This window comes from Pelodiscus sinensis, chromosome 15 (assembly GCF_049634645.1).
Source record: "Pelodiscus sinensis isolate JC-2024 chromosome 15, ASM4963464v1, whole genome shotgun sequence".
NCBI classification, from domain to species: Eukaryota; Metazoa; Chordata; order Testudines; family Trionychidae; genus Pelodiscus; species Pelodiscus sinensis.
The window spans coordinates 36,651,452-37,083,562 of record NC_134725.1 but is presented as its reverse complement, the minus strand read 5'-3'; the positions used below and the strand labels follow the sequence as shown (position 1 = coordinate 37,083,562).

General features: G+C 45.2%; 9 protein-coding genes across 41 annotated transcripts; 5 read left to right on the top strand and 4 right to left on the bottom strand.

Moving 5' to 3' along the window:
- Positions 1-4,036: 4,036 nt before the first annotated feature.
- ACACB (acetyl-CoA carboxylase beta) lies at positions 4,037-83,689 on the bottom strand. Of its 13 annotated transcripts, none has more exons than XM_075898798.1 (54): positions 83,150-83,684; positions 74,563-74,602; positions 73,079-73,743; positions 59,136-59,268; positions 57,248-57,386; positions 56,082-56,191; positions 55,217-55,298; positions 54,285-54,383; positions 53,281-53,390; positions 49,448-49,558; positions 48,177-48,386; positions 46,158-46,328; positions 45,413-45,574; positions 44,938-45,101; positions 43,502-43,652; positions 43,281-43,384; positions 41,061-41,142; positions 40,197-40,342; positions 39,919-40,069; positions 39,556-39,690; positions 38,506-38,652; positions 36,211-36,399; positions 34,586-34,686; positions 34,077-34,165; positions 33,856-33,980; positions 32,760-32,873; positions 32,533-32,646; positions 31,977-32,066; positions 31,675-31,793; positions 29,498-29,635; positions 28,061-28,160; positions 27,872-27,979; positions 27,590-27,646; positions 27,110-27,151; positions 26,804-27,019; positions 26,141-26,296; positions 23,749-23,952; positions 22,468-22,623; positions 21,942-22,064; positions 19,012-19,281; positions 17,913-18,010; positions 17,441-17,561; positions 15,884-15,994; positions 15,046-15,189; positions 14,554-14,674; positions 14,257-14,353; positions 13,841-13,937; positions 13,452-13,587; positions 12,727-12,904; positions 10,792-10,904; positions 9,597-9,751; positions 8,472-8,642; positions 6,878-7,014; positions 4,037-5,770 (listed from the first exon to the last, which is right to left on the bottom strand). In XM_075898798.1, exons 3-54 carry the CDS (start codon positions 73,732-73,734, stop codon positions 5,644-5,646), a joined length of 7,380 nt encoding a protein of 2,459 aa, XP_075754913.1. In that variant the 5' UTR covers positions 73,735-73,743; positions 74,563-74,602; positions 83,150-83,684; the 3' UTR covers positions 4,037-5,643. The 13 variants fall into 13 exon arrangements, 11 of the variants coding, with proteins under 11 accessions (XP_075754913.1, XP_075754912.1, XP_075754915.1 ...); XM_075898797.1 differs by having other exon boundaries at positions 83,039-83,150; XM_075898800.1 differs by lacking the exon at positions 83,150-83,684 and adding an exon at positions 74,823-74,839.
- A 1,439-nt stretch (positions 83,690-85,128) lies between these two features.
- On the bottom strand, positions 85,129-92,267 carry UNG (uracil DNA glycosylase). The gene is made up of 7 exons (XM_075898796.1): positions 91,975-92,267; positions 91,190-91,399; positions 90,985-91,080; positions 90,414-90,511; positions 89,510-89,598; positions 87,518-87,696; positions 85,129-86,994 (listed from the first exon to the last, which is right to left on the bottom strand). Exons 1-7 carry the CDS (start codon positions 92,062-92,064, stop codon positions 86,854-86,856), a joined length of 903 nt encoding a protein of 300 aa, XP_075754911.1. The 5' UTR covers positions 92,065-92,267; the 3' UTR covers positions 85,129-86,853.
- A 3,233-nt stretch (positions 92,268-95,500) lies between these two features.
- Positions 95,501-101,523, top strand: ALKBH2 (alkB homolog 2, alpha-ketoglutarate dependent dioxygenase). Its single transcript, XM_006126744.4, has 3 exons — positions 95,501-96,168; positions 98,241-98,439; positions 99,539-101,523. Exons 1-3 carry the CDS (start codon positions 95,898-95,900, stop codon positions 99,855-99,857), a joined length of 789 nt encoding a protein of 262 aa, XP_006126806.2. The 5' UTR covers positions 95,501-95,897; the 3' UTR covers positions 99,858-101,523.
- A 372-nt stretch (positions 101,524-101,895) lies between these two features.
- Positions 101,896-126,749, bottom strand: USP30 (ubiquitin specific peptidase 30). Of its 2 annotated transcripts, none has more exons than XM_075898794.1 (13): positions 126,570-126,749; positions 125,028-125,137; positions 123,054-123,236; positions 121,947-122,050; positions 119,954-120,052; positions 119,115-119,157; positions 118,723-118,817; positions 117,673-117,732; positions 112,055-112,141; positions 110,087-110,167; positions 108,803-109,022; positions 107,282-107,390; positions 101,896-104,837 (listed from the first exon to the last, which is right to left on the bottom strand). In XM_075898794.1, the coding sequence occupies exons 1-13, from the start codon at positions 126,629-126,631 to the stop codon at positions 104,573-104,575; spliced, it is 1,518 nt and encodes a 505-aa protein (XP_075754909.1). In that variant the 5' UTR covers positions 126,632-126,749; the 3' UTR covers positions 101,896-104,572. The 2 variants fall into 2 exon arrangements, with proteins under 2 accessions (XP_075754909.1, XP_006126805.2); XM_006126743.4 differs by lacking the exon at positions 126,570-126,749 and adding an exon at positions 125,924-126,079.
- SVOP (SV2 related protein) lies at positions 126,267-180,380 on the top strand. 3 transcript variants are annotated; one of them, XM_075898792.1, is made up of 16 exons: positions 126,267-126,395; positions 141,073-141,233; positions 145,365-145,450; positions 146,904-147,002; positions 149,273-149,344; positions 149,925-150,049; positions 152,942-153,005; positions 154,934-155,059; positions 157,207-157,335; positions 158,299-158,372; positions 158,672-158,748; positions 160,955-161,062; positions 170,337-170,448; positions 172,101-172,182; positions 172,748-172,837; positions 175,247-180,379. In XM_075898792.1, the coding sequence occupies exons 1-16, from the start codon at positions 126,391-126,393 to the stop codon at positions 175,451-175,453; spliced, it is 1,617 nt and encodes a 538-aa protein (XP_075754907.1). In that variant the 5' UTR covers positions 126,267-126,390; the 3' UTR covers positions 175,454-180,379. The 3 variants fall into 3 exon arrangements, with proteins under 3 accessions (XP_075754907.1, XP_075754908.1, XP_075754906.1); XM_075898793.1 differs by lacking the exon at positions 126,267-126,395 and adding an exon at positions 127,031-127,180 and having other exon boundaries at positions 175,247-180,380; XM_075898791.1 differs by lacking the exon at positions 126,267-126,395 and adding an exon at positions 133,876-134,046.
- Positions 180,381-184,527: 4,147 nt separating this feature from the next.
- DAO (D-amino acid oxidase) lies at positions 184,528-212,297 on the bottom strand. Of its 5 annotated transcripts, none has more exons than XM_075898789.1 (11): positions 212,253-212,297; positions 202,426-202,637; positions 200,883-200,997; positions 199,161-199,237; positions 198,083-198,148; positions 196,789-196,843; positions 195,675-195,770; positions 193,243-193,325; positions 189,150-189,267; positions 187,567-187,665; positions 184,528-184,817 (listed from the first exon to the last, which is right to left on the bottom strand). In XM_075898789.1, the coding sequence occupies exons 2-11, from the start codon at positions 202,617-202,619 to the stop codon at positions 184,686-184,688; spliced, it is 1,035 nt and encodes a 344-aa protein (XP_075754904.1). In that variant the 5' UTR covers positions 202,620-202,637; positions 212,253-212,297; the 3' UTR covers positions 184,528-184,685. The 5 variants fall into 5 exon arrangements, with proteins under 5 accessions (XP_075754904.1, XP_075754903.1, XP_075754902.1 ...); XM_075898788.1 differs by lacking the exon at positions 212,253-212,297 and adding an exon at positions 204,702-204,916; XM_075898787.1 differs by lacking the exon at positions 212,253-212,297 and adding an exon at positions 204,756-204,913.
- A 5,255-nt stretch (positions 212,298-217,552) lies between these two features.
- Positions 217,553-295,533, top strand: SSH1 (slingshot protein phosphatase 1). Of its 7 annotated transcripts, none has more exons than XM_075898779.1 (15): positions 217,553-217,763; positions 233,646-233,686; positions 260,372-260,475; positions 264,777-264,841; positions 265,512-265,633; positions 267,999-268,067; positions 268,614-268,679; positions 271,065-271,259; positions 271,511-271,604; positions 272,665-272,793; positions 276,845-276,891; positions 278,240-278,386; positions 280,867-281,067; positions 286,573-287,200; positions 287,802-295,533. In XM_075898779.1, exons 1-15 carry the CDS (start codon positions 217,698-217,700, stop codon positions 289,074-289,076), a joined length of 3,249 nt encoding a protein of 1,082 aa, XP_075754894.1. In that variant the 5' UTR covers positions 217,553-217,697; the 3' UTR covers positions 289,077-295,533. The 7 variants fall into 7 exon arrangements, with proteins under 7 accessions (XP_075754894.1, XP_075754895.1, XP_075754899.1 ...); XM_075898780.1 differs by having other exon boundaries at positions 217,557-217,763; positions 286,573-287,182; XM_075898784.1 differs by lacking the exons at positions 217,553-217,763; positions 233,646-233,686 and adding an exon at positions 255,153-255,882.
- An 18,208-nt stretch (positions 295,534-313,741) lies between these two features.
- On the top strand, positions 313,742-409,712 carry CORO1C (coronin 1C). Of its 5 annotated transcripts, none has more exons than XM_006112594.4 (11): positions 313,742-315,237; positions 360,173-360,372; positions 379,326-379,448; positions 395,065-395,194; positions 399,737-399,918; positions 400,524-400,643; positions 401,405-401,509; positions 403,347-403,492; positions 405,000-405,057; positions 405,146-405,391; positions 406,973-409,712. In XM_006112594.4, exons 1-11 carry the CDS (start codon positions 313,785-313,787, stop codon positions 407,090-407,092), a joined length of 2,883 nt encoding a protein of 960 aa, XP_006112656.4. In that variant the 5' UTR covers positions 313,742-313,784; the 3' UTR covers positions 407,093-409,712. The 5 variants fall into 5 exon arrangements, with proteins under 5 accessions (XP_006112656.4, XP_006112657.2, XP_075754892.1 ...); XM_006112595.4 differs by lacking the exon at positions 313,742-315,237 and adding an exon at positions 328,696-328,854; XM_075898777.1 differs by lacking the exon at positions 313,742-315,237 and adding an exon at positions 328,724-328,817.
- An 8,613-nt stretch (positions 409,713-418,325) lies between these two features.
- On the top strand, positions 418,326-428,495 carry SELPLG (selectin P ligand). Of its 4 annotated transcripts, none has more exons than XM_006112598.4 (2): positions 418,326-419,291; positions 426,819-428,495. In XM_006112598.4, exon 2 carries the CDS (start codon positions 426,824-426,826, stop codon positions 427,928-427,930), a length of 1,107 nt encoding a protein of 368 aa, XP_006112660.2. In that variant the 5' UTR covers positions 418,326-419,291; positions 426,819-426,823; the 3' UTR covers positions 427,931-428,495. The 4 variants fall into 4 exon arrangements, with proteins under 4 accessions (XP_006112660.2, XP_025046381.2, XP_075754893.1 ...); XM_025190596.2 differs by lacking the exon at positions 418,326-419,291 and adding an exon at positions 419,298-419,444; XM_075898778.1 differs by lacking the exon at positions 418,326-419,291 and adding an exon at positions 419,298-419,462.
- The last annotated feature ends 3,616 nt before the right edge of the window (positions 428,496-432,111 follow it).

Sequence of the window (432,111 nt, the reverse complement as noted above, 5' to 3'; positions counted from 1 at the left end):
TTCATACTTTGTGGCTTAAAAAAAAGAGCGGGGGACTGACCACATGAAGGAGTTAGTAGGGCTGAAATATTAAATCGATCACTGGAGTGAAATTTTAGGAATGACATTTATCTTAGGCTAAAAAAATATTAGGTTTGTTACAATAGTTCCTGTGTATTGTGCTTCTGTTGATTCTTGTGCTAGGCAGTATTACTATTTTTAAATTTATTTATATTTATTGTTATGAAAAGAAATTATGTGAACTGTTCAACTTCTTTTAAATGCAGTAACCCTTTTTTTGCATGAACTAAATTATTCATAAACACAAATGCAACACCTTAGCTTAATCACTTCTGTAGTACTTTGGTTTCTTTGTGAAAGCTTAATTTAAACACGCACTTTTGAAACTGTGAAATACCTTTTTTTTTTTAAAAAGTCAGACCAAATATTTAACTGTACAGTACCAATTCATAATTGTCTTTTCTCCTAATTAATCTAAGCAAAACTGCTTTTTACCATGCATTTTTGGAAAACTTTTGAAAACTAATTTCTATTTGATAATGTTAACATTGGTTTGGAAGAAAGTTCAAAGGACAAGTGATGTAAAGCAAATTGTATGAATTACACTTAACTGTAGTGCTTAGGTTTTTGTACATTTGAGACACTGGAGTAATATTTATTATTTTTAATGTTTTGCTTAACACTGGGGCTCAATAATGATTTTACACATCCTTATTGTACCAGAATTTTATGTGCTCGATTCAGATGACACTCTTGCCTACGCTAAACGATGACTACGAATGTTTTGAAGCAGAAAAAGGCCGCGGTATTTTAAATTGTGTATTGAAGTCATCCCTTGCTAAATTCTACATATGGATACTCTGAGAAGATGTAGAATACAGGGTCATATCCCACTGCATTGCCCAGTAGAACTTTGTTGAAAGTCAACATTGTGAACATAAGAAGTGATAATGCTTTGTGTGTATATATATCTTTTCAAATATGCACAAAAGCAATAGCGTCTTTTGAGGTGACAGGATGCTCCATGTCAATTTACTGTTGAACCAAGGCCCATTTGGAAAAACAATAATTGTGGACATTGATGATTTGATGTGACCCATATCTTAAGATGTTTTAATTTTTAAAAAATGTAATAAATATTTCTTAGTAGCAACCCTGTGTTATTCTAGATGCACTGTGTTAAAGTGAGTTCGGTGTATATAAAGCTAAGTCTCAGAGGTACTTTGCTGCTAAGTGTCAAAAAGGAATGGTCTAGAAATTGCTCTCTGAATATTACATGAGCAGAAAATGGTTTTATCTGATTTAATAATGCAGTAAGCTCAGAAATGTTGACCCTTGAGATACTAAATTTGCCACAAATGGCCACAAACTTCTTCTGGAGACAAGACCATGGTTTTTCTCAAGAACCCATCACTACAGGAAACACCGTCATGTCCTTCGTTTCTACTATGCACACAAATTAAAATAAGGATTTGCTTCTATACAGCACCTATGATCAAACGTCATTGTTCATTACCAATGTAACAACAGTTCAGAAGAGAGCAGTGCAGAGAGCTGTTCATTCAGTAAACCAATTTTGCAGAGCCAGGAACAAAAAAAAAAAAAAAAAAAAAAAAAAAAAAACCACAGGATTCTTGCTCCTAGTTGTTTGCTCTCATCAGATGGCAGAGTTAAAAAACAGGCTACAGCTGAACCAATTTAGAATATTCCTGAAATAGAAAGCGATTTCTACCACATGCTTACCCCTCCCCCATTTCAAGCCTCGCTTGAGAACACCACTTTAAAAAAGGTGCATTGTGTACTTTCCTCTGCATCCAAACCCACCTACAATCACTAATTTTTTGTAATAGAAGTGTAGCCGTGTTAGTCTGGGGTAGCTGAAGCAAAAAGAAGAACAATGTAGCACTTTAAAGACTAACAAGATGATTTATTAGATGATGAGCTTTCGTGGTTTTTTGTAGTTCCACTTCTGTGAGAAGTCCTGCTATCTGGGGTGCCTGAAAACACCTCTTAAGATGAGTTGTTGCAGTCAGGTTACATGTGAAAGGACTGAATGGAATCACTACTCAGTTGCTCTTGAGGAGCTCATGTGAGCGTCACTGCCTCACCCCCATTCTCGAGCATCCTTGCTGCCTGGCATTCCAGCAAAATGGCTCGGGAGGCGAGGAGGACACTGAGCTCACACTTCTGAAAGTAACAACCTCTTCACCTCCCTTGGCTGGATTGGCTGAGGCAAAATGAGTTTTGTGAAAAGCAGAACTCCCCTGCCAGTCAGACTATCTGACAGGTACCCCACGGTTAGCAAGGATAATTAATGTTTTATATTAGGGGGAGAGGGACAGGACAATGTTCCAATTTAATTACAGAGTAGCACTTGCTTTTTTTTTTTTTGCACCATTGGCATGCTAACTTACCCAAAGTGTGGTCACCAAGTAGTCCTGTCTCTGGGTGGTGTGTCAGACACTAGCTGAATGTCACTTGCGTGTTCTCTGTAGCAGTTTTACAAGTTTTCCGTTCAGTGAAGGACCTATGCACTTTACATTTCCCTACAGGTCTTTCTAAATATATTCTCACTATCTAGTGTCAGTGCTGCAGTTAGGCCTCTTGCTCTCCAGGCACTGAAACCAAAGAGCGTTTCACCTAAGGACAGCTTTAAATGAATGCTCTGAACAATCGTACACTGGGTTCCGTAGTTCTGCCTCAATTATATATGCTTCCCTACACTGAGGATTACCTTTAAACAAAAGTTCAGCAGCTGACAACTAAGTCAAGGAAAGTCATTAGGTTCAGCTTGCAACATTGATGTCATTCCATCCTTTAAGCCTGTGCACTCACATGAAACCTGCTGTACCCCTCAGCAGCTTTGCACTGAACACTAATACAAAGCTCTTTACAGGGCAAATACAGTGGAGCTACACTCCCATTTCAGTGCAAGTGGGATATCCAGCATATCTTTGGAAATCCTAAACATTTTGCATACCAGCATTCAGTTTTCTTTAAAAAACACGGGCTTGCTGAAGGGAACTAGCAGAGCCACCACTACAAAGTATCACCCAAAGTGCAGAGTAAAATGCACTATTGGCTTTGATGGTGATGGAACAGAGTTCGTTCCCTAAATGTGGAGCAATGGTGGGCGTTCCATCATGCACAGGCCTTGCAAACTTTCTTCGTGTTATAAGAGGTATGTTGTAAGATTACTGGCTCTACAGCTATTTTAATAGCAGAACTCTTCATTCTCATGGGTTATGTACAGAATATTGCAAAACAATCATTTAATCTTTGGTTTATACCCACAGACTAGCTAACCCAGAATGCCATGTTCATAACCAGCTCTCGTAGGCCTAGTCTATGCTAAAGGGGAAGTTAACTTAATGCAGCTGGCGTTGCGTATCTTAATTACATAACTGCATCTTAAAATAGCATTTTAGCACTATCCACCCAGAGGGAGGTCAACGGGAGCACACTCTCCCTTCAACTTCCCTTACTCCTTGTGAGGAGCGGGACTACCAGCACTGACAGGAGCTCCCTCTCAGTTTGAATTAGTATTTCTTCAGTATACCCAATAATTTGAATCCTGGAAGATCAACTGTGTTGATCTTCTCTGTAGCAGAGACAAGTGTTGCCATTCAGCCAGGAGGCTGTGTATCAGCAAATGATGTTCCTGCAAAATCCCCAATCCACCCACACTGGAAAAGGTAAAAAGAAAACTTTCCCCACATATGTGTCCTTGCTGTAGCATTCTTGATTCCCCACTCTGCTCTAACACAACTGGGTTAGAAAAAAAAAAAAATCAGAACTGGGCATAGATACACTCTACTAACAGCTGCTGGGAACCGCAAAGGTAAACAACTTGGCACAGCACGCTTGTGGTGCAGCAGGCGTTTGTGGATGAACAACATCATTGCTCCAGGAAAGTGAGCTCCATGACAAATCCTGGAAGGCATTTCTGCTCTGCGCATTTAAAGCAATCACATGATCCGGGTCATAGAACGTCTGTATTTAGTACAAAGGTAAAGAAACAGAAAACATAGAATCCTCCTTGAAAAATGTGTTCATTTTATTTGGAGCAGATCAGCTGGTATTTGCCAGTCCTTCCATGCAGTGAGATTTGTTAATAATAAATACATCTCCTTTCAATGAGGACACGTGCATGTCTCACCTTTCCAACCCGAGAGCTTCTACAGGCTCTCCTGCCTCCTCCCCCAACGAAATACACAATACATTCTTTTGGAAAAACTTCACTATGGACATTGCATTCGGTAAGTTGTATAATCACATTTCTAAGTCCAGTGTTGTGCACAGCTGTCCTGTGCTTCTCTTTGGTTTTGTCATTATTTGTTTAAAATAAAGTGACGGCATCTCTAACACTGCCATATAAAGGCTTTAACACCATATTTAAACCAGGTAACCAGTTTATTTTATGTTCCTAAGGCCATATCTTAGTTCCCATTGCAATAATCCATGGTACACACACACAGTCATGAGGCCATGCAACTCAAGACAGTCAAGGGATGTATTTGACCTGAGAATTTATTTTTGAAATGACAAAAGGATGGATTACCCCTATTCTGCCAATACATTAGGGAAATTGATTTGTTAAATGCCACCACAATAGAATAAGGTACAGTAAAATCTAAACAGTTGTTTTTATTAAACCAAATGCTTTGATGTGCACAATACGTTACCCTAATTCATCAAGACATGCTAAACAAGACATGCCAACGGTCAGATCCACATGTGCTTTCCCTCCACAAACCAAAAGGTGGGTGGGGAAGTGGGTGCAGATAGTGGAATAATTCCCAGGAATGCCAATATGAAATGGAAGGGTACACTGACTACAGAAGAAACAGAAAAATTCAACTGCCTCTTTTCATTCCCTTGTTGGAACTGGGGCTGTTTAACAGATAGTGCACCAACAACTGTGTTAGCAGCTGCAAACTTGGTGTCCTGACCACACAAAGTGAAAGAAGTTGAAAAGTATGGCTTTGTTAACACCTTTTCTGGAATCCCTGACCACACTCCAAGAATTATTTCATAGTCACCTCTACTAAACACAGGCAAAGTAGGGGAATAATGAAGTTCTCCCTTGGCTTTCTAGTGGTTACTCAGTATGAATGTTTTCCAAAACACACTTTTCTCTTGCTCATTAAAAATAAGATTTTCTTATGCTGGCAAATGGTCGACAACAATAAATACAAAAATTTCTCTCTTTCAGGCTATTATACAGAATTTGATTTCTACTCAGGCCCATTCATAGTGACATGTTTTTTTCAATATTTTACAATTAAGAACTAGATTTACAATATGAAAATAAACTATGTTAAGTTTATTTTACAGTGACCCTAGCACCCGTTCCTACCTGCTTTGTGTCGGAAACACAGCTCCTGAGGTGATTCTGAGTTAACTTAAACCCCACAGAAATGCCATTGTAATGGATTTAATTGTCCCCACAAATCCAGGATCAACTCTGGGTTCATAGAAAGGCTATTTTCATGATAGAAAATGCGACACTGGAATAGTTTATTTAGAGACATCAGCAGAGTCTAAGGCTTCAATGCTAGGGTCAAATACATGTAGGCAAGAAGACATCCGGTCTCCAAGGAGTTGTTTCTCTGTGCACTTCCTTAGGGAGTGCTCCTGGCATCAAGGAGAAGGGGGATTATCCATTGTAGATAAGAGATGAGCCATTTGGGCTCTCTGCGCACGGGTGATGTGCTGAGTCATGTGAATCATGCAGTCCAGGGCCACCTCAGGGTTTGCTTGAACCAAACTGCAGTGGATACAAGAAGGAAAGGAAGGTGGCACCATTCCATTTCTAGCAGAGAGCCAGGCCCTGTACAGCTTCTGCTCTAAAGGTATGTCTAGACTACATGCCTCTGGCGACAGAGGCATGTAGATTAGGCTACCAGACATAGGAAAATGAAGCGGCGATTTAAATAATCGCCACTTCATTTAAATTTACATGGCTGCCGCGCTGGGATGAGGCATATCTGGGTGGTCGACAAATACCTTTGATGTCGGCAGGGGAGCGTCCAGACTATCGCGCTGAGCCGACAAACAGCTGATCAGCTGTTTGTCGGCTTAGCGCAGCAGCCATGTAAATTTAAATGAAGCCGCGATTATTTAAATCGCCGCTTCATTTTACTATGTCCGGTAGCCTAATCTACATGCCTCTGTCGCCAGAGGCATGTCGTCTAGACGTACTCTAAGAGTCTTCCAAGACCTGTCCTGTGCCTCCTGCATACTGTGACCTGATGAACTGATCTCTTGTGGATTATTTATATCCCTTAGACCAGGGCTACTCAACATGAGGCCTATGGGCTGCATGCGGCCTGCAGTGCGGTTTGGGTTTATGTGCACATGGCCCGCAAGTGGAATCCTTTAAACATGGCCTCTACCGGGAACACGCTGCACAACAGCGAGGTGCTTCCCAGGCGGGATGAGCATTGAAAGACACAAGCAGACAGGCTGGCTGGAACAGACGGGTACAGGGTGTCAGCATTTCTAGCCCCCTGGCAGGAGGTGCCAGGAACGACGGGGCACTGAGAGAAGTTCTGGCTGCTTAGCCTTGTGGGCAGAGCCTGAGAGGTGCTGACTGGCTCACACTGGCCACATCTGGGTTTGGCGCCATGGCTTAAGGCTTAATCTTTGTATTCATGCCAGACAGTGTGAAAGAAGCTATTTGCATATATATTTGCATGTACATGCAACCACACTTAGGTTGTGGCCCTTGGTATGTGCTGTGAGTATCACTGTGGCCCCCAGGGCTTCTGAATTGGAGTAGCTCTGCCTTAGACGCAAGGCTTCTCGGCCCCGTTTAACTGAGCTGCACCTAACTTCCCCTCCTGCAAGAGGTAAGAGCACCCCATTTACTCACCTTCGGATATGTCTGAGGGCATAATCCCGTTTCAAGTATTTAATGTTTTCTCGAATGGCTGATTGGGAACCCTCCTCCTTTTGCCATTGTTTCTCCAGCCATTTCGCCACCACCTGGTTATTGTCCCAGAGATAGCCCTAAAGAAAACAAGAGCATCCTGGCATACTCCTGGGGCAGGATCATACAATGTCATCTAACCCATCTTTTCAGTGCAGGATTACTCCCCACTGTACTGTCAAATCCAGTTTTAGAATATTCTGGAACAGAGAGCCCTTCCCTGGGACACAGTTCCTCATATCAACAGATCTTACCTTCACATATATCTTTTAAAGCCAGCACAGATCCAGAAAGATGAAGTAGTTATTCAAACAATGCAATGCCATTTGCATAGTGTGTGAATATGCAACATATTATTTGCATAATTTAACTCCCTCTCCAAAGATTTCCTGCCTTCTCCCCATCTCTGCCTCTTGCCCCAGGATTAATGTCCCTTTAGGTTTTTCCTTCTTACTTTTCATATCCCCACCCAGACATCTAGGATCTTCCCCTCTTAGATATATTAGTTTGCAGTTTTTCCAGCTGATTCTTTCTTCCTTTCCCCACTTTTCCTATTCTTTCAATGGTTCTGTAACCCTTCTCTCTATCCTTCCTGGTATTTGCAACTCTGAATTTCATGAACATGCTCTACGTTCCTTCCTCCCCAATCATGAAGGAAAATGCTAAACCAAACTAAACACAGATGATCCTAGACGTACATCACTAGACCCCTGCCTCAACTTCATAGATTGCACTTTGCTGTGGGTCAGGCACAGAGTTGCAGCCTATGTGACAGTGTTTGTAGCAAAAGCCAAATGAATTCAACTGTGGGAGTAAAACTTCACGAGTTTGTAATCAGCTGCTTTACTCCAAACTGAGCAACCTTGATCCTTACATTGAGTGTCTCTCACATTCCCTTCATCTACTAATTCCATCATTTCATCAAGATGCTTCAGTTTATTTCATTAAATGTATTCTGAAGATTCATGTAGCTTTCTACTTAGAGTTTGGTGTTTCCCTGGACTGTTGTTAGTTCTATTTCTCTGGTTCCATTATTTTACTAGGGACAGAAATTAGACTTACAGGGTACTAACAGCCACAGTCCCCAAGAAATTTATAAACTCTTAAATCACGATTTAGGATTTTTATTTAAAGAGAAATAAAAACCCAACACATTTATAAAAGCCTGGAAGTACAGGTGTGCAATCTCTTCTCTCTCTGCCTAAGACATTCTGCTTCAAGATAGAGAGATCAACCATGGTTTTTTTTTTATGGTGTTTTAAGTTGGATAATCATTCACCTTTGAAGAGACAGTGCTTGATTTCAGCGGCCACTCACCACAGCAGGAACCTTAAGGCTCATGCTATGGAACAGCAAACCCAATTGCATTTTTTCAATCAAACTCAGGAATTAAATGGAGTGTGCGCACACAGCAATTGTGAGAGGCAGAGGAGGTGAAGAGTATTGCAGGCTGTCACTGGACAGTACAGACTACACTCAGGAAACAGACTGCAAACTAGTAGCATGAGAACCTGAAATAGCCAAGATGAAGACATACCTTCACAGCTCCTTCTGTCTCCATGAACCAGCGGCGCAGCATGGACTGGATGTGGATGTTACTGAGCTCACGGTCTGCATTCCGAATCTCCACTTTCACCACCTCCTCCAAGAGGAGACGCCACAGACGCCAGTACAAGAACGTGCGGGCACTCTTCCACTCAATGATATCCTGAGGTAACAGAGGGAAGAAAGTTCAAATTCAGGCTTGCACAGGAAATGCTTTGGGGATGGCAGAGAGGTGAAAAAAAGCTGAAGTTCAGTGTGTGGGAACACTCCATTTGACAAAGTATTGGGGAGGGACAGAGGTAACCTTGCAATTAGGGGGCTGGAGCACATGACTTGCTAGGAAAGACAGCTATTTGGGCTTGTTTAGTCTGCAAAGACAAGAGTGAGGGGGGATTTGAGAGCAGCCTTCAACTATCTGAAGGTATTTCCAAAAAAGGAGGGTAAAAGGCTGTTCTCAGTGGTGGCAGATGACAGAACAAGGAGCAATGGTCTCACGCTGCAGTGGGGTTGGATATTAGGAAGAACTATTTCCCTAGGAGGGTGGGGAAGCACTGGGATGGGTTCCTAGGGAGGGGGTGGAATCTCCATCGCTAGAGGTTTTTATGTCTCAGCTTGACAAAGCCCTGGCTGGGATGGTTGAGCTGGGGTTGGTCCTGTTTTTGGCAAGGGGCTGGGCTCCATGACCTCCTGAGGTCTCTTCCAGCCCTAGAATTCTATGAATCTGCATCTCCAGAGAGATTCCCCATTTTGACTTTCCTCTGCTCACCGTCGAGGTGCCCTTCCAAGGGACAGCAGCAGAATCAGAGTCGGCTTTTCAAACCCTACCGCGGCAGCAAGACTACCTCCAGCAGCCCCATGCAACTCTGACCAGAATTCCCTTCCATACAGCATTGCGCTCTAATGGAGCCAGATGCTGGAGCAACGGGATTCTAAGTGGGTGCAGCGGGGTTCATTCCTGCACTACCAGGTGCAGGGACTGGGACTTCACACTGTTCTCTATTGTAATGGGATTTTTTTCTTTCAAAGATGCCCTGACCAGGTTCTCTCAAGGCAAGTCACCAGGATTGTTAAGGGGGGCGGCAGGGGGGAAGTATCAAAACAAAACAAAGCACTTAACTGTAATCACACCCTTCTCCTGCATCCTTCCTGGTGTGTCATGAAGGTCAGCAAACTGTACCGCCACCTGGTGGAAGATAGGCAACAGCAGCTCTTCCCGAGCTTTCAGCTGCTTCTCCAGCTCTCTCTGATCCTCTTTGGGGAGTCCTGGGGTGTCTGTTAATACAGGAAACAAAAGCACCTGTTAGTCTGGATTTAGGTTCAGCTACCCGCAAGCCAGGCAGCAAGAGAAGCAGCAAATCTTAAATTATACACCAAGAAGAAAGGGTTAAAAAGATTCTCTTTAAAACCCAACAAAAACCTATGGGCTTCACAACTACTGCCCTTACATGGGAGTCTAGAGTTTATACATGGCCACAAATGTGCATGGCATGCTACAGAAACAATGAGGCACTGTTTCTGCCCCGAGCAACACAAGAACAGCCAGACTGGGTCAGATCAAAGGTCCACCTAGCTAGTGGTCCTGCCCTCTCACAGTGGCCCACGTGAGGTGCCCCAAAGGGAGGGAACAGAACAAGTAACCATCAAGTGAACCCACCAGTCACCCATTCCCAGCTTCTGGCAAACAGAGGCTAGGGACACCATTCCTACCCATCCTGGCTAATAGCCATTGATGGACCCATCTTCTGTGAAATTATCTAGTTTTCTTGAACCCTGTTAAAATCCTGGTCTTCACAACATCCTCTCGCAAGGAGTTCCACAGGTTGACAGCATGCTGCGTGAAGAAACGCTGCCTTTTGTTTTAAACCTACTACCTATTAAGGAATTTCCAAGCTAAAGCTATGTCTGAACAGATTGTGCTAGGGCCTGTGTTTTACAAACCACACTTTCATACTTTCCTAGGGATTTAGAAACAAGTCACTTAGAAGAAATACGACTCAGTGCTGATGTTTGCTCAATGAGCGCACATGTGAATGGTGTGAAGAGGCCCAAAGAACACAGACAATGCACTACAGACATCACATCCCTGTAGACAGATTATTATTAATTTATATTCAAATAGCACCACACAGTCCCAATCAACTTAGGCACTATCCAAATATTCACTGTTAAAAAGAGATCTCCACTGGCACGTAAAGAGGATTTCCTAGATGGTCAGCAGAATCATTATTTATCCATCTTCAGAGTTTATTCCTCATGCTTTAATCTAGCCATGCAAACCGAAACAAAAGGGAAAAGGAAACAATTTATCTTACCCAGCTGTTCAACAAGTCTGATACAGACTGAATCAATTCTTCTCATGGTCTTTATCAAATCCTTCCTCCTGAATTTAATTTCTACTGTTCCTTCAGCTTCTAAAATGCCTCCCCTAGAAAGCATGGAAGGTTGTAATGTCACGTTTGGTATGGTGGAGAGGTTTTACTGGGGTGACTTTCCAGTTTTTACATTATTTGCAGTAGAGATTTTGTTCTTGTTATAAAACAGTATGTTTAAAATGGAGGATTAAGAACAAGGAATTAAGAAATCTGCTAGGGTTTCCCTTCCCAAATCAGTGAGAAGTCTGTAGTTTACTTGCAAAAGTTATCACCAAATACTGGCGACAAGAAGAGGAAGGATGTTAAAAACAATACATTTATTCAATCCAGCAACCTGTTTTGTTGGAGGATCAATGTTACGTAAAATATCCAGCAAGTTGTGCTGTGGGAACCCAACAATTTTTAGCTGGTGGCTCATGACTTCGGTAGGATAACAAATATCAAGTGTTAACGAGACCCCAGCAAGTGAGTCTACCAACTCATAAAAAGGCACCACCTAACCAACAGGCTCATGTTTACTCTGTAATATGCTCCCACAATTTTTTGGTGTCACTTAGTTTTCTCCTCCATCCCCTGCGTGCAAGGATGAAGCAGTTAAGAGAATATCACACAAGGGCCCAGGTCCAGGCAGAATATATGCCTTTTACAAGCATAGGAAGATGAAGGTCACCTTTTCATAGACTCACCAAATCCAAGACCAGAGCCAGTGTCACCCAACCTCCTGTGCAATGCAAGGCAGAGGACTGCCCACAAAAATTCCTAATGAAGAACCTTCTGAACAACATCCAAACAGGATTTTAAAAAGTTTCAGGGGTGGAGAATGTACCATGACCCTTTGTAAAACTGTTCCAAAGATTATTTACTCTCACTGTTAAAAATTTACACCTTGTTTCTAGCCTGAATTTGTCTAGCTTCAGCTTCTAGCCACTGGTTCACATTCTACCTTTCTCTGCTTGACTGAGGAGCCCATTATTAAATATTTATCCCCCACATAGATATTTATAGGCTGTAATCAAAGTGACCAGTTCTATAAGGCAGGTTTTCTAATCCTTTACCATTGTGGATGGCTCTTCTCTGAACCTTATCCAGTTTATCAACATACTCCTTAAACGACAGACACCAGAACTGGACATAACGTTCCAGCACCTGTTACATCAGTGCAAAATGCAGAGCTAAAATAACTCTCCTACCTCTTGCGATTCCCCTGCTTATGCAGCCCTTCTGCCACTGGAACATCTCACTGTAAGTTCATATTCAGTTTATTACCTGCTACCGCCCTTGAATTTTTATCAGTCATTGCTTCCCCAAGATAAAATCCTCTACCTTGTATGGCAGGGACGGGGGAAAATCTTTTTTGGATTGGGGTCACTGACCCACAGAAAAATCAGTCACAGGCTACACACAAATGAGAAAGAAAAAAGAACCTCCCCTGAGAGACACACACTCCCCACCTTCCCCCTTGCACAACAAAGCCTCGTCGATTTTATGTGCTCCAGCCCCCAGTGAGGCCGTGGGGGACTGGGACAGCAGCACAGGCTTCCCAATGCTGAGGGGGGCAGATCCAGGCAAGCCAGGGGCCACATCCAGTCCCCTGATTTGAGGATGCTCACTCCTGCTGTATGGGCCTGCATGCTTTGTACCCAGATGTATACAGTATTAAAACATGTCTGCTTGCTCCCAGTTTACCAAGCAATCTAGATCGCTCTGATTGTTTTGGGCTCATCATCCTTGTGTAGCCATCACAAAATATGAGGGGACTGGCTAGACACACAAGCCAAAGGCTATAGAAAATGCCTTGAACAGAGAGTAACATGAAATGTAACAGCAGACTCCAATGTCCCCCTCTCTCCCTCCCCCAAGAACAATATTGCCTACCTGCTCTCCTTGTCTGCATAAAGCTCCATGTACACAGGGTTGATTGTTGGATCAATTACTACCCAGGATCCTCCTCTTAGCTCCGCATTTGGGGGGATGTAGACAAGAACCGGCTGTTTATACTGCCTGAGGCTATCAACAATGTATGCCCCAAATTTCAGTACTTGATCGTACATGTCTGAAAACCAAGACCTCCCTGTTAGCCATCATTTCTGGTAACTCCTGCTCTGTGCGGCTACAGGTACAAGACGTGGGTTGGGTGACATGCCAGAAAGCAGTGTCAGGATGACTATTCACTCCCTACCCTGCTTCTGGATTCTTGCACTCACCCCCACTCTAATGTGCCCACCCTGCAGCTGTTCCAGTTGAAGACGCCTAGCAGTCTTACTTATGCAATCCCACAGCACTTCCCTCCACAGTAAAGTGAACCAAATACACACACACACACACACACACACCCTGACCTGCAACATAACACTTCTGGAGCCCTCCCACCCAATCTGGTCACCAGTCTCTGCAGCAGCAGCGCATGGCAGCTACCGCAAGAGGGGAACTCCTCAGAGCCGTGTCATGCAGAACATGCTGACAGCAGGACATTGTTCCCAGGGGAATGGCTCTGTCCAGGATCCCCATACTCCACGCAGGGACACATGGAGTCACAACCCAGGTTTGCCTACATCCCGGCTCTCCTCCATGTCTCCTGGTCAGGTGAAAGCTCAACTCACCTTTCATGCCACCCGAGAATCCCCTCCAGTTTGCAAAGATCAAGAGAGGGAGCCGCTCGCGGTTGAAGTCTTGTATGGCCTGGGCAGTTTTGAAAGCTGAATCTGGGAACCACACCTGCCCAGCCTGCTGGACGATCTGAAAGAGCCAGCAGGAGTGTTCCATTGGGAGATTCCATTGGCAAACAAGGTGGGTAGGTCAACACTGGATGGAGGTTGGAAGGCTTAAAACCAATGAAGCGACTGCAGGTAGCTGATTCCACCAGCCTGACGGCGGAGGAACCCAGAGCCATATGAAAAGGTCACCCAGAGCAGGATTCTCTTCTGGCTTTACTATATGAAGCTCTGTGAGCACATGCACAGTGGCCATCCTCGATGGTTTCTCCACATACCTTTGCTTCTGAATCCAGGTTGGCGGGGTCAGCAGGAATTGCCATCTCCACTGTCCGGGTCTCCACAGCTATCACACCAATGGGGATCCCACCTAATCTGCAGAGGGCCAGGACCAGGTCAGTTTCCAAAGCAGAGATGAATTGCCACGTTTCTCTCACTTGGAGACCTGCTTTTCCCACTGCTCAGTGGAGGGGGAATGCCACAGAACCCATTCGTAGGATGACTCTTCCCCCCAGGAGTGCTGAGTTGAACATCAGCTATCTTTTACAGACAGCTTCTTGTCTACTCCTGCCCAATCTGCCACTCAGACAAGTGCACAGACTTGAGTGGGATTCTGCACGTCAAGGCAAAAAACAGCTCTTTGTGAATACACAGTTCACAGCTGGTTTAGGGAAGGGCCACACCTGGATGTTACCTTGCTCGGCCAACGACAACTGTTTGTGCCCAGGGCTGCATGATCTCCATGAAAGTGCCATGATCAAAGAAGCCACTCTGCCAGGTTCCCTTAACAGCTGTGCAAGCCAACAGAAAGCATAACTGTAAGGCTATTTCACTACTTCTCAATAAGCTCCCAGTGCACATATTACCCCAAATAGCAGTGAAATTCTGCACATGCAGGACCAGAAGGATTTTACAGGAACCAATACACATAGGATGGGGAGCCAGCAAAAGAATATCTGCCGAAGGTCTAGATTAGAACACCATTACTTACTTGGGTGTGGTCTTCCTGCCAGCATCCATCTGGGATTGTAGGGGGCTTTGGAAGGGACAAATTCAATTTCTCTTTCAATTGGATCACATGTAGGAGTAACAGGCACTGGGCTACGACTGTCCTATAACAAGAGAAATCTCTAACACATTTTTACCATAACAGCACTACAAAAATCCATTGGACAATATTTGTTCCCTCTGTACCCTTAATACTACTTAGGCTATTGCAGAAAAGGCATTAATCCAAACTCATTTCCTTACATATAATTATTCTTTCTTATGGACAACATTTTACATTGCTTTCTACTAGTGCATTAGATGGTGGCCAAAACGCCTTCAAAACAGCAACTACAGAAGTAATATCTGCACATGGAATGGATTATTAAAAAAAACCCCAAAACCAGTTGTGTCTTTGGGGTGTTCTTAAAATCAAGGTATTATGTTAAACAAAATGTCACAGCCAACACACTGCTGTCTAGTTAGGACTACTTACCTTTGGCATATATGAAAGCCACTGTAAGATGGTGTAGACACCCTCAAAGTCATCTGGGACAGTCACATGGGAAACTCCATTATTATGCATGATCTGAACACCACCCAGCTGGTTATTGGATGTGTAGACTTCACGCCCCAGGACCTAAGTCAAGGTATAAATAGGAAAAAAAAATCCATTACCCCAAGAATAAACTAACTGTAGATCTTACGCACACACAAATTTGTGCTTGTTTAGTTAAAACCAAGCTTCAATATAGACACATTTATTTTTGTTTAAGAAGTGGCTTAGTTTAGTGTAAACCAAATCTTGACTGATTCAAGCTAAACTTTGGTTTTACAAAGTAAGACTGTCCACACTGTCTTTTGTATTGGTCTGACTAAATGGGTTTAAAAAAATATCACTTCTTAAATTAAACCAGAGTAACTCTAAAAGTTGAAAAGGCCATACACATGCCACAGTGACCCAGCTGACTGACCAAAACAGTATGATTACCTGCTCTGCTAATGACTTGCTTGGTGATGTTACCAACCTCCCTGTCTCAGGAAACACAGGGGAGTGGTATACGTATTAATGTTTGCAGAGACCTTCAAATGCTGTGAATTATGTGTGACCCCCTCCCCCTCACCTGTCTCTTCTACACCTATTCTGTGAGTAAATCATCTGGTTTGAAAACCTATCATGTACAGAGCACTGTGGATTGTGTGTGAAATGTTAAATATCCATTAAGGAATTCTGCAAATGGGAGATCATGAATGTTTCTGGTTGCTACAAAGAAGGGTGATGACTCATCACAGAAAAAGGACAATTTTCAGGGGAAAAATCAAGACCTTATTACCTTATTCAAAGCACTGGCTCCAGTGAGGATGATGTGGGAGTTCTCCACCTGTATAACTCGTTGCCCTAGCCTCACCAGATACGCACCAATTCCAATGGCACGACATGTCACCTATGACAGACATGCAAGGACAAGAATTGCTCAGAGAAAAAGGGCTACAGAATCATCATAAAGCATCAGCAGAATTCAACATTCTTTTCTACCAGCCTGGAAGACAGCTAATGGGATGGCAGTGATTAGTCTGCCACAGCTACACTGATACATCATTACCACAAATCCACATGTCCCAGTGAAGAATGTGCTTTGGCATTGCATATCATCAGCTTGTTGTTTCTCTCTGGTTTCAAGCTGCCAGCCCATAGCAGGTAGTTCTGCTCAATAGTCTATCGCATGTAGCGTACCGCTGGTGCTTTGCACCAGGAAATAAACCCTATGCGTTTCACAGCGTTAGTACATTTCATCTGAACATCAACAGTGAAGCTTGTTCAACAGGACTGCACAAATATCTGGCTCCACTTTGCTTGGCCAAATCTCAGCTCTCTCATCCTGCATGGCTCTAAAAGCAAACCTTCCTGGCAGGAGGGCCCTGCCACATTACGGTCCACTTTGATCAACTTATAATGACACTCGTGATTTTTAATCAGCTACTTAAGTCTGAAATGTCATGGTGTTTTAACTGTAGGTGGTCCTGTCCCAAAAAGGAGTTGTAGGGGGAAGGGAATTGTCAACATAAAAACAGCCAGGGTGCATCAGACCGAAGGTCCATCTAGCCCAGTGTCTTGTCTTCTGACAGTGGCCAATGCCAGGTGCCCCAGAGGGAGTGAAAAGAACAGAGTCATCAAGTGATCCCTCCCCTGTTGCCCATTCCCAGCCTCTGACAAACAGAGGCTTGGGATACCATCCCTACCCATCCTGGCTAATAGCCATTGATGGACCTAACCTCCATGAATATATCTACTACTTTGAGCCCTATTGAAGTCCTGGACTTCACATCATCCTCGGGCAAGGAGTTCCACAGGTGGACTGTGCGCTTAGTGAAGAAAAAATTCCTTTTGTTTCTTTTAAACCTGCTACCCTTTGTGGCATTGCTACCCTTCTGACAGCAGCTTTGCCCTCCAGAGCTGGGTTGCGGCACAGTGACAATTGCTGGTCAGGAGACTAGCTGTGAAGGGAAAGCCAGCAGCATAGAAGGCAGACTGGCATGGTATTGCCAACCCTTACTTCTGCCCTGCTGCATGCAGAGCTGGGCCGTCAGTCAGCTTCTGCCACTCTTCAGTCACCTGGCTCTGAAAGAAGTGCAGAAGGGTAGCAATACTGCAATCCTGCCTAAAATGTTATAACCCCTCTTTTAGGTCAGGAACCCCAATTTCAGAAATATAGGTCTCCCCATGAAATCTGTATAGTATAGGGTAAAACACACAGAAGACCAGATGTCATAGTCCATGACACATGTTTATGATTCTGAGTTTAGTGGGGCCCTATTCATGGACACCTCAAGGGCTGGACAGGAGTGAAGGGGAATGGCTCAAAATTAGCCAATGATTTCGAAAGCCATACCATGCTAATGGTCACAATTTCATCATAAGCAACAGAGGACTCCCCGGCAATGGTGCCTGATGCTCTCAGGTTCTCTACTCCAAATCCTTCCTCTTTACCAATGATATCAGTTAGGACATACCTGTGGGGAAGCCAAAGAGACAACACAGAGTCACAGACGACAGCCAAACAAGCTAGCTTTCACAGACTGCTTGCAGCTATGGATGGGACTTAGACACAGAAGACACTGCCTGACCTAGGGTGAGGCGCTTTTAGGCTTCAGCTTCTTCATTTGCAGAAAGGGACAATACTTTTGCTGTCTCAGAGGGGTGTGATGGGGATAAAACTAAACACGCCATAGGTCCAAGACATCGGATTCATGCTTGGGACAGCCAGATCCACGCACCACAGTGGCTATACATTGTGCTCGATCAGTGGTTGGTGGGGAATTTACACCTCCAGCTTGCAGTGACTTGAATAAAAACCCACTCACCTGGATTCTCCTCCTTCCTCTACATGCTCACAATGCACTGAGTTCATGGAGCTGATCCTTGTATAATCCTGTGGTGTCAGGTACAGGTACTTGAACCCCTTCCAGTAAAGTGATAAAGAATTAACTGAGGAAGCAGCCTGCACAGCCATTAAATACACCGTTTCCAACAAACTCCTGATACTTACAAAAAGTTAAAGTCTGTTAGGATACAAACCTAAGCAGCTTGTCGTGAAGTTCACTGATGGATAGCTTAAAATGTAAAGTTGGGCATCTAATTTGCTAATTTAAGTTTATTGTGGGCTTTATAATGTATTTACTTTACAATATCTAAATGCACTTTATATTAATATACCACCACATTATATAGAACACACACAGATAGGGTACCACCAAACTAATACAATGTATGCAAAAGCCCACTGATGTATGGGAAAATAAGCAGAAACTCTTAAATTCATGGGGTAAAATTTTCAAAATATAGAAATCACTTGGGTCCTTAAGTCCTGACATCCCATTTGCTTACGATGGGTTAGGCACTTAACCCTTAGCTTAGGCCCTTAACTTGCTTTTGGACAACGATGCCTAATGTTCTTTTTTGCCTGGATTGCAAAGCACACAGAATAAGCACAGCTTTAGACCCAGGCCCAGCACAAAGAACCCTGCGCCACATGCACAGAACTGATCATAGGCCACCCACAGGCCATTCCAACTCAAGTGATCCTCGACAATACCCTGATTTCTCAGGCTGCCCCCTCTCGCAGCCTGCTTTGAAAGGGGCATTTTAGCGCCACCTTCTACTTTCTTGGTCCAGTTAGTGGATTTGCCAGACACTGTAGAGAGGGGCAAGAGGGATATGCCGCAGCCCAAGGACAGCAGCCATCAGACAGGATGTGGATCGAGGGTACACGGAGGTGGGGGGATGTACTTGTGAGTGGAGCCCTGCAATCAGACTTGTGTATTATCCCCTTATGTTACCAAATCACATTTAATCTTACCACTGCTGTTTCACCTTTATTATTACCCTTCTAATTCACAAATTGGGTCTTTTGCAGAGAAGGGCCTCTCCTGCTTCCGACTGTAACAGAACATATGAGCCTACCTTGTAGGGATCCGTGGGATCCACCCAGGCCACCTGGAACATGTGCTTTATCTCATCTGCAAACCCAATCCGTGCCCCGCTGTTTGCTGCAATGTAGATGCGTGGGATGCCTTCTGAGCGGGCCAGCTGCGAAGCTTGCAGGAAGAGCAGATCCTCCTCCGGTCCAAAAGAGCCAATCTTGTAGGTGATGTCGTTGCTGATCACAATGATATCTCGGCCTTTGGGATATTCAGGGGTTTTCAGATTCATTTTGAAAGCAACCATCCCAACCTGCACAGTGGGATATAAAACCACAAGGACAAGTTTCTTAAGGGGGGGGGAAGGGAAGACCCAAACTGTGGGCAACACTCTGTCACAGGCTCTGTACGTGCAAGCAGCTTCTCTTCCCAACCCTGTTCTCCAAACTTTAAAATGCATCTTAGGTTGATTTGTTCAGCCTGAAGAAGTTCAAATTCCTATAAAATGGCTAGAACATCTAGGAAACTGGGAATCAGACGCAGCACAGATGCGACTCACTAACTGGAGTAAAGGCTGCTGATGTTTTACTAGCAGAGCCACCAGTATTTTATTTTGCCATCATTTGTGAGATTCCATTCACTCCTCCAAGACGTACCACACACAAAAACTGCACAGAATCTTGCAGGGCAAGAAGGGCAGCTCCACTGGAAAGTGATGCAAAGTAAAAAAAAGCCAGTAAAACACGCAGGGCGCATAAAATAGCCCCACCGCCTACTAGCTTAAGGACTTTGCCATGCTGAGAAATACCAGAGTCACTAACTCTCGGGTGTGTAAAGGGACAAACCATGGCGCATCATTTATTGGGACAATATTTATTTGTAACATGTCAAATATTTATTTGTAACATTCTGTAACTAATCTCTCTCTCTGGCTCCACTCCTCTCTCTGGGTATGTCTACACTACAAAGTTAATTCGAACTAACGGACGTTAGTTCGAATGAACTTTGATAGGCGCTACACTAGTGCTCCGCTAGTTCGAACTTAATTCGAACTAGCGGAGTGCTTAGTTCGAACTAGGTAAACCTCATTCCACGAGGACTAAGCCTAGTTCGAACTTACTAGTTCGAATTAAGGGCTGTGTAGCCCCTTAATTCGAACTAGTGGGAGGCTAGCCCTCCCCAGCTTTCCCTGGTGGCCACTCTGGCCAACACAAGGGAAACTCTATTGCCCCCCTCCCGGCCCCGGCCCCCTTAAAGGGGCACGGGCTGGCTACGGTGCCCGTGCCAGGTGCAAGCCTGCCAGCACCCAGCTAGCAGACCCTGCACCTGGCACGGCTCGAGCCAGCCACCCGATGCCCCCCAGCCCTCCCCCTCTTCCCGGGACCAGGCTGGCGGCTCCCGGGAGCTTGCCCGGGAGCTTGCCCGGGACTGCAAGAGGCGGGCACCCGCCTGGTCTAGTGCAGACATCGTGAACCTCGTCCACGACCTCTGCACTAGGCACAGGAGAGCTGCCAGCCTGGCCACCCAGGAGCAGGTTTGCATGAAAATCAAGGTGGTCCACTGAGACCCCCCAACCCTGAGCTTACAATGGCCGTACTGGGTCAGACCAAAGGTCCATCTAGCCCGGTAGCCTGTCTGCTGACAGCGGCCAACCCTAGGGACCCTGGAGGGGACGGACTGAAGACAGTGACCAAGCCATTTGTCTCGTGCCATCCCTCTCCAGCCTTCCACAAACTTTGGGCAGGGACACCACTCCTACCCCCTGGCTAATACCACTCTATGGACCCAACCTCCATGAATTGATCTCACTTCTCTTTAAACTCTGTTCTAGTTCTAGCCTTCACAGCCTCCTGCAGCAAGGAGTTCCACAGGTTGACTATTTGCTTTGTGAAGAACAACTTTCTGTTATTAGTTTGAAGCCTGCTACCCATTCCTTTCCTTTGGTGTCCTCTAGTCCTTCTATTATGGGAACTAATGAAGAACTTTTCTTGATGCACCCTCTCCATCCCACTCATGCTTTTATAGACCTCTATCATATCCCTCCTCAGTCTCCTCTTTTCTAAGCTGAGAAGTCCCAGTCTCTTTAGCCTCTCTTCATATGGGACCTGATCCAAACCCCTGATCATTTTAGTTGCCCTCCCCTCTCCCACCCTCTCTCTTCCCCTCTCCCACCTCCTTTTCCCAGTCTCCCTGAGTTTTGTTCAATAAAGAGAGATTCTATTTTTGACCACATGTTTTCTTTATTTTGTACTTCAGGAAGGGGGGCTAGGGAAGGGTAAGTGGAAGGAGGTGAGGGAGGAATGGGGTACGAGCCCCCAATGGGGAGGACTGGGCTGGCTCTGAGGGTTTCTGGGGGTGGAAGCTCTCCTGCAGCCCCCCAATTGCCCCCTCTCCCCAGATGGCAGCCTGCGGCAAGTACAGCTGGTCTGATGGCCGAGTGCTGTGATGTGCCCAGTGTAGGCACTCAGGGCACTCCAAGCCAGGACTGCTTTGCAAGTGGGGCACCCCTGAGAACTGTCTGTCTGGGGTGGGGGTCGGGTCCCTTTAAGCACAGCCCTCGGCTAGCCTGAGGCAGCAGTTCCACGCTCTAAGTCCTCATCTGATGCCCTGCCGGCACTGCATCCGGCCATCCTTAACCCTGGTTCAGGGTCCACTCTGTGTGGACATGCTAGTTCGAATTAGCAAAACGCTAATTCGAACTAGTTTTTTAGTCTGGATGCGTTAGTTCGAATTAGCTTAGTTCGAATTAACTAATTCGCACTAAATTAGTTCGAATTAGCGCTGTAGTGTAGACATACCCTCTTTTCCTTCCTATAACAGATCACGATGAATCTTTTTCTGCACTGTCTTTGGTGTCTGTTTCCTTCTCTCCCACACATATCTCATCCTTGTTTTCTGTCTCTCCCTCCTGTACCATACCTCCTCCCCAGCTTCATACTTTATCCACCTATTCCCTATTCATTCTGCTTGTACCTCATTTCCTCCAGGTATTCTTTTCATCTCCACCAGTTGACCCTGGGAATCCAACAGTAACTCAGTGTAGGTTAGGACATCTTTGGGGCACCTTTCCCCAGAGTTCCACAATTTAAAGAGAGCCTGCAAAAGAACCAGTCAAGACAATTAAACACCCACCCCCTCATGAGACAGAAAGCATGTGCTGAAGCAGTTCAAAGGCGACTGCTGAATTGTAAATGAACATCCACTTAACAATATTATAATGTATTAAATAAGGGGGGACAAATACAACTGACAGCCTGCCAAGTCCTGTTGATTAGGATGTTCTGAGCCAGCTTCTCAGCAGGCACCGCCTCACTGGAGTCAGTAGAGCTGTATCACTGTTACATTAGCCGAAGCTTTTCTTGGGAAAGGACTTTATAGAAATGAAACTGGCTTTATGCTAGTTGGGGGCCAGTGTGGTTCATCCCTCATCTCCCCTCCCCCCAAGCAGCAAAGAAAAGGAGGACAGAAACATGGCCACTGCCTATTTAGCAGGACTTACCTGCCTGAACATTTCAGGGAAGTCATACACATAGGTAGTGCCTAGCGTCTGAGCCTGGAAGCGCTTGGACTGGAGTAGGTCCTTGGTAACGTATGGAGTGTTAATCAGCATCCCATGCTGTGGCCCTTGCTTATCACCATAGGAGTGAAACATGATCTAAAAGGAAGGTAGGAGAATCAGCTCCCCTCCCACGTAAGTGAATTTCTCTTTACAACGTGAATGGACAATCCCTCAGAAGGGAGGCATGCAAAACTGTTTTAGAAACGTCAGGTCAATTAATACATGACGACTGCCCTACACAATCAGTGATAACAGACTGGATTCAATACAGAACAACAGTGTATCCAGCTTAGTGGGGAAATCACAGAGGATATTGTAATGAACTAATAGCATACGTGTGCACCACTGCCCTCTGCTGCTTGGAATCAAAAAGTTCTAACTATGCATCATACTGCTATACTGCTCAGAGCTTGTAGCAATTCTCCATGGCTGTGTCTACATTGGCACCCTTTTCCGGAAAAGGGATGCTAATGAGACACTTCGGAATTGCAAATGCCGCGGGGGATTTAAATATCCCCCGCGGCATTTGCATGAACATGGCTGCCGCCTTTTTCCGGCTTGGGGTTTTGCCAGAGAAAAGCGCCAGTCTAGTCGGGATCTTGTGGAAAATAAACCCTTTTCCAGAAGATCCCTTATATACTTTCAAGTAGGAATAAGGGATCTTCCAGGAAAGGGTTTATTTTCCGCCAGATCCCGTCTAGACTGGCGCTTTTCTCCGGCAAAACCCCAAGCCAGAAAAAAGCGGCAGCCATGTTCATGCAAATGCCACGGGGGATATTTAAATCCCCCGCGGCATTTGCAATTCCAAAGTGTCTCATTAGCATCCCTTTTCCGGAAATGGGTGCCAATGTAGACCAGCCCATTAGTTTAAATGGGGCTTTTGAAGCGGGAGGGTCACAGTTCTGTTCCAGATGTCACTTGGAGGTTTCCAGGAGCTACATCATGCAGCTGAATGACAACTTTTGACCCCAGACTTGTTACAATATTTTCAGGACTAACATCGCCTTGAGTGGCAAATCTCCGGCCCTGGAAGCCCTAAAGAGAATCCAGCCCTAAAAAGATGCAGAAAGTCCCTCCTGAAATTGTACTTGCTCAGCTATGATGGTAAGATCTGGTTCAAGGAATGCCTGGTGATTCCTTCTGCTCAGATGGTCTCTGTTTCAGACTGGTGTGGTTTATTTTTTTAAACATTTTACATTAGGTCCAGTATAAATTACGCACATTCCCTGTCCTGGGATCATTCACTTCTTTGTAGAGACTAATATCCAGGTAGTAGCCAGACTCATTGGTCAGGAAGAGGCGGAAAGGAATGGCTTTGCCGTCGGGCGTCAAACGGATGTTGATCTTCACTTCAGCTTGCAGAACCCGGAGTTTCCATAACCTGCTGCCGTAGCGCATCACTATGGAGCGAACAGCCTTCTCGATCTAGGGGCACAAAGGCCAGGCATCTGAAAACACTTGCTGCTGTAGCGAGAGAATCTCAGATGGTTTCATTCACACAGGCCTCAGTCTCATGACTATTGCTCTTGGGGGAATTCTGTGCCACTGGGTAATGCAGAATTTTGCACAAGTAAATGGTATTTGCACAGAATTTCCTCCCTCCCCCCACCCGACTGAAATGGGCTGCAGTGCTGTTGGCTGCCACTAGGGGCTGCTGGACCTGACCTAGACCAGCTTGCAAACAGAAGACAAGGTGGGAGAAGGGAGGGGGAACAGGAGGGAACTGTAGCTCCCAGCATGCCTTGAGGGAAGGAGGTAACAGTGTGCAAGAAACTCTGGTCCCAGTGTCAGGCTGTTTCTCCCTCCGGATCCCTGGGAGTGAGTTTGAGCCTGGAACACCCTGCAGGTGGCTGTTGGGCTGCAAGAGGGCGAGAGTGTGTCTGGATGGCAAGGGGGTGTGGGGCGGGGAATGGCTGAACTCAGGACGTATGTGAAGAGGCTTAGTATCATGATCCCTGGCTGGGTTGTCATAGGGGCTTTTTTAGCTTTCTACTCCAGGGGAAATCATAGAATCCTAGGGCTGGAAGAGATCTCAGGGGGTCATTGAGTCCAACTCCCTGCCCAAATCAGGATCAGCCCCAACTCAATCATCCCCGCCAGGACTTTGTCTAGCTAGGACTTAAACACCTCTAGGGATGGAGATTCCACCCCCTCCCTAGGGAACCCATTCCTGTGCTTCCCCAACCTCCTAGTGAAATAGTTTTTCCTAATATCCAACCTAACCTCCCCCACTGTAACTTGCGACCCTCGCTCCTTGTGAGTGTCTGTATTGTGTCAGGCGTATTTGCTATTGGGCATTTTGAAATAAAATTTGCCAAAATAATTGAAACTGGCATGATTATACAGTGTTATTGTGACAAGAAAAATCTGTGGAATTTTAAAATGTTTCTGCAGAATTTTTCTGGCCCAGAATTCCCCCAGGAGCAGACTATATAGCGCCATATTCTAGGCCATAACACAGCACCAGTCTAAGCCCAAGGGTACTTTCTCCTGGTCCTGCTCCTTTTAGGCTTTCATATACCGCCATTTAAAAAATGTACCACTGAGACATCATTAGATGTCCCCCTTCCCTAGCTCTGCACTATCACCTCCTTGCTCTGATCTTGAACTTCAACACCGTACCCACCCAGCCATGAACAAGGTGCTGCCACACACATGCGCCTTCCAGGAAGAAAAAAAACTGCTTGTGTGGAACAAGTTCCCTAGAGAAGCTGTAGAAACTCAGTCACAGGAGGCTAAAACCCAGTTACACAAACACATTTCAGGCAGGGTTAAGTAGCCCTGCCTCAGAGCAGGGGACTTGACTAGATTACCTCTCAAGGTCCCATCCCCTCCGACACAGCTAGGATTCTATCAGTGGGGCTGACAGCTACCACAGGCCCCAGGGCAAGGTGAGTGTGTGTGTGGGGGGGGGGGGGGACGGCTCTGCGCCCCTTAAAGGGGTGGGACTCAGAGCAACCAACATCTCTTGCTACCTGGGCTGCAGAGCTGCCCCTCACCCCAACTCCCAGAGTGCTGCAGAGCAGCGCTTCAGTGCTCTGGCGGCAATTCAAAGGGGTGCTGGGCACCACCAGAGTAGCAGTGGTGTTGGGAGGGAGCCCTGGCCCCCTTAGAATCACCAGGCCCCAGAGCAATTTCCCCTTTGCCCTGTCCCGGGTCTGGACTCCATGACTATTAAATGCCTCCTTGCTTCTCAGTCTCTCCCACCCCTGAAAACAAGGTGTAGGGCACCACCCACACTGACCCCCCCCCCCCCCGACACTGGTGGGCAGCCACTCAGTACCACTCAATTCAACAGCCACTGTCTGTGAGAACGCCCGCAGGCCTAAGTGTCATGTACTAATTAATTCCTATGTCAGCGGCCTCAGCCTCCCCCCCAGCACATGGCATCTGCATGCCATGAGAGCAGGAGACAGCACACCCAGGCAGGTAGCCACACGGAGGGTTGGGGGGGCTGGGTCCTGCTGCTGATGGAGTGGAATGGGAGGTGGAGCCCTGGGCATGAACCAAGACCCTGGCGCACACGCGTTGTACAACAGACCAAAGAGGGGATTGCTGCCCCAGAAAACTTAACAGTAGGTCGCGCCCAGGACTCTGCTTCACAAAAGCTCACCTTGGATGGGTCCATGATGACAGTGGGCACAAAGTTGAGGAAGATGTGGTTACAGTCAGTGCGGACACCGGTGTTGCTGAAGGCCACTTCCAACTCATCCATTGCCTCCAGGAGTAACCGTTCACCCTCGTTCTCCAGGTATTCAAAGGAGGCCTCCTGGAACAGGGCACAAGACAGCACGTGAGCTGGGAATTGAGAGCGAGCAACAATCCAGGAAAGTCACAACACTCGTTCCTGCTGGAATCAGGCTGGGTGACGAAAGCACAGCCCTGGCCTCCATCTGTAATTCCGAAGCGCAGCTCATGGCCACGACACTCCATCTGAGTTAGAGCCAGGCACTGGCACTTACAGTCTCCATGTACCACGTGCCTTGATTAAAGAGGAGCAGAGTTGCAAAAGGCTCCTCCTTGGGCATGTAATCAGGAGCTCCTGATAGGCTGGTCCTCAAACGGGCAAAATTTGGGCATCTCCCAAAGAATAAATGCCTCGCTCCCTGGCTATATTAGATTGTTGTCCTTAAAGCCAGAGTAATAGAACAGCAAGGGCATTGCAGCTTTCCCCTCAGAGTGTTTCTGAATACTATGCATTACAGGAGAGCAGTACAGGTCTGGACAAAGCAACAAAACACTGTATTAATTCTGAGTCACAGAGAAGTCCTTTTACCTTAGTGATGAGATCAGAGTGTCTTATTATGGCTCGTATGAAAAACCTGTAGTCCGTAACTTCCGTGCCCTCTTCCACTTTGGCTGCTCCTAGATAAAGGTGCATCCTGTGGTTGGCACAGGGGATAGCAGTCAGGTCAAAGTTACGCATCCGATTCAGCTCTAGCTGGAAGGCCAGGGCTGGTTCCAAGTGCCGATAAATCCCGTCTTCTGCAAACTGGGTGCACACCAGAAAAGAGCAAACAGTCTTAGGAATGATTTCAGTCATTTCTAGAAATGAATTGGGACACCAGACAATGAGCCTTACCTTATCTCTTGCTCTGAATGTGAAAAACTTGGGAAATTCTCTCTACAATCAGAAAAAACAGGCACATTAACAAAATTAACTCAGCAGTGGCATTAAATACAAGCTGGAGATTCAAGCAATTCTCATCTGTACTAGTAAAAAGGGCACTGAAGACACAAGATAGTGAGGTCATCCCCAAAATAGAAAGCAGCTTGTAACACCTTGGCTCTGAATCCAACCAGCCCCATCAAAAACTGAGTTGACAAAATTACATATAAAAGTACCACACAATAGATGTGTCAATTGATTCTCACAGAATCAAACAGGTTGCTCATAACCTTCCATAACACCTTCTATGGGCATCTTTATCTTATCCCTCTCACACATACCACTCATGTCTAATATGTTTGTAGCCTCCAGCAATTAACTTTTAAAAGCTACATGGAATGTACATTTAAAAATGTGTGGTGAAAATGCTACTGCCTCTCAGTCTGCCCTCACCTGCTGCACTATTAAAAACGTGATCCTTCGGAGGCCGCAGTCAACAAGGACATTTTTCTGTAAGAAAACAGGAGACAAGTGTCATCCCTTCATGTGCCAAAGGGCATTTAAATCACCCCACAAAGGGAAAGAGACACCCCTCAGACGTTACCACTAATCCCGCTGATGGGAGCACTGTACACTGCCTGTCAGGAGGCCTGAAGTGGCAGCACCACAGGACAGCACGCTGTACGCGAGTTGCACTCCACATTTGTAAGCCAAACACCATATGAGGCACAAGACCTTTGACTGAGCAAAAACTCTGAAGACTGACGCCAGCTCTTCATCTTCAAGGTGGCCAGCCCATTGGATGGCAATGTTCAGGATATGAATGGGCTCCTCGCAGACATTCTGAAAACGAGACAGGGGCAGTTAGTCACAGCTAGGTTCATGCCACGACTCCCAAAGAATGCAACCCAACGTCAGCCTCACCTTATTGTCCTCTTCTTCATAGACCGTAGATCGCGCCTCGCTGAACAGGGGGCTCTCCGAGGGCGGGTCAGCAAAGCAGGAGATCACTTCATCAAAATTCCTGGAGGAATCCAAGAAGGGTGTGGCAGGCACATCAGGGATGGCGTCAAGCTAAAAGAGTCTTGTGCGCAACCCATGATACCAAAGCCGACAGCCTCGAACTACAGAGATTGTTCCTCAAAGACAGGCACTGACCAGGGGGTGCAGGTACTATAAGCAGTGAAAGGAAAACTTGCCTGGGACTCTAAGACACTTGAGTTTCAGTGCACAGATTTCCTGTGTCACCACGGACAGCCCCTTCTCAAACTACCTTGCCTAAAGTTTACAAATATGTTCTGAGGAGAAAACCCGCTAAATGACTGAAGCTCTGACATACTATGGTGATAAGGACCATAAGGAGCTAAATCAGGGGCAGGGAACCTCCAGCCTGTTGGTCAGATCCAGCCCTCTGCTTTAATTTGTTCTCTGCATCCTGGGCTGGAAGCCGAGCCTTGGTTACTTCCATGGTGCTGAAGCATGAGCATCGGCTCATCCCACTGCAGGGGAAAGCTTCAAGTCTCAGCACCTTCCCCATCCTGGGGCTGAAGCGCGAGCACCAGCTGGCTGGAATGAACAAGATCCAGTGCTCCAACTTGCACGAGAGTGAGGTTTTGCTTCTCTCTTGGGAGTAGGTGAGCGAGGAGTTGTTTGGTTGGATATTTTTGCTTTTTACTTTTCTATGGCCCTTGACAGATTTTTACTGTGGATCAATGGCCTCTGACTGGAAAAAAAACAAAAATGGTTCCCACACATAACCTAAACACAGACAGGCAAGCACTCCAGCAGACTCACAAGTTACATTCCCTTTAACAATTATTTCCATAAATTAGTAAAGCAACCTTTTGCCTAAGTGAACCATCACCTTCCCCTTCCTCCCCGTTTGGCGTGTCATGCTGGAAATGTCTTCTCCAGCTGCAGGATGCTGAGCTATGGCAAGCTCCTGTGGGCTCAGCTCATTTCTTAATGGTCAGACTGAAGACCATGCACGAAACAAACACACTCTGGGTACATCCACATAGCAACATTATTTCGAAATAACTTGGTCCGTGTCTACACAGCAGGAAGTTTTCGAAATAATGTTGAAATACTATCAAGCTGGAGGACATCTTACTCCAACTCCTGCAACCCCCCTCATTGTAGGAGGAGTAAGGGAAGTCAGAGGAAGAGTGCTCTATTTCAAAATAAGAGCTGGGTAGACACTTCCAATTTCAAAATAAGCTATGTCATTGACTTAGCTCAATTTGTGTAGCTTATTTCGAGTTAAGCCCTGCTGTGTAGAAGCACCCCCTGTAGTAGAATGTAGGTGGGGTTTGGCTAATGCTACGTGTTCGATTTAGTCTCCCTCCCTTTCTCTCCTACCTTGTGAAGTCTTCAAATCTGTCAAAGGCCACCATGGCTCCCATTCTCTGACACTGAGGAGAAAAGCCGCTGTCCATGAACAGCTCAGTGCTATGCCGGGCTAAGTCGGGGTTCGACATGCTGATGGGGATGGACATTCTGTACAGAGAAAAAGGGGCCACACACAGAGCTGAGGTGTCTGTAAATAATCCCACCACAACTGCCTTCTTCACCACCAAAGTCTTGTTACAGTTTCTGCTGAGGAGCTGGCAGACAAGGAGAAGGGGCTGAGGAAATTCCAAGAACAGGTGTAAGAGCTGCAAGGAAGTTAGTCGCCAAGGAGGAGGCCCTGAACTTAGCAGAGTGATGTGTGGAATTTCAGAAAGCCAAGTCCAAGACGCCCGAGGGGAGACAGAAAAGATCTGCTACCTCTTGGAAGGCAAGGAGGGAGAGAGGAACCAACTGCGAGCCCAGCTGCAGGATCCACAGGGGTGCTGATTTCAAAGAGGGGAGAAGGCTGCTCCTGAGGGTGGAGAGCCTGCAGAGGGAGAGAGACACACCGTATGTGCCCAGTGGAGGAAGATGATGGGGTTTTAGAGACTCCTCTCCCTCCCTCGCCCCCCCCCCCCCCCCCGCCATGTGGGAGATACTTAAGCGGGAGAATGTGTGATACACTGGCCCTTTAAGGGTAAAACCCAGTCCTGGGAGAGGGCTCAGAGAACAAAGCCCATAGCTGAGGCAGGTACAGCCAATCATAGGGCCCATCTTAGGGGAGTATAAATAAAGGCTCCTAGAGGGTAGGAGACTCAGTCACACACTTGCTCTAGCTGGGGAGCAGGAGGGACCTGGCTGACAGGGAAGCTGGAGGCTTCCTGAGACAGGGCAGCACTGGGGAAAGGCAGGCAGAGCTGGGGAAGCTCTGGCCAAGTCTCACTCTCAGGCTGCAGGCCTGGTGCAAAGCCTAAGTGTACTAGGGCTGTATGGAAACAACCAGGCTAGAAAGCAACAGATTGGGAAGGGAGTGTGGACTTGCTGAGTGGCCATTTCAGACGGCAGTTTGCTCCTGAGGTGGGGGCTAGATGATGACTGGCAGTGGGTCACTGAGGCAAGGTCGGTGTAGGGGAAGTGGGGATCCCAGACTGGGAGAGCGCTGTGATAGGGCAGTGCCCAAAGGTGAAGGAAAATAGGTCACTGTGGGTGAGACACTGGCAGAAGGGGGGCGCTCCTGGGCTGAATGAGCTAATTCCCGAGTGACCAGCAAGAGGCACCCGTGGCAGTGAGGCGCATTCGGTTACACCCATTCAGCTTTACTTTAGACAGTCACGGGTCAAACCGAAGACAGAGACTGCCCATCACTACAGTTCTGTCATTCAACTGCCATGACCCCCTCAGCAAGTCCTATCACCTGAGTCCAGCTCTAGAATGGCAACAACACCAGCTCACCTTCCAGCCATGTGAGGAGGACCAACATCCAGAGCACTTTAGCCATGTAAATCCTGAGGCCTTTATTTTGGTCTCCTCGCAGGTGCACCTGGCTGCCATTATCAGCTCTCCTCTGACAGTCTAAATATCAGCTTGCACAGACGTGTGCTACTTAGGGCTTGGGCTTCCAGAGAAGCACCTACTCAGCTTGTGGGACAAGGCCATGTGCAAAGTTCTGCCTGTCTCCCAGCACCACAAGGGGCACCTGGTTCAGAAAGACCCATTCTGCCCTACTGGCCCGAGAGCAAAGTGCCATCACAGTCATCAGCAAATTACAGGGACAAGAAAGAGAAATGGGCACATTGAGTAGAGTATTAATGCAGCGGGTAGGGGAAAAAAAAAATCACTTCTCATGCTTCAGAGACTGTCCCTCACTCTACCTGCTCCAAGCAGAGCTGGTGCCTCTGAAATCAGAGTATTGAACAATGCCAGGAGCTAAAGCACAAATCAGTAGCTATTCGAGTCACATGGAGCGCCAGATGGAAAAGGGCATTTAGCCCCAAAAAGCCCACTTAGGAAGGCTTAATTTCCTATGGAGGGTCTCCATCACTGAGTTAACAAGAAATGAATTCAACAACTATTCTAAGGCAGGTGGCGGGGGAAAGGATGCTCCACCCTCTTCATGTGCCCATCATGAAAGCTACCAAGCCATGGGAGCTAAGTTCATCAAAAGCCATGCAGACCCAGGCAACAAACTACACCCAGGTCATGCCTACCGATTTGGATGCGATGATGGCAACATAAACTGGAACTCTACCACACAGGTGCGATCGGAGAGCTGACGGTGCTGCAAGCTGTTCAGTTTGTAGGCTATATAACCTCTCCTCACGTACACCTGAGGAAAGGGGAGGGAGAAGAATTTAATTTGCAATAAGAGTGCTTCCCTACGGGCCAACCACCAAAGGAAACAGCAACCTTGATGGGCAAGCACAGCCTCTCTCACTGGGACTAAAAGCAGTTCCTGCTCTGAGAGCTGCATCTCTTCTAAATAAATGGGAGTCTTTCATTCACTCTTTACCTCCAGAGAGGCCATGCGCACCAGCTGGTTGGAATGGTAGAAGAAGGTGGGGAGCACATCGAAGATGGTGGTTTCTGAAAGGATCAGTTTCTGTCATGAGGAAAACAGAATTCAGCGTGAGAAGGTTTGCACGACAGAGTTGGCGTACAAGACGAAGACGAGATCCAAGTTTCACATAGCTGCAGTGACTCTGATCCCAAAGTTCCCTCATTAGCTTTTGTTAGGTTAGCCTGAAGTTCATGTGGAGAGTTTGAAATCATCCAACGGCACATCTGGAATACCCATCACCACAGCTCTCAAATACTAGCATATGGACACTAAGAGAACAGAATCCTCTAGTCACTTCCTACTGCTTCTGAGGAGAGCGACACTCTGCTATAGGCCTTTGTCTGGAAGAGATCAGAAAGTAACATCTGATCTAAGCTTAAGCTGCAAGACACCAATTCTTTTAAGACCTTTTGAAATAAATGACTTACAAACCAAACTGCTTCAACTAAGACCTAACTAGAAGTTAAAATCCCACGTTTTATAATTAATTTTTGGCAGTAGTCCCAACCTTTAGGTTTTCAGGGCAGAACTGGTGGTCATACAGGTTGATTGCAGACAGGAATATGGACTCCACCTGGTTGTATCTCAATTCATAAGAAGGGAGGTGAGAAGCAATCAAAACCTATAAATAAAAGACTCTTAAGTGAATGGCTGGGATTTAGAGGTAAAAGGGGAAGGTTGGGGGAAGTCACAATGATTCAGTTAACAGGGGTCAGACTACAAAAACATGCTAACCTGTCTGGCTCGCAAAGCCACTTTGGAGTGCTCCGTTTTACTGAGCTGTGTTAGCTCATTGAGAATGGCCATCAGCTCCTCCGTCAGAGTGGAGTCTCGACCACACAGCTGATCCTATTAAAATACAGATCTCCTTCCAGTGTGAAGGACTAATCCTTATTGAACAGAAACTCCATCTACAATCCTTACTTTCTCTTCTAACGTACTCACTCTGATCCAGTTTTTGTTCTTCATAGACTCAATGGCCAGAAAGGACCACTGATCATTCTGGTTTGATCTCCTTTATAAACACTGACCAGAAAACCTCTCCTTTTCTTAAAGGTCAGTACAGAAAAGGGAAGATAATGTAATCAATGCTCCACCAAGGAAGAAGCCACTATCAACAATTTTGGAGGATACCGTCGAAAAAGTTAAAAGCAAATATTGTGACGTCTGAAAACCAAATCTGTTTTAAAACAGGTAAGACCAAATTATTTCTTCAAAACATCTGCAAAAGTTTAATTGTTACAACAAAATAAGAGAAGGGCAAAACAATGCAATAGGCTACCCAAGAGAGTTCTAAACTAAACCTGCCTAAGTTTCCCCATTAGCAAAGCAGATTTAATAAGGCAGCTTAACTGATGTTATTAAAGCATTCCACAGACGTTCTACATCGGATGCTCTGAACCGGTATTAAGAATTATTAACGTGCTGAAAGAATAACTGATGCAGGAGACACTCAGCATGTACATGTTGTGTATCAGTTCATGGTATTTGCTTTAATTTTTCCCTTTCACAGATTGCAACAATACCTCAAATCAACCCTCTTATTATAGGGAAGATTCCCAGATTGCTAATTTTTCAAGCTCTCTCAGTTGCAGTTTGAGCTTTTCTCTTATAAACACTGCAGTGGAGCCCTTCTATTACAGAGTCACCAGCAAGCCGCTAGGCAAAACCTAAGATTATAGACCTCTTCATTTCCTCACATCCTTATTTCCTTATATTCAGTATTCGCCTTCCAGGTCAGCTGTAACACTCTACACTGCATCTCAACAGCTGTTTCTGACCCAACTTAAATATCCACCCTCGCTGTATAGAGGTTGCCGTCCCTACTTACAATTAACATGATCACCAGTAGATTCTTTTTTGCCACCTGGGCATGCGAGAAGATGCACTCGAGCGCCGGGGTCATGTCTGATTTGTACTGCTCCCTCAGGTTTATCACACATTTGTCATAGTGGGCTGGGGAGACAGCACACATCCTCAGTTAGATTTGCTCCCTTGGGCCTGCAGAACAGCACTAGGCCCTGAGCAAAATACACTACCACTTCCGCGGACCTTGCTGGAACTGGGTTTCCACTTGCAAATATCTTCGAAGCAAGTCTAAGACTATGGATTTCATGTAGCCCCGAATGCCACTGCGGTACCTGGCAACAGGAGAGAGGACAGAGTGTGCCACATCCCAGAGCTAATGTGTGCCCCCACATTGGCTATGCTGCTTTTGCTGGGACTCCAGCATAGATAGAGGCAGTCAGGGTGAATCCTCCTCACTTGGGGCAGGCAAATGACTTGAGACAAGGGCCCTTGGGGCATGAGCCAGGAAGCAGCACTCACCAGATGCTCTGCTTGTTCAGGACAGAGAAGGGCGCAGCATCACTGCCAGCCTTCTCACAGGAGCCCATCCTGCTGTCACCTACACCAGCATTGGCCCCATTAGCCCTGCTGCTCTGCACCTGCTCCACCTGCCTGGGAGTCAGGGCCAGCACTAGTTTCAACAAGAGGACTTCATAGCACCTCTGGAAACCTCCCACACCATTCGGTGTGCTGCAGCACAGGAAGACATTCACCTCTGGACTAGCTGCATAATGCTCTGTGTGTTCATAAAGAAGACTTCCCGGTCTGCCTTCCTCTGCAGACTGGCTGCATGGCTGTCCAGTATGCTGGCAATCTGCAGAGCAGAGGGAACACAAGAGTGAAAAGTAGTTTGGGTGCAACAGTCTGGAAGACCAAGGGGATGTGACTCACAGGCACCCTACGCACTCTGACTTTTTAAGAGACTACTAGTTAGCAGGAACTCTAGCTGGATTTTCAAAGAAACCCAAGCATCTAACTGTTCTTCTTCCCTGAAACTCCCAGCCTATGAGCAACAGTACATCACTTTCATTTTCCCAAATATCAGGGACAGGCGCTGCAATGACTCAGTCACAGGAGTTGACCCAAATTCATGTAAGCAGTTCACTCAGTTTCAATAGTTACACTATTCATAGTAAGTATTTGCATGACTGATCCTGTGTCCTTATTATTGCAATTCTGGGGCACTACAAGATAGAGAGGTCACTGGTTACCCATTAAACAGCGGTCTGGCCAGGCTAGAGTAGCCCCACCCAAGGGAGATTGTTTAAACGGTTGACCATTTAAACAATGTTTAACTAGTTAACAGATTAAAACAGAATTTTACATGCCTACTACAAGGCTGTAGAAATCTCTCCATAAACTGGAAACATTAAATTCCAACCCCACAAAAGAGGAAGGGCAACAAGCATTAGAAGGAAAAGAAAAACCATCTCTGGGAAGTGCTGAACAGTCAATCAACCTGACTGCCACAACACAATCCCACGTCTGCCTAGATCCTACCAGGAATCATTCAGAAAAAAACACCACAATCCCTTTAAAAAAGATTAACATCCTATCCACTATTATGAACAATGAAATGAAGGCATGGCTGTATCAGTCCCTGGATATTAGAGACAAGACAAGAGAGGTCATCTCTTATATTAAACCAGCTTCAGCTAATGAGATAAGTATGAGCCCCGGGCCACTTGCTTCTCTCTCTCACCAACAGAAGTTGGTCCAATGAAAGAGATGATCACTCTCGTGAACAACGAAAAACAACGAAAGACAGACAGTCATCATTCCACACTGGAAAGCCTTAGGGGAGGGAAATGGTGCCTAGCTTGACAGAAATCCATTTACAGAAAACAGCTGGAATAGATCATTGTGCTTGACCTCCATATATGTTTACAGAGAACATTCAGAGTACAGCTGGGAAAAGAGAAGACACGTTTAACCTTTTCAGAGTTCTAACAGGAAAAGAATAGCCTGAAGAGATTAGCTCAATTTCAGATGTGGGGGAGGGACATTCCATGGCTGAGAACTTGCATAAAAAGGTTTCAAAATAAATTGTAATCTGTTACCAACAAGTGTATTCTTCCAGGAGTCCTTAAGAGGAACCCATTTAACTTAAATAAATAGAGCTGATAAAAAAATGTCACCCCCACAATAAAATTTTAAAACAAAAAAGTTATTGAATATGACATTTTCCTGGTTAATATTTTGGCAAAGCCTCATCTTTTAGCAGAAAAACTTCTCAGTTGAAAAATTCTGATCACTTTAACATTTAAAAAAAAATTATGAGAGTTACAGAGATACTAGTGAGGATAAAATACCAGACCACCCCTCTTGTACTGCTTACCTGTTGACTGGGGAACTGACACAGCACCGAGGTGATGTTACTAGCATATTGTGCCATTACTTTTCGAATAGATTTCTCCACGGAGGGCGGGATTCTGCCAGACACGCTCGTCATGATTTCCTGCAGCTCCAGAAGAGGCAGGGAGGGGTCCTGGAGGGTCTCCATCAGCACACCCACCCATTCTTTCATCTATGCAAAATAAAGATTGTGACTACACAGATCTTGAAAAACAACATCAGAGATAGAGGTCACAGGAATCACAAAGCAACAGATCTTGCCTTCCCAATGAAAACTCTGCTTGCAGCCCCATAACGAACAGGTCAGGTGGACTACCGCAATGGAATGAAGGATGGTTTATCAACTGTGGCACTGGGCTGAGAGTTGCACTGAACCAGGTAAAGTCACAGTACAAGTGGTGACAGCTCAGCATGTCTCATGAATCATGCTCGTGAGAGTCCTTGTCGATCCAATGGGGATGATACCTTCCTACCTATCTACAAAGCAGGCGTGCCATGAACCTTAACTTACAGCTTGTGAAGGACTGTAAGATCCCTGGATGTATGAAAGGCTCAAACGATTTGCCATAGCCAAAATGTTTCACATTCAGGGACTCTCAGTGAAGTGCAGGCAGTCCCCGGGTTACGTACAAGATAGGGACTGTAGATTTGTTCTTAAGCTGAATCTGTATGCAAGTCAGAACTGGCATCCAGATTCAGCCGCTGCTGAAACTGACCAGCGGCTGACTACAGGAAGCCCGAGGCAGAGTTGCTCTGCCCCGGGCTTCCTGGAATCAGCTCTGATCAGTTTCAACAGGCTGAATCTGGACACCAGTTCCGACTTACATACAGATTCAACTTAAGAACCCCAGGCGTCCCCAAGTCAGCTGCTGCTGAAACTGATCAGCGGCTGATTCCAGGAAGCCCGGGGCACAGCAACTCTGCCTCGGGCTTCCTGTAGTCAGCACTGGTCAGTTTCAGCAGCGGCTGACTTGGGGACGCCTGGGGCAGAGCAGCTGGGGTGCTGCTGGGTTGCTCCAGTAGCGCCGCTCCTCAGCGCTACTGGACCAATCCACCAGCACCCAGCTGCTCTGCCCCAGGCGTCCTGATTCAGCCGCTGCTGAAACTGACCAGCAGCGGATGAATCAGGACGCCTGGGGCAGAGCAGCTGGGTGCTGCCGGGTTGGTCCAGTAGCACCCAGAGTGGCGCTGCGGGACCAACCGGCAGCGTCCCAGCTGCTCTACCACAGGCGTCCGGAGAAAAGCCTGGACTGCTGGGGGGGAGGCGTACTAGCTGTGCCCCTCCCCCCCCCAGCAGACCAGAGAGATGCGGGCGGGGGACCGAGACGCACCGCGGTCCCGCCGCCCGGGTCCTCCGCGGCTTTGCTCCACGTCTCCCTGGTCTGCTGGAGACCAGCAGACCAGGGAGATGGGGAGCAAAGCGGAGCAAAGCCTCTGAGGACACTGGCAGCGGGACAGCCACGGCGCGTCTGGGCTGTCCGCTGCCCGCGTGCTCCCCGGCTTTGCTCCCCGTCTCCCTGGTCTGCTGGTCTCCAGATGCGCCACAGCTGTCCCGCTGCCGGCGTCCTCAGAGGCTTTGCTTCCCGTCTCCCTGGTCTGCTGGTCTCCAGCAGACCAGGGAGATGGGCAGCAAACCCCGTTCGTAACTGCAGATCCGACATAAGTCGGATCCGTGTAACTTGGGGACTGCCTGTATTACACATTTTCCCCAAGATTATCACCTGAAGAAATACTGTCTATACGTGCTTTGTTACTACAGTTATAGTGGTGGTGGGAGTAGGGATGTGAACGGTGATGCTTATTGGTTCCAGTTAATCAGTGTGGTTGGAGCAGCTCCTGTCCACCGCAGGCAGAGGCCTGTTCCAGCCCCACAGGACCCACAGCAGACAGGGGCTACTCTGGCTGGGTTGGATCAGCCTCTGCCTGTAGAGGGTAGGGGCTTGCTGTAGCCGGGCCAGAGTGGGCAGGGGGGCTGCTCCATCCCAGCCAGGGTGGAGTGGCCTCTCCGCCCACCTCCCTTTTAATTGGTTAACTGGTTAAAACAGTAACATTTAACCAACTAAACATGAGTTTACATCTCTACCGGGGTTGGGGACTCATTCCAAGAGGAATACAAGTTAAACTAGATCGGAGAGCAGATCCAGGTCTTCATGCATGGGAGAGAAAAAGTGAAATGAAACAAGGTTATATGGGAACAAAAACGTGTGTTGGCATCAATGTATCAGTTACCCCAAGAGTATGTTATCAGAAGCAGATGCCAGAATAGAAAGGCACTTACTTTTGCACTGAAATATGGCTCTGGCAAGCAGTACCCATTCATGACATTGATCATATTCTCCAGGACATTGTGAAAGACCTGGTGTAGCTTTAGGCCAGCAATTGGCAACATCTGCCGAATGGGGAGGCTACCTGTATACAACTGAGCCTGCAATTGAATGTAAGGAGAAAAAAAGAACAGATGGGAATATAAAACTGGAGTGGAGAAGAAAAAAAGGCAAGGTAGAGCTCATTAAAATTAAACTGCCATTTATAAAAATACATCTGAACAACAACAGCAGAGCAGGAAACTGCTCCACATCCATCCATGCTTTAAATTATAATGCAATGAAGGTTGTTGCCAGAATGAATCAACGGGTAAGTCACCAAATAAGAGGCATTAGAGTAATTCCAGTCAGAATTCCTTATTCTGGTCATTTCCCATCAAGTCTTAATTATCAAAATTCAATTTTCTGCCCTAATCCTCCAAAGCATATATACTTAAAATACAGACTAACTAGGACCTACAGAATATTTATATAAAGGCCAGACTTTAAATTCCCAAAATTCTACATCATTGCTAAACATCAAGTGTGTTAAAACCCCGAGGGAACAAATGTATTAAGATAGAGGTACGTGAGAGAGTTTTATAAGTCAAGGATGACCTGATTAGTCATAAACTTCAGAGGGGTAGCTGAGTTAGTCTATAACTGGAAAAACTTAAACAACGAATAGTCTAATAGCACCTTAAAGATTAAATACTTTACAAGAGGCTGATAAGAACCATTAGTTTGCACTTGGAAAGGAAGATGACCAACACCAGATTCTACATGGACATCAACAACCATTAGCACTTTTATTGTTTGTTTGGTTAAGTCATTAAGATGAGGAAGATAACGTGGGAGCCATCTGATATCCCAGTTCATACCATGCAAAAGCTCATGACACCATATACATGTTTTGTTAGTCTTCAGGGTGTGACTAGACTATTTGTTGTTTTTTTAAACTTTTTTCTGATTAGTCATGTAAGTAAATAGTAATTAGCCTGGTTGTGTCCAGAAGCAATACTCACGGGGTGCACTTTGGTTGGGTCATCTAACTCGAGGCCAGCTATGACACAACCTGACTCTAACAATGCTCCTGGCCGTTTTATATAGTGTATATGGCCAGATTCCTCCACTGCCAGAGTCATGATCATTTTCATCACCTGTATGAGGATTGGTGGAACAGTCAGAGCGTAATAAATGAAAATCATCCATGAAAATCATCAAGAGCCAAAGACAGTCTTTCTTTTGCAAGTGTCACAAAAGTGACATGACTTCCTTTTGTAATATTGTAGAGATGCCTGAACATAAATCTGCATCTCTTTAACAAGCAAACAGATTTGGAAGCCATTTACCACTCAGGAACACACTCCATATTAACCTAGAGTTACCTCTATCTCCGCAAAACTGTGCCCCTTCAAGACATGGCTTCCATCCTCCACAGTGTACTTCAGCAGTTTCCCAGCAGATGGCGATCTCAGCACGGTCGGATCTTTCTCCTTTTCAAAGTCACAGGTTTTATTACCAATGGTGATTCGGTAGCTTAAAGGAGAGCGGGAGATCTGTTAATGCTCAGCCGATTTGCCGCCAGCTGCAGCAACTGCTGCTGTGTCTAGTCTCCAAGTTAAGAAGAAAGCTGCTGGGAGAATGGGTCAGAGCTCTAACCTACCAGTCAATTTCTTCTTTCATGTACGTGGTGTAACTGTTACCATCATAAGAAAGTAGCACCCCACCATCATTCAGCCTGTGCACGTCTATCTCGATGTGACTGTTATTCATTATAATGACATATGTTGTTGGAGACTGACGGGCAACCTGTTGGAAAATAGCAAAGGGAGAGGCTTTAAAAAGGAAACATTAAAATCTTCCTGGAGAACAGGCATGAGGCTTGTGTTGTAGGCTGCTGTGCCATCAGCCCTTCAAGATGACCCCAGAAGCAGAGTTGTATAGTGAGTGGGATCAGGATCTCATGTGATATCTGGATGCGACTTCCCCATGCTCATCCTTGTCGTTTAGATCAGCGTTTCTCAACATTTAAGATAACAGGGACTGGCTTGCTGCCTTCCTAAACTGTGTCAGGTAGGGACTGGAGCCTATCCACACAGTGGTCGCTGAGAAAAATATTTAGATCAGAGTCGGAGGTTAGTGTTCAAATTGCTACTAGCCTGGTTCTACAGCTCAACCTAATTTCAACTGATCCTCCATTTTCCCAGGATGAGTTAACTCACTTTCTTATCTAAGGCGCTACTCACTGGGAGTATGAATGGGAAAAGCCAGTGCTTTATTAGACTACTTCCAGCAACAGTTCATAAGGAAACAGAAAAATTCTCCATACTATAAAAACAAATAGCAAAACTCATTTAAAAAGAGGACAGTGGAGATGTTTTTATTATCTTGCTGATAAATACCCACCCAGAAGGGCTTGTCTTCGTCCCAGTGAAAGGCACATGTAGCATCTGTCTATACTGGTGCAGTAATGACTACATGAGCCAAAGTCTCCACAAGCTTGGAAAAAACACAACATGCTGTTTACCTGGAGTACATACTTCACACCTTCATAAATGAGCTGCACCTCTACAATGTTCAGCAGGAAAGCCGCTGGCAGAACTTGACCCCTAAGAGACAAAGATAAAATGTCAGACACCAAGAGAACTCAGCCATGGCTTATTCATCAGCACTAGTCAAAAGAAGAGGTTCAGACCACGCTGGGCTACAGAAGAGAGCTTTTAAAGGTGACTTGCAGTGAAGAGAAATAGTGGATGCAAAACCCAACTTTCTATTGTATAAAATCAATCTGTTAGTTTTAAAACGTGTTTTAAGAGTGGTAAGGGAGAAAACATGCTATTTCATATGGGAAATTAAGCTTTTATCTCCCCTAGATAATGATGGCAGAGCTACTAACACAAGAGTGAATGTTCAACAATTGGAGAAAGGAAAAGGACTTTAGCCGGTCTGATTAAAACTTTGGTTTTTACCATTATCTGCACTTGGAAGACAGAATCTTTACTGAAGTAATTCTACACTCCTATCCTTCAACTAAGGCATGGAAGTTAAAAATACACATCTCTGAAATCCACAAGTCCCACACCAAACTGGTGAAGAATGAATCTGACACGCTTAAAATAAAAAAAGCAAAAAACAAGAAAAATAAAAAACTGTATTAATAGATGTTAGAGCCCTGCACAGATACAAAATTTGTATCTGAATCCACAAAAATAATGTGCAGATATCTGCGTCCACATCCCCAGATGTAAATATGCATGAATATAAAGCAGATATCCGCAGATTTTCAAAGCTCTACTTAAAGTCCAAGAAGGACTATTAAATTAATCTAACCTGACTTCCTATGTTGCAAAAGCAAAAGACAAAGCCCTTGGGTCTTCTTTTTTAAGATCACATCTTTGCTGACCCCATTAAGACTCAAGTAGGGATTTTAAAAATTAACTAGTAGTCATATGCCTTACCGGCCTGCTTGCCAGCTAACCAGAGCCCCAGCCCCATGCCAGCCAACCATGACACCCCAGCCACGGCAGACCAGAGCAACCCCCGCTACCGGTGGCTGCAGAAAGCCGGGGCTGGAATAGATGGTAAATCAGTTCAACAAATCATTTAACAGGTTAACTATTCTGGGCATTTTTTACATCCCTACTCTGAAGGTCAAACAAACAGTTTCCATACTTCCATGTAGCTGTCTTAGATAAAGAATATAATTGGGGTTGGCCAAACCCTGGCTTATGAGCTACACTGTGGCACTTTTATAGTTGAAGTGCAACTTGAGAAACTCCTCTCCCATTCTCCACCTACCACACTTGCCTACCAGGGCATGTCTTCCAGGGATCATGGCTTCAAGCTGGACTGGAACTGAAGCCCTGACAGGCACCTCCTCCAGGACTGAACCTGAGTCATCCCTCCCGACAGGGCTGAATCCCTCATATCTAATCAGGCTTTCAAACATCTGAAGATTGTCATATGTGGCTTAGAGGCTCAGTAAGTTTGACCAGCCCTGGAATATAGGAGCACTGTCTGCACATCCCACTATGGAAATCAGCAATTTAAATCACAATTCAATATTGTGTGCCTTGTTTTAACTCCCTACGTGGCTAATTAGTCAACAGCTGGTTAGGTCTCACTCTGCTTAGTCGGGAACATGCATTAGACAAAAGCACAAACCATTGGCCCATGGGTATGTGACAATCAGCTTAAGTGCCAGAAAACCTGGGATCGCACGCTCACACACAAATAAAAGTATCTGGATAAAAAGAACCGAAAAACAAAGTCATGCCATTCAATAACAAGGATACTATCTATATATTTTTGGTTAGTCTAAGATGCTACAGGACCATTGCTATTTACGTTTTTTTTAGTTACAGGGACTAACATGACTACCCCTCTGAGACATTAGTACAGTAATAGGTACAGTTCTTAACCAAGACTGGAACCCAAATGCCCAAGGTGCTGTACATGCAAACACAGTAAGAGGCAGTCTGAAACACCCTGTCTCAGAGAGCCAGCAGTCCAAACAGAAAAGATGGGTGGAGAAACTGAGGCATAGACAGAGAAAGTGAGTTGCCCACAGTAACCTAGTGACAGAGCTGGGAACAAAATCAGGTCTTCTAGGCTCTGGTAGGGCACCTTGGTCATTGCTTCTCAAACACAGCACCTAACGTCCCTTCTCTCACAGTATTTGGTCATAACAATGGTTAAATGGCCACACTTCCTAGCAGTTAACCCAATTAGTTACTTTGCACTTCACCTTTCAAGCGAATGCAGGAAGTCGGTCATACAAGTCCTAAACAAGGCATCGGCTACATTCAGAGCACTGCAAACCACGCCCAGCATGGTGTCCGGCTTCTCGGCCTGGGTTGGGTGGGAGAGGGGAGAAAAAAAGACATTTCCAGTCTACTGCAGATAGCAGGTCCATGTGAGAATGAAGATGTTTAGCCAGAGGGAAGAGAGTCAGAGCTCAGCTTCTACCTGTACTCTCTCAGCAATCAGGTGGTCCAGCCAACCAGTGTCTATCTCATTGTTCTGAAAGCTCTCTGTCTCCAGCACCTTAATCAGGTACTCGACTGTTGTTCTGAAATCCCCACGGATCGACAGCTCTTTCAGTGCCACAACCATATTCCTTAAAAAAAAAGTTCCTCTTTTAATCCTGCATGATCCCTGCCCCCCCCCACCTGTTCATTTACAATCATACAAAGTATGAAAGACCCAAAATCTGATGTATCCAATAATCCAATAAAGTGCAAGAGCAGATGATAAACTTTTCCTCGCAAAATATACCAACGCATATGCCACGTTTTTAAGACTGGATGTTTATTACTGAACAAGTAAGCTCTTAGCAGCCAAGAGATACAGCAAGCTACACAGAATTTAGTTGTCCGAGAATGCTGTATATCAGGGCTACTCAACATGCAGCCCATGGGCCACATGCAGCCTGTTTGAGGCCCGCGGTGCAGTTTGGGTTTACATGGGGCTCAACATGCGGCCCACAACTGGGATCCTTTGAACATGGCCTCCACTGGGAACACACTCCACAACTGAGAGTCAATATAATGATTTATGTGGCTATGCGTTTTAGTAGTTAAATTCCTGACTGTCATTGCTCATTCAAAGTGCTATCATATGGGTGGAAATCGGGTAACTATTGCATTTTATTAATATCAGCAGAACTGACTTAAATAGGGCCTGCATGTTGCATAGTCTTGCCTTAATCTTTGTATCTATGCCCATCAGTGTGAAAGAAGCTATTTGCATATATTTGCAAATGTATATGCAACCACACTTAAGTTGTGGCCCTCGGCGTGTGCTGTATCACTATGGCCCCCAGGATTTCCAAAGTTGAATTGCTCTGCTGGATGTGAGCTCTCAGACACCATGGACAACAGGCAACTTCATAAAAATCTAGACACAAAGTGTTTCTTTAACTCTGAAGAAAGACAGCCTAAACTAACATGCTGTGAGACAGCCTTTATTAATAAAAAAAAAAAATCTGCCATCTCTGCATGTTCACCTTCTAGAGAAGGTAGGTTTTTTTGGCTTGCTAGGAAGAAGTTTACTTTGAAAGGTAACAGAGTAGTTCTGAGAGGCCCTGATTCAGAAAAGCACATGATCAGAACCCTTAAGAACAATATCTAAAGCTAATCATTAAATGTTTTTAGCTTAAATAGGGCTAAATCACAAGTTTCTGAATATTTCAGTTTAGTCTGAACAGTCTCCATATCCCCCTGTAGGAACTAATGTCAAAAGTTCAGAGCTAAACTGCTCAGAAATGCTGAAGAGGACAATTGCCTCTTTCAAATCACATATTTTTATATCTAAAACCATCAACATTCAGTGGCTCTAGAGTCCCTCCACTCTACAATGGCTCTAGAGCTGATTGTTAATAGTATTGGGAGGACAATACTGACGAGATAGCCTCTTCCCGGTTCTCTCCCCAGGAGAAACAGTGTCCAAACTGTGAATCAGCAAATTCGTGCAAACCGCCAGCAGCTGCCACACTGAAATAACCCCAGACGTTCTTGCTGCTACGGAAATTCAGCTCCTGCACCGTCCCCGAGCTTGGCTTGAACCCCTAAGAGTCAGTGTTAAATTAGAAAAAAACAAAACCAAAAAAAGACAAAGAAGTTACAATGAAAACAAAAATGGCACAAGTCAATAAAGAGGAATTCCAATGCAAATAGCAGCTATTACATAAATATGCCTGTGGAGTTCATTAACACCACATAGCTCATCTGGGAACAGCTCCCAATATTTTGATCATTTATCAATAGACTGGTCAGAGTTCAGATCTTCCGCAAAACAAGGCCGTGGCCTGCTCCCTGTAACTTTTAAAATCTGCTTGTCTGGAGCAGGAGCTTTCTAAACAGGATTCTGTTTACTTACCTCATCAGGATTTTCACTGGTGACTCTGGCAGCAATGACATGGCCTCTGGGCACTGGGGCATTTGCAGGGCTCTCAAAGCAGATGGGCGTATCGCCCCACGGCGACTCTCCATATAGCACTCGGATGTCTTTGATTCTGTGCAAGGGGACTCCCATTGCAATCTGCGGGGGGGAGGAGGGAAGGAGAGACACAATGGTCTAAATTAGCTTTGGACTGAGGCTGCAGCATCACACACAGAGACAATCAATGGGAAAAGAAGCTTTTTACTCTCTAGGTCACTAGCTTACATCCCACCCCTTCTGAGGGAACCAAACCAGGCAGCCATGTGCTGGCTGTGCAGAACCCTCTTTAGAGTAAGCTTAAGCTCAGCCAACCCAAGTGGTCACCTTGGGAGTGTATTTTTGAGGTGCTTGGGACTGATGGGGCATGGAGACCACATGTGATGGCCCATCTCGCTGCTGGGGATGGCTGCTGCCGGTTGGGAGTGGGAAATCATGCAAGGACTTGCTCCCCTGTGGATTGGGGGGGGGGGAGAGAGAGAGATAACAAACTTCTCTCACTTCTCTCTTCCTGCCTGTCGATCCAGCACCTTTAACAGGCACCAATCCTCACACACAGCAGATGGCTCAAACCAATAAGCACCTCAGAATCGTTTGTGTGCTGCAACAGCTTAAAGAAATGCATCTGTGTGGGGGGAGAGGGGGAAGGAGAGGAGAGGGAAATAGTCTGTCAAATATCACATACCTGGAGCTGAGCAGCTGGTAAGTTCACATCAGCAATCATTTCTGTGCAAGGATGTTCTACTTGCAGGCGGGGATTTAACTCCAGAAAGTGGAAGCCTCCATCTTCACTATAGAGGTATTCAACTGTGCCTGCACTCACATAACCCACCATCTTCGCCAGGCGTACTGCGCTCTGAAAACACAACAGACAGATGTGGCTTTTGTGAGGCTCGTTCCTGCTAGTCCACAAGCACAGGTGCTTTGCCTGATGCTTAGATTCTGTTCCGTGCATGTTTCCAACATGTCCCTTGTGCAATATTTCCAGGGCAGCACATCAAATTGGGCAAAAGACAAATGCCAAAACCATGCAAACGAAGAGAAAAAACAATAGCATAAGCCAATAGGGAGAATCAATTTTTACATTAATGCTGTAAAGCAATTTCTGATTGTGTTCCATTAAGTTACACAGCTGCAGCATGCACCAGGTAAATGAGAGCTGCACAATGCACCACAGAAAGATGGAAGCCACAAAAGTCATCAGGAGATGGGACAGAGCCATGGAGAGCAACCTAGGGACTGAGGAATAAAAGCCACCACCTTGTTAGTTAAGCCATGTCCCATTTGCAAGTACCAAGACTTTAGAAGTTCCGCTTGCCATTGTGCTTAATGTGGCAGAGGTAACAGGACTGCCAAACTACAGGTGAACAGTGAGAGCTAGAAAAATGTCCAAGCAGAAAATCAAAGTCATAGGTAAAAATGTTAGTTAAAACAAACAGCCCCCACCCTTACCAACAGCTCAGGTGACTGAGTGACTCTTTATAGGGGCCATTTGTTTATGTTTCTGTGTGGGTGCAGCACCCAGTACAATGGAGACCTGTGGCCCTTAGTTGCTCAAACAAAAAGGGTACTGCAGAAAGGTGATGGCAGACACCAAAAAAATCACTTCCACCAGGTGAGAGGTCCCAGAGGCTTGTGAAGTAAGGAACAGGCTCCTCATTAAGGGCCAGACCCTTTCATTCAGAGCTGATCCACCATGATTACATTCCACAGCCCCATGCTACAACAAAAGATTTACGACTCTAAAAGAGGGAGGGTGATCCTGGCTCCCACACTGAGAATCCCTGTGTCACAGTGCTGAACCCTCCCAGAGCCAAGTTTGTTCAGTGTCTGTGTGGCTCTGCAGGGGGCAGTAACTCCAACTCTGCCTTGGCTGGGGGGGAGAGGGGGGGAGGGGAGACCAGAGCTTCTGGCCTAACAGGACAGGGTAGTAGGGAGTCCCAGCAGGCAGGCTGGCAGGCATCAGTGGTTGGATCAGCACAGCGAGGGTCAGCCCCAAGGGGATTTCTGTGATCCAATTCATCACACCCTGCTTGAGGGGACTGCAACAGGGATAGCTTAGCTTGCTTGACGCTCAGGAGCAAGGCTATCACCAAGGCAGGCTAGGCTGAGGCAGCAGCCTGGGTTGCAAAGCTGAGCAGGCAGAAACAGCGGGGACACGTGAAGTCCTACAGGTCTCAGGGAAAGAACTCCACTTCCACCCCCAACTCACTTCAACGGGCCACCCCGCCTCTGATGGTGATGATGGTAGTGGAGGGGGCGGGGCGAACACAACCACAAAATTCATTGCTGTATGGAAAAATGACAAAAAAATGGTAGGAGGGTGCAAATATATTTGCTTACCCTAGGAACTAAAATGCCTCATTACGGTTCGGCTAATAAAGCAACCTCCTGGGTTTGTGCATTTAAGCATTTGGCTACAATGTGAGGGCTGCGCACAAACATCAGTTCATCCTGGGGGTGAGGAGGAGAAGAATTTTCCACTTATACTGAGAGTGAAAGCTCCCACTGGCTGGCATTGTCTGTTCTGTCATTTGTCTGTACAGCGCCCTGCACAAAGCGGCCCTGACCTTTTGCTCAGCCTTCCTAGGCACTACTATAATACATACAATAAAAGCAGCAGCTAAAATGCTCCTTTTCTCTAACATCCCCTCTGTCAGCATTACCTCCACCTATCCCACAGGCCAGATGTAGAATAACCTACCTTCTCCATAAAGTCAAACACAGAGGGAGCTGCTACCGTCACCGGTGCCTCTTCAATTATTTTCTGATGCCTGCGCTGTATGGAGCAGTCGCGGCCGAACAATGAAATGGCATCCCCGTACTGATCAGCAAGCACCTGCACCTCCACGTGCCGGGCGTGCTGGGCTAATTTCATCACAAAGATAGGGGATCCTGGGGCTTCGCTCTGCACCTGAGAGGGCAGGAGAAGAGCATCAGAAATGCATTCACATGGTAAATCCAATCATGTGTCTCCCTGAAATCAAGGATATGGGTAAATCCATCCCCTCTGGGAGAAATTCACCACTAGGCAGAGGGCTGGCACCAGACCTCGGCACCACTATAAATCTCTCATGTTCCTGACCCAATGTATTACACGTTTTACTTTTTTTTTTTAAATATAATGTGCATTTGAACTGATAACCCTTCCCTCAAATATGCCAGTAAAAGGACTCAGGGGAACACCAGGAAATGCATGCTCTTCTGCTAAATACACTTTTAAAGAGAATTTTTTTTTAAAAAGGCAGGATTTGAAGGGAGGAGAAGGCCCATCTCACAGCTCTGTGGGGAAGTTAAAAAGAGAGCAGGGGTTAGTATGTGGGAGAACCAGTGGGGCCACCAGACACATGACACATCCTCTAGCCCAGGGAAGGGCCAGGAAAATCCCCTCTTACTCCAGGCTCACATCTCCACACTCCTGTTTCACCCCTTCCCCACCTTGCTCCACTCTCACCCCGCCTCTTCCCCAATGGCAGCAGCCAGGGGAATTAGTGAGGTGAAGGAAGAGAGGGGGGGGTGGTACTGGCAGCAGGAATTCCCCCACCACCACCTCACCTGCAGCAGCAGGGGAAGTGGAGCCTGTGCTCCCAGACCCATTGTTCTGCTTCCTGTAGGCAAGTGCGGGGGTGGTCCTGCCTCCTCCCCCAAGCAAGGCAACTGGGAGAGTGGAGCAAGCTAGGGCTGCATTGCTCCTCTTCCTCTGCTGGTGAGTAGAGGGCGGGACGGTAACCCTGTTGCAGACACCAGACTCTCCTGCTAGTCCTGCTGCATGCTACTGGCTGGACCTTTGCCCCTCCTGTCCATGGCGTTTGGGGTTCATCATCCCTATGACCCCTCCTGTGCATCACTTGTGAAAGGTCTATTTTTGAATGGGGAAGGATGGAGAGGCATCTTCCTTAGAGCCTCTTACTTGTCTGAGGGGACAAATTTAGAGAAGTGGGACATGGGGTAAAAACTCTCCTCCCAGTCTCTCACCTGTCTGAAGCAGCCAGTGAATTCCTCACCAGTCTCTGCCTTCCGGATTCCTTTGCCACCACTGCCCTCCGAAGCTTTTATCATCACGGGGTAGCCAATCCTCTCAGCCACCTGAAGGAGGAAAAGGGCTAGGAAGCTGAAGGGAACACTGTAGATGTTTCTGGGGCAAATGCAGCCCCAGAGCAAATGAGCACAGCTCAAATCGTGGCCCACAGCGTCGGGACCCCATCACGCTGGGGTTCAATTTGTCCAGTGTGAACACCATAGACGCAGGTGCATTCACCAAATCCCTCTCAATTTAACAGAGTGTGCAAGTCACTGCTGACATTTGTTTATCTCTGTGACATGTGGTGGGGAGAAAGCGCTCTGCACAGGCCCCTTTCTATTACTATTAGGAATCCAAATAAGGAAGAGATGAATAGATTCCAAGGGCAAAAGGGCCCTGTGTGACCTAGGCTGGGAGTTGGGGGGGGGGGGGGAGGGGTAAACTATGGCCTGTGGGCTGCATCTGGCCCATCAGGGCTTTTAATCTGGCCCTTAGGAGTACCAGGTCGGCAGCACAAGTGGGCAAGGGTAGGCTCACACACAGCCCCCCATGCCACTCCCAGAAGCAGCCAGCAACTCCCCGCAATGGCTCCCATTGCCATTGTCCTCACAGCTCCCATTGGCTGTTAACTGGGAACCATGGCCGCTGGAAGCAATGACTGCAGGTGAGGGCAGCATTCAGAGCCACCTGCCTCCCATGTCACCGCCAGCCCTGTTCACCACCAAATGGGATATATCCAAGATAAGTGGCATCCAGCCAAAGCCTGCGCCCCAACACCTCCCACACCCAAACCCCTGCCCCAACCCTACATCCAGAGGTGAAAGTAAGTGGGCGCGCAGCTCTAGCAAAAGCTGGCTGAGCTGCAGCAAAAGCCAGCAAGGAGCTATTTAAAGAGCTGGCAGGGACCTGGGTGGAAATAGGATAGTACTTCTAAGAACTTTTAAGGTACTTTCACTACTGCCTACATCCATGTCCTGCCATACAGTTTCTCTGCCCTGATGTGGCCCCCAAGCCAAAAATGTGCCCACCCCAATCTAGTCTGACCTCCAGTACCAACCACCTGTAGAACTCCCCCAAAGTAAGTTCTATGGCATCGTGTTTAGAAAAATGGGCAGTCTGGATTTTAAAATGGTCAATGGCAGAGACTCCACCATGACCCTGGGTACATTGTTCTGATGGTTCGCTCACCATTAAAATTTGCCCCTTATTTTCCAGTCTGAATTTGTCTACCGTCAACTCCCAGCCACTGACTCGAGTTACACTGGACTGCAGAGCCCATTACTAAATGCCCATGCCCCTTGTAAATCTCAAAGGCAGAGAGGCAGCAGAACAGCTGGGTCTCTCCCTTTGAAATGTGCAAAAGCCACCCACAGTTCCTGTACATTTCAAAGGGAGAGGAGCAGCAGCTGGACCAGTGCAAGTGGGACTGTTTCAGTCTCCACTCACGCGGTTTCCCCACTGCCCCCCCGCCTCCCCTGCAGAGACAGTGCTAGTGGGGACCAGCAAAGCAAGCCCCCGCCCAGCACTGGCTGCTGCTCTTCCCCTTGGGGGAAAGAAAGCAACTAGTCAAGTTCCTACTCAACTACCTGATAAGCATTTGCTTATCAGATAGTTCACTAGACGCTTATATCCCTAGTAGGCATGTCATTACTTATAGACTGATCATGTCACACCAGGATCCTCTCTTTTATTAAGTTAAAGAGACTAAGCTCTTTAAGTCTATCACGCATCTTTTAATTATTCTTATTTCCAAACTATACACATCCTTTACATAAGAACAGCCATACTGGGTCAGACTAAAGATCCGCCTAGCCCAGTATCCTATCTGCTGACAGTGGCCAATGCCAGATGCCCTGGAGGGAGGGAACACAGCAGGTAATCTTCATGATCCCCTCCGTGTCATCCATTTCCAGAAAAACAGAGACTAGGGACACCATTTCTACCCATCCTGGCTAATAGCCATTGACGGACCTAATCCCCATGAACTTATGTAGCTCTTTTTTGAACCCTGTTAAGTCCTAGTCTTCACCACATCCTCTGGCAAGGAGTTCCACAAGTTGACTGTGCGCTGCATGTAGAAAAACTTTGTTTTGTTTGTTTTAAACCGATCACTTATTTATTTAATCTGGTGACCCCTAATATATGAAGAAGTAAATAACTTTTCCTGATTTCACTTCTTCCACACCAGTCATGACTGTATAGACCTCTATTCTATCCCCCCCCTTAGGCTCCTCTTTTCTAAGATGAAAAGTCCTAGTCTTTTTAATCTCTCTTCACATGGGACCCCTTTCAAGCACCTAATCATTTTGGTTGCCCTTCTCTGAACTTTTTCTAATGCCAAGTTATCTTTTTTGAGATAAGATGACCACATCTGTATGCAGTATTCAAGATGTGGACCTACCAAGGTTTTATGTCATGCATCTGACGAAGTGGGTCTTTACCCACGAAAGCTTATTGTAGGGTAAACTGAGGCAGCCCTAAATGTGCTAGTAGGCCTCTAAACAGCATAACTCCATTCTAGGATTAAGGCCTGGGAACACCACAGTCAGGATAAGAGCTGCAGACAGTGGAACGACCCTGGGCACCATAGCAACCACGTTCTAAAACACTCGAACAGGGTCTCAGTTGGTAACGTAACACATTTTGCTTAAGATAACATTCATAAAATTTGCTTAAACTGTCTTGCTTCACTCCTAGATAATAAGCCTGAGAACCAAGTGCTGCACCAACTCAAGGCCATACCCACCTGCTATAGCAACATCATCATCTATGCAGACTAAAATGTTATTACTGTTTTGCTGACATGTTTTGGCATTTAAACAATAACCACCTGTATATTAATTAATGAGCTGTTACTTTGCAATGGGCAGAGATATTATGTAATCTTTAGTAGTTCTATTGGCTTATGTGCTCATTTCGTCTTGCTGCTAGACCTATCAAATCATTTTTCCTCCGTCCACCTGCTAACTATATAACCTATTGTATAGTGTTAATTAACCAGTGTTCACCAGGGTAACCCCTGCGTGTCACTCCATCAGCTGATGTATAATAAATCCTCCGCTTGTTTTCACCTGCATCCAGAGTGTCCTGGCTTATTTCCAACACTTATGCTCCTACACTTCAGTTAGTCTATAAGGTGCCACAGGACTCCTCGTCGCTTTTGCAGATTCAGACTAACACGGCTACCTCTCTGATACAAGGTTTTATATGGAGGCGATAAGATATTATCTGTCCTTTTCTTTATCCCTTTTTTCCGCAGAGGGTGGACACTGTATTCCAGCAGCAGTCACACCAGTAACAAATACAGATATAGAAGAACCTTGAGTAGGAGTAGAGACCTTTTGTTTGGCCAGTGTCACACCGGGAGCTCACATTCAGTTGATTATACACTCCTGCCCCAACACTTGTTCCAAATCCCTGCTTCTCAGAATAGCATCTCCCAAACTGTGAGCAGGTCCTGCATTCTTTGTTCTCAGAGGTATACATATACACATAGCCATATTATAATTAATTTTGTTTACTTGCTCCCAGTTCATGAAGCCACCAGATCACTCAGAATCAGTAACCTACCCTCTTAACTATTTATCACTATCCCAGACTGTGCATCAGCTGCAAGCTTTAGCAGGGATGATTGTTTTCTCTTCTAGATCATTGATAACAATGTTAAATAGCAGAGGGGACAAGAAGTGATCTCCTTGGGATACCACTCAAAATGCACCCACTAAGGAGTCCCCATTTGCAATTTCAACAAAAATGAACGGAGCTGCTGTTGGGTTAGGACCTTTACCTCCAGACCTTCATCCACGTCCTTTACACAGCCTCGTGCATAAGTCTCTAGGGAGACACTGATTGTTCGCTGCTGCTCACAATCCTCCTTTGTCCATTCTGCCACAAGACCTACGGAATGAAACACTGACCTCAGAATGCCTTCATGCCTCAGAGATCTATAGCAAATGGCTGCATTTGGCAAGTAACTGAAGCTTTCTCAGCAGCCGCCCAGCCATAGGAACTACTACAGTTATCTTTCTACTATCAGTCACATGGGAAAGCAAGCTGAGGTGCACAGTTTTTCTGGAGAGCAACCAGGACTGAGTCAGCAGGGTCCAGCTGGATTCCCCAAAGCCCTGTTACATGGGAGAGTAGCCCTGAGCTAGAGAACAAACATGCAGAGATCACAGCGTCGCTAACATATGGGCGGAAACACCTGTCAATTCTCTCTGCTGCCTGCTGGCCCATCCTAGAAGAGTGACCAGGAACCAGGCTCGAGGACCCATCTCTAGAAAGCTGAAATGCAGCCAAGAGACAACAGAAGTGGAAAGGAACGACAGAGAGCAGGGAAGGCAGAAAACAGAGACGGTCAGTACAATAAGGGGAGAATGGCTACTGCAGAAGAGAAGAAGGTTATAAATGGGGGAGGGGGGGGAGAGAAAGAACTGGATAAAAAAATTACTGATGAGGGTAACAGCAAAAAGTCAAGGCCCAAGGAAGAAGAGATGCATCAAGACAAAGAAAGAGAGAAAGGAAAGCAGCAAAACTTTGTTTTTTTACAGCAACTACAGTTGATGGTTTAATGGTGGAGTGGCTGTTCCTAGCAGGGAAAAGTGAGCACGTAAATGCGAATGGGTAGAGAAGGGCAACACCCCACTCAAGATCTGACCCCTGGCTCAGTTTCCCCATTTTTTCCCTTCTGTAAGGAGTCTGACAGATACAAAATGAGAAAAAAAATGCCCAAATAAATGACACACAAGTTTTGTGTGATCTTAGCTTCTCTCATGTAGAAAGCTCTCTTACCACTTCCGCTCCAGGGCAATGTGGGGATCTGGATAGTCTGGGCCACAATGGTGGAGGCCACTTTATCTCCCAAAGCCCACATGGCTTTACTGGGAGGACCTTAAAGCCAGCAGAAAACAAAAACATGAAGAGGTTAGTGCCTCTCACTCACTGACGCAATGAAACCTTTTTTCAAAGAGGCACAGAAACCCACCTCCCACCCACATCAAACAACTGAGTAAAAGGACCCACTCCTAGGAACGTTATTGGGGAGTCTCCAAAGTGTACCTTGTACGCTGAGCACTTGGGCAGCCACCCAGGACAGACTCAAAGGCCACCCAGCTGATTAGCAGAGTGCCCACAGCCAGCAGCATGTGTTTCATATGCAAATGTGTACTCCACTAGTCTCAGTGCACATACCAAAGTTTATTCTGCACAGATGGAAAAAAATTCCACAGAACACTGGTCTCTGTGAACCCTGATTTGAGAAGCCCTACATTAGAAGACTTATGGGATGGGAATGAGTAACTGGTAAACCAGTGCCAGGGAGCACCCTGCCCCCCAGCAGATTGCTGGGGTGCACCAGCCCCAGAGCTGGGAGCCTGCTGGGGGTGGCCATCCCAGCCTTAGAGCCAGTGCAGGGGTGCAGTCCTGGGTACTGTAGGCTGCTCCAGCTCGGCTACAATGGTCCCCTGCCCAAACTCTCACTTGGTCAGTTAACAGATTAAACATTAGGTTAACCTAACATAACTGGCTAACCAGTTATATGTTTGATTAATTGTTCTTTTACATCCCTAATGCGGGACCAATACACACAAACACCACACCCAGACATAGCAGTGCCCATGAGAAGTCAAGGAAGCCAATGCAGTGTAGGTGACTCCCTTGGACAGTGGTAGGTTTTGTTGGTTTAAGAAGAGGACTGCATTGAGGGAAATAAGCAAGAACCCTACCTAGGAAAGCCACCCCATGTTTGTGCAGCAGCTCCGGAAGCTTTGGGTTTTCAGAAGCATGGCCCCAGCCAGCCCACACGGCCTGTGATGAAAGAAAGGCAGTATCTGTGAGGGAGTGCTAGCTGCACAGGCAACCTCCTGTCGGTTGGTCACAGCATCCTGCGCTGCCCAGGCTCAAGTCAACAGCACCTTAGTCCTAGCAACAGCTAGAGCCTCTCTCTACACTCCACGTGCTCTCTTCCAAGAGTAACCCATGCGATTAAAGGCATAAGTGGTCGGAAAGCCATTTCCTGAAGGGGCACCCCCGACTCAGTCCTGTCATGGAGGTAATGATCTGTGGGCACCTTTGCTCTTAGATCCTCAAAGGACAGAGCCCTAGGATACTAAACAGAGGGCCTACTCAGCATGGTGGCACCTCCCCCTAAAGAACAGCCCTGACGGCACACAATAAGATACCAGACCCTCCAGCCTTTGACGGTCATGGTGTGGGACAGAGAGAGGATAGGGATAATAGTTTCAGAGCCATTTCTGTTTGAAACTTCACCATGCAACCCACTCCACTGCAACAATGTTGGGCACTGCAAATAATCACCTTTCAGTCAGGAGCCAGAGCCCCAGCTCTGAAGACAACATTCCCATTCTCTCCTTGTCCACTGAAACCAACCGGAATCTTTCCATCGATGCGCACAGGCACTGGCAGGCCCTAAAATTCCTGGATGTCCCCTCAGAATTACCTGACTAATGCCAGGACCCATTTCCAGATCATCAAACATGCCCAGGATGATTTCTGAGCTTCAGGTTTGGCTTCTGAGCTATGAAGTTATCCCGAGCCCACAAAGACAAAATCACAGTGTACTGTTTGTACCTGCACTGGAACCCTCTTGGAAATATCCACAATCAGCTCTACGTTTGCATAGTTGTTGTTGTTGGCTCCTCCAGGGACGGGCACGTAATGGTCAGCCATTTTGATGTACTCTGCAAGAGAAAGCCCATTGATGGTAGATGAGAGTAGCAGGCGGATGGGAAGGCATCAAGACTGTACAGCAAACTTACTGTACCGGAGTTGAAAAACTTCACCTCCTATTAATGCTGCTCTTCCCTCTCCCCCCCACAGGAACTGCAGCCATGACAAGCGACACACATCACTGTAGATTGGAAAGCAACCACAATTCTAGACCTCCTAAGGAGACAGGAGGAGGGGATGTGGGAGAAGAGGCTAAATCTATTAGCGGGTCTGATCCTATAAACCAGGGCTGGGCAAAATGCAGCCCAAGGGCCAGATCTGACCTGCCTAACACTTTGATCCTGCACAGGGACTGCGTCTGGCCACTTTTTATTCATAGCCTGCTGCCGGTGCCACCAAATTTCCAGGCAGTAGCTCAGGCAGCAGGATCCTGATTAAATGGCTTCTGCTTAAGATGCTACCCCTGGCAGGGCCAGAACTGAGCACCCTTTTAATTAGCTGCAGCAACCCCGGCCGGCTGCCAGGCAGCGTGGTAGTGGTGAGGCTGGGAGCTGTAAGTTCTTTGCAGTGTTTTTAATTCAAAGCCTCCAGCTCCAGACAGCTCTGGGCGGAGGCTAGTCCCAGGCTCTGGCTCTTCTGGAGAGAGGGTTTCTGTGGAGGTGACCCATGGCAATGCACCAAAATTCATTAAGTGCCCTCCTCCCCCCCCAAAAAATTACTGCCCACCCCACTGTAGTCCATGCAAAGAAGAAAGTCTTGCTGTAAACACTGACAGAGGTCCTGGTTCGTGACAGGTAACTTATTCCATTGCTTAACCACCCTGACAGTTAGGAAGTTTTTCCTACTGTCCAGCCTAAATCTCCCTTGCTGCAGTTTAAGCCCATTGCTGCTTGTGTTAGTGCAGAATTGTCTCTGATTCAAATCAGTCAATAGGTAACGTCTCAGACAACACTGAGGACAGGACAGACAGCTGTGCAGAGGAGATGTTTGCAATAGGCACCACAGAGAAAGAGGGGACATCAATGTCAATGTCGGTTAGATTTTATGGATTCAGCTTTAGCACTTACCAGCATTTGCTTTAAGATCTTCAGGTGTGACCATGACCACAAACCGAATGGCTCGCTCATTTCTGAACATTTCATAGGCCCACCTGCGGATGGAGCGCATACACTTCACAGCAGCAATGCCATTGTTTGCAATCAGAACCTGCAAGCAAGAGGAAGAAAAAAAACACAGGGGTCAGAGGCAAATGGCTGGATCTGAGAGGGCTCAAAGTGTCAAAAGGCAGACATACCTTTCATTTCACCTGAAAGGTATGACAAAGGCACACAGCACCTTGCAGGATCTGGCCCTGATGTTCAGATATGGGAGCTGTAAAAAGCCTAGTATTTTATTTAAAATTTTACAAGACACCAAAATTGTAGACTTTAAATCACTGGGAAGGAGTTACACAGTAACCTCTAAGTTGATTATTACATAACCAGTAGTATTAACATGGGTGTTCCATGCATGGAAGGACAGCAGACTATCAGAACTCAGAGACAGATATTGTATAGCAGTCTAGACAACTCACAATTGCTCCCTTCCAAGAAATGAACTTTTGCAGGAAGTCTCCAGATAAAGGAAGCATTAGGCTAATACTGTTTCTACACAAATGAGAGAAAGTTGAGATACAAGGTCAAATTTTGCTTTTGGTTATACCTCTGAAGTCAAAGTAGTTATTGAGGATTTATTCTGGGCACAACAACAACAACAACAACAACAAAAAATCAGAATTTGGCCTAATGTCTGCAATACTTCATAAACACTCTGAAACATAGAGGATCCCTCAACCACATGACAAATATTTGCAATCTCTGTTCCCACTAAACAAAACCAATTCAAGAACAGACTGCCTACAAATGCTAACATTGAGATTAAATCAGAGTTTCAAACCAACATGACATGGTGGCCAATCTTCATAATGTTGAATTTTAGCCAAAAAGCTTTACTTCTGGGAAGATGGGAAATAATTTTGACTTAAAGCAACTTGGCTGATGCAAACCAAGCAAAAGGCATTGCCCAGCTCTGGGGCATGGGAAGGACTAAAATACTTCACATAGTTCTACAGAAGCCCTTTTTCTTGCGACAGAGTACAGCACTAACTAGTTTCTACATGTAGCACCTTCTAGACAGGCTGTGGAAGCAACATAGGAAATCAAGAGTTGAGGTTTACAATGAGAAGGAAAAAGGATGGAACCTTCAGGCAAACAGTAGGGAGGAGGAGACGTAGAGAGAAGTAGTGGATTTGCACAGGTACCTAAGGAACAAGTAAACAAAAAAAGCTGTATATAGCAGCAGTGTCCCCTGTAAGCTGAGCACTTGGGCAGTCACCCAGCTGATTAGTAGAGTGCCAAGATGACAGTGTGTTTCTATAGGTGGTGCACATTTGCACATGCCTTGGTACACAACACAATTCATTCTGCACATGGATATTAAAAATTAGAGGGAACATAGTATAGGAGAGGACTCTAGGGTTCCAGTGAGTTTTGTATTTGTAGAGTCTATTTTGATGCTTTGACATAATTTGCCTATGTTAATATTTAATCATGCAATCATAGACTCCTAGGGCAGGAAGAGACCTCAGGAGTCACTGAGTCCGGCTCCCAGCCCAAAGCTGGACCAATCGCAACTCAATCATCCCAGCCAGGGCTTTTTCAAGCTGGGACTTAAAACCTCTAGGGATGGATATTCCACCCCATCCCTAGTGAACCTATTCCAGTGCTTCACCATCCTCCTAGCGAAACAGTTTTTCCTAATGTCCAACCTAGACCTCCCCCAGTATCCTAGAAACTTCCATGCCAGGAGTATACAGATCATAAGAGCTGTTCAAGAAACAGCATCCCAACTGCAAAGAGAGCTAGGAATCTAAATGTCCTTACAAGAATTCACTGAGCTTGGCTAAGGGCAAGGTACCTTTTCAATAATGTGGTTCCCCCCAAAACGAGTCACAAATTCGGCAGGTGAGGCGACAGTGAAGTCCCTGTGGAGATCCAGTTTCTTGTGCTCTCGGCCTCTCTTGATAAGATGAAGCCCTGACATGCTTGGCCTGAATCATGTACAAAAACAAATGACATAAAGACACTCATCAGAGCAAGTCTGCTGCTATCTCGATACACAAACAGTTCAGAATGGAAAAGTCAGCTTGAGGGTAAGCTTGGGACTTGAAGCAGGAATGCATTTGGCACATCATGTAACAGCTTAAAATTTAATCAGATGAAAAAACAAGCCATGGCGGTAATACTTTTCTCTACCACGCAACAGTCTCGAAGGCAACAAACACTCCTCGGTTAGCCCAATGAAGTAAATACAGGATATAAAAGATAGTTTAACCCACTACTAATATGCAGACACTTCTGAGACAGAACACAGCAGCTGATTTAAAGCACACTACACCATACATAAGGTGTGAAAAAGCTTTGTATTCCATTGAGAAACATGGGAGTAGTAAACTTAAGTAAAAGGAATGTAATTCTTCAGGGCTGCTCTTATGCAAAGTAACAGGAAATCTTTAATGATGCCAAGTGCCCAAGACTATGGCTGTGTGTCACTGATTTCAAAACCAGTGATGAGAGACAATTGTGCTGCTAGGAAAGACATTCTATCTCTACATATATGCCCTAAGAGAGACTGGAAACCAACCTGGTATTTGCATGTCAGACAATAGATATTCATACACCCAAAAGTCACTGGGGATGTTCAGGTCTGTTAATGGACAAGGGTGAGTGAGTGATGAGCATGTCTAGCCACCATGAGGATAATGATAATGCCATTGCAAATACTAACCCGCTTTCTGCCTGACAAAGATTCACACATCATGGGACTCTGGAAATGCTTATGAGCAGAGAGTTGGGACAAGAGAAATGAGAGGAGCCCTGTGGCGACAAAATGCACAGTCCACTCAACACTCGACAGCAAGATGAAGTCTCTTGCCAAACTTCAGAGGCTTATTAAAACACACACACAGGGTGTTAAGGCAAAACCTATTGTAAATTAACTGAACTCCCTGAGAGACTGTCATTTCCTGGCAGGAAAGCATTCAGTTTCCAGTGCCTGGTTTGGCATGAAGTTCAGTTAGCACAGTTACATAGCAAAACATCTCCAGATCCCATCACGTGTCCACCTCCACCAATCCCTCCCCTCCCATCCAAGGCAGGCATTGGCATTTGAGCCTTCCATAACTTCAATACAGACTGAAGGATTAGTTTTACAGATCAAATCTGTGGAGGCAAATGCTGCACCCCACACACTCTGTACCTCTGCAGGAAATGACAAGAACAGAACCTGCACTGGCAGGTGGAAGGAAGTAAGCAGTTTACAGGGAACCTACACAGAGGCTGGGGTGGATACACACTTCCGTAGGGGTTCCTCTTCCCTATCAGGGGAGGAAGAGAGAAGCTTTGAGAGGCAAACCAGGGAGGGGCATGGATAGCAGTTTCCTTTTTCACCCATTAGCCAACTTCACTTCCACCCCACCCCCTGAATCTCAGTGGTACTCCCCTGCAAACAAACAGATTCCCAGTCTCAAAGGCTGTGCATCGCTTCTAGGATTTGGCTCTTCCCAAAAGTAGATTCTTGACCCGAAGGCAGGCAGAAGAACCAAAGTTCCACATGTTGGCGAACACAGATCTCTCAAACAACAAACATGACCTCGGTGGTGAAGGAGGAGGAGAAGGAGAAGGAGAAAGAGACAATGACAGGCTCTACTACCCCTTTGAGGTGACAGTTTCAAAGGGGAAGCCACCGCACACCTAATCAGCTGTGCAGCGGCTTCCCCTTTGAAACTGCCTCTTCTGGCTGTTTTAAAGGGGCAGCCAAGGGACTTGGGGTCAGCTGGAGAGTCCCCAGCTGATCCTCGGTTCCAGGGAAATGACGTGGGGAGTCCATGGGAGGTCAATGGGGACGCCCACCTTGTATTTTCGTCTTTCCTAGGAATTGAGGGACCAGCCCTGGCCTGACATGCTGGAGTCGAGAGGCACAGAAGGGGGTAAAAATTGTACCTGGATGTGGTCCTCTGTCTTAAGTGTACACATAGAAAGAGTAAGCTATTACTTGGTACCATTATTTCTATTTTTCTATCTTTATCTTCTTTGTAACCATTTTTAAGATCTATATTTTGCTAGTCGTTAAAAAATAGAGCAATAGCCATTGTAACCATGAGATTTATAAGCTTCCTCAATAAACCTGTAACTGTTTAAGCTTTAACCTGACTCCTTCAGTTGCTGTAACAGAACCAAGCACAATTTAAAAGAACTTCAGCTGGTCTTAAGGGACAGATATAGGGAGAGCTTGGGTGTTTGGATTTGTGTCACTCCCAGGTGGCAGATCCGTTGGGGCACTTCTCAGCATCCCCAAGGCTGCCCGCTGCGAAGGAATCACAGATTCTAGCAGCTGAAATCTAAGGTGTTATAAGCTCTCCCTGTACTCTTATTGGGTACCCGTCAGCCTCCTCCAGGTTGCCTGCTGCAAGGGACCCCGGTCTCAGCAGTTAAAGTCTCGGGTGTATAGCACATACACACTGCCCTGACTGTCGGCTGACAACAACAAAAGTGCTGGCTGAGGGAGGGGGCCTGACACACAGGGCAGGAACATGCATGCAAGTCAGCCATAGAAGAATTCCTTCTTCACTGCATCCTGAGCGAGTCAAAGCCTCTCTCTGTAAGTAGTTCAGCCAGCAAGTTTTAACCTAACACTTGCAAACACATTTTTCACTTTTCTTTTTTGTGGTTCTACCAGATCTAAATATTCTAAACCTTTGTCTAGTATTCCAGAAAGCACCACAAAGAGAAAATGCATACATGTAAGACATCAGATATTGGAAATATACAAACGAAAATTTAAAAATCAAAGCTTTTGCACTAGGAGATTCAGACAGAGTAAATTACAGCCTTAATATCCAGAAAGCCAGAGATGAACAGCTAAAAGAGTAAATTGTTGGTGAAAGTACATGCAGTACACATGCCTTGACTTCATTGTTCTAAATACTATATAGAGAAAACTACATAAGAACTGTACCTAAATAAACACATTTTAATAACCCTACTCTCTGACCAAGATAAACATCTCATTTGCTTCGTTCAATAAACATCTCACTTGCCTCGTGTCTCTATTGTATTGAGTTAGACATGGTGAAAATTACACTGTATACAGTCTAACAGCTTGGTTTATGAGAAATGGGCTTTGTTGAAATCAAAACCATAGAACAGGGTTGGGCAAGATATGGTCTGTGGGTGAGATCCAGCCCACCAAGCCACTGGATCCGGCCTGCAGAGGCAAAGGAGAGCCCCAGGCAGATTCCCCAGCTTGCCCTGCAACTCCCCCACACAACTTAGGAACACAGCTGCCAGGCCCCATTTTTGTTTCAAAACTGGAGAGGAGGGGGGAAAGCTTCAGGAGCTGCCTCCACCCCCAGCACAATCCCATTGGCTGGTTTCTGGCCAGAAACTGGCCAATGGGAACTTCCTGTTTGAATAACAGGCAGCCAAGAAGAACCACACCCCCTTTTCTCCACTCAGTTATTCACACAAGCACGTGGCTGGGCAGGCAGGCCTGGTTTTAAACTCTGCAAGCCTTACCTGGCTTTGCTGCTGACTGGTAAGCCTCCTGGCCAGAACCTGCCTCTGGCCCAGCCCCTCCCCTTCCCCAACCCTCTTCCCTCCCAATCAACACACTCAAACTGTCTGTCCCCTCTTACACTCATACCCTGTCCCACATCTGGCACCCCAAGCTCCTGCCCCAGATACAATCTCCTCCTAACCTAGATCATATCCTAAACCCTGCACTCCAGTCCCCTGCCTTAGGTCACAACTGCCTCCTTCACCCAAACTCCCTCCCAGACTCCAGTCTCCCTCCTGCACCCCAGTCCCTTGCCCAAGCTCCCCTCTGCACTCAACTTCCATCCCAGACCCCACACCTCCTCCATTAATACCATGGAAGAATGCAGCCCTCAACCACTTTCCAAAATCTTGGAGTGGCCCCCCCCTCAAAAATTATTGCCCACCCCTAGCACAGAAGCTATCAAGTAGACTAGGCAGAGAATAAAAGAAGAAAAGTGTGAGCTCCTTTTTAGAAGGGACAGAGAGGGAACTAAACACTCATGAAAACAACAAGTAGTCCTGTAGCACCTTAGGGACTAACCAAAATATGTTATTTATATAAAGTAACATATTTTGGTTAGTCCCTAAGGTGCTACAGGACTACTTGTTTTTTAGAAATTACAGACTAGCACAGCTACCCCCTGAGACTTTTAAACACTCATGAATTCAGTAGCGTCAGGCAGCAAATGGGCAGTAGAAACAGACACAACTAGCCACCAATACTTTACAACTAATTCACACAAGACACTTTAGAGACCAAACGCATGTATCTGGGCATAAGCTTTTGTGGGCTGGAGCCCACTTCGTCAGATGCACACACCTACCCGTCAGATACTTCACTCGAGGATCTCTCATTTGTAATCCGTCAGCAAGCCTCACAACCCCACTACGGGGTAGGCTCTCTTTTCTCCAAGTCACAGAAGAGGAGCATGAGGACAGCTCTGCAAGATAAGCTTACACCCACATAACTACAACATCACATCAACAACATGCAAAAAAAAAAATCATACCCTAGTGTGACAGTTAAACCCAAGCCATGGCATAAAACAGGGCTATGTTAATGGGAGTGCTCCCGCTATCGCTATGGCCTCTCATGGAAATGGATTAACTACACCAACAGGAAAAAAATCTCTGGTCAATGTAGCATCTTCCCTGAAGCACTGACATGTTTTAAGTGCAGACCTGCCGTATGGCACAGAGCTGCAATGTGATTTGCCCCCGGCATATGCAGCAAATCCGCAGCAGTGGAGAAACTAGCTGACTGTTCCATGCTCAGTCTACAAGACCATCCTGCTTCTCTGCTGCATACTTTGTTGTTTCCCCTCCCACCTCTACAGAAACATGAAAGGCCTAAGCCTTCAACCCTTGGGAGCCTCTCCAAGCAAGAGAAGCACTTTGAAGTAAGCAATGCTCTGCCCAGGATTGGGGCACATGCCCGTCATGAAATCAGCATGAAACAATCAAATGCATTACACTATTTGTGCATAGTACACAAAAGGAAAAAAAATGAGCATGTGGTTTTGAACAGACACTCATATTGACAGAAGCACATTTGTTTTCTTATCAGTGACTAAATATTGCAAAATATTGGGCCAAACGCTGCTTCCCCACTCTGGGGATCTTTACTCATAGGAGCAATTTATACTCTGACTTCTAGACTGGAGTTAGCTAGCCAAGGCCAGTTATTGAGTAGGTATTTATCCCAGGAGTGTCAACCACAAGTATTCAAATGCCAAAAGACATATGCCAATATTTTTTAACATACTACTCTCCAGTCTCTTAACTGTCTTCTGGATTTTGAGAATCCATGATCCATATTTTCAGAGGGAGGGTTCCCCTCCCACTCTTCTCCCCAATGAAATCAGAGAATCTCATATAAGAAAAAGTGACTCCAGGAGGTGCATCTTTAAGAAAAGCACCAAATAATGAGATCTGCAACAAAGTCATGAATATGTTGCTAACTCTCAATAAAAAAAGTAATGTGCACAGAAACCCCCTTTTCTCTTCCAGCCCCTCAAAATACTTTTAGATTTCAATAAGTTGTGCTTCAACATTCACCCCAGCCTGCAGGTGACTGAATGCAAATAATGCAATGCTGTGCTAGAGCAGAACATGAAATGGAGACGAAAACAAACTATTACGAATTTGGTTTTACAAAGATTTTCGCTTTAATGAACGTGGGGGTAATACATGGAAGTTGAGTTTGTTTTTCAAATATTTTTAGTCTGACAGCACCATTCACAAATGCAGAAATAAAAAAATTAAATGCCACTGCAGAACCCCCTTCTCCCCGCATATAACTAACTGTCAATCTTAGAAAATGAAACAGGAAAGCTGCGTACGAAAAGCTGCTTCCTTAATTAACTTTCACAAAGCAATGAGAAAATAAAAACAGTGTGCCGGAGGCAATGTTTAGGGAACAATGCCTAGCCACAGCTAACTTTCCAGGACCTCCCTACACACATCTCAACAAGTACAAGGATTTATACCCAGAATTACACTCAGACCTAAGCAACTGGAAAAGTAAAACCTCTAGAAGCATATCAGAAAGGAGCAGCAGCAGCCGCCGCCGCCTGTTGCTTTGCTAAGCAGAGAAAAGTTCCAGCTGTTAGAAAGTTAAATTCTGCCTTGAAGTCCTTATCCCCTTTTCAAGGTAACACAGCAGAACATGTATTTTGTCTCTAATGCCAACCTTCTCAGCCCCGGGAACCTGGACCCCTCCTTTCCCTCCATTCTGGAGTTCAACATGCCGTTAGGGTCCCAATGCAGAGTCCAGCCCCGGTTCTTCCTCTTCCTCCTCCATTTCTCCGTCTCTCTTCCCTGCCTCCATTTGTTCCCCTTCCCCGGGTAGCTAGAGGAGTAACAACAAACAGCCAACTCTATAGCAGCACCCTGTGGCACAGCTGAGAAACTTTACATAAATGACCTTGGGCTGCCTCCATCCACTTCTCTTTAAAACAACAGTAGCTCAGAGCAGCTTCCCCTTCATCAGATACTCAGCGAGGTCAGGGTTTTGTTCTGAAGAATCAAAGTGGGAGTGACGTGGTGGGAGGATGGGGCAGACCCCAACTCTTCCCTTACTACACAGAGTAGGTGCAAAGGCAGGGCCACCACCTAGACTTGAAGGCAGAACATTTGCATTGCCTGTGTTGAAGTGACCTACACTTGCAACAGAGCAGGTATTCCTGATGTGCAGGGTGATGCATCAAAAGAGCTAGCCATGGTCTCTGCCCTGAAGATCTTCCAGACCAAGACACAGCACGACATACAAAGGGCAGGGGAGAATGAGAATCAAATCCATATGATTTTACAGACAAAGTCATTGGCTACCTTTTAGTTCATGTCGTAATTATATAAAAACAATAAAGGCCTCTGCCCAGATTAGCCTTGAAACAGTTAAATTCTTCCAGGCATTGTGGCAGAAGTGAATATGAAAAGGGATTTGAAAGACTGATATTTATTTTTGTTTCATGCTGCAAGTTATTCCCGTCAGCTTTATCACAGGGATACGTATAAGTGGCTCATACCAGAGAAGGGGGCTGTGACAACTCACATGCAGGATGAGAACAGATGCAGTGAACAGAGTGGGGCCTGAAGTAGGGATGTTAAATACCGGTAAATTGAATAGCTGATTAACCTCATGAATTCTTATTGGTTACTCAACTATTTTATAGTCCCTGGGGTGGGGCCAGCAGCCAGTGTGCTCCAGCCCCACTCCCGAAGAGCCCCCTGCCACTCCAGTTTAAAAACCAGCTCCCGTGCAGACCAGCTGACACAAGGGAGCAGCGCAGGGTGGCAGCAGCCTGGCTCCTAATACACTTTAAATGCAAAGACGCTGTGGGGTTAGGTCCCGGACCAACCATGAGCCAGGCTGCTGTTCAGCCTGCTAAAAAATTGACTGGCTGGAAGGGGGGGGGGGGGAGAGGATGAATATGGTTTATAGCATTAACCAATAAGCTTTTGCTTACTAGTTAATCGACTACACTATTACATCCCTAGACTGAACTGTAATGCTGGGACCGAACCCCAATTAAACACCTCGCAGGCAAGAATCCATGTCTGACTCTAGATCCCACTTTCAAAGTATTCCCCGCCTAGAAATGCAAAGCACAGACACAGCAAAGTACCTTATATGATGAGCAAGCTCCCCTTGCTGGTGAATGAACACAGTTAAGTCTATCAGACTCACTGTTTTAAGGCTGGTCTGCTCCCAGCTACAGTGGGATACTGGCATTGGGAGGGGTTAAAGGAATGACCCCTTCACAGGAAAGTTACTATCCCTATACAGGCCCCTGTTCTCGGGCTGTGGAAGAGGAACAGATGCTATTACACAGAGCTGTGAGAACACTGCACCCATTCTGCACGCCCTGGACCCTATGGCATTGAAGTCAATAGTGCATCATCAGGGCCTATAAAAGCTATCTTAGAGACAGCATCAGCGCTGCTGGCCTCCAAAGCCCTGGACAGCACTCTGGTAACACCCATGTGGCTTCCCTCTTTATTCATGAGGTGAGCAGGCAAAGACACTTTTGCTCCAGCAGCCACAGATCCTACCCACTCCTTTCCCTGCTCACCACTCCTCTCCAACCTCTTCACAGAGCTTAGTCAGTTAACTGGTGACCCAAAGTGCAAAGACCAAATCCAAGGCAAGACTTTCCCTTTTAAAAAATGAGAGCACTTTGTTCCAAGCAGACAGTCTGTACTTTCCTGTCGCTATCTGCCTTGAGAGTTGTTTTAACGGTCTCAAGGCCTAACTATTTGCTCAGTGAAAAACATTTTATCAACACAAGTTACTAATTAACACATAAAGGATCAATGCCAAATCTACAACCCTTGCTCATAAGCATTTAGTGCATAGGAGCGCTGTGAATTGGATTCTATTAACCACCAGCACCTTTCCTCTCCGGATCTCAGGAATAGTTCACTCAGCTTTATAAGAGTGAAGGAAACAGCCTCTCCCCAAAGACCACACACAAAAGTCACTTGCCTGTGAGCCCAAGCTCTCAACAGGCCACAGAAGTGAAATAAAAGCCTACCCTGAATAACTTCTTCCCTAGCAGCAACCCTTTCTCTAACCACCTGACCCAACAAGGTGCCACTGTTCCCAGATCCAAGAGGAACTGAGGGCACTCCGCACCTCAACAGGACCGGGCCCCAAGTTTCACCAAACAGTCAACATTGTGACTTATGACACATTCCCACTCTTGAGTCACAAGCAGTCAGATCTTTAACAGCTCTCTTACCTCTAAAGGACACCAAGCCAAACAATTCAGCAGCTAAGGAGCAAATCCCATAAGGCCAGGATAATCTCATCATCAGCCCTTTGCCTCAAGTCTAACTCAGGCCCAGGTGGCTTTATTGCTTCCCCTTAAAGGGATACACTTACTTCCTTTATTAACACCTGGTGACCATTTCAACACACTCAGAAACCAGGCATTTACATAGGAAAAAGCAGAGAAATGCTGCTGACTGCTGGCCTTCATTTTACTCATTACTGTGTCTGACATCTCTCTTCCCAGCCCCTGAAAACAGAGACAGTCAAATAATACTGGAAATTTCTAAATTGAGTATTACCTTTGTGCAGTCCAAGCACAGGGAATAAAATGATTAAGTGGACAGTACACAGCTGTATTTCTACCTGAGCTTAAGAGGGCACAAAAGTTGCAATTCATCCTGCTCAAAACTCCAGAGAATAAAGATCTTCCTCTGCTGACAGTAAATTGTGGATTTATTTAGTAAACTTCAGGAGCAATTGGTCAATGAAGCACTTTTGTGTATGGCTCATTAGCCAATTAACTCTGCATTCATTCTGTGTGCTTAAAGTATCTGAAAATCATGCCCGTAAGTCACTCCAAGAAAACTGCAGTTATTGAGCAAAACAAATACATCTTACAGAAAAGCTTGAATGCAAGTGTAACTTACATGATTCTGTTCCTCTCTATTAAATATGGTCTTATCGTCCCACCAGTGAAATAAAGTCTGCCCTTAGTTACTTCCATGAAAATTCACATCTGCATGAGATTAGCATGAGGGTAGCTGAGGGCAAATCTTGGACTCATGATGATTTTTGGAAGCAACAAGGTAGCAACATTTGCACAGACCAACAGATGGCGTGCTTGGCAGGGAAAAACTACAACAAGCCTACAAGGGAAAAACCAAAAATGAAAGAAAATAGTGATAGAAATGTAGCCGTGTTAGTCTGGTGTAGCTGAAACAAAAAACAGGACTATGTAGCACTTTAAAGACTAACAAGATGGTTTATTAGGTGATGAGCTTTCATGGGCGAGACCCACAAGAAATGAAAGAGAAAGCAGAGAAGAAAAAGAACTAATGTGATTTGAACATTAGTTACTGTGTTTAAGGATATGCATCCAAATTGACCAAACAAAAGCACATATACATCTGATATCTTTTAGGGGTATAAAATCCCACTTAATCAGTTAATTAGTTAAATGTTAGGTTGACCTATCATTTAACCAGTTAACCAACTAAAGAGGGATCTGGGCTGGGGAACCACACAAGCCCAGCTGGAACAGCCCCCAGGTCTCTCACCCCCAACCCCGGGCTACCAGCTCCCACACTGGGGCTAGAGCTCCGCCAGCTCCCATGCCCCACATGGGGATTGGGGCTGGGGCTGGCACTACTGCTGGCAAGCTGGCCCCTGCTGAAGAAGCCCTTGTCCATGGTAGATGCAGGCCCCTAGTGGACAAGAGACTGCTCAGGACACGGGAGCAGCCTCTGCCTGTGGAGCAACCTCTTTGCAGCAGACCCCACTACAGCAGGAGGGAAGCTGCTCTTGACCCCGCCGGTTACAAGTTAGCCAGAATTGATAAGCATCTCACCCATTTAGGGTGGTGCTTATTGGTTAATCTTTCACAATCCTAATATCTTTAAACATTACAATTAATATCTGTTATAACCTTTATATGCAGTTGGAAAGAGTCTAAGAGAAGAAAAAAATCCATTTTTGCAATGTGACTCTGACAGCACTCTGGCTGTGTCCAGATTCAGGGGTTTTTTCAAAAAAAGTAGCCCTTTTTCGAAAAAACTTCACCTGCGTCTAGACTGCAGCCGCGTTCTTTCGAAATTAAATCGAAAGAATGCGGCTTTTCTTTCGACGGTGGTAAACCTAATTCCACGAGGAAGAACGCCTTCTTTCGAAAGTGCTCTTTCGAAAGAAGGCGTTCTTGAAAGCAAACAGGCTTTTTAGAAAGAGAGCATCCAGACTCACTGGGTGCTTTCTTTCGAAAAAGCGGCTTGCTTTTTCGAAAGTTCCGCGTGCAGTCTAAACGCGCTCTTTCGAAAGAGCCTCTTTCGAAAGTATCTTTCGAAAGAGCCTCCTTCGAAAGAAGCTTGCAGTCTAGACATAGCCTCTGTGTGTAGTCACTTTCTCTTTTTCCTTTGCACAGCCACCGAGTGCACCCAGGGTTATGAAGCTACAAAGTCTGGAAAGGCAACTCTAAGTCAAGCGGATTTATCAGCCACATTGCTCATCACAGTTCAAAAGTTAAATAGACCTTCTATTATTTCTCTCATATTAAGCTACTTAACTCAGCTGACATTTTTTTCTCTTGACGTAATTCCACACTTTTTAAAAACCCAACTGAAAACTTTACAGAGTTGGGGGAAATAATTCAAGGCTGTTCTAGCGAATCCCAGATAGGCAGCTAAGCCTGCCATTAGCAGCCCCCACTTGCAAGAACTAGGATTAAAGATGTTAAGAAATGGGTTATTGACTAATCATGTACTCGATTAGTCCATAAGAAGCCCCGCTGCGGCTCTGCAGTTTAAATACAATAGAAGCCAAATTGTGGAACTCCTTGCCAGAGGAGGCTGTGAAGGCTAGGACTATAACAGAGTTTAAAGAGAAGCTAGATAATTTCATGGAGGTTAAGTCCATAAAAGGCTATTAGCCAGGGGATAGAAATGGTGTCCCTGGCCTCTGTTTGTCAGAGGCTGGAGAGAGATGGCAGGAGACAAATCACTTGATCATTGTCTTTGGTCCACCCTCTCTGGGGCACCTGGTGCTGGCCACTGTCGGCAGACAGGCTACTGGGCTAGACAGACCTTTGGTCTGACCCAGTATGGCCGTTTTGATGTTCTTATGTAAGCCAAGGGCACAGGCAGCCTGGTTCCTACTACATTTAAACTGCAGAGCTGCAGTAGGGGTAGGTCCCAGAACCGGCGTGAGCTGGGATTGTTGAGTCCCAGCTCATGCTGGGTCCCAGATCTATGCCGCTGCGGCTCTGCTTTTTATATGTAGTAAGAGCCACCTGGTTCTTACTACAGCCACTCCCCGAGTTATGACCATCAGCACTTACGACCAAAGCAGTTGTAAATGCAGATCCAAGTTACGAACGGTGATCCGCGCTTACGAACAGTGCGGTCGCCATGTAACTCTATGGGATCTGAGTTACAAACACTTCGAGTTACGGACCAAGTGTTGGCACCCGGCTGGTGCCAGGTCCCAGATCTACTCCACTGCAGTTTTGCCTTTTAAATGTACAGATGCTCCCCGAGTTATGAACAAGTTACGGACCAAGGGTTGGTCTGTAATTTGTTCGTAACTCGGGGAGCGGCTGTACATTTAAAAGGCAGAACTGCAGCGGAGTAGATCTGGGACCTGGCACCAGCTGCTTGTGCTGGGTTCCTAACCACTGCACCTCTGCCTCTCCTACCCCTCACTGCAGAGATGGTACTGGGGGAACCAGCTTTTAAGCTGGCTTTCCCCAGCACGGTCTCCTGCTTCCAGCTCATCTATGAGGCAGCAAGGGAGGAGGGAGTGAGTAGTTGACTTGACTACTCTTTTATATCCCTAACTAGAATGACCTCTTTACTTGCTGAATTCAAGCTGCAGCCCTCTAATCTCTCCTCAGACAAGTCACTGGTGCTCATTGACAAGAACAGGCTGGCACCGGTGGTACTTTCTGAGCATGAACAAGGCACTTTCAAAACTGTTGCAGCACTCTGTTCCTATGATTCGTATGCAACACACACAGAGAGGAGAAAGACAGCTCTCTGCACAGACATTTGAACACAGTTCTTGTGGACATACCACCTCGAACAGCTGTACTGAAGTGATTGTTTTATATCTATTTGGAAACCAAACCAAAACATATTATACATGGTGGAATTTAATTCAAAGTAGAGATGAGTCTGAGAAGCAACATGTACATCAGGATTGCAACTAGGGAACTTTTTAGATCAAGGATCCTCATCCAGGCCCATTTCTAATTCAAACAGGGACACTAAATACTCTTCCAAGCTCACTGAAAGCCCACACAGCTGTGTACATCTAAAGCTTATCATGAAGTAAGCATGTATGGGCCAGACTACACTCTGCAGTTCCATTTTCCTCTATTAATTTCCCACCTGCTCTGTCCACTTAGTAACAGATTTAATGCACCAGCAAATATCTCCTTGGACATTGACATGCTGTAAATATGCATAAATAGCCTCTCAAAGTCAACATTACCTTGCTAATCTGCACCAGTGACCAGGCCAACCACTGGCAATCACAAAATATTGGATGAGGTCCTGGTTCCACAAAGCATAGGTTTAGATTTAGCAATGCTCTGCTTATAAACCTTGGCTAAGTCTCTGCCCGGTGTTTGGGGGCAAAAATCTAAAATGCACAGAACAGCAAAGCATAGGATTAGCAAGGTTCTACTCCAGTGGCGGGCAACTTGCAGCCTGAGGGCCACACACAGCCCATCGGGGGTTTTTTTGTGACCCATAAGACATTTTGTTACCATTGCCCACTTGCAGTTTCTGCTGGTTTCCATCTAAATAGTTTTTTCCCTACCGGTATTACTAAAGTGACCCACACACAAAGCAAGGGCACATGAAGTGCGGTGCATGCTGATTGGATACCACGTAGATTGTGAGAGCTGTGTGCTCTCTCTGCATCCAATCACAGCACTGCTATGGTTCAATTGGAACACCCTGAAAATGCTAGGCAGGCAAGCGCAGTGAGCAAAACTACCCTAACCCTGGAGACGGTCTTGTTTACAACAATCTTACTGTTTTTCTCAAACCACAGCACCCCAATCATGTTAATGGATTAAAAAAAAAAGTTTCCATATAAAAACAAAATCTCATTAAAAGAAAAGGAGCAATTTTCAGTAAAATGAGCACGGGATGGGATTGAAGGGAGGTAATTTTTAATTTTATACACTGACTCCTACCTCCCACCGTTCCCCATCCTTGTTTATAAATGGCTTTTAGCAAAAGAAGGTGAAAACAAATCTCAGGGCTTTTTACCTCATGATTATGGAAGAACTGGACTCTGACAGTGACGTTAGCAAAAAGGACTCAAAAGAGGAGGAGGAACCAATGCTTGCTGTGGTACTTCTTTTGCTGGTGACTTTAAAGGCTTCAGGTACCAGCTCCTCATCAGATGAATTATCTTCAAAAGAGCCCAGGACAAATTTTGCCATTGCTTGCCTTTTGAGCTGTGCCTGAGTACATTCTATAAACTGTTCCTGCTTGATTCCGGAGACAGTCGTCCTTGGCTCCCTCTGCTGGTTTGATGAAGGAAGAGGCACCAAAGATAAAGGCCCTGCTAAGCTGCTTGCTGGAACATCTTGTGCCGGCTCTGACATGTCAGAGGAAGAAAGGCTGTCTGGAAGTTTGTGTTGCCAAAGTATACTTGTTGCTTCCTTAGAGGCATCCAGGGACGCCTGTTGAGAGGTCAGTGAGGTCTGACAAGGCTCTTTGGACTGGGAGGGGGATACAGTCCTCTCCTCCAGTTGGCATGTTGAAACTTTTGAAGGTATCTCATTTTCAAAGGCCGCTGGAGACTCTAGAATGGGGGTCTCAGTCTCTGACTTTGTCTGGATAACAGGCTGAGAATGTGCCATTTCAGTCCATATAAACCATAGCAAAATCAGGCAGGACAAAACAGCCAGCAATACCATTCAGAAACTCTGGAGGGGGGTGGGAGGGAGAAGAAGAAAAAATGAATATTTATAAGTCACAATCTAGTTCAGCAACACCAAGTGGACTGGGCATGACTCATTCTAACAGAGAAAGACTCTTTGGATCCCAAATGTTAGCACAGATCAGACAACACTGTAAGGGTACGTCTAGACTACATGCCTCTGTCGCCAGAGGCATGTAGATTAGGCTACCCGACAGAGTAAAATGAAGCGGCGATTTAAATAATCGCCGCTTCATTTAAATTTACGGCTGCCGCGTTGAGCCGACAAACAGCTGATCAGCTGTTTGTCGGCTCAGCGCGATAGTCTGGACGCTCCCCTGCCGACATCAAAGGGAGTTGTCGACAACCCAGGTATGCCTCCTGGGATGAGGCATACCTGGGTTGTCGACAACTCCCTTTGATGTCGGCAGGGGAGCGTCCAGACTATCGCGCTGAGCCGACAAACAGCTGATCAACTGTTTGTCGGCTCAACGCGGCAGCCATGTAAATTTAAATGAAGCGGCGATTATTTAAATCGCCGCTTCATTTTACTCTGTCGGGTAGCCTAATCTACATGCCTCTGGCGACAGAGGCATGTAGTCTAGACGTACCCTAAAACTTCTATGCTCAAAGCATGTCACAGCAACCAGCGTTCATCCTCTGAGAACACTAGGAATTCTATCATAACAGCAAGCGTAGTAATCAGAGTCCCCTTGCTCCAAAACCACAGACCCTTAATCATCAAACTAGCACGATTCTCTATTAGCTATTTGTTACTGGTGCATATTAGATTAACAGAACAAAAGGCAGTTGCCAGCAGCCAGACCTTGCAGAATGGGTCCTTCCTCCTCTGCACGCCAAAGATCCTGTGAAAAATAAACAGAAGCAAAATGTTGGTTAGGAGATCTTCACTCATATTTCCAACATCCAAAGAGCATTCAGTGCCAAAAGCAGTCAGCTACTTTATCTTTTGACCAACAAAACACTTCTGACAAACCCTTTTGCTTGGTCCTTCATTCAGCACTGCAACGTACTCACAGGCAATAGCTAAACTGAAAACACTGTTAGCGCACAAGTTATTTTTACCTCCTAAAAACAGAACCTTGGCAAGAGTTCACTGGTGCTGTGCACTCCGCTACCCCTAGGTATGCCTACTGGGCTAATACAAGTCAACAGCATGCCTTTTTCCTACAGAAACATGACAGTCTAATGATTGTAAGGTTGTGTGACTTATAGAAGCAGCTGATGTGCATTCACTTTGACATTAAATCCTAAGAGGGAGCTGGCTGCCTCCCACTGCCTCTGTATTAGAGGCAGTGGGGTAGGGCAGGCAGTTTGCAGAAGCTGCCTCCCACCTCCCCCTTCCCTCCATGTCTGAAACAGAAACAGTGGCGGAGGCTTCATATGACTGTTAGGATTAACCAATGAGACCAGGTTCATCAGCTAATCGTGTAAATGGGTACACATTCACATCTCTAATCTCCAGAGTTATAAACTGACCAATCAATCACACACCTCATTAGGAACCAAAAGTTATCAGACAGCAGCAGCAGAGGCCCAAACGAAACAAACAAACAAAAACTATCCTAACATAGTACAATACTGTGTTAAACATTAACTACTTAAAGACGAAATACAAAAAAAGATTTGACAAAGTAAGGAAACTGTCATGTGCTTGTTTCATTTAAATTAAGATGGTTAAAAGCAGCATTTTTCCTGACTAGTAAAGTTTCAAAGCTGTAGTAAGTCAATGTTCAGTTGTCATTTTTTTTTTTGAAGAAGAGCCATAACATTTTGTTCAGAGTTACAAAGAAATCTCACATTTTTTAAAAAGTGATAGAAATGTAGCTGTGTTAGTCTGGGGTGCCAGCTTTGTCCACATATTCATTCTGCTGATACCATTATTGGACCTAACCAAGTGAGTTATAAGATCAAGAACACATATTCCTGCACATCCAAAAATATAATTTATGCTATCATGTGCCAAAAGTGTCCGTCTGCTATGTACATTGGACAAACATCTCAGACACTTCGCCAAAGGATTAATGCCCACAAAACAGATATCAGACAAGATCACAAAGAAAAACCAGTTTCTTGCCATTTTAACCAGAAAGGACACTCTCTCAATGACTTAACCACCTGCATTCTGCTACAAAGACCTTTCACATCTGCACTTGAAAGGGAATCCTCTGAACTGTCATTCATGTTAAAATTCGACACTCTCCAGGAAGGAATGAACAAACACGCAAACTATCTTACCCATTACCAAGATAGCTTCCCCGATTATCACCTCTAATACCATTAGCTCACAGACATCCCACTCTCCCCACCTCTAATATCATCAATTCACAGACACTTACCTTCCTTCCTCCCCCCCACCCCCCCGCATCCCCCTCCTGTTCTGAAATGTGATTTGTCCTTTTCATATGTGTTCATTTTTTTAATTGTATCCTTTGGTATATATGGTTGTGACTATTTTCTTCCACTATTTGATCTGAGGAAGTGGGTCTGGCCCACGAAAGCTCATCATCTAATAAACCATCTTGTTAGTCTTTAAAGTGCTACATTGTCCTGCATTTTGCTTCAGATTTTGAAGGTGTTTCTAACTCTGAGGTTCTCCTGCAAGTCAAACCATTGAAACCGAGAGAGGCGGGATTTCTCATTCTCTTTTTAGAAGGTTTTTCTTTCCTCCCTCTGCCTAATCCTCATTCACAGTGTTTCTGCCAGAATTTCACAAATTAAGGGCATAAGGGAAAGGTCATAGCAAATCCACGTGCAGAATCTATCAGTATCTTTTGCAATGACCTGGCTTGAATAATCTGCTTTGCAACTAGGGCTCCTCACCAGACAACCTGCACTCCCAGCCTATGATCTCTATCACGAGCCACATAGACGCTGGCACCTTCCATCTCCATGGACCGTGGGGGTGACCAGAAAGGATTAAATGTATTCTAAGTGACTTAGACCTCCTGCTTGGGCAGTTTACAAAGGTGTCCCCAATGTTCTGAGTACGTATCAGAGGAAAAGGGAAGGAGTCTGCCTTTCTTCCATGTTTCACTCATCTCTTTGAGCAGACGGTCTCTTACTATGATTTTGTACAGCAAGGCACTCCTACAATGCCAAAAAACAAACAAAGCCGCTGTCATGGGACAATGGTCTCCCACTGCTGTCTCATGTCCAAGACTTTATTGCATTGTGAGTGTTGGGGCAAAGCTGATGTGGTTTATTTTTAAAACAGGACACATACATCCTGGGAAAATATTCTGGGACAGCCTGGTGCATCGTGCTGCCTCTCAAGTTAGTACACTAGGAAGGAACACAGTGTCCCATGGACAGGACTGGGATGGGCTCAGAGTTTTCTAGTTCCACAGGATGATTTACAGTAATTATCTGTTAACGAGGCCTGCCTTGCAGCTTAGCATTGTTATTACTGTTACTATCTGTATAGGTAGTGCCCGAGGTACAAACGCATCCATTTACGACCATTCGTCCTTACGACCAACCTCCCATTAAGCATGGCCCTGAGTTACGAACGTGATCGAGCTTACGAACAGAGCAGTCCCATTGAAATGAATAGGGTTCGACTTATGAACAGATCGAGTTACGACCAAGTGCTTGGTATGTAACTCATTCGTAAGTCGGGGACTATCTGTACTGTGGTAGCACCTTGGATGCCTCACATGAGTTCGGAGCCCACTGTGCAGAGCACTGTACCAAACATATGGAGAGTAACGGTCCCTACCCTGAAAAGTTTACAAACCCAAAAGACAAGACAGACAAAGGGTAGGAAAGGAATCAGGAGCCCAGAGAGATGAAGTGACTTGACCAAGGTCAAACAGCAAGTCAGTGATGAAGCTGATAAAACAACACCCAGGCCATGCCCCTATCCACTGGACCCAGCTGTCACACATCCTCTCAATTTTGCATTCACAAATGACAAGGCAACAGACAAGTATTAATTCTGGAAATGCTTGTTTCAGTAGAACAGCAAGGCTCCACATAGGCCTCACAATATGAAGGGACTAACATCTGTACGTTAAACATGCCTATTGGCAGGTTATTCTGTTTTGGAGTTTCTGGTAACTTCCTCTAAAGCATTTAGTGCTCTCCTTGATGAATTACTGCTCTGACCTGGAAAAGCTTCTCCTATGCCCCTATCCCTTAATCCATATGATGTAGGGCCAGTAGGTTTTCTGTGAAGGGTAATCGAATCAAAATGGGGAAATCCAGACACAAAATGTGGGCCTTGACAATCTCTGAAGGCTGCTGCTCTGGAGTGGCATCCCAAGAAAGGAATTCATTCACATATGATGCATGTAAACAATGACAGAATAAGCAATCACATAGGATTTGTACCTCAGGACAAAGTTTCCTCATCTACGTTAGGTAGGCAAGTGACCATACCCCAGAAAAAGCACCAGAGCCACAAAAGCTCATGATACCATCTACATCAGGGCTACTCTACATGTGGTTCACGGGCTTGTTTGTGTGTCGCCTGCAGTGTAGTTTGAGTTTACATGGGGCTCAACACGCGGCTCGCAGGTGGGAGCCGAAACATAAAAGTAGTCAGCATAATAGCCTCCTGTTGATATGCGTCTTAATAGTTAAATTCCTGGACTGTCATTGCTCATTAAAAGTGCTATCATATGGATGGAAAGTGGGTAACTACAGTAAACTTCCAATAATCCGGCACCTTTAGGACCCAGGGTGTGCCGGATTATCAAATATGCCGGACTATTGGAAAGGGGGGTTATGAGACGTCTGGGGTGGGATGCCACCCCAGACACCTCATAGCCCCCCCTTCCGATAGTCCAGCTCTGCCCCAGGGGTCCCTGATTCAGCCGCTGCCGGTCAGTTTCAGCAGCGGCTGAATAGGGGACACCTGCAGCAGAGCAGTTGGAGTGCTGCTGGGTTGGTCTGGTAGCGCCGACCCTTGGCGCAGTGAGACCAACCCAGCAGCACCCCAGCTGCTCTTGGGGACGCCTGGGGCAGAGCAGCTGGGGTGCTGCTGGGTTGGTCCTACAGCCCCGAGGGGCAGCGCTACGGGACCTACTCGGCGGCACTCCAGCTGCTCTGCCCCTAGCTTCCCCGATTCAGCCGCTGGTCAGTTTTAGCAGCGGCTGAATCAGGGAAGCTGGGGGCAGAGCAGCTCCAATGGTCCGGCTGCCCGGAGCATTTCCAGGTTTCTGATAGTGCCGGACCATCAGGAGTGCCAGAACATCAGATGCCGGACCATCGGAGTTTTACTGTACTGTATTTTATTAATATCAGAAAAACTGACTTAAATGGGGCCTGTTTGTTGTGTAGTCTTGCCTTAATCTTTGTACAGCCAGTCCCTGACTTACAAACGAGTTATGTTCCAAGCACTTGGTATAACTCGGTGTGTTTGTAAGACGGACCCCATTCATTTCAGTGGGACCGCACTGTTCGTAAGCGCAGATTGCCATTTGTAAGTTGGAGCCACGCTTAATGGGAGGTTTGTTGTAAGTGCGGTTGGTTGAACGTCGATGCGTTTGTAAGTCGGGGACCAGCTGTATTCATGCCCACCAGTGTAAAAGAATCTATTTGCATATATATTTCCATATACAGGCAGTCCCCGGGTTACGTACAAGATAGGGACTGTAGGTTTGTTCTTAAGTTGAATCTGTATGTAAGTTGGAACTGGCGTCAGCCGCTGCTGAAACTGATCAGTTTCAACAGCAGCTGAATCTGGACGCCAGTTCTGACTTACATACGGATTCAACTTAAGAAACCCAGGCGTCCCCAAGTCAGCTGCTGCTGAAACTGGTCAGAGGCTGATTCCAGGAAGCCCGGGGCAGAGCAACTCTGCCTCCAGCTTCCTGTAGTCAGCCCCTGGTCAGTTTCAGCAGTGGCTGACTTGGGGACGCCTGGGGCAGAGTAGCTGGGGTGCTGCTGGGTTGCTCCAGTAGCGCCGCTCCTCAGCGCTACTGGAGCAACCCAGCAGCACCCCAGCTGCTCTGCCCCAGGTGTCCTGATTCCGCCACTGCTGAAACTGACCAGCAGCGGCTGAATCAGGACACCTGGGGCAGAGCAGCTGGGGTGCTGCCGGGTTGGTACAGTAGCGCCGAGGAGCGGCGCTGCGGGACCAACCCGGCAGCGCCCCAGCTGCTCTACTCCAGGCGTAGGCAAGAAAAGCCTGGTCTGCTGGGGGGGGGCACTAGCTGCACACCCCCCCCCCCAGCAGACCAGGGAGACGCGGGTGGCGGGACCGCCCGCGTCCTCCACGGCTTTGCTCCGTTTCCCTGGTCTGCTGACCAGGGAGACGGGCAGCAAAGCCTTGGAGCATGCCCGCAGAGTCCTCTGCGGCTTTGCTTCCGGTCTCCCTGGTCTGCAGGGAGATGGGGAGCAAAGCCTTGGAGCACGCCCGCAACGGGACAGCCCAGGCGCGCCCGGGCTGTCCCGCTGCGGGCGTGCTCCGCGGCTTTGCTCCCGGTCTCCCTGCAGACCAGAGAGACAGGGAGCAGCTTTTCTCGCCCCGGAGGATGGGGGCGGCGGGACTGCAGCGCATCTGGGCGTCCCGCCGCTCCAGTTCTCCAGGGCGAGAAAAGCCCCGTTCGTAACTGCGGAGCCGACATAAGTCGGATCTGCGTAAATCGGGGACTGCCTGTATATGCAACCACACTTAAGTTGCGGCCTTTGGCATGTGCTGTGAGTATCATTGTGGCCCGCGGAGCTTCCAAAGTTGAGTAGCTCTGATCTACATGTTTTGTTAGTCTTTAAGGTGCAACTAGTCTATTTGTTGTTTCTTAAGTTTTTCCTGTTACAGACTAACTCGGCTACCCCTCTGAAGCTTTTATATATATATTTAAATGCTTATTACACTTCCAAACACAAGTTTATTCCAATGGATTCCCAATTTTCCATAGTCTCAGAGGGGTAGACATATTAGTCTGCAAGTGAAAAAAACTTAAAAAAAGTCTCTACAATAAAGGATTAATGGACAGAAATCAGATATTCAAAATGGTAATACACAGAAATCTGTTGGGGACTATTTTAACTTGCCTGGGCACTTATTACTGGCTCTAAAAGTGATTATACTCTTACAGAGCTATTTCAAAAAGCAGCTGGAGAAACTGGGGAAACTTGCCTTCATTTGCAAATTTGACACATTTAATTAAGATGTGAATACATGAACTGGGTGGACTGCGATATTCAACACTCTAGTGACATAAAAAACTAAGCATGAGGAACTTACAGCCCACTCTATTTAGCATGGACACTCTACTTGACAAGATTTTTTTCCTTCTTTTTCCTTCCTCATCTTCCCTCTTTTCCAGCTATTTATTTATACCTCTGGACCCCTGTTCTAGTCATCTGAAGAAATGTGTTGTACCCACGGAAGCTCATGATACCTTCTATATTTTTTGTTAGTCATTAAGTTGCTGCAGGACCACTTGTTTTTTAAGTTTTTTTAGTTTTCCATAGTTTTGTTTGAAATTCAGAGCCATGCTAGACATACACATATCTTCAGGACTAGAAGGATCTGAAACCATGCAATAGAAAACCCAGACTACTTTCCTAATGCATGGCCCGTCATATGCTCAGAGGATTATTTCTGTAACCTTCTCATTGCTGCTGGTATTTCCAATCACTAGAGGCCTTACAGGTTTAATGTCATGAAATGTCACCTGAATTTTTGGCATGGTTTCACATTTCATGTAGTTTTCCTAAATCAATTTTCTCATCATACTTGTGACATTGATATTAAATAAAATCCCATTGGTTGTTCTGCTTGGGAAACTTTTACTGAAGACAAGTTTAAAAAAAGCCAACAACGACTTCACATCAAGCATGACAAGCTGCTACAAGTTATTCTGTTGCATACCAACAGGACTAGATTTATGTGGGACAAGGGTCACCCAGTGATACAAAATGAACAGCTGTTCAATGTTGAGTGTGTTCTGCACAAACATCTTGTGTGTCAGTCTGCTATAAAATTTGCAAACAAATAAGAGGAGATGTGTTCACTATGGAAAGTTTTAATTAAAAACACACACGGTTGTCTTAAAAATGAGTTAAATAGGCACTGTGCATAAACTCATTTGTAGCTATCCTACAGTGTTGCACAGCAGAATTAAAAGCTGAAGATATCTGTTTTAATGATTAACATTTAATTACAATTATAAAACTAAGATCTATGTTTTAGGGTCTCATTTTTGTTTGTGTATATGGATCTGCTTACTCTTGCTCTCCAGAAGTAAGACCATGTTGTGAATGGATTTCAATTTGGATTCTGCATCTCGACACCTGGGGCATGTCTACACTACACTACAGGTCAATATTCTAGTGTTCAATTTAATGAGTCTGCAAGGAGTAGTCAGCAGTATTGTTTATGCAAAATTTTGAATCTGTAGCTAATGGCAAAGTATGACTTAATTTTTCACAAATAAATCTACAAAGTCTTCAAAACATATAGTGGATTAACTGAATTTTTATCAGACTCAAGTTTACTAATTTGATGAAATTTCTAAAAAATTAATCTTACACAGATGTATTTGTAAATAATTGTGGCCTTTGCATAAGAAGCTGGTACCACCCATAAGAAACCTACTTCAGTTTCTTGTACAATTTTTCACTACACTTTTAGGATTCTAAGATCTCCCTCTAGTGGTTAATTTATTACTAATTTACTACTATCTGACAGCTGTTGATTTCTTTTGGGACAAAAATATTTGTGTTCTCTGGGAAGAAAAGTTTACTACACACAGATGGGAGTTCTAATTTTCCTGGAAACTGAATTTCCATTCAAGTTTCTCTATTTATCTTAGGATGTGATAAAGAGAAATAAATTCACACAATTCAATTGCCTTTCTAAGCAAGGAAAATAAATCATAGTGGAACAAAGGCTGTTAAGAAGGTAGGAAGGTTAAAATCTTGCTTTAGATCACAGAGGAAAGGGAATCTGAAGATATCATCTAATCCACGTTTAAATCCACATTATCAAAACCACACATGGCTGAAGAGAGGCCCAGGAACAGAAGAGCAAGAGAGTGATGCAAACTAGACTTAAGGTACATTTTCAGAAGGGGGCGGGGAGGGGTTTCAGGCCACTGCTCTCCCTCAACCCACCCTTTTCCAAAAATAAAAATCAAGCTTGGTATGTCAAAGGGAAAGTTACAGGATAAACTCTCTTGCATAACCCATAAATGAGAAGTGACAAACCATGGTGCTAGTAGCAGGCAAAAAACACTCCAGTCATCTTGTTCAAAAACCTGTGGAGAGGTTCCTACTATTTTGCTTTCCCCTCACAAAATCAATGCCTCCCCACTCTAGACTCCTACCTTTGGCTGCTCTGCACTTAGGCATTAGCTTTAAAGAAGCTGGTTCACAGGCCAAAGCAGCCTGTCGCAGAAAAGCTTGTGAAAGGAGCTATTGCGCCTCTAGTTTCCTACCTATCCTAGGTGATCTTGTCCCTGTAGAGGGTTCCCAGCAGGCCTTTAAAAATAAAACTGAAAAACCAAAGAGTGGGTGTCCATGAACCAGTCTAATCACACCAGCTGGTGAGCCCAAGGAGAACAGGACCAGCTCTCTGACCAAGGTGCAGGTCTCACTTCAAAGAAAGGGGTGAGTCACAGCGGGGGGGGGGGGGTGGAGCAATGGTAGTGGTGGGGTGCTAGCACCAAAGGGTGAGCAGCTCTGAGGAGCAGGGAACATGGAAGATACATGGCCAACACTCCCCGGAGCCCTTGTGCCTTGGCTCCCTGTGCCCAGAGGCCCTTATACCTGTGCCTGGCTCCTCATGCCTGGGTGGCCCCTTGTACCTGGCTCCCCCGCAACCAGGGACCCTTTGTGCTTGGCTGCCTGTGCCCCCGGGGGGTCCCTTGTGTCTGGCTCCCTGCAACCAGGGGACTCTTGTGCTTGGCTCCCCGCGATCAGGGGCCCCCTGTGCCTGGCTCCCTATGCCCCAGGGGCCCCCTGTGCCGGGCAAGTCGCTGGTGGGCGGCGCGCGGCCGGACGCACCCCGGGCCGAGGGGCGCACAGGGCGCGGGGAAGGGAGGTAGGAGTCGGGGGGGACAAGCCGCGGGTTCCAGAACGCACCTCACAAGCGGCCGGTTGCCATGGCAATACCCAGCCCCTGGGCCGCCCCCTGGCGCCGCGCGAGTCCCCGGCCCAGCAGGCCACGCAAACTCCCCGCGGGGCACGGGATCGCCTCGGCGCCCTGCTCGCGGCGCGGCATCGCTGGGCGCTCCAGCCCTAAGGAGCGTGGAGGACTCTGGAAATAGTCCCAAATGCCGCAAACATCCCCCATAGCACCAGAAAGTCAAGACTGGTCTGTTTTACGCAGTATTCTCCAGGAGCAGCAGTGGGGAATGTTGCCCCAGGAGTGCTGAATAAGGGAACTAGGAAAATCTCCTAATTACTGAATAAACTTAAATAATAAAGAGTCTGGTAGCACTTTGTAGACTAACAAAACATGTAGATGGTACCATGAGCGTTTGTGGGCACAACCCACTTCTTCAGATGACAGGTGTGCTGGATGTCCAGAACTAAAATAAATAGGGGAGAAGGGAGGGATTAATTTATTTGTTAATCTGCTAATGGATTAAATAAAGATACCATATGGCTGGGACATTATCAACCTACCAAACAATGGTGCCACCAATGATTCTTTGTCTGTATAGAATCTGGTGTTAGTACTCTTCTTTTCTAATTGCCCACAAATGGTTCTTATCTTTAGTGCTTATAGACTATTTCTTTTTCCTGTTACATTCCAGCTAGCTTTCCCCTTGATACTTTTATACCCACTACCTCTTTGTGTTTCCTCCCCCTTGGACATCCAACACTCTGGTTGTCTGAAGAAGTGGGCTGTACCCACAAAAGCTCATGATACCATCTACGTGTTTTGTTAGTCTTTAAAGTACAAACTAACTCAGCTACCCCCTGAAGCTAATTACTGAAGTCTACCATAAATGACCAGTTTGGTGGAAGGTAGAAAACTTGCAAATTTAAAACCCACAAACCCACAGAAGGAAACAAGTGAGAATTATGCTTCAGCTGCTATGGTTAGAAGGTTGCCAATAGGGGCAAAGTGAGTGAGTGTGTGCATGTGTGTAATTTACCATAGGCTAGCAGAGAAAATATTCTCAGCTGTGAAGCTCAATTGGACTGTTACAACAGAAAGAAGATTTGGACGTGAGCCCGAGTTTTATTTTAATTTGAATATAGAATTTCAAGGACCAAAAAATGGTTTGAAGAGATGAATAAATATATGACAGAAAGCAGGATTCAAGAATTAGGAATAAGAGTTCAAATTCAAATTTTATTTATTTATGTATTTGTGAAAATAGTCTTCAGCATTCTTGTAAGAGGAAACATTTTGATAAGAGAAACCCAACGTGCTAGCCGAGTAAATTATTCCAGGACAACAGCATAAAGAAAGTAGAATTTTTATTTAAAAACAACATATACAGAAAACAAATATAACTGTTTCTTTTGTACTAGTGTTACCCACTGGAACACAAAAATGGCTTCTCCTTACATAGGTACTAGTGTAAAATGTACAAGTATAGTACAAACTAAGGATGCTATTTCACAAAAAGAGATGAACTACATTTTTCCTCTAATCAATGAAAGTTGACAGAAAAGTATCAATTCAGAGCTAGATTTGAAATTCTAGATTTTTCAAAGTCCACCTTGCTCCCTATTGACAACAGGGAGAGTTTTGGACACCAACTTTTCTCTATTTGTATTGGAGCCAGACATCAGTGGCAAACAGATCCTTTTCTCCATTAACATTTGGTTCACTATCACTTCCATAATGTACTTTGCAACATACTGAAAATTGTTTAAAAAAAAATAGAGTAGATTATTGCCATTCCTTTTTATTTGAAGTAGTTGATCCAACCCCTGTAGATCTTACTCAGGCAAAACTGTAGTTTTCAATGGGAGTTTTAATTGATCAAATATTGCTGGATCAGTATGGCATGAAATATAGGTATGCACAATGTAACCACATAAATGGTGACTATAAACAAGATTGTTCCCCTTTGCAACATGCTAAAGAAGGAACTCTTCAGAGGCTATAATTTTAGAGGTGCTAGTATTCCAACTTCAAACCACTCTGAATCAAAGTAAAACTGCAATAACTGGTGGCAGAAAAATCCACATTGGAGGGGAGGAGGTTCAAAATAGTAAAATGAAGACAATTATGTTAATTTATACTATTAAATGCATAGAACCAATTCTGTAGTCAAGATGTCCTGATTTTGTTGTACGCTCAAACATGCTGACTGACAAGAAAAGTCCTAATACTATCCTGAAGGATCATCTCGAAGTTCAGCTGTCATCAGCAGGTACATAAGTCACATACTAAATAGCGAGAGAATTCTTCTGAAAGTCAAGCTGTTGTCGTAGTTAGAAGGAGTTATGCCCAATGGAACTCATAATATTAAACTCATAATAAAGTACTCTGAATGTAAGACACAAACTTCACTAATATAGGTCACAACTTCCCCCAACTGTCTGGGATACTAGCGCTGAAATCCTCAGAGAGTTTAAAGGCAGGTTCAGTAATATCCCAAAACAGATACAACTAACTTTAAAGCAGAAACACATCGACATCTGGAAAATTAAACTGGGTTAAACAGATTTTTAACAGAACAAACAATAACTAGCTTTTTTGCTGTAGGAGTATAAAGGTGCTTCCGTTTTTCCAAAACGGAAAAACTAGACTTACACCTGAGAAGTACAAGGGGGGGGGAAAAAAAAAAAAACAGCAAATAAGATGTGTTTCACTAACCATAAAAAGGTGCTTAGAACTGATTTTCTATGAGCTTAGCTCCATACGACAATTCTCCATATATTCCCATTAGAGCAAAGACAGACACGGTTTTTGATGAGACTAAGCACAGATTTTAGCTTTACAAAATTTGACAACCTAGAAGTTACATTATTCTTTGTATCAAACTCTAGTTTTTCCGTTAAACATATACAGTATGTAAAAAAACCAGACATTTAAAAGGTATCACTTTGACAAAGTAGGATATTTTGTTTTTCAGATAGATCAAGTCTATATATGCCCGTTCAATTTTTCAGGAATTGGATGATCCTTGATAGAGGTTGCTTCAAATCATACTCCCAAGTTAATGTTTATAGCTCAGAGTGCTTTCCAGTCAATGGGCTTTTTGCCACATTTCTTCAGAAATTCGTTGGTTTTAGAGAAATGCTGACAACCAAAGAACCCTCTGTGCACAGAGAGAGGTGAGGGATGGACAGTCTGTAGAACATGGTGACGTTTCTGTAAGAAGTTGGAGATAACAAAAAGTGAGAAACTCTGTAAATTTTCAGATCCTAGATGTCATTTGCATATCTGTACTACCACCAAATGCAGAAATGAAGTCACATATCTCTCTTTAGTGTTCACATTATAAACAAAAGCACACGGATTGCCATGAAACTCAAGCCTTCAACATTCAATAAATGGCTGCATTTTTCAAAAAGTGATAAGAGTGCGTAAATTGTTCCAAGATCAACTACTCATCATAACGTTGAGACTCTTCACACAACACTATCCTAATTTTATTCATATTGATTATTCTTGTACCTTGAAGCTAAGCACTCTTGGAACAAAGTGTTGACAAAAGTTGACAGGCACAGCCCGCCTTGAGACCCTTAACCATCTGCTTGGTATTTTAATTTAATTTAAGCCAGTTTTTCCATTTACAAACAAAAGCCCCGTGTAGGTGACATCCTACCAAAATGTCTCAAGTAAAGCAAGAAGCAATGAGACTTCAAGAAAAATGGAAAGATTTATATCATACCCTGTCAATAGAGCTGCCTTTCTTCTGTGCATAAGCTCCCCACAACATGAAGACAAGTCCATCCAAATTATCGTTTAGCCAGGAGACCACTGCATCAGTGAATTGTTCCCAGCCTTTTTCCTTGTGAGAATTAGGCTGGTGTGCGCGAACTGTGAGCACAGCATTGAGCAAAAGCACTCCTAATCACAAAATAAAACATGTATACATCAGTGTGGACATAGAAGAAAACATGAATTAATCTGCAAAGTAATAAGTTATCTCCCTGTCTCTCTGGATTTGCAGTAACTTTAAAAAAATCATCTAATACTTTGTTCATGGTGAACTATAGATGAGCAACAACAATCTATTGGCAAAAGCAGAGAGAAAATAAGTTAATTAAGAATCCCAACTAAGAAACAGACCTATTTAAGAGCTAAACATAGTTTCTGTGAGTTTCTAATAGGCTTTAATGGAGTTTTTCTTTAAAGTATCAGTATGTCCACATAAACAGATCTAGCATTATAATGCAGAGGCAGTATCATTAACATTATAATTACAAGTCTGAAAGCGGCTGCAAGAGATAATTTAGTACAATCTTCTACACTTATGGCAGGACTGAGTATTACGTAGACATCCCTGACAGATGTTTGTCTAACCTGCTCTTAAAAGTCTCCAATGATGGAAATTCTATAACCTTCCCAGGCAAATACGTGAAAGTCAGAAATCAACTCTGAACTCTTCAAGAGATTTTCAGTAATGACATCGCATAATTGTTCATTACAATTAAGCTGTATGCTCATTGGAAAATGGTTATCAGTTTTACTCAGCTTTCATGAGAATTTTCCCACCTGCAGCCAAGCATAATATTTTCTCAGACACTTTACCATTACTTAAAAAGTGATTAACAAACAAACAATACTATTTCACTCACCTAGCAAAAAGCTTTCATCAGGTGACTAGAGTTTTGCAAGAGTTATTACAGAGAATACACCCCAAGAAAAGTTATAAGTTCTTATCTTTGTTACAAAGACAAGCACATTGCACATATGCTTTGTTGGGAAAACATTAAGACAATTATGTAAGTATAAAGGCAAGGCTGAAGTGGTTCATAGAACTGGAAGAGACCTCAGGAGGTCATCAAGTCCAGCCTCCTACCCCAGGCAGGACCAATCTCAACTAAATCAATCCAGCCAGAGCTTTGTCAAACTGGGATTAAAAACCTCTAGGGAGAGAGATTCCACTCCCTCCCTAGGAAAACTATTTTTCTAGGTGGGTGGTAAAGTACTGGAATGGGTTTTCCTAATATCCAACCTAGACCTCCCCCACTGAAACTTGAGACCATTGCTCCTTGTTCTGCCATCTGTCACTACTATGAACAGCCTTTCTCCATACTCTTTGGAACCTCCCTTCAGGAAGTTGAAGGCTGCTATCAAATCCCCCCCACTCTTCTCTTCTGAAGACTAAACAAACCCAAATCCCTCAATCTCTCCTCATACGTTAAGCTGTGCATAACCACACGGCCAGTTTTTATACGCATTGACACAGTAATACTAAACTGCTTTATGAAAATTAAACGGCTGGGGTCTTTTTAGTGGTTCCTTTTAATAAATCTCAGCCGCGTAGTTTGGAAAGTACCAATAGCTAGGTTAACATTGCTGCCACAATGCACCCATTGAGAAGGAAAATGCCCAATAATGCCACATCTATAAAAGCTTACAACGGCACAGCAGTACTGACGGTGCTGTGTCACTATAAGAGTGCTTATCTAGCTGTGTTATGCTGATGGGACAGAGCTTTCCCATGGAAACAATAAAACGAGTTCAATGAGCAATGCTAGCCACACTGGCAGGAAAGCATCTCTCACTGACATAATGCTGTGCTCTTGAGCACTTATACTGGTAAACCTTAGGCTGCTCAGGATTGGGTTTTTTTTCCCCATAAACTTTGCCAATGTGAGTGCTAATAGGGACACAGCCTAAACGAGAATCCAGGAAGGTTGAACTGATTAATTACCTTGCTTGGCCCACCCAGTTAGATCTCCATGACCGGGATGGGTGAAATCTTCTATGTCCGTAGACAGCTCTTTGTAAATATTTTCCAAACTACAAACAAAAATAAAGGAAAAGATTTTAAATATATTTCTGTGAAACTAATCAAATTAAGACAAACTAATGATTTTGTGTATTTCAGTAGAAACTATTGCCATGAACTAAAAAACTGATTTAGCATTCTAGGCACTTCATTCAACTCCCCTTTAGGAAAGTTATAGTCATCTGATGTATTTAATATGTACAACAGGGCCCTTTTCTTTACCTCTAACTGGACCTATTAACTTTTATGCAAATGTTTACTGAAGGTAAATGGCCTACACATCTACGTGAAGTTAAGCTTCTGCTTAAGGATTTGCAGGATGCAGGCCTGAGTAAACAGGGCCACAGGCTAGTGCCTTTATTCAATATAAGAAAACAAGCAAATTTAATCCAATCTAGTTTAAAAAATAAAGATCTTTCTGAAACCAAAACAAGAAAAGCTCTTTTGTTCCACCAAACTGATGGCCATTCCTATATAAAGCTCTCACATTACAACTGGCTCAATATGGAAACCCAATTTTGTAGGATTGAGCTTAAATCCTTGGAATACACCACCATCTTAGAAGTCCAAGTCCAAATTTACTTATTTGTTTCAATAGTAATACTTTCCCAGAAAGTATACACTTTAAAAATTCAATATGAGTTATTCTTATGATTACCTTTCCACTTCCCAATAAGTAGAAGTACTTGGTCATGTTATAAAATTATTTTTTCAGTGTCACAAGACATGTATCTCAAAGACAGTCACTTACAAATAATGTATTCCTATAAATAACCTATCCAGTAAACAGTGGCAGAGTTTTAAATAACTAAAAGCATAGTCATACCTAGGTGGAGGTGGAACAGGTCTCTGGACGCTGAAACAGAGTCCATGAGCTTGACTGGGTCCATGATAAGGATCTTGTCCCAAGATGACAACCTTTACCTGAACACAGATGCTAATTAGTGCTGAGAGCCCAGCAAAATGTCATAATATCTTAAAATATATGGACTTGTATGTATTGCTAAAAAAGCAAAACTTTCTAAATCAGAACCAAAGTGCACCTGAAAGAAAACAATATAGAAAAGGGTAGGGCCAGAGAAAAGAGAAGAAGAAAACAACTAAAGTTTTCAAGAGTGCTATGTTGCAATCATGGATGAAGATCATCAACACATAGAACTGGGTGAGAAAAAGAAGGTAAAAGTATACAAAAACACGACAGGAGAAAAAGCAGTGTTCACATCCTAACACAGCTACATTTCTATCACTATTTCACATCCTAAAGCACTGGGTTTCCATGAAAGTCGAACACCTGGCCAGCCAGACTGCAAACACAGCTTTCATGGTTTTGTTGAAAACACCAGAACACAGCAAACCCCATCTCTCCCCCCAGCAGGGGTCTCCGCTGGGGAACTTACATCTCGGATGTCGCACATCTGCGTCCAGGTGAAAACTTGCTGCGGGGGTGGGTAGATGGTGTGCCGTTTTCGCTCGTCGCCAACAAATGCCATTAGCTAGAAGGGGGAAGCAGGATGGGTCACGGTCAGTGCAGGCGAGTGAAAGGGGCAGGCACCGAGCAATTACAGGACGATGCTCCCCGCGGGGGAAGCCGCGCTCTCTCACCTGGGAGAAGTAGGGCTTGGTGAACTCCCCCGCCAGCTGCCGGCTCCAGCCCTCTCCAAAGCCCGCGGGGACACTCCGCGAAGCGAGTCTCTGCAAAGCCGCCTCCTTGTTCCTGCGGATCCGCTCCAACTGCTCGGGGCTCAGCGGAGGGGAGCGGGGCGAGGCCTTCGAGTCATGTCCCTCCGGTTTCAGCTTCTTGGCGCAGCTGGCCTGGAGCAGGCGACACAGGAGAGGGCTACGGCCCGGCCCCTGGAGGAACCGGGTCCTGGCCGGGCCCATAGGGGAAAGAGTCAGGGGAGCCGGGCAGGGCGGCTTGGGAGGCGGAGGCGGGGGACAGCCTGGGCGGGGCTTAGTGACAAGCACATGGCCACTTCGCGGGAAAACCGCGCGTGTTTCTCTCCCGCCGCACGGGAACGCCTCTTTCTATTGGAGGTTCAGTCACGGAAGGGGAGGGAGAAACCCAACATGGCAGCCTAGCCCCGCCCTCCCGCTCCTCATGGGCCACTAGCAGAGCTACCGCTCTTCTTATTGGCCCCTGGCTATGAAGACGCGCCGACTGACCTCTCCGCGGGATCAACAGCGCCCAGACACCGCCTCCCATTGGACAGTGAGAATGGAAACCAGCCAATGACCACAGGGCCAAGCAGCCTGGCTCCACCCCCTCCCGTATCGGCCCGCCCGCGGGCCAAGGAGAGCCCTGCTATTGGCCAATCCCCACAGCGGCGCCGCTTTTGATCGGGGGAGCCCTTTAAACACGCTCTGGTGGCGCTCGCCCCTCACGGTACCTCAGTCTCCCCGCCCTGCTGCGGGGAGCGCTCCCGCTTCCTCGGCGGCGCCGCGCGGAAGAACGAGTGCAGCGTCTTCTGCCCGATCATGCTGCCGGCGGCTGAGCCCCGCGGGTCGGGCGGGCTGGGCAGGGGCGGCCCCGTCCACACAGGGGCAGCGGCGGTGGCGACGGTCCTGCCAGCCAGGCACAGGCGGCCCCTTCCCCGCGCGGGAGCCGGCGGAGATGGTGGCCGGCGGCCGCCTGGCTGAAGGACCGAGCGAAATTGGCGCCAAGCGAGCGCGCATGCGCGGGGAGGGGGGAGCGTTGCAGTAGCGCGTGCTTGAGAGGGTCCTGGGGACCGTGGGCGCGTGCGCAGTGGAGCCGTGCCCCGCCCCTGCGAGCACTCACGCACGTGGGGGAGAGAGCGTTGTTTTAGTTCCAGTCACAGCCCATCTTCCCTGCCCCCCCAGGCTTCCATCCTTGCCCCCACTTCAGTACCCCCGTGCCCCCTCATTCCCCCATTCTCCTCATGGTCCCCCCCCCCCAGTTTCACTGTGATCCAGTTTCCAACAGGGGCAGGTGATGTGTGGCTGCAGGCAGGGGGGTGGAAGCACCAGGGAGGGAGGCAGTTAAAGAGCCTCTGGAAGAGACCCAAACTATCTTACCCATTACCAGGATAGCTTCCCCAATTATCACCTCTAATATCATTAGCTCACAGACATCTAACTTTCCCCACCTCTAATATCATCAATTCACAGACACTTACCTACCTTCCTCTCCCCCCCCCCATCCCCCTCCTGTTCTGCAATGTGATTTGTCCTTTTCATATGTGTTCACTTTTTTTTAATTGTATCCTTTGGTATATATGGTTGTGACTGTTTTCTTCCACTATTTGATCTGAGGAAGTGGGTCTGGCCCACGAAAGCTCATCATCTAATAAACCATCTTGTTAGTTTTTAAAGTGCTACATAGTCCTGTTTTTTGCTTCAGCTACACCAGATTAACAGGGCTACATTTCTATTACTATTCTGGAAGAGATGTGATAGAAATGTAGCCCTGTTAGTCTGGTGTAGCTGAAGCAAAATACAGGACTATGTAGCACTTCAAAGACTAACAAGATGGTTTATTAGATGATGAGCTTTCGTGGGCCAGACCCACTTCCTTTTTTGATCTGAAGTCTTTGAGGAAGTCTTTCATTGGAACAGCTGGGCCTGAACAAAGCAAGCGGTGGCACCAGCAAGGGATGTGAGCTTTAATTCCAAATCTGCTCCTACTCAAGTAGGACAGTTCTCCTATCCACATGGCATGCAAGTTCTACCCATTGAAAGCTTTGGCTGTGCTGGTGTGGTTTGTCATCTCAAGAAAACAGAGTGAACTTGCACACCTCTTCCTTCTATTCTTACATTCAGCTTTTGTCCATTCCCAACCTTCCCTAATCTTGTTTTTAGACTGACATCTCTAGCTTCCATGCAGTTCAATTGTAAATGAGTTCTGTTAGATCAGAACTGGATCTTTAACAAGCAAAATGCAATAACTTAACTCTTGAGTAATAGGTTCCTCAGAGCTCTTTACATATGCTAAGTAATTGATTCTGTCAACCCTGACTGAAGGAGCTGAAAACCTCATAGAGGAAAGAGAAAATACATGAAGAATTATGGAAATGACAAGAGAGACCAGTTGTAGTAAGATGAAGGCCTAAAACAAAAGCCTATGTAGCACAGTCCTGGTTTGAGGCCTGAGACCTAGCTAACAATGGACAAAACATGGCTAACAAAACAAAGTTAAGCTGTGAGCAGGAGGTAGGCCCCTCCTCACAGAACTTGGGCACGAACAGGACTGAGAGTGCAAAACGCTAAATGGCAATAGATTCCACGTATAGACCAGTAATTGGTGCTAGGTATCAACTGAAAAACAGTAATTGGTACTGGTCAAAAGTTGAAAGCATGTGGTACCACTAGCTAATTAAAAAGACCTTGGTACCTACACTCCCCACAGATACCTACCCAAGTTCAGGAAAAGCTCTAAAGTGACAGCATGATGGATAAAGATCTAATCAAACCACGAGGTAGAGGATGGTGAGTGGTATCTAAGTAGCATCAAAGAGTGGCAACCTGTTACGTCAGGAGTGATGTATAAGTTGCTAGTACTTGTATATAAAGTGGTATTTTGGGGGGACAGTCTGTGGATGATCTAGGGGGCAGTGGAAATTTTCCATTGATTGAGTCATTCCATTGTTACGAATCGCATATGCGTAGTGGTTTGGTAAAGTCTACGGACAACTATCACTTTATTTTGTTTAACAATAAACCTGGCCTGGCACTTTCAATCCTTATCTGATTTGTGGTCTTTGGGGGCTCTCTTGGGGTCTGCCATGCAGACTAAGTGCACTAGTCTACATGGCACACATCATTGAGCACACACGGAAGCAGCCTTCTGGTTTATCATCATCCATGGCATCAGAAACCTATAAGGACATCGTAACAGTAAATCCTGACCCCCTCTGACTAACTGTATGGCTGTGTCTATACTGGCGCGATCTTGCACCAGGGCTATGCAAATGAGGCTCAGCGTGGAATATCGCCAAGCCTCATTTGCATAACTAATGAGCCACCATTTTTGCAGAAGAGGCTCTTGCGCAAAACGGAGCTGTCTACACTGCCCCTTGTTGTGCAAGAAAAACCCTCTTACACAAAGCCGTTATGCCTGAAAATAATCAGCATAACGGCTTCGTGCAAGAGGGTTTTTCTTGCGCAAGAAGGGGCAGTGTAGACAGCTCCGTCTTGCGCAAGAGCCTCTTCCGCAAAAATGGTGACTCATTAGTTATGCAAATGAGGCTTGGCGATATTCCACGCTGAGCCTCATTTGCATAGCTCTGGTGCAAGATCGCACCAGTATAGACACAGCCCACCAGTTTTATAGTGGATGTAGCAGTGATGAGGCTCACTTGAGAGACTACCTAAAAAAATAACAAAACATTGTGTTCTGTACTACCCATGAGCTGCTATTATCCCTAACTTACAAATAGAGAAATAAGTATGGAAAGATTAAAGTGACAATGCCTCTTACCCTCTTCTGCCCTTTTGTATTTCACTGATTTTCTTTAAGTATCCTTACACCAAAAATAAATAAATTTAAAAAATGTGGTACTACCATTGCATTTGCCACTATCTCATTATCCACTATGCTGGTGTTTTCTCCCTACCTGGATCTATCTGGATTATAAGGTCTTTGGCACAGGGCAGTCTACTATTCTGTGTTTGAACTAGGGACGTAAAACCCTGTTTAATTCGTTAACTAGTAAACATTTTTTGGCTGGTTAATAGATTAAAGGAGGGGCGGCTTTGTAGGAAGTCCTCAGTGCCATACACAATAAATGACATTTTCTGGCACACTCACCAGTTAAAGAGGGCTGTGTACACGTATGATGCCATATAAATATTATGGAGGAATCAGGAAGATAATGGTTTCTAATAATTTATAAATGCTTCCAAGAAGATCCAGTAGGTGGTGCCAGTGGACCTTGCTAGGATTCACAGCAAAACTGAGCTGAGCAAGGGTGGAATGATTGGCTGAGTGTCTGCAGCAGGAAGTAGCTACTGCTGCTGGAAATGAGGCCTGCAGGAGCTGTTTCTGGGGCCTGAAGATCCTTAGCAAGCTGACAGCCAGGCCATGTTCAGTGGAGTCCTAATCAAGGATCTGCCTGGTTCTAGGAGCTTGGCCCAGACTCTGAGGATGACCTTGGAGTGACTGCATGCTCCACCCTAAAGAGGTGCAGTGACACCCATCTCAGGATTCACATGCAGGTATTTTTAAGTCCCTATTACTTAGGAGCACTTAAAATCTTCCAAGCCACTGTGGTTCTAGGCAGTCCAAAATCAGCAGTGAACTCCCATCAGATCCTGGAGTTGCAGGCTGATGGCTGTTTCTTAAGGGCAGCTAGGAATGGATAAGTTCGTGGTCAAAAGGCCTTTTCCAGGCAAGAATGAACAAGCCCCCTTAGACATGAAGGGAGGAGAGCTGGATTGTGTGAGAGATGGGAGAGAAAAGAAGAAGGCCTGCTCAGAAATGCCAGGTGCAGAGGAGGCCTTGGTGCATTCTCCATGGAAGCAAATCCGGGCAGAGGGTCTGAACTGTGATTACAGGATCTTGTTCCGCAAAGCTGAGGCTGACAGGATTTTCCAGGAGCTGGAAAAGGAAGTGGAATATTTTGAAGGTAAACAGACTAATAGATCTAATGTCTCTTCTGTCTCTAATGCCATGACACATCCTGCCTTATGACTTAGGAGCAACATTGATTGGGGGGGATGGGAGAGGATTTTTGTATGTGTAAGGTCCAATGCTATATAGTATACAATCTGCACACTCAGACTCTGACTCCTAAGCGGATTCACATTGGCTTTAATGGGAGTAAAGATCCCAATGGGTAGATGTGTTTGTACCATCAGATCCATAGCAGTTAAGTAGCAAAGGTAGGCTCTGATCCTTCAAATATGCATGTGCATAACTTTAAGCACATGACTTCAGTGGGCTTACTCACATTCTTAAGTCTCAGAAGGGTAGCTGGATTAGTCTCTATCTGCTAAGAATAATGAGTCCTGTGGCACATTAGAGACCAAAATCTGTTAGTCTCTAATAGTGATGTGAACATATAGATTACTACACAATTAACTGATCAGCCTGGGTTTATCAGTTAGTCCTGTCGATTACTAGGGATATAAGCAACTAGTTGCTTCCCTCCCGCCTCGCTGCCTCTCTCTGATAGAGGCAGCAAGGGTGGGGGAGCAGGAGCTGGTGCTGGAGGGAGCTGGCTTAAAAGCCAGTGGGGGAAAAAAATCTCATTGGGGAACTGGTGGTGTTTCCGCCTTTGAAATGTAGTGTGTGGGGAGCAAGGGGCCAGCGAGGGACTCAAGCTGACCCCATGCTCTCTGCTTTGGAAACCTACAAGAGTCCCACTCTTGCTACATTTCAAAGGCAGAAGCAAGGGGAGCTCTTGTACATTTCAAAAGCAGGGAGCATGGGGCCAGCTTGAGTCCCCTGAGGGCCCGGTGTTCCCTGGCCTTTGAAGTGTAGCAAGAGCTGACGGGGGTGAAGGTGAAGATGCCTTGTCAACTAATCGAATAGTTGATTAATTTCCATTTAACATCACTATTACACACACTCCCCCTTGCTGTTTTTATATCAGAGGCAGCAGGGTGGGAGGGGACAGGAGCCAATGACCATGAGGAACCAGCTTTTAAGATGATTCCCCATGAGCACTAGATCCAATTGCACTTCCTCCACTTGTTCCCCTTCTATTAGAGGCAGCAGCTCGGGGGCAAGAGCCAGTACATGCAGGAAGCCAGCTTTTAAGGAAGGCCGGAGAGCCACTTGCCCTCTCCCCTTGCCTTGCTGCCTCACACACAGGCAGCTGGCTCCTGAGGAGCACCGGCTCTGCCTGTGCAGGGGGCGGGGCAGTGGAGGCTGCTGCGGAGCAGCCTCTGTCCTCAGTGGGCCCAGGCTCACCATAGACAAAGGCTGCTCCATATATGCTGGTGCAGCCTTTGTCCACAGGGAACTTGGGTCCCCCCATGGATCGAGGCAGCAATGCAGGAGCCGGTTTGCACAGAGAGCCAGTTTTTAAACCAGTTCCACTCACAGACTGGCTCCCACTTCCCACCCTGTGCAGCCATGCTGCCACCTTTGATACAGAGACGGCAGCGCAGGGAGGCAGGGGGCTCCCCAGGAGTGGGGCTGGAGCATAGTGGCTTCCAGTGCCCCCTGAGGACTATTGAATAGTTGTGAAAGGGCTAGAATTTGATGCGGTTACACAAATATTCAGTTACACGCTATCTTCATTCCTAGTCTCTAAAATGCTACAGGACTCCTCACATTCATGCAGGATCAAGGCCACAGCATGAAACATGCACCGTACATGGAAGGTGAAAGAATTAAAGTTTTTTGTTCTGTTATTTGAATGATGTGGAGGAGCCCAGAGTGCTGTGCTATTTTCACCTCTCCCCAGGGTGTCTCATACGTGTAGTGTTGTCAGCTTCTTGCCAATTTTTGGACAGCAACACTTACAAATTGACAGTTTTTTAAGCTAATATGTGCAGCACCATTTAGTTCCATTGACTTTCTATTAGTCATATTCAGAGCTGCACAGCAGGGACTATGTTGTACTCTGATCTGTAGAGGAAATGATTGATAACTGTACCTGACTTTTAAACTTTGAAAAAAACACTACTACAGAATGGTCCAAAAAGAGGGAACATTGGTCTTGACTTTTGCAAACTCTTATTCAAACAGGTGATCTTACCAAAGTGCAAGTATTTGGCAAATGGCACAGCATCCCAAGGAAGCAGGTGACCTACGGAGATCCTGACTTAACATACACTTATTCAGGCGTTACCTTTTCTCCTAAGCCATGGATCCCCATTCTCAACCATATCAGAGAGTGCATTACCCTGGCCACTGGACACACTTTTAATTTTGTTCTGATTAATAGGTAAGGTTTTGACAGCTGATAGCAGTAAGCATCTCTCTGTCCAAACAACAGTTTGATTCTAGGACATTTTACTAATCAGGTATCATTAAGCAGGCATTTGCCACTTCATTTTACCCTTGAAAAGGAATTTGTGGATATGGAACTTTCAATTTAATGTTAACTAATAGAGTAGCATATGAAAAGCTAAGCTCTTTCTTTAGTGCCTGTTATTGTAGTATCTAAATGGAGATAGTTCTGTTATTATTGAATGACTAAACTCCTGGGACCCAGTCGTGTGTTCCTTGCACATCTATTGAGATAAGGAGTAAGCTTAGCTGAGTGGCATTCCAGTGACTTCCAACCAAGCACTGAATTGGTTTTTGAACTGGGTTCTTTTTGAGGAGAAGAGGGAAAAGTTAGGGAGGAATCACTCTCCAAAGTACTTGTTTGTCTGGAAAACACTTATTTCCATGTGTTCTGCAGAAGCATAATAAAGTCACAATCATCTCTTCAATAAACACCTGAAACAGAATGCAGATGTCAGTTACACTAAGGTTGAATGTGTGTGAATTTTAAACCCTTGTGTTTAAGTTTCAGGGGAGCTAATCATGTACTTGCATTAATATCTCTTCCCTTATTTGTGTAAATGTTCATTGAAAGTGAAACTGGTTCTCAAACTTGTATTGGTGACCCCTTTCACTAATAAGAGGTAAGCCCTCAACCCTATACATCAGAACATTTTAAAATATTGAACAATATATAAATGCAGGTGAAGGGGACTCTTGTGGAGGCTGACAGGTCATGACCTCCACATAACAACTTCACAACCTTGTATGGAGTCATGACGTCTAATTTGAGAATTAGGTACAAACTCATAGTTCAAGCTTTTCTGTGTACCAGCCTTTCCCATCTTGCTAACCAACTTGCAAGTGTGGGTCAGCTGTCTGTTAAAGTGTCCATGAGTCTGATAATGCTAGACTTGTTTGTGACTAAATTACTGCTTTCCAGAAACAGTTTGTGTGTGTGTATAAAAAAATAAATATGCTGCAGTAAAGCCATGGTTTGGCAGTGGCTTGTACACTTAATGGAAAAACTAACCAAATCCTCCTCCCCTTCACAGATATAAAGATGGCTGTGACCATATAGGCGAACACAGAGATGATGAGAGAGAATTGGTTCCACGGAGTCCCATTGCATCAGTGTCCTTTGGAGCCTGCAGGGACTTTTTATTCAGGCATGGTGCTTCCCGAGGGAAAAACGCCTCGTGCTACATTGAGCCAGTCAAGCTGCAGCTGGCCAATGGCAGCTTGCTGATGATGAACTACCCCACCAATGTGTACTGGTATCACAGCTTACCCACCCGCAAGAAGGTGGTAGCCCCAAGAATCAATCTGACGTTTCGGAAAGTGATGGCTGTACCAAAAAAAGAAGTTACTTAACAACCGCATGTCCAGCTTTAAGTGTGCCCTTTATGTCTAAAAATGAGAACTGTCTTTCCATGTCACAAGTCAGTTTCAAACACTGCCTTCTCCTTTGCATATGTAGCAAGTGATGGGGACCTTGCTGTGGTACAGGCTTTGTCACATGAGAAAATTAGGAAAACAAACAGGTGGAATAACATGCTGTAGATAAAATACAGCACCCATTTGATCTTGGGTGTCAAGATTATATTACTACAGCACTAGGGAAGCCTGATGGTACATTTTTCCACTGATATTCTCCTTGGCTTGGGAGGAAGGTTTATTTTTAAGCCCATGATAGTTCTATCGTTGATCGTACCTATTTGGGTAGGTTTTTTTCTTTCTTTCTTTTTTGGGGAGGTAGGGTGGGGGGGTATTAAGGCTTTGTCTATACTACATAGCTTTTAGTGACACAATCAAAATTACAGGATAGGACGCCACATGAGTGGAAACCCTAATGAATATTTGCTGAGATGCTGGAGGCCTGTGCTTATTACAGAGATCCACTGTCAGACCAGTGATGATCAAAAGAGTGAGATTGGGATGCATGGGAAAGACATCTTCCTTACTATGTAAATGATGACTATGTGCTTTCCATAAGATCATTCAGTACTGGGAACTTCAGAGCCAAGTGAGCCATCTGCACCTTGGAATATGGCATCAGAATCAGGACACCTGCATCAAAGTAATCAGTAGTGAGTTGTAGCTGGGAAAGGACAGACCAGTTTCAGGTGTCACCTCTGTCAGCTAGAGATCATCTAAGTGCTGAGGTGCCACAACCTGCTCAGGGCTGTGAACTGCTTTTTGGTGGACATGCTTTTTGGCAGACATGAGTGGATTCAAAATTGCAGTGGGCTTTGTCTCTCTACTTATTGGGTACCATGGTGGGTGACCCTGGCCTGTTGTTGTCTGTGGTGCAATGCTTCTTCCTGCCCATTTCAGGTATTGGCTATGTGGAAGAATACTTGCCTGCTCCACAACATCCAGTAGCAGAGGGGTACCAGTACTCAGACGGAGTATGTGCCTGGGAGCTACACAGGGCACTTGTCAAAAGAGGCAGAGGAGGTTTACGTGTTTTTTTTAGTTTCAGGCTCTAAAGAGGCCCTCCCTAGGTTTCTGTTGTAGAAAAAGTGGCATACTGAACCTTTATCAGGGATCTACACTTGTGCTAGAAGAGTGGAGAATGTCAGTCACTGAGCTGTATAGCAGCTTCACACAAGGGACAAGTTTTAAATTCTGAGGATTTAGTCTCAGCCACAGTGGCTATGTACCTAGTACCAGTGATAGCTCCTACACATACACTTGTTGGAAGTGCATTGATATGTAACAAAAACACGTAACTAATACATTATATTAACCTAACTATCATTGGTCAGAGTGCAGAGTGTATGGATGCTACCAGTATTCTGTGTCTGCGCCACAGGCAGTAGGAAGGAACCAGTTGGCCTCTACATGCCCTCAGTTTTTGCCTGCAGGTATATCCCCAAGAGACCGAAAGAATCCAAGCTCATGCTAAGGGGGTCCGCCCACACAAACACTCCAAGAACTGGCTGCCTATGCCTCTGCTGGTCTAGCCTACATGTTGATATTTTATCATGTATGGAGGATTTGTTATACCAATTAAAAACTCATGCTTTGAATACTACAGCCTTCTCACTGTCTTGTGTTCATCCATGGAACAGAACAAATCTGGAGCTCACTCTGGCTATCCCTGTAGGGCATTGCATTAGAAAAGGAAGAGACATCACGGTTGCCCTCTTACTCTCACTTGTCTTGTGTTTCACAACATCATCACATGCCTCCAGGTACTTTTTCTAATAAATTAGTTTTTATTGGTATTGTACAGAACAGGTAAAAAAAATGCCCATAAGAGAAAAGGCAGTTCAAAGACAGCAGTGGTGGGAAAGAAATTCAGTGATTTGGACTAACACTATACCTTTTTATTAACATCTAGCATTAAAACGAGTAATTCTGTTTAAGAACCGTTCTTAGTTACACCAGAGTAAGCAGAGGCCAGTTTTCTATACGGTGAATGTTTCATAAAATTTTTTTATTCCATTCATAACAACCTTTTCAACAACTCTAGCCTTTGTACAATTACAATGTTGTCACTGGCTGGCAGACACAAGAATCCCAGTCCTAGAAGGTGAGCCATTTGGGTGTACCCCTGTGCCTGAATGATTTCAAAAGGTATCTGCCCATGAGACTCAGCTGGCCCGACTCTGTCCAGGGTCTGATTACAAGGGCTGCCAACCACACGCAATTCTCTGAAGCCAATGTAAGTTGTGGTTGCTCAGCATTTCTCAGCGTCACAACCACGGTATTGACACTTCTCCACAAGTGCTAAGAAAAGAAATTCGGTTCCTTTATTGCAATAAAGACAGGAAGAGATTAGGCAACACTCATTCCTATTATCTTTTGCTGAAGATTCCAAACTAAAACCTCCAGGCAATGTGACACACAAGTAGCTTAGTGATGTATGACAGTGCGCAGCCTTTCACTCTCACCAAACGAACACAGAAATGTCACTAGTGAAGAGCAAAGTCTATACAAAATTTTCAGAAAACATTATACATACACACACCCAACTGTTAACAGTGTGGGGTTTCACACAATCAAGAGGCTGATGAGTCCTAAAGCTTACAGTCCTCCTAGTGGGTATTATCTGACACACTATACATTACTGCATAATCAAGAGACTTGTTCAAATACTAACAGTGAGCAGAGGTACCCACAAAATCAAAGGAGTTAATATTTCAAACAGACTTTTGAGTCTATATATGGCAGGATTTACAGGAATATCAGATGGAAACATTTGGAAGGTCAAAAGTACAACTGGCAGGATTTCAGTCTGACAGCTGCTTTGCCTGTGTTTACCACCATTGCTGACAATTAGCACTGCTTTGCAAAGCCCATAGAGCCCACTTCCATCTATCTAGAATAGAGAAACTTCAGCCTTAGACTTTTTTGGTTTTTGTGTGTCACATTCAGAGTTTAGCTCTTATTTCAAGGATTACAAAGTTTATTGGTATCGCATTTTTTAAAGAGTAATAAAAGCAAGGTTAAAAAAAAGTGCTACTAGCACTTTAGTATAGAAGCTGAGAATTCTTCAAACTGGATATTTCAACAGATTTATACAAATTTCTCTGGGTTATGAGTATTATTCTTGAGTAGGAATTATGATCCACAATCTGAAATGAATTCAACTCAATGTTGTATACATTCATAGCCTATGATCTTGTGGCTGGTTTTTTCAGACTCCTATCAAAAAGCTCCAAACGTATATGAACAACATGGGGCAGTTGAATGATATGAATCCAAAATGTACAGTTACTATAAAAATGTTTTGGAAAAAAAAGCTACTTTAGAGAGGCAGTAGATGTCAGAACACTTAGTTGCTGGCTTCCACTGAAAAGACCCATTCTGACATTCAGACTTCCTTCCTCATCCTCGAAGTACATCGATAGAAAAGAACAGCCACATCTGTGCACTTTATCCCCATTATTATAAAAACACCCCAAAGGGTTTCTTGCTTCTTTCCCCATCTCTTTTTTATGCACCAAAGAGCAACAATTAATATCACTGTTTGAAAACAGCAAGGTCTAATGCAGTGTCACCAACCTGTTTAGCTACTATTTTATTGGAGTAGGTGCCAACCACTCCCCATGCAACTGTGTATATTCTAGGCCATCGTGAGTTCCAGGCTCACAATCACAACCAGTTCAAGTGCCATTGCAGACCAAAAGGCATTCATTTGAAGGGATGACAGGACATGGCAACACTCATCATTAAAGTCGGAGAGGTGAGTTTAGAGTACCAGATTAGAACAGGGAGGCACAGTCGACATGATGCTCTCAAGCAACAGTATCAGATTGTTTCACACAGACAAAATACATTACCATAGTGATTGCTAGGTTACACTGTTCTCTCAACATCTTTTAGAGTATGAGGATATGGAGCAACAAAGCAGCATCTCAGTTCCAACTGATCAACTATTTAAGTATTTCCCTGAAGCAGAACACTACCATTTGTATTGACAGAAGTACTCCCATGATGAACAAAGAAATGAAATATTGGGGGGAAATATACAAATAGAGAGTTTTTTAGATCAGACATGTTTAGTAGAGGCAACTTGTTTAATTGCTTAGCTGGGGCTATGACAAAAAATTTGATTCAGTGCTTCATACCACTTTGATATAGATGTTCACCAGAATGTATCCCATAGACTATAGATGTAGACAGCGGCAATGTAACCATTTAAATAATCTCAAGGCACTTCATTTTTTTTAAATCATTGCCTTTGATAGTGGTACTCTCTCACCAATAACTTCTAGGGCTATCTTAAAGTGACTCTAAGCAGCTCCTTCTGTAAAACATGCATAAAGGTCAGAATAAAAACTGTGGCCGTGGCAAGTCCCTGTGTTAAATTTCCTGTATCAGCTCTGTCATGCAGAGCGAAGACTATCTGAACAGCAAACACTCTTCTCTAATGCATACACACTCTGGAAGTGCCCAGCACTAGCAGCATCATTTTGGTATGAGACATTAGCTCCCTGCAGTAGCCAGGCATCATTGCCAGGAAGGAGTGGCATATCGAGGGGCAGGTAGTGGGCTATTTGCATAAAAGACAGAGGTGCTAGGTACATCTCACAAGAGCAGTTTTCTTAGGTTTTAATCCTTCTCCAAAGGTCAAGTCATTCTTCAGCCCTGAACTCCTGATTTTGGTGCTGCACTCTTGAGTGAACACGTTCATAAAAGAGCAGATAAGCACTGGATGAAAGCACTTCTTGCAAACTGGCTTTGCGCACAGTGTCATCTGAAATCCACAACCACTGGTTACTAACAGAGAGTGGGGCCTTGGGAGAAGATGGAGAGCGGCGATATGTCACAAAGTGTCCCGAATGCATGTCCCCATGATGAACTACAACAGCCATCAGACGGTAGAGGTACATTGGGGAACTGAAGGGCAAATGAGAGAAAAGAAAGAGTTAGCGCACATGTGCATCAAATTTGTACTTGGAAAACCCCCAGTCACTTGATTTTCAGTAGCAAGTTCATTTTAAAGCATGTTTTTCATTCCATGGACTCCCTTCGTAAGAGATGAACTCTCATATTAGCACACTACCTCCCCACATCCCAGGCCTTTACTGCTTTGTTGACTAAATGCTTCACTCTATCAGAAAAGAGAACTGCTGCTTTTGAGTATTAATGAAATCAGTTTCTGGAATATATTTTAGAGAGGGACATTGCATACTTTGCAGCACACTGGCTCTGAATTTTGCACTGAGGCCTCCCACATGTTTCCTTTAGCATGTGAAAGCTACGTTCTACAGCAATGTTAATGGACTGAAAAGTTATCCCAGGACACATGACCTTAACAGGAAAAAAAAAAACAATAAAACTATACCACACAATCCATCAACATATATATTTTAGAGAGTCTGTGCATCTGTTTGTTTGTTTGTTCAAGAGTTCTTCCTAAACAGTAAGAGCTAGGACGACCAAATTTGATATGCAGCTTCCTCTTATCCTAACTTAAAAGAAAGATCAGGGTTTGGTTGTGACAGGAAAACGGGAAGTGCCTGGAATGGGATTGTTTTCTATAACACGAAAAGGGAGGGGTCTCAGAGTAGGGACAGTTATGCTTCACAATGACCATTGGAGGCAGCAAGCGTAGAGGACAATTATACTGCAGTGTGACCATAGAGGAGCAGCCACAATAGGAAGAGAGTGGCCAACTGGGGCCAGGGTTCTCCATATTGTTGGCCACTGGTAAGTGCCCCCTCTGCCCCAAACCCTTTCCCTTGGCCTTCAACCAAAGCATGGCCCCAGCCCCTAAAGAGGAGCCACTGACCAGGCAGTATGGCCCCAAGCACCCAAGGGAGATGCTGTCACCAGAGCAATACCACACTTGCCATGCATGGGTAGCCTTGGTGAACTCCCTCCCTCCCTCCCTCTTTCTCTCCCTCCCTGCCCCAGACTTCCCAGTCCCAAGCCCTGATTCCTGCACCTCCATCAGGACCAGAGCAATGCCAGATAAATGCTCTAGTATATAATAATGAAAGCCTTTCAAGCACTTGCTCCCTTCGCCTATTTTTCTAACCTGTGAATCTCAGCGAGAATGTGAGCGATAAAGCAGCCATTGCTGCCCCATCCTGGAACAGGTTATGGCACACTGTGCTAGCAAAAGCAGGGAATACCATAAGTCAGTATATACCCCAGGGAAAAAAATACATAACAGATAAGACATATGTTATAAGAACTATGTATCAGTGACATGGAAAAGTGAATATTCTCTAAAACAAGTGTCAGGCCTCATCACCACAAGCACAGTGCCCACAGCTCTAACAGAAGTTGCAGAGAACAGCAAGCACACAGCTCTTCTGCAAAATAGGCTCCTTAAAGACACAATTTTTTTTTAAAGTCTGCAAGAAATGAGACACACTTATCTGTTCTCAAAAGTCAAGCGAAAAGAAAAGGGAGCTATCAGGGAAGAGGCAGCAGTTATAAGATGACGACTCTGGAGTAAGAAGTTTGCTGCACTCCTGATTTTTTTTTCCTGCAGCAGCCATTAGCGAAAGGAGATTATGATTTGTGATTATTCCCCTATATTCGGCAATGGTGAGGCCACATGTGGAATACTGCGTCCAGCCAGTTCTGCGCCCCCGCACCCTACCCCAGAATACAGAAAGTATGTGGACGCATTGGAGAGGGTCCAGTGCAGGGCAACCAAAATGATTAGGGGGCTGGAGCACATGACCTATGAGGAAAGGCTGAGGGATTTGGGCTTATTTAATCTGCAGAAGAGAAGAGTGAGGGGGGATTTGGTAGCAGCCTTCAACTTCCCGAAGGGAGGTTCCAAATAGGATGAAGAGGCTGTTCTCAGTAGTAACAGATGACAGAACAAGGAGCAATGGTCTCAAGTTTCAGTGGGGGAGGTCTAGGTTGGATGTTAGGAAAAACTATTTCCCTAGGAGGGTGATGAAGTACTGGGATGGGTTCCCTGGGAGTGGGGGAGGAGGGGTGAGGTGGAAACTCCATCCTTAGAGATTTTTAAGTCCTGGCTTGACAAAGCCCTGGCTGGGCTGATCCTACTTTGGGCAGGGGGCTGGACTCAATGACTCCTTTGGTCTCTTCCAGCCCTAGGATTCTATGATTATAACTCATCACTTATAATTCACGCAACTCCTTTTACTAGCTGGGGACACATGGAACTGCCAAATTACTCAAACAGAAGGGGGCAGCAATCCTCTGCTCTTGAGGAAGACACTTATAGTAAGTGGGATAAATAGTAAATTCTGAGACTACCAAATCACAATAAAGATGGAATAAAGGAAACTATAACCTACATCAGTTTTATGCACATGTAGAAATTATAAAATGACTTCAAAAGTCTGACTTACCTGCAGTCTGGAACTGCTGCAAGTGGGAAAGTTATCGGGGATGTTAATAATGAAGGAGAACAGGCACCATTCATAAAGAATGATTTAGTGCTACATGTCGGCTCCAGATCTGCCAGAGAAATTATACATTCAGTCATTTAACTACAGGTTGAATCTTTCTAGTCCACTACTCTCTGGTCTGGCAACATCCATAGTCTGGCATGACTTTAGTTAGCCGGATATCCACTTTATTGTGGATGTGGCTAAGTTTTCCGTGGTCTCATTCAGTTTGTTTACAGCCACTAATCCTTGCTCTCAGTGTTCTGTGATGTTCTGTAGCCCCAATTTACACATAAATGTCTCTAATTTACCCCTCCATGTCTTCTAAGAGCCAAGTAAGCAGTGGAAGTGTTGGTAATTCTGCTAGACAATTCTGACCTCCTATGATGTGGCAAATTCTCTGGTTCAGCACCAGTTAGGCCTCAAGGGTGTCACACTAGAATGGTTAAGTCTGTTCTAATATTACTAATAACCTTGTGCCCTCTACAACACCTTTTATTAAAGAATCAGAAAGCACTTTATAAACATTAATTAAACCTCACAATCCCCTAATGAGGAAGGGGAGCATTATAGACAAGAAAACTATTAACAGCTCATAACAGAATGACAGAAATATGGAAATATTGTGGCTGCAAGAGCCCTGCTCAATTTGGGTTATTTGAAAAAGCAATTAGCTTTCAATTCAAGTATTTGAAGACTTGAGACCAGCAGCAACAAGGAAGCTAAGTTTAATATGTGGTACAATGTAGCCATATAGACTGGATACAGTTTGCTTAAGTTTGTGAAGATTTTGTTCATTTCTTTAAGCAAAGAGCTGTGGCATTATGAAGCCATGGCACAGTCTGTATGCCTAATGTCTCCTCAATGCCTGTTCTGGCCAATAAAGACTTATTTAAAGTTGAATTCTTACTTTAATAGGCACCCTGCACAATGAGGTCCTGATCCAGGACCATTTTCAAAGACACAATTTTTGACAGCTGATCCTGTAAATGCTTTCTCCTGGACTCTATAGGATCCAAGCATGAATGCAGATTTGTAGGGTCAGGCTCTTTTGATTAAACCTTGTATAATTAACACGAACTATCCTGCAATTTCTGTATTAGTTTTGGCACAATATTGTGTCCACATTACATGAGTGCTCAAGGTCTGTACTCCCCCTGCAATACAGCCATAGTTGGAGCTCCCCTGGTTTAAAAGCAGTGGGCTACTAACAAGATGTTCTTTGCGAAGGTCTATCCAGTTTGGAATTCACCCATTGTTTACAACTAAAGCAGCCCAGTTCTTCTTAGCTCACCTATGCTCCAAGTATTTTGGAATGGGAGTGAAATGTAAATTTGTAAAAACTGTATTTTAAATATATATGTCAAGGGGCCAAAGTCTCCTGGAAAAGGGGATCTTTCTAGGTTTTACTATAAATCAAAATAAATATATTTTTCTTATATACTGATACTACCTGATGTTTTCTAGCTTCAAATCAAATACCTGAGGCATTAACTGCTGACCAGTCCTTTGTTTCAGACGACATCCATGGATTGCCTTTCTGGTTTAGATCAGGCTGGCTTGATTTATGGACAGGGAGGTGGTATTTGTAGATGTCCATGATTAGGAACTCATTGAACTGCACGTGTTCATTACGTTTCAGAGGCATGCCTTGATTTGACCAACTTAGCCTTTGCAGATGGATACACAGACACTGAGGAAGCTTCAAGCATATTCCACAGAAATACAAAAAAATCCAACAAACACATTAAAAGTAGGTAGAAATGAGTGTTTGGTTTAAAAGTATATTCTTGGAACTAGAATTAAAGTTTAAGAGAGTGAATGGGGAAGAAGACTACTAACCTGATTTCTCTCATCTGCTGCTATATCTGTATATAAGCCAATTAGAAATCAGATCTATAATACGAAGTATGAAGCCTGACAGTCAAAAGAGAGGTTTCCAATAACACTACCATAATTTATTAGGTAGGGTGATGGACAAAATTAACAGGGCTTTCCACATATGGGATAAGTCAATAAAAACTCATGCATTTTGCTAAAAGACTCATCTGAAATCTTTTTAAGTTTGTCCTGCACAGGCCAAACATTCTGATCAATATAATCCCTTGGAGAAAGAGATTATGCATCCCTTGCAGCTAGTGCCACTATATCGTAACCAGAGCTAAGTGTTCACGTGCAATGTTTTTGTAGCTGATCAAAGTGAATGGAAAACAAAGTCAAAGAGTTACATGGTTTTACACACAAAATGCAGCACAGGACTTTACTGTCTCTTTCAATTAAGTCATTAGGATTATTATTTATCTGTATTACTGTAGTGCCTTGGAGCTCTAGTCACAGATGAGGACTCAATTGTGCTAGGTGCTGTGCAAACACTGAACAATCTAGGTTGTTTCAGCTGTTTACTACCATTTCATTGACCAATGAAATACAGGAGCTTGTATTTTTATTGCTAAACCTCAAGGGATACATAAGCAATAACTCAGCAACACACATTTACTTACGCACACTGTTAAATTAGGGTGATATTATTCATGTATTTAACATTAAGCACAGGCTTAAGAACTTTGCTGAGTCAAGGTATTATGGCATACAAAACTGCCAAATGTTCTCACATTTAAGTGAAAAATAGAATATGAATGGTCTCCAAATTCAATGCCAAGAAGTGGATATCAAAATAACAGACTGAAGAGATAAGTCACTGGATTGTTTTAGAAGACACTACAGTAGAGGCTTTAAAAATAAATTTGCCAGATCAAGTTGCCTCACCTTCCCTAACTTTAATTGTTTAACAAATGTTGTCCTCTGGTTTTCTGTGATTTGCCCATTCAGTTTCCCTTCTGCTTGAATCTGAAATCAAAAACACAATTATAGACATTTAATTATCTATAATATTAGATTACACAAACCAACACTGGAGAAAGGAATATTGAAATGTGTGTAATTAACTAACAGTGTAACTGCTGATGGTTATATGCAGGGTGGTAGCTGGCTCCCCAGAAGCTGGTGCACTCCTGCCTGCCACCCCATACTGCTGCCTCTGTAGTTGAGGAGCCAGTGCATGTGGAGTACCAGTTCTTAAGCCAGCTCCACACACATACAGAAAGCCCACATGTAATTGTGAATTGTGGCCAGTCTCAGATATAACCAGCAGACAGCTGTGGCCAGTCCCAAATACAGCCAGCATCCTCCCACTCCCCTGGTCTGGGCTGGGGAAGCGCTGATAGAGGGCCTGAACATCTCCACCTCGCTGACCCCAGGGCAAAGCTGGTAGCCAGAGTGCACAGCCCCACTCTTATCTCCACTCCAGGCTGACCTGGGGAGAAGCCAGCATCCAGGGTGTGCACTTCCCCCCCTTATCCTGCCAGTACCAGAGTACCAGGAAGAAGCCAGCAGTCAGGGATCATGGCCTTCCAGTTCCTCCACTCCAGGCCAATACAGGGAGAAGATGGCAGTCAGAGTATACTGCCCTACCCCTACCCGGACCTGGGCAACGCCAGGTAAGTCTTCTAGTAAATAATACTTAGCAATCTTGTTATATCACCTGTCAGTATCTGACAGCAGCCAGGGAAGTAATGATCCAACCAACAAGTCAAAATCCACAAGCATGTCAACAAATCTCAGCATGTCATCACTGACAACCTCAACATGAAATATGTGTTGTCACCGACAACCTCAATATATGTATTATGAACTAGAGATGTCAATATATAGATGACTACACAATCAATCAATAAGCCTGGTCTTATTGGTTAATCATGTCGAATACATGCACTCCCCCCATCTTGCTGCTTCTGTATCAGCTACCTGCCCCACCAACCTTTGAGCTGTTGCCACTGATGGAGATGCCGCAGTGTGGAGGGTGAGTAGGTCAGGTGGGAGCTGGTACATGCAGGAAGTCAGCTTTCAAGCCAACTCCCCTCGTGTATCGGCTCATACGGAGCTGCCTGCTCCCCTGAACTGCTGCCTGTCTATCAGAGGCAGCAGCACAAGGTAGGAGGGCAGGTGGAAGCTGATATGCATGGGGAGCTGCCCGCACCCTTGCTGCCTCCCAGATGCAGCAGGGGGAACAAGGAGGGAAGCAGGCAGGAGCCAGTGCCTGGAGCTTAAAAGCCAACTCATCTTTGAATGCTGGCTCTATCTGCCCCGCTTCTCCCACCCAGTGCTGCTGCCTCTATTAGAGGCAGCCCCATATGTGGGGAGGCAGGGAAGGCTGATCTGTGGATCCTGCACAGCCGCTATCCACAGTGAGCTCAGACACCCTATGGACAGGAGCTGCTGCTGCCCTGCACTGATGCCTCTGTATCAGTGCGGGGCAGCAGGCGGGAGCCCGCCTGGCAGGGAGATGATTCTGAAACTGGTCCCTTCACAGACCAGCTCCCACCTGCCACCTCACAGAAAGGCAGCAGCCCAGGGAGGCAGGGGCACTGTGGGAGTGGGGCCAGGAGCGCACTGGCTGCTGGCCCCACCCCAGGGGACTATCGAATAGTCGTGTAACCACTAAAATCTGATGAAGTTACATAACTATTCAACTACACGCAATCTAACATCCCTGTTACAAACTACTACTAATTGAAGATTCATAACATCTCGTGAGGTGTTATTCTCACTTCAGAAGTTCGGAAACTGAGGGCTCAGCAAGTCAGCAGCAGAGCAAGGAATAGATCCTAGGAACCCTGACTCAGTCTCTGAATCTAGAAACTGAGCTGGAAGCAAATATAAATTAAAAGCACATACTTTCGTGCAATTGTCACATACTACATCCTTTACGGATTCTGAAGAGATGAAATGGTGGAGACAGTGGTCCAGTGTCATAGGACGACCCTGAGTATGAGGAAAAAAAAACATGGCACTGATTTTATCATGCATGCAATTAAATTCTGTTAAAGATATTTGTCATCTATTTAATGGGTTTTAATACATTCAGAACTAACTCTCGGCTCGTCCACAAAGCTCAAGTAGAAGGGCTTTGAGCAGAGGACATACTCAAGGTTGGTGGGGAAATAGTAGCCTCCTACTTCAACCCAGTTTACCCTTGGAAGCGGTTATAAGCTATGTGCAGAAGTAGTATCCATAGGCTCGTGGGACTAAAAGGGACCTTGAGAATCCATTTAATCCATTACACTGCACTGAGGCAGGACAAAAGTATTATCTAGACCAGGGGTCGCAACCTTTTCAAACCAAAGAACCAAACTCCATCAAATTCAGAACAAGTGGACAACGAAGAGCTGTATAAGAATGCCAATTTCACGACTGAAAATATATAACTTAATATTATTAATAAGTGACATAATGATTAACAATAGCATAAATGAAACATTGTACTCCCAGACTTTATTTAATGGAACTTCTACTGCTGCATCTTTTTGCACAATTCTTTGAAGTTTACATCATAACTGGTAAAATCCAGCTTCATGCAGGCAGCCCTCTGTCAATCTTATGGTACGGGGCTAGGATGTGGTGGTGCAGGAGTCTTGGTTGGGGTAAATGGGGGGCTCAGGGCAGGAGATTAAAGTATATGATGTACTCAGGGCAGTGGGTTGGGGTGTGGGGGGTGTAGGAATGTTATGGAAGGGGGCTGGGAATATGGGGCTGCAGGAGTCTGGCCTAGGACATATGAGGGGCTCAGGGCAGGAGATTTAGATGTATGGTGGACTCTGGGCTGGACTGGGTGCAGGTGCAAGAGTGTTATGATGCTATGGCCAGATGGGGGCTGGGCCCTAATTGTGGGTTTGTTGGCCAGGCTTCCTTTTTAAATAAAGTAAAATATTATGTCCAACACAAATGTTTCAACATTGTCTTGATTTATGGCAGGGTTTTTGGGTCAGGAGCCACTGATCCACAGAAAAAAATCAGTTGGGGACCACACAAGTGAAAAGCAAAAAAACACCCCAACAACAAAAAATTCCTTACTGATGTGGACCCCAAATGAGACACCTCACTCCCCTGGCACTCCAACCCCATGGGAGGGAGGGCCAGGGATGACTGAGGTTTAAGTCTACTGGCCAGATAAGCTCTTCTGATGTTCCGGGGTTAATGGATTTTGTGGGCCTCCCTGCAGGCTCTGGGGAGGGGCCAAAAATGAGGGGAACTGTGTGGTCAGTGAGTGGGATAGGGATGGGGGTGCAGGAACTGGATGGGAGGTAGGGTGCAGAAGTGGGTTGGGGGTAGGTGTCTGGTATAGGGAGGGTGCAGAAGCAGGATGTGGGTGCAGGGTCTTGGCGCGAAAGGTGGAGAGCGGGGGTTGCAGGGTCCGGGTAGCATTTATTTTTTTCCTCCCAGTGTCTGTAACAGGGTTTATTCATTGTAACAGATGCAAGTCACTCCCATGTGGCAGCCACCCACACCGGTCATGGAATAAGTTAGCAGTCCAAGGGCCGAGTGTGGGGTGGAGGCCACACCTTGCCAGGAGCATAGGGAGTCCAGTCAGCGGGTCTGGGCACACATGAGAACCAGCCCACTCAGTCATGCTTATTGTACATCTCCAGGCTGGCCAGGATCCAGCCCACCTGTACCAGGAGGTGCTCAGGCCAATGACGGACTCCAGCTGCCCCATGAAGCTCTCTAGCGGGTGTGAATGCATGGAGCAGTGCACAGAGCAGCAGGGATATGGTCATGGTAGTAGTGGGTCCTTTGTGGGCAAAATGGCAGCTGCTTTTTGGATCCTGCGCTGCTCCAAGGCTCCTTGTCCAAAGCATGGATTCCCATTGATCCACTGGCCAGATTCTGGCCAATGGAACAGTGGGAAAAGCCTCCAGGCAACGTGTCAGTTCTTCCAGCAGGGGGCGGGAGAAGGGGAGCACGTGCGCGGAGCCATTAGTGGCGCCAGGTTCTTCTCCCATCATACAGCAAGGCTCGGGGCTTTCTCCACTTCCCTGCCCCCCACAAGAAGCAAGTGCTGGCTCCCAATCTTGTGGGAGGTGTAAGGCTGGATCACAGAGGAAAAGAGTGAGAGGGAGCTGAGCTCGAGCTGCAAGCCATATTTGGCTCCTAAATAATTGCTGACTCAATTTAGACCATTCCTGAGAGTTTGTCTAACCTGTTCTTAAAAACCTCCAGTGACAGATTCTATAACCTCCTCAGTAATTTGTTCCATGACACTTCCTGTGTCTATAATGTTTTGAATGAGTGGATCCCTGGTTCTCACAACACTTCCCTCCACAATTACACAGTGCCCCATGAAACACCTTCTGCCACCCGACCCCTTGCCTAATGGGAATGTGGCCTTTTGCCTGTATTTTATGTCTCACGAACAAATTACTTTCTTGCTATTTTCAGCAGTCTTTTTGAGGACAAAATCAGTACTACTGGCAGGCTGAGGTGATCTTCAATTTGGGTATAGGAGGAGGGAAATAGCACCAAAAAGTGACAGAAACCTGATTCTGCTTTCCCCTAGACCAGGACTGGGAAAAATAGGCTGGGGATTTGATCCGGCCCATCAAGCCACAGGATCCAGCCATGGACCACCCTGTTGGGATTCTCAGGCACACGCAGCTGCTGCGTTTAACACAGACCCTGCATTTTTCTGCTCTGTATGGAGGGGGAGGCTTCATGTGATCTCTCCTCCACCTCCAGCCCAATCCTCAGCTCCTATTGGCCAGAAACAACCAGCCAATAAGAACTGACCTTGGCCAATCTCTCAGCTCTTATTGGCTGGAAACAGCCAGACAATGGAAGCTGAGAGATTGGCCTGAGAGACTGGGACAGCAGACTGAATTGAGAACCACGTGGAGGGAGCAGCCTGTATTTTCAAGCAGGTTGGAGCTACGGACCAGGAGATAATTAGGTAAACGCCTCACAGCCAGTGCCTGCCTCTGGCTCCCCAACTCCCTCCCCCAGATCACCATCCAAACTCTATGCACCCTTTACCCTAGCTGACAATAGGGCTGCCAGGTGTCCAGTATTGACCCGGACAGTCCAGTATTTTCGCCTCCTGTCCGGTAAAAAAATGCAGAAAATACCGGACACCTAAAATGTCTGGTATTTTCTGATTTTTTTTCCTGGCCAGGAGGCGAAAATACTGGACACCTGGCAACCTTAGCACCCGGGCCTGAGCCCAGCCCCCAGCCTTCTCCCCCGCTGAGCCCAGATACCTAAAGCTCCCTACTCCCATGCTTACCCGGTTCTGCTGGGAAGCTAAGTTCTGGCTTGAACAAGAACACAAAATGGTCTCCAGCAAAAAGCCTAAAGTCCAAGGGGAAGTAATGCCTTCCCTGGGTCTTAGTGCTCAACTGCTCCCCTGTTCCTATCCCTATTCTAACTCTACACTCACTCTGAAAGGGGCCATGCTGTTTTAATGTTGTTTTATTATTTTACTTTTTTGCTTAATAAGTCTCGGGAGTCCTCCCCCTTTTTTTTTGCTCAACAACTTTGGTCTTCCCCCCTTTTTTTCGTCAACAGAATTTTTTCCCCCTGTGTTTTTCTTTTGGGATGAGGTGGTGTTCAGTATTTTTGGTTCAACCATCTGGCAACCCTAAGTGACAACTCCCTCCCAGACACTGAATCCCCCTTCTACATCCCACCCCCACTAGGGTTGCCAGATGGTTTAACCAAAAATACCAACCCCCCCCCAAAAAAAAACCCCACCAGGAAAAAGAGAATCCCGACAGCAGTTATTAAGCAAATTATAAAATAAAAAAATCAGCAGAAGAGGCTTTTTTGCCAGTGGCCATTTTGTTTTTCTGTTTAGCCACAAAACAAGCCCCTGAAGAACCAAGTAAGCGGTATCTCTAGATATGCAGACAGGGCCAAATTTATCATTGGTGTCAGCAGATATCAATGAAGTTAAGAACATAAGAACAGCCATACTGGGTCAGACCAAGAGTTCATCTAGCCCAGTATCCTGTCAGTCGACAGTGGCCAATGCCAGATGTCCCAGAGGCAGTGAACACAACAGGCAATCATCATGTGATCCCTCCCGTCACCCATCCCCAGCTTCTGACAAACAGAGGCTAGGGACACCATTCCTACCCATTCTAACTAACAGCCATTGATGGACCCACCCTCCATTAATTTATCTAGCTCTTTTTTGAACCCTCTTAAAGTCCCAGTCTTCACAACATCCTTTGGCAAGGAGCTCCACAGCTGACTGTGCACTGCATGAAGAAAAACTTCCTTTTGTTTGTTTTAAACCTGCTGGCTATTAATTTCATTTGGTGATCCCCTAGTTCTTGTATTATGGGAACAAGTGAATAACTTTTCCTGATCAGTCATGATTTCATAGACCTCTATCATATCCCCCCTTAGTCTCCTCTTTTCTAAAATGAAAATCTCTTTTTAATCTCTCTTCATATTGGACCCATTCTAAACCCCTCATCATTTTTATTACCCTTTTCTGAACCTTTTCCAATGCCCGTATATCTTTTTTAGATGAGGCAACCATACCTGCATGCAGTATTCAAGTCGTGGGCGTACCATGGTTTTAGAGAGAGGCAATAAGATATTCTCTGTCTTATTCTCTATCTTTTTCTTAATGATTCCTAACATTCTGTTTGCTTTTTTGACTGCCGTTACACTGAGTGGATGTTTTCAGAGAACTATCCACAATGACTCCAAGCTCTGTCTCTTGAGTAGTTGTAGTAAATTAGTCCCCACCATATTGTATGTATAGTTGGTATTATTTTTTCCAATGTTCATTACTTTATATTTATCAACATTACATTTCATTTGCCATTCTGTTGCTCAATCACTTGGTTACCTCAGCTAGAAATTTGCCCCCGTATGTTTAGAGTATGATACTGATTTAGGAAAATCTAAAACAAGAATAAAAATTAATAAAATGTAACAATTCTAAATTTTTGATTTACAATTTCACCCATCATCTTAAATTCAAACATAGAACTAGAGTCTAGGACAGGGCTACTCAACTTTGGAAAACCTGGGGGCCACAACGATATTCACAGTACATACCGAGGGCCGCAACTTAAATGTGGTTGCATATACATGCAAATACATATGCAAATAGCTTCTTTCACACTGACAGGCATGATTACAAAAATTAAGGCAAGACTGCACAATGCACAGGTCCCATTTAAGTCAGTTCTGCTGATATTAATAAAATGCAATAGTTACCCAATTTCCACCCACATGACAGCACTTTTAATGAGCAATGACAATCCAGGAATTTAACTACTAAAACTCATATCAACAGGAGACCATTACATAGACTACTTTTTTGTTTTGGCTCCCACCCGCGAGCTGTGTGTTGAGCCCCATGTAAACCCAAACTGCACCGCAGGCCGCAAAGAAACAGGCCACGGACTGCATGTGGCCCATGGGCCACATGTTGATTAGCCCTGCTCTAGGATAAAGCATATAAGTACAGAATGGCTCATACTTCAGCTGAAAGCACATACCCACATGGCTGCAGGAATACTCAGCGAAAGACTGTCAAATGTATCACATCTCACAGGACTCTGAAAGAGAATATTCCATATGTCCACTGGATTATAGTCAACCTGATCAAAACTGGCCTGAGCACTTGCTACTTCTATGGACCTAGAAGTTAGTACCCATAACTACTTCACAGGACTGAATTTTAACAAGATATAGTTTGATCCTGATATGTGTTTCTAAATACAGCACAATTAGTTACAAAAAATTCAAAGATCTGGTAAAAGTATTTTTTGGTTAATTCAATGGAGCGCAGGTTTATTTTCTTCTGCAAAGAATTTTGGAAATTGCTTTGTAAATATTTGAGCAGAATTCTTCCACAGTAGCAGAAGACCTTCTATAAGCAAAAGCATTAGGTACAGTTTCTTCTGTCTTAACACACTCTCGGCTGGCCCAATCCCACATTTACTGTACAAGAATTAATAGGAACGTTGGTGTTTAAAGACTGAATGACCAAGCCTTAAAATGCTACCTGTGCTATCAGCTTTTTCATGTAACACAAATGTATCTGCAAGTGAAAGTTGAATACTAAAAGCAATATTTAAGTTACAATCACCACACTTAAAAAACAAAGCACGGCCGTAATTATGCTTTTGTCATTATTATTACATATTTGTACAAAAACAATGCTATGCTAGGCACTTTTCAGACAAATATGAAAACAAAGTCATCCTGGTAAGCTTACAATATAAGGGCACCAATCCGCAAAATTTTCAGGATTGCACAAAATAAAACAAAAGATGGTAGATGTCACTGAAGAATCTGCTAGAACTGTGGCATCCAACACGTAATCCACTAGCCATATGCAGCTATCTGGCCAGTTGAGTGTGGCTAGTTGGTTTGAACAACATGGCTCTTTGGCCATCTGAGTATGGCTAGTTCACTATAGTAGTAGCCCCTACAGAGGCTACTGCTTCAGAAACAGTTGGACACCACAGTACTAGAATGCGCTTTGATTAAGATTTCCTTTTTCATTTGTTTATAATTCGTCTCAAACCCACCAGGTCTCATACCTGTTGTTTGCAGTGTTTGCAAAGCATGTTACTGGTCAGCCTTCCATGAAAAGGATGTTGAGACTTCCAGTGTGTTGACACAGGGTGAAGTGACCCTAAAATACAAAGCGGTAATTGTATTTAAAATTTAGTACTTTCATGTTCATCATGGTTATTGATAAACGCTTGGACTTTTTAATTCTTCGGGAGGTTTTTTACAGTTGTTAAATCCCAGGTTTTTTAAAAAACATTTTATTTTCTGTTTACTAATCTTTAATTAACATTTAAAGATACATTCCAGAAACAAATCCAATAATACTAGTATTATTTCAGTAAGTAAAAAAAACCTACTGCTTCCACAACTATAAATAAATACGAACATATCACATTTTTTCCAAGTGAGAAAGTGTTACCTCTTGTTCTGCAGGTTATTTGATTTGGGGTTACTTCTGGCTGCTACAGAGGAGGGGAAAAGATCTTATTAAATCTCACCTTACAAAACACAAAATCTTAAATATGCTCTCATTTTAGTCTAAAAATTGTGCCTTTAAGAATTTAATATTGAGAGACAACCAATGACACTGAAAAGTAATGAATTTTAAATTGATAAAAAGTGGGAAGGTTTATATAACACACTATGAACACTGGAACTAACTTGTAGCAACAAGATACTGAGCGCTCACAAAAACTGATAAAAGCTTGATAGATAAAACATAGTTATATTAGATAAAATAAAAATGTATAAGAGATGCAATTCTTCAGGTCTCAAGAAATAAATCAACTGCTTATTGTGGAAAGTTAGGAGGAAATGTCTCCTCTGAATAGTTTATTCCATAATTGTCCATTATATAGTTTCTTGTATCTTCTGATAAAGCACTTGGTATATTGACAACTATTAGAGATAGGATGCCTGATTAGATGGACCAATGATCTGGGCCATTATGGTAATTCCTATAATCTACCCATACAGTATACTGAGATTCTCAAACAGATCATATTGTGGGCCCAATCCCATGTAATGCTGAGTGCTCTCAACTCCCACTGATGTAGATAGGCATTGAGAATGCTAAGGTCCTTGCATGACTGGTCAATATAAATGTAAAGAACTAAAATACTGTGCTTTGCAAGGTCTGCTTGTTCAACGTGTAAGTTTTATCATCATTTTAATCTCAAGGTAGCAGAACATGGTTAGTACCAAAATAGGCGCTATTACTTTAAATGAAAAGGAAATAACATTTGTATACAGTTTTACCTCTAATGAATGAACATCAAATAAATGTGTAATCCGGGGCTGACGATCTCGCTCATCTTCCAACGAAGATGTAAGGACATGGAATAGTTCATGAGCATCCTATCAAAGGGTGATATACAACTTAGAGGGGACTCAAACAAGAAAATATCAACAATCCTACCAGGAGCATGTGTGCACATAGGCATTTGTCATGGCAACATGAACCATTAATTCTTTCCTTAGGAATCTGGACCCGGTTCATTTAAGAATAAGCACTTAGGCTGAAAGGAGATATGATTGCTTTCTCAAATTATATTTGGGGGTAAGCACAGGACAGGAAGAAGAGATATTTAAGCAAAAAAAAAAAACCCCACTGTTGGCACAAGAACAAATGACCATAAATTGGCCAAAATACGCTGTCAGGAATGAAAAGGTTTCTAACTATTAGAGGAGTGAGGTTCTTGAACAACCTCCCAATATGAGTAGTGGGAGCAGACAGCCTTACTCATGTTAAGATGGATGTTAAATTTAGTTAACCCCACTGCGGCTCTGCCTTTTAAACGTATTAAGAGCCAATAGCACAGCAGGAGGAACCCAGCACGAGCCAGAACAGCTGATTCCTGGCTTGTGCTGGGTCCCTCCTGCTGTGCTTTAATCTTTTAAATGTCTTAAGAGCCTGTATTAAGAGCCAGTAGGCTCTTAATACATTTGAAAAGCAGAGGCGTAGCATCTGGGACTGGGCATGAGCAGGGGGCTGCTCCAGCAAGCAGGGGTGTTCAGCCCAACCAGAGCAGCTCCTGTACATGGTGGAAAGGCCAATTCAGCCTAGTCGGGCTGGTGTGGTCCCTCCGCCTACACTCCACCCCTCATTTAATCAGTTAACCTTAACATGTAACTGGTTATTTAATTAATTAATCAGAATTTTATATCTCTAGTTGCTATTAAGCAGAAGCCACTACACTGGGTATGTCTCCATACGTGCTGTGCAGGGCTGGCTTTAGGCCGATTCCACCGATTCCCCTGAATCGGGCCCTGCGCCCTAAAGCCATGATCACCAACCGGTCGTGAGGCCTCAACCAGTCGATCACAAGGTGTTTGGGCCCCCCCACCCCTCATTTTTCCCCACCCGAGATGCCCCGCTACCTACCTCCAGTGTAGTGCCGGCTTCCTGCGGAGTGGACGGAAGTCCTGCCTGCAGCTTCACGCGACTTCCGGGGGGGTACCGGAAGTGCGCTGTCTGCTGCCCTCCCACAGCTCTGTGGTGTGCCGGGCACTCTGCAGGAGGGGGCGCACAGTGGCTTCCCTGCGCCGCAGGAGAGGTGAGTAGAGTACAGAGGTTTCCCTGTGCTGTGGGGGGGGAGGTCGGCCCCGGGGAGCTGGGTAAGGGGTTGGAAGGCGGGACATGACTCTGCCCTGTAGCTGGGTATTTAAAGGGGCTGTGACTCTTTGTGTGTGTGCGGTGGGGTGTTTTTTTTTTGGGGGGGCCCAACAAAAAAATCCTGGCTGCCGGGGCCCCGTCGAAACTGTTCGAATTGGGCTCCTCACTTCCTAAAGCTGGTCCTGGTGCTGTGTACAAGCTCTAGAAGCCCCAGGGATTATGTGTAATTAACCCTGGGAGTCTTAAAACACAGGGAGTTTCCCTAGAAACAGAAATCAGGGCATTTTATCATGGCCCTATTGAAGCCAATGACAAGACTTTCATTGACTTTAATGGGGCCAGGAATTTACCCCCTGGAATCTTGTCACTATTGGCAGCATCATTCCAACACTGACAACTGAGAGATATGAAAGTCTGAATCAGGCTTCCCTAAAACAAACTGAAAAGGTTGTGTATTAATCACATTGCTGCTTTCTTTTAGTTACTAGAGATAACTTTTCACCATGCTGTACAAGATTCACATTTGATATTCAGTTTTAGAAATACCAGTTATTGCACAAGGTATTGTGCAACACCTCTCACCATAGTATCTAAGCTCTAGCAAATACTATTATCTAGTTTGAACTTTGTAATCACCTGCTCTTCAAATGACGAGATCTGCCACCTGTAGAGCCTTAACACTTCTAACAAACCGCTTGCATCCACGACATCATTTTCTGTGACCTCTTGGCAGGATAAAGCTGGAGGTATTAAATTCAAAATGATAAATGGAGCCACTTTCATTGTTTCGATCACAAAACCTGGATATAATGGGCCTAATTTCTTTTTGTTAACAACAACAGAATGATTTGTTAACTCATGCTTAAGCAAAAAGAGCTGGCCCAACCAGTTTGGGCATAGGGACATTCTAAACCACTGATCCACAGCTGTGTGATTATTTCTTTGTTATGTCTGAGAGGAATGATTTACAGAATTACTTTTTTCCCCTTTCGCAACAACTGTACACGATTGTAAATCTTTGTCCTTCAGTTATATTTATTTTAAATCTTTGCCCTCTGATTTCTCCTTCAGTTTCCATTACAACTATGCAGGGAAAGGGGCAAGACCTTGGCACCTCACCTAACTTTACAATGACTTTGAATGGAAAAATCCTTTTTCAAGGAAAGAGGAGAGTGGAGGGGACTTTGAAAATTAATGTAAATAGAAGGTTACTTATTGTGGAGCTAAATCCTTCCTTCAGTAAAAGTCTAAGAGATGGTAGAACGTAGGAAGAATACTACTGAATTGAAGGTGCTGCATTGATTCAATAGTAATGAAAACCTAGGGAAATGAAAACCCAGGCAAATAAAAACCCTCAGCCCTCAACCTCAGAATTAATGGACCTCAAGAATCAGTCAATTCTTTGTACATAGAGAACACAATCAAGTCAGCTAATTAATTTTGTTTATTAAATCCCCCAATCATCGTTAAAATAATAAGAAATTTAGTTTTCTGCTCTTTTTATCCAGCATCACATATACTCTCCAATGTATGTATTTGAGAAATATCATTCTCTCTGGAAAATGTTTACATTAAATTATAGTAAAGAAAATTACATCCCAATACAATTCTAAGTGTGACACCTATGTTTAACTGTCTCACTTATATTAAACACCGTGATTCTTCTAAAAAAGTAACACAGGTTTTATTAATTATTTTCTTTTTAATGTTACCTAACACTTTAAAAGTTTAACAACATGATACCTTTCAGGAGGCACAGCAAAGTAAGGGACAAACATTGGCGCTCCGACGATTCATTCTGGTCTGTCTTGTATTGGGCTGTAAAGTCCTCCAGCCACTTGATGAAAGATGGACAAGCAGATAAGCCTTGCAGCAAAGAGTTCATGAAACATGTGTTTCCTAAGTTGAGAAGACCAGGCACAAGCCCTAGAAATATGTATTAACAATTTATAATCTGGAGTCTAGGTCAGTTTATTTATTTTATTTTTTTTTAACTGAAAGTGATATGGTGCATACGATTAAGATTTTAAATTTTTATCTTTTATTTGGTGATCACAACAGTTATAGATACTCACACATGAAATAATGTTATGATCTCATTATTCCATTGTAAAAAAATTAAACTTTCTCTAAAATTATTCTTGACAGAATTTCAGAGAGCTATATTTAGTTAGCATTATCAAGCATGAATTACCCTAGGATAATCTGCAAATTGCCACATAAAAAGAAATGAAAAACTGTAATTTATTTATCTGTTTGTAATTTGTTATACTACCTACAAAGTCAAAGGCCCTGCTTCTAGGGTTCTGCCCCATGATTACTACAATAATACATATAATAAGCAATAATGGTAATAATTTTCAGAGAGGCAGAGGTGTTGATCAGTTTCAGGAAAAATAAGTAGGAGTCTTATGGCTCCTTAAAGACTAACTCATCTACTAGGGCATAAGCCCCAAAAGCATAATAAATGCATTAGTCTTCTACAGGACTTTTTGTTGTTTTAATAGTAATAATAACAACCATGCTAACATTTGTGTGTGTTTACTCATCTACTCACACATGTAAAAAATTAAAGTTTAACACATTCAAAGGATGGGTACCTTTGTACACATGATCTCAATTTAGTGAGATCTCCTATCCTATGAAATTAGTATTGTATTTAGGATAGTGCTCCAGTTATCAAAACGTGTGTAATATATTTCTTTACTTTAGTTATTTTTTTTATGAATATTTACTTTCCAAAGCAGAAGACATTCACTTACACTGTGCTAACATTCAGTCAGAAGGTGATCATTTTGTTTTTTTGTTTAAAGTTGTATTGAACTTCTGTAGGTAATACAACCATACTACAAAATGCATTCAAAGCATACCTAATATGTATTAGGGATGTAAAATTTTGATTAATTGGCTAATCAAAAGTCAATGCAATTTGCACTATTTGATTAGTCAATAAGGGCACCTCTGCCTCTGAAGTGCAGCAACAGTTCCAGGGCTGTTGCTACATTTCAAAGACAAAAGCATTGCAGGGAACAGAGGGCAATCAGGTGACCCAAGCAGTCCCCTGCTGGCCACGTGATCCCCATGGCGTTTCAAAGTGGTAGCATTGCATGGAGTCCGAGGATAGCGGGGGAGTGCCCAGCTAACCCCGGGCTGCACAAGATGTTTCTAAGTGGCAGACCCTGGGCTACATGCAGCGCTGCCACTTTGAAGCACCCCCTTGTCTTTCTCCCCTCCTTGCTGCCTCTTTCTGTAGAAGCAGCAAGGGAGAAGAGCGATTAGTTTATTAGGGTGTCAACTATCCAATAATTATTTGCTTATCAGATAGTCAACTAGTCGTTCACATCCCAAATATCTATCATAATTTTAAAAATGTAAGCATATCTTCTATATATAATGATCAAAATCTACATACAAAATAAAAATATTTTAATAGTGATTAATTCAGACAGGAGGCAAGTGATACCAGCTATTAGAGTCACCATCTAAAATTTATATTGTGCTATATAACAAAAGGTTTCACAAAATCTAATAATTAAAAAAAAAGTGAAAACATTTCTAACACCCAAAGTCTTAGCGCAAAAGAAATTCAAACTCACAATACAATGAAAAATATGGTATTCTCTCATCCTGTCAAGAGGACATTATGAGACTGATTCATCAGTAACATATTTTTCTGCTACTGGATATAGACAATTTTAAATTTAAATCTTTCCCCACCTTTCCTGTGTTTCTTTCTTTCAGTGATGGGACCCCAGAGAACATATATGCCTGCTGCCAGAGCAGCAGCTATTCCTCCAACAACACCCCAGTTCTTCATTATTTTATGCCTAAAAAAGGAAGGAGAAAAGTCTGTTGTTGTCTATTGGAAAGGCACTAACAACATTAACGCTTCATACAGGAATTACAGGCAAGGACACTATAATACACAGAACACTGATATTTTTGTCCTATGCAATCTTATTTTTGTGTTTTTATCTCCAGCATGTCTTGGTAATTGTTACACTGTCAATACATCGCTCATGAAAACAAAGAACCTAAAGTTTGGAAATAATAGGACTAGCCTTCAGCACAAGCTGCTAACATATGGCCCCTTTGAGTAGGGGTACTGAGCTTAGTCCAGTCCCTTTTGTGCTGGTGATATTACAGATATAAATCCCTAGGAGGAAAAGGATCTGACTCCATACATCTACTATCTATTTGAGTTTATTTGTCTGTCTGACTATATGTCTCTCAGTCTGTTTGTTCAAAAACTCCTCCTAAATGGTAAGAGCTAGGGTCATCAAATTCAGAATGCAGCTTCTTTTGATCATAACTTAAAGCAAAGTAAGAGTTTGGTTATCCCAGAAAAATGGGATGTGACTGGAACGGGATTGTTTTTCAGGTAGGTTAAAGGAGGTCGCTAGGGGTGTATCTCCCCAGGACTACTCCAGTCCTGAGCATTCAGCACCCCAGGCACCCCTTTAGGGAGGGTGGGGCTGACGCTCTTTCCCCTCCCCATTCATATGGGAACATTGCTGGCTGTTCCCCTTCAGCAGGGAGCAAAGGGAAAGTGCAGCTTGCTGCATTCCTTGCTCTGGCTGGCCAGTGCAAGGGGCAAATGAACCTGAACCTACCCCAGCAGGAGGACATGCATCCTTGTGCTGGAGCTGCAGTGGCCACGGAGAGGCGCTTCTCCCCTGGCCCCAAGCTGCTGCGGTGAGAGAGGGCTGGAGGAGACCTCTCCCCCCGAGGCAGCCTGTGTAGTTCACCTCCAGCCCCCAACTGTCCAACCAGTTTTGGAGCAGGAGCCCCTGAGGCTATAGCGAACTAGCCACCCTCAGCCGGCCAAAGAGCCACGTTGTCCAAGCCCACAAGCCACGCTCCAGGGGCCGAAGAGCCACCTGTGGCTCGCCTGCTGGACACCACGGACTCAAGCGAAGAGAAACAACCAGGCACGGAGTCAAGGGGCCGAGGAGGGAAAGCGCCGAGCGCTCCCACGCGGGGCAGTGACACCCGAGCCGTGAGCCAGGCCAGGCCCCGCGCTGGCAGGTGCAAACGCGGCAGCCGCCCCGCTGCGCGCTCAGCCAGGGACGCTGCTGCCATGCGGTAGGTGCTTCCACCCGCGCCCGGCCCGGCCTCGAAACGCCCCAGCCACCGCACAGGCCGCCTGCCCGTCACGGGCCCGGCCTGCGAGGCGGCTCCGCCCCTCACTCCCGCGCGGCTGCCCTTAGGGCCCAACCGTCCCTCCCTGGCACCCGCCCCGCCCACGCCGTTCCTGACCTGACGGCGCCGCCGGCCCGCAGGAGCCGCTTGAGCGCCCTGTCCGTCTCCCCGGCCAGCATGCCCCAAGCCCTTCCTGCTGCCGCCGGGCGGAACCCAAGGCGACGAGAGACGCGGGGTCCAGGGAGCGAGAGACGGAGCGGACCGGAAGCGGCCGGGTCGGACCTAGTTAGCGATGGGACCTTCCGCAGTAACCAGCTCCTGGGAGCGGCTGGTTGCTATGGGCCGGAGATTGGCGGCCGATTGGCTCCCGCCCTTCGCTCCAGCGACGCTCAGCGGAGCCCGGCGTCTCTGGCCGGACAGCGCCGTGTTGCTGCGGAGTCTCTGGCAGGTCCGCTCCGGTGCGAGGCTCCCATCCGGCACCGAGCAGGGAGCCACGTGTGTGGCCGGGGGCGGCGGGCCAGGGCTCCCCGGTATCCATCGGCAAAACATGCAGCTGCCATGGGCACCTGACATTTGGAAGCACCCTTGGGTCCTAGTGTCCACCCAGCTGCCCTGCCTATCCCTGTTCTGTGGCTCCACTTCCGGCGGAGAGGAGAAGATGCGTTAACTCACAAGCGGCAGTGCCTGCCAGAGCTATTAGCAGAACAGGGGACCTGCGAAGGAGCCATGTAAGTGGCAATGAAGCAATTTCACAGGCATTTACCAGCCGCAGTCCCCCCCCCCCCACACACACACACTGTCAGTTTCTGAATTTACTGTGTGAGTTGACAAGGTCTTAATTTAAAATTTGCTTTAAAATATTTCATTGGTGTGCTGCAGAAGGTTATAAAATCACATCTCTAAAAAATCATCCCTGCCCATTCAGTGGCATGGGGCACCATTTTAACAATGCTGTATAGGGCCTCATAAATCCTGAAGCCGACACTGCCCGGAACCACATACTTTCTGTTGTTACAATTGAAATCTCACCATTGTTAAGATGCTCTCACAAGTTTGGGGGCATGAATCATAACTTCTGAATGCTTGGCAATATCTGCAAAGTTCTTCTAACATGAGCAATATGGAGTCTTGCTGCAATAATATCTGTAATAAACAATAGTAGTAATAATTTTCAGAGAGGTAGCTGTGCCAATCTGCTTCAGCAGAAACAACAAGGAGTCCTGTGGCATCTTAAAGATTAACAGATTTATTTGGGCATAAGCTTTTGTGGGAAAAAAACACTTTGTTGGATGCACTTCATCTTACAACATGGCAACAACTCACAATGTCATTGCAATTCTGCAAAATGTCACTGGGTGCCTCAAAAGGTTGCCCCCAAAATATCTCTGTGGCACCCTAAAGTATCTGCATTGCCACAAAGTAGTCTGCTCACCAACCTGCTCTGTGGCCCCTTGTGCTTTCCTACAGAAGGATTGTGGTGGCCCTAGTATGGCTCTGTTCCCGAAGCTGATGGGAGGTTTTCACTCTGAAAGCATTTCAGAGACAGCTGACTTAATTTATAAGTAAAAAAGTGAGTTTTCTAGCTGCCATTGTGGCAAGCTATTCAACTAGGATCTGAAGATCCTGCTTTGGCCTCATGCATCGTTGCTACTTGCTAGTAGTAAAGATGTTACAGTTGGAAATTAGCTGTTTATGTTGATTATGTGCAAGGCTCAATAGACTCCCGTTCATTCTCCTGTAATTTCATGGGGTCTGAAGAGCTGACAAGAGGAAAAATTAAAATTTAGATCCATTTACCTTCATCCTATGATTTTAAGAATGAGTGTTGTTAATTTGTACAGTTACTTGTGAATAAAGAAAAAGAGGATTGTACTTTTGGTTTTCTCGATAACAGATGGGGCTGTGATCCTTACAGGCTGAGTATAAATATTTAAACTAAATTAAAAAAAATAAAACATTAATAGAATTATTTTGAACAGTTAAAATCATATAATATACTTTTACTTGTTCACAAACTTCTGTGTTTGTCTTTTAAGTCAGGATATCACAAATGCCCTGACTCAGAGCAGAAATTACTTTCCTTATGCTGTTTTAGGGGTACATGATGCTTATCACCCATTCTAGCAAAAGTAAAATAGAACTCAAAACTCAACGAGTCAACTGGAGAGAAACTGATATGGAATGCTTCTCTTTAAATAAATATTTATTGGTAATTTTGAAATCAACACATGTATTCAGTGAGCTCCAAATCCTTTCCTCTGGGCAAACCCAGAATAAAAAGACCTGGCACAGGGGGGCATTGGCAAGAAGATAGAGAAAGAATCCTCCCAAGCTGTGGAATGGCAGTGAATCTGCTCAGGAGATGCTATTACAGTCTTGAGGCTATTTATATTCCTAGGAATTTATATTGTGCTCATCAGCATGGTACTTCATGTGCCACTATAGTATCTCCTGTTCCCCAATAACTGGCAGCCTCCACCATTCCACACCCAAACCCATAAGTTTAGGGGTGCTGGTAGGGGTAGAAAACCAGAAATTCCTGCCTTGCTTGCAGTTGTGCTCTGAGGGTTTTACTTAGTCTAACTCCCTGTGCATCTTTGGAAGCGGTCTAGGATCAGACTCACAATAATTTAGGATCTCACTCAGTTTTGTATTATTTAATTTTTGAAAATATCTGGTTTGCCTATAGAATCATGCAGTGAAGAAAATTATTTACTTCACTGCTGTGAAAGAGGACAGCTGGATAGCACCTGTCACTTTTGAGAGCACCTCAAGATGGCAGTTGCCACTCATTTATTTGGGGCCCTGGCAGTTAACAGATATTTTTTGTTTTCAACTAATTACTAAATTGATTCTAATGGCTTTTGTTAGCCAAATGTCTGGCACATTAGGTGTCTTTCTGGATGAGCCCCATATTTGTCTGAGATTATTGAGTTGCAGGGAAGCATGAGAGAGGAGCAGCTGTTAGAGAGGAGGAGAGCATCTGGAAGGGTAGTGGGAATAGACAGCAGGGGGTAGATAGAACCAAGAGAGCATTTGAGAAGAAATGAGACAGAGATGAAAAAATAAATAAACTCAGGCCTGGCAGCTGTAGGATACATACTGAATGAATCATTCTCGTAAATGTCTAATGTCTATTAAATGCTTAGGGCAAGAGGAGCGGGACAGTGTAGGAAACCTTATACTGGTGCTGTAGACCTTTGATTTATTGCATAACTTGTCTTATCAAGAGGCACCTGGTTTAGTAAAGAATTAATGTGGTCACTGTATTGTTAAAATGTTCTTTGTGCTACATAATGAGCTTTTTCAAATAGGGCACTAGTTTAAAATGCCATTTGCTGACAAGATTTTGGAAGAAACTGTGGCTACATACAGTTGCTGTGATCTCATCTTGTCAGAAACAGTTTTGTAGATAAATTTCACTCAGGTCAGTCTGCCCTGCTGAGACCATTCTAGTGAAGGGCTGGTAAAGGCTTCTTTCACACAGTAGCATCAGTTCAATAACGCCGCTCATTGCAGTGGATTTATCTGCAGCATTTTACTCTGTAGCACATGGCAGTCTTCTTGGATCATTTGATGAATTGAACTATGTTTGCTTTCACCTGGATTTTCTGAAATGAAGACACAGATCTTCTTGAAATTTGATTATATTTTTAGGGTGATCAATCCTATCTGTTGACATCTCTTTCATTCTGTATATTCTATCTTGAACTGTTATCTTTTATTAAAATAAATGTATTACCTTGAAAAAACATTAAGCATCTTCCTCATCTACGATTAAGGACCTTTTTAATTTCTTTGCACTACACTAGGAACATTGTGCCCCCTTATTCATTCTTAGTAGTAATTTTCTCAAAGCATAAGGGAGTAAAATCTGGCTTTGAATGTTTCCTGTATTCAAGTCACATGACAGGGATGTATGGAGGGATCCTGGTTTATTTTACTAGTCCATCAGAATAATTCCTTACTATTGCTTTTCTTATTGGCCATTTTTTTATCTTGTTTCTGTAGCTAGAACTTGAGAATCTGTTTGTGAAGAATTACTAATACAGGTTGAACCTCTTTAGTTCTGCACAGTCGGGATGTGACTGGTGCCAAACCAGAGAATTTGCTGGACCATAGGAGATCAATAGTGTGTAGCAACATTACCAACACTTCTACTGTTTACTGGGCTCTTAGAAGACATGTAGGGGTAAATTAGAGCTAAATAATAGCACAGAACACTGAGCGCCATGACTGTAAACAAATTTTATGGGACTGTGGGAAACTTGATCACATCCATGATAAGTGGACATCCAGCTAACTAAAATCATACCAGACTACAGATGTTGCTGGATCAAAGAATGCCGGACTAGAGAGGTTCAACCTGTAATTCTTTTTTCTTAATGGGAGAAAGTGGCAATGTAAAATCTTAGCCAGTGAACAAGAATTTAACAATTTAACAGTATTGAGTTAAACTATTAGCCAGCTAACATTAAGAGAAAATATTGTTTGACTATGGTAATCTCTTTTTATGATGATTCTGTTGTTCTCATGGCCTTTGTCTTACAAGTTTTTAAGGGCTGAACTGCAGGATATTCTCTACTACAGGTCAACAGCAATGCTGGCCAGCATAGAGATTGGGCAGAACCACTGGTTCCAGCTACTCTTGGTTCCATCATTACTGTTAGGAGAGCTGTTGCTAATTAGGGAGCAATCCCTGAACACAGTGACTGCAGTTCTGCCTGCTTCTTATGTAGACTGTAGAAGGAAAGAGGAAAGTCTTCATTCCCTCTTGCCAGTGCACACCCCTATGGAAGTTAGCTTGAACCTAGCACAGAGGTAAGGGTGGGTGGTTGTGACTGGGCACAAATGAACCCACTATAGTGAACTAGGAAGAATCTTACAACACTTTAGGCCTCTGCTGGAGTATTTTGTCAAGATTGAGGAGCCATGTTTTAGTAAAGATGTGAACAAATTAGAGAGTCCAAAAGAGCACAAAAATGATAAAAAGATTAGAAAACCCATGAGGAACTATCTAATGAACTGGGCATGTTTAGTCTTGAGCAAAAAGACTGGGGAAAGACATAACTGTTTTCAAATATATTAAAGTCCATTATAAAGAGGACTATGGTCAGTTATTGTCCATGTCCATTTAAGGGAGGTCAAGAAGGCATGGGCTTTAATTTGCAGAAATGGAGATTTAGGTTAGATATTAGGAAATATTTTCTAACTTTAAGGGTAGGTAAGCTCTGAAATAGGCTCCTGAGAGAGTTTGTGAAACCTTATTATTTCAGGTATATAAGATGTTGGACAAACACCTGTTAGGGTTGTGGTAGGTTTATTTGGACCTTTGGGTGGAGGGCTGGACTTGGTGACCTCTTAAGGTCCCTTCGGGCCCTACATTTCTAAAATTGTGGCCTTTGCCATGACTTTTTATGCCATAAAGGAGACAGAATGGCAGCTAGGGAATTTCCATAGCACACTGGTAGTGTAGGGCTCATGTAAGTAATGTAAGTAGCCTTATAACACACTCCTGTGCAGCTGTTAGCATAAGATTATGCCAGGAGTAAGAGGGTGAGTGGCTAGTGTGCCCTGTGTTCTTGCTATTCTAGGCAATGGAAAAGCCCATAGATATCTATGCAAGCCTGCCTCAAATTACACTGGCCCCTGGGTTTGCTTTACCTAAAGCTGGGGTGACATCAGACCTTGAAGTTGTTCAGAACTATCAAGGTGGGCTTAAACCCACAATCACACATTCTCCAAATGAGCTGATTCCCATGCAGCATCTTGTCAGAATTTCAGGCTGGAATCCAGCCCATTGTTTGCCATGGAAGGGAAGGGCAATCCCAAATTGTTGCAGTGGCCACAATGTGCAAATTTGCTAATTCTGTTTATAATGAAACCTCTGGTTGATGTTATTGTGTAGGAATAAGTTACTTCACTATAAAAGGAGCAATTGTGTTATCCCTAGAAATGAGAGGAAATTGCTACATAGTTTCTGGCAGCCCTTCTATATCAGCAATGCACATGTTAAAGTATGTGTACTGTTGGAGGGAAATGGCTGGCCTTGAAGGTGCAGTTTTAGGTACCAGCTGCTTCTCATAGCATTGTCCCATCACAGCCATGCTCACCATGAGTAACAAATTGCTCCATATATTAGTGTTATTCCTTGCAGCTCCCCTCTGTGACTTTCACCATGAAAGATGAAATGCTAAACATGCATGAAAAGGGAGTCAGGAGCAACATGGCTGCTGAGCCAAACATCCTAGGGGAGGGAGGCTGGTCAGTACACAGAGGGCAGGCATTCAATCTAGATGTTCCTGTATGTGCAGAGTTGAAGCTAGGATTCCCCATAGATCCCCAGAGTCAACATTGTTCAGTGGTTATGTCAGTACTGCTTCTGCCTACACAAACTCTATCCAGGGCATAAAGCAGTACTGGTTCTTCACCATCCTGCCAGCACATTTTTCCTGTAATTTTCCCCAATGGGTTTTTCTGTGGAAAGGAAAAATTGATATACACAGTCACACACAACTATATTACTCTTTTCATCTGTAGGAAAACCTGTAGAAGGAGAATACCAAAAGGAAACAGTGCGCTAAGTTGATGGTGCATTCTTTCTGATAATGTGGTTATATATTCTGTACAATTTCACTCAAGGACAGGTGCACATATGTGTGTAAATACTGGAAGAGCTCTACAACAGATCCCCTTTACTAGGCATCTCTTGCCTTACAAGACTGCTCCAATATATCTCCAACCTAAGAGCCTTAGCCTACCCTACACACTTCATTCATATGAACAACATGCAGTGAGTTCCCACATATGTTTGCAGGCTCAAGTCCTTAGGATGGAATTTTCAGAAGTGTTTAGGTGAGTTAGGCTCTTATGTCCCATTAATTTTCAAGAAAGGTCAAGCACCTGACTCTTAGAGTCATACAAAATAGATTTTACTCTAATCTGTCTTTCATCATCATGTGTGTGTGTTGTCTTCCATTTATCTATATTAAATTCACTTTCTGAGAAAGCCCCGAACAGCTCTGCATCTCAGCCAGTAAATAACTAGGCATTTTAAGACTCCTCTTATGTCCTTTTTATGAGTAGATTCAGATTATGAAACTTGGAATATGTTTCTATTTGTGACTCCTCATTAGAATGCTAACTACATTTTTCTATAGTGTTTCATATTTCCCGAGATGACATTTTCCTAATGAGCAGACGTTTTTGCATTCACTCAGATGACATGCTGGAGCACAAATACAGCAGCCACCGACCCTGCTAAAAGAATAGCGGGAGTAGGGAACCCGTGAGTTTCGTAGCTAAAGCATCTTCCTAACCTGGATCTCCAAAAGCAGCTTCTTCTTTCTCTTCCCCAGGTCTTCTCTTCCTCCCTTCCCTCCCTCCCCGCCTCCCCGCCCCCCCGCCCTTGGCTGCCGCTTTGTTACAGCGGCTGCTGGTGCAGCTGCTGCTGTAGCGGAAGGAGCTGTCCAGCAGCCAGTGCTCCTGAAATCCCAACATCTCTCCATTAACCACAATGTGAGAGCAATGAGAGCAGCTCTATCAAATCCAGCCTGGCAATGGAGGATGATTTATTCCAGCTAAGACAGCTTCCGTAAGTAACAAGGGGAGACAGAGACACACAGGGATTAAAAACAAACAAACTACAGAGTACGAATCCTAGTGAATTTTTAAAATTGAAATTATTCCTGGGAAATGGCTCAAGCCACAAGAAGCAGGCCATTTTCCTGGTCTGTCTGCTCAGATTTAGCATCCTTGACCCCCTGGATCTGCTGTGTGAAACTGTTTGCTTTATTAACTCACCCAGTTTTTATTTTTACTTGAACTTTGGGTGGGTGGATGTGCATGTGGGAGGTTGGTTATATAATCTGGGAGAGTGCAAAGGGTTCTGGTGAGAGGAAACATTAGCAGTGCATTTGCAATGTGGATTGCATCTGTAAATAACATCGTGCCAAGGTAGATATCTTCCCTAGTCTTTTACTTCATGCAGCCAACTGATTGCAGACTACTACCTTTCTTCAAAGGGTACGTTTGCAGTGAAGGCCACTGCTGTTTGTAAATTGTATGATTTGAAGAAGCAGACATTGCTGCACAGGGAATGCTTGTGCATGACAGACTCCTTGCTGTTTGTACCTGAATACTAGATCTATGCAAAGAGCTGATAACAACCTGATTGCTGGATTTGTCACTTTGAAATGCTTACCCTTCTTCTGAATGTGAAAGGTGTCCTTTAAAAATAATTACATTTTTTTCATGCTTTTTTGCCTTGTTGCTTAAAACACATCTGTATTTATAAAACATTGACTAGGAAGGCAGAAAATAAAGGACTGAACTAAATTTAAAATATTGAGATGATGTAAAGTAAATCAATCAGTTAAATATTTAACCAGTTAGAGATATACAATGGCATGAACTTCAGGATGTGTTGAAAAACATGTGTTATGGTGCATTCTCCTTTTTAGAAGAGAGAAAAGATGCATGTTTTCATTAGGCCATCTTTTTTCTATTCTGTTATTTTGATGTACTTAATAATTATCTAAGTACCTTTCAGTGTATGAATAATTGAAATTATTCAGTATTGTGGAGTCTTGCACAAAAATGCAGTTCTACGAGATGCTTCAATAGTGAAGAATTTCTGGGGGTATGCACCAGTAAGCTCATCACTTTGTTTTTCTTCCATTTCAGTTAGCTTCACAGTTCAAAAACTGTGTTTTATTTCTTAGAAAGAGGTTTGGCACCAGGTTCTTCAGTCTTTACTCAGGCAAAACTCCCATTGAGGTCTGTTGGATTTGTAGATCATTTACAATATGTTTGTACAGCACCTCACACTATAGGGCCCCAAATTAGTCACTCTTTAGGCACTACCTCATTATACTTATTAAATAATAATTATTATTACTACATGGGCTTTAAGATCAAGTCCTTTATTAAAAGACAGGCATTTATTATTATACATTTTTTGTATGCAACCAATAAATGCACTGTAAAAATAATCATATATATTGTATGAACAATTTTCAGTTATAACCCCAGAGAGTAATTGAGTATGACAGGCCAGATCCAAAACCCATAGAAGTCAACAGAAGTATTTCCCTTGACTTCAGAGGACTTGAGTCATGCCTTGAGAATGCTGAAATTCTAGCATGTGGATTTACTATACAGATAATGGTAGTCTAAAAATAGCAAAAATACAACAGAAAACAAGTAATATAATTAAGTCTGAGACTCCTAAAGCTTTTGTGCATAAAATATGAATGGAACATTTATATTACTTGCCTTTTGATGATAAAAATCTTACTGAATTACAACTTTCAGTATATGTTTGTGGGTATGCATGTTTTGTAGATTATGTGTTTTTGTGACAAGCTGACATTGTTATAATGACAGTCTTCAAGGGTATATAAAGAAGTAGTAAATTATTTCATTCATCTTTTAGGTCCAGCAAAGGGAAAGTCAAAGCAATTGCTGCGGTAAAAATCCATTTGGGAAAACTTACAATTAAATTTGAAAATGGAATTGAGCATAAACAGGAACTGAGAAGCTTTTTTATTTCTACTGAATGCAAAAATCTTTTACATATCCCTCATAATTAACAGAACATTGGGTAACACCCTATTCCACTGAAATTAATGGGAGTTTTGCCATTAACTTCAAGAGGAGCAAATTTACAAATGCATGTATTTTAAAACAAAAATGAATGAACATCTGTTCTTCCTTTGCTTACCTGCCAAGACCTGAATCCCTGAGACTAGGTGCTTTGTTTCTCCTGTTGCAGCTGAAAGCATTACTAAAGAAGTATAAAGGATGCAAGGAATGCATTATCTATGCAGTGGATCAGATCCTGAGATACCTGTAACCTGAAGAAGCCCCCAAAATATCTTAAAATGGTTTGCAAGTCAGCTGTCCATGGGAGCAGAAGTAGTGGTAGTCCCACACATGTCAATGCTGGATCTTTCCACCACCCATATGCAGCAAAGATATTAGTGATGAGTGACTACAAGTAATGTATAGTGGGTGAAATAGTACATGTGCCAGCATGGATCAGCAGTATGGTATGGTCCAGGTATGGTTCCACTAGATCCAAACACTGCACTGAAGGGAAAGCATAGGCCATGTCAACTACTCCTCTCACAGCCTATATTAGAGATTGTGGCACAGATGCACAGGCAGTTTTGTGGGATAGGGCTGAGGCTCACCCCTTGATTTTTTTCATAGATCAGAGTCTTTTTACATGAGATTTGCTGCTTCCCCAGCACTTTGCCCTATTTTAGGTATGGTGGTGTCATCAGCTCTTGCAGGAGAAGTACAGAACTCACATCTTGCCAAAGATAAAGTCTTCCCCTTCCCTTTAAAAACTGTCATATGTACATGTCTGACTGCAGCAGCTGCAGCATGCAAGCATGCTTGGTAAGTATTTGATGTTGTCCCTTAAAGAGAAGGAAAAATGAAATCTTTTCTAATAGTTATTTTAGGCTGAACATATTAGGTTACTGAAGACCAAAAGATACACAATCAAGACAATTTTAAAAACCTATAAAGTAACCCAAATAAATAAAACAAAACCCCTTATTGCATTGAAATATATGAGGGTGTGAGTGGCTAAGGTATATAAGTCACTCACACATGACAAAAGGTGGATATAGAATGAAGAAAGATTTGAGCAGTCTGTGACATAAATGTGCATTTTGAATAGACCTGTTACAAAATATTTAGCCTTTAGCTATATACTGATTGTTTGGCACACAAATGAAGGTAAAAAGATGGAAAATGTATCTCTCTTGGCTCTAAGCCATAGAGGGGCCCAGGATATAGTTACTACACAGAGTACCAATATGAAAATGATCATGGAAATGCTTGTGAACAGTATTCTGGCATATGCTGCAAATCCCAGTGTGATTGTCTTCTGCATAAGTAGACACCACAGTTTTAACTTTCTATTCTGAATTATTCTTTTAATCATTTGTGCTGGCCACCTTGTGTATAAGATAAATGGTAGGATAACCTTACACCTGCATGATGTCATATAGTGTACATCCACAGTGTAGAAGGGACTGCTGTTGAGGAAAAAAAGAAAATTTTGGTTTCTTAGTAAATATTTGGTTGTTCATCAGGCCAATGATAGAAAAATGCTCCTATCTGAAAAAGGGTCATAAAATAATAAAAGTTTGCTAATTGGTCCCATATTCATCCAGGACCTCATTTCTCTTGTAAATGTCTGAGCCTTGATTCTGCAATTTCTTTAAGAGTGCACAGCAGGATGTGCAAGATTTTTTACCTGCATTGAAAGGTGAGTGGAGGACAAGCATGGGTACAAATAAGGGTGAGTGCTAGGCATAGCCCTTCATGATGAGCTGAAGGCTTCAATTCTTCTGAGTAGCTGCGGTTAACCCACTCTCCCCATCATGTGCCCACTGCTCCTTCAGCCCTCTTCTGCTACTAGGCAATAGTAATTTTGCATTAGGACAGCAGAACTCTCATTTAGCCAGGATGGGGTTCACTTGTGTTCCCTGCCCATCATTTCATCCCTTGTGCTTGAATTTCACTTGCGTTGTGGAGGATCAAACTATTAATGACTAGGACTTGGAATTAATTATTCCCCCTGTTAGTTTACATCCCTGTCCACTGAAATAAGACATCAGTATGGTAGCATTATTTTCTTTCAAAAGACCCAAATAAAATCTATTCCCAAGATAAGAAGTCAAAAATAGTTTCTAAGAAGAATGCAAACAAAGTCTTTTTTTATTTCCAGTGGCTTTAGCCTACCTGATTATGTAAATAAGGAACTTTATTTCCTTCTGTTTTTATAAAGTGTATAAATCAAAAGACTGTGAATCCAGGGATAACATATTTATTCTTCATTTATTTTACTACAGTTACCTGTATCTCCATTTTGTAGCGTGTTATTAATATTTATAGTCCTTTGCAAGTCTCCTTTCTGCAAGGAGCTTTATCCCAACAGGATCTATTTCTAAAATAATTTTACATGAATAAAAATGCCCAAACCTTGATTGCTTTGCTTTCAGGAATAGGCTAAAGTTCAAAATGGCAGGCAAATATAGCAGGTGCTGACTGTAATTCTCAGCTCTGAATTTATCTTTTCTGGAGCAATCTATAGGAAACATCTAATATTATGGACCAGTGGTTCAAATTTTTTGGTATATATAGTAACAGCAAAAGAAGCTATAATATATTTACAATGTCAAACTCTCTAGAAATGAAGTGTTTGATTATATGCAAGAAAATTCTGTTTGATATCTGCTAACATGCAGAGACTTTCGCTGTGGTTTTTTGCTCTGCTGACTTTTCTCATAAGCACCAGTTATTTTTTTAGTGAGTCAGGATGGGAGGAAACAGTGCCAACTGCAAGCAAAACTTTTTGGACCTTTCTTTGCTGCTTGTTGGTGTGATCAAAATGCCAAGTAAACCTTTAGGGCAGTATTGTAGCAGCTGGTATAAGTGCTGGTCTTAATCTCTAGAACTCTCAAGCACTGGGTTATAATCTTGTCCCGCATCTGCATCAAGTAGAACAGGCTACTAGCCCCTCTTCCTTCCACAAGTGATACTTGCATATCACAGGGCAGATTTTATCTCATCAGCTCAGTGCAGGACCAAATACTGTAGTTCTTTCTTGTTTTTTACTCATTTCTTACTCAGGTAAATGCATGGAAGTATGCCAAAGTAAGGAGGCAATAAAACTTAGTGAAAAACCAGATAAGGGCATCTGGATTTGATAAGTAATGTATAATGTTTTCAGCCTGTTTACATTGATTATAACCATACAATCCACACAAGCTATGATAAACAAAACAACTGGCCAACGTAAGAGAGGTGCTGAGATCTCATACATTTCAAAGGGAGATGAAGATTCTCCACACTTCGAAGGAGATAGCGAGCCACAAGATTGGACTTTCATTTCATATACATGGTCTAACTTAATACAATCACAAATGTATTAAAGTAGTTTGCTCTCAGTCACAATATCAGAAGATGGATCTTCAGAACCACCAAATGAATAAGCATTGTGCTTAACATAGTATTCATGTTGACAGCACAGAATTCATAGTTGTTTTCTGCCAGTGATTTTCTTTCTGCCTACCTGTCTGTCTGTCTACATGCATACAGGCACAAGTATTAAATAACATTGTGTCATTAGTTTCAAATGCTTTGTCCTGGTTATAGAAATGGGCTGCATTTAATTTTTTGCATTGTTGTCAAATGATTGATTTGTGTACCAGGGGACAAGCAGAAATCTTGAAATTTGGGAAGTAGCTAAACATTACATAGTGAAGCAGGATTCATAAAATAATTCAGTATTAGAAAACAACTGGCTAGTCTTACTAAACTGACTGCTATCTTTTTAGATGAATACTGTGATAGGCTGTAACTTCAAATCTCATAACTTTTACATGCTACTGTCTTAAACTGATCTTGTGCCTTTACCATTGTGGAACTAGTTAAATATTTTTATTCAGATAAATTATTTGAATTAGTTGTGTTATTTGTGTGTTTCTGGTACCTCAGTATAGTCAGTGAAGTATTGAATGATAGTTTTTTAAAATGAACTATGGGATACTAAATGGTTAGCAAGACTGGTAGTGGTAACAACCTTTTCCATTTGGTCACTATTCCGCATTCATCCCAAATCAGTTGTGAAAGTGAATGGGCATTGTAACTCTCTGGTGGCTTTAATGCACCCTTTGTGAAATAACTTAGTGATTCTCATTTTGGTTCCCAGTAGATAAGTGCCTGTATTTGCCAATCTCAGCAGCAAGGCTGAGGATTCAATAAGCCCTAAAAATTGAAGTTTCTTCTCACTTTCAGAAGGTGGTCCTTCCAGTTCAGGATTAAGATTAATTTTTAGGAGACTGTGGGGTATGGTCACTTATGGAAGATAGGGACCCGTATGCAATGCATGTTACACTTCCTCTGTGAACAAAGGATTTGTCTCTAGTGCTTTCAGACTTGCTTTTTTGCCTGCACTAAGTTCATCCACCCATTTTTCTTTTGTCAGAAAGTGATTTTATGCAGAGTGAACAATATATGCAGCAGCTCTATTCTTTGAGTCAATTGACATTAAGAAAACATTTTACTTTGCAGCCTGTAAGATTAAACCTTGTAAATGGTTAATGAAAACATTGAATTCAAGGCATCACTGATGGACTTTAAAGCCTTGAATGATATTCAGCCTGGATAGCTAATAACTCCCCTTTTGTTTTAAGATCTGCTGGGAAGCATCCACTTTCAAACCCTAAATGTTAACATTTCAGTAGCCAACTATGTGATTTCAATCAGGTGGTTAGATATCCAAATGCTTGTCCACTGTAGATGCAAAAAGGTAGAGAGACAATAGAAGGATCATTTTAAAACATTCTGTCTCCAATGGCTTGGCTCACAACTCAAAGCATGATACAAAATACATTCATTTTGCTGAGTATTTGATTAATCAGTTTTTGTTTGTGTTTTATTCTCAAAAGGTCCTGTTACTACAGCAAGAGGCAGTGCAGAAGTTAGTAAAATAATAATGAGTAATAACAAAACATCTAAATGAAGCTTCAGCAAATCATATTACTGTCAGAGAAATGATACTCAGAACCATTTACTCTCATTTCTATATTCTTAGGGTGGTCAAGTTTCGCCGCACAGGGGAAAGTTCCAGGTCAGATGAGGATGCCATTTCAGGAGAGCATGAAATTCAGATTGAAGGTGTTCGGTCAGAGCTAGAGGCTGTAGAGCTAGAAGATGGAGCTGCAGTGCCGAAGGAATTTGCCAATCCAACTGATGGTAAGCAGGTCTCGAGTGTTCCTCTTAGAAAAAGGATGTGACTTCTACATTTTACTCAGACTGCAGCAAAAGACTGGGTTGAAGGAACTGAAAACCCACCAGGCAAAGTGATAAGTAACAATATAGATTAATTATGATACAACTGATCAGCCATCAGTTAAATAAACTATCTTCTGAGGGGATTGGATTATTTGGATGTTATCAGAACTGGAATCAAAAGAAATCTCAGATCAAAACATACCTAAATTTGGAGGGATGAACATAGAGCTGGATCCAAATTTTTCCAAACACTTCCTGTGTTCATACAAAAGAAGTTTTGGTTTGCTTGCCAAACCAAAACTCTGGATCAAACACTCCAAAATTATGGACTGAATCTGGGATCGATCCTAGATATTGAAGATTATAGTGCAGCATAACTGACATAAACTCAAAAGAATCAAAAAGTTAAATAAAAGGGTAATAAGATTTATTGCTTTATTCTGATCAGTTGGTTTGGGACTGAGCCCTTACAATGCTATTTCAGGAGGATGTGGGACAATTAACTTGGCATGTTATTTTTGTAGTATACATTCAGTTACATGATTGCTGAAAGCTGATGGCATCTGACAGATGTTTGATAGCCTGCCTGATGTGAACTGATGCATATAGTGGATTACTTTGTGGAATTGTCTCCTACCAACTTTGTTCAAGGCATTTTGCATGGAATACTAAAGGGGAAATTATTCTTTAGGTACTTGATAACACAGTATACATAGGACTAATTTAAATCAGAATGTTCTGTTGACCTAGTATTAACAATCAGAATGTAGCTGGATATTTTTTGCTCATCCACTTCTGTTCGGTATTTTTCCTCACCCATTTTCCCCATATCACTCTCTGTATCCATAATGAGAATAACATAGCCCACTAGTCAGAAACATCATGGCCTCCATGGCCTCAGGAGGGGAAAGACTGGAGAATTACCTATTTGCTATAAAAAAATGTTTACTGATTTTGTAGCCCTCCAAATTTTTGGAACTGGATCTTGAGTGACCACATCTTTCCTCTGGGAGAGCTGGATAACTCCTTTTTAGAATTAATTACGGCTGCTCTTAAGTCCTCATGCAGTACAGGCAGTCCCCGGGTTATGTACAAGATAGGGACTTACATAATTTGTATGTAAGTCGAACTGGTACATATTGTAGGGGAAACTCTAGCCAAACATTTCTCCAGAGCTCAGTTTTATTCTCCCACCCCTCACTTCCCTCAGTCCTTTATTCTCAAGCTGAGGTGTCTGCTGAGAAAAGCCGATCCGTGTCTTCCTGGTCTGCTGGGGGAGGGGGAGGGGTGCTAGCTTCACGACTCCCTGGTCTGCTGGGGAGAAGCAGCTAGTGCGGGGTTGCCTCACCCCGTTTGTAAGTAGGGATCCGATGTAAGTCGGATCCATGTAACCCGGGGACTGCCTGTATTCACTAAAGCAGTAACCTATGGCTCACCTTCAGAGCTGAGGATGAAGCCTCTGCAGTGTGGTTAGTTCCCACTGGCATAGAGGACAAGAGGAGGAAACACAGCTAAGCACTCCAACTTTTGTCTGCTGGGACAGTTACCAGCCGAGGGAGCTTATTTACTTACACGGCTGATGTAATTTGAAGCCAGTATATCACTTGGGTGTATAGTATGGGTTTCTGTTCCCATTTTTGTTTCTTCTTATTCAGTGATGGTGGAAGAAGCAGGATGGAATTATAATGTGATACGCCTTCCCACTTTAGAGTACTTTATTTGGAGGTTTCTGGCTCACTGTGCATTTTCTCTTTAGCACAGTTGTGCCCTACTATTTATTCATTGTACTTTAACTTTCCCAAAATAGTCTGAGGTTATGTCTAGACTATGTAGAATTTTCGAAAGAGGATATGCAAATTCTGCTGAAATTTGCATATCTACTTTTGATCTTACTTTTGAAAGAAGATATTTCGAAAGTGAAAGTAGTCTGGACACGTTTTTTTTCTGAAAAAACCCTTTTTCGAAAAAGCCGCTCTTCCTTAAAAAAGGAGGCTTATGCAGTTTTGTTGAAAAGGGTTTTTTTCCCCAAAAAGCCCTCATCCAGACTATTTTCACTTTCAAAAGATTCTCTTTCGAAAAAAACCCCATAGTTTAGATGTGCCCTTCGAGGGGTAGCCATGTTAGTCTGTAACTTAAAAAAAAATCTTAAGAAAAAATGAGTGGTCCTGTAGCACCTTAGTTAGTCTCATAAGGTACATCTACACCTCAGCTTATTTTGGAATAACTGATTTTTTTGAAATAACAAAATTCATGTCTATACAGAAAGCCATTATTTTGAAATAATGGTGAGCTGGAGGACTTCTTATAACCTATAACCCTCATTTTATGAATAGTAAGAGAAGTCAAAGGAAGAGTGTTCTTCCTTTGATTTCCTGCTGCATGGACAGCGCCAAAGCTGAATTAACTACAGCCGGTCCCCAAGTTGCGAATGGTCGACTTATGACCGTTCGCAGTTATGACCAAAAGTGTTGTAAATGGCGGACCCCGAGTTATGAACATGATCCGTGCTTACGAACAGCGTGTTCGTGTGTAACTGAATGGGGTCCGACTTATGAACAAACCGAGGTACGACCAATTGCTTGGTCCGTAACTGGTTCATAAGTCAGAGACAGGCTGTATTTCAACTTCAGCTACGCAGTTGATGTAGCTGAAGTTGCATATCTTAACTGGACTTTTGCCCTGCTGGGTAGATGTGCCCTAAGATGCTACAGGACCACTTGTTTTTAAGCTTTTTCCCAAAATAATATCCAGACTTCGGTGAATCTCTGCAAAGAGCTCAGCATATCAGGAAAGATCTAGGACATGCACTAATATGGAGAGAGTTTCTGTTAGTGATAGCCCTAAAGAGAAGCTTGAAAGCACTGAAGAGACATACCACATAATTCAACACCATGTTTCTCAAATGATTGGATGTGAAACCACATACTGACTTTCTGAAAAATCTCAGCACTGGCTTATTTGGGACTTGACTTCCAGCAACGTATTATGAGATTAGCTGAAGTTTTACTTTTTCTGTAATGAGAACATTTTAATGGGGAAGTTGGCTTTGTATTTAGTGATAGTTGGTACTGGAAAAACTTTGAGACTTAAACTGATTTCAGCCACTTCAAAATTAAAAACATATGTATATTGACATCTTTTTTCTAAATTTCAGACAGATGTGGTTTGTAATGTCCAAGATAGTAAACGTGAGGGCTACGTCTAGTTTTCCGTTAAAAGCATTTTCAGAAAAGCGCGTCTAGATTGGTACGGACGCTTTTCCGCAAAAGTACTTTTTGCGGAAAAGCATTTGTGGCCAATCTAGATGCGCTTTTGCGCAAAAAAGCTCTGATCACCATTTTCGCAATCGGGGCTTTTTTGCGGAAAACAAATCTCAGCTGTCTACACTGGTCCCTTTGCACAAAAGTTTTGCGCAAAAGGGACTTTTGCCCGAACGGGAGCAGCAGTAGGAAGTCAGTGCTTTTGCGGAAATTCAAGCGGCCAGTGTAGACAGCTGGCAAGTTTTTCCAGAAAAGTGGATGATTTTCCAGAAAAACTGGCCAGTCTAGACACAGCCGAGATGTTTGAGATGCTTCAGATGAGATATAAATTGGGGTCCAAATTCAATACATGGCCATTTGCAAGATTCAGAATTCTATAGGCATTTTTAAAAACAGTATCAGTGATCGTCCATGTGTCCTGGACAAGCTCTCATCTCAAACCATTAAATTCTGCCTCCCTAGATTCCCTCTGTAATTTTAATTGGATAAAATATCCATCATTTCCTCTCCTCTTGTTTGGTATTGCTGTGTGCTGTTAAACAATTGCTGTACTTCACTTCAAAGATGGCTGCATTTCAGTGGTGGGTGAAGCGACCCCTTAGCCTAACATCAGCTCTCAGTCTAGATGGTACAAATCATTGAATTTCCTCCAAAGTCAACAGGGCTACACTGATTTGTATAAAACTACTGTATAAAGCCCTGAGGATTTAGCCCACTACACTAATATTACACTATCATTTTTATTAGCTGTGATTTAAATAGCTGTCGTGTATGGCTCTTCTGGGAGGGAAAGGAATGCAGTCCTGAACCAGAATTGTTGATTCTTTTCTAGATACTTTTATGGTGGAAGATGCGGTGGAAGCCATCGGATTTGGGAAATTCCAGTGGAAGCTCTCTGTTCTTACTGGATTAGCATGGGCAAGTAACTGTTGCCAAGGGCAATGACATGATCAGCCTCTCCAGGAATCCATGTCATACACTGAAATGCACATGTTATGTTTATGGTCTAGGGGAAAGCAAACAAACATGTAATGAGCAAAGACTAGTGCCTGAAATGTTAACAATTACCAGAATCAGAACTAGAATATGACAAGAAAGCTGATTAGGCTTTTTCTAGAAGACAGGGCTAGATGGAACCATTTGGATCCTGTACTCCAAAACTTTGCTTCAGGTAGGAAGGGTCCCAAATTAAACCTGTAGTAAATTGATCTTACTTTTCCTTAAAAACAAGCTAGAGATTTTTATCATATTTATATTAGGCAAAGTGTTCTATATTCTCTATAAATTCATTATTAACGAGGTTTTCCTGATAGCTGTATATATTCCTGTTGCACCCCACTCTCAGTGCTTCTAGGGGTTGGCATCTAGACCAAGTAATGATTCTCTTCTACAAATGTCAATTTTTATGTATAAAGACCTGTAAGATCCCTTCTCTGTAATATTTTAGGCCACACATATCTAGAGCCTTCATTTTCTAGTTACTGCCCACATATAGGATTACAAAATACAGGACTATGTAGGACTTTAAAGACTAACAAGATGGTTTATTAGATGATGAGCTTTCGTGGGCCAGACCCACTTCCTCAGATCAAAAAGTGGAAGAAAATAGTCACAACCATATATACCAAAGGATACAATTAAAAAAAATGAACACATATGAAAAGGACAAATCAAATTTCAGAACCGAACGGGGATGCGGGGGGAGGGGAAGGGGAGGGAGGTAGATGTCTGTGAGCTAATGATATTAGAGGTGATAATTGGGGAAGCTATCTTTGTACACGGCTATCACTATATAGAATTACAGTCTGCCATGATTATAATCCCAGTGAATAACTGAGGTAGATTTTGGCCCATAGATGTTTTCCCAAAATATTTGGACCAAATCCAGAGGTGATATATGTAAGTGTGTAAATTATATGGCAATAAGTAGGTTTAACTAAGTCTGGTTTAAAGGAAGTCTAAAGTTGGAACAACTCTTGCTAAGTAACCAGAAAAAGGAGTTAAAACAACCATTTTATGCACCACTTCTGAGTTTGGCTCTTTGAATCCTACCTACTAAAAATCTGATATTTTGTAGGCTTAGCTAGTTTAACGTAGCAGACCATCCCAAGTCTGTGGGGGCAAAGAGAAATGAGTTTTAAAGTGCTCATACCCCCATGCAAAGTTAATGCTCAGAAAATATATTGTTTATTTCACTGCACTATTTAAATCTGCAATGCAATAGCTGTCTTTCAAACTGGACTGCCATGTTTTGCCTCCATCACAGGAGTGGCTTCAGCAGGGAGGCGGTGACTTTAAAAAAGAATTATAATTGGCTGTGATTACAATAATACTCAGGCAGTCATAATTTTTTTCTTTATTGCCCTTCTAGATGGCAGATGCAATGGAAATGATGATTCTAAGTATCCTAGCACCTCAGCTTCATTGTGAGTGGCGATTACCAAGCTGGCAGGTTGCATTGCTTACATCGGTAGGAAAAATAGCTGACAGCTCCTGTATTCTGTAAGGTGTTTCTACTCATTGCTGTTCAGACACTTTAGTTTATATCATCATGTAAAATCTGCTCATGCCTTTACAGAGGGGTGGGGACTAGATTAGTATGGATTTATCTGACTTTGGCTCATTTGTGTTGTAAGAGCCTTTCTTTAAGAGACAGAATTTGATCATATGAAACTCAACCAGAAATTCAGATTTTGACTTGTGGGGGTTTCCATTACATGTAATTTCCAGCCCAACCTATATATTCACCCAGGCTCATCCCCAAACTCAGACACCCTCCCCCCACGTTGGCTCACAGAAAAGGTTTGTATAAATTTTGATAATCTTTTCAGAGAACCTTTTTTCTTACTTTGTTGGGAAAGTCTATGCTCCTTTGTACATGGAAATACTGGGAGCCCTGGGGTGAAGTGGATTTTGCTGTTTGTGCTGGGCTCTCCACGAACCCCTGAAAGTATAGCCCTCAGAGAGTGGTGCAACAGTGCTGGAAATGTAGATGTGCTTTAGAGAAGAGAAAATCTGTGTGTAGGACGTGGACGGGTGTGAATCCCTGCTACGTACAATTGTTGTTTCTTTGTGGTTTACAGCTTAACTCCCAAATTCCCATTACATTTCTTGCTCCAATGGCCTCTGATAATGTTTTGGACAGTGCTGAGATTGCACAAATTTGTAAATATGATATATACATTTTAACCAAATAGCGAGTGTAAACATCATGCCTTTCACCTAAGTGAAATCAAAACACTCCAACTAAATGAGGACCATAGCCAGCATTTCAGCATAGCAGTTTTGTCAGATATCTAAAGCAGTGGTGGGTAACCTGTGGCCCAAGCAAATGCGGCCTTTTGGGGTTCTATGTCTCGTAACCCAATACGGCCCATTGGGGTTCTATGTTCATTTCGTTTTCTCTTGCCCATGCACAGGGTTGACATAGTCTGCTGGTTTTCATCTGCTTAATTTTTTCCCCTATTGGTATTGTTAAATTGACATGTGCTTAAATCAAGGACATGTGAAATGATGTACGTGCTGATTGCACACATTTGAGAGCCATATACTCCCTCTGCATCCAATCAAAGCACTGCTATGGTTCAGTTGTCACACTCTGCAAATTCTAGGTAGCAAAACTACCCTATCCTGGGAGATCATCTTGGTTACAACAATCTTGCGGCCTATTGAGATGAAGGAGGCCACACATGCAACTCACTCACTAGCCTAGATTGCCCATCACTGATCTAAAGGATGGAGTAACCTCAAATGTTTGATGAAAGCTGGTAAATGGATGGTAAGTGGACCCTTTCTTGCATAGGCTGCAGTGCCTTTTTAGACAAAACTTCCATTGTCTTCAGTGGGATTTTTGGCCATATAAAAACTGCAAGATCTGATCCATGAGTGAAACTTGGCAGTTTTTGTCATTAATGTCAGTGGGGGAGTATTTTTATTTGTGATGTATGCTATATTTCCTGTAGTATCACTATTATTAAAGGTACAGTTTTTTCTTTAACAATATCTCTGGAGTTGTAAATTCTAATTATGTCTCCAGTCAAGGACAGTTACATCACCTGTGAGACCAAATCTCACACAAATTGCTGATGAAACTGTTGATCAGAGGCTAGAGAGGAGACATACCCAGTATCACCCAGTATTCAGAGAAGCTCAAAGCTGCAAGGTACTGAGCACTGTAGCCTGATCCTATACAAAGCTTAAGCAAATGTTTATTTTTAAACATGTCATTAGCCTCATTGCAGTTAATAGGACTGCTCATGCACTTAAAATGAACATATGCTTCAGTGCTTAACAGGATTTGAGCCAGAATAATTAGCATCTTGCAGAATCGAGCCTCAGATGAATACTAGCATGTATACTAGCCTGCACGTTGAAATGCCAGTCACAGATTAGCTCTGTGCACAGGGCCTTAATGACCTTCCATTTATCAGCAATTTATACAAACTAGTCATTGTGTCAAAACTTAACATTGCTGGTCCTATTGAAGTCAATAGTGAAACTTGCATTGCCATCCATAAGTGTGGAGTTAGTCCAATGTTGAGTGCTTTTGAAAGTCCCATTTTTTATATAAATCTCCTTTATAAAAACTGGACCCTCAAGCATCTGAGCGTAATACAGTGGTGACAATGAGTGTTTCAATTTTTTGGTCTGATTGTAAAGTTGTGCAGCTTTCTCTTTTGAGCTGTTCCCTGGAAATGTACATGTGATGTTAAGAGGAAAACTATTTCTGATTTTCCACAGGTGGTGTTTGTGGGAATGATGTTCAGCTCTACACTCTGGGGAAACATTTCAGACCAATATGGCAGAAAAACTGTAAGCCTCCAATTTTTATTGGAATAGGGGCCATTATAACACAGGTACTGTGCACTCCACTAGAGTGCATAACATTGCTTATTTGCATAATCCACATACTTGCACAAGAATCAAGCACTCCCAAGCTAGCTCAGTTTCTGCTCTCAGTGAGAGCAACAGGATTGGAGTAGTAAATGAGAGGTTAGAAAAATAAAGAGCGAAGAAAATAACTGCCTGACTGTGTTATAAAGTTAAGCATGTTTTCTTTAGAGAAAGTCTTTATGAAATTCTGGGCTCAGGTTCAGCAGCTCATTAAAGCACATGGTAATTGAACACACTTATAGCATACTTATTTGCTTGCACGAACTATAGGGCTTTGTGCTTAATTAGGGCCACTAGCATGCAACATTTGTACATATAGTTGTGAAGTCTCCTTTAACTATTTTGAGCCTAACTTTATGAAACCCTTGGCTCCCGGGTTCACAAAACTATCCTCATAGAGTGCTATCTGGCTTCCTAACTTAGGAGATCTGAGTGTTAGTCTGTCATTTTCTAATTTGTGTTACGGCATCATCCTTTTTCTGTTGTTTGTTAAATGCAGGGGTTAAAAATCAGCGTGTTCTGGACCCTGTACTATGGGATCCTCAGTGGTTTTGCACCAGTGTACAGTTGGATCCTTGTGCTCAGGGGACTGGTGGGCTTTGGGATTGGAGGAGTACCTCAGTCGTAAGTAAATATTCCCGTTGCAAAATATTTCCCTTTTCATGTCTTGTAACACTGAAATAAATGTTCCTGTGGAATTGTGAATGTCACTCAATTCAGGTGCCTTCTGTTCCTAAGTTGTTCCAAAAAGGTTAGCACTGATGTATTCAACTCTAGGAAGGCTTTTGAAATGCACAGGTTTTCTGTGAGACAGCGATTAGACCCTGATAGCTAACATGCTCTTCTGAACAAACTGAGGGTACGGCTAGACTACATGGCTCCATCGACAAAGCCATGTAGATTACTTTACTCAACAAAGGGAAATGAAGCGGCGATTTAAATAATCGCTGCTTCATTTAAATCAAACTGGCCGCCGTGCTGTGCCGATCAGCTGCTTGTCGGCACAGCACGGCAGTCTAGATGGGGATCTGCCGACCCCAGATTCTGTAAAGGATCTTCTGACAAAGGGTTCTGGGGTCGGCAGATCCCCGTCTAGACTGCCGCGCTGTGCCGACAAGCAGCTGATCGGCACAGCACGGCGGCCAGTTTGATTTAAATGAAGCAGCGATTATTTAAATCACCGCTTCATTTCCCTTTGTCGTCCTGCCTCATCTACATGGCTCTGTCGATGGAGCCATGTAGTCTAGATGTACCCTCAGTTTGTTCAGAAGAGCATGTTAGCTATCATGTAGTCTAGACACACCCTGAGTGTCTGAATTGAATATGGTCAGAGGCTTTACATATAAATTCTATTGGATTTTCCTGTACTAAACTAAGGCAGTTAGCTATTGATATTCAGTCTGCAGATCTAAGGCATGAAACTTTAAAGCAGCTGATAGAGATCAGCTTCTTATTTTGGTGCTTTTACATAGAAGAAGTGAAGTGCTAATCACAGGAGTTGTGCTTCCTACAAGCAGATGGAGCAGAATAGACAGGGAAGCCTGACTTAGACAGATGCTCATGGATTTGTTTATGGGGTGAGTCAATATCCTGCAATAGCTGAAGCTTTTCTAGTACCATTCCCACAAATCCAGACAAAGGGGTCACAGCTATGATATGCTTCTGTAATACTATTAGTACCTATTCCATTGCTCTTTCGCCTCACTCCAGTAAGACTACAAACGAGAGTAAACTATGTGAACTATGTATGTAAACTAAAATAGTCATTAACCTGCCAGATGTTTATAAAGCATGAGCCGGATTCTGCCACACATTTCTCAATACACGTTATTAAAATGGGGCAGAAGAGCAAAAGAAAAAATGCATCAGAGTTAATGCTTTGCATTACAAACATTTATTAATAGATAAATCTAAATTAATGTCATTTTACAGAAGAAACAAAGGCACAGAGAAGTTACATGGCTTGCCAAGGGTCACAAAGCAAGCCAGTTACAGATGTCAGAATAGAGCCCAGATCTCCTGAGCTACTGTGTCTGGCTCTAATTGTAAGAGAGTCCAGTGGGCAGTAGTGCATGTAAGAGGCAGAACTTCTGTAGTGCCAATTATTCTGTAGAGTATTGTGATTGTATTATTGCATTCTGTAATTCATTTTTGGACAGAGTTTTTGGGAAAGATGATATTTAAAATAATGCTTTGTACAATTACAAATGAATCTATTACATGTAGGAGCTCATTTAGCTGCGTATGTAGAAGCTATATATAGGAATCTGTGGCCCCCCAGGGAACCTTACTATAGGATACTCTGTGACACTGAATAGAACATAATTATTAGCATTCACAGCATCCCACAGATACGGAAATAGGAGATGCAGAGCATTCCATTAAAAAGAACAACCCACACAACTGTAATCACTGTACTCTATTACATTACATGGAGAATGCTCTGCATTTCATTACACATGATTAAGTTCTCCTATTTTTAATCACTAATTTAATATGATATTATTTGCAGTGCTATCCATTGATTAACTGAGCTCTATGAAGTCATGGAGAGCTCAGAACTGCACTTCTGAAATCAGCAGGAGTTTTGTCATGATTTCAAAGGGTAGCAGGGTTAGACCCTTAAGGAGTTTCAGAAGCAGAAACGGAGGCCGGCCGCAAGTCAATGGAATGCTAATATGTCAGAGCACAGAAACACAAATCCTAATGGACTGTTTGAAACAGACAAAATAAACTTTTGATTGGCTCCTGTTCCTTGCATTAATCCTCAGGAAACACACACACTGCAAAGTTGCCATTCAGATGTGTTGGCACAATAGGGTACAAAAGCATTGCAGAGAATCAAGTCAATTTTTTAAAATCACACTTAATAAAAGAATGCAAATGATTTTATATGAGCAATAACAATTACAGCTTCAGGGTTTTCATCTCTTGGAGGACTGAAACTTAGTAACTGTGAAATTCTCCTAGTAAATTGTTAAGTACTGGGGAAATAGTCTATCAAGCAACTGCAGGAGTCATGCATTGAATCCCACTGTGTAAATTCCTGTCCAGACCAGAGCTGTGAGCAAATTACACACTAAGATCTGCTGCTAGATATAGCAGGTTTGAGTGAGGTTACAAAGCAACAAACAGCATCAAATTCTCTCCTCCATTGCTCATCTGCAATCCACATTCAAGTAAATAAGATTGTTTTGGTGTAAACACAGAGGTAAAAGTAACTTAAAATTTCTTACAGATACTATCCTATTGCAGCTCCGGCCCCTGCCAGCTCTTTAAATAGCTCCCTGCTGGCTTTTGCTGGAGCTGCCCACCAGGACGCACCCGCTTACTTTCACTTCTGTGTGAATGAGAAAAGACTGATCCAATGTCTGTACTACTGCTGGCAGTGTGGGCTGGGAAGGGTTTTTGTGTTGTCACTATGGTGATTGGCATTTTTAAAGAGGAATCAAATCAAATGCCTGAACATAACTCACTGTGCTAACATGACATTTTTCTCAATGTTTGTCTTTACAGAGTGACCTTATATGCAGAATTCCTTCCAATGAAAGCCAGAGCAAAATGCATTTTATTAATAGAGGTAAGCAATATAGCCAAGTGTACTTGGTCCTTAGATTTAGAGGGCCAAATTAGCTGCATATTGTGTCCATTCAATCCCACTGACCGTAGAAAATTCAAAACCGGCTACAACGAATAGATGGCTGAATGCAGCTCTCTATACCAGTGTCAGAGAGTGCTGCATTTAGCCTATAAGGTGTTAAAATGGAAAAAAAATAGGACTGCCTCCAGAAGAGCAAGCTGTTACTTGGTCTGTACTCAGAGGCTTTGAAAGGGCTGTCTCTGTTAAATCTGGTCGTCCCTTAATTCAAATAGCCTTTAAGCAAAATTAATCTTAATATAATTGCTGCCTATAATTAGTTTTCACTGCCTGATCTTCACTCAGTGTTAGAGTTCAGTAGATATGCAACTCTTTCATGGTGCTGGTATTCTCTTTCCTTGTCTTGGTAAGGCTAGTTCTGAGCATTCTGGATCTCTGTGATCACCTGGTGGAATCTGAAATATATCCTAAGAATTGACTAGGTAGTTATCAGGAAAAGGAAATTAGCCTTTGAGGGAACTAAAAATCAAAGGGAAGAAAATATCAGATGGATCTGGATAGGTTTCATGAGAGAGAGTACGTCTACACTACATGGATATTTTGGGATACCAGAGGTTATTTTGAAATATTTTTCGAAATAACGGGATGCCGTGTTGATATCCCTGTGTAAACCTTGTTGCACTAGGGATAAGGGATGGCATGAAATAGTGCATTATTTTGAAATTTGGCACTGTGTAGAGGCGCCAAATTTCAAATAAGCTGTTTTGAAAGAGATTCTAAATAAGATACACAAACTATGTATTTTATTTCAAGTTTAGTGTGCTGTGTAGGTGCACCCAGAAAGCTCTGGCCTTAATAATAAGAGTCTCAATTCTTTCCTTCTTTTGCAGGAAATCTTTTGTTGATTTTGATGATTTTACCTTTGTAAGGAGAACAGGATTTTAGATCTCACTGCTGTTTATAAGAATTATACTTAGAAATAGATTATTATTATCCTAGGAAAGTTTATTATGTCTGGGTATCAACTGAATGGATCTAGACTCATGTCTTAATCATTCACACCATAATGAGTTTGCAGCACTTTTGAGGTAACTGTATGTGATATGAAATATAAGGCCAAATTCTATCGTCATATGGCATTATTGAAGCAGTATTTGAAAATCACAGCAGAATTAGGCCTATTATCCACAAATTAAGTCTGATTCATTATTTACCTGTCTGCAGGTCTTCTGTAACAAATGCAGCACATTGATCTTACTGAAGGTGAAACTACCAGCCTTAATAGCATAAAATGTCCCTCATATGAAATCTTTTTTCCCCTTACTCAAAGATTTCAGTTACCTGAATTTTAGAATGGAATAGCATCTTACGAAAAGCATGGTACAGAGGGTGAGGTATGGGCAAAGTCTGAAGACAAAAGGCACACAGATATAGTAAAGCTCTTCCACATATGAAACAGGAGGTTATTTTATATAAGAAGCTGCTTCTGACACCAGTTTATTTATCAATATTTAAACATAGGTTTCTAGAGTACATTGGTGATAGGTTTTCAGAACTGAGCTGGTGGAGCATGAGGAAAAGTCCCATGGACAAATGGCGAGATTTCTTTTGGTTTACATCTGTGCACATTGTACATGTAGCCTCCATGATTCTCCGCCGGTCTCTATAGTACAGAATTTACAACAACAAATTCTCTATTTTGGCAAGGAGGTAGACTAGATGACCCTTCCTGTTTCTTCTAACCTTGTGATTCTGTGACTTTAGAACTTCAGGTTGAAAAGAACATTCATAAAAATATTCCTTCTCCTTTTTACCTTTTGTGCTGTTATCAGTCATGCAACTCAGAATTCTTTTATCCTTATAACCATTTCCTTTTTTTTTCTTTTTTGGTTTTGGTTTTGGTTTTGCAGGTCTTTTGGGCCATTGGGACTGTATTTGAAGTCCTTCTTGCAGTGTTTGTGATGCCGACACTTGGCTGGCGCTGGCTGCTCATTCTTTCTGCTGTTCCACTCTTGCTGTTTGCCATCTTGTGTTTTGTAGGTATTCTTTATGGGAGAGATGTTTATGCAGCATGCAAATCTAATATTTCACTGTAAAAATATAGTTATTATGGAGCCTGATTGAGTGGAATTCTGGCACTCTGTTAATAAATCTGAAATTATGATGTAAATGATGGTACTTCAAATTATCCTGTTTCAACAGCTAGTATAGTAAAACTCCATTGGTCCAGCATCCAATGCTCTGGCACTCCTGATGGTCTGGCACCATCAAGAACCCGGAAGTGCTCCGGCTGCCGGACAATTGGAGCAGCTCTGCGCCTGGCTTCCTGATTCAGCCGCTACTGAAACTGACCAGCAGCTGAATCGGGGAAGCTGGGAGCAGAGCAGCTGGGGTGCTGCCGGTTGGTCCCATAGCGCTGCCCCTCGGTGCTGTGGGACCAACCCGGCAGCACCCCAGCTGCTCTTGGGGACGCCTGGGGGAGAGCAGCTGGAGGGCTGCCGGGTTGGTCCCATAGCGCCGAGGGGCGGCGCTACCGAACCAACCCGGCAGCACCCCAGCTGCTCTGCTGAAACTGACCAGCAGCGGCTGAATCAGGGACGCCTGCGGCAGAGCCAGACTGTCGGAAGGGGGGGGGCTATGAGGGGTCTGGGGTGGCATCCCTCCCACCCCACCCCACCCCAGATCCCTCATAGCCCCCCCTTCTGATAGTCCTGCATATCTGATAGTCCGGCACCCCCTGGGTCCTAAAGGTGCCGGATTATCAGAAGTTTACTGTAATAGGAAGGTTCTCAATGAAAGTCGTTCTGATGATGTAATGCTTATCATCTGATGCCCTGCTGTAGAAAACTAGTAGTTGGGAGTTTTGTGAAACAAGTCCAAATTGGAATTCTCTCTCCCATTTACTCCCGTTGTTTCAGTCAAATACAGTGGAATCAACCTTTTAGTCATATTAAAATCAGTTATTTTCTGATTCGTCTTGGGACTCTTAAATAATTTTACTGCAAATCACAACTTCCACCTAATCTGTTTTTCAGTAAAAACTCTTGGTGCTCATACACTGCTGTCTGAAAAAATGAGTAGTACTGTGGCACCTTAAAGACTAACAGATTTATTGGGTAAAAACCACATCATCAGATGTGTCTGAGAGATTGCAGATGCATTGGATGAAGTCGTTTTTACCCTCAAAAGCTTATGCTCAAATAAATCTGTTAGCCCTGGTCTATACTAGGATTTATTTCAAAATAACCCCCCACGGGCGAATTTATAAGCAGAGTGTCTGCACTACCACGCCTGTTATTTCGAAGTAATGGGCTGTGGAATTCAAAATCTATACTACTTTTCCTCAGGAGTAATGCTAATTCTAAAATAGTTATTTTGAAATAGCGGTAGTGTGGACACTGTAGTGCTGCTATTTCAAAATAACTACCTCCCAGAGTAATTCGAACTAATTACTCCCCAATGCTTCCTGGGGCTCTAAGTCGATGGTAGTGCATCCACATTAACAGAGCCTGCCTCAGATTAATTTCAAGGCTTCCCTGTAGTGAGGACACGCTAGTTCGAATTTGTAAAATTGGGAATTAAGTCAAACTAAATAGTTTCTAAATAGTTTCCTAGTGTAGATATGGCCTCAGTCTGTAAGGTGCCACGGGACTCTTCATTTTTTTTACAGATACAGACTAACATGGCCACCCCTCTGAGACTCCTGAGTAAAAATTTGACTGTGCAGTTGTTATTTTTTAGACATTGTCATTCTTTTTCAGTAATCTCCCCAGATGATTACATGGGTGTTTAAAATCTTATGTATTGAAAAAGGTTTAAAAATTGACAGTTTTGAATATTTTCAGATTCCTGCTAACCTATTGACTGTTTTACCATTCCTGCTGTGAATGTAATGCCAAAAATTCCAAAGATATAGTAACATTTTTCAAGAATAAAAAGTAAGCAATGGAGGAGACCTTTGTAGGATAGGTTTGGGGATGAATGCCTGATATTATGATGAAAATAACATATGGAATTTCTTAAACTCTGTTGGAGAAATTCATAGGTAGAAAGACCATTTTGTAATTCATCATGGGTGTCTCTGCAAGCAGTCTCATTCTCACTGGGACTGCTCACATCTGCCTCAGTCAGTTTATTGTCCTGTCTTTGACAATATTGTGCCTGCTCTACTTTGCTTTTATAGTGGCTGCCAGAAAGTGCAAGATATGATGTGTTATCTGGAAACCAAGAAAAGGCTCTTGCCACTTTGAAGCGGATAGCAGCTGAAAATGGATCTCCAATGCCTCTGGGAAAATTAATCATTTCCAGACAGGTGATTTATATTCTGACATATTAAAAATGATGGCAATGTAAAGAGGCTGTAAAATGGGCATAAATTACATTTATGCTCATTTTTGGTCCTCTTTATACTAATACTGAAAGGTGCAAAGCAGAACCCCAGACCTCAACAGCCCTGAACTATATGTGGAATTTTGGATTCCAGGTTGATTCTGAATTTTGCAGCTATCCTCTGTTTCTATAATAGAACAACCCCAAGCTCCAAAGAACTTCCAGATTTTGGAGACATTCTGCACAGGCTGGCTTGCCTCTTTGTCCTGCAGAAATTCTTGGGCAAGCCAAAGTTCTCCTGCTGGAAAATGAAGAAAGGCTTTGCTTGCTTTTTTTTTTTTTTTTTTTAAAGGATGAGGTTGCAAAATGTTTTTTTTTTTCCTAAACCACAAGAGCATGGGTCAGATGCTGTCCTGTTCTAAGACTCTTCCTGCACAGGAGACAGGGAGGAGAATCACCACGGAACTGCTTATGGCTCTCAAACTGGCCTTAGCCCCAGCCTAAATTAGAGCTCCCTAGAGGTTGTTCTAATTTACAGCAGCTTGCTGTTATCCTTAAGAGATTATACACCAGCTGTGAATTGGTATAATAGAGCCAAGTCCCTCTCTACACATTCTCCATGCTGACACTATCTCGTTCTCCCCCTGTGCTTGGGTGGTATCAGCCAGCTCTAATAACTTCACACCAGCTGAGAATTCCCACTGGCAGGGAAATTCTTAACTTGGCAGCTGCAGCCAGATTGTGGCTCCTTTCCTCGTCTTGTATTCCTGAAGACACCTGAAGGGACTATGGCCCTAAGCTATGTAATATGTATCGAATGGCCCGACATAAGAGTGCAAGTGTCATGATTCCATGCAATCAAATTTCCTCTGACTGTTTATGACATGACGTCAATTTTAAATAGAATCAAAATCCAACAGCTGTATTTTTGTTTGTTTCAAAACAGGAAGACCGTGGCAAAATAAGAGACCTTTTCACACCCCAGTTTAGGTTGACAACATTGTTGCTTTGGTTTATATGGTAAGAGGAAATACAAACTGTTCAATGTCAGCTTGCTTATGTATGGTTTTCAATGGATGTAGCACTAAAAAGGAGCAAATCTCACTTCCCTCAAACCTGCATTATACTGTAATTTCTTAAACCAATAAATAACATTCACTCAAGATTCAGTGGCTTATTAATTTTCTGGATGCCAGTAGGAACCATACTTTAAGAAAGTATTTAATGGAAGTCCATTGCTTCCATTAGGTTCCATTTTGATTCACAATGCTTATTGTGTGTGCAACCATCTCAGACTTCCTCTCTCATCTTCCTCACAGGTTTTCCAATGCCTTTTCTTATTATGGATTAGTTTTACTAACTACAGAGCTCTTTCAAGCAGGAGATATCTGCAGCAGTGAGTATTAGCTCTTTTCCTCTTTCTAAATGAATCACTAACAGGCAGAATGGAACCTGGGCTCTCTGGAGCTTAGTGCACAAGTCTATCGCTTGAGCTAAAAACCAACTGGATGTCAACTAAGGCTGTCAAGGATACTCTTTTTCTCTCTGTATGGTCTAAGTGCCACTTCATGGGACAGTGATCTACACCCACTAGGTGTGTGGGTTACATAAATATGCCGTGCAGATGAGAGAGAAAAGGTGGGATTCTTTTTATTGAAATAGTTTCTGCTAATGGTTTGGAAAGGGTCACCATTTTTATTGCTCACATTAGGAAACATTAAGAGTTTGTTCATTTTGAACATGGGTCAGTTACAATACCCTGTTTGCTGCTCGATGCACAGGGGTTCTATGGTGGACACACACAGGATGGATTCCACAAACCTAAGGTGTAAAATAGCTATGGAGCCTGCAAAGAAGTTTTATTAGAGGCAGGTATCTGTTCTGCCTGAGTAAAATGTGATTCAATAAACGTGACTAGCCAGATTTGGCACTCACAGGCCTAATTAGGTATGAAATAGAGAAAATTGCTAACTACCATAAGGTACTTGAAATGTAAAGAACTGCTGAGGGGAAAGATATTGCATAGAAATTCAGCATCTTTTTGGTTGCATTTTGTTGTGTTACTATTCTTGTTTTACTTTTGTAAAAAAGTCCTTTAAAATTCTTTGAAAATTAGATTCGCTCAGGGAAAGTGTTACTGTATTCTGAACACACTAAATTAAGGAACACACTCTGGCAGCTGGGAAATTATACACAGGGCATGGATATTGCTATGAGAAGGTATCAATTTAGGGCTTGCCTAGGAGCTGGGAAATAGCATGAGCAAGCTAACTTTGGATACTAGAAAAATGTTGTTAGTGATTACAGTGTGGTCTAGTGGTTAAAATATGAGTCTATGAAACAAGATGACTGGTTCTTTTCCTGGCTGTGCCATTCATTCGCTGTAAGGCATTGGGCAAATCACTTGACCATTTTGAGCCTCAATTTCCCCACCTGTAATTTTGAGCCACCTAGTACAGTAAAAAAGTCTTTACTGCTTGTGCTACAAAGAATCACTAACATTCTGTGATAGAAGGGACTATACAAGTATAAAGTCTTGTATGCTGTAGGTGAATGTGAGGAAAGTTAAAGACCTTTGGAAAGGCAATAGAGTGCATTATAGTGTAGACAACTGATATTAACAGTATATTTTAAAAGGAAGGACCATGAAAGGGGTTGGTAATAAGACTCAGGAAGAGGAGAGAGGCTTGGTTTAAAAAGGGAAACAGGAGTGCTGGTCTGTGGATCTTAGAATCATAGAACCCTAGAGTTAGAAGGCACCACAAGGATCTTCTAGTCTAAGATCTTGTTTCAGGCCATAGTGTAAATAATCATAATATTTTGCTTTTCTGTAGCATCTTCCATCCATGCTTCTTGAATCTCTTTATGTGGCCTAACGAGTTAACCTTCACAAACATCTCAGGCTACGTCTATACTGCGCTTTCTTGCACAAGAAAATATGCAAATGAGGCAAAGTGGTAAATATAGCTGGGCCTCATTTGCATACTTAATGAGCCACCATTTTTGCGCAAGGGGCTTTTGAGCAAGAGCCATTCTGCTGCTTTTTTTCAAGCAGAACAGCTCTTGTGAAAGAGGGGGGTTTTGCGCAAAAAGGAGCCATATAGACGGCTCCTTTTTGTGCAAGAGCCCCTTGCCCAAAAATGGCAACTCATTAAGTATGCAAATAAGGCACGGCGATATTCACCGCTTTGCCTCATTTGCATGATCTCTTGCTCAAGAGAGCGCACTATAGACATAGCCCTAGAGTGTAGATAAGGTATTATCATCCCCATTTTATAGGTGGAGATAGTGACACACAGATGACAACATCACTAGCCTGAGGTCACAGAAGGCTGTTCTGTTTAAAAGCAGTGTAAATCATCAGTCTGCAGGTCAGGGTGACATCCTACTAGAAGCAAGACAGTTGAGGAACTGATTGGCTTTGGTCTATGTGTTCCCAATACAATAGTGCACCTGACTGCAATGGTGCTGTTGACTTCTAGCCATATCCATTCCACTGATTTCAGCAGCAAGTTTCCAGAATCACAGCAGGTGGAGGAGAGGATCAATAGAGAAGAGATTACTTAACATTTCATAAATGCTACTTCTTTCTCCTTCCGCAGTTTCCAATAGAAGGAAAGCAGTTAAAGCAAAATGCAGCCTGGCCTGTGAATATCTGACAGAAGAAGACTACACCGATCTGCTCTGGACCACTTTATCAGAGTTCCCAGGTAAGTGACTTTAAAAGCACCAGTGCATCACGGGATGCAGTCTGGGAAGTATCTTGAGAAGCCACTGTGGCCAGTCTGGTTATGGCTCCAATCCAAACCGCCCACTCTGTATTCCGAGGAAGAGTAACAATTCAATAGGATTTTATCACTCAGTGAATTTCTGTTGAAGCAGCAGGAGGCATTCACTTTACAGAATGATTTGTAAGGATCGTGGGTGTTTACTCAGTGGTGGACCTACTTCCTTTGATCGTTTCTGTGTGCTGCTTTGTATACCATCAGAGCCGAGATTTTTAAATGTGCAACTATTTAAATGAGCAATGTGACAATAGAGCAAGAAAGCCAGGTGACATAAAGAAGTAATATGAATATTGTTCCATTAGACCTACAATTACATCTCTAGGCATTAATTTGCTTGAGATGAAATATCATAAAGCAGTGATTCAGGGAATTATAACTGTTCTAGATTAAAATCTCAGGAACAAATTCAGCTCTGGTGTAAATGCCACTCCATTGTAGCCAGTAGGCATGTTAGATGAAATAAGCCTTGCAACAGGAGTTCGCAATGGCTTGGAGCTTTAATGGCCACAGTCAGACTTGCCACATTACAGTGTTTACAGAATCAAGGTAGCCTCTGCCCTGACTTTATAAACCTCCCCATATGTTCCTTTGGTGAAACACGATCAGTGTGTTCAAGCACAGTTGAATCAGTGCCTTACAAGGTTGGCTCAGCAGGTGGCTCAGTGTGTTACTACAAGAACAAGGTGCATCAGCCTCAGACCTCTCTATCTGGAGCCTGCCAAGATTTGGACTGCTGCAGTCCTCCCAGGTGAGTGAATGCAGGCTGCATTGATCCAGAGCATACTAGAGCAAGGAACTATGTCAGCACTCCCAGGGTATGTCTACACTACTCCCCTAGTTCGAACTAGGGGGGGTAATGTAGTCATACGGAGTTGCAAATGAAGCCCGGGATTTGAATTTCCCGGGCTTCATTTGCATAAAGCCGGCCGGCGCCATTTTTAAATGCCGGCTAGTTCGGACCCCGTGCCGCGTGGCTACACGCGGCACGGACTAGATAGGCTTCCTAATCCGAACTAGCTAGTCCGTGCCACGTGTAGCCGCGCGGCACGGGGTCCGAACTAGCCGGCATTTAAAAATGGCGCCGGCCGGCTTTATGCAAATGAAGCCCGGGAAATTCAAATCCCGGGCTTCATTTGCAACTCCGTATGACTACATTACCCCCCCCTAGTTTCGAACTAGGGGGGTAGTGTAGACATACCCCCAGGCTTTGTCTACACTGCAGAGTTTTTGCACAAGAAGTTTTTTGCAGAAGAGATCTTCTGCAAAAACTTCTTGTGCCAAATTGCGTCCATACCTCAAAAGCTCATCACAAAAGTGATGTGCTTTTGCGCAAGTGAGCGTCCATACTGCATGGACTCTCTTGTGCAAAAAAGTTTTGATTGCCATACACAGAATGGCCATCAGAGCACCTCTGCTTTTTCTGATAGTTCTTTTTGCACAAGAATCCCCTGTTGAGCGTCCACACACACCTTTTTGTACAAGAACTCTTGTGCAAAAAGGAGTTATTCCTCGCAGAAAGAGGTATATCTTCACCGCAAAAGGCCCTCTGTTCTGTCATTTTACTGTAAACTTTCTTGCACAAAAACACGCTTGAGGTGTGGACATAGCCCCAGGGGAGAAAATCCATCCTCCAGGGCAGTTCTGGGATGTAACTGCTAATGGGCAGTGTGACACGGCACTTGCCTTGTACTGGCCCTTAAAAAGGACAAACCCCAGCCCTGAGCAAGGGCTGAGAGCAAAGCCTCAGCTGAGGCAGGTCTTCCTAATTAGGGCCCAGCTGGGGGCTATATAATGAAGGACTCCTGGCAGGAGGGGAGAACTGACTGCTGCTTTGGCAAGAGAGCAGTAAGGACCTGACTGCTGGGGAAGCAGGAGGCTTCTTGGAGGTAGAGCAGTGCTGGGGAAATAAGGCAGGGCTGCTGAGGCTCTGGCCAACCAAATTCCCAGGCTGCAAGACCTGGTGGGGCAGCAGGTCCACACACCCCTTGGCCAGTGATGAGTGGCCATTACAGACTGCAGTTGGCCCCTGAGGCAGGGGTTAGATGAAGACTGGCAGGGGGTCCCTGAGGCAAAGGGGATAAAGGGAAGACCCTGGTGTACAAGCGGAGGAAATAACACCCCCTCGGAAGGGGACGCAGAGAGACAGGAACAGGCACTGCTGGAGGGCAGTGTTCTGAAGAGGACGCCGTGACATATGGTGGAGAATGTGGGCACATGTGGTCCCCCCGATACAAGGAACTCTGGCCATTGGGCCGTGCTGCCCTGTGACTAAGGGGACTAGTTTGGTGAACTCTGGCCATCAGGCAACATGAGGAGACCAGTGAAACTGTGGGTGGAGAAAAATGGATGTTTATTGGAGGGCCTGTGTGGCCCAGCTTGCTGAGCAGCAGAAAAGACTGATCTGGCTGCTGCAAGGGTGGGCACCTGGACTCTGTGGTAAACCAGGCATCAAAAGCTGGGAGCTAGTGCCTGGACCTAGAACTTGTTTTCCCTGTGGGCACAGGGGACACCTGAGGAGGGAGTGCCCTGACTGGGTTGGATCAGGGAGACCCCACGCAGATAATATGGACAATGGGAGAGCACCCCCTGTAAAGGCAACAGGGGGGTCACGAACATGTTGGGCCTGTGGGGAGCCTGGGTACCTGAAGAGGGAGTGCACCAGGGGGACCTGCAGGGCCCGGCTAGCCCAGAAGGAAGGGCTAAGCCGCAAATGGACAGGAGGAGGGAGATACCACCTGGAGGGAGGTGCCCAGCAAGGCAGGCGAGCTAATTCCCAGGACTGCTGCCTAGCGGTGCCGGGGTGGTGAGTCGGCCCCATGACAGGCAGTAAAGAGATCAAAGGAGAAATTGGTGACCTCTTGGATAAAATGATCACTACAGGCTGAATTCAGTTTTTTATGTGATCCAGACAGACTGTTGTTGGATTGTGGGGTCCTGTCCATATTACAGTCCCATTTTAACACCATTGTTAGCAGGATTCTAGAACCATTCCTCTGGGCTCTTTTGACTGAGAAATATAGTATAACATGGCTACAGCTGTTCCGTAAAATTGCTTATGATGAGGCAGAAGCACCATTCACTAAATACTCGTTTTGCATTTGGAAAGATGTGAGATGGTGTGCTTGTATCACATGAGGATGAAGAACTTTCCAGTCCATTAGTAATCAAGGATTAAACAACATATACTAGGGGCAAGTTATATGGACTTGGCTTCAGGAATATTCCTGGCCCAGAGACCCTGCTCCAGAAAAGTTCAGGCCCTCTCCCCCAGCCCTTCCTGCCACTCTGTGCACTTTCCCCAGAGTGTCCCTCAGCCCTGCTTGCCACCCATAGGTAATTTAAAATAGCCTGGGGGCCCCTAGTGACATGAGGCTAGAGCAGCTCCCTGCTTACTTGCCCTGCACATGACTGCTAGCATATACCTGTGGCCTGTGGTGGGGTAGGGGGAGAGGGTGTGTCTCCGCATGCTGGGCTGGAGCAATATGTCTTATCATGATAGACTTAAAGAGCTCCATCGATTCAGTTTATCAATAAGAAGTTTGAGAGGAGGTGACTTGATTATTGGTACCTTTCAGGGGAATAAATAACAATCTAGTGGAGGAAGGCAGTGACTGGAGCTGAGGCCAAACTCACATGAGAAATAAGACACAATATTTTTTTTTAAGAAAGGATAGTTGACAGAACAAACTAGTAAGAGAGGGGTAGATTCTCCTTCCCTTGAGATCTTCAGACCAAGACTGAATGCCTTGGCTTTCTGGGCAATATGCTTCAGCAAGAACAAGTTTCTGGCTTCAATCCAGAGGAAAACAGGTGAAGTGAAATGGGCAGAGAAATCCAGAAGGTTAGACTAGATGATTTAATGGTCCTTCTGGCCTTAATCTATGAATATTTAAGGGATGTTAAACTATTGTGCAGCTCTCAAAGACAAATAAAGTAAATAAATCCCTGTGCACCCTGATCAGAGGGATCCTACCATGGTTTCCCTAGGAAAAACATGTTTAAATATGGCTATAGCTTTCATCATCCTGCTGTCAGCATGGCCTAGGCTGTTCTGTTGCCATGGGCATGAAACACGAGGAACAACAAGGTGCATTAATGGATCCCAATGGACTCTCTTGTTTGAACCATATTATTTCATGAGGGATGAGATCATTCTGGGGATGATCAAAGTGGCAGATGGCCTTGCAGATAGAATACAATGCAGGCTGACAGTGGCCGAGAGTTGTTACCATTTGAAAGCTGTTTGGTGGCCCATGCAAAATGCATTTCTAGATTCCTGCTAAGGTAGGATAGGGATGTTAAAATACATGTAATTGATTAACTGTGTAACTGCTGGAAATTTCATAGGTTACATAGTTACATGGTGGCCGGTAGCCAGCTCCTCGGGAGCCAGTGTGCACTGGGGGCGCACCAAATCTCTGTCACAGTGGTCATCTATGAGGTATTGTTACCAAGGTATCTGAGCCACCTCAGAATCTTTAAAGTCTTCATCCCCACAGCACTCTTGTGAAGAAGGCTAGTGCTGAGACAGAGCAGTCCCGGCTCAGGCTGTTCCAGGACACAGTGCCTCTGCATTTTAATTGCAGTAAGAGCTCGTGCTGAGTCCAGCAGCCCCAGTCTGCAAGGAACCTAGGTCTGCACTGGGATCCCTGCAGACAAGGGCTGCTGCCAGAGCAGCCTCTCCTATCCCCTAGCACCGGCTCCTCTCCTGCTCCTCGCTAATTCTCACACAGACAGCAAGTGGAGGGTGGGGGGAGCAAGTAGTCAGTGCTCCAGATTTGCTGCTCAGGTAGTCAACTAGGTTAACTAGTCAACTACTCACTTACATCCCTAGTCCCCTGTATTCAGCTGCTCTGAGCAGCCTATGGGGGCACGGAAGATAGGGACCCTCACTGAGGAACCTGCTGGGCTGCTGGCCAAGCGCCATCCAGGTAAGTGTTTCCCAACCAGAGCCTGCCTCTAACACCCCAGACTTTCCCTCCCTCCAACACTCTGCCCCTTCCTGCACTCCTACCCCATGTAACCCAAACCATAGAACCATAGAGCTGGAAGAGACCTCAGAAGGTCATCAAGTCTAGCCCCCTGCTCTGGGCAGGACCAATCCCAACTAAATCAACCCAGCCAGGGCTTTGTCAAGCCGAGACTTAAACACTTCTAGGGATGGAGACTCCACTACTTCCCTAGGTAACCCATTCCAGTGCTTCACCACCCTCCTAGGGAAATAGTTTTTCCTAATATTCAACCTGGACCTCTCCCACCACAACTTGAGACCATTGCTCCTTGTTCTGCCATCTGTCACTACTGAGAACAGACTCTCTCCATCCTCTTTGGAACCTCCCTTCAGGAAGTTGAAGGCTGCTATCAAATCCCCCCTCACTCTTCTCTTCTGCAGACTAAACAGACCCAAGTCCCTCAGCCTCTCCTCATAAGTCATATGCTCCAGCCCCCTAATCATTTTGGTTGCCCTCCACTGGACCCTCTCCAATGCGTCCACATCTTTTTTGTAGTGGGGGGCCCAGAACTGGACACAACACTCCAGATGTGGCCTCACAAGAGCCGAATAAAGGGGAATGATGACATCTCTGGATCTGCTGGCAGTGCTCCTCTTAATGCAACCTAATATGCCATTAGCCTTCTTGGCTACAAGGGCATATTGTTGACTCATATCCAGCTTCTCAACCACTGTAACCCCCAAATTTTTTTCTGCAGAACTACTACTTAAGTGGTTGGTCCCCAGCTTGTAACAATGCTTGGGATTCTTCCATCCCAAGTGCAGGACTCTGTACTTGTCCTTGTTGAACCTCATCAGATTTCTTGTGGCCCAATCCTCCAATTTGTCTAAGTCACTCTGGACCCTATCTCTGCCCTCAAGCAAATCTACCTCTCCCCCTAGTTTAGTGTCATCCGCAAACTTGCTGAGGGTGCAGTCCATCCCCTAATCTAGGTAATTAATAAAGATGTTGAACAAAACTGGTCCTAGAACCGAACCTTGGGGCGCTCCACTAGAAACCGACTGCCATCTTGACATCGAGCCGTTGATCACTACCCTCTGGGCCCGGCCTTCTAGCCAACTTTCTGTCCATCTTACTGTCCATTTATCCAATCCACATTCCCTTAACTTGCTGACAAGAATATTGTGGGAGATTGTATCAAAAGCCTTGCTAAAGTCAAGGTATATAACATCCACTGACTTCCCCATGTCCACCGAGCCAGTTACCTCATCATAGAAGCGAATCAGATTGGTCAGGCACGACTTTCCCTTTGTGAATCCATGCTGACTATTCCTAATAACTTTCCTCTTTTCCAAGTGCCTCAAAATGGATTCCTTGAGGATCCCTTCCATGATTTTTCCAGGAGCCGAGGTAAGACTGACCAGCCTGTAGTTCCCTGGATCGTCCTTCTTCCCTTTTTTGAAGATGGGAACTACATTTGCCTTTTTCCAATCATCCGGGATTTCTCCCAATCTCCATGACTTTTCAAAAATAATGGCCAAAGGTTCCTCAATGACATTTGCCAACTCCCTCAGTACCCTCGGATGCATTAAGTCCAGACCCATGGATTTGTGTACGTTTAGCTTTTCTAGATAGTTCCTAACCTGTTCTTTACCCACCAAGGGCTATCGATCTTCATCCCATCTTGCGTCACTTAGCACATTAGTCCGGGAGCTCACCTTGTCCGTGAATACAGAGGCAAAGAAAGCATTGAGTACTTCAGCTTTCCCCACATCATCTGTCACTAGGTTACCTCCCTCATCCAGTAGGGGCCGCTCACCCTCTCTGATCACCTTCTTCTTGTTAACATGCCTATAGAAACCTTTCTTGTTATCCTTCACATCCTTAGCCAGTTGCAATTTCATTTGTGCTTTCGCCTTCCTGATAACCCCCTGGCATTCTCGAGCTATACATTTAAACCCCTCCCTGGTCATTTGTCCAAGTTTCCACTTTTAGTAAGCTTCCTTTTTGTGCTTAAATTCACCAAGAGTTTCCCCTGTAAGCCAATCCGGTCTCCTATCATGTTTGCCTCTCTTGCTACGCATCGGGATGGTTTCTTTCTGTGCCTTCAATAAGGCTTCTTTAAAATACTTCCAGCTGTCCTGGACTCCTTTCCCCTTCATGTTAGCATCCCAGGGGATTCTGCCCATCAGGTCTCTTAGGGAGTAAAAATCTGCTTTTTTGAAGTCCAAGGTGTGTATTTTACTACTCTCTTTTCTTCCTTTGATCAGGATCCTGAAATCTACCATCTCATGATCACTGCTTCCCAGGTTGTCACCCACCTCCACTTCCCCTATTAGTTCCTCCCTGTTTGTGAGCAGAAGGTCAAGCTGCGCACGGCCCCTGGTCGGATCCTTCAGCACTTGTGTCAAGAAGTTATCCCCAACATTCTCCAAAAACTTCCTGGATTGCCTGTGTATTGCTGTATTGGTTTCCCAACAGATGTCAGGGGGATTAAAGTCCCCCACGAGAACCAGGGCCTGCGATCCGGAAGCTTCTCTCAGTTGTCCGAAGAAAGCCTCATCTACTTCATCCACCTGATTTGGTGGCCTGTAGCAGACACCAACCACAATATCACTGCTGTTGTTTGCTCCTTTAAACTTAAGCCGTAGACTCTCAACAGGTTTTTCTCCCTCTTTATACTGGAGTTCAGAGCAGTCATAGTGCTCTCCTCTTCCTTTTCTCCCCTGCCTGTTCTTCCTGAACAGTCTATACCCTTCCATGACAGCGCGCTAGTCATGCGAGTCATCCCACCAAGTCTCTGTCATCTCAATTAAATCATATTTGTGGGACTGGGCCAGGGCCTCCAGTTCTTCCTGTTTGTTTCTCAGGCTTCTCGCATTAGTGTACAAACACCTCAGATAACCAGTTGATCTCCCTATCTTCTCCATTCGAATCAGGGGTCCTCCTTTCTTGCTCGTTCCTCTCTGCATTTCTTCCCGGTATCCGACTTTCCCACTCCCCTCAGGGTTTTGGTCACCGTCCCCCAATGAACCTAGTTTAAAGCCCTCCTCACTAGGTTTGCAAACCTGCCCGTGAAGATGCTCCTTCCTCTCTTGGTTAGGTGGATCCCATGTCTTCCTAACAATCCTTGTGCCCGGAACAGAGTCCCATGGTCAAAGAAACCAAAGCCTTCTCTGCAACACTACCTGTGCAACCATGTATTTACGTCCTCAATTTGACGATCCCTGCACCCCCACTCCTGCATCCCTCCCCATCCCAGACCTTGCACGCTTATCCCCTGCCCCAAGTCACAACCCCCTCCTATGCCCAAACTCCATCCCAGATCTCACATCTCCTCTTGCACTCTAGTCCTTTATCTCAAGCCTCCTTCTGCACCCATCCTCCATCTCAGATCCCCACACCTTCTCCATTAATATTATTCAAGAGTGCAGCCTTTGACCTTTCACCAATTTCTTGGAGTGGTCCCCATCAAAAATCATTGCCCACCCTGGGCTAGACCTCCCCTTTCACCTGTAGATGCAGTCTCTCTATTTTAGAGTTGACTTGCATGAATAGACCAGTGGCTGTGGAATCTTACACTGACTCTGCCTGCGTTGTACATGTTTTGTTCACATGTGACCCACAAACCTATTGGGGGTGGTTCATTGTCCTATATAGCAGCACTTAGACAACTTACAGAGTGAGAGAATGAGTTTGCTCTACAGCCTTCATGGAGCACCAGCTGGATTTTAGCTGAAGCCATAAAGGCTCATATGCTAAGCTCCAGAGGTGCCAGATTTGGGTCTGCCTGTTGGGGTTACACATAGACCTGATCAACACTAGACCAGGAAGGACGGCTTAATGTATGCAACTCCAGCTGTGCAAAATGCGTAGCTAGAGTCGGTTTACCTTAAGCCAACTGCAGGTGGACAACAGGAGCAAATGCTCTCGTTGGCTTCCCTTACTTCTCGCAAAAGGAGTTCTGGACACCAGTGGGAGCTGCCCTCAGCATTTGATTTAGGGGTCTATATTAGGCCTGTTAAATCAAATGCCAGAAGATTGACCTCTGCAGCATTGATTTTCTGGTAAGTATAGATGTGCCCATATGGAGCCTTCTTCCCTTGGAGTGTCAGTCTGACTCCTTTCATTTGCAACAGAGTCACACAAAAGCCAAATAACATTGTGTGATAATTGCTGGGCGCTGCAGTTCAATTTGAACTCATTGGACAGAGGTGCACCTATTGATTTCTCTTCCCCCACAGGTGTTCTGGTGACCCTATGGATTATTGATCGGCTAGGCCGTAAAAAAACCATGGCGCTGTCCTTTTTTGTCTTCTCATTTTGTAGTCTTCTGTTATTTCTCTGCTTTGGAAGGTATGTAACTCAAAGTGAATACTAAGCCATGATCCATATGCTCAATCCAACTGGTTGAAAGTGTTGGTTTTAAGAGCCAAGAATTGACCACATTGATTTGTCAAAAAAAAAAGTTAAGTCTTTCTCCACAAAGTGTTTAGAAGAAAAGAAAAATAAGAGAAGCAAGAGGAGAGAATGCCTGTCTTCTCCAAAGTCCAGCATTCGGAATGCACCAAAGGGGATAATTATTTATATCAAAGTAAAAATAGCTCTCTGAAAAAAGTTCTAAATCAGGTGTTGTGCAGTGGGTCTCAGCTACTGCTACATGTAGAGATGCTGCTACTTCTAATGTTTGCAATTAATTATCTAGGTTTCTGCCTTGCCAAATGAATGGTGAACCTCTGACAGGGCTCCACTGCTGTGGACCTGTCTCCCACTCAATGACTCATAGCAATTTGCAACAGAAATTCACCTTTAATTGTGAGACAGTGGTTCAGAGCAGTCCAAGCTGTGTTACGGATTAGAATGAGCAATTATTGGGCAGGCACTGACTGGTGAAGTTGAGTTCTTGGCCTAGAAAAGAGGTACATTTGACCCCAAAATCAGGAAATTACTGCACTGAAGGAAGGAACCTGTATTTTTGCATTGCAGCCAATTGGGGCCCCATTTTCTGAACTAAGGACCAAATTTTTGACAGCTCAGCACACACAACTGAGGCCACATTTTCCAAAGTGCATAGCACCCTGCATCTTCCATTGTGGCCATATTTTCACAAGAGTTCAGTGCCCACTATGGACTCACTGGCTACGTCTACACTGGTCCCTTTTTGAAAGTAGGAATAAGAGATCCTCCGGAATAGGGCTTTATTCCGGAGGATCGCGCCAGTCTGAATGCTCTTTTCCGGCTTTTCCCCAAGCCGGAAAAAAAGCGGCGGCCATCTTTATTTAAATCCCGCGGGGGATATTTAAATCCCCCGCGCATTTCCCTATTCCAAAGTTCTAAATTAGCATGGCTATTCCGAAGAAGGGGCCAGTGTAGACGTAGCCAGTGTGCTGAGCTCTTTGGAAAACCTGCCTCGCTGAATGTTAAGCCTTCTGGAATATTCTAGCCTTATGTCACTTGTGCACAATACTTTCTCTACTCTGGGGCTGAGAGGAGGAGCTCTGAAATGGCATCCTCATTATTGCTGGCCTATTTTGTAAGAGAGATCTCCTAGAATATTTTCAGGCACGGTATAAATAATAATAATAAGTCTTAACAATATGAATAAATACCCAAGAGTGTCCAGTTTCACACCTTGACACAGGAAGCCAACAGCCTGATTTCGAGCTCATTTACTCATATAATAGTGCTCCAGCTGTGTTTTCCCAGTGACAGACTACTATAACATCAAATATTTCATGTATGTTTTTCTCAGTCTCTTTAGGTTGGGACTATACATGTAATTCACTGGCTGTTGATAGCGTTCTGTCAAAACGCAGATGCTTAGAAAAGCCCAAGTGTCTGTAGTGATCACAGACTTTTTTTAACTGGCCTTGTATTAAAGGTCCAGAAAATGGAGAAGGTCAACAAAACTAATTCAGATTGTTTTTTTTAAATTGAGGCTTGTCTCTAAGTTCAAATAAAGACTGTACTGAAAAAAAAACAAACCCTTGCTCTCATTATTCTCACAGAAATGTTCTTACTGTGCTGCTCTTCATCGCAAGGGCTTTCATTTCAGGAGGATTTCAGGCTGCTTATGTTTACACTCCTGAGGTGAGTAGGGTCATTGTGTAACAAGAAAATTTAATAGGAATGAGGCCCTAGTGAAACAGTTACATTTTATGACCTCATAATTGGCCTTATTCAGGCTATCATTTCTTGAGCCATTGTGTTGTCTGAGTGTTATAGACCCCCACATTCAGTTTTTCCCTTTGATAAAGAGATGCAAGGTAAGAAGAGAGCTGGATCCTAGGCCAGTGGGCCTCAAAATGCGGATCAGGACCCCAAAGTGGGTTTCAGCCCCATTTTAATGGGGTCAGCAGGACTGGCATTAGACCTGCTGGGGCCCAGGGCTTAAGCCAAAGCCTGAGCAAACTCCCAGGCTCAGCCTGGGTAGTGGGACTCACGTTACAGACCCTCTCGTGGAACTGAAACACTTGGATTTCAACTTTGCTCCCCCCACCTCCTTCCGTCCAGGGCAGCAGAGTGTGGGCAGGGCTCAGGCTTCAGTTCCCCCTGCTGGGTTCATGGAATAATGTTTGTTGTCAGAAGGGGGCTAGGTGCAGTGAAGTGTGAGAAGTCCTGTTTGAGGTTTAATATATTGACGTTTTGTCTGCAGGTTTACCCAACAGCTACTCGTGCTTTGGGCCTAGGAACATGCAGTGGAATGGCCAGAGTGGGAGCCTTAATAACTCCATTTATTGCACAGGTAAACTCTTTGAGTGGCACAGGACTGCAGTGGAGAAAATGGCCTCTCTGTAGTAAGGCCAGTTGGTGACTGTCCTCGCCCATGTAGGTTGATGCCAGTCAGAGGGTGAGCTAGCCCTTTAAGGGAGAGATGGATTCCATCTCACCTGGGTCTGATTTCCCTCTCAGTCCAGGGGTCACATAATGGGAGCATATGACAGTGAATCAGGCCTGCTTGGGGGCACAAGGTCATTCTGAGGTCAGTTGTGGGAGCTCCTCAAAGTGGATCAAGGAGGCTACATGAGGGGTTCCCCACAGGTGGGTAGGGGAGCGCAAATGTAAAAGGCGCAGGGGCCAGTGAGGAAAGGTGATGGTTGGGAACAAGCCTCAGGAGAACCCGACACCAAGGGCTGTGCCCTTACACAAAGCTGCGTGGCAGATGTGTGGTGTTTTGAATTTTTTTGTTAATAAATCAGAGTGCTAAATAGGGAGGGTAACTATGAAAATACCAACAGAGAGAGGTCTGACTAATTAAGGAAAAAAGGGAAACTGAGGCAGAGGGGACCCCCGGAAGTCAGGTTAGATTAGCACTTACTGCAGTATCCTTTTCTCATGCAGTAAGGATGCAGGCTGCCATTAACACTGCTCATACTGATCAGTACCTCTGCAGGGCCTAGGTTTGAAGGGCATGTCCTGGCCATTGCCCCATGATCTCTGTACATTGGGGGCTGACTGGAGAGCTGTGCTAGATCTGTGCTAGGTCACAGACTCATAGAATTGAATGGGATCTAGAGAGGTCATCAAGTTCAATCCCCTGCAACCATGGCAGGACCAAGCACCAGGATGGAAAACGAGCAGCCTCTGGGTCAAGTGCAATTCACGAGGGTTAGTCCCTAGTGAGCTGCCAGCACTTTATTTACTTGCACATCCAGAGGTACGGCCGCTCGCAGCTCCCATTGGCCACAGGGGGTAATAGCCGTATCTGCGGATGCACAGATAAATAAAGCACCAGTGGCCTGAGCACACCAGAGGCTAATCCTGGTGCATAGCATCCAGCCATTGGGCCACTTGCGGCCAACACCTGATGTAGATGACTTCTGACAGTTGTCTAACCTGCTCTTAAAAATCACCAATGATGGAGATTTCACAGCCTCCCCAGGTAATTTATTCCAGCTCTTAATCAGTCTGACACTTAGGAAGTTTTTCCTACTGTCCAACATAAACTTCTCTTGCTGCAATTTAAGCCCGTTGCTTCTTGTCCTATCCTCAGAGGTTAAGGAGAACAATTTTTCTCCCTCCTCCCTGTAATGACTTTTTAGGTACTTGGAAACTGTTATCATGTCCCCTGTCAGTCTTCTCTTTCCCAGACTAAACAAATCTAGCACTTTCAATTTTTCCTCATACATCATGTGCACTAGACCTTTAATCATTTTTGTTGCTCTTCTCTGGACCTTCTCCAATTTATCCACATCTTTCCTGAAATGTCACACTCAGAACTGGACGCAGTACTCCAAACAAGGCCTAATCAGTGTGGATTAGAGCAGAAGAATTATTTGTCATGTCTTGTTTACAACACTACTGTTAATGCATCCTAGAATGATATTTGTATTTTTGCAACAGTGTGACACTGTTGAATTATATTTAGCTTGTGGTCCACTGTGACCCCAGATCCCTTTCTGCAGTACTCCTTCCTAGACAGTCGCTTCTCATTTTGCACGTGCTACAATGATTGCTCCTTCCTAAGTGGAGCACTTTGCATTTGCTCTTATTTAATTTAATCCTGTTTACCTCAGGCCATGTCTCCAGTTTGTCCAGACCATTTTGAATTATAATCCTACCCTCTAAAGCAGCGTTTCTCAAAGTTTTCTGTGGGCCTGCTTTGGGAAAACCACTAGCAGGCCCCCATGCCACTTTGTTTACCTAAAGGGTCCATAGCCACAAAGCCTCACAGCTCCCATTGGCTCCAGTTCAACATTTCCAGGCAAGGGGAACCACAGGGAGCAGTGTGGGTGAGGTCCAAGAAGCTATTTTCTGTTCCTCATTTTACCTGTGTGGCTGCAAATCCCTTTCATGATACTCTTTAAAGAGAGAGTAGTCTAGTGGTCTGACTACAGGACTGGGAGCCAGGGAGTCCTAGCTCTGACTCTAGCCTTGGGCAAGTCACTTAATTTCTCTGCCTTGGTTTCCCTATCCATGAAGTAAGGATAATATTAGCCTACCTTGGAGGGGTGATGTGAATCTTAATTCAAGGTATGTTGTGTGTATTTAAAGGATAAGTATCATCTAAAAAAACAGAAAAGTATGTAATATAGTGGGCTTTTAAAAGATGGTGTTTTCCCCTGAAAGAGTTAACATTTCTCTTCTCTAAATTTTTGTTTTCTTTTGCAGAGGTTGCAGTTTTTGTCTGACCCTTTCTCTTGCTTTCCCCTAGGTGATGCTGGAATCTTCAGTCTATTTAACTCTGGTGGTTTATAGTGGGTGCTGCTTATTGGCAGCCTTGGCTTCCTGTTTTTTGCCCATTGAAACAAAAGGCCGTGGTCTCCAGGAGTCCAGCCACAGAGAATGGGGACAAGAGATGGTTGGGAGAGGATCCCACAACATGGGAGTCACCAGGTCAAATTCTGGATCACAAGAATGATAGGACGTAAAACACACACATGCACACACACACACACACCGCAAGGAAGGACAAAACAATCAAGAATTGTATCTTTAAAAACTGAGTATATAAAGCTGACTGTGCTGTCACTGCCAATGTCATGTGTCAAAATGCAGGAACTTTTGATTTGGACCTAAGCAAATTGTGTCTTTATAACTAATCTTTGCTCATGCTCATAAAAATATACTTGTGTAATGAGAGGCATTTGATCTGGATGTCATTTGAAGTTAAGAGAGAAGGAGTTTTTAATGGTTTCTTGTGCTTGCATGGTCAGCTACTGAGCTTAAAATGTCCCATGTCAAGCAAATAGCTAGCTGAATGCAATTCAGTATCAGCTGTAATTTAAAAAAATATACTTTTGATGCCTAACAGCAAAAGATTAAATAACTACCGTATACTTGGCATAGCACAGGGTGGATTCCATATACTACAGAATAAGGTTTTTTAATTAGATGCCTGCCTTGCACTTTTTTAGTCATCAATAACACATAACAGCAAACCAACCAATGCTTTCCAGTTCCCTTGCCTATACATTCTGTTCCTTGGAAATTACCAGGTGCTGAGAAGGTTGTTTGGACTGTGCTGTGAGTATGTGCTTTCATCAAGGCGCAATAGTCCAAGTCTGGGAATAGTGCTGTTGGATGCAGAGATGGGATATCATATGAGAAGTGTAAATTCTTGCATTTTAGAACAGAATTTAACTTTTCTAATATTGCCAGAAGCACGGAGTCTTCTGTCTCTTGCATTGGTGAAGACTGCTTCAGCTGTCCTGGTATCTCTTGTGTGTGTGGAGGTGCACGCTATGGTTTACTGCATGAGTTCAGATATGTTTCCTTTCAGTTTGCCTGAGTATGTTCCCATAGTGGTGAATCCAATGCCCATGGTACAAATGTCTTAATCCGATCAGTCGCTTGTAGCACTTTCGATGGAATTGCCTTCATGTGTCTCTCAATGGAAGCAGCTTCTCTGTCAGCTGGGCAGAACTCTAGGGGGAGCTGCCCACTGTACATGGAATGTAATGGCAAGTTATGGAGGAATGTACCTGGCATCATAACTTAAATGACAAGGAGTAAAGCAAAACCAGTGTCATCAGTGGAAGATTGACTCTCCCCTAGCTGTTTTGGTCTAGTTGATGCAGTTCTTTCTCTCACTGCAGAGAGTGGTCACGTTCAGGTGAGGATGACTCCATTTATATGTACTATATATAGCCTCTTAATTTGTAAGGAATGGATCCATGAATGAGGATTCAGATTTCAAAACTTGAAGGATGTAAAGCTAAGGAATGTGTAACAAAATCAGACAGTTGTCATTCCACAGGTCTTGGTATTTTTCCAGAAATCCACCTTACGGCATACACTATCACATGTAACTAAGAGATACTTCATTCTCGTTGCTAGGCTATGGGAAGCAATAAATTTTCAGTAATACGTGTGGTCAGTCGTTTCACAGAAATATAGTGTTGTGTGTGCTATAGATTTTGCACAAGACCGTATTTTAACTACATGGTAGACCCAAGTCCCCAGGGCTGGAAGAGTTCACTGAATCTGCCAGTGGATGCAAAATAAGGGAACACAATTCAAGTTCAACTTTCATATACTGAAATACAGAACTCTACTACTATAATACTCCAAGAGGTATTAGGGTGTTTAACTTATACCATTATATGGAATTATACGTGGGAAATTCCTGGAAGGAATTTGAGAATCTCCAGATTATCAGAAAAGGCCAAGGCATTGGTGACTTTCTGCATGGAAGTATCTTATGGTTCAGGAGGTGTATGATTGACAAGGGACCCAAAGTCTGTATAGTCACTTATCATTAAAAGATGGTGGTTACAATTATGCACTCCAGAAATAACTGGTCTGAACAGGTAAATGTTACATTTTCATATTAATATGAAAATGTAATTCAGTTCAGAGAGCTCCAGCTTTACAAGTATAAATGGCCCATTTAGCCAGTATCTTGTCTATTTCTAGTACAGTTTGAACCTCCCAAATCTTAGTATGAATATCTCTGCCTGTTAGTTTTATACTCAGTGTGTTGAACCTGCAATATGCTAAAAGTTCCAGTCACGAGAGCTGACAGCTTGGGGGAGGGGTGAGCAAGGGGGGAGGGTGGACCTTGGATGGAAGAGTCTGCAGAGCTCCAGTGGCAATTTAAAGGGCCTAGGACTCCAGATAGCACCTCTGGCATAGTAGAGACAGTGGTGGCTGGGAGTGCTGGACCCTTTCGAGCATCAAGTCTTAGGGCAGTTGTCCCCTTTGCTCACCAACTTCCATTGGTGGGCCTGGTTTCGATCAATTTAAAGTAAACAGACAGTACTCTTAACTAGCAGACAATGGGAATACATCCTTCTCAACTCCTCATTGTTCAGATTGTATCCTTCCCTAATGTAATATGCAACTGGAGTGGCTTAGTGCTGCCCACAAATTCATGTGACACACCTGTGTGCTTACCTGGGACTGTCACAGTTGTGTACACAAGATACATGTCTCTGAGGTGAAAACAAGCTTTGAATGGTTTTAGATTGCATCTTATAACATTCAGATGTTCAGTTACCTAGAGTGCAACTCCAATTGGCTTTTAGACTCATGAGCACAGCTGTGTAAGGTAGCCCCTGAACCTTGCAATGAAAACACTATATAGGGCCTCAGCCTGGTCTATAATTTGGTACCTGTACAAACTGCAAGCACAAGTGATAGAATTTTGATCCCTATCTGATGGGAATCATGGTCAAGTGGCTAGACACCCAACTTCTGTCATATTTTGCACTGGCAGCTAGCTGACTGCGCAGAATTGGAGACTCTTTTGAAAACTTGATTCATTGTAAGTATGTGTTAGCAGAGAGAACATACACATGAAACCTACAGTCTCATAGGATTGCTGTGTTAACAAGCTAGCTAATGAGTCTTTTAGCTTGCTATTTAGTACCTCCTCTACTTAAAAATCTACTTCTCTGCCTTTCACATGATCAGATGCACACACTGCTTTGATTTTTGAGTCAGCAGTTTGAAGATGTGACATTGCAATGGCCTTCACAATGTGCATTCAGAGAGTTTTGTGTGAAGTGTGTGTGTGTGTGTATATGTGCGTATATACCTGCACACACTTCCAAACAAAATAAATATTTTAATAGATATTTATAGGCTATGCAAAGTCTTTTAATTTTGTTGCAAAGCTGGTACCCATTTAACCTATGACATTTACAATATTAAAAAAAACATTTGGAGGCATTTTTGGTTTTCATTTTATCGACATGCTTCATTAAAAAATGTACATGGTTATAGAAATACCAAGCTTGGCCCTGCTGAGACAGCTACAATTCCTAGGTCTTCAGTCAAGAACAGCAGTGCCTACGTAAGGTGTGATGGAAAGCTGTCTACACTGGCCACTTGATTTTGCGCAAAAGCACTGACGTTCAGCTGTCCGAAATCAGTGCTTCTTGCGCAAATGCTTTGACGTTCCCGTTTGGGCAAAAGCCCTTTTCTGTAAATGTTTTTGCACAAGAGGGCCAGTGTAGACAGCTAAAAACTGTTTTGCGCAAAAAAGCCTCAATGGCGAAAATGGCAATTGGGGCTTTCTTGCGCAAAACCGTGTCTAGATTGGCATGGGCACTTTTCCGCAAAAAGTGCTTTTGCGGAAAAGCGTCCATGCCAATCTAGACGCTCTTTTCCGCAAATGCTTTTAACGGAAAAACTTTTCCGTTAAAGCATTTGCAGAAAATCATGCCAGTCTAGACATAGCCTAGGAGTTTTGCTATTGACTTGAGTGGGAGTAAGATCTGGCCATGAAGCAGCTGCAGCTTAACTCTAGAGTTCCAAGTATCCCTGAATGTTGTTGTTAATAGTGGAGGACATTCCATTCTCAATGTCCATCAAGAAAAGCTGACAAACGTTTGGGTTGATTTACTATAGCCTATAAATAGTCATGTCATATTTTGTTAATATGGCAACATTATTAATGTATATAATTAAGCTTCCAAAGATTCTGTTTTAAACACCTGTTGTGTATTTTTCACTGGGGAAGGAATTAATATAGCTAGTTCATTTCAAACAAATAAAATGAGAACATTTTGAATTCAACGTAGGAGCAAACAGAATTGTGAGATTCACAGATACGTTAATGTGCAGAGCTGTTGTGGGGAACGTACTTCTCCAAGTATGCTTTGATGAGTGATTTAGTATTCCTAAATGCTTGCTGAAAGAACATTGAATGTTATCTTGTGTTTGAATGTACAGTTTCTAAACTGGATACATTTTAATGTTTAAAAAACTTTTTGTGTATATCAGGCTAGTTGTATAATATTCTTTTTGTTCCTATGTTAATAATGCAACATTGGATAGTTTGATTCCACACTCGATATTTTATGTTGAATAAATGAATAGTTTTTACAATAATGATTTGTTTGCTGTCTTAGATGTATAATTAATTATGGGACCTTGATAACCACAAGGTGTTATGTAATTTCAAACAATATCTCTGTCCTGATTTTTAGATATCCTAGATATCTGCAACTCCCACTGATTACAGCTGGGTCTGTGGGTTCTAAAAATTAGACCCTTGACTGTGTATTTGTTTTACACTTGAAAGGTATAAAATTACAATGCCATTAGGTGAAAAATTACAAATTTCTTAACTCCTTTATCAATAAGCTTATTAAGCCTGAAAGGGCTTTAAAGATTTGATTTAGTTTTCATTTTTAAGATTTCTTTTTACTTTTTGAAATTCACATAGCTTGAGCAAAGAGAATAGCCTGTCTGTCTGTGGGCAATAACTCTCTAGCAGATTCTACTGTTATGTCCTCAGTGCTGCATACACTGCAAATGAACTTTTGTTAAACCTTCTCATTCAGATTTTATTTGATGGAAACTATTGTACTGACCTTAGATTTTGCAAAAGCTTTTTTGTATAAAACCTAAATTTTAGGTCAAATTTGACCTGACAATATCACTTTGTCAACGATAATTTTATTATATGTTCTCCTTCATGTCTGAGTCAAAATGATTAATGGACTTCAAAGTACTTTTTTAACCTGAAGTTGTCCAACCTCCATGTGCAGCTACAGTAGAAGCCATAATGCCTAGGGGGAGAGTAAGCAATAGCTACAGAATGGGACTGAGCTGTAACAACAGTGTCTGGGAGTGAGCAGGAAGTTAAGCTCTTGGGGTATGTCTACACTACCCCGCTAGTTCGAACTAGCGGGGTAATGTATGCATACCGAACTTGCTAATGAAGCCCAGGATTTGAATTTCCCGGGCTTCATTAGCATAAAGCCAGCCCCGCCATTTTTAAAAGCCGGCTAGTGCGAACCCCGTGCCGCGCAGCTACACGCGGCACGGGCTAGATAGTTCGAACTACGTAGCCATTCCGAACTATCTGTACTCCTCATGGAACAGGAGGCACTGTACAGATAGTTCGGAATGGCTACGTAGTTCGAACTATCTAGCCCGTGCCGTGTGTAGCCGCGCGGCACGGGGTTCGCACTAGCCGGCTTTTAAAAATGGCGGCGCCGGCTTTATGCTAATGAAGCCCGGGAAATTCAAATCCTGGGCTTCATTAGCAAGTTCGGTATGCATACATTACCCCGGTAGTTCGAACTAGCGGGGTAGTGTAGACATACCGTTGGAGGTTTCTCTGAACTTACTGGACTCACAGGCCATTTCTGAGGCTCTGTCATCACTTCTTGCAGCGCAGCATGATGCCTCTCTGTTTCCAGTTGACATATTTATTGCAATTTGACCCTACTTTCAGCTTTGCTTCACAAATATGTGCAATTGTCATTAAGAACTGAGAGGTGAGCATTACCAGTTGGCAGCCCCTGGAAACAGAGATCTTTTGTCTGTGAGCAGGTACAAGGTGGACCATAGCAGTGCAAGTTTCAACCCCACTCTCCCCTCCTCTGTCTCAACTCTGATATAGGATGGAAAATCTCCAGTTCTATTTCATCCTGGGTCTCTCTGTTCAGACTGCTCACCAAGGCTAAAGCACAGATGTGTGTATACACTGAAATGAACAAATTAACTCCATTGCACAGGGCCAATTGGGATCGTGTTTTAATGGTCACTTGCCCAATAGCAATAGGATTTAGTCAACGTGGTAATTTCATGAATTTTCTGTTTGTCCAGACCCTAGAACTGTGGCAATTCTATCTACAGCACATCACATCTTAGTTACAAATTCATGGAACTAAAATACTGGGGACATGGAATGAAGGTCTCCTGGACAAGAGAAGCATCATACACAAAGTAATTTAGATCCAGTCTTTACCATGCACAAATATTAGAGCCAGGCCTTTATGTTGCCAGCCTGCAAATAAAATTGCTCACCTAATCAGCTCCATTTATATTATTTTAAAAACCCACTTAGGAGCACATTTGTCATTCCAAGCAATTTACTTTAAGCCTTGATGAACTCAGCATTTACTTAGGGCTCTATGATGATTTCTTATTGCAGATTTACACTGATGTCACTTTTCTGAAGTCAACTGAGTTGTTACAAAATCTGATCCATAATAGCTTATATTGAAACTAAGTGATATTGAATGATGACTGTTTCATTGGACAGTTTCTAATAAAATGCTATCACAGATCATTAGGATATACATTAGCCAATTGTAAACATTCATTTTTTTAAAATCTCTTGATGTTACCATGGTGACTGTGGAATTAATGAACCAGGCTTTCTGGAACTAGGTGTCGATCTTTTCCCTACGCAAAGCACACCATAGTAGTTACCTATCTTCTCTACTCCTACCCTTATGTCTTAAACATGTAGAAGAGGCTCTTCTAAATCAGTAGCTCCCAACCTTTTTGAGGATATAGACCACTTTTCAATCTATTAACATTTTATGGACCGCCCCAAACAATATTGCTGTGTCTGCAGCTTGCACGTCCCTCAGCCCATGCTGCTTCCCAAGCCGAGGGGAGCAATGCAGGTTTCAAGGACGTTCTGGCTGCAAGAGGCTCTGCGTGGACCCCTACATTACTGCCACAGAACCCCATGGGTCTGCGGACCACAGGTTGGGAACCACTGTTCTAAATAATCACGAAGCAATGAACTGTCTACGTCTATATGTACCACTGCCTTCTAGTGGATGGGAACAGAACTGTCAGCAGGACAGAACTGTTCTGAGAAGCCATGGTATGCAGTGTCATGACAACCATAAAGTCCAATGCAGCTGTAGATGTTACCCTTACTTGTGAACTACTGTGCCAAATTTTCACAAAGCACTTAAATCCATTAGTTAGGCACCTAAATCTCAATGAGAGGTGCCCAACTCCATCTAACGCCCATTTGAGCCTTTTAAAACCTCTCCCTTATGAACTGGACCTCATACTCGCCCTATACTGAGCCAATGGGGCACTTGGGACAAGTAAAATGACTTGTTCAGAGTGATGGAGGGAGTCAGAGTTGGAGCTGACTCCCAGGCTGCTATTCAGACCTCCTCACTCTCCAAAGGGTGTGGTCTATTTCTACAGCCAGTTCGTCTACCAGTGTGACTCTGCCATGCACAAACCTCTCAAAAAGGCAGAGACAGAGAAAGGAGGCAAGGGCTGTGGCTACAGGCCTTTCAAAAGTGTTGGTGCCTCCTCTTGAATGCAATGAGCCCTACATTTGTCAAGTTCTGTGAGCCTAACTGGCATCCTGATGGGACCTGGCAGCTGATAAGTTAAAGGAGGTAGAAGGTGATCCACAAGGCTCTGGCCCACACTGTACATGGAAAACCGAACACAATGGGTAGGTAGGGCTTGGCAGTGTGCAGCCTGACCGCACTATGGCAAGACGCCCCTAATGGGGTTACACGTTACCATAGTAACTACTGGGAATAGTCTTGAAGATGAGGAGGGTCCCTTATTTGTGGACATTGCAGCAGAACTGGGTTCCGATGGGACCTCACGCTGTGATGCTGAATGCTGGACACACCCTGCTTGCGGGGAGAGGAGTATTCTCCTTTGAGCATTCTTTTAAGTCGGGGGCATTTTCTCTTAACCATTGGGAAGCCAAGAGTTACTTTTCCTGTTCCTTATGCTGCCTGGGCTGGACCCAAACCAGACCAAACAGAAGGAGGAGGACCCAGGCTGGAGCAAGTCAACTGATCACACAACACCTTGCTGATGACAGCCCTAATTCCTCGCTGGGATACACCCTTCCCCCCCAACACCTTATGCAATTTCTACAGCTGGTGCAATCGAACAAGAGTCAGACCTTTTCACAAGCTAATATCTCCCATGATGAGCCAAGGTGAAAGGAAATGAGAGACCAAAGTGCCAATGTGTGGTTTAGGTGCAGGTGCAGCTTGTCTGCCTGTCATCTTTGCTATATGTGGAATTTGGCAAACACAGCATTTGAGCTCCCTTAGGCTGTTCCCTTTGCTGCTGTGTAAATTGTCTGAAAACCCTGGGAATAGCGTGTCTAGCATCAGAGTGTGTGCCATTGCTACGTGCTTTAGCCCCAACGTAAGAAAAACAACTCTGCCTTCAGCTTGGCTCTTAGACCTGCTGCTGCTTGCTCAGGAGCCCTGGAGACTCTTTCTTTTAAGGAGCTTTTATCTCTTGAGCAAAGCTTACAAATCTAACTATGGGCTGGCTGAACAGCAAGCTAAGACCTCAGCTGATGCTGGATCAGACCAGGTCCAGCAATACTAACACATCTCAGTGATGAACTGCAGGCTGGTGAAGCGTTCCGCTGAACTCTGTCTGCTCGTTGGAGACTGACCTTGCAGTGTAGGAGTGCTTCTTCGCAGAAAGGCCTGCTAATGGGGGAGACAGGCAAAGGGGCAATTGCCCTGGGCACAGTAGCAGCAACAGCATCCTAACCCCTGGACACTTTAAATCACCACCAGACCACCGAGCCATGTGCTCCAGGCACTGCAAAGGGTTGGGTGGGGGGCAACTCCACCCTCCATGCAGCGCGGAGGGCTACTGCCCTCAGTCCTGCCCCTTCCACCCTCAGCCTTGCCCCTTCCAGTGACATGACACTGGGTTATCTCCAGTGTTGCATAAGGGCCTGCAGAGGCTGTCGGCTCCATTCATCACAAAGACCATTAACACAAGTTTTTGAAATATTTGCACAGTGTAGTTTATATGAGAACTGAGCAAGGATGAGACAGATGCAACAGGGAGTTAATTGGCAGCAGTCTGAAAACTGTACACGAGAGACCAGTTTTGGAGCTGCCGAGGGCATGAATGCTTATTAGGTTATTTCTGTGAAATCAAAGGCGGGCCGGTGGAGATTGGGCCAGTTTCTTTTCTTCTAGAATCCTTCCAAAGATCCTAGCAGCTTCCATGGCACATCCCCAGTGGATGGTGAGTCCAAAGCCTCCATGGCCATAGTTGTGTATCACCTACAAAAGACAGATGGAAAACTCACTGCAACTAAATGCCGGGGTTCACATGCCACAGAGTAACCCTGCAAAATAGGAACTGTCCAGGAGGGTTCCAGGCTAGCAGGCAGTTACAAGTTCTAAGGCACAGAGAGCTTCACAGCTGGAAGACAACAGCACGACAGGGCCTGGACTGCATCAGTCCACAGTAGAATTGGATATTAGGTAAAAATACGTCCCCCTGGTTGTTTTTCCTCTTTCTCGTCATCACCTGAAAGTGATTAAACCTCTAAATGCAGCAAGCCAGCTCTATGGCCTGGCATAGGGGCGCCTTTATGTAGCTAAGAGCTATGGTGGCAGTTTGCCAGGAGCCTGGGGGGACAAACCTGATTTACAAAATGGAGCACCTCACCCCTGACCTGTGTCTGCCACGAAAGCCCCGTGTCAGAATCACCTTCCTGACCACAGCCACACTTTAAATCTAGAAGCCTTGGCTGTGCCAGTGAATTCACTCACCGGTGGTCTGAACTAGGGGATAAGTTCGATTTAAGATACACAACTTCAGCTACGTTAATTGCTTAGTTTACATGAAGTATCTTAACTCAACTTTTGGTGCTGTCTACACTGTGGGAAATTGACGGGAGCACACTCTCCCTACAACTCCCCTTACTCCTCGTGGAAGCAGGAATAATCAGCACCGACCCAAGTACCCCCCTCAGTTCAAATTAGCCTGTCTTCACTAGACCTGCTAACTCAAACCCCGGAAGATCGACTGCAGCTGCTTCCATCTTCTCTGCAGTATAGACATGGCCTCATTGTGAGTTCCCTCCCTCCTCATATACAGTTCCAGAATCCTGCTTGGAGCAGGGAAACAGCTGATCTTGGAGTGGTTAGCAATATGTTGTTCTATTTTCAGTTTGAGTCAGCAGTCTCCTGACTGAAGTCAGGATAGCCTTGACCACAGACAATTCAAGCCTGATCCAAAACCTACTGGAGACAAGAGCATCCTGTTGAGGGCTTTGGATCAGCTCCTAAATGGCTACCTTTAGTACATCTCTTTGCCATTTAGAATCACTGCAGCAGGCACCGCACTTACAGTCGTGCTCCTGCAAGTACAAATTGTGATGTCCAATTTTTTATTTGTGCCTGCCAAGGTACATTACTTTGTTTCAGCAGGACAATGACTCAGGGTCAGGATCAATATCTAACCTGCTTACTTCTACCAAGACAGCGTAGGGTGGATGTGATGATAAAAGAACAGAGTGATCTAAAAAATTAATTTTAATCCTGCAATGCTTTGCACAATGCTAAGCATCTCAATTAATAAACTGGTTTCTTTCCAAGAATCCTAACTTGGAATAATTTCCAGCTCAACTGAATATATTTTAATCAAATTTAATTACATTTCACGGTTGCTGTCTCTGTTAGAGTTTTAATCTCTTCCGCAAAGCTTTACACACGTATACTCCTAGTCAAACCACAGAGTCCCAATTTTATAGTCTACCTATGAAAATTAAAATGAAATCACTGAGGAGTGATTGAGGCATAAAAAATGGTGCTGCCCAGAGGCTCGTAAGAACAGATGGCACATTTAAACTTGGATTCCTAGAGCTCCTTTATCACAAGATGCTGTCAAGCAGATGCATTTCAGGGGATGTTATCCTGGTGAACTTGGAACACAGAGGCCAAATTTTAGAAATTAGAGCAACCTAGGCTAGTGAGCGGGCTGCATGAATGGCCCTCCTTCATCTCAGGAGGCCACAAGGTTGTCGTAACCAAGATGATCTCCTAGGATAAGCTAGTTTTGCAAATAGCGCTTGTGTAGCTAGTATTTGCAGGTTGTGCCAATGGAACTGTAGCAGTGCTGTGAATGGATGCAGAGGGAGCGCACAGCTCTCACAGTCAGCGTGGTGTCCAATCAGCACTCACCTCATGTCACATTCCCTCATTTTCTGTATGTGTCATTATAGTAATACTGGTAGGGAAAAAACCCTGCACAGACAGAAACCACGGGAATTGGGCAACCCTGCGTGCATGGGCAACAGTAAACAACATGTTTCATGGGCCACACATAGAACACTGATGGGCTGCATGTGGCCTGTGGGCTACAAGTTGCCCACCACTGAATTAGACTGCCTAAAATTAGATACCTAACTCCACATTTTGGCATCTATATGAAAGGGGTCCAGTGGTGCCGAGTAACTACAGCTCCCATTTGTTTATTTTTACAGTTTTGTGCCAGATTTCAAGTTATTAACCTGCCCACTCAGTCACAAGATATGTTTTAAACTGGAATCACAGGAAGAAATCTGAGGGTGGATGACAATTCTTATGACAGATGTTCCATGGTCTTTAAATTGGTAACCTGAAGAATGACCCTAACCAGCTGCTTTAGGTTCAGATTTTCATTACAGGAGATATGAAGTCCACATGCAAAAATGCCACAGGCTTTAAGCCCCAGTTTTGTGTAATCCACCTCTTTGTGTGCACAGCTACTTTCAGCATTAAGGGACTAGGTTCAGCACAAAATATGAGCCACCTTGCATATTTTAAGCAGAGCTGATCTCTTTAGTCTGCATGTAAACAATTGCAATGTGAGTGGAATATTGATGCTTCATTATCATCATAAAAACAAAATCTGCTAAATTAGTTTTGCTCTAACTGGTTATTCTGCAATAGTGGAACTGTGTGGTTGATTTGACTCAATGTATTGCTTTGAGTGCTGTTACTCTGGACTGCAATGGATTTCTACGTACAGAATATTATGTACCTCTGATTTTAAAGATCCATGATGAACTACTTCCCTTTCCAATCGAACTGTGTAGCGCACAGGGCGTAAGCCACTCCATTCATCCACAATCGTTGCTTTCTGGAAACAACAACATATCACCAGTTTTAGCTGTTAAATGTCAGTAACATCATTGCATTCAACAATCAATTGGGATGAGGAATTTTGTGGACCATGTCTGCTGGGAACAAAACTGATTCTGCCCTACTAACACAATTCCCATAGTCCAACCAAAGGCCATGAGACGGGAAAAACTTTTGACCCAGACTAGCCTGGGGTGTGTGAGAGCCAGTTTCACAAAGGTGAAAGGTTGTATGTCTTATTCTGAGCTGTGCAAGCCAACCAGCAACCTGACTGGTTTCCGTGCTGTCCCATGGTAATCTGGCAGCATTATCCCAAGCCAATGCCACATCTAAACTTCAGACTTTCCTTAACACAGCACTGCAAAAGGATATGGGGGACCATAACACAGCTAGCATCACACACTATCAGATGTGGGCCTTGCATGCCAGTTTAGGTCTGGTGCCAGTTTAGGTCTGTGCAGTGCTTCAGATCGTTGTGATGAAAGAAGCCTCTTGTGGGGTATTCTACCCCTTCAAGGGCCAGCCTAGAGCTGACAGTCAAGACAGCCTGGGAGCAATCAAGGAGCTATCCGTCTTGCCTCTGAGACTGGACTATATAAACCAGAAAAAGAAGCTGAGCAGAGAGAGAGAGAGAGCAGGGAGCAGATGCCTTACTGGCTTGTATGGGTGGCAGACCCCAATCACTGGGCTGACCTGGGCCTTAAAAACTTTGGTTGTTGTACATCAGTTTGGTTGCTGTGACTCAAGGTTTTGTGGGAAGGGGGTTAAGCTGTTCCTCCCTGGATCTGATGCCTAAGGGAAAGGGAGAAAGCCTGCATGCCTCCCAGGAGACGAAGGGGTCTAAAACCTCTGCAAGCTGGGATTGCTTGGAAGCCTTTTTAAAGGGGACATGGGCTTTTCTGTCAGCTTGGTCTTGACCTCCCTCTTCTCAGTTTCTGCGGAACTACTACAATTGTTGAAAGTTCATGTTTACATAGTAGCTTAATGGCTAATCTTGAAATACTGGGGCAAAACAAAGTGCCCAGAAACATAATATACAAGTGCAGGAGCTGAGAAGGGGGAAGTCAAGACCACACCGACACACGTGTACATTATGAAATGCCCTCATGCTGTGTCTGACACTGACCCAAAGCTACTTTGTGTGGGACATGAAAATAATGGGGGTCTCCACTGTCCAGCTACACTGTCCTGAAGAATTTGAAAAGAAGATGGCCAGGACTTTATAAGGAGAGATCATCTGAACAAATCCAATCAGTCCTTCCAGTTTGCCAAAGCTGGACCTCCCATCGCTTGTGTGACCGATACAACAATTACACTCAGAATTTCAGGTTCAAAACGCTTCCCCAGAGAATCCTGCCCAGCTATGGGGAAAGTTCTCCTTGTCCCATTGTCTAATACTCTCATCGCCATCATGTACCACAACATGCTAGTCAGCATTCTCTGGCCACGGCTGCTCTATCAGCCTCGGACGAGGTAACATACCTGGAGACTAGGGATCAGCTTGCAGCAATTTTCCCAAATTGATTTGTGATCCTTGGGGTTGTTCTCTTCATTCCAGTTTCCTAGCTGAAATATCCCTCCCAAGGTTACTAGCTTGCTCCTGGAACATGAGCACAGAGAAAGGGTTTTCAGTGAGGTCTCAGCAGTGCCCAGGTACCATGCCCTAGGAAGCCATCTGTGAGGGAGTGGAGGAAGGAGGGCCTGGCATCCCAGGGGTTAAAGAAAGCCTCTGGACTCAGCTAGCCTCACCTTGCTTTACTCACAGCCAATGCCAGACCTGGAGGTATGAGAAAAGGAAGGAGCCTGGTTCAGTTTGCGGCTGACTAGGGAGGAGGTTTGACCCAAATTCAGAAATCTACAGTACACAAACCAGAGCCTGTCTGCTTAGCAGCCATGGGAGCAAGTCCCGCATCTCTGGGGAAAGGGGGAACCTACTGAGAAGCCCCAATTAAGGGGAATTTGGACAGTTGAGGCCACATCCCAAACTTAAGGACTGGACTAGGCAGGGGCTTGGAGTTTCTGGGCCAGGTGCATGGGCCTGCATCCCCCATTTTTTGCCTGCTTACTCTGACGCCTAGCCAGTAAGCTACACAGCTGCCAGGGACCAAGCCACAGCATCTATATTACTAGCAACTGCCCCCTCAGCTTCTGTACCTTTTGCAAGGGAAACCCGACTGGCCCCACCAGGACCAGACACTCAGGGCTGTTCAACCTACATGTTGGTTAGTCAGATCTAGTTCTCCTCCAGAAGCCCTTCCAGCCAGCTGCTCTGTATCTTTGCCAGTGTGCACTTAGGCTGTGTCTACACTGGGAAGTTTTGGTGACAAAAGTGCTGCCAATGCGCAAAAGTCACCAGAATTGAAAACTGGCCAAACTGTTTTTATCTGCCTCCCATTTTCAACATTTTATGGCCACATTGCTACCTCCCTGTTAGCAGATAGAGCAAAGCAATGTGTCTCGCCAGCCTTCCTCCTGCAGCAGCAGTGAGCCTTCTGCTGTGTTCTTAGCAGGGCAGAACAGGATCATTCCAATGATTTGCTCTTTGTTTGTTCCCCAAATAGAGCAGCTCATTCAGCTGTCAGATACTTCTCAGAGCTTTGAAAGAGGAGGAGTGCCTGCCTACAAGGCAGCAGAGATCACAAAACCCAGAGAGATGACCCATCAGAGCAAGCACTGTGGGATACTGGTGTAAACCAGTACTCTCAACAAAACAAACAATAGAGTCCACACTGGCTCAATAAATGTAGGGGGAAAGACAAAAAGTCTCTTGCAGACATGGAAAATTTTTGTCACCAAAACTGGGTGTTTTTCCTGACAAAAGTTGCACTGTAGTTTTGTCAGAAGAGTTTCCCTGTTTTGTCAACAAAAGTTAGTTTTCTGTAACAAAACATGCCAGAGTAGACAAGGCCTTCATCTCACATACTCTCAGAAATGGTAGCATTATACGTTTGTGATTGTGTAAACTGTGTGTTCTCCCTGGAACGCACACTTGGTGTCCAGAGAGCTTCACAGTTCACGGTTATTCTTTGTTTTGAAACCGGGAGTATGCTGTTTCCCTGGGAAATCTGCCTTGTCCACCAGCTAACATGTCTGAGAGCTGAAATAAACGAACTGCAAAGAATTACATCTGTATCTGGTGATAAGAAATCACTTGTAACACTTGACCTGGGAGCTACAATTGTTCAAAGTTCATATTTACCTAGTGGTTTAATGGCTAATCTTGAAATATTGTTGCAAAAGAAAGTGCCCAGAAACAAATCATTCCAGTTACAGCAAAGAACACTCTCCTTTCCCAAAGCTGGATCAGGTCTCTGTTCTTCAGCAGAAGTGTAAACCATGCAACAAGCTTTTTTTTATTCCCAGGCTCAGTTCTCTGTGGATGGGCGCAGCTTCTGGAGTCATGAAATTAGCTTCCAAATCACATGAAAACTCCACTTTGGGAGCTGTCAGGGCTAATCCCCATTCTGGCACTCTGAGTGCAGAAGGTGAGGTCCCTCAAAGACTTTAAATATACCTTGCCGCTACAGGCACTGATTACAAAAACTTTCCCCAGAATCACAAATGCACAGATTTTTTGGAGGGGAGGGGTGCTGCAACTATCAAGTGCTTTTTTATCCCTACCGGAGTGAACACATGAATTCTCCCCCAGCAGTATCCCAAGCTTTTCTGCCACAGAGTGCTTGAAAAAAGAAAAGAAACAAACAAGCTGCTGTATCTGTAGCTGACCTCTCAGTCTGAGGCATGTAGACACATACTGACAGATCGACCTCCTGTACCTCCCAGGACACAAGAATCAAGTCATCACCTTAAAAAGTTATTTTTATTACAAAACAAAAGATAATCTTGATAAAGGATACTTGTTTGCTAGATGCTACAGAGCAACTAAGGACAACAAATTGAAACAGAGAAAACATCTGGGAACAATGCTTAGCTGGTAAATGGGGAGGAGAAGCATAGATTCACACAGAGCAGTTCAAACCAAACCACCAAATAAAGAAAATACCCTGATCACAACTAGATTCACACTTTCCCTTTACTTACTTCCAATCTTTTCTTGGTTCAGTCCACTTCCATTCCCCAAATTCCTTGGTAGTCCTGTCAGTGCTGCCTGGGTTTAAATCATTCTGAGTCTCTCAACTCCTGGTTTAACTCTCTCCCACACAAAGAAAGCAGGCAGGGAACCTATATCCAATTCAAATTTCAACCCTCTGGCTACATCTATACTGCAGCCTTCTTCTGCAAAAGCTTATGCAAATGAAGCGCAAAGCAGAATATCACCGCACTTCATTTGCATAATTAATTAGCAGCCGTTTTTGTGCAAGAGGCTTTTGCACAAAAATGCTGCTAATTAATTATGCAAATGAAGTGTGGCAATATTCTACTTTAAGCTTCATTTGCATACGTTTTTTCAGAAGAAGGCTGTGGTATAGATGTAGCCTCTATCTCGACTGGTTCTCCTGGCCCCCTGGCCAATACCCTTGCCAGCTACCTGAGTTTAATCCTTTAGTTACCAAGTGCTAGACAATACTCCTCCTGTTCATTACAGGAGCTGTGCAGGAAGTGCACATGTAGGATGTAGGAAACTAAGATTTTAGATGTGCCCTGAGACCATGGACTGACAATCTTTGAATTCACCTCAGCTAAGTGACAACTGCAGGATCAGGTGAAGATTTCAGAACTTCACACTCATGTGGGGATGTTGGCATGCTCAGGGTCTGTCCCAAGGGCTCATTCCTGGTCCTATTAGTCGTTAATGGAAGCCAGTGAGGTAGACTAAGGAAATGGCTGTGATGGATGGAGACAGTTGGTCACAGCAAAAATGACCCAAGCTGCCACTGGCACCTGGCACAGTGGACTGTGTGAAGTGGACGACATGCCTCCTATTGCAGCTGAAATGCAAAATTCTAGGGATGTCAATGTACTAACCTGTCACAGGTCCAAATCTGGTCTCACTGAAGTCAATGGGATTGTTAACATTGACAGGAATGGATGTGTAGCTGCTCAAAGGACCCAGAGCTGGATGGAGTGTAGGAAAAAAAGCCAGCTCCACACACATCTGCCAGGGCATCAGTGGAAGCAGGGGGTGCTGAGCACCTTTCAGGATATGGCAGCCGCTGCAGTTTTGCTGCAGTAAAGGTTTGCTGGCCAGTAGGGTTTGCCTGTTCGTGAAGCGCCATGCAAGTGCAACGAATGCTTCTTGGTGTCTCCAGCTCCTACCAGACCAGGAAGCTCCAGAGCCAAACACAACCCTTGCTAGACCAAGGGGAGTTTAACTGTGAACTTGTGCATGCAGCCTTCTAATTCAGTATGGACCCTGAGGTGGGAATTGTCTTGCTTTTTCCACGCGTGGCCATGGGTCTCCTCCCACCCACCTAGTAAAAGGAACATCAGGCAGGGAATAATTCCAAGCTCTGGTTTAATATTTAAAGTGTTCTCCTCAGAGGCTTGCTCTTGAAGGGTTTCTGCATTATAGATGCCAATGGGGACCCCAATGGGAGTCTGCCTTCTGTAAGCACTGTTGGTGGAAGCATTACTGAAACCTGATATATCCCAGGACAGTCTCACTGTTACTTACCCAGGTATAATGTACGGTGAGTTATAGATTCCAGATTTAAGATCATGAGTCAGGACAAAATGCTTCACCCAAGGGGCCAGGACCTAAGAGAGGAAGGGAACAGAGCAATGCAGATCGATAGATAGTGGAACTGAACGTCTATGGGTTTCAACTCTGGAGAGTTGAACTGGCCAAAGAAAGACAACCCCTGACACACAAAGGAAGAAATAACCATTCATCAGTGAATTCCAGGAGTAGGGGCCCTGGCATGCAATTTCTTTTGTTACATTAATATTATATTTATACCACCTCATCAGCATTTCTTATAATGCAGTGTCAAGTCAGAGGGATGGATGGATGGTAGGTAGATAGATGGGGGGAAGGCGAGTACAGGTTGGACCTCCCTGGTCTGGCATCTTCGGGACCTGACTGGCCCCGGATGAGGGATTTTGCTGGACCAGGGAAGATCATTTCTGGTCCCCTCCTCCTCTCCCCTGCTACTGCTGGCTCCACCCCTGCCCTGCTGTTCTCCCCTCCCCCAAGCAGCCCAGCTGAGTAGTGTACCAGGTTTCCCACCCCCCTTCTCCTTCCAGCCCAGCTCAGCCATGTGCCAGTTCTCTGCCCCCCATGCACAGGGCTTCCCAGCTCCACCCCCTGCATCATGCCAGGCTCCTGGTCCCTCCCACCCCCTGCAACACAGCGGAACTCTCTGATCCTGGAACATCCATAGTCCAATGCTGGACAAAAGAGTCCCAGTTTATAGAGGTGCAACCTGTTTAAGGGCTTCCCACCTCATATTACAGTGTTTTTTTCATAATAATAATAATAACCCTTTGATACTTTGGCCAAGGATTTCACAGCATGGTACAAATCTGAACAACTGGGCCTCACGCCACCATGTAGTGAATGAGAGAAGAGAGGTCTAGGGACCAGCCCTCAGCAGAACCAGGTTTCTTAAGCTTGTGCTTCAGCCAGCAGACCACACACATTCATACAACCCGTGACCTGGGCCTAGTGAATCCAGACATTCTGCAAAAGAAACAGCTGTCTCTTTAAAGTGAGCAGACAGATCACGGTTGCACCCACGGGGGTGTTTGCCCAAAATTCTGCAAAAAGTAGGCCATGTAAGGTGTCAAATGAAAGTGTATGCTCTGCTGATTCTATGTATGGAACTCATGTACTTGTACGATTTTTGTATGTGAAGTTATGAACAGAGCCAGCTTTAGGCCGATTCGCCCGATTACCATGAATTGAGCCCCGCGCCTAAAAGGGCCCCGTGCCATAAAGCCAGAGGGCCCCGCTCCCTAAACTGGGAAGTGTGCCGGGTGTGCTGTGGGAGGGAGCGTCGGTCCTGGAGGAGGAGCGTGGCAGAGAGTTGGCCCATGGGTTTGGCTGGAAGGCGGGGCTCTGCCCTGTAGCTGGGAATTTAAAGGGGTGGTGAGTTGTTTGTTTGTGTGCTGGGTTGTGGTTTTTGTTTTTGTTTTTGCTCAACCAAAATTTGGTTTGAATTGGGCCCCCGCACTTCCTAAAGACGGCCCTGGTTATGAATATGGGCTTTATTGTATTTTAAATGTTCTCTGTCTAGAAGGGAGCAATGGGCCTAGACCGCCTATTGTGAGGAAGGATTGTTCAGTGAAAGGCTGTGCTAACTAGCACTGCTTCATGGACAATGGCTCTCAAAGTGGCCAATACACATCTGAGGAATGCGTCTGGAAACCTGCAAACCAGCCAGTGCCTCATGGCTACTTGCATGTGAAACACAGACTGGTCACTTTATCATGTGACCAGCTCCAGTTTGGGAGACACCAGGAATATAAAAATCCCATGATGTTGTCTCTATCTTGTCTTCAATCCTGCTTCTGATTCCAGATGCATCCTTGCTAGGTACAGAGAGCCGGGAAGGATTGCTGACCCATCCTGACACAGGATGTACACCAGAGACTTTTAAGCTGGCAGTTTGTAACATCTCTGCCAAGAACCTGCATCGAGCACTTGGTGGATGCAATGTATTCTCTTTAACAGTCTCACTCTCAACCTTTTACTTCTTTTATTAATCAACCTTTAGATGTTAGATTTTAAAGGATTGGCCCAGCGTGCTGTCGTGGGTAAGATCTAAAGTATAAATTGGCCTGGGACTGTAGCTGGTCCTTTAGGATGGAGAGGATCTGTTTGGAGTTGGTGAGATTGGGTTTTATAACCTTTCACCTATGTAAGGTCTGGGTCTGATTGTGGCACAGGGAAAGCTGGGATGTCTGAGGGGTTTTGCTTGTGAGGCTTCCTGCTGGCCAGATTGGCAGCAGAAATGCTCTGTGTGACTGGTTTGTGGCCTATATGGGAAAAGTCTCCAGTTGAGGGCTGTAAGTAGCCCTGGTTTTGAGCAATTCATTCCCTCAGTGGTGCCCAGACCTGGCCTGGTCTATTACACGCCCCCGCCACCCTAACATCATCCTCACCTTTATAATTTGTCCTCGGCCTGGCATTAAGCCCGGGTCTGGCTGCAGGTCCCCTGCTCGGACCCCTGTACAGTTTATGATAATGTCCGCGCCCATCTAACAAGGGAGAGAGGCACATTCGTGAGCACAAATGCACACGGAATCAGGATCTGCTGTCCCCCCTCCTCTGACGGGCCCAGCCAGATGGCTCTGCTAACTGCCTGAATTCCTGTGTGCAAGTAAAGGGTTTAAATAAGGCCCAGTTCACCCAGCTCATTTATATTCTCCTGAGCACTGGGCCTGCCCCTTCTTGCAATGGAGAATGCACAGTCTCATCGAAGGGTGCAGGGTTTGCCTGAAACAGCCTTCTACCCAGGAATAACGAAGGCAGCTTCTCTTCCCTGACTGCTGCATTCTAGTGAAAGCTAGTAGTTCCCCACAGCATGTCCGAGCAGCTGGCAGATTACACACCAGGCCCAATGGTTTTTGGTGCCCTAGACAAACAATGACTTTGTTGCCCCCCAGGTCAATAATTTGTGGGGAAGCAGCTGAGCACTGGTGTGGCTGCTCAGGAGAGATTCTGATGCCACCCAGCTGATTCACAGAGTGCCCACAGCGAGGTTTGTGTTTCTACTGGAGGTGCACATCTGCACAGGCCTCAGGGCACGTGAAATTTATTCCACATGTGGATGGAAAAGATAAGCAGGAACATCAGAGTTTGCACTAAAGCCCCTGCATGGCTGGCTCTGCTTGGCAGGGAGAAGAAGAGGCTCGTGTGCTGATGCTGTTCCCCCTTGGCAGTGCAGAGCAGCATTCACCGGCAGACGTTTCCCCTGCCGCTTTCATTGGCTGGGTGTGCTCCTTAAGGCCTGGTGCCCTGCCCAACCACCTAATTCACCTCTGTAGCTGGGCTGGCCCTGATACCAGGTAGAACTGTTGCTTCCCCAACAGCAGGGGCGGGGGGACCATGGCTGCTGTTAATAATGCATTTGTGCTGGGAACGGAGGGGTCTCCCCTACCCAAGGTAAATGCTCTTCCTCTCCCCTTCCCAGACTCAGGAGTCTCTGGCTTGTCTCTGTAAATGTCCAGCCAGCCCATCCCTGGCAAATTTTCTCCAATTACATTCCCAGCTAACCTCCTGGAAGGATTCAATCTTCTTATGAAAAAACTTGACTCCTCTCTTCTTTAACCTTTTAAGAACAAAGTTCATGTGTTAATGGCACCTAACAGCAGTTGGAAAAATACACCCAGAGTCTTTCTCAATGGCTCTTCAACAGGCTTCAGTCATTACCTCATTCCTTTAATGCATTGGGGACACCACTAATTGACAATCCTACTAAAGCAGGTAGCATACACTGGACATTCAAATGGCTCATTTTAAAACAATAAAAACCCTTTTCAGTACAGAAAAGCTACAGGGGCTGCAGTGATGCCCCATTTCCAGTCATCTTCCTCCATTTTATTTATTTTCATATACAAAATACAACATTAAAGAAAGCTCCATTAAAAGAACACTAGGAAAGGGGCAAAGTCAAGCACTTCAAAGTGAGAAAATGCAAGAATTGAGGTTGCATGCAGAATCAGAACTCAGCCCTTTCTGCAGCTGCATTGTGATATAGTCTTTAATTATATAGTCAAGTGATATTTTTTCTTAATTTTTTAAAGGAACAAACTGATAAAAGAAAAAGAAAATGATCAACTGGATCCCATTGATACCTGATTTGTATGGATTTTTTACACAGAGGCAAAAAAACCAACAACCCTATTTTTCCCTAATTTTATCCTTGGAAATGGCTGAATTGTTTTTGCTAAAGTTTTCCCAAAATAGTCAGCCTGAGGCAAACATCCAGCATGGAAAATTTCAGCCCAAACAGGTAAAGCCTGGCAAAGTTACAAGCAACTGAAAACAAGTTCTTAAAATGAAACGTGTCAGCCAACATTAAACATAGGCTGTTCTACCACCTAAAAGGCACCCAGCACCTTCGTGTTTAAAAAAGAATCTTGAATAATATTTGCTGGTTTTCCCCCTTTTGACTGAATTAAATTGGAATTGCCATAATTATTTAAAAGTAGGCTCATGGGTGAACTGAGCAAAGAAAGCTGCTTTTTATTCACCTTTAACTCTGCAGATTACTGCACAAGTCTAACAATGGGGGGGCACAACCCAACCATGGCAGAACAGAAGATAAATAATAGGCTGAAGCAAAATGCAGGACAATGTAGCACTTTAAAGACTAACAAGATGGTTTATTAGATGATGAGCTTTCATGGGCCAGACCCACTTTCTCAATGGGTCTGGCCCACGAAAGCTCATCATCTAATAAACCATCTTGTTAGTCTTTAAAGTGCTACATTGTCCTGCATTTTGCTTCAGCTACCCCAGACTAACACAGCTACATTTCTATCACAAATAATAGGCTGGCACTCACCTCTGGGTAAGCCAAGGCAAATAGCTCTTCCCTTCTAAAATTAGTGCGGTGTTAAACCAACCATAGCTGAAATCAGAGAAGGAGAAAAATGGATGTGCAGTAGTATCATTTGATCTAGTCTTACTGTTGCAAAATTGCTTTCCAAGGTTCCATCTACTCTTTGTACACAATCTCTGAAATATTTTTAGCCAAGGAAGAAGCTGAAAAACTCATGTGTCCCTCTGTTCTGTCTTATCTGAGCGGATTCCAACTTATTTATGGAGAAGAGTGTCCAGTGACAGCTCTATGAGAAGACAATAACACTTAGCCCTTACCTAGCCACATCCACTGAACTTGTTACATTAGCCCTCGTGGCATCCCCGGGAGACAGGCATACAGTTGCCCTTAGAGGGGCATATGATACATGGAAAGATTAAGTCACATAGTGTGACAGTAGCAAAGGCTGCAATGAAAACAAGAAGTTCTGGGTCTTTGTCCCCTGCTTGTTGCTCTAGATCAGGTTACAGCAACATCCGGCATGCATGCCATAAGTGGCATGCAAGATGACTTTCCATGGCACGTGCAATGAATGGGCTTCCCTTTGTTCTGCCTCCCCTGCAATGGGGAGCCAGCACCAGCTTCCGGCGGGGAGGGGAAGGGGGAGCCTGTTCATTGTGCGAGCCTGCAGACGTAAGACCGAGAGCGGGGTGGGAGGAAGAGTCTAGGCACATTCGTGTACTGCTGCAGTGTACGTAACAAGGCATGATGTGTGTGTCGTCTCTGTTTGCAGAAGCAGAAATGACGTACGTCAGCTGAGCCACCTCTCTTAGCAGTATGGCCCCGCCCCTTTCTCTACCTGGGGCAGTGACTTCATGGCACGTTCCTGCTCCATCACAGCTCTTGGGATGGGAGCCAATCACAGCCAGTGGGAGGCAGGGGTGAAGGAGGTGTGTGCCCTAGATTATGCTGCTTCTCACTGTCTTTACATCTCGTACCCTACACCTATTGTAGGGTGAGATGCATGGGATCCCTAGAGGTGCAGGTATATTTACCCATGAGTGTTACTAGTTTCCGTAAGCTAATATGCATTGTATAGTACCTGTAACCAGGGAAGAGTTCAAGCTCCTTCAGTGTCAGATTCCTAAATCCCAGGACAATGTCCTTCCAAGGTGGTTCCTACAGAGGAGAAAATGTTCCAGGTTTGTTAATGTTATTTAATCACTATAACGCATTCACTGGGTCCATATAGAAAAGCATAGGAGGGATGACACGGGACTCCAGGAGGAGTCTCTTGCCTACACTGACTCTGTGATGTACCCCATGCTTATGAGAATTGGCTTATGAATATGAATATGCATAGTTCGAAGGTGCTTTAGACAGAATACCTCATGTAACCTATCAATTCTAAAAACAGGACTATGTAGCACTTTAAAGACTGTTTTTTGTTTCAGCTACACCAGACTAACACGGCTACATTTCTATCACTATCAATTCTAATGTCACTGTCTGCTGGATCTGTATATCCTAGTTTGGAACATATCTCATTCTTGCTTGTGAAGTTAGAAATAGGAAGTGTGGCTCTATTTATAGTTCTAAATGTGTTAATGAGACCCATTATTGGTGCCCTGGAAACTTAATGACTCAGTGATCCACTCAAGGACCTGTAAACAGCCTTGTTTGTCCTGTGAGCCCAAACGGTGATTGGTCCTATGAAGACAGGTGATCATGCCAAACAGGTACTGAAATCCATCTTGGACCCAGTAGTTTTTCATGGGGATGGGAGATACAAAGCAAAGTCCAAGGAAACGTCTATTTAAGCAATGGGAAGCCATCAGTCCTTTCCCTTCAGCTGGCTTTTGAAGTTGCCTGGCCCACCCTAAGAGGATACTTACACAGAGAAACACAGATTTATTTGGGGGTTGGGTTCCTGGATGCTGAGCCCTCAGAACTGTGTCCTCCCAGAATTGAAGTGGTTCAGTGGATCTGGCCCAGCCTGGCAGGGTGGTGGGGAGCCCCAGAGAGCAAGAAGACGGGCATCAGTGGCATGATCAGCACACTGGGGAATAATCCCAGGGGGACTTTTGTGATTGCAGCCCACCATAGGAATGGAGGGCCAGACTCTCTGCTGGTGGAAATCATCACTGCTCCACTAAAGTCAACAGAGCTACCTATAGTTTTCAGACACACAATTTTTTTTCTGCCATTGCAACACATTTGTATAAACAACTTAATTGTAGCCAGGTGGGTTATGAAATTTCGGGGTGTAAAAAGTACAAAAATAATAAAGCGCTGTAAAAGTTAAAACAAAAATTCAGTTTTCTCCCAATTTCAGTGGTGTTGATGTATCCCCCCAGACTTCTCTCAAGTTCTCCTAAGGCAGTGGTCCGCAACGCTGTGCCCGTGGGCACCATGGCGCCCACCAGGGCACTTATGTGCGCCTGTGGAATGATCTGGGCTGTCCCCACCCCCAGGGGCGTGGCACATGCACGGTGTTGGCCCCGGGTGCGTGGCGCATAGGCGGCCCCTGCCCTAGGCACACGGCACATGGATGGTGCTGGCGCTGGGCGCGTGGCACATGGGTGGCCCCTGCCACGGGTGCACGCAGCGCGTGAGCGGCCCCGCCCCCAAACGCCCGGCAGCCCCGAAAGGTTGGGGACCACTGTCCTAAGGGTACTCGTTCCACTGGTTGAGAAACACTGCACCAGAGGATGGCTAGCCGTGCGTTTATGTTTCCATATTCTGGAGACCCCACAAATGCACAAGTTTGCTCAGTCAGACTTGGGCCATTGAACCTTGGTCCTTTTCACCCATATCAGCCTACCGGAACTGGCTGTGTAAAGAGATTGTAGCCAGAAATTAGGAAGAGCCCCATTTCCTCTGCTTCTGGTGAGTTCAGGTGTCCGCAAAGGTAATCAAATGTCTCTCTGTTCCAGACCCTAAAAGATAATGTCACACGGATTTCAGAAGGCATCCTAATAGCAGACTAAGAGCATCCCAACTTTAGTGCTTGTACCGGCACACCCTTCCTATGAACATCATGCCTCACTCCTGTGAGTAGTTCCTTCATCTGATGGGCATCTACCCATCTGAGTAAGGGTTTGCAGAGCTAGACCATGCTATGCATCATCGCAGTGTTAGTACGGATTTACAGCTCCAGAGCTGTAATTGAATGGAAGCAGAGGGAAGAGATGAACTCCTTGGGGATTGTAAATGGGTGGAGAGGCAGGTGGTGGGAGCTGCACAGCGGAAAGCTCTGACCCTACGGCTGGTGAGTTGGTGAAGGGCAGAGAAGAGGCTCATGCTAGTCAAAGCCAGGGAGAGGGGCAGGAGGCAGGCAAGGTTCCTAGAAGTGATGGAGGCAAGTCCACCAATGGCTTTATTTAGAAAACTGGCAAACTGACCACAGCTCCTGGTGGAGTTCAGATGCCAATAAGTCAGACTGGAGAGGGGGGATGTCTCCTGTATAAGGGGGTGCTGGAGTCTGGAACTGGGGCTAGGGATAGCTACTGGGACTCCAGCCAAAGGAAGTTCTGCTCCATTGATGCCCTGACCTCAGTTGAGTACCGTAATTAACTGTAGTGGGATTGTCTGTCTGTCTGTCTGTCTGTCTTTCTGCAATATGGCCCCTTCAGAGGCCGTGTGTGATCTCTGGAACACTCACATTCATGAAGCAGAGTGCTGGCAGGAGAGGTGGAGACCAGTTTCAACACTTAACATTCCCACCCCTCCCAAGCTGGCAGAAGGCAGAAGAACTGGGTTTCCTTCCAACCAGGGATCAGTAGAGTAACAAGTGTGACCCGCATGGCGGGGAGGCAAATCAGATCCTCAACAGTGCTATGCCAGGCGAGAGCCCCTGCCAAAGGCAGAGCTGATGGTCCTGAATACACAGCCAGGCTTTAATCAGGACGCTTCAATGGCCATCAAGCTGAATAGCAGGGAGATGAAATGAATGACTCTCCATGCAGACTGGGCACAGCGGATTAGGAGAACGGGAAGCAACCCAGATCATACTCGCCTTTCAAAGCTTTCCAGCCTTCATGGAGGCTGGTTTGCAGATGACGAGAGGAGTTGATTCAGGGTATAATCAGTATTTAATTACCCCCCACTGGGAACCTGAATACATTGGTCAGTATCACCCGGGGGCTGGTGCAATTTGGTATAGTGAGGGGGCTGAGAGCCACTGAACCAAGCTGTAAACCCTGCCTACGATGGAACCCGCTTCATAGCAGGCAGTGCTGCAGCCCCACTGCCCCTCCCCTGCAGCCATGGTTCCTGGCCTATGCTAATACCTGCTGCTTTCTTGCCTGCCGGGTGCGGACAGAGTAATATTACAACAGCACGAGAGCCAAAGCCACCTATCTCACCTCTCTTGAGTGTTTCCCTTATCATCCAGGTAGGGCTGCCACAGCCCTGCCGCTCCATCGCTGGTGGTGAGCGGCGTGTACCGGTCAGCGTAGACCTCTATCTCCAGAGGCTGGATGACTGAGTGATACTGATCACAGATGCACAAGGCTGTTGAGAGCCCGATCACTCCTGCCCCGATCACAGCAACACGCATGGCAGCGTTGGGTCTCTCCTGCAGGGCAAGATAAATTAATCCAAACCTCAAGACCGTGGCCAGGAAGGAAAGGAAGCCAAAGGAGATGCTTGAATGGGCCTGGTGCATCCCAGAGGTGCTGAGTGGGCCAGCTATCCTGAGAATCCTCCAATGACAACAGGAGTGAGCCAGTCTGCAGTGTCAGCAAGCCTAGCAGCAAAGGGGTTAAGCCCCATTTCTCCTATGGTAAAAACAGCTGGTGAAAAACAGCTGGTGACTCACCTGTCTGGCCCAAGTGAGGATCAACACACCCCAGGCCTGGGAAAGGAGCCTTGCAGTGCTGGATTTATGAACAAACTAAGTAAGATACAGGTGAGAGCCTCAGGTTATGAAGGGCTTCTAAATACAAAAAGTTGCTAGTTTTTATCTGTGCCTATGTGCTGGTATAGATGCAAATATTAAACCTTATTATTTCTACTTTCATTGTGCTTTCTCTTAAAATAATACATGTTTGGTAGATACTTCTTTTGCTGTTATATATATTTTTCTTTGTTTCTGTAATTTCCATTTCCATTCATCCGAGGAAGTGGGTTTTACACATGAAAGCTCACAATTCTATATATTTTGATAAGTCTCTGAAGTGCCACAGGACCACTCATTTTTTAAAGTTACAGATTAACATGGCTCCCCTTTGAGAAACATTTTTGGCAATGCTATGGGGCCTCTTTATCTTGACATATCTTGGGACCTCCGCAAGTCTTAACCAGCCCTGCTTGTAGAAGCTTTCCTCACTATTCACCTGCAGGCCTTGTGTAGACTAAATCACATCCTCAGTTATCCCCACCCCTGGCTCAGTTGGCAACCTGGGCTGAGGAGCTCTTGCACATTATTCCTGGACATATGCCCAACTATACTAGGCCATGCAACTCTGAAGCAGAGCAGGTATTTAGCAAACTCCTCCTCATTTCAATACCCAGGATGCTCTTCCAGCTCCTCTAGTACTGTTGGCTTGAACCTCTGGCTGTAGGCAGAAAGTTGGGCCTGTGAGTCGCATTCACCACCTCTCACTTCCTTTGCAAACCCAGCCAATCCTCCAACCACTGGAGCTCGCTTCTAACAAGAGAGTTCTTTGTGCTCTGGAATGACCCAACTCAGCTCCTGCGCCTGCATTTTGTAAAGCATGCTCCCACTTGCCATAGCTTTTGTTGCTGAGTCCTTGTCCTAACCCAGCAGATTCCTTTGTAGAAAGACAGTTTAAAAAAAAACCCTAGAAACGTTGGACATTTTCCCAGCAAAGCTGATGCCAGAAACAACAAAGGGAAGAAAGGTTTCATTGTGCTTGCTTTGCAGACTTCCCCTCTCAGCTTTGTTGATGTACCTGCAGGCGTGCCTGCACATCCCAGCCCAGGGGAAGCCCCCACTGCTGCTCAGGTATTCCAGCCTCAGTAAGTCAGGCTCCTAAAATTTGTGTCTCTTCCTGTATATAAACCTTAACCCTCACCCTTCCCTTAAAATGCTGACAGGTCAGGGATGAAAGGGTTAAAGTGCACTGTCTGTCCACTCACTATTGACTGGCACAATGTTCCTCTGCTTCTCGTGGCCAGGATACAGCTGCAGCTCTTCCCACAGACTTTCTAGAGGAGCTGTTACTGCTCATTGCACTTTGGCCAACAAACCTCTCTCTTCGGGGTCCTGGCTGGCTAGCTCCATGAGCAGCTGCTGCTCCCCAACCTGGCCCTAGTGAGTACTCCAGCACAGACATGTGGGCAGACCAGTGTGTGTGTGTGCGCACCTGTGGATCTTTGTCTGCATACATTTCTGCGAGCGCCTCATCACACTTTTGAAGATCAGCCTCATCTTTTCAAAAAATGTGAATTTACTTGGTGACTAACCTGCATTCCTAGAGCCCCCTTCACACGCCTGGAACATTAAACCCTGGTGTAGAATCCCACTCCTTCCCACCTGCTTTCATTACTGTGACTGATGGTCTGATCCGATAGCAGAAATTATCATAATCAGCGGCCTATTGGTCCCTTACAGCCCCGGCCCCAGGTTGAGGACAGACTGCCCCGACGACACAAATTGAACAGATGGCTTTCTCACCAGTTCTCCAGCTGGTCAATAAATCACAGAGATGGACAAATCCCCCAGACTAACCTGCAGAGTGATAGGTCCCCAAGAAGGTTCCTAGATCGGCAGGGAGAGCTGCACAGAGCCTTCTGCACACACGCTGTTTATTGCGAAGCATGAACCGTACAGTCTGAAGGTCAGTCAGTGGAGTGGGGCGGGGGCAGAAACAGCAGCATCAGCAACTCTCTCCTAATAGCTGGGCAGTAGGTCAAAGTCTGCCAGCTAAGGTGACACTGGTGGGGAGATAACGTTTCACAGTCCTGGTGGACTCACTCTGTCCAGATACTATAACTGGGATCTCCTCCATGACTGGCCATTGCATTGTTTTTTTTCTGAAAAGGGAAAGGAAATGGAGTGACAAAGCCTTCTGGGACTCCTGAAGGGGTGGTTACTGGTCACCACTGAAACTTTTCATTCCTCTGGCTGCAGAGAGAGGGAATGGGAGGTAGTTGGCAGTGCAGGGGGATGGGAGTCAGGGCTTTTGCATTCTCTTCCTGGCTTGGCCACAGGCTTCCTTCAGGACCCAGGGTGTGTCACTTAACCCACCGTGCCTCAGTTTCCCCTTTTGTAAATGGCAATAACTCTTCCCCTGCTGCACATGGGGGTTGTGTTTACCAAGCATTCTGGAATCCCAGCTGGAAGGTGCCTCATAGCCATGTCCCAAGTGTTAGTAGCTGCAGGGGCTCTCATACCATTGGGGTCTTTGTGCTTGGCTGGCCCATGGCCATAAGCTGGCACATACAGTAAGCCAGAAGATAGTGTACTGCAGCCAAGGGTTGCTTTCCTGTTGAAGTAGGGAGGACAGGTCAAAGAAGTGGTAAGGAACTTAGGAGGGACAGAAGCCCAAATACTGGGAGTGGACACTTCCCTGACGGCTGAGCTTGTTCCTGAGAATGCCATGTGGGCCAGGCCATGCTACATAGGGCCGCCATGCACAGCTAATGGCTTTCCCGAGATGACCTAAAAAATCCTGGACTTGCCAGCTGGAGTAGAGCAGTAAATGGTGCATGCCGGATCCAAAGGCCACAGAAACAGCCACCCAATGGGGAATAGTTCACTCCTTTTTTCCAAACGCAGGGAATGTTTTGCTGCTCTGTCTCCATCCTTTCTACTTGTAGCTGTGGCTAGTGGTGGAATAACTCTCCAGTGCAGCCGTGCCAGTGCTGCTGGGAGGGCTGGGAAACAGCCAGGATCAGGTGTGGAGGGAGGAGAGCAGAATGAGTGACTTGTTCTCCTCAGGGGAACTGCTGCAAGTATTTACTTAGCCAGGGACCTCACTCTGCCAAGCAGACTCCTCTTCCTAACATGTCAGCTTCCTGTGAAACAGCTAGGACCCCACAGCTTCTAGGAAACTGGTTCTCAAACCAGTGTGGGCTGCATATGCAGCTCTCTCTGGCCAAGTCTATACTAGACCCAGAAGGTCAGCTTAAGGCAGTGGTCTCCAACCTTTTTACACCCAAGATCACTTTTTAAATCTCAGAACAGGCGAAGATCTACCGCCCCGCCCCTTCCTTGAAGCCCCGCCCTCTCTATTCTCCTCCTGTCCATCACTTGCTATCCGCAGCCCTTACTTATTCACTCTGATAAACAGTTTAATTTTAAATTATGCGATATATTAAATTAAAATCATGTGTTTATAGTTATGAAATAAATGGTCTGTTTTTTATTCATGCTATTTAAATCTAAAATGAAGCATTTATAATTATACATTTTGTGGGGACAGAGTTCTGCGGCGGGGGGCAGGGAAGAGGGAACAGGGTGCTGGGAGGGCAGAGGACAGGGTTCTGCATCGGGGACAGAGTGCCAGTGGGGACAGGTTTCTGCAGCTGGGGGACAGGGTGCCAGTGGGGACAAGAATAGGGACAGAGTTCTGTAGCGGGGAACAGGGAAGTGGGGACAGAGTTCTGTGGCTGGGGACAGGGGAGTGCAGACAGCATTCGGGGACTGGGGACAGGAGTGGGGACAGCGTTTGGGGAGTAGGGACAGCGTTCTGTAGCTGGGGACAGGGGAGTGGGGACAGAGTTCTGTGGCTGGGGAGTGGGGTCCAGTGGAGGCAGAGAGTCCCCTGCATCTGCTTCCTTCCAGGATTCCCCCCCCCGAGGGAAACCAGCGCGTGCCTGCCCCGGGGCCGACCCCCACCCCCCGTGGTGCAGGGAAGCCCCACGCGCACCTGCCCCGGGACCAACCCCGCGCAGGGAAGCCCCGCGCGCACCTCCCCGGGGCTGACTCACCCCTCCTGTGCGGTGCAGGGAGCCGATGCTCCCTCCCGCAGTACATCTGGCAGAGCAGCTAGCACACTTCCAGAATCGCCGGAAGTGGCACTAAGCTGCGGGACTTCTGTCCATTCCTGGGAAGCTGACACTACCTCCATTTTCACTTGAGGTAGGTACTGGGGCTTCTCGGGGGTGGGAGGGAAATGGGGGCGGGGCGGACAGGATGCCTCGCAATTGACTGGTGGAGGCCTCGATCGCGATCGACCTGTTGGTGACCACGGGCTTAAGGTATGTAACTCCAGCTAAGTAATTAACATAACTGGAATCAACATATCTTTAAGCCGAGCTTGGGTCCATCTTCACAGCAGGAAATCAACAGGAGCATTTCCTTTACTCCTCACAAACTGAGGGATACTTGCGCTGATCGGGTGAGCCCTCAGCATTCTATTTAGCAGGTCTTTAACCTCTGAAGATAGGACAAGAAGCAATGGGCTTAAATTGCAGCCAGGGTGGTTTAGGTTGGACATTAGGAAAAACTTCCTGTCAGGGTGGTGAAACACTGGAATAAATTGCCTAGGGAGGTTGTGGAAACTTCATCACTGGAGATATTTAAAAGCAGGTTGGATAGACTCTATAGATGGTGCGTGGACCTGCCATGAGGGCAGAGGACTGAAATAATGACCACTAGAGGTCCCTGCAAGCAGGATCAGAACGAATGCATTCCTTTCAGGTAGCTGGAATGGGAAAATAACCCTGGTTGTGTCTATGCAAATACAGTTTGCTTCTGATTTGCTTAGATGTGATAGATATCCAGCAGATGGAGTGGTATTTTGCTCATTGTAATCTACTTAATTTGTGACCCAGCACCAGCCATGTTGTATCAAATGCAGGGATAACTAGAATATGGTTACCAATGTTTGTAATTTTGTGGGAATACAGAAAAGTAGGAAGGGGATAAATTATTCCAAATGAAAGGGCTCACTGTCATCAGAAAGAATCTTGCTAATGCAGGGGCTCAGAGCTATAGGAAGCTAAGGGATGAGCAAAGGAAGATATACATAAATCATGGTATGCCCTGTCCGGACTAGTTTGACCTGGCCCCTTCCTCCCAAAAAGAGCTAAATAGGTGTCATTAGATGCCTCTCTTCTTATGTTAACTGTGTTGGAGTTGTGCTACCAGTTGAAATTATTTGTGATGCACAACAGAGTGAACAGGATGCAAGAGAAGGGTTGGGCATGTGAAGGGGACATTTACATTGCTGGACATGAGAACCTGAGAGGAAAAGGACATTGCCCAACCTAATTGGGCTTGGATCTTTACTCAGGGTTTATGTTTATTAAAACTGTTTGGGGTGTTTTTTCAAATGTACACCAAGTTACTTCACGCCCTTTTATTAACAGTTACTTTTGTACACTCAGACTCTGTGCGTGCGAGTGGGGAAGCATGGCCTCTCAGAGGTGCCCAGAGGTGGTGTGTGAATTCCCCAGGTTACTAGGTGGGGGCTCAAGCCAGTTCTGTGTAGGATGGATGAAGAGGAATCTCTCTAGACAGTGAACCCAGCCCTGGCTGCTGCTGGCTCCACATGGCAGAAGAGTTGCGCAAGTGGCCTGCAGCCTGAAAACTACTATTCTAGAACCTGTTTATTCAAACCCATCCTGTCAAATCTCTGAACACTACAGATACAGTGAAATGTGCCCCACACAAACACACAAAGCAACCATATCAGACAACCATCTAGTATGAGTGAGACCTTACCAAATGGCCAAAGAAAATAGTCCTGGAAACTTTGGGGAGATTTCCAAGTGGCTTCTAACAACAGGAGGTTGCCTTTAGAAAAGGGATCAGTCCATAGGGCTAACAGGTGACGTACATTTATGGCATTTGCATTTTTATGTTGGTTTATCCTACCTAACAGGTCATCTGAACAGCCACCAGTATTAATGTGAGCTGGAGTGGCATGTTGCCTCCAAACATTGGGCAAGTGGCACAAGCATATTGTGTTTACAGAAGGCCATCCTACATGCTAATCCCTAGAGACCTGGCCTGAACTCTGGCTTACTGCAGATGGAACAGTCTTTCCTGAGAGTGGCTGCACTGCTGTCTTTTCCAGTTTGCATTTCATATTTTAAGAAGGGACAATCTGTCACAGTGAGACTCATTCCCTAATGCAGTGATGCTCAAAAAGGCTCCCATGTCTCTTTCGAGCAACAGAGGACAAAGGATCATAGCTTGCCAAGCAGATTCGAAGTGGTGCGGAGAAGTACCTCTTTGACTTGTACAGCATGTTTCATCTAAAGATCTCTGCGCTTTAAAAATGTAAGTTAATTAGTCTCCCATCACCTGTGTGACATCAGTTACCATTATTAGCGACCTCAATTTATAAATAGAGAAAACAAGGCACAGAAATTCACACCTAAGATCAGACAGCAAATCAGTAGTAGATTGGGGAACAGAACACAGGAGCTCTGATGCCCAGGCCTCTACTCAGAGGCTATGTCTAGACTACACAGTTCTTCCAGAAAAAGATACACAAATTGCAAAGCACAGTTTGCATAGCTTTTTCTGCTTCTTTTTTTGGAAGAGGCTTTCCCGACATTTGGCCCATCTACACTGGGCCAAATGTCAGGAAAAAACCCTTTTTCAGAACATCCTTTCTGCCTCGTAAAACAAGGTTTACAGGAATGCCGAAAAAAATGTATCTGCTCTTCCGAAAAAAATTTCGGAAGAGCAGTTGCATTCCTTGGACGCAGCAGAGTTTTTCTGGGATACCTCTGGTCTAGATGTACCCTAAGTGACAGACTCTTCTCAATCCTTCTCTGGCTGGTAAAACCTATAGTCTCACCCTTTGCCTCAAAGACTGGGTCACAATGTAGCTACCCATAAGGAAAGAATGAGGGAAGCATTGGAAGCATACAGTTCTGGGGTAGAATTGCTGCAGACAAAATTTTCAGTGAATATTCCAGGCTGTCAGTAGCCTTTGAAAATAAGTACCAAGGAAACAGAAATGTGGACTGTACTCCTAAGCAATGAAACTTAAAATAAGCATATGTATGGACTCCTGGCGTAGGATTTCACTCTGAGTGGATGGATGAATTTTTTTTCTTAACCCAAGTGGCTGATCATTTATATATTGGTTCCTATAAAAAGGAGCCATCTCACAAAAGCATTTGAGATGCTATATGCTAATGAAGATGAAATGAAGATGGGCTCAGGGCCTGGAAGAATCCACCTCCAAACAATGTGAACAAAGGAAACGATCCAAGAAAGGACAGAGACGATTAGAAGAAAAGACACAAGGTGGTCAGAGGTGGCTGGTGGGAACAGAAAAGCCTTGCACTTGGCTAAGAAGGAGACATACAGCCATGTGGCTATGCTCTGCCTGAGGGCAATAGAGGGTCCAACCCCTCAGCTTCTATGTCTTGGTCCCCCCCACAGCCAATGATGCTGTTGATGGTCAAGGGCTGCTGTGTCAGATGGGCCCTGGAGCTGCACACTGATGTGTCCAGTTGTTATGGATGAATGTTCCTGTCTCCAAGAGCCACCATGTGGAGAGACGCAAGTGCCTGCGGTCTACCCTTCTCCACAGCCTCCATAGGAGACAGCCAGTCATCATTCTGAGTTCAAGAGCATGCTGACAAGACAGCTCCATGCACCTCCTTCATCAGAGCGTACCTGCCATCACCCAGGAGCACCAGCTGGTGTATGGTTGGTTGACAAACATTGGGTGCAGGTTTGATCTGGGGAACACAGTACTGATGATGGAAAGAGGGAATTGAGGGTGATCTCTGGCTCTCAGACATCCAGGCAGGACAGAGCTTTGGGACCATACTTAGGGTCCTCCCTGCTCCTGGATGCACAGACTGCAGCAGTGGTGAGGGATGTTTTTCACCAGCTGCTACTAACCTGAAGCCAGGGAAGCACCTTGCTGCTGCCTTTGCTTGTTGCTCAACCTGTGGATACCACAAGGAAAGATAGCTTTGCTATGCCACCAGACATACTGCTCTAGTCTCTGCACCAAGAAGGGCTGATTCATATGAACCCCTAAGCTTCAGATGCCTTGGAGAGACATAGGGGAGAGGCATTTGTTCCAGGGCCTAAATTATTAAGGGCTTTTCATGCAATCAGTAAAGCCTCTTACACTAATTACCCTATTACTTGTCTGCCTTTTGCTTTTGGCACTGCTGACCCCTCACACTTTCTCTTGTCTGGCAATTATACTTTTCCTTTCCTTGGTGCCAAGCCTCTGGTGCCATGAAAATGCTTTACAGGCATGATGTATCCCATCAGCAGCACCGGAGAGACGTGGGAGAATCAGGGAGGTGGAATGACCGACCCCAGGTCACACAGTGAGTCAGTACCAGAGCTGGGAAGAGAGATGACTACCCCTAACTGTTAGGTGGCACTGCATTTTTGCTAGGTTGGGTCTTCAGCATGAGATGGTCTCTGGTCTAATGGCTGCTCCGGATGCTGACACTTCTGCTCTGATCACATGGGAAGCTTCTTTTTGACTTGATCATGCAGTTGTTTATATATTTCATGCAACATTTTTGTAGCAATCCCCTGTTGGATCAGTTCCCTCTGACCACCCACCTAGCGCTCCTGAGGCAGCTGTGACTCAGATCTCGTGAGGAAAAGGTTGATAACGACACATGTGAAAGAGAATAATTTTCATGCCTGTCTAACATGGGGTGGTAGGGTGACTGTCCTCAGAAAGGGTTAAAACAGGCAGGAGGGAGCCTGAACATAGCCCAGGTCAACCAGGGAGAAGCTTTTAAAGAGCCAATCAGGGTGTAGCTTGATAGGGCAGCCTTGTATATAAGGATCTACCCATCAAAAAGCATCAGGTAAGCCCTAAGTAGGGAAGGTGCAGGACCTGGTTCCTGGAGAAGCACCTTCAGGAGAGGTGTTCAGGGATTACAGTGCTGAGCAGTGTCAGGTCACTCACCACAGCAGCAACATAGCTGGGAACTAAACACAAGTCTCCTGAGTGCCAGCCCAGCACTCTATCCACTAGGACACACTGCCTCCTCATTAGTCAACACTGGTCAGTGAGTGGTTGCTGTGAACCTACTTCAGCCTATGGGCTCCATTTGTCACGATTGTTCTAATTCACTATCTGTGCTCTGACCAGTTGTGCTCTATTATAGGATGACTCCATAAAATGTTCCAAGTGTCTGTCATGTTTCGCAAAGGCCGGTTCCCATGAACATCTGTGATACTTTCTCATTCCACAAACTGGTTGTGCAAATATCCACAGGGAATAAAAGGAGCAGTGAATACTGTTCAGGTGCATTCATAGGGCTTACTTACATGAATGTTTGTGGGTGCTCTGGAGTAGTATTTACCTAGCTCTAGCTAGGACCACAAAGGTCTTCTTCCTGAAAAGGAACATTCTTTGGGATTAGTGGCTCAGATTCAATTCTCCCCTAAATCATGAGGAGCTGTACTTGGTCTTGTATCTATGGGCTCGGTCTGCAGTTCTTACCCAACCCTAACTCCCCCTGAAGTCAGTGGGGCTACGTCTAGACTGGCATGATTTTCCGCAAATGCTTTAACGGAAAAGATTTTCCATTAAAAGCATTTGCGGAAAAGAGCATCTAGATTGGCACAGACGCTTTTCCACAAAAGCACTTTTTGTGGAAAAGCGTCTGTGCCAATCTAGACGCAGTTTTGCGAAAGAAAGCCTCGATTGCCATTTTCACGATCGGGGCTTTTTTGTGCAAAACAATACCGCGTTGTCTACACTTTTGCCCGAACGGGAGCAGCAAAGCATTTCCGCAAGAACACTGACAATCTTACATGAGATCGTCAGTGTTCTTGCGGAAATTCAAGCGGGCAGTGTAGACAGCTGGCAAGTTTTTCCACAAAAGCAGCTGCTTTTGCAGAAAAACTTGCCAGTCTAGATGCAGCCTGGGAGTATTGCCTGAATATGTCCTATACATTGCCCTAAAGTTGTGCACATTTGCCCTGTTCTCACAGAGCTGGAGCCCTAGTCTCACCTTGTATGCTTAGACTAGAAATTGATTCACCACTTTAAAAAATAAGAGTGCATATCTGTCCCAGAAGCCTGTAGAACTGACCTGGTCCTGGTGCAGGGCAGAATCTGTAATGAATTACTGCTAGGGACTGAGAGGCTCTCAAACAAAAGGCAGAGAAACAAAGGGAGCATCTCTTGAGGTTTACAGTATGCAGCATTGATTGTGTTAGAGGTGGCGAGGGCAACTCTCCAGACAGCATAGCTAATATCCTTCCATCTGGACAGCAATTTGGTTCAGCTTAGTGGATTCTGAGGAAGAGGGCTTATTTGTCAGTCCCTTTGCTCCATGGTCTCTCTGCAGAACAACACACACAGACAGTCACAGTTAAGATGAAATAGGAATGGCATGAATGTTCAAACACTATTAGAGAGGACACGTCAATGAGGCATGCATCTCCAAGAGAGACAAATCTAATAGGCTCCCAGAGGGACTGTGATACACTTTGGTCTAGTCTGATTTTAATAAATGCCCCTGGCCATAATTTCTCCAGATGACAGTCCTGAATATTCACATGAGCAACAATGTAGGAGAGATCTAATAAGCCATTCTCCCCTTTTCCCCAAGCGTCATCATTCTCCTTGCTGAGGCGAACCAGCTTTATAAGATGAGACAGATAATGCCCATGAAATTATAATTGACTTTTGTCTCCTTAAATTCCTTGGCTCTTTCATTTGTGAACTAACAAGCTTTCAATGCCTTTGTTCTATATACAAGGAATCACAAGTATTTTCCCTTTCTGCCCATTTGCTTTTACAGTTCACTATAGGAGTACAGGCAGTCCCCGACTTACGCGGATCCGACTTATGTCGGATCCGCACTTACGAACGGGGCTTTTCTCGCCCCGGAGCTCGCGGGCGGCGGGACCACCCAGAGCACAGCGGTCCCGCCACCGCGTCCTCTGGGGCGAGAAAAGCTGCTCCGGGTCTCCCTGGTGTGCTGGGGGGGACCCCCCAACACAGTAGGGAGACAGGAGCAAAGCCGCAGAAGCGGGGGACCCCGCCGCCTGTGCAGCTTTGCTCCGGGGCAAAGGAGCAAAGCCGCACGGGCAGCGGGGTCCCGCCGCCTGTGCGGCTTTGCTCGGGTCTCCCTGGTCTGCTGGGGGAGAGGGGGGCGCAGCTAGTGCGCCCCGCCCAGCAGACCAGGCTTTTGTTGCGGGACGCCTGGGGTAGAGCAGCTGGGGCGCTGCTGGGTTGGTCCTGCGGGGACCTACCCAGCAGTGCCCCAGCTGTTCTGTCCCAGGAGTCCAGATTCAGCTGCTGTTGAAACTGATTAGCAGCTGATTCCAGGAAGCCGGGGGCAGAGCAACTCTGCCTAGAGCTTCCTGTAGTCAGCCCCTGATCAGTTTCAGCAGCAGCTGAATCTGGAGCCAGTTCCGACTTACATACAAATTCAACTTATGAACAAACCTACAGTCCCTATCTTGTACGTAACCCGGGGACTGCCTGTATACTGAGACCCACATTCTACCCCTTGTTCTACCTGTGCAATGGCACAGAAGTGGGTCAATAGAGTGGGTAGGATTTGCTCCATTATTTGGGAGGTTCCAATAATTCCCTTTGTTTTTCCTACTGCTCATGGTTGCCAATCACCAGTTGGGGTTTTTTGAAGTTCCTGACAAGGATCAGAGTGGTAAAATGCCCCACATTTCATTCACTGAAGAAATCTCTTGTAATTGATTTTGCATGCAGCACTGTTCAAGAAAACAGTATTGCACTCCACATTGAAAGGATTCAATGTAGTACCTGTTTGCTGGCACACACCCCAAAGGACAGAGAGAAGACTGCTCAGCGCCAATCAACTAAGCTGACTCCTCCCTCCCCAAATGTCACATAGTCCACCAGCACATAAGAAAACTCTATTTTAATTTGTCCTGAGAACAGTGCACCTCACTCCCCTCCCTGTGTGCGAGTCAGGTACCATCCTGCTGCCCCAGAACCCAAAGTAGACTTTGCAGGTTTTCTCACTTAGACACCCCTCAGCTGCGTTGAGCTTCCTTGGCAGCTTCTCTCTCCCCTTTGCATACACCCCTGCCAGAAATCACTGCTGCCGTCCTTCTACCCTCAGCCTGCATGTTAGTCCCCTGTTGCCCCTCAACCTGAACCCACCCCACGTAAGCCCGCCACTATCCTGTGCTGCCCCTCAGCCTCCACTTCAGCCCCCCCCCACTGTCCGTGCTGCACCGTAACATTCACCCCAGCCCCCCACTATCCTGTGCCACCCCTCAGCCTCCACCCCAGCCCCCCACTGTCCGTGTTGCACCATAACACCCACCGCAGCCCCCCACTGTCCTGTGCCGCCCCTCAGCCTCCACCCCAGCCCCCCACTGTCTGTGCTGCACCATAACACCCACCCCAGCCCCCCACTGTCCTGTGCCACCCCTCAGCGCCCGCTCCAGCCCCCCACTGTCCTGTGCCGCCCCTCAGCCTCCACCTCAGCCCCCCACTGTCCTGTGCCGCCCCTCAGCGCCCGCCCCAGCCCCCCACTGTCCTGTGCCGCCCCTCAGCGCCCGCCCCAGCCCCCCACTGTCCTGTGGCGCCCCTCAGCACCCGCCCCAGCCCCCCACTGTCCTGTGCCGCCCCTCAGCGCCCGCCCCAGCCCCCCACTGTCCTGTGCCGCCCCTCAGCCTCCACCTCAGCCCCCCACTGTCCTGTGCTGCCCCTCAGCCTCCACCCCAGCCCCCCACTGTCCTGTGCTGCCCCTCAGCCTCCACCCCAGCCCCCCACTGTCCTGTGCCGCCCCTCAGCGCCCGCCCCAGCCCCCCACTGTCCTGTGGCGCCCCTCAGCGCCCGCCCCAGCCCCCCACTGTCCTGTGGCGCCCCTCAGCGCCCGCCCCAGCCCCCCACTGTCCTGTGCCGCCCCTCAGCCTCCACCTCAGCCCCCCACTGTCCTGTGCTGCCCCTCAGCCTCCACCTCAGCCCCCCACTGTCCTGTGCTGCCCCTCAGCCTCCACCCCAGCCCCCCACTGTCCTGTGCTGCCCCTCAGCCTCCACCCCAGCCCCCCACTGTCCTGTGCTGCCCCTCAGCCTCCACCCCAGCCCCCCACTGTCCTGTGCCGCCCCTCAGCGCCCGCCCCAGCCCCCCACTGTCCTGTGCCGCCCCTCAGCGCCCGCCCCAGCCCCCCACTGTCCTGTGCCGCCCCTCAGCCTCCACCTCAGCCCCCCACTGTCCTGTGCTGCCCCTCAGCCTCCACCCCAGCCCCCCACTGTCCTGTGCTGCCCCTCAGCCTCCACCCCAGCCCCCCACTGTCCTGTGCCGCCCCTCAGCGCCCGCCCCAGCCCCCCACTGTCCTGTGCCGCCCCTCAGCGCCCGCCCCAGCCCCCCACTGTCCTGTGGCGCCCCTCAGCGCCCGCCCCAGCCCCCCACTGTCCTGTGGCGCCCCTCAGCGCCCGCCCCAGCCCCCCACTGTCCTGTGCCGCCCCTCAGCCTCCACCTCAGCCCCCCACTGTCCTGTGCTGCCCCTCAGCCCCCCCCCCAGCCCCCCACTGTCCTGTGCCGCCCCTCAGCGCCCGCCCCAGCCCCCCACTGTCCTGTGGCGCCCCTCAGCACCCGCCCCAGCCCCCCACTGTCCTGTGCCGCCCCTCAGCGCCCGCCCCAGCCCCCCACTGTCCTGTGCCGCCCCTCAGCCTCCACCTCAGCCCCCCACTGTCCTGTGCTGCCCCTCAGCCTCCACCCCAGCCCCCCACTGTCCTGTGCTGCCCCTCAGCCTCCACCCCAGCCCCCCACTGTCCTGTGCCGCCCCTCAGCGCCCGCCCCAGCCCCCCACTGTCCTGTGCCGCCCCTCAGCGCCCGCCCCAGCCCCCCACTGTCCTGTGGCGCCCCTCAGCGCCCGCCCCAGCCCCCCACTGTCCTGTGCCGCCCCTCAGCCTCCACCTCAGCCCCCCACTGTCCTGTGCTGCCCCTCAGCCTCCACCTCAGCCCCCCACTGTCCTGTGCTGCCCCTCAGCCTCCACCCCAGCCCCCCACTGTCCTGTGCTGCCCCTCAGCCTCCACCCCAGCCCCCCACTGTCCTGTGCTGCCCCTCAGCCTCCACCCCAGCCCCCCACTATCCTGTGCCGCCCCTCAGCGCCCGCCCCAGCCCCCCACTGTCCTGTGCCGCCCCTCAGCGCCCGCCCCAGCCCCCCACTGTCCTGTGCCGCCCCTCAGCCTCCACCTCAGCCCCCCACTGTCCTGTGCTGCCCCTCAGCCTCCACCCCAGCCCCCCACTGTCCTGTGCTGCCCCTCAGCCTCCACCCCAGCCCCCCACTGTCCTGTGCCGCCCCTCAGCGCCCGCCCCAGCCCCCCACTGTCCTGTGCCGCCCCTCAGCGCCCGCCCCAGCCCCCCACTGTCCTGTGGCGCCCCTCAGCGCCCGCCCCAGCCCCCCACTGTCCTGTGGCGCCCCTCAGCGCCCGCCCCAGCCCCCCACTGTCCTGTGGCGCCCCTCAGCGCCCGCCCCAGCCCCCCACTGTCCTGTGCCGCCCCTCAGCCTCCACCTCAGCCCCCCACTGTCCTGTGCCGCCCCTCAGCCTCCACCCCAGCCCCCCACTGTCCTGTGCCGCCCCTCAGCGCCCGCTCCACTTCATCTGCCCGCGGGGCGCTCTCTCTCTCTCTCTCTCTCTCTCTCTCTCGCCCGCCCCCGCTCGCTCCGCCCCGGCCGGAGGCTGCGCAGCAGCGGTGGTTGGAGGCGGCCGGAGGCCGGGCGCCGCTGTCGCTGTAGCCGGGCCCGCGCCGCGCCCCGCCATGGCCCTGGTCACCCTGCAGCGCTCGCCGACCCCCAGCGCCGCCTCCTCGGCCAGCGCCAGCGAGGTGAGCCGGGCAAAGGGGCGCGGGCCCGGCCTGCCCCACTCCGCCCCATGGCCCGCCGCCCTGCCCCCCATCTCGTCCTGTGTCCCCCCCCACCGCCAAGCCCCTCATGCCCTGGGCTCCTGCCCCCCACAGCCATGCCCCCACCTCCCTGCCCCCCGCCGCTGTGCCTCCTACGTCCTCCTGTGTACTCTAAGCTGCCCTGCCCCCCATGTCCTCTGCTCCCCCCCGCCCTGCCCCCCATGTCCTCCTGTGCCCCCCACAGTTCTGTCCCCCGTGTTCTCCTGCCCCTCCCCCTGTCTTCCTGTGCCGCTCTCACCGTGATCCCGTGTCCTCCTGGGTTCCCACCCCAAGCTTCCAATATCCTCTTGTGGCCCCCACCCTGTGTTCCAATAGCCTTCTGTGTGTCCCCAGTTTGTGCACCCCACATAGCTTTCACCCTGCTCGGCTGCATCCCCAACATTCTTTGTGTCCCCTGCTCTGTTTACCCCACACCTTTGTGCACCCTGTTGCAATACACCCCCACTCTGTGCTCCCCAGTATTCTCCTGTGCCTCCCATCTCAGACTCCACATCGTGCTCTAACCCCCACTGTGGTACACCCCTTCCCGTTTGTACCCCACACCTTGCTATACTTCCAGTGCCTCACCATATACTGCTGCCTCTGAGCAGGATGTGGGGTACAATGTTCCCAATGTTCCCTGCACCATATACCCCCTCCCCAGTGTACTCCTGCTGCTTGTGCACCCAGCTGTCTCCAGTCCTGCACCCCCAACACTCTGCTGTACTCTCATCATACCACCTGTCTCCATGTACCCACACTGTGTTCCCATGTTCCTATGCCCCTGCCTCCACGCACCCCAAAATATTCTAGCTCTGTGCCCCCTGCATCTTCTGGTCCTATATGCCCTCATTTCTGCAGTGCCATCCTGCTGTTATATCCCCTGCTCCATATCCCCTGTGCCCCTTGCCTCTATGAACACCATATCCTCTAGTTGTTTTCTCTCCAGAATATCCTCCTGTTCCTGTACCTCCTGCGCCTGTGTACTCCACAACTTGTCCGCCTAGCCCTGTGACCCCCCCCATACCTCTTACCTTCTTGTCCTTATACCCCCCACACACTGTGCAGTAACCCCACTGCTATATTCCTATGCCCAATACACCTGATGTACAACTCTGCCCCACTCCTGGTCCTATATATCCCACACCTCTGCCCCATTCACTCCACTGTACTCTCTCTGCACCAGGCCCCACATCTTACTATATTTCTCTGCCTTATTACTATCCTCTTCTGTCCCCCACTTCTGTTATGTCCTCTAGCCTGTGCCTTGTCTCCTGCCCTGTGCTTGTCTGTATCATTCTCCTACCTTAGAAACCACGAAGGCAGGCCTTGAGTTCCTCTCTGCCCTAACTCCATGCTCCTCTGTGTCCTTCCCTACACTCTCCCTTTACACCCCATCCTCCTTGCCTGGACCTCACTCCCATATACTTCCCACTGTTTCTGTTCTTCTGTCAAGTTAACAGTCTGATTTGTCACCTATCACATCCCTGTTCTCTCACTGAGGGAAGTGGTGGGGAATGGCTAGTCAAAGTTGCACTATCCCTAGCTCAGGGATGCTCTTTGTTTACTTTGTTCATTCCAAACTGTGGACATCCATCGTTTAATTCCCTAGTCGCTCTGCCCTGGCTCCAGGTTGTGAGGTTTGAGTTTACTAAGCCACAGAGACACTGTTTGTTTTGTAACTGTGTTTGCTGAAAAAGGCAGTGTTCAATGTTGCTGTAGCTGTGCTGGTCCCAAGATGTTAGAGAGATGAGGTAGGTGAGGTAATATCTTTTATTGGACCAACGTCTGTTGGTGAGAAAAACAGTCTTTCAAGCTACACAGTGCTGTCAAAAGAAGACCTGAGTATGAGTTCTATGTAAGCTCGAAAGCTTGTCTGTCTCATCAACAGAAGATGGTCCAATAAAAGATACTATCTTGCCCATCTTGTTTCATTGAAAATGTTATGAAATCATGAAAATATTTTTGTTTCCGTAAGAATTTTTAAAACCTTTACAATGAAAAAAAAAGGATTAAACAAAATTTTAATGTAAACCTTTGGATTGTCCTGTGACTCCGTGAAAGAGAGGCCTGATTCTCATCTCATTTACACAATTGTAAATCAGGAGTAATGCCCCAGAAATGAGTGGGGTTACATGGGTTTTAGTCCAGTGTTATGTAAGATATGAATCAGGCTGTTGGTGTGTCTGTCCAGTATCATTTTGTGTAGGATTATAAAGCTTTTTTATATTTCCATGGGACAATATTGGGTCATGCCTGCCATTTGATGCAATAAAGTGTATTCCAAAGGCAAGGCATTTCCTTTTCAAAAGCATCTTTATGAGCCAGGACTAGAAGTCATCCCTGGCAGAGATGCTTTAAGTGGTAACCAGACAAAGGCTGATGTAGGATATCTCCCCTGCTCTCCATCCTAATGGTCCCTTTTGATATGAAAGTCCATGAATCTATGAATCACTCCTTGAAATTTAAACATTGATTTTTTTGTTTGTATAATGTTAATTAACAGATCATTAGTAGCCAAATTGAGTCTGTTTTCTGTGATCTGTTGTCCTCTTTCATATAAATATGGATTTACAGGCTCTACAAAGGCTGAGTCTCAAGCACATATGTATTTAGAGACTTTTAAAAGGGAATTACAGGCAGTCCCCGGGTTACGTACAAGATAGGGACTGTAGGTTTGTTCTTAAGTTGAATCTGCATGTAAGTCTGAACTGGCGTCAGCTGCTGCTGAAACTGATCAGTTTCAACCGCGGCTGAATCTGGACGCCAGTTCTGACTTACATACAGATTCAACTTAAGAAACCCAGGCGTCCCCAAGTCAGCTGCTGCTGAAACTGATCAGCGGCTGATTCCAGGAAGCCCGGGGCAGAGCAACTCTGCCTCGGGCTTCCTGTAGTCAGCCGCTGGTCAGTTTCAGCAGCGGCTGACTTGGGGATGCCTGGGGCAGAGCAGCTGGGGTGCTGCCCGGTTGGTCCGGAGTGGCGCTGCGGGACCAACCCGGCAGCCCCCAGCTGCTCTACCCCAGGGGTAGGCAAGAAAAGCCTGGTCTGCTGGGGGGGGGGGCACTAGCTGCACCCCCCCCCCCCCCCCCCCCAGCAGACCAGGGAGACGTGGGTGGCGGGACCGCCCAAGTCCTCCACGGCTTTGCTCCGTCTCCCTGGTCTGCTGACCTGGGAGACGCGGAGCAAAGCCGCAGAGAACGTGGGCAGCGGGACAGTCCAGGCACGCCGCAGCTGTCCCACTGCTGGCGTGCTCCGAGGCTTTGCTCCCCATCTACCTGGTCTGCTGGTCAGACCAGGGAGATGGGGAGCAAAGCCGCGGAGCACGCCCGCAGGGGGACAGCTCAAGCGCGCCCGGGCTGTCCCGCTGCAGGCGTGCTCCAAGGCTTTGCTCCCCGTCTCCCTGCAGACCAGGGAGACGGGGAGCAGCTTTTCTCGCCCCGGAGGATGGGGGCGGCAGACCGCGGCGCTCCCGTCCTCCGGGGCGAGAAAAGCCCCGTTCGTAACTGCGGATCCGACATAAGTCGGATCCGCGTAACTCGGGGACTGCCTGTATTGACCCTACATTTCTTACTGACTATGAAAGAGCTGTTACAGCTTGCTTCTTAATAACATAAACCAATGTGGATTTATAAAATGGATGCTAATGTTGCCTTTTGGAGGGTTGTCATTGTGTTATGGTATGACAGAAATCCTTCTTAATTTTTTTCTGAGAAGAAAACCATCTAATGCACAGTCGCTAGTTTTTTAAAAATTCTATTAGCTCCTTTGCCCTATTAGATCTCCAGGAACTTTCAGCTTGTAAACAAAGCCCTAATCCAGCTTTGCAATCTCAGATGTATCCTTGGGCAGGTCATGGTGCAGAATAATCAGGGTCTGAAGGTGGATCTATCCCTTTATGATGCCGATTTCAGGATGCTCTCACCTGTAGAGTTGTGGCTTCACATCACTAACAGTGCCTGGCACATGCTGTGGGATAAGTAGCACTACCAGTGATGTGTCCAATGCAAGACAATTACATGTTTATATAACCCAGCAAATACCCAGTCGAATTGCCAGCCCTTTGGCACTACTGCAATAGAAAAGTTAATAAAACCAACAAGACACTTGCACTTTTTTTAAGTTTAAAGGCCAAAGAACCTGATATTTTTCAGTAGGGTGCATGCTTTGAACTGGAGATAGGGCTCAGACCTTCCTGCCCAAAACACACAGACACCTGCCCAAGATCAGCAACATAAGGTTTATGGAACAAGAACTAGAGAGTTTTGATTGCATCCATTAGTGGGCTAGTCTATTGACACAGCACCCCATTCATTGCAGGATTTATTTATGTCCTGTTCTATACTAACATTCTGATGCTTTAGAGCAGGGTTGGGCAATAATTTTTGAAAGGGGGGGGGGCACTCGAAGAATTTGGTAAGTGGTCAAGGGCGGCACTCTTCCATTATATTAATGGAGGAGGTGCTGGGTCTGGTGTTGCAGGTTGGCTGCAAAATAGGGATGTTAGATATCATGTAATTTAATAGTCATATAACTGCACAAAATCATAACGGTAACGCAACTATTAAATAGTCCCTGAAAGTGGGGCCAGCAGCCAGTGCACTCCTGACCCCACTCCTGGGGAGCCCCCTGCCACTCTGTAACCGTACCGGACTCAAACCGGTGTAACAGAATGACACGGATGCCCGAAGGAGGATTTACCAGACTTTTATTAATCAGCGCTGATGGCCATCCCCTCGAGCTTTACAGCAAAAAAAATAGCGAGGAGCGACCCCGTGCCGCTCTGTCCATAGCCTTTTATCGGATACATGAATAACAGTTTGATTGGCTTTTACATTTCATTGGTTAAAGCACAGCAATACATTATTTCTAACGTTCGCGATTGACATTCCAGTAGTTGGGGAGGGGTACTCTTATCTTATGCCTATGTGCGGTTTTTACTTTCTCATAGCTATGTTACTGATTTCTGCCTGTTTGTGCCTGTCACAAGTTAGAAAATGTGAAATACAGCTTTATTCTTGCTCACAGGCTAGTGGGCCCCTAACTGCTGTTAGGCTAGTTCCTTATCTTTTTCGGGCAAGGGGCAAATTCCACTACATTCCCCCCTCAAGAGCCTTAGTTGTCAGGCTCTTCTTCATCTGGTATAGAGTGCCATTATGTGAGGACTTGTTTGTTGGGATACAATTTGGGACACCATTCGCCATACGCATGCAATGAACAAAGGAATAAGACAGGGCAATATGCAGACTAAAATTCCTATAAACCCTAGCCATCCGAGTATGGCCTTGACCCACCCCATACTTGGTAGCCAAGAGGTAAGCCTGGAGGTGTCAAGGCCTGTCCATGTTTGGACTGGCACGTGGGCTAAGTCTTGCATTTTTTGTGTGATTTCCGCTATTGCATTTTGTGTATCTCCAATTTCAAGGCAGCAATTAGATAAGTTGAATTTTTTACATAGCCCTCCTTCATTGGCTTAACAGATAGTCCAGACCTAAGCGGTTCTGGTAAATTGCGTTTTTAAACGTAGTTTGTTGTTTTGCCAATAAATTTAAAGCTTGAGCAGTTTCATTGGTTATGAGTTCAACAACTGCTTGTAAGCGGATAATTCGATAAGCATATAAATAGGGGTGCGGTATCCATAACTGCCATCCTGTGCCCAGGATGCTGGATCGTAGTATTGGATTATACGCTCGGGGGGCCATTCATTGTCTTTCCAAGTTCCTATTTTTATTTTCCATTTTTCTCTAGTGTATACGCGTTGGCCGAGTTGTTGGCCAATCTCTAGGGGCATGAGGAAGAATGCAGGATGAATGGTCCCGAGGTAACATGTTCCCCACCAATGAGGTGGTAGTTGAGAATATGCTATGGTACCACATATCCAGTATAATCCATTGGGAGCTCGGCCTTGTGGTGGATAAGTACCGTTGTCCCAGAATGCCTGCATTTGAGGCGGCAGCATGGCCCATGGGTTGTTAGGAAAAGTGGTATTGTTTGCACTCCAGTTGGAAATTGTGCTGCCATTGTGAATGCGGATAGCTAAGCAGTTTGCGTCTCCAATATGATGGGTGTGGTTGGGCACCTGAGGTACTTGAATACAATTGTTTCCTACTAGGTTAGTGTGTAATGTCCACCATACGGCATCTGTATGGGGTGGATACTGCATTTGGTCATAACTGATATTGTATGTGCTATCCCATTCCTCTGCAACCCATGGCCATTGATCTCCTATGTTAGTGCCTCCACAGACAAAACAATTGCTTATATTTAATGATACCGCCACCTGTTCTGCTAATTCTATAAATAAATTCTTCGTACTTTTAGGGATGTCATCCCATGGACTCTTGTTTACTTCCTCCCAAAATTCAGCGAAATGTTTATGCTGCATACCTATAATTGTTTCTTCTACTTTTTCGATCCATAACAGGGTTCCGGGGTCTACTCCTGGACTGTCTATTCGAAGGCCGAACTGTCGGTTAAAGTATGGCCAATTGCGGGGGTCTTTGATAGTAAAATTGAGTGGAGTACAGGTTTTTGTTTGGCAATTTAATTGTGTGACCCCGGGTCGAAGATCGGCTGTTTGACCGGGCTGTTTCCAGGTTCCCCAGGCGACGCACGACCAGTAACTTAGGAAGAAATTGGCTACACTATTACAGTCTCTATTGAACCCTTGGTATCCCATGTATTTAGGGGAATGCATGTAGTATCGTTCCCAGCTTAAGGTACTGCATGGGATTATAGATGTGTGCATAGCCGAACATGCGTCAAATAAGAGAGATATTGGCCCCGTTGCTGGCACTGGAGTAATTGCTAAAACATTTCCTGATGACCCTCCGACCTTTAGTTTGACAATTGTTCTGGTGGCCGGTGGCTGAGGGTCAAAACAGGTTTTGCCATCACAGATAGAATATTGGGTTGAGTTATAGGTACATTGTGTAATTTTTTTTGTACATTTATAGGGTTTTGTATAAAACAAAGTTTGCTGCACTCGAGTGCCATGTCTGGTGGTTTGGATACAAGGGGTACAGCTAGGGGAATCTATGGGTTGGGTGCTCACAACTTTAAGGGGCAGAAATATCAGGGGTATCATTGTCATCATCAGAGGAAACATATAGGTCACTCTCCTCACTGGACCCGTCGTGTAAGTTTGAACATCTCTCGCAGGGGACATTGTTAGGTTGTGAATTGTTTTGCGAGGCCATGGCACTGCAGAACTCAGTGTCCTTTGAGAGATCTGGGTCGTAATTAATTTCTTCATCCTCTGTTGAGACATGATAAGTCTGGTATTGGTTATTAACGATCCTAATTAAGTACCGCGATTTGTGCTTCTTATTCCGCCTACGAGTTTGCAATAACTTTAGTAGAAAAAGGAATTGGGGAATTTCTCCTACTATACACTGCTTAATTTTGTAGGAGTAATGACCACAATTTTGGATGCCTTAAATCACCAGAGTCCACCGCCTTTGTGCAGTGGGGGCAATTATAAAGTTTATATAGGCATTTACTGCATTGTTGTCAATTATCCAATCTTCCTGGTCCATGTGGTGTTAGGTGGCCCGTACGGGGAGAGGCTATTTCAGGTAGACCTCGATAGGGGCTTGATGTCTTGAAATCTTCTCCCGTGCGTTGAGCACCCACTCCCGGTGGGGTGCAACAGGGGGTAGTTTTGACTAATCTTGAGCCATGCGCTGGGCACCTAGTCCTGGTTAGGTGCGGCAGGGCTTTTGCTGATCTTGAGTTTCAAAGGTCCTACTGCTCTAGCTTTCCAGGTCTCAGGGGCGGTCCCTGCTTTGACCCTGCTGTAGTGGACCCAAGCTTTGATACCATGACATTTTAGAGCGGTAGGTGTGACCAAAAGAACTTGTCTAGGCCCTTCCCATTTCACTGTTAGAGGGTCAGGTTTCCACCGTTTAACCCATACCCAGTCTCCAGGCTCAAACTCATGCACTGGTTCCATTACCACAAAGGGCACAGTCTGTTGCAACTGCCTCCTGAGTCGGTCGAGCTTTGCCCATACCTCTATGCTGGGGGGTTGACCTGACGGTTCTCTTAACAGTTCTCGCGTTATAGGGGAGGGCCTTCCATACATTAGTTCAAATGGGGTCAAACCAGTGGTACCTTTGGGGGTGTTCCTGATCTTGTACAATGCATATGGCAGAGCCGTAACCCAATTTAGCTGTGCCTCATCCATAATTTTGATTAGAGTGGCCTTGAGGGTCCTGTTGGCCCTCTCCACTTTTCCCGAAGACTGTGGCCTCTATGCAGCGTGTAATTTCCACTGTATGCCTGGCCCTTGTGCTACCTTGTGGACTGCTTGGTTAACAAATGCCCCCCCATTGTCTGAGTTTATTTGTATGGGTAGCCCATGTGTGGGGAGGTGATGATTAAGGAGGTATTTAACAACCCCATTAGATCCTTCTGATTTAGTAGGAAAAGCTTCAATCCACCCTGTGTGGGTACAAATCACTACTAAGAGATATCTATAGGGTCCACACCTAGTCATGTCTGTATAGTCTATTTGCAGGATGTCCATGGGTCCCGCTCCTATTGCAACCTGTCCTGGTGCCCCGATCCTTCCTGTCCTGGGATTGACCTTCGCACATTGGATGCACCGCCTGGCTACTGTTCTGGTTGCATTAGCCAGATATGGGGCATAGACAACCTTCCTAAAAGTCTGGTACATGGCCTCGGCTCCCATATGGGTTCCTTCATGTAGAGCTTGCACCATGGGTAAGAGTTCATGGGTTGGCACTACACTTCGGCCATCAGGCAGTGTCCATATCCCCTCTTGATTTTCTTGTGCCCCAATAGATGTAGCCATATTGGGGTCTTCTAGACTGTAGGCTTGTGGGGAGATTTTCATATTAGTAGGGTCTACCGTCAGTGAGCAGTTTATGATAGGGGCACGGGCCGCTTGTTTTGCGGCGACATCTGCTTTTCAGTTTCCCTCGGCTTCAAAGGCTGATCCTTTCTGGTGTCCTTTGCAGTGCATTACCGCCAATTCCTTTGGCTTTAAGACAGATTTCAGTAAGGCCTGTATTTCTCCTTGATATTTAATAGGTTTTCCTCGAGAGTCTATCATTCCTTTTTCTTTATACAACCCTGCATGTGAATGTACGGTGAGGTACCCGTATTTAGAATCAGTCCAAAGGCTCAGTCTTTTTCCTTCTGCCAATTCACATGCTCGGGTAATGGCTATTATTTCAGCTAACTGAGCTGATGTTCCGCAGGGCAGTGGTTGGGCCTCTACCGTATCATGCTGATTGACAATTGCATACCCTGATTTTCGTTCCCCTTCTTCCACAAAGGAACTGCCGTCAGTAAACCATTCATAGTCTGCATTTTTCAAAGGAACTTCTTTGAGATCGGGCCTGGCAGCCCATGTATACTGCAGCAAGGTGGTACAGTCATGGCATACTGGGCGAGGGTCCATGTGGGGCTCCGGCAGCAGAGTAGCTGGGTTTAATCCGACCACTGCCTCCAGGTCCACATCTGGATCTTCTAACAGCAGAAGCTGGTATTTTGTGAGTTTTGCACTGATCATCCATTTAAGGCTGGTATCTCTCAGGAGGGTCTTGATTCCATGTGTGGTATAGATGGTAGTCCTGGCTCCATACGTGAGTTTCTTTGCATCTTGCAGGAGTGTGGCAGCTGCCACTAAGCATCTTAGACAGCTTGGAAGTCCTCTAGCAACAGCATCCAGTCTTTTGGAGAGATATCCGCAGGGGCGTGAGTACGGTCCCACTTTCTGGGTTAGAACTCCTTTCGCTTGACCTGCATGTTCTATCACATAGAGTTGGAATGGCTTGGCCATATCTGGGAGACCTAGGGCTGGTCCTTTGGTTAACATATTTTGCAGCTCAAAAAATGCAGCCTTCCTTTCTTCCGTCCACTGCACCTGCCCTTCCTTAATATCTTTAACTGCCTCATATAGCGGTTGTGCGATGCTGGAGTAGCCTGGTATCCACAGTCTGCAGTAGCCTGTCATGCCTAAATAGGTCCTCAATCCTTTTTCTGTCGTTGGAGGAGCTAACTGGCAAATGGCTGCTACTCTGTCACCGGATAGTCTTCTACACCCGTCTGCGATGACAAATCCTAGGTAAGTAACTTCCCGCTTGACCAGTTGTGCCTTTGCCCTTGATACCTTATACCCACATTGAGCTAGTTGTTGGAGAGTTGTCCGCGTGAAGGCCGTGCAGTCTGCTTGTGTTCTGGCGCACAGGAGGATGTCATCTACATACTGGAGTAACTGTCCCCCCTCAGGGGCATGCAGATCTTCCAAATCCTTGGCCAGAGCCTCAGAAAATATGGTGGGACTGTGGATGAAACCCTGAGGTAGCCTTTGCCAGGCGAGTTGGGTAGTCTTTCCTGAGTCGGGGTCCGTCCAAGTAAATGCAAATAACGAGGTGGAGGTCTTTGCCAATGGGATGGCAAAGAATGCATCTTTTAGATCAATTAGGCTGTACCACATAGCCGTTCCTGGGACTCGAGTTAACATGGTGTACGGGTCTTCTACTAAAGGGGTCATAGGCGCTACTCGTTGGTTTACTGCTCGTAAATCATGGACTGGGTGGTACTTCCCTGGCTCCTCCTTTTCTACCGGGAACAATGGAGTGTTCCAGGGAGATCTGATTTCTTCTAAGATTCCAGCCTGTTGGAATCCTTTCAGTATGGGTTTAATACCTTCCCGTTTGTTTTTCGGAATTGGATATTGCTTAATGTTAATTGGCTCCGCCCCGGGACGCAGAAAAATATGTACTGGGGTCTGCCGTTTTGCTAGTCCGTATCCTCCATTTTCTGCCCACAAATCCCTTGGAAGGTCACTCCATTCCTCGCTTGGCACCGTAACTGCACAGATTATTGTAGGCTGCCGGTCAGGCCTCTGGAAATGCTCTAGCCATTGCAGGGCATGAAACCTTGGCACCGTCAACTGACACTGTCCGTTTTCTGAAAAAGTGAGTGTAGCTTGCAACTTACACAGGAGGTCTCTGCCTAAAAGGGGGGCTGGGCTGTCTGGCAAATACACAAACGTGTGAGTAAAGGTGTGTCCTTGAAACTTGCAATCATCAAGTTGGAACAAACAGTGTCTTTCAACCTTCCCTGTAGCCCCTTGGACAGGGAGGGTAGTGGTCAGTGGACGTCCCATTGGTTTTGTGATTGCTGATACTGATGCTCCACTGTCAATCATTAAGTCAATAGTTGATTCCCCCACTTTCATTTTTACCATGGGCTCTGGGGGAATCCAGAGAGTTTTTGAGCCCGGTCCCCGTCATTGGTCAGTGACGCTAAGTTCTTTCGCCGCCTGATTTTGTCCCTGGGGGCACTCCCGTTTCCAATGACCAAACCCCCGACAGAGCGCACATTGATTGCGATCTAGTGGTAGCCTTGTCTCATCTTTTCCCTGGAATCTTCCTCGCCTTCCTCTGCCTCGGCCACCGCGGCCGCGTCTAGTGGGCTCCTCCCCCCTGATGGCTGCTGCCATAATTTTGGCTGTCTTTTCTGTTTTTTCTTCTTCAGTGTCCCAGTTCATGAACACAGTTCGAGCTAGGCCCAACAACATCTCTTCACTCATATCAGGGGCTTCCTCTCGTTTTTGAAGTTTCTTTCTAATGTCTTTGGCTGACTGGGCAATAAATGTGGTGTTGACTTGCCGCCTATTGGTGGGATCATCCGGGTTTATATTTGACCATACTCGGTAAGCCTCTTTTAGTCTTTCCATAAAGGCGCCTGGAGTTTCATTAGGGCCTTGTACCACTTCTGAAATTTTTGTTAAATTGGTATTCTTTCTTCCTGCCTTTCGGACCGCCTTTACAAACAAGTTACAATAAGCTCCTCAGCTTGCTTGGCCATGCTGCGTGTGGGGGTCCCAGTCTGGGTCCATAATGGGCAGTAAGGCCAGTTTATTTTGCTCATTTAATGTTGGGTTTTCTTGATTTACAATATCTCTCATGGCTTGGTGGACCCTACTCCTTTCTTCTCCCGTAAAGAGGGTTGTCAATAAAGTCTGGACGTCTTGCCACGTTGGCATGTGGGTGGTGATGATTGACTCTATGAGGGTGGCCATTTCGCCAGGACTCTCAGATAAAGGTTTCGTAGTCTTTTTCCAATTTATAAGGTCAGTGGTGGAGAAAGGGACCTGCGTGATCTGCGTACGGATGACTCTTTGGTCTCCGTCCTCTGCCTCGTAACGGGTCACACGGAGGGGAAACTCCGGGACGGCCATTGTCTCTCGGTGCCTTAGATCATATCTTTTTTCTCCGAGGAAATTTGGTTTGGGGGAAAGTAGCTCGGTCAGGTTTAATAATGTCTGATTCATTTCTTCTATTTTGTCTTTGACCGTTGCCCCTCCAACCTTATGCGTCTCATCTCTAGGAGACGCGGAATCAGATGGACTAGAGCGGCTGGTGCCGGATGACGGACGCCGAGACGTTCTAGGATAGCCGGGATTGTAGGGAGGAGGCAGGTCATTTTCCTCTTCAGGTTGGGGGAGAGGGTCAAAGCTTTCCTTTTCCATCTTCTCTTTCTCAGGGGTATCCCTTTTTCCTGATTTTAGTACCTCTTTCTTCTTGATTCTCACTGCCATGACGGGGACTGCTCCATTCTTTGACTTCCTGCATTGCTTAATCCACCCTGGACCCTCTACTACATTCAACAACCACTGGTCTACATAGACATACTGATCTGGGTGACTGTCTGTGACTGTCTTGTGGACTTTCCTTATTTCTGTAATCTCAAACGAACCCTCTGACGGCCAGGTGGGGCTCTGGGACGGCCAGGTGGGGCTCTGGGACGGCCAGTCTATAGTGCACAAACGTGTCAAAACTTCAGGTTTTGGTCTGGGGTCTCCATAGTCTCGGGAAAAGCCGGTTTTAAAATTCTTAATCATGCATTGTAGAGGTGTACAAGATTTGGAACCTCCTCCCCCCATTACTCCGCGACCAAGACGTCACACACACACACCGACAGACACAAGTAGGGTAGGGTATACAGACCGTTGGTAGGGGGTCCAACGGTTCACAATGGGGGACAGACACTAAATTCACACCCTCCGTTCGCGGCTTGTCCCGTCGCCGGGTTACAAGAAACACGCTACTAGGAAGTCCTGACCGGCCTCAAACTGGTGCCACATTCAGATTGGGTTTCTGTCTGACAGTCCCCCGATCACTCAACTCACAGATTCACACAACATTCATACACCAACCCACAGATCCACCCGCGGGGAGATGTCTCTGGTAACAATTCAGTGCCCTCTGAATTCCAGGTCTCCCGTCTGGTTGGGCGAATTCCGGACTCCTATTGTCTCGGGACCCTTTGATACTCACTTTCCTGGCATCCGAGTTGTTCCTGCCGGCGGTGGTCTGAACCTCGTTCGTAGCCCCCTTATAATGGTGTCCTGTCAGGACCGTGGAGTCACCCGGGTTCGCCCAGGAGTCTCCTCCGTTCAACCTTCGGAGTGGCGCCTGAGACCAAGTGGGCGCCGGCGGGCGACCCAGGGCCCACGTGAGCACACCGAGGGGAGGCAAGTCTACCGGCAAGACATCCGAGTCACGGCACCAAAAATGTAACCGTACCGGACTCAAACCGGTGTAACAGAATGACACGGATGCCCGAAGGAGGATTTACCAGACTTTTATTAATCAGCGCTGATGGCCGTCCCCTCGAGCTTTACAGCAAAAAAATAGCGAGGAGCGACCCCGTGCCGCTCTGTCCATAGCCTTTTATCGGATACATGAATAACAGTTTGATTGGCTTTTACATTTCATTGGTTAAAGCACAGCAATACATTATTTCTAACGTTCACGATTGACATTCTAGTAGTTGGGGAGGGGTACTCTTATCTTATGCCTATGTGCGGTTTTTACTTTCTCATAGCTATGTTGCTGATTTCTGCCTGCTTGTGCCTGTCACAAGTTAGAAAATGTGAAATACAGCTTCATTCTTGCTCACAGGCTAGTGGGCCCCTAACTGCTGTTAGGCTAGTTCCTTATCTTTTTCGGGCAAGGGGCAAATTCCACTACAACCCTGTGCTGCTGCCTCTCTGTCAGAGGCAGCAGTACGGGGTGGGTGGCAGGCAGGAGCTGGTCTGTGAGGGGAGCCAGTTTCAAAATCAGCTCCCCATGAAAACCAGCTACTTGCCTCCCTGCACAGTGCAGGGTGGCAGCAGCCCCTATCTGTGAGGGGTCCGAGCTGCTCTGCCTCACAAAAGCAGCCTCTCTCCATGGCGAGCCTGGGCCTGCTACGGAGAGAAGTTGGTCTGGCAGTAGCCTTTGTCCGTGGGAGGTCTGAGCTCCCCGCAGTCTCTGGAGTGGATTCCTTGTGGACAGGAGCTGCTGCTGCAGACCAGTCTCTGTCTGTGACAAGTTCAGACTATGATGAACAGAGACGGCTTTGCGGCAGCAGTGCAGGGAGTGGGGAGGCAGCACTGAGGAGCTGGTGCTATGGGAAACTGGTTTGTAAGCTGGCTCCGCCCCAGCACCAGCTCCTTCCTGCCCTCCCTTGCTGCCCCTAGAGGCAGCAAGTGCGGGTGGGGACAGGTGGGTCTGCAGAGCTGCTCCCCATATGTATTGGCTCCAGCCTGCCCCCCTCACCCTTTGTGCTGCTGGCTTCATCAGAGACAGCAACACCAGGGAGGGGGGCAGGCAAATCTGGTGTTTGTGAGGAGCCTGGTTAAAGCCAGCTCCTCACAGGCACTGGCTTCTTCTCCCCACCCTCCTTGCTGCCTCTGATACAGAGGAAGCAAGGGAGAGGGGAGTGCGTGTACTGGATAGTTTATTAAGAGATAAGCCAAGGCATATTGGTTAATCATGTCATGGAGTACATGTTGACATCCCTAGTGCAGAGGGGAGCTTGGGATAAATGATTGGGGTGTGGGATCTGGGAGTTTGGGTGAAGGAGGGGATTGTGACCCGGGGCAGGAATGTAGAAGGAGGTGCAGAGATTTGGGTTGTGGCCAGGGATAGCAGCTTTGGGTGAAATGTCTGGGAGGGAGTTGTGACCTGAGATGGGGTGTAGAAGTGGATGTAGGGTCTGGGAAGGTGTCTAGTGGCTGGAGCAGAGTGCAAAAGGTTTGGGTTGCATAGGGTAGGATGCAGGGAGGGTAGGGCTTGGGTACCAGAGGCAGACTGGTTGGAAGACCTTACCAGGGAAACCCCCAGGTAGCAGCCCAGCAGGTTCCTTAGCGAGGGTCCCTGCTTTCCATGCCTCTTTACCTGCAGGGTCCATGTCTGCTTCTCTGAATTGAGCTGGGGTGGGCACTTCATATGCTGCCTGTCCTGCATACAGGAAATTGGCCAATGGGAGCTACTGGTGGCAGGGGCAGTATGAGAATCCTCTCTCCCCTACCCCAGGATCTCAGCATTCAGAAATGCACACATGGCCCTGCAGCCAACTTTTCTGAGTGCCAGTTGGGGGGTGGGGCAGGTAGGGAGCCAGGTGAGCCTTTCGTGGGCTGGATCCAGTGGCTTGGCAGACTGGATCTGGCCCATAGATTGTATTTTGCCCAGCCCAGCTTTAGAGTATACATTCAGCCCCTCTTGACTTCATTGGTGAGTGATGTGTGCCCCTCCCTTGTGATGTATCCTAAAAGTTGATCTACCTTCCAGGACTGGCCTGCAGAAATTGTGCTTAATGGTTTTAAACTCTCTGGGAGCCCCTTTGACATCTTGCACCAGATGAAATTGTGTATGGTGATATTTTATATGGCTGTACTGTACAGTTTTTCTGTGGACATTGAAAATAATAATTGTTTTTCATAGTGTGAGGAATTTTATACTATAAAGTGGAAACAGCTATGGCATAACACATTCTCTATCCTTCTTTCCCTCCTTAGCTTGAGGTTGGCAGTGATGAAGATCGCAAATTAAACCTGAGGTGAGCAAAACTTTTTAATTTATGCTATCCTAAACATTGTTTCCAGCACTGTTGAACATCTGCCCCGTAGTTCTCTGGACCCTAATCCCACAGTGAGCTACAGGCACGCAGATTCTTGTCCTGCAGATCCAAGAGCAGAGGTGGGCAATAATTTTTGACTGGTTGCCACTTCAGAAATTTTTGAAGTGGCCTCAAGCTGCCTCAGAAGGGACAGGGCCTCAGGTGGGAGGGGCGGTGTTAAGACACTTCCATGCTTCCCTGCCCACAGACCCTAATTCAGTGGTTCCCAACACGGTGCCCGCAGGCGTCCTGCCGCTCGCCGGGCCATTTATGTGCGCCAGCCGAACAATATGAGCTGGCCCCGCCCCCGGGCGCATGGCACATGCGTGGTGCTGGGCCCGGGTGCATGGCGCATGGGTGGCCCATGCCCAGGGGTCGTGGCACATGCTGGTGCCAGCCCCGGGTGCTAGATGCATGAGCGGCCTCTGCCCCGAGGTCATGGCACATGCCGGTGCCGGCCCCAAAACGTTGGGGACCACCGGTCTAATTGATCTGTGTGTGGGGTAGGGCATGAAGTCTTTGCCCCGCCCCTCCCCAGAGAGAACTGCCAGTTGTTCTGAATAGCTGGCGGTTCCCTCTAGGCGCCCATTCCCCTGGTAGTGGGAGGAGACTTTGAGTAGCCATTGGCAGTTGGCCCCTTGAAGGGTGGGAGGAGACTTTGCATGTTCTCCCCCACTCCCAGACCCTGATTGACCTGGGAAGAGCAAAGTCTCTTGCTCCTTGCCCTCCAGTCATGGTGCTTAGAGTCAGCCGCCAGGGCTGACTCTTAAGTGCCATGTGCTCCCCTGTCCCTAGGCCCTGATTGGCCTGGGGATGGGGGAATGGTAGGACCACCAGCCTGCTTGGCAGGCCGGATCCACCCCATAGAGGCCCTTTTGCCCGCCTCTTATGAATTGAAGCCTGGTCACTGAGCTCTCTCATTCTGTTATTTTATTTTTGATCTAGTCACTTAAGAGCTTCAAAAATTAAAATGAGGTTTGATTTTCTTGTCTGGAAAAATGTGGGAAATTGTTTATAAAATTAATCCACAGTGCTTATTAAGGATCTGAATGTGCATTATCTCCAGTGTCCTGACACTTTTTTTGGGTAGGGGGTTGTGCTCTATGGGTGTGGTGGAAATGGAGCTATTCTCTGTTAGTTTTTTAATGTTTAATGGTTAAGGATTGAATTCATTTCATGAAGAAGAGCAAAAGAAGTAAAAGTAGAGAGGACTGAGGTAGGTAATTCAAAGGAAATTGGAGAGAAATTTCATGTGTAGCAGAAGCTGTTACCCCACAATCTCCAAATGTAACTGTCTGAAGGGTAAGTTTTATAAACTCTGCAGTATCTCAACTACGGATATAATTGTGTTGTCACTTAACCCATAAGCGGAAGCTTAAAGGTTAATGCTATAGACTACACGCATTTCCCTCTCCCTCCTTCCTCCTCCCCCCTCTGCCCCTGGCCTTGCCAATACATTTTTTAGGAGGCTGACCAGCAACCTGGATCAGTCCTGTCTTGCACCGTGTACAGGATCACTGCAGCTCTGCATTTAAAGTGTATTAGGAGCTAGGTGGGCAGGCAGCCTGGCTCAGTTCCTGCTCTCGCTGGATCCGGGAGCTCAGCCCCCCGCCCTGGACAGGGGCTGCTTCCACCCCACACGGCTGCCTGTGTATCAGAGGCCGCAGCGCAGGATGACAGGCAACTGGTCTGTGAGGGGAGCTGGTTTTTCATCTGTTTCCCCTTGTCGACCAGCTCCCACCTCGCACCCCACACCTCTGATACAGAGGCAGCAGCACCGAGTGGTTGAGGGCTCCTCGGGCATGGGGCTGGAGTGCATTGGCTGCTGGCCACACCTCTGGGGCCTACAGAATAGTTGAGTAACTAATAAGAATTAATGAGGTTAATCGACTATTCAATTAACCGATAGTTAACATTCCTAATCTCAACAGGTTTATTGTTTTCATTTTTGCTTTTCTTTGGCCTTACTGCCCCATTTTAATGTCCATTTAAGCAATTTGTTGGTTTTGTTTTCTGTTTGCAGTTGCATTTTTATATCTTCACACACTCTGAGCTCATGAGATATTTCACAAAGTGTTTGTTCTACATGATACTGGAAGTTTGAGTTCCCTTTACAACCTGATAAACCAGCTGATTCCAGCAGATGCACAGATATGTTGAGAGTCTGGCATAAAAGCTGTTTTAATTTGGAACCAATATAATTTTCTAATTTTGGCAGCAGATAGGGTTTTGAGGAATGGACACTATTTATTATGCAAATAGTGAAGTTAAGAAGCCATGTCCTCTATAAACATGAGATAAGCTGCAAACAGCTATATTACAACCTGTATTGTTTGGCTCAAACGTGATTTGACATGAGTTACCAGTCATTCTAACAAGTCTGACCAGTCAGTGTCTTTCCCTATTATACACCAGAGGAAGTGTGAATTTGATTTTGCTAAGCAGGACTCTGATTTGTAAGTCTTCTGTTTATAATTTTTAGCTTTTTTCAATTCTTATTTTTTAGTGGCAGTGGTGTTTAGAAGTCTAAGGAGAATTCTGGGCTCCTGGTTCTTTTCCCATCTGTGCCATTTATTCACTGTATGATTGGGGACCACATTTAGTTTACCCTTTTGTAAAATAGAAATAATAATATGTAACCTACCAGGAGGTTTATGAGAAGTAATTCATATCTATAAAAGATTCCTTTGCTGAAAGTTGCTTCAGAAGTACAAATTATTATTGTTTGTCATGGGGACACAGTGATGATGCAATCAGCGGTCCTTAAGTAGTCCAAGTAGACAAAGGCAGCAAAGTTCTAAGGAAGGCAGGTCTAACTCTTGATAGGCAGGCTGTTTCCAGTCTGCTTGGATTATTGTCTGGTTCTCATGACAGATTCTTCTTTTGGGTTATTGTCAGGTTCTCATGACAGAATTTCATTTGCAAAATCATATATCTAATCAATATGGTCTCAAAAAGCCTTCTGAATGTACCTGATGTAGTGCTGCTTTGGGGAATATCTGTGTTGCATTTGGCAGGTTTCTATTACAGATATAAGTGAGTAGTCGACTACCTGATAAGCCTAGACTTACTGGGTAGTCGAGTCACTACTCATCTAATCACTTCTGAGGCAGCAAGCGGGGGGAGCCGGAGCTGGTGCTGGAGGGAGACAGCTTAAAAGCGAATTCCCCCAGCACCATCTCCACGGAGGGACAGGGAGGCAAAGATACCAAAGATATCATCTACATTTTTTGTTAATCTCTAAGGTGCTGCAGGACCATTTGTTGTTTACATTTTTTCAGATAGAGACTAACATGGCTACCCCCCTGAGACTTTTAATTCCTATAATTCAATTTACCTTTTTGACTGCCACTGCCCATTGAGTGGATGTTTTCAGAGAACTGTCCACAGTGATGCACAGATCTCTCTCTTGGGGGGGGAGGAGGGGGAAGGTGTTATAGCTAAATCAGTCCCCATGAATTTGTATGGATAGTTGGGATTATTTTTTCTAATGTGCATTACTTTGCATTTATCAACATTAAAATGTATTTGCCATTTTGTTGCCCAATCACCTAATTTTGTGGGGAGATTAATACCAATCTTAAAGGGATTTTGCATATTTTTTTCACTGAGTAATGCTGCATATAGCTGTAACTTTATGAACTAAAGTCTGAATTCTCCACCACTCAGAGCAGGGGTCAGCAACCTGCAGCATGCATGCCATAAGTGGCCTGTGAGCTGATTTTCACTGGCACACGAGCCTCCCTATACTGGATCCATATGCCAATCATATTGGACTGTCCTGATTTTAAATACTCAGTCCCAGGTGTCCCCATCATTAAGTGAAATGTCCTGGAAAGCCCTGCTGGACATTTCAATACTTGATGGGGACACTGGCTTGTGGGGAAGAATCGACTGAGAAATAGCTCCATGTACTGCTATTTCCCTCTAGTGCAATGCAGCAGCCTCCTCGGCCCCGCAGAGCGCACAAGGCAGCTCCACAGGAGCTTCGCCAATGGGCAGCCGGACTGGTTTCCAGTGTCATGCATTTTTCAGCCACTCCACTGCCCCACTACCGCATGCTGCGTGGCCCCCTGCCTCTGGTGCCTTGAGCCCCTGGTCTGGCTGAGCCACCGCCTCCTCCTCCAGGTCACTTTTGGTACATCTGGTGCTGCTGCTGCTGGGGGAGCTGGGCAGGTCCAAGGTAAAACCCAGCTGAGCTGCTCCTGTACCTCCGTGCTTTGGAGCTGCTGTCTTGGCCCTGGCAGAGGATGCGCCAAGCACTCCATGCACTGCTGCTTTGTCTCTCTGACCCTCCCCACACCGCTGGGGAGCAGTTGGGAAGGTTGAGGTTTCTTCACCCTCCCACTGTGTCAGGATCCCCGCTGCATGGAGGTGGGGAGCTGAACTCTCTCTCCTATCCCATCCCTCTTGGAGAACAGCAGCATGCTGTCCGGTGTCTTTCCATGCTACAAGAGGACACGGAGCCAGGTAAGCACCCTCCCTCCCATGCCCAGACCCCCGCACCCAAATTCCCCTCTTCCCTCCCAGACTCTGCAGCCCCAGCTTGCTCCAACACCCTCCTTTGCTCCTGTACCTCCCCCCTGGTCAGACACCTACCCCCACCATGCTCCAGCATCCACTGTTGCTCATGCACCCTTCCTCCTGGCCACATACTGCACCTTCCCATCACTCTTGTTTCCTGCCCCTGGCCAGACACCCTACTCCCAGCCTGCTTCTGCATCCTATCTCCCATACAGACCTTGCAACCTTTCTCCCTTCTGCACCCCTCCTTCCACTCAGATTCTGCTCCCCATCACTACCCCGCCCCCCCCCCACTGGCAGCCCTGACCCACACACTGACCCCCTCATTTTTGTTTCCACCCCAGAGACTAAGGAGATTCATAAAATCTACTGACACTGTAACCCCAGAAAAGTAAATCTGGCCCATGGAAACCCTTGAACCTCAGTCCTCCCTGTCCCTTCCCCTTGCCCTGTGGGGCTGCAACACCAGAGGAATGAGGTGTCTATATTGGGGGCCACATGAGTGAGGGTTGGGGTCTTTTGAGGAGTTTTTTTTTTTTTTTTTTTGCTTCTCATTTGTGTGGTCTCCAACTGATTTTTTTGTGGGTCAGTGGCCCTCAACCCAATAAAGGTACCCCACCCCTGCCATAAATAAAAAAAACATTGAAACCTTTTGCGTTGGACATAAATTAATTTTTTATTTTATTTAAAATGAAGTTTGATAAACTAATATGAGAAACTTAAAATGCTTAATCTGTTTAAATAATTGAAATTAAACTGTTCTCCCTAACTGCAGCTGGTTCAGAAAATGTCAGTGTACCCAGCCTGCCCCCCCCCCCCTCTGACACGCAGATCTGTAAATAGAAGTAAATAAGTTAAATCTTGGCCCACCACTTCTGAAAGGTTGCTGACCTCGGTCTTAGAGTCTTAGAGTGTAATGGGCTGCTTACATGTGTATTTGCAGGATTGAGGCTTAACAATTTGTTACTACCCTTGGTCTTTGTCCAAGTTTCTATTGTTGATGAGTGAGATTTCTGCCAAGGTTTGAGGGAGTATATGTGGCACCATGGCCCATGAAATAACATGTAAAATGGATAATAACCCTTTGCACAGAAGGAGTTTGTCTCCCCTTTCATAAGGTGCCTTTTTTAGAGCCATGTAACAGAGACTCTACATTGTGCCCATAGGGTGGCAGAGTTGTTCAACTTTATTGTACTTTTGATGCAGAAGCAGTCAAAAGCCCTGGGCTGTATTCGCTGCAGGAGATGCTGGCACTGATTTGTCTTAACACTGAGATCTTGGACTGAGGGAGACTGACATGACAGCAATGCTGTTACATGTAGTGGGAATAGGGTTTGATTCTGCAATGACTTAAAAGACATAATAGGATCCTAGCAATCAGAAGAAGGAAGACAGGCTGGAATATAAAACCATTTGTCTGCCAGGGTTCGGTGAATTTTCCTGATACAGGGTTTATCAGCTATTACACATTTATGACTTTTTCATAAATTAGCTAAACAGATTTGTCATTCACTGCAGAAATATCAAAATTTTCATTTGCCATAGGACAGTTGTCTTGGTGTTTTCATACCACCAGGTTCTTTCTATAATGCTGAAGGTTCTCTTCTTCCTCACATGGCCACTGCCACAAAAGGATAGCAGCTACACTTCTAGCTCCTCTTTGGACTTCACGACAGCCCCATATTGTTGCTGTTTTGGTCCCAGGATTTTAGAGACAAGATGGATGAGGTAATATCTTTTATTGAACCAGTTTCTGTCATAGCCAAATACAGGATGCATAGATTGTGTAGCATACATTCTTAGCACATATTCTAAGGGACCACTCTAGGTGAAGTGGCCCACTAACTCCTCGGTAGTCATGGGACAAAACAATGAGGAGGTTGGTTGGTTACAGATTGCTATAATAAACTGCAGATCCAGGTTCTATTCCAGGGCTACTCAACACACGGCCTGTGACCTGTTTGTTTGCAGCCTGCATTGCAGTTTGGGTTTATGCGTTGCTCAACACCTGTGGGTGAGATCCTTTGAACATGGCCTCCACTGGGAATACGCTGCACAATCTCCCAGGTGGGGTGAGCATTGAAAGATGCAAGCAGACGGGCTGGCTGGAACAGATGAGTACAGGATGTTGTCCTTTCTAGCCCCCAGCAAAAAGGTGCTGGGAGCGCTGGGGCACTGTGGGAAGTGCTGGCTGCTTAGTCTTGTGGGCAGAGTCTGAGAGGTGCTGCCTGGCTCACACTGGCCATGTTTGGTGCCATGGCTTATGGCTTAATATTTGTATTCATGCCTGTTAGTGTGAAAGAAGCTATTTGAATATATATTTGCATGTACATACAACCACATTTAAGTTGAGGCCCTCGGCATGTGCTGTGACTATCATTGTTGCCCCCAAGGCTTCCAAAGTTGAGTAGCCCTGGTCTATTCAGTCCAGGATTTTTAATGTCTAGCAGAGTAATGAATTTCAGCTCCCAGGCTCGTCTTTTGAAAGTGTGGTGCAGGTTTCCATTGAGGACGAGGACTTGTAGGCCCGGAGTAGAGTGATGGTCTAATGAAAAGTGTTCACCTGCAGGTGCTACTGTGTTTTTGCCTTTTATCATTTTTCTGAATCAGTTCATTTGGGAGCAAAGCAATTGTTTGGTTTTACCTATGTAGGTGGTATTGGATCATTTAATGCCCTGGATGAGTTACACCACATATTATCATATGTGTGTGCAAGACCTATGGTTCTAGAAGGGAGTTGATCATTATAGCAGTAGCACCATGCCTGAAGGTTTTGCATCTGTTCTGCCAAGGCCTGGCATAGGTGTGTCCTGGTTTGTGTGCTGCAAAACCTGCAAACATACCCTCGTTGTTACAATGATCAGCCCTCCTCCCAAGCAGTTTTCAGGATCCATGGGTCCTGCACAGGTCTATCTCAACATGACTTTGCAGGATCAAGGCCAATAGACATCAGTGGGCTGATGAGTGCTCAGCATCTCTGTGGTCAGGTGGCTTTAGAGCAGATTCTGCTCCGTTACACTCAGGCTCCCTCAGTGAGGTCAAGGGAGTAGCATAGGAAGAACCCATTTGTATCAAACAGCTCCGGAGGAGATGGTTAGTTGTTTCTTAATACTAGTCACCTAAATTCGAAACCAGATTTTACCCTGTTGTGACTTGGCATTTGGGAGAGTGTGTCACTTGGAAAGTCATAAAGCGAATCCTGTAATATAGATAATTCATCTAATTACACTTCACCTGTTCTCTTTATCACCCACAATGATAAGTTGTCTTGTCCTAAATCAAGGAAAATGTTTCACATAGCCAGCCCCATTATGAATAGTAGCTATTGCTCAAATACACTTGGCCAAAACATCCAGAAAATCACTGTCTTAATTATAAATATATATTAAGTTTGTTTATCGAGTCATCACATATTGCTCACAATTACAGGGTTTTCAGTAACATGCTGGTTGTGGTTGAAGAGAGACAACTGCATGGGAGCCTTCAGACACTGATTGCGATGATGGCAAGTCTGTAATGTGTGTTGAGGCCTGGGCACATAACACTTGTGTTCTTGTCTGGAGATCTCAAAATAATTGTTTTGTTGTTGACAGCATTAAATTCAGCTGTAGGAGGTAGCTCCTTTGACAGTGAGAGAGCCTGGGTCACCTCGCCTTTGTAGATGCCAGAAGCAGCCCCTCTGTCTGTTTGCACAGTAACAGGTTTATGCTCACATGGATTGGATTGCCACAGGTTAACTTACCTTGTGATTAGCATGCTGAAAAATAAAGGCTGAAAGGAGATCTGGTTGCTCTCTGTTAATACATCAAGTGGAAGATAAGAGGGAAGGAGATGAGCTTTTAAGCTGAAGGACAATGGTGACAATGGGTATACACTGACCGTGAATTTAGGCTGGAAATTAGCAGAAGGTTTAAAAGAGGGAGGTTCTGGAGCCACCCACTTATAGGGGGAGAGAATGTAAACAGCCTAACTAATTTTCAGAGAGGGCTTGATAAAGTTATTATATGTCCCTGCCATAGTAGGTACTGAGGTAGATGATCCAGAATGTCCCTTCCGATCTTGTGTCCCTGTAGAACGCAGTCTCGTAACAGTCTCTGCATTGTGTCTTGACTTCCTCACAGACTGAGGAGTAGGGGCTGGGTCTGAAATGGGTGCGCAATGCTTCTGAGGTCCCAGAGTTTCTTTCAAGAGCCATGTGGCTGTCTGAAACTCTACTGAGCCTGATGGACACACTCTGGAATTGTGTCGGGGAGGCACTGGGCTTGGAAAGTGAAGGGAGACCAAACACAGGGTCTCCTAATGGGCAACTCTGAAATAGGGATGTTAAATACTGACTAATTGACTAGTCAATGCATTTTGCTGTTGATACACTTCAAAGGCGAAAGCTCTGTGCACAGCTTTCCCAGGCTCCACGCAACGCTGATGCTTGGAAATTCTGCGTGCGTCCTGACGCCGGGCTCCCTGTGGTGTTTCAAAGCGGCAGTGCCGCACGGAGCCTGGGGTCAGCGGGGGAGTACCCAGCTAATCCTGGGCTCCACACGATGCGGCCACTTTGAAATACCGCATGCAGCCTGGGGACACCTCAACTAGCCTCAGGCTGCATGCGGTGTTTCAAAACGGCAGCGCTGTGTGAAGCCCGGCATCTGGCCCCAGGCTTCAGCTCTTCCCCTACCTTGCTGCCTCTTTCTGATAGAGGCAGCAAGGGGGTGGGGTGGGGAGCGACTAGATGACTTGCCTGTCAACTATCCGGTAACCATTTTGTCCTTCACATCCCTACTCTGAAATAGATCTCCGAGGCAGGCTGTAGATGAGCTTGGATGACTTTCCCTCCTTCCATTCCAGTTATCCTAAACACATAAGGGCACCTCCAAACTTGTATCAAACTTGGGGCTATGTTTTTATAGTGTGTCCTTGGAAAAGCGGTAAACCTTCATGAGGATCTGCTCTCTTTGTCAGCTGGATGCTCATACAACTCTTCTAGCAGCTCTGCTTTGAGGGAGGAAGAAGAGTAGAAAGCTAAAGCAATAAAAATGCACATTAATTTGCCCCCAGAATGGCAAAGGATTCTGACCAAAAGAATGTGCCTTTGGGGAAGATAGCTCTGAAGTTCTAAACACTGAAACTGGTGCTTCTGGGAGCAAAGCAAGCAGAGAAATATGTTGTAGCTTTTTTTAAAAAAGAATATTACATTAAACTAGGGGGCTCCGCCCCCTGCTTGCTACTCTTCCCACAGCCCCCTTTGCTCTGGCAGCTTTTGCAGTCCCTGGTGGGCTGCTGCTGTATTTACCTGTACTTCCACAGGTACCATGTGCTTGCAGTGCCCTTTGGCCATAGTTCGCTATTCCCAGCCAAAGAGAGCTGTTAGGTAGTGGTGCGTACAGTGGCTCCCCATTTCCCTTGGCCAGGAATGGGCAAACTGCAGCCAATGGGAGCTGCAAGTGCCCATTCCTAAGGAGATACAGGTAAATATAGCGGCAGCAGCCTGTGAAGGGCTAACCCTGGTGAGCTGCGTCTGGCTTATTGCCCACCCTTGCCATAATGCATAGATGTGTATCCTTAAATATTTTTATTAGCTCCTTTATGCACCTTTTTTAACATAATAGTTTTATCCAAACTGCTTGCCAAACATCCCTCTAAGTATACAGGCAGTCCCCGGGTTACGTACAAGATAGGGACTGTAGGTTTGTTCTTAAGTTGAATCTGTATGTAAGTCGGAACTGGCGTACAGATTCAGCCGCTGCTGAAACTGACCAGCAGCTGACTACAGGAATCTCTAGGCAGAGTTGCTCTGCCCTGGGCTTCCTGGAATCAGCCGCTGATCAGTTTCAACAACGGCTGAATTTGGACGCCTGAGACAGAGCAGCTGGGGCGCTGCCAGGTAGGTCTCCGCAGCGCCGCACCTCAGCGCTGCAGAGACCAACCCGGCAGCACCCCAGCTGCTCTACCCCAGGTGTCCCCAAGTCAGCCGCTGCTGAAACTGATCAGAGGCTGATTCCAGGAAGCCCAGGGTAGAGCAACTCTGCCTCGGGTTTCCTGTAGTCAGCCGCTGGTCAGTTTCAGCAGCGGCTGACTTGGGGACACCTGGAGCAGAGCAGCTGGGGTGTTGCCGGGTTGGTCCAGTAGCGCCGAGGAGCGGCGCTGCGGGACCAACCTGGCAGCGCCCCAGCTGCTCTACCCCAGGCGTCGTCAGCTAGAAAAGCCTGGTCTGATGGGGGTGGGGGGGCGCACTAGCTGCGCCCTCCCTTCCTCCCCCCACTCCAGCAGACCAGGGAGACGCGGGTGGCGGAACCGCCGAGACACGCCGCTGGTCCTGCCCGCATCCTCCGCGGCTTTGCTCCACGTCTCCCTGGTCTGCTGGGGGGGAGCCTCCCCCTAGCAGACCAGGGAGACGCGGAGCAAAGCCGCGGAACATGCAGGCAGCGGGACAGCCCAGACGCGCCACGACTGTCCCGCTGCTGGCGTCCTCCAAGGTTTTGCTCCCCGTCTCCCTGGTCTGCTGGGGGGGGCTCCCCGCCAGCAGACCAGGGAGATGCGGAGCAGCTTTTCTCGCCCCGGAGGACGCGGATGGCGGGACCGCGGCGCATCTGGGTGTCCCGCCGCTCGCGTCCTCCGGGGAGAGAAAAGCCCCGTTCGTAACTGCGGATCGGATGTAAGTCGGATCCGCGTAACTCCGGGACTGCCTGTATAAGGAATTGTGTGCAGGCAGTGAGAAGAGAATAGATGAGTTGTATTTTAACAACAGACCTGACTAATTCTAAACCTTTGGGCTGGGGAAGGTGTAGGGACTCATGTAGGCCAAGGTGGCTGTCTTCTATGTTCCCTGTAAGCTGTGGGCGGCCACCCAGGAGAGTCAGGTGCTGCCCAGCTGATTAGCAGAGTGTCCACAGATGCGTGTTTCTAATGGTGGGAGCACATGTCAATAATTTTTTTTTTTTTTTTTTTTTTTTTTTTTTTGCACATGGAAAAATCAGAGGGAACATTGGCTGGTTTGAGGATTTATTTGGGAAGACAGTAGCCTCACTGTGTACTTGTCTAGGTAGCTTGCTACATTTATTGCCTTAAAGTGAGTTGGTGGGCCATCCAGAGGCAGAAGTTGCCGAATGTATTAAATGTTCAAAACAGGATGCTGAATCATATCCTGACAAGGCTGCAGCAGCCTGCCGTAGCATGTGCCATACAATGGGGAAATGCGTTCTCAGGCTCCTGACCATTTGAAACTGTCTGCCCTGTGGTCTGGCCTTGGAAACTGGGAAAGTTGTAATTAGGACTTTGCGTTCTGCGCTGTCTATTGCAGAAATGGGAGTAGGAAAAAGCTCCTGTTTAAAAAAAACAGCCTGGAAAACAGTGTCTCCATTGGGCACATGCTTGCAGCAACACTGTGTGGTAATATAGGCATGGGCAGAGTTTCAGCAGGAGGTTCCATGCTGCCATTCCATTTCCAGTCCACAGAACTGACCTTCAGATGTCAGGTGTGGTAGGATAATGGGCAGCTTCTGATGCCCCCTACAAGATCACTTCTTTCAGGAAGCCCATCCCTGCAACATAAAAGATAGTCACCATTTTTACAAAAAGGCTCTGAGCTAGAACCTTTTTCTAGGCTTGGGCAGCATATTTGTCTAGCGTTTTAAAAAACAGTTGTAGATAAACCTAATGGCTACGTTTACATTGGCCCCTTTTCCGGAAGGGGCATGGTAATTTTTGAAATCGCAATAGGGAAATGCGCGGGGGATTTAAATATCCCCTGTGGCATTTAAATAAAAATGTCCGCCGCTTTTTTCCGGCTTTTAGAAAAGCCGGAAAAGAGCGTCTACACTGGCCCTGATCCTCCGGAAAAAGCGCCCTTTTCCGGAGGATCTTATTCCGGAGGATCGGGGCCAGTGTAGACGCTCTTTTCCGGCTTTTCTAAAAGCCGGAAAAAAGCGGCGGACATTTTTATTTAAATGCCGCGGGGGATATTTAAATCCCCCGCGCATTTCCCTATTGCGATTTCAAAAATTACCATGCCCCTTCCGGAAAAGGGGCCAATGTAGACGTAGCCAATATGAACAGGGAGTCTTCGTGGGTTTTGTTTAATTTAAATGAAAAGGGCATTGTTTGTTTGTTTTTCTTTAGACGAGATTTAAACAAGATCCTTCCTTTGCTGCAGAAATGGCAAAGCAACAGCACCATGCTAGATTACAGGATCAGAAGGGGAACAGACCAATCAGGACCTGCCTCTAATAGGAAAGAAATGCTAAAAGGCAGCAAACTGCATCCATTTTTATTCACTCTTAAATACAAAGAAGATGCCTCTCTGCTGCTGTCCCCACTCCACTCTGATACTATGCTCTCATTCAGCAAAAGTAAATCAATGCAAACTATCTGTAATTTGGAGCAGGAAGTATACCCTGATCCCTCCTAGTCAAACCCGGTGCTTTCCCCTAAATAGTGTTTACATGAGGACCAGACTAGATTTGGGCATTTGGTATTGGCTGGTTCCAGCAGCAAAAAGGCCTAGTAGAGAATGCCCTGCCTGTAGCTGATGCCCTCTGATAGAGATTGATTTTGAAGATGCTTCATGTAGTATTCAGAGGGGTGCAGAGTGCTCTCAGCTCCTAATAACTTCAGTGGCAGCGTGGCTCAAGCTAAGGATGTGAATGGCTAATCAACTAGTTGGTTCCTCCTTCCTTGCTACCTCTGTCAGAAAGAGGCAGCAAGACAGGGAGAAGAGATGGGGTGCTTCAAAGTGGCAGTACTGTATAGAGCCCGGGGCCAACTGCATGGAGCATTTCAAAACAGTCTCCGGAGCCTCTGTGGTGTGCCACTAGGAAGTGTGTTGGCTTTGGATGAGCTGGGCTAGAGGCTTTTTTGCATGATTTTGCTGGTATTTACTTTGTATGCATCACTGATGTGTCAAATACATCATGGCTTCTGCTACCATTTTTGGAATTATTCTAAAACCCATCAACTCTGCATTTTTCTGGGCAAATTCCCTGCTGGTGGTCATAGGGTTTTCAGTCACTCTTGCCACTGTTGTCTGTCTATGTAGTGGCTGACCATTCCTTGTTCTATTTGTGGGCTTTTTTCTTAACCCTGGAAACTATTATTCACCTTCTTGTTCTTTTACTACATTTAAAAGGCAGAGCTGCAGTGGGATAGATCTGGGATCTGACGCAAGCCGGGACTCAGCAGCCCCGGTTTGTTCCAGCTATGGGACCAACCCCTTCTGCAGCTCTGCAGTTTAAATGTAGGCGGATCCAGGCTGCGTGTGAGTCCAGCTCCTCCTGCAGAGTCGCAGCAGGGCCCCTTGTCAACTACTTGTATACTCCATAGAAATTATATTGAGTACATGATTAATCAGTTACCCACTTCTTAACATCCTTACTGGGTGCCTCTCCTGCCATTCCCAGTTGTGTGGTCTTCCCTGACACAACCTCATGGTATCTTTAGCAATTGGCAAAACACTAGAACAGCATTGAATGTCTTTTAATGCAGTCTGTTAGCTGGGAACGAGGAGGCAAGCCAGCACCTTGTGACTAGCTGGCATGCTACAGACTACCAGGGCATCATCATCAATCATCATCATCAAAGCTGCCCCACTGAGGCTTTGCTTTGTTTTGTTTAACTCACTGATAGTCCCCTCCCTACAGCTGTGCTGCCAGCTTCTACCCAGATCTCTTTAGATGATGCTGGAGCATGATACAGTGCAGGGGATGTCACTGGAGATGTGCTTTGCCCACACCTAGCTAGCTACATGAGCAGGTGGGTAGCAGTTAAAATATAGCTGCATAAAGCAAATCCATACTGATCTATTCTGAATTATTAGATGGTTAGGCTGAAAATGTGTGGCTGAAAAGTTGTACACAGCACTGAGGAGTCCCCTTTCCTCGTTTTGTGCTTACACCCATGCTAGAATGCTGATGCGTTGTAGCCAGCCAGCCACATGAATGCCATGGTGTTTGTACCCATAGAGTAAAATGTCATCTTAAGGGTTAAGTATCAGAGGGGTAGCCGTGTTAGTCTGAATCTGCAAAAGCGACGAGGAGTCCTGTGGCACCTTATAGACTAACTGAAGTGTAGGAGCATAAGCTTTCGTGGGCAAAGACCCACTTTAAGTGCCTACGAAAGCTTATGCTCCTACACTTCAGTTAGTCTATAAGGTGCCACAGGACTCCTCGCCATCTTAAGGGTTAATGTTTAAAAAGGAAAAGCACAGCTTGTTTATTATTGTTTAATGAGCACTAATGCAAGCAGGGACACTTTTAACATGTCTGACACAGGGCTCTGAGACAGCTGGTGTCACAAACGATGTCATTTTTCAGCGGGAAGCTTAGAAATGGTAATTTCAATTAAAAACATTTGTTCCAAGTCTGTTGCATACTTGCCTGATTCTGTGATGGGTCTCTTGCCTTTTTGAACTGTGTTATTAATGAGAAGGGCACAATGAGTCATTTTTCTTTTCTTGTAAAACAGCCTATAATTTTGCTTGGCTTTTCACCCGCTGATGTATGGGGGATTCTTAGAATTTTTCTCTTCTCTAGCCATTTGTAGTCCCTCTGCTATCTTATTTTTGTGTTCCTCTTGGAACCCCAAGGGTTTTTCCACCATCCCTTCGCTGCATTCAGATCCAGCTGTAGCTTGAGGGGCCAACTAGAGAAGCTCTTTTGTTGCCTTGGGAAGCAACCCGGGTTGCCCCTTTCCACTAGGAGCGGAGTGTGCTCGTTTTGCAGAGCTTGCCTCACTTTTTCGAGTAAGAGGGGCAGAATTGGAGCACAGAGCTCTGGCTCTCTGATGGCATTGGGAGTTGGATTGTTGGCGTCATTTCACGAATCCCTCTGAGCATGCTAACTTCAGCCTGGACTAGCACTTGGCCAACACTGTTATTCTCTGTGAGTGATTCAGGGTGAGGTTCTCTTGCTAAGCAGGGGCACAGTGATGTGTGTCCTTGAGATTGACAGGGAGGCTAGTCACTCTCTTTCAAATCTGCCTGCAGGAGAGTTAGTATTTATTCCTTGCATAGCACTGTAGATGTGCATACTGTGCAAATGAGGGCAGAGACCCTGGCCCAGAGAGCTTGCAGCCAGCAAGTTGAGACAAGAACAGTGGGGAGGGATGACAAACACAAGGAGAAGTTTGGAGGAAGGCTCATAGACTTTAAGGTCAGAAGGGATCATTATGATCATCTAGTCCGACCCCCTGCACAGTGCAGGCCACAGAATCTCACCCATCCACTCCTGGAATAATCCTCTCACCTACATCTCAGATATTGAAGTCCTCAAATGGTTTAAGGACCCCAAGATGCAGAGAATCCTCCAGCAAATGATCCGTGCCCCATGCTACAGAGGAAGGCGAAAAACCTCCAGAGCCTCTGCCAATCTACCCTGGAGGAAAATTCCTTCCCAACCGCATATATGGCGATCAGCTGAAGCCTGAGCATGTGGGCAAGACTCACCAGCCGGACACCCAGGAAAAGTTCTCTATAGTAACTCCTATGATCCCTCCATTGGCCTATTTACCACTGATAGTGAAAGGTCAATTAGTTACCAAGATCATGTTATCTCATCAAACCATCCCTTTTTATAAACCCATCTAGCTTAATCTTGAAGCCAGATAGGTCTTTTGCCCCCACTACTTCCCTTGGAAGGCGGTTCCAGAACTTCACTCCTTTAATGGTTAGAAACCTTCGTCTAATTTCAAGTTAAACTTCCTAATACCCAGTTTCTATTCATTTGTTCTTTTGTCCACATTGGTATTGAGCTTAAATAATTCCTCTCCCTCCCTGGTATTTCTCCCTCCAATATATTTAAAGAGAGCAATCATGTCTCCCCTCAGCCTTCTTTTGGTTAAGGTAAGCAAGCCAAGCTCCTTGAGTCTCCTTTCATAAGACAGGTTTTCCATTCCTCGGATCATCCTAGTGGCCCTTCTTTGTACCTGTTCCAGTTTGAATTCATCCTTCTTAAACATAGGAGACCAGAACTGCATACGGTATTCCAAATGGGGTCTCACCAATGCCTTGTATAACGGCACTAACACCTCCTTATCCCTACTGGAAATACCTCACCTAATGCATCCCAAGACCGTATTAGCCTTTTTCATGGCTATGTCACATTGGCGGCTCATAGTCATCCTGTGATCAGCCAGTACTCTGAGGTCCTTCTCTTCCGTCACTTCCAACTGATGTGTCCCCAGCTTATAACTAAAATTCTTGTAATTAATCCCTAAATGCATAACCTTACACTTCTCACTATTAAATTTCATCCTATTACTATCACTCCAATTTACAAGATCATCCTGATCTTCCTGTATGATATCCCCCAATCCTTTTCTGAATTGGCAATACCTCCCAACTTTGTGTCATCTGCAAACTTTATTAGTACACTCCCACTTTTGGTGCCAGTAATAAAAAGGTCAGTAATAAAAAGATTAAATAAGATTGGTCCCAAAACTGATCCTTGAGGAACTCCGCTAGTAACCTTCCTCCAACCTGACAGTTCACCTTTTAGTATGACCTGCTGTAATCTCCCCTTTAACTAGTTGCTTATCTACCTCTCAATTTTCATATTGATCCCCATCTTTTCCAGTTTAACCAATAATTCCCCATGTGGTACTGTATCAAATGCCTTATTAAAATCAAGGTAGATTAGATCCATTGCATTTCCTTTATCTAAAAAATCTGTTACTTTCTCAAAAAAGGAGATCAGGTTGGTTTGGCATGATGTACCTTTTGTAAAACCATGTTGTAATTTGTCCCAATTGCCATTAACCTCAATGTCCCTAACTATTTTCTCCTTCCATTTTTTTCCCAAGACCTTGCATACTACAGATGTCAAATTAACAGGCCTATAGTTACCCGGTCTATAATACTGTGCCACTACCTTTTGGCTTCCTGGAAAACATGTGTTTTGAGATGTGGAAGCTTGGCAGCATGGGGAGAAAGAAACACGTGGGGTGCAATCTGATGAGGTGCTTGGAATGAGTGGGGATGTGGAGGAAGTGGAAGAAGATAAACTATGGAGGGTCTTGGAGGGAACCGTCATGAGTCTGAATATGGTGTAGAAGGCACTGGAAGGCCAGTGAGGGACTATGCTGAGTGGGTGAATGACATTGTCAGTGCAGTGCCACATGTATGGCCTTAAACAAGCCAGGGTATTGCCTATTAATAGAGGGTTGTGATGTCTCCTGGGTTCAGGTCCCTGCTGTGTAACTGACTTGCTGCATGGTCTTGGCCAGTTTACTAAACTGCCAGTATGCGTTGCTTGACTCCTCTATGGAATGGTGGTGATCTCATTTTATGGCAGCATTGTGAGGCCTAACATGCGTGAATCCTGTTGCCATCTTCAGTGATGGATGTTGGATAACTGCAATGTATTGTGAGCATCTCAACTTGCTGGTCAGGATGTGCTTTGCCAGCAGTCACTTGTTTCCTAAATAGTGAAGGGAGCTGTGTCCAAGAAGGTGATGAAAAATTTCCAGAGATCTCCAAATCAGTGGGGTAGCACACATGAAAGAGTCCAGAACAGAGTTGGGAAGGTCACACCAGAGACTGAGAGAGATGGGAAAGGAAGGAGCAGTCAGGGGAGTAAGCGAATATGCTGCCAGGGAAATCTCGAGAAGCCAATCTTGGCAGAGTTTGCAGGGGGTGTGTGTGAGGGAGGGGGGCAGGGAGGAGGATGTTGCTGAAATAATACACTGCTCAGCTGATGCGCGATCTTCTTGCTGCCATTTAAAAAACAGGTTTAAATTTTCAAAATAGTTTAAGCCCAATTTTTAGAAGAGCCTGATGCGCCATTGGGTGTGTCTACACTGCAGTTAGATGCCCTGAGTCAGATTCATGGGGCTGTTTAATTGCGCTGTAGATGTTCAAGCTTTGGGACACTCCAGTCTCGCAAGTACGTAGAGTCAGGGTGCTAGACTGAGCCCATGCTACACTGCAGTTAAAATAGGTCTGTAAAATGCCATTGAATCAGTTAACCTAACATAACATTTAACTGCTTAAAGGGAGGTGGGCTGGTGACTGTCTGGGCTGGAGTGTCCCCCTCTTATGGTGGGGTGGGCTGCTTTGGCCAGGCTGGGCACACTGCAGGCAGGGCCTGCTTCAGCCTGGCTGGGCTGCAGGTTAATTGTAACTGGTAAGCATCAACCAGTAAGGGTGAAGCTTACTGGTTAACCAGTTAACCATTGACATCCCTAAGTTAAATTGTCCCTTGGGCTCCAGCTCTGTGACTTGGAGTCAGCTAGCAAAGGCCAGCACGGGTGTCTAACTGAAGTGCAGAAATTCCATAAGTCTCTGGAAATCAGGCTCTGAAGTGACTATGGTATTTTTAAAAATGGGATTTAGGTGCTTTTAAAAATGCAACCCCTATTCCTTTGTATCCATAATGGACAGACTGACTGACTGCATGAGACACATTACTTGGCTCCAAATGGTGGCACTTTAGCACTGGGGTAAATGTGTTTCTTTGCTCTTCCCCCTCCAGTGGCTCTGGCATCTGCGGTTGAACTTGGGATGAGTATGTGAAACATGATGTGGCAGTCTCAAGGCGCACTGGGCCAGCTCACAGCACATATTACTGTAGGTCCATTTATAATGGAGAATAAGCTTTGGTGGGTTTAATGACTGGTTTCATTTTTCTTTTCCCCCTTTGTGCCGAAGGAAAGTTTGTATCTGGTGCTGTGAATGGCCTACAGTGTCTGAAATGCTTCTTAGCATTCTTATGCTGTGAATGCAGCCTACGCCTTTCAGCCAAACAGTACAGGCTCAGAATCTCCTTTTGTTGCTGGAGTGTCAAAAACATTCAGAGAAAAACTTGCCAGGATTTCTTGCTCACCACTAGCCCTCTTTTTGACTTGAAACACACCAGAGAGCTGGCATTTTCTTGCATTATCTGATGTGAGCTGCTGATGGTGGTGCCAGGGAAGCACTGCTGTTCCCCTCGCATACTAGATTGTGGGGTACAGAATTGTCCATCTCTTAGAAGAACCCTTTGCTATTGCATGAATGTGGCCAAGTTTGTGTATGTCCAGACCCACTGCCTTTTAAGATGAGAGGGTTCTGTTTGCGGCAGGGCTTCCTTTGGAGCATCCCTCACACCTTAGGTCCCTTCATCTTAGGCAGTCTGAGTATGACTTGCTTTAGCAATCCCCAATTCAGCCGAAGAGATGGGAAGAATTTTACCCTTTCAGGAGCGGATAATAAAGCACAGACATGTTTTCAAAATATCCCCTCATTTCAGGTGCTTGGGTTTCTAGATACTTGATTTAAGACATGTAGGTTCTGGGTTTTTTTTAGTGGTGCTGAGCATGGGCAGCTTCCACAGACTGCAGAGTGTAAGTACTCAGCGCCTCTGAAAATCAGGCCTTAGATGTATCAGGTTGGGCATCCAAGATATGGGCCGCTCTTTAAATGTAGGGCTGAATGTTCAGAGTGCCCTCTAGTAGGAGCTCTGGCAAAAGTGCTTCTGTGTGCAGGCAATTGGCCTTTGTCGTGTAATGCTCAGAACCCTAAACAGTGTGCCTGTATTTGGCACCATGGCGGTGTGTTAACACACATCTGTGTTTCTGCAGTAGAATTTCACTTGTGAAGGATAAAACATACATTGAATTCAGTCCCTTGAACAATCCCTTTTTTTCTGGCCCAGGAGCTTTAGCCAGGCCTTTAGCATGGCGGTACAGATCACTAGAGACTGGATCTGTCTATATTACATTGTTGTATTTATGCAGTAAGTGGGAACAACAGTGCTATCAACTAGCTCTATAAAAGAGACTCCATTTTATTTTATTTTACTGAGCATGCCAGGCTTTCTGTACAACTGAGGTGATGGTATGTGTTACACAGAGTAAATAAATATTTAAAATGCATGATGTGCTTAGTTAAAAGTAGGGCAAGTACAGTTGCTTTAAAGGGTTCTAATTTCTATTTCACAGATTTTACAGGAACATTTAAACGAGTAGCTATAAAGTTAATTTTCCACCAACTCTGCTATATCACATAAAACCCTATCCAAAGACTCATATCTTGTCCAGGAAGTGTCAGGTGATGTATCTCCTATCAAGCCAAAGAAAGCAGTCAGTGCACTTTAATTGTCCTCTTGGCTGAAGAAGCAGAAATTGTATTGCTGTAAGTTTGTCTTCCCGACACTTGCTTCTCTGCATTACATATTTGTTTGTATTACAATTCTGAGTAACTGAATCTGAATCCTGCCACCCTCAATGTATTCATCAGATGGGATCAGCCACAAATGCAGTGATAAGTTCATCATGCCCCAGGAGGCTCTGTGGTGCTAAAGATGTGTTATTGGAGTGAAACTTAATAACAGTTCCTGAACATTATGTGGTTTAAGGATCTCATGACACTTTTAGCAAGTGTTGAGAGATCCTAGAAAAATGTAAACTCTGGTGATTATGTTCTTAAATTCCTTTTGCAGTTTAAATGAGATATGTTTTTCTACCTCCTGTCCTAAACTGTTAAGGACCTGCTGCTTTCTACTCTGGAAGGGCCACTCCTTTGAGAATGAAATGACCTCTGCAGTGAGTATGGTCATTTACTCTGAGATGGAAGGAGTTGGATAAATGTGAGTTTGAAGAGGCAGTGTTGTGATGTAGCAGCCATTACCACAATGCACGCTTTCCCATTAAGAAGCAGAGAACTGAAATACCCCAGGTAGGGATGTTAAATTTCATTATTGAAAGTTCATAATTGATTAGTTGATGGATTTTCCATCTACTAGTCGATAAGCAGGGAAGATGCAGTGGGGTTAAAAGGCTGGTGTGCAGCGGGGAGACTTGGCGCAAGCTAGAACACTTGATTTCCAACTCCTGCTAGGTTCTCCTGCTGTGCACCAGCCTTAAATGTAAAAAAGCTGGAGCGCAACAGGGACCTGGCTCTAGCTGGGAATCAGCTGTCCTGGCTTGCACCACGTCCCCCCTCTGCACACCAGCCTTTTAAATGTATTAAGCGGCTGCTAGCACTTAATACATTTAAAAGGCAGAGGCACAGTGTCTGGGACTGGGCACAAGCCGGAAATCAGCTGATTCCCAGCTCATGCCTGGTCCCCGTTACCTCTTTGACTCCCGTGGAGATGGTGCTGGGGAGAACCAGCTTTTAAGGTAGCTCCCCCCAGCACTGGCTCCTGCTCCCTCCCACATGCTGCCTCTGATAGAGGGCTAGTCAACTATCCAATAAGCTTTTGCTGCTTCCCCTGCTGACTTGAACTCTCAGAAATTACTCTGGATTTGCCCTATTATGACTTTAGAACAGCATATTGGGTCACTGTGTCACTAGGTTCTTTGTTGTGGGGGCTCGAGAACCCTCCCCTGACAGAGAAGGTTATTAGTTGTAATACATGATAGAACCTTCATCGAGAGGCTCTCAAAGCATGGTACAGACACTAGTGAATGCTGCCTTGCAGCTCTGTGAGCAGTCATGTTCTTATCCCACAATAACTGACCAGGAAGTTGAGATCTAGAGGAATGAGTGAATTTCCTAAGGTCACAGGCTGGAAGTCAGTGACAGCTGGGTATAGAGACCAAATTTCCTGATGCCCTCAAAACCCTTCCTGCCCCTCAAATATCACTTGGACTGTGAGATAACCTCAGCATTGCATTTAGTCAGGGCTTGGAAAAGCACAGAATTGGTGAGAATTTGTTGGGAATGAAGAAGATGGTTTTGTTTTTTATCTGGTGTATTTGCTAATTGAGAGGGACTGGCAGGGCAAAAAAATACACAGAACAGCTTCTTCTTTGCTTAGCCCAGTGGTACTTGCCAGGTAGAAGCATGTGATTATGGTTCATGCCTGTAGTAAACGTTGGACAATTCATCAAGGCTTTGTAAGAAGCTTTCGCCAGTAACTATGGTTGTGAACAACTTTTGCACAAACAATACTTAGCTGTGTGAAGACTTTGTTTTACTAGTATCTCTGTTACTTATGTGTCACTGTGTAAAAGAACGAAACAAACTTTGGTAGTGATACTGTAAGTGATAAAAGACTTAAAGTTTATATCTGATGCTTTTCTTATAGCAATATTGCTGTATTGGTATGCAACATTAGATATTAAAAACAAATAGTCATTAGTCAGTGTGACACTTTTTAGCTAGTGATGTCCAAATTAATTTGGCATTATTTGGAGGCCAGCTGTTTTGCTTTGCATTTTCTGATATGTGCTGTTACTCCCAGAGTGTTCAAGAGGGGAAAAAAAAAGTCTGTAGGAGGGAAATGATTAAACAAGCTTCAGCTGTTTTTTCCCCTTTGAATGGACCTCTTTCATCAGGATATGTTAGGACAAGTGCTTTTTCAAGCCAGGATATCAGTGGAAGACACAGTGTTCTCAAAATATCATCCAGTTCCTGGGTAGCATCAACGGACAAGAGATTTCTCTGCTTCTCCCAGAATATGCGGTCAATCTTTCTTTCTTTCTTTCTTTCTTTCTTTCTTTCTTTCTTTCTTTCTTTCTTTCTTTCTTTCTTTCTTTCTTTCTTTCTTTCTTTCTTTCTTTCTTTCTTTCTTTCTTTCTTTCTTTCTTTCTTTCTTTCTTTCTTTCTTTCTTTCTTTCTTTCTTTCTTTCTTTCTTTCTTTCTTTTTCTTTTAAGGGTTTAGAATAAAAAGAATGTGAGTTGAACAGTTGGTTATGAATCTTTTTGGTTTTACTGACTTCTGCCTGTCTCTTGAGCCAGCACAATGCTTCTGCTGTTCAAAGAAACCAAACCTGAATTAGTATGTACATGTCACTTGTTTTTTATTCTGCTACCAAATGTTGCTTACTAGGCTCAGCAGGTTAGGGTTTGTTGTGTCATGGCGGTGGGTATTGTTTTGTGTGTATTTTTAACAACATATTTTACAGAAACGCCTAAAAAAACCTCTAAGTCTGGTAGAAATAATGTTAACTGAAGTCCGGAAAGGAGTTTTGTTGCTATTACCAAAATAACATGTTTAAGAAGTGTGCTCCTTTTTAAGAAGCAATATAGAAATGAGTTGGAATGTACAGTTTTGTTTTGTTTCTATTTGTTAACTATTTTAGAACAGTTGCATGACATGTTAGAAAGTACAGAAAAACCTCTTGTGTGGGAAGCCTATGTTCTTGGAGTATATCTTTGGTACAGCATTGGGCAGCATTTGCATTTTAATAAACTCCTAAAATAAGTGTTGTCACAAAGAGGAGCTTTGACATGCTTATATACTGGATTACTGGATATTTGAAATCCATGTGGGGACATGAGAGTGGACAGTGGTAGAGAGCTGCCTTTTATTAGGCTGGGGCCACCATCCGGGAAATGTGCGTAATTTTTTTTCTTTAAATTATCTGTTGAATTCAATGAGTTGTTTGACTTCTCCACCGTCATTTTCATATAGATGAATACAATGCCACAGAAATAATCTCAGGCGGTTTGCCCTTTTAGTGGGACTTCATGCTGGTCCCGAAACATGGGATGATCTCATAAGCATTAGATAATACAACATTCTCATTGCCCTGTAACTGGAAATTCTCCTCCTTATCATAAGAGATGTGTTGATTGCCATTACTACAGCAGAGGGAAATGTCACAAAGATGACCCACCACAGCTACAATTACTAATGTGGGGAAAAGTCCTGTGTTCATCGCTTCATTTTTGTCTCAGAAAGAGATTTCACATCCATTGTTTGATCGGGGAAGTGTATTGTACTGTGCTCGTTTCCCATTTTTCAAAGGGAAATGTAAAGGAGTTGGATTATTTGACAAGTTTCTCAAGACAATAAGTCTTTGTATTTAGCTGTGGGTTATTTTAACTGTTCTTTCTTCTTATGTACAACTGGAGTAGGGCTGTGAACAAGTAACTGGTGCCTGGGAGCAGCCCCCTGCCTGCTGGGGGCAGAGGGCTGCTCCAGCCCTGTGCAGGTTGGGAGCCGGGCACGTGGCAGCTCTGCACATCGGGGGTGAGGGCAGGAGCCAGCAGCCCTCTGGGTTGGGGGCTGCTCCAGCTGGACTGGAACGATTCCATCTGGGATTCTGCTTAATCATTTAACAGGTTAATTGATTAACCAGGACTTTACAGCCCTAAGCTGGAGAAGGCTGAGTTGCAGTAACATGATTAACAGGTGGTACCTTTCTCAGCAGATCTGCTTCCAGAATGTATTTAGAAGTCAAAGCTGTTCATGTTAGTGATGCTTTTCTTATATACCTCTCTATTCTTTTTGCTGCTTTATTCTCCCATTAGTACAGCAGAGCCAGCACAGTTATGGCAGAAGGTAGCTGGATTCTTATGTGGTGCATGCATGATGAATGGAATTAACTAACTTTCAGTTGCAGAATCTCCTTCTGGTAGTGTACTATTGAGAGAGAGTAAATGTGGAAGTGCTGTTTTCAGTTAGTTCCCAGAGCGCAGCCATGTTGCAAGGTTCTTACAGGTCTGAGTGACAGAATTTTGGCTATTTTTCAGACCACTCAAAAGTGTATCTTTAAACCTGACCTTATTGAACTAGTGTGGGGAGCTCTATTCCCTGGGAGGGGAGATGTGGAATGCTACAATTCCATGTTTTTCACTAGGACATTTTTGCTTAGAATTGAGCAATAGAGTGTGAGCTCCTCCCTAGGGACAAAAACTTGAAATGAGGCCCAGGGAAAAATAGTGCAGATAGTGCAGGGCGCTTTGACCCAAGTGGGGTTGATTTCACTAATGTAAATAATTTCCTTCAGCCACAGTCTCATAAAGCAGTGTTTTAGCTTAGCAGATAATTGACAGTAATAAAGATGAGATCCCAGAGTTCTGTGGTATGAGACAGAGGCAAATTTGGGTCTAAAGTGAAGGGCCTGTCTTGTAAAGATCATTACTTGATGTCTCAATCTTTAGAAGAAATACTATGTAAGCAGTATCTGTGGTAACCAAAAAACCAGTTTAGTAGATATTGCTTTTCATTGTTGTGGGAAATGCTAACTTTAAAAATGGTCATTGATACAAATGGCAAATGCTCATCAATGGCAAATGCTCGTTACATCCTGCTAATGTGTAATTAGACTTGCTGCCATTTACTGTAACAGATGATTTTGTTACGAATGCTCTGAGCCATGTTCCTCTCAACTTTGGGGAAATGCGCTCATATCTTTGTACCTACTGGGGCCTGGCCTACCGCCAGAAGAAACTTCACATGCATGAGGACTACAGGATGAGGCACACTAAGAGCAAAAAAACCATTCTTTACTGTTGCATGGATTTCAAGGTCTCCAAGCAGTTTTGCATGACTTGTACTGTTTTCATTTAGAATGGATTTTTTTTTTGCCCTTGTATAACCTAAAAAAATGTATAATTTCAGTTTTATTGGTTTTTAATTTCCCCATTCCTAAGAAGTGTGTACTAAGAACTGACTGATTCAGTGCTTTACATTACTGGTTGTGGCAGAATTTTAACAGTTGCTGTTTTTTAAGTTGTAGAGTTTCATAATCAAATGATGTGTATATGTAAGTTAACTTCCAGCTCTGTAAGAGCTAGGGATGTAAAAATGTGGTTAAAAATGTAACCATGTAACAGCTAAAAACCCCAGCTGTTACACGCACTGCAGATTCTGTGATATAAAGCATAAAGCCTCTCCGGGAGTGGGGCTGGTCGCAGCCCTTGCTGTCCTGCTCCTAGGGAAGAGGCTTTGCTGTCCTGGAGAGGAGGCTTCACTATGGGTTCTGCAGCTGGCTCTATAGGAGCACCAGCCCGTTTCCAGGAAGCTAGCCTGTAACCTGCAGCGTGGGACAGCCGGACCTGCCACAGACAGGGGCTGGTCCAGTGGGCTCTGTGGGGCTGGAGCAGGCCCCTGCCCTGGGCAGGCGGGAAGCTGCTCTAGCCCCTACTGGTGATCCTGTTGGGTGAGACTTACTGGTTAACCAGTTAACCTTTTACATCCCTAGTAAGAGCTCATGGAAATAACGCCTGTAGTGACCAAGCATTGTAAGCCTGTTGAAAAATCATATACCCTCCAAAAATAACTCCAAAGCTTTTGAGTAGTACAGTTGCAGGGATGCTACGTCAGACTTGGGAAATGTACATTGTTACAGCAATGTCCTGTAATGTCTGAAGCTTGAGACTTTCCATCTAAATGTATCCTGACCCTGAGTGTTTTGCTGATGTTTTCCTTGGGTTGATTTCCTGTGACTTTTGTTTTCCAGCTTAAGTGAGAGCTTTTTCATGGTGAAAGGAGCAGCGCTTTTCTTGCAACAGGGAAACAGTCCACAAGCCCAGCGGAGTCTGCAGCATCCTCACAAACATGCAGGTTATTGATTAAATCACTTATTGAATAGCTTTCCTGTGTTTGGTTGTATTGTACATAGTGACAGATTAACAGAGTAATGAGGAAGTGGAGGACTCCCCCACTGCATTAGACTGGGCCAATGTGTAATCTGCTGAATACAACCAATCTTCCATCCCACTTACAAGGGAAAAAGTTGAATTGGAACAGATGAGTGTTGTGTCCAGATTTCTGTAATTTTCTTACATCTGAAGAAGTGGGCTGTGCCCACAAAAGCTCATGATACCATCTACATGTTTTGTTAGTCTTTAAGGTGCTACTAGACTATTTGTTGTGTTTTAAGTTTTTCTCTTATAATTGTCACTCATTGAAGTTGAAAATGGTTCTCTATGAACATCATAATATTCAGTACAGGGTTCTTTACTCTGGGACCTTTGAGGAAAATATGAGCCACATGAGGCTCTTGTGAAATGCCATCCATGTTTTCTGTCGTCTTGTGAAAAGAAATGTCTATTTTTTCTGCTTTACTAATTTGGCTAAATCTCCTTTGTGTTTGCCTCTCTTTATATACCAAAAAGATGAGCTCATTACACAGGGCAGTTCTATTTTCTTGATACAGGGGGTCCCCGCTGTAAGTCGCTCCTGTATACATCCATTCCACGCTAAAGTTGTTGATAATTATAGGAACTGATGCGTTATAAGTTCTCCCATTCCCTGCTATAAGTTGTGCAAAACCCAATTTGCTTAAATAGAAGTGAGCTGCAGGGAAAAATATTCCCCTCTTTCAGTTGTTTCACTATAAGTCCAAGGTTTTTGGAATATATATTGGACTTATAGCAGGGACCCCCTGTAAATGGTTTTATCTTCTGTTTGGTGGGCACGGAAGCCTTGGCTCAGTAAGGTACTGTCAGCCAACCAGGAGGAGGTTGCTCTAGCCTTCAGGGCAGATTGGGCAGCAAGCCTAGTGACCCAAGCCAGAGTATAGTCTGTCACCAGAGCTAGGATCAAAACTGGAGGTCAGGAACTAGATACCAGAGCCTGGAAGTCAATCTGTAGTCAAGAGCCAGAGTGAGCAGGGTGTCAGGCAAGGAGGGGCTCAGGCAGGGACAGGCCAGAGGCAAGACTGAGCATAAGGGAGGAGCAGCAGGGACAAGGTAGCATGGGGCAGGCAGGAGTGTTGAGAAGCCAGGAAGCTGCTGCTGCTGGTTTAGGAACCAGGCTGCTGGCCTCCCCAGACATTCAGGTGACTGTCAGGCACCTCCTCAGTCAGGTGACTGTCAGGCACCTTTTGCAGGCCAGCTGTGCTAATGAGGCTGCCTAGAGACTAGCTCTGCCGCAGGCCTTGATTCCTGATGAGTCTGTAAGCACGGGACCAAGTGTATAAGTGATCCTTCTGAAGTCAAATGTAGTGCTTAAAATTAGACACACACGTTGCTGAACATGGACACGAGAAGGGTCAATTTTATTGAAAAAATAGCTTCTTCATATATTTTTATGCTATGTTATAATCTTGACTTTCAATAAGAGATATAAATGGAATGTTTGGGGGAATGCATGATGGATGTATAATTAAAAAGCAACATCAACCAAACAGTCTCACTCCTCTCTACAGATTTTCCAGTCTAGTTTTTTTCCATAGGTAGTAGATGGAAAATGGAAAAACACTAATGGCAAAATTGTGTTATGCAATGAAAATGAGACATGAGCAAGGGTTACCAGAACTTAATTTTACTTTCTCTTTACAGACTTCGATGTGTAACCAATCTGATCCATGTGCAATAAGGGTTTGAGTAGACAGAAGGAAAGCTTTTTAGCAGCACATAAGGGCCCCAAATGAACTATGGGTATAACAGTACTGTATGGGATTGTGGACCCTCATGTGCAGATCAGCATGCTGCATTTGGCGTGTACATCCTTGGGATTGAACTGAAAAGAAAAATCACATTTCTATGAGGCCAGTGGCCAGTACGTGGTGTTTCAAGGGTTGGCAGCCCCTTTACCCTGTTAATTTAGCTGGCCAGTTTTGGAGGGAGAAAGGGAGACGAAGCACTTTTGTCCCCATTTCCATTACCTTTGTTCAATGGAGACTAAGAAAATGCAAGAATGTTGCTTATTGAGGTTCACATCCCAAAAGAGAGGTAACTAGTTGCATTAGTACTTGGCTAGTCACTAGTTGCTTTAGCCGAGCTGCCTGCCCAGCTGCTAATACACTTTAAATGCAGAGCCGTAGCAGGGGTAGGTCCCAGACCCAGCACGAGGTATGACTGAGCTGGGCTGCTGGCCAGCCTGCTAGAAAATCTGCTGGCACAGTGGAGCAGGGGGCAGGGAAATGCATGTATTCTATAGCATTCACCTATAAGCTTTTGCTTATCAGTTAATCAACTAAGCGATTACATCCCTACCAGTCACATTGTGTGAAGGAGCATGTGGGAAAGGCACAGTGTGGTACTGTATGTCCGCTGCTTAGTAAACACTCAGAATAACAAAGAACATGTTTGAATGCCAAGTTTGGCGTTTGGTCTCTCAATCTGTCGGCAATTTCATATGCCCAGCAAGTCTTCTATGGGAGGAACTGTGTCTTATATAGAAAGCTATGCTTGCATTATCAAATTATTAGTCAGGGTCATTTTTTATTTTCAGATGTATGACTTCATTCTTTAACCCATTTTTACCAAATAGGAATGTGTCATCTTCCATAGATTCCAAGATGCCGTTGCATGAATGGTACTAACTACATTAGGGTAACATGTTACTGTAACCTCTGCTGGGTCTAGACCTGCAGCCTGCCCACATACAAAACTCATATTGTGTTCCAAAAGGAAGATGGCCTGAAATTCACAAATGTATTTAATTTTATAGCCTGAATCTTTCAAGAATCTTTAGTTTCCCCATTCTCCCCTCCTAATCACTTACCCACAAATTGTACTGGTCAGTGCAAGATGTGATAGCTGTGAGACAAATCTTGTTGGTTATAATTTAAACCAGTAGCAGAAGTGCATTCCTTATGTATCTAAGGAACACCTAATGACAAAACGTCCAGTTCTCATGACAGGCCAATTAGTCTTGTATCCAGAAAATTCAGTTCTGTTATCATTTTAAGAATTCTCTGAGAGTATGAGGCTTGAATGACTTCCCAAATACTCTCTAGTTTACAGGAATTGCAAGTTTCTGAGTGGTTCTCAAAGTGGGGTCTGCAGTCCACTAGTGGTCCATGGAAACCTTTCAGGTGGTCCCTAGCTCAAGCTCAGCCCATCCTTAATCCCCCCGCAGGAGGGAGCCCACACTGGTACTTCAACCTTGAGCCCTCCTTAGGTTGGAGCACCAGCACTGGCTTCCTGCTGTGGAGAAGGAGCCCTGAGCCTCGTGGGGCTCCTCATTCTGCTGCTCCCTTTCCGCCCAGTGGGAGCAGTGGGAGGCTGTGTTACATGGTACCTGGGAGCAGTGGGGTGTGTGAAAGCAGGTCAGTGTCCTCCCTTTACCTTATGCCCAGACTCTGCACCCTACCGCCCTCACTCCCTCCACTGAGACCCCGCACCTCCAGTCTGCTCCTGTGCCTTTCCCCTGACCAGAACCATTCCCCGCCCTATTCCTGCCTCTCCCCCCTGGCCAGACACCCTACCCCTACCCTATTCCTGCACCCTACCTCCCACCCAGACCTCACCTCTCACCTCCTCCTGTACCCCACCTCCTGCCCAGTTCCTGCACCCTCATCCCACACACTGAACCCTTCATTTTGGCCCTACTCCAAAGCCTGGGGGGGGTCCTCAAAATCCATTAACCTAGAAGAGTTAATCTGGCCTATGGGAAGCCCTGAACCTCAGTCTTCCTTGTCCCTTCCCCTCGCCCCATGGGGCTGGAGCACCAGAGGAGTGAGGTGTCTCAGTTGGGGGCCACATCAGTAAGGGTTGGAGGGAGGGGAGTTGGAGGGGTTTTTATGTTTTGTGTATGTGTGGTTCCCAACTGATTTTTCTGTAGGTCAGTGCCCCGACCCAAAAACGGTTCCCCACCCCTTCCATAAATAAAGACAATGTTGAAACCTTTTGTATTGGACAAAAATTAATATTTTACTTTATTTAAAATAACATCAGAAAATTAAATCACTTAATCTGTTTAATAATTTCAATTATTATTTCCTTCCTGCTGGTTAAATTAAACTGTTCTTTTAGCTACAGCACTAGGAGAATGACTCGGGCGTAATTATATAATTAACGTCAAGTTTCCATTAGCAGCTGGTGGTCCGAGGAAAGGTTTGTGTTGACCCGGGTGGGCCATGGGCCAAAAAGTTTGAGAACCACTACTCTATACGTTCCCAATCATCTCTGCAGGTGACTTGCCCCAGCACCTTCAAGTGATGATCAACCTTCTGCGCTGTGAGGACAGAATCAAATTGGTAAGAGAACCTACAATTTCTTCCCTTCTTTCAGCTGGAGGAGTCTGAAATAGTTCTGTAAAATAGCATCATGATCAGGGGTATTTCTAACAAGACCATGCTTCTCTTTTAAAGTAGGTAAAGAATCTTTTATTAAAACCCTGCCCATTTGGGTAATGCAAACAGCCACCAATCTGTAGAGAATATGAAATGTCACATCAGAAGGGAAAGGCCTGAATTACCCCGGGTAGAGTCACTGCAACACTGCATTGTAAGAATCATAAAAAGAAAGGGATGGAAGAGCCCTCTTAGTGCCTTCCTAAACTCCAGTTGGTACAATTATCAACTTTGTTACTTAGTCATTTTTTTTAAAATCCCATTTATTTTCCCCTCAGATGTCCCCTTGTAACAAGTTTCAGAATGGTCACAGGTAATCTAGGCAAAGAAACTGCACTTCCACTGCATTCCTTCCCTCCATGCCTATTAGGCTTTTGGTTAAACTAGCAGTTAAATGTGTGCAAAGACAGGATGGACCGTGTCTTTCTAGATGTTTCTCTAGCAGCTAATGCCATGGAGCCCGATGATGATTGAGGTGTTTGGGTCTGACTGCAATACAAATAATGAACTCTAATGCTAATGGTAATAATGATCATTGACAGCAGATTTGCAGAGCTATGTTGCCCTGTTATAGGCTGTGCGCTTGGAAAGTGCGTGGACAGACCGAGTCAGGTACATGGTCGTTGTGTATAGCAGTGGGCGACAAGACACAGAAGAAAACATTTTACTGGGAGTGGACTTTTCCAGCAAGGAAAGGTAAGTCTGGGATACTTCTCTTGTGGCACGGTGTTACGACATCTCCTAGTTCATATAAAGCGAAAGGACATGATGTTTTAAAGGGTTTCAAGTCACTGCAAACAGATCCGGGCAAAGTACTGTGTGCACAATCCTTTATAGCTCTGTGGTATCTGACTGTCCTGCAGCCAGTTAGGTAGTGAAATGTCTAATGGCCCCCAGCTATGTCTGCAGTTACTTAGAGCTGCACAACTGGAGGATGCTTTTTCAATCAGGACCAAAGTGGTGTTAATGTTCCAGAGCTGGACAGTGATTGATCTGGATGAATTTCTAAGTAATATAAAGCTACTGCAAAGAACAAACACACTCCTACTGGTGATAGATTGGGGATTTAGGTCTAGCTATTTTCTTGCTTGAGTTCTTCTGGCTGGGATATATTTTCTGACAAGTATGCTTAATTTTCCCATAGCCCCATGAAATATTAAGTAATTTTCAGAATCTTCATGTTCTTCCCATTTTATAGATGAAGAAATAAAGACAAAGAAGTCATTACTTGCCTCAAGGACACAAGCAGAGTGCGTGGTAGAGAATAAGGACACTTGATTTTGTCTAAGGACCAGCCAAAATGCAGGGCTTTTTTAATGTTTTCCCTTGTCTTCTAAAAAATCAAGAGTGGATTTTTTTATGGTATAAATGAAGAGGGCAGATATGTGTTAGGAAGGAGTATATATATACAGTAAGAAAATGTTTCCATTGACAGTAATCCCATTGGTTACATCTGGCTGTGAAGTTCTTTCACACTTGCTTTGCTGCTATGCTTCCATGTTGTTAAGCACCGTCAGTGGGGTAAAGGAGACCTGCCCCATCTCTAATGAATGGAATATTCGTCTGCATTATAAAAAAAAATAACCCAAGAATGTTTGCTACATCTGTCCAAAACTAGGATGGACTAGTTTTGAAATAATTTCTGCTAGTGGTTACTAGTGCAAAATGAGGAGGCTTACCTGGGAAATAGTTCTGGAAAATATCCCAGAGCAGCCCTGAATTCTGAGTAGGACAGTGATTCCTGCGAGAGTAGGGGAGCTGAGAGAGCCGCAGGTGTAGAAAAGATCATCAAAGAAAGAATGCTGAGCTAGCAGAGACTTGTGCATTGTATGGGAGCTGGGAGCCATGCTCAGCAAGAGTTAAATCGGGTACCCAAGGGAGGGAAGAGAAAACAAGGAAGGGCAAAGGAGAACTGGCAGACGACAGGGCCAAGAAGATAATGAATATGTTGGTATCACCTGAGAAGAAGCACCGCAATTAATGAATAACTGTTGTCAGTGGAAGAAATGGTGTGCTCCATATATCAGTGGGCATAGGAAGGACTAAGGAAGTTTATGACTTTAGAGATTAGGTTAAAGAAAACCTTTTTGTACTTCAGTAATGTCCATTTTATCCCAGCACCCTGGGTCTTATGTTGAAGATGGAATAAAGGTCAATGACTGTCACAATTCTGAGTTATTAACATGGGGCTTTTGTACTGATTCCTGTTTATATGCTTTTCTATGAAGACTGAATTATGCACTGCCAGTGTATGCATTGAAATGAACCTGTGGGCTGCTTTGATCTGTTTATCAATGGTTATGATTTAAAAATCATTTTGAATTTTTTACACACCAGCTGCCATGTGCATGCTAGTTTCCTTTAAAGCATAATATTTTGGCAGCTTACTTATTTACTAGTTTAAAGCATCTGGTCCCCATCATGGTCTAGTTTTCTTGACATATTTTTTTTTCTCTTACAGTAAAGCACTTTTTTGGATTGGGTAAACTCATAGGACCCCTTAGCTCCTTCTTCCAGTCAAAATGATTTGATGAAAACCCCACAAACCACCTTTTAAGGGTCCATTGTGCCCTAATGTTACGCTTATCATTGGAGGGGTTGAAACTCTGTATCAGACAACAGGACACACAGTGGGCTGGAGTACATGTGATGCTCATTTAGGGAATTATCCCTTTTTGGGGCATTTGGTGGGGAAGATACAGTAAAGCTCAGAGGTGGAACTAAGATAGAATCTGTGGCTCCCGCTGGGAGCAGGAAAGAGATGCAATTTGTAGCTGTTGCTTATAAAAAGTGGCTCCTCTATCACTGAAGAACAGCACACTGGCATCAGAGCAGCTCTGAAGATTTTCATGTGTGGCTGTGCAGTGTGTGTTATACCCTGTATGTATGAGTTTAGATGCTGCAGTGAAAGTTGCTAGAGGGGAGATGAGGTTTTTAAATGAAGATAAATAGTATTCAGAATTTACTGGGAATTAATAGTGGAAAATAACCGTGTTGTGTCCAGCATTTGAACTGACAACAATAGCACTGAATGCTGTCACACCTTTTTTTTCCATGGTAGTAAAAGCTGCACTATCGGGATGGTCCTGCGTTTGTGGAGTGATACCAAGATACATCTTGATGGAGATGGGTATGAAACAAAAACATTTTAATGTCTTGAGGAATGAATTTGAGTGCCATAGAGAGCAAGACCATGGTAGCTGAGATCTGAGCCCAGAGGATATTAATGTTGATTTATTTTGCCCAGTTAGAGAGTTATTTTAAGAACATGTGCCCTTCTTAAAGTAAGGGAAAGTTAAAATTTAGGTTCTTTCTCCTCAGTCCATTTGATTGATCATTTATTTTTGCTTATTGCTACCTTTGTGCAATCTGATAGAATGGGTTAGATCTTATTAATGATTTCTTAAAGCAAAATACACAGTATTTACTCATTGCAGTGCACTTGCACAAACATTTCCCTTGACATTCTTGTTTGCAAGAGCCATGTTAGATCATCATGTCACATAAAATCCCATTTATGATTCTGGTGAACTGTTCATGTCAACCCACACCTACTGAAGTGCCTTTGACTGATTTCACTTTGCGGTATGAGCATTACTGTCTTAGCAAGAAAACTGGTGCTTTGCTGAATGGAACATCGAATGTGTTGTATGATTTTTCCTTCTTTCTCTTTTAGTGGATTTAGTGTGAGCACTGCAGGGAAGATGCATATCTTCAAACCAGTTTCTGTGCAAGCTATGTGGTATGTATGTTGCTGATTTAATTTTATTAAAAAAAAATAATTCGTTGTTTTAAAAAACCAATACATTTAGTGTTTTACATAGCTATTATTTAGTGCCTTTAGAAAAAAAATATTTTCTAAAAAGCTGGTTGTCTTAGCAGGTAAGTATGGTGAAAGGAGTAATGAACATGCTATTCAAAATCATTCCAAATGATCATAGAATCATAGAATCACAGAACTGGAAGAGACCTCAGAAGGTCATCAAGTCCAGCCCCCTGCTCTAGGCAGGACCAATTCCAACTAAATCAACTCGGCCAGGACTTTGTCAAGCCAAGACTTAAACACCTCTAGGGATGGAGACTTGACTACTTCCCTAGGTAACCCATTCCAGTTTTTCACCACCCTCCTAGTGAAATAGTTTTTCCTAATATCCAACCTGGACCTCTCCCACCACAACTTGAGACCATTGCTCCTTGTTCTGCCATCTGTCACTACTGAGAACAGCCTCTCTCCATCCTCTTTGGAACCTCCCTTCAGGAAGTTGAAGGCTGCTATCAAATCCCCCCTCACTCTTCACTTCTGCAGACTAAACAGACCCAAGTCCCTCAGCCTCTCCTCATAAGTCATATGCTCCAGCCCCCTAATCATTTTGGTTGCCCTCCGCTGGACCCTCTCCAATGCGTCCACATCCTTTTTGTAGTGGGGGGCCCAGAACTGGACACAATACTCCAGATGCGGCCTCACCAAAGCTGAATAAAGGGGAATGATGACATCTCTGGATCTGCTGGCAATGCTCCTCTTAATGCAACCTAATATGCCATTAGACTTCTTGGCTACAAGGGCACACTGTTGACTCATATCTAGCTTCTCATCCACTTCTCATCTAGCTTCTCATTCAAAATGATAAATCACATACTTCTGTTGAGGGCAGCTATACACTCTCTCGTATAAGCACTGCGGGAAATTACATGAAATAAAATGTCTGAATATGAGAGTATGAACATGTAGTTGCTCAGGCTGCAAACCTCATACTGACTCTGCATATTTTTGTAACTAGCTAAAGAGGTCATCTCAGGATCCCTCACTAATCTCATGGAATTTCTGTTGCTCTTTATTGATGTAGTGTTGCCCTGGAGTTCCTGTTGTCTGATAACTTTCCATGCAACCAAGAGTTTCACTTTGCAGCTTTTGATTATGTTGGCTGAGCTTTTATACTCACACCCTCCCACATACAGAAATGTCCAAACAGCAAAATGGAAATATTTGAAAATCATGAAATTCCTAACTACTGTGACCACAGATTACCTTTAATGGTGGTAGTTTTTAAGGAACTTATCCAGATACATAACAGAATGCATATATTTTGGCACATACATTATGCTGGCTGTGCTGGAGTTGATGAAATGTAAGCTCTTGTAACATGTAATAGGGAAGCAATGTGGATATGGGAAAAGATGTAATTTTAGGGATTATTTAGTACATAAACAAATAAGCCCCTTGTTACTGCCATTGTAAAAATATGTTCCTCTGGTTAGCCACTTCAGATGTGGTTAATGTGTTTAGTGTACAGGCAGTCCCCGGGTTACATGGATCCGACTTACATCGGATCCCTACTTACAAACGGGGTGAGGCAACCCCGCACTAGCTGCTTTCCCCCAGCAGGCCAGGGAGACGCGAAGCTAGCGCCCCTCCCCCAGCAGACCAGGGAGACGCGGAGCGGCTTTTCTCAGCAGACACCTCAGCTTGAGAATGAAGGACTGAGGGAAGTGAGTTGTGGGAGAATAAAACTGAGCTCTGGAGAAATGTTTGGCTAGAGTTTCCCCTACAATATGTACCAGTTCCGACTTACATACAAATTCAACTTAAGAACAAACTTATAGTCCCTATCTTGTACGTAACCTGGGGACTGCCTGTAATATCATCTTCACAACTGAAGGATTTTTTTTAAGTTAAATGCTATAATTTGCAAAAAGAAATTACCTAATCTGGACTCCATTTTTGGTGTGTGCCAGGGACTAGGAATGCTATTAAACATGCCTTTAGACTTCTTAGTAGAGATAGTTTGAAGAGTCCACATTTTTACTATTTTTTGGTCTGGGTTTTTAAGTTGGAAAAACAATTAAGTCCCAGCGGCCTTGTGCTGGTCTCTTGCATGGAGTGAATTTTGTCCTGTATTGAGTGGTTACCAGCTCTTGAGAGAGCATCCAAACCCTACTGTTTAGTGTTTGTGATATCTCTGTTGGAGGACAGAAAAAGCAAATCTTTTGTCGTCAAGAAACCACACCAAACATAATACACTATGTTGAGAATAAGTCTTCACTGAAAACCTTCAGGGGCGTGGCTTCTGTGCGCTCCTACTTTCTAGGGTGCTCAGATTCTCCTCTTCTTTACTTTTGAAACTTGCAGGTCTGCCCTGCAGATCCTTCACAAAGCCTGCGAGGTTGCACGGAGGTACAACTACTTCCCAGGTGGAATGGCCTTAGTCTGGGCCACATACTATGAAAGCTGCATCTGTTCAGACCAGAGTTGCATCAATGAATGGAACACAATGCAGGACCTGGAATCGACACGCCCTGATTCTCCAGCATTATTTGTTGACAAGTCAGTTCTGAGTTTCATTTTGAATCTTTGTTCACTTCACTTTGTTCACATTCTCCCTTTCAATTCTCTGATAGTTTGATCACTTAACAGTTGTTCACACATAGTTTTGTAAAGTTTTCCTCTATAATCAGTGTTAGGTTAATGAACTTGAATCCTTCCCATCCTTTCTCCATGTAAAAAATACCGTGATGCATAGAGTATTCCTGGTGCCTTCTGCCTGGCTAGATAGTTCCTTTAACTTTTTTTTGCAGGCCAACTGAGGGGGAAAGAACAGAGCGATTCATTAAAGCCAAACTCCGAAGTATCATGATGAGCAAAGACTTGGAAAATGTGACCTCCAAAGAAGTAAGCAAATCTACCATTTGCTGGCTTGTGATCATTAGGTTCCTGTTGTGTAGTAGAGTTTGGGAGGTAGCATTGTGTAATGGTCAGAGAGGATTGAGAGTTAGAACACTTAAGATGTATATTTACACTGTTGCTTACATGATTCCCTTGTTCTTCTTGGATAAATCTGTTTTTTGCCCCTCTGTTTTCTCATCTGTAAAATGAGGCTATCATCAACCTACCAGTCGGAATTCTTTACATTAAATAACTGAAATATTCAGATTGGAGCTCCTAGAGGAGTTCCAGGTATAATGAGACCTGAAAACTGGCACACAGTGTGCCCTGAATATGGTCTTGATTGGAATTTTCTACAATAAAAATAAAAAAGCTATACAAATTGTTTGCTAGCATTTCTTCTTAGGCTGCCCCCAAAATGCTTAGATTATGCCCCCTGGACCTCTTAACTCCATTCATCTGAAGAAGTGGATTGTGCCCCCAAAAAGCTCATGATACCATCTACATGTCTTGTTAGTCTCTAAGGTGTTGCAAGACTATTCGTTGTTTTTAAAGTTTATTCTGTTGTAGTACATACTTTGTTGTAATGTAGAAAGCTTTGGTAGGGTTGGCTTTTAAAAGATGGCGGTAAAGAGGAAAATCTACGCACCTTACAAATGTTTGCCTCCTGACACGTTAAAAGTGAGAGAATTAAAAAGATCTGGTTCCCTTTTCACAATGATGCTGACATTTTTTGCTTCTTGTTTCTTTGGTGCTAGCACAGTGCTGGGTGCTCAACACTTCAGCAAATACTTCATAGTGCAAAATACCATAACAGATTTTTTTTTTGTGCATATCAGGTTTGGTATGAAAATTTATTTATTCACGTGCCCTTTTACTCAAGTTATTTGTCTCTGAAAGCATTTATGTATTTCTCTGTGGACTGTGTACGCACGCTCGCTCTCTAACAAATATGTATAATTTATTGGCACCTTCCTTTTAAAAGTGGAAAACGTGCCGAAGAGCCCATCATCTAGGTATGCGGTAATTTCCTAAATGGCAGATTTTGTCCTCTTCTGCCTCACAGATACGAAATGAGCTGGAGAAGCAGATGAATTGCAACTTGAAAGAATTCAAGGAATTTATAGACAATGAAATGCTGCTTATTCTGGGGCAGATGGACAAGCCATCTCTGATTTTTGATCATCTGTATCTGGTAAGCCACGGAGTCAGAAGCTGTGCTGGACTTGAGAAGGGGGCATCAGTCAAACACTAGCAGCCACTGGGTTCAGGGCAAGCTGTGTGTAGCGTAGGCTGCAGTGGAGAGAAATACTAACTTGTGACATTGCCTGATGTTGAGCCTTTTATGAAAGGAGACTAAAGGCATCCTTTCTTTCCTCTCTCTATGTTGCTTCCAAAGGCTCACATCCTGCCATTGCTTTCTGCTAGCTGTGCCTTTATTCCGAACACAGTGGGCCATGCTGAGGTGCTAGCTAGAGGGACAAGGGGGCTTTCTGAGAATGTGCTGCCTCAGTGGTCCTTTCCAGGCCAGCTCAGCTCAGGAGCAGAACACTTCATGGGTGTAGCATGGTGCTGTTCTAAGGGGGCTGTTTGTTTCATCTGGACTCCTCGAGCTGAGGAGCAGACCAATGTACAAAGGTGGGAGTGTTTGATTAGGGCCTGCTTCTAGGCAAGAGAGGGACTTGGCTGAATAGCATTTTGCTTTTGTAATCTGCTACATATTTTGAAGCGTTTGTTTGTTTGTTTGTAGATTTGTTTGTGCAAAATAAATTCATACTTTGACATTACCTACAGATATCAAATTTTGCATGAACAATCCTGCCACTTAAATTAGTTGATGGCACTACTTTTTACACCGGATATATTGGGTGAAAGTTTAAATAATTGTTTTTGTTTTTCATCAGAAAAAAATCATATCTATTATGTCAAAGTTCAGAAAAATATTTGCTAATAAAATTAATATCGAGTCACCTATTCAATTATCATTTTAGTGCAAATAAAATTTTTAGTGTTACGAATCACAACCTAATTCAAATTTGTTGGGGAAAGAGTAATGGAAGCTTTACGAGTTTCTGATTCAAATTTACTATGTATGTTAATTATTCAATAAAATGAATAATGTTTGAAGTTGAAATCCTACAAATTTAAAACTGTTCTTTTACTTCCCTTTTGCAAGCACATTAATAAATTCTATTGCACATTTAATTTCTTGAACTTTCCTATAAATGTAGTCTATGCAGAATGACTGCCCAATCAATAACGGGCCTCACCTGCTGGTTATAGGTAATTGGCAAGGACTGCAATATGAGCATAAGAGCTTTTTATTCTGATGGAAAGAAAATAAGAGGTTGGCAGGGATTGATACAGTATGTGGGGAAAACAGCTCTCGACCATGTCCTGAAAGCAGCTCTGAGGGAGTATATTGTCAGTCCCTTTTCACAATTTATTCCCGCTGCTGTGACTTTTCCTGTGTGCACTGTAACCTGTTGCCCTGTTTTGGAAGCTAAGTAGATATAATGAAAAGTGTCCCAGCCCTTATTGTGCTTGGGTTTGTTTGGTTGGTGCACTGTGCACAGCAGAAGCTGCCCTTTATGGATTTATTTATTGTTTATAGGAATAGGAGTCATTTTTATTGAAGATGAGGTAAGAACCTACATCAGGACACTATCCAAGTATACCACTTTTGTGCCCTCTGTATTTTTGCTTTGCTAAATCAAAGGTAACAATAATGCACTAAGAGTCCAAAGTGCCTGTCACATGGCAGGCTTTTTGTAAATAATCAGTTTGAAAGGTGATTTGCTCTTTTAGTCTTTAAGGAGGCTCACAGTCAGAATGAGTCTTTTGCCACTAGATGGTACTCTAGGCAAAACTGGGAGTTGCCAGTAAACAGAAAGACTTAATTGAAATGGGTGCCGTTGTGTATGTTGCAGCAGTGTCATCTTTTCCATGATAGATGCAAAGACAATGTCGATAGGCCAGGGTGAATCGTACAGTGATTTAAAATCCTATTTGTCCTCTATGCACTCTGTTGTGGGTGTACCCTTGCAATAACCTCTCCCAGGGCTTCTAGGGGCCTTTTCACCCACTCACCTAGCCTGAGACTCCATGGTACTTGTGTACGAGTCAATTTATTTTGCCAAGTGTCTGAATAGTTTTCCTGTGCAATTTAGATTTGTTATTGAAACCAAGGAATGCACAAACCAAGGTTTGTGATGTGCTGGGAGCCACCCTGAGACGATCTGACTTAGCCCATGCAGGCAACCTAGCAGTTCCAAAGCTGCTAACTACCAGCCCAGCTTGGATCTGAACTGACAATCTGGGCATCCTGGCAAGTAGAAATGGATTTAATCTGTTGCAAGGGAGACGTAGCTTAGATAACTAGTGAACACTTTCTACTTATAAAGGGAGTTAAGCTCTGGGAAGGCTTCTTAGGAAGGTTGTAAAGTCCCCATCACTGGAGATTGTTAACAAGTTGGACACTGTAGCTTGAAATTCCCAAAGTTGCAAAGTGCACCTGTCACAGTTGACAGGTTCTTTCCATTAGTGGCTACTACATAAGTTATTTAGCAGGTGGGACTGATGAATCTCGGGGATAAGAACATATAACTGGAAAAGACCTCAAGAGGTCATCAAGTCCAGTTCGCTGCCTTCACGGCTGGACCAAGCACTGTCTGTATCATCCCTGATAGGTGTCTGTCTAATTTGCTCTTAAATATCTCCAGTGATGGAGATTCCACAACCACCCTAGGCAATTTATTCCAGTATTTAACCACCATGACTGTTAGGAAGTTTTTCCCCTAATGTCCAACCTAAACCTCCCTTGCTGCAGTTTAAGCCCATTGCTTCTTGTCCTGTCCTCAGAGGCCAAGGAGAATTTTTCTCCTTCCTCCCTTCCCCTTGTAACATCCTTGAAAACCGCTATCATGTCCCATCTCAGTCTTTTTTCTAAACTAAACAAGCCCAATTCTTTCAGCCTTCCCTCATAGAACATGTTTTCTAGACCTTTAATATTTTATGTTGTCAAAAGCTTTATTTAACATCCAGATACATCAAAGCAGTAGTGCTACAGAAAAAGCAGCAGATACATATAATAAGAGAGTCCGTAGTTTTGTCACACTGACAAATTCCTGAGGCATATGGCAAATTCAGCTAGAAGAAGGCAATCAATGGAGTGCAACTGTATGTGGAAAGTAACAGTCCTGTTTACATCAACCTCTCATCCTGATGTACCCACGAAGGGTTGGGTACACACTTTATTTAGGCACCTCTCCTCTCTTACACCCACATAGTTCCAAGACCAGATCTGATGGTGTTCCAGCCCCTTCTCCTATGTTGTCTTGCAGGAAATATTGACTACCTATAATTAACTTCTGGGTTTGACCTAAGCTATTTGCATCATTCCCTTACCCAGTACATTCACTAAGTCATTGCAGTTAGCTCCATGGATACAAACACTCCATCAAATCCTCCATAAATTCACAAATTTAATTTATTTTTGCATCTTTCCTATTCCCTTTGTTTGTCCGAAGATGCATATTGCTCATTATTCTGAGTGTTCCTCCATGTGCCTTTCAGTAGTCTTGATTTTTGTTCTTTCCTGTTAAAAGCACATACTAATATATAACAGCCTAAATCACAAATCAAGTGAAGAGCCATAGGGTGGAAACATAGGAATAGTCTAGGCATACTTGCATCCTTCCTCTGCACAGGGAGATGGATTGGATGGCCTCTTGAGGTCCCTTCCAGGCCTCATTTTTATGATTCTGAGATTGTAAGCTCTTCGGGGAGGGGCTTTTTCTTTGTGTATATACAGCATTTACTATAGTGGTGCTTCCATTTTGTTTGGGCCTCTGTGTGCTCTGTGATATAAATAATATCGGCTTACTCCTGATTTTAACTTTTTCTAGGATTTCTTTCTGTAGAATGATTCCTCTGTCCCTCCCACTAACTTTCTCTTGCCTTAAAGATACTCTTAACCTTTTATAGTCTTGGGTTGGAGCTACTCGGATCAGCCCCGTTTGGTTGCCAGGCTGAGGCTGCAGAATACCTCTGCATCATTATTCAGGGCCCTGGGACACCATGCCCTGTGGTACTCTTTGCAGACACCATTACCTAGGTTTCAGTTCAGTGCTTCTGAGAAACTATTGCCTACATTCCATGGAATGTGGCATTTGGGCAGTGAATGTGCAAGTGCCCTGCAGAACGAAAGCTTATATATTGTGTATACGTCTGACTTTGTGTCCTAGGGGTCTGAGTGGAATGCCTCCAACCTGGAAGAGCTTCAAGGCTCAGGGTGAGTACTGGACCTTTCCGCTACTTGATGTCCGCTCTTACGCGTTAGACACTTAAATCATCAAATCACTTGATTTAATAACATGTTCTGGTGTCTTGTGACATGTTAGATGATCCTTTCAGGCACTTCCATGGATAGGGCACAGGACCTGGGCACTTGGATTCCATTGGACCAAATGCTTCCTCTCTTTTCCATCACAGTTTTCCCACCTGCACAAGACAGTCTTTGTCCTCATTTATAAAGTGCCTTTATATCGAGGGAAGTCATATCCTGTGTAGGATTCTAGTTAATCCTGAGCAAACTCATTACTGTCTGAGGTGTGAATTCCCAAATACTTCAGAAGATTACACATTACAGTATTTGGGGTAAAGCTCTTATCTACGTGGTTCAAAACTCTGTGGAGATGAGCAGAGAGTTGTGTGAATTGTTCTCCATTCTACTAGTGCAGACAGGTGGCTGCAGTATTATCTTTCAGTGATCTCTCACCACTAAACCTTTTTTGGCTTGATTTGCAAGAGGGAATTTTGAGTATAAATACTCGCTGTTTGCCCAGGACACATGTGGGCCCTTATTATGAGGCTCTGAAAAGTTATTGCTCAGCAGCAGGAACAAAGATGTTTAAATTCTAGTCCTTGGGAGCAGATGTCTGAACACTTTTGAAGAAGTAAAACAACTAACATGTTAATCCTTTGATCTGTAGTGATGGCACCTTGAAATGCCATTTTTAAAAGTTAAAGCTAGATAAATCTTTGAGTAAATATCATGTGCTATTGATTTGTCTGAATGACATGAAATAACTTAATATGGGCATTCTTTCATTCTCTCCTGGTCTGAGCCTGTTTTATTATAAAAATCCTGCTGTTCTATCCTGCAGAGGTAAAATAAAATTATTCCACTTTAATTCATATTTCTGGTTGGAAGGAAAGAAGAAAGGAATTGCAAAAGCACAAGACAGATTCAGGACTCCTTGGTTCTATGATTAGCACTGTTGTTGATGATTCACTGTGAGACTTGGATCAAGTTTCTCTATCTCTCTCTGTCCCTCATTGTAGAGTGGGCATGTCCCTTTCCCTCCGTGCCCAACTTCCCCACCTTTACCTGGGATCATGATAGTTACCAGCCTGTGAAGAGAGAGGAGTTAGGGAACTCAGTTCAGCAAGCCCTCCACATGTGGAATTCCAGCTGATGTAATCAGAAGCAGAAGGCACAAGTTGGGGCTGTTGATCATTCCATGCAGTTAGAGCACCTGTATTACATTGGGTTATGAGTGGTTTATCGCTTGAATTCCAGTTCCTCTTTCATAGTGATAATTAAGCTCTCCACCTTTGTTTCCCTTTGTATCCTGCAGCATCTACTACATTTTAAATGTCACAAGGGAGATCGACAATTTTTTTCCTGGTCTTTTTGCCTATCATAATATTCGGGTGTACGACGAGGAGACAACAGACCTCCTGGCTCACTGGAACGAGGCATACCATTTCATAAACAAAGCAAAGTAAGTGGATAAAGAGGAGTGAGTCAGTGCTTGGGGCAAGAACCTGTCATCAGAATCTATGGAGCAAGGGCGAGTTCTCAGGTGACACTAATGCACATCAACCTGCAGGGCGTGAGGGAGCTCATGTAAGGATGGTGTTGGGTCTCACCATGCTGCTAACAAGCAGTTCAGCAAAAGATCCAGAACTGCTTACAGAAACTCATTTGAAACCTGCCTCCCTCAGAATGATCAGTCACAGAGCTGTGGTTCCTGTTTCTGGGCAGATGAAATGAGAAATGTATTCAGTATAAGGATGTTAAGAAGTGGGTAATTGACTGACTGTGTACTCGGTACAGTTTGTATCAAGTACATGGTTAGTTGATAAGGGGCCCTGCTGCGGTTATTCAGTTTAAATGTAGTAGAAACCAAGCACACAGGTAGCCCAGCTCCTGTTACATTTAAACTGCAAAGATGCAGCAGGGGTAGGTACCAGATCTGGCATGCCAGGACCTGGACCTACCCCGCTACAATTCTGCCTTATAAATGTAGTAAGAGCTGGGCCATTCTTATTACATTTAAAAGGTAGAGGCGCAGCAGTCAGGGACACAGTGCGAGCCAGGACTGCTGAGTCACAGCTTGTGCCAGGTCCCAAACCTACTACTGCTGCATTTAAAAGAGGTACTACATTTAAAAGGAAGAGCTGCAGCGGGGTACATCTGGGACCTGGCACAAGTCGGAACTCAGCTGTCCCGGCTTGTCCTGGGGCTCTGACCGCTGCACATCTGCCTCCCCTGAACTTCCCCCACATGGTAGAGACAGTGCTGAGGAGAACTGGCTTTTAAACTGGCTTTCTCCAGCACTGGCTCCTGCTTTCCCCCCCACCATGGCCTCTCATATATAGGCAGCAGGTGAGGGGGGAAGCAAATAGTCAACTCAACTACTCTTACATCCTTAATTCAGTAGAGAAGTAACCATTCCCACTGTCTTATCACTGGAAACTCATTGCTTAAGGAGAAGTCCTGGAAAGTATCCATGCATCTGTTCTGGCTTTGGCCTTTTCCTCAGCATCCAGCTAGTTGTCCTTTGGTTTGGCACAATAATTTGTTCAGTGTCTTTGCTACCATGTCAGTTAAGTAGCTCTTCCCTTTACTACCATTGCAATTCAGTAGCTGTCCCCTTGCAGCTTAATTGCTATGCTCTTTCTAAGGCGATGAAGAGGGTGCTGAGATCCCAGCTCTCGCAAAAGCCTTTGAAAAGGGAGTTCAGTTAGGCCCCTGAAAGGCGCAAATACCCCATCTGTACTGTCAGTGACCAGTCATTAACCCCTTCATAATCAGCCACAATTGCGCTGAGATTTTATTTTCAGTGCTTATTTTTGTTTCACTTTTTTAAAAACAGAATGTTTGTTTCCAGTAATGATCCTCTGTTCTGCTTGTGTTTACACCCAGTGTCCTAAAAGATGGCAAGAGCCCTCAAGGCTCCTCCTGATTAAAGAGAACATTTTGAAATCTTTGAATTTTTTTTTCTGTGATAGAATAAGCAGAACAATGGCTCCTGGCAACACCTAATGACATGAGCCACTCCCATTCTACCAGGGTTTCAGCATGTGAGTTTCTCCTGCTTTGCTGCATGTGGCTTGTAATTTTATGGGCTTTTCTTCTTTCAGATATGTATGAGAGAGCTGGACAATGACACTTGGTTAGTTTGGCCTTTCTCATTAGTTTGCCAAATTCTGTCCTAAGTTACAATGAAATCATTAGGACCGCAGGAGTGTAACTAGCAGTTGAATTTGACTTTGCCCATCAGCCACAATGCCATGATTAATAGTGGGTTCAAAAAGTAAAGGGCTGCATCTGAAGCTATGGAGGTCCTGTCTCTGACGGATTGGTGGCCCAATTTTGCCAGGTGATGTAATGGGTGTTGAGGATTCTGAAAAGCTTCTACCCACTTGTGAGCCAGTTGCCTTTCCCCTACCTTTGAAGATGGGGGCCTGTCCCAGGGGCCTTCTTGCCGTGCCCTGCTGGGCCCCCAGCGCTGTGACTTGCTGTTCAGATTCCACCAAACTCTCAGTGGAAGCCTCTTTATTTGTGAGATGTCTTGCTCTGTGATTTTCATTTGGGCTCTCTGTCCTCCGGGGCACAGTGACAGAGGTGCCCTAGTGTGCAGCGAGCAGTGCATGCGGGTCTGGTAGGGAACTCGTTACACCTTTGGGTTCACATCTCCAAAGACAGGGACATGGAGACAAAGGGAACTTTGGGTAGCATCTGAAATAGCAGTGTGTTTGGGGTGAGAGGAGAGCATGAGGAGTGTCGCCCTTCTCCAAACCCTAACTTTCCTTTTGGACCATTTAACCCAAACCAATTAACCCCCCTGAGCTGTGACATTGACTTGGTCAAAAAAACAAATGATCATCTGTGCACCATATAGACCTGTGATAGTACAACTTAATAAATAGAAAGATTTGAGATCTAGTTTCTCTTATTTTTTACCTTCTTCTCTAGGAAAAATCATTCTAAGTGTCTGGTACACTGCAAAATGGGTGTTAGCCGATCTGCGTCTACGGTTATCGCTTATGCAATGAAGGAATTTGGCTGGTCCTTGGAAAAAGCCTATAATTATGTGAAGCAAAAACGCAGCATTGCAAGACCAAATGCAGGCTTCATGAAACAGCTGTTGGAATATGAAGGGATTTTAGATGCAAGGTAAGATGGTGATGGGTGGAATGAGAAGGTGATTTGTAAGGGGGAAAAAAAGCCTCTGGTGGACAAGGATGTCTCTCAAAGCGGGATCAGCAGTTTCGAGTTGTGTGTACACAGATGTAGGGCTTATGCTAGGCAAAAGAAAAACAAGTTAAAAATTATCAGAGAGCTGGTTGGAAAGTGGGCAGAAATTGTGATGAAATGGTAAGGCCTGGTCTACACTGGGAGTTTTGGTCAAACTTCACTGCATTATTTTGATTTTCTAAACAATGAGTCCACAGCCCCAAGCCTGTTCCATTGACTTTAAGAGCCATTAAAGTCAATTTCAGTACTCCTGCTTTTCATGAGGAGTAGTGGTAAATTCGACCTTGGATGGTGAACTTTAGGGTACTTCAGACACAGCGCTGTGAAAGGCAATGTTCTTGGCCTCTGGGAGATATCCCATAGTGCCTGCTGTGACTACTCAGGCCAGGACTTTCAACTATGCTGCTCTCCAGGAAAAGCCCTGGGAAAATTTGAATTTTCTTTTCCGTATGGCCAGCATGGTAAGCAGACATCAGAGCAGGCAGCAGAGCTCAGCAGCACACCTGACCATGACTGCCCACAGTTGCAAATGAGCATTAGCATGGTGTGTGCAGGAGATCCTGGACCTCATCACTGTGTGGGAAGAGGAATCTGTGCTGGCAGAACGACAAAGCAGCAAAAGAAACACTGATATCTATGCTAAGATCACAGTGGGCATGGAGGAGAAAGGAATCTGTTGATTCTTCACAAGATACTCCTCAAGCAGCCTTGAACAGAAGCATGGAGAACAATGTGGGAGAGGAGGATGGGAATGGTCAGCAGGTGAGGGGAGACACCCAGGACCTTTCTATAACTTGAGACACAATCCTCTCCTCCCAGGGCATCTCACTGCCAGGCCCTGATGTCAGGGAGGGCACATCTCATGTTTTCACATTTTTTATCCTGCTACAAGTGGGTTAAGGCAATTGGGTGTGATCTATGTCAGCTACTCTGCCTACACAGCCAGGGCTCCCCAAAACAGTTTGTCCATCTGTTTGGAGATGGAGCAGGAATCCTCCCTGCCCATCTCCGTGAAGCTTTCATAGAGGAATTCTTTCATCTTTCTTACAAGGTTTCTGGGGAGGCCTGTCTGTTTCCGTCCTCCACACTAGGACACCTTCCCACGCCAAGCCAGCCATAAGTGATCTGGTGCATTGCAGCAAAAAGCACTGCAGAATGAGATCCAGGTTTCTGGCCATATTCAGTCAGCATCAGCTTCTTATCACTCTGTGGCTTGGAGAAAACTGATGTCGCACATGGCAACCTGGGTGAAGCAGGGGAAGCTATTAGCTGATGCCTTTGCAATAAACCTCCATTTGCTCATCCCCCATGAAGCATGGCTTGAGTTCCTGCCATATTGCCACATTCAGTCCCCATCCCACCCAGAGGCTCTTTGGTGTCTGTGAGCCTCTACCCTTCTGCTGTATCCAAATCCCCTTCCTTCTCCTGCCCACATGCTCCTGCAGGAAGGGAAATTTGCACTGTCCTGACAAACAGGGGGTGCCGAACACACAGTCAATGTGTGAGCCCCGGTCCTGCCTTTCCACCATGCCTGGACCCGCTCTGCCCACAGGCTCTCCCTTACTATGCCTGCCACCAAACTGAGTCCAGCTGCTCCCCTACAATCTCTGTGATGGGTGCTTAAAAACAACTGTAGCTTTTTTTTATAACACATTCCTATTGTCTTTGGACAGATCTTCTTTTATGCTAAGAGATTAGGTTTTACAATTTATCTCCTGTCAAGTTTCCGCTTCACTTTTCGTTATAGCGGATGCAGCAGTGAACATATTGCACACTCCGTGGCTCATCCAATTAGCAAAAATCTGAAGGCAAAATGTATTAGGGATGACACATTAAAAGAGCAAATGCAGTCTGATCACTTGGACAGGGAGCGATTAAGTGAATGGAGGAAAATGCTGCTGTGGAAGATGTGAGGAATGTGAGGACAGGATAGTATGCAGGGAACTCGAAGTGAAGAACTAGGAGAGAGTCTTGACGGTCATGGCAGACATAATGCACATAGTGGACTTCTAAAATACCCACATAAACAAGCACCCACTCCAGCTCTTGCAGACTCACATTCCCTTCTCACCAAGTTCCATACCTACCTCTCCCAGAAGTTCTAGAAAGCATGAGTGGGAAGTCATGCTCAGCCTCACTTTCATCCCCAGGGATGCGTCCCAGAACAAAAGGCTGCCTGCTTCACACCTGTGATTGCTGCACAGAGACTTTTCCTACTCCCCACCTCCCGAAGTTCCCATCCTGAACTCTTTTTCTGTCCCTGCTTCCCTGAGTTCCCTAATTAAAAACACATGATTTCTCAACAACAGTCTCTATGCTTTTGTTGAAGGGTGAGAGATGGAGGGTTTGTAGGCAATCGTATTTAATGCAAGGGGCACCTTATTAAGAGCAACATACATGACTGTCATATCACTATCTGGCCATTCACAAAGCTGTTTTTCAAAGCCTCTCTGATTTCCAGTGCCATTTGCTGTCCTCTCTTTATTGCCTTGGTGTCTGGCTGCTCATAATTACTGGCTATGTGTTGTGCCTTGGCCCTCCATCCTGGCATAAAAATTTCCCCCTTCCTTTCATAGATATTATGGAGCACACAGCAGGATGTCCCGACAATGGGAAATGTGCTTTTGCTGAAGTCCAATCTGGTCAGTAGGCTGCGAAACCTTCCCTTTTAACATCCAAAAGCACATTGTACCACCATTCTGCATTTGCTCAGCCTGTAGTTGAACAACTCCTTACAATAGCCCAGGTTCCCTGCATACAGCTTCATGAGCCCTGGGATCAAAGGGTAGGCTGGATCACCAAGGTTCTCTACTGGCATTTTAACACCTCTGATGTTAATTTTCCAATCTGAGAAAGAAAGTTCCGGTTTGCAGTTTTCAGAAAAGACAAGTTCCTTAAGATATACGTCATGCACCTTTCCTGTCCATGCCATTTTGATATCAGTGAAATGGCTCTTGTGATCCACCAGCACCTGCCGCACCATTGAGAAGTACCCCTTCCAGTTTATGTACTTTTGGGCATGATGGTTGGGTGCCAAGATAGGGATGTTCATTCCATCCATCTCTCCACCACAGTAAAAGAATCCCATCATGGCAAAGCTACCCACTATGTCTTGAACGTTTCCCAGAATTACTGTGTATCATAACAGAAATAAATTGATCATCTTGGCTACTTGGATCTCAACAGCTTCCACTGTAGATTTTCCCACTCTGAATTGATTCCCAATTGACCGGTAGCTATCTGGCATTGCAGCTTCCACAGGACTATTGCTAATCACTTCACAACTGTCTGAGCAGGTCTCATTCTGGCATTCCTGTGCGTCAGGATGGAGGAGAGCAATTTACACATGTGAAAGGTTTACAGCCACTGCTGATCATCCCATAGCTGCATAAGTGTGGTCCCCACCAGTCTCTGCTTGTCTCTCAGCACCAGAACTGGCATTCCATTGTGTCCAGAGGATTAAATGTTAGCAGCATTTGCCAGTCACTTATTTTAAGAGCATCTCAGAGAGTATGTGTCTGGCTTCCCAAGATTCTTCTTTGTTCTGGCGGGCCCTGGATATGTTCTGGATATATTCCAGCATAAGGCACACCATGGTTGATATGGTTGCCATATCACTTTGCTGCTAAACGGGTTCCATGCTTACCCTGCTATAGTATCTGCACGTATAACCAGGGAAATAAAGGGCAGGTAGGAGGAGGGGGGAACGAGGGCATTATGGAACTCTGACAACATGTAACCAGAATCACCTGCTGCAGTTTTGGTCACAGCATGCACTAGGAATATAACCCAGAATGCACAAGAGTGGCATGAACTGTGGGATAGCCACCCACAGTGCATCGGTCTCAAAGTTGATGGTGGCCACTCTACTGGGAACATGCTTCATCACACTGCTTTGAATTCTTATGCATATTGTGGGCATGCACCTTCGACTTTACAAAAATAAGGTGCTAGAAAGTTGACTGTAATAAATTCAAACTTATTTCTCAGTATAGGTTGAATATACTGAGCAATTTCTGGTATAGTGTTTCAGGCATGGATTGGAGCTAGGTCTGGTACACGAAGCAGGGCTGGTACAGCTACTGGCATGGGAACACATCAGGCAGCCACTGTGGTGCAGCTGCTACAAGGCTTAAATGGTGATCTGTTGGCTCTTCTGGGAGCACAGTCACTTGGGCCATGTCTTCACTCGGAGGAAGATTGACACTGCCATGATCGATCTTCTGGAGTTCAATGTGGTGGAGGTAGTAAAGACTTGCTGAATTGAATTCAGAGGGCACCCCATCATGACTGGTACTCCTCTTCTTGCAAGGAGTAAGGGAAGCCAACAGGAATGTTTGCTCCCATCAGCCTCCTGCTTTGGGGATGGTGGGGAAACTCAAATTAAGGTACTTCTACTCTAGCTACATAATTGATGTAGCTGGAGTTGCGTCTTTTAATTTGACCTTCCCCTTTAGTGTAGTCCTGGCCTTAGTAAGGGGCATAGAGTAGGGTTGTGAATGACTAGTTGACTGTCTGATAAGCAAATCACTAGCTGACCCCAGGCTGCATGCGGCACTGCTGCTTTGAAACACCACAGAGAGCACAGGGCCAGTGGGAGACTGCTTGAGTCCCCCGCTGGCCCCGTGCTTCTCACAGCACTTTCATCTTTGAAGTGTAGCAACAGGCCTGGGGCAAATTGCAGTGACTGTTCGATTAGCCAGTTAATCTAAATTTAACATCCGTAGTACAGGGCTCAAGGAGCTCATTGAGTGGCTAGGCTCCTGTCCCCAGAGCTGCCTGAGTTCCTGACCCTGGAGAGATGTGCATAGGACAAAGCCCTGAAATCAGGAAAGTCTTTGTATGAGCAAAGAGAATCTGATTTGGCCCTTGGTTGTGGCTGAGCATCTCTTAAAAGTTCTTCTCAAGTGTCTCTGATAGGTGTTTTGTGTGTGCTTCATGCTTTAAGCTACCGTGTAATTTATGGGGGACTCTTCCTGTTTTTTCATTGTGTTCGTATTGCGTTCATTTCCACCACAGCTAACTATGCATGTGGGTCAGTTCTATTTAAGTCACAGTTTCTTGAGGACCTGATTCTTGAGGACTTTGGTTTGCTGTTGTTTTTCTTCCCTTGAATCTTCTGTATTAACACGGCCATTTGTTCCCTGTGTTTAGACCAGAGCCTGACTGCTTCATACCTGCAGCTCCTTCTGTGTTGCCACTTTCCTCTGTAGTGGGGGAACTGCTGGGATTGCATTTTTTCTTGCTTAAGAAGGGTGTCTGGAATTGATTTGGTAGGGGTTTTGGGCCCCCATCCGAACCCTTGGATTAAATTCTCCGTCAAGGGGCATGGCTTGTATGGGGCAGGGCTCTGTGATACATTTACACACAACAGCTTGTAAGCGTTTGATTGTAGTAATTTATGCCTTTTATTTTTCTCCCCAGCAAACAACGTCATAACAAGCTGTGGAAGCAACAAGCAGAGAGCAACCTACCCCAGAATGCAGATGATTCTATGGGGCCCAGCGACTTCCTACTCGATAGTTTAGACATTGATCTAGAAAACCGCCTATCTGATTTGGATGCGTCTTCACAGTCCACATACTTGGACAACAGAGACAATACAGAGGCGGGGGGGTTTCACTACTGCTTCCAGCGCCTGCTGGAGAACAAGCTGCCCAGTGACAGGGAAATATTTTTCCAGGAAGAGGATCTGGAACAAGATGTACTATTAGAGCAAGCCAATTTGCTGGTGGGTCCAGCTCCTTCAGGTCCTTCTGAGGCTACAGCGGAGACAGTGAAGGCCAAGGAGAAAGTGGAACCATTGGCAGAGCTGAGCAGTTGCTGTGAGAAGGGAGTGAAGACATTGGAGCCCAGCATGCCAAAGGGGAGGAACATGCCCAGCCATGCGGATCAAGGGAAGGAGAGCATCAGGGAGGAAAATACTATGGAGAGATGGAAGCGACGCTTGTCTGTGCACAAGGAGGAGAACGTATTGAACAGAGAGAACCTGAATAACAACAACAGCAAGAGGAGCTGCCCAGAGGAGTTCGAGGTGCATATGGGCGTTAAGGTTGTTAAATTAAATTAAATCAACTAATCAGCTAGTTGATGGATTTTCCATCGACTAGCTGATTAATCAATAAGTGGGGAGCTGCAGTGGGGTTAGCTCCTGGCCTGGCAGCTAACCTGCTGTGGCTCTGCCTTTTAAATGGATTAAGTATCTGCCCTAAAAGCGCAATTTAATTTGATTTGGAAATGCAGGCTCCGGTAGTAATGCCTTTTCCTTGTAGAAGTGCTTCTGAACTTCATTTTTCTTGCACAAGTTGTGGAGCCAGCCACCAAAGAGAGCACGCAGCTACATGAATGTGCTATAAACCTCTTAGGGCAACCAGTTTTCATGGCTATTACTTGAAATAGTGGGTTTCCTCCAACTTCAGACACTGTCAGCTGGGAATCCTCATGGCTTGAATTCCACTGCTGAACCCAGACTTCAGCAGTAATGGAGAGGGGCTTTCTTTAAGGCTGTTTGGAGTCCTTATGAATAGATTGTCTCTTTATTGTTTTGTGTCTTCCCTATCAATCTGCAGATGTCTTGATTAAACTAAGTTGACTCTGTTTCTACAGCTACTTTGTTTGTCCAACTTTTTATGGCATTTTCTTTCCTTTTATAGCGTGATGCCATATTTGGGATCCTCAGTAAAGTCAAGCCTTCCTACCATTCATGCACTGACTGCATGTATTCCTCAGCCAGTGCCTCTACTGAAGTCTCAGAGGAGCAGCATGAGACAATGAATCCAGCCACCACATGCTGCACTTCTACAATCTGCACTCAGCCTTCTCTCTTCTCCCAAGTGGCTTCTAACTTGTCGAACCAAATGGCCAGCAAATCACAGCCTGGGGAAGTAATAAGGGCTAAAAATGATTGTTTGTCTCCACTGCTGCAGGGAGCTAGTGCTTCAGGTGGCATCTGCAAATCTGTGGTGGATCAGAATTGCAGTATTTCTGGAAAGTCAAAAGATGCACCAAAATCACCTGTCAGAGCATTGCTTGCTAAGAGAAAGTCTCACTGTGAGAAGAGCCCTCTGAATCCAGAAGTGATGAAGGAAGAGTCTCCACCCAGAAAAGATGTCAGACCAACAAAGGACGTTAGGTACTTGCTGTTTAGTAAAGATTTGGAAAAGCCAACCTCAAGCAGTTATTTGATGCAGCATCAAGAATCTCTTATTCAGCTTCAAAAAGCTGGCTTAGTTAGGAAGCATACGAAAGAACTGGAGCGTCTGAAAAGTGTACCGTCGGAATCCTTTTCACAGGTAAGAGAGAGCTCTGTGAGCAGGATTGATGTTAGCATACCAGAGGAAAACCAAGATTTGACTTCGCACCAAGGCCCAGTGTCTTTTCTGGGTCCAGCACCTTTAATATCTGAAGACACAGAGAATGATGTAGAGAAGTTAGAGGCCAAAAACCCCTTACAGGGATTGTCTCAGAAAACCTCCACACCTGTGGTGTGCAGGCTGGAGCACATGAGCAGTTACACTAAGGACTTTCTGAAGACCATATGCTATACGCCGTCATCTTCCAGGAGCTCCAACTTGACGCGCAGTTCTAGTAGTGATAGCATACACAGTGTGCATGGGAAACCTGGCCTGGTGAAACAGCGAGCTCAGGAAATTGAAACCAGACTACGGCTTGCTGGTTTGACTGTTTCGTCCCCTCTGAAGAGATCCAATTCTCTTGCCAAGCTAGGGTGTCTTAACTTGTCTTCTGATGACTTGTCAAGTGACATGGACATGTCAACACTAATGAACTCAAAAGAGGCCAAATCAAGCGAGTCTTCCATGCTTTGCGAATCACAGTCCTCTCTGAGGAGTGTGGATGTAAGCTCCAAATTGCTAGCCGATTCGGCCACAGGAAACTTGGAGAGCACATTTTGGAAGGGCAAAAGTTGACATGGTCTGGGTTTGTGTGTGTATGGTTATTTTAATCAGCATTAACCCAGTGCAATTTTATCATCTGAAACAAAATAGTTCATCTGATACAACCTCTTTACCCCGTTTTTTATGTGGTAACTGAGGAGAAAGAGGGACATAACTCAGAAAAGTGAATGGCACAAGGAGTAAAACATATTGCATGGCTTGGAAGAGGATGCAGTGTGTGAACTGCCTGCTATTTCTATAGGACAATATTCCCAGTACTGTTTGCCAAGTATAGTAATGTTAAAATATATATAATGTAAAAAAATGCTGACAATACTGTTTCCAAGTCTCAACAAAAGACACTGCATTTTTTTTTTAATTTTGCAAAAGAAACCTAGCACGCGTCTCTAGTTTAAACAGCAACTTGTGGAAAATCCTGTAGATGGCAAACACAAACTCTACCTCCATTCCTGCTGATTTGTGTCAGTTTTTTTAAAGCTTATTCCATGATATTTAAAGGCTTTTGAAAAGCATTCCTACAACAGCAATGATAAAGACCACAAAAAGTGTTGAGGTGTAGGTTGTACTGCACCAACTAACCTTAACTAGGAAGTCAAGTGGAAGAGTGTAGAGCTCTGTTTTTCTTGACAATGTGTCTGTTGACCAGACAGTTCCTCTTTACTCTCTAATCAGGGTTAACTCATGTTAATAACAGAATGACATCTAGGCTGTATGTTTTGAAGGTTTCTGTTAAAGCAGAGAAATGTCTTGTTCTTCGGGAATTGTTGCTCTTGTTGTGGTTTTATAGCTGTCCTGGTAATAATGACACGCCTGGCCAATAGGAGACCATGAAGCCATTGTGAAATGATGTGTGTGATGCTGGAGTCAGTGGTGTTCTGCTTTGGAGGCCCTGCTTTATTAGACTGTTGATGGCATGTTTTGTAGATGAGATGACTGATCTGTCTCCTGCTGCAGAGGCAGAGGGCTGGCTCTATTGCTGCACATTTGAAATGTGGAGAGAGAAGTTAATTTATTTTTGGTAGAATGTTGCTTGTATCCTGGAGTTTGCAGCAAAAATGCAAAGCAGCAGTAGGTTCTCTCAGGAAGATTTGTGGTTGTCACTGATCTCAGAAGCAGTTTACAAATCCCCATGCTGAGTAACATTCAAACGGGTTACTTTTTCATCATGGGGGAGATGTGTATTCCTGCTGGTTTGTTTATAATGTATAGTGTATGGAATGTACAGGTTAATTTCAGTGATGGTCTCCACCTGATGACAATAGTTTATATTCTGTTCCTGGATGGACATGTGGTGATCTCCTGGGCTACACTGGTCTTACACACCAATCCAAGGGCAGAATTTGAGGCCAGTGTAAGGAGGAGGCAGTAGTTTTACTAGCCTAGCCTAAATCAAATATTGCAATATCTCAGAAGGGAAGGAAAAGTGGAGACCTAGATTAGTTTCCATAGTGTTAAATAACCATTAATTCTTCTACATGGTACCGCTTGCTAGACTTTTGATCTGGTCAGGGCTGGATTAACTGTTAGGCTAATAAGGCTCTAGGACTTCCCATGGTTTAGGCCCTCCTGTTCAGACAAGAGACAGGGCAGAGCCAAGCGAGGGAGGAGTGAGCTTGCTCATGTAACGCTGCTGGAGCCTGGAACACTCCTGCCAACAAGAAAGAATAGCAGTCTCCTGTGGCTTAGAAGGAGCTTCCTCTTGCTCCCTGACAGTTATGGAAGAGGAACAGCAAGTAATAGGCAGCATTGGTAGGAATCAGAGAGGCATCAGCCTCTTTCCCCTGCCTGCTGCTTAGCACAGCAGCTTGCAGGAGAGCTGCAGGAGCCCATGTGGGAGTCCGTTAACCTCCTCCTGCAGCAGTGTGACCTAGCTGGCTCTTACTGTATCGGCGCACTGGGGTGCACTGCCTTATTCTCACCTCTGGTTTATTTAGCTTTCAGTTCTTGGAATGAAACCAGAAGTGAATCTTTTTTTCTGACCCAACTCAAACTAACTTCTTTCCCAAGTGGGAAATGTTGGGTAAGCATGGAATGATTGGAGAATGAAATGAGACCAAAGGGGACAGTTACACTTTTGTAGCCTTATTGGCTTCAGGACAGGGCCTTGGAGAACATATTTTTGCACAAGAACAGATTTGGGCCCCCTTCTGCTTTTTCACACCTGGATAAGCAGAATCTCATTCACTTTCCTCCCTGGTGAGCACCTTAAGGGGGGAGGGAGCTGAAGGACTGTCTGCCTTCTGCTTGACCCTTCATTCTGCAGCAGTCTAGTTAAAAAAACAATCATCCAAACCTTATGGTTCTTTTGTGATACTGATTTTCAGTGAAGTCTTTTTGTTAAGGGACGCAGAGAACACAACAGGAGATAGCTCTGTTTTGTCTAACTTATTCAAAAGCTGAAAGTTTAAGGGACTGGACTAGATGATTGCTAGTGGGCCCTTCCCGTCTTACAATTCTAATTGTGAAGAGCAAATGAAAACAGAGGAAATGCATTTAGGCTGCTGGCTACAGCCGGAACACTTTAGTGCAATGGCTCCCAACCTTTTCCAGCATACACACCCCTTTTCAATCGATTAAAATTTTACATTTCCCCTCCCTCCAAACAATATAGCTCTGCTGCAGCCTGCGTGTCCTTCAGCCCATGCTGCTTCCTGAACTGCATATCAAAGCCTTCTTGGGGAACAGCACAGGCTGGGGGACTTGCTGACTGTGGCTTTCCGCAGACCCCCTACAGTGCTGCTGTGGACCACCAGGGGTTCATGGACCACAGGTTGGGAACCACTGCGATAGAAGTCCCCCTGGCTCTCTAGCATCACATTAACCAAAAGTCCCCTGGCAGTAGCCAGAATCCCCACAGGGCCTAGGGTCTTTTCAAAGGTCTGTGTCAGAAGTACCCAGAAGATCTCCTAGTTATATTTTACTGAAGAATTTCTTCAATTTGCTGGATTCACATCACTCTCAGATATAGAGAGAAAAGATGATGAAAGTATCTCTGTTTGGATGTACTGAACTATCACTGAATCCAATGCAACAGAATGTTTCCCAAATGTTAAAATGGCATTACAGCTGCATTTGTCACTAATAATCACTAGCTATAGTGGAGAACATTCCTTTCCCCTTCTAACAAGGGTCAAAAATGTCGCCCAATCTACCACAACTCAAGAGCATCTCAGTGCTTTGTCCCTTTTGAGCATTAAGAATGAAATTGGCAGGTCTTTGAACTGGGATGATAGCATTCATTACTTTGCCACAGCTAAAGTGGGGGAAAAAATGTTTGTGTAGTGGGAGTAGAATAAATGTGTTAATTTTACATAAATATGTACATAGATAAATGTTTGATGTCATAGTTTTTTTGCAATATGTAATTCATATTTAGGCCCTTCCTGCCCACTAGCCTGAAGCCCTTCATAACTTTAATCCAGCGCTGGATATGCTAAGGCATTTCAGGCTCAGTCTAATACCTTTTGAAGTCACTGGCTTCAGCTGTGTATGACCGCTTGGAGCTCAGAGCCATTGGGCATGTAGACTTCCCCTTTCTCATCAGCTGCTTGGTCCTGGTTTCTGTCACAGGGTTTTGGCCAGCTCAGAAATACTCAGTTTCTGCCATACTCTCTCACTCAAGCAAGTGGGAGCCTGTTGAGTGTTTGGAGCAGACCTCAGGATTCAGCTCTTGACGATAAAACAGAATTCAGGTAGAAAGGGGGATAATCACGAGTGACTGAGGTAATAAGGAAACTGCTTGAGCCATGTCCAGAGATAGACAGGATCAAATGGGCAGTGACCCAGCACTCACAGCATCATGGGAACCAGCCCCATATCCATTTGTGGGTCGTTGTCTTCACACCCAATGACCATTTCTCACAGAACAATTTGAAATAAATATTCTAGTACCATTTCCCTCCCTCCTGCAGGTGCAGCATGCTTACAAGGGCAGCCATTCACCTGTGGTGTGTGTAACATATTGTGGGAGAGTGCATTTACCTGCCTGCTATGCAAAACCTGAGGTATATCTTTGCCAAATTAAGGATATAATTTTCAGAAGTGCCTCAGTCGCTGAGGAGTCTGAATCCTATTGCATAACAAGGTTTATAGGGGCTTTAGGTTTATAGGTCCCACAGAAGAGGGGTTTTTTTCTGACTTTTGGCCCTGAATAGATTGAACCAAATGGTGGAAAAGCCTCTTCTGGAAAAAAAATGGAAGAAGGTATGCAAGTGCAAGCGCTATTTGCATACCACTTCCGAAAAAACCCAACAGTGTACCGTACCCTGAGACCACCCTTTTGTGTGTTTTAAAAATCAGTTCTGACTAGGTCACTTCAATACACTATGAATTCACTGACACATGCCCCCATCCCCAGTTGTGACATTTCAATTTCACTATACCTGGGGTATGGCAGAATATGTAAAATATGAATGTTGTTGTTATATGCCTAAATGTCAAAGCATCATGGGTGCGATTTCAGCCTCTATCGATTGTTGTGTACTCCATATATTTTATTACTTGTCTTTTGGTTGTTCGTTCTTAGGTTTTATTTGTTATGGATTAGGGAGGAAAGGATGGTAGCAAGCTTGAGTAAAGCCATTGCTCTGTATGCTTGATTATCATGTGGCAGCATAAAGTTTCTTTGAGCTTACTAGCCCATGCTGAAATTATCAGCTAAGATATTTTTGAAGGCGGTTAATCTATCCACCAGTTCCCTCCAAATCATAAAATTGTGCTAAAGGCTTTGAGCATAGAACAACAACTAGTATAAAGGTCAAGTGATAATTAGCCAGTTGCACAGTTGCTCATATTCTCTCACTCTGCAAATCCATATACTTGTTCACACTGACTCTTCTTTCACAGGGAAGGCCCTTTCCCATCCGACACAGTTGGATAAAGACTACATTTACTTACACCCAGGCTATTCCATTGGAGCTGCAAGACAGAATTTGACTTTGTTTTATTTATTTAATGTCTTTCATGGGGATTTTTTCTCACCTTTTTTATCCAGACAACCCTAGAGGATCCCTAATAATGTCAACGTAGAATAAGCAGATAGTTAACTTTGTACAACTAGGACTACCTAATGTTATTGAGCAAGATCTTGTGCTTCTCCAATGGAGAGACGGTTATCTAGGTCCAAATTTTGCATGCAAAAGAAGTGTGTGTGGTGATATTTGTAATTATCCCAACTGCAGGTGCTGGTCATGCATTTGTGTGTGCAACATGATGGACTTGGTTAGATGAGGATTGTTTAAAGTGTGGATCTCTGGTCTAGCTGTGCTCCCACTGGAGTCCATGGGAGCTTTAGCTTTTGCTTTCAGGGGGTAAAGAGACAGGCTGATGAGTGCTTCTGAAAATCCTGTTTCCAAGAACTGCAGGAGCAACACACACAGATAAGGGCATTTAATTATTTTTTCAGGATTTTTCCACCTCTGAGTGGGCTGCTGCCTTTATGTCCTAACACTTACTATTCCCATGTCTACTCCCAGTGACCTGTAATTCCATCCACTTGCTTGGGGTATTGAACTGTTGCGACATACACTCATAGTGCTAACTGCCAGTAGGGAACCAACTCCAGGCAGTTATACGCTGCAGAATATTAATACACATTGCCTTTGTTCAAGAGGTCATTGCCACTTACACTCAATATGACGTTTGTTGGATAACTCATTGTAACTTACACAAAAGAGAAGTTTTACAAAGGCTTAGACTTGATGAACTTCCAAAAATTTCCAAGCTGTTTAACAATGCAAGTAAACAAACATATTTCCTTCCTGTTTTCTTCTTGTATTACCTGTCAGACTCTGCTACATACAAACTACTGCTTTGACAGCTAAGTTCTTGAGTTGATTACAATGCCCATATTGTAATTGAAAAACAAAATCACCTAGACTTGGTTATTTTATGGAACATAACTGTGTCACCACACAAGTAATGTTGCTAATCAGACTTGAAGATGCATTGCTGCTTAGTGCAACACAATACTGTCGATACAAATAGTGTGTTTTTAATTTTTTAAGTCAATGTATATGTAGAGGCTCCAGCATGCCAATTCAAAGTTTTTGTAGCCAAAAGATGCAGAGCTTTCATGGTTGCTAATCTCAGTGCATGATACTATATTTGTTTTCGTTTCCTCCTATGTATTGTAATTGTTCTTTTAAAATTGAGTGCCTTAATGATAGTTTACAAATACTGTGTATTTATGCTGAGCTGGTAAATGCTGCTGTTTTGCTGTTTTGTCTTGATTCGTTGCTATTTCAGTGTCGGTAAGACGATTACCGTTGGTGTGTATGATTCTTTTATAACTCTGATGGTCCCTGATTTCAGAACTGCTACCTAGCTTTCCTTTGCTATGTGTATGTACGAAACGAAGGGCTTTGTAAATGGATCTCACATAAATTCCAGCTTCCATTGCCCTGGCTCCATCGCTTCTGATTTTTCTCTTCATTGCTGCAGACAGTGCAGGCAAGTGAGGGCTTGACAAGACATACCAAAGATGGAAGGCTGTTCTTACTCTTGCGAGAGTTACAGGTAGGATTTAAGCCAAGGCACATTCCAACATGAGATCTGAAATGCACAAACTGGCATCTTATTTCCAGCACAGGCATTTTTTGTTCCATATTTTAGCAATAGCACTGTGTCGGTCATGCTTTCATACTGCATTCTTTAACTAAGTGATATCACCCTTCATGGCATAGACATTGCTCTGCCTTGCTCACCTAAGAGTTGACCAAGGCCCATGGATAGTTACCACCCTTCTGAGATAAATTGTGGACATGAATGAATGGGTGAATCACCTGTAGCTGTTCCAGTGCATTGCTGTACTCTTATGATAACAGTGTTCCTTTAATTTCATTGTATTTCTTAATTCTGATTTTTATATTTAAATATGCAGTATCTTTTGTACTGTACATTTGCAGTAGGGGATGCATAATGCACTTTTTTTTACTTTTGTTGGTAAAAGTGTACTGTATATTAAATGTACTTCTTATGAGGAAAATAAATTTTTTTATTTATAAGTGAGTTTTTACTTCCTTTTGAGTAAAGAACATTGGAAAAGGTTCAGAGAAGGGCAACAAAAATGATGAGGGGTTTGGAATGATAGAGTTGCATAAAATCATGACTGGGGTGGAGAAAGTGAATAAGGAGAAGTTATTTACTTGTTCCCACAGCATAAGAACTAGGAGTCACCAAATGAAGTTAATAGGTAGCAGGTTTAAAACAAACAAAACTCCCCCGAGAATTCAGGGGCATTATCAGGAAGGTGAATTGCAGCTAGCAAGGGATGTGAAGGGTAACAAGAAAGGTTTTTACAGCCATGTGAGCAAGAAGAGGGTGACCAGAGAAGGTGTGGGGCCCTTACTGGATGAGAGAGGTAAGTGACAGATGATGTGGGAAAAGCTGAAGTAGTCAGTGCTTTCTTTGCCTCTGTCTTCACAGACATGGTCAGCTCCCAGATTAATGCACTAGGCAACGCAGTATGGGAAGGAGGTGGACAGCCCTTGGTGGGAGAAGAACAGGTTAGGAACTATTTAGAAAAGCTAAACATACACAAATCCATGGATCCGGATTTAATGCATCTGAGGGTACTGAGGGAGTTGGCATATGTCATTGTGGAGCCTTTGGTCATTATCTTTGAAAACTCGTGGAGATCAGGAGAGATCCCGGATAATTAGAAAAAGGCAAATGTAGTGCCCGTCTTTAAAAAAGGGAAGGACAATCCAAGGAACTACAGAGCAGTCAGCCTTACCTCAGTCCCTGGAAAAACAATGGAAGGGATCCTCAAGGAATCCATTTTGAGGCACTTGGAAGAGGTGAAAGTGATCAGGATAGTCAACATGAATTCACAAAGTGCAAGTTGTGTCTGACCAATCTGTTTAGCTTCTCTGATGAGGTAACTGGCTCTGTGGATATGGGAAAGTCAGTGGATGTGCTATTCCTTGACTTTAGCAAAGTTTTTGATACGGTCTCCCACAATATTCTTGCCAGCAAGTTAAGGGAGTATGGATTGGACAAATGGACTGTAAGATGGATAGAAAGCTGGCTAGACTGTCAGGCCCAATGACTCAATGTCAGGTTGGCGGTTGGCTTCTAGTGCTCCAAGGATCAGTTCTAGGATCGGTTTTATTCAACATCTTTATTAATGACCTGGATGAGAGGATGGATTGCACCCTCAGCAAGTTTGCAGATGATACTAAGCGAGGGGGAGAGGTAGATACGCTGGAGGGCAGGGATAGGGTCCAGAGTGACCTGGACAGATCAGAGGGTTGGGCCACAAGAAATCTGATGAAGTTCAACAAAGACAAAGTGCAGAGTTCTGCACTTGGGATGGAAGAATCCCAAGCAGTGTTACAGGCTGGGGACTGAATGGATAAGTAGCAGTTCTGCAGAAAAGGACCTGGGGATTACTGTGGATGAGAAGCTGGATATGAGTCAACAGTGTGCCCTTGTAGCCAAGAAGGCGAATGGCATAATAGGGTACATTAGGAGGAGCATTGCCAGCAGATTTAGAGAAGTGATTATTCCCCTTTATTCGGCTCTGGTGAGGCCATATCTGGAGTAGTGTCCAGTTCTGGGCCCCCCTCTGTAGAAAGGATGTGGACTCATTGGAGAGGGTCCAGCTGAGGGTGACCAAAATGATTAGGGGGCTGGAGCGCATGACCTATGAGGAGAGGCTGAGGGATTTGGGTCTGTTTAGTCTGCAGAAGTGAAGAGTGAGGGGGGATTTGATAGCAGCCTTCAGCTTCCTGAAGGGAGGTTCCAAAGAGGATGGAGAGAGGCTGTTCACAATAGTGACGGATGGCAGAACAAGGGGCAATGGTCTCAAGTTACAGTGGGGGAGGTCTAGGTTGGAGATTAGGAAAAACTATTTCAGTAGGAGGGTGGTGAAGCACTGAAATGGGTTACCTAGAGAGGTGGTAGAATCTCCATCCCTGGAGGTTTTTATGTCTCGGCTTGACAAAGCCCTGGCTGGGTTGATTTAGTTGGGATTGGTCCTGCCTGGGGCTAGGAGCTGGACTCCATGACCTCTTGAGGTCTCTTCCAGCTCTATGATTCTATTATTCTAAGTTCACCCGGTGCACAAGCTGTGGAACTCCTTGCCAGATGATGCTGTGAAGACTAGGACTTTAACAGGATTCAAAAAAGCTAGGTAAGTTCATGGAGATTAGGTCCATCAATGGTTATTAGCCAGGTTGGGTAGGAATGGTGTGTCCTTAGTCTGTTTGTCTGGGAATGTATGACAGGAGAGAGATCACATGATGATTACCTGTTGTGTTCACTCCCTCTGGGGCATCTAGAATTGGCCATTGTTGGCAGACAGGATACTGGGCAAGATGGACCTTTGCTCTGATCCAATATGGCTGTTCTTATGTTCTAAGTTTCTTACACATAGCTCACAAACAGCTGTTCAAAGCAGATGACTGCCAGGTGAGAGCCTCCAAAATGTTGTGTGTTACAGATGAGTCAGTGTTGGTAATCAGCTGTTGCCTAGTAGGGGGCACTACCTTTTTGGCTGATCTATAGGGCCAAACTCAATTATGATTAATGTGGGGATGTATGCCACATGGCAGGAACTAGTTTTTTTTCTTAGTAGCCACTTTTGCATGGCCTCCCACCAAAGCCATTGGTGCAGCATTAGCACAACTGAAATGAGCATCTGACCCCTGGAGTAAGTGGGTACGAACTAGCAGGGAATCACCAGTTTCTCTGGTATTCAGTGCGGGGTGGGGTGTGTGTGGGGAGAGTGGGGGGTGGGGAGTTAAGACTACTGTTTGGATTTAAGGAAGCTCTTTCAGACTGTGAGCATCTCAAATCATCTTAGTGCGTAACGAGTTGAATGCCAATAGAATGCTGGGCAGGCAAATGCAGCAGCTATTACGTGCTAAGTGATAGTTTGTCCACAGCAGGGGAGAATTTATTTTATTTGAGAGGATACATGACATTATCTGACAGTGCCATGAGCTCTCTAACTCCCAGCAAATGGGGTGAGTGGAAACCTGGGTTTTAATGTCTCTTCAAAGAACAAATAACTAGCAATAAAGGACGTTAATTGTAAGTTACAAGAAGTAATCGGGAAAAGGGAGCCTTTTTCATGATGAGTCAACTCTGCTCGAGACCAAAGTTCCATAGGAAGTAGGATCAGCCCTTCCAGTGTATTCACTAAATTTTGCCTTTAAAGGCAAACAGCGAGCATCTGTCTCTTGTGCCTTTAAGGAGTCTTGTTACTGCCTGGAATTATTCTTGCTCTCTAAGCTGCTTCGGGGAAGAAATGTCAGTGTTTACCTTGGCAGAGTAACAAAGCACAGTCTGAGGATGTTCTCCAGCTTTGGCATACTTGCTAATTGTCTGGGAGAGTGTCGTTAACCTCCAAAGTATTGTTTTAAAATTGCATTTAAAAATTGATTCCACTCCAATTTAACAGCCCTGGAGATGTGCATAAGTCATCTTTCTGTTGATCAGAAGGAGCATGGGCAGTGCTAGCCTAAGTCTGTACCCCATACCGCCCTGTCTCTTGGTTTCTCTGATCTCTGGGAGAGCTCCAAAGAGGAGCCCATAACCCATTGGGTCCTTTGGCAGAGGAGCCCAGTGTGCGCTAAGATGTTGTGAGGATGTTGGGAAATAATTGACACTTCCACATGTATTGCAATCTCTTGCCAACATTAATTTGCCAACTCCTTAAAATACTAAGTGTGAAAAGTGTAGAACATGAAATCATTGAAATGAGTCAGGCGTCCAACACCTGTAAGCCTCTCTGGAGCTCTCCAGTGACATTATGTGAGCTGTGTTTTGGTCCAGATATCAACACACACAGCTATTCTCTGCAAAGAGATTAGGGACAGGAGAGGATGCTGGGAATATTTCAAACCTGTTCTTACTTTATGGGTTTATAAAATACCATCCTACAGCCACAGCTTTTGGTACAGCTCCATTGATTTGGCTTCTTTAATTAGCCAAATAGCATGCTTTTGAACTATGCTAATGACCTTATTGAAAGTTGTCTGGGGGTTGGGGGAAGAGGAGCCTGTTGCAGAGGAATGTGGCCAGTGCTTGGGAGCTTGGAGGGGGAGGGGAGGAGAGAGAGCGACAGAGAGAGAGAATTTTTCTTAGGAATTCCCCCCTGTTCTTTCTCCTCCTCTCTCTTACTACCCTGCCTGACAGAATTGTAAGTTTCATGCTGCTTGTACTCTTAGGATCACGCTTCATTCTCACGAATGCCAGCATCAATCTAGAATGATTCCATTGACTTTGGTGACATTACTTCAGATTTACACTGATGTAAATGAAAAGGGAAATTTGCTTTGGAATATTTGACTCCAGTCTCAGGCTGATACAATATAGCATAGTTTCAGTTTAAATGGAGGAGGAAAAAAGTCCAACAATGCCTCCAGAGATGAGCCGTTCCCATGGATGTTTTGACAAGGGGAGAGCACTCTCTGTCCAACAGGAATAAAGGCAGCTCTCCATTAAGTGAGTGAGTCTCAGTGCTGGTGTCATGAGTTAAATTCTGCTCTCAGCCAGCAAATAATGATAGCTCCAAAGTGAGCCACTCACCTTACCTAAGACATTGTCAGAAAGTTGTGCACAGGTGGCATCTAGGCAAAGTCCACCCCTCAAATAATTCCTGGATCAATTCTGGATAGCTGTGTTTAAGCAGGATTAGGGTCCATTTCTGGGTGCTGCCAAGACTACGGGGCCATGGGAAGGAACAATCAGTTTCACATATACAGAATGGAGAGCGACTGTCTAAGGAGGAGTCCTGCAGAAAGGGATCTAGGGGTTATAGTGGACCACAAGCTAAATATGAGTCAGCAGTGTGATGCTGTTGCAAAAAAAGCAAACGTGATTCTGAGATTGTGAACAGGAGTATTGTGAACAAGACACGAGAAGTCATTCTTCCACTCTACTCTGCGCTGTTTAGGCATCAATTGGAGTATTGTGTACAATTTTGGGCACCACATTTCAAGAAAAATGTGGAGAAATAAGAGAAGGTCCAGAGAAGAGCAACAAGAATTATTAAAGGTCTAGAGAATATGAGCTATGAAGGAAGACTGAAAGAATTGGGCTTGTTTAGTTTGGAAAGGAGAAGACTGAGAGGGAACATGAAGCAGTTTTCAGGTATCTAAAAGGGAGGAGGGAGAAAAATTGTTCTCTTTGACCTCTGAGGACAGGACAAGAAGCCAGGGGCTTAAACTGCAGCTTTAGGAGGTTTAGGTTGGACATTAGGGAAAAGTTCCTGAATGTCAGGATGGTTAAACACTGGAATAAATGCCCAATAACATGTGGAATCTCTATCTCTGGAGATATTTAAGAGCAGGTCAGACAGACACCTGTCAGGGATGGCCAGATGGTACTGGGTCTGCCGTGAGGGCAGGGGACTGGACCTGATGACCTCTTGAGGTCCCTTCCAGTTCTAGTGTTCTATGATTCTGTGATAAAACTGGGCCATAAGAATTGTTCCATGTCTAGACCCTTATTTTTCAGCTGCCCTTTGTCTAACCTTTTCCTACTATGCAATTATTCCTACTTAGGTAGTAACATACGATCAAGGTATACAATAACCACATCCATTTTTGGACCTTCATTAGCTCTGCTGCCACATACACGAGCAGCCAATTGGCTGGTTACCCAAAGCCATCCTATGTTCATGCAGATAAGGGGGACAGTAACTCTGACTTTTGGTGCCTCCTCCTCAGTGCTATGAGAGAAGAGGAAAATACCAAATTTTGGAGGAGGCCATCTGGCATGCTTGGAGAGCAGCCGTTGAGGTGAATTGCCATTCTTGTCCAGAGGGGTCAGTTAAGGTCAAATGTCTTAGAGCTGATGGGAAATGACTGCCCAGCCTAGACGAAGGGTCTTTGAATCTGCAGTAATGAGAACGGTCTTAAGGTCAATAACATGAATTTGCCTTTCAGACTGTCAGAATCACAGTTATGCACAGTTTCCAGAAGCTTCAAAGTATAGAGTAGCATCAGTTTACTCATTTTTAAGCGTTTATTTTGAACTTTTGCCATCCGCAGCCGCTCTTGGACACTTGTTCCTTTTACGGCTGGTTCCTTTTCCATTTTGTTGCTTTTGAAACGGCACAGCCCCTGGTCTTGCAGCTTCATGTTTGTCTGAACTGTGCTTACTCCAGATTGTTAGGGAAACACAAAGAAGAGGTACTTAGTTGAAGACTGGGTGATTGGTGTAGAGTTAAACAGAGCAGAAATTGGACATGTGGGTATTTAGCAATGGGGGGAAATGTACACCCAAGAAAACATTTTGATTTGAAATCTATAATAATCCAAGCTTTTACTTCTTTTTGATGTTTGAATTCAATTAGATAAAACTTTTTTGGGGGAGGGGGGAGGGTTGTGGATGGTTGAATGGCTCAGACTTAGTAACAAAACATGAAGACTGTCCTGTCTAGGTCAGGGATTCGATCATGACCAGGTCAATGGGACCTGGAAGTCATTGGACATGACAGTGGCTCAGTGGAAGCAATTGGAAGTATCAGGTCATTTCCTAGTGGCCAAGTGTCTGCATCGTACCAACTGCGCTAACATGCTGCGCCTACTGGCATCTTACCAGCTGGAATCTCAGCAGGATCTGAGGTAGGCAGAACAGGCTTACGTTCTCTTGCGGGTGAAATGCGTGGCACAGTCCATTGTACACAGAGTTCTAATTGCAATGTTGAGCTGCAGGGGTGGCATTAGTACTGAGAGCCAAGATGAGGAGGAGAGACTTCTCTGTTGGTCCACACCGCAGCGGAGGAGAGCAGCATTAGCCTTGTCAGCATTTGCTGTTGATTTGACAAGCTAAACGAAACTGCAGTACAAACAGAATTAGAGCTAGAGCCCTGCCAGGAAAACCTGAATGGAAATATCTGCAACTATGAAAAACAGGGACTTCAAAAGCTAACTTTTCTCATAAACATTCAGCCTACAAAAAGAGAGAACCATGGAATAGCTAGATGAAAAATAAAGGTTTAATGCCACGTAGTGAAAACCCTGAGAAGGCAGCTGTCATGAGTTGACTGGCCTTTTAAGAAGAGTTGGTTTTAGTTGGGCTTGGTGAGCAGCTAGTGTCTTGCCCCCTGTACTGATCCCAATGCCCTAGGGATGAGGTGGCTTGGTTTCTGTTTAGGGCTGGGGAAGGGAGCTGCAGGAGGGTGGTTGTCTCCTGCCTGGCCCTGCAAGGAGAAAATGGCAGGGTAGGCGGAGGTGGCTGGGGCAGATCTGGGGAAAGTTCCCCCAGGCAAATGGCTTGATGGAAAACTGGGAATCAGGACCCAGACTGGGGAAAAAATCCAGGGAGAAAGCCCTGAGGCTCAGCAGGTGGGAATTGGGCCTCCAGCAAGAAAGTCCTTTCACAAATGAGCAGGGCAGAAAGAAGGTAGCAGACTGTTATTTTTATTGTCTCAGGACTAGAGATGATAATGGGACAAAACTTCCCTGACAGAAGGGGTGAACCTATTGGAGGGAAGAGGAGGGAAAGGCAGAGCCCCACAGGGCTGGGGGGAGGATATGTAGCACAGGCATAAAAGGAGAGCAGCAGAAAGCTGAGAGATGCTCAGGATGATACAGTTTGCCTGCTGTGGTACTTAGCACTCCTGAAACTGCCCTGTGTTGTCTGGCTGTGTGCTCCATCCTACCCCCAGTGTCTTTGCCATGCATGCCTCCCGTCTCCCCTGACCTGACCTCAGTTACTCCCCTTCAATGTGCCTCTCCCTTGCCTGTAGCTGATTCCCTCCTAACCAAGCCTTCCTCCACAAGAAAAATGGTGCACTAACATGACATTAGCCACCTTGCCATAATTCACTCTGCCAGTGTGTTCTGCCCTGTCCCCCACCTGGGGTATACTGAGATTACAACCGTTCCAGGGCAGGGGATGCCTGCTTCTCCCTGTTTATGCAATCGCTGACCTCTGGGTTGGCCCTTAGCCATTACCCAGAATTCATGTGAGACAATAAAGGAACGAGAATTCTCTGAATCAAAGTCCTGAGAACAAGATTTTGGAAACCAGGTTTTGATAGTTCTGCTATCCACAGTCCCTGAGTTCCCCATTTTTTTCCCCGTTTCTCTTTAGATCAGAATAAAATATTTCAATCTTATGGAAGTAGAATCCTCCACCCTACTCCCCCGTCTATCTCATGAGCCTGGCTTGCACCACTGCTCCCTACGAGGCAGCTGTCAAGGCAGCTTACAGCCTTAGCAGAGCTGTGCATGTGTAAATATAGCCAATGAGACCCACATCTGTCTGTAAACTCTCCCTTTTCATAAGCGAGAATCCTCCCATGACATGGTAGACATCCCATTTCAGGGACAAAGACACTGCACAGTGATGCATGGTGGGGAGTCCTTGGCTTTCTGTCAAGGCCTTTTATGTTTTGCTCAAACATACTCACATGATGATGCCAGTAGGAAAATGAATGTTCTGTGTTTGTGTTCAATTTTTACACGCAGAGCACCTGCTGCTCCCATTGAATTCACTTCAAGTTGGGGGTGTCATGTCTTCTGAAAATCAGCCTTGCAGTTCTGAAAAACAACAGCTTTCCCTTTATGGTATATTTCTGGGTCCCCAGCCCTGACCTCCATTCCTCAGCAAAACCATATGGAAGATGTCTGTATGAGAAGGAGCTCTGAGTTGTTGGCTATATATTGATTAACCCAATATTCTCAAATTAATCCTGGAAGAAAACTGTCCTTGCTTCTCTCTGTCTCTGAAGATGTTCTGAATGCTTCGATTCAGATACTGCTTGAAGGTTTGTCTCTTTGGGCTTTTGTACATGAAAATAATTTATAAGCAACCATTGCAAGACAGGGCTATAAACCCTGTGAAAGTCCTTGCTCCCACTGCTGGTAAGTTTCTGTATTTTTTTTCATGCTACGATTGAAAGTTATATCCTGTTATGATGTTACCATGGTAAAACCAGACAACATCTGGAGCAACACAAATTCTGCCTGTTTCTGATGACTGGCATGGAATTTATTTCTAGGCTTGTTCCCAAACAGTGCTGCTTGAACATAAAACACCTCAGGAGTCCAACACCCACAGTGTGACTGGGACTCAACGTACCTAGACAGAACATGCTCTGAACTTCCCTCTCATTCTGATATCTGGAGGAATGTGAAATATTAAGATAGAACAAGAAAGTGAAGTCTCCACCACTTGCCATGTGCCCCTGATGGTTCATTAGTCTTCATTGACCAAACACTATAATAGAAATTAAAGAGGGGAGATCTCTAATTGGGTCAAGCAGCCCATTCCCCACCACTCTGATCCTGGGCACTATGGGGTTGTTCCTTCTGCTGTACTTTCTGGGGATCTGTCCAATTTAGTTTTAAATGATTCAGCTGCTTGGAGCTTTTCACCTCTTCCCTTGGGAAGCTATTTCAGGGAAGGATTGGGTCACTGGAGTTAGCACATTTTCCCCTGATGTTCAGCTTGTTATTTTCCTTTGCTTAATTCATCCCCATTGCTCCAGGTTATAAACCCTGTTGTGTCAATCTGGCGATGCTGGCAGCTGTAGCTACAGAAGCAAATCCAGTAAGTGTTTTAATAAACATGAATGTTGTGAACGTTCCAGTACTTTAGAACCATGCAAGGGCGGGGGATGACTAGATTTCAGAAGGGACAACTGGCCTCATCTCACCTAACAAACTGCCCCAGAACAATTTCTAGAGCAGAGCGTTTAGAAGCTTTTAAATCCAGTCTTGATTTTAAAATTGTCAGTGACAGAGAATCCATGAAAAATTCTTCCAGTGAGTAATTATTCTCATGATTAAAAATGTGAGCCTTGGTTTCCAGTCTGAATTTGTCTAGCTTCCACTTCCATCCATTGGGCCATGTTAGACCTTCCCTTGCTGCCACAGGGGGCTGTCTGATATGAGTTTGTTCCCATCCTAATGAAGGCACCTTACCTATGGGAAAACAAGCTGGAAGAAGGACTGGCTCCCTCCTCCCTGTTGAGGGAACAGCACCCAGAATAGAGCAGTACAGGTGTTGATTTAGGTTTCTGGGCATCAAGATTTATCTTGATTTTCATTGCCCCTGGAGGCAGTAAATTGAGTGAGTAAATAAACGCCCTGAGATTAGACCTGCTGGGTGAGCAATGGGAGGGAGCTATAGCCACGGTCCCGGTCTCTGAGCAAAAGGAGTCATGGATGTATACGGGCAAACTTCCATACCTTCCCCCTGGGAAACATACTGCAGATAGCATCAAAGGACGGGAGTGCATGCTACAACCTTTGAATGTGTGTAGCAGAGTTCAGGGCTATGCTGGGGAGTGGAGCCTGGGGGGAATGACTTTATCCGTGAACGAATAAACTTAAGCAGGGGTAGCAGCATGGCAAATTGTTCCCTTGCATGTTGACCCTTGCCAATGCACCATAGTCCTCATTTGTAAAGAGCACAGCCGGCAAGAGGCAGGTTTGGTCCACATGGGCCATTAGCTCGTTGGTCCATTGTAGCAGGTTGGACTCATTGCCACAGCGCCTCCCACTGGTCAGTGTGGGAGTTAACTCTGTGCAGTTCAAGTGTGACACCAGCAGCTGGTGTCCTGCCCATGGTCCACCCTGCTGTCTCCACTGTGGATTTCTAGATCTGTGGAACTCCCTGGAAAGCAGCATCCTCTTCAGGACACTGCCTTCCAGCAGTGCCCACCGCTCTGTTCTTCCCCCATCCAGGGATACCAGCTTCTCTCAGTCTGGCCCCATGCTGCAGTGGCAGACTGCAGTCCCAAGTCTAACCCTCCCTCAGGGGCAAGCTGCAGCCCTTTCATTGGCTAGTCTCTCCAGGAGCTAGTGGAGCAAAGAGGGGTGAGCCGGCTCTGCCCACCACTCTGGATTCTCGCCCAGAGACCCTCACATGGCAGCCTCTCAATGTCCTCCTTTCCCCTGGCCACTTCCTTGTAGCTCTTGCACCCACTCAGCCCTTATATCAAGTATAGTAGAGGTCAGCCAAAGCTCCCAGTCCTTCTCCCTTGATAATAAGGGAGAGATTCCCTTCTACTCAACTGAGCTGCTTTTTATAGCAGGGCTGCTCCAGCAAGCTGTTTTTGGATTGGCTCCCTATAAGCCCTTTCGTGATTGGCTGGGGCTCTCTGTAGGCTCTTTCCAGCCTGCTTTAACCCTAGGGCAATTGCCCCCCACTGCACCCATCTACTGAGTATTTTTTTATGCAATATGATGTTTCTTAAATTCACTTTATATCACTGGGCTTGTAGATTTTCTATTTTTGCTGTGAGTCAGGTTAATATGTGTTTTGTCAGGTATTTATGGTGCCAAACACCACACTATCTGAGCACCTCACAAGCTTTACTGTATTTGTCCCCAAACACCTCCTTTTGGTAGGGACTTCCTTTTATCCCTTTTTTACATATGGAGAAACTGAGTCATTAAGTGATCTGCTCAGGGTCTCACAGGAAATTTGTGGCAGAACACAGAATTGAACCTTCATCTCTGAAGTCCTAAGCTAGTGTCCTAGCCACACCTTCAAAGCAGTGCAGTGTTGTCGAAATTGCTAGAGGCTCTAGCAGCTGCACAGAGGGCACTTTGAGCTTTTGGAACCTGTAGAACAATGATATGGGATTGTGGGATAATGATGTAGCAGAATACATAGTCATGAAATAGCCACCTGTATCACTATGGCAATGACCAGTATTTAGTTTCTTGTTCATAAACTATTGCGATGAACAGGGCAGCCTTCTCCTCTTTGACAGTTACTCGTTTCAAGCTGTCTGCAGACTCATGAAGATGATTCAGTATCAATTTATACTGTGGTCACATTTGGACAGTTTCCTTGGCAGCCATAGGGGCTAGGAGTTCTGAGGTAAGGGGTGGGTTTCTTCAGCAAATGGCAATGCCTGGACTCCCTGGATACACTGGGCCCTGTTTACGGTGACCAGGCAGCTGACCTTTTGTGAACCTGTCACTTGCAGTCTCTGGCTGCCCAATGTGCGTTTTTGACTGTACTGTGGGCAGAATAGAGGCACATGGCGTAGGTGTGCCTGTCTGGAGATCTCAAATTGCTAACACCTCTGCTTATTGCTCCAGCTTTGAGAAACTTGGAGAAGCTTTGAATAAGTACATGGCCTGACAGTTGATGAGAAGTCTGCCCAACCTGCACCAGCCTTGCCTGGTGGCTAGCATAGTCCCTACAAGTATTTCACAGCTGCCCTGTGTGAATTTTCCAACCATGTGTTGTGCCAAAGTCATTCCAATAACCATTTCCTTTTATGCAGAGATTTAAAAAGCAGCCACCAGTTCACATCACAGGGGCCTTTGTCTGAGTCTGTCAGGTGCTCAATAAAGACCTCTTTGAAATAAAATACGAAATACCCTCGACTGAGAGAGCTCGATGTTATGTCATCATGACACTAGGATTGTGACACATTGAGCATTCAACATGAGGGAAATGGGGTTCTTCTGGCATGGAGCTGCTTTGCAAACTCAACTGGAAATGTGTGTGGTAAATGTCCCATCATCTCTAGGAAGCTGCAGACAACACTAGTCCATACTGCCTGATTTTGAAGCATCAAGCTATATTCAGCTTATCATGCAGATTTGAAATCAGTTTTAAGGGTAATAAAACTGCTGAGTAGATCTAGCCAAAACATGGAAATGTTTTCCCACTTATGGTAGGAAGATATATAAAACTCCATTTCCCAATCAGCATCTCTATTCTACTGGGAGCTCCCTGGCTTTAGTACATTTGAAAAATTGGGGACTGGAAAAGGATAGGGTTTGCAACTTGCAGTGTTTTACAGGTGGAGCGTGCATGGCCATACACATGGCCGTTTGGATGGTGAGTACTTTCATTGCAAAGGCATATGAATCTTATGTCCCTTATCTTGATAGGAAGTGACCTGGCCTTAAGGCTTGTCAGCCCACCACCTGCTTTCTCCAACTATTGTTCTAGAAGTGAAGATAAAGTTGGGAAATGGGAGAGAGGGAGGACATTTGAACCAACTGAGAGACCTGTTAAATCTCCTGCTAAGCATGTGAGCGATTTATGGGGAGCTAGGGAGGTAGTAATACCCCCTCTTGAAAGTCTGAACCCCTGGATTTCATGCTTAAAGTTGCATGCCCTGGCTCCAAAGGCAGCTCTTAACTGCAACAGAGTTTGAGCTGCTTGCAGCTTTGCCTTTGGGGCAAGGAATTTGTTATAAAGAGAGGGAGGCAGTTGATTAAGGATAACAAAAGACTGGTCACTGAAGTAATTAAAGAATCATTAGATCATCATGAAAACATTGCCAGGTACTTATAGCAATGATTGTTGTGCTGCTGGGATCTGAATTTGGACCAGCACTGTTAAACTTTTAAAAGTTATCGAAAAAGGGGAAATAATGAGGTGGCAACATTTTCAGATACTACAAAATTACTCAAAATAGTTAAGTCCGAAGCTGACTGCAAAGAGCTATAAAAGGATCTCGCAAAACTGGCTGATTGAGCAACACAATGGCAAATGAAACTCCGTGTTCAGTAATGCACATGGAAAAATATAATCCCAACTATAAATACAAAAATGATAGGATCTAAAATAGCTGTTGCCACTCAAGAAAGAGATCTTGGAATCACTGTGGGTAGTTCCCTGAGAACAGCTGCTCAATGTGCAGTGGCAGTATAAAAATGAAAAAATTAACAGAATATTGGAAATACTTAGAAAAGGAATAGATATGAGAGAAAATATTATATTGTTTCTATATAAAGTAATGGCATGCCTACCTCTTGAATACTGTATGCAGATTTAGTCACTCCATCTAAAAAAAGATCTATCGGATTTGGAAAAAGATACACAAAGGGCAACAGAAAATGATTAGAGATAAGGAACAGTTTCCATATGAGGAAAGATTAACAAGACTGGGACTTTTCAGTTTGCAAAAGAATGACCAAAGGATGAGGGGATATGTTAGAGGTCTACAAAATCATGAATGGGTGGAAAAATTGAATAAGGAACTGTGTTATGTCATTGAAGGAGTAAATAACAAGAATTAAATTAAAGTTATAGGCAGCAAATTTAAAACACATTATTTCTTCATAGTTAATCTGTGGAACTCTTTGCCAGGAGATGGTGGCCCAGACTGTAACAGAGTTCCAAAAGAACAAAATAAGCTCAAGAAGGACAGGTCCCTCAATGTCTACTAGCCAGCATGGGCAGGAATGGTGAGTTTCTCTTTGCCAGAAGCTGGGAATAGGCAACAGGGGATGGATCATTTGATGAATGCCTCTTCTGTTCATGCCTTCTGAAGCAACTGGCATTGGCCACTGATGGAAGACAGGATACAGAGCTAGATGGGCCTTTGGTCTGACTCAATACGGCCATTCTGATCTTATATAGAGCCTGAATGTATCTAGCCGCTGCTGTAACCCATTAGACCCCACTCTACTGCCAGAACTGAATTAGAACCCAGGAGTCCTGACAGTCTCTCTCTGCAGTTAGTAAGAAAGTAAGACTATATATTACAATTTTAAGGCTAACCAGTGTCCCTTAAGTGACTTGTTGCAAGATGTAATAACATGTTAAAATTAGAGCTGAGTGGATTTAATATTTATTTAAATGTTATAATATATTAATGGAGATTGCCTATCTCCTAGAGCTGGAAGGGACCAAAGGTTGAGTCCAGTCCCCTGCCATCACAGCAGGACCAAGTACCATCCCTGGCAAATTTTTGCCCCAAATCCCTAAATGGCCTCCACAAGGATTGAACTCACAACCCTAGGTTTAGCAGGCCAATGCTCAAACCACTGAGCTATCCCTCTCCCCCCATGTTTTTTTTGGATATAGGAATTGGATACAATGCTGTCAGCTAATCTACCTTGGTAGCCCTAGAAAGAGGTGAAGTGTGTGTGGGGAGGGCAAATAGAATTGATTCCCCCTCTCCCCCATTTGCTGCTTGGCTTATACTGAGTATGCTCAGTATCACTGCTGAAGCTGCTGTTTTCATCTGCCCCTCCATGCTTTCACTCTCTACCCCCCCCCCCCCCCATCAGGGCATGCACAGGTTGCCCTCCCTGCACACGCACGCACGCGCGCGTGCACACACACACTGAAATCTGAAATGGTGCCCCTGCCTTCAGGAGAGTGCAGGCAGCAACACCTGCGTCTGAAGAGATGATGTTTCAGTGTTCTTAAGAACATGTAGCTGGAATACGCTGCTGCAGACTCAGTGTCTGACTCCAAAGTAGGGCAGTTGTTTGTGTGGATATAGAATTGGCAGCATTAAGCTGTGTCTTGTCTCACTGTGAGACAAGCACTGATGCTGTTCCCCCCTGTGGGGCTGGCTAGCACAAGTCACAATGGGGCTGGCTGATGCAGATAATGAAATCTTGCATCTCTAGGTCATTGGTTCAGATTAAGGATGTTAAGGACTAGTTGTCCCCCCCCCTTCCTGCCTCTATCAGATGGAGGCAGCAAAGAAGGAGGGAAGAGGGGGTACTTCAAAGTGTTAGCGCTTCATGGAGCCCAGGGTCAGCTGGGGATCTAGCTGATCCCCAGCTTTCTGCAGCATTTCTGCAGAACCCGGAGTCAGCAGGGGAGTCTCCAACTGATCCTGGGCTCCATGTGGTGCTGCCGCTTTGGAGTACCCCCTCTTCCCTCCCTCTTTGCTGCCTCTATCTTTGAAATGTCCCCAGCAGCCCAGGGCCAGTGAGAAGTCCTGCTGACTCTGGGTTTCATGCGGGAGCTTCCACTTAGAAATGCACAAGAGCCCGGATTTCCCTCTGGCCCCAGGCTGCATGCGGCATGCCAGTTTTGAAATGCACAAGAGCCCCTGCTGGGGCTCTTGTACATTTCAAAGAAGGAATGCAGAAGTGTCTATTGACTAGTTGAGGAATCTATGGAAATTCCATTGACTACTCAGCTAGTAAATTAATCGATATTTAACATCCGTAGTTCAGATCTGGCTCCAGGTGGCAGAGGCAGGAAATTATTGCTGCTGATGACTATGAAGTACCTTGTGTGAAGGTGATGAGGCATCTCTGTTTCAGGTGCTAGTGGACAAGTGGCCACCTGGCAGGAATCACTGGCACTAACTGGATGCTCATTGTCAGTTTCAGCTCACACGCTGGGCCATGAGGAACAAGTTGTGCTTGCACTTTTAGATCTGATCCTTGCAGGTGAAGAGCAAGGCAAGTGGCAGGTGGCCCTGGAGGCGAAGTTATCCTGATCTGTGGGTAGATACAGGATTTCAGCTGCCAGACCCTGTCAATTTGGCACCTTTTGCCAGCAATCAAATCATTTAAAAAAATTCCCCTGAACTTCCGGTATTAAATAAACAACTTGGGACCCAACTTCCAGATCACTCATGTTTTGCATTTGGCCAGCTTTTGGATGTATGTTTACCCTGCTCTTTGGCTTAGCTTCCAGCAGTAAATAGGCACAGACAAGGAGGACAGAGCACATAGGTCTCAGCCTCGCCCAACCATAGACAGCAAGTCGCTGCTGAAGGATGGGGAGAGGTGTTCTGTGTGCGTAATGCACAGTTGCTCACACAGCTAACGGACGATGTATTTCTAGATGCTTTTTTTATGTTCCCATTTGTGATTCTGAGTGAGATACAAATAGGGAAGCCTGGCACTTAGCACACCCTAAAAGGCAAAGAGATTCAAAGAGCCTGTGGGATGGAACTAGGTCATTGGTGGCAAGCATGCTCACCATTAGTGAAAATGTCATGCATTTGGGATTGTATATAAATGGATTAGGACTCTTTAAAAATCATTCCTTCCCCTTTTTCCTGCCTCTTTCTCAGGAGAGTTTACTGGCACTTGTATGGCAGAACTATAATCTGGAGAGAGGAACTTTCTGCATGGAGGTTTGTTTAGCAATGCCCAAAACTTTAGTATGGGTTTTTTGATAAGCTGCGTGTTTTTAATCTCCTAACAGAATCTTATTTCTGAGGTTGGTGTTGGGCGTCTTTGTTTATCTCGGGAATACTTTGATGTCACAGTAATTCACTTAACAATAACATATTCCTGCAGATAATTCCAGCGGATCTGTCTCTGCCCTAAATACTTTATGTATACTGTATCTTTCCCAAGTACACTAGGATCCAGACCAAGGTCTCAGCATCAACGTGCACTGCACAGCTTCCAAGGAAGGAGTGTTTTGGGTATCAGGGGTTTGTGACAGACACTCATGGTACAGCACTAGAAAATGCACCAGAGGTGTGGACATATATTTCCAAGATCTCTCTAAAAACCACAGAACCGCTGGCAGAAGATAATCCATCACAGATCAACTTTGACAAATTGCCTGACTATAAATAACCACAAAAACAGCAGTGGGGACTGCAGCAAGATCAGCTACCAAAGGAGACAATAAGGAGTTACCAGAAAAAGGGAAGAGAACACCGAAATAGAACAAATCCTGCATATCAAGTGTTATGCACCACCAGATTAGAAGCCAGTGGACTTTAGATGTGGTTGTGCCCACTTAGGTAGGGTAAGTCTGGTGAATGTCAATTGCAGTATTAATCCTGATACCTCCATTATCAGAAGACGACATTCTGCCCTGCCACATAAAATGGACTCTACCATCTCAATATGCATTTTCCACCTCTAGCATCTGTAATTCTGAAGAATGCTGGTTCCTACAACCTAGTAACACCGGTTTCCAAGCTGTGTCCAGTCTCACAGAGGAGTGAATTAAAGAGAAAGTGGTGGTGAAAACTGTAGAGACCCAAAGTGTGGGGAGAGCTCAGTTTTTTTGTTTCAAAGCATTTGGATAAGTGATTAAAGCACTGAGCTGCTTGTGATGGAAGCCTCCACCTGGTGCCACTCTGGCTATTTTCTTGATGACAAAGGTAAGATGAGAGAGAGAGACTCTCCTTTCTCCAGGAGAACTTCCAAAGTGAAATGTGAAGATTATGTGTGCCTGAGTAAGAAGCAAGTTGACTCTGAGGGACTGGGTCTCCGAACAGAGGGAGGTAAGCCCAAGGGCACTGATTATGATGTGCATGTTTCCACCAAGAAGTTACAAATAAGCAGAGGAATATGTGAGGGAAGGATTGAGGGACTGATGGCAGAGGAGTCATACTCTGAAGAGCGAACTGTGACCAAAGCAGGTAGGAAAGGGATGGAAGGTGAAATCTCTTCAGAGGTGTTTGAAATGCAGTTTGGCCAGCGGTATTTGGGAGGTGAGGCTGAAAGCAGGAAGGCAAAAGCTATTGTTTATAGGCTGGAGGAAGCTGAAATCAATATGTCCAGCCAAGAGGGAGAAATGACTCCATATGTCCACATGGAACTTGAGGGGAAAAGGGAAATAACACCACACACAGTGCCTCTGATCCAGAGAAATGCCAGCCATCAGGAAAGTTATCCAGAGACAGAGCCGGCTGCAACTGGAAGTGTAAATATGATCAACACTTTTCAAGGCACACTGAAAAAGCAGATAAGCCGGTCAGACTCAGAAAGTAGCACAGAGAGCCGACAAGTTAACAAACTGACATTGAACTCTCCCACAGAGGAAAATAAATCCAGCATCCAGAGCTGGTCAGGTAGCTGGGAGCGAAAAGCCATGGTGATGGACTGTACGGTGCAAAGCAAAGAGAATAGAAAAATGCAATCTGCTTCACATACCCTTTTGGAGAGCAGCAATTCAGGTGGAAACTTGATGCAGACAGTAATTTTTTCCTCTCTGACTGAAAGCTCTGCAGAGCGTTATTCACAGGATTGGACTGGTGAAAAGGATGGAAAGCTTGGTAAAGATAAGCAAGTAGTGAAGAACCTTGAGATAATGGTCTCAGCCATTTCAAATTGTACTCTAGTTGCTGGAGATTTGAGAGAGAACAACAGCCAGGTCCTTCACCCTAATACAGGAAAAGACCTCAGAATCGAGGCAGATTCAGTGGTATCTGATTCAAACAGCCAGAAAAGCTCCTTAAAAGTCCCTTTAACAGGGTTACCGACTGAAGGTCTGGCAGCGAGTTTCAGTGAGACTGTAACACTGTCAGAAATGATACAGAAAACATATAACAGTAGGATGATTGCTAGCAAAAATCAGCCAGAAGCTACCGTTCCAGATAGTGAAACTAAAAACACCAGAGAGAGGCTCCAGAAAGGGGGCCCAACCCAGCAGGAGCAAAAGGGGGAGGAAAATCAAGAAGATGAAAAAGTGCTTAAAGTTGCAGAGGTGAAGAAAACCTTTGAAAAGCAGAAGTCTGTAGATGGCAAAGCATCTGCATCACCTCACAGTACAGCTAAAAAAGGTGAGCCATGGCACAATGCTGGGGGGCAGGATTTCAGAATACTTCTGTGTTTCAAGTTTTGGATTTCGGTGTTTAGTTTAAAATCAGGGTTGAAAGGAACTTAAATTTCTGACAGGTACTGTCCTAGCACAACCCTGGGCTCTGCCAGCTCTCTAAATAGCTCCCTGCTGGCTTTTGCCACAGCTCAGTTCTTGCTGGAGTTGGGGGCTGGGGTGCACACCCTTACTTTCACCTCTGTTTAAAATAAACTACAGAGAGTGGTTCCTTACTGAGATGAATCTAATGAAATGTGTTAGTGACCCTCTTCAAGAATATTGAGCAAATTTGGAGTTCACTCATAGCAGACTGGGATCTAATTAGCCTCTATAACAAGGTTGAAGGAAAATTCCAAATTGTTTTAATGCAGAGTTTGGTAAAACTGCCACTGAGTTATGCTGTAGAGAGAAAAGGGGGCTTACTACACAAAGGATTCATTGAATAAGAATACCCAGCTCTTATAAAGTCCTTTTCATCAGATACATGCCCTCCGATGCTGTTCTTTCACTCACTTTCCCATGTTCACATTTACCATTGTCCCTGTAGACTGATATTTTGATTAATTTACTTACACCTGTTGATATAAGATGCAGTTTTCCCCTTTAGGTTCTTTTACTCCTCGGGTGTGACTTAGCTGCAGACTCTTTTGAACAGTGAGACTAAACCAGTGGTCCCCAACACGGTGCCCGCGGGGGCATTTGTCTGCGCCCGCCAAGTGCTCAGGGCTGGCCTGGCCCCGGGCACATGGCACGGTGCCGGAGCCGGCCCCAGGCGCATGGCGCACGGTGAGCGCCGATCCCGGGGGCGTCGCGGATTGACCACCCGCGCTCTGGGCACGCGGCACATGGGGGGAGCGCAGGCCCCGGGCGCACGGTGCTTGGGGGGGGAGCACCAGCGCCAGCCCTGGACGCGCGGCGCTTGCAGGGTGCGCCGGGCGCACGGCGCTTGAGGGGAGAGCGCCGGCCCCGGGAATGTGGCTATGGGGGGGCCCCGGCCCTGGGTGCGCAAGGGGGGGCCCCGCCCCCGGGCACCCGGTGGGTGAACAGCCACGCCCCCTGGCGCCCAGCAACCTCAAATGGTTGGGGACCACTGGACTAAACTAACCCTGAAGCTGTGGGCAAGATTACATTGTTCAAATGAAACCAGTAAAACGGTAAAAACAGACGAAGGTTAGACCGGGGTCTCCAACGTTTTTAAGCATGCGTTCACTTTTTGAATTTAAGTGCAATTCAGGATCTACCTCAATCCCAAACACCCTGGCCTTGCCTCCTTCCTTCCCCTTCTCTGTGGCCTCGTCCTTGCTCACTCCATTTTCTCTCACTATTATCAGGTTGGGGACAGAGGTTTGGGATGCAGGAGGGGTTCAGGACTGGGGCCCAGATTCAGAATTCAGGCTTTAGCTGGGCCCACTTACCACAGGCGGCTGCTGGGTGGTGGTGCAGGGGGCTAAGTCAGGATCACCCTGGCTCTGCACCACTCCCAAAAGCAGCCAGTAAACTCTCTCCATCTCTGCCCCACTCTGCTCTGTGGAGATGGGGTACAGGTTAGAGGGAAGGGCACCCTGGCATCATCACCCTCCCTTCCTCTTCTTTTCATGCCCTGCACAGCAAGCAGGAGGCTCCCAGGAGTGAAGAGCACCATGAAGGCTGAGGGCAAGAGCAGCACGGCAGTGCTGAGAGGGGCAGATGAAGTGCCGGCACTTGATAGCTTCCTGGTCAAACCAGCCAGGATCACCTGTCAGAGGCTCCAAGATCTACCGGTAGATCCCGATCAACTGGTTGGTGACCCCTGGGTTAGACAGACAAAATCAAAATAGAAAGTAAAGATGTAGGTGTGTTGTAGAGCTATGCGTGGGAGCTTGTATAACCATATTGCCAATGGTCTGGTAGATTATTTTACATTTCCCAGGGGTGGGGGGAACCACATTTTAAGATACTATAAAACTATATTAACTGAATACTTTTCAATTAATACATTTGTAATTTAAAAATAGTTTGCATCTTCTCCTGTACCCCACATGTTATGTTGTCACTTAAACAAATGCAAAGGAGGTGGAAACCTGAATCAGAATGAGAATGAAATGCAAAGCAGTGGAGAAGCAAACTCACTCTTGGGAAGTAGGAGTTTAATGTTTAAAGCCACCTCATATCAAGTTCCAGAGAAAATATCAGACAAACAGGTGCAGAATGAAATGTATGTGCAGCTGCAAATGATCAACAACCAGAAAGACTTGGGCTAAGTACACCAAGCTCCCCTGATACTGATCCCTATCAGGGAATTTGGGTTTAAAGACCCAGTCCACCACTTCTTGGGAGTTTTATCTTACTAAGGAGTAGAGAGCATCTGGCTCTGAAAGTCATTCTGAAATATTTGCATCAGCAAAGGCATATAGCATTTTGGTGAACAGGAGCAGCTGATAGATGCAATCAGTCATCTTACAGGAACATTAGTTTTAGTTATTGATATGGAATGTGGCCTCCATTGTGCCATGCTCATGATCTAGCTGTTCCAAAAACAAAATACACAAACACACAGAGGAATTAATGTTTAAAACAAATGCACCAACCTCACCCAGTCAATCCCTGGCTTCTGGCAAGTATTTTGGCTGCATTTGTCTCCTTTCTTTCTCTTGCAGCTTTTGTAGTGGGACCGTTAGCAGACGGGAGTGAAAGGGAAATGACAAAAGAATTAAAAATAGGTTGAATAATCAGGATGTAGATTTCAAACGTGACAAATGTAACAAGAAATGTAATAGGAATAATGCTATTAAATCCACGTTTCAGATCATTTCCAAAAGCCACTCTTTATAATGCAGAGCCTGGCTGAATTCCTTTTACTATTCAGCACAAAAAGAAATATTGGTCCCAAGTTATTCATTTCACAGATAGAGTTCTACTTTATCTCCTCCTTTTTTTTTTCTTTTTTTTTTTTTTTTGGACTGGGGAGGAGGAAGGGCTTTCTTGCCTGCTTTTTTGAAGTTAATCATCTGATATGTCTGTGACGGACAATACAGAAATCCCCATCTGTTGCAATTAATTGCAGCTTTTCTATCTAGTGTCCTAACATTTTAATTAAGAATTAGGACTGAAACATTAAAAAAAAGAAATCTTGAATAAATCATTACACTGGAGAATGCAAGACAAAAATATAATGTAGATAGATTAGATAGATTTTATATTATGTATGATAAATTACACGATTGTGTGCATACATAATATAAAAGCCTTTTTATATAATGCACTTGTAAGTGATTTGGAACAGTAGTCTTTCATTAATAAATATCTTGAACACAGTTACTAATACTCTGTTTATTGGTACTTTGCACTCTCCAGTATTTTCCATCCAAGTATTTCCCCTTACAAGCAATGCATTGATTTTATCACAAGTCCCTGTATCACTCTATTCACTTCAGTAGACTATCACAACACCTTTGTAAGGCAGGCCAGTATTATTTATCCTCACTGGGGGACAGGGACATGCCCAAGTCCATGCAGCAGGTCAGTAGCAGATTTTTTAATAAAACCCAACAATTATAACTGCTAGTCCTGTACTTTAATCCACACATTTCCCCTCCTTCCCTGTCCTTGAAGGACACATGCTATTGTGCAGTCTCCTGAATTCCTTTTTTATCAGATCAGACACTTATATTGTGCTAGTTATCATCATTGCATAATTCTACAGCTCCCCTTTCTGGCCAAGAGCTGAATGAATCATAAGGCCAAACAAAACAGCTCTCTCTCTCTCTCTCTCCCTCTCGCCTTTTCAACAAATGCTTGACTAGGTCTGGGGAACAGATCACCATACTCCCATGTTTCACTAGATGCATAATTATTGTACCACATTTAAGAACTGCTGTATATTGGGTCTTAGCACCATTTTATTTTGGCAGCAGCTGAACGTAGGACAAGAACCGAAATGTCCCTTCAAGATAAGGCTGTTTAATCACTTTAATAAAGCTGCCATCACCATCTGATAGAATTTATCTACTGTGTACTAAGGGCCTCAGAATATGAAGAGAAATCTAACGCTGCGACATAGACAGAGAATGATCTTGTTTCCATTTCAGGTTTCTGTGTATTGAAGAAAAAAATGACACCTGCATTTAAATAACTATAAAGGGTAACATAAGCTCATAAAATATAAGGATATATAAAACTGTATCATTTATTTCAATGAGACAGGCATCCAGTTGCACCAGTGCCAAATTTGGCCATGTGTGTGTAACTCATGCTGTTTTGAGGAAGGAAGGATTATAACAGCATGAGTTAAAGGTGGAATGGCCTGGTGTTTCCTGCAATCTAAGGCTTCATTCTGTGCAAGTATAATTTTGTTTATAAATGAATTAACATGCCTTAAAATAGTGGTTATCAACCAGGATGTACAAAGAGTTCTTCTAAGGGGTATGCCAATTGATCTAGATCAGTGCGTCTTAACTTGAGAATTGTGACTCTCACAGGGGTGGGGAGATGGTCTTAGGGGAGATTACAAGTGCAGGGCTGGCATTATGGGATGGCAGGCAGGGTTATTGCCTTGGTCCTCATGCCACAGAGAGTTCTGTGAATCTAAGTTATATGCGTCAACCCCAGTCAGAGGGCTTGGGCTTCATAATTCTGAAAGGAGTACAGTATTTTGGAAAGATTGAGAACCCCTGCTTTGAAAAATACACAAACAAACCATGGCAAATGTCCCAAAAGTTGTATAACCTGGGACATCTGTAATCAGGAAATGCTCAAGCTAACCTATCATGGTCTGGCATATTTTGTGTGACTCAGAAGTTAAGCTGCAAAATAATAGGACTTTACATTGCTGAGCTCCCTAAACACACTAGAAGTCAGTTTTCTTCCTTTAGAACAGGGGAGAGCAAGACAGACTACGTGGGCCAGATCCCAAACTGATTGATCCAGCCCAGCGTTTCCCAAAGTGTGGTCCGCGACCCAGTACCAGTCCTTAGAAAAATGATCACGTAGGATCCTATTAATTTGTGTGACGTGGTAGTAGCAATCCGCACTGCCAAGCACGGCGACGTGGTCCTCTTGGGAGAGTGCCTGCCGTCGCGGCATCTCTGCTGGGCATGCTTCTGGGCAGCGGGGCTAGATCTGGTGGGCGCTAGGACCCAGGGAGAAGGCCAGGTGCCATGTGCACTGATACAGAATGCCCATGCCAGATGCAGCTGGGGGAGCAGGCACCGGCCAATAAAGCAGCCAGGATTGGGGCCGGAGGGGGGGTGGGTGGAACAACCTGCCGGACAGGTAGGGCCAGCGACACAATTTATTTGCATATTCATCATTTGCTTATGAATATGTGAATATGCAAATAAATGTTACCAATCCTCCAAAAGCTTGTGAATAGGTTTACTGGTCCCTAGTATCAAAAAGATTGGGAACCACTGATCTAGCCTATGGCAACCTTGGCACTTCCCCATCCTCAGGCCAATCAAGACCTGGGAACAGGAGCGCACTCAAAGTCTTCTCCCCCTGCCATGGGCATACAGCACCTAGAGAGAACTGCCAGCCTTTTGAACAACTAGAGATTCTTCTAGGTGCCAAGTGCTCCTGGCGGAGGGAGCAGACTTTGTGCACTCCCCAGCCCCCAGACTCCTGATTGGCCTGGGGTGAGGGAAGCACGCAGTCTTCTCCCCCCACCAGGGGCATGCAGTGCCTGGAGGGAATCACCAGCTGTTCAAAACAGCTGGCAGTTCTCTCTAGATGCCACACACTCCTGGCAGGATGGGGGTGGGGATCTACAGTTTCACATACTCCCTACCCCCAGGCCAATCAGAGTCTGTGGGCAGGGGAGCACCTTTGTTTTAGAACATATTTAGCAGTGAGGAAACTCAGCCCATGAGTTCTAAACATACTGAAGTATTTGTGCCAAATTCATCCTTTGATGTATAACTGCTGTTTTGAACTGCTGTAGTTGATATGTTGCTCATCTGTTCAAAAGTACCGACACTAATCTATCCTTCCTACCAATGGGCAACCAGCAGTGTACAATTACACGGAGCAAGGTCAAAAGGACAAAGAAAAGTTCGCCCCAGCTGGAGATGCAATAGGGCATTGCATTTGTTCTGCCATTACCTGCTCCCATATACTTTCCCATGCAGGATACATCCGAGTAAGATGAGAGCAAGCTACATCCCTCAAGCAAATAATTTGTACTTTATAGTTTTCATTTAAAAGTATGTTTCCCCCATTTCCCTCCCTTAAAATACCAACACACATACATACCTTGTTAGGATTGGATAGATAGAATGGCTAAAGTAGGACCTGAAAGTCAAGACTCCTGATATCTGTTCTAGTTCTGCATTAATCTTGGGCCAGGCCACTCCTGGTTTGATTTTTGTTAGACTTTTCTGAAGTCTAAATCAGACCACACACTTTGATTTCTCTACCAGGAAAACAGTGAGGAATAACAAATTAATTACTTGTAAAGCACTTTGAGATACATGAACAAAATCATGTAAAATCATTATTGCACTGGTAGAATAGAGAAGTACGGTAGAGTCCCTATCATCCGACCTAAACGGGACCAACACATGGTTGGATTACTGAATATGTCGGATGATACCGACTACTGTAGAGAGCAAAGGAAGAGCTGATGCCGCTCCTGCCGGGGATGAAGTCATCTCACCCCGCAGGAGTGGCATCAGTTGTTCCCTTGCTCAGTTGTTACCCTGGAAGCGTTCTGGCAGCAGCGGCAGCAGCAGCTTCTCCTAGAGAGTGACGAGGCAGCAAGCGGGGCCGTTCTCTCGGCCCGTGCTGTATCCGACCCTGCAGTCCCCGGGAGCTGCAGGGTCGGATAAAGCGGAGTGTCGGATTACTGGATATCGGTTAATCCAGACTCCATTGTGTTTGCAAGTTAGCAAAATGTAGCAGCTGACGTGGCTTTCAGAATTAGGGCTTAATGTGTGTGACTGATGATTTGCTCTGCTTCCTTTCTGCAAAGGAATTATAAGGTTTATCATATGGAGTGTGTGTGGGAGACAAGGGGGAGTAGATAAAATTGTGAACAGCTCAACTTGACGCATTTCTATATGTCCCTTTTGCTACATGCCAGTGGATAAAGTTAAACTTCTAGTCCTCCTGATAGTGGTGAGATGATTTAGGAATATAAACTCTGTTGTGTAATCTTTCTAACTACAGGCAGTCCCCGGGTTACATGGATCCGACTTACATCGGATCCCTACTTACAAACGGGGTGAGGCAACCCCGCACTAGCTGCTTCCCCCCAGCAGACCAGGGAGACGCGAAGCTAGCGCCCCCCCAGCAGACCAGGGAGACGCAGAACAGCTTTTTTCAGCAGACACCTCAGCTTGAGAATAAAGGACTGAGGGAAGTGAGGTTTGGGAGAATAAAACTGAGCTCTGGAGAAATGTTTGGCTAGAGTTTCCCCTACAATATGTACCAGTTCCGACTTACATACAAATTCAACTTAAGAACAAACCTACAGTCCCTATCTTGTACATAACCCGGGGACTGCCTGTACATAGATTTTAATAGTAAACATAAATTTCATGGGGAGAAAATTAACCTTTAATGTGATGTCTTAAAATGCTACATTGTCAGGCTAATATATTTATATGCTTTGTAGTTGCAAGCAACATGCTTTTACGAAGAGTTTTAGCCTACAAATAGTGAAGATGACTGCACTGAGGGGAATTGAAGAATTAATATATGATCTTATATTTATTTTCTCTATTTTGATTAAAACACTCTATTAAAGTTTATGATGTCTCTGTATGTCTGCAGCCATACCAACTCCTAATCAGCTCATTGTCCTAGGACAGAATTTGAGCAATATTTGGTCCTTTCCCTCTAGATGCTGTAGGAAATAGTGTTGAGGGTTGATGTCTTCCTTTCTTCCTTTTCAGTACTGAGTGAATGTCCCAGCATGACTTCACTGAGAAACTGTATGGTGTCTTTTGGTTGAAAGGCCCTGGTCAGTTGTGGTCATTGAAGAGATCATGGCAGGTTTTGAAGAGATAGGTAACCAAATTTGAGCTGAGTTTATTATATCCTTCTAAACGTCCACCTAAAACTGCAGGGATAAGAACAATCAGACTGGATCAGATCAAAGGTCCATGTATCCCAGTATCCTGTCTCCCAGCCGTGGCCAATGCCAGCTGCCCCAGAGGGAGTGAACAGAACAGATGATCATTAAAGTGATCCACCCCCAGTCACCCATTCCCAGCTCTTGACAAACAGGCTAGGGACATCATTCCTGCCCATCCTGGCTAATAGTCATTGATGGACCTGTCCTCCATGAGTTTACCTAGCTCTGTTTAGAACTCTGTTATAGTTTTGGCCTTCACAACAGCCTCTAGCAAAGAGTTTCATGCGATGACAGTATGTTAGTATGAAGAAGTATTTTTTTTGTTTTAAACCTGGCTCTGCCTATTAATTTCATTTGGTGACCCCTAGTGTTTGTGTCTTTCCCAAAATTCTTATTCACTCCCTGTGCTACCTTACCCTGTGTGTAATGTGTTATAACAGAGGCTGTTGTTCCCCAGAGATTGGCAAAGCAACTCAGATGTATGTTTTCTAGCGGATTAATAGCAAGGGGATTGACAGTCAAAGCACTCAGATTCTAGATCCATCTCTACTGTTGATTCCCTATGTGTGTGTAAAATATGAAACACAATTCAAGTATGCTAAGATGAAAAGGTTTAACTGCAATATGACCGAGGTAGTGCTAAATTGCTTTTTATAGTGTTTATTTTTTGATGATGAAGGGATTTTTGTGGATCAGAATGGAGAGGAAATTTGCTACACTGTATTTCAGCAGCAAGATCTTGCTCCCAAAATGTTACATGCGGAAGGCATCACCTTTAAATCTAATTTTTGCGTGGAGTGACTATTAGAAATGTGGTGGTGTTTGTAACAAAGAAGATCTTTCCACTTATCAAAGTTGTGGTTAAACTTTTGTCAGGTTTCATATGTTTGTTTTGACTTGGAGCTACTGTACATGCTGATGTTTCTGACACTTGTGACCCAGATAAGCCAACAAGAGTTGTGATAAATTGTCTCTGCTGAGACTCTATTTGAGTGTCTTGCACTCTTATCTGTCATGCACTATGTATACCCTTTACAAATAAACCTCCTGGGGTTTGTAACAAGCAGCACAAAATGGGCCACTTTATTTTACAGGGTTCTTATCCCAGTGTATCAGTGAATTGAGAGACAGTTTTAAAACTTGAGTGATGTTAATTGGAACTGTGGGTGGGTGGTCAGTCCTTCTGAAAATCAAGTAAGTGTCTAAATGTAAGCAGACAAATTTGGTCAGTATTTTCAAACAATATAAGGAGCCAAAATTGGTCTTTTGTTTTGTGGCATCATTCTGAGCTATAAGCATTGATCCATCACTATGGGTATGTCTAGACTATCCATCACTATCGGTATGTCGGTCAACGGAGCCATGTAAACTAGTTTACCGGGCATAGGCAAAGAAGCGGGGATTTAAATAATCCCTGCTTCATTAAAATAAACAAGGCTGCCGCGCTGTGCCGACGATCAGCTGATCTGGCATAACTGCGGTAATCTAGTCACGGATCGGTTGGCTGGGGAAGCAGGATCAGTCGGCAAAGGCTACTCCAGCCGACCGATCCACGTCTAGACTACCGCGCTGTGCCAGATCAGCTGATCAGTCGGCACAGCGTGGCAGACATGTTTATTTTAATGAAGCGGGATTATTTAAATCCCTGCTTCTTTGCCTATGCCGGGTAAACTAGTTTACATGGGTCCGTCAATGGAGCCATGTAGTCTAGACATACCCTATTTGAATATGCTTAATGTGCCTTCCGGGAACAGAAGAATAAAACCTAGTGTAACTTCCTATGTTGGGAACACTGACATTTGCTGCATATCTACACTGAAGTCAGTGATGATCTATTATATAAATCTCTATTTTAGGTTATTTCATTGAACAACAGAGATAAAAATTCTGTACCTAAGTGATGTCAACATCCAAATATGTGAATTTATTTTTAAGGCTGGAGGTGAAATCTTTGGGTTTTAAGACCATTGGCTTCTTTGTTTCTTCTGAAAAGTGTTATGCAACCATTATTTGTGGTCTACTTCTGCCACCATATGAAGAAAACAACACGCTGGTTATGTTGTTAAATAGAATTACTAATGGCTCTGGAGTTCGATTTTTATTTTTGTGTGGCATAAGTCAACTATTTGAAACTTTCACTTTGCTGGCTGTATGTCCGGGAATCTATATGTACTGGGGTGTGCTGGGTTTTGCTACTACAGGTCCAGTTATATGGGTTTTACATGCACATATGGTAACAGCCAGTGAGGCATGAGTGCACAGTGATGCCTCTAAATGTCAGAAGATGCCAGCAAGACTGAAGGTTACATGCCCCTTTAATGGTGTGTCTGTCTATTGCTCCTATGGGCACATATTCATTGCCACAGGCTGCGTGACCATCGTGCGCGCATCCATTGCCAAGGTGTGTGCATCCATTACTTTTGCATGCACGCCCGTCATCGCTAATAGGATGCTTACATCACCATAGCATGCACGTCCATCACTCCTGGCTCTTGTGACACACCTTCAAATTACTATTTCAGTTGGTGTAGTGACCAGCCCCTGCTTTCAGGGCCAGAATCCTCCAGACACCCACTGGCACAGGAGGCAACCAGCTGGGAACACTGGGTGTATGGCAGGCAGGGACCAGCATGGGAGGTGCAGAGTGGGCAGTGCTGATATGGGGGGAGAGCAGGGCTGGGCAGTGTGGAGCAGTGCATGGCGGTCAGTGCCCAGTACTGTGGGCAGGTCCCTGAGTGTGGTAGAGTGATGAATCAGCAAGGCTGGAGGCAGGGCAAGAGTGGAAGTGGGTGGCTCCTGGCTGGGGAGGCAGCAGGGCTGTGGTGAGACAGTGGGGGGTGGTGAGGCATGTGAGGGCGGTGGTTGGGTAGGGCGGTGGAGCAGGGCTGTGGTGAGGCAGTGGGAGCATGGTGAGGGGTGAGAGGGCAGTGGTTGGGCGTGGCAGGGGGCAGGGCTGTGGTCAGACAGTGTGGGAGAGAGGAGAGGTGTGAGAGCAGTGGTTGGGTAGGGCGGGGGGGGACAAGGATGTGATCAGACGGGGGAGAGGGGTGTGAGGGCGGTGGTTGGGTGTGGCGGGGGGCAGGGCTGTGGTCAGGTGGGGGAGGGGTGTGAGGGCGGTGGTTGGGTGTGGCGGGGGGCAGGGCTGTGGTCAGACGGGGGGAGGGGTGTGAGGGCGGTGGTTGAGTGTGGCGGGGGCAGGGCTGTGGTCAGGTGGGGGAGGGGTGTGAGGGCGGTGGTTGGGTGTGGCGGGGGCAGGGCTGTGGTCAGGTGGGGGGAGGGGTGTGAGGGCGGTGGTTGGGTGTGGCGGGGGCAGGGCTGTGGTCAGGTGGGGGGAGGAGTGTGAGGGCGGTGGTTGGGTGTGGCGGGGGGCAGGGCTGTGGTCAGGTGGGGAGAGGGGTGTGAGGGCGGTGGTTGGATGTGGCGGGGGGGCAGGGCTGTGGTCAGGTGGGGGAGGGGTGTGAGGGCGGTGGTTGGGTGTGGCGGGGGGGGCAGGGCTGTGGTCAGGTGGGGGGAGGGGTGTGAGGGCGGTGGTTGGATGTGGCGGGGGGGGCAGGGCTGTGGTCAGGTGGGGGAGGGGTGTGAGGGCGGTGGTTGGGTGTGGCGGGAGGGCAGGGCTGTGGTCAGGTGGGGGGAGGGGTGTGCGGGCGGTGGTTGGGTGTGGCGGGGGGGCAGGGCTGTGGTCAGGTGGGGGGAGGGGTGTGAGGGCGGTGGTTGGGTGTGGCGGGGGGGCAGGGCTGTGGTCAGGTGGGGGAGGGGTGTGAGGGCGGTGGTTGGGTGTGGCGGGGGGCAGGGCTGTGGTCAGACGGGGGGAGGGGTGTGAGGGCGGTGGTTGAGTGTGGCGGGGGCAGGGCTGTGGTCAGGTGGGGGAGGGGTGTGAGGGCGGTGGTTGGGTGTGGCGGGGGCAGGGCTGTGGTCAGGTGGGGGGAGGGGTGTGAGGGCGGTGGTTGGGTGTGGCGGGGGCAGGGCTGTGGTCAGGTGGGGGGAGGAGTGTGAGGGCGGTGGTTGGGTGTGGCGGGGGGCAGGGCTGTGGTCAGGTGGGGAGAGGGGTGTGAGGGCGGTGGTTGGATGTGGCGGGGGGGCAGGGCTGTGGTCAGGTGGGGGAGGGGTGTGAGGGCGGTGGTTGGGTGTGGCGGGGGGGGCAGGGCTGTGGTCAGGTGGGGGGAGGGGTGTGAGGGCGGTGGTTGGATGTGGCGGGGGGGGCAGGGCTGTGGTCAGGTGGGGGAGGGGTGTGAGGGCGGTGGTTGGGTGTGGCGGGAGGGCAGGGCTGTGGTCAGGTGGGGGGAGGGGTGTGCGGGCGGTGGTTGGGTGTGGCGGGGGGGCAGGGCTGTGGTCAGGTGGGGGGAGGGGTGTGAGGGCGGTGGTTGGGTGTGGCGGGGGGGCAGGGCTGTGGTCAGGTGGGGGAGGGGTGTGAGGGCGGTGGTTGGGTGTGGCAGGGGGGGCAGGGCTGTGGTCAGGTGGGGGGAGGGGTGTGAGGGCGGTGGTTGGATGTGGCGGGGGGGGGGCAGGGCTGTGGTCAGGTGGGGGGAGGGGTGTGAGGGCGGTGGTTGGGTGTGGCGGGGGGGGGCAGGGCTGTGGTCAGGTGGGGGGAGGGGTGTGAGGGCGGTGGTTGGGTGTGGCGGGGGGGGCAGGGCTGTGGTCAGGTGGGGGAGGGGTGTGAGGGCGGTGGTTGGGTGTGGCGGGGGGGCAGGGCTGTGGTCAGACAGTGGGGGAGGGGTGTGAGGGCGGTGGTTGGGTGTGGCGAGGGGGCAGGGCTGTGGTCAGACAGTGGGGGAGGGGTGTGAGGGCGGTGGTTGGGTGTGGCGGGGGGGCAGGGCTGTGGTCAGGTGGGGGAGGGGTGTGTGGGCGGTGGTTGGGTGTGGCGGGGGGGCAGGGCTGTGGTCAGACAGTGGGGGAGGGGAGTGAGGGCGGTGGTTGGGTGTGGGGGCAGGGCTGTGGCCAGACAGTGGGGGAGGGGCGAGGGGTGTGGTAGGGCGGCGGTTGGCATGACGGGGGCGGGGCGGGGCTATGGTGGGCGGGTACTGGCTGTGGTGTGGCAGCGGGGGCGGAGTCTGTGAGGCGCAGCCTGTCAGCACAGCCCGGCTCGGGCCGCTCCTAGCCGAGCGGAGGACCCGCAGGGCTTGCACGGGGCTAGGGAGGCGGCGGCTGTCGGGTCTCTGAGGCGCAGACGGGAGGCCAGACCGAGGGTGCGGGGGGGAGGGGTAGGTTGCTGCTTGGCTCCGCCCCGCGGGCGCGCCGGTGTGGGGAGGCTGGGGCAACGGCGTTCCGGGTTCCCTCAGAGTGGCCGCCCCGCCCCTCGCTGCGATTGGCCGTTCAGGATGCCGCTCAGTGTTTGGCCGGAGAGGCGGGGAGGCTAGTGTTTGGGGAAAGGGGCGGGGCCGGGCTTAGGGGCGGGGCTGGAGCCGGCGCTGCTCCCAGCCCTTGGCCGTGGTCAGTCGGAATCAGGCGGCGGGAGGCGGCGGTGGCGGCTCCGCCGGGCTGAGGCGCGAGCGCAGGTCGGGACACTGGTGCGCAGCGGGCGGGCACTGTGCGGTGAGTGGCCGTGAGAGGGGTGGAAGGCGAGAGGGCGGGGGCCAGGCGCGGGCAGTGGGGGCAAGGTGGGGAAGAGGCTGGGTGCTGGTCTGGGGCAGGAGCGGGGCGCGGGGGGGAGAGGTGCTGAATGGGAAGATGAAGGCTTGGGGGAACGTAGTTGCTGCATGCGGGCTGGTGGGGTGAAAGCTGGCCGCAGGGGCTAGGGGTGCTGCATAGGTTTGATGAGGTGGGATAGAAGCCAGAAGCATGTAGGAGTTCGGTGTTTAAAGAGATTGTAAATGGGGTTGGGTTGGGGTTGGAGCTATCCGTATGTATATGGATTGAGGGCTTTAGAAGTGTTCACTCTGTGTTGGATTAGGGAGGAGAGGGTACTGTCTTGTCTTCCAGTGGATTTAGTTTGTATATCTAAGGACAAAGGTGAATGGCTAATTGCAGGAACTAATAAGAGAGCGTACGTTCTCTGATGATCAAGGGAAACAAAGGGAAATTTTGGAGACTGAGCTCTGATAAATAAGATGCTTTATATTTGCTATTGATATTGAATGAAATCTTCCTGTGTGCATCTTCTCTGCAGGCCAGGCAGTCTAGCTGTGATTATTAAAGCTCTTTCCATGTTAAAAGTGGGATGCTGTGACAGATAACTAGGCCTGTGGAGAATCTGAATAGGGGATATTTCTGAAAAGTATGAGTGAGCTTTTAAATGGCTCATGGAACACACAGCAGAATTATTTTCCCCCGGAGAGATACAATAAAATATTTCTTAAAATTAATTCACAATAAAGGCTTCCTATAGATAAGTGAAAATTTGTGAGTTGACTTCTGACTCTCTGTATGGAGGAAAGAAGGAGAGTGGATGTCTCTTCAAGAAAGTGAGAACTCAGAGGTATAAATTCGTGGAGTTCAAAGAGGAAGGGACCATTGTGATCTAGATGGAGTTATATAAGGTAGGCTTTAGAACTTGCCCAAAATAATATCTAAGCATTCCTTTTAGAAGAATATCCAATCTTGATTTTAAAAATTGCACACACGCTACTGGCCCTTCTTGTGGAAAAAGTCATGCCTTTCCCCCTTGTATGTTTTTCATTTATGACTTTTGCATTGCAGTTTGCTCATGGTGATGCATTCTGAGTCATTAGGCTGAAGGAGTGACATGATATGTATTGATACATGAGAATAAATCTGTTTTTTTGTATTGTTTTGCAAATTGTTGACTATGTACAAGCAGATGTATTAGTCAACTCTCTATAATGTGCATCTCACCTTATGAAGGCTCTTCTGTTGCTGTGTAATGCTGTATCGTGTTGGTATAGTAGATGTCATGCCATTTTGATGCGTATTCTATCCTCTTGAAAGCCAAGGAAAGCAAAGAACTATGTGAAGAGTTTTCTTTGGGTTTGATTCCCATATCAAAAGGTACTTTCCCTGAATGCTTCTAAGTGAAAGATTGGAATTAAGGGGGTATAAATTGTTGGCCTTAATTACTGCTTTATTAAAAAGTTTCTACAAAATTAGAAATCAATAGAAATATTTCCCATAAATCAAAATATAATAGCCACCATTTTCTTAAAACAAACAAACAAAACATTCCATTGTAGTGTTTCAGCTACAGACAATGCAGTATTGTGACAGTGTATGAGAACCTGATAAAGAAATGGACTACAAGCTGACTGGAAACAAAAGTAAAAATGATTGGTGCACTTTATTGTTCAAAACAATAGATGTGCATTAGTTGTAGGATCTTTTTGTATTATTAATTTAAAGTCTCAATCCTGGACATGCATACATGAGTTGGAGCTACACATGCAGGTTTGCATAATCAGGCTTAAGATGTTAGAGGTATACAGGATAACTTGTTTTTGAAAACTGTTAACTGATGCAGCCTATTTACTGTGCCAGTCCTTATTTAGCCTTTGGATGGTTATAACTAAACTATTTGATGTTAATCTCTATTTACATAAATATGTAAGAAAAGCATAATAGTAGAAGCCATGTGTTCACGTTGGAGATTGTGGAAAGCTCTGTCAATTGACACAGTGCATGCCATAGGAATTAAACATGTCCATATGTAATAAGGATGTGTGGACAGAAAAAATGGCAAATACCTTACAGGATATAAAAAGTGGATTTTTAACAGCAAGAATTGAAAGGCTTTCACGCACCAAAGAGGAAAAACAGGTTACTGTATGCTCACTGACACATCTTGTTATAGGTAATATTCATGTTTGCTAAAGGTTGTATGCACAACGGTGAAAGATCAAGTACTGGTGTGACAAAGGCAAAGCAGGCTTATTTTTTGTGTATTTGCGGTAACTAGCGTAAGACCCAACCGTCCATAATATGCATATGGTAGTATCTGTCTTGTGTTTGTTTCTGATATCACTCTTCAGAGTGGTAAATTTTTAATGGTCATATGCAGCCTTGCACACAGATTGCTTTAATCAGCAATTGTGTCTCTTTTTATGTACTGTGTTGGGATTACTCTGTCTTCTAGTTAGCTGCCTTTTCAAACATCATTGGGTTTTTCAAGTTAAATCTTCATGCTTATTGCATCTGTCACATCTTGGATTCACTCCAAGCACGAGGCAGAGATTCAGTATAATAGCAATGAAATAGAATGCTCAAAAGAATAAAATATCTGCTTTCCTTAGTGATATGGCAGAGGAGAGCAGGAAGGATATATAAACCTTTAACAATCAGTTAGCTTAAGATTTTAATAGCAACTTCATAAAATGTCACATTTAAGTACAACATTACATTTTAGTTCCAGGAGCATTTAAGTGACCATTTTTCAATTTTACTATTGCCTCTGTAGAATAAAATGAGTTTGGGTACCAGCTTCCTATTTTGAGGACATGAGCAAAACACTTCCTGGCTGAGTCTTCTGCTTCGTGTGATCACCTATCCACCGCTTCTATGATGAAGAATGTCACTTCATGCAAACTCACAAGCACATTCTTCTGATTGTTTTAAAATAATTTTTTAATGTTTAGGCTTAACATTCTTATGAATATTTCAGTGTCTCCTTAAGGCTGTAGTGGAATAGCATGTCACTGAGGGTATGAAGTGCTCTAGTTTAAAATCGTCAAGTGTATATGAACAAAATGTTAATGTACTGTGTTTCACCTAAACTCTGCTGCCTCCTTCCCCCAAAAAAGTTTGAACCCACTTGCCTTGTGGTTACAGACTATTGAGTCAGGCTGGTTGGAAACTGCTCGTTTAAAGTCCACAGCTACATCAACTATTTAGCATACTTTAAGAATCAGAATGTCAGACTGGTGAAATTTGAATTGGTATTTTTTGTAGTGCTATAATAGATAAAGGGCAAGTGATGGTACAGTTATTAGGATTAGCTCTTGATAGCAGAACTAAAGTATAACAGACTTAGTTTAACTGAAGTGATTCAGGGTGGCTGCTTTTTGAAAGTTGGTTATTCTAGGTGTGCCACATTAAGAACTTCCTGTCTGTTCTCTGACTAATCTGAATCCTCTTTTGGATGAGTTTTTATTTCATCCTGTGCCCATATTGTCAAACTTCAGTAAAACAATTTAGATTTTTTTAAAAAACGTTTTAATCTTAGTCCATGTCTTTTTGACCTGCTTTAAAAAGTGGCAGTGACGCTCACAAAAGGTGTCTCACTGAGAGGTATATCAGTGCCAGTTCCACGCTGCCTCACCATTGTCTCTGAATTCCGAACTCAAGGGATTACTGATAGCATGGAAAATATCTGTATCTTTAATCTTAGAGTTTGTTAAAAGAGGGCTAGTTCTGGTTTATGAGACGTTCATAGCTATTCAGTGGGAAATGTACTGAAACCATGCAACTCCTTTCATATCAGCCACTGAACAAATGACAGATGGTGGTATCTCCTGGTCACTACTGCTCTGGTCAGGAATGCCCAATGACTCAGATGTGAGAGCTTCTGGAAGTTCTGCTTATGTTTTAGAGGGTCAGTAGTTATGTTAGTAGGTGAAGTTTGTTTCTTCAGTTTACAAAATGTGTATATAACTGTATATATTTTAAGTAATGAAGCAATGCAAAGTGCCTAGAATCTATTCAGTATCTCTCTGCTTGCAATAGTGATATGATGTATAATGGTGTTTGCTGGACCTTTGACATAGATATCTTTAATCCAAAATATGAATTAGTCATTGAAGTTAAAGGGTGTGAAGGTGTAGTCAAAACAAAAATGTAAACAAATGTAAAGCCCTTTTGATTCTGGAATGTCATTAGCCTCAATTTTCCAAGATCAACAGGACCTGAATTTCTTTTATTAGAAGTAAGCAGAAAAAAAAGACATTAAAAATGTGCTGTGAATCCCTCTCCCCCTTTTGATTGTTGTTAATGCACCCCCCCCCCCCAAAAAGCAAGAAAAGGCACAAGTTTGAACTAAATAAGACTAGGGTGCTGTGCCCTCTACTTGTAACCCCCCCTTCTCTGGGAGTAGGTGTCTGGCCAGGGGAAAGGGGGCAGGATTAGGCTGGGGGTAGGTGTCTAGCTGGGGTGGGTGGCTGGGAAAGGTATAGGAGTGGGCTGAGGGTGCAGGGTCTCAAAAGAAGAGGTGAGGGGGTTTGCGGAAAGTCGGGTTTAGCTCGTGGAGGGGACTTGGAGTGGTCTGGGATCAGGCTTGGATAGTGGAGGGGACCTGGCACAGCCTGGGGGAGGGTCAAGCTGGGATGGCACAGCCCCCCAGGGAGTGAAGTGGGAGCTGGAGCAGCCCATGCTTGGAGTGGACAGCACTGAGGCTGGCTGCAGCAAGCAAATGAAGATGGTGGCAGCATGAGGACATAGATGATGTGGTGATGTCACTCTGTTGTTCCACAGTAATTTTTTTTTATATACTGTATAGAGAGAGAGATCAGGTTAGGTCTATAGTTTAAAGGAAGGACCACCAGGGAAAGGAATGAGAATTTTTGCATGTTTTCCAAGGCAACATATTCCAAGATTGAGTTACCTGAGTTTATTTTGTGGAGGCTGAGGGGGTGGAAGGAAGAATCCTTTTAATTACACTTTTTTGGACTATTTTAATTCTGTAGTTGAAATAATTGGCAGTTCAAGAATTACAAATTCTGCTTGTTTCATCCATATTAGAATATCTTTTTTTTTAAACTATGCATTCTGACTTTCCAATGGACTGATGTAATGGTTCTGTAGGAGGAATTCTGGCGTGTGCTGAAAGGCTACATTTGGTCTGAACAGAACAGGAAGTCCTGGTGATGGTGCTTGGTATCTTATGTTTGGAAGAAACAGAATAGTTTGTGTCATTGAGCTGGTTCTCTTTTAATCCATTATAATTAGTCTTTTCTTTTTTCCCTTCTATAATTCACTGTAAAAAGCAATGAAAATGAAATTTAAAACAAGTCTGATATTGTTTAGAGGATGGGAATTAGCAGCTTTCACCTGGAATTCTCTGGCTCTTGTTGGTTCAAATCCATTGTCTTTAAGAATGGATATTTGATTCCAGTAACCTTTCAATTTTATGTGAGTTATAAGTAATGTGATCTCACTATTTTCTTGAACACCCCCATCTGTTGTCTCATGTCTCAGATTATAAGCTCTCTGGTGCAGGGACCGTCTTTTGTTCTGTTTTTACAGCATCATTCACAGTGGCATCCTTGGTCACGACTGGGCTCATAGGTTCTACAAGATAACATATGGTTTCTGAACATATAGGTTTAGTGCCACTTTGGGATTGATATGACTTGCCTCCAGAGGTTGCCATGGTTATTATCTAGCACTTTGTGAATGTTCAGTAGCCTGTGTTAGAGAGGACCTTTTCCCCCATCACCACAACTGTTTCAAAGGCTCTTACTTGGGATTTCTTTTGAAAGTTCTTTATCTCCTTATTCATGTAAGAAATACACAGCAAACACAATCCCTGGGACAAGCCATCTGTAGAAATGATACTTCAAGTCATTCTTGATCAAAATATTTAAAATTGTGAACCCCCTTGCCCCTGTTGCACATCCTGTCTCTTCTGTATTGTTGCCATAGTTACTGTGTGTTTGAGTCTTTGGAAACCCATTATGTCTCATGTGAATATACAAACCTGATATCTTGAAATGCTATATTTTGAAATATTTCTTTACCATATAAAACTAGCAAAGCATTGACATCCTAAATTATTCCAGATTTGGGAATTGGACATAGGGCAGACACATCCAAGGCTGATAACCTCTACTGATACTAACTACATCCATTACAAACTGTGTGCCTTATCTTGGTTAAAATCAGAGAGTGATCTGTCCCTACTGAGCCAAGACAGACTGGCAATTTATGTAGATGATGGCAACTCTATACTAAACTGTACCAATGTAGCACTAGTAACAGCTGTTGCCAGTGTGGTGAAGACACGCTATGTTGACAGGAGACTCTGTCCCACCAACATAGCACTGGTATAGACAGTACATAGGTTGCTGTAAAATGTGTCTCAGTACAGTGTCTGTTTCATGTCCTTGAGGGACATGAGTTACATCAACGTAAGTGGTAGTGTAGACTGGCCCTTAGTATAGGAGATTGTCATTAATAAAAAAAAATCAGTCCTGGAGTCCATAGTAGAGCAACTGATGTTTTCTTTAGAAACCATTCAGAGTGGTAAATACCAGCAAAACCAGCAAGTTGAAGTTCTCCCTAAACACTTTGCATCAGTGAAGTCGTTAACCTGCACCTTTCTCAATGAAATGTTACAGTGTCCAGCAAAGTAGATAAATATTCTCAGTTCACAGATTGTGAAACTGAGGCATGGAAAGTGACTTGCTGAGGTTCATTCAGTGACAGACTTGGAACTGGAACACAGGACTGCTGGCTGCTGATTTCGTGCTCTAAACCAGGACTACTCAACTTTGGAAGCCCCGGGGACCACAGTGATACTCACAGCACATGCTGAGGGCCTCAACTTAAGTGTTGTTGCACATATATACGCAAGTATATGCAAATAGCTTTTTACACTGACGGGCATGAATACAAAGATTAAAGCAAGACTACACAACATACAGGCTACATTTAAGTCAGTTCAGTGGGCATTAATAAAATGCAGTATTTACCCAAATTCCAACCATATGACAGCACTTTCAATGAGCAATGACAGTATGGGAATTTAACTACTAAAACATATATCAACCGAAGACCAGTATATTGACTACTTTTTTGTTTTGGCTCCCACCCGTGGGCCGCAAACAAACGGACCACGGGCTGATATGGCCAATGAGCCGCATGTTGAGTAGCCCTGCTCTAGACTGTAGGCTATGTGCCCTAATTTACAAGTAATTTTTTCTCTACCATCACAGTCACCCTGGTACATGAATACCTCTTTGCTATACTGTATTGATTAACAACAGCTAATTTTGTATGAGGGAAGTTAAAACATGAGGAATGATCATTTATCTTCTCATGAAATGACAATGCAAATATATAAACTGTCTACCTCCAAGAGGATTGACTTATTGAGTTGAGAGAATTGTTGTATAAGTAGGATGCCATAATGTTTATGGTGAAAGTATTTACAGTTTCACACAGACTGTATTTGCTTTGCAAGCGGGGGAGAAAATAGTCAGTTCACGATGTCTTCTACCTCTTACAATGAAAGCTATCTTCTACTGCTTTCATAAAACATGAACCATCAGCACTGTGCTGACAGCTGTAAGCTTTCCTAACCTAAGGTGTGTAGAGTTTTCCAGGAGCCATCTCAGTGCTAAAAATTTCACCAGAAAGGTACAGTAACTGTAATGTTTTGTGTTGTAACTTAGGGTGTGTCTAAACTACACCCCTCTGCCAACAGAGGGATGTAGATTCGGCACATCGCTATTGCAAATGAAGCAGGGATTTAAATATCCCGCGTTTCATTTGAATAGAAATGGCTGCTGCTTTTTGCCGATGCGGCACTTTGCCAGCAAAAAGCGGCAGTCTAGATGGGGATTGGTCGACAAGGAAAGCCTTTAAATCAGTTATTTACATCGCGGGCTTCATTTCCCTTTGCCCATCAGCCTAATCCACATGGCTCCATCGATGGAGCCATGTAGTTTAGACACACCCTGAAAGTGCTGTCATATGGATGGAATTTGGGTAACTATTGCATTTTATTAATATCTGCAGAACTGACTTAAATGGGGCCTGCATGTTGTGTAGTCTTGCCGTCAGTGTGAAAGAAGCTACTCTATTTGCATATATATTTGCATGTATATGCAACTGTGCTTAAGTTGCGGTCCTTGGCATGTGCTGTGAGTATCACTGTGGTCCCCAGAACTTCCAAAGTTGACTAGCCCTAGTATACACAATAAATAAAATCCCCTAGTTGGCTTAGGTGACTCAGGCTCATGGTGCAGGACTGTCTCATTGCTCTGTAGACTTTCAGCCTTGGACTGGAATTTGGGGTTCTGCAGGGTAGGGGGATCTCAGGTATCAGGCTTCAGCCTGAACCCAGAAGTCTATAGGTAAATGTGGGAGCCCTGCAGTAGGAGCCAGAGTCAGCAGACACTGGCAAGCAGGTGAGTTTTCTCTGCTACGTAGACTAGGGATGTAATAGTGCAGTTGATTAACTAGTTAACCAATAAGCAAAAGCTTATATGTTAATGCTATAGACTACACGCATTTTCCTCCCTCCAAAACTAGTAAATTTTTTAGTGGGCCGGCCAGCAGCCCGCCTCAGTTCTGGCTCACGCTGGATCTGGGATCTACCCCCGCTGTGGCTCTGCATTTAAAGTGTATTAGGAGCCCAGCTCAGTTCCGGTTCGCTCCGGGTCCAGGAGCTTAACCCTCCCCCCAGAGAAGGGCTGATGCCATCCCGCACTGCTGCTTCTTTATCAGAGGCAACAGCACAGGGCGACAAGGACCAGTCTGCAAGAGGAGCTGGTTTTTAAACTGGTTTCCCTTGCGGATTAGCTCTTGCCTGGCACCTCGCACTGCTGCTGGTTCCGCCCCAGGGACTATAGAATAACCGACTAACCGATAAGAATTCATGAGGTTGCTCGACTATTCATTTAACCGATATTTACAATCCCTAATGTAGATAACTCTTAGCAAACTGAACACTACCTGGAGTCTGTATGGAAGGGTTCTGTACTGCAGTTGTACAGGATAATAACTTTGACCTGAAATGGGAAAGGGTTTGAAGAGGCAGAACATCTATAACACAAAGGAAGTATGTTTTGAACCTGTAAGCCTTTGTTAAAACAGATGCTGGGAAAACTGTAATTGGCACCACAAGATAAGGATTTAAAATCAAATGAACACATTGAAATATCTGGATATTAGTTTTAGTTTTTTACCCCTTACTGCAAACTGCATGCTTTGGTACCAGGACACTGTGGCAGTTTTACTTGTTGACTTATTGGCTGGTTGGCTGGAGGAGCTGGCAGGATCTCAAGGGGAAATCTGGAGAAATGTGTGCCAATCCCTGATGGGACAGCTGAGAAATTCATTTTGAAGCTTATTCGTACATATTAAAGTTTGAAAACACTTTCTCATTCACTTACGCAATACTTGGGTTGTCAGACTTGAGCTGTTCAGGTTGTCTATTGCCTTTCATATTGAAATTACTATCTTGTATCTGGCAGCTAGTGATTGCTTTTGAGGCCTTCAAAATATACTGAACAATCACAAGTAATAGTGCTTCATTTACAGATGAATTTAGCATTCAGGATGGGAGGAAATCTGAGAAGTTGAGTTCCCTAAACTGGGTTCTAATATATTAAACTTTTGGATTAAGAAATTACTCAGAGTGCAGTAGTTCAGGACTGTTACCATTATGTTGGATACTTTTTTGGATTTTAAACTGACAACTGTGTGTCGTTGTAGGACTAGCTCAGCAAGTTGAGGCTGGTAGCAAAGATTCATCCTAGTTTATTTCAGAGGCAGAGCGCTTGAAGCGAAGCACTCAATACTTGTGCCTAACCCCACCTAGGCTGCCCATCCTCCTAGACTACCCACTTCTTCTCTCCCATATAGGTTTGTTAGGTAACATTTATTCTTCTGCTTCTGTGATATTCCTCTACCTATAAAGCTAGGTACCTCACTTGTTGTTCTGCCTGATAAATATCTAGATCAGGCAGAGACCATGGAATACTTGCTATTGGGCGGGGCTATCTGGGGAAGTGTCCTTACTTGGCAAGTCTGACTCAGTGTTGGCTTATACATTTTCCAGCTCTGGCTGGACTAGATTGCTTGGTTATTGCTTTGGTTTTCAGGATGTGATAAATCTGTGTCCTACTTATATTTGCAGAGGATAGCAAAATGTTAATGCATCAAGAGAATTGACACCTGTAACACCTACCTTCACAACCAGGCAGTTGTGTCTTTAGAAATCTGCAGTTTCTTCTTGTAGATCTCAAACCATGTTGCAGTTTATCAAGCCCTCAGTTGCTTTCTCCCTTTCGTGCCTTTTTCTGTCAGTTTTCACTTGGTAGCTGGAATGAATTAGTTGATTCTATAACTCCAGAAGCAGAGTAGCATTTCCAATAGTACCTTAAAGCCAACAGGGTTCATATTCATCTCTCTGTGTGTCCATTACTCTTGTTAAGCTTAATCAAATTATTCACAGCTGTTTCTTTGGTAAGTGTTTGTAGAGTGAGAGATCCTGTGCTTGTATAAATTACTCAAGAGAATGACTAGGCTCATAACTGGTGTCTGAGCACCTGAGTGTATCTGTCTTTAGCTTTAGATTTAATATACCATGTGAATGACTAGACTGGATTCTGATCTGCTTGAGTTTTAGGTGTGGTAGATAGTGTACCTTTCTGTTTCTCATTCTACAAAAAGCCTGAATTGCTTGTTAACCAAAATGGATGTGGGCATATCTGGGAGGAGATATAGGAGAAGTCCTCTTACCCTGTTGCAACTCCCAGTAATGTTAAAGTTGAAGTGCTCAGGCCTTGTATGTTTGGCCAGAAGTAGATGCAAAATGTGGGGGCTGAGACTCCAAATGAGGCCCAAGGCTAGTGCCCTGGCAGTATGCACTAGAGATGTTGAAATGCATTTATTAAGATAAACATGTAACTGCTGAAAATGTTTGCGGTTACACATTTACATAGGGCAAGGTGGCTCCCACAGAGCTGGTGTGTGTGGGGAGCTGGCTTTTAAGTCAGCTCCCTGCATGCAGTGGCTCCTGGGGAGCCACCTCCCACTGCTACCTCTCTGTCAGAAGCAGCAGCGTGAGGGACGGTAGGGGGCAAGTGGCTTACTTTAAGCACATGCTCGTGCCAGCCCCTCCATGCTGCTGCCTCTGTGACACAGGCAGCAGTGCAGGTAGGGGGGCAGATTGAAGACAGAGGCCAGCTCAAAAGCTAGTCCATGTGCACACCAGCTCCTGTCTGCAATCTGCCCTTCCCCGCATTGCTGCCTGCGATAGAGGCAGCAGTGTGGAAGGGAGGCTCAGGCTCATAAGTTAACCATTTAAATATATATATTATCACATCTCTAGTATGACCCTAATAATTTGCTTCCCGGATAGAAAGGTTATGTATGACATGCTCATTAAAAATAAATCTGGGAGAGATTCACGTGGGTAATCTTCAAAAGAGTGAGAAAAGCCAGCAAGTAATGTAGCAGAATCAAGCAGATTGATATTGCCTTGTTAGCTATCATTCCATGATATGAAAACTAGGTCAACTGCACAGAGGAAGGCATTTTATTATCTACAAACCTCTTTTGATGGGAGTTTTGGGCTTGATTCTTTTAGCAGAATTGCTAGGATGTAGTTTGGTGGAGCGGATTGTGCACTTCGGCTGTTTTCTTCACCACAGTAGACTGGGTCAGAGTTTCTGTTCTTGAGCTCTGTTGCTGCAGAGGTGATGCATTCAGACTTTCGTTATATAGGTAGCATCTTTCTTTGCTCTTTAGCAATACCTCTGGTGAACGTTGCCTGAGGGAGCTGGGGGGAGGGGGAATATTGCTCTGTTTCTGGGCCATGGACAAAGATATGGCTATGAGAAGGGATTCCCCCAAGGTTTCTTTCTTATACCATTTAAACAAAAAACAAGACTGTAGCAGAGCTAAGAAGTCTCCCACATTGGAACAGATGGAAAATCTGGATAAGGTCTTTCATGGTCTTTTGTGGTATTAGACATTTGCCTACAAGACTCCTTGTTTCTTTCAAGTAGCCTTTCTTTGTAGTCATTAATCAGGGGGCCTGAAAGAAGTGGTTGAAGACTGTACCCCAAGGGTATAGTTTCTTTATCCTGTTAGGCTTTATCTAAGCAAGCAAGCTTTATAGCCATAGTTCATCATCCCAGCTGCTGCTCTACTGGAGTAATCAGAAATGGACACAGTAGCATGAGTCCAACCCAGTATTTGCAAGCCTAGATGCAGTGTAAACGAGTATCTGTTAGAATCCCAACACTTGCATACACAATGAAATCTATGAATTTTGTTTTGCGCTTACTGCTTGGATCTTTATTTTGGGCTTTATTGCTTTAATTAATGCACCTCACACCCTTCATTTATTTTCTGTTATACTCTTCATCCTTATCAGTCTTTATTATTTTCTTTATCAAACTGACGTAATCAGTATATGTTCCTAAGTATGACACAAACTGGCTTCAGTATAATAGCTTATTTCATTTATGATTTTTTTATCTGAATGTAAAATGTTAAAAATTGTATTTTAAAAAACAATTTCCTTATCTTCTTGCCAAAGAACATGTACTGTGTAGTAAAATTGAAAAACAGCATTGAAAATCTGCTTTGCTTTCCACTAGCGATGCTATTTGCATTTTGGATTTTCACTTATATGGGATTATAAAAAATAGGATAGTTTTCAACTTCTGGGCCTATTTTAATGTCAGGATCTCATGTAGACATAATACTACATATTCTGGATTAAAAATAATGAATGGGATTCTTTTAAACAAGTTATGCTGCAAAGAGAGAAAATGAGCAAAGACAGAACAGACAAAACTGACACAGATGAAAAAAAGTGACAGTTTGATATGAAGTTAAGAAACAGTAAACAACATGATTTAAGCATGGTTCAATAAAAAAAATCTTTAGTGTCCCCTTTTCCTTCTGCCCCTTATCTGTAAATTATCCTATTAGTTTGTAAGCTCTTCATAAGAATGACCATCTGGATCAGACCACTGATCCATCTTGCCCAATATTCTGTATCTGATAGCAGCTAATACCAGGAGGAAAGGAATAGAATAGGGCAATTTCAAATGATGTATCCCCTATTGTCTAGTCCAGGGGTGGACAATAATTTTTGATGGGGCCACTCCAAGAATTTGGAAAGTAGTTAAGGGCCATAAACTTCCAGACCCCTGCACCTCCTCCATTAATATCATGGGATGGAGGTTGGGTGTAGAAGGGAGCTTGGGGGTGAGGGAAGGAGTTGTGACCTGGGGCACTGGATAGGGGTACAGGGGGTTGGATTGTGATATAGGGCAGGGAATTGGGGTACAGGAGGGGACTGATCTGGGGAAGGGGTTTGGAGTGCCAGATCTGGGAGGGGATATGGGTATAGGAGGTGGGAAAGAGGATTTGGGTATAGGAGTGAGGGACAGAGGGTTGGGGAAGGAAGGGGCTGGGATGTCAGAGGCAGGGTCTGGCCAGGGGACTTATCAGTCAGCAGCCCATCCTGAAGCAGTCTCCCTGCCAGCCAATGTTCCCTCTTCTAAACTGCATGGCATCACAGCTTCACAGGTGATTAATCAGCCCTGCCCAGTCAGTCAGCCCCCTGCAAGTGCCTCTGACTGGGCAGGGCTGATGAATCACCTGTGAAGTTTTGCTGCCACACAGCTTAGTGTCATCACTGCTGCCTGCCCTGCCCTTGTGCAGGCTGCAGCCATGAGCTCTGGAGCCCCTTGTGCTTCCTCGCTGCCTGCCGTTGAAACAGGCATCTCCCATTGGCCACTTTCTGGCTAGAAACCGGCCAAAAGGGTTGTGCTGGGATTGGGAACTGCTCCTAAAGCTTTCCCTCCTGACTCATAGTTTTTAAAGAAAACCGCCTTGCAGCCCTGTTTCTGAGTGGCATGTGGGTGGTGCAAGGTAAGTAGAGAGCATGCTTGGGGCTCCCAACAGCATCTGTGGGGCAGGATCCGGTGGCTTGGTGGGCCGTATTCGGCCTGCAGGCCATATTTTGTCCAGGCCTGGTCTAGTCCCATCTTCTGGCAGTTGGAGGTTTAGTAACACAAAAGCATGGGATTGAATCCCTGACCTTCCTGGGCAATACATTTAATGAACCTATCCTTCATGGGCTTTTCGAATCATTTTATCAACTCGTTTATAATTTTGGTTTTCACAGAATCTTCTGGCAATAAGTTTCACAGATCGACTTTGCATTGTGTGGGGAAAAAATGCTTTTGTTTTAAACCTGATGCTTGATAATTTCATTAAGTGATCCCTAGTTCTTGTGTTATGTGAAGAGGTAAATAACACTTTCCTATTTGCTTTCATGGTTTTATAGGCCTCTATAATATCCCTTTTTATTCATCTCTTTTCTAAACTGGAATAGTCACTGGCATTTTAATCTCTCCTCATACTGGAGCTATTCTATACCCCCAATAACATCTGTTGCCTTTCTCTGCATCTTTTCCAATTTTCATATATCTTTGAGAAGGGGAGACCAGAACTGCATGCACTACTTAAGATGTGGGCGTACCATGGATTTATATAATGGCATTTTCATATTTTTCTGTCTTATTATTTATTATCTAGATGGGATTACTATGAGGGCATAACTGGCTGGATATCTTTTCAGAGTAGTTATTAACCGTTCACAATCATCCTGGAAGGGCATGACAAGTGGGGTTCTGCAGGGGTCTGTTTTGGAACTAGTTCTGTTCAATATCTTCATCAATGATTTAGATATTGGTAAAGAGAGTTTGCAGATGATACTAAGCTGGGAGAGGTTGCTAGTGTTTTGGAGGATAGGGTTATAATTCAAAATGATCTGGACAAACTGGAAAAATGGTCTGCGGTAAATAGGATGAAGTTTAATAAGTACAGGTCCTTGGGGACTCCTTTATTTACCCCTCTACATTGTGAAGACCATTTATGCCATCTTTTACTAAGTGGGTGGTAACTGAGAGAAAGTTCCTTTTTAACCCACGATCCTTACTTTTCTTAAGCACCTTTGTTGTGGGAGCTTGTCAAAGGGTACGTCTAGACTACATGCCTCTGGCGGCAGAGGCATGTAGATTAGGCTACCAGACATAGGAAAATGAAGCAGCGATTTAAATAATCGCCGCTTCATTTAAATTTACATGGCTGTCACGCTGAGCCGATCAGCTGTTTGTCGGCTCAGCACGGTAGTCTGGACGCGCAGGTGTCGACATCAAAGGCATTTGTCGACCACCCAGGTATGCCTCATCCCAGGCGTACCCAAAGACTCTCTGAAAGTCCGAATAAACTATATCAATTGGCTATTTTTATTTGGGGAGTATACATTTAATTTAAGCCTCCATTGTGGTGCTTATACATCATCTCCATGAAGTATGCAGGCATTTCTCCCTTTTCATTGTTCCTTTTAATGTCCATTTTACTATTTTTCTCACTTTTGTGTAGTTCCCTTTTTTGAAGGTAAATGCTACTGTGGTAAGTTTCTTTGGCATTTTTCTCCCTGCAACTATGTTAAATTTTAATTATGCCATGGTTGCTACTGCCAAATAGTCCAGCTGTATTCACCTCTTGGACCAGATTCTATGATCCACTTTGGACTTAATAAGGAATTGCCTCTCCCCTTGTGGGTTCTAGGACAAATTGCTCTAAGAAGCAGTCATTTATGATGTCTAGAGACTTTATCCCTACATTTTTTGAGGTGACACATACCTAATTAATATAAGGATTGTCAAAATTCTCCACTAGTATTCCATGCAGAGACGTTTCATTATATATGTCTGTAAAGTTCCTGAAACATTTATGGATGTTAAATAAGTAACATTGTCCTTTTAAAAAAAAAAAACCTTCTTAGAAACATTGTTTTTTTTCTCTAATAGTTTGTTCATAAAACTTAAATTTTGTTTTGTTATGACCTTGCAGTGTCCTTTCAAATTTGAAGAGACAGACTGGAGAAATGGCGTACTTTCTATCTGTTATGAAATCTGTCTGTGGAAGTGTAGATTGTATAGTCTCCTGCATAATTTTTTACTAAGAACTTAGTTTCTGTTTTATATGGTATATTTTCTCCACATCAAAGTTGGGGTCAAGGTTTTTTAAGTAGCTTTTTCCCTTGTCCTTTAGCTATCCATGCAATCAGTATCTTCTTGACAATACTTTAATTATTTTGCTTGCTTGTATTGCTATGGAATTAGGGCAAATGTTACACATTTAAATGCAACTAGACATGCTGTATTGTCTAGGTAGTGATTCTTTTTTTTTTTTTTTTTTTTTTTTTTAAATAGTCCAGTCTGTACCATCCGAACTAACGGTAAGTAAATGATCCTCAGAGGCCCAACGCATACAGGTATTTTTCCCTTTTGAAGTGTACTGCATCATACTGTAAAAAGTCACTCATTTCAGGACCTCCCAAAGAAATACGTTTGGCACCCAGGAGCTGTTTGGTAGAATTACCCAGTATCTGATTTACAAACGTGCTTGTTAATATAGTTAGCAATTGCACTTTAGTTTAGACCACCACCTTAGCATAGGATGCATAAGGTGATAATATTGCCAGTTTGTAACCCATGTAGTTATTATTATTGTATATATTTGTAGGAGTTAAGCATTATTATACAGCTTTGTCAATCTGTCTACACAGCAAAGTTATTTTGAAATAACAGCCCTTATTTCGAAATAACTTTCCTAGTGTCTACACAGCCAAACTGCTATTTTGAAATAAATTCGAAATAACGGAGCGCTTATTTCAAATGTGGTAAACCTCATTCTATGAGAAATAATGCCAAATTTGAAATAGCTATTTCAAAATAAGTGCTGTGTAGACACTTATTTTGAAATAGGGGACCTCCAGCCTTACCAGGGTGCCCTGGTTGCCACTCCAGCCTCAACCAAGAACACTCCTCTCCCTTCCTCCCTCCCCGGAGCCATTAAAGGGGTTGACTCTGGCCACAGTGCCTGTGCCAGCTCCAAGCTTACCAGCCCAGAGCCAGCAGTCACTGCCTGTGACCCAGTGGCCCCAAAACATGAGCCAGCAAGCCACTAGCAGCTAGCCCTCCACCGTTCCCCAGGAGCAGTCTGCCAGCTCCAAGCAGCCTGCCAGGGCCTGGAGAAGGCGGGTGCCTTCCTGGTTCAGGGTGGAGATCATGGACCTTATTCAGGTTTGGGGGGGGGGGGATGCCCCCAATGTCCATAATCTCCGCACTAGATGGAGGAACGCGGCTGTCTATGGTAAGATAGCTGCCAGCCTGGACACCAAAGGCCACATGTGAACCCAGGAGCAGGTTTGCATGAAAATCAAGTTGGTCTGGCGAGACCCCCACCACTGAACTTTCCCTCCCCTCCCCCTTCTTCTCCTTGCTTCCCCCTTCCAGCTCCCTCCTCCCAGGTTTCCCCTTCCTCTCCCCCACCCGCTCTCCTCCCCTCTCCCGCCTCTTTTCCCCAGTCTCATCAGAGCTTCAACCCTCTCCTCCGCCCAGTTCTGTTAAATAAAGACAGTTTGCGTTTATGAAAAAACTTGTATTTTATTTTACATCAGGAAGGGAGTCTGGGGGGTACATGGAAAGATGTGAGGGCTTCAGAAGCTTCAGCTAGTCTAGAATGTGGCTGCTCATGTTTTAACTAACACTCATTATACAGCGCACATTATGCTGTGCTCCGCCAGCTGCACTGGCTTTCTGGTATGTTTCTGGGCACAATTCAGGGTCTTGGTTATGACTTATAAAGCCCTACATGTGTCGGGACCGGAGTATTTGAAAGACTGTCTCCTCCTATACTAACTTGTCCAGGGATTGAGGTCAGCTGGAGAGGCTGTGCTCTCTGTGTTCCTTCACTTATGGAGATATGGTTAACATCTGTATGGAGCAGGGCCTTCTCAGCCTTTGTCCCTGGGCTATGGAATTCTTTCCTCTGGGATATTCCTCTGTCACCAATGTTGGCATTGTTTTGATGCCAGGCCAAGGCCACCCTTTTTACCCGTGCTTTTATTGGTTAAGTGTATATATGCATGTGTCCCCCTCCTCTTGAGGTTTTATGTTCTCCCACTTTAGGATCTTGTATTTTACTTTATATACATTTATTTATTGTGTTAAAATTTTTTTGTAAGCCTCCTAGAATATTTTAAATAGAGAGGTAGGGTAAAATAAATAAATTAAATAAATAAATACCGGTGGACCTCTCCACACAGTCTGCTATCCAGTGTACCTTTCCATCACCCAGACCCATCAGTAGTGAGCACAACTGATGCATCACTTCTGGGCTGAGGCACCCACTGTGGCACAAGAACGGTACAGGGCAGGTGGTCTCAACTCCTGTCCATATCAACATCCTGGAACTCAGGGCCACCTGAAAAGCATGCGCTCACTACCTTCCCTTATAAAGGGCAGAATTATTCGTGTCCTCATGGACAACACACCCTCTGTGTTCTATATCAATCGACAGGAGGATGTCCAATCATGCTCACTATGTGCAGAGGCAATCAGATTTTGGAACTGGTGCCGCAAGAACCAGAAAACCCCAACTGCCACTTACATACCAGGACAACAGAATACCATAGCCAACAAACTGAGCAGAGACTTCTCCGAACAACATGAATGGGAACTCAGTCTCAATGTTCTCCTCCCAATTTTCCAACAATGGGATTCCCGATCATAGATCAACCAACCGCAAATGCTACGGATTCTGTTCCCTAGTAGGGCAGGGCAAGAGATCAGAGGGAGACACTTTCACCATTTGCTGGATCGCTCCTTTACTCTATGCTTTCCCAATGATTCCCTTATGCTCCAGAATAATCAATAAGATCCGCTTGGACTGGGCTGCAGTAGTTCTGATAGCTCCCTACTGGCCAAGATAACGTTGGTTCCCTTTCCTACATCATCTATCAATAACTCATCAGATTCCTCTCCTCATGAGTCCCCACTTGCTGACTCAACACCAAGGAAAGATCCACCACCTGAACATCAAAACCCTGAAACTCATGGCATGGCTTCCCCATGGTTCCAAAATGAAGAATTTACCTGCTTGGAGAGAGCTATATGGATTCTACTAAATAGTTGATGCTCCTCCACAAGATGCACCTACCAAAATAAATGGAAAGAAGTGGTGTAGGATTCATCAATTATAACCAAACACTGCTCCCATACCTACCGTACTGGAGTACTTGATGGATCTCAGTGATGCAGGCTTCTCCATGAGCTCGGTTTGCATACATCTCTCTATCACAGCTTCCCCCAAACCAGTTGATGATCTGTTACTGTTCGCATATCCGATGACAAAGTGCTTCTTAATAGGCTTGCAAAAAACATGTCCACATTTATACCCCCTCTACCATCTTGGGACCTAAATCTCGTGCTTGACACACTTACTAGGCCACCCTTTGAACTACTAGCCATGGCTTCACTGCAATACCTATTTATGAAATTGGCTTTCATAGTGGCAATAACATCTGTGAGATGAATGGGCAAAATCGCAGCCTTTGTGGCTTACCCACCTTACACTATCTTTGCTAAAGATAGGATTATGCTCAGCCCTCATCCCAAGGTCCTCCTCAAAGTTACATTGGACTTTCACCTGAATGAACCCATATACTTACCCATGTTCTTTCCTAAACCTCACATCTCTCTGAGAGAATCCATGTTTCACATCCCAGATGCCAGACGAGCCCTCACTTTTTACTTAGAACCAAGGAGAGTAGGAAATCAGACTCTTCATCTCTTTGTCCAGTCCCCACAAGGGAACAGCAATCTCTGTGCAGTGGATTTCCAAGTGGATTGCAAGCTACATATACATGGCTTACCAACTTTGTGGAAAAGAACCACCACAGATTACTAGGACACATTCCACATATGCAATGGCCACATCAGCTGCTTTCCTGCATAATGTGCCACTAAGAGACATTTGTAGAGCAGCGACATGGTCTTCCTAGCATACTTTCGCACAACATTATGCCCTGCAGAAAGGACCCATACCTACCACCACGCTAGCAGACGCGGATCTTGCTTCTTCACATAAGTGACTCCCATTGCCTACCCCTGTATGGCAGGTACTGCTACTTAGTCACTTGAGTGGAGCACTCATAGGAACACTACTCAGAGGAGAAGAAGTTACTCATCCTGTGCAGTAACAATGGCTCTTTCAGATGCGTGCCTCTGTGGGTGCTCCACTATCCTCCCTTCTTCCCCTGTGCTTGGAACCCTTTATCGGATTTCCAGTATAAAAAAGCCAGAGGAAGGCTCATGCGCACCTAACACATGAAAACAGCATGAGATCGTGACTGTGCATGCGTGTTGTGGGAAGGCACTGCTATGCAAAAATCTCTGACCAGTGGCATGAAAATGCGCCAAGACCTGAGTGGAGCAGCACCCACAGAGAGACACATCTCGAAGAACCATCATTACTGCACAGACTTAGTAATTTCTTCTTATAAGGAGCAGTGCCAGAAAACCTGAATAGTAATGAGTGCTACCAGCCTTGCTTAAAATATATATGATTGTCTTGTCTTGCTTTTTGCTTTTCTTAAACTGATTGTCTCAAAGACCGTGTATATATAGCTCTCTGTGCTGTTTCCAGGGTTGCAAGGTTCCAGTGCTGAATGAAGCCTTGGGAGGTGGGTACCACAAAATATGTAACTTTCCTTATGTTTACTGGGAATCTTGAATGGAAGAAAACTGTCCTTCTTTCACATCAAAGGTACCAACCTTTTATAAGGAGATTCTGCAAAGAAGCTCTTCCCTTAAAGTTGGTTTGCAAATCATTTTTGTTGAAAATGGCCTCTGGCTGAATTAATATTGTAAACCAGCCATTCTTTTTGAGTGTCGCCCTCCCAAAGGATCACATCCGCATGGGTTGAACAGGATTTTGTCATTCATGGGGGGTTTTCCTGTAAGCTGTTCCCTAGCAGGATGTATTTCCTCTCTAATAAGAGGGCTGAAAACTTCCAAGCCACAGAAATCCATCTGTTGGACTTTTAAGACATGTAAGTCTCCTTTATAAACAGGAAAATGGGCAAATCCAGGGTAATTCTTGTGACTCTTCGTGATGGGAGATCAGAAGGAAATTGAATGAATATAGTACTGTGCTGACATTTGCCATGTCAACCTTAGAAATCCGAGAAGTAGAAGTCTGAGGCTGGAAGGGACTTTGAAAGGTGCCCTAGTTCAAGCCTGGCATGCAGAGACAGTACCAAATGTATCCCAGATCAGCCCTGGCAGGTGTTGATCTAATCTTTTCTTAAACATCCAACTGATTTCTAAGATCCACTTAAACTCTGTTGCAGGGCATAAGATTCTGTTCCCAGAACTCTGCTCGTATGATGAATTCTGACATCCATCAGGTTAAGATGGATGTAACCAAAGATAGCTTGGCTGCAAGCCTCTTAGTATTTAAAAGCTGAAGGGTGTTCATCTAGATGCCCATTCAGCGAACTTTGTACGATGTTTTGTCTGTATTATAAAGCCTCACATGGGAGCTCCATGTATGGTTAGAGGTCTGCCAGCATTTCCATTAATATCCTCTATAAAGCTGCATTTTAATTGTACTTATGGTTGTAAGGCAATCAATATTAAAACCCCTTGAAGTAGGAGTGGTATCTTTAACCCTCCTAATTTCTACTTTGCTGAGACAAATATTCCATATTTAGCACACATGCCCTGCTATTCTCTTCCTGTTTCTCAGCAGAGATTTAAAATAAACAGTGCTGTAACAAGTTTTCTGACTTGTGCTTAGGAAATGCTACAGTGTCCTTATAGAAATAGCATTGGTAAATAAAACTGCCGTTAGTGAAGTGAATGAACAAAGGACATTTCATGATGTGCTAACCTGCCTAAGTAAATCACCCAGGGTTCCAGCTTGCATTAGGTAGGTGCATCCTATTATATTTTGCTTATTTGATAAAGGACTAAATCCATCCTTTAAAATGGTGAATGGCTAGAGGTACATGTTAGGGTTTATCTACTAATCACAGAGTAAAAAAATGTATCCACTTTGCTAGACAGAGGAACTTTTCTCCCCTAAGAGTGAGGGATATAAAATCCTGATTCAACAGTTAACCAGTTAAACCTTTAGCCCATTAAGTGGAGTCCCACACTGGAGCAGTTCCCAGCCTTCAGGGTTAATGACTTCTGCTCCCTTCCATGCTTGCGCACAGGCAGCCAGCTCCCAACTCCTGTAGGCCTGCAGCAGCCTTCTACTTACACTAGGCCATGGGCTGGGACTGCTCCGGGTACTGGTTAATCAGGGTGGGCAATAATTTTTGAGGGAGAGGTCACTCCAAGATTTTTGGAAAGTGGTCTAGGGCTGTGTTCTGCCATGATATTACTGGAGGTGGTGTGGGGTCTGGGATGAAGGTTGGCAGTAGATGGAAGCTTGGGGTAAGGGATTTGGGTGCAGGAGGTGGTTTGGGTCTGGGAGGGAGTTTGGGTGAAGGAAGTGGTTGTGACCTGGGGTAGGGGACTGAGGCACAGGGGTTTGGGTTGTGACCTTGACCAGGGTATTGGAGTGCAGGGTCTGGAAGGGGGTATGGGTTCAGAGGGGGACAGAGGGTTTGGCTTATGTGAGGTAGAGGGGCAGGAGTGGGGGGCAGAGGGTTGGGGAGGAGGGAGAGATGGGGGCCAGAGGCAGGCTCTGGCCAGGAGACTTACTTGGGTGACTCTTGGCCAGCAGCCCAGGACGTTTCTCAGGCAGGCTCCCTCCCTGCCCTGCCCCCACACAGATGGCAGGGGCTGTGTGTGTTGGTGAATAAGACTGCGCAGGGTGGGGGGAATTGGTGCTTCATGCTGCCTGTTCTTCAGAGAGGCAGCTCCCATTGGCCAGAAATCAGCCAATAGAATTGTGCTGGGGGTGGGAGCAGCGAATGCAGCACCACCCCTTCCTCTTCTGGGCTCACAGCTGAGAGAGAAAAACAGCTGCGGCGGCTGCTTTTCTGGGGAGGGGGAAATGAGGAAGGTGTTGGGTAAGCAGGGGAGTCTGCTTGAGGCTCCCTACTGCGTCTTTGGGCCTGATCCAGTGAGGGTTTTTTGCCCAGACATGGGTTAACTAGTATCTGGTAAGCATCACCTGGGTGATACATGTCAGGTAACTGGTTTATCGCCACATTCCTACTAAGAGTTGCCTTCTGTTCCTGTAGTCTGACTCACTTGATGACTATGAACTAACTTTGCTAAGTACTCCACTTAGGAAGGAACAATCAGTTTCACACATACAGAAGGGGAAGCGACTGTGTGGGAGGGAGTACTGCAGAAAGGGTTCTATGGGGTCATAGTGGACCACAAGCTAAATGAGATCAACAGTGTGACACTGTTACAGAAAAACAAATATGATTCTGGAATGCATTAAGAGGAGAGTTGTGAGCAAGACACGAAAAGTAATTCTTCTGCTCTACTCTGCACTGATTGGACCTCACTTGGAGTATTATGTCCAGTTCTGGGCACCACATTTCAAGAAAGTTGTGGAGAAATTGGAAAAGGTCCAGAGAAGAGCAACAAGCATGATTAAAGGTCTAGAGAACATGAGCTATGAGGGAAGACTGAAAGAATTGGGCTTGTTTAGTTTGGAAAGGAGAAGACTAAGAAGGGACATGTCAGCAGTTTTCAAGTACCTAAAAAGGTGTCACAAAGAGGAGGAACAAATTGCTCTCCTTGGCCTCTGATGATAGGACAAGAAGCAATGGGCTTAAACTGCAGTAAGGGAGGTTTAGGTTGGACATTAGGGAAATCTTCTTAACTGTCAGGATGGTTAAACACTGGAAAAAATTTCTTAGGCAGGTTATGGAATCTCCATCTCTAAAGATATTTAAGAGCAGTTTGGATAGACATATATGAGGATGGGAAATGAAATTTAATGGGGGTAAGTGTAAAATAATGCACATTGGAAAAAATAACCCTGACTATACATACAATATGATGGGGGCTAATTTAGCTACAACTAATTAGGAAAGAGATCTTGGAGTTATCATGGATAGTTCTCTGAAAACATCCACCCAGTGTGCAGCGGCAGTCAAAAACACAAATAGGCTGCTAGGAATTATTAAAAAAGAGGTGGAAAATAAGACGAAGACTATCTTACTGCCCCATATTAGTCTATAGTACGCCCACATCTTGAATACTGTGTACAGATGTGGTCTCCTCACCTCAAAAAATATATTTTGGCATTAGAAATATTTTGGTTCAGAAAAGAGCAACTTAAAATGATTAGGGGTTTGGAATGAGTCCCATATGAGAAGAGGCTAAAGAGACTGGGACTTTTCAGTTTGGTAAAGAGGAGACTGAGGGGGGATATGATAGAGGTATATAAAATCATGAGTGGTGTGGAGAGGGTGCATAAAGAAAAGTTATTTACTTGTTCCCATAATATAAGAACTAGAGGCTACCAAATACAATTAATGGGTAGCAGGTTTAAAACTAATAAAAGAAAGTTCTTCACACAGTGCACAATCAACCTGTGGAATTCCTTGTCAGAGGAGGCTGTGAAGGCTAGGACTATAACAGATTTTAAAAAAGAGCTAGATAAATTCATGGAGGTTAAGGTCCATAAAAGGCTATTAGCCAGGGGGTAAGGAATGGGTGCCCCTGGCCTCTGTTTGTCAAAGGCTGGAGACGGATGGCAGGAGAAAGGTTGCTTGATCATTGTCTTCGGTCCATCCCCTCTGGGGCATCTGGCACTGCCCACTGTCAGCAGAAAGGATACTGAGTTAGATGGACCATTATGGTCTAGATGGTGCTTGGTTCTGCCATGAGGCATGGGACAGGACTCAATGACCTCTCAAGGTCCTTTCCAGTTCTAGTGTTCTAAGATTCTATAGGCTGGAACTGCAGGGAAAGAAAACTCTTCATTGGCTTGTTTATTTTATCTGATTGCTTTTCTTGGTGCTCTTTATAACTAGAGCCAGCAGGTTTCTCTCTCCCTCCCTGACACTCCTGCTACAGAAAAGAATGAGATCAAAATGACTGTGAACCAAAGCTGAGAATCACTCCCTTTGCTGTGTACATGAGGGGCTTAGTGAGTGTGTTCAGCATGGATTCATTGTAGACAAAAGGTTCCTGTTGAACAATGCATTTTGGGTTGAGGAAGAGGGTAACAAAGCTATGCGTCCTGAGCAAAAAGATCTTAAATGAGTGAGGAAACTTACTAGATAGTCTTTGCTTTTATTGCACTGTTAAAAATGAGGCTAATTTATAAATCCTCTCTCAAATGACTGAAGTGGGGGAATTTACCTTAGGGAGAAGGGAATTTTTCAGCAGTTGGCCTGGCAGGGATAGTAGAACTAAAGGCATCTTTGAGCTGAAGAACTTGACTCTTTTAGTGGGGTCTCATTCTGGGTCAGGTGGAATTTTTGTCCAGGCTACATATAGTAAACCTTACATTTTACTATCCTATCCCTGTTCCCTGCAAAAGCAGGCATATTGCAAAATTTCTGTATATAGTGCTGAGTGTCCAATTTGAGGTTACTTGCAGGAACACAGGTTTAGGTACTGGCTTACCTTTCCTAATACATAGGGTTTTAAAAAGTGTTTTGACCCTCCATGGAGTGGGAAGAATACTAATCAAAGAACAGTATTGCAACCTTGAAAACTTACACAAAGCCTGTCCACCTGTTTTATCTGGATGACTAATATTTTACTGGTTCATCAGAAAAAATTACTCACTCTAGGTAAATGAGCAAATAAAACTTGAGCATTTTACCTATGGGATGTTTTACCAGGTGAGAGAAATAGTTGAGCTGGGCATGCACACTTCTAGTTATGTCTCGTTATTGCAACTCTTGATATTTTTTGAGAGCAACCCTCTGTCTTCTCCCCACCAATGAGTTTAGGTACCGTATATACTCGAGTATAAGCCAAGTTTTTCAGCACATTTTTTGTGCTGAAAAATGCCCCCCTCGGCTTATACTCGAGTCAGCGTCTCGAGAACTGAGGAAAGTGAGTATGCTGGTCAGGTTCTAAGGCATCCAGGTTGTCGTATGTCAGGAGGTGTTATTGTTATGGACTGCGCTGTAAATTCATCATCAAAGTATCTCGTGTCAATTTCTGAGGTCTGAAAGCTCTATGTATGTGCGATGAACAGCGCACATACATAGGCTTGTTGGCTGCACAGTGACTGCCAGTGATTGGCTTGTCACTGTGCTGTGGGCAGGGGGCGGGTCCGGAGGCAGAAGCGCGGCTCGGCGCAGGCTGAAGAGAAGAGATAAGGTAAGGGGCCTGAATGGAAAGGATAAAATCCTTATGGAAAGCAGGATCTGCCCAGGGATTGTGGAAGTATTTTATCCTCTGTGTCGGGGGAATGGTATATGTGGAGAGGGAGTTGCCATCTGCAAGTTTCCCTCAGCTAAAAACACGAAAACAGCTAGGAAGCCGGGACACCTGAGGAAAAGAGCTATGGGGAGCTGATTGAGCTTGGTTGCTGATTGAGCTAAGGTTGTTGTACTTTTAAAGTTACGGTATTTTTGATACCATATTGTTTTTGTTGACCCCCTTTTCCACTTACAGAGCTAGGTTATTGTTTTTCTTTGAAATAAATATTCATGTAATTTTATTGGTATCTATCTTCATTTTTTACATTTACCAGTAGCTGCCTCATTTCCTACCCTAGGCTTATACTCGAGTCAATATTTTTTCCCAGTTCTTTGTGGTAAAATTAGGTGCCTCGGCTTATATTCGGGTCGGCTTATACTCGAGTATATACGGTAATTCCTAAGTGCAATATTTGTATATCCTGGTAAGATTAAAACACCAGGTAAGATAAAATAAATGAAGCTCTTGAGCTCTTATAGTTGGAGCAGAAGATTTTGTGGGCAGGAATACCTTCATTGAATACATTTTACCTATCGTGATGTAGTGTCCATTTTTAAGCTGCAACATTAAAAAAACCAGGGTAAAAGCAGGTATTTTAATTGTGCATCCCTTCAGGTTCCTGGAATCATGCAAATAATGGCTGATCTTGACTGACCCTGTGGTCTCCCAAAAGTAGCTTTTTGTATTGAAACTCTTTGTTTGTACTGCTCCTAGCACATTGGGTTTTTTTGGGCTGTGACTGAGACTCTACCACATTATGAAACAAGGGACTCTTTAGAAGTTGTATTAATCCGAGTGAAAAGATTTAATAAAGTGAATTACTAATTAGATGAGGTACTGATTTTTTTTACATGAAGCATCTTTACTGAGACCTAGACAACTTACTTCTACAATCATTGGCCCTTCTTGGGGGCCATTATTCTAGCATTTGGAAATGCTCGTGACAGGTGCATTTTGTTCCCATTTTGTCTGGCATAGACAAGTGACTTGCTTGAGATTCCACAGTGAGTTAATGGCAAAACTGGGAATGCAACTAGTCTCCTGAGTCAGTCACCTGCTGTGCACACTTCTAACTGTTCGGAGTCATTAAAATTCCCACCGCACTTCTCAGACCGTATGCTTGTTGTCATCTTTTTGTCTTGTTGGAATCCCACCGTGAATTATGACAGAGAAGTCTATTTAGAAGAAGGGTGGAGTACGTCTGGCCCACGGGCTGGATCTGGCTCCCTGCTTAATTTCATCCACCCAGCAGGAAGTCTCTGCACTGTGGGCCAGCAACCCTGAGCCTACCTCTTCCCCCTCCCTCCAGGACTGGAATTGTGAGCATCTGGTTATGGTAGTCTGGGAAGCTCCACATGCTACCTTCACTTGCAGGTGCTGGCCACAGTTCCCATTGGCTGGGAATCACAGGGGGTGGGAGCTGTGGCGGCAGCATCTGCAGGCAAGGGCAGCATGTGGAGCTGTGCCCCTAACCCCTGCCTTTGGGATGGCAGGGACATGCCAGCCACTTCCAAATTCAGGAGCTGCTGGAGGTAAGCACTCTTTACCCCAACCCCTGCTCCATCCCTGAGCTTCCTCCCTGAGCCTACACCAGCATCCTAACTCCCACTCAGAAGGCACATCCGCTTCCACACTCCTGCTCTGGGCCATCTTCCACATTTCAACTAAATCCAGAACCAACCCCCTCATCCCTGGCTGCACCACTGAGCCTGCACCCCCCAGTTGGAGCCTTCCTACACCCCAACCCTCTGCTCTAGCCTGGTTCCCCTCCTGCACTCTGAACCCGTCATTTTTGGCCCCATTCCCAATTACCAGATCGCCAACTTTCCCAACTGGATGCCATTGCTATTCGAGGCAGTGGTGTCCGGTCAGGAAATTTGGCAACCCTAATGTCAAAGTCTAGGGGAAGCTCCCAGCCTCTGCACTCCCATTCCCCCTGCAACTGATTTTTTGGGGGGAGAGGGGTGTCAGTGGCCACTAGTAGGAAGAAGGTTCCCCACCCTTGATTTAGAGAATCCCCCGGTTAGTTCAGCTCGGGACAGCTCGCTGTTCCCTTCCTCTCTGCCAACAATACTGCAGTTTTGTTGGCAGAGTTGCTGTGGTGTTTCACCCCACAGATGCATATATTTCAGTAATGAGTGATGGAATATCTGCCTGGTTTGTAAATCAGCTTGTTTCTAATGTGCTCTGAACTCCTTCTGGATGAAAATTATTTTATGTTAGGCTTCAACTGTTCAATTGAGGCTGCTGCAAAGATCCTGCTATTATATATCATGCTGCTGCTGTGGCTTATGTGTATAAAAAGTTACTCATGTTAGTGGGCTGGGTTTTTAATTTTGAGTATTTTTTAGTTGAGGCTGAAAAGAAACTGCTTTCTGTTCCTTATGATTGCAGCTTCTATGCCAGATGAGTAGATCTTGGGAATCTGGTCTTTTTTTAATTTTATTTTTTTTTCAACACATAAATATGCAGGAATATATGTGTGGGATTAACTCATTAATTTTTAGTGCTACTTTTCTATAGATCTCAAACTCACCAATTGTCCACAACATTTTATTTTTAAAACTACAGCTGCTTTTCTTTGAAGCTACAGCTGTTGGTAATAAAATGTTATCTGTGGCACTTCTGTAATTTAAAACAGCTAATTTATTTTGGGAAATTTTAATAAACCCCTTCAGAAAACAGCCTTCTTCCCTCCTTAACATGCATAGGCGAGACTGTGTGTGCTATTTTAAACAATCGCTGAGATTTCTTGGTTGAATTGGACAAATTTGTAAATAGGTGAATCTATCCATGATCTACACAGTGGTTTGGATTAAGTTATCTGATGGAGAAGAGACTTTTGAAGGATAATAAGCAGTAAATATTCCTGTCCATGCTTAGTTTTCTTTGGAGTGAGAGAGAGGCTAAATATTTGGATGTTTTCATTTATGTTCTTGATAGCCTGCTATATCCTCTATAACTGCTTGATTCTAGTATGACAAAAGTAATAGTAGTGAGAAATACTCTGTGTGTGGATTGGACAGCTCAACAGATTTGGAATAATATGGAGAGCTTTTTATTTCTAGGTCACTGGTTTGAACTCAGTTAAGGTCATCAGTGGCCGTTAGTCATTACCATCTGACAGCTGTTTGGCCCCTGGGAAAGAAGTTTATGACTTCTGTCCTATTCCTAGATAGACAGATCCACAATGCCAAAATCACCACTGTAATTGGGACACATATTATTGGGATTTGAAAGGAAACCTGCAAGTCCTGGATGAGGAGGCTGAGCCCCTGCCTTATTTCGGCAATGTGTAGCAGTCAGTAGAAGTGACTGCTCACTGCTTTGGCTTTGCTGCCTGGCGTATATCTCTGTGGACTAAAGGCTTTGTTCTCCAGCACTGTCAGTCTGGCAGATTTAACCAGTGTTACCATTGAACTTTATGTTTATTGTCTGCATAATGTGTAGATTTTTATATTTGAGGCAGATGTCCCATTCAGAGTTCTGGTGCTCTGTGTTTGATTGTCACCACAGACATGAGGATTTTGCAGGAAACAAGTTGCAGACAATTTCTCATATTTGGAAATTTGACATCCTCCCTCAGTTATTAAGAATGCTTTAATCATTCTTTTAATTGTATGACTTCTTGGCTAATTGGACCATTAACATTTTAGCACCCAGACTTTCTACAAATAAGTACATTTAAAGCCTGGCTTGCAGAGTACTTGCAGGCAGAGTTCTGAAAGTTAAAAATGGAATGTGTTACGTTGTGACCTTTCAAAATTTTTGCATGCAGGTATACTGTGCACACACAAGCATACCCACTCTCTTTAGTGCAAAAGCATTTCAGCTTACCACTTCACTTTGGAATAAATGGAACCAATATTTCCTCAACAAGTAGCTTGATGAACTGAAAGAGCATTTTCCCCATCCTGGTGTGTCGCTATGGACCCATGGAAAGGCAAATTTAGAGCAGGACTCCAATTTCTGTCATTCAGGGGTTAGGTACTGTAGAAGTAGTTGTCACTTAGGTTAAGAAGGTAGGTGGAGGTTCCTCACTTATCTGTGAACTGTTAAATTGTGGACGAGAAAATCTCTTAAAATGTGAAGACACCTTTGATGTTTGGTAAGTTTCAGAAGAGATATGGAATTTGGAGATGCTAATGCATAATATACTGCCACTCCTTGCCACTGAGAACCAGTGTTCCTAAGAAGTATTAACCTCTTCCCATCTATGCAGGGGCAGGAGTTTTCCGTGCCATTCAATGTTTCCTCGATTTCTAATTCAAGACAATTAGTTTCTTGTGTGAAGGAGGATCAATGCAAACAAGCTAACCAAGTTAATTTGAAGTAATTCATTTGCTTCCCTTACTTCTTCCAGCATAGGAAACAAACTTACTTTCTGTGAGATTTTTGAATGAGCAGAGAGTAAGCTAGCTAACTTGTGAAACCACTTCACAGAATTGTCTGTTTCTGAGAGCTTGTGTTTTATCTACATCTCTCCTGGAAAGCAAATAAAAAACATTTTCCACTCGTGTCTGCAAACAGTTGGTAAATACGTAGAAACTTGTGTAAGCCCCCTCCCCCCCATTGTGTTGGCTCCTTTTACAACAATTAAAGGAATACAATCAACAATAGGGAAATGCTATTTTTTGTGGAAAATGTGCCATTCTTGTCATGAGACAGTATTAAAAAAAGTCAAGTTCTGATGTTCTTCGTACAAGTCAGTGTTATTCTGAAGTCATATTTTTTTAAAAAAATGGAACTTTCTGTTTTAAAACAAGTTGTTACTACCACTGTTTAAACTGTAGAGTGGGCAAGTTTTGAAAATGGGCATCTCTAGGCATAGGAGTAATGAATGAAAGCTGCTGCATCTCCTGCAATACCAGGTACTTGGCTGGATTTTTGGTGAGTTCACTAGCAAATATGGGCCAATGGGTTCTAGAAAAACAGGCCAGATAGCATGCACTTAATTGATCAAATGCTTCTGAAACCTCTGTTTTCTTTCATTTCAGACACAATGAGGCGAGTGGTACGACAGAGCAAATTTCGGCATGTTTTTGGGCAAGCAGTGAAAAATGACCAGAGTTATGATGACATCCGGGTTTCCCGTGTTACCTGGGATAGTTCGTTTTGTGCAGTAAACCCCAAATTTGTTGCAATAATCATAGAAGCTAGTGGTGGTGGAGCATTCCTGGTGCTGCCATTGCACAAGGTAAGTGCTTTTGAAAGTTTCTTGGTGCTTTGGCAGAGTGAAGCTAATATCTCAGCAATATTTATGAACCAGATTGAACCTGGGAAGTCTTACTTCAGAACTAAATGACAAATGCCATTTTCTGGTGCCATTACATGGAGTCTTACATGCCACAGTAAACATTCCAGTGCTTCCTTTAAACGAAACACAGTAAATGGTTTGCTTGACTAATTTGGACCAGCTCCGTATGAAAAAATATTACTTGGTGAATATTATGTGCTACCACAAAGAAATTGCAAGTTTGCTATAGTGATGGTCCATCCTTTTACCATCAGGTTTCTCTCTCTCTCTCTCTCTCTCTCTCTCTCTCTCTCTCTCTCTCTCTCTCTCTCTCTCTCTCACAGGGTGATAGAATGATGTCATCAGCAACCACAGGCTGGGAGGGAGGTAGGCATGGATGGGTGAAAGCCCAGTTGGGGACGGCCAGCTCCAGCCCTGCCTCTTGTGGGCGAAGCACCGCCCCTGGAATCAAGCCCCTCCCATACCCAGCACGGCCCTCCCAAGTGGCCACATGGAGAGCTGAGACTGTAGCCCAGGTTCAGCACTTCCTATCCCCAGTAGTTGGGGGGAGAGCTGGGGCTGCCACGTCATGGCCTCAGCCCTCCCTGGTGGCCAGGGGAGAGCCGGGGCTGCCGCACTGCAGCCTTAGCCCTCCTTGGCATTCAGGGAAGAGCAGGGGCTGCCACGTTGTGGCCTCAGCCCTCCCTAGTGGCCGGGGAGAGAACTGGGACTGCTGCACTGGGACCCCAGTTCTTCTCCTTGCTTCTGGGGACAACTGAGGCCACAGCTTGGCAGTCCCAGCTCTCATCCAGCCACTGAGGAGGGCTGGACTTGGGCTGTCGTCCCAACTTGGCCACTTGGGAGGGCCAAGCTTTGTGGCTGGGGGAGTGGTTTGGCCAGTAAAGGAAGTAGCAGAGACTGGGCAGGCATGGGGTAGGGCTGGCAGGGTGCAGCAAGTGGGGTGCACCATAGGGCCCAGGCATGGGGAGGGGAAATGGTGGGGGGCACTGAATGTGTTGGGCAGAGTGAGTGGTTGTCAGGCTGCAGCGGGCTGGGTGTTCTGCAGGGACTGGTTGGGTATGGGGAGGGAAAGACGGCACAGCGGGTGGGGGACACTGCGTGGGCTGGGGCAGGCACGGGAAGGGGCTCACGGGGCACAGTGGGTGGGGGCAGTTCTGCAAGGGCCAGGCATTAAGAGATGTTGTCGGGGCACAGTGGGCAGGGGAGCGCTACAGGGGTCGGGCATGAGGAGGGCCTTCTGCTCTTTTCCAGCCCCTTGTGATGCCTGTCCTCTGCAGCTCCCCACATTTGTGTCCTGTCCCTCCCCATGCTTGTGGGCCCTGTAGCTGCATCCTGCTCAGTCCCATCCCGTTCCTGCCCAGTCCCTGCTATACTCCCTGTACGCTGTGCTGCGCCAGCCCCTTCCCATGCCCAGCCTCAGCATGGCCCCATGCCCTTTGGCCTCTAGCCCCTCCCCATATCTGGATTCTGCAGTGCCCCCCACTCACCTCTCTTTGGCCATGGTTGGGGGTAGGCTTTCCACAGCTACCCTGCACCCAACATCTCCCTCCCGCAGTAGCATCCCGCCTGGGCAGCCGCTAGCCAGCAAATAGTGATCGTGCCCAGCCTGTGTTGCGGAGAGCACAACGGTAGTGCCAGAACCTGGGCAGTAATGATTCTGGGGCGGCTTACCCTGGGCTAGGGAGGGGAGTGCGCCTGCTCCCATGTCCTGAGTGGAGAGTGCAACTCCAATAGGCTGCAGCCCCCACACTGCTCTCACCTCAGCACCTGCAAGTCCAGTGGGCAGTCGCAGCTCTGCATGCCAAAATGCGAGAGCGCCGCCTTCAGCATAACTGTGGTGGCCACCAATACATCTGGCTCGCCGCCCAAGGGGTACTGCGTGCAGGCCGGCATGACTGGGGTGACCAAGTCTGGCCGCAGAGATGGGGGTTGGTGAGCGTAGTGAGAAGGGGCACAAGACCCTAGTAGCTTCTTAAGATACTCACGTATCTCAAATTTCAGTGGGGTATTGCATTGATTACTTCCTGTATCTGTCTAGCAACAGTTAGGTGGCAAAATTAAAGAATGAAATTTGAAAATTGAGGTGTTTGTGTGATTTTTAAAGACCCTGTTTCCTGAGGTCTTTGAGCACATGTCTAGGAAGGGATAAATGCCCTGTGACATAGCCACAACTGCTCTAGCTGAGGTGAGTTGGCTTGCGAGGTTAAAAAGTGCTATGTAGACAATCAGGCTTGGGCTGTAGTCCAAGCTCCAGGGCGTTTCATCCTTATTTAGTGTAGAGAGCCTGAGAACCATGAGCCCAAATTAATTGACCCAGGCCTCTTTGTTTCTGGTTTTTTTAAAATCCATGTAGGGATGATCTAGAGATGGTGCTTGGCCCTGCTGCGTGAGCAGGGGATTGGACTTGATGACCTCTCCAGGTCCCTTCCAGTTTCAGTGTTCTGCAATTCTCTGTACCCTGAGAATCTGATGATCTCTTCCAGTTGGGTTCTTTCAGATAGTCTTTCATTTTAGGCACTACCTATTAAATGCTGGTATAATACCAGAATAACTCAAGTGAAATAACAGCTCCTGTCACATCTCCAGCCATTTTCTGAGATCACCCTGAATTATTCCTGGTGGAGACAGCCGCTTGCACTTCAGACAGAGCCCTGTTATCTTCACCAGCTGGAGTATAATATGGGGGAGACATTCTAACAAACCTCTGACAAACAGATCAAGATATTTTAAGATTCTGTACCAGCAAGAGGCCACTATAACTCTGGTAAATAACTTTATAGGGAAGCTGTATAGATGGCCAACTCTGGTACCCTACTTCATTATTCTTATTTCTGTACTATTATAAATATAGGCACTCAGTTTACAAAACCTTTTGTCCCAAAGGCAAACACCAAAGTCAGGATAACTGCTTAGGCGGAAGGACATGGAGAGACTGACAACATCAGGCCTAGAAGGCTTCACAACCATCTTTGCAACTGTGACATAAAAATGTGTAAAAGAATAGGCTGGTGTCATATAGATATATCACATGAAAGTAATGGTGTATCTGTATGTAGAGCGATGCAGCTTGATCACGTCATGTGCTATCTAATGAAAAAATAGACCCTGAATGTATCGTTTTACTCCAGTGACTCTTGTTTCACAGTGTTTTAGTTCTCTTCAAGAGGACTGTCATTTTGGAATGGGGATAAGATTGACATTGCAAGAGAATAAATTGGTTCAGGATGATTGTGGGAGGAAACAAAAAAGAACAGTGCAGTCTATAAAAGTATGTATGTGGGATCTTTCTCCAAAACTGTTATTCTGGCTTCATAGCAACATTATTAAGGAGCATAGACATTACTTTACCGGATCAGACAGTGGTCCATCTATTGTCTGATACTTAACAGAACCTGGTGAACCCTCTACTTAATTGGGGTATGAAATATGCAGGCCAGAAGTGCCTTTTTAATCCATGTAGTTAACGGTTAGTCCATGAAGCAAAAGGGGGTTAAACCTTTCATTCATATAGCTACTAGGAACAGTGATACCTTGAGGCATTGCATTCCTTAGGTTAAATGTGTTGAATAAAGTGTTTCTTTATCACTTCACATTTTTTCAGTTTTATGGAATGTGCTCATGTTCTTGTACTAAAAGTGCCATTTTTACTTGTGTGTAACTCATTATTTTATATTCCTTTAATCATAACTGCTTTCGTACTTCTCCTGTCTAAGCTAAATGCTTATGGTGTCTTCATTCTCTTATCTGAGTCTGTCTTGGCGTCTAATCTTTTTATTGCCCATCACTGGATCCACTCCTACTTCAGCTGTATCTTTTGAGATAGGGTGACTAGAATTGAGCACTGTGTTTGTGTAAAGTGTGTATCATATCATTGATTTAAATATTAGCACTGCAGTGTTCTAAGTCTCAGAGCAGTCATCATCTTGGTCTGTAGCTTTAAAAACGACAAGCAATTTTGTGGCATCTTAGACACTAACAAATATTAGTGAATCTTGAATATTCTAAGTATCCTCTTCCCTTTCTTAAACATCATAACATTTTGTTTTGTTTTCTGACTGCCACTGTTCACTGAGCAGAGGTGTTTTCACTGAACTGTCTGCAAAAGTCTTCCACTAAAATCCTTGCTGTCATGTTCACTTCCAAAGGGGCTGATTTAAACTTTTTTTTATGATGATTTTCATGTTGGGTCATAAAAGTATACTCTGTAATCCTGAGAGACCAAGGAGCTGCCAGAGCCAGTAGAGAGAGAACCTCCTTCACAACTTAATTGCAACGTAAACTATTCAAATTCCTCATTTAGTATGTGGGTCTCTGCAAAATACTTTTAATGTGGTGTGACCTATTACAAAGGTTTAAACCAAATCCATGTTATAAAAGGTTTGTATAATCTTGAAAGGAAACAGCTTATTTTGTGAAATGTGTGTTTTTCTTTGTTTTCTGAGTTTTCAGCAAGGGCTTTTTGTTTTGTGGTAACAGTTTTTGGTTCTATTCAAGTGGCTCTCCACAGTCTTACATGGATATTTAACATATTTTTCTCTCTCTTTTTCTGTAAAGGCTAAAAAATGTTCAATGTTGAGGTGAGATGGCTAACATCACTTGGGAAAACATTATCAATCACTTTATTTTATCAAGGCATCCCTAGAACATCCCTCCTTTTAAAAGGAAGTGAAACAATTCTTTCTTCTCCCCAGTGTCTACTTGTGGCTGTCAGTGATAAGTAAATCTTGTGTAATAGAACAAATCTTTGATTCGTGGCTTCTGCCATGGAACATTATTTTTCTCTGATTCTGCAGAAACCTAACTGGTTCAGGAGCAAACAGGTTTTGAGCCTCAGCAACCATGCAACATCTAACTAGCTTGAAGCACTCACGCCTACCCCACCTTCTCGTGTATGGAAGGCCCACATGGCTGATGCCAAGCTGACTCATCTAGGCCATGCTGGGAGAAAACAGCTACGCCAACACAACGCAGAAGGCATTCAGAGACTCATATCCGGCATATTTGCCTCTCACTATGTTTATAGGAGTGCATGGATCCTTATGCTTATACCAGCTTCTCCAAACTCTGGATGGATATGGTGGCACCCAGTATGATGGCTTTTCTACCTGACTTCGATGCTTCTTTTCCCAGTTTGGGGTTGCGAATAGGACTGTACTACTGATATCAATATGTTTAGAGTACTAGTTCAGCTCTGATAACCTGAGTTAGTGGAGAAGTTTGTCACTGTGAGAGAACATTTTTCTGGGATGGATTAGATGTCGGTGTGCTTCATTATTGCCATCATAACTCTTAACTGAAAAGTTTCACCAGCACAGCTAAACCACTCGCCTGCAGCTCTTTAAAATTGTGTCATTAGTTTGGCAAGTTCTTCAAAGATTTTTTTGCATGTGGAAGGGATGTGAGGAATATATACAAATTAATTACCTAAATATGCCCCCCCCCCCCACATTTTTTGGATAAAACTGCAATAAACAAATCTAAAATTGCTAATGCGTTTACAGCCTTATAACTGATATTCTGCAAGGAGAGTATACCATATAATGCTTGACTTGCAGCAGTTTTATTTGTGAGGAGCACATTTAATGTATTCAGGGCCAAAACTAGATCCCAGCACCTAGCCAAACCATGAGTGGGAAAACAAAGAGGGGTCAATAGTTCAAGTAGCCTACATGGGATATTAACATGTCCTTCACTATGTGTGTGGGGGTGGGGGAGGGGGTTGAAGGTAAATGGAAGGATCAATGCACCAGATCCTCCGACCTTCCAGATGCTGTCATGTGAGGGGCTCTCTGAAGAAGTATACATCCTCATCCCTGCATGACTCCCCCACACTCTCATCCCATCTACTATCATAGAATCATAGGACTGGAAGGGACCTCGAGAGGTCATCGAGTCCAGCCCCCCGCCCTCAAGGCAGGACCAAGCTCCATCTACACCATCCCTGACAGATGTCTATCTAACCTGTTCTTAAATATCTCCAGAGAGGGAGATTCCACCACCTCCCTTGGCAATTTATTCCAATATTTGACCACCCTGACAGTTAGGAATTTTTTCCTAATGTCCAATCTAAACCTCCCTTGCTGCACTTTAAGCCCATTACTCCTTGTCCTGTCCGCAGAAACCAAGAGGAACAAATTTTCTCCTTCCTCCTTGACACCCTTTTAGATATTTGAAAACTGCTATCATGTCCTCCCTTAATCTTCTTTTTTCCAAACTAAACAAGCCCAGTTCATGAAGCCTGGCTTCATAGGTCATGTTCTCTAGATCTTTAATCATTCTTGTCGCTCTTCTCTGTACCCTTTCCAATTTCTCCACATATTTCTTGAAATGTGGCGCTCAGAACTGGACACAGTACTCCAGCTGAGGCCTAACTAGTGCAGAGTAGAGCGGCAGAATGACTTCACGAGTTTTGCTTACAACACACCTGTTGATACAGCCTAGAATCATATTTGCTTTTTTTGCAGCAGCATCACACTGTTGACTCATATTCAACTTGTGGACCACTATGACCCCTAGATCCCTTTCCGCCATGCTCCTTCCTAGACAGTTGCTTCCCATCTTGTATGTATGGAACTGATTGTTCCTTCCTAAGTGGAGCACTTTGCATTTCTCTTTATTAAACCTCATCCTGTTTACCTCTGACCATTTCTCTAACTTGCTAAGGTCATTTTGAATTATGTCCCTATCCTCCAAAGAAGTTGCAACCCCACCCAGTTTGGTATCATCTGCAAACTTAATAAGCGTACTCTCTATCCCAATATCTACATCATTGATGAAGATATTGAACAGTACATGTCCCAAAACAGACCCTTGAGGAACTCCACTTGTTATCCCTTTCCAGCAGGATTTAGCACCGTTAACAACAACTCTCTGACTACGGTTATCCAGCCAATTATGCACCCACCTTATCGTGGCCCTATCTAAGTTATATTTGCCTAGTTTATCAATAAGAATATCATGCGAGACTGTATCAAATGCCTTACTAAAGTCTAGGTATATGACATCCACCGCTTCTCTCTTATCCACAAGGCTCGTTATCCTATCAAAGAAAGCTATCAGATTAGTTTGGCATGACTTGTTCTTCACAAACCCATGCTGGCTATTCCCAGATGCTCTGTGATAAGAACACTATAGAGAGGATTCTCCACCAGCTTCCCTTGAACTTTGGACACTAGTTTTGGCCCCTTCTGTGGGTGCTTCCTGTGGGAAAGAGACTCAGGAACTGAGTCCTAATGATGTTGGTGGCTAGTCCCCACCCTGCAGTCGTATCATCTTCATACAGCACACATCTCTAAAGAGCTTTCCAATGAAACCTGTTTCATAGTTGCTCTTGGGTTCTATGCTTCCTAAAAACCCCTATTCAAATCCCAGCAGGGTATACTTAACCCTTCATCCTCTTGAGGAAGAACTGGTAACCCGCCTCCCCTCCCACACAACTTAAAGGCCATGGCCCCTCTCTCTGAAGGTTCCATGGAACTTGCAAGAAAAGGGGTTGCTCCCAGTTGTACAGTAGGCTTTATGCTGGCTGGCTGCTGTCCTCCTATCCCACAGCAGCTTCTTTCAGTGGTTCTGCATGCACGTAGATTGCGAAGTACTTCAGGGTGAAAGGCAGGCTCTGCAGTGAAATAAAATGCCGCCCTTAGTGAAGCATGCTCTCCGCCCTTTAATGCTGGCTCATGGCTCTTCTAAATCTGCCTGCTCCGTAGTGGCACCTAGATACGTGAAATGGGCAGTGATGGGGGTGAGCTGAGAGGATGGAGGCGGCACCAGGTGCTGAACAATTAGGACACAGATTGGCACAGTCCCAGCCTTGTATCATCTCATTAACATATGAAGTGCAAGCAAATGGTTTTTTTATTTGCTCCCAAATGAATGTATTTGCCATACTTTTAAATAAAAATGGTCACAATGAGCCCAAAGTCCTGGCACAGAGAACCACACAGTGTGGTGATGGGCGGGATTTTTATTATACTGAGTGATTTTGACAGTGCCCTGGCAGATGTATTTCCCCTCTCTCCGCCCCCCCTCCCCCCCAGTGATGAGCAGCTTATTCTTTGTGTTTCTCCTAGGCTCTGCCTCCCCTGCTGCATTTCACTGATATGTCTAACAGCAGCAGGCACTGCAGGGTTCTGACAGTGTATTTTACCATATATGGTCATTACAGCTCTTTGGGCTGTCAGACATCCCAAGTAATTTCCACCCTTTGCTTTGATTGGCCACTTTGGGCTAGGACTGAAGGATGGTGGGATAGGGGTTGTATTGTACAGAAAGAAGCCTCTCTGAGACAAGTGTAAAACTAGTTAACTCTTAGATTCCTGGAGCTGATTTGTGCCAAAGGAGTTACTGACAGCCCTGTTTTCTGTGAGTTTCTGCTGTGTGTAGGCAAGTCTTCACAAGTGAAGAGCTCTTGGCAGCACTTACTGAAATGTAGCATAGACAGGAATTGGAAAAAATGAATGGAAATCAATCCTGTGAAAACATCCCTGCTGAATCTTTGGCTCCCCACTCTTGAGGAAGGAAGGGATGTGGCATTGAGTACACTGAATCACTTTGCACTGAACTGTTTTTAAAAACCCATGTTTGTTCCTAAAATGCCTTTTTGGGTGATTGTGGGAGCTTGGCTGCTGGCATCACTCCTCTACCAGCACAGTTCAATGTGACAGTCTAACCCCATGCACAGAGATTTTAAACCACGCTTTCTGTTTTTATTTAGAACAGCTGGCTGCATATGAAGTGGCTAATGCTTTGGTCTCCGAGCCACGCAACCCTGTGCTTGCTGCCAGTTTCAGGGGAGGGTGGAGATTGTCATGAAGCTCCCTCTGGCAGCTACTGGGTGAGTGGGTGGAGATGTGTGGAAGCCAAGGGCCTAACAGATTGTCTCCGTTCATGCTGTCCTACCAGCAAAACAAATCCTGATGCTGGTTTAGTAGTAAAACCTGTGCATATCATTCTTCCTTTCTGGCTTGCCACTGAAATGCTTTGTCTGAATTTCCTGTTATGTTTGTGTATGCGTTTGTTGGGAATTCACCATTTCCAGTGCTACAGAGAGTGAGGGCTGTTTTGTACTACGGCTTTGTCTTTAAAAAAGAAGTATCCAATGAAATGAACCACGGTACAGTTACATGCTCATAATAGTAAGACAGATTTTATAAATGTTGCATAATTGCTTTATTGCTTAGGTGCAACAGTGAGACATGGTGCTGTAGGTTTTACCCTCTGTGCAGGCTGCAGGAACAAAGTGCAGCAAGTTGTAGCTACCGTGTCTTTAACCTTGGACTTCCTTGCTTTTAAGAGTTAGTCATCCATTTGTTTTGACTCTCTTCCCAACACGTCACCCTGGGTGTGTAGGAGAGAACACCTCAGATGAATGTCACCAATGATCCCCATGAAGTGAAGCAATTTTTAATCATTGTTCCATGAAGTCTAATCAGGCGTTGTCATCCAGCTATCCCTATCCAAGGTACGTGTATGGCCCAAGCACTATGGGATCAGAGATGCTGAGCTAATAATCTTCTGCCAGAAGTTGCTATTGAGCTTTATCAGCTCTTCTGCAGAAATGAGCATGCTGCAACCACAGTAACCTCTGGTCTTGCTTGCTCTTTAGCTCAAACTGTTGGGCCAGATTTACAGCCACTTCTCCAGTGTAGCAAGGTGGGACAGTTTGTCCTCATTCGTGGAGTGAAGAACCAGTAAAGCAGACAAGTGGGGAAGAAACATTCCTGTTTACACTGGATGGAGATCTGGATGGAGTCATTATTGTACCAAAGACCCTAACTCATTAAGGAAACATCTATACTGGGCTGTGGGAGGGCAGGAACCAAACCAAACCAAAAAACACATGCAACCTTGGTGAGTCTAAGACCCCAGATCAACTGACTCCAGCTCATGAGGCTAAAAACCTGGACTCTGAAACCTGGCTTGAGGCTCAGAGCCCAGGCTCCAGCCAAAGTGGGAACATCTATACTGCTGTTTGTGAGCCCTGGTCAATTGATCTAGGCTCTGAGACTAGCTGTCATGGGCTTTTAGCAGCCTTTCCTAGGAGCCACCAGCTACATCGGATTTTTTTAAGCAGTTGTGTGGTGATCAGCTGCTGTGGATGAGACATGAAACTTTGAACACAGGACTAGGTCTTATCCATATTAAGGAAGAGGCCATGTTTCTTTCTGTTCTGTACAGTGCATGGTAGGAAATGGGCTTCTGGTGTGGGATATGCCCACCTAATCTTGCCAGATCTCAGCTCTAGGAAGAGGGGGGAACCTCCTGTGTTTCCTGAAAAACCTGGGGGAAGTGACTGGAAAATATGTGGGTTTAACGCACCAATGTGTTGTAAGGGTTAAGTCCATACCCCCCCCCCCCCAGCGTAATTTGTGGTGCATGTTTCCTCTCTTAAAAACTCTTTATAGCTCACATTTAAAAAAAAAAAAAAAAAAGCTATGGCAAAAGGTTCCGCTTTTCTTAAACTGATCTTTCTGAAGAAGGTGGCATTCAGCTGAAATCATGTAGGGTAAGGTTTTTGTGAGAGGCAGATGATGTCTGTTATTTGTATATGTGACTGAGAACTTACTCAGTCCCATTTGGCTAAACCTTTTATTAGACTTGTCCTTTGTATGTTTGACTTCTTGATACTGTTTCTAAACTGCATTTCCATTGAAACCTTTAACATAGCATTGCAAATAGCATGTAGATGGTGCTTGCACAATCAAAAAAATGCTGATATTCTGTCAGTGACATATTAACCATGTCTCATTATTCAGCCACAATGTCTGATTCCTTCAGGAGAGACTTAAATGAAGTGTGTGTGTATGTTCCAGTGTTTCTGCTGTGACCAGGATGAACCTTTCCAGTTGTTTCCATGGAGTACTGATGGAAGAACATGAACTAAGACTGGCTATGACTTACTTATGCTATATCTAGCTATGTGCCTTTGTATGTTAGTGGGAACAGACCAGAATTAAAGATATATTTTTTGTTCACTTATTAGAAAAACTTGGGTGACTTTAAAATACTCTGCAAGACTCTCACTTGCATTCCGGCAGCAGTCTGGTTGGCAGCAACTACAGATGCTAGATTACATCAGAGTCTTAAAAGCCTGCAGAACAAGTGGCAATAGATTGAAGGAGCGGCTCCTGATGGCTTATGGACATGTTGGCATGTAGGGAAACTGGCATGATTAATTGACACTGCTGTGAATCAGTATGTGGATACTTGCCCAACCTGGAATTATCACCTGCAGATCAGGTTTCTCTGTCTCTGCCCTGTCCTCTCATATGTCCCAGCAATGCTGGGAATGCTGCTGAGATTGAGGGTAAAATCTTGAAAATTCTGGTCCAGTACTTCAGCCATTTAAAAGATTTCTCATTTAGGCAAATTGTAAATGCATATGCAAAACTAGTTCTGCAGAACTGGTTAGAATTTGATACTTTGTGATCTGTCCACATTTATCCTGTCTTTTCCATCCTTTTCCTTGCTTGTATGCATTTTTAACAGCCCCAGGTTGGCCCAGCCTAGCCTAGTAGACAAGTAGAGTTGGCAGTAGTTCCCACTAAAGCATGTGACCACTACTTAGTAGTGGTCACCTGGATTGCTTGAATGGTTTTCTCCGATACAGTTTCTAGTCTGCTTAAGAACTGAGACTCTCTTATGTGGCAATGTCACTTTGCCCATAACCCAGTGGTCTGTCTAGAGTTGTAGAAAGTTCCCTGGATTCCCCTCCTCCTCAAACTCTAGATGATAAATTCAGTAACTTCTAAATATTTTCAAGTTTTCATTGTTGGTAGCAGAGGGGATATAGAACCAGGCTTTCCTGACCGCTGCTATCATCACAGGACAGCACTTCTTCCTTTCATGTGTTTGTTTATAACCTTCATTGAAGTCTTTTTGGTGTGATGGGGAAAGATGCAAATTTCAACACAAACAGTGAAGAGGTTTAATTCTGGAAATTTGTGCAGGGTTTTTCTCCAGAATGCATGAATAGCAATCAGAGATTCAGTCACTGAACTGGAACAGCCCTACTGAATACCAGTTCATTGCAATGGGAGTTAGCAGTTTGTTTTTTTCAAAAGTCAGCCAGTACGAGAGCAGGTGATTGCTACTGCTAATTTTGTGGAAGATTCTGGGCATTAACATACATTTTCCAGTGCAAAGCATCCCTCTAAACTATTTTAGTTTAACGTCCATTATAATAAACCGTTATCTCTTTCCTTTCCTGGTCAGCTATACGCACATGGCACAAACAATGAAGTCATCCCACTGCTGCATTTCTAGTCTCCCTACGGGCATGAAATAAACCTTGTTAGTGCCATAAGCTACACTACACTGATGAGACTTTTGAATCTCTCCAGAGCATCTTGAGCAATAATATTATCCTTCCCCAGCAGATTTGGTAGCATAGCTTTAAATCTCTGTCTCCTTTTGAGATTTATAGTTCAGAGTGTTTTGTGAGAAACATTCCTGTCCATTGCTGCATTCCCCGCTTCCCCTTCCTCTTTCTCTTTTTATCAGCTTATACTTATGTCTTTCAAATCACTGACCTAGATCTGTAAAGTACCATGCACGCACCTGGAACTGAAGAAATAACTTATGATTAAGCTGAGCTGGAGCAAAGCATTATATATGGATTTCTGGAAGATCCAGCTGGAGTATTTGGCTATGAATGCTTTCAAGGTTTCATTGACTTGGTTATCACTGCGACACATAGCACAGTGGGTCTTTGGGGAGTAACACTCCTAATTTTGAGGATTAGCCATGGATTCCTTGGTTGGCTGGCTGGATGACTAATAGCCATTTGTCATGGTCAGGAATGAGCAATACACTTTTGTGACATCTTGTCATATTTTTTTTTTAGGCGAACAGCCTCTTATTTGACCATCTGGCTGAGCTAGATATGGGTGTTCTGTGGCCACAGCAGAGCACGTTAAGCATCAGCAACAACTTCTAGGTTTGTGAGACTATATTTATTATAGGGAGAGTAGAAATAAAGTCCCTTCCCAGTATGAACAGTGCATCTCTGAGGGAACAAAGTTACTGGTGAATTAGCATTTCAAGCCCAGCCTTTTGTGATCTGATTTCCTTCTTCAAAAACCCCTTCCTCAGCATTCAGAGGGTGAAATTGTTTTTCCTTGTGCAGTCTGATGCCACTTCCCTGTTTTCAGCTATGATCTTACCAAGCACAACACAAAATCAGAGGAAGCAGCAGTTCTCTGCACATACTTTTACTGTAATCCTCAAACTGTTTCCTCTGACCAAATGCCCTTTCCTGGCAGAGAATCAGTTGTAAAAGACATTCAAATTATTTAATAACACTGTCACTTTTAGCAGCTATTTTCCTGCAGTCCTTATCCATCCCTTCTGGACTTAATCACAGAATAATCGCAGAATTTTCTTGCCCGTTTCTTTCAGGAACGTTGTTTTAGGAGACATGAAACAGCTAAATGACTTTATTTGGTAAAGTTAACTTACTGCCTGCCAGAGGACTTGAATACTGAGCAAGCATTTTTTAGCCTAAAAGATCCAGCCTAACTACAGTCTTAATCTTGTAATTAGCTTTTCTGGATTGGCTTCTTGATGTCCTAAATGTAAAACCACATCCATTGAACTATCATAATTGGTTACCGTGATGTACTGCTCATCCTTAATAGTAATAGATTATGAAAGGGATTTAATTTCTTGTAGTTATACTGAGTTAATGTTAAGCTGTGTATCAACACTTGAGATTTACTCTAAATCCTTAACTAATTAAAAGATTACATTTAAAAACCTAGTCGGATTATGGCAGAGTGAACCTCCACCATTTTGGCATAGAGGATGCAAATTTTGTACCTCACTTAACTATGATGATGGTATTGCATTTTCTTTAAAGAGTTGTTTTAAAAACTTTGAAATGTGGCAACCCTAAACTGTAGTGGCATTTTTTGTATACAGTGTTCTGTATTTAATTGACCTGTTTGTAACACTTATCTATTGTGCTTTCTATTGTATTCATCCTCACACCACAAAGTAAGGTTCCTATTGTCTAGCTGGAGAGACCAGGAACAGTAAATCATATTCTCCAAGCCTTCACAGCTCCAGAGCTGGGATTAGAACTAGGCAGCTCCCGACTTCCAGTCTGCACTTAACTCCAGTAAATGCAATAGCAAGCTATCTCTCCCTTTTAATTTTGGAACTCTCCAGAAGAGCGGTTCAGCAGAAAAGAGGTATCTTAAAACAATGACTATTCCCACATCACTAAACCAAGCCAGACCCCCAAATGCTTGCAGTGCACCTTTCCACCCAGGCACTCCCAGAGGACTTGAAACTATGACAGGGCTACGTTTCTGCTCCTTCTGGAATAGGGCTTGTATGGGAAGAGGCTACAAAGAGCAATTTGCATCAGCAGTTTTACCAAATAGGTGTAGAGGGACAGCAAACAATTCAATACAGGCAGTCCCCGGGTTACATGGATCCGACTTACATCGGATCCCTACTTACAAACAGGGTGAGGCAACCCCGCACTAGCTGCTTCCCCCCAGCAGACCAGGGAGACGCAAAGCTTGCGCCCCCCCAGCAGACCAGGGAGACGCGGAGCGGCTTTTCTCAGCAGACACCTCAGCTTGAGAATAAAGGACTGAGGGAAGTGAGGTGTGGGAGAATAAAACTGAGCTCTGGAGAAACGTTTGGCTAGAGTTTCCCCTACAATATGTACCAGTTCCGACTTACATACAAATTCAACTTAAGAACAAACCTACAGTCCCTATCTTGTACGTAACCCGGGGACTGCCTGTATCTAATTGAAAGTAGAGGGAAGGTACCAAGTCATAACAAGGTTAATCTTTGTGGACTGGATCAGTTCTAAAGCCGCTATCCTAGTGAATAGTGACCAGTGCTCCCATATCTCAAGCTGTCAGGCTCGCATTTGAAAGGTGCCCCTTTCCCACCCTCTCAAACCATGTTGGGGCACTGACTCAGCACTAAGTCAGAGGCGCCAATAAAAGCGATGCCAGTACTAATCTGCCAGGACGGCGTTTGCAAGGGGTAGCGCAATGTGGAGACCAGGATGAGCTGAGCTAAAAATACCACTTTCTTACTGTTCAGTCCTTGGATTGATGAGGGATCCCTCTGGTTAGCTGAGCTCTGCAAAGTCAGTGGAGTGCTTCACTCCTCATGAACAGGTGTCTTCTCAATGCTAAACTACTCTAGAGAGTCCTTCTGCATGTTAAGTGGATGGGGACTGATGGCACCCACTCCCTGTATCCTTTCAGTGGAGTCCCAGATTCACTACTAAACTTACTAGGCTTGGTTGAACATATTCCTGGAGCTTTCGTCACATGACAATATCATTATTAATTCCTGGAGACTCCAGGGCAATCCTGGAGGGTTGACAGCCCTATTCTCCACTTCCAGGGAGTGCTGGAGGGTTGGCGTACTAAATGCATCTGGCTTGCAATGGGATTTGCTGGGGTTAATAGACTGCATAGGTGATAGACTGGAGTCTGGTGCCTCCTTGTAAGGGGCTGGCATTAGTGAGGGTCCTTCTTGAGGGCAGTTTCCCTGATGCTCACCACAGGTTCCTCTTGGGAGGTATAGAGCTACTGTTGGTTTTCCCAACAGCTGCCTGCCATCTGACTTAGATTTCTGCTTTTAAATCCCCTGTTGTTTCCCTTGCATGATTGACAGGGCTGAAGGAACAGCATCAGCCTGGCACTGTAATCACTTTGTCACCATGCAGGGCGTCACATTTACCCAGAGCAGCTGCTCACCTGTATTCTGTCATTTCTAGTCACCTAAGTGACAAGAATGAGTTTTGTTACAATTTATTTCTGTTAGCCCCACTGCAGCTAAGAGATCCTAAGCTGGATTCTCCTCCCCCTTGTGCATCCAAAATAGAATTGTTTCCTAGATTTACAGAACCATTCTGTTCCATCTGATAATTGTCATTGAAGACTATGGATTTGTACAGGTGTTGCTGAGATGATCTGAAGACAGCAAATTGGGCAGGAATTGATGGCCTACTTTGGCTTTCATTCCTGTTGTGACCATCAGTTGCCAAAAAAGAAAATCCATTTTGTTCCTCAGAGCTCAGGCTGTCTGCAAGGCTAAGAATAAAAATAAATCTTTTTATAAGTTGAACACATTTAATTCACAAGTCATTGATAGATGATAAATACAGAGACCCATCTTGTCATTTTTAATGTGTTCTGAAATGACAATAGCTTATCGAACTAATTGTACTACAAGATAGCTAGTTTAAAAAGTGAGCTATGTTTTTGGATAATAAAAAGCATTCAGTACATTACTTTAGTAGGATAAGCTTTTAACACAATTCCCTGTTGACTTGCAGACGTGTGGTATTCTGGTTTTATCTTGATCGTACAAACAGGAATTTTATAGTTTAATTCATTTATTCAAACTGATGTATTTCTCCCAATACAAATCTTGATGATAGATAGATGTTCGTTTAAAACCCAAATGTAGACTGCCAAGTGCTCACTTTTCTCAGTCTGCAACTAATTGTAGCCTCCTCTTTTGCTAAGAAAATTAATTAAAAGCTTTGCCTAGGAATGGTTGTTGATTCATTTACGTGTTGTAGACAGTATCTTTCATGACCATACATTTAGTGTTTCAGATGGATTTAATTTGTGTATCTTTTAAAACTTGCTCAGTATTGAAGTGTTAAACTATACTTTTTAAAGTTTATTTTAAAATGTGTTGATTTCTTATTAGTTCATTGTTTTAACCTGTGAATATAATTTACATTGTTGCATGCATAACAGTGCAAGTAGATTCTAGCTCTTAAACCAGAAACTCAAAAATTATTATTTGTATCAGTTAAAAAGGTTTCAGAAGCAACTCAGGCATCAAGACAGGACACAACAGTATTTGACCCTGAGTTTACCTTTTAAAGAAATGATTGTGCTTTGTTGTTCTAAATACCTTCATGGGTACTCCCTTAGGCTCTACATCTTGTTTTATTCTTGAAAAATACATCTTAGCGTCAGTAGTCTTCCAAAGCTAATGGCCAGCCCCTTTCAAATTCCTTATATGTAGTGAATTTTGATTTGTAATTATCTGTTCCATGGGAATTAGTAACAATCACATGAAGACAGTACACACCCCAGGATCAAGAAACAACCAGCCAGTAGAATTGACTCAAATTGCATCTTTTTGTATGTAAAGAAATTAGAATCTAGTCAGGATCTTTGCTGAACTTCCCATCCCCCATTTTATTAGTTGTAACCTAGCAAAATGGTGGGGGGGGGGGGGGGAAGGTCAGCTTGAAATTCAGTCAGTTTCAAAGAATGAGTTGAAGGTAGTTTCAGATACAGGCAGTCCCCAGGTTACGTACAAGATAGGGACTGTAGGTTTGTTCTTAAGTTGAATTTGTATGTAAGTCGGAACTGGTACATATTATAGGGAAAACTCTAGCCAAACATTTCTCCAGAGCTCAGTTTTATTCTCCCACACCTCACTTCCCTCAGTCCTTTATTCTCAAGCTGAGGTGTCTGCTGAGAAAAGCCGCTCCGCGTCTCCCTGGTCTGCTGGGGGGGGGGGGGCGCTAGCTTCGCGTCTCCCTGGTCTGCTGGGGGGAAGCAACTAGTGCGGGGTTGCTTCACCCCGTTTGTAAGTAGGGATCTGATGTAAGTCGGATCCATGTAACCCGGGGACTGCCTGTACTGTATCTGTCCATGTCCCCTTTCCAGTTTTCATACTTTTTAGTCACATTTCCGTATTTAAAAATATATATTGATTTACTTTGGTTTTGTGTGAAAGACCCAAAAGAATGGCAGAAATGGTGAGAGTGATTTAGTATAAAATGTCCCTTTTTTAACTTTCACATATAACAAGCTCAAATGGTGTTTTCACCGATAGTAAGTAATAACAGATTATTAGACAATAGAGCAGTGTCAAAGTTGCCAGGGTCCTTTTGTTGTCGTATTAGTGAACAATTTGAGTTATTGAAAAAAACATAAATTCTGAAACTGTCTTCTCAAATTCAGATGAACACCAAGCAGTAGCTAATTTTATTGTAAACTTTATCCTTTATATTGGCTTGATTTAGGCAAGTGCTTTAGAGAATTGCTAATCTCTTGATAGAAAGGTAAATTCTTATGGCAAATAAGTGTGAACATTTGTTTTTATAGTGAATCTTATCACTGTCCTTAGTCCCTGGCTGGTTCCTAGTGGGGATATATTTGCATCACAAATGGCACTCATTGCTGATCTTGTCAGCAGTTTGGGCAAGGATCCAATGGGCTTCATGCAGACTGAACTCTCACAGCTAGAAAACTCCTTCCGGTAGAGACAAAGGTATTTCATGGTGGGTAGGCTGGTGTGTCTATGGGAAGTCTTCTGTTTTTCTTCTGCACAGCTGTTGCATGTTTTCCACAAAAATTAAATTAATGAAAGATTACAATTACAAGTCAAGCTGTGATGAAGTTCCAGTGTCCAGAACAACCCTTTGATTCTGCTTTTAACTCAAGTATCTTTAGTTCTTGTCAGTCTCTACAAAAAATGTAGGATAGCAAAATAAGAACCTTTCTACTCTCCTTGTTATGTGGTGGACACAACTAAGCAGGTACCTCTGCTCCTCATTCCCAAATAGGGAAGCGTGAGGGTCTAACTTCCTTTATCAGAAGTATCTCTCAGTAACCCCCATCAGATCTGGACTGGCAACGTTGTCATGCTGCTGAAGGACGAAAGCCCACTTGTTTGCTGCAGAGTCAGAGATTGTCAGAATACTGATTTGTCTGGGGCAGTGCTGCATGAGAGTCTCATACATAAAATCAAGTTTATGAAGTCATTGTGTTTGGAGGTGATGGTCAAGTAGAGTGTAGAAATGTTTTTTTGCCCTGTGAAATGCCATGTGTTTGTTGCCTGCTTGGTCTGTGCATGACAACTCTCCCTCTTTCTCCCTTCAGACGGGCAGAATTGACAAGTCATATCCAACAGTATGTGGCCACACAGGACCTGTGCTTGACATAGACTGGAGTCCCCATAATGATCAGGTCATTGCCAGTGGTTCTGAGGACTGTACTGTCATGGTAAGTTGTTAAAAGTATGTTTAAAAACCTGAACTCTTGTTTCTATTTATAAAATTTCACTTAGAACATAAGAACATTTATAAAATTTCACTTTTGTTTAATCGCCAAATACAATTCCTTTGGAAAATTATTGGGTGAGCTTTTATGGTACGGAGGCTTTATTGATTTCAGAAATAATTCACCAGAGAGGCTATTCTAGTATAACAGTTGACTGGCCAGGGGACACTCTGCTTCCAAAGACAGGTAAGTATCTCCTATAATAGCACTCTGGTCTCAGTGCCTGCTGGATGCTACATCCTGCAGTCTGCTGAAGGCCATTTCTTCATTGACTTCAATAATAATTGCAGTCACTCAGTCCCTTGCCGGTTCTGGCCCTGGCAAAGCAATGATATGAGTGTATCTGGAGGAACCATTAAACAAATTAGAATGAAAAGAAAGGTACAGCCTCTTCCCGACTTACGAACCGGTTACGGACCAAGCAATTGGTTGTAACTCGGTTCGTTCGTAAGTCGGACCCTATAGAGTTACATGCGACCGCGCTGTTCGTAAGCGCGGATCGTGTTCGTAACTCGGGGTCCGGCTGTATTTAACAGCCAATCAGTACTGCTCAACAGGATGGATGAAAGTTCTCAAGGAGCTTTGTCCTCCTATGGGGATATCACACTGGTTTATTGTAGCAAAGTGGGACACCAAAGGTTATAAAGGGAAGTATGAAATGGGATGTAGCTGGTCAGATCCGTATCAACAATAATTCTGTGTGGTTTTACATATGATTGACACCCAATTATTAGTCAGGAAGAAACCTAAAAATCTAATCCCTATCTGGAAACAGCTGGTTTGAATGGTACTTGTTCCTACCCTGAGGGCAGGGGACTGAACTCGATGACCTCTCAAGGTCCCTTCCAGTTCTATGAGATAGATATATTTTATATTATAATATTTATATACAGGATTTTGAACTTCCACAGTTGTCATTTTGACTTTTCATTCCATTGGTCAAGAAAACCAAAGCCTAAAACTTCTAGAGGAACTTTCTTTTATCAGTCAGTTGATGCAAGTCCCCTTAATGGTTCTACATGGTGTCTTCTGGGGTGAGGAAGAAAAGTGAGCATAGAATACTACGACTGGAAGGGACCTCAAGAGGTCATCAAGTCCAGTCCCCTGCCCTCATGGCAGGACCAAATACTGTCTAAACCATCCCTGATAGACATTTATCTAACCTACTCTTAAATATCTCCAGAGATGGAGATTCCACAACCTCCCTGGGCAATTTATTCCAGTGTTTAACCACCCTGACAGTTAGGAACTTTTTCCTAATGTCCAACCTAAACCTCCCTTGCTGCAGTTTAAGTCCATTGCTTCTTGTTCTATCCCCAGAGGCCAAGATGAACAAGTTTTCTTCCTCCTCCTTATGACACCCTTTTTGATATCTGAAAACTGCTATCATGCCCCCCTGTAATCTTCTCTTTTTTAAACTAAACAAACCCAGTTCCTTCAGTCTTCCCTCATAGATCATGTTCTCTAGACCTTTAATCATTCTCATTGCTCCCTCTCCAATTTCTCCACATCTTTCTTGAAATGTGGTGCCCAGAACTGGACACAATACTCCAACTAAGGCCTAACCAGCGCAGAGTAGAGCGGAAGAATGACTTCTCGTGTCTTGCTCACAACACACCTGTTAATGCATCCCAGAATCATGTTTGCTTTCTTTGCTGACTCATATTCAACTTGTGATCCACTATAACCCCTAGATCCCTTTCTGCCATACTCCTTCCCGGACAGTCGCTTTCCATTCTGTATGTATGAAACTGATTGTTCCTTCCTAAGTGGAGCACTTTGCATTTGTCTTTTTAAACTTCATCTTATTTACCTCAGACCATTTCTCCAATTTGTCCAGGTCATTTTGAATTATGACCCTATCCTTCAGATTAGTCGCAACCCCTCCCAGGTTAGTATCATCTGCAAACTTAATAAGCGTACTTTCTAAACCAAGATATTGAACAGAACTGGTCCCAGAACAGATCCCTGCGGAACCCGACTTGTTATGCCTTTCCAGCAGGATTGTGAACCATTAATAACTACTCTTTGAGTACAGTTATCCAGCCAGTTATGCACCCACTTTATAGTAGCCCCATCTAAGTTGTATTTACCTAGTTTATTGATAAGAATATCATGTGAGACCGTATCAAATGCCTTACTAAAGTCTAGATATACCACATCCACAGCTTCTCCCTTATCCACAAGATTCGTTACCCTATTAAAGAAAGCTATCAGATTGGTTTGACATGATTTGTTCTTTACAAATCCATGCAGGCTCTTCCCTCTCACCTTGCCACTTTCCAAGTGTTTGCAGATGAATTCCTTAATTACTTGCTCCATTATCTTCCCTGGCACAAAAGTTAAACTAACTCGTCTGTAGTTTCCTGAGTTGTTCTTATTTCCCTTTGTATAGATGGGCACTATAGTTGCCCTTTTCCAGTCCTCTGGAATCTCTCCTGTCTCCCATGATTTTCCAGAGATGATAGCTAGAAGCTCAGATATCTCCTCTATCAGCTCCTTGAGTATTCTAGGATGCATTTCATCAGGCCCTGGTGACTTGCAGGCATCTAACTTTTCTAGGTGATTTTTAACTTGTTCTTTTTTTATTTTACTTTCTAAAACTACCCCTTTCCCACTAGCATTCACTATGTTAGGCATTACTACAGACTTCTCGGTGAAGTCCGAAACAAAGAAGTCATTGAGCATCTCTGCTATTTCCAAGTTTCCTGTTTAGTGTTTCTCCCTCTTCGCTGACCAGGGGGCCTACCCTTTCCTTGGTCCTCCTCTTAATGTATTTACAAAAAGTCTTCTTGTTTTCCTTTATTCCCGTAGCTAGTTTGAGCTCATTCTGTGCCTTTGCCTTTCTAATCTTCCCCTTGCATTCCTGTGCTGTTTGCCTATATTCATCTTATGTAATTTGTCCTACTTTCCATTTTTTATATGACTCCTTTTTTATTTTTAGATCATGCAAGATCTCGTGGTTAAGCCAATGTGGTCTTTTGCCGTATTTTCTATCTTTCCGACACATCAGAATATCTTTCTTTTGGGCCCTTAACAATGTCCCTTTGAAAAACTGCCAACGCTCCTCAGTTGTTTTTCCTTTCAGTCTCGATTCCCATGGGACCTTACCTATCAGCTCCCTGAGGTTACCAAAATCCGCCTTCCTGAAATCCATTGTCTCAATTTTGCTGTTCTTCCTTCCACCCTTCCTTAGAATTGTGAACTCTGATTTCATGATCACTTTCACCCATGCTGCCTTCCACTTTCAAATTCTCAACCAGTTCCTCCCTATTTGTTATGATCAAATCTAGAACAGCTTCCCCCCGGTAGCTTTTTCAACCTTCTGAAATAAAAAGTTGTCTCGAATGCAGTCCAAGAACTTATTGGAGAGTCTGTGCCCTGCAGTGTTATTTTCCCAACACATATCTGGATAGCTGAAGTCCCCCATCACCACCAAATCTTGGGCTTTGGATGATTTTGTTAGTTGTTTAAAAAAAGCCTCATCCACTTCTTCCACCTGGGTAGGTGATGTGTAGAAGACTCCGAGCATGACATCACCTTTGTTTTTAATCCCTTTTAGCCTAACCCAGAGACTCTCAACACTTCCGTCTCCTATGTCCATCTCCACCTCACTCCACGTGTGTTCATTTTTAATGTATAAAGCAACACCTCCACCCTCTTTTCCCTGTCTATTCTTCTTGAGCAAGCTGTACCCTTCCATACAAACATTCCAATCATGTGTATTATCCCACCAAGTTTTTGTGATGCCAACAATGTCATAATTGTACTTATTTATTAGCACTTCCAGTTCTTCCTCCTTCTTTCCCATACTTCTCGCAATTGTATATAGGCATCTAAGATCCTGATTTGACCTTGTCTCCCAGTTTTGCCCTGACCCTCCTTTCTCTCTGCCATTGTAGCCCACGCTCCCTCCCATTTCCGACCCATCTCTCAGGTCTCCATGTTCTCCACTTACCTGTGGGCTTTGCTCACCTGTCCCCGTCGAACCTAGTTTAAAGCCCTCCTGACTAGGTTAGCCATTCTATATCCAAAAAGGGTCTTCCCCCTCCTTGTAAGGTGGACGCCATCCTTGCTTAGCAGTCCTTCCTGGAATAGCATCCCATGGTCGAGGAAGCCAAAGCCCTCCTGGTGACCCCACCTTCACAGCCAGGCATTCACCTCCAGGATGCACCTGTCTCTACCCAGGCACCTACCTTCGACAGGAAGGATCGAAGAGAATACCACCTGCGCTCCAAACTCCTTCACCTGTACCTCCAGAGCCCTGTGGTCACTCTTGATCTGCTCAGTGTCACACCTCACAGTATCATTAGTGCCCACATGGATGAGTAGCATGGGATAGTAATCAGAGGGCCGGATAATCCTCAACAATGCCTCCGTAACATCTTGAATACAGGCCCCCGGCAGATAGCATACCTCCTGAGATGAAATGTCAGGGCGACATATGGGTGCCTCCATCCCCCTCTGAGAAGAGAGTCTCTGACCACCACTACCCTACATTTCCTATTCGCAGTAGTGGCAGCAGACCTCCCAGCCCTTGGGGGTATGGGGCTTCTCCTTCGCTGGTGTAGAGGGTGATTGCTTATCTCCTGTATAAAGAAGAGCATAATGGTTTCCTAGTACCACGGCAGGAGGGTTCAGAGCAGGGGGAAGCAGTGCCTGCTGCCAGAGGTAACCAGCTGCCACTGTCCACCCTGAGCCGTCTCCTTCTCCACCAGAGGTGTGTCCCCAGTCCTGTGTACCGGGACAGCTGCCTCAGCTGTCTACTCGTGAACACGGTCCAAGAATTTCTCATGGATACAGATGCTCCATAACCTGGCCACCTCCGCCTGTAGCTCTCCCACCTGCTGCCTGAGATATTCCACCAGCAGGCACCTTTCGCATTGGATGATCTCCCCAGCCTGGATATCAATATGTGGGAATTGCAATCCACAGTCCCTGCAAAACCACACCAGGATCTGGGTGGAGGCATCCATGCTCAGGTGCCAGTGGAGGAGACAGAAGCAGTGCTGGCACTGGTGTTGTGGGTCTTCCTGACCATCGTAAGCCTCCCTCTGTCAAACTCCCTCTTAAACTCCCCTGTCTGCAGCTCCTGTCTGCTTTGCTCCCTGGTTGCTCCAACAGAGCCAGTCATTGATCTGTATTTTTATAGTGTTTTGCAGCAGGGAGCTGTTGCTCCAACTCCCTAGAGCCCTCAAATGGAGAGGTGTGATCTTGAAGAAGAATAAGGAAGGTGGGGAGAGAACAAAGGAGGACAATCACAGATGTAGACCTTGATTTAAGGGTGAATGCCTTATTTGTTTCCACATCAATGGAATGCCAGAACTTTAAGAGAGCTCCACATTTTTGCACCTGCCAACCTTGGACATGGGTTCCCTTTTAGCTGAGCTCATCAAACACTAGGATGACCTTGATCAGTGATGGGCATTGTCTCCATAACAAACACAAGGAAATCCTTAAAAGGTTAAATTACTGTGAAAAATCTGTTTAGCAACATCTTAGTTTGGTGGTATGTAGAAACTCTGTACTCTGAAAACCATGTTGAAGCTTTTTCATATAACGCCAGATTAATAAATTTCTAACAAAAAAAAACCAATTGACTGGTAGCACTTCATAGACTAACAAAACATGTAGGTGGTATCATGAGCTTTTGTGGGCACAGCCCACTTCTTCAGATAGAAAGCTCATGATACCACCTACATGTTTTGTTAGTCTATGAAGTGCTACCAGACTATTTCTTGTGTTTTTAAGTTTATCATGTATAGACTAACATGGCTACCCCCTGAAGCTAATGCATTCCTGTTCATTTCCTCTTTTCAATGATGTTTAGGGTAGAGATAGGATTCTTTCACTTTGTCTGTGATTTCAGTAAATTAGAAAATGAAGATTGCTAAAAAATCATGTATTCACATACCAAAAAACAATCCTCCCAAACCTGTTATGTGTATAGGTTACCTCTGATCTAGAAATGCTTGAAATGGTGTCAGAATGTTCTGTAAGAAACCACAATTCAGAAGGAATATGCAGTGGAATAAATGCTGTCTGAAATATAAACTTCAGAAGAACTGGAAAACCTTAAATCCAGAGCTGGTTTAGAAGGAGAAATAAGCCCTTATTCCAGTTTACAGTGGAATGTCTGAGTGACAGCTAACATTGGGATAAACTGTCTATAATATCTGGGTAGGAAAGGAGAGAGCACTTAGTGAAAGTGGCATAACTAGGGCCTTGGCTACTCTTGAGTGAAAAATTTTAGTTTAACAGTCGAAAATTCTAAACACAGTTAACATTTTGAAAATACAGCTCTGTTGTGTACTGAAATGTAAACAGTGAAATGGTCTGACTGGCATGGTACATTTAGACAAACTGATTTTATTAGGTGTGGCATAGCTCCCTAAGGAAGTGATGGGATCTGAATCACTAATTATATTTTAAAGTAATTAGCCAGAACAACGGAGAATATAGTGTAGGAAAGAAGGGTTTTTGTACTGGATAAGGGTAGAGAGGAATTCAATGATCTGATAGGTCTCTTTCCATCTCTAAGTGTTGTTATATCTTCGCACTGGTAATTAGCATTGTTTTCTCGATTTGTGTTCAATATAGGTTTCAAGATTCTGCTTCCTAAAACTGTCTTATTGGTTTGAATAAATGCTGATATAGCTACTTTAAAATAAGAAATGTAAGTTTCCAATTAGTGCTGAACTAGGGATGTGAATGGTTAACAGGTGAGGCTTACCAGTTCTCATTAACCTCTGTGGGGGTTGGAACAGCTCCCTTTCCACTGTAGACAGGGGCTGGAGCAGCCCTGCAGGGCCTTCGCGGTTGGGGGGCACTCCAGCCTGGCTGAAGCAGCCCCTGTCTGCAGCATGGGGAGGAGAGGAAGGGAAGGGCGCTCCAGCCTGGCCGTGAACAGTCACAAACTTGACACAGTCCTACATTACATTCTCTTTAGCAAACTAGGAAATGTGGTGTAGATGAAATCATTGTAAGGTGGGTGCACACTTAAGGTCATTGACTGACCACACTTAAGGCATAGTTGTCAATTGTATTATACTGGGAGGGCTTATCTAGTTGTATCCCACCAGCGTCAGTCTTAGGTCCGGGACTAGTCGATATTTTCATTAATAACTTGGCCTATGCAGTGGGAATATATTTTTACCATTTGTGATTGACACCAGGCTGGGAGGAGTTGCAAGTCCTTTGGAGGACAGGATTAACATTCAAAATGACCCTGACAAATTGAAAAATTGGTTTGAAATCAAGAAGATGAAAATCAGTAAATATAGAAGCTAAGTATTTCACTTAGGAAGGAAAAAACAAATGCACAATTACAAAATAGGGAATAAGTAAGTAGGTGGTCATGCTGTTGAAAAGGATCTGGTGTTATAATTGATCAGAAATTGAGTGAGTCAGCAATGTGTTGCAGTTGTGAGAAAAGCTATTATCATTTTGAGGTATATTAGCAAGAGTGTTGTATGCAAGACACAGGAAGTAAGTGTCCCACTCTACTTGGCCCTGGTGAGGCCTCAGCTAGGGGTTCTGTGTGCAGTGCTGGATGCCACCTCTGGGAAAGATGTGGACAAACTGGAGAAGATCCATAGAGGAGCAACAAAAATGATAAGATACAGAAAATGTAGCCCGTGAGGAACGCATAAAAATTTGGATATATTTAGTCTTGAGAAAAGAAGGCAGAGTGGAGGCCTGATGATATTCTTCAGATATGTTAACTGCAGTTCAGAGGTTGGTAATAAATAGTTCTCCTCCTCCAGTGAGAGTAGGACAAAAGAAGTAATGGGCTTACTTTGCAGTCTTGGAGGTTTACATTAAGGGTTGTTAATCTTGGGAACAGGCTTCCAAAGGAGGTTATGGAATCTCCATCATTGGAGGTTTTTAAGTGTAGTTTGGACAGATCTCTGTCCTACGTTTACTTGATGACTTCCTGAGGTCCCTTCCAGCCTTACATTTCTACAATTTTGTATTGGGGAAAAAAGCAGCATCAGTGGTAAAGACCAGCCTGAAACTCTCCTCTAATCACTGGTATTAGCTGACTCTCAAGCCAGCTCCCTGTGTGTATCAGCTCCTGTGGACTCACCTGCACCTAAGAACATAAGAACCTCCTCATTTGTTGCTTCCTACAGAGACAGTGGGGCAGGCAGGATCCGGTGCTTCAGGGAGCTAGCTTAAAAATTGGTTCCCCCCCTCTCCTCCCCTGCAGCACCAGCTCCCTGGCGCTGCCTGCTGCCTCCTCCCCATGTGGCTGCGCTGATAGAGGCACCAGCTTGGGAGGGGCAGGGGAAGCTGCTGTGAAGCACACTGTATTACAGACAGAAGCATAGAACAGCAGGCAACAAGTCTGCGTGGGGAAACTGGTTTTTTTTTGGCTCCCCTCATAGACTGGCTCCCATCTGTATCAGTGGCAGCAGTGTGGAGTGGCAGGGAGCTGGCCAGGAGTGCACTGGCTGCCAGCTCCACCTTCAGGGACCATCGAATAGTCATGTAACTGCAAAGACTTCATGAGATTACACGACTATTCGTTTACATGATATCTAACCTACCTCGTGCTAAGATTCTGTGCAAGTCAACGATTCAGCAAATGAAGCTCATCTAGATTAGATTTGCATGTGAATAATTACACAGAATTTCACACATTTCCTTTTAATACTAACACTAAATTCTGTGGCTCAGGGTCCATCCTTTATTCTGTTTTTGTATAGTACTGAGCGCAATGAACCTCGATCTAGCTGAGATCTGAGGATATTAGATCCGCTTTGAAGAATACACTATTTAAGGTGTAGAACCCTTAGTTTGCTTACGTTACATTGATGGCATTTTCATCATATGGACCCACAAGAAGGAGACCCTTGGAGAATTCCCCAGAGATTTCAACAACTTCCACCCCACCTTCAACTTTAGCCTGGACCAGTCCACACAAGAGATCCACTTCCTTGACACTACAATACAATTACACAATGGCCTAATTTCCACCCCTTTATACTAGAAACGTATCGACCGTTACAATTACCTACATGCCTCTATCTTCTATCCAAGACACATTTCAATTGTTTTACAGCCAGGTCCTAAGATACAACCAAATTGCTCCAATCCCACAGACAGAAACAAACATCTACAGCATGGCTACTCAACACGCAGCCTGAGGACCGCCTGTGGCACCTTGAGCTGCTTCCTGGGCCACCTGCCTGATTGCTACCAGCTGGCGGTGGGTGGGGGTGGCAAGAGACAGTGGAGCCTCCCCAGAAGCAGAGCCACGTGCCTCTGATAAAAGCTGCATCTGCACATGAGCAGAAAGCTGCCAGTTGGCAGGAAGCAGGGGGCGCCAAGAGGTGATGGAGCCACAAGAGCTGTCATATGGGTGGGAATTGGGTATATATTGAATTTTATTAATATCAGCGGAACTGGCTTAAATGGGGCCTGCGTGTTGTGTAGTCTTGCCTTAATCTTTGTATTCATGTCCGTCAGTGTGAAAGCTAGTTGGATAAATTTCCATAAACACATGCATATGCAGCCCCACTTAAGTTGCAGCCCTTGGCATGTGTTGTGGGTACCATTGTGGCCCCTGAGGCTTCCAAAGTTGAGTACCCTTACCTATAGGAGCTATATAGATCATTCTTAAAACTAAAAAAAACCCACCTGGAGAAGTGAAAAAACAGATTGACAGAGCGAGACAAGTACCAAGACATCACTTCTTCAAGATAGGCCCAACAAAGAAAACAGAACACCACTTGCCATCACCTACAGCTGCCAACTTAAATCCCTCCAGCGCATTATCAGCAATCTATAACCTATGCTAGAAAATGACCCCTCACTCTCACAGGCCTTAGAGGACAGGCCAATCTTCGCCTACAGACAGGGCTGGATTACCCAATAGGCAGACTAAGCCCATGTTTGGGGCACCAAAAAAAAAAGAGATTTTATGGTATAGTATTGTTTTTATTTTGAAGTAAATATGGGGGAGGGGGAGCACCATAATCTTTTCAGTGTTTAGGGTCTCTAAAGGTCTTAATCCGGCCCTGCCTACAGATGACCCCCTAGCCTCAAAGGCTAGATCTACACTGCCAGTTTTGCTAGCAGTAAATATGCAAATGAGGCATGGACTAGCATATTGCTGCACCTCATTTGCATAATTGATGCAAGCCATTTTTGCACAAAGGGTTTTTGCGGAAAAAAAAATTAGTGTGGACATTTTCTTTTTGCACTAAAACTCCTTTTCCCGCCAGTTCCTTATGCCCCAAAAAAGGAGGTTTACTGATCTGGCGGGAAAAGGGGTTTTTGCGCAAAAAGAAAACGTCCACACTACTTTTTTTTTTTCCACAAAAACCCTTTGCGCAAAACAAAAGACTTGCATACATTATGCAAATGAGGCATGGTGATATGCTAATCCATGCCTCATTTGCATACTTATTGCCAGCAAAACTGGCAATGTAGACGTAGCCAAACAAATTCTTACCAGTAACCGCACATGTCACATCCATCATACTCCTCCAGGAACCCACCCCTGCAATCAACTCTGGTGCCAGCTCTATCCACAAATCTATACTAGCAACATCATCACATGAACTTACCACATAAACCACCACATCAGAGGTTCATATAATTGCCCTTCCACCAATATGATCTATGCCATCAAATGCTAGCAGTGCCCCTCTGCCATATATTAGACAAACTGGACAGTCTCTACAACAAAGGATAAATGGACACAAATCAGATATTCAAAAAAGTAAGTCAGTGTCTTTCGCTGTAGTCAGTACAGTATGTTGATCTTAATGGATTGCTCACTTTCAGTCCTTTGGGTACGATGTCCATCTTAGTGCATCAAAAAAGTAACACACAGAAACCTGTCGGAACATTTTAAGTTGCCCGGGAGCTCATAAAATTATCATATTATTACAAGCCAATTTTGAAAAACAGCTTGAAAGGGAAGCTGCAAAATTTAATTTCATTTACTAGTTTGATACCAGCAATAAAGGTTTAAACAAAGATCTTAACTGGATTACCCTTTACATTCCACATCTTAATGACATAAAAAGCCAACCCTAGATACTTAAGAGTACTTAAGTACCCACTCTCTCAGCTTCATTTAACATGGACACTCTAATTGACAACTTTTCCCCATTTTTTTCCCTTCTCTTTCCCTCCGTTTCACCTATCTTTCTCTGCTATTTATTTTGCAATGTGGACCCCTTAACTCCATTCATCTGAAGAAGTGGGTTGTGCCCATGGAAGCGCATGGTATCATTTACATTTTTTGTTTAGTTTCAAAGGTGCTGCAGGACTGTTCATTGTTTAAGTATTTTCTAGCAAGTTACCTTAACTTTGCTGCTGTCTCACAGAAGATGAGGAGATCCCATCATTTCCTTTCTGAATCACTTGCAGAGACTTCCTTTAAAGTGCTGTGCTATGCAGATATATTGGATGTTTCCTTTGAAGAATGATTCTCTTGTGCCAGCAAATGAGGAACTACTTAAATATTCATGCTTAAAGAACCTTGTGAATGGCTGAAATGTACTGCAGGTTTTGTATTCAGCTGGAAAATATTTATTATAGAAGGACTTATAGAAGATATAAAATAGCTCTTTTCAGAGGGGAGGAATTAATTCTGACATAAGCAAGCAGCCTTTTAAATAAGGTGAATTAGTAGTTTTGTTTTAATGTATTGGCCCACAGAAGTTGTTGATTTGGTAAATAGTTTTATTAAACTATTGACCATAGAACGTTTAAAAAAGTAAACTAGCACTCTTTCCATAAATAGAAGTACCAGATAGCTCAGCAGGCAGCACTGTGCTAGAAACAGTGCCAGAGACCCACAAGAGTAGTTCTGTTAGTGTTTTTGTGGCCTTTAATTACAATAGTATCTGAGCAGTTTGAACAGTGAATTAATCACTTGGCTACTGTGGTGATGGGCATGGTACAAGATTCTAAATAAGACAGTAACCTCCCCTTCCACTATTCTCCCTCCCCCCGGGCCATGATGTAGGGAAATAGTCTTCCAGTGTCACAGATGGAGAAACAGAGATACAGAAAGACACTGATCTCCTGAAAATCCCAAGCTGAGACTTAGAACCCAGGCTCCCTGATTCACTCTTTTACTTTAACCACCATATGTAACATTTTTAAGGAGTGATAGACTGGGAAAATGTTTGCTTTAATAAATGTCACTTCTAGAAACTGACTGAGTTTCTATTCACTAATTTAGGGACCATGAGAGAATAGCCAGTTATTGATACTTTTGAAGGGTATACAGGAAAACAGTGCTGAAAACATGGTGGAATTGTCCCTATTTTCACATGTGATTTTAGTACAAGAAACCGCTCATCTGTTGTTCCTTTGAAGGACAGACTTCACACACGAACTTGGTGCTGTTTTGCTTCCTGTATTGAGAGCAGAAGCAGAAATTCCAGTTTAGAAAATGGAGATGATAAAAATGCAACTGATGTCAAACTTACAACATTTTAAGCTTTCTTTTGTGTGCCTCATTCTGGGCGATTGTCCCATGTATAAATGTTGTCTGGTCTGGGCCTTTAGCAGGCTGGGTCCTGTGACCAAACTGGAAGCTACTCAATTTGCCCCTCATCTGATTTCATCCCACACAGAAGAAATGCCCCACCCTGTACTGGAATGAGTTGGCCAGTTCACTCTGGAGCATCGTCTGACCTTTTAACTTTCCTTGTGTTTTGCAATACCAAGAAGCATTATTAGGCTAGTAGTTGTAATTTGCAAAGGATTACAGTGATCTATTACTGCTGTGAAATACATGTGGCTTTTCTCCTCCCTCCCCCCTTCTCAAAACATAAAAAAAGTTCTCCCAGTTTTAGCATTTGTTTTCTATATCTTTTCCATTGGTTTCAGTGTATTTTTTTCTGTGGGTTACCCCCGGTTATATCTGATACTTGAGCTCTCCAGGCCAATAGCAAATGATTTTGTAAAATTCACGGTGGATTTTTTTCCTCATAAAAATGCAGACTAAACTAGAAGTGTGGTAGGGTTTCTAATGCTCTTGTTGCTGGAATTCCAAGCAAGGGACTTAGTGATGGATGCAGCTGGGCCAAATAATCCACCATCTGTGCAATCTCCATACAATCAATGGGTTTGTTGCATGCAAATTAGTTGCAGAGAAAGGTTAGTGAGTGGGTGAGTTAATTCTTTTATTACTGTGGTCTAGGACTCTTGGAGTGGCATAGACACATGCCTTAATGCAGCTGTATGTGCATGGGTGTAATTTGTAAAGTAAAAATTACTGAGAACTTTAAAATTGGATGTTACAGACTGTGATGATTGAACTTGGTGATATTCTGAACCAAAAGAGCTTTCCACCATGCTTGGCGCAGTTTCCATTGCATCACACTAACACAACAAACATTTTAGGTTTTGGAGTAACACACAGCGTTGTTCTAGGAATCCTATTATATAGATAGCATGATCCTCTAACACAGTGATCTAGCTGCTGACATCCGTGGCAAAACTCCTGTTGGCTCAAAACGAATAGGATGGGAGCCAGTCTTTTTAAAATGTATGCAGGATTTTATAAACCGGTTAAACACTGGTTACTAATAAAAGCCAGTTTTTTAGCTGCTATCACAGTGTCAGTGGTAGAACGAAGCCAAAAAAAGGAGAGAACAAGATTTGAACACTCCATGTCTAATTCAAGTTACTATCAAGGTTTGAATATTTATCTGGCTAGTAGTGCATGATGGCAAAGTGAGGATGTTGTGTGATCTTTATAGGGCAGAGACATCAGAGAACAGTAAAAATCAGTTGAGGGTTACTTTGAGGTAACCTGGTTTGCTTTGAGCATCTACATGTCTTAAACTTGTGAATGTTTGGGGTTTGTGTTTTGTTACAGTGACCACACACTGTTAGGGGAAATTGGGGTTAATGGTAAAATCTATGCGGCCCATCTCACCTTCCCATGTTCATCTACCACCCTAATTTTATTTCTAAAATCCGTTTGAATCCCATCATCTTCTTGCTGACTGTGAACTTGACTTTGACAGCTTGCTTGAGTATTGCAGGCAGAAGCTGACAGTCCTTGGTCAATCCTTCCAAAAAGCAAAGAATAGAAAGGTTGAAGCAATTTGCTATTATACTGCCATCTATTGGTGGGCAGGTATAGTTTGTTTTGTTATACAGGCAGTCCCCGGGTTACGTACAAGATAGGGACTATAGGTTTGTTCTTAAGTTGAATTTGTATGTAAGTCGGAACTGGCTCCAGATTCAGCCGCTGCTGCTGAAACTGACCAGGGGCTGACTACAGGAAGCTGGAGGCAGAATTGCTCTGCCCCCAGCTTCCTGGAATCAGCCACTGATCAGTTTCAACAGCGGCTGAATCTCGAGCCTGGGACAGAACAGCTGGGCTGCCAGGTAGGTCCCTGCAGGACCAACCCGGCAGCACCCCAGCTGCTCTACCCCAAGGTCCACAACAAAAGCCTGGTCTGCGGGGGGGGGGGGGCGCACTAGCTGCGTCCCCCCCCCCCCCAGCAGACCAGGGACACGGGGAGCAAAGCCGCAGTGGCGGCGGGGTGCCGCGCCTCTGAGGCTTTGTTCTGGCAAAGCCTCAGAGGCGTGGGACCCCTCCGCCTCCCCGGCTTTGCTCCCCGTGTCCCTGGTCTGCTGGAGACGGTCCCCAGGGGCACCCGGAGCAGCTTTTCTCGCCCCGGAGGTCGAGGTGGCGGGACCGCTGCACTCTGGGCGGTCCCGCTGCCTGCGAGCTCCGGGGCGAGAGAGCCCCGTTCGTAAGTAACTCGGGGACTGCCTGTATGTAGGTCAGATTTGAATGGGAAATGAAAAACACAAATGAATCACAGAAACCACCTTTATTAGGTGTCCCATCCCACATCCTCTCTCCAAATTCCAAAGAGACCTGATCTTTACTGTTGGGGTTTCGTGATCTCTGGTGTTTCCTCTTTCATATTGAGTTCTCAAACTGCTTGGAGACATCTTGCTGTATCTCTAGCACATACATGTGCGCTGCAGAGTACAAGTGGAGTGAATTGATATTTCTTTGTGTAGAAGCTTACATGGTACTGACCTGCACCTAACTGCATTCCCCTATGAAAATTAGATCTTGAATTTAATATAGAAGCCACCATAAACATTCTTAGTCCAAGTAACAGCTGTATCTATTGAAACTAGGGAACCACAGCCCTGAGATGGTGGCCTGTTCTTCCCGACAAGAACAAGTTCAGTTAGAAAGTGGATCACTTATTCAGGTGCAGTTTGAGATACAAGAGGATTTATTTGAATCTGCTGATTTAAGAGTGTGTCTTAAATGAGGTGTCTCCTTGAACATGGTAATGAGGGAGATGTGGATTCAAAGTATCACTGGGCAAATTGTGAGCCCCCAAGACACTGATCAATAGTCCAATAGCCCAGTCATGGCACGGACTTATTTGGAACCGTGAATGCATCCCTCACTTTTTTGTCTTCCAGCCCAGATCAAGACAGATGAATCTGGATTTCTGTTAATGGTCCAGCATCTATGGAATGATTGGCATGTTGTTTAAAGTCTATTGTCCTTCAGTAATTATTTTTATATACCCCTTTGCAGGTGTGGCAGATCCCAGAGAACGGACTCACGCTTTCCTTGACAGAGCCTGTGGTAGTTTTAGAAGGCCATTCAAAAAGAGTTGGCATCGTTGCTTGGCATCCAACAGCACGCAATGTGCTACTCAGTGCAGGTACGATGTTTGAACATTGCGCGGGGAATGAATGACTCTTTCTTACATTTCCTTTTGTACAATAGGTATTTTGGAGGGGAATTGTTGGCCCTTCCCCTGTTACCATTTACTTAAGTTCCTTTTAATCTGTGGGCTGGGCCAGTCACAATACTGCTCTTGTATTAATTACCATGGTGCTAGGCGTCCAGTCATGGACCTTTTATCTCATTCTGTACTGAGTGCTTGCCATCTCCCCTTTGTAGATATGGGACCTAGGAAATGATCTGTGGGAAACAGTTATACTTGCTTATCAAGAAAGTCAATTTAAATACAACAACCATTTCAGGTTCAGCTATCAACAATTTACCGCAGAGGACACCTCCCCTCCCCCCAGGTTCCTGAACCTGCCCTCTCTGCAGGCTGGAGGAAAAGAAGGTGGAGCTGGGGGTTCTCTCTTGGCATGCACTTGGTCTTGGTAAAATTCTGCTTTCTGCCGGTAGGGAACCGGGGTGCCCAGATCCCTGAGGATTCACTGATCCCAGGCTGGCTTCGGCCAGGGACTGACTCTCTCCCCTGCAGCTTCCTTTCCAGTTCCTGTATATCACCAGATCAGGAAGTGCTAGCCAACTCCTGTGTCAATCATTTGCTGTACTAGAGACATTGTAAAGAGACAGGATCCCAGGAGGTCTGGGGCTTTGCCAGAAGCAGCAGCAAGTCCAAGGAATTGGACTCTTAATTCCGTTTTTAACTAGGGGGTATGTGTACCCCTGAGGGTATGCAGAGTCTTCCAGAGGAGAGGACACACCTCCTCATCTGGACGTTGGCCTGAACTAAAATGTCACCCAGTGACTTTTTTACACTGCTCTAGGTATTGTAAGTACCGTTTTTATAGCCTAATTTATTGCATAAGTCTGTGGTAGTAATGAGAAAGGAAGCAGTTTTTCAGTCGGTGTACAGTGCCACTTCTTTATTTTTATATCTGATTTTGTAATATTTAAAAAGGGCTCTAGAGGCGATCCTGGCAATTACAGACTGGTAAGTTTACCTTCAGTACCGGGCAAATTAGTTGAAACAATAGTAAAGAATAAAATTGTCAGGCATGTAAAAGAACATAATTTTGTTGGACAAAAGTCAACATGGTTTCTGTAAAGGGAAATCATGTCTTACTAATCTATTAGAGCTCTTTGAAGAGGTTAACAAACATGCGGACAAGAGGGATCCAGTAGATATAGTGTACTTGGATTTTCAGAAAGCCTTTGACAAGGTCCCTCACCAAAGGCTCTTGTGTAAATCACATTGTCATGGGATAAGAGGGAAGGTCCTTTCATGGACTGAGAACTGGTTAAAAGACAGGAAATAAAGAGTAGGAATAAATGGTACATTTTCAGAATGGAGAAGGGTGACTAGTGGTGTCCCCCAAGGATCAGTCCTGGGACCAATCCTGTTCAACTTATTCATAAATGATCTGGAGAAAGGGGTAAGCAGTGAGGTGGTAAAGTTTGCAGATGATACTAAACTGTTTAAGATAGTCAAGACAGAAGCAGACTGTGAAGAACTTCAAAAAGATCTCACCAAACTGAGTGATTGGGCAACAAAATGGCAAATGAAATGTAATGTGGATAAGTGTAAAGTAATGCACGTTGGAAAAAATAACCCCAACTATACATACAGTATGATGGGAGCTAATTTGGCTACGACAAATCAGGAAAGAGATCTTGGAGTTATCGTGGATAGTTCTCTGAAAACTTCCACACGGTGTGCAGCAGCAGTCAAAAAGGCAAATAGTATGTTAGGAATTATTAAGAAAGGGATAGAAAATAAGACACAGAATATCTTACTGCCCCTGTATAAAACTATGGTATGCTCACAACTTGAATACTGTGTACAGATGTGGTCTCCTCACCTCTAAAAGGATATTTTGGCCTTAGTAAGGCTTCAGAAAAGGGCAACTAAAATGATTAGGGGTTTGGAATGGTTCCCATATGAAGAGAGATTAAAGCGACTGGGACTTTTCAATTTAGAAAAGAGGAGACTAAGGGGGAATATGATGGAGGTATATAAAATCAGGAGTGATGTGGAGAGGGTGAATAAAGAAAAGTTCTTTATTAGTTCCCATAATAGAAGAACTAGAGGACACCAAATGAAGTGAATGGGTAGCAGGTTTAAAACTAATAAGCGAAAGTTCTTCTTCACACAGCGTATAGTCAGCCTGTGAAACTCCTTGCCAGAGGAGGCTGTGAAGGCTAGGACTTAACAGAGTTTAAAGAGAAGCTAGATAACTTCATGGAGGTTAGGTCCATAAAAGGCTATTAGCCAGGGGATAGAAATGGTGTCCCTGGCCTCTGTTTGTCAGAGGCTGGAGAAGGATGGCAGGAGACAAATCACTTGATCATTGTCTTCGGTCCACCCCCTCTGGGGCACCTGGTACTGGCCACTGTCAGCAGACAGACTACTCGGCTAGATGGACCTTTGGTCTGACCCAGTACGGCCATTCTTATGTAAGCAAGTTGTTTTTAAGTGAGGTGAAACATGGGGGGTACCCCCAAACAAATTGGCCTGCTGAAAGTGGTACAGTCATCTGGAAAGGCTGAGAGTCACTAACTTAATTCACTTGATGGATGCTCTAGACTTGGTGCTGTATCTTTCAGTATTGCATTCAGAGCTGTGTATCTGGCACTTCTAGCTGTTGCAGCTGCCTTGGAGGCCAGCTAGCAGGGAGGATAATAGTGTGACAATGTATATGGTAATGAAACGAATCTGGGACATGTTTTGAGTGGCCCTAGAATGAGGGTGGGAACTGGATAGATTTTGGTAGGTGAGCAGGTGGCTTATATGTCTTGAAGGCAGGAACTGGGACTGTGTGACTGTTTGGTTCAGAGTTCTTGCTTGGGTTCAGAGACTGAGAGTGGGCATCAATGAGGAAGAAAATGGCTTTTGAAAGTGCCCACCTTTACTTTTCCCCAAAGTCAGGTGTTAAGGACACCCTGGTCTTGCTTTGCTGCCCATGTACTGATTCTTAAGACACAATCACGCTGTTATTTGACAGGCACATTTGGGATATCCTGGAATCTGTAGTGCTTGGCAAGTGGGTGGTTTGCTGGGAAAGTGCTCAGCTGTTCTATCAGTGCAGTGTTTATGGTAGAGGAGGGGTACTAGGGGAAGAGGCAGATCACCTGGCTAGAAGGAGGTGGGGAAAGCAAGATGAGCACAGGGCAGATGGAAGTGAGTCAGAGGGCACAGTTTAATTAGCACCTGAGGAGAATCTAGGATTCAGAACACTTCCACCCCACCAAAGCTGGGATCTGGCCACTGGATGGCAGAAAGATCTGTACCCATGTGTGGTGAGACTTATGAAATGCTTTGTAGATGACAGGCACAATATTTGTGCTGAGTATAATTGCTTGTTTAGAACGATTGTGCTGTGTGAACATCTTCATTCCTGCAAGCCTCTTACTGCTAGCCTAGACCATTTGGGTATGAAATGAGGTCAAAATAAAGAGCTATCAGATGGATGAGCATCCAGCAGAGACAGAAAGGGATCTTGAAGAGTGTTGAGGCAGCTCTTTATTGGAAGTGTCCTGGCCAAATGTCTGGCACAAGGGAGGAAGAGCAGTGCATGGTAACCTAAGAGGCAGCTGAAATACTAAGAAGTGGCTTTTTGCTTCCTGTGTCTGTGTCTAAGAAAGGGAAAGTTTGTTAGAGGCAGTCTTGGCCCTGCTGGAACCGGTCAGCTAAGCTAAGCATAAATCTAACCACAGCAAAAAGCAAACCTTGCTGACCTTTTGCCCAGTTGACCTGTATAGTTACCGCTGCAGCAAACAGAAGTGTCCTCCAGCCCGACACCAACTCAGCAGCCACTTTCTTTTCACATCCACCTGATGGTCTTCTAATTCTGCTCATTAATTTGTATCAAATGTTCATCCCCAGCAGAGGTTCTGTGCGAATTTTTCTAAAATTGCTTTCACCTGTGAGTCCTTCCTATGCCTCTTGCATTGCAAGTGCTAGGAACAGATTGTGTTGTACTCCTCAGCAAACGCTTGCCTGGAAGCAGTAAGACCTTGTAACTTCTGTTCCTGGTCTCTGCAGGACATCCTGAATGCCACTGACCTTGAGAAATGTTCTTCTTCCCAAACACAGCTTACAGGCATCTTGAATCATGCCCAGGTGGTGAATCCTGATGGGGCCAGTTGGCTCAGTCTTGCTTTACTGATTTCTGACTTGGACACCCCCTTAAATGGGAGCAGACCTTCCGTGTGTTCTGCTCATGATGTGGCTACACAGATTGATACTGACCGTGCAAACCATGAGATGGGGAGAGGGCTCTTTGTTCTAGAGAATCTGTTTTTGATGCTAAGATATTTGCGTCTTAGTCTGTTATTATGGTTCTTCTGCTTCCACCATTAGTTCTGTTACTGCAGGCCAAATATAGGTGAAGAAGAAAAGCTTGCTGAGACTAGAATTGACTGACCTTCAAACTATCCTTGGTTTTAAACCACTCTGAACATCGTCCTGGGTGCTCTGAATGTGGGTTGACTCTAAGTTTTGGTTACTGTTCTCCTTTAGGTTGTGATAATGCAGTCATCATCTGGAATGTGGGAACAGGTGAAGCCATTATAAATCTGGATGACATGCATCTGGATATGATTTACAATGTGAGCTGGAATCACAATGGCAGTCTGATCTGTACAGCATCTAAAGACAAAAAAATCCGCGTGATTGACCCTAGGAAACAAGAAATCATTGCTGTGAGTATGCTAAAATTAGTGGCATATCAGTGCAGCAGATGCTTAGCAAAAGCATGTCCAAGAACTCAAAATTTGTGGTGAGACATTTGCAAAGCAGGGAAAATGTTAGAGAAAAGGTAACTATGCTAAAGTGCTCTGCTAAACTTTATTGGAATTGATGCTTGAATTATCAGCATGTTGGGCTCAATTTTTAAAACTGCACACCTGTGATTCACACCTAATTTTCATGCACAATTACAGTAGTACAATAGTGCTTGCAGAATTGGGTACCTGGAGATGCAGAGGTAGAGCTAGTAGCATAGCTGTCTATTCGCATGTGCTGTAGCTTACTGAATCAGCAGTTTTGTTTAATCTTGCTATTGCAATGTGTGAATCTGCTTGATAGGTAGAGCTGAAAGAAACCAGCAGTATGGATGCTGCTTCTCTTGTACTCTAGTCATTATTTTCTCACCTAAAGCATTGGGAAAAGATCTGGAGGCTGTTTCCCACATGTTCAGCTTGCTGGGGCAGTGAGTCCATGCAACTCCTATGGAATTTAGGTTAATTCACCATGAGTCAGGATTTCCGTCTAATGCTGAATGCTTTTCTCTACAAATCTATTTCAGGAGAAGGAGAAGGCCCATGAGGGAGCACGGCCTATGAGAGCCATCTTCCTCTCCGATGGCAACGTCTTCACCACTGGCTTCAGCCGCATGAGCGAACGGCAGCTCGCCCTGTGGAATCCTGTATGTGCCCATCTAGCTGCTGTACCTATGTTATAACACTGTCATCAATTAGAGGTTGAGACAACTTGCACTTATATTCCCCTTCTCCTCAGCACTCTAATCCTGCCTGTATGTGTCACAGCAGAGGACAGTACCAACCTGTATAGGCCCAAATTGTATCTGTAAAAGAAACTGGCTTTTGTATTACATCCTGGAAGGAGATCTTCTGTGTCTTTCCAAGAACAGTGGAAATGGAGTGGTAGCTAACTACTCAAAGCTGCATTTATTTTGGAACAGATCAGAATGTATGCAAAGGAGTGATATCCTAAAACAAGCTAGCCAAACCAAATGTAAATGTGACCTCAATAAAGAGCAGATCCTGTTTCGGGGGGAGGAGGGGAAAACCACGCCGAGTCCCACTGCAAAAAGGCTCTTGTCTCTTTAAGAGTCGCCAGGGGGGGAGTGCCAAGTTCTCACAGAACCCTTACTTTCGCTTTGCGGAATCCTAGTTGGGAAACACTGCCTTAGACTGTGTGATAGTGCCATGATTGTGTGTCTAATCTCTTCCTTAGTTTTGCAAGTACATGGGAGGAACTGTTAAAAATAGTTTTTAATAGCAAGCCCTTAGAAAACCAGTGTAGTCACAAATAGTGACTGTGCATCAGAGAAGTGATATTACTGTTAGTCATACCACTAAACAGTAGGCATTACAGAGGATTTAGCTAATAGCTTTACTGTTGCATTTCTGTTCTCCAGTGATATGATACAAATCTCATTTGCAGAAAAATATGGAAGAGCCGATAGCCCTGCATGAAATGGACACCAGCAACGGGATTCTGCTGCCATTCTATGACCCGGACACCAATATCATTTACTTGTGTGGCAAGGTAAAGCCCAACACCCAAAAAGAGTGAAGAGGTTGTGCAACAATTTGCTGGTGGTTGAAGGGTGTCTGTTCAGCTGGTTCATGCAATGCCAGTCATAGCGTGCAAACGCATTTCTTAAAAACCGGAGGTTGGACATTTCAACAAAATGTTGCACCACACCAGTTGTCAAGGTTGCAGATGAATCTGCAAGGATTTGTGGCTTTCAGAGCGATTATTCCAACTCCATAAATTTTGTCAAGGGTCTCCTGGAGCCTAAAATATAAGGATGCTGTCCAAACATTGTTTTTATTTTGGGAGAGTTTGCATAGACCACGCAAAGCTGTATATACAGAATACGAATTACTTGCCTTACAGCCAGACTCGCCCCTGGTGCATGTTGAACCAGGTGACCCCTCCATTAATGCTAGATAAATGCACCCACGATGGCACCTCTTTCTGCCCCTTCTAGACAGCTAAGTGTGCAGTAGAGCCAGCTTTGTTTATGGGTCAGTTACTGAAATTGTCTGTGTTGCTTCTGAAAGTGATTTGCTATTGGTGTTATGTGCTCTAAAGAGCCCAATTCTGAGCACTGCTGCTCCAGATTGTCTGCAAACAAGCAGCTAAAGATGAGGAAGATAGATGAGCAATTACAGAGAAGGGTCCATACAATCAAATGGAAGAATGTTTTCATAGTAAGTTGCTAACAAGACAGTCTCGTTTTCCATTCTTGCTATTCCTCTTGCTGCTTTAGAGACCCAACTAGAATCCCTGGACCTCATGAGGAGTAATTTATTTCTAGCTCTCCTCTCTGATATCTCTAAATCTCATTGTTGTTAGTCCAGGCAGACACACACAGGTGCAAATGCTTCCTTGTCAATGCTACATGCTGTCAGTGGCCTATAATGCAGAGTTCCTTTAAATGAAATCTTGTTTCAGCAAGAAGATTTTATGTTCCATATATTATAGTTAAATACATGGCACTTGTCAAAGTGCTGTGCAAATGAGCAATCACTTACTCTTGCTTGCAGAGAAGGCATGGGTTCTCCTTATTCAGCTGAGGAGTAAATTGAGGCAGAAGGTTAATTTTTACAGCGGGTGTTGGAGATGGAACTAGGACATGGAAGTTCTTGCTTTCCAGTCCTATGCTGAGATTACTACAGCACTTAGGTTACTAAATCCAGACTGTATCCCTTACTTGTGAGAGCCTGTTGAGATAATGAACCTTGATTACACTGGACATCTGTTTTCTGATAGCTGTGCTAATGGACACATCTGAATGCAGCAATAGACAGTTTGATAGTAACTGAGCAGGCTGAGATCAGGCCATTGGCTTGATGATCAGTGGCAGTTTCAGCTGGAGGAAATTAACTATAAAATGTGCATTTCTCATGGGGCAGTTGTTTCTGATGCTTCTGTTTTTGTGTGACATTTTCTGAAGGTCAGATTGTTAGATATAGCTATTCCCTTTGCTTCCCATGTAATGGAAAAGCCATGCTCTGTGCATTTAACTTCCCTTATTGCTGTGCGTACCTGGTACACCACTGCTCCTTGCATCTCTAGTCCTGCCTCAGTCTGGCCAGATGTTCCAGTGCAGCACAATGTTCAATATTGCTATTGGGTCTGATTGCTGCAATGAGGCTAGAGACTGCTTGTATGCTGGCATGATGCATTCCTTCTCACTTCAGGGAGAAGGGTGGACAGCAGAAAACTTCATCCTGCTTTTTGTGTGAAGGACACAGTGCCTTGCTGGGAAGGTTGCTGCCACACATTCTAAGTACAGAATGCTGTAGCAAAGAGGGGAACCCTGGGTCATGGAATAGTCATTGTCCCTTTTATTATCCTTTGTTGTTCCCTGCAGGGTGACAGCAGTATTCGCTACTTTGAGATCACAGATGAATCCCCATATGTTCACTACCTCAACACCTTCAGCAGCAAAGAACCACAGAGAGGGATGGGATTCATGCCAAAGAGGGGCCTGGATGTGAACAAGTGTGAAATAGCCAGGTAACTAGAACTGCTGAGCAGCTGGAACACAGCGCCTTATCCATCAGGCCCCTACAGGACTCAGCCCACCACCACACCTTCCCTGGATGCTTTATCTTGCCCATCTTCATCCTGGCACTTGTTCTAACCCTGCAAGCTGGTGGTGGGTGCCCAGCAGCTGCCGGAACTCAAACTCCCCCCCACTGGCTCCGGAGGCCAGCATCTTAACCATCAGGCCACCGGAGACCACGCCCACCACCCCACCTTCCCCAGATGCCTGGCACTGGCTCCAGCCCTGGTAAGTTGACGGTAGGTGCCCAACAGCTCATGGGGTTGGCAGGATTCACTAGTGTCGCTGCTGATTGGGTTTAGCCCTTTTCAATTTCTGCTTTGCGTGCACATCCTGGGGCAGAGTGGCCAGGAGCATACAGTGCAAAGCAAAACAACCTCACAGAAGTTAGATATACTTGGTACGAGCTGAAGGAATTGGCAGGGCTTGAAAGTTCCATGTGGTCTGAGACAGTGATGCAAATAATGACGGATTTTGAGGCATCTCATTTGAGAGAGAGAGAGAGAGAGAGAGAGAGAGGAGTTTGATGTTCTGTAAGTACCGTTCGCTCATTGTTTCAACTGGTAAAACTTCTGTTAGCGATAATATGATGTGACCTGCCAGTGGACCAATGTTTGGACTGAGACTGTAACAGACTGATGAGCAATATCTGACCCAGCAAGCTGCTGGAATCAACAAGTGTGTTCCAGCTAAGCAATTCTGCTCTAGCTTGGGTCAGACATAGGCTTCCTTTACTACAAGGCTTAATAATATTAGAGAGAGATCTCTCTGTGGGTCTGGCTTTAATCTCCTTCCAGTCTATACAATGCTGCTTTATAGATTTAGATTACAAACAATTTTGGACTCTGGGAGAACAGTACAACAATCCCTTGGCTTAACCAAGAATTGCTGACATGGCTTAGAACTGAGAGTGAAAGCTATGTCAGGGAAACATCCCACAGCATCCAAGTGCTACCTACCATAATGTTTTTATTGGTGATTGACTTCTAGCTCAAACTACAAGGAGAAAAGGCCGTGTGAAATGCAGTAGCATGGTGACCATGGATACTGTCATGCAGCCTGTATTTGTACTGTGCTCATCACTATAGTCTTGCCAGCAATCTGTGAATGCTGAGAGCATCGTTGGGCCAAACTGAAGACTCCGCCTAACAATCTTGTTTCCATATGCTGTTCTCCTCACACAGGGTGCACTTCAGTTCACCTAGTAATTAAAGGTGTAAAAGCCATTAGAGCATGAAACTGGGTATTTTTTACCAGCCCTTACAAAAACTTCAAGTGCTGGATGTGGTGGGGGGAAAAAATTACCCAGCTGAAACCTTTTCATCATTCTCCCTCTATAGCCTCTTCCCCCACCATTTGACCACTTGTGTCCATTTTGGTGAGCAGAGGATTCCAGACCAGCTTTCATGTGCCAACTTGCATTTGCTCCCACTAAGTTGTGCTTTTTCTTTTTGAAAGGTTCTTCAAACTTCATGAGCGGAAGTGCGAGCCCATTATCATGACTGTCCCACGAAAGGTGAGTGCTGCCTTCAGTTACATGTTGGAAGCTAGGTAGCATTTTCCAGTCCAAAGCATGTTATCGATTCATTCCTTCTGACTTCTAGTCTGACCTTTTCCAAGATGACCTATATCCTGATACGGCTGGCCCTGAAGCAGCTCTGGAAGCTGAAGAATGGTTTGAGGGGAAGAATGCGGATCCTCTTCTCATTTCTTTGAAACATGGGTACATTCCAGGCAAAAACAGGGATCTCAAGGTTGTCAAGAAGAACATATTGGACAACAAGCTTGCAGCAAACAAGAAAAGCGATCTCATTAACATCCCAAAGAAAGCAGCAGACACCTCAATTATTGTGAGTAATGTCTCAAACTGTCAAAAAGGGGCACTGGATTCTCAGGCAGGGGTGCTTTACCCTCTGAATCAATAAAAACACAAATGCCCTAGTTACACTAGGTCCATCCTTATAGTAACAGCCTACCTAACTAGCATGGAGTTAGGATCTGGGTGCTACTAAGATAAGTGGTTTTCCAGACAAGAGGTAAATCTGAGATCACTTGTAGTTATTGAAGTACCATTTACTTTTGCAGAAGTGTGTGTTAGACCTGGTGATCTGGCCCCACATAGATGTGGGGTGGTTTACATTCCCCTCAGCCCAGTTCCCCCCTGCTCCAAGAGCTGCATTGGGAGGTATGATTTTGTGCTGTTTGGTGGTGACACTGTTTGGAATCACACTAACTGGTGTCACTAAAACTACAGCTAAACTGTAGCCTTCTTCCAGAAAAGCTTATGCAAATGAAGTGCGAAATAGACTATCACTGTGCTTCATTTGCATAATTAATTAAGGGTCGTTTTTGCATAAGAGCCATTCTTCCTCCTTTTTTCAGGAAGAATGGCTCTTGTGCAAGAGGGGGATTTTGCATAAAAAGGACCCATCTACACAGCTCCTTTTTGCGCAAAAGCCTCTTGTGCAAAAGCAGCGGCTAATTCATTATGCAAATGAAGCGAGGCGATATTCTGCTCCGCACTTAATTTGCATAAGCTTTTTTGGAAAAAGGCTACAGTGTAGCTGTAACCCAAACATCCTGTTTCCACACTGGGGGCTTGTTCCCACATGAATTTAACTTTCCTGTGTAATTCAAAGAAAGCAGCCAGTTAACAGAAGAAATTTGGATCCTAGTTCACGAGCCATCATTTTGTCTAAAACCAAACACAGAAATTCAGATAGAATAACCCCAGGCAGAGTGGGCTGCTGAGAAGGCACGTGTGAAATAGGGATGTTGGGAATAGTTTATTTTAGTAATCATGTAGCTGCAACAATTCTTCGCAGTTACACCGTTACCAAAATACTCCCCCCAGGAGCAGCAGGATACAGAAGCAGCAGCACGGGGTGGAATGCAGCTCCCTTGCGTGCTCTTCGTTTAAAACTTGGACTGGTAGATTGGGAGGCGTTGCAGTTAACTGGGACCATTCACCAATAAGCAGTCTCTTTTCGGTTAAATGGTTAGCTGACTAGCCACAAACGTACCTAGTGTGAAATACCGTGTGGTCTGGCTTTACTGGCAGACAGATGCTCTGACATTGTTTGTTATAAGAGCAGATTCAGACTGAACTGATGGGCAGTTAATAAAGGGGAATATAAACACCACTAAAAAGCAAACTCTGGCCCAGTGTACCCTTTACATTTACACTAACCCCATTAGAAATACTGCTGGTAACTGTGTAAAGAGCTTTACCGTTAGTATGTTGCCCCGTGTCAAAATCTTAATTTTAGCACTCAGGCACATGATTCCCAGCCATCCCAGGTGGCTTATCTGTAAAAATCCCTTGTGTCCTGGAACGCATTTGCTTTGGACACCTCCAACTTCAGTATGCAGAGTTTTTCCTTCTGGCCAGTTCTTAATGAATTCTGATTTTGTTTTTTATTTGGTTCCAGCAAAACGAAGCCAAATTGGATGAGATCTTGAAAGAGCTTAAATCTATAAAAGACACCATCTCCAATCAAGATGAGCGCATTTCCAAGTTAGAACAGCAGATGGCAAAGATTGCTGTTTGAGAACCAAGGGAGCAGAACTTAAGCTGTTAAGCGGGAGCGGGGCTGCGGGAGGGCTGGGGGAGGCACTGCCATTCAAGAAGACATTCCATTTCAGAAGTTTGTCAAGCAACAGAGTGCAGCATTCCAATAAGACCTTTATTATTCTCCTAAATTAACTTCAGTGAAAGCCAATGATTAAAAGCCAAGCTTTTTAGAGAAAGATTTTTCTGATGTTTTAATGTGTTACATGACTTAATCAAAATTCAGTCAAAAGAATAAGTGCTACTTTTACCATTTGTTTCCAGATGTTATGAGTTTTTGAAAAAAAACTCTTCTGACTTTCAGTGTTGTGTCCAAATATCCTTTTGTAGAATTAGGGGCCAACACCACATTGTTCTTAGCCTTTTTTTTTTTTTAAAGTTTCCAAAAAAAAGTTGCCTATTTTTCTTATTTGGCACTTTGCAGTATTTGCTTTTTAAATCTAAAGGGGTGTGTGTGTGTGTGTGTGTGTGTGTGTGTGTGTGTGGAGATTGGGTGTGTGTGTGGGGGGGGGGGTTTATACTGTGTAGAGAACAAAATGAAACTGTTTTGTATAAATCTCCATCTTTGAGCAATCCAATCAGTTCCATTTGCAGTGCGGACAAGGCTGTTGTAGAGACCCTCCCATAAACCCATGTGAGTTTACTGCCTTTTTAACAGTTTCTCAGTCACCTTCTGCACCTACCTACAAACATGGTTGTGAGTGAAGTGATTGATGACACCACATAACTATTCTCCCCTTCTACATTCTAAAAACTGAGCTCTTTCACCAGTGTCATGCTTCCCTCATTCAGTCATCTTGTGCTTTGGATTGTTCTAGTCTTGTCAGAATAGGCATTTTGTTTTAAATATATTTTTTACACAACAGATGTTCATTTTGCTTATCAGCTAACAGAAGGTATAAGAGTGTACAGTGAAATAACTAAGATGAATGCCCAGAATTCTGATTTGCAAGCCAGTGGGACATGAGCATGTAGCCAAGTTTTTCATTGTGTCCATTCCAATTATTTGCATACTATAAATTTGTGTCAGCATTAAATGCTGCGAGAGAAGGCTCCTTTGCTCTTAAATTTGTGAACTTAAACTATTTCTGCCCCCATTTTTGAAGTGGAGATGTTCTAACTCCAATATAGCTTTCAGAGCAGCATTAAATGCAGTTAAATAAACTTTACAGTGGCGGGTCTCCAAAAATAAAACCCTTCCAGTACCCCTCAGTCTCCCTCTGTCCAAAGCCTTTGAGATCCTCAGATGAAAGACTCTGCAAGTGCATGTTAATCCAAAGCCACCCTCCTGCTTCGGGAGTGGAGTTCTGAGTGTCCAGTGACTGCCTCAGCAAAATTCATGTCTGTTTATTCTGGAGGTCTGTATTATGAAAGGGAAAGGAGTTTCGTGATGAAGGCAGCTTCCCAGATGGGCTCCAGATCAGGCTTGAAAAGGGTTTACCTGCAGTCATGAGCAGATTCAGCACCTGCAGAGGCAAAGGGTGCTAGACAGCTTTGAACTTGGGTTGAGCCCTACCCAGGCCTGGACAACTTGTCTTGGCACCAGGAAGGGTCTGAGTAAACACAAGTGTAGATAAAACCCTGTCTGTGGGCCAGAGCAGTGAACCAGCTGATATGCCTGAAATATTCTTTTCCACCAAAGGTTTGATCCTTGAATCACCTTGCTGCAGCTTTAATATATATGTGCATGTGCATACATTTGTCAGACATACACACACACGAGGCCTGCTCCCCAATTAACTGGGGAAGTGCCAGGCAAGAGGCTGCCTTTGAACCCTAAGTTTGCATTCCTCCATTGGGGATAAGGAGTGAGTGCTGAGCTTCTCTGCCAGTAGTTTAGTTCGAATTTCTCAAGTTTTCCATTTTCTTGTATTTGCATGTTCCAGACTTATGATAAAGGAGTCTCTTGTTCTGGAAGGTGTAAGTGTTTGTGACGTAATGTGAAGTTGTACCATTGGGACAGTTAAGGAAACTTTTAGCAGGTGTTGGACAACAGTTTGATGAGAGAGGACAGAAAATGCGTACAGTGTCACAGGATAAAAGTGTCCTAAAACAAGCTCTGGAATATTTAAGGTGATGAACAAATGTTCCTGGCTTGTGTGTTGAAAATTGAATTTACACCCTGGACAGTTCTGGGTTATTTGAATGTTTGGTGTTTTTTGTACTGCGGTCTATGGCCAATGAGGTGATGTGGATTTTAGAAAACCAAAACCCAATTCTCTCCGTTGTAGTGATCTCCTTGCTAGTCTGTATGCGTGGCTTCGTTTGTATGCTGGGGGTCTTTGTTCTAATCTGAGGGAATGAAGTTTGAGATTTAACTGCCCAACCAACACTGGTATAAGGAAGAGTGCTGGTTTAAGGGGATGGGAGTGGGGAAAAAAAGCCCTCCTTGGTTTCTTAGTTTATAGCCTGTATTTTATTTAAATGAACTGATGATGCCTAGCCAGGCTCAAACGGAGTCAGTGCCTGAAGCTTTTTTAGCCGTGGTATCCCAGAAGAGAACCAGCGAAGTATTTGAGAAATGCGCTCTTATAGAGCGGCCATAGTATTCTGTGCATATATTTGCTTCCATTTTCAAAGATAAAATCATTGATTACAAAGTTCCATTGTCTGTTGTTTTTCTTGGATACCTTGTTGCTGTTGTGATCTGCGCTGCTCAATTCAGTTAGAACCAGGGTCAGCAACCTGAGCAGGTAGGTAGCAGCCACTGTTTAATTTCTGACCAAGGGTTAAGATTTTCCTATATTAGCACAACATACGCAGTCTAGACCTGCAGTGGGGAGCCTCCAGCCCATGGGCTGTATCCAGCTTACCACATTTCCATCTGGCTCATGGCAAATCTACACGCTGTAGGCTGGAAGCCCCATTATGTCTCTGTGAGCCCTAGGTGCAAGTGAGATCCGGGAAGCTCTGTGTGCAGCCCCTGCCCCCAGCATGGGTCAGCAGCATCCATTGGCCAGGAACCTGGCCCCATCCAGCCACCTGGCCCCTCTGCCTAGGCACTGGACATAGCTAGCAGCCACTTCTGGGAGCAGTGCTGGGCCAGGGCTGGCAGGCCAGCTGCCTTTGCACCACTGCCCAGGAGCCATTTCCGATAAGTGCTGCCTGCCCAGAGCCCGCATCTTGAATCCCTTGCCCCAATGTTGAAATCCTCTCCTGCACCCTAACTTTCTCCCCGACCCCATATTCCAACCGCTTCCCTAGCCCCTTTCCACACTTTGAAACCCTCATTTCTGCTCTCTCAGTGCTCCCCCCAGGGTTGTGTGGGGCTTATGACTGTTTTAATGTGGGTCAGTAGCCCCTTATAGGAAAAAGGTTCCACGCCTGTGATCTAGCCACACAAAATAGGGTGAATCTTTCAAAAATGTCTGAGTTCCATCTTTCAAAGTGACACAGGCACTTAAGTTCTGTTGACCTGCAATGGGACTTAGCCATATTTGGAAATTTTCTTTGCTGCCATTTATCAGAGAATCATTCCCTTTCCTTAGTTTGACATGCATGGAAACCAGCTCAGAACTCATGGACTTTTTGCTGACTTTTCAGTCACTTCAAACTTTCCTTTTTTCTGAGCAGGCTGCAAAGGCCTTTCGTTTCTCACCAACTTCCAGCTTTGCCGAATGGAAACTGCTCAAGGTGCCTTGCTTTCCTGTATCTTCTGTATGGAGGTGGCTGAAGAGCAGATAATGGAGCTTGGAGTTGTGCCCCTCCAGCTTGAATCCAAACCAGAGCAGCAGAGACGGAAAACTGTACCCGTCCCACAGCTGCTTAGAGGCTTTTGTGAAATGGCTTGTTTCCCAATCCAGTTCCTAGTAGAAAACTAATGTGTGTACCACACAGTCTGCAAGTGCACCCCCTGACAGCGTACAGCCCAGGCACACTCCCCTGGCTTTCCAGAGAAGACACTACAGTAGAGACACATTGGCGTTCTTACACTGTGCACATTTTGTCAGCAGTGTCGTGCTTTCTAGGCTGCCACTACCCCAGCGCCTTTCGATACTTTATCAAAGGAAAATTAAAACAATTGTGCTGCTCCTTGCTAGCAGTTACTCTGGGAATAAGACGACATGTAAAATTCTTCCCTCATGGAGTCGGTCTTCCTTCAATTTCTTTGTGCCTGACTTGGCTCAGTGCCTCCATTTGCAGTGTGATGGCCAGGCAGAGAATCTGCAGAGCCTGGCCACTCTGCTGTGTGATTTCCTGCAGGGGGCATCTTACCATCTGCAGCTATTGAGAAGCTGCCCAGCTTGGAGGACTTGGGGCAAGAGGCTGTTTGTTCTAAACTCTTCTAACTTCTTACCAGTCCCTTTCATGCCTCAAAACTGGCTGGAGACAAATCAAAGGTGATTGATTCTGTAATTTCACTAGTGAATACTGTTTTACAGGCTTTACAAATAGGTGGATTTAAGTTATACAGCCACATGTCAGAGTCCTATGTGGTCAAGTGACACTCAGCTCCTTCCTTCCCACTCTTGGGGAGGTACCCCTATGCTGCTCCTCAGCATTCTGCCAGCTGTGCTGGGGAAAGCTCTGTCAGTCTCCCTGCTCCAGCTGAGATTTTAGTATCCAGTCAAAGTTGGCAAAGTTTCTCCATTTGTGCCAGTGGGCCTGGCATTCCCCCATCCCCCTCACACACACACCCAACCAGGCAATTTCACTTAGCTCAGCTGTCATCTTCCTCAAGGTTCAGCTGCAAATTTCAGTTTTTCCATGTGGCAGTTCCCTACTGAAAGGGGAAACCGGGTTGCATGAGAGGGTGGGATCCATTGAAACCTGAATGCTACTACTTCTCCATTCATCTGAAGAAGTGTGCTGTGCCCATGGAAGCTCATGACGCCATGTGTTAGTCTCTAAGGTGCTGCAGGACCATTCGTTGCATGCTACAGTTGTGTCTTTCCCCGTGTCACTCTGCAGAGCTCCACTGATGCCTTGGAACGATTTATAAGACTTACTGTGCCGAGAGATGGAAGAAACGGCTCTCCTTTAACAGGAACAGAATCTATGCCGATGGGCTTAGCTCTCCTGTCCCTGGGCCCTGCTGAAGTGCAGTGCCTCCGTTCTCTTCTGACTATTCATCGCCACTGAGCAAAGTTCACTTGTAGCAAAACCTATTTTGGAAGCATGGGTCTTTAGGAAACTTTCTAGGGAGTGTAACCGTGTACTCGGTTAACCCTGGAGCCTGGGCACACTGGTTAATGTTCACCATTACATTCAGGTTCCCAGTGAGCATGGAGAGACAGCTTAAAAGCCATCTCCCCACGTGCACTGGCTCCTGGGCAGCTACCTGCTCCATGTATGGAAAAACTGAAATTTTCAGTGGTCACACAATTACTTTAACCCATTTGAACATTCCTAACTCTCCATGGGTCCCAGGAGCACTCCTGTGGATCTGGTATGTTTCAGGTGTGGGTTGCATATTACAGTGAAGTGCTTACAGTGAAGCTGCTCAAATTCGGTGGTGATAGGGATAGTACAACTGCCATGATGGGCAGATGGACTTTGCCTATCACAGGTGTGACTTGAACGGTTAAATTATATGATCAGTATGACTCCTCTGAACAGACGGTTATAAATACCGAATGTGCCAGGAATGAGAGTGGGAGTAGCCAGCCCACTGTGATTTCCCCCCTTTTCCTCCTCTTTGTGTGCAGGAGGGGAAGAGGCTGGGAGGGAAAGCAGAGTTCACTTTGGATGTGACGACCCCTTCACTGGAGTAAGCAGCATGGAGTGTTCCATGTACACAGTCCCACCGTAATACTTACTGCTGGCTGAGGTGGATTGGTGAGGTCTTCCAAAGGCGGAAGGAAGGTTAATGTGTGTGAGGAGAAAGCAGAACAGAATCAGCCTACGCTGTTTTTTTGTTACATAGCGCCAGGATGTGCTGTGCTGTCAACTACCCATTTCCCAATTTAAATCTGTGTTGAAGTTTATCACAGGAAGAAGAGAAACCAGGCAATATGAAAGTTCAAGGCTGGGTTTGGAAGTGGTGAGGCTGAGTCCCCTTGTCAGCTATGAAAAGCTAGGCTGAAAGGAAAAGCCTACAACTGGGAGCCGATTGTGTATTTTCACGATGCAGCTGCCATTTAGCAAGCACACTGGCCCTCACTGCTGGCTTTGTTCTCTGAGGGCTGTGGAATTTACAGTAAGTTTCAGCAATGCATTTCACAACTGTGTCTTCGAGCACTTCCTGCATTCTGATACCCTGAGTTAGCCTTGTGTTGCTGCTGGCTCCTAAAGGCTGGTGTCCCTTCTGGGTCAGAGAACAAAGCACCAGAGACATATGGCGCTTTGTTAACCTGGAGACTTGCTCCTCCTCTGTGCAGAATCCCAAATACTCTAAAGCAGATGCGTGCCCTCTTTCATGGGGGCAGCTGTTCCCCAGGAGCTTGGCCTCTGCACAGCTGTGCCATATCTGGCAGTCTCAAGTTTCACACTAAGCACATTCTGGGTGGATGTAAGGAATTTAGAAACCAACGGGAAATCTGTTCCCGGCTAAGTGCCAGAGCAGGCTGCATCCTGCTGTTTTGGTTTGCTGGTTTAAAATAGGGAGCTAAGCGTCCAGACTCCTGGGTTCCATTTCAGACTGTGACACAGACTGTGTCACATGGGGCACTTAATATCCACGTGAAAGATGTAGGCGAAGTCTCCGGCATGGAAGCTCTGAGAATGCCGGCAGAGGGTGTTGAGCTAGACAAGGGGGAGAGGTGGTAGAAAGGCAGAGTTATTGTAAGAAAATTGGCATGTGGAGAGGCCACTCAGGAAGAACTAAATTCATAGGCATGTAGGGCTGGAAATGACCTTGAAGTCACATCCAGTCCCTCGGCAAGATCACAGAAATCTAGACCGGTCCTGACGAGCTTGTTCAGTCTGTTCTTAAACACTTCCATTGACAGCAACTCCACAACCTCTCCTGGAAGCATGGTCCAGAATTTAGCTAGCTAGTCTCAGAGCACATCTTCATTTGCTGCGGTGGAGATTGATGTTCTGGTGTTCGATTTAGTGGGTCTAGCATAGACCCATAAATCGAAGGCTGAGGGCAGCCTGACTTGACAGTAACGAGGAGTAAGGGAAGCCTCCCTCTGTGAAAACAGTCCCAAGCTCAGCTTAAGGTAAGCCAACTACTACAGCTATGTATTTTACATAGCAGGAATTGCGTACCTTACACCAGCCTTCCAGGTCTAGTGTAGACTAAGGATGTTAAGGCCTAGTTGACTATCCGATAAGCAGAAGCTTATCGGATAGTCAAGTCGACTAGTTGTTCCCCCCCCCCCCGCCTCCTTTTCTGCATCTATCAGATAGAGGCAGCAAAGGGGGGGGGGGGGGAGGAGTACTTCAAAGCGGCAGCGCTACACCGAGCCCATTAAGGGCTCCATGAGGCGCTACCACTTTGAAATGCCATGGCAGCCTTTTTCCTAATATCTAACCTAAATCTCTCATTTCACGTGAAATCCTACCTTCAGAGGACATCGAGCACAGTAGATCCCCATCCTCTTTTAAAAGCCTTTAACATAATTGAAGAGTGTTCTCAGGTCCCTCCTCCGTCTACTTTCTTCAAGACTAAACCAGCCCATGGCAGGCTTTCTAAACCTTTCATCATTTTTGTTGCTCTCCTGAGAGTGCTCTCCAGTTTGTCCATGTTTTTCCTGAAGTCTGGGGCTTAGAATTAGGTGTGGTACTGCCAACCCACCAGAGCCAAGAAGAATGGAATAGTTACATGTCTAACATACAGCATTCCTGTCCATGCACCTCAGAATGACATCTGCCTGTTCCACCGCTGCATCACGTTACAATTCCATTTGCAAACCAGTATCTCCTTCAGGCTCTCTTCAGCAGAACACCCACCCACCCGAATATTCCCTAGTTTGTAGTTGTGCGACTGATTTTTTCCTTCTTTGCACTTGCCTTCATTAAATTTCATCTTGTTGATTTCAGATCATTTCTGCAGTTTGTCAAGATCATTTTGAATTCCTATTCTGTCCTTCAAAATGCTTGCAACTCCTCCCAGCTTGGTGTCATCTGCAAGTTTTATAAACATGCACTTCACTTTATTAGCCAACTCATTTAAAAACAATTGAATAGTTCCAGACTCAGACCCTGTGGGCTCCCTCTGGTCAAAGCAAAATAGACAGTAAGCATCTCAGTGGTGTCATCAGTGATTAGCTCTCCTTCCCTGTAAAGAAGAGGACCTACCTTCTCCTAGGTCTTTGTCATGCTCCTAATGTATTTAAACCTCTTCTAATTGCTTTTTATGTTCCATATTAGGTGTCTCTCATTTTGTGCCTTAGTCTTTCTGGTTCTGTCCTATGTGCAATGGTTTAATTAAATGTGAAATGTCTTGATTTGCCTCAGAAGGAATTTTGGAAAGTGGGCACTTCATGGGACAGCAAGAGCTAAAATTTCCCTACCTGCTCAGTGTATTGCTTTGGAACCATATCCCAAAGATGGGTTTGTTTCTGGAGAAGCATGGCCACCAGGTAGGACCTGTCCTCATGTTTTGTTCTTGCCCATTTGCTGTTTGCATCTGCTTTTGTGCTTTGGTTAAGTAGACTTTTTGGGCTTGTCTTCACTACATGGAGAGATCGCCGCTGCCACAATCGATCTTCTGGAGTTTGATTTAGCAAGTCTAGTTAAGACACGTTAAATTTAATTCAGAGGGTGCCCCTGCTGGTGTCCAGTGCTCCTCTTTTGTGAGGAGTAAGGCAAGCTGACACATTCTGCACATCCATATTTTCATATGCACTTAATAGTGCATAATAATAATGTGTGTATCCACTAGCTGGCAGGAGCTTGGAAGGCAGGGGGATTCTCCTGCTGGGCAGAGGGGGAAAGAATGGGGGGGCAGGGGCAGCTGCACATCACTAGGGCTAGGTCTACATTTCAAGCTTCTTGTGCAAGAAGCCCTTGCACAACCTAATACCTGGGTCCCAGAATCGACGTTGCCGCCTGATGCGCTGGGTGGTGTCAGCACAGTGACCAGCTGTGAGTGCCTGCTGGAGCGCCCAGCGCAGAGCACCCAGCCAGCCGTGAGCGCATGCGTAAGGCAGCCTGGCCGGCCATGAGCAGGCCGCATGTGGCCCTCCGAACGCCAGTTTGACTTGCCTGCCTTAAGCCCACCTGCTGGGTCCAGTGTAGACCTGGCCTTTACCAGTCAATGCCAGAGAGCCTTTTCCATGCAGCAAACTGCTGCCGCTCTCTCTCCACTGTGCCTGCCTCGGATGTGACAAAAGCAACGTCCAAGCGTATCTGACCTTCCCGCTGCACTACAGTAGCTACATTCATTGGGCTGGTTGTCTGTAGGGCATAGCCCCTCCCTGAAGACCCCACAATATCACTAACACCCATCCAGCCTTCCCAAGAGGGCAACATGGATGTCTAGACAGCAAGTGTGAAAAATTGTGATGAGGAGGGGTAATAGGCACTTTGTATACGACAACCCTGAATAGCGGGACTGTCCTGTGGAATCAAGACATCTGGTCACCCCCATAGCAAGGTGGGGTGTGCAGTGCAGAAAGTGACACTCAAGTGGCCTGCCCCTTTCAACTGCCGTGGGGTGGTACATGCCAGATGTGCAGTTAGAATGGAAACCAGTTTAATATATTCTGAAGAGAGGCCCCACTAAACAGTCCTACGGTCAGTGCTATCTGCCCTGTGGCGGGAATTCCATGTGCCCAGCTACTGACCTCATTTTTGGTGTCTCCTCCAAACCTACTGAGATTCTTAGCTCCTTCCTTCCTGCAAGTCCCAGCTGCTGAGGGTGAAGGTTGCTATTTGCACAGGCTAGGTCCCCCCAACCAGGCAAAGGCAGCTCTCCGGGATTGCGTCCTTTCCTGGTTTTTTTCCTGCTGAGACACTAGACAGCCCCATTGTGCAGTGTACACGCAGTCCCTGTGCAGGGAATTTATAGCCTCAGGTTACAGACGGTGAAGAAAGAGGGAAAGGGACTTGTCCAAGGCGTTCCTGCTGGTATGATCTCAGCAATGCTCCTTAAGCTTGTTCCCAGCCTCAGCCTTCCTCCAAGTCCTGGAAAATCCTCCTTTGGTTTGTGCCCACGGTAACTGAGCAGGCCGTGCACAGAGCGGGTCTGGTGAGGCATCATTGTAGCTGCATTCTCCAAACACACCTGTATTTCAGTTCCTCCTTCAGCCTGGGGCTGGCTGGCTGTGTTGCTCCAGCCTTCTGGGCAGTGAGTGAACAGCTGGGTCAGTGATCCCCTACCCCCTGGCCTTTCCGTGCATAGCCCCACCCAATGGTGCCCATTGCAGCAAGGCATGCACTGTGGCTGCTACCCTGCACTCGTGACTCATTCTGGCTGCCTTGCCCCAGGTTAACGTCCGTTCCCCTTCCGAGCACTGGGCAGCGCAGCCATGCACAAATCCTAGAGCACCAGACAGCGCAGCCCCAGCCTCCCTGGGCCCAGACCATTGCAAGGGTGCACTGCTCCCGTGGCCCCAGCCACAGCACAGCTGAAGCACAGGGGGAAGCAACATTCTGCTCCCACGACACCATCTGCTTCAGTACGACTCCTTAGACCTGGGGGCTGAGTGTGGGCAGGGCCATGCCTGGCCCTTGGGGAAGGCAAAGCCTTCCCCCGCCTCTTATACCTGCTGCCCAAGTCCAGCCTCAGACTTGTGAGATCAAGGACCAACATGAAAGGTGAGCAGAGAAGGGACAGGACGTGTCCTTACCAACCCCCACTCTTCTGGCCAGCAGCCAAGGACCTGCTACAATGGGATGGGGCAGGGGGAGGTTACAAGAAGTCCTTTTCCTCCTCTTGACACAGCAAAGCCCCTCTCCCAGTGGAGTGCTGCAGAGACACGCTGGCTTCACATTAGAGGAAGGACGAAACCACCCTGCCTGGTTGGAGCACAGGGCATCCGTGTCCCACAGCCCCGCTCTGCAGCCAGCACACATGCCTTGGCTTAAGCTCCCACCCTCCCAGTTATTCTCCAGGCTGTTGAGGTTCCAAGGCACCTGCCAAATGCTCCCTTCTGGCCTCCATGTGTGTGTTTGGGGAGCGGGGAGTAAAGTTTTCGTGAATATGAACTGAGCACAAATGTTCCTGTGGAAGACTTGGGGGTGTTACCCACTTGGCCGTGGGCGGTCTGGCCTCACCGTTAAACTGGGAGTTTGGCCCCAGCACAGGCAGAGTCCAGCAGGGAGCCAAGGGACAGAAGCCAAATGCTACTGCTGGAGAGTACCAGAAGTTGTAGGTCACAGGCGGAGCTGGAGATCAGCACTGGCGAGACAGGAGCAGCAGGCTGAGCCAGAGGCAGAGCTAAGGATCACTGCTGGAGAGGCAGGAACTGGGGCAGAAGGGGGGCTGGGAGCAGCCTGGAGCAGGAAGTGGGGTTGGAGGCATGCTGCACCCCCAGTTGCCCAGCCAGCCAGCTGCTCTTCCTGGCCAGTCAGGCAGACAATTTGCTGCAGGCTGGCTGTTCTTGCGAGCAAGCCCTAGGCAGAGAGTGACTCCGCTGCAGGCCCTGGAGGGATTTTTAAAACATACAGTTTGGCTCATTGTTTTCCCCTTCTGTTTTTCAAAGCCAGGCTCCCTTCCTCACCACCGCTCCAACCTTGCAAGACTCCCAGAGCCTTTCAGTGTGGCAGGTAAATCTCCGCTTTTAACAGACACTGCAAAACTTATTCTACTCCCCCCTGCCAAGTCTAGGGAATGCCGTGAGTACCAGTAAATGGCAGAAAACTTAGCACACCCACCGGCCACACGGCACGTGGCTTGTGGGGGATGGCCTGCTGCCAGCAGCCTGCATCCAGCTGTCTGCAGACTTGGCAGACGTGACTGTTGTGTGTGTCTGCCATGGGCAGGGAGAGGCTGAGGCATTGCTCACTCTTCATAACATGTTTACCCCCTTGCACTCCGTCTCTCGTGGGCCATTTCATCTGGGCTCTGCTGCAAGGTTTCCATCTTCTCTTGCCTCTGCTATGGCTCTGGGTAAGAGTTACCATGCTGCTCAGCCCAGCCTGGGCCTGAGATGCCCTTTGACTTGCTGGTTCCCCAGCGAGGGAAGCATCCTTAAAGCCAGTCTCCCCTGCCGGGTGGCGATTCTCCTTTTTGGCTGTGACGCACTCTGGGGGAACGGCGTCATGAGTATGCTGCAAACCACAACTTCTCTTCCGCCTTCCTCTCTTGCTCTGACACCGGCACGAGGCTTCCTGAACACACACAGGTACTTTGGAGAACCAGTCAGGCTTCCAGGGGGCCACTTCTTGTTTTGCAGAGATGAGGCAGCACTGAGCGTTTTCCCCTGACACTCGCTGCGCTGGGCACCTGCGAGGGAAGCCTGGGACCGTCCTTCATCAGTAGCCCTCTTCAAGGCAGGGTAAGAAGCAGCTACCGGGTGAGGAAAGCCGTGCTGGGTGTGTGGGCTTGGGGCTTAGGAGGAGAGTTAGGAGAACACTGAGTGAGCTCCTTTAGCAGCAGCAGCTGCCTGTGCGAGAAGTTTGGGCTCAGGTTTTATTTCAAAGAGCAAATCTAAGACTTGCACTAGATCCAAGGGGCTGGCTCCCATTCAGTGAGGAGTTGTGCCCCTAGAGGAAGCAAAAGCCAAGGAGCAGTTAGCATCTGGGGAGGGATCAGCTGTAGATCTCTGGCAGCCTTACTGAGCTGGGGCAAGCACCATTCTCCCTGACTTTAGAGACAGGGAAACTGAGGCACCAGTGGTTATTAGTGTTTAATGTATGGATTAATTTGGAAAAGGTCACAATGCAAGTCAGGGCTGAGCTGGGGCAGGACTCTGGTCTCCTAGAACCTTTAGAGAGCGCTGCCTTTCCAGGCAGGGTTTTTCGTGCTTTATATACCACATCAGGAAGGCTCTGGAGCTGTTTCCCTTGCGCATTAGCCTCTGTGCAAATGTGCCGGGAAATGGAATTTCAAAACAGGACTCTGGCTGCAGACAGCTGAGTCCAGCTACGTCGAGGGACCTGAAGAACAGGAATTTATTTACCCTATTTCTTTTGGCCCGAGACATGGGTGACCTCCTGGTGAAGAAACTCCCTATTTCAGGGTGCTGTAGGGAGCCCTGAGGCGGGTTTGCCCTGGAAAAGCTGTTAGATCATGGAGAGCTCTGAGAGAGAGCCCCCTAAAGGTACATCCCTATAAGGGTCAGCAGATTCGTTTGGCTTGATTTCAGACCCATGGTGAATGTGGACATTCTCTGTAAGGCAACTGAGCGGCACTGAGGTACGGGAGACTGCAGAGAGAGGAGGCCAACCTCAGAGAAGCCTACCTCTTAGCTGCTCATGCTGCACTTACATTGCCCCCCGAGATGGGAGGATCTTGCCTTGCTAATACAGGCCCCTTTAGGTCAGTGGTTCCCAACCTTTTCCATATGGGGACCCGTTCTGACAATTCAGGAAGACTTGGTGACCCAAAGCAATTCAAAACTAGGCAAGAAGAGGGGGCAGAACCACCTGGGGAGACACTTGGTGATCCTTTTGAAATGTAACGGCAACCTGTATTTGGGTCCCGACCCATAGGCTGGGAAACCCTGCTCAAGGTGGAAAGTTGGGGCCTTTCATTCTCAATTGAACTGCTTCTGCCAAAGAAACATCCTGGACTTAAATTACAGGGAGAAAATTGTTCCTCTGTTCTTGCCCCCAAAACAGCTTGCAAACACGAGGGGAATTATACTCACACTGATTAGAGCAGGTGAGTTAAATCTCTTAAGGAAACAAGTAGGAAAGCTTGATTAAGTCATCAGTTTTATTCTCGTTTTGAATTTGTGCTGTGCATAACTTTTTTTTAAAGATTGATTTTCACTGATATAATTTGTTGGATTTTTGCTAAGCAGGACGACACACTATATATTTAAGCAATTATGTAGCTTACTGTTCATTCATCCAGATTCCTAATGTTTACATTTTTTATGTTAGAAAACAGTGAATGATGCTCTTATTTTATGAGTTGATGAAGTTTTTTCTTGTCAAGCTTCATTTGGAGGGAAGTTGGAATCAAATTAAAAATGTACAAAATTCAGCACTTCAAACTTGTTTTTAAATAAAACTTCATTAAATGTTCTTGATACATGATGGGGGGAAAAGTACATTTATCAAACATATTTTTCACTTAAAACTGATTTAAGGAAAATACTATCCTTACAAAGGAAATACTATCTGTAATTAGTGAAATTAACTAATTACTTTTGGTTTCCAGTCCCCTCAGGATTTTAGAACTAGTAGATCTTATCCTCTCATGCTTCAGTTTTATTCATAAATTGGAAGCAGAAAACAACCTTTCTTGCCAACTTATAGTCAGTTTCTCAACTTCAAATGAACTAGTCAGTGAACTGAATAAACTGAAATAAAGGATTCTCTCTCAACCTACAGAACAGATTACTGCTGTCCAAAGCTGTTATAGCACTTCAACAAAGCCTGACATCCACCAGTTCAGTGGTATGACTTTCTATAAAACTTTGGCAGCAAACATGTACTGCTTATGGTTTATTTATTTAATGCAAAGTATTTTAATAGGTTATAGTCAATTTAGGCCTCAATACAGGCTTTCAACATTTCAAATTTAATTTAACTAGGTTTAGCTTTAAAAAGAAAAAAATATTTTAAGTAAACAAGGAGATTTTAAAATACTTTTTTAAAAAGCATCTTTGATTATTTTATCCACCGTGTTGCAAACCTTTCATTTCCCAGCATTTGGCTGCCTGGCCTGGTGTCAGATTAGCCCCTCTGACAACAGGACTGAGTCATGAGTTACTCCAGATTGCCACTGATATAAAGGAGAGAGAGAGAGAGCTGCTTCTGGCCTTCTGTCCTGGCATGTGGTGTGGAACCACAGTGCACCCCATTTTGATTCTGGAGTCTCCAGCAGAAAGTCCCAGGCGTAGCTATCAGCAGCACAACGTAGCCCAGGAGCACCAAACCCAAGATGGAGCACTCAAAACTGGGGCCATATCTGTCTCCAGTGGTGCCGTTCCCAACCAGAAGAGGGTGGAGTAGCTGCCGTGTGTGGTGTGTTCCTCCTTTTCGCTCGCCTAGCTACTGTGGGTGTGTCTGGTGTGTTGTGTAAACAAGGTCTCTGTGGTTTGCTCTATCTCCTTGCCCAGCCTGAAAATGTTTCCTCTCCACATCAAAGTGGAGCCACTCTAGGGGCCCGAACACACCCAAGCTCCTGGCGGGGCCGGTTTCTTACTCAATCCCTTTGGAAGCCCACCCCAGATCTCTGCCCTTTGGAAGGCAGAGGCACAGGGCTTACCCCACAGCCCTCCAGGGCAATAGACAGCGTGCAGACAACCCGGCTTGAATATTACATGTCACATAATGGCTGGGGAGCAGGAGCAAACAAACTGCACCTAAGACCCATGTGAGATGGGGGTCATCAGCCTGGGGGCGGCTGGAGTGCAGGGTGCTGGAGGATCAGTGGAAGGGAGGGGCTTTTCTCCCTGAGATGAAGGTGAACTGCATGGTGGTAGGGTCGGTTGGAAGTGGGGAGGGGGGAGGAGGGGACACAAACACAGAAAGGCACTTTTCATAAGACTACCTGCAGTGCAGACCTTGGGTAGTTGCAGCCAGTTCCCCTGCCATTGGGACCTGGATGTGAGAACTGCCATGTCCTGGAAGGTGCTGCAGGGCATCTTTTACAGACTACTGTGCTCTGCTCCAGAGGTGGCTGCATTTGGTGGCTTCTCACAATGCCAGTGCTCCAGCAATGCAGACTTGTGGTGTTTTACTAAGTGCACGTTTAGCCCCTGGAACACTGAGAGTTAACCAGACTGCACAGCTTTTTACACACTGCTATTTTGGGGGCTGAATTCAAGCTTCTACCTCTGTAAAGTGCATTTACTTACTTACAAACTTTCTCCAACTCCCCTGCAGAGATGTGGGCTGCTCTCCATCCTAGCTACCTTCCCTCTCTGGGAAGGAAATCCTTGTGAGGTAATTAGCTCATAAATTAAATTAATTATATCTGAGAGGGACAGTGGAAACCACTCAGGAATAAGAGACTTTTGTGCTCTAGCTCAGGCTAGAGAATCCTTCCCCTCAACATTTCTCTCTCTCTCTCTCTCTCTCTCTCTCTGGCTAATTCAGTTGCATGGGGCACCTGCTGGTTTCCCACTCACTGTGCACTCTTTCCACAGCACTTAGAATCATAGAATAATAGGACTGGAAGGGACCTCGAGAGGTCATTGAGTCCAGCCCCCCGCCCTCAAGGCAGGACCAAGCTCCGTCTACACCATCCCTGACAGATGTCTATCTAACCTGTTCTTAAATATCTCCAGAGAGGGAGATCCCACCTCCTTTGGCTTTGTCTTGATCTAGGCTTTGTCTGCACAGTGGCTTCAGTCCAATGACTGCTCCCAGTTAGCTGCATTGGGGCCAGATGACTCATAACAGGGCTCTAAAAGCCATGCTGCAGCAGCAAGTGTGTGTGTGTGGGGGGGAGGGAATTCACTTCACAGAATGTATAGTAATGAAATCTATGAATCCCTCTCTATGCTGCCAAACTCCTGTACCTGTGCATGGAGCCCGGGGGACAGAGGGATGGACAAGGCAGGAGATGTACAGATCCTGGCCAGGGCATTGCTTTGCTCAGCAGTGTGCAAGGGTGGAGCTGATTCCTGTTTGAAGCGGGCGGGGTGACAGCGGAGCTAACGGTAGCTGACAGTGGCTTCCTCTGCGTGCGCTAGGGGCTCGGAGCAGTGTGGTTGTGTGGGAGGTTGACATGGGAGCAGAGGTAGGGGCGGGGGGAGAGACATTTCTCTCCCCTCAGAGCTGAAGATGCCTCCTGCCCCAAGCCTGCCTGTGAATCCAACTCTTCTACACCCTCCCGGAGCTGGTAGGTCCCAGAGAGAGCTTGTCTGTCTCCCTCTTTTATTTCTTTTGTTGGGCTCACAACCTCCCCCAGAATTGTAAATTGCACAAATCCAAGAGACACTTTCATGGGTGTCAGAGCAAAAAGGCAGAGGCATGGATCGGTGTTACGGGGAGGGGATAACACCCCTCCCGGCCAGCAGGGGGATATGGAATTGAAATTGGGGGGGAGACGAGTTACCCATTGGGACCCCCAGAGTCATTCTAGTGACCTCCACCAAGCTGCTGGGCAAACACTCCAAAGCATGGGGTGATGGCAATGCACCACGGTGTAAGGTGGCTGTCTGGGGCTGCAGCACTGCTCCTGGGGTACCCCATACCTTCCCCCCTGGTTTTTTGCATATCCATGAGGTCCGTCTCTTTGTAAGGCATTGAACGCTGTCCCACAGAAGCCCTGATCCTTGACAGCTCACCTAGGGAAGCATTGCCTTACCACATGCAGCTCTGGGCAGCTGCAGAAGTAAGCCAGGAGACCCAGGACTCTGCACAATTAGCTGGCATACCAGTCCTGCCCAAGGTTCCTTGGTTTTCCTGGAGGGTGACGCTTCTCAGATTTTAGCAAACCATCTGTGGGGAGGAGGAGGGAGCAGTAAGGTTTTTATTCCCCAGCTGCTAATCCAGGGTGGTCAAACACTGGAATAAATTGCCTAGGGAGGTTGTGGAATCCCCATCTCTGGAGATATTTAAGAGCAGATGATCTAGCCGGTACTTGGTCCTGCCATGAGGGCTGGGGACTGGACCTCTTACGGTTCCTTCCAGTTTTAGTGTTCTATGATTCTATAATGAGGCAAAAGCCCCTCACCCAGGAAGGCGCCTAATGGAATGGCAGATGATACAACCCATTCATTTCAGTATAACCTGTTTCCTTCAGCACACAGATCTTTGGGGTTCCGGTTAGTTCCATTTACTACCAGTCAGACATCTAGGCAGGAGCGGCCTGAGGCCGGCTGTAGCAGCTGGCGCCCCAGGCAGAAGGTACGATCGGCGCCCCTACCTGCAAGGCCGTCAATGGCCGTGACGTAATCACGGGGTGCCCGGGCCGGTGGCGCCCTAGGCAACCTCCTAGTCTGCTTAGGCTCACGGGCCACCCCTGCAGCTAGGCCATGCTCTCTCAAGCAGCATCCCTGATGGAGAAGCCTATTCACCATAGCAGATGGAGGGGAGAAGTGCAGAAAAATAATGTATTCGGGGGAAGGGGGCGCATGAGATGCTTCAAGAAAAGAAACCTTACTGCTCCCATTCAGAGCCGTGGCTGCTGGCTGGGTATCCAGCCCTGAAGGCAGCACCACTGCCAGCAGCAGCAGAGATGGAATGGTGGCAATACTATACCAGGCCATCCTTCTGTGCTGCTGCGGGTGGTGGCACTGCCGTTAGAGCCGGGTGCCTATCTGGCAGCTGCTGCTCTATGCTCTGCATCCAGAGCTGGGTGGGAGGAGACTAGTGGCTGCTGTCCAGGCACTCAAGAGAGGGGCTTACATTTCAATAGGTTGAACCCAGTGGCCCCTAACCTTTTGGGGCTGCCACACGTCTGGGGGCGGGGCCACTCTCACGTCACGTGCCCGGGGCTGGCACCGTTCATGTGCCGTGTGCCTGGGGCAGGGCCAGCCCAGATCATTCTGCGGGCGCACATAAATGCCCCGGCAGGCACCACAACGCCCGCAGGCACCGCATTGGGGACCATTGAGTTGAACCTCTTTGGTCCAGCACCCTGGGGACCTGATCGGTGCTGAACCAGAGAATTTGCCAAACCATGGGAGGTCAGTATTGCCTAGCAACATTACCAACACTTCCACTGCTTACTGGGCTCTTAGAAGACATCAAGGGATAAATTAGAGCTAGAGAACAGCACAGACCACTGGGAGCCAAGACTGGTGGCTGTCAACAAACTTAGGGGACTGCAGGAAACTTGGCCACACTCATGATCAGCAGAGATCCAGCTCAGTACAGTCATGGGAGGTTCAATCTGCACCGACACACAGAAGGGAGGGCCTGATGGAGTAAGTTGGAGAGAACCACAGTGTAGTTCTGGGTGGGAGGGGCCCTACCGAGATTAGTACATGATTAACCCTCACAACAGGCTGCCTTCTGCATGGATCTGCAGACTGACAGCCCTTGCTGCAGTTTCCAGGTGGCATGCTGGGGTGGCCGACAGACAGACAGACATTCCTCTGAGCTTCCAAATGGTTGGTGGCTCTAGCTTAAGGAGAGGCCTTGATCCTGCTATCGATAGGTGAAATACGGTGTTTGTCCTTATCTCACCTGTGGGCATGTGACTTCTCTGCCCCCCCTCCCAACAGATTTGGTGACTAAAATGCTGGAGCTTTCTCAGCTCCCTGGAGCATCCTCTGTGCCACCAAATACCCCATCAGCATCAGCCTGCTGGAACTAAGGGCTGAGACTCAGGTCTGCAGCTTCTCTCTCTCACACCCCGACTGTGCGCTCCACGAGTAGGAGATGGGCGTCTTTATTTGCCTGGACCCCAACTCATATGGAGGACAGACGGGAGCTTTGTTCATAGTTGTGGGGCCTCGTAGTGCTTCTACGAGTAACAACATGCACATGCTGCTAATAAGAAAGAGGCTTATTAGGCTGCACAGGCGTAAAGTGGGGAGAAGGGGCAGCCGCTGCATTCCAATGCACTGAGGCTTCCAGGCAGTGTTGCCATTGGAAATACCCAGTGAGTGTCAGCGAGCCAGAAAATGGAAAATGCAGAACTAGATCCTCAACAATGATGGGACTTAATTTTGCGACTTTAGCTCATCTCTCTTGGGACATTTTATCCACTTCTCCCAGCTGCCTGCAGTTGCTTCCTTGGCCTCACTTTCTTTCTCCCTCCCCCCCTTTAATTAGATCTCTTTGCTTTTTCTTCCTAGGTCAAATGGCTCCACTCCAGGTCACTTTGCTGCTGTTGCTTTCAAGCCTGCTCCAAGTCTCTGCTTATGTCAGTCTTGGTGACCAAGATGATGCAGTGGGAGCAGCAAGAGGGCTTCCTGAAGATGGGGGCTCTCAGCCAGCCAGCCAGGGCCAGTGGGTGTGGGACACAGCAGAGGCTGGGAGCGCTGACTTCCCCGTGTTTGTCCGCGCAAAGAGGGAAGCTGAAGTGAAATCATCCAATCGTTCTGCTGCAGAGAACACCACCGCCGGCCGCCCCGAAGTGTTCTCCATGACTCCTTCTCAGCACCCCGTGGAGGAAAACGAAGTCTCACCACGTCCTGAATGGCTAGAGGAAAACACCTCCCAAGAAAACCTCTATGACGATGTTACCGCTACAGCAGAGTCTTTGTCTGCTGCCAGCTCTGACAATATCTCCACAGACGCCCCCAGCGTTAGAAAGCTCAGCCCTCTTGATACCTCAGCCAAAGCGACCCCCACTCAGGGCTCCAGCAACGTCTCCTCGGAAGCAACATTCACTGGGAGAGAAGAAATGCTCACTGGCAGTAGAGAGAGTAGGGAGCATCGTTCCACTGTGGAGCCTCTGATCCACAGGGGGCTGAGGGTCAGCTCACCTACTTCACCACCTGAACCTCTGGCAGAGTCGTCTGGTGTTTCCACAGCAGCCCCTGTGGGCAGGTTGGCCACTTCGAGGCATGGCCACTCCACATTGGGGAAGACCAATTCTCACACGACGCCCTCGGCCGGTGGCTCTGTCACAGGGATAGTCCCCGTGCAGAGGATACACCATCACACCAATATCCTGGTGGGGAAGTGCCTGCTGGCCGTCTTCATCCTGGCCCTCGTGGCTGCTGTCTTCATCGTCTGCACCGCCGTCCTTGCCACCCTCCTGTGGCGCCAGAAGCATGCCTACAAGAAGCACCAGTGCAACAACACTGAGATGGTGTGCATCTCGGCTCTGCTGCCCGACAGCGAGCCAGTGGCCAATGGGGAGAAGCCCAGCAAGATAAAGAGGATGAAGCTGCTCACGGACAACATCTCAGAGACCGAAGGAGACAATGTGACTCTGAGCAGCTTCCTGCCAGACCATTAGACACCTCGTCGCCTGCCCAGGGTCCCGATTTTCATTTCCTGGGCTTTCCAGCCCCTGCCCAGGCTCTAGAGTGACCTTATCCATCCCAACACTCCCCAGGGAAGCTCTCCCAAAGTGCCTTAGGTGACATCTTACTAGGCTTAAATTGCCTCCGTCTGTGTTAGATGAATATGGGACATATTGTATTTAGCCACGGCTGGACCCAGCCCTAAGACCTGCTGAGAAATCTCCTCCCCGGAGGCACTTGGCATCTGGCAAGACAAAGCCAAAGGGGTTCATGGTGTCCCTGATCAGTCTGTCCACCCGGTGTGGGGATTTTGAAACTGCTGTTTTCTCGTCTTGACCCTCACCTGCCCGCACAGTATTACAGGGGCTGCATCCTTAGCTGGTGTAACTCAAACAGCTCAAACATCTTACCCCAGCGGTGGAGATGGCCGACGGTGTTGGGACGCTGCTTTAATTTATGCTAATGTACAAGGGGCATGTTACTATTTTGCACTTAAACAGGTGATGGAATCTCAATGTATTGTTCCAACTTCCAGTGAATAACACACCATTCTCTGTACCTGTCTGTGGTTATGTCTCTTCTGTGAATGGCTTCTGGCATGGCCCACGGGGCACCCAACTCTAGGACCCATTTCCCATGCAGCTGTCTGGGGAAGTCAGGGTGTGACATCCCTGACCCCTTTCAGAGGTCATGTCCAGGGGCACACATGGCACCACCCAGAGGGGAGAGGCAGGGCAGGCTGCTCAGACATAGCCACAGGCAGCGTTGTTTCTGGCCCCATTCTGTAGAGCTTGCTCCCTCGCCTTCCAGTGCTGCCTGTGGGTGCCCCAATGCTGAGCACCAGGCAGTCGTGGGTGGGAACTGTAGGTATCAGGTAGGGCCTGGGCTGTTCCCCATCCTGCAGGGAAATGCTGGGTGGATGCTCTGCCCCACTTCCTGTCTTGACTGTCCGAGTTACGGGGCTTTTCAGTTTCTCTCCGTGGAATGTGACCCGTCCATGTGGGCTCCCAAGAGCTGGCCCCATGGGGACATGGGAGTGTGCTCTTCTTATTGGATGGGACTGGCTGGAGGACAGGTTCTCTTTGCTGCATGTTATCCTGTGACCAGCCTTTTGGCCTGGGGTCTGCAACGGGCTATTTGCCACCAAATTGCCGCCTCCTCGCTAAATGGGCCGATTATTGTTATGGTCCCATGGGCTGAGTTGGTTGCTGCTAAGCCATCACGGCAGCGTCCTAGTGCTGTCGAGTGCTGGCTCGCCGAGCCCCACCTGAGCACACACAGGGAAGGAAATGGTTCTTTGCACAGGAAAGTCCCAGGAGCTTGTGGTTAGCTGGGGCCCAACTCAGCAAACTGCTGAGCCCCTCCCTGCCTTATCTGTGCTGAGCTGTAGGTTGTTTTTTTCCGTGGTGCTTGGCGTGGTGGGAACAGGATGACTTGAGCATCAGGACACTTGTAAGCCTGCACCGTACAGGCCTGCCTCTCTCACCGTCTTCAGCAGCTCTGCTTTGCAGCAGCCAGAACAAACACGGGAGCAAGGCTGGATTCTCCCCCAGAGCTGCTGATGTCAGGGCCAAGCAGTAAAATGCAGCTGGGCTCTTTGTGGCAGCTCAGAAAAGGGATCAGTGGCTTGTAGGGATGTAAAATCCTGTTTAATCAGCTAACCAGTTAAATGGTGGGTGAACAGTTAACCATAAATAGTGATCACCACTCGGCTAGACACACAGGTAGGACCATGATTAGGAACACAGTGGGAGCACAGCTTGGAATGTGGAGGAAACATGCTAAGAACATGTCTAGGCACACAGATAGGAACATGGCTGAGAACATGGCTAGGCACACGGCTAGGAACATGGCTGAGATCACAGCTAGCCTCGTAGCTAGGAACATGGCTGAGAACATGGCTAGGGACAGGGCTAGGAACAGAGTGGGAGCACAGCTAAGAGCTTGGCAGGAGTGTGGTTAGGAGCATGGCTGGGAACAAGACTAAGGACACAGCTAGGAAGGCAGCTGGAAACACGGCGAGGAACATGGCGGGAGCACAGCAGCTGCACATGGTGCACGGCTAGGCACACAGTGGGAACTTGGCTAGGAAGGAACGTGCATTATTTCAATTATGGGTGAATGCTTTTAAGTTCTGGGCTGCTGCCTCTTCCCACCAAGCTAGTCCAGATGTCTGCTACAGCCCAGTGCCGCTCATTCAGTTGCCTGCAGACTGGATCTGTGGGCAGCCCCAGATTCCAGTCTAAAGAAAGGACTTGTGATTAGGAGGCCGAGCTAGCACTGAGGTGGTCTGGGTTCAAGTCCTGGCTGTATGTGATTGTGCACATGGCACTTCCTCTCTCTGCCTCAGTTTCCTCCACTGTAAAACCGAGATAACAGAACTTCCTGTTAAGAGTATCACAAGGAGAATGGAGGAAAAATTGTTCTCCTTGGCCTCTGATGATAGGACAAGAAGCAATGGGCTTAAACTGCAGCAAGGGAGGTTTAGCTTGGACATTAGGAAACACTTCCTAGCTGTCAGTGTGGTCAAATATTGGAATAAATTGCCTAGGGAGGTTGTGGAGTCCCCATCTCTGGAGATATTTAAGAGCAGGTTAGATAGACATCTGTCAGGGATGATCTAGCAGGTGCTTGGTCCTGCCTTGAGGGCAGGGGACTGGACTCAATGACTCTCGAGGTCCCTTCCAGTTCTCGTTCTCTATGATTCTAGGAGTGCTTAGTGCATGGGAACAGAGAAGGGGATGGGAGCTGGCGCTCTCAAGGCAGGTTGGGACCCACAGAACTTCATGCAACGGCTAATGGCTTCCTGTAGCAGCTCCTGCCGTGTCCCACCCTCATCAGGAAGCTTCAGCAAATCCACATCCTGTTTCTCTACGTGCACAGAATCCACAGAAGATTCTAGTCAAACGCTCCAAGCTCTCAGGGGTGCAGCCCGTTCATCCTCTGCCCTGGTCACAGAGAAGTGGCTTGCAGCTGGGAGCCCTTGTCATCAGATTGCCCCAGCCACTGACGGAGGAGATGATGAAACCTCCATCCTGTGGTTTGGAGGGACGTCAAATTACAAACTGGGGAGAACTCACCCATGGGGGCATGCAAGGGAAAGTGAGCAGCATGGCCAAGAAGGCAACAGTGACCTCTAGGCCTCTCCAGAGACACAATCTGGTTCCTACCTCACCCATCTGCACAAGAGCTCTCCTGCTGACTGGCTGCCTCTCTGGGGTGCCTCTCTCCCCTGTGTGGGGTGCTGTTCCTTCTGGCTATCCCGGGCCCTGCTGCAGCCCTGGGCTGGCTCAGAGTTTGCTGGTCTGTGCTAAAAGGCCAGTCAAGGCGTTTTAAGGCCAGTCGAGGCCTGTCCCTTGCTGCTTCTGGGCCTCCATTCCACCCCTCTCCCCCTTCTAGAACTTCTTCCTCGGGATCCAGGCTGGGGTTTCTACCTGGCCTGTCTCAAGCCCTGAGCACAGGAAGCTCCTCTGAGATTAGGCCACTGCTGTGTGCCAGCCTCCAGGGGCACAGCCCACCCCAAGGGCCCCAGTTCCTCTCATAGCAATAGTTTCCTACCGTGGAGCACGGCTCAGAGCAGCAGTGGGCAACCTGCGGCCTATCCAAGGGCAGTCGGTAATGCAGACAAGGGTAGGCGCAGCCTTTCCTAAACTGTCTACATGTCCGATTGCCTAAAGCTGGGGCAGGCTGGAACTGCAGCGTGGCAGCCCGGCTCTCCCTGGCCTGTGAAGAAGGCAACTCCGCTCAGCAGCCCGGCCACCGAGGTGGGGCGAGGGATGCAGGGATGGGGCCAAGGTGCGGCAGTGCAGCTTTCCCTGGCCATTGGGGAGTGCTGGGCCAAGGGCACCACAATAGCCTGGCTCTCCACACTTGAGAGGCAGGACTGGGCTAGGTATGGGCGGGAGTTTGCTCCAGGGGTGGGGCTGAGTCTTGCCTTCCCCAGCTGGGATGTCACCCGACGCCGATGGGCCTATTGGGGTTCTATGTGTGGCCCACAAGACATTTTGTTTGCTGTTGCCCACGTGCATGGTTGCCAGTTTCCCCTGGTTTCCGTCCATGTTGTTTTTTTTTCTACAGGTGTTAAAGTGACACACACACAAAGCAAGGGCACGTGAGGTGAGGTGCGGGCTGACTGCCCACAACACTGAGAGAGCCAGGCGCTCCCTCTGTAGCC

Coding starts and splice junctions, on each gene's coding strand:
- DAO (XM_075898786.1), bottom strand. Junction 200,998..202,425: donor AAGGGAAACACTCAAGAGAG/GTGAGATAGGTG, acceptor ATTATCTTTTAG/GGTCTGGAACAGAGAGACAT. Junction 187,666..189,149: donor AGCTGATCCCTAGTCTCCAG/GTATGTTACCTC, acceptor TGTTGTTTCCAG/AAAGCAACGATTGTGGATGA.
- SVOP (XM_075898791.1), top strand. CDS start 134,012: ATGGAGGATGATTTATTCCAGCTAAGACAGCTTCC. Junction 149,345..149,924: donor ACCAATATGGCAGAAAAACT/GTAAGCCTCCAA, acceptor TGTTAAATGCAG/GGGTTAAAAATCAGCGTGTT. Junction 153,006..154,933: donor AATGCATTTTATTAATAGAG/GTAAGCAATATA, acceptor TTGGTTTTGCAG/GTCTTTTGGGCCATTGGGAC.
- SSH1 (XM_075898779.1), top strand. CDS start 217,698: ATGGCCCTGGTCACCCTGCAGCGCTCGCCGACCCCCAGCGCCGCCTCC. Junction 233,687..260,371: donor GATCGCAAATTAAACCTGAG/GTGAGCAAAACT, acceptor TTTGTTTTCCAG/CTTAAGTGAGAGCTTTTTCA. Junction 260,476..264,776: donor GCATCCTCACAAACATGCAG/GTTATTGATTAA, acceptor TCATCTCTGCAG/GTGACTTGCCCCAGCACCTT.
- USP30 (XM_075898794.1), bottom strand. CDS start 126,631: ATGCTGGCCGGGGAGACGGACAGGGCGCTCAAGCGGCTCCTGCGGGCC. Junction 118,818..119,114: donor AATAACCTGCAGAACAAGAG/GTAACACTTTCT, acceptor TTTGTATTTTAG/GGTCACTTCACCCTGTGTCA. Junction 112,142..117,672: donor GTATTCCTGCAGCCATGTGG/GTATGTGCTTTC, acceptor CCTCATACTCAG/GGTCGTCCTATGACACTGGA.
- UNG (XM_075898796.1), bottom strand. CDS start 92,064: ATGATCGGGCAGAAGACGCTGCACTCGTTCTTCCGCGCGGCGCCGCCG. Junction 90,512..90,984: donor AGATGTGCGACATCCGAGAT/GTAAGTTCCCCA, acceptor ATCTGTGTTCAG/GTAAAGGTTGTCATCTTGGG. Junction 86,995..87,517: donor AAGGCAGCTCTATTGACAGG/GTATGATATAAA, acceptor AACTTCTTACAG/AAACGTCACCATGTTCTACA.
- CORO1C (XM_006112594.4), top strand. CDS start 313,785: ATGGAAGCCTCCACCTGGTGCCACTCTGGCTATTTTCTTGATGACAAA. Junction 315,238..360,172: donor TCACAGTACAGCTAAAAAAG/GTGAGCCATGGC, acceptor CTTTCATTTCAG/ACACAATGAGGCGAGTGGTA. Junction 379,449..395,064: donor CTGAGGACTGTACTGTCATG/GTAAGTTGTTAA, acceptor ACCCCTTTGCAG/GTGTGGCAGATCCCAGAGAA.
- ACACB (XM_075898798.1), bottom strand. CDS start 73,734: ATGGTATTGCTGGCTGTTTTGTCCTGCCTGATTTTGCTATGGTTTATA. Junction 45,102..45,412: donor CCAGTGAAAATCCTGATGAG/GTAAGTAAACAG, acceptor ACTGACTCTTAG/GGGTTCAAGCCAAGCTCGGG. Junction 29,636..31,674: donor CCATCATCGCATCCAAATCG/GTAGGCATGACC, acceptor TTCTCTGTACAG/AATGTCCATCCCCATCAGCA.
- ALKBH2 (XM_006126744.4), top strand. CDS start 95,898: ATGGATAAGTTCGTGGTCAAAAGGCCTTTTCCAGGCAAGAATGAACAA. Junction 96,169..98,240: donor GGAAGTGGAATATTTTGAAG/GTAAACAGACTA, acceptor TTATTCAAACAG/GTGATCTTACCAAAGTGCAA. Junction 98,440..99,538: donor AATTTTGTTCTGATTAATAG/GTAAGGTTTTGA, acceptor TCCCCTTCACAG/ATATAAAGATGGCTGTGACC.
- SELPLG (XM_025190593.2), top strand. CDS start 423,853: ATGCCTCCTGCCCCAAGCCTGCCTGTGAATCCAACTCTTCTACACCCT. Junction 423,911..426,818: donor TCTACACCCTCCCGGAGCTG/GTAGGTCCCAGA, acceptor TTTTCTTCCTAG/GTCAAATGGCTCCACTCCAG.